At 34.4% G+C, this 576,716-nt stretch overlaps 38 protein-coding genes and 2 long non-coding RNA genes across 106 annotated transcripts in view; 20 read left to right on the top strand and 20 right to left on the bottom strand.

Moving 5' to 3' along the window:
* Positions 1–11,322, top strand: part of tyf (twenty-four) — a 21,880-nt gene extending 10,558 nt beyond the window's left edge. For both annotated transcript variants that reach the window (XM_029307315.2, XM_029307314.2), the window contains exons 6-9: positions 112–567; positions 738–1,110; positions 1,219–2,957; positions 3,780–11,322. In XM_029307315.2, coding sequence (XP_029163148.1) covers positions 112–567; positions 738–1,110; positions 1,219–2,957; positions 3,780–3,847 — 2,636 coding nt within the window. In that variant the 3' untranslated portion in view covers positions 3,848–11,322. The remainder of the gene's footprint in view (positions 1–111; positions 568–737; positions 1,111–1,218; positions 2,958–3,779) is intronic.
* Positions 10,485–14,882, bottom strand: LOC114934675 (CXXC-type zinc finger protein 1). Its single transcript, XM_029307377.2, has 6 exons — positions 14,797–14,882; positions 14,107–14,228; positions 13,906–13,996; positions 13,607–13,827; positions 12,942–13,518; positions 10,485–12,450 (listed from the first exon to the last, which is right to left on the bottom strand). Exons 1-6 carry the CDS (start codon positions 14,824–14,826, stop codon positions 11,935–11,937), a joined length of 1,557 nt encoding a protein of 518 aa, XP_029163210.1. The 5' UTR covers positions 14,827–14,882; the 3' UTR covers positions 10,485–11,934.
* A 231-nt stretch (positions 14,883–15,113) lies between these two features.
* Edem1 (ER degradation-enhancing alpha-mannosidase-like protein 2) lies at positions 15,114–17,871 on the bottom strand. The gene is made up of 2 exons (XM_029307376.2): positions 17,501–17,871; positions 15,114–17,439 (listed from the first exon to the last, which is right to left on the bottom strand). Exon 2 carries the CDS (start codon positions 17,421–17,423, stop codon positions 15,318–15,320), a length of 2,106 nt encoding a protein of 701 aa, XP_029163209.2. The 5' UTR covers positions 17,424–17,439; positions 17,501–17,871; the 3' UTR covers positions 15,114–15,317.
* On the top strand, positions 17,491–20,848 carry LOC146720390 (serine/threonine-protein phosphatase 2A regulatory subunit B'' subunit gamma-like). Of its 5 annotated transcripts, none has more exons than XM_085488477.1 (8): positions 17,491–17,792; positions 18,456–18,535; positions 18,628–18,696; positions 18,798–19,327; positions 19,423–19,748; positions 19,832–20,045; positions 20,153–20,280; positions 20,584–20,848. In XM_085488477.1, the coding sequence occupies exons 3-8, from the start codon at positions 18,651–18,653 to the stop codon at positions 20,693–20,695; spliced, it is 1,356 nt and encodes a 451-aa protein (XP_085344603.1). In that variant the 5' UTR covers positions 17,491–17,792; positions 18,456–18,535; positions 18,628–18,650; the 3' UTR covers positions 20,696–20,848. The 5 variants fall into 5 exon arrangements, with proteins under 5 accessions (XP_085344603.1, XP_085344601.1, XP_085344602.1 ...); XM_085488475.1 differs by having other exon boundaries at positions 18,365–18,535; XM_085488476.1 differs by having other exon boundaries at positions 17,491–17,945.
* Positions 20,849–21,384: 536 nt separating this feature from the next.
* On the top strand, positions 21,385–30,012 carry LOC114934677 (anillin). Of its 2 annotated transcripts, XM_085488472.1 has the most exons (20): positions 21,385–21,577; positions 21,941–22,102; positions 22,553–22,673; positions 22,838–23,047; positions 23,363–23,541; positions 23,757–23,942; positions 24,228–24,348; positions 24,469–25,001; positions 25,094–25,178; positions 25,270–25,523; positions 25,597–25,725; positions 25,813–25,994; positions 26,076–26,175; positions 26,265–26,505; positions 26,640–26,801; positions 26,879–27,105; positions 27,186–27,344; positions 27,439–27,661; positions 27,823–27,967; positions 28,052–30,012. In XM_085488472.1, exons 2-20 carry the CDS (start codon positions 22,085–22,087, stop codon positions 28,143–28,145), a joined length of 3,369 nt encoding a protein of 1,122 aa, XP_085344598.1. In that variant the 5' UTR covers positions 21,385–21,577; positions 21,941–22,084; the 3' UTR covers positions 28,146–30,012. The 2 variants fall into 2 exon arrangements, with proteins under 2 accessions (XP_085344598.1, XP_085344597.1); XM_085488471.1 differs by having other exon boundaries at positions 24,228–25,001.
* On the bottom strand, positions 29,020–31,363 carry CPR28 (cuticular protein 28). The gene is made up of 3 exons (XM_029307335.2): positions 31,256–31,363; positions 30,052–30,299; positions 29,020–29,392 (listed from the first exon to the last, which is right to left on the bottom strand). The coding sequence occupies exons 1-3, from the start codon at positions 31,262–31,264 to the stop codon at positions 29,332–29,334; spliced, it is 318 nt and encodes a 105-aa protein (XP_029163168.1). The 5' UTR covers positions 31,265–31,363; the 3' UTR covers positions 29,020–29,331.
* A 1,040-nt stretch (positions 31,364–32,403) lies between these two features.
* Positions 32,404–45,988, top strand: LOC114934673 (flexible cuticle protein 12-like). Of its 3 annotated transcripts, XM_085488557.1 has the most exons (4): positions 32,404–33,084; positions 33,464–33,662; positions 35,367–35,792; positions 45,280–45,988. In XM_085488557.1, exons 3-4 carry the CDS (start codon positions 35,664–35,666, stop codon positions 45,613–45,615), a joined length of 465 nt encoding a protein of 154 aa, XP_085344683.1. In that variant the 5' UTR covers positions 32,404–33,084; positions 33,464–33,662; positions 35,367–35,663; the 3' UTR covers positions 45,616–45,988. The 3 variants fall into 3 exon arrangements, with proteins under 3 accessions (XP_085344683.1, XP_029163207.1, XP_029163208.1); XM_029307374.2 differs by lacking the exon at positions 32,404–33,084 and having other exon boundaries at positions 33,446–33,662; XM_029307375.2 differs by lacking the exons at positions 32,404–33,084; positions 33,464–33,662; positions 35,367–35,792 and adding an exon at positions 44,296–44,573.
* A 2,304-nt stretch (positions 45,989–48,292) lies between these two features.
* Positions 48,293–50,258, top strand: LOC114934652 (flexible cuticle protein 12-like). Its single transcript, XM_029307346.2, has 2 exons — positions 48,293–48,338; positions 49,696–50,258. Exons 1-2 carry the CDS (start codon positions 48,330–48,332, stop codon positions 50,008–50,010), a joined length of 324 nt encoding a protein of 107 aa, XP_029163179.1. The 5' UTR covers positions 48,293–48,329; the 3' UTR covers positions 50,011–50,258.
* A 1,437-nt stretch (positions 50,259–51,695) lies between these two features.
* On the top strand, positions 51,696–54,393 carry LOC114934667 (uncharacterized). Its single transcript, XM_029307366.2, has 8 exons — positions 51,696–52,287; positions 52,376–52,535; positions 52,617–52,729; positions 52,812–52,943; positions 53,036–53,243; positions 53,314–53,458; positions 53,533–53,647; positions 53,723–54,393. Exons 1-8 carry the CDS (start codon positions 52,096–52,098, stop codon positions 53,876–53,878), a joined length of 1,221 nt encoding a protein of 406 aa, XP_029163199.1. The 5' UTR covers positions 51,696–52,095; the 3' UTR covers positions 53,879–54,393.
* On the bottom strand, positions 53,817–57,213 carry LOC114934668 (uncharacterized). The gene is made up of 4 exons (XM_029307367.2): positions 57,109–57,213; positions 56,267–56,456; positions 55,793–56,002; positions 53,817–55,688 (listed from the first exon to the last, which is right to left on the bottom strand). The coding sequence occupies exon 4, from the start codon at positions 55,546–55,548 to the stop codon at positions 54,577–54,579; it is 972 nt and encodes a 323-aa protein (XP_029163200.1). The 5' UTR covers positions 55,549–55,688; positions 55,793–56,002; positions 56,267–56,456; positions 57,109–57,213; the 3' UTR covers positions 53,817–54,576.
* Positions 57,214–57,619: 406 nt separating this feature from the next.
* LOC114934669 (transmembrane protein 53) lies at positions 57,620–94,128 on the bottom strand. Of its 3 annotated transcripts, XM_029307368.2 has the most exons (6): positions 93,711–94,128; positions 61,868–62,103; positions 61,336–61,543; positions 60,574–60,726; positions 60,183–60,305; positions 57,620–59,901 (listed from the first exon to the last, which is right to left on the bottom strand). In XM_029307368.2, exons 2-6 carry the CDS (start codon positions 62,080–62,082, stop codon positions 59,635–59,637), a joined length of 966 nt encoding a protein of 321 aa, XP_029163201.1. In that variant the 5' UTR covers positions 62,083–62,103; positions 93,711–94,128; the 3' UTR covers positions 57,620–59,634. The 3 variants fall into 3 exon arrangements, with proteins under 3 accessions (XP_029163201.1, XP_029163202.1, XP_085344682.1); XM_029307369.2 differs by lacking the exon at positions 93,711–94,128 and having other exon boundaries at positions 61,868–62,216; XM_085488556.1 differs by lacking the exons at positions 60,183–60,305; positions 93,711–94,128 and having other exon boundaries at positions 61,868–62,155.
* LOC114934665 (uncharacterized) lies at positions 64,150–104,682 on the top strand. Of its 5 annotated transcripts, none has more exons than XR_003820327.2 (13): positions 64,260–64,390; positions 72,869–72,974; positions 74,660–74,856; positions 76,349–77,351; positions 77,807–78,063; positions 79,510–79,776; positions 80,133–80,312; positions 85,050–85,175; positions 86,338–86,565; positions 87,547–87,798; positions 90,772–90,902; positions 92,099–93,135; positions 104,066–104,480. XR_003820327.2 is itself a non-coding variant. In XM_029307364.2 (12 exons), the coding sequence occupies exons 1-12, from the start codon at positions 64,312–64,314 to the stop codon at positions 92,207–92,209; spliced, it is 2,937 nt and encodes a 978-aa protein (XP_029163197.1). In that variant the 5' UTR covers positions 64,150–64,311; the 3' UTR covers positions 92,210–95,934. The 5 variants fall into 5 exon arrangements, 3 of the variants coding, with proteins under 3 accessions (XP_029163197.1, XP_029163196.1, XP_029163195.1); XR_003820326.2 differs by lacking the exon at positions 104,066–104,480 and adding an exon at positions 93,214–95,934; XM_029307364.2 differs by lacking the exon at positions 104,066–104,480 and having other exon boundaries at positions 64,150–64,390; positions 92,099–95,934.
* Positions 95,311–141,773, bottom strand: LOC114934663 (uncharacterized). Of its 4 annotated transcripts, none has more exons than XM_085488541.1 (22): positions 141,556–141,773; positions 140,455–140,692; positions 126,040–126,231; positions 122,323–122,659; positions 121,964–122,115; positions 121,092–121,223; positions 119,909–120,031; positions 119,491–119,748; positions 118,958–119,239; positions 115,588–118,857; positions 114,694–114,807; positions 114,141–114,246; positions 113,852–114,035; positions 113,068–113,254; positions 111,256–111,370; positions 110,354–110,490; positions 108,202–108,341; positions 106,938–107,040; positions 104,733–104,764; positions 104,372–104,446; positions 104,092–104,272; positions 95,311–97,723 (listed from the first exon to the last, which is right to left on the bottom strand). In XM_085488541.1, exons 2-22 carry the CDS (start codon positions 140,501–140,503, stop codon positions 97,524–97,526), a joined length of 6,369 nt encoding a protein of 2,122 aa, XP_085344667.1. In that variant the 5' UTR covers positions 140,504–140,692; positions 141,556–141,773; the 3' UTR covers positions 95,311–97,523. The 4 variants fall into 4 exon arrangements, with proteins under 4 accessions (XP_085344667.1, XP_029163193.2, XP_029163192.2 ...); XM_029307360.2 differs by having other exon boundaries at positions 141,587–141,773; XM_029307359.2 differs by having other exon boundaries at positions 141,656–141,773.
* LOC146720389 (uncharacterized) lies at positions 110,374–140,602 on the top strand. Its single transcript, XR_014926077.1, has 2 exons — positions 110,374–110,569; positions 140,449–140,602. It is a non-coding gene; the product is annotated as an uncharacterized LOC146720389 (long non-coding RNA).
* Positions 141,774–144,296: 2,523 nt separating the features above from the next.
* Ubi-p63E (Polyubiquitin-63E) lies at positions 144,297–147,649 on the bottom strand. Its single transcript, XM_029305934.2, has 2 exons — positions 147,551–147,649; positions 144,297–146,791 (listed from the first exon to the last, which is right to left on the bottom strand). The coding sequence occupies exon 2, from the start codon at positions 146,783–146,785 to the stop codon at positions 144,497–144,499; it is 2,289 nt and encodes a 762-aa protein (XP_029161767.2). The 5' UTR covers positions 146,786–146,791; positions 147,551–147,649; the 3' UTR covers positions 144,297–144,496.
* Positions 147,650–148,704: 1,055 nt separating this feature from the next.
* On the bottom strand, positions 148,705–157,374 carry Zn72D (Zinc-finger protein 72D). Of its 3 annotated transcripts, none has more exons than XM_085488547.1 (11): positions 157,246–157,374; positions 156,803–156,966; positions 155,617–155,958; positions 154,643–155,209; positions 153,823–154,536; positions 153,427–153,718; positions 153,159–153,346; positions 151,873–152,021; positions 150,358–150,453; positions 150,150–150,270; positions 148,705–149,871 (listed from the first exon to the last, which is right to left on the bottom strand). In XM_085488547.1, exons 1-11 carry the CDS (start codon positions 157,293–157,295, stop codon positions 149,573–149,575), a joined length of 2,982 nt encoding a protein of 993 aa, XP_085344673.1. In that variant the 5' UTR covers positions 157,296–157,374; the 3' UTR covers positions 148,705–149,572. The 3 variants fall into 3 exon arrangements, with proteins under 3 accessions (XP_085344673.1, XP_085344674.1, XP_029163070.2); XM_085488548.1 differs by having other exon boundaries at positions 154,643–155,098; XM_029307237.2 differs by having other exon boundaries at positions 148,705–149,856; positions 157,246–157,373.
* A 172-nt stretch (positions 157,375–157,546) lies between these two features.
* On the top strand, positions 157,547–176,596 carry LOC114934581 (N-acetylglucosamine-6-sulfatase). 5 transcript variants are annotated; one of them, XM_029307239.2, is made up of 11 exons: positions 157,547–158,146; positions 158,330–158,544; positions 158,755–158,814; positions 158,900–159,106; positions 159,384–159,545; positions 160,023–160,193; positions 160,295–160,496; positions 160,724–161,022; positions 161,108–161,224; positions 161,298–161,442; positions 165,994–166,385. In XM_029307239.2, the coding sequence occupies exons 2-11, from the start codon at positions 158,389–158,391 to the stop codon at positions 166,041–166,043; spliced, it is 1,569 nt and encodes a 522-aa protein (XP_029163072.1). In that variant the 5' UTR covers positions 157,547–158,146; positions 158,330–158,388; the 3' UTR covers positions 166,044–166,385. The 5 variants fall into 5 exon arrangements, with proteins under 5 accessions (XP_029163072.1, XP_029163073.1, XP_029163071.1 ...); XM_029307240.2 differs by having other exon boundaries at positions 157,547–158,170; XM_029307238.2 differs by lacking the exon at positions 157,547–158,146 and having other exon boundaries at positions 158,203–158,544.
* Positions 176,597–183,070: 6,474 nt separating this feature from the next.
* On the top strand, positions 183,071–186,534 carry LOC114934645 (uncharacterized). Its single transcript, XM_029307337.1, has 4 exons — positions 183,071–183,321; positions 183,417–183,624; positions 184,155–184,651; positions 184,890–186,534. The coding sequence occupies exons 1-4, from the start codon at positions 183,071–183,073 to the stop codon at positions 186,532–186,534; spliced, it is 2,601 nt and encodes an 866-aa protein (XP_029163170.1).
* Positions 186,535–187,696: 1,162 nt separating this feature from the next.
* On the bottom strand, positions 187,697–195,098 carry Gsc (goosecoid homeobox). Its single transcript, XM_029307313.2, has 3 exons — positions 194,077–195,098; positions 192,066–192,355; positions 187,697–188,107 (listed from the first exon to the last, which is right to left on the bottom strand). Exons 1-3 carry the CDS (start codon positions 194,549–194,551, stop codon positions 187,898–187,900), a joined length of 975 nt encoding a protein of 324 aa, XP_029163146.1. The 5' UTR covers positions 194,552–195,098; the 3' UTR covers positions 187,697–187,897.
* A 13,515-nt stretch (positions 195,099–208,613) lies between these two features.
* Tps1 (Trehalose-6-phosphate synthase 1) lies at positions 208,614–227,443 on the bottom strand. Of its 4 annotated transcripts, none has more exons than XM_029307348.2 (11): positions 226,428–227,443; positions 220,555–220,711; positions 215,227–215,391; positions 214,837–215,065; positions 214,423–214,739; positions 213,950–214,323; positions 213,595–213,786; positions 212,703–213,039; positions 212,266–212,559; positions 211,911–212,155; positions 208,614–210,237 (listed from the first exon to the last, which is right to left on the bottom strand). In XM_029307348.2, exons 1-11 carry the CDS (start codon positions 226,568–226,570, stop codon positions 210,219–210,221), a joined length of 2,472 nt encoding a protein of 823 aa, XP_029163181.1. In that variant the 5' UTR covers positions 226,571–227,443; the 3' UTR covers positions 208,614–210,218. The 4 variants fall into 4 exon arrangements, with proteins under 4 accessions (XP_029163181.1, XP_029163182.1, XP_085344677.1 ...); XM_029307349.2 differs by having other exon boundaries at positions 212,703–213,030; positions 226,428–227,442; XM_085488551.1 differs by lacking the exon at positions 208,614–210,237 and having other exon boundaries at positions 210,909–212,155.
* Positions 227,444–233,641: 6,198 nt separating this feature from the next.
* Positions 233,642–236,007, top strand: Nipsnap (protein nipsnap). 3 transcript variants are annotated; one of them, XM_029307351.2, is made up of 6 exons: positions 233,642–233,789; positions 233,924–234,123; positions 234,240–234,422; positions 234,894–235,062; positions 235,154–235,421; positions 235,517–236,007. In XM_029307351.2, the coding sequence occupies exons 2-6, from the start codon at positions 234,038–234,040 to the stop codon at positions 235,663–235,665; spliced, it is 855 nt and encodes a 284-aa protein (XP_029163184.1). In that variant the 5' UTR covers positions 233,642–233,789; positions 233,924–234,037; the 3' UTR covers positions 235,666–236,007. The 3 variants fall into 3 exon arrangements, with proteins under 3 accessions (XP_029163184.1, XP_029163183.1, XP_029163185.1); XM_029307350.2 differs by having other exon boundaries at positions 233,854–234,123; XM_029307352.2 differs by having other exon boundaries at positions 233,642–233,830.
* A 6,323-nt stretch (positions 236,008–242,330) lies between these two features.
* On the bottom strand, positions 242,331–249,676 carry Tao (Serine/threonine-protein kinase Tao). Of its 3 annotated transcripts, none has more exons than XM_029307305.2 (12): positions 249,096–249,676; positions 246,813–247,255; positions 246,379–246,727; positions 245,906–246,081; positions 245,601–245,763; positions 245,113–245,462; positions 244,572–244,817; positions 244,252–244,479; positions 243,611–243,850; positions 243,114–243,371; positions 242,755–243,011; positions 242,331–242,522 (listed from the first exon to the last, which is right to left on the bottom strand). In XM_029307305.2, the coding sequence occupies exons 2-12, from the start codon at positions 247,116–247,118 to the stop codon at positions 242,402–242,404; spliced, it is 2,694 nt and encodes an 897-aa protein (XP_029163138.2). In that variant the 5' UTR covers positions 247,119–247,255; positions 249,096–249,676; the 3' UTR covers positions 242,331–242,401. The 3 variants fall into 3 exon arrangements, with proteins under 3 accessions (XP_029163138.2, XP_085344676.1, XP_085344675.1); XM_085488550.1 differs by having other exon boundaries at positions 246,813–247,251; XM_085488549.1 differs by lacking the exon at positions 249,096–249,676 and adding an exon at positions 248,046–248,315.
* Positions 249,677–249,819: 143 nt separating this feature from the next.
* On the bottom strand, positions 249,820–372,623 carry car (vacuolar protein sorting-associated protein 33A). 2 transcript variants are annotated; one of them, XM_029307270.2, is made up of 9 exons: positions 372,519–372,623; positions 253,330–253,557; positions 253,019–253,215; positions 252,324–252,808; positions 252,075–252,195; positions 251,818–251,978; positions 251,187–251,732; positions 250,972–251,094; positions 249,820–250,886 (listed from the first exon to the last, which is right to left on the bottom strand). In XM_029307270.2, the coding sequence occupies exons 2-9, from the start codon at positions 253,432–253,434 to the stop codon at positions 250,798–250,800; spliced, it is 1,827 nt and encodes a 608-aa protein (XP_029163103.1). In that variant the 5' UTR covers positions 253,435–253,557; positions 372,519–372,623; the 3' UTR covers positions 249,820–250,797. The 2 variants fall into 2 exon arrangements, with proteins under 2 accessions (XP_029163103.1, XP_085344679.1); XM_085488553.1 differs by lacking the exon at positions 372,519–372,623 and having other exon boundaries at positions 253,330–253,665.
* Positions 258,423–406,496, top strand: LOC114934596 (uncharacterized). 7 transcript variants are annotated; one of them, XM_029307263.2, is made up of 11 exons: positions 258,423–258,885; positions 262,844–265,195; positions 345,445–345,647; positions 357,214–357,450; positions 364,320–365,204; positions 368,770–368,850; positions 386,286–386,616; positions 400,716–400,939; positions 401,818–402,928; positions 403,255–403,722; positions 404,308–406,496. In XM_029307263.2, the coding sequence occupies exons 2-11, from the start codon at positions 265,046–265,048 to the stop codon at positions 404,926–404,928; spliced, it is 4,311 nt and encodes a 1,436-aa protein (XP_029163096.1). In that variant the 5' UTR covers positions 258,423–258,885; positions 262,844–265,045; the 3' UTR covers positions 404,929–406,496. The 7 variants fall into 7 exon arrangements, with proteins under 7 accessions (XP_029163096.1, XP_029163098.1, XP_085344669.1 ...); XM_029307265.2 differs by having other exon boundaries at positions 258,423–259,124; XM_029307264.2 differs by lacking the exon at positions 258,423–258,885 and adding an exon at positions 260,875–262,272 and having other exon boundaries at positions 262,360–265,195.
* A 738-nt stretch (positions 406,497–407,234) lies between these two features.
* On the top strand, positions 407,235–415,119 carry Ptip (PAX transcription activation domain interacting protein). Of its 2 annotated transcripts, XM_085488482.1 has the most exons (10): positions 407,235–407,527; positions 407,883–408,067; positions 408,280–410,693; positions 410,854–411,298; positions 411,427–411,611; positions 411,735–411,976; positions 412,933–413,202; positions 413,349–413,553; positions 414,343–414,423; positions 414,749–415,119. In XM_085488482.1, exons 1-9 carry the CDS (start codon positions 407,432–407,434, stop codon positions 414,414–414,416), a joined length of 4,116 nt encoding a protein of 1,371 aa, XP_085344608.1. In that variant the 5' UTR covers positions 407,235–407,431; the 3' UTR covers positions 414,417–414,423; positions 414,749–415,119. The 2 variants fall into 2 exon arrangements, with proteins under 2 accessions (XP_085344608.1, XP_029163171.1); XM_029307338.2 differs by lacking the exon at positions 414,749–415,119 and having other exon boundaries at positions 414,343–414,572.
* Positions 414,842–417,238, bottom strand: LOC114934650 (uncharacterized). Its single transcript, XM_029307344.2, has 2 exons — positions 417,044–417,238; positions 414,842–416,863 (listed from the first exon to the last, which is right to left on the bottom strand). The coding sequence occupies exons 1-2, from the start codon at positions 417,215–417,217 to the stop codon at positions 415,229–415,231; spliced, it is 1,809 nt and encodes a 602-aa protein (XP_029163177.1). The 5' UTR covers positions 417,218–417,238; the 3' UTR covers positions 414,842–415,228.
* Positions 416,022–441,636, top strand: LOC114934647 (spliceosome associated factor 3, U4/U6 recycling protein). Of its 12 annotated transcripts, none has more exons than XM_085488487.1 (18): positions 416,022–416,772; positions 417,125–417,273; positions 418,208–419,859; positions 419,943–420,544; positions 420,627–421,008; positions 421,206–424,090; positions 427,237–427,733; positions 428,003–428,184; positions 428,278–429,161; positions 429,249–429,888; positions 430,582–430,729; positions 430,896–433,666; positions 433,776–434,045; positions 434,886–435,003; positions 435,348–435,660; positions 435,990–436,183; positions 437,253–438,607; positions 439,469–441,636. In XM_085488487.1, exons 7-12 carry the CDS (start codon positions 427,289–427,291, stop codon positions 431,333–431,335), a joined length of 2,739 nt encoding a protein of 912 aa, XP_085344613.1. In that variant the 5' UTR covers positions 416,022–416,772; positions 417,125–417,273; positions 418,208–419,859; positions 419,943–420,544; positions 420,627–421,008; positions 421,206–424,090; positions 427,237–427,288; the 3' UTR covers positions 431,336–433,666; positions 433,776–434,045; positions 434,886–435,003; positions 435,348–435,660; positions 435,990–436,183; positions 437,253–438,607; positions 439,469–441,636. The 12 variants fall into 12 exon arrangements, with proteins under 12 accessions (XP_085344613.1, XP_085344618.1, XP_029163172.2 ...); XM_085488492.1 differs by having other exon boundaries at positions 419,943–421,008; positions 421,206–421,578; positions 423,663–424,090; XM_029307339.2 differs by having other exon boundaries at positions 419,943–421,008; positions 421,206–421,578; positions 422,950–424,090.
* LOC114934648 (serine protease gd) lies at positions 417,179–423,980 on the bottom strand. Of its 4 annotated transcripts, none has more exons than XM_029307340.2 (6): positions 423,781–423,980; positions 421,325–421,549; positions 420,835–421,000; positions 419,918–420,529; positions 419,370–419,734; positions 417,179–418,452 (listed from the first exon to the last, which is right to left on the bottom strand). In XM_029307340.2, exons 2-6 carry the CDS (start codon positions 421,538–421,540, stop codon positions 418,180–418,182), a joined length of 1,632 nt encoding a protein of 543 aa, XP_029163173.2. In that variant the 5' UTR covers positions 421,541–421,549; positions 423,781–423,980; the 3' UTR covers positions 417,179–418,179. The 4 variants fall into 4 exon arrangements, with proteins under 4 accessions (XP_029163173.2, XP_085344620.1, XP_029163174.1 ...); XM_085488494.1 differs by lacking the exon at positions 423,781–423,980 and adding an exon at positions 423,351–423,593; XM_029307341.2 differs by lacking the exon at positions 423,781–423,980 and adding an exon at positions 423,377–423,593.
* On the top strand, positions 429,904–430,326 carry LOC146720388 (uncharacterized). The gene is made up of 2 exons (XR_014926070.1): positions 429,904–429,961; positions 430,033–430,326. It is a non-coding gene; the product is annotated as an uncharacterized LOC146720388 (long non-coding RNA).
* LOC114934658 (uncharacterized) lies at positions 432,201–437,440 on the bottom strand. 3 transcript variants are annotated; one of them, XM_085488498.1, is made up of 4 exons: positions 437,273–437,440; positions 435,358–435,619; positions 433,269–433,614; positions 432,201–432,650 (listed from the first exon to the last, which is right to left on the bottom strand). In XM_085488498.1, the coding sequence occupies exons 2-4, from the start codon at positions 435,592–435,594 to the stop codon at positions 432,280–432,282; spliced, it is 954 nt and encodes a 317-aa protein (XP_085344624.1). In that variant the 5' UTR covers positions 435,595–435,619; positions 437,273–437,440; the 3' UTR covers positions 432,201–432,279. The 3 variants fall into 3 exon arrangements, with proteins under 3 accessions (XP_085344624.1, XP_085344623.1, XP_085344625.1); XM_085488497.1 differs by lacking the exon at positions 437,273–437,440 and adding an exon at positions 435,986–436,595; XM_085488499.1 differs by lacking the exon at positions 437,273–437,440 and adding an exon at positions 436,119–436,595.
* LOC146720387 (uncharacterized) lies at positions 440,570–446,270 on the bottom strand. Of its 4 annotated transcripts, none has more exons than XR_014926069.1 (4): positions 445,518–446,178; positions 445,295–445,378; positions 443,530–444,738; positions 440,570–442,935 (listed from the first exon to the last, which is right to left on the bottom strand). XR_014926069.1 is itself a non-coding variant. In XM_085488503.1 (4 exons), exons 1-4 carry the CDS (start codon positions 445,548–445,550, stop codon positions 443,629–443,631), a joined length of 279 nt encoding a protein of 92 aa, XP_085344629.1. In that variant the 5' UTR covers positions 445,551–446,270; the 3' UTR covers positions 440,570–443,628. The 4 variants fall into 4 exon arrangements, 3 of the variants coding, with proteins under 3 accessions (XP_085344629.1, XP_085344630.1, XP_085344628.1); XM_085488503.1 differs by having other exon boundaries at positions 440,570–443,658; positions 444,607–444,738; positions 445,518–446,270; XM_085488504.1 differs by having other exon boundaries at positions 444,607–444,738; positions 445,518–446,202.
* Positions 445,797–447,550, top strand: Vps37B (vacuolar protein sorting 37B). Its single transcript, XM_029307354.2, has 4 exons — positions 445,797–446,107; positions 446,485–446,656; positions 446,728–446,810; positions 446,896–447,550. The coding sequence occupies exons 1-4, from the start codon at positions 445,976–445,978 to the stop codon at positions 447,160–447,162; spliced, it is 654 nt and encodes a 217-aa protein (XP_029163187.2). The 5' UTR covers positions 445,797–445,975; the 3' UTR covers positions 447,163–447,550.
* On the bottom strand, positions 447,176–448,753 carry LOC114934656 (uncharacterized). 2 transcript variants are annotated; one of them, XM_085488500.1, is made up of 2 exons: positions 448,461–448,753; positions 447,176–448,386 (listed from the first exon to the last, which is right to left on the bottom strand). In XM_085488500.1, the coding sequence occupies exon 2, from the start codon at positions 448,295–448,297 to the stop codon at positions 447,689–447,691; it is 609 nt and encodes a 202-aa protein (XP_085344626.1). In that variant the 5' UTR covers positions 448,298–448,386; positions 448,461–448,753; the 3' UTR covers positions 447,176–447,688. The 2 variants fall into 2 exon arrangements, with proteins under 2 accessions (XP_085344626.1, XP_029163186.2); XM_029307353.2 differs by having other exon boundaries at positions 448,530–448,753.
* A 122-nt stretch (positions 448,754–448,875) lies between these two features.
* LOC146720386 (ornithine decarboxylase 1) lies at positions 448,876–455,542 on the top strand. 2 transcript variants are annotated; one of them, XM_085488495.1, is made up of 9 exons: positions 448,876–449,319; positions 451,915–452,085; positions 452,179–452,417; positions 452,504–452,580; positions 452,718–452,891; positions 453,056–453,395; positions 453,474–453,688; positions 453,777–453,985; positions 454,079–455,542. In XM_085488495.1, exons 3-9 carry the CDS (start codon positions 452,231–452,233, stop codon positions 454,305–454,307), a joined length of 1,431 nt encoding a protein of 476 aa, XP_085344621.1. In that variant the 5' UTR covers positions 448,876–449,319; positions 451,915–452,085; positions 452,179–452,230; the 3' UTR covers positions 454,308–455,542. The 2 variants fall into 2 exon arrangements, with proteins under 2 accessions (XP_085344621.1, XP_085344622.1); XM_085488496.1 differs by lacking the exon at positions 448,876–449,319 and adding an exon at positions 451,152–451,407.
* A 5,441-nt stretch (positions 455,543–460,983) lies between these two features.
* sona (sol narae metalloprotease) lies at positions 460,984–521,926 on the top strand. 5 transcript variants are annotated; one of them, XM_029321146.2, is made up of 19 exons: positions 460,984–461,405; positions 462,063–462,219; positions 464,722–465,230; positions 500,144–500,244; positions 504,941–505,001; positions 506,654–506,865; positions 507,465–507,554; positions 511,814–512,012; positions 512,254–512,383; positions 512,558–512,687; positions 512,932–513,074; positions 515,366–515,421; positions 517,192–517,318; positions 517,847–518,011; positions 518,325–518,451; positions 518,547–518,651; positions 518,948–519,099; positions 519,540–519,943; positions 521,140–521,926. In XM_029321146.2, the coding sequence occupies exons 4-19, from the start codon at positions 500,182–500,184 to the stop codon at positions 521,274–521,276; spliced, it is 2,301 nt and encodes a 766-aa protein (XP_029176979.2). In that variant the 5' UTR covers positions 460,984–461,405; positions 462,063–462,219; positions 464,722–465,230; positions 500,144–500,181; the 3' UTR covers positions 521,277–521,926. The 5 variants fall into 5 exon arrangements, with proteins under 5 accessions (XP_029176979.2, XP_029176981.2, XP_029176980.2 ...); XM_029321148.2 differs by lacking the exons at positions 460,984–461,405; positions 462,063–462,219; positions 515,366–515,421 and adding exons at positions 462,938–463,272; positions 513,385–513,437; XM_029321147.2 differs by lacking the exons at positions 460,984–461,405; positions 462,063–462,219 and adding an exon at positions 462,940–463,272 and having other exon boundaries at positions 464,886–465,230.
* Positions 521,927–524,369: 2,443 nt separating this feature from the next.
* LOC114945074 (A disintegrin and metalloproteinase with thrombospondin motifs like) lies at positions 524,370–528,514 on the top strand. The gene is made up of 14 exons (XM_029321150.2): positions 524,370–524,581; positions 524,697–524,757; positions 524,995–525,212; positions 525,328–525,417; positions 525,692–525,881; positions 525,991–526,084; positions 526,159–526,288; positions 526,520–526,668; positions 526,738–526,790; positions 526,942–527,068; positions 527,560–527,706; positions 527,801–527,927; positions 528,009–528,119; positions 528,320–528,514. Exons 1-14 carry the CDS (start codon positions 524,522–524,524, stop codon positions 528,497–528,499), a joined length of 1,737 nt encoding a protein of 578 aa, XP_029176983.2. The 5' UTR covers positions 524,370–524,521; the 3' UTR covers positions 528,500–528,514.
* On the bottom strand, positions 528,513–531,099 carry LOC114945076 (homologous-pairing protein 2 homolog). 3 transcript variants are annotated; one of them, XM_029321153.2, is made up of 4 exons: positions 530,675–531,099; positions 530,579–530,605; positions 530,233–530,406; positions 528,513–530,149 (listed from the first exon to the last, which is right to left on the bottom strand). In XM_029321153.2, exons 3-4 carry the CDS (start codon positions 530,383–530,385, stop codon positions 529,700–529,702), a joined length of 603 nt encoding a protein of 200 aa, XP_029176986.1. In that variant the 5' UTR covers positions 530,386–530,406; positions 530,579–530,605; positions 530,675–531,099; the 3' UTR covers positions 528,513–529,699. The 3 variants fall into 3 exon arrangements, with proteins under 3 accessions (XP_029176986.1, XP_029176987.1, XP_029176985.1); XM_029321154.2 differs by having other exon boundaries at positions 530,711–531,099; XM_029321152.2 differs by having other exon boundaries at positions 530,579–530,810; positions 531,029–531,099.
* ND-39 (NADH:ubiquinone oxidoreductase subunit 39) lies at positions 531,070–533,054 on the top strand. Its single transcript, XM_029321151.2, has 7 exons — positions 531,070–531,153; positions 531,340–531,548; positions 531,656–531,946; positions 532,014–532,180; positions 532,261–532,392; positions 532,468–532,657; positions 532,758–533,054. Exons 1-7 carry the CDS (start codon positions 531,114–531,116, stop codon positions 532,938–532,940), a joined length of 1,212 nt encoding a protein of 403 aa, XP_029176984.1. The 5' UTR covers positions 531,070–531,113; the 3' UTR covers positions 532,941–533,054.
* A 3,368-nt stretch (positions 533,055–536,422) lies between these two features.
* On the bottom strand, positions 536,423–540,194 carry LOC114945095 (uncharacterized). The gene is made up of 3 exons (XM_029321185.2): positions 539,634–540,194; positions 538,848–538,970; positions 536,423–538,200 (listed from the first exon to the last, which is right to left on the bottom strand). The coding sequence occupies exons 1-3, from the start codon at positions 539,649–539,651 to the stop codon at positions 537,124–537,126; spliced, it is 1,218 nt and encodes a 405-aa protein (XP_029177018.1). The 5' UTR covers positions 539,652–540,194; the 3' UTR covers positions 536,423–537,123.
* A 1,841-nt stretch (positions 540,195–542,035) lies between these two features.
* LOC114945094 (uncharacterized) lies at positions 542,036–557,167 on the bottom strand. Of its 2 annotated transcripts, XM_029321184.2 has the most exons (4): positions 556,630–557,167; positions 554,516–554,592; positions 550,540–551,642; positions 542,036–549,309 (listed from the first exon to the last, which is right to left on the bottom strand). In XM_029321184.2, exons 3-4 carry the CDS (start codon positions 551,594–551,596, stop codon positions 548,657–548,659), a joined length of 1,710 nt encoding a protein of 569 aa, XP_029177017.1. In that variant the 5' UTR covers positions 551,597–551,642; positions 554,516–554,592; positions 556,630–557,167; the 3' UTR covers positions 542,036–548,656. The 2 variants fall into 2 exon arrangements, with proteins under 2 accessions (XP_029177017.1, XP_085344776.1); XM_085488650.1 differs by lacking the exon at positions 554,516–554,592.
* Positions 557,168–576,716: the final 19,549 nt, after the last annotated feature.

Raw genomic sequence — 576,716 nt, 5'->3', positions numbered from 1 at the left:
CTGGTTTGATAAACATACTCATTTAGATTTTACTAAGAAAACGATCTTTAACTTTTTTATTAATTTGATTTATAATTGTATTATAAACTGAATTGAACGACTTGCGTACAGAAGGTCCCAGGTATTCGTCTCAACATCTCTCACTGAAAGATCCATCCGTGTCGGGAGAAAAGAAATCGCTGGACGAGAACGGAAACGCTGTACAATCCTACAATGATCGTTTTGCAAAGAAACTCAGGAGGAAACATACTCAGGAACACAATGTCAAAGTTTACAATGCTGAAAATGTCGAGGGTCATCGTAATGAAGATATTGACAGTTTAATTAACTTTATCGAGAACAAAGAATCAAAAAGCAAAAAAGGAAAGACTAGTAATCCCGTTAGAGTGAAGACTAGTTCTGGTACAAAACCGAGAACTAGAGAAAAAGATACAAAGAGAGAACAGTTGCCATCAAAATTACAAAAGTCTAATTCTTTGGAAGAGATTTCAAAGACAAAATTAGAGGATCTTACGACAGAAAAAAGCATCAGTTCTAGCGGGGCCAGTAGTGTATCCAGTCAACACGGTATGATTATGTATATATAAATGTATACATTTTACAAAAATGTTACTTTTTTGTATTTTACTCATTTAAATTTTATATTTTCAAATTAAATAATTTAATTTTTAGTAAATTTATATACGATTTATTACACATCTTTTTTAATATCGTATCGTCTTTATAACATATAATAGGTGAAAATGTGGCATTGCGACGTCCGAAGCAAAGGAGCACTGGAGATGCTACAGTCGATAGTCGAGGCGATAGGCGATCTTGGGGGACAGAGGAAGGTCAATCGATATATTGCAACGACACGGGAGAGGATTATACTAGTCGCCGCAATTCTAACAAGAAAATTAATCCGGAATCTGAACATGAGACGGAATTTCTGGTAGTGACGAAGAAGAAGAAGAGTAAAAAACAGAGGAGAAGCTCCAGCGGTAGTAGAGCGCAAAATCTGACAACGTCAGGATCGTATCTACAAAGTTCTAGAGGATTCTCCAACGAGTATAGAACACCGCTTTCTCCCGAACTGCGAAGAAAATCGGCAAGCAGCATGCCTCCTAGGTAATTGGACAAATATAAATATGTAATGTGTGATTTGACTAATTTAAAGATATGTCTATACTAAACTAATTAATGCAAATACGATAATAAAAAATATAATTGTTGCAGTGACAAGTCGGATAGCAGCGATTTAGATTCGGTTCACTCGTTGCCGGTTACGTCAAACAGCTCGAAGCATAATTTAACTAAAGTCGCGACCTCATCGGGCGGAACTCCGCAAGCGAGTTATGCGGACATAGCGCGCATGGCCACCATCAACATATCGCACAATCTGAACATGTCCACGATCGTTCCGGGCATGTTGAATACAGCATCGTGGCCCAGTGTACCTTCCAAGACATCTTCGGAGCCGGACAAAGTACCGCAGGATTATTATCCAAGCTTGGACGAGATACAGCATTCGGAGAGAAAAGTGAGACAACAACAAAACTCGGCCCAGTCGAATCATGCAGCGGCAAGTTTGAGTCTCGCTTTCGAAAAGTCTCTTTCGCCGACTCTGACAAAAGTGAAGAATTCGTCGGATAGAAAGAAAGCCGAAGCTCAGGAAGAAGCAATTAATAAGAATATTCAAGTATTCAAATATGTACAAGACATCGAAAAAATGCAGGAGAGTCTGTCGCAAGAACAAAAGCACCACTCGGCTTCCAATAACTACAGCACGAATACAAGCGAGACTATCGCAACAAATACTGTTACGCCAAGATTGAATAATAGTACAACGATGAATTATAATCCACTCGATGCCGATAATAATCCCAATTGCGCTGTTAACAATAAAGATTCAGTTACACATTCTAGGACTAACAATCCTCGCTCTCGCAGGAGTTATGTACATAACAATCAAAGTGTACAAATGATAGGATCTTACGAAGAACAATATGTGAAAAAGTTTGCATCTTCGTATCACGATGAACCAATTAAAAAATCATACAGTACCGACACTCCGCAGTCGGAAAACAAACCTAATCCGACAGTCACATCCCATAACGACGGTGCGCAGGACGTACAGAAGAAAACTGCGAAACTTGCGCAAGAATCGCAGGAGTCCGTCGAGTCCGAGTCGAGCAGTAACAAAAACAAGTTGACCAGCAACGAACCGAGGACAGCAAGAGTCGTGAAAGAATACCCGAATAACAACATTACAATGAAGCATGACGTAGCAAAAGTGGGCATCTGTCAGACAATACAAAATTCGAAGCAAGATCAAGTGCGCGAGGATACGGAGAATAAAAGGACCAAATCGCAACCCGATAAAGATCAATCGCAAAGATCGTCGTCCGTGATAGAGGTGCAACAGACGAAAAATTCAACTCCTAGACCGGCTGTGATTCTGTTGGACGAAACCACCTCGGACATCGCTAAGAACAATAATCTACCGACCGAACTCACGTTCGGTTTTGAGATAAACGAACAATTGTTGCTCTCGGAGGATAATGGCAACGAAGAGACTCAGGCAATCGCGACGAGTAGTCCCGCTTTCTCTTCGGCCGTACCGCCGCTCGTTAATAAATCGTCGCTCAACACTTTCGAGAGGAATCCTCTGCCATTGTTCAACGAGAAACCCGCAAGGTACGACAAGTTTTCGTCGAATTATCATATGCAAACACCGAATGCTCACATGACGCCTGTGCATCCGGTCATGGTGCAACCGCTGCCGTATATGGGCTATCCCAACACGAGATTTCCACCGCCCACGTATCTGCCACCACCACCTCCGCCACCGCCCGGGATCATGGAAAAGTTTCATCCGCCAAAGGAAGACTTTGCTATGCTTTACGTAGCGCCCGAGGAAGAGCTGAATGTGCAGACGTACAATCACGACAAAATCGTGTCGTTTGTTGGTTTAGGTAAGACGTATTTGTAGTATAGTTTAAGGCTTTTGGATCCTTGCTGTGACCATGTTCGATTGTCGATGACATCAGGGAAAACATGCTGAAAATTCTTAGATGCGAAATTTCCGCGGTCTGTTCTCCCGTGTTATTTGTGTCTTGAGCGTCCACATTTTTAACCTCATCAGCGGCGTCACCGTTCAAATGAGAAATACTCGTTTCTTGTTTACCGTTCTCCATATTAATAATAATCTACGATATCTATAAAAAGAAATGTACAATTTCAAGGATGTTCGACACGCTTTATATTTTATAAATCCGGTATCAAAGAAAAAAAAATTAAAAAAAAAACCCAATCAGATTCACAAATTTTACAACAATTGCAAAGCTGTTTTTTCTGCTGAACGTAGCCATTTTGAAATAAAAATATATTTTTTGATGGAACACTTCAGATAACTTAAGTACACTATTAAATTACCTCGAAAACTATTCTTTTCCCTCAACAGTCAACAACCATAAAATGATCATGGTATCAGACTTTGTCATGTAAACCCACCAGATAAACTTGGACCTTATATTACAATTTTATTGCTGTTGATTGATTATAAAGGAAAAAAAGTTTTCAAGGTGTTTTAAAAGTGTAAATCCATCTGAAGTGTTATTTTATTGAAATATCTTTTTTATTTCAGAATAGCATCTAAGAATTGTTAGCATGTGTTTTCCCATCTTTGGCGTCACAATTCGAACATGGTCAATGAGGAGCCTTAATCAAATTATTCGATTATTTTATTCTTGTCATTTCGTGCTTTTATTAATTTTGTCTTTTTCTTTTATTAATAGCATGGGATGCGGTCATGAGAGAAAATGTGACTGCAACGGGTCGCATACAGTTTTACAGTGGACAGTGAAGTGAAAGTTGTTGGAACGAAGGAAATTGGCAATAACAGTAACTTTTGTATTGGTGAACCACTTCCATTACAAATTACAATTACAGTTAATTTGATCTAGTTGGGTCTTTCGTTGGTAAACAAGACCAAGTATGTGTGCTGCGTATGCAGTTTCATATGTGTCTCTCGAGCATGGACATGAAATTCGCTCGAAGAATCGCCTGTCTTATTGCTCGAGTCAAATGCTGAATTGATAAAGCGAGATTAAATATTGGAATCGAGCGATGCGAAGTGTGCCTCAAGAGATAATAATAGCAGTGTATATACAATCAGCCTCTAAAAACGAGGAGAAAAAAACAAGGAAAAAGATAAAGAGAGATGTATATTCCAGCAATGTTTGTTGCATTTGTGTGAATTTCGAACAATAATGGCAGTGTCGTGAAACTTTAGTATTGACAATTACGAACGTTTGATCGGAAAATGTGAAGGCTATCTTTTTCGAGAATTGCATATACATACATACATATATATACATATATACATATATATATTATATATATATATATATATATATATAATATATATAATATATATATGCAGTTATATATAATATATATATGCAGTTTGTTTGATTAAAGGGAACTTCCAGTGTACGAATCATGCGTGTAAATACATCATAGACACATCCCTATAAATTTTCAAAGATTGTCTTCAAACTTGGTTTACGACAGTGTAAATTTTCCAAAAAGTGCTTAAGGAAAAACGACGCTACAAAGAAATGCAAACTTGTAATAACCAGGTCTACCATGAAGCGGGTCTGCATCGAAGAAAAAACCTCGCGCGTCAACAATGGTATTTCCTGGTGCCTTTAGATTGGTGAATCTTTAGGCGAATACAACAGGGAAAAATTGACGAAGCCGATAGTACGCCAATCACATCAAGCTGAGAAGTTTGTCAAGAATACCGCAAAACATCTATAATAAGATTGATTTGAACTCTTGAGCCGGAACAATCTTAATCGACATTGCAGAAGATTACGAATCAGTTGGTGAGTCGAAATATTACAGAGGTCAAAATATAAGAGAGAGAGGGAGAGAGAGAGAGAGAGAAAGAGAGAGAGATATCGGGTATTTTACTTGATAATATATAAATTAAGACGTGCGAACTATATCGGAGATATGTAAATGCGCGATTATGTAATATATTGAGATGATAGCGTGATTGAGTTAGAACTCAGAGTGGCTATTTCTTCCAACTGTGGAGCTCGATAGTATAAAATATTTAAAAAACAAAAATAAAGTCACTAACTGGGTTTTGAAAATGTCAAAGTGCGCTCAAAATCTGGTCAAATGTCTGTGAAGATAGAATGCCGAATGTGTCGCAAAACTAAATTTTTACACAGACTTGCTTATTTAATAAATAACTGATAATTATATTCATAATGATAATATAAGAAGATACTTGCTTGTGATCAGTAAAAATACGGTGGTGTGAATGAATCTGTATGTATGTGTGTATAATTCATGTAGATTTCGTATAGATTTTATCGGGTAATCATAGAAATTTAATATGAGATTGCTGTCCGATCATATAGTCATCATTATATATACGTTGAAATATCTCTGAACTTTTCCAGGGGTTCTAAACAAAAGTTATTCCAAATTAATTGCATTTCATGTGAATAATTATGCTATAATATATTCTTATACTATAATATTCTTCGTTCAATAGACTTTATATTACATTTACGAATCACTGACAATATCTACTGCCTCGCTTACGTATCTACAATGTTATATAATCCTGTATTATTCCAGATTTCGTAGAAAAATGAACAGATTTATTGATATAATTTTTGAATTTTTCATATATATATATATATATATATATATATATATATATATATATATATATAAAACAGATGCGTGTTGCAGCTGCCAGATATAGGGAGAACAGAAAGTTGAATTTTATTCAATCCGACTCTGCTATATAATGTGATCTATACAACTAGAGTGCAGAGTAAACATTGCCCCGGAAGTGCACAAAGATTATCCATGTTGCACGCGTATATCATTTGATCGTTCGGTTTAATTTCGAATTTTATAAAATCTATACGCGAGGTACGTTCCTAGTTCCTAAGTTTTCATTTCTTATCGGATGTATCTTACAAATGACTATGTTCCATCGATATTTTCTAAACGTGCATTTTCTTTTTTCGAGGCGTTATTTACAGGCGTAAAAAATATGATTGTTATCGTTTCAATGAAGCGTATGTAAGTAGAATTATGTGCGCTGATATAGTATGGTATATATGTACATATATGTATTTATTTTATATATATATATATATATATTTATATATATATATTTATATATATATAACGGTAAGAGGGTTCTCTAAACCTTTCGAATTAACTCCAGATAGAAAGGAAAAGAAGAAAGATATATAAGCCATACTTTTTAAATTCCTGTATGCCTGTAAATGCCTAAGAAACTGAGCCTAAGAGAGATATGAAGCATATATAACGCTCTGCTTTTAACTATTGTTAATACACATGTTTTTAAATGTAAGTCTATGAATTCTGTAACCTCAGGATATTACGGTCCGCGCGCGTATTGTGTCCCAAATAACTAAACGAATTAAATATTCATGTTAATCCCTCTTTGCGTTTGAACTAATTTTAATAATATTTTTAAACTCGTTTCATGCTGCTTCTTATTACGACGAAGCAGGAGAGGGTGAGAACGTATACATTTTACATTGAGAGAAAAAAAACTACCGTTTATCATGAAATGTGTCATTCTACACGAGAATAATTATAAATGTTCGTACAGCAATCTCATACGTGAAAAAATGAATGAATGAAGTGTCGTGGAAACTTATCGCCTTTATATAGGTATATGATAAAATAAATTATCAGATAAGTTTCGTATATATGAAAGAGCATGAAAGTGTATTGTATGTAGTATTATATAATGCGAGTTAATTATTATTAATGAATTAGAATTGGGGTAAAAAAAAGTTTGTTATATATCGTTTTTTCTTTGCGAAGATATCAAAATTGTGTAAAAACGAAAAAAAAAAAAGATATCGTGCTCTGTTGATAATTTTCATTTTTGTCCAGTGTATAGGAAATAGTCCAGCTGGAGGTACAGCTTTCTCGAGATAAGCGAGAAAAATATCTAATTGTACGACATATAAGCATTATGGAATGCATATCGGAGTGGTAACTCGAAAAAAGTATAATCATATATAAAAAAAAATCGCAGCTCTAAAAATATCTGGAAATATCTCTAAAAAAAAACTCTGGACACATGACGAGATATCTTCTTCCCCTTTAAAGTGTCTCTCTTTTTTTTCTTTTATTTTTTTAAAGCACAATTCTTTACTGTGCAAATCTTTGAATGTTGATTGTATCTAGACATTTACACGCACTCAGGCTTTTAGTTACTTTTCTTTTTTTTCCCCTTTCCTCTCACAAGAGGTTTCACATTTATAGTCCTGTTATCAATATCAAAATTATCATTCCAAAGAAGTCGCAACAACTATTTTTCTATTTCTCCAATGAATCTTCTTTTAATATTTCTGTACATTTTTTTCATATGTAATATTTCAACAGATGCCCACTGTATCTATTTCTTTTTAATTTTATTTTTATTTTTTTTTTACACGAGACTCGACGATACGCTATGACAATTGTATCTTGCGCCATTACTTTGACTGAATCGCCGAAGAATTTTGCGTTGCTTCTGAGAATGGATGATACTTTTTTTTGAGCTATTTTAATCCGATATGCGAAAAAAAACTACATTCAAAAAGTTAGGTGCTCCACTCCGCCTTAAAGTAACAGGATGCAGTCTCAGCCTGTGCCATTGACCGGTTCAAATGGCTAAGTGATAAGAGTTCGCAAAGACTAGTGCAAATGTACTTTTTGTGGAGAGAAAAAAAAAAAGAAATTAAACAAGGGGAAAACAAAGAAAAAAGATAGGACCATTTAACAGTGTATGTACATAACGAGTGTGAGGAGGCAGCTACACGCTAACCTTGTGTCGCACACATGTAGAGTATATATAATTACTTAACAATTTTTTTTTCATTCGATGGACATACGAAAAACACATGTGAACACATCGTTGCGTATACCGACTTTTGTTTTTTTCAAACGACATGTAAAAATCAGAATCGCGATAACGAACGAGAGTAACACAACTTGAAATAGAAAGACGACAAGGAAACGAAATTACAATATATACATTTAAAAAATCTATGTGCCCCCTCCCTCTCTACTGTTTTCGTTTATAAGCGTTTATGAAAAGAGAAATAAATATATGTTTATTTTCTTTCATATCGATCTGCATATATTTATTTATTACGATTGCGATCTATTTAGGAATGAAACTTGGTTAAAGTTTATACTCTTCGCTAAAAACGCCCGAATTGTGAATGTGTTTGCACACCTCATCTCTTCCTGTCTTTGGATGCTCCTGTGTTGATTTTGCTGGAGTTTTCTTTTTCCTTCATTTCCGATTGTCGACATCGAGCATTGATTGTCAACCATTCGCGTAAAAAATTTAATATTTCCGCGAGATTTGTTGCCTCAGATACCAATACTGATTATCATCTCAAGCACCATGGAAGATGTGAAACGGAACGAGAAACAAAAATACCGAAGAAGACGATTCGATGACGACCTCGATATTACCTCGTACCGCTGTACATTTTGTTATTCGAAATATGAAATGATTCTTCTCATATTGTACATACGGTATTGTATGATATATATATATATATATATATACATACATAATATTGTATTATTACGTCAACGCTACGAAAAAAATTATCCAATTAAAATTATTATTAATGTGTGCCGCTATTATATTAGTGAGAGACAGTAAATGAGAGAGAGAGAGAGAAAGAGACAGCGATTATGTATATTGAAGCTACAATTTGTGTGCGCGTGAAAAAAAGCTGTGCTGTCCAGCTACAGAACTTTATGCGAGTGTGTTTGTTGCCAAAGTTCCCTCTTGCGAATGTAAAGTACGAATAAGCGGTGATATCTGATGTCTGTGTTTAAAGCTCCTGGTTCCTCGCCGATCATGTATTGGAATTGTGACGTCACAGGCGAGGAAACACAGGATAAAAAGTCTTGTGTACCATTTTTAAATAAAAATATATTTCGGTGAAACGTTGCTTCAGATGGCTTTACCACGCTTTTAAAATAGTTCGAAAATTATTGTTTTTTTTTTTTTTTTTTATAATCAATCAACAGCTGTAAAATGACTGTAATATGAGGTCCTCCAGTCCATCTGGTCTTTGTACATGCGCAGTTATTTCGCATGACAAACTGATATCCATGATCATTTTACGGTTGTTGATTTACTGTCGAGAGAAAAAAATTGTTGGACTTAAAAGTATAATAAAACCATCTGAAGTTGTGTTTCATCAAATATCTTTTTATGTAAAAATATCGCGAGAATTTTCAGCGTGTACCTTTTTGCCTTTTAACGTCACAATATAGCCCCGGCGAGGGTCCAAGAGCCTTAATCGCATCATTGACGCGGCGAGATTTGTCGAGATGGTAAATCAAAACCGTGCGAAAAGAGCGTTCGTTGTCTTCGGGGAAGACAAGAAGAGAAAAAACAGAGAGATCGTTTAGATATTTTTTCGTTTTTTTTTGTTTTTTTTGAGACAACTAAACCTTTAGTCGTATCTGAAAGGAAAAAATGGTTTCGTTTGTCTCGTTTTTATTCCATTGATTTTACAGGAATAATCGTATATTTATTTTTTTTCTACCGAATTTCTCAGAATTAAAAATTTTAAGAAACTTCAAGCGATGAATTGTTCAACTTAATCGATCGCGTCAATTAAAGAATAAGTTTCTCTCTATATCTTTAAGCGATCACAGACCTATTTGGAAAGGTTCGATCTTTTCTTTGGAAGCTTGTGTAAAGATTAATATTTTGTTTAAAAAAAAAAAACTAAAAAAAGACATTAACATTAGGTCATCGAGAGGCCGAAACCATCTAGCCTGTGTCAATTCGGATAAGACAGCGAACTAATCGAAATATTGAACATTGCTTGCGCGTATTTTTTTTAATAATATCCATAACAATGACAGATTGTTAAGAACACACTCCGTCGTACGAGAAGAGAAAAGTTATACATCAAAAAGGAAGAGCGGGAAAAAAACCCAAAAAACATTACGAAGCGAAAATATATCACGATTCATTCTCAGGTGATGTATTCACACATACACAATGGCTTATTATTTTGTTACTAACTGATATTGTCAGATATATGCCGAAGTTATCATGGACCATGGATATAAAGGGTCATTCGGAGTCGTTGCCATGGAATGTAAAAAGAATATGTCGAATTGTATAAGTGAGAATGTGATAGAGGTGTGATGTGTGAGAGAGAGGGAGAGAAAGCGAAAAGGGGAGAGGAAGGACGAGGGAAATAGATGAACATTTCGTTACTTTTACGAGAAAAAAAAGAAAAAAATTCTAATCTCCCCGGATGTATTCTGAGAGAAGAGCGTGTAGTGTCGCCGTTTGGCCTTTATGCTAACTTACTTGCGATTTCGTACATGCTTTGCGTGCAATACTGTGATAAATGAGTCGTTCTATTTCGTCATCCTTTTTCCTTAAACAAGCGCATGCATTACGTATTACATGTACGTGTATGTACATGCGAGCACACGTGAATCGCCTGTTTTTGACCGATACCTTAAAGCGAATCGCATCATTTTTATCCGGTATACAATCGAATCTTGCGAAATGTAGAGTCAACGATTTATCGTGGCCTATTCATTCTTTTCTTTTTTGCAACACATAATTGTGAGATCACTTGCACGTAAATTATGCGAGTGATATATTTTACTATAGTTATTTATAATGTCGATATATTATAATTAATTACAGTTTGTGTCATATAATCGTTTAATTCGTATAAACATCTAAATGCATTTGCTTCACATACTGCCATTGCATTTATATATTTGTTCCTAATTTTTGCACGTATATATACATTTTATATATATAAATATATATAAAATAAAAATTATATATAATATGTATGTATCGCGAATAATCATATAATATTTAAAGCATAAAATATTTTGAAATCACAATTTCAATTCTTATATAGGTAGAAGATGATAATCTTTCATTATGGTTACTTAAACATTTATGTCAATTTTTTAAAAATTATTCTGTTTTATTTCTATTACCTCCTCTGTAATTAATGATAATCTTAGATTAAAAAGTGTGTTGTCGAAAAATAACAAAGATTTATTACTAGATATTGTATCATTAGCGCGTTTAAGAAAACGATTCAAAACAGGCGATTTTCCTGAGAGGATCAATGTCCATTTTATGCGCTTCGCGCGATTATTTTCCGAAGCTAAGCGATAGATCGCTAGTTTGGCATGTTATTTTGCATCCGCAGAGGCTACGACCTGTGAATAAATGGTTTTTGTTGAAACGATTAATTGTCGGAGTGTGTGAAAAAAAGATCCTAACATCTACGTCTCTCGATATACCATAATGTAAATAATAACGATATTACCGAAAAGAAAAACTAGTTCTCCATCTATTGCAGACCATCATTCGGAGAAATTCTTCGTTACACAAATAAATCAAGAGATATTTTGAATAGACATTCTTTTTGAAGGTACAAATGTGCCTATTAAAATATATGAAGATTTTGTTACAAGTTTCTAATTTTCATTCCAAAAAGTCGTGAGATTTAAAAGTAACAATATTGGCATAATTATCTTAATCTTATTACTAACAGGTACATATATACTACATATATGTATATTACACTAGTACACATCTACAACCAGTTGAGATTGCACCAACTTGCTTTATAATGTTTCAACTTCATCCTATGTTTACTTCTTCAGTCAAATTTATTGATTGAAAATGGTTAAGTGTATGTATATATAGGAAAACTATCAACCGTGCTATATATAATCAGAAAAGATATAACAGCAGGTAAGTTAAAAAAAATGTTAAGAAAGCATCGTTGAAAGATATATATATAGTATATAATGTTATTACGGTCGAATAATGATGAATATGAAATTCCTTTATCGCTATCACTGCTCCATGCCTTGTTCCTTTTGATGTAAACCATATCTTCTCTGTAGCTCCTCTTCCATCGCCTGCAATTGCTCTCTATTTTGTTCCTGCGTCATTTGTTCCATTAGCTCGTGATTATAAGTAGAGTGCAACATCAAAGCTAATACACCAGCTCGCGTCGCCATATTCGATCGTATCTGCCTTTCCTGTTCTACGAGCTCGTCGATCTTCAGCCATTGCCTTACTCTTTCCATGTCGATCTCCGCGCGTCGCAGTTTTTCCCACATGTAATGCTTCACGCAGCTCTTCTTAGGTGCGCGACAAAACTCACCTGTAACGTTGAATACGTTCGTGACTAATGGACAGCCGCACACCTCACTATCGCCAATCTTGGGATCCTTGCAGTGCTCCGGGCAGAGAACGCGCAATCTTTTGCAATATGTCTTGTTCACAGGATTGTAAAAGTCGCAGAACATCACTTGGCCCTCGATGCGAGTTTTAAAAATCGAACCAAAAGACGCTTGCGATTCGTACTGCAAGATTTATACAAACTGATTAAAAGCATTCATTTCTATTTCGAAAGAAGTTATTAGAATTGTTTCATACGCTAAAGCACATGTAACTTATAAAAAATTATAAATTGTCTTTATATAATTAAAGCTTGTTTTATGTAACTATGTTTAAGGCTCTTGGACCCTCGCCGCAGCTATGTTAGATTGTGACGTCAGAGACGAGAAAAAAAATAATTTTCTAGGTATTTTAGAGTGTATTAAAGCTATATTTGAAGTGCTGTTTCACCGAAATAACTTTTTATTTTGAAATGACATCTAAACATTTTTAATGTGTTTTTTCGCCTCTGACGTCACAATTCCAACAAGGTCAGTGAGGAGTCAAGAGTCTTAATCTATAATTATAAGCTTTGATTGGAAACTCCAAAATTCAAATGATCAATAGCTATGAATACTTGCAATATGAGCCTATATATACACACACGTGTGTGTATAATTTTATATAATATATATACCTTATTGAAACATTTCTCCATATGTTTAACAGCTGTTCTCGAATGGACTTCGTGACCACACGTGATACAGTACATGCTGCTTTCCGTATCGTCGTTATCGTCTACTTCGGCTTGCGGATCGATGGTGACGTGTTTTGCACGTTCGACGATACGATCCAATTCGACGTGTCTCTTTTCTAGTTCCTGCAGTATTCTACGAACGTCGTGTTGCTGCTTTCTCACGGATTCTAGAGCACGTCTATTATTTTGCTCCGCAATGCACGCAGTCAACGACCATTCCTGTATGCGTTGCGGTAGCACCTGATAGATTCTGCTCGTCGCAAGTTTCAAGCCACAGTCATCGGAACAATATTTGCTACCGGGTCTCGATTGCTTCATACACATAGGTCCGTAGCAATGACGAGGCGGTTCCAAGTATTCGTTTCTTTCGTTACTCGAATCTCTCTTCCGCTTCTTGGTTAATTTCGTTCCTTTGTTGAAGCTTTTAGAAGGTTTTAGTGGATCTCCCACTACACGGCAGGTTCGCTGAATACATCTGAGCTTTAATCGCACCGAAGGTCCATGTTTTTTTAAATGTCTAAACATGTAAAATTCAATAAGATATCCCGTAAGTAAAATTGCATCACATGAATAATGTTTCATAATTATTTTTTACGTTAACTGACCTGCAAGCGTCACATTTCCCGCAATTTTCAATACGTAAACATCCTGTGCATTCCCCGCAACGTTTGGAGGGTTTTTTTTCTACTCTAGGATCCCAAGGCGCATCGTACTCATATCGATGTGCTCTTTCCTTTTCCTTGTACTTTTTATGCTTTCTGTCATCTTGATCGGTTCTACGTGGTTTGTATCGTGTTATCAAAGTTGGATCTTCTTCTCTACAACGCTGTATACAATTAATTGTATTAGTTTCTTTTTTATCATATTATTTCGATTAAAAATGTCACACAAAAAACTTGCTTACAACACAGAAAAATTGTTTAATATGTTTTGCATCCTTTTCAGTTATATTTATGCAATCACCATGATACCACTCTTCACATGCGTCACATCCTCTGAAATAATTTAAAATGTAAATTATGTAACTTATAATTTTCTTGTAGAGATATATATAAAAATTTTAAATGATAATTTGAAATATCAACGTTTCAGAGAGTTTACTTACATCATAAAACGAGAACTGTCCGAGCTTCTACAGATACAATACGCTTGACCATCTTGTTTCAATAATGTTGCAATCTTACTCTTTCTTTCGGGCAGCATAAACTGCTTCGCTATTTCTTCTTTCTGTATGTAACAGTAAAATTAATTTAATATATAAATACAAACTTAAAGGACAAAAAATATACAAACTTAACGGATAAGCTTAAAAAGCATGTTTTTAAAGTAAATTTAAGGAAGAATATAAACACATAATTTTTCTGTATGTAACAGTAAAATTAATTTAATATATAAATACAAACTTAAAGGACAAAAAATATACAAACTTAACGGATAAGCTTAAAAAGCATGTTTTTAAAGTAAATTTAAGAAAGAATATAAACACATAATTTTGTAACATTGTCCATATATAGTCTAAATTTAGTAATAATATTTAATTTATCGGAAATGCATTGATATTTATAGGATTTTCTTCTTATTTCAGAAACATATTCTTTAAATTATTTATTTATGCAACATCCTGTATTTATTTATAATAAAGAAAGTACTTTGGGGTTATTTTTAAATGCAACTCATATAAAAATAAATTGGACAATTTCAATTTCTATAAACATTATTTTCAAAGCGCAATTTACAAAGTAATAAAAATTATGTTTAATTACAGCTATACGCTTGTGCAATTTTTAATACTCACCGATAAACTTTGTTGTCTTTTATCAGCCATAGTGGAGCGTTACGAAGTAAAATGCAAACAATTCGCCATGTTGAATAGAACCAGAGATGTTACCTGATGTTGGTAATTATGACAGATTACACGATGTTGACAGTTTTGTTTAAAAAATATATGGACAAGTATACAGGAAAATAAAATCAAATAAGAGATATATTAATTAAAATTTCCAGAATTGAAGTTAAAGAGATGAAGCAAGTAAAAATTAACAAAAAATGTAATAAAAAAATCCATGAGACTTTTGAAATTACTAATGGAAAATAGATTATTTTTCATTTGCATGTATCTTATTTATATTTATTATAAACTATACAACAATTATATCACAGAAATATATTAAAGTACAATATGTTAGCGAAACAAGACTGCGTGTAAAATTTCTTATAACAACAGTCTCTCTTGCGAATCAAAAATAGTTCATGAATCGCCCTAATATATTCACAAATCTCTCTCTCTCTCTCTCTCGCATTTACACAATTTATTATTTAAAAAAATTCTCCTATGATCGACATTCGTTGCAGGAATGGTTGAGCTTGACAGGACAGTAGTTGATAATTCTGTCTCGCTGTGACATTTGTCGGATAGAGATTCCCACGTCTGATGTTCTCCAACATGATTTGAGGCTCGAATCTCATCTTAGGGGGACTTGGGGTCGCATTCGGTCGGGTACCAGAACTCTGCAGGGTGGCACTCGAGGAGTACTGTCCGTTGGATAAGATTGGAGACTCGAAACTGTCGGGACCATCGCTGTCGTCGGCTTTGTAGATCGTCGGTGAAGGTGCGAGGATCTGCGCGGTTGGGAACGGGATCGTCCGATTCGACTTCTTCGTTTCCGTCGCGTTCTCCTCTCCAACGGAATCCCTCGAGACATTCGAAGAAGAAGAAGAAGAAGAAGAAGAAGAAGAAGAAGAAGAAAAAGAGGAGGTTTCGTTGAGCGAGCCTTCCTTCTTATTCACGTAGTGCCTGATTTCCGATAATTTGACTATCGCGATAGGCAAGACGTCTGCATTCCTCATCTTAGAAACGTCACTCTTCTTGGAATGAAGATTGGTCAGCGTGACGTCATCCTCTAGCACGTTCCGCGTCGGGAGGAATCTTTTGAGGACCGCCCTCTTGTCCGGGAAAATCTCCCGCGCCGGCCGACAACAGTATAAGGCTCCAGGATCGATGGGATGAGCTTCCGTGTTAAAGATGTATCCGCCAGCGTCCACGACGCAGCGGCCCCATTGTGTCTCGACGATCTCGCCCTCGGAGCCGGTGTTGTGGATAAAATTGTCAGTATCGAAGAGGAGGTACAGGTACTTGGTAGTCTCCGCGAGGAAAAAGGATTCCATTCTGTCCGCCTTCCGATGATCCCGGACGTCGTTGATGGTCGCGTAGCCGCAGGTGGTTCTCGCGCTGTGCTGCAAGCTTCGCAGAATATCCACCCCAACCTGGATCAGCCAGGGATCTCTGGTCGCTCTGTAAAGATACATAACGGATTCTATGAGCTCCGGTCGCAGCGGATAGCCCTCCCGGTTGGTACCCGCCTCGGCCTGCGGTATATTGTAGAACTCGGGAGTGAATCCGAATTGCTTCCACACACGGTGATAATTGTGCAGGGACTTCATCGCGTCCGCGATCTCGCCGAAGAGACTCAACACCCCGGGCCAGTAAGCGTCCAGGGATTGAAAGACCGGCAACGTCACTTGACCCTTGGTCATGGAGACCCAGAGATGCCAGTCCTCTCGACGAATGTATTTCTCTATCGCCCTCCTGTGTTCCTGAAAGATCGACGCCAGCAATGGATCTTGGAACAGCAGAGTACCCTTGGCCAGATATTCGAAGTAAGAGTCCACTCCGGCGCCTATCCCGGAATCCTGAGCAGTCCAGTGACCGGTGAGAACGTCGATATGATTGCCAACCAGGCCGATGTTGGATTTGTAATAGTGCAACGCTTTTAGAGCGTTCATGGCCACCTCCTCGTACAGGGGATCCCCGGTCAGCCTAGAGAGGGTACCAAATTCCAGTAAAAAAGTGCCGATGCCGGCGGTGCAGGTGATGCTGGTTTCGCCTTCCGGCACTCCGTACTTGAGATTAACCGTACCATATGGCATCCCGGTCGGGGTATCGAAAGCGGCGATCAGTCTCTTAGCCATGTCCTCGGCGAGACGCAACAAGGGTCCGTTACAAGGCCACCCGGGTTCCAGTTTCACGCCGGCTCTTCTCGATAACAGATGCGCGCTCAGCAAGCCCCCGACCACCCGGATGTTGGTCTCGAACACAGACACGTTGATGTTGGCCTCGAAGTTCTCCCTCGAGCTGATGATCTCGGCGACGCGCCGGAACTCGGAGAAGTTCCCCATCACCGCGAGGGTGTCCAGGGCGTCGATCAACGTCAGGGAGAAGCTGCCCCAGGTGTCGAAGCCGTCGCAGCTCAAGGAACGCAACTCGTCGTAGGGATACGCGTGCCTCAGGTAACCGGAATAAGCGTAATCGAACATGGATCGTACCTCCTCGCGCAGGACTATCAGATCCCTTTTCTTGTACTCCCGAAATCCGCTGACGAGGATCAGGAAACCCAGAATCGAGCCCGTTCTAAACAGGATCATGGTGGTACCTGCAGAACTATCACGATTTGTGCGTTATTTCTATTTTTTTTTATTCTTATCTCTTATCACCGTCGTACATCGCTCCTCTCCGACGACTCCGACAAATCTCGCAAGCCGATGAAGCCGCACATATGAGCCCCGAGAATCGGCCACGTAATCAAAACAATCTTATTATCCTCCTCCAACCTAAGTCGCGTCTAACCTATGTCGTGATTCGGCCCGTACGTGGAATTCGAGTGCGCGCGCGCGCGCGCGCGCACTTTGACAGTTTGACAGATCTGACATTTGACTTCCCGGACCATACCCGGCCGCCCCTCGTTTCGATCGCGGGGACAGGACGATCGGCCGATTATCGGACGCGTATTTAAGGTAATTTAATGCCTCCAGTCACGGGGTCACCGGCTAATCTCGCTTCGCAACGTCGTAACCCAACGTAACCTTAAGCGGGGTGCAGACAGTGCAGGTGCAAGTGCAGTAGAGTGAAAACAACATATTGGATGTTTATGTTTACGAGTTTATTGGGTTCGGTTACATTCCTATCGTCTTTCTCTTCAGAAAACTATTCAATTTCAAACTTTTCATACAGAGCATGCTGCAGCAGCAAATCAGTCATGTGATCAAAATTTATTAGAGCGTATTTTTTTGTTCTCTTATTATTTCAAGGTTAAAATTATGATTTTTTATTTTATATTCTCATAATAATTTATTTTATTCTTAACAATCCATTATTTAACTAATTTTATAATAATAATAATAATTATTATTATTAGAATCAACTAGTTGCATGTTCTTCTGCTTTGTTGTTCGTTCAATTCAAACTTCATCAATAGCAACAAACTGCTGTGGCAGCATACTGTACATGAAACGATACTTTTATGACATTTTTAAACTCTTAAAAAACCAAGCCGAAAAATTATCCTTCCTATAACTTCTTTTTTCAGAAAATACAACATTAACATCTAACAAGAAAAGCAACACCTGCTGCAAAATTGGTATCTATTAACAATCCCAATATATATATATATATTACAGGAAGGTAGTCTGGCAGCATGAGCAGTATCTAACAAACCAACTAAACTGCTAAAAAAAGAAGAAGAAGAAGGGTTTATTAGGTAAAAATGCTCTATAATGCTAGATCTCTTAAACTATAAGCTATGTAACATCAAAAAAGAAAGAGATACAGAGTAAACAAATTTTCTTACAGAATATATACATCTTTGTGAGGATATGGAATTAGAAGCTTTATTAAGAAAGTGCACTTTAGCAAAGAAACGTACGTATACATAGTCACTTTGTAAGAAAAGATAGTATCGCATACTTATATTTCTCATATAAAATATAAATTGATCTTTATATCTATATGCAATGTTTCAGCGGATGAAAATGTACCTCCGGAAGAAAATGTGTGTGAAAAGAAAGAGGATGAGTATTTTCAGAAAATGTATCAACAGTGGAAAGGCGTGAAGACGAAAGACAATGATCCTACGTACAAAATTATACCAAAGTTCTATTTCAAATTACCAAAAGAGGATGAAGTTTTGCCCCAAAAGTTACGCGAGGAGACACGTGCCTTATTCTTGCAAAGGCGCTCTCGAAAATTATTAGATAATAATGAGTTGAAGGCGTTGTGGGTTTTGTTAGATAAGTATCATAGTCCACCATTGTCAGGAGACGAACAGTTGATTAATTATGAGGACTTTAAGAAAGTGGGCAAACTGGCAGGAACAAAATGCAGTTCTTATTTCACCGCAGTTGTTTTCGCTAAACTACAACAAGGAGATCCGCATGGTAGAATTAGCATCATGGCACTGTTTAATTATGTCATGAGGAAAGTCTGGTTGCATCAAACAAGAATCGGTCTGTCTTTGTATGATGTGACAGGACAAGGATATCTCAGAGAGTCAGTAAGTTTAAAAAAATATATACATTTTATTCATGTTTTATTATACTGTACTTTTATTTGCAAGATTTTTAAATTTTGATTTTTTTTTAATTTTAGGATCTAGAAAACTATATTTTAGAACTGATACCGACGTTGCCGCAACTCGAAGGCCTTGAAAAGTCCTTTCATTCATTTTACGTATGCACAGCTGTGAGAAAGTTTCTGTTTTTCCTCGATCCTTTACGAACTGGACGTGTTCGTATTCAAGACATTTTGGCATGTAGCTTTCTGGACGACCTTTTAGAATTGAGAGATGAGGATTTACCAAAAGATTTGCAGGAAGCAAATTGGTTTTCTGCGCCATCTGCACTGAAAGTCTACGGTCAATATCTGAATCTGGATAGGGACCATAACGGCATGTTGAACAAAGAAGAACTTGCTGGGTATGAATCGCAAAATTGCATTATAATGTAAAATTAGTATATATATCTAATTAAATTGAAACTATATTTATATTTTTAAATAGGTATGGTACCGGTACTTTGACTGGTGTTTTTCTCGAAAGAATATTTCAAGAGTGTTTAACTTACGAAGGAGAAATGGACTATAAAACCTATCTCGATTTTGTCTTGGCATTAGAAAATAGACACGAGCCTCAGAGTCTTCACTATTTATTTAGAATTCTGGATATTAACAATCGCGGGTACTTGGACACATTTTGTTTAAACTATTTCTTCAGAGTACGTATCTCACATTTTTTATTACAATTTAAATATTTTGACAAGTTTTATTAGTTTCAGTTAATATATATATATATATATATATATATATATATATTATTTTGCAGGCTATACAAGAACAGATGACAATGCATGGTCAAGAACCTGTTAGCTTTGATGATGTTAAAGATGAGATATTTGACATGGTCAAACCAGCAGATCCGTGTAAAATTACACTGCAAGATTTACTATCTTGGTATAAAATATTACGCTTACAATATATTATGATACAAAGTATCTCATAGGAAAATATAGAAACTAATCAGCTGTCATTTTTTAATGCATGCAGTTATTGAGAAAACGAAAATTGTGTTGAAAAGAGAAAAGTCTACAAGTTTTAAGGCTTTCCTCTTTTCAACACAATTTTCTTGATAACTTGTTTTCTCAAAACCTGCATTAAAAAATGACAGCTGATTAGTTTCAGCATCTTCCTATGGGACACTGTATAAAAAAATTATTGAATTGACATCGATTAAATTACAAAATATTCTGATTGCAGTGGGCAAGGTGACACGATGGTCAGCATTTTAATCGAATTCCATGGCTTTTGGGCCTACGAAAATCGCGAAGCCATGGCAGCTGATAACGGAGATGAGTCATCTCATGTATGACGAAAGAAAAGTACTATCCCAAAATACGATATAAATATTCCACAGGGATAATATAGGTAGAATTCTAAGATATTAACATATTATCATACTGTATATAATTAATCTATTTGTGATACTCCATTTTATAGTCAATAAAATTTTTATAATTTATAATTTGAGATCCAGAAAAGAAGAATATTCAAAATAATTTAGGAAAGAAATATTCGAAATAATTTAGCCGTCACGTCTGACATTGCGTGCTCCTTAATTTATTATGAAATCGAACCTTATTTGTTTTTCGGACATCGTCTACGAATTCCGCCGTATAAAAAGATTTAAATTTTTAAATTATAATTTATACGATACGTATGCCGTGGGTTTCCTCACGGACCAATCGGGTGACGCGATTTCAAACTGTCGGGTCAAAGCGTGGGGTCGCGTCGGTATCGCATCAGTAGCGTACTATTAAATTGTGAATAAAGTGTCATCTGTCAAAAGTCAGATTTTAAATTTTATTAAGGAATTAAAACGTATTTATTGTCGATCGAAGATATATTTGTCAACAAATTGTACATATATTTATTTCGAATTTCTTTTCGATTTATTTTGCGAACGAGATAGAGAAACAAGGCGAGCTAAATTTTGGCGCGAAAAGGGCGAAAGAAGCCGCAGCTACGTCACTGCGCTACAGCTTCTCGCTTCTCGGCGACACTCGGCGTCCTGCGAGTCGCAGTCTTCGATACGAAACGAAAGTGCGCGTCTCGTCTCGCATTCGTCTCTCTCTTCTGACAATTTGCCATCGAGTCGAAAATCGAAACGCACGCGGTTTAATATTGTCTTAAATTCTCTGGGAATTATTGAGTTTACATTTCGCCCTTTTATCTCTCTCGTTACTTCAGGAGCGTGAGTATATCGCTGTGTATTCATTTTTCGTCTAAAAATACAAATGCGAATATAACTGTGGATATATTCGAAGCACGAACAGATAGAAAAAAAAAAAGAGTCGTATATGTTATTTCGTGAAGTGAAAGGTCATTTCATCATTTCATGTACATTTTTGACGTGGGCTTTTTAATCTGTTTGATGTATCAAGTCACGGAGGGGGAAATCGCCAGTGAGGATTCATTCTCCATCCACTTTCCCCCTCTCGCTCTTTCTCTGTCTCTCTTTCTCTTTTTCTCTTTCGTTCTTCGTCCCCCGTCGAGCAGTATGGCGCCTGTGTTTAAATTCAACGGTCGGAAATAAAGATAGTCTCTTTGTGCGTAGCAGGATAAAGGCCGCACCCCCAAGAAATCGGTGTCATTTCAAGGAGTGGTGTCCTTCGTACAACACTAGCTCGAAAATAAAAATTTGTGAAGGAATTCGGTGCAAGTTTCATCCGTTTTTAGCCGTGAAAGCATTGTCCAACAAATGGAGCCCTTCATCCAGGTAAGAGAGAAAGTTCTTTTTTTCCCCTCATTAGTCAGAAAAACACTGTGAAATATTGACGTAGGTTACAATACATCTATTGTATTCATGAATGGATACCTATATATATATATTCGGTCGAGCTATAAATCATCTTTTGTGTTACTTTATTTTATTTTTATTACTTTGTTAATTATTACTTTTATTACTTTATTTATATTTTGATGAAAGTTTTTTTTTCTTAATATCTCAATTTTAAGAAAGAAAATATGGAGAGAAAAATTATATTTTATAATATTTATATCTCTAAATATGTCTTATTTCATGTCTGTAACATTATTACAACAAATCATTAAATATCAAAAGAATTTTTATAACATGTACAAGAGAACATTTTTTTATTATTATTTTTTATAAAATATTAATAAAATAAAATTCTCTTTGATTGTATGTGTATATTTTGACAAACAGCGCATGTTGGAGCGTGCTAAAGCACGGAGAGAGAAATTGGACGAACAATTAGTTAACGCAGGACATGATATTAAAAAAAGGAGTCCGTTGAAAGGAAATGTTCAACTTGAACAAAAGACAGGTAAGATATATTTTTATAAATTTTTTTTTATTTTATATATTTTTTGTGTACAATTTAAACAGCATAATTAAAAATATTGTAAGATTATTCACAAAATAAAATTTTAGCTATTAGCTTATTAGTTTCTTATATTGACGTAATTATTATATAACTTTGTTATTCAGTGACAGCAGTAACAGCAGCAGCAAATGAAAATTCAGTCAAAGTAACTTCAGTACCAAAAGTAACTGTAGCCAAAACGCCTACAAAGGCTTCTAATATACTATCCAAAAATGTTACATCTAAGAATGATGAACAAAATAATAAAGAAAATGATGAATTTGGTACTTGTAATGTGCGTTCCAAGTTGCAGAGACTTGGAAAACTATATTCTGGTAAATAGTAATTAAAAATAAAATATAAAATGAATTAAATATTAACTAATAATATCTTAAATAAGTAGAGACTAATCTTTTACTGGATATTTCTATTCACACACTTTTACATAATTCATTTATAACACTTTGAAGCAAATTGCTTGAAACTTGTTTGCTGACAGTAATATATGTCTAAAGTACTGTCTAAAACCTATATATATATTATATTTCCGTTTTTTACAGTTAGTTTTATTTTTAGAGAAAAATTGTGTTATTATTTTTATTATACATACATATATACAATAAAATTAATATGTAATTTGGCTTTTTTAGAAGACGATAATCTTGGATCCCCAATACATAGAACTGAAGAAAAATTCAATGCAGAAGAAAATGATACTGAGCATAAACCAATTAAAAGAGGTGCTAGACTCGATAGATTAGCAGCATTGGCCTCAACAATCAACAATTGGGAGGATGATTTATCTCATCCATCAATAATTTGTTCAAAGGTATTTTATAATATTTATTTCAAAAGGAGAATTTGTATTGAAGTGTCAGTTGTTTAGAAAAAAGGGAAGAATAATGGGGTAACAAAGGAATTTGAAAAGAATTGTAAGAATTGTGAAAATAAAAGGGAGGGAAAAAAGATGATATGCTGAATAGAATGACATGCAGAGAATAAAAATAAATGTGAACACAATTGTAACACAGTTATATTTTACAGCCTAAACCAGTAAATAATAAAGCAGAAAGAATAGCTGCTAAATTTAATGAACAAGTTAAAAGTACAGAACCTCAACCCAGCACAAGCGAAAGTTGCAAATGGATTGCTGTCAGCAATAAGACAAAAAGCAGAGATGCTAGTCCAGTTAAACAGTTAAAATGGGATAAAACTGTAATAGAAAGCTTGGTAAAAAAATAATTTATTTTATTTTCTTCTTAAGAAATTCTTCTAATTCTTAAAGGTGAAAAGGACTAAAGCTTTGTAAACCTTGTAAAATTGTTTATGCCATAATATTTTTTTAGAAGCACTTTTCTATACTGTTATGCATATTCTATACTGCTATTCTATATTTCTGAAAAAATTAGCAGTTAAACAATTGGATAGCTATAAACATATTTACAGGAGGCTCAAGGCTTTAGTCGTACAAAAAGCAATTCTCGCCTTGTGTATGACTATAAGCATTGTTCCCAGGGATCTCCAAACACAATGACAAGTCATTTATCACCTACCAAGGCCAGAAACTTTCAGATGGAAAAGAAGTCTGATAAATTTGATAATTCACCGAGAAGCAAAAAAACGGAGGACAATGCTGGTAATTCGGTTTCTAATACTCCTGAAAATATTGCGAAAGGCGCAAATAACACTAGCAGTCCTCGATTACCATCGAGAACTGGATTTAATGGTTCGCCAAAAACTTTGGTTCAACCATCAGGTTCGGTGTTAAGCAAAGCGTCAATGTTCGAAGCAAAAAACATGGATACAAAGGTGAAGGATCCTACTCAAATGTCGGTCGCCGAAAGAATGGCGTTCTTTGAGCGAAATAAAGGACAGGCACCGTTAATACCAAAAGCACCGCTTACGATGTCGATACCGCCTAAAAAATTACAGGAAAGTAATAAGTGTTACACGCAATCAGGATCCAATACAAGTAATTCGGTTGTTCATGATGCAAATAATCGAAATGCCGACGCTTCGAGCAAAAGTTCCTCAGTTCTTGAACAACGTACAGTGTTTGAACAAGGCGGCAATAGAAAGGTAGAAGAAATGGAAAATAATATCTTACAAGCAACTTATACCGAAAGACAGCGTGAGTTAAATATGCTTCGTTCACGTTTTAATACTAATAAGGAAATTGCTCGCGCCGCTGCTGGATCTTGTGTTCGAACGAGCGAAAGTAGCGAAGGTGGCAAATCAGCCTCGCCGAAAAATTCGCCCATTTGTCCGGTGAAACCGACTCCTGCTCCGGTAAAATTTAATTTTATAACTTGAAAATAGTATAAATATTTTTATATATATCATATTAATTATAAATTGTATATTTTATTTATCTAATGTAGGATCACATTGCTCCACCTCCACCCCCGCCGTTACCACAGCCTGAAATCGTATTATATCATGCTAAATCTCCGACAAAAAGACAAGGTATTTAAACAAATAATATCTTTCTTCAATGTTTGTTGTATTGTACATATGAAATGTAATATTGATTTTTTCTTTTTAACTTATTTTACAGTTGTTGGAAGTCCATCTAAGATTCAACATTCCAATAAAATGTTTCAACGTGAATCTGATGTTAAACGTATCCGTGTTTGTGTTCCGAAACCAGGATCCCTTTATCCTAATTTATCTGAACTTGAAGCTACAGAAAGTGAAGACAATTCAGAATATACTGTTGATAGTACCGAACCTGTGACAGCTACTCTTGATGAGATAACTGAAACTGAAACTGAAAGCGAAACTGCTACCGAAGCCGACTATTACATTGAGGTAAAATAAAAAATTTAAAATAATCGAATGTATGTATAAAGAAATATTTATACATTCTTGGATTTTTTTGCAGAATGATGAAACTGATCAAGAGACTGAAGAAAGTGACCGAGAAAGTACACAGAATTCATCTTTCGGGCGTACGAGTTTAGGACGTACTATTTTGCATGAATTTAACGAACGCTCAATGTTTAATAAAAAGGTACGAGTTACACATTTTCACAAAATATACTATTTTTTAGATTATACTATTCTTAAATATTTAAATTTTTGAATAATACAATTACAGAGATCTATAGAACCAGATCCAGATAGCACTTCATCAGATATTTCAGCACTGGATGAAATGGATCAATATTTGGACGAATGCCTCGACATGGAAGATAATAATGACGTGAAAGAGGAAGGTCCAACACCACCAAAAATAAATAAAGGTGGCAATACTCTGTCGAGGGCGTCTAATAGTTTCAAGTATAGTTGATTGTATATATTTCTAATTTTATTAAAATAAGATTTTTTACCTTATTCAAGAAATGATTTTTAATTTCGCAGATATCGTTCACCTTTAAAAGATTCTGACAAATTAGAAGGTGATGGCAAAGGCGTACCATTAGTACGTACTGTTAGTGCATACAGACGACAGCAGTCTCAGGTAAATTTAATATAATATTTTATATATTTTTAAATATTTTAATATAGATACGAATGAAAAAAATACCTAAGACGTTTTTATCATTTCAGTTGACTAAGCCTTATTCAACTGTAAAGCCAGAAGTAGGATCAGATCCGATTTCTGGTGGAGAGAGATGCGAAGACGAATCGATGCTGGTAGAAAATAAAGTGAAAAAGCTGTTGGACGAAGTTGTTACACAGAACAAAAAAATGGAAGAAGCTAGCAAAGCATTAAACTTATGCACAGCTAGTATAGAATTTAATGGTTCTAGTGAGCATGTTGGAGGCGAATGGGCTCTACTTGTTGCTAGTAAGTTTTTATTTTTATGCAATACACAGAGTTTTGTATATATTAGATATTAAATTGAAAGACTAATATATACAAAACTATTAGATAACAAAATGATATAAACATAAAAGCAATATATTCTTTTTCACACTTAGCTCGTAAACGACAAGCTGCGCTAAATGAAGTGCAGAGGTTGAAGCGTGAAGGCACGCTAAGACCTGCCAAGGCAGGCTCACCAGATGTGGGAAGTGGAGCCTTATCTATCTCAGCGATTACATTATCGCTGAAACAAGAATATATTCGAAATATGGGTCTTGGTAAGTGTAAAGTGATGTACAGTTTTCTTACCTTTGTGTACAAAATTATATTAAAATAATTGTATAAATTGTTGTAGATACATATCTTCACTGTGTCTGCTTGATGTATCACTTGGGCGAAATGGTTGCCACTCAAGCAGCTACTGCTGAACCAGGCGATTCATGCATTCGTTTCACTTCGATGCTGAAATTTGACAACTTGTACAGTGACTTTAAAGTTGATGTTGAAGTATATACTTTGCAGACGCAACCAAAATTTTTGCCACATGAAAAGAAATATCATATCAATCATCATAACATAAAAGTAAGATCTTTATGTATATTTTTTTCAAATTGCAATGTAATAATAATTTAATGTTGAATTAATGCTGAATTTATTTACAGACGGTAAATAAGACGCCAAAGAAAAAAAATCAATTTGTAATGCCGGATATACAGAGTCCAGCTGGACCAAATGTAATCAGATCGCCTGCATTTGAATTGTCTGGGACTGCAACTTTTACCATCAAGGATATAAATTGCGAACAATTTGCTCTGCGCGGGGTATGTGTACTGTGAATTTTTTAATATGACGATTTATAAAAAAAAGTTTACATGTGCATAATATTGAATAATGAATATGCATTTGTTCATCCAGGTCTCGTCGCATTCTCCTCTAGAAGGACTTTTGCGAATGCGTGTATCGCGCAAACTTTCGATATCGACAGAGCATCGTGGATTCTTGACACTCTACGAGGATATATCAAACTTGGGTCACTGGCGTCGAAGATGGTGTTGGCTTAATGACGCTAAGCTCTATTACTGGGTACATCCCGAGGACGAACATAAAAAAAGTCCAAAAGGATATATAGACTTGGAAGGTAATACTCTTTGAACTTTTCATTGTTTTTTCGCGTTTTTCTTATTATTTGTCCAATAATCGAATATATATTTTTCCATTAAACATTACAATTTCTCCATATATACTCGATTATTTTCAATTTAATTTCTGGATTTATATCGATATGTTATATATTTATAGGTGTAGTCACGAAAAATGTACAATTTATAAATAGAGAGAAATGCGCTCGTCCATATACATTTATGCTCCAGACATCGAGACCAGCACAACCCGGGGATGCTGAAAGTCTCATTATGAAAACAAATGGGATAGAAACCACAATAGAGTACGTATCGTTATTAGTACACCATTACTTTTTAGTTTGTCATTTAAGGTAAATTTATTTTAATATTATTAATATTATTTGCAGGCATTTTCTCTTAGCAGACACAAGAGAAGAAGGTTTAAAATGGATGTCTAAATTAAATAAAACCCTAAGTTTAATTAGAGCCTGGGGACTTTAGACATCTATTTTACATCTGTTAATATATCATTTATATATATATATATTTGTTATGAATATATAATATCGAATTATTTTAATATTGCTTGATTAATTAGATGCAATTTCTAATCATATACATTAATAAAACGAATTAATTAAACATTTAATTAAACTACTTATACTCAATTGTTTTTTATTAGTAATTAAAATTTAAAGATAATATATATATATACAAACTTTTACAAAATTTACCCGCAAAATTTTTTTATTGAAATATTTATTACATACAGAATGTAAGTATTAAATGTTCATATATATTATCTTATATTGTGCCGATTATATTTGCCTTAACTTTATGCCTTAGAATTATTGAACAAGATTAAAATTAGCAGCATTTTGTATGCTGTTCAAGAAAGAATTTTGATATTATTGTAATTGCATTTCGCTATTTTTATAGTATTAAATATTTATAGTATTATATATACATTAAAGAGATTGTAAATAGATTAATCGTAAGAAATTAGTCTTTATTAATGTATGTAATAATATTTATACTTGTAAACTCACGATTTTACTCATTGATATTTAATTAATTATATATGCAACCTGATTTATAATTACCATAATTAAGGTTAATACCATAATTAAGGATATTTTTTAAATGAAATTTGTCAAGTGTATACTCAATTCTTATATTTAATTAAATATATCTCATTTCTCTATCTGTACATAAAGGAATTTCTAAATTTATGTATAATTCTATATATAAACATTTTATCCATTTATAATAACAATATTTAAAAAGCAAGGAAAAAGAAATATAAGAATGAAGTATAAATATATTTAATGCTGTTGATTATATGAAAAGCAGGACATTTTTCAGCAATCAGAAATTTCGGTATAAAGATTTATTTGCACAAATTGCGTTTGTAGATTCATATACATAGATAAATGTATGTAAAAAAAAAATTACGCTTGTAAAAAAAACTTGTATTATGCGCATTTTACAATGCAAGATAACGCGATTATTTTCACAGAGGATGAGTTGGCCGAAAAAGATGGACTGAGGTCGATTATTTCCTTAACACTTTGTATCTGTACATCGATGAGTCGCATGTTTCATGTAATAATGTATTCTAATGCGTGTGTGTAATTACACGAATGCGTCGTCGACCATAGAATCCTAAATGAAATGTAACTTCAGCTTACTTTGCGACGAGATTGATAGTAGGATGAAACCCGGTCTCATCCGCCGTGTAATCGACCCTGTAATCAGAAAGGTTTTTATTTATGCGAAAGATTAATTTTATAGAGTAACTGTCATATTTGTTGCCGAACACACAATATAAACATTCGAGGACTATCAGAGAAAATAATCTCTTAGATGTTTATGTATTCTAACAATTTTTACGATTATATACTTCTTTTAAGATTCCTGGGTTCTCGCCGCGACCATGTTGAATTGTGATGTCAGGGGCGAGAAAGTACACGCTGAAAATTCTTGCATGCCATTTTTAGACAAAAATATATTTTGATGAAACACAACTTCAGATGGTTTTAGTACACTTAAAATAGTCCAAAAATTATTTTTTTTTCAAACTGGGCCACGTATTACGGTCATTTTACAGTTGTTGATTGATTATAAAGAGAAAATACAGTTTTCAAAGTATTTTAAAAAGTGCGTTAAAGTTATATTTGAAGTGTTCTTTCACCAAAATATCTTTTTATTTCGAAATGGTTTAAGAATTTTTAACATCGTTTTCTCACCTCTGACAATTCTAACACGAGCAGGTCGACGAGGAGCCAAGAGCCTTATTTAATACTGTAACTTTTAAACTAATGGAAATGATTGTCTCTCCTTATAATAGATAACACTTTGCTACATATATTATTATATTGTTCATTATTGTAATAATTTCCCGTACCTGTAAGTGTGTCCATCCGGCGCGATGTAACTGAAGCTACCAACAACGCTGAGAGCTTCGTCATCGGTGCCTTCGTTCTTCAATTCAGCCGTCTCCTCTCTCTTCTGACCATCGCTCTGCTCATAGCTGAAGTGATATCCACCTACCCCTATATTGTTCACTTCTTCCTGTTTCACAATCGTGACCTCGTTTGGATTACCTTGCGGCGCCGCGAAAACGCAAGCTAGAAGCGTCATAATGACGAAGACCTGTGTGAGGAAGAAGAGCAACATCATTTTATTGAAGAAAAGAAGATAAACGCAAGAAAATAATATCTTCCTGTCGTTTTCATTTATATTAAGATGAGACGTATTTATTTTTATTATAACGATACTATTTATTGTTAGATATTTACATCGCAAGATAGAAATGAAACATTTTTTCTCGAATGTATATCGATATGTCGTAACTATGCAAAGGCGCAACAGTTATGTCGAAAATTCGATCATTTCTTGAAACCTGATCTTTCAAAATACCAGTATTAGATATTACATTACGAAATTAAGTCAAAATATCGTAATCAATTTCATGGGAAACGAAGTGACAAGTCGGAGATATATACAGGATGTCTTAGAGTTTGATCTTGATCATTTTTTGGTCACTTTAGAGTATAGCGACAGTTTATTAATTAAATGATCAAAAGTAGCTCATATTTTGAATTACAATTAAGTGACAATATATATATATATACATATATATATTAAAAAATGTCGCTCTCTCGAGTTCTCTGAAACGAAATTAAGTTAAATGTTATAATTATTTAAATTTAAGTTGACTACCATTTGGAATTTCAAGATTCAATTATTTATAAAAGTTGTAATTTGGAATAATTACTTGTATGAGGTTTTCTCGAGAATTTCTTTCGAGAAAAAAACCTACAAAAAAATTGCATATAATTATCGGGTTCTCTGTAGACATCCTGTAGACGTTCTCTCATGACTGCGTGTGTCACGAGAAGTGTGCGTAATAACACGCGCGCACAAATGTCACAAAAATCCTCTTCACTTTCACTGTTGCGCAAAAATTGAGAGGCTGCGCCTCTCGATCAGGGGGACCCCGAAACCGGCGTAACCCTCATATCGATTCGGTCCACCCGTTCCCGATCACGTCGCCGATAAATCGTGATGATCGATATATATGATGTATCTCGATTTTTTCCACCCACCGTCTTCATCGCGCTCAGGTTCCTTCGATCCTCGGAAAAAAAAACGAACGGCGGCCCTTCGTCCTTTTAAACGACGACCGATACGTAGATTACCAGAGAATCCTAGTGCGCATTCGTCTTTATATAGGCGGAAAATCGCAATGTACCTATCGCACGTACCCCCCACTTGTAGCAGCTTTGACAGAGATTTGCGCACGAGTCTCTCTCCCGCGGTCGCATCCCGGTTAGGATGCATCCGCGATACGACCAAAGATGCAGCCACTATTAGACCACCTTGCATTCTATGTGTATGGTACCGCAAATGATTACTCCGTTGTTCAATCACATGACTCCAACAATCTGAAAAGAAGGGAGAGAAAGAATTTTACTCCAAAAATGCGTCTTATTTACATGCACATTTATTCTATGAAGAAAATATTGCGATATTATATTATATTACGATAGTTTGATGTGTTTTCTTACATGTATAGTTTTTAATATTTATATTTATACTCTATAGTTAAATATTAAATGTTTAATTATATTTATTTAAGGCTCCTCGCCGCGGCCATGTTGGATTGTGATGTCAGAGACGAGAAAATACACGCTGAACATTTTCTTGCGTGTCATTTTAACATAAAAAGCTATTTTGATGAAACAATACTACAAGTCTCTTTGGCACACTTGTAAAATAGTCCGAAAATTATTCTTTCCCCTTGACAGAGTCAATCAACAACCGTAAAATGATCGTGATAATGATTGTGTAAAGAGCAGACGAACTGGACCTCGCATTACAGTCATTTTACAGCTATTGATTGATTATAAAGGGAAAAAGATATAGTTTCTCAGACTATTTTAAAAGTGTGCTAAAGCCATCTGAAGTAATATGTTTAATCGAAATATTTTTTTATCTAAAAATGGTACGCAAGAATTTTTAGTCTGTATTTCCGCTGACGTCACAATTCCAACATAATCGGCGAGGAGCCTCAATATTAATTTTTTTAAATATTATTTCAAGGTTTAGGATATAATATTAAAAAAAATATTAGTCGTAATATTTCTAAAACACTTTGTATATTCGACTTTATCACATTATCGAATAAGATTTTTTGTTATCTAATGAATTCATCTTGCTTATAAATAATGAATATGTGTGTAATTGTGTGCGGAGAAGGTTTTGAAAATAATTAAGTAGTAGAGAGGAAATAACGATAAACAAGTTTCCCTCATGCGATTAATATTATTCGTATATAATCGTTACTAAGAATTCTCCCCGTGTCATGATGACATCTCGTACGTAGATAAATAAAAAAAATCAAATATAAGTGCAATTTAAAATTACACAGATTATATAAGCCGTTAGTTTTCCACGCACGCAAATAAAAATGTCATTCGTTAAATGTGCTTACGCGAGGACGACAAAGACGTAATTCAAGACGCTTCTAATACTTCCATCATGTCTTCCAGCATCACCGCAGATATTCGTCTTCGCGAAGAATTATCACTCTAAAATAAAAATTAGCATCGATTGACGTTATACGTTTGCGCATATTTACGCGACGCGTAATAATGTTTAACTTGTATAATTGTTTTTAAATTAGATATTACAACGTTAAGCAGCATTGTAAATGCATTTTTCGATATTGTATTAGTGCGTTTAGATATATATGTTACGCAACGATCTCTTACGAAACGAACGCGTTCGTTTGTTTGTATGCATTTAATTCACCTGTTGTTCATTCAGGTGCAAATCATTCTCGAGATGATGCTTTGAAACATTTTCTATAGAAGGAATCACTGTCAAGGGCAACTCGTCTCGCCAACAAAGACGATTGTTCTCGTTCTCTCATGTTAGTACAATGCGTTGTATCTAATCTTTATTTGTTTTACGTCAACACGTCAATTTTTTATATCAATTATTTCCTTCTCTCTCATTGTTCTATATGAAATTCATTATTTATAGATTTAAAAAGGTCAAATGTAGCTTTGATACATCGCAGAGATGTATATAAGAGTATCTCTCTATATGAAATTGCATAGATAGAAGATACTCGATACATTTTCATATTTTTTATCTTGAATTTTTTCCAGGAAGGCATAATTAAATTTTTTTAAATTTAATTTTTATTTTCATTTTTTTTTACATTAAATATATAAATAAATTGTTTATTAAAAGATGTATACATACAACCCTCCGCAGATTTTGAATTTTCGTTTTTCTTTTTTCAGATTTGGTACAACTCGAACAAGGTCGCGCCACGGTCGTGCAAGGTGCAGGATGCACCCAGCATCTCCCTCTTCTCGTTGACCTGAACGAAAAATGTGAAAGCCAAAATCTCTCATCGTGATCGACCCGACACGGGATTCTGGCAATGGCGGCGGTTTCCATCGGTTTCATCTCGGCCAGAGGCGACAGTTGTATTATACGGTACGATCGAAACGTCCTTGGTCATTGTGACATTTGGTTTTCTCGAAGTTGTACGCGCGCCGCGGAGGAAAGTTGATGACGTAACTATCCGGTGACCTTGCCATTTCAGAAGATGCGACGGCGAAGCGCTTGAAAAGGAAGAGGAGACCTCCAGCTATCCTCTCGGTCTCCTTTCCGTCGATGCTATTCTCTCTCTCTCTCTCTTCTCTAGTTTCTTCCCTCTTTTTCTCTCTTTCTCTCTTTTTTCTTCCGAAATATATTATTTACATTCAGAAATCTAGCGGATATTCTTGGATATCGCGCAATCCTCACATTTCTGGATCTATTAGCCAATATCGTCATTGATGATAAAAAATATCTTCGACATATTTTATCCAAGAACAAACTTGTATAAATAAATCTTGCGACATCGAGGTAACATTGCTTTTCATTTACAGCGGGAGAATCTCAAAGAATAATTACGAGAAAATATCGCATACATAAAATATATGTAATTTTTTCTTGAAACCTCTTCCTAAATTTTTTTTTTCTTAAATATGAACAATGTTATTTCGATGTAAGGCGAATTATATTTGCAACTTCGCCGTAAAGATATATATTAGTCTCTGTCGTTTTAATGCTGAAGCGCGGCTCCCATCTTTTCGTCTTTATCTTTTTTGCACGTGAGAAAGTCAGTGCTCGTCACGATTCGCGATCGTAAACGTGGACTCCGATTGATTATACATTGATTATGCAAAGATCACGAAGAAGACCGAGTCTCCCTCTCCTTCTCTCTTTTTAGAGACCGTCGAACTGCACGATTCGTTCACATTCCAACAAATGCGACAAGAAATTCGCAATTGTATCAATTAAACCTTTTAGATTTTATTTTATTTATAAGATTTTATTTTATTTATAATAAGATTTATAATATTTCTTTCTTAGACAAACACTTTTACGTCAAACTTGAATACAACTTTTGCGCGCGAAATTAAACATCTTGATTTCTCTGTATGTCGTTAGACACAAATATCCAGAATAAATATTCAGAAATGATTCTCTCTCTTGAGTTAAAAAAATCATAATCGTACAATATTGTCAGTTTATGATGAGCAATTACATCTTTAAAATACGCGGGGTAGCTAATTGCATGCGTAAGCGCAACAAATCACTTTATTTTCCTCCACTTTAGTGAAGAATTTTATTTGATTTCTTACGTCAACTCCGAGATAACTACTACTATAAAACTCTAGACTTTAATATTTATTAATCTTCTGAAATCAAGGCTCTGCTTCATTAGTGTCGTCATTATGAAACGTTTATAATTAATCAAGCAACACGATGATTTAATCTTTAAATTCCTGAGGGAATCCAAATCTTTTTAAGAATCGAGTTTTTATTAGAATATTATACATATTATACGAATATATATTTATAGACTATATATAGAATTTACGTATAAAATGTATAAATAAGAGGAAACCGGCTTGAATAATATTTTGCTTGAAATCTTAAATATATTGAAGATGAAGCCTACATTAGAAGAGATTAATAAGTCGTTATATTCGGCAATTAAAAGGCGATTTGCAAGTTTGCGTCGTTACATCGCTCATGAAAAAAGTTTATTGTTAATTCTAATGAGAAAGAAATACATCGAAATGTCAATTTAAGAAAAGCTACGCAATTTCCACGTACAAAGAATAAATTTTTGCGTTTCTTTTCTAGGAGAGATCGGCAATGCACAAAGAGAATTTTCTTTTAGAATTTATTCTGAAAATCATATGATAATCGTGGAACAATTAGAAAAATTTTATAAGAGTTTTTCTCTGATTAATATATTTATTATAAAAAGTATTAATATCTACCACAATAAGATATAAAATATGTTCGATCAATTTGACTATATGTACATATTAATATTTTTTATTGTGGTAAATATTAATTAGAAAAATTCTTCAATACTATATTGTCCCACGATTACTATATGATTTTGAGATTAAATTCTAAGAGAAAATTCTCTCCATGTGGATGACTTATGACAAGGCGGCGACAAAAGGATGTGAGCATCCGCGGGCGATAGTTGAAGCTTGTGCAATAAAGGACCTTTTCTCAGCAAAGCACTATGCGCCGGGTTACAACCTTAAATTCCAGGTGAGGACACGCGCGATGTTAAATTCTATATGTATAATAAACCTGTCCGTCGAAATGTCTATAATTCGTTGACTTCAAAATTATGCAATTGACAGGTACAAAAACTAAAGTCTGACCAAGAGAGATACAGCTTGAAACATTTCTAGACATTTGACCTCGCAGAATTGTTTTCACAGAGTGTGAAAAAGAGGATTTATTAAAAATTATAGGATCGGAAAAAATTTAATAATTATTAACTAGAACCGATAAAGTTGAAAATGAAAGAGATTTACAGATTCAGGAATCTGATGCATTTTCATGTTTCAATTTTTGTCACATTTTAGAAATTGATTTAACTTTTGCAATGTAAGTGTCATTCATATTAAACGAATGATAATTTCGTGCGCTCAATCAACTATTGGTTCTCCATTCGGAAGCTGTATAAAAAAAAAACAATAATAATACATTTCAGACATTTGTATTCGACTATATAGATTGAATGCCCGTCGCCGATGGCGACTCAATAAAATTTATCTAAATATACGAGCATGACGAGCCTTACTTCTTAATGGATTGATTATCGACATCCTCTTTCGATCTGCCATAATCGGGAATAAATTGAGCGCTTTTGACACGTTAATGCAAGGTCGATAGTATGTTCAATAATATATACGCCCGAAGGCAGAATCATCTGCATTAGAGACGTGTCGTCTCGCGTAATAAAGGTCTCGGAATCGATTTAGCTTAGGCGAGATTTCAAGAAGACGAGAGCTCACCAACCCCGACGCATCCAAGGACGTTGCAACAAGTCCGGCCGACGTTTACATTAGATGCGTTCGCAGCTGTTATAAAAAAAAACTCGCGAAAGCGAGTAAATGTCAACGAGTTGACCAGCTCTATAGCTCTTTCTCTCCTCTTCTTAATCACTTTGCTGTGCATCATTCCCGCACGCCGGCAATATGTTCGCGGCAGATGTGATCCGCGGCACACATTATATATTTCACATCGCACATTGTTCACTTTCGCCATTTCGCCAATTTATAGATTTTGTGTTTGCTATTTTTTTTATATTTTATTTTTCTTATCCTCTCGTGATTTTTCACATTTTTTCCAAAAAAAAACAGAAATAGGAAGCATCTAAATTTATTGACGGAAATTAAGACTCTTGCGGTCATGTTGGATTGTGACGTCAGGGGCGAGAAAATACACGTTGAAAATTCTTGCGGGCCATTTTTAAATAAAAAGATATTTTGATGAAACACAACTTCAGATGGCTTTAGCAGACTAATTCAAAATAATCCGAAAATTATTTTTTCCCTTGACAGCCAATCAACAATCTTAAAATAATTGTAATATCAGACTTTCTCATGTGCAGACCAAATAAACTGGGCCTCATATTCCTATATCTATATGCATATTACAGTGTTTACTATGCACTTTACAGCTGTTTATTATAAAAAGAAAAGGATAATTTTCGAGGTATTTCAAGATCTGTTTAATCTTTTTATTTCGAAATGGCATCTAAGAATTTTTAACCTGTGTCTTCTCACCTCTGACGTCATTGCTAGGAATATTTCCAATTCTCGATCGCGTCTCGTCGATTAGAAGCGACAGAAACCTCTGTATTCCTCTTGTTTTCAGTCGCATTTGTAATCGCTCGACGTTGCAAAGGTCGCAGACTGCGATTTACGTGAGAAACGACGCAAGGAGTCTCGCGCAATTCGGTCAATATCGTCCCGAAGTGAAATGTCGGACGAAATTACATTTCCGCGTGCGACTCCGGGTTCAGACGATCGAGGCAAGTGTCAGCGTCCACCACCGCCTGGAATCGGAAAGAAAATTACAGCAGGTCGTCCTCTTCAATGATGAATCCGTCTTGTACGTGTGTCTTTGTGCGATACATCGTGTTTGTATTTCTTACACAGTTATTGAGAGATAGAGAGAGAGAGCCACACGGTTCATTTACCATTCCGAGTCTCCTCTTTGAAGAAAAGTTCACGGCAGATTATCGACAATAATGAATGCGAGTCGTTTGCGTAGGGATTCTGAGAAATTGAAAAGGCATTAATGGTAATCGATAATTTTCCGATGACTCTTCTTTGCTTATGCATTAAGTATTATGCATGAATGATTGGCACGTCGTTTATCTTATAGTTTATTTTGGTATAATTGCAAATTAAAAATTGTAGAATAATAATTGAGATAAGAAATTGGCAGACAAGTTTAATGAAAATTGACAGGAGCAACGAATAGGAATTTCAATGAAGAATCCTATTCGAAATCGCCGGAATATGTAAAAATCTTTCTGCAATCTGACCAAACCGGCTTGAGAAATGACTTTGTAAGACACAGCTAATCGAGGACGATAAAATATTTCTAGCAACACTTCAATTTGTCCTTGATCTTAATAATTAATTTCCATCGTGCTTAGGCTCGAATCGGAACCTTCGCTTTTTAAGCTATGCGAATGGATTTATCGTTCGAGAGATGAAAGAGCATCTTCTACGTTTAATCATGTTCGTACACATTCGTCATTGATATTTTTTCCAAAGAAAAACCATTGTTTGCTTCGTTAGCCATGTAAATTTCCGCGTTAAGTGGCACAGCGTGAGTTTTCCGGATCGCTTTACTCGAGAAGAATTGTGTGAACGCGATTATCTCGTTTCAACATCTCTTGTTTCCTCGCAACTTTGATGTTGATCACGCGTTACCTCTTCTTCATTCTTCCGTACATCAATGTCTCGTTGATGAATTTTTTCGATATGTGTGGAATGAAAAATGTCATGCATATATTACGCAATCTTTTTTTTCTTATAGACTGATATAAAAACGATGTAATTATACAGAAATCTAAAAACATATATATATATACACATCCGCTTCGTAACGATATAATTTAAGTCGGGCTCTTCTTTTATCGAAAGGCTCACCTTTCGCGAAGTCAGCCACTATACTATTTACTGCCCACCTTTATTAAGCACCCTCTAGGTACTTTTTTTTTACAGGAGGTCGCATATCCTGCTGGTATAATTATCTTATCTGGCCGCACATCATATCCTCGAAGAAAACCTCGCGTGAATTATGAGGATATCGTCGAACGATAATCATTCGTGATGCACATGAGATGCGCATAAGCGATAGTCGACCCGATTCTTCTTGCACCTTCGACATGCGATGGTCATGTGGTCCATTCTCGAGGCGTCAATCGATGTATGCGCAAGGATACGTAATTTATATACTGTATGTACAAGCTACACTCGCGATCAGTAGTTTGCGATAGAACTAGTCAGACGCGATCGAGAGAGCAGCTGCTTCCGATTAAATATAAATACATATCCGATTAAATATAAATCAGATATCGCAAGTAGGTATAATTACAGAATTCCGAATTTTTATTTTCGCAAGAGTTTATATGATTAAAATTTAACATTGTGTTTGTTATATGATTAAAACCTATAATTTATTTATATATTTATTTATATAAAATAATAAACCTTCTTATGTGTAGGTAAATTTAAAAAACTTTCCTTTTATTGGAGGTTTTACATTAATTATTAGTATAGAAAGAATTATAAAAGAAATTAAGGTTCCTAGATCCTTGCCGTGAAAACACGCTGAACATTTTTTGGAAACCATTTTTTAATAAAAAGATATTTCGATGAGATACTACTTCAGATAGCTTTAGCACACTTTTAAAATACCTCAAAAACTATTCTTTTGCCTCGACAGTCAATTAGCAAAGACCAGACCAAAATCAACTGGGCCTCATATTCCTACATCTATACATATTACAGTGTTTACTATGCACTTTACAGCTGTTTATTATTGATTATAAAAGGAAAAGGATAGTTTTCGAGGTATTTTAAAAGTGTGTTAAATCTATATCTAAAGTACTCTATTTCGAAAAAATAGCAACTAAGAATTTGTAATGTGTGTTTTCTCGCTTCTGTCACAATTCCAACACGATCGGCGAGAAGCCAGGAGTCTTAATACGAAAATAAAAGATATTAATTAAGACTGATTAGGGATTTTTTTTTTGTTGATTTCTGTTTGACGATCGATAAATTCAATGACTGGTACCATTAGCTCATAGATCAGTTTCGTTATCTTTCGAAGTGTTGCATGGATCAGAACCGCGCGTGCGAGGAGTCTTCAACGTCGTCGTCTAATGCAAGCGCGTGCACAGACCCGTTCGTTTGCCGACAGCATGGTGGCATTTAGGATCCGTGCCATCGTGCCACAACGGTGATATTACGCAAGGAACGCGCCTTTTAGAACCGGCAATGGCGACGACCTCGCGCACGCGGTCCAGGTAGGATTCTTGCGAAATTCCTAGCTTGAGTTCCTCGTTGAAAAGCGACGAGCGACGTCGTCCTCCCGCACCTTCTCCGTTCATGTTTTTCCCAGCGACAGGATCGACGATCATTCTTCGGGAACCCCGTGTCAAATCGCGATATCCATAATTTCACGGTCGTAAAGCTGTCGCGGCACCTACATGTAACCACTCTCTCACGCGAATCTTTTTTTTCGGTACATCCCAATGTTGCATCTTCAACAGACTCATCTCTTACACACAGAGGTTCATGTTTTTCCACGTTTTTGTGAGAAAATTATTGAGCCACTAGATTTGTCAAGTATCACAATTGCAACGAAACTCCGCCATTTTTGCTTCACGCTATATGACAATTTCAAATTTTTTTACATTATTATATTATTATTTCCCAGACTGTACCATGTCCAAAACTGGTGCATAAGACATCTTTAAGATGTTTTTAAGATGTCATTGCGATATCGTATAAGATTTCTTAAACGTGTCTTAAAGATTTCTTAATGATGTCTTATGCAGCAATCAGTGTTTGCTGTTATCTAAATAAAATTATATGAATGATCATCTAGATAAAATTTTGGCGTCATCTTATTTTTATATAAATAATAAAAATATATTTTGGTTTAGAATCATAGCACATAAAAATACTTAATAGTAGAACTTAAGTAGTATAAAAATTTATAAATAAAAATATAAATACATATATTTTTATATCCCTTTTGTAATTTACATTTTTTTATAACTGCGTTTACATAATTAGTCCTAAAAATTATTATCTAGGAAATTACCTAGATGAACTCCATATAATTTTATCTTTTATCCAGAAATATTTAAAACAAAATCACCTTCATCTTATCGAAGATAAATTTATATATTTTTATCTCATCTTTATCTAACTAATTTTAAAATCATCTAACCGCAACACTGGCAGCAATTTTGAACATATGGTGCTGTCTGGATTTACATAATTATAGCCATTTTGGTTCCAATGGATGGCGGTATTTGATAAATCTAGTGATTTTAGGGAAATCAAAAAGATGCCCCGAGTCTACTGCAAGATTGCAACATATCTCGAATCATATTTAAATTTCGAGAGAACGTATGTATCTCGCGTATATAGGGATAATTTTGTACGGAAATTATTAATACCAACCGCGTCAACCGAATTATTAATTGTGTTAGCATTGGATGATAGGGTCAGGTGTCAACTTCGTAACGTATAAGTAGCGGTTGAAGATCTTTTGCGTAACGCCGACGCAAGATAAACGGCTCGCATCTGTTCGCTCGCAAATGGACGCGTATATACGCTGCATCTTTTCTGCATCTCCCGCTGCGTTCTCCTTCTTTGCGCGCACAATCGATTATACAATAATGCAAGCCTTAAAAAATGCTCCGCGTTTAAAAAGGAAGAATCGCAATTTCTCTCTGACGATGCACCGGCACGACTAGTTATTTAATGCGTGCTATATGCACCTGGGATGTCCCAGAAGCCTCGATTTCAATTTTAACGAGTCTTTCGTAAAATCGAGAGTCATTTTTTGCCGTATGGTATAATTAGAAGTTGGGTAGATGTGTTTTTCTCTTTCTCTCTCTCTCCGGCTTCATTTGCAATTTAAAGTTTTCGTTTATTTATTCATTTCTTTTTCCTCGGGAGACGGTCCTCTAAATTTTTTGAATAAAATGTAAGAAATAAAAATGATAGGGAATTAATTGTAATTATATATGCACGAGATGTCAGAAATATTAATGCGATTCTTCGGCAGTAATATGGACTAGCGTGTTGACAGTAATTTGACGATGAGGTCTTTCAGGTATCAATCGGTCTGTAGTAATCGATAATAACTTAGCTTACGGCGCGAATTCACACCATGTATTATTAATTATAAATGTAATCACGGTACTCTCTCTTCTCTCTCTTTCTCTCTAACATAACGTAGATTGAGCGTTAGACATTCGCGTATGACATAACGTAGTCCCTTGATCAGATAGATGTATTAGAAAGTTCGATAGAATCTCTTTGCGCGATGATAACATAATGACATTATATAATACAATTATGCACGCTTTGCACACACAATTATTCAATTTATAATTATACAAACAAAAATGTATTTATTGAAAATGAATAATTTCGGAAGAGAATTAGAAAGCGAATAATTTTAATAACACGTTTAGCAATAATAATAGTAATTTGATTTTTAATAATACATTTGTATTCTACAAGTACATCAGCCTATTAGCTTTTGTATTATAAGATTATCTACAATATATATGAGAAAGGTAAGATGTATAATATTGTTTTAAGAATATTATAGACACGATGTGACCTTATTGCACATATACATGATGATTATATGGACGTAGAGATGTAGAGAGACGCGTGGCATCGTTAACTTTTATCCTCCCACGAAGAAGATTCTTACTCTCCTCGTAATATATTTCTCTCTCTCTTTCTCTTTCTTTTTCTCTCTTTCTGTCTCTCAGCGTCTCGATCATTAGCATAAGCCATTCACTTATGTAACAGAGTACACTTTCTTTTCAAAACAGGCGCGCATTATTCGATCCTCCCTCATTACTTGATGATATAATTTGTCAGTCAATGATTTTGCTCGTGTGCCACCGTCCAAACGGAAGAAGATGAAGACGTAATACGGGAGGAATCTCGAGTCTTTCGGAATTTTTATTAGACGGAATCTCGGTTAGCAGGTTCGACTACTTAAATTTGCGTATATCAGGTTTTCGGGCTAGATATCTTTGCGATATTACGTGTGTAAACGTGGACGTGATGAATGAGTGGCCAGACAACGCGCTGAAAAAATATTATGAAATAATTATCGCTTCTATACGACGAATTTGCATCTCGATAATAAAGGATAATTTGTATATTTAGTGGCCAACAAATCTCTACAATTTCGAGACCTTTCGAGGTCTCTTCGCCAGACTTTTAAGACTATATTTTATTATATATCAAGAACCCGGTTTTTTAATTTCGGAAAGAATAAAAAAAAAAAAAAACAAATTATCGCTTCTTTTATAAAACCCGGATTCTTAAAATATTTGGATGTGTCACTCTATTATTGGACTGATGTATTTATAGTTGCATAATTAGATATGCTTATATAAATATTTTTTAGTGATTAATGCGACTGTTTTAGAAATTTATTTTAAGTATATGTTAATTTTATGTTTAAATTATTTTGATAAAAATATAATTTTTCTTTTTTTCTGTACAACAAATTATTTACCGAGAAAAATATGTTATGAAGTGATAAATTTACAAGAGACATTAAACAAATTAATTTGCATTTTTAATCGATCAGAGAGAGAGAGAGAGAGAAAAAGAAAGAGAAATATAAATGCATATTAATATATTCATCGCGTATTCAATTTAGAGAAGATTTCTGAAAAGATTCTCTCTATAATAATTTATAAATCTAACTCGTCTGCAATTTTTTTTTTATTTTAATTCTTGTTAAATGAAATGTTCCGCTGTCAGCTGACTTCGATGTATCGTAATGTGATGCAACAAGAATCATGCATGATGGATTATCCACTTCGATCCATAGAATTTAGTTAGTTAGTCTATTACATTGCCATATGTTTGTGTTAATGTCTGCATTAGGATAAGGTGTGCGTATTGCGTAACATAAAAAAACATTATATAGAAGCCCACCGGATTAAGAGGAAAGGGATTTAACGCGCGTAACCTTTAACGAAGCAAAAGTGCATTTTATCCTACAAAGTGCATTTAAAATTGCGTCGGATCTAGCATTAGCTTTCTGGAATTATTCAGTACATATTTAGGCTAATATAATTGCCTTTCAATAAATATACACTGAACAAAAATTATTAAATTAATATTGATTTGATGTAAAAAATATTTATTTATTATAGAAATAAATTATTTATTAGGCAGTATTAAAATAAATATTTATTCGAATTTAATCAATTTTTTTCAGTGCAATTATCTTATAAATATTCTGTGTTATAAGATGCTGCCTGTATATTAAAATCGAAATTCCGTAAAAAATTAAATTAAATTAAATTAAATTAAATTAAATTTTTCGTAACCCTGCGCCGTTTAATCGAAAAAAGCCCACTTATCGGCGATATAAATAATTAAATCGAGTTTAAAGAATTAGTTATTGGCCCGTCGTGACCTGTTGAGATGAAACCGTGCTCGGTATTCCCCAGCATCCGTCCCTCGAACATTCCTGCCTGACATTTTCAGCCGCATAACATGCTTGTTGTGCCATCAGCCGATTCGCCGCGGCTGGTCATTTAAGGATTTCGACACATGGACATGAAAATTTTCGGCAACGAACGATGGTAGGGCGTAATGCACATCGCGCAATTCGGGCTATATATATATTCATCAGCCGTATATTGGATCAGTCACCTGTGAGCCATCTCGGATCATCTCATTTTCTTAAAAGAGAGAGAGAGAGAAAGCGCAAAACTCAACCATGAAGCTGGTGCGTGTTCTCTGATAATTACTAATGATTCTCAAGAAGACGAAAAAAGTGTTCAGTTTCGAAAAAAATCTTGAAATTTTCGGAATCTTTGGAATAATCATGTATCTTCTCTCGCGTGGTGGACCGCCCTCGGAAACTTTCGCTCGTCCGGGCATTAAGGATTACGAAAAAATCGGGGATATCACGTGGCATTGCGATAGCCACATATGATACGCACGTGTTATTAAAATTAATTAGGGCCATTATCGTACTTTCTCTAAATGTACAAAATATCTTGTAAACATTAAAATTGGGGATCATCGCCATTATCATTATAGGACTCTTTTGAATCCGCGCAAATAAGACAATGTTTCTTAATAATTTACATCTTTATATGCTAAAATATCAATATTAAAATTAATAAAAATTTTTAAATCCATTGAAATTAATTAAAAGTATTTATAAATAAAAAAAGAGGTGTATATTTATTTCTATATCAATAACATATAATTGTTCAAATTTTCTTGTTTTTATATGTGCCTTTTTACATATATTATGAAACGTGTAAAGAGAAAACTATTCTACAAGTAGTCAAGAATAAATAAAAACAAAAAAATCATGAATTATAATGAAGCGAATACTGGGATATACCCTAAGCATTAAAATAAATTTGGTTACAGGCAAATCATCAGGAATCATTTGATAAATAATTTTCTTCGATCTCTAGATCATTGCCTTTGCTGCCGTCGTCGCTGCCGCCCTCGCAAGGTCTCCTCCTCTTATCCTACCTGCGCAGCCAGACTACAATCAGGTGGTCCTCGTGAAGGAGACGCCTCTGGACAATATCGGCATCGACGGATATCAATTCGGTTATGAACTCTCCAACGGCCAGGCTCACCAGGAGACGGCCCAGCTGGTGAACGCCGGCCAGGAGAACGAGAGCCTCGCCGTCCGCGGTAGCTTCACCTACGTCGACCCGGCCACCAACGTCAGGTACACCGTCAACTACGTCGCCGACGAGAACGGATTCCGCCCCGAGGGAGCGCATCTGCCTTCCGCCTAAATTTTAGCGCGAACATCATCTGCAAAAATTTCATAAGCAAATTCCTTCACACAATTCAATCTCCCAATCTTCGATCGTATAGCGATCTCGCGACTTATTAGTTTGAAAATAAATTCATTTTTCACATAATTCTTGTCGTTTTTTAACCTCGCGCTTCCTTTTTATATTTCCAACAATGTTATTTCGATTTTGTTAATAGATAAGTAACGTTAAAATAGAAAATGAAGCTATATTGTTAATCAATGTTTGGCTGATGCAAATGATCTTTAATTGATTCGATTAATTTTCTCAACCTATAATAGAATTCAACGAATTGTGCAGTACACTGTAGATATATGTTACAAAATTTTTAATGCATATCTGTATCTTTTGATAAATTAATAAAAATATGTGAATATAAACATAAATATTGTTTATTATCTGTCATCATATGTAATAAATACGCAAACGCAATACAATACAATATGTGATGCAATAATGCATATGAGTATGTTATAGAGTGTACAATAATATATATATAAAATATAATTAATAATAAATAAAATTAATTATTATAAAATAATTTTTAAATATTTGAAACACAAAATAACGTATTTTATCTGTCATTCTAGCTATATTTATTTCATTTTTTAAAATTAAAATTTAATAAATTAAAATTTTTCCCGATTCAGCGACTTTCGGATCTATATTTTTCTCTTGCATTTATTTATTTCCGTAGGGGGGTTAGGGGTTTTTAAAATTAAATCTCAAGTAAGAGATGATTTCAAATTAAAATCTCAAGTAAGAGATTATTTCAATTTTCAAGTCTTGGTTAGTACACCGAGAATAATACGTTGCCATGTGCACGGTTTATTTTCAACATCCGCGTTTGGTTCTTTACGCCTTCTTGTGATTTAGGATTTATATTTATATTACAGAGCCGTTAACAAATCTTAGTTGTTTAAAATTTTTTTAATTAAAACAATTTTTTAAAGAATAATATTAAAGGATACAAAAAAATAGAATTATATCTTTAAAGCATAAACTATTATATGGATTTTTTTGAGTTATTCGTCTGCTACATTTATGTCATATAGATTGAAATATTTAATTGTTCTGATTTTTAATTGTTTTTAATTTAATTTGAGTCATTTTTCAAAGACTGAAATTTAAAATATTATTTATTCATATCTTTAAATATCTTTTTATCTGTTACATCATTTGACATTCATATTTCACATTTATAATTCCCTGTAATATATTATGTAACAATTATGACATATTTTAATGAAAGGAAATAGATAAATATGTATTAATTCCAATTGAAAGAGATCTTGAAAAAGATAATTAAACTTATCATTTTCTAATCTTTTCGAAAAAAATCTGTACTAATTATTTATTTACAATGTTATTATATACAATATATAATTATTTAAAGAAATATTTTTAGTGTAAATTACTGCTTCTACTGTCCAATAATTTTATTTAAATTACACTATACAAATGTTACAATTTAATTTTTTTTTCATTCACATACATTTAATAAATTTGTCTTTGTGATAACATATTTTCCAAGCGTTTTTCAATATAATCCAATCAATAATTCGATCATAAAATTTTGAAAATTATACGCCTGTCAAATTAACGATGAACAGAGATTTCACAATAAGATATACAACCAAAGAATACGAATAGATTAAATAAGTAGTTTCCCTTGATCGGAGATTAAAAATACATCATTTTTACGTTATTATTGCTTTCAAGGTTTCGACGAATAGTGTTTTTCGAGGGCGGCCTAAAATTTCGCTAACAGGGGACGAGATAAATGTCTATATATATATAATTAAATATATAAACCTGCCGCTACTTTGCAGACGAAGGTCGCGATAATTTATGAAAGAGAAAGAGAGAGAATCCCTTGATTCGCGTGAAGCTATATACACGTTATACTTTACCATAAAGATTGCATCAATAATTAATGATGATTTCTTATTGAAATATTCTTGAAAGAAAGGATTAAATTCTTTTCTGCTCTCTTACTAAATAATTGTGGACAACTTTTTAAATAAATATAATAAATATATAAATATAATAAATTTAAGAAATATAATATATAGATTAACTTAATCATTATTACTTAACTTAATAACAGGTGACGTATTAAGAATATTTAGTAAAATTACAGTATTAATTATTATATCTTAATATTATTTATATTATATCAGTCCATTTAATTGTTTATAAATTATATATATATTATTCCATTAATATTCCCAGATAGCATGTTATTTTATTGTGGTAAATTCTTGTCGAGTACCTTGTGCTATCTGGGATTATCTATACAGATGTTTCCCAACTTGATGAATTTATTAATTACGAAATAGTTGATAATGTGTTGACATTTATAAATGTTTGATATACATATATAAAATAATTACAAACTTTATTAATTAAATGCAACTTTGTACTTGTTTCTAAAAAATGTAAATGACAGTTTCGAATGATCCGGTAAGGTATTTGTGAAAAATTTTCACGAAGGTCGATATTTTAATTGACAATCGACACACGTGTTAACTATACCGATACGAATAGGGGAAGAAGAAAGGTGAGAGGTGAATAGGCCCAGTCAAATTTTGGCAGTAGGAGGAGCGCTATAAAATCGCTGCCGATTTCGGGTATCCGCATCAGTCACTTGTTCGGCACGAAAGAAGCTGTACACACCTATCATCTTCAACATGAAAACAGTGCGTATATATATTTCGGGAATTTTTAATTTAATAATATCGAGTCTTCGATTCTCGTTTCTTCCATATATACATAAACGAAATTTATCCGCAAATTAACACGAAGAGAGGTCATTTTCGTAGCTTTAAGAGACTCGAGGGGCGTAATAAGAAAATATATTATACTCGTAATTTTTTTTTGGAAGTATAGTCGCTTTACCATATCAGTCGCAAATAATAAATTAAATGAATTAATTCACAAATCGCGCCGCAGCCATGTTGGATTGTAGCGTCAGAGGGAAGACAAATTTTTGCGTGCAAGAAAAAAAGATATTTTGATGAAACAACATTACAAATCTCTTTGGCATACTTGTAAAATACTTTGAAGACTATTTTTCCCCTTGATAGTCAATTAACAATCATAAAATAATTGTGATATCAGATTTTGTCAGTCATTTCACGCAGCTGTTGATTGATTATAAAGGAAAGAAGATATACTTTTTTCCCACTATTTCACAAGTGTGCTAAAGCCATCTAAAATAATGTTTCATCGAAATAGCTTTTTTTTTTAAATGACACGCAAGAATTTTTTTTCTCGCTTCTGAAGTTACACTGAAAAAAAATCTTGTTGCATTAATAAAAATTCTGTTCGAAAATGGACGAAACTGAATTACTGGTTGAATCTACCAGAATCCCTTTTAATGCAACAATTTTTTTTTCCACTGCACAATTTCAACATACGATCGACAAGGAGCCAAAAGTGTTAATTGCTATTAATTTACTAAGGCCCGATTGCACCAACGTCATTTTGATTTTAAGCGAAACTTAAATATATGTTTGTCTTTATTTATTTAAAAAGAAAGATAAAGATAGTATGCATACAGTACCTTCGATAAGTTTGGAAACACCTTACATTTTATAGTTAAAGAATTGCATGCAGCGGTCTGTTATAAATGTCATTTAAGTATTTTACGTTTATTTTATGATTCATTTATACAAAAAATCTGCACAGATCTGTCAAAAAAATCCTCTTAATTTAAGAGAAAAATTCTCTAAAGAAATATTCTTTAATTAGATATTCGTAATATGCAAGAATATAAACTTAATGCGATGTTTTTATCAGTATATTATTTAAAACATTATTAATCGTGATAACAAAAAACAGTTTTATAAATGGACGATCTGTCATAAATAAAAATGTCATTTAAATATTTTACGATTCATTGATACAAAAAATCTGCACAGATCGCTGCCATACGATTGTTTAACTGTAAAATGTAAGGTGTTTCCAAACTTATGGAGGGTACTGTATGTCTCACTTAAAACTATCAAATAATGTTGGTGCAATCGGGCCTAAATGACATTAAAATCTCTTCAGATTGTCGTCCTCTGCGTCCTGGTGGCCGTCGCCGTCGCGGCTCCTCCTCACGATTACAGCCAGACTGTGGTCGTGAAGGAGACGCCTCTGGACAATATCGGCATCGACGGATATCAATTCGGCTATGAACTCTCCAGCGGCCAGGCTCACCAGGAGTCGGCCCAGCTGGTGAACGTCGGCCAGGAGAACGAGAGCCTCGCCGTCCGCGGTAGCTTCACCTACGTCGACCCGGCCACCAACATCAGGTACACCGTCAACTACGTCGCCGACGAGAACGGATTCCGCCCCGAGGGAACGCATCTGCCTACCGTCTAAACTTCCGGAGTTGAAAACTGATTATATGTAAATAATACGCTTCGCACGTCCAAGAATGTTGTCATCCGAGTGCTCTTGGAAAAATTCCTGATTTCTATTACAATTGCACATCCCTTTTCGTGTACAATAATTCGGCCCATTTCAATTATATAAGAATTTTGTTAGAAATGTGCACAGAATTATGTTATTTTTATATCTTGATGAGATTATATTGTTTAAAAATTACATATATTAAAAAATTTTAGTTATATTTTCTACATTTCCTTTTTTTCCTCTCATTACCTATAATTATGCATGGAAAGTTTCTATTCATTTCAACTTAAATGCAACAAGAAAGAATATAAAAAAGTATACTAAAAGAAACGCATTTCGTTTTACTAAATCATCTGATTACTGCAGTATAAATATTTTTACATATTACGATATGCTCGAATGTGCATGTCGTAATATTTTTGGAATTCTGAATAAATCTTACGATATACGTGAATATTTTTACATTGAAATTGAAATTTTGCTAAAATATTTGAATTGATGAAGACTTATTTGCATATTGCATAAAATATTTATGTATGACAAGAAAAGATATATAAAATGTCAATATTTAATATAGAAGAGACCTTTTGTAGACATTTACATTTTTATATACAACATCTCACCACTAGCGGATCCTGACATCGATGATGGGAGGGAGGGAGGGAGTTTCTGCAAAATTATTTATTTAATATTTTTTATTTTTAATATTTTTCATGTTTAGCTTTTACTTCAGAATCAACGACAAATTTTTTTTTCATTTTTTAACATGGGGGTGCATTTCATATTTTTAAACTTGTATATACGTATAAATTGCCTTCTATCTCTCTCTCTTTCTTATTATAATAAATAATTAATTGTACATTTAAATAATAGATCATTAATCTGACTTGCCACAATCGTTTAATGCACTTTTAGTGCATGCTGTAAATTATCGATCACTTTCTAATCTCCGTTACTTGTAACTATTATGAAAAATATTTTGGCGCGAATAAATATAATATCACATACCTCTAACAACCAGTCATTTACTTGTAGAATATAATCATCGGAGTGAGCAGGAACGAGAAATGGGCGTGAGAAATATGGCGTCGTTTCGACACCTTCGTCATATAGATTGTAAAAAGTTATCGAGAGAATATGTTTCGGCAAGAGGCGAGTCAAGCGGTGAAACTAAAATTCGAATTTCGCGCCCTTCCGGAAAATATAATTCGAAAGAGGTTGTGGCGGGCCGGACACTGAAATAGTTTTCAATAGCTAACTTCTCGATATTAGGAGAGCACGACGGAAAATGACAGAGACGGACATTTTCGCGATTTTTAAGATACAATTTTGTGCTTCGTTAATATTATATTAATTATTGAAAGTTCCAATTATTGACAAGTTTTCATGGAAAAAATGCGCACTTACGGAGAGAGTCGATTATTTGACAGATGAAAATTGTCGTGAGAATCGCGCGCTTTCTGAGAACCGGGGCGCGGATGGATTACTAAGGGAATACGATTCGATGAGAGGTGAAGTAAGCTGCGAATTCAAATATTTGCTACATTTACGGTATCAGGGAAGCACGATTCGGCGGAGGTGAGGCGAATTTAAATTCCCAAAGTGGCGCAAACGCGATGACGTATGACGCGACGCGGACCACGTGACGTTGCGCCGCGCAAGCATGCGTGTTGGTTGACACGTCAAATTGTGTCAATTTACTCGTGTCTCGCTGCATCGCTCGCGCCAATATGGCTTTAAATCGTCATTCCTAACATTAACGCGACGCGTTTATCGGCGTCGTCGCGATTCCGATTTCATCTCGATCATTTCGCAACTGTAGACACATCAAACATACGTAAAGTACGGCCTTTGTTTCGCGACCAAGCGCGAAGGTTAGGATTTGTTCGGGTCAAGGATAGGTCGTCTCTTTTTTCCTTGTATTTTTGCATTTCTCGTAATCGGGTTGGAGTCATCGCGCGACCGATTACGAGAATCGACCCAAGGAATAATCGTGCGATGTGGTGATCTTTTCGAACCCGGATTTCGAGATTCGAGAGGAACCTGAGAGAAATGGCCAAATTCAGGATGTTGCCACGCACCTCGCGCATCGTGGCACTCTGTTCCGCCGCAAATTTCATAAACGCCGCGGACAGGGTCATCATGCCCATCGCCATCGTTCCCATGACCGATGAGTTCAAGTGGAATCTGTACTGGCAGGGATGGATCCTCTCGGCGTTCGCTTTCGGGTACTTTACCAGTCAGGTAGATTGATCTGTACTCTGTATCATCATCGTCTCCTGAAAATATAGCATTTGTATAAAATACATGTGTCATTTTATCCTTCAAACAGATCATCGGTGCAAGTACAGCGAGTCGCTTCGGCTGCAAGACTGTACTCATGTTGGCAGTTTTGTTGTGGTCCATTAGTACGGTTGTCACACCTTTGCTAGCACAATCAGTGCCGTTACTCATAATCTGCAGGGTGATTTTAGGACTCGGAGAAGGATTGGGTGAGTTTGGAAGAAGCTAATTAGAAACAGCGTGAATACTTTCTAGAATAAGATTTAATATTCTATGTTGTTTATATACAGGCCTACCTGTGATATTTCACTTATTTGCACATAATGTTCCTGTGGAAGAGAGATCGCGCGCTTTTGGTTATCTTGTAGCTGCTGGTTCTGTCGGTCAAGTGGTCGCATCTGTTGTAAGCCTAATCATATTTTTTTATATATATTTTGTACAAAGAAGACTTATATTTCAGAAAGTATATTGTTTTTTCTATTTAGATATGTCCACACTTGGCATGGCAAACTGGATTTTATCTGTTTGGAACGATAGGTATTCTGTGGACTTTGTTATGGCTGATGCTATATCAAGAAACTAACTCTCAAGATGAGATACCATTATTTGTTCCTAAGGTTAATATTTCTTTCTGTGATATTTATAATTATTCTGCATTTGTATACATTAACTTATAATAATTAATTAAAAATTAAATTATAATAAGCAGGTAGCTCAAAATAGAAGTTTACGTTGGACCGAGTTTATTGCTCATTGGCCATTGTGGGCTTTATATATAGCACACTTTGCAATGAACTGGAGTAATTATATAATAATGCAATGGCTGCCAACGTACTTGGCAAGAAACTTATCTGCAAACAAGGAGAGCATCAGTTTGACAGCACTTCCTTACATTGTCAATTCTCTCGTTGGTATTGGTGAGTATAAAATTGTATCCTCTTATTTTATACTTAAAATATTTTTTAAAAATAAATATTTTTTTCGTAGTTGCCGGTCACAGTGCTGACACTTTGATACAAAAACGATGGTCCGTTTTATCCGTTAGAAGATTGATGACTAATATAGGCCTAATAGGACCTGGTGCATTCCTATTAGCTTTCTGTGCTGTGGACGATTTGCTTGCAGCAGTGGTGTATGTACAACAATTATTATACTGTTACAAAAATGATCTACAAAAGTTTTTATTATCTACAAATTATTTTACAGCTTTGTCTCGATATCTATGGGCCTTTGCGCGTGCAATTCTGCTGGACACCTAAGTAATCACGCAGATATAGCTCCGAATCATGCGGGAATTACATTTGCAGTTTCAAATACAATTGTAAGTATTATTTTTGCTTATCTATATTGCCGCGTAGACGATTATTATCTGTATTATATATATTTTAATTTGTAGGCAACAGTACCTGGAATTCTATGCGGTCCGTTGACGGCCGAATTAGTAACTGCCTCGCATGGTTGGTGGATGCCTGTTTTCGTGCTGGCAGCAGCAATCAATTTCACCGGGGCTATAATATACCAAAGCCACAGCTCGGCACTTCCAGTGTTGTGATATGCTCTTAGCCAACAATTATACATCATTAAAGCGAGAAGAATAATCAAGTGTTTATTGAAGACAATGCAAAAATACACGTTTACATTAGGATCATTGTAAACTGTTTTCAGTCTTGCAACTGTGAACGATTACAACAAGTGCGACGGATTGATCGTGGCATATTGGACGAAAACATATCAAGGTGCTTTATTTATATTTATATTAAATCTTATAATATTTGGAAGTGTGATTTTAACATAGTGCCATAGTTAGTCTGATGAACAGAGAATGGAGTTGGTTTGAAGAATTAATTGAAAACTATGTGGAAAATACGCTTATACATATTTATGAAACTATAATTATGCATTTTAATTTATACATGTACTGTATCAATTAAGAATTAGCAGAAAGCATTTTGTGATATGTTCTGATGAAGAGCGTAAATTTTAGTTTTGCAGTGTTAGGATATAAAATGTATATTCTATAAAACATAAGACTGTACATATAAAAAAAATTTAACTCTTTCACATTTATATATTTATATTATTTAAAGGACAGAGATACGATTTATTCACCTATGTTGGCATAAAAAACCAAGACATAACAAAATTCATGAAATATTGAAATTACAAAATTTAAAATATAATTTAAAAATATTTTTAAAAGCAGAAAAATATGAAAGAGTTATCTGATTACACGTCATACACATACATGGATTATAAAGAAAAATTCTTTTTCAAGTATTCCGATTGTAATATTTGCGACAATTTGTCTCTCGATAAATTTTTTTCTAAAATATTAAATCCCATTTTAATGAAGGCGTTATCTGAGTGATTTGCTAGGTTTGATCTCGAAATACCGATAGATTTCATATCGACATTTGTCGGTCGAGTATCGTTTTTATATGAGTCTGTATTTTCAAGGAATGTATTATCACGAATTCTCTTATCGTCTTGAATCGTATCAACGCATGTTACTTCTTCTGTGGTATTAGTCGCGATATTTGAGCAAGAAAAATTTTTATCCCCTTCGTTGATGGAATCATCCGAGTCATAGTCATATTTTTCAAAATTTTCAAATAATCCGTGCGATTCAATATTGTGACTCGCAAGAATATCCGCAATATTACTTGCTGATGATTTTATATCTTCATAACGCTCTTCTTTTTTTTCTTCGATATTGCGCGATTTATAAATATTGTCGCTATAATTTTGCAAGTACTTTTCAATAGAAGATTTAATTTTTCTCCTCGTCTTGCTGTCGTTTTCAAACGCCAATTCCATTGTATCTGTAGTTGTATCTTGTTTTTTATCGCAGGTATCCAAAGCAATTCTACCCATTGATACAATATTATGTTCGTGTGCGTTAGTGTGTATAGATCGATTTTTTAGGATACGTTTTGAAGGAAATGAAATATTTTTCGCCAACTGTTTTTCCGTGGTATCGCCGAATCGTAGCTTTGCTATATCCTTACCGATTATTTCGGTATCGAAATTTTCCAGATAAGACAGTTCCGGTTCGATCGTTGCTTGTCCCTTGGGAAAAATGATGTTACGCACAATTTCGGCTTCTTCCTTTAAACTCGGCTTATTGGCTACCTTGAGGACATTTGTCGCGCTTTTACGCAAGTAATAATTCGCCTTAGGATTCATATAGCGTTTCTGAATTTTATCCATTTCGCACGTCATCTTTTCCAATATTTCGTATACTTTTTTCGTATGAACATTCCCGATGCAATCTTTACTCTTCGTCCAATTCCTTTCCGCTTGTAATGCTTGCCAAGCCGACTTTACCTTTTCCACTTCATGATTTATGTCGGTTGGCTCGTCTGAAACATACATGATAGCTTTGAGATTTATGATGATATATAATAAATCAAAATAAAGCAAAGAGAATTATTGGGTAGGAGAAAAATAGTAGAAAGTAATTTACGTGCGTCGTCGCGTTGTTTACCCGATGTCTTCGCCGGATTGTCTTTGCCAAGTATTGGCAAACAAGCATTCTGGGTAGGATTCGAGGCATTCCAATCTGAATGATCCTTTACGAAATCAGTATCGCGCGAATTTAATTTCGGCAAGACGGCAGATTTTCGTTTCACCAATTTCCTATTTTCCACATTATTTGAATTGAATGACGTAATATCTATATAGAGAGAATTAATGAATTAATAAAATCTGAATATCAAAAACTGTGTCAAATGAGATTCAACGATTCAAATAATTCTATACTTTTCTATAATGTTATTAAAAATATCAACAATTTGAATAATTAAGATTAAAATACTTTTGCTCTGAAAAAATGTATTTTAATCAATTATGTAAATTGTAACATGTTGGATTTGAGAGTTTAAATGAGAATATTCGGTATTGATGCAAAGTGAGATTGAATGTATAATTAATTTCGCACCTGTTCTCTCACAAGGTAATTTTTGTTCAAAATTACTCGTAGACCGTAAACAAGTCTGCGACGTTAACAAATTTAATTGTTCGGCATTGGCAAATGGATTAAATTCGTAAACGAAATTGCTCGTTGCTGGAATTCTTTTTATAGGATTTCCACGTAATTTTTTACCCTGCTTCGTTATATTTTCCGCAACCTGTTTCAAAAATATTTTTAGTATTAATTGATTTTTGTGATAAATTAAGAAAACCTTTTATTTAGAGGATTTGTTATAATAACTATTGAAATTATATTTTTAACTAAAAAATAATTAAGAGACATACGTTTTAATCATAATTTTTAAATATAAATCGAAAGGAACGTACAATATCGCGTTTTACATCTAGAATTTCCTTATTAGATTGTGTCGTTTTGATTTTATTTTTAAAAGCTTCGATGTGCGATTTTCGATTAGGATTGCCATTTAATTTATTGCCTTGAGGATCCAGATTGTTTGTGGTTTGATCGCCGTGCGCTTTAAAATCTCGCGAGAATTCCGAACATTTTTGCTGATTAACTTTACCAAGACGCGTTCTGCATAAATTTTAGGGACGTTAACGTAAAAACTAATGTGCGTGTTACTTTTAGCGAAGTGGAAAGATAATAATTTTTACTTTACGTAAACATCTGTACAATTATATTTTTCGAAACATTGTTTATTTTTATCGTTGTCGAACGCAGGATCCTTAGATTCAGCCGTTTTTTCAGTTTTTCTTCGACGTAAATTTTTAAAGCTGCTAAAAATTCATCGTCATGCATTTATGTGAATATATTTATATTTTAAATATGTAGAATTTTCTTGCACTCACTTTGTTGCAATTAATTTGCCCTTTGCTTTGACCACATCTTTCGATAATGACTCTTGTTGTTTTTCTTGTTCTGCTTTCTCTACAAAGATACTTAATGCATTGATTCTGTTATACTCTTCGCAATTTTGTCCCTTGAAACAGATAGAGTTTAGATTCGTCGCGACAAAAAAAATTAATACGTAATCAGATGATTCGAAGTCTTGACTCTCATTCGGTTTCGAAAAATCGATGAGCTTTATAAGCTCTCTCAATTTTAAGATATTATTTCTTGAAACTCAACACGCGTTTTCGCTTCTAAGTAAGTCAGGACCAATGCTTGGATGAAAATCATAAGTTTTGAGATTGTGTTGCGCATTGATGATAACCTTTTTAACTTGACGTTTGATATATGATCAGAAAAAATATTAAAATCGATATTTGATATAATAAAAAAAAAACAAAACACTGAAATATATATAATTCGATATAAAGGAGCTAACATGCAACACATAAAAGGGAAAATGAGACTATATTTGTATTTATCAGTCTTTATTCATATAACTCTAATCGACAGATCAAAATATATTTATATTATTTTTGTGTATGTATAGAGATGTGTATATTTTAACGAGAGATATTCTAATACAACTATACTCTCGAGCATCGAGGTTCCCGAAAGTTTTTATCACTGATACAATTCAGGACACGAAAGAAGAATTCTTTATTTTTTTTTTCCCGAGTCGATATTGAGTGCTATCATGTACTCGGATCGTAAATTGCGAAAGCTAAAAATCAAGTCCAGCTCGATTTTGTGCGGGCTCTCTTATTTGCGTAGGAAAGAGTAAAAGCGATAACATTATTTTGCGTTGCACAGAGTTTCTGCGAGCGCATCCCTCAGAAACCCGTTCAAATCTTCGATGCATTCTCATTTTAGCCGAAGACAAATACGCGTTCCCATCCCCACAAACGTGATTCATTATCCGGACCATTCATTATGCGAGATGCAGTAAATGTAAAACGAATACATTCGTGTCTACGAGCTTCTAAATAAGCAACGATCGCTCGGACACGCGATGGCGGAAGTAACGAAAGATAGAAAGAGGGAAGAATCAAGCTGAGACGGAAACGGAGACAAAGGAGAGAGGACGCAGTATCGGTTTTTTTTTGTGATAAAAAAATTACATTAAGAATTTTGACAAGGCTCACGATGCCGCAAACAGTGCACCATATAATTTATACAGGCATCTCGTTTCTCATCTTTTAAAAATTATATTTTATATATAACCGGCACTGCACCATGCATCTTGAAAGTTTTTATCAATCAAGTAGAAAATCAGATTATACGTAATATTTAAACTATGAAAAAATATTACTTTCATATAAATTTAAATAAGTTTTAGATAAAAATCTTCACATTTTAATTACATTTTTACATTGAAGTACAACAGAACTAATAAAATTAACAGTAAAGAACTTACGCCACCGTGTGTTGCTTATATGTGCATTCTCGCTTGGTTCATGAAAAATTCGCGTTCTTCATTTCAATAGATTTTTAATAAAAAATAATAATCCACTTTCGTATAAAATAGCTCTATGCATCAACAGACGTAGCACCGTTTCCAGCATCTCGGACATCGCCTCGTTACCATATAAAATGAGAATCGCGAGGAATTTATCCGCGTAATTTTGCAATTCCTAATCTTCGAAAATTGCTGAGAAATTACTTTCAAAAATTTTGAAACAATTTTCTCTCTTTTTTTTTTAATTTTGTCCATTTAATCAACCATACATTCATGTTTTTTAATTTTCTCGTCAATTTAGTTTAGTTTTTAACTGTAACGTTCCTGGCTCCTCGCCGATTATGTTGGAATTGTAACGATAGGGGTGAAAAAGCACGCTAAAAATTCTTAAACGCCATTTCGAAATAAAAAGATATTTTGGTGAAACAGCACTTCAAATATAGCTCTAACACACTCTTTAAACTACCTCGAAAACTATCTTTTTCTCTTTATAATCAATCAACAACTGTAATATGTGACCCAGTTCGTTTGGTCTGCACAGTCATTCCGCATGACAGTCTATCACAATGATTTTACGGTTGATTATTAAAAGGAAAAAATAGTTTTCGGAGTATTTGAAAAGTGTACTAAAACCACCGGAAGTTGTGTTTCATCAAAATATCTTTTATGTAAAAATGACACGCAAGAATTTTCAGCGTGTATTTTCTCGCTTCTGACGTCACAATCTGACATGACCGCGGCGAGGATCCAGAAGTCTTAATGAAAAAGTTAATTCCCCTAACTGATTAGAAATCGAAGTTGAAAGATCGGGAAATCGCAATTACGGATTCCACGCGATTTCTTCCATTTCCACACATACTTTGTAGATCATCCCCTTTACAAAATGTATACATAATAATTGTAATGAATAGAGATCCTCTCTGCCTTGCACCCGCGAGATCCGCGCCGTCTCCAGCGCGATACTCCACATAGACCGGGTGACTATATATTCTATCTAATAATATAGCGTCTCTCGATTCTTCTAGTTCTACTGCTTGGTGGCCTCATGGGGCAGCACGACGCGCTTGGTGAGGCCCGGGACCGAGTCGTAGCTTTGGGAATCGCGATCGTCGCTGTCCAACAGGCACCTCGACGGACTCGGCGAGGTCAGGCATTCGTGGATGAAGCTGCACACCGTGTTGACGTAGACGTCCCGGTAAGTCGCATAGTGCTTCACATGCGGCGAATTGGTGAACAGAACCAGCTGCACGTTCACGCCTCGTTCGGCTCGCCGGCTGGCAAACTTCTCGACGTCCTGAATACGACAGAATGCAGGTATGCATGAGACAAAAGGTTTATTATCAGAGTAATAAAAAATTTGTCGAGCTGCTTTGCGAGGGATTTTTTTCTCCTTGCATTCAGGATGTTTGATAAGACCGAAAGCTTTACACGAATATAAAGAATGAATTGTTGGGTCCTCCCTTATGTCCCAACTTTTCTTATATTTTAATAAGAAATATTTTAATGTAAAAATAAGATAAGTATGCAAATTTATTACCGCGGTTCTTGGGGTAAAAATGAAACGCATCAACTCACAGACGCCGGAATCAGGGTGTCGCTGTTGGAGTACAGGAACAGTTGAGGCCAGGAATAGGCTTCCTCGGCGAGGGCGATCGGATTTGTTGGGATGGGCGTTCTGCTGAATGCTTGAGCGATCACCTGACGATCATAAAATGTATAAGTTGTCAAAAACGTCAACACAGTCCTCAAACGCTTCAATCTCTCTTCATATATACGATATATAATTTTTCATTCTTGTATGACAATTTAAACGTGCACGATATATTGCGATGGAGGGTGTCGAATGTATTCGTAATAAAAAGTATCGTTTTTGACATGAGTGCTGATCTCTTGAGATGATTGCGAAACGGTGAGAATTATAGAAGCAATTTCAATTCGCATTTGTCACACGAATATCCACATTTACCTCGAAGAACCAGAGTACGGAGAGGAAAACCGTGATGACGAACGACATCGGCAGATTCGTGAGAGGATGACCACCGATGATCGCGCTGATCGCCTTGAAAAGGGCTGTTAATCTTCTCTCGCCGGGTGCGCTGTCGAAAATCACTCCCCTGATCTGCAAACCCACAATCAGAGACCTTATATCGCCAATTAATCGATATTTTTGCGTTATTTTCATGTCGACATTGCGACATCAAAATAATACAGACTTGTAATTTCTGGTTAATTATAATTAGTTATTTATCATTGAAAATAATACAGTTGTATCAGCCCATGTGGAAATTGTGTAAGACTTTGATAAGGCCCCTGTTAATTTTTCCTAACTTTCTTAGGGTTCTAATGAAGCCCGATAAGAACCTTTTAAGGTCGGTCACGGTTTTCCATCGAGGGCCCTTAAAGATTAAGTAATCAGGGTTTTCATCAAACCTTATCAAGACCCTTATTGATTTCCTTATTCAGACCATACATTAAATTAGCTACTCAAAACGGATATCATCTTACTAGGACCTAATCTGGCAGTAATGTGGAAATTCCTAATAGGGACCCCACGTTTAAGTCCTTAAAGGGCTCGACATTTTTTAAGGTTGTCCTAACAATTTTCCACATGGGAGATAGATTCCTCCAAGGACAATCGACAGCGATCTTGTCAGAAAATATATTTTGCGAAATATGACGAAAATATATTTTGCACCCTTTTGTTATAGCAAGTGATTGTATCTTGTACCTTGAACAACGTGTTAGTCTTTTGCATCGCGAGACTGACGTGCTGATACAGGAACGCGCCGCCGTTGCTGAAGACGTGGAAGAATATCGGGTGCTCGTCCAATCGCTTGTCGGTGATCACCTGGAGCAGCCGCTTGCCGAGGTGCGGCATCTTGTCTCGGCGCCAAAACAGACATTCCACCGGCGCCGTGTAACGCAGCGTAATGCAACTGCGAAGATGCAAAGATCGATCACTGTTTATCCCGGAAACGCAAGCTCGATCCCTGACAACTTGACAATTTTACCACGAAGAGAACGTTAAATCATTTCACTTAACACAACTCCATTCCATTTTTTCGCAAATCGTATTCCGCGAGTTTTAGAGATGTCATATGTACATGTACATGCAAATACTTGGAATACTTGGAATACTTTCAGGATAATGTGCGCGCGAGACGGTATTTCTGATTTTTCTCTCTTGGGGCTCTAATTGTCTATAGATTGTCCTCGTTCGCGAGATCGACTTGGATAAGAATACAGATCGGAAAAAGTACCTCTTCTCCTCGTAGATCGCGCTATACTTGGCCAGGTATCTGTCCTGACAGCCGGCCCATCCTAGCAAGATCACGACCGGTCGCTTGTCTTCCTCGTACACGAACACGAACTCCTCCCGTTGATCCTGGCCGGTCGAGGTCAGAGTCGGATCCTTCGGAGATGGCGGAAACGACGGGAACATGATGTAATAATCCAGATCCTCCTGGTCGCTCATTTTGCCCGATCGTCGTGCCTCCTGCTCATGAGGACGAAAGGGGTGGATAGAGAAAGAGGGAGAGAGAGAGAACGCGAGATCGGGGATGAGGTGGGATATGCGCCGGGCATAAACCACCTTCGCCGGGAGGGTGGTATCCCTCTACTACGGCTTGAACCCCCGAGCTTGCGTCGTCGGAACGCGCGAACGCAAACCGGAGAATCGATATCCGAGGGAGTTACAGGAGCCGCCGAGGACGACGGCGCATGTGGACGTTGTACGAGCGGATTGCAACGTGTATGTAATAAAAGCCGCGAGTGTGTGCACAAGTCGCATCGTTCGAAAGGAGATCAGCACAAGTTTCGAAAATCTTTTTTACGTTAATTTTTCCATTTTCATTGCGAACGAATGTATAGATGAGATCATTTTTTTTTATTTTGCGTACTTTTTCTACATGGAATTTTAAATTCCAATTGGGGAGTTTTGTTCTAATATTTGAATTGGTACGCGTAGATCTCTTGTATTATTAATAATGAGATTTCAAATTTATTAATTATAGGAATTATAATTATGAGAATAATTTTTTGCGTACTGTTTCTACATCGAATTTTAAATTCCAATTGGGGAATTGTCCTAATATTTGAATTGGTACGCGTAGATCCCTTGTATTATTAATAATGAGATTTTAAGTTTGTAATTATAGGAATTATAATTATGAGGATAAGAATTATATATCGCTACGCGTTAAAAAATTACACTGAAATTAGAAGCTTGAGTAATGAAGAGAGATTTTAGTAAAATATGGATAATACTGCGTAGAAGATAAAATACGTTGTTTAAAAAAATAATGAAGATAGAACGACATAAAAAATTCAAACAAGAGGGAAGAGCTTTAAAATTTGTTACATTTAAAATCTTAATTACACAATTTTTGCAACTCATTGATAATTTCATTTTAAATCAATTATAATCAATTTAAGATATTTTCATGAACCACAACTTTTTAGATTAGCTTGAATACACTTTTAAAATATTATGAAAAATTTCCTTTTCCCTTTATAATAAATTAACAGTTGTAAAATAACTGTGATATGAGGTCTGATCCGTGTATATATTCTTGCACATGCGCAATCATTCCGCATGACAAAGTCGGATGTTTCAATTATTTTATGATTATTGAGGCTGTCAAAGAAAAAAAAATAATTGTCGGAATATTTTGAAAGTGTGCTAAACCCATCTAAAGCTGTGTTTTATCAAAATATATCATTTTATATAAAAATGGCACGCAAAAATTTTTAAGGTTTATTATTTTGCCGCTGACGTCACAATCTAACATGCATGGCGAATTGCCAAGGAGCTTTCCCAAGTAGCAAAACTGACATGCTTGCAGTTCGCTGTTTCATTTATTTCGAAATAATAGAAAGGAAGGAACCTGTACACTGAAAAAAATTTGTTGTATTAACAAAAATTCTGTTCGAAAATAGACGAAACAGAATTACTGGTTGAATCTATCAGAATGCTTTTTAATGCAACAAGTATATCTTGTTTGCACAAACAATTGATTTGTTGTTCTGGGAATTCTAATAGATTCAACCAGTAATTCTGTTTCTATTTTCGAACAGAATTTTTGTTACTCCAACAAACTTTTTTTCCAGTGGAACAGTAACATTCTCTTATGTATGGGCGTCCGCAGGAATTTTTTCCAGAGAGGATATTTTATTTTAACATTTCTATCCCTAACAGCACACGTATCCCGAAGACGTTCAGAGAACATCCTGAAGATATCCTTTGAATACCTTTCGGATATGTTGTGCTGTGCTATGCTATTATAGGGATATTAAATCAAATTGCAGATAAATTCCAGTGTTTATTCACAAGGAGAGTAAATGCTTAATTTTTTTACTGATTACTAGGTCCCCTCTGCGGACACCATGCTCTTATGATAAAACGCTGATTTTCGCGCGAGTCCCGACAATCTTCCCCGAGGTCAGATGAGTGGCGCCGACCGCGGGCGACACGCGAGGTCGCAGAACGAATTGCCGTCGTGCAGGCGTCCCGCTGGACCGCTCGCAGCATCCGGGCTGTGCGCCGCCGCCAGCCGGTCCCGCGACGCGCAAAGCGCGAGATCAGGATCGGGGAGAGCGAGAGAGAAGGAGAGAACGTTTGAAACGCAAAATCTCTAACGAGGAACACTCAGAGCCACGCGAGCGGTCGCGCGACACGGTACGAGCACGGTTTCGACGTCGCGTTATGTGCGTCGAGAAACGTACGAGCCACGCGAGGCTCGCTTGTGTCTTTTTATTTCTCGTGGCAATTGTTCCGCCGCTCGGTAAGTGCATCCTTTTTTTATTATTCGGTCTTTGATGACTTGAGAAATAATTGTTTGGGGAAATTTGCAAATGTTTTTTTAATTTTGTAAAAGTGTGATTTACTAAAATATTACTTATATAATCATTTGCATTTGATGTTTTTGTTGATTAAGTAAAGTTTTCGTTGATCATTGATAATAATTAATAATTAAATTTTTTGGTTCGGTCCTCTTGATGAAGAAATAATTTTTTGGAGAAATTTGAAAATTTTTCCAATTTTTTAAAAGTGTGTATAATTTACGCTAAAGTATTACTTATCGTGGAATGTATAATTAAGCTTTTTGCATTTAACGTCTTTGTTGATCATTGATAAGTAATTGATAATTAAATTTTTTGCTTCGGTCTTTGATGGAGAAATAATTTTTTGAAGGAATTCTAATTTTTAAGTGTGTAATTTACTAAGGTATTACTTATATCATCATTGAACGTACAATTAATCTTTTTACATTTGACATCTTTATTCATTAATTAAAGTTTTTTGTGAATATGATCATTAATAATTAAACCTTTTTGGTTCGGTCTTTAATGGAAAAATAATTTTTTGGATAAATTTGAGAATGTGTCACTTTTTTTTACCGTCAATTTTTATTTTTTAAAGGCGTGTAATAAGCTTTATTCTATAATCATTGAACATATAGTTAACCTTTTTGCATTTGATATATTTGTTGATTAGATAAAATTTTCTTATTTGTGTATGTATACATTGTGAATAATTATTAATGAAATTAAATTACGCGATATTATAATAATAAATAATTTGTGTGTGCGATAACAATTTAATATTTATTATTTTACATTAATAGTTTAATTAATTATTATACACACAAAAGTTACATATTAATTAAGTTATTCCATCTGAAAATTTAAAAGCAAAGATTAAAGAATAATTAATATAACTAATAAGAGTAATAATTGATTACGTGACTTGTCTCTAGCTTCTTAAATAATAATCAATTTCTCTTCCTGAAGCGGACAAAATTTGATTCAATCTCGGAGCAGCATGTCAGCCTGCATCTGCGTTTTAATTTATATGGCGCGTCTGAAAAATGAATTAAAAAACTTTGCTCGATCTCTAGGGCTTGAAAGTCGAGACATATATATTTATAAAGAAAATATATGAGATTATACGAGAATAAACAGTGCATTTAGGATACCGTAATATGCAAATTTTTTAGTCTCGCGATTTTCAAACGCACATCGTACTTAATTCGCTCTTGAAATTAGTCGACCGAGATTTTGACTCTAATCCCTCTTTAATCTGTGCCTCGAAAGTCTGAGAATTATTTTTTTAACCGAGCTTATCTATTATACGAGCAGCTGAGCAAAACAGTAGTAGCAGATGATAATGAAATAAGTCATGCGTTATTTTTAAGAACGGAGGAAATGAGCCTATTTGCAAAACGCACATGTTCTTCTTCTCTCTATCTCTCTCTCTCTCTCTCTCTCTCTGGAGGATTCTTTTATCCTTTTTATAATACAAAAGAATGACAAGGGAACAAAGCGCGGTAGTTATTTACATTAAAAAATCTCTCTCTCTTTCTCATACTTTTATTCTCTGAAACGTGAAAAAATATGTCCCATACCATTCCTTCCGCTCGATGGCTCATATCTTAAAAGTGAAAAATAGTCCGCTACATCTTCGGGAGAAAATTCCCCGGTCGCAGAAGAGGGAGAAAGAGAAACCTCGACTGAAACTTCGTTTCAACCTCGGCTTTCTCGCTACGGCGAACGACTTGAAGCGCGGTCTGTTAATTTTCACGGTGCATTGTGGACCGTGCAATCACAATGAAATGCCAGTTCACCCTCGCCATCGTCTACGACGTCTTTCTCTATAGCTTGATGTAATTAGTTTTGCCGCTGGACGCGTATTAGCAGATTTACGAATTAACATTAAACGAACTTTCCCTCGGTGTGTACGTGTATATGTGTGTTTCGTTCAACAACGAAAAAAAAAACAAAAAAAAAAAACAAAAACAATGAATGCCGGGTAATCTAACTTCTTAACTCGTTTACGATTTATGCGCTTGTTGGCGCGGTTGGTATATTCGCATGTAATTACGTCGTTGCATATTCTCCGCGCGAAACAGGATTAACAAAATGGCACAAGATTTACGGGATGAAACATGCATGTTGCTAATGTACTTTTTAGGTATTTTAACGCATCTCATTAATAATTTCAGGGGGAAAGTATGACGAAATCTGAGAATGAAAAAAGTCTTCGATATCTTGACAAAAATTTATTCGATTTTTCAGCTATACATTTTTTAACGCATCTAATTAATAAGCGAAAGGATTTAAAGCAGGATTTAAAAAATGGCACAAAATTTACGGAATAAAACATATGCATGTTGCTAATGTACTTTTTAGGTATTTTAACGCATCTCATTAATAATTTCAGGGGGAAAGTATGACGAAATCTGAGAATGAAAAAAGTCTTCGATATCTTGACAAAAATTTATTCGATTTTTCAGCTATACATTTTTTAACGCATCTAATTAATAAGCGAAAGGATTTAAAGCAGGATTTAAAAAATGGCACAAAATTTACGGAATAAAACATATGCATGTTGCTAATGTACTTTTTAGGTATTTTAACGCATCTCATTAATAATTTCAGGGGGAAAGTATGACGAAATCTGAGAATGAAAAAAGTCCTCGATATCTTGACAAAAATTTATTCGATCTTTCGGCTATACATTTTTTAACGCATCTAATTAATAAGCGAAAGGATTTAAAGCAGGATTTAAAAAATGGCACAAAATTTACGGAATAAAACATATGCATGTTGCTAATGTATTTTTTAAGTATTTTAACGCATCTCATTAATAATTTCAGGGGGAAAGTATGACGAAATCTGAGAATGAAAAAAGTCCCCGATATCTTGACAAAAATTTGTTCGATCTTTCGGCTATACATTTTTTAACGCATCTAATTAATAAGCGAAAGGATTTAAAGCAGGATTTAAAAAATGGCACAAAATTTACGGAATAAAACATATGCATGTTGCTAATGTATTTTTTAAGTATTTTAACGCATCTCATTAATAATTTCAGGGGGAAAGTATGACGAAATCTGAGAATGAAAAAAGTCCCCGATATCTTGACAAAAATTTGTTCGATCTTTCGGCTATACATTTTTTAACGCATGTAATTAATAAGCGAAAGGATTTAAAACAGGATTTAAAAAATGGCACAAAATTTACGGAATAAAACATATGCATGTTGCTAATGTACTTTTTAGGTATTTTAACGCATCTCATTAATAATTTCAGGGGGAAAGTATGACGAAATCTGAGAATGAAAAAAGTCCTCGATATCTTGACAAAAATTTATTCGATCTTTCGGCTATACATTTTTTAACGCATCTAATTAATAAGCGAAAGGATTTAAAACAGGATTTAAAAAATGGCACAAAATTTACGGAATAAAACATATGCATGTTGCTAATGTACTTTTTAGGTATTTTAACGTATCTCATTAATAATTTCAGGGGAAAAGTATGACGAAACCTAAAATTGAAAAAAGTCCCCGATATCTTGACAAAAATTTGTTCGATTTTTCGGCTATACATTTTTTAGCGCATCTAATTATAATAAGCGAAACAGGATTAATAAAATGGCACAAGATTTACGGGATGAAACATGCATGTTGCTAATGTACTTTTTAGGTATTTTAACGCATCTCATTAATAATTTCAAGGAAAAAGTATAACGAAATCTGAGATTAAAATAAGTCCCCGATATCTTGACAAAAATTTGTTCGATCTTTCGACTATACATTTTTTAGCGCATCTAATTATAATAAGCGAAACAGGATTAATAAAATGGCACAAGATTTACGGGATGAAACATGCATGTTGCTAATGTACTTTTTAGGTATTTTAACGCATCTCATTAATAATTTCAAGGAAAAAGTATAACGAAATCTGAGATTAAAATAAGTCCCCGATATCTTGACAAAAATTTGTTCGATCTTTCGACTATACATTTTTTAGCGCATCTAATTATAATAAGCGAAACAGGATTAATAAAATGGCACAAGATTTACGGGATGAAACATGCATGTTGCTAATGTACTTTTTAGGTATTTTAATGCATCTCATTAATAATTTCAAGGAAAAAGTATAACGAAATCTGAGATTAAAATAAGTCCCCGATATCTTGACAAAAATTTGTTCGATTTTTCGGCTATACATTTTTTAGCGCATCTAATTATAATAAGCGAAACAGGATTAATAAAATGGCACAAGATTTACGGGATGAAACATGCATGTTGCTAATGTACTTTTTAGGTATTTTAACGCATCTCATTAATAATTTCAAGGAAAAAGTATAACGAAATCTGAGATTGAAATAAGTCCCCGATATCTTGACAAAAATTTGTTCGATTTTTCGGCTATACATTTTTTAGCGCATATCTAATTAACAAGCGGAAAAACTCCTAATTCTCAGCCATTCTCTTCGACTCGAAATTTGATGAACGCGAACGCGAAATATCTATAATTCACGGGCCTCCGCGATATAAATATAATCTCTCCCCGGTAATCGGTTTTACTCTTTCTCTCGTATAAGGCAGTCGTCAAATATCGTTCGATGAATTATTCCCGTGAAAAGGGAAGGAAAAAGCTTAGCGCGTTAATGTGGAATAATTATAGGAAGCGCCGGCCGTTCTCTCTTCATCGATCGCTTCAACCTCCACCGGTCGGAGGAATATATTCTTCAGAGAGGAATATTTATCCTTTTACCTACACGCGAGAGAGGGTAAAGTCCTTTCTATAGTCGGGTCTGCGCTGCCGGAAATTCATCTCGTTCGATTGGCGATGCAACGTTGTACCGGAGGTAATCTCGTCTCCCAAGCGTCGTGTGTCATGAGCGAAAATTGACAAGGGATCAACCCCGACGAAGGAGGTTCCGTGCATTAGCGCAATACAAGTTGATGGGGAAATTCCCTCGTGACGTTCAGGGGCTTATCGTGCTCGCAGGTGAACGATAAGTGGCGTTCGCCAGGTGTCGCGGCAAATTCCGGAGAAGCGATCCCCTAAAGCGATCATTGATCCCGGAATTATTCCGGGCGCGTCGATTATCCGTCCTGAATCTGAAATTAGACCGCCTTATCGTCTCGTCTAGTCTAGTCTCGTGTCCCTTCTCGTTCAGCGATTATCGAATCACTCGCTGAGAAAAATACGTCGGAGATATATAGGAGATACATTTTTCCGTGTGAAAAAAATATCATTAGCATCCCCGAAAACGCTACACTGACTTCGGCCGCAGAGGAGACGCAGTCGTCCCCCTTGGAATCCGTCAAAATAATTAAGCTTTTATTTTGAATAAACACTGGAATTTATTTGCATAATTATATTTGAAAAGAAAGAACAAAAAAATGTTAATCATGCACCCTCTTGGAGAAAAATCCATAGAGGGGGCAGTCCCTCTTGGAATCGGTAAAAAAATTAAGCGTTTGCTCTAGTTTTGAAGAAACACTGAAATTTATTTGCATAATTAAATTTGAAGAGAATAAAGAACAGAAAATAATAAAAAAACAAAAAATTTTAATCACGCAATCCTCTGGAAAAATCTACAGGGGCCGGAATCGCGATAAAAAAATTAAACATTTGCTATACTTTTGAATAAACACTGAAATTTATTTGCATATTCAATATATAAAAAAATAAAACTGAAATTTAAAAAGAAAGAACAAAAAGTAAGAAACATAAAAAGAATTGTTAATCATGCAATCCCCAGGAAAAATCGACAGGGGCCGGAATCGCGATAAAAAAATTAAGCATTTGCTGTACTTTTGAACAAACACTGAAATTTATTTGCATATTCACGATATATAAAAAAAAAAATAAAACTGAAATTTAAAAAGAAAGAACAAAAAGTAAGAAACAAAAAAAAAATGTTAATCATGCATCCCCCTGAAAAAAATCCTACGGGCGCCCATAACTTGGGCTCTCGGCTGATGTTGATGTTTCGGCTAGATGCAAATTTAAAGGTGATGATCCGTGAATATTACACAGACGCGAAATGTCGCGGGAAGCGGCAAATGAAAAATTACCGGGGCGCGCACGTGCGACTACGACACGTCCTCCGAAATATCCTCATTTATTCAAAAGTGCGCGAGCGTATAAATGACACGTCATGCATCAACGTGCTAGTTTTGTTCCGCGGTGGCGCGAAAATAGAGATGAAATATTCAAGCGTTATCTCTCGATCGCTCGTGCGATTTGGAGACTGCGAAAGATCGAGACGCTCCGCTTTTCTGTCAAAGGCGTTAGATAAGGGTGAAGTGGATCCTCGTGGATGGATCGACTTTTCGCGTCTCTTCGCTCGTGTTAATCGCTCGAGAGGATCAAGTCGAAACGTAGAGCGAATTGACGGTTTATCGTCAATTGAATATTATACGAACATCGTTTACCGTTGATTGAATTTAATTAAACTTTTGCGACAGGATTTTCCCATTCTCTCTCTCTCTCTCTCTTTCTCTCTCTACTTGGCCGGAACTATTACGATAGAGAAACGAACGAATTACTCTCCACTGCCTACGGCGAAGCTTAATTGCTTCTGCCAGTTCTCTTTTCTCTCTCTCTCTCTCTCTTTCTCCCTCCCTTTGTGTCTTGTTGCACACATTCTGTTCTTTTATATATTTCCGGCAAACCGTTGTACGGAAGAAACAATCGATCTACAAATACGGTTTCTCAAAGTAATAGTTGCAAACACACATCGTAAAAAAGAGAATAGATACGCTGAAATACACTATGGCATAAATACTTCGTAATAGAAGAATAACAAACTTTGTCGTTTAATTGTTTTCGCTATTTAAATGTACATTGTGCGTACTTTACATTAAATGGCACTACAATATAATGAGTTATTATTGCATAATTAAATATTGAAATTAAATGAGAGAAGGGGAAAAGGGCATTTAAATTGCAAGAATTAGTGCATAAATTATTATAATAATAGAGGGAAAGCTTTTCAAAAAGTAAATTAGAATATGTATAAATATATTTAAATATATATCGAAAGAAATGTTCACGGAATATCAAATCGTTCTCTGAGATACAATCTTTTTTTTCTTCAAATATCTTTGGTTTCTTGAGCGAGTACTTGTCGCAGTCTCCTATTTCTTGCAGTTTCGCATAAAGTGGCAATGAGGAAAATCGATTATCGCCGGATTATATATCAATTGCCACTTGATATCGCTTAGAGATTAATCGAAGATGCTTCTCACGATGGGCAAAATGTGCCCGGGTCTAGCTTCTTCTTCGAATTGAGATCCTCCGCGAAAGTTTCGAGTATAATCCACAAAACTTTTCCGGGCATTTCTTCGTTAATGAGATTCATTTGCCGCGAGAGAGGATAGTGGAAGAAAAAAATCGCGAGTCTATTGAGAAAAAAAAAAAAAAAAGAATTTGTATTCCAATAAGAAAGCGCATTCCTTCACTCGTTGGAAGTTTCTTCGTATAAACGTACAAAGGGACGCTCGTCGCATTCTAGGACATGGTAAAATCTCGAAAAATTTACAAGGGATCCTAAACGCCGTCTTGGTCGATCGATAAAACATCATTTTATTACAGATTATTTTAGTCAACTACCGATTTTATGGTATGTTAGGAATAAAAAGAACATTTTAATTTTTTAATAAAAATAGTAATTAGCTCTGTTAAACTTAATGATTGTAAACAAAGAAGGGCTATAAGAGCTATTAAACAAAATGCAGTTGTCAGATGGTATTAATAAAATTCATTTAAAACGAGAAAAAATAAATACATAAGAAATAAACATTTATGCGAACGTTTCGGCTGACATTTCAAGCCTTCTTCAGCGCAATACAAATATTTTAATTATAAATTGAATTGTAATATTAAACATTAAAAACGGTAATTAACAAAGTCTTTTAATTTTTGAATTCAAAAAAATATTTTTCCATGGAAAAGCATTTATTATGCCATTCAAAGAGGTGCGCAAAAATGATATTCGATCGATAAAGCAGCGTTTTAGGGTTCTCTTAAGAAGTCGTCGAAAGAACACTTCCCCGAAAAATTAAATCCCTCTCTCCTGTCGTCGAGCGATCGTCCTCTTCCGGTTTCTTTCTTTCGTTCCTCTCTTCGCGCGTTAAAAGAAATTTCCATATCGGCGACTTCGCGTCTCGTCTGGCGAAGCGAAATGACAGTCCGGGACCGATGACTTCCGCGGTTCCGTGCGGCGGAGTTTCATTGTAGTAGGTAACAGTCCAAGTTTCCCGACCCACTCGTGGCCAAGTGCGCGACTCCGGCAAACTTCACAATGGAACTTCCGCATTTTCGCCTCGCTGCCTGCAAACGCCCGCGGAGATGCAGTTACGGGAAGAGTTCTTCTCACCCCTATATTCCTCGCCCGTATCGCTCGGCTCGCCGCGAGAACCCAATCGGCTTAAGGTCGAATCCGCTCGTTTACAGGACTCTGCCAAAATGCCGGGACACGCGGTACATTCGGGGACAGGAGGAGATCGGATCTTTCCGGGGACGAGCCGGAACACGCTCTGGAAACCCATCGGCAGTATAGGTAAAGTATATTTCGATATATCGGCCCCTGAGGTCTCTTCCCGAGCGAGTGAAATATACCTCTATAGCTAGCATGGGCGTCCACGGAATCTTTTTCCAGGAGGGAGCATAATTGATTTGATTTGTTTTTCATTTATTGTTCTCTTTAAATTTCTTGAAGTGGAATCTCGCCTCAAAACAGTAGAATTTTATTCCAAAAGAGTGGAATTTCACCCCAAAAGAGTGAGATCCAAAAAATTTGGAGAGTTCTTTCTTAATTTAAAAAATTGTTTTGTTCTTTATATTTTTTAAAATTATAAATATGCAAGTAAATTCTTAATTTTCGTATTGATTCCAAGAGGGGACAAATGGGGGCGTTCACGGAATCTTTTTCCAGGAGGGAGCATAATTGATTTGATTTGTTTTTTATTTATTGTTCTCTCTAAATTTCTTGGAGTAGAATCTCGTCTCAAAACAGTAGAATCTCATTCCAAAAGAGTGGAATTTCACCCCAAAAGAGTGAGATCCAAGAAATTTGGAGAGTTCTTTCTTAATTTAAAAAATTGTTTTGTTCTTTATATTTTTTAAAATTATAAATATGCAAATAAATTCTTAATTTTCGTATTGATTCCAAGAGAGGACAAATGCTCTCTCCTAAGGACGCACATGCTCACAGGATCTCTCTCCTTCCGAACACGTAACACGATGAAGAAGAGCCAGTTCGCGCGCGAGTAACGCGAGAAACGAGATTCTTTGCGAAAAACCAACCGGATCGAATCTCTCTCTCTTTTCCTCTCAGTTCGATGACACATGCTTTGTCACAGGTAACCTCGCGTCCGATCGAATAGATACGGAGATGTCAGGGAATATCTTTAATAGAATTACACTGTAATTATAGCCCTGTTGTAATTATAGGATCAAAGGTTTCGTGTAATGGTTATGGGATCAAAGTAACGTGCACCTAGGATCTGATCTGATCAATAATAATCACGTAATGTTCGCGAAGAAGAGAACTCAATGAAATTCATTTATATATATACACTTTGCAACCTATTATACTTATATCGCCCTTCGATTGCTAAATTATATTAATATTAGGCTAAAGTCGTTCAGATTTCTCCATGTTAGATTGTGACGTCAGAAGCAAGAAAAGACACGTTGAACATTTTTGCGTTTTTAGACAAAAAGATATTTTGATGAAACACAATTTTAGATGGTTTTAGTACACTTTAAAAATATTCCGAAAATTATTTTTTCCTCTTGACAGTCAATCAACAACCGCGTAAAATGATCGTGATATCAGAATTCGTTATACGAAATGATTTGCGCACTACAGTCATTTTACAACTGATTGATTATAAAGAGAAAATAATGATTTTCGAGGTATTTTAAGAATGTGCTGAAACCTGAATCTGAAATACTGTTTCATCGAAATATCTTTTTATTTCGAAATGGCATTTTTGTAACACGATCGGCTAGAATCCTTAATGTGTACATTAAGACATTTTTATAAAAATATATAAAACAAATAATTGAGCCTAAAAAAATATTTGTTTCAAGAGAGCAATTTGAAATGATCGCGCGAACACAATTCTCTTTGCATGTACTCTCGAATGATTTATTTAGTGGATCTATTTAGCAATATCTTCTTTAGATCTCTTGTTCCCTGCGAGAACAAAGGTGCTCAGAGCTATTGTTATCTATTAGCCGGGACGCCTCTTCCGAGGGAATGGAGATACTCGAGAAACACAGAAGGATGCTCTCGTCGCGAGGTGTTATCAAGGAGCCGGGAGAGATGGAGATGGAAACGAGAGCGAGGACCCGCGGCGATGAAGACAACAAACATCTCCTTTGGCCGGAAAATGGTGCGAAAATTCCGCTTCTTCGGCGAAACGTAAATGTCAGTGAGTAATAATCGCGTCTTCCTAATAATGAAAAACGCATTACGGAAGAGCGGAAGAAGAGTCGGGGACTAAACGAAAATATATTTCGAGCGAGATATGATTTCTCTAAACCGGAGTGTCTTCCGGTGTTATTCCGCAAATTTTTCCTCCTTACGCAAATATGCGCGTTACTCTTATGAATTCTCTTATACGCATATTTCCCACGTTCAGTGTTTGCTGTTATATATATAAAGAAAATTGTAGAGATGATTATCTAGATGAAATTTTTTGGCGTCGTCTTGTCTTGTATTTATACAGGGTGTCCGGTAACTAACGGATCAATGATTAAGGGCGGATTCTCTGGCCAATTTGGAGACGATTTTTCCTTAGCAAAAATGTTGAGAAGAGTCAATAATTTTCGAGTTATAAGCGATTGAAAAAAATGGGTTTTTTTGGAAACTAAACGTTTTGGAGTTAAAAGTCCAACATAATTACATTCTTCAGTTAATTTCAGGTAGAGTTTACTATAATAAAATTTTAATTTGAGGCTTAGTTATAAAGATACATAATGACAAATATTGGAAAGTTGTAAAAAATGATGGCCTTTTTCGACATTTTCGCTGAGGAAAAATCGTTCCCAAATTGACCAAAGAATCCATTTGTGATCGTTGGTCCGTTAGTTACCGGACACCCTGTATATAGTTCATAAAAATATGGGTTATCTATATCTGCGTTTTAGATGAAAAAAAGTATTGTCTAGAAAATACTTAATTAGTAGAATTTAAGCTAGTAATATAAAAACTTCAAATTTATATTTTTTTATAACTGTGTTTACACAACCGGTTTTAAAAATTATAATATTATCTAGAAATTAACTGGATGAATCGCCATATAATTTTATCCAGCTATATTTAAAACAAAATCTGATATGAATTTCCATATTTTTATCTCATGTTTATCTAGCTAATTTTAAAATCAAAAGGATAACACAGAAAAAAAGGAATCCTTGATTCAAGTATATTTTTATTCTTAAACGCTATTTGATTAATTTAAGCATAGAATGTAATCTCTTTGTAATCACAAATTTTCATTTGCCTTAATAATAAATGAGTTTGTGTAAAGTATATTTTATCCTTAAGATATATTCTTGTTTTAAAAATCGCATATGGTAAAAACAAACTTAGTCACATTTGAACTAAGAATTATTATATATATTTGAAAGTACCGCTTATATTCGATGCACACTTGTCACTTGTCCTTGCAATATTTATAAGTAAATTTTAGCTTCAACCAAGAATATTTTGCACTTTGTTTTAAGGATAAATTATCCTTTATACAAAATTATTATAAGGCTAAAATATACTTGAATCAAGGCATATTTGCATTCTCTCAAGGATACTGTTTTTTTTCTGTGAAAAAATTCGCCGGATCGATTACGATCATCCTATCGTCATACGCGCGTACTCGAATCGATCGTTTTAAGTAGACAATACATTCTTGTAATTCCCTTCAGCAAGCTTGAGTAAGCAACAAGAGGGCAACTTTGGAAACCGCACGCGCAAGAAACGTCGCAGAAGTAAAGCTTCCGATGTCGAGGATCGCGTTCCCGAGGACATTACCGAGGACAGCCGCGAGAACGAGATATCGGATCAATCGCGAAGGAGGAACGACCCTTTCGCAAAGTCAAGGCCGAGGAGTCGGGAAGCGCGAAAGTCCCGTGCGGAACGACGAAGACGGAAAAAGAAGGACAGAAAGGGACGTAATAGAGGAGGCAGGAGACTGAACAACGAGAGAAGAACGTACGACTCTTCGAGTTTCGGGAAATCATCGAACGTCACCTGGTCGACGGAGGCTGTCAACGAAGACGCGACGACGTCGTCGAGTCTCCGACGTCACTCGACGCTCGAGACGGCTACCAAGAGGCTAACAAGGACGACGCCTCCTCGTCGAGGCGCTTACATGGTGGCCGACACGGTGGAGAGAGAGTTCTCCAAACAGCTCGAGATGGAGATTTCCAAGTTCGCGTCGAAGGACGACGGGATCTTCGATGGCTCTCCGAAGAAATCGAGCGGACGAGAAAATCGAGAAGAAACGGAGTCGTCGAGCCAGGACGACGAGGAGCCGGTCGCCGCTCCGTCGAGCGGCAAAATTGATTTCGGGAACTCGCGTTACGACGCTGAGAGGATGCTGGGCTACTCGAGGACCAAGGAGGACCTGCCGATCCTGGATTTGGAGAACGAGGTGCTCGAGAGGACCCTGAAGGACTATAACGCGTACATGAAGCTGAGGCCGAGTTACGACCGACGATCTCTTCTTCCGTCGGTCCCTCCTCGCACTTCCGGCTCTCATCCGCCGAGAAAGCCGATAATTAATTCGGACGAGAGCGACGACGAAGAAACAGGCACCGATGTCACGACGCAGGAGGGAGACGACAGCACGAGCGGTGACTTATCTTGCATAAACGGGACGTTTCTGCCGGCGCCTCTATCTCGCCACGCTCTGATCAAATATGTAAAGTAAGTGCTTCTCTCTCTCTCTCTCGTTCTATCCCCTTATCTTCTGTCATCCGTAATTCAATGCGCGGGATAATCTTGGCATCACCGAGTTTTATATATACGGCACGTGTTCTACATTTGGATTTCAATAATTGAATACCACGAGCGCTTTCGAATCGAATACTTTGTACTTTGTTTTTTTTTTTTTTTTTTTTCAATCGGAACATCCGCGAGGTTAAATACATTTTATTTAATTATTGAGATTGTAATAATGATCGGCGGAGGAATTTAATCAAAGCGAGATTCATTTGAAAATTGCGCCGGGGCAATTTCTCTTTCCTTTTTGCAAAACTCGCGAGAATCGCAATAAAAATGCGTTCATCTCGTCGTCGCGTAACGCGAAATTTGCATAAAATAGGATTTATCGCATAAAAATAACTCTCTTAATTCCGCTCGTTTTCGTCGTAATTACAAAGGTCCTCGACCCCGGGGCACGAGTATTTGGAAGCCGATTACGAGTGTGTACCCGGCTACCGTATGGCATCCTCCTCGAGCCGATTAGTCTGCAGGAGCCGTCAGTGGCTCGGACAGGTGCCAAAGTGCGAGATCAAGCAAAACCCGGACCGGGTATGCGCCGAGGCATCCTGCGAGCAGGATTGCAACGAAATTAACGGCCGTCCCGTCTGTTCCTGCTACGAGGGATTCAGATTGGTCGACGGCAACAAATGCGTCGGTGAGCGATGATGCATCGCTATATATATATATATATATATATATATATATATATATATGTATATACGTATAGCGCCGAGTTATTATTATTAATGGATTTTTTTCCCCGGAAATTTCTCCCGCGATTTACGCCAAATTTATATACACATTTTTATATTCCGACCATCAGTTCGTAATTTTCGCACTTTAATTTTCGCGCGGTATATTTTCACATTTCGCTCTTTATACACCTTTTAATTTAATTCATCCTTTCCACTAAATGCGCGTCAAAGTTTTATTATTTAAATATATCTGCGCGATTGGATGTACGAATGAATTTGGTCGTTTCTTTTTTTTTTCGAAATTTAGACTTTGTAGAAATGGTTCGTTGGATAATTCCTGATTCTTTTGCAAGTTTACTTCGACGAGAATTTTCATCGAGCAATGCTTGCAAATTATTGTTTTTCTCTTGCGAGACACAACATTATTTCCAAGAATAGAACAAATTGGTTCACAATTCCTTCATGAAATTCATAGCGAATGCAGTGCCGAATAAATTGCTTATCTCAATCCATTTCCAATCTATTGAATTTGAAATTATGTTGTCTTTTTCGCCAGACGGTGTAGCACTTATGAAACATCATTGTCAAGTATATTTTGTTCAGCCAGCGCAGGAACAGAGAACAAGCCTATGAATTACTTTGATATACGTTTAGAAAGAGAAAACTTATTAGTACATCCAGTGTTTGCTGTTATCTAAATAAAATTATATAGATAATTTCATAGATAATTTATAAAAACAAAAATATGAATATATTTTTATATCCCTATTTACAATTTATAGATTTTCTCATAATTGTGTTTACGTAAGCGGTTTTAAAAATGATTATCTAGAAAATTACCTAGACGAATCGCCGCAAATATAATTTAATATTTTCATCTCATCACAGAAAAAACAGTATCCTTGAGAGAATGCAAATATGCCTTGATTCAAGTATATTTTATCCTTATAATAGCACCAAATATAAATAATTTTGGATAAAGGATAATTTATCCTTAAAACAAAGTGCAAAATATTCTTGGTTGAAGCTGAAATTTACTTATAAATATTGCAAGGACAAGTGACAAGTGTGCATCGGATATAAGCGGTACTTTCAAATAAATATAATAATTCTTAGTTCAAATGTGACTAAGTTTGTTTTTACCATATACGATTTTTAAAACAAGAATATATCTTAAGGATAAAATATACTTTACACAAACTTATTTATTATTAAGGCAAATGAAAATTTGTGATTACAAAGAGCATTCTATGCTTAAATCAATCAAATAGCGTTCAAGAATAAAAATATACTTGAATCAAGGATTCCTTTTTTTCTGTGATCTTTATCCAACTGATTTAAAAATCATCTAAGCACACAACACTGAGTACACCTAATATTTTGCGCGCGTTATTTATTGCCATCAGACATCGACGAATGTTTACTGAACAACGGCCGCGGTCCTTGCCAGGACACCTGCCGAAATCTCATGGGAGGGTACAAATGTTCCTGCGAGGGTCTGCCGAACGCATCCCTGGCCGGCGACAATCACACGTGCGAACGTGACAGGCACCCGGGTCCGTGCAGCGTCAACAATGCCGGGTGCTCCCACACGTGTTTGTCGACGATGGGTCGGGTGTTCTGCCTCTGTCCCGACGGCTTCATCCTCGAGGACGACTGGAAGACCTGTCAGGGTGAGTAACTCGATTCGACGCGATTTCATTACGTATAAGAAAATTTCGCTTATTAATTTAACTCGTTTCTGGCGAAATATCAATCTCTCAAGGATATTGATTTTTTGGTCTATCTAGAATATAATTAAATTTCCACGGTACATATCTCTCTTGCCCGACGCGAGATGACCTACGCGATTTATATGACGCGATCGAAACGAAAATAAATCTCGGTGACGTATCGACGCTTCGCGCGTGCGATGCACTTAGTTGGGACGCGAATATTCGCGGGATGTCACTCGGCGCGACGTTTTCTCTGTAACGAAAAAGCATTTCGGGAGCGTTTTTTGACAAATGACAATCACTCTCCCGCATAGATGTGGACGAGTGCTCGGTGCCGGATCTTCAGACGGAGCTCTGTCGCTACGGCTGCATCAACACCCCGGGTTCCTATCGATGCGCCCGACCCATGGAGCTGAAGAATCGGCCAATTTTGGACAGGCTGTCCATCACTTGCCTGCCGGGTTACGAGCAGACTTCCTACGGGACGTGCATCGGTGAGTCGGTTAATTTGAAAATTTCAATTTTCTCGTCTCCCTTGGAATATAATAAAGTTCCCGCGTCTCGTCTCGTCTCGTCTCGTCGACACATATATATATGCGTTAATCTATTATGTTTCGTGAAAGGATTGAAGGGTAATTCTCAAACCGTTGATAGCAAATCAATAGCTACGCCAACTCCGGGATAATTCCAAACTCGTTGCGCATTCGATTATTCTCGTTAAAAGTTATATTATGTATATTATATTAGAGCAATGAGATTTCTCCGAGTTTTATACGCGAGAATGAACTGCATATCCCTGCATATAGCTGCAATTTATTGTTGCACGATGCAGGTGTACTATATTCGAATTAGGACGCACGAACGAGTCCGCATAAATTTTTAGCACGGTTGCTCAAGCCACAAGTTAAACTATAATATAAATTCCTACATCTTTTACATATAAGCAGTGTTGTGCTTAGATGATTTTTAAATTAGATAAAGATGAGATAAAAATATGCAAGTTCGTCTTAGATATAAGATGAAGATGATTTTGTTTTAAAAAGATATAATTAAATGGCGCGATTCATCTAGATAATCATTTTTTTAAGACTGCTTATGTAAACACAGTTATAAAAAATAGTCAGATTTTTATTTATTTCTCAGTACTTTTTACGCATGCGCTATGACTTTGAATCAAATTATCTGAACATTATTCTAGATAATACTCTTTTTCATCTAAGACGCAGATATACATAATACATATTTTTATTATCTATATAAAGATAAGATGCCAAAGTTTCATCTAGATAACGATCAATATAATTTTATTTAGATAACAGCAAACGCTGCACGTATATAAGCTCATTTTCATCTTCGAGAATAATTTCTAAACCTCCCCGTGCAAGTGTATAATTTTCGAATTTCTTCCCTTTTTATTATTATTATCGCGTATTCCACGCTCTATATATTTTTTTTTACTCTTCGCCTCGTAAAAGCACTCTCTGTGTGAACTCTTTTCGAGCTCTTCTCGCACCGACATTCGCGCGCCATTTAAGTTCCTTCGATCGCAAACATCCCTCTCGGACGATTCTCTCGTACGCGAATTCCGGACGAGAGTGCGCTTTAGTATTTTCTTGAGGAAATCCGAGTCGCCTCACGTCTCTTTCTCCGGCGTGAAGCGAAGTACCGAAGAATCGTAATCTCGGCCCCGCAAGGACGATATCTATATCACTACCGGCTGCTTTCGGCCAAAGGGAGACAAAGAGAGGAGATGTTTCTCTTTCTCTCTCTCTCGCCAATTCGTGCATTTCTCGAGAGAGCGACCTTCTTAGGTGTCCCGTTGCGGGTTTCTCTCCCTCAATACTTTGGAATATCTCGAAGCGGCTCCTCTCAGTTTGCACAAATGCAGTCCCGCTGCAATCCGTTTTGCAAGACGCGATCGGAAAAACGCAGTGCTTTTATCGGCCTTTTATACGGGGAATGCTTTTGTGGCTTTTTCGTTTTTCTCGCTCTCTTTTCACTTTGCGCGCATATAAAATGTACATATATCATAAAACAAATGGTAACACGCTTTTTTTTACGGCTTGTCTCTCTGTGGACGTTTATAATTGTAGACGCGCGCTTGTGCTAATTTAAATTTTGAGTACACATATATCGAAATTTACATATTTTTCCGTGCGTTATTTCACGATATATTACGATATTAAAAAAAATGTAGAGGAAAAAAAGAGATTTCGCGCAGCCCCTTTTTCGATATATATATATATACAGTTCACGCCGATGTACACCGAAGCTCGTAACTGGCAATCCAATTTCGCGGGGCGTAAATCCGTCAATTACAATTGACGCGGTCGTGAATACCGACAGGAACATTACAGCCCCCCAGGTTGATACAACGTTACCCAGGCGTTCATGTTCGCACGTCTGCGAATCTTATTCCACGGAAATTCAATCCATTTCCGTCTCCTTTTTCCCTCGCAACCTCGGTCGTTAAATAGCGGGGAAATGTTACGTGAACGGCATTCCACGATGATCGACATTATCCAGTCGCACTGAAGCGGAGATGTTGCAGACCTTGCATGTACGTGTATATATATATATATATACATATGTGTGTAAAACGCGAAAATCCGCGGTTATATTCGACGAGGAGCAACTCGTAAAATGTCCTTACAGACTTGACAATCGGTAAAGGATATTAAGTTTTCCTTAAAGGACCGGAAGAGATCTGAGATTTTTTTTTTTTAAGGACGACGAAGGGAGATGCTCGCTCGAATGATTCCGCGAAATGTCGCGTTTATGAAAATCTCCGGTATATTCCTCGCATCAAAGCGAAATTCTAATTTTGCCCGCAAAGACCCCAACGCGCGACGCTTCGTTCCGGGAAAAAGTGGACTTTCGCGATGATCTTACAATCTCCGGAAAACTTGAAAAGAACGGCCGAGGTGTGGACTGAGAAGGAGTATAGGGTATGCGGATTTCGGGGGGTGAGAGGAGGGGGAGGAAAACTGGAGCGACGATGAAAGAAAGAAATTCTTTCGCGAGCAAGGTTTTCTCGGTACAAGGAATTTTCGCTATAGTAATATTCCTCTCAAATAAGCAAATAAACCTCATCTGTGTATATATATATATATATATATAAATATGCTTACCCATTTTCACGAGAAACGTCATATTGAATGAAAATTCATATTAAAATTATTCACATTAAAATATTTATGGAACTAATATGCAAAATGTGCGAGGGATCAAAAATGCGAATAAAATTTTTAACGAATATACTATGACCCGAAGTGTTATTGGAAGAAGATTTGTTCGATGATAAATGTATAAATCCGAATGCTGTTGGTTTTAATTAACAAAGAACAAAAATTTAATTCCCATAATGACTTGAATAAGAATCTTTTATATTTCTCTCGAAAAATTTGTAGTTTCATTAGGATGTTCCATATGAAGTGTTTTCTTTGTCAATAAAAATCTTTATATACGTATCATTTGAAAGCTCATAATTTGTCATTTTACATCTGATTTTATTGTTTAATTGATTTCGAATGTGCTTTTTGCGGAATATATTTTTTTTAATATGAATAAATATGATTTTCGCGTACATTTTTTAAATTAAAAATATTTGTTAATAAAAAATTTAAATCAAAGTAAGAATTAATCCATGTTTTTCTAACTCAATTTGACATAAATCCGCTTCAACTTTTAATGTCTCAATCTCTAATGTCATCAACAATAGTCTCAGGTCCACGATCGTTATTTGTGAGGCATTTCTCTCCAGATTAAAATTTTTTACTGGTACGTTCGTTGAGAGTTCTCGCCGAATGCATGAATGTTTCGAGCGACTGCTGCAACATTATGGCCACTTTTCTACTCGTACAAAAAAAGAAGTACGCGAAAATCGCGTTTATTAAAACAAATATTGAAAAAAATATTCGAAATCAATTAAACCGAAGAATAAAATCGGATATAAAAAGGCAAATTTCGAATTTTAAAATAATATATAAAACGTGTACAAATAAAAAAATTTTTATTAATAAAGAAAGCTTTTAAACGTTGACATTGCAAAATCGGACATTTCATCTGTAACAACTCAATACGTATTTTAATAAAAAAAAAAAATAATAATAATAATTTAATAATTTAATTTCAATTTAATCGCGCTGGGGAGATAAAAGTGCCATCTGTGGATGACATTAATGGGAATTGAAGCGTTAATTTCGTAGCTGAAATTAAAAGGCTCGGCATTGTGCGGTCCACCCTGTATACTTCCGCACAGATTTATACGCCGTGAAAGCAGCGAAAGTCAAGTGCTCTCGGCTATCATTGAGAGTGCTCGAAGCAATAACGGACTCGGCCACTTCGGTCAATTTAGCGTAATCTCGCCGACGATTGAAAGACAGATCGGAGACCAAAGAAGAGCGAGATCGCCAGCCAAGGAGTCATTACGGCGCGAATGAAAGAAGTCTTATATATAACACTTGAGCGTGATGTAGCGAAAACGATCGGTCTGATCTGTCAAGGAACCGTCGTTCTCGTATTTAAAAAGGCATCGAGTCGACCTTTAGATTAAACATACAGTCGAGTCTCGATGAGATTACTCGATGCAATTTCCTAATCGATTATATAAAGTATAACGTGAGCGCAATGTTGCGCTTAGATGATTTTAACATTAGTTAGATAAAGATAAGACAAAAATATGTAAATTTTTCATCTTAGATAAGATAAAGATGATTTTGTTTGAAATATATTTAGATAAAAGATGAAATTATATGGCGATCGAAGACTGCTTATGTAAACGCAGTTATAAAAAATGTAAATTATAAAAGGGATATAAAAATATAGTCAAATTTTTATTTACTTTTCAGTACTTTTTATGCGCTATGCGACTTTAAATCAGATTATCTGAACATTATTCTAGATAATTTAGTATTAAAGATAATACTCCTTTTCATCCAAAATGCAGATATAGATAATACATATTTTTATTATCTATATAAAGATAAGATGATGTCAAAGTTTCATCTATACGATCATCTGGATAATTTTATTTAGATAGATCAGCAAACACTGCGTGAGCGACTATAAAGGAATAGAGAGAGAAATGATTAAACTCAAAATCCTACAAAATGTATAATAATAATAAAGATGATGCACTTTTTCGTTGTATATTTTTAATATAATATCCCGTAATAAAGTTTGTCATAACGTAGGAAAATCTAATCAGACTCTCTTTGTATTATCTTCAGATATCAACGAGTGTGGGGTTGACAACGGCGGATGCGCAGAGGTGTGCGAGAATACAGACGGTAGCTTCTTCTGCGCTTGCGATGGGGATGAAAAAGCCCTGTCATCCGATGGAAAATCCTGCGTAGGTACGTGTTCCTTTGATAAATCACTTTCCACGCTCTGTTCGTACCTGCAGCGAAACATGTCGTCGCATGTTGGAATATGCATATACATAATTATGTACATACATACATGTGTGTACAGGGTGTTTCAGAGCGTTTCGTCACGCTTTTCCCTCGTCTACGCGAGCAAACTTCCTCGGCCAATTTCAACTCAACTTCTTCCCTCTTTCCGCTCCTCCAAGTTTTCACTCAACGTCGTCCTTTTGTGCGCGCGGCAACTTCTTAACCGTTCAATTATGTGTAACTTTATAAATTTCGAAGCGCACCGCGCATTTTTTTTTGCGACGGGATGGAATATACCCCGGCGCGTTAGTCGCGGATGCATCCGCGAGGATGGCATATTATGCAAAGCTGTCACGCAGGAGCGAGTTCCGCGGATGCATCAGCGCCTGGGATAGGTTCTCCCACCGTCGTCACATCGGCGGAGTTGTAATTCCTGCCTCGTGTACATATCGCATTTGATGCCGTAGAAGCGGCTGATGCGGCAGCTGACATACAGCACTGCGTCAATGTGGAGGGTTTCTCCGCACGTACATAGATTACGCGCGGAATCTGCGCGGTTTATGAGCCAGACGTGAATGTTGGGCTCGCATTAGCGCACGCTGTCGGTTCGCAAGCCAGCAGGTTGCATTTAGCGCGAGAGGAAGAACGATGAATGAGTGAATTCCTCTCCCCGATGAATAGCCACTAAATATCCCCGTCGCTTTATTTCCGTCATCGTAATTGGGATAATATTATTTTGGAGGGAAAAAAAAACACTCTATGCCGGCGTTTCTCTCGTTCCACGATCGATATTCGTTATGAATAATTTCATTGGAATATATGACATTGCTATTGAATCGTCGATTTAATAAGAGTCTTTGTAATAATTTTCTTCGATATCCGGTGATCAAATTTTTTCGATTTTAATTTAAAAATATGCTCGGGCTTATTATTTTCTTTATTTCCTTAAGTATTATGGAATGACATTTCCGAAGATTACTTCTATCGTGTTTGGACGAATGAAATTTTGCAAGAGGAACCGACGGTGTTTTCCAAAATAATATCATCTCAGTTAGGAAATTTGAAATTTAAATTACGTCACGAGAGGAAGAGATAATTCTGAGTTTTGTTCCCTTTATTCCAGACATAAATAGCATCGCGTGTCTCCCGTTAAATCCGGTCGGTCGTGGTTATTTAATATGCTCCCGATTAGCCACGTCCAAGTTGTGGCGCGACAGGCGAAAAGTGCCCAATCGACCCGGCACGAGATGCTTCCTCAAGTGTCCTCGTGGGTATCAGCTTCGGGGTGAATACGAGTTGACCTGTCGATCCGACGGCGCTTGGGACGGATCGGAGGACGGAAGATGCGTCCGTGAGTATGGAATTTTATATAAAAAGATGCGCGAGATTTCGATCGGGGAAATATATCTCTCTCTCGGTCTTGCTTAAGGATCCTCGCTACCATAGAATTGTGACATTAAAGGCGAGAAAGCAAGCGCACGCTGAAAATTTCTTAGATGCCATTTTCTAATGACAAAATATTTCAGACGGCTTTAGCCAGTGTTTGCTGTTATCTAAAGAAAATTATATAGATGAAATTTTTGGACGTTATCTTATTTTTATATAGATAACAAAAATATATGTTTTATCTATATTTGCATCTGAGATGAATAAAAGTGTTATCTTTAGAAAATTATCTAGAATAATGTTCAGATAATTTGATTTAGAGTCATTGCACATAAAAATATTTAATTAGTAGAACTTGAATTGATTATAAAGGGAAAAGGATAGTTTTCGAGGTATTTTAAGAGTATGTGCTAAAGCCATCCGAAGTGCTGCTTCATCGAAATATCTTTTTATTTCCAAATGGCATGTAAGAATTTTTTTATACATCTGCATCTTAGATGAAAAAAAGTGTTATTAAATTTTCTAGAATAATGTTCAAATAATTTGGTTTACAGTAAATAAAAATATTTAATTAGTATAGAACTTGAATTGATAATAAAGGGACATTTTCGAGACATTTTAAAAGTACGCTAAGGCCATCCGAAGTGCTGCTTCATCGAAATATCATTTTATTTCGAAATAGCATCTAAGAATTTGTCGCGGGTGCTTTCTCGCTTCTGACATCACAATTGTAACGCGGCGATATCTGAATCTGACGTGCACTTTTATACGCGAATACGGATCCCTAAATTTTTAGTGCAGAGTATAAAGAATTTTTTAAATTGGAAAAGCTGTCCTCTTTATATCTCAACGGAGGACGAGCGATGAAAAAGAAAGAGGGAGAGTGATTCGCTTTTTCATGGCTTCGTCGTCGCGTGGGAAAAATTGACGACGTTCTTTGCGACAGGATATAGCAAGCCCCGATTGGAGTGTCCGAGGGACGTCGTGGCTGAGTTACCACCTGGTAGGGACGAGGCGTTCGTGACCTTCGATCAGCCGGCGACCGATCTCGATTGGTTCCGTTACGTGAGATCGAAGCCTTCCTGGGGCACCAGACTCGAGGCCAGCCTGAAGCCCGGGATGCACGAGATCACCTTCTTCGCGCGACACCCGGTATCGAAGAAACAATCCAGCTGCGCGCTACGCATTATCGTCAAAGGTAATTAATCTGCGCGTGTTAACGACGTATTACGTAATATAAACGTAATAACGATGATGATTCCACCCCCGTTCGAGCGCCCGCGATAATGACAGTTTCTCTGATAACGAGCGAGAAATGGCGATTATTAATTTGTAATTGTGCAACGTGTAATTTGTAATTTGTACAATGGCAGGAAACGCGCGCGAGAACCATCATTTCGCGTTATCTCGACGATATATTATTATATATACAGTGCCCTCCATAAGTTTGGAAACACCTTACATTTTACAGTTAAAGAATTGCATGACAGCGATCTGTTATCAATCAAAATGTCATTTAAATAGTTTACGTTTATTTTATGATTTATTTATACAAAAAATCTACACAGATCTGTCGAAAGAAATCTCTCCTCTTAATTTCAGAGAAAAAAAAATTCTCTAAAGAAATATTCTGTAATTAGATATTCGTAACATACAAGAATATAAACTTAATGGGATGTTTTTTATCGGTATATTTGTTGAAATATTATTAATCGTATACAAGTTTGGAAACACTTAACGTTTGACAGTTAAACAATCGCATGGCAGCGATCTGTGTAGATTTTTTCTATCGATAAAATATTTAAATGACATTTTTATTTATAACAGATAAAACGTAAGGTGTTTCCAAACTTATGGAGGGTACTGTACATATACATAATATAATATTTCTCATTCGGTTTAATTCATATCCCATTGTTCGTGTTCTTGCTCGAGCGACACAAAGAGTGTAGAGCGCAATCTTCGTAATGCAAATCGTTAATAATTTTCGATCTCTGCTCGAGAAAAAAGAGCGCGAGCACTGCGAGCGCTCTGTAAATTCCCTGTGCGATGTACCATATAAATGTTTATATTACGCGCGTATAAATGTCAGCTTCCTAAAAACGCGATCATTTAGTCGAGGAGGTCGCTTATACTTCTTCGAGTTAATCCACACACGTTCTTCCTCTCTCTCTCTCTTTCCCTTACATTAATTAATCCGGATTATAGAGATTGCACTCGGCAGAAGGTACCGGATAAACGTCTCTTGAACATTGCAAATCTTGATTAATAACGGATAGAGATGGAGGCTAACACATAGAGGTCGGCTAATCCCATCGCGGAGGAGGAACACATGTTAAATAAACTGCAACAGAATGTAGAGAGAGAGAGAGAGAGAGAGTGCAGCTCTCGCGCTGTACATCACTTATAGAGCCGCCGCTGAATACTCCGCAGTTTCTCCGATGATTAACGGCGCGAGATTGAAATATTTCCTCCCTTTGTTTACGTTTCTCGAGGTTCGGGATTTGCGCGGAAAAGATTGTTGCCGTGCGAGCGAGCAATTACGCTCGGCGAAAAGGGCCGAGTGCATTATTATTATCATTATTATTATTGTTGTTATTATTATTATTATTATTATTATTATATATCTTCTCTCGCGCGCTGGCGAATTGTTCCGCGGCTCGTCTTGTCTGATGTAACAAAAGTTTTCTCTCTCGTTGATGCCGGCGCATCCTTTAAAATGCATCATAAGAATATTACGTCTTCTTCCCTGTCCACCCTCTTGATGCGCATCCCTCAAAACGCGAGCGAAATACGTGCGTTGCACAACGATTCTCGTTGTATCGAATTAAATTCGTGTATACAATTCCGGAGAGACTAATTCGTAAATTCTTGTACTTTAATGCCTGCGTTGAGCTTAAAAAAAAAAAAAAAAAAAAAAAAAAAAACAGAACTTGCCCTATTTTATTCTTTGTTATATAAATATTTCGATTTATATGTCCTTATATCGCGAATTAAAAAAAAATCATTGGCGTTTATTTGATTTGTATTTTCTATGTTCGAGTTCCTTGAAAACGATTTAACGTGCAAATTTGTTTAACCGAACGTCAGCATTTGAGAATCGAGCGTTCGGCGAGAATCTCCGTACAAAAGTAGTACGGGAGTTCTTATTTGTGTGCCCAAAAGTAAGCTGACGAAACTAATTTGATGCAAACTCCAACTTCATCACCGACGCTCCCTCGCACCGGAAGCGTCGAGTTTTCTCCGAGAAACGCGGCCTGGATTTTGCGGACAAGTCTGCGCGCAACTTGAGAATCGCTACTTCTTTCTCGCGAAGACGTAACGAGCGACGGACTTGGCGCATGAATAAGCAGCTTTTCTAGACCAATGAGTGTACGATACAGAAAGATCAAAGTGCATCTTTTCCCCTCCCCCTCCCCCTTCTTCTCTCTTTCTCTTTTGCAAGATTATGAAACATTATAACTGTAATAATTTTAAACAGAATTTTAACGACTAAAATTGTAACAATTGTAGAATAATTAAATTTCATAATAATTATAATAATTATTCCGTTTGTTCGTTTATATAGAAAATGTATTTATATATATAGTACGTGGAAGTGGATGATTTTAAAGTTCACTAGTTCAAAATGAGATATGGAAATATGGGTAAATTGATCTTATATATAGATTTTGTTTTAAATATATCTATAGATAAAATATAAAATTATATGGCGATTTGTGTCTAGGTAACTTCCAGATAATATGGTACTCTTTATCTAAGATAAATTCACAAATTTCTATCTCATCTTCATCCAGCTAATTTAAAAAACATCTAAGCGCAACACTGATAACAGTAAGCACTGTTTACGTGTGAGCAAACATTTTTTTTCTCACCAACGTGACGTTATACGTGATGCGCAAGAAACGAGGTTCGCTCACACAGACGCGAGTCTTCTGCGCTTGTATAATCTCGCCGTTTTGCCGATTCATCATTCGACGACGACGCGGAAATCGAACTTTCTCAGAAACGCCGTCTGCGTTTCGATTCCACCAAGTTTTCTTATACGACTCGCAATTTCCTCGCCGAACCTACGCGGACGATAAAACGAGAGAGCGCTCGATGGGGTTGGAATTCCGTGGGTGGATCAGCTGTTATACTTGAGATTTGCTAATCTCTGAATTCTCTTCAGGCGGCGAGGCACCGAAAGTCAAAGACTGCCCGGGAGACATCGAAGTTGTCGGAGGAAATGGCACTGCGATCACGTGGACGGAGCCGACCTTCACGGATAACGTCAAGGTGACGCGAATCAGTAACAACGAGGTAAGATCAGATATGACATATCTGTCAAATTTTTATCGTTCGAAAGATGCGCAGTTTTTCTTTATCTTGGGACTGTAGATTTTTTTTGTCGATCCCATCAATTTTATTTTCGGGCACGAGTAATTATACAATAAATTAGCATTCCGGTGTACCTACTTGTGTAAATTGGCGTTTACATAATTGTTCGATAATCAACATTGTAATTAACACGCGCGTGATTTTCGTCTCTAATATCACCGCGCGACACGGTGCGGTGTTTGAAACAAAAATTGGTTAATAATTCGATAACCAAGTGCATCAATATTTTGGTATGCATGATGCGTCGTAAAAAGCCTTCATTCGATATATGTTATGCGCGTTTAATAATCGCGCCAATTTTGCGATTGAATGAAAAGCGCGATTTTCTTCCATTTTCAATAATCATTAATAATTTTATAAGCGCGGAAATCACCTATTATCGAGATATGATATTATCTGACGTAACGTGTCGAGGGAGATTGCCATTTTACAAATGCGCGAAAATTCTTCGATAAATACGAGAGAGAGAGCGGGATAAAAATGGAAAAATTCACACACACATATATATATATATATATACATATATGTACGTACATATGTACGTATACATATAGGTACGAGTGCTTTGAATACGACGGCTGGTGCGCGATATAAAATGTACGTGCAATTACAATTTCTTTTACGGCGGCGCATCGAACGACTGATTAATTAGCGCCAATCTGAAAATTGATGTGCGACGTCAATATTATTGGCCGCTTTAATTAGCTTATTTGTTAACGCATGTCAATTATAACTCGAATTTTATAGCTATCGGCTCTCCCTCATCATTTCGCGAAACCCGAAACCGCGGTGGTTTGCCTGATGAATTATGTAAATGTTGGGCCGTTAAAATCCGGAGAAAAGGATAGAGAAAGAGAAGGGGAAGTTTGGCGGGCGAGTTTGGATTTTCGCAAAGTGGATTCGCAAAGCGAGCCCGCGAAATTAGTTAAGCGTAATTTTCCATTTTCACCGCGAAAATTTCGGCGATTAAATCCTCGCGGAAGCGGGATACCGTTCTCCAAATTTTCGCTCCCAAAAAACCGCACCGCGGATTTTCACCCTTGCGCGTCGAATTTCCTCCCTCCTTCCTCTTCGCGATTTGTGTGTCGGCGACGATGTTTTTTTTTTTTTCGCCCCAGAGTCCGGGTCGTCGCTTCGACGTCGGCGGTCACAGGATCGAGTACGAGGCGAGTGACGACGCCGGTTGGTCGAGCAAATGCGTCTTCACCGTGGTCCTTCGTCGGGAATAAGGAGGCTGGAGAGGCAGTATCAGGACGAGAATGTGGTGGGTGAGGGAAAGAAAGAGAGAGGGAGAGAAAGAGAGAGAGAGCTCATGTGCGAATCTCAAAAAGGCTCAGTACTGGCTCAATACTGGTGCCAGAGTCGCCAATACTGGCTGACGTTCTGGGCCGGTATAAGTTGAGATCGGGTTCATTACTGGGACAATGTCGGAATGATAACACGGGTCCCAGTCTCGGCGCCAACTTTGGCCCGACACACAGAGTATTAGTACAGAGGCATCGTTGATTGCCAATGTTGGGCCAACTCTTGATGCCAACTTTGGCCCGACACAAAGTATTAGTACTGGGACAACATTCGTTATCAGTATTGGGCCATATTGATTAGTCTGTATTGGGCCAAATCTAACATTAGAATAACCGATATGTTTAAAATCATTATAAATTAATGTTTCAAAATAAAAATATTTGTTGTCATACACCAACGTATGGCCCAATGTATTCCCAGTGCTGATCCAGCATAATTTTTATCATCTCAGTACTATTTCACGTCTCGCCCAGTACTGATACGATATTTGGCTCGGTATAGAAAATATTTTGTGTCAGTACGGTACACAAACATTGGCCCAATTTTCTTCCAGTATACTTGAACCGGTACTCGTGCTGCGGACAAAGTTTCTTGCTTCCCAGTAATCCGACACGAGTCGACTCAATACATGCCCAGTACTGAGACGATTCTCGGCCATCGATACCAATTACCGAGACTGGTACAGTATTGATCTAGTGGTTTATCCGTACTGGGGCAGTACCACTTATCAAGTCTTGGCAGCCAATATTGTGCCACTTCTGGGCCATGTTGACAACTCTGGCAGAAGCCCGACATTCGCACATGGGAGAGAGAAACCTAGCGAAAAGCAGCGCGGAAGAATAACGATAAGGTAATATAAATGGAAATGGCTACGGGACGCCGTCTCTTCTTACGTAGGCCCCGTAATGGATTCCGTTTTGTCCGGCAGGTTACACGTGGAGGGAAAGAGAGAAAAAAAATGCGACTAGGTATCTCCATTTTTTCGCACGCGCGACTCTCCTCCTTTTACCTCCTTTTCTCGACATCCGCGCGACAGGGGAGACGAAAGTACACCCCCTAACGAGTGTATAATCTCTACACTCGATAGTTTTACGAGATCGAATTATGCGTCGACTGCCACTTTTGATAGAGTAACGTAACGATAGAGTAGCGTTGTAACGACGCTTACAAAGAAGCGATAATAATAATAATATTTTACGTAGAGGAGGAGGATAGAGGGAAAAGAAAATGCGCAATCTTCCTTAAAAAAAAAAAAAAAGAAAAAAAGAAAAAAATTAAAAGCCTCGATGGTTATATTCAATTCAGATGTTTATGTTGCGCATAAAATTTTCCCGGCGCATAAAATTAAACCTCCGATTTTGCGGCTCGAAAAACTCCCTTCTCCTGTTTCCCCTAGCTCTTCTCCTCCACGTAATATAATTTTACCTTGTAATATAATTTTTATCGCAACCGCAGACCGGTTGTGCACTCTCCGGTAATATATACAATGCCGCGAGATGTAGCGTAAACGCGAAATTCGCGTTATCGAGTCCCGGTTTTACGTTAAACGGAAATTAACACAGCGCGGTTACGTCATCACTGCATCCAGCGAGAATTGCGAAACATTTACACTTGTGTATACGATATGTAACACACATATTCTCCAAATATATCCCGATAGTAATTAACGAGGCTCGACCGCGTGTCCTTCGTTTATTATCCGCCAAAGTCGAAGGATTCCTTTCACGTTGATAAGATTCCAGCCGAATTGTGCACCGGCTGACAGGTCAGACAATAGACAGGATCAATGCTGGGTCTCTGTCAAAGTCACGCGAGCGAACAGAAGCGACGTTGGTGTTTAAGCACCGGATAATGCAATATACTGAGCACAGAGAGAGAGAGAGAGAGAGAGATGCAAACACGTTATAATATCGCTTTATCGGTCTCGAGATAACGCGTCTCGCGTGATTTTCAAGTGTCCTATAGCCAGTGTTGTGCTTAGATGATTTGAAAATTAACTAGAAAGAGATGAGATGAAAATATGTAAATTCATCAGATTTTGTTTTAAATATATCTAGATAAAAGATAAAATTATACGGAAAAGATAAAAATATATAAAAGATAATATTATATGGAAAATATATTCCTATTTTTATTTATGTTTAAGTTTTTTATCACTTACTATTTAAGTTCTACTAAAGTATTTTTGCGTGTTATAACTCTAAAGCAAATTATCTGAACATTATTCTAGATAATTTAGCAAAGACACCACTTTTTTCATCTAAAAATATGTTTTATCTATATAAAGATGACGCCAAAGTTTCATCTAGCTTAATCATCTATATAATTTTATTTAGATAACAGCAAACACTACCTATAGCTATTGATAGAAATGCGAGATTAAACACAGGTGTGTAATAACAATGTGTCAAACAATTATTATTATTATTACTCCTACTCTGTCTCTCGATATTGAATAGTCTCGGGTCGCTTCTTCGAGCAACAGGAATAATTGAAGTTGTCCATCATTTTCTCACGACGCAATTATCAATCGCTATATTTTTCTCATTTTTTTCTTCACTACTTGCCAATCTCTTTTCCCATCATTTTTTAACGACTAAATAATCTCTCGTGTATCGTCGTCTCTCTCTCTCTCTCTCTTTCTCTCTCCTTCGACCTTATTTTATATTAAAGAGAAACGAATAAAAAAATTCTCGAGGCAATTCTCTCGTGAGTTTGCGGAAAAAGTAAATCTCACCAAGTATATACGCGAAATAAGTCTATACACAGTAGTTGGCGCGAGAAATAATTAACCACCATTTAATTACAACGTCATTCATCGTCGCGCAGGAGAGCGAGACGATGCATAGTGTATATTTACAACAAACAGAGAAAGAGAGAGAGAGGGAGAGAGAAAATAAACGTCGCTCGTTTTCTTAACATTTAATGCGAGCTAATTACATCTTTTTGTCACCGTGCGTACATATAGAAATGAAATGTGAAACAGAGTCCAAGCTGTGTACAACACGTGTTTTTGCGGCGCGCAACTTATTCATATACACATTCCCATTTCAAAGAAACGCTCAAACTTGCGTCACCGATCAATTAATAACTCTCGTTGCCAGAGAGATAGAGAGAGAGAGAGAGAGAGAGCTGGCTTCAATAACCGCGGTCTCTAACCGCGCGATGGTTTCGCGGCTGGGGTAGCGTAACGTAAAGGGATAAATCGGTGGGAAGAGAGCTGAAACCAAGCTTAGAGCTCGCGTCGAGTGGAATTTTCCGCTTCAAAGATTGTTCAACGTGTACTATTTAATAGACCCGCGGAGAATTAATTCAGTGACCGATTCCAGCTATACATGAATAGCGAGTTGTAAAAAAGAATCCACGTGTGCAATGTCTGATGAGTAAATTTATTAACCCCTGGCCGGTGCAAATGTAATTCTCCTTCTCCCTTTCCCGAAGTCTGCGGTGGCGTATAGGTAAGACACACACGCAGATAGATTTTACTATTTATTATTAATTAAACTCTCCTCCACGTCACTCGCATATCATTGTTATCGATAATGTTATCGATTGTCATACGATATTATTATTATTATCAGCATTATTATTATTATTATTATAGATGTACAAAATTTATGTATCAAATATATATACGTGTATACATATACATGTGTGTGGTTGCGTTTGTGTGTGTGTGTATATATATATATATTATATATATATATATATATATATATATATATAATATATTACAAAAATCGCCAGACTGCATAAATTGCGGTAAACACGATCATAAATAATTACTACGATTTATTTAAAAAAGAAGAAGAGACGAGTTTTATGACGTCGTCAAAGATGCTTCGGTCCTCGCGGAATCTTATTTTACATCTATCTTTCTTATTACAGCATATGGCAGTTTATATTACTAGGTACCGTTAACTCACGAGCAGTAGCTATACGCGTAAATAATTACCGCAGTTTCGTTCGAATAATAAAATTCGAATCTTGATTTCGAAAATTACTCGAAGAATTATTCGAGAAATTTCAGAAAAGTGACAATTATAATAAAAATCGTACGATACTTTTTAATCGAAAGATTGCGCGAGGAAAATATTATATTTAAGGCTCCTGGATCCTCGCCGCGGCCATGTTGGATTGTGACGTCAGAGGCTGAAAATTCTTGCGCGTGCCATTTTTACATAAAAACATATTTTGATAAGAAACAACTCTACAAATCTCTTTGACACATTTGTGAAATAATCCGAAAACTATTATTTTCCATCGATCGTGATATCAGATTTTATCATTTACCAGCTGCCCAGTAAACACAGTTTATTATACTGCATATTATATATTATACTACAGTTATATGCTACAAACAGAGTAACAATTATTATATTTAGAAGAATATTAATGTATCATAATTTATTTTAATGTCATATTACATAGTAATTAAAAGATACGCATATATTATATAACAATTGCAACATTGTTACATATCTACCGCAATGTTATATTACATATTTATTGTACTATAACATTACATGTTACATCCATGAGTGAGATAAAACAACTAACATAAACGTTACCTGTAACGTTCACCAACATTACTTGTTACCTTTGGAAACGTAACATTTACATAATATTACTGTGTTTACTGGATGTTAATTGATTATAAAGGGAAAAAGATGGGACTATTTTAAAAGTATGCTAATCGTGTGTTTTTTCGCCTCTGATGTCACAATTCCATGATCGGCGAAGAGGCAGGAGCCTTAAAAATCGCTCGTAAAACCAAAACATGCTATTATACGCAACGCGAAACAAGATATACTTATTTTTCTATTTTTTTCGGCTGCTCCATCCCATCCATATGCAACGGTAAATACAGGGTGTTCCAGACCTAGACGATTTTTCCTCAGCGAAAATGTCGAGAAAGATCATCATTTCTTTAATATTCCCAATTTTTTGAAATCATGTATCTTCGTAACTAAGCCTTAAATTAAAATTCTATTAAAGTAAACACTACCTGAAATTAACTACAAAATGTAGTCTTGTTAATAATTTATTTTTCCAAGGCTTAGTTTACAAAAGAAAGCTTTCATTTTCAACAGTTTATAACTCGAAAATGATTGGTGCCTGGACATCCTGTATACGCGAGTCAAGATTGTCCGCAGATGCTCCAGCGCGATTTGGAATTTTCCCTCGCGCCGACTTAACTTACGTGTTCGCTTATTACACGTCGTTCACGGGTTGCTCTTACGTGCAACATTCATGCCGCGGCGGCAATATTCTCGTCTCGACGCGGCCCGCGCCACCGTAATGAGTCGGTGGCGAGACTACGTGATCGGTCCTCGTCGCGCGTTGCCGATATTGCCGGTGCAACAGCTGCTGCTGCTGCTGCCGCCGCCGCTGCTCCTGAGCTTGCCAGGGTTCATGCTGTCGCCCGGAGTGTCGATCTGAGAACATATTCTCCCGTTATCGACTTTCGCTGTATATAAATGAGAGAGTAAGAGAGATGAGAGAAAGAGAGAGAGAGACATAGTTGGAAATATTATCTCAAGGAACGCATTTTCGCATTCATTTTCCTCATAAACACATCTATTGAAACATATTATATTTATGTGCGTAACGCAAGAGTATACGAAGTGAATTTTTTGGATCTCAGATATAAAAAAGCTCAAAATAAAATTAGAATGTTTCTAATGTACAGTTTTGGAGTAAAAAGAATATATAAAATTTTAATTTTCGAAAATTATAAAAATATCATATATAATTATCGAAATAAGTATTTAATAATTTTTAACGCGAAAACGTGGATCGCCAGCTGTTGCTGATTGTGCCTCGACTGGTGCAAGTGGCTTCCTACACAAGTAAGAAATAGGTCAGATAGTTGGCGTTAAGAAATTCCGGAAAGCTCTTCTGGATGGAGCTTTTAGATGGAGTCGTTGCGAAAAGAACTGGCTGGGGTGAACAGTCCAAGTGGCAAACAAAAACTGTCCAAATGCCGTCGTTAATCATATAAAGTCAATCCACGTCAGATTACTAAGATTGATTAGGTTACACCGAAAGCCCGATGCTTCAAAGACTGCACAGAAGGGGATGAAAGTACATTATAGCGATGATCCAAGTAGCTTTCGACAACGTCGTTAATAGCGCGGCTCTTTTAATATCAAACTTTTTTTCTGACTAAAGCACACTTTAAGTGCACAAAAAGCGACAAATTTTTCTCCACGGATGAACGTTGTTGAAAATAAATAAAATTCAGAGACAACCAGTTTTCCATTCGTCACCATGATCGCTACGATGTCGTTATTGTATTATTATCATAGTCAAAAGTGCGAAAACGTGTTTTGCGCGAAGATGACGGAGCAACTTGGTTTTATATCTTCGGTAAGTGACTGTCATCCCGGGAAACACTTTCCGTCTGCACGTTGCCGTTGTCCTCTTTCCCCTTTTTATGTCTCATTAATAAGCTGGTGGCGCTAACTTGCTTAAGAGATTGCGTTGCGAATCTGCGTACGTAAATCATGCGGCAACATCTCGCGGGCAAAGAGGAAGAGAGGCAAAGAGAGAACTGTTTGAGGCTGTTCATTAACTATTTTGCGGTTCGCCAACGGCACTTAATCGTGTCGGTTCATTGTTATGTCGCGGATGTTAGCTTTCCTTGCTAGAAATTGTGCTATTGAACGATCACCAAGTTTAAATTAACTTCAAGTGTTATGATTTTTAAATTAGTTAGATAAAGATGAGACAAAAATATGCAAATTCGCATTTTAGATTTTTATTTTAAATATATATCTAGATAAAAGATAAAATTATATGGCGATTCATCTAGATAATTTACTAATTAAATATTTTTATGAGCTATGGCTCTAAATATCTGAACAATATAAATAATACATATTTTTATTATCTATATGTAAAGATAAGATGACGCCAAAATTTCATCTAGATGATCATCTATATAATTTTATTTAGATATAGCAGTAAATACTGTATTACTTGCTTCTGTAATTATACGCGCAAAATAATACGATACATCGTTTAAAAAAAAAAAAAAGAGGGAGAGAAAGAGAGACAACCCTCAATTTTCTTAATTAGTATCGCAATTGTAAATTGAAGCAGCGATAATTTACTCCCCAATATTGAAAAGACGTTTACTTGGTAGAAAAATCAAGTTACATGATAATTTTCCTCGCGCGCAGACGCAAAAATATGAATTTCTTGCGATCAATGTTTAGTGATTTTGAGTTTAAATTTTGCTCCATAATATATGGAAAAATACATATCTACATTATTATTCCAAACGTACACATAATATAATATTTGTTAGAGTAATATACATACGATTTGATAAAGATAATAATGCCGGAGGGGGATATATATATATAAATATATATAAACATCGATCACGATTCTATTTGTTTGCTCGCCAATTATTTCGCTCTTTGTATTTTGTTTTAATTATTCCTACTATCAATTTAAACGAGTTTACATTCGAAATTCGTTACGCTTGGCTTAATGCGCAACAAACTGCAAATCGTTTTATATAACAAAGCTTATAATAATTACGTTCGAAAAACACGATGTTGTAAATGTCGTGCAATGTGTTTCGTGTACACATGATATTTGTTTGTTTTTTTTTTTTTTTTTTTTTTTTTTTACACAACGCTTCGACATCCAAACACTATTTCTCGCCTAATAATTCAGGATTTTGTTCAATCTTATCGAGTACATTTTGTAATTTTTGCGTCTCCTCGGGAGACAGAGGCGTCTTCGGCTCCGACAAGATGGCGTCGGAGAGGCTCAGAGACGCCAACGATACCGCGTCCTCTTGATTATCGTCGTCCTGCAAGCTATGTTTCAGTATCCTGATATACCTCTTTAAACCCTCATTCATCACGAGATCCATGTTGGAGTCGCGTCGCGGAAGCTGCAATTCCTCCGGATCGACCTTCGAAGACTCGTCGCATCTCATCTCGGCCGCGCTGTTTGATCGAGTATTCAATTTCGCGGCGTTTAATCCGCTCCTAGTCCCGGAATTTGCATCCGTTCGTCGTTTCTCGCTCTCGTCAATCTTCCCGGGAAGATTGTTGTTCGCTCGCGGATTCTGCATAATTTTCGGCAGCTTTGTCCGAGGGACGACGTTAATATTAATATTATTAGACTTTATATCCTTCGGGACCGCTCCTTTCGCGTCTCCCCGAGGATCGATCCGGGTTATAACCAGCTCCTCCGGTCTCTCGCCATCGGGGATCGCGGATTTATCGGTATCGTCGGCAGGGCTTAACACCTCGCCGGATAATTCAATCTTCGGGCTTAGCGACGCGCCTTTGGACGGATTCTCCGCGCTTCTTAGTCGTCGTCTTCCGTCGCGATTTAATTTCGTCGACCTCTCTTCCATCTCATTCTCCTCCTTTCTCCACCGATCTCGCCCAGCGACGTCCGGTGACGTCGTTCCGGGCTCCTTTTTCGCGCCGCCGCGGCTCGTTAATCTCGGTTCCCTCGTCACGGAAGGATGGACGGAAGTGACGTCGTTACTTTCCGCTCGCTTGGCGCTTCCGACATCCCCCGATTTGTCCCGCTGTTGACAAGCGATCGAGGACGCGATAAAACTCTTACGACTTACGACATCCGTCCGCCGATCTTCCCGGCACAAAATGGCGGCTCCGCGCCTCGTGGATTTCGCGTCCCGGGAAGCATTTCCGTACTTCCGGTTGAACGAGGTCCCGCGCAGGTTCCCGGACATCCAGGGAGGACGCGAGGACGCGCGACTGATCGATGACTCGCGCGAACGACGCGTCGTCTCGTCCCGATTTCGTCGACGTTTACCGCTGGAATCGCTGCAGACGCTGACGAGCTCGCTGGAACTCGCCGAGATCAAGCGCGACTTTTCCGCGGAACGATCACGTTTTCCCGACGAGGATCTCCGGGTTGGGGAATTTTCCAGGTCATTTTCCTTAAAATCGCGCGATCGGCCGGTCGCGATCGTCTTTGCTCTTTTCTTCTCGACGATTTCGGCACTCGCCAGGCTGTTCGGCATCCACGAGTCGTCCTTTTCCACGTCACATCCGCCTCTCCCGCAGTTTCGCGGTAGAATCTCGATCTCTCTTCTCGGTACCTGCAATTTCGAATTTAAATCGCTCCTGGCGATGGTGGGGACGACGTTATCCTCGAGCGAGATGCTTCGCGCCGGCGAAGGAACGCACGGATTCCCGTTATTATCCATCCCGGGCGATTTGGCAAAGTTGCCATTGTCGTTTTCCGGGAAATCGTTCCCGTCCTCGGGAGATCGACGTTCGACACTCTCGTCGGGAATCGTTTCGGTCTCCTTCTCGGTGGTTCGGGGTCTTCTCGCGGCTTTGCTCCAAAAATGCTCCATCGGACGAGGATACTCGAGGATTTTGTTCCGGTTCTTCGCCCCGGCGACGTCATAATATTCCTCGATGAAATCGAAGAGGCTGTGATCGTATCGATCGTTCAATCGGACGCCGATCGTCGAATCGGCCGGGTTAAGGTGCAGCGAGTTCAAGACGACGTCACCCGGTGGCTGCGAGTCGTCGTATCGCTTCCTCAGGGTAGCCTCGACCAGCTTGTGACGATAGGCCCGGTAATCGAGGCTCGATGTATCGACGATCCGCCGTTTCTCGACTCGGCCGGAAATCCTCGACGTAGCGTCGCTGCTTTGCAAAACCGACGCGGAGTTCATCCCGCGAGTCGAATCCGGACGTAGACTGGAACTCGAAGTGGACTCGGTCGCGACTCGAGCCGGATAATGGGTTACCAATGACCGAGATTGAGCATAATTGTGATGCCGACGACGACGACGAGAGGCCCAGGAAGTGGCTTTCCCCTCGAAGACCTTCAGTGGCTCCTACACGTAATAACAACATATTCCAGGAAGTCTTTTAGGCACGGAAGACACATTTTAATGTCATTTTCGAACCTTCCTATAATTGCGCAAGCTTCTATACAGGGTGTTTCTAAAACTGTCTCAGACATTTTAAGAGTGTATTCTAGAAAATAAAAAAAAAGTTCCTATAAACCTTGGGTTCAAAGATGCTTCTTTCCCTCCGAGGTTTTTGCACAGATCGAGAAAATTATTTTTTCAACGCGGTTTTTTAGGGGGCTGTAACTCGGAAAAAAACTTTCTATACACAGGGTGTTTCTCAAACTGTCAGAAATTTTAAGAATGTATTCTAGAAGTCAAAATAAAAAAAAAGTTCCTATAAACATGGGTTCAAAGATGCTTCTTTCCCTCCGAGGTTTTTGCACAGATCGAGAAAATGATTTTTTCAACAGGGCTTTTTAGGGCGTTGTAACTCGGAAAAAAAGCATTTTTAAATCCATGTTTATTTTGACACCTAGATTACACCCTTAAAATATCTGACGTGGTTTTAGAAACACACCGTATAAGAAAGACGTAGATCCTGTCGAGAAAATGTCCTCGTCGCCAATTTAATGATATAGCGGCCATTCGATCTGTACATCGCCTTGAATGGAGTACCCGGGTGGTGGTGGTGGCGCTATTGTGTTACAAACAGCGTTATATCGCGGTTTCGCTGCGAAAGAAATTGGAAAATTTACAGTCCAGCAGTGCTTCCGCTCAACCACCGCGGGAAGCGTTTGCGAGGGTGCGAGAGTTATCGACACCCGGGCCGTTTTAAAGCGCGTTCCCGAACATTTTGCCGAGATAACGCGGCACGTCGCGTATGAAAAAAAGGAAAATAAAAAATTAAAAAAAACTCGTTTTCTCTCTCTCTTGGCTTTCGCGAATCCCGAATAAAAGTTGTTACACACCATTCGTGTGTCGCGCGCCACTTCTACGGTTACACTCGCGTAAATTCAGCGCTGCCGGGGGCTATCTTATTCGAAGAAGATAATTCATCACGTACGAGCAGGAAGTAAACGCGCACGATCAGCGGCGCCGCTAACAAGATCGTCAGGGCTAAAGCGAGGGCGCTCTCGACGACGAAGGGTGGCGTCGATTGTAGGGTTAAGACGAGCTTCCCGGGCGCGAGCACGTTCAACATTCCGATCCGCTTGCGCTTCGATCACGTCGGTCGTTATTGCAAAGCGTTCCTCTCCTGTCGTTCGCGCGTCTCGTTTTTCACCTTTAGAGACCCTGAGATAGATCGCGGCCTGGAAATTCGAAATTCGAGGGCGATCGATGCCACGGACTGCCACTGCGCTGCCAATAGCCAACAGCAGTGTTTTCTCGATAATCGAGCTGATTGCCGATATACTTCTCGATGTCACTTCGTTCTTCTTCTTTTTCCTCGACTTTCCTTTCCGCGGCTGCATTCGAATCGCTGGTGTTAGTGTGCTGGATAAATTATTTATTTCTCGAACGTATAGTTGTGACATTTTTCTGATGCTTTTCTCATTGTTTGTATATTTTTTATTGTTATAAATATCATTTATATATATATACAGTTTTATATTATTTACATAGATTTAGATATTATTTATATAATATAAATATTATATTATATAAATAATAATTATACTATATTAATATAGTATTTATATATATTTTTGTAGATTACTATTCTCATACAGGTATTTATATAATTCATTTTAACGTTATAAATTTAAAAACCAGATCAAAATCCTGCGACAGCGATAAATCACACATTTTTTTATTTTAGTATATTTTCTATTTAAAAAAAAAAAAAAATTGTGTGTCGTCTCTTAAAAAAAGCCAATATCCTGAGTCCAACTCTCCTCTCCCTTTTCTGTCCCTCTGTAGAACATTTTGTATTCACTTGCATTAATAAGCGTGTTTGTCTCGATAGCGAAAAACGAGCACATTATAACTTACAATCATCATTGTTGTACGGCGCGGCGACGTCTTCGCGAGTTTGGATCTGCTGGATGGGCGGAAGTTCGCGATAAGAAGCGCCAGCATCCTGATAACCGTTCTGCCGACGTTCCGGATGCCGCTGATAAGCTCCCGAGAAGATTCTGGTGTATCTCAGGTAACAACCGCTTGGTATTTGCCACTGCAAATCGGGTTATTAGGATAGTCGTAGAATTTTCATCCCTCTCCCACCCACATTTCGCTCTCTTGCGCAATCACGAAAAACCTCTCGTCTACTTACGTTGTAAGAGGAGCTCGGCACGGACTGGGGCGGTCTGCCGGGACACATCAGCATCTTTCTTCTGTAGAATCTCGGCTAAACGAGGAGATAAGTGCATTGAGCCCCGGTCTCGCACATGAATTTCTCTCCCGCGACTTTAATCTACGACTATATCCTTGAAAGGATCTCTTTCCGCGAACGCGCGACAAAACCATTTCGCTTTAAACGCTCCCGGAGAGGATATCGATATCTAGATATTTTCGTTCGCGGAAAATTTATTTTTTATTTTTTTTTATTAATATGTAAAAGGCAATATTTTTCCCTCTTTTTTTTTTTTTTTTTTAGAAACGGGAGAGAGAAGATAAAAATGTTTTATACTCACTTCGGAACTATGATTATGATCCTCCTCGGATTCTGCAAAAATACAAGCGTATTTTGATCGATCGTTTTCTCCGCAATTACGGAATACAGGGTGTATCTAAATAAGTGCGAAAAATTTGAGATGATTCTTTTTCAAAAATTAAGGAGGGTTTCTTGTATAAACATATATATTCTTAAAACAATGTGATGATCAATATATATTCTTATATCCATGGGCGTTCGCAGGATTTTTTGCTCAGGAAGGGGCATAATAATTTTTTTTTATTTTGTTTTATTTTAATTTTTTTATATTACATATGCAAATAAATTTTGGTGTTCAAAAGAAGAGGAAATGTTTAATTTTTTTGCTGATTTCAAGGAGGGTAAATGTCTCCTCTGCGGACACTCATGCTTATATCCGTCCTTGAAAAGTTACACTTTTCTAAAGAGGGAGGTAAAAATTAAGTTTTTACTTTTTTCTCAAATTTCAGACAAATTAAAAAAATGAAACTTGGATATTTTCCACTAATAAAAAGAATATTTATTAATGTTGTTTGTATCTCCCTGTATCGTTATATAAGAGAATAAAACTAACAACCCCTATTTAATTTTTCATCAGAACTTTGATATAAAAAAGCCCCCTTAATTTTCGACAAAGAATCATGTAAAATTTGTCGCACTTACTTAGATACACCCTGTATATTTACTAGAAGGAGGAGAAGGAAATAAACGAATATTTATTAATGTTATTTGTATCTCCCTGTATCGTTATATAAGAGGATGAAACTAACAACTCCTATTTAATTTTTTATCAGAACTTATATATATAAGAAAGTTCCCTTAATTTTCGACGAAAAATCATGTAAAATTTGTCGCACTTTTTTAGATACCCCTTGTACATTTATTAGAAGGAGGAGAAAGAAATAAACGAATATTTATTAATATTATTTGTATCTCCCTGTATCGTTATATAAGAGGATGAAACTAACAACCCCTAATCAATTTTTCATCAGAACTTTGATATAAGAAAGTTCCCTTAATTTTCGACGAAAAATCATGTAAAATTTGTCGCACTTTTTTTAGATACACTCTGTATATTTACTAGAAGGAGGAGAAGGAAATAAACGAATATTTATTAATATTGTTTGTATCTCCCTGTATCGTTATAAGGGGATAAAACTAACAATCCCTAATCAATTTTTTATTAGAACTTATATATATAAGAAAGTTCCCTTAATTTTCGGCAAAAAATCATGTAAAATTTGTCGCACTTTTTTAGATACCCCCTGTACATTTATTAGAAGGAGGAGAAAGAAATAAACGAATATTTATTAATATTATTTGTATCTCCCAGTATCGTTATATAAGGGGATGAAACTAACAACTCCTATTTAATTTTTTATCAGAATTTATATATATAAGAAAGTTCCCTTAATTTTCGACGAAAAATCATGTAAAATTTGTCGCACTTTTTTAGATACCCCTTGTACATTTATTAGAAGGAGGAGAAAGAAATAAACGAATATTTATTAATATTATTTGTATCTCCCAGTATCGTTATATAAGGGGATGAAACTAACAACTCCTATTTAATTTTTTATCAGAACTTATATATATAAGAAAGTTCCCTTAATTTTCGACGAAAAATCATGTAAAATTTGTCGCACTTTTTTAGATACCCCCTGTACATTTATTAGAAGGAGGAGAAAGAAATAAACGAATATTTATTAATATTATTTGTATCTCCCAGTATCGTTATATAAGGGGATGAAACTAACAACTCCTATTTAATTTTTTATCAGAACTTATATATATAAGAAAGTTCCCTTAATTTTCGACGAAAAATCATGTAAAATTTGTCGCACTTTTTTAGATACCCCCTGTACATTTATTAAAAGGAGGAGAAGGAAATAAATGAATATTTATTAATATTATTTGTATCTCCCAGTATCGTTATATAAGAGGATGAAACTAACAACCCCTATTTAATTTTTCATCAGAACTTTGATATAAGAAAACCCCCTTAATTTTCGACAAAGAATCATGTAAAAGTCGCACTTTTTTAGATACACCCTGTATATTTCCTAGAAGGAGGAGAGGGAAAAACGTGATAATATTTCACGTTTGAAAAGAATCGACGTTGCGTTGCGTTGCGCAACACGTTTCGCCGCGAGAATCCGTTTCCGGTCTCTCGGGGTGGAGAAGGGGTACAATAGCGTAAATTTACCTCTCACGTGTATCGAGAAATGGCATTCGGCTCGATTTCCGGCTGCATCCGAGGCGACGTAGCGCACGCTGTGAACTCCGGGATACATCACGTGTCCGGGACCCTATACATATACATATATGCGAGAGATGTACGATAATTAACTTTTCGCGCGCGACTGCATGCAAATTTCCCTCCAGGAGAATATCTCTCGAGGGTACGTATATATATCGGAGCAATCTCGCCTGAACGCTCATCGGCAAAAATTAATGAGTGATCGTCGCGATGGGATTCGATATTTTTTCTCCCTCCCGATCTCTCTCTTTTTTTTTACACGACCGATTAACGAAGCAGCTACTTACTCGCGCGAGATCCTCGTTTCAATTTGCCTAATCAGATTAACTGTCACAGGTTGCATAATGTCCAGGATCATTTATAATCCGCCCTATCGAGGGGGCGCAAAGCCACCAATTATCCGCGCTCCGGTTATCGCGCGCACAGACAGGGTAATCTCTGTTATTACGTTAATAAAGTACACGTACAACCCCTTTTGCCGGCAAAACGCCAGAAAAGTAAAAGGAAAACGGGAGGGGCGTCGCCCTCCTCTGACAATGATTAATCGTCCGGTCCCGGCCGGTTTTTTCGAACAAAGATATACTATAGCAAAGAAAATCTCGCAGATATCTTTCACTGCGTTCGCGAGTCCTTTCGCAAAGTCTCGAAATATATGAAACGGATAATTAATGAACGATCTTTGTTCTCGATATTAATGTATACGCCCGTTGTCAACGATCGCGCGCAAACTTGGAAACTGAGAATATTAACTCGAGAAGCGTCCGCGCGACGGAAAAGTGACAAATTTTGGCCGCGGATTTTGCAAAAAGAAAAACTGCGCATTTGAGCACATTTGAGGATTGATAGTGCCGCGGAATATACGAGCCGCACGTACCTTCGTCCTATAAACGTATTCCACTGCGACGGTTTTTTCGAACAAAGATATACTATAGCAAAGAAAATCTCGCAGATATCTTTCACTGCGTTCGCGAGTCCTTTCGCAAAGTCTCGAAATATATGAAACGGATAATTAATGAACGATCTTTGTTCTCGATATTAATGTATACGCCCGTTGTCAACGATCGCGCGCAAACTGAGAATATTAACTCGAGAAGCGTCCGCGCGACGGAAAAGTGACGAATTTCGGCCGCGGATTTTGCAAGAAGAAAAACTGCGCATTTGAGCACATTTGAGGATTGATAGTGCCGCGAAATATACGAGCCGCACGTACCTTCGTCTTATAAACGTGTTCCACTGCGACGTTGTCGGTGAACGTTGGCTCTTGCCAGAATATCAGACGGTTTCGCTCCCCCGGACTCAATCTGACTTCGAAGGACGTGGGACACATTGTAACTTTGGGGTTTTCCGTATCTGAAAAAAAAAACCATGTAAATCACACCTCGCGAATATTCTTTATTATCTTTAACGTCGCCTAGAAAGCACAAGTCGAAATTTTCTCGTCTCATTATCACGCATATTTTCATACATTTTCTACAGGATCTTAATAGGTTTCATTTACATGGAAATTGAGTTTCTACTTACCTCAAATCTTGGACAATCAGTTTTAAACTTGAAGTAAGAGCTTCCGACAAAAGTACATAGGTAAATAATTTAGCTTGATTTTTTTATAAAATGGGTATAGAATTGAAAATTGCGCGAGAGACGATGGGAGAAAATTTCGACTCGAAAGACTATATAGATTCGCGAGAGATAAAACTGGCGCAATCGATTAAGAGCGAAAACATTGAGACGCGGGAGGACGCGCAGCAAAAGCGGTTATTTAGCCATTAAGAGTTTCGAAGCTGCGCCGCGTAATTTCCACGAGTTTGTCCGATCGACGCGAGTTTATTCTGCGTAATCGCATATCGAGTACGGCGAGATGCGCCGGAGCTCCTTCTTCCAGCCGCTGCGTTGCGGAAGGAACTTGCTTAAAGCGAGTTTCACCAACTTTCCGAATGAGTAATTAAGCGGGACGGGACGGAGGAGTGCACTTTGCCGTGGAAACTAAAGTTTACCGCGTCGAACCGATTCGACGAGTGCCGGCTGATTCCTGTACTCTGATCAATTGGTGGTCCCTTCCACCTCCGTCCCAACAGTGCGAAAAGTTTCTGCTCTTGAGGAAAAATAGATGAATTTACAAGGGAAAAAAAGGAGAAAGTATCGATAAAAGGGAACACGCCTCTCTCCGGGACTCTGAATTAATAATGTACAAAATCAAAGATCGACTTTCGAACTATTGAATTTTCTATTCTTTTTTATTTTTACGTTCCGCCCATTTCTAACTTTGGCGGTAGAAGAATTAAAGAGAGGAATCGGAAAGAGATTAATCTCGCGCGAATCGAATTGCGTTAAAGTGTACCTTTCTTCTTGCGCTCGCGTACATTTTTCAAAGGATTCGCCTTTAAAATCTCTCTTTCGATAGCGACGTAATTATTATATTTTATATTTTTTAGCCCCGGTAAATTCATTTATTTATAAATAAGCGTAACGCTAAAGTCCTAGATATCAGAGAGGCGACATTCAGATTTTGCTTCTTGTCCGTTTAAATGACAAAGAGAAAGTATTCCTATTTATAAAAAATTTTTTAAACAAATAATTATTATTATAAAATCATAATAACATAAAGAAAATAATAACAATAATAATAATTTATTTTTACATGTATTTTTTATTTATTTATTCTTTTATGTATTTATATATTATAATAGAAGCAAAATGGCAGATAATCGAGATCAATTGATATATGTCGATAGTCGCTTCTGTGATATCCAGTGTTTGCTGTTATCTAAATAAAATTATATAGATAATCATCTAGATGAAATTTTGACGTCGTCTTATCTTTATGTAGATAATAAAAATATATATTATTTATACCTGCATCTTATTGTTAGATGAAAAAGGTGTAATCTTTACTAAATTATCTATAGAATCGAGAATAATATTCAGATAATTTTAGATGGTTTACAGTCATAATAAATAAAAATACTCAAGGAGTATAGAGAACTTGAGCAGTAAGTGATAAAAACTTACAAATAAACTGAATATATTTTTCTATCCCTTTAATAATTTACATTTTTTTTTATAACTATGTTTACATAAGTAATTTTAAGAATATAATTATCTGGAAGTTATCTAGATGAATCGCTATATAATTTTATCTTTTTATCTAGATACATTTAAATTCAAAGAATCATCTTCGCATCTTATCCAAGCTGAATTGACACATTTTCATCTTACCTTTATCTAGATAATTTAAAAATCATCCGAGCACAACACTGGTGATATCTAGGGCTCTAGCTCAACGATAAGAAAAAGGGCATAAGAAAAGGGAGCTCTCTCGCGACGATTTTATTCCTATGTTTTTTCTTATAAGCGAGACTTACCGCGCACTCTTATCACAATTCTACAGGTGCTGGTGTAATTAGAGACCGGCGACCACGCCGTAAAGGTAACGACCGTCGTACCCGCCGGCAGATCCGCTTGCAATTGCTTCGCCCACGGGGGTGAGGCGTGTACGTATCTAAAGAGGACGAAGGAAAAAGAAAATAAGAGGCCACACGCAGAGAACGCGACAGCGCGTAAAGACGTAACTAAGCAAGGTAAGTGTGACGCGATAAATTCAAATAATATATTATCTTCATATTTGCTGTTATCTAAAAACAACTTTTCAGATGATTATCTAGATACAATTTTGGCGTCATCTCATCTTTATATAGATAATAAAAATATGTATTATCTATATATGTGTATATCTTAGATTAAAAAAAGTGCAATCTTTATTAAATCATCTAGAATAATATTCAGATAATTTGGTTTAGTCATAAGACATAAAAATACTTAAATAACGGAACTTCTTGAGCAGTGAACGATAAAAACTTACAAATAAAAATATAAATATATTTTGTATATCCCTTTTAAAAATAATATTATCTGAAAGTTATCTGTATGAATCGCCATATAATTTTATCTTTTATCTAGATATATTTAAAACAAAATTATCTTCATCTTATCTATAAAATAAATTAACAAATTTTTATCTAGCTAATTTTAAAATCATTAAAAAGCATAACACTGATTATCTCGTTTGCATTTAACGGAGAGAAAAGGGTCGTTCGAATAAATCTACGAGGCGCGAGAAATATTATCTCAAAAGGGTGTTATTTTAAGTGAGAGAAATTCAGACTTGACTCGGACCATTTGCTCCGTAGTTATGTCTAATTATACGCGCAATTATATACGCGCACTGTGATATAGTTCTATGATTCTATGTATATGTATTTCTTACCTCCACCAGTTCATGTTGGACTTTGGTTGCGGGAAAGTTACGCGTATAGTGTTTTGCCTGGCCGGCAGTTCGACGTCCATGTCCTGGGGGCAGCTCACGAACGGTCGTGGCGTGTCTGCGGCGATAAAGTCGATTGTTGTTAAGTTTCCGACACCGATAGCACGGGATCATATCGTAATTACGTTCGCGCGCAATTCCCATCTATGCTCTCCCGTTTGCGTTCTTACGCGAGAGAGAGAGAGAGAGACGTTACTTTAACAGGTGCCGGAAAATATCCCATCGTGCGAAACGAACCTTGTTACCTTGCTATACCCCTTTTTCGTTTTTCACATTATCGTGTTTACGATAACGCAACATTATATAATGTTCAATAGTTTTTTTTCTTTTCGCCGATCGAAAAATCGACATTTTTTTTTCTCTCTATCGAGTTCATTCAAAATTGAGCGCTAAATCGAGGATTTTGTCAGAGATACGTCGAGTATATTCCATAAAAAAAATTGACGGAACGAGAGGTAATAAGCGTAATATCGTTTGATACCAGATAAAAGCTGTCCAAAGGACGTCCCTTTTAGAAATTTAAATACTTGTTCGAAAAGTTGATTTTATAATACATTAACGAGGGGTGGGTGGGGATGTGCGTATACGTATATGTCTGTAAAAAAGTGCAATGGTGGAAAGGTAGAATCAAAATCTCCTTTCCATTAAACGAAACAATTAGCGGCACGAAAGAAGAACCGCGAAAATGTGCGCGGGGCATGAAAAAGCGGGCAAAGCGGATGGAACGAAACGATGGGAGGAAAAGAGCGGAACGTAAAAAGCCGCCGAGCCGGAGTAAGCTCGTTAAGGGGCGGCGTTAACGTATGATCTCGTTAGCAGGCAGCCTCTACACAGGGAACTTTGTAATATTAAAAGCCGTTTCCGAGTGGAGCATGACTAATTTAACGCGTCCGAGAATTTTCGCCGTTGGATTACTCTTGGTCCGCGCACCCCGGCGATATTTCACGCATGTTCGAACACGCGCGAGCATCTCGAACTTTGCCTTTTCTTCCGTACTTCCGTGCACTCGTTCGGAAAAAAACCGATAACGAGTTCGAAGAGAGGAAATAGTATATTGTGTATCAAGTGCGAAAAGTTGACAATTGGTCACGAGTGCGGGGGATGGACCACCCCACACGAGTGAACAATTGTCAATCCGCACTTGATACACACGATATTTTGTATTACAAGTGCAGGAAAAGTGGCTTTGTGCGCGTTTTCTGTGCGCGAGGTGGCCGATCGCACGCCGTCATCTTGCAACGGCACGGTGCGGGAATAGCCGCGTTCAAAGTCATTGTCCACGGCTGAAGCCGTGGGAAATGTATTGCCCACGGTTTTAACCGTGGGCAATGACTTTAAACGCGGCTTATTCACTCACCGCGTCGCCGCTGGATGGCGGCGTGGGAAATCGGCCGCTTTCCGCACAGAAAACACGCACACAAAGTGCCACTTTGCCTGCACGTGTAATACAAATTAATTTAAAGTAATGCGCGCGTCTCGCTCCATCAACGTTTTCCCTTCCGCGTTTTCCGGGAAAAAATGTCGCAAAATTATTCCGTAAAATATCTTCAGATAATTTGTCAAAACGATCAAGTGTTGGAGTAACGATATTAAAAAGTAACGCCTCATAACGCAACAGTCAGCTTGTTAAAATTTTATCGAGTGAACATCTCGATGAAATTTCTCGCAAAGTTACAAACGGGTGGCGGCGTTTTTTCCCTCCCCGCTAAAACTGTAGAATTGTAGAGGAAGAGGAGAGAGTTACAAGCAAGTTACTTGGATTGTAAAGGGAGTCTGTCACAACTTCGCGCAGACAGATAGGCTCTTTCCCGCTCCATCGGCCGTCACTAACGCAGTGTCTCGTGTGCGCCCCTTCCAGTCGGAATCCTCTGCGACATCGAACGTGACATTTGGCACCCTGCGGGTAGACGGATGCGCCGGAAGAGTGACCGGGACATCTGATCTGTTCGATTTTAGAGAAGATTGTTTCAAGAGCAAATTTTATTTTTTAAATTATTATTTCTGCCGATATATATATGAGGCATTTCGTGTCAAATGAGCCACTTTTATTGCGAAAAAGCGACCTTTTTTCATTTTTCGCAGCTAAATTTTATGCTTAATATCCTTACATTAAAACCTATAAATTTTATAGAATGTTATCTTTTACCGTTTAAAAACTGCACTTTATTCTACCTCGATATGTCAATTAAAGATATTGAATATTGAAAATGACCCTTGATATGGAATGCCCCATATATGTATTTATCGATCTCATATCAATTTTAAATTCCACTATTCTTTCTATTTCTCGCTCTTTTTATATTTAATATGATTTAAAATGATAAAATCAGGCCAAGTATATTTTAACGAATTATATATAATAACAAATAAAAATTTGTTAAAATTTAGTAAATGCGAGAAAGAAATACGTTGTGTTATTGGGTACGCGATAAAAGCTATCTTCGAAATATTTCAAAGAAATATTTCAGACATATGCTCAAGTTTCGCATCTAATGTAATGTTTACGGTAGCTACACAGTAACAATAACAATGTTCACACCTCTCCGTGTAAAGGTGGCTCCATGGCGTGACATCTCGATGTCGGCGAAACGCAAGTTCTCTCGTCGGGTGCCAACACTAAATCCACACTGCAACTACAGTAGTAACTTCCGGCGGTATTGACGCACTCTCCGGTGCAACCGCCGTTTCGGTTTAGACACTCGTTTACGTCTTGACATTGTCCCCTGCGTCATGCAATTATAGGTGAAGAATTATATCGGAGAAGAAAATGGAAGATCTTAATTTTTCGAAATAATTTGTTGTCTCCAAAATTCGTGCTTAGCTCTTACCTCGTAATTAACGTATATCCGGTACGGCAAGCGCAGACAAAAGATCCCACGGTATTGATGCACTCGTGATCGCATCTGTCGCGATTCCATTCGCACTCATTGATATCTAATATCAAAGTTTGAAAATTAATGTTATAAAAAAATCATGCAATTTTTTACACGCAAAAATTAAAATCAAAAGGATCACTAGATTTGATCAAGTTGATTCATATAAGTATTTTTAAGAAGTTTTTAAAGAGAGATTATATTTATATTAAATTTATATCCCTTTTTTTGAGACAGCAATATATCCAAAATCGAGACATAAGACATCTTTAAGATGTCTTTAAGGGATTTTATGATATTTAAAAAAAAACATCTTAAAACGTCATGTTTCAAATTTTGATGCTGTCTGGGTGATGAATATTCTATTTTTCATCGCGCTCATACACATACATAATTTATTCTTTATACGACAAACAAACTTCTTAATGAATCAGACTTATAGATTGACTTGATGTTTTGTGTCCTAGGTAATGCTCTACTATATTTTATACAATGCTTTACAACTTGCCTACGCATTCGTTTTTTTGCAGTTGAAATCCGAGAGGACACGTACAGTAATAAGAGCCAGGTGTATTGATGCATTTCTCGTTGCAGGGTGCCCTTTCGAGGCATTCGTTGATGTCTGTGCAAAAGTAAACTCAGTTCAGTTACGATTAAGTGACGTCGGTTTTTCTCCTTTTTTTTCGCGGAAAACGTTTCTCCGCACGAACCTACACAGGTATCGTCGTGGAATCGATATCCCGACTCGCACTCGCAACGATAACCACCCGACATGTTGGTGCATTTGTTGCCCTTGCAGATACCAGCCGCGCATTCGTCGACGTCTAAAAAGCACACACATCACTCACACATACACATACACACACACATACACACACACACACACACACACACACACGCACGCACATACACACAGAGATATGTCGCTTCACGAAAACTTCAACTAAGCTGAGCGAGTCTAACTTTGTAGCAAGCTTCGAAAGTGGAACGCGCTGCGAAATCGTGTAGCAAAGAGTCACGCGTCATCCGTTATGTCGGATTTTCCAGAAGTGACGACTATTATACATTCTTCCTCTCGAGAATTTTAATCAGTAGCTAAAACAATTCATTCATGTCTCTATTCTTTTATTTTGTACGCCGCTCGTCTTGTTAAGAATATCTATCTCACTGAAGAAGTAAAAATCTATGAACAATAACAAAGTAATATAATGGCTCGCGTTTTCGCAATGCAAATAATTATGTCAAATACAGAACCAATATACCAGCATAGAATTAGGTGTCACGTATAAAAATTATGTTAATATAAAGTGTTTAACAATGTCTACTTAATAAAATTCATGTACGACAATAGCTAATTCTAAAATAGTTATTGGAGTAGATGAATTTTCGGTGTCTCACTTACCTACGCAAGTGGAGTTTACCATCCGAAATCCTTCTTTGCACCCGCACTCGTACGAGCCAGGTTTATTGACGCAGATGTGCTCGCAGTTGTGCTGTCCCTCGGCGCATTCGTCGATGTCGTGACACTCGGAAGCATCGATTCCGCTCTTCTGAAAACCTTTCTCGCACGAGCACACCGCGGTACCGTTTACCGCGACGCAGATCTGCTCGCAGCCGCCGTTAAGCTGATCCTGACAAGGATCGGACGGTCGACAGGTGCCGTTTCGTCGCACGTGATCCGGCAAACATTCGCAGAGAAAGGATCCCACGGTGTTGACGCACGTGGCACGCTCGTCGCAAATCCCGTTATCATTCGCGCATTCGTCGACGTCCATGCAGCTTCTCTCGTCCTGAGACAGCTCATATCCGGATGGACAGGAGCAGAGATGACCGCCGGCGGTGTTGGTGCAAACGTGGGAACATTCGCCGTTCCTCTCCTGACACTCGTCGATGTCGAAACAGTTTGACCCGTCGGTGTGCAAGTAATATCCCGCGTGACAAGCGCACGTGTAACCACCTGGCAGATTCACACACTCGTGGGTGCAATTGTGATCATCTGTCAAACACTCGTCCACCTCCACGCAGTTTTTTCTGTCCTCCGGCGTCAGGACGTAGCCGGTGGGACACTCGCAACGATAACCGCCTTCGGTGTTTACGCACTTGTGCGAACAACCTGATTCCACGTCATTTTCAAAATCTTCGCACTCATTAATGTCCTCGCAGGTCTTGGGATCCTCGCGTTTTAAGCGGTAACCGAGCGGACAGGAGCAGACGACGCTCGAGACTCCATCGGAAGTTTCGTTTTCCCGATTACAGAAATGAGAACAGTTGCCATTGTTGTGCTTGCAACCATCCACTGGTACGCAGGTTCTGTTATCTCGCTCCAGAATGTATTCCGCTGGACACAGACATCGGAAGGAACCTACGAGATTCACGCACAAATGCGAACATTTCGCGGTCTCGCTTTCGCATTCGTTGATGTCGTCGCAAAGAGTTGGATCCTGAGAATTCTGCGTGAAACCGGCGTTGCAAGCACAGTCGAAATCGCCGGGTATGTTCAGACATCGATGAGTACAGTTGTCGCGCAGTTCCAGACACTCGTCGATGTCCACGCAGGTTGTGTTGTCCTGCGATGACAGATGGTAACCATCAGGACACTCGCAGACGATCGAATCGTTCACCCAGACGCAGATGTCCGAGCATCCGCCATTATCAATCAGGCATCGATTATTTTCGACGCAAAGGGTGTCGTCGTCCTGCGACAGGGACATCCCCGGAGGACACAAACACGTCACATTACTGTCCTCGTCATCGTGGCATAAATGGGAACAACCGCCGTTATCGATCTTACATCCATTTACCACGCAAAGCTGCCCATCCTCCGCCAGGATCATACCGGATGGACAGGCGCAAGTCACGTTTCCGTCTTCCTGATAGCACAGATGGGAACAACCGCCGTTATTTTCATTCAGACACTCGTTCTCGTACGCGCACGTCGCACCGTCCTCTGACAAGGTCATTTCGAACGGACAGGAGCAGAACGCCTGGCCGTTCTCGTCCTGACGACAGAAATGCGAGCATCCTCCGTTGTCGATGGAACACGCGTTTATTTCAACGCATGTCCTGCCGTCGTCCTTCAATAATTTGTAATTGTCGGGACACGCGCACTCGAAGCTACCTTCGGTGTTCGCGCACAGATGCGAACATTCACCGTTATTCCGAATACACTCGTTGATGTCCTCGCAGGTCCTGCCGTCGTCCTGCAGCTCGTATCCTTCGGGGCAGGTGCAATCGAAGGTGCCGTTTGTGTTGGAGCATCCGTGCGAGCAGCCGGTATCCTCGATGGAGCATTCGTCGATGTCCTGACAGTTTCTGTCATCATCGCGCAATTGATATCCTGAAGGACACTCGCAAAAATAATCACCTTCGGTGTTAACGCAGACGTGACTGCACGCGTGAGATCCGTCGGTGCATTCGTCCACATCTCGGCAAGTCTTCTCGTCGTCCTGTAACTCGTATCCTTCCGGGCAGCCGCAACGTATCCTCCCGTCGTTTTGCTCGCATGTATGCGAGCAACCGTGATCCTGGACGCAAGGATCATCTGTCGATAATTGCAGGCAGGTCCTAGAGTCTTCTTGCAGACGCCAGCCCGAAGGACATTGACACGAATAAGAGCCGTCAGTATTGATACAATCATGAGAACATTTATTTTCCCGTTCGTCCTGGCATTCATCGATGTCCACGCAGATCTGCTCCTTATACGAATACGAATATCCCGCGGAACAGGTACAGTTGTTATTCTCTTGGGGGTCTGTACACTCGTTCTGGATGACGCATGTACGATTGTCTTCTCCGAGTTCGAATCCTATCGGACAGGAACACAAGTAGGATCCCTCGAGATTCTTGCAATCATGACTGCAATCGTTCGTCATTTCACTCTGGCATTCGTCCTTATCCTCGCACTTGCCGTAAACGTTCACAAAATAACCCGCAGGACACTCGCATCTATATTTCGAACCTGTCGCGACGCACGAATGTGAACAAGGAGAATCGGAGCAAGGATCGATCTTCGCGCAGGTGAAATTGTCGTTCTCCAGGATCCATCCGGAAGGACACGAACAACGATAGGACCCGTACGTGTTGACGCACAAATGCGAACACTCGTACTCGCCATCTAGACACTCGTCGATATCTCGACACTCACTGTCATCGTCGTCTCGCTTAAGTCCTGGAGGACACGTGGAAACCTCGCATGAAGCGGCATCCTCGGCCAGTCTCATATCTGGCGGACAGGCGCACCTGTAACTACCAGGAGTATTGACACATTCATACGAACACACGGTGAACTCCAGACACTCGTTGACGTCCAAGCAAGTCACTCGATCATCGGACAAGTAGAATCCGAGCGGACAGACGCATCTTGGACCGTCTTTGGTGTACTCGCAGATGTGCGAACAAAGATTTAGGTGCATGCAATACTTCCGTTCCGCGCAGGTCGCGTTGTCGTCCGTCAGGATGAATCCCGGAGGACACTCGCACGTGTACGTCCCGATGGTGTTGCGACAGATGTGGGAACACGGTGATGACCTGTTGGCGCACTCGTCCACGTCCTCGCACGTCGCTCTATCCTCCGCGAGGACGTAGCCGTCGTGACAGGTGCAACGGTAACGGCCAGGTTCGTTGATGCATTCGTGTTGACAGCCGTGCGAATTGTTCTCGCACTCGTTTATATCTGGAAAAAAGGGAAAGGTCATTTTATATGTCATTGCAATTCAGTTAATTGAAGTCCTCTAGCTCTGAGTTTTGACTCAACGGGACACACCAACACTTACCGACGCACTCGAAATTTTCATTTCTCTCGAATCCGTCCTCGCACTTGCGCGGATTCTCCGGAACTTCGGTAATCTCTTCTTCGTAATCATCCTCGTCCTCGTCGTCGTCATCGTCCTTCTCGTTGTCGTCTTCCCTTTCGCTATCGTAATCTTCTTCTCGAAGGAACTTCGTTGCCATGATTGGATGTACTATTCGACTTATGCACTTGTATGATCCCATTGTATTTTCGCACTCGGTGTCTTCCGTACAAATCTTCTCCGTCGTTTTGCATTCATTAATGTCTGAATAGAGAAGAGAATAATTCAGATTTTATGATATTCATTCTTAAAATCTCGGTAAAATATCAATTAAATGAGAAGAATTTTAGAATCATATTAGTGAATTTTTGATTGCGACTAATTGTAAATGCAAAGTAAAGAAATTATCTACTTAAAATAATTCGTAAATCGTAAAAGAGAAGTAGACAAAATAGCTGAAAGGCAAGATAATAAAATAATTGATAGTGACATAGACAAGGTATTTATATGCGCACCTTGACAAGTCTTCCAATCGTCAGTTAGATAGAAGCCATCCGGACAGAGACAGAAGACACTTCCAGGTGTATTCAAGCACAGGTGAGAGCAGTTTGCGTTATTTACAGCGCACTCGTCCACGTCCTCACAAGTGTGATTGTCAGCAGCTAATTTATATCCAGGAATATTCGTGCAACTGCACTCGTAGCCGCCAACGAAATTGCGACAACTGCCTTGACAAGGTCCGTGTCCATTATTCGAGAGACACTCGTCGATATCTATGTAATATAATATGTAATATATATATGATATATACATTAATAATAATAATAATTAGAGTTTCGTTTAAATTAAATTATAAATAAAAAAACGTACAAATTTAAATTGAAAAAATTGGCAAAAATATTGCTCGAGAATGTCTCTTCGCTTACGACTAACCTTGGCAAGAGTGACGGTCGGTTCCCAATTGAAAACCATGATGACACTCGCAGGAATAGGAACCGAGTTCGTTGTGACAGATATGAGCACATTGCGTTTTATTTTCGGCACACTCGTCGATGTCTAAACAAAAATATCGAGAAGAAAGGAAAGATATATACATAGATATATCGGGGTCAGTTTCATTTATTTTAATCGATATATTAAATTTAAAAATTGCCACCTGCAAGGCACAGACTTATTATAAAAAAATAGATCAAGTTAATCAATTTTAAGTTGGCAATTTTTAAATTTAATCAACCGAACTCATTAAAATCTTTAAAGATTCAAGTATGTAACTTTTATTTGTCGAGATTGAAAAAACGAAACTTTGACGTTAATAAAAAATAAAATAAAGCTATGAAATTGAATTACAAACTTGCATCTTTTGCTGAAAGTTATTACGTGATAATGACAAACAGTTTCCTTTGAAATAATCATCCACGCCATAGTTATCATTTATTTTAACTCGTGGTGAGAAATTTAATAGCAATAATTGCGTATTATCGATATGCTGGGAGATTGCGTGATATAACGTTGGAGCCACGTTGATCGAGCAATCATCGAGCTACAAACACGATATGATTCGCAAACATACCGCATATTGCGGGCGACAGAATCAAAGCAGAAAATTATAGGTAAGATCTTAGGTATTAAAGAGAAATAATGCCCGCGAGCCGATAACAAGTTTTTCAACTCGATTCGCGTACAATCGCACTCTTAAATCAATCCGATACCTGCCAAAACCAATAATCCAATAAAATTAAGTCGATATTTACGCGAAAATGTGTTTATCCGCGAGAGCGTGGATTAAAATTATATACTCGCTTTTTTCATTATTTACATCCGACAAAAATCATTTTCATCGGGCGAATATTCCGCGCTTTAGATCGGATAAATTTAAATGCTGCGCAAAAGTGGAATATCGGATCGAAGGAATATCGGAAACGGGACGAATACAAAACGAATCGAAGTGGGATACGGACAGTCGATACGTGAAAAAGTATACGGGAATTTCGACGGAAATATCAGATGTCGAGGAACGTGAGTTTGATTTTTCCTCAAAAAATATGTGAGAATGTCGGATACCGGTAAGTTTACACGCGCGAGCTTTATACGTTACAGTCGCGGCCGTATGGATTACCTATACAGGAAGATCCTTCTGCTCGAAAGCCGTCGAAGCAGGAGCACTTTATACCGGTCGGCGTATCCTCGCAAACGTGTTCGCATTCGCCTGCACCCTGGTCGCAACGTTTCACCTTGTCGATCGGCGGTTCTAAAACAGTAAAAGCATATACATTTCACAATAAATGGCATCTAAAGTTTGATTCGATCATAAATTTTTTCATTCGCTACACAGATTCAAAAACACTTTTCACAATTAAAGTACTAGAAATAACAAATTAATTGTGAACGCTATAATTTTATGTAAAAAGTTTTTTTTATTTATTTGATCGATTATACAGATTGATACTTTAATTGTGGAAAAGAATTTATCAATTTGTATAGTCAATCCACAAATATCGGTACTTGAACTTATTTGATGAGTTCTCTTGAGTTCTCATAAAATGAGTTCAAGTACAAATTGAAAAATTCTTTCCACCCCTTCTCCACTTGTTAATATTAATATTTTAATTGTGGAAAAGAATTTAAATCAATCTGTAAAGTCAATAAAAAATTGGTACTTGAACTCATAAATTTACATATGTACTCTCTCTCTCTATACAATATACTAAATTTACGAGTATAAGTATTTGATTGACTATACAGATTGATAAATCCTTTTTCACAATTACTAATATTAAAAGTAGTAATATTAAAAAAGGAGAGGGCAAAAAGGATTTCTCATTCTGTATAGCCAATAAAAAGATTCATGATCGAATCCAACTTGGCTCTGCTATAAAACAGAGCTTTAGAATCGCCTTAAGAAGTTTAAATACGAGTTGTCTCTATCGTATTATGCAATTCGATTTATTATACCGGGGTGAAAGAAAAGAGATTTTTAATTAGACTTACGATTCTCTTTAATGCATTTCGGACGACGTCCGAGCCAAGTGCCGTTGCTGCAGAAGAGTCTGTCCGTCGTCGATTCCACGAACACGTAACCGTCCGCGCATTCGTAAACCGCAACGAGGTATCGATTGTACGGTGGCAGGACGTTCTTCCTTCTGCAAAACAATGCATCCTATTATCCCGAGTGTCTCTCTAGAATAAAATATCGAAAGAAACCGCGGAAAAGAAATATATCCCAGGTTAAAAAAAATTAAAGAAAAAGAACAAAAAACTCTGACATTCCTTCCTCGCGAATTTTTTATCGAAATTTATTTTTGCATTATTTTGCGGATGACGACAACTGTCTTGATGCGAGTACCAACCTGGCGTACTTGGCGAGGTAAGCGTGTTCGATCAAAGGCGCCTTGATGAGCCTCTTTCGGCGAGTCTTTACGAAACAACTGTTATCGAGCTGGGACACCACAGTTTCATTTAACTTCTTCGCCGTGGATGGTTTCGACAAGGATTTCGACTTCTTCCTTTTTCTCTTTTTCTTCTTGCCGTCCTTTTGCGCGTTTCTGGGCTTTTTCAATTCGTCTGTATTATTCGACATCCTTAGATATTCTTTCACGCCTAGAAATTCAACTCCGGGCAAAGCAATCGGTTCCTCAACCGGTTCATCGCCTAGATAGAGATCGGGACGCCGACGTGGTGATGAACCTTTATATACAATACATACGTAATGCATGTGTCAGCTAAAAGTTGCATCTCATGTCGAATATATAATAATGTAATGTAATAATATTATACCTAACGAATTTTCGAATGATTAATTAATTTAAATATTCGCACGTGGGAAAAGAAAAACCGGCGCGCGTTGTGCGCTTATTGCACTGGTAAATAAAATATTCCTTTAGCGCGATTATAATTAAAGAGAATTTTAATTAAATTCTCGTCATTCGTACACCCGCGCTCATCGCGAATGGACTTGAAATAGAATATTCGCTTCACCGAGCAAAAATGAGATACTCGAGTAGCGTATGAAGACGCGAGGAGGAAGACGCAAGAATTAATTTCGTCGAATATACCATATATGTGTATATTTGTATATATGTGTGTTTGTATAGGATGGTCCTACGCGGAGATACACACTTTTAGCATATACATGCGAGATCGCCATCGAATAAATCCTTTACGCATTCCTATATCAAACGAATAACGTGTATAAAGTAAATGGAATACGCGTGATTCTCACATTCATCAGTAAAGAGACACGAAATATTGCAAGAAAAAAAATGATTTCCCATTCATTTATCGTAATTGGAATTTTAATTCTGAATTTTTCGACCCTTTGATCTTTTTTCAGAGCTTTATCTGGTCGTCGCGTCATCTCTCGTATAATTCACGGATGCATATTTGCCTGATAATCGAATAAACGCAGGCTCCTTTAGCGTTCCGTCATCCTGACCAGATTCAAGTATATACATATATATATGTCCTATATGTAGATGCATATACATAAGTATATACATATATATATATATATATATATATATATATATATATGTATATACATATGTGCGTATAATCCATGCGTGGTGTACGACTTGGCGGTTCATCTCCATCGAAGCGAATGCGAGCTATGCCGTGTCGGCGAATTTCGTGCCGCCGATAGCACGCGCGATGGAACGAGACGCGTTCCTGAAACTCCGAAACGCCACCCTCGCGAATTTTCCCCGGAATCCCAGTCGGGTTTGCTGGTCTACCCATATTACAGAGCAGCGAGCTAGAGATAGTGACTCATTCGCGATCGGCATTGTAATTCGTCGGCTTAAGTGCCCGAATACTTTGGACTAATCTCTCAACTATGAGAGAGAGAGAGAAGGATGCGTTTTGATAGGTATTTAAGCGGAGACATACCACCAGACGCTTAACAAAATAGTTCTTACATTTATGAATTTTTTTTATGAATATTAAAAAATGTGGCAGATATTGTTGCTGGCGTTTATGCTATTTTATATGGTTCATTTGAAACAAAAAATTCGATTGATTCTTAAAATATACTAATAAATCTAGTTTCTGTTGTAGGATTTTTTTAACAGCCATGAAACGATAAATAAAAAATTCGTCCTTATATTCAAATAATTTTAAAATTCGCTATGATAAAGACTAAATTTATCTATATATTTTAAGAATCAATCGAGTTTTTTAATTTCAGAACCATATAGATTGCATATTGTTGGGTACCATAAAATGCAATGGCATCTGACGTCGGCACAATATCTGCCATATTTTTAAATATTTTTTAATAAAAATTTTACTTGATGAAAATCCCATTTTGATCCTAAACTTTCCGAGAAAAAATTCATGAATATATGACTATTTTTGATACCTCTAAATGTCTCCCCTTAAAAAGAGACGAGATTAATTTCTCTTTGATAATAGAGTGGTGAAAGTTACAACCGTGAGATAAGTCTCGATTCTCTCTACTCGTTTCTTTCTTTTTTAATTAAAAAAGTTTTCCATTGGTTCCTCCAAGATTTTGAGGGAAAGCGCGAAGAATGGGAGACATCCTATATATATATATATATATATATATATATATATATATTCGCAGTATCGGAGCAATGCCAACCCCTTCTTCTCTCTTCCCTCCCTTAAGATATGCCGATAACTTGAACATTGGTGAAAATTGAATCCCCTCCGACGTTAAAGTCGTGTTTCCACAAATCATAGCAACGGGCGTCCCGGGTAAATTGTTCTTCGAAACTTTCGAGACTTTTTGACATATCGCGCGGGTTCTCTACGAACTGCGGTTTTAAATATATGTAATTCCAATTCTCCAACTTGGATTATAACGTGAATATACCGAGTCGAGCGATGCCGGAGATAGCATTTATTAATTTTGCAACGCGCGCTGTTTGTTCTCTTTTAAATATCTATACGTGTGCAACAATTATACCGTCGAGAGAAAAAAAATAGAGGGTTTTCCTCTTTTTTGCATATCAATTAAATCGTTTTATTTTCAATATCTTCGTTTAACATCTGCGTTAAGGCTGAATTTATTTCTGCGTTTGCGTAAACGATAAGATCGAATAACGGAGTGGAACGCGAATTTATAATCGTATCTCTCAACCATGGGGGTCCAATCCGCAGGATTTTTTCCAGGTGGGGGCACAAATACATTTTTTCTTTCTTAATTTTTAAAAATTTTACTTCTTGTTATTTTCATTCCTCGATATTAAATAAATCCAAATAAATTTCAGTGTTTATTCAAAAGGAGAGAATTAATTCCAAGGGGGACAAATGCTCCCTTTTATGGACGCCCATCTATCGATTGGAGACTCGATCGTCTCTATCGAATAAGCAAACTGTTACAGCAGTATTAAGAGCCGCACTTGGCGCCACGAGTCCCCTTTATTTCGACAACTCAATGTCTCACACGTTAAACGGATTTGTCCGTCAGTCTATATCGAACACGTGCGTCGAGGCTGACGGGGAGTTAAGTTCCCTTTCGAGCGAATAATTGACTTATGTCGATCAAATTAGTGTAATGCCGCGGACTATGGAAGGTGACGTCATATATACATATACGATACTCGTTCGTTAATTCATTCGAGTCGTAAAACCAGTTTAAAGAAACTTTATCGGTGCGCGCGCTTGGACGTATATACAGAACGAATGAGAGTAACGAGGGAATATAATTATTGTCTTAAATAATAAAAAATGTTCTTCGCGCAGCGGAGAGAAATGTCTTTTGTAAAATAAAAAAAAAAAAAAAAAGGAAAGAGAAACATAATTTTCTTCGATGATCGATTCCGTTCGTACTGTTGCAATTATCGGGGATGCAATATGCGAATACTTGAATCGACGTATATATAATCAACCGGGGGACACGATTAATCATAATGAGTACGTTCCGCGAATGAGAGGACGTCAATTGAGTCAAAGCGATACGACGGCGCGATCCTATATAGAGATTGATAGTAGACTCGCGCGTTCCGCGTTCCTAATTAATTCCGCCGAGAGAGACGGACAGAGAAAGAGAGAGAGAGACGCGTCGCGTCGGCTCGCTTAAAATAGGAGATACGGTATCTTACTTCGAGGCACGCATTCCGGAGCAGGATAGTCCCAATCCTGTAAGTTGATGCAAGTCCGCACCTTGTGACCCTTGATTCTATAGCCCTTCCTGCATTGGTATATAAATTGCATAGTACCATCATTGAGAATGTTCTGCGTCATCCGCGAATTTTCCGGTGGTATTGTTGACAATGAACAATAGCTGAGAATTCCTGAAAGAGAGGGAAAAAATACAGATTTACTCGATATTGCGATATAAAAAACTATGTAAATCGATTTAACGTCATTAAGCTCCTCTTGAAGGTGTTATTCAAGATTTGACAAGGTGTAATATTTAATTGGACAAACCAATTTATTTTATATCCACGTTCTTTCTTATGTGTAGATATGTAGATTGTGCATGTCTGATGGCTAATCACACGTGCTATAATATTCTTGCGAATCGATAAAAGAGTTGACATTTACGTCAGCATCTAAATACTCGTCTATATATTTTATGAAATAAAGTGCAATATAAGTATGCATTATTAGAACACACAATTATATTGCAATCTAAAAAATCATTTTGATATCTACCTAGTGTAATAATATAAAAGAATGAAATTGTATACTAGGCATATAAATTTGCATTCTCAATGGACAAATTTCAACAAATAATACAAAGTATTCTTTCTTTTGCACAATAATTTTGTTGAAAGCGGACGCGTATAAATTCTTGGCCTTTTCTTGCGAATCGATAAAAGAGTTGACATTTACGTCAGCATCTAAATACTCGTCTATATATTTTATGAAATAAAGTGCAATATAAGTATGCATTATTAAAACACACACAATTATATTGCAATCTAAAAAATCATTTTGATATCTACCTAATGTAATAATATAAAAGAATGAAATTGTATACTAGGCATATAAATTTGCATTCTCAATGGACAAATTTCAACAAATAATACAAAGTATTCTTTCTTTTGCACAATAATTTTGTTGAAAGCGGACGCGTATAAATTCGGTGGCCTTTTTCCAACGATTATTTATGTCCGTACGTTCCATCGGTATTGCATGATCGTGTCAAGCGCTCTGACGACTGACTGTGGCGAGTCTTGCCGCAGGAGAAAAAGGAAACGACGCGTGTCAAGCGCATGGGGAGATCTTGCGGTCGTGCGAGCACATAGTGACGCGGGATTAAAATTGAATAATTCCACGGTAAAGATAATATACGGTCATGCCGTGTGACGTCCAGTGTTTTATATGTGCGCGTTTCCGCCGCAAAAATTTCTCCGTAGGGCCACCGGGCGATGACGATGGCGAACGTGCAAAATGCGTCGTCGTCCTCTCTCTTCGTGGCGTCTCTCGGGGCGCGAAACCGAATGGTTGCCCCCTCGGTTTTCTCGCTCGCAAATATAAAAGTGCCTCGCAGCGAGAAGGCAAGTGCTCGGAATTTCGTTCGCGAATTTTTTCGGTCAATTTTTCATATGCAAAAATTTTCATTTCCACACGCATTTCAATTTGCAAAGTTACGTTGCACACCCGAAAGGGACAGTTCAAAGGGGATTTCGGTTGTACGAATATAATTGGATGACAAAAGCTTTGTTCGCCCCCGCTTTGTTTTTCTCTTGATTAAATTTTTTCTTTGTTTAATCAAACGCGCGCGGCGACAAAAATGGAGGAATTTTTTATGACGAGAATTTGCGAAATTCTCGATAAAGAAGATATCCAGAAATCTTTCGAAAAAGAATTGGAACGATTCTAAAAATATTTCTCTCAAGTCCTTCTCGCGAAGTCCATCGACCAACGATGCAAAACGAACGACCACCGGTAAAACTTGAGCATTGCGGTTTACCTGTCTCTCGCTATTATAAAGTGCATCGTAAATTGTCGTAAACATACTGCGAACGTCGTGGCACGGCGCGTACTGCATCACAAGATCTTCTAACTTTCTCTCGTATATATTTAAGTTCTCTTATTAATTTATCACCCCCTTCGAAACCAGCCCGCGCTCTTCTCCTACTCTCTAATATGTGTAACAAAATTGTTAATTGAATGTAATCAGTGTTTGCTGTTGTTTGAATAAAATTATATAGATGATCATCTAGAGATAAAATTTCTTATCCTTATATAGATAATAAAGATATATATTATTTATATCTGATGAAAAATATAGATGACAAAATGGTGTTATCTTTACTACATTATTTAGAATAATATTCAGATAATTTCAGATAATTAATTATCTAGATGAATCGCCATATAACTTTATTTTTTATTTAGATATACATATTTAAAACAAAATCGTTTTATATCTGAGATGAATTTAAATATTTTCATCTCACCTTTATTTAGCTAATTTTAAAATCATCCGAGCGCAGTATTAAATATATTATTAATATAATCTTTCTAAATCGAATTTCTTAATTCGGGGATTCAAATATATGCATCAATTGAATTGAGTAATTTATTTCTCGAGAAATTTAACCCCGAGCATCTAACCCGATGTAAATCAGACTAATTTAATTAAGCATGGATCATTCCGTTTTTGAATACATATACATTAAAATATTCAAAGCGTATAATATTCACCTCACATACACACGGAGAGTTAACTCCGTCCCCTCCGGTAACGCTGTTAAATTACGGTGAAATCTAGGGCTGTCGAAACGCCGACTTTGCCAAGGGTTATAAGACGTGACGCAGTCTTCCATGGGATTAACGAAGAATTAAACGCTTAATTAATGTAACTTGCGGACCTCAATTTATGTAATTGACTAGTGGCGCAGCGAGTGAGTCAGTTTCCCTCTCACGCCCGTATGGGAACTGGAATTATTCGTGTCACTCGGGATTATTGGATTACTTTTGATTTGCATAGATCGGTAAATCAAGACCGCGAGATCCACGGTGAGAGAGTCGATCGTTTCTTTCTTTTTTTTTTAACCGAATCGTTTCATCCAAGCTTCGATCGTTTTTCGCGGGCTTTTCGATACGCGATATAATATGGCCGGGGAAGAAAAGGGAAAATATGAAAAATATCTTTACCTTTTTGTCTAAACGAATAAAACGCCGATGTTCGATATTTCGTATATATCGATATTCACGAGACACGTGAGGAACGAGACGGAGTCACAATGAGTCATGTATCACAATTTACAGTTTCGATTCTTCCCGTCACGTACACACTTTGCTCTTCGTATACGTTACTTTTTTATTTGCGAGTGATCTATCGGCCTCGCGAGATCGTCGATCCTTCTTTTCGATCTTTTTTTTTTATCGAAACAAATTGCGTTGTACATACACATGCTTTCTTCTAGAGAGCCTCAAAGAGAGAGAGAAAGAAGCGACAAAACTGCTCACGTGACCACCTAGTCCTGATTGGCCGGCATGATATGTGCTTTTTGACATTGCGACGCCAATGCAGAACATCTAACCTAACACCGACAGATGTCAAATATGTGATGTACGTGGCTGCGTTCAGCAGCCTCAACAGTCGAGCCACATTACTAGAATTTATATAATAAATGGCGATATAATATAGCTTAATCTAGTAACGTTGCTCAACTGTTGAATGCGGTCTGTGTGATAAATGTATACGTGTTCCGCATTGGCGTCGCAATATCTAAAAAGCACATATTATGCCAGCCAATCAGGAGTAGGTGGTCACCATTCGAGAGTTGTCGCTTCTCTTTCCTTGAGATTCTCTAGTTTCTTCGTTCCGGCTCTTATTATAGTATGTGCGAACGACGAGGCGCGAGAGCGATCAATGATCTCCTCCGGTGTCAACGGACTTTGACAGCCGCGCCAAGTAAAGGACGGTCGGTCACGCGCGTCCATTAGGGCCCCCATGTACGATCGAAATCGCAGAGAGAGATTCGAGACGTGTCTGCCTCTTAACGATATCCACATAGCGATCCCACCCACCCGTCATGCTCCTCGAACACAATCGTTTGCGGATGTCGGCGACGGGAGGAAAGGGAGAAAAAAAGGGTGCGAGACAGAAAAAGAGCCCTATCGAGGGACCGGATACATTTAATGAATAAAGGAGTCGATATATGGCTCTTACGGATTTTAACGCGTCGGAATATATGCTTATCGGATGAATTCCAGATATAACCTGATGAGAGATAGGCGACTAAGACCGAGAGGGTGTTCTTGGCAAAAGATGGAGGCTATTTGTTTGAAAGGGTAACGATACATCGTCGAGGAAAAACGTATATCGCGAGCGTTATTCGTTACAAGTCTTTTGCCTGTTTTGTTTTTCACCGCGAAACATTTACTTTGTATACTTTCTTTCTTCTCTCGGCGTCAGCAGCGTAAACGTAAATAATCATGTACGTGCATAATTCACTATGTAATTCGCGTTTCATATTAACTGGCTTTATCTTTCGCCACGTTTCTCCGTAATCTCTTATAAAAGCAAATGCTTGCTTCGAAATGCACAAGCACACGTTTCATATATTTTTATTCATATACACTACTCTTTTTCGATGCGCATTTGCTTTGCTAAATAAAAGCAAAAAAATATTTATCATTTTATGTACATATATGATTTATCTCGTGTACACGTATACACGGGCGAGAATAACGCGTCGAGAAAAAGATGTATTTAATTTCTGTAATCCATATATATGAAAGTGCATCGAAGCTCAATCTCGATCGAATCGTAGTTATATTTACGAGAAAAATATTGCGCGAATAAGGAGAGCAAAAAATAAAGAGAGAGAGAGAGAGTCTAAATTATTCGTCGCGTTTCCGTAAACAGCAATCTCTTTTTCCAAGGGAGAGAGAGAGATGGGAAAACGTCCCTTGGAAACGACCGAATCCGGAATATCGGTCACGTCGATTTATTTGCCCGGCCAGCAAAGCGTGCAACTTCTCGGCCTCTACCTCGACGACTGACGCGGTCGGTCGAGCAATTTTCCCTCGCAACAGGAACAACGTTTTCCCATTTGGCAATCCGAAAACCCGAAAGACAGCCGCGACCGCGGTGACTGTCGTCGTTCCTTTCACCCTTCTTTCCTTCCTCCCTCTCCAACCCCGCGTGTGAATTTTTCACCCGATAAATCTGTCGTCGCCAGATTCCGCGCTATTCCGGAATAAGTAATGATGCATTTCGCGAAGCGGAACGGAAGCTTCCTCGATCTGTCTCTCCCTCATCTGTCGAATCCCTCAAGCTCGCGGTTTAAATTGCGGAAGGGTAGGGGGTTGTATGCGCCGAAAAAATTATTGTGTTTACCAAGTAAGAGGACTGTACACTATCAAGATCTCTTTTAACAGGTACTTCTCAAGTTTTTATTTCTATAGGGAATTCTTTGAATGAGCAAGATTTTTTCTAGGAGAGAGCAGAATTGTTTTTGCTTTATTTTTGTAAATTTAATTTTTTTGTTATTTTAATTTTTTATGTTAAATATATGGAAATAAATTCCAGTATTTCTTTAAAATGAGAGCAAATGCTTAATTTTCGTTCCGCAATTTAGTAGAACGGTGCAGTCTTTGTCACTGAATGGTTTTAGTTTATTAGAAGAATGGATGAAGTTTAGTGGGTCGAAAAAGAAGATTCTCCAGCGACTTAAGAGAAGTGTTCGCGAGTAACATAATTTAATCGTTCAGAACCCAGGTCTCGTACTTCATATTCGTTCTAAGCTTTCTTTGCCAGTGTGCTGTAAAATAATATGTACTTTATCGTTAATATAAAAACAAATCCTCATTTTTCGTGTCTACATTTTTATAAATTAGAAACATCTAATACTAATTTTTAGAGGGTTTTTCTCTTAAGATATAAGGATTTTTTTAGCACCTATTTTAGAACAGAATAGATTCTGAAAATAAATGGGAAAAATACAATTGTTTTTATTGTATAAATTTTCTAACAGGGTCTTCTCTATGACTATCATCATTTCACAATAATTTGATTTAAATATATTTTTTTAATTTTATATTGAATAGAATTGAATTATTTCAAAAAAATTTTCAAAATTTTTATGCATACTTTACATTAAAATATAAATAATATATAGAATTCATCCGATATACATATATCTAGACTTTTGTGATTATACAGATGAGAGGGAGAAATATCCATGAGCAATTTCGTATTTCTCTCTTCCTTTGCCGCGTAATTATCTCGATTAATCGGAGGTGAAAACCCCAAAGATTGCCTATATATGTTTAATACTACTTGAATAATTTCTATCGGCGCGTCTGATCTTCCACCGAGACTCGTCATCAGCGACGTGAGATGCGAATCTCGCTCGCAAAGAAAAACGATATATGCAGTTCCGCGTATACATATATCCCGAGATGACTTTTCCAGAAAGAACGACGACGTTTCTAATGTCGGAATCGCTTTTAAAGGCGGCACAGAACTTTTACCTTCTCCGGAAAGAGAGAGAGGCTTGTGGGCACTGACACAGTTCTATCGAATTACCCGCCAAAGCCGCAAAATGGATGTTCTATACGGACTCTCTCGTTCATTGTAAAAGAGGTACGAACGGATGGAAGTCGATCGCATGTATCGAATATCGCGTGTCGCCGAGAAACCGCTTATTACTATAAACTATAAACGTATAACGGACATTAGCCGATCGCGCCTCGTGTCAAGTCGCCATGAATCGTTTAAAATCCTGAAGTTACAGAGTTCGCGCTATAATCGCCTCCTCTTGTGTAAAGATACGATTATTCCTCTCAAATTATATATCCCCCTGAGACGCGACAAACGCGACGTTGACGTTAGCAAGAATCGAAGGAGAGACGGGAAACAAACAACAAACCGATCGTCATCGTTGATTGCACGTCTCGAGAGGAGATAGTCGTATATACACCCGATAATTTTCCTTGGTAAAAACTAAGTCGCCGTTATTAGTTACAGGGCACTCTCGAGATACAACGCGTTGAAAATGATGGTCGATCACGGCAGGAAGGAGCCAGTCTGGCACTCGTTATGCATTACGCGAGTAAAATGAAAAATAAGCGCGCTGTTTTACAGACTCGCGCCAACTCCCCCTGAAAGTCGGATCGCCTTCCGAGGACTTTGATTAATAGCCGTCGAGATCTATAAGTCGTCGATCGGTGATTTTCGTTCGTTTGAAAAAAGGTCTATATATCCGCCTGTAATTGTAACTTTGCGTCGACGCATAATTACGTGATACGTTAATGTGTGATGCACGCAAATGTTGATCGCCATATTGTCGGCTACATACTCGGTGGTTAGGTTAGGTTACGTATAATAGCTTTTGAGCTTCTCTTAAAGTCTTCTAAGACAGCGTTTTGTTTGATCGATAACAGCGCAAAGTTGGATTCGATCATGAATCTTTTTATTGGCTATTACAGATATTGAAAAATCCACTTTAATTATGGAAAAGAATTTGTCAATCTGTACAGTCAATCAAAATATCGATACCTGACCTTATAATAAATCAACCTAATTGATAAGAAAATTGTAATTATTTATATTTTCATGATTTTTTTTATACACGTATATAATAGCTCATTGTCAGATTTGTTATTATGAATACTTTATTAATTCTAATAAAGGATTTTTCATTCTAAATAGCCAATAAATAGGGAGGTTCGAATCGAGGGTTGCATCATTTAATAAATTATTTTCCGTATATTAATTTAATAGAATGTCGAAAAATGCGATTAACGAAATATTACTGTTTTACACGCGAGATAAAACGTCCCAGCTTATAACAATAAACAAACTCTATTGTCGACGGACGACAAATACTTTCTGACTGAAAATGTTTTCATTGCGCGCGATGGATCGCGAATCAGGAAAGGATAATCACAGGGCGACGAGTTTATATTACGTGTAACGTGGTAAATTCGGGCCCGAATTATCGTCACTCCGGAAATTAATTAGCATTGTGTTCCGCATGCCTGCGTCATAACCATAAATAACGTAAGGCGTTATAGCGCCATTATATCTTCCGGTGGGCTCGCTCTGATATAAATTGGCAACTTCGCGAACAATGGAACGTAAAGCATTTTCGCTGTTCGGTATTCGCTGTGTGTCGGAATAACACAATGTAAAAGGGCGAAAATGAAATGCATGCACCGGGGATACTCCGAAAGTGTACCCGCATCTATCCGGAACCGCGCATGCATATGGAAATGCATGTATGTACATGCACTTCTCGATATACTTGTGTATGCGTACATATATATATATATATGTATGCATATGTATACGCGTGTATATTACCGCATTAGTTTGTGATTCCGATTGCCGGGCCGATCAGAAATGTAAATTCAATTAGGAAAACGTGCAACAAGCGAGAATTTAAGCGGAACAACGGTCGGTCGAGAATATTGAATTGGTATTGCGAAAAAAAATGTTAACGTCACTGCTATCTCGCTCGATTTCAAATAGAAAACGAGAAAGAAAAGGCAATGATTCCGTCGATGTAAAAAATAGCCGTGTAAGAAATGTAGAAGAATTCCCTCGTTTGCTGGAAAATTTACGATTCTCAAGAATTCTTACTATTATAAGGATGGTTCAATGTAATAGTTAATTAAATATTTTGAGATATAGAAAATTCAATTGAAGATAGAAATGATACTGTGTTATTTTTCTACATAATCACCCTTTTTTTCAATAAACTCTAATTAAATTATACAGGGTGTTTCTAAAACTATGTCAGAGACTTTAAGGGTGTATTCTAGGAGTCAAAGTATTGTAAGAAAAAAAATTCCTATAAACATGGGTTGAAAAATACTTTTCCTCCGAGTTACAGCCCCCTTAAAGATGGATGAAAAAATAAAAAATGTAGCTTCCGAAGACTTTCACAGATCGAAAAAAGACTTTCAACGATCTGTGAAAAAAATTTCCGAGAATTACAATACATTTTTCGATTTTTTTCCCATCTTTAAAGGGTTGTAATTCGGAGGAAAGCATTTTTGGACTCACGTTTATAGGAACTTTTTCTCTTATTTTGCACGCCCTAAAGCCCGCCTTTAAAATCTTTATAGTTTTAGAAACACTCTGTACATCTGAAAATATATGAATTTGCTGTTGAGAAAATGCTTTTAATTATTCCGTTGTCGCGCTCTCTTGTAAAGTGGCGAAACTCCTTTTAAGAATAAGCTGCTTGTTGGAGTACCGGGTCGCTCGTCGCCCCGAGGTTCGAATTTAATCGTAGATCGCGAGATCGAATTTCGAGGAGGAGGTGGATACTTACCAAGAGACCAATTGCGAACACGCGTGCAATTACGCGTCGGTTTCAGCGCGATTTATCGCCCGTACGTTTCGCTTTAAAGCAAACAAGAGGAGCACGCACCGTGCGTACCGAGTTACAAAACTTATTAGCATACGTAATGTATGCGGGATCGCGCGAAGAAGGAAGGAAAGAAGGAAGAAAAAAATAGATCGAGGAATTTGGTGAAAAATCCCAGATTCAGGTTTGGATACGCGCGCCTTTATTCGCCGTTTATTTGCCCAAATTTTTGTCGTTATCCAAATCGCTCTTCTGTTAACTCTACAGAGCATGTTCAAAGTTTCTGTCCGGTCGATCGAACCGCAAACATTTCGCGCAATGTTTGCGTTCCATTGACTGATAACTCGATTCCGATGAAAAATAACGCGTTAAACAACGCAGCTCGTTACAACTCGCCAGAACTCGATGGAGAAAATATGATCACCATAATATCACAGCTCGCCAACTTGTATACTCGGTGCCATGGGCGTCCGCAGGATTTTTTCCAGGGAAGGGCATAATTCACATTTTTTTGTTTCTTATTATTATTTTTTCATTTTTTTATTATTTTGTTATTTTAATATTTTTATATTAAATAAAATTGCACAAATTCCAGTGTTCATTCACAAGGAGAGCAAATGCTTAATTATTTTACGAATTCCAAGGGGGATAAATGCTCCCTCTTGCTTTCGCTTTTTGACAAGAAAAAAAATAAGAGATCAAAATCGCGAAACAATTTTTATTACGAATCATCAACAATTATTGTAACAATCTTAAACAGCTGACAACGTTACTCTTCGTCCTTAAATTCTCGCAACGAATTCTCAGTTGGATTTAGATTTAGATTTTTTTTAGAAATAAAAGACGGTTCGATAAAGAAATATACTTTAAGATTTATTTGATCGTTAAATCGGAATTTTTTCGTTTCGCGTTAATAGTGATTCTTCCATTTTCTACATCGCGTGTCACGAGAGGATAACACTTCTCCGATAAATGCAGCCCTTTTCTCGCATGATCGCAAATAAAGAAACGCATTTAAGAAAAGCTACTCGTCGAATGGAATCGTAAAAAGGAAGGCGCTCAAAAAGTCTTCTCCACGTGCCATATTATTTCGACGATCTTTAAGGACAAAGCGCAACGATGAACGAGCTCGGGAGCGATACGCTGCTTTGAACTTGCGAAGCCGGACACACGAGAGAGAAATTGCTATGACAGTGGAGAGAACAACGAAGCGGAATTTGGGAAATGGAGTCCGCCCGTAGAGCGAATTGAAGGAATCAATGTACCGTGAGAAAGCGAATTCAGTTGAAACCGGACAGAAACGCCGATGCTGATTTCGAGATCTGCGAAATGCGGGAAAACGCTCGGGAAAATGAGAACTCTCACAATCGACGAGGGAAAATTTATCGCGCAACGTATCTTTTCACTCTCGACTGCCTGTCTATTAGTATGTATATAGTTATATAATATATAGTGTTATATGTATATATATATATAAGGATGAATTTATTTCAACCAAATATATATAATTAGAAAAAAGAAACAAAATATGTAATCGCAGTTATTATTGAAACAAGATCGATAGGTTGAACGAAACACTGATTGTGAGATTTGTTATTAGATAAAGTCAAATATAAAATCAAATAAAAACAGATATCATAAATGTTGATTAAAATATTTCTCCTAAAAAGATTAAAATTAAATAAATAAGAGAAAGTTAACAAAAATTCCATATTCAGGGTATGAACCTAAAAGCTTAAAAGTTAGCTTACTTATTCAAAATTGATTTTAAAAATAAATAGTTATGAGGAGCTTATGGGGAGTTTTAAATTGAATTAATAATCAAACAGACTAAAATATTAAACTTTTTCATTTAATTTTTATTTTAATTCAATATCGAGGTCGCAATCATTTTTATCAATAAGATCTTTTTAAAAATATTAGCCTGCTATCTCTAAGGTAATTAATCTAAACAGACTTTATTTTTCTTTCAAATATACTTTAATATTTCACTACACTTTTTAATTTTTATTACTATCATTAAATTATCCCTATATATTATACATACATATATGTATAGGTACACTGGCGGATTTTTAAGGGTGTTTTTCGGGTTAAAATCTCCCCTTCCAAATTAAAAAAAATAATTGTGATCCGATTGCGAAAATATTTTTACTATTAAACCAAATAGTTTTGAATATTACATTTATATTAAATATGTATATTAATCAGCATATATTGTTTTTCCGTCTTGTTTATTACTTTTTACCTATTTTATTATTCTTCTCATTTAAGTTATGACATAACGTGTTCCATTTTCAAGCTTATATATAATTTGCAATACTATCTTTTCCTTTTTGCGAATTTTTCCATTACTTTTTCAACTAATGTAAAGTCTGATAATAGACAGATAGTCGAGAGTGAAAAGATGTATCACGCGATAAATTATCGTTCGATCGTGAAACTCTTCATTTTTCCCCACATTTCGCCCACCATTTTGCAAATCTCGAAATCAGCATCGGCGTGTTTTTGCCCGATTTTAACTGAATTTGCATTCTCACGATACATATCGATTAGCTTTTATAATTCGTTCGAAGAACTGATTATTATCGCGCGAGATATATATGGTAGATCTCGCGCGAAAATAATCAGTTCTTTGAACAAATTAAGAAACCAATCTCCTCGCGCAAACTCGCAATTTCGTCATTATTAGATCTCTATCGGGAAATAAAACACGATAAAAGAAGAACCCCAAGTTGCAAAGTCCTTATTATTATTTTCCCCAGATAGATTTATCTCGCAAAATTCTGATAAACATCTTATATAGGAAGTTTCTAAAACTATGTCAGAGATATTAAGAGCGTATTCTAGGGGTCAAAATAAAAAAAAAATTTCTATAAATACTATATTCTATAAACCTCCCTCTCAAAATCAAATGTTCAAAACCCACATAAAAATGAACTATTAATACGCTGTGCAAAATTATTTGAACCCATGTTTATAGGACTTATTTTATTCCTTATTTTGACTCCTAGTTTTAGAAACACTGCGTATACTTATTTTTGCGAAAAGTCGCAACGCGGAGAGAAAATTGAATAAAATTCCATAGCGACGTCCTAATTCCGTACATCGTTCGCGTTTAAGTTTATCTTCTCGCCGCGTTTTCGACCCTATATCCCGTCCGCTAATAGCGACAAGTTACTTCTGACCCGTCATAGTTGGAGGGACCCTTCTTGCGATGCCTCTCTATATTTAGCCCCCGAGTCGGCGAGAAAACGCGAAAGAAAGACGCGACGAAAAGGAGGAAAGCGAGGAAAGGCCTTCGTTTCGAGACGAGGACGATATCTCTTTCGACATCGGGGAAAGAAATCGGATTATGTCCTCCGAAAGACGTTGGATTCCGCGGCTTCTGGCTCGCAGCTGTGCCACCGCACAGAAATGATCGTAAAAACCTGCGTCGAACTCACGATGTATCCCTCTCACGCGTGTATCGATGTTGACACATTCGGAGACAATACGGAGACGAAATGCATATCCGGAAGATTCTCTTGCTCGATCCTCGACGAAACTCGCGAATTTTTATGGAAAGAGATTTTATGCAAAAATAGAGATTTTCCCAAATTAAAGCATCGCAAGCGTGCGAGTCGATTTAAGGTAATCTCTTATTTGGATATTTGATTTTTTGATAGGCAGAGTTTAATTTGTCAGACTCGAAATCGGTCACTTGATCGAAGAGGAAAATTATTTGAGCACGCGAGATTTTATCTGTCGTAAAATTGACCGAGGAATTTATAAGCGAAAACGCTGGTGTCGCGAGGCATTCTATGCCAATCTGGTATACAGATTCCACATGGCTATATTCGTAGTTCGCGATATTAAAGTCGACAGTAATAATAATAATTCGTGCTCTGTTGCTAGTTAGACGATACATGACGGAAAAAAGATAACAAATTTACGAACATTGAGCTGAATGCGACGCACGAGCATATTTAACAACTCGTCCAATGTTTTTGTTCCTATTTCCGGAGTTTAATTTTTGCGCAAGACCCCTTTGCCGGCAAAAAGTTTCGACGTAAAGCGTATACATTTCGCTCGTGAAGTTACACTAAAGTATTCTTTTTTACTCTCAATTACTTTTAATTTATACATGATTTTCAAAACATTTTGTGCGAGTAATTTCAGGGAGCAAATTTCCATTCGATCGAAAGAGATTAAAACACGAACAGAGAGTATGTTAAAACAATTAAATTAATACATACTTTAATCAAAATTTATTTCTCCTTTTTTTTCTCGATTTTTCAAATCTGTCTCTTTATTTAGTTATTTAATTAACCTGTTTCGTTTATTTCTTCATTCATTGCGAGGGTTCGGCTGATGAGCGTTTAATTGAAAATTGTGCTCTCTATTTCACCATTTAGTTAATCATTTGATTGATAACAATCAGAGCGTCAGCTGTGAAAATTTAATTTCTGATACGAAATCATGTTATTTTTAATATTTCGAGTGTTGCTTGATGTTAGATAAAAGGGAAATTCAAGCATAAAAAGTAAAAACTAAAATCAGATATAAAATTTAAAGATTGCCATTTCATTGATAATTATTTATTTCATATGATTATAATCTTAGTCCAATATTTTTTCGAACTAATGAAATTAAAATTCTGGTATAGGAATAAAATTTAATAGTCACTCACAAATATCACAGACTGTCAGCATTTTCAGTATATCTAGATAAAAAATAAAATTATATGGTGATTCATCTAGATAATTTCCAGATAATATTTTTAAGACTGCTCATACAAACAGTTTTAAAAAAATGTAAATTATAAAAGGGATATAAGAATACATTCATATTTTTATTTTACTGCTTAAGTATTTTTATGTGCTATGACTCTAAACCAAAATATCTGAATATTACTCTAAATAATTATAGATAAAGATAACACATTTTGTCATCTATAAGATGCAGATCTATATAAATAATACATATTTTTATTATCTATATAAAGATTATCTATATAAGATAATACCAACGTTCCATCTAGATGATCATCTATATAATTTTATTTGGATAACATGCAGCAAACCCTGCAGACTGTGGAGATCTACATTAATCTTCAGACCGCGAATATAGCATAATTAGAAGGCACACATATGTTTGAGATTTAAAAGAACAGGACTTTAATTAATAGGATTTTAATTAATAGGAATCTAATCTCTCATTCTCTCTCTCTCTATCTTGCAGACTCACCCGGCATCATCGAGAGGAGGAGCACCAAGCAAACCGTCAAGCCGTTCATCTTCGCTGATGGATCTGTTGTCTCGCTCACCAGCACGCTTCGATCTCGTATCGACGATCCTTCAACCCTCCGTCGTGTCGAGTTCTTTATCAATCCGAGTCCGCTCCGAAAAAGAAACCAAGCCAAATCCTTTCGACCTTTTCATGTGTGTTTCACGTGTTTCCTTTGGATCGCTATTCGTCTCATCGGCTTCATGTTTACAATTTGATGTAACAAAAACAGTGCACAAAAAGCGTTTAGTAGATGTGACAAAGAAGTACATTTACTTTATTTGTATATAATTAAACAGAGTGTTCCAGAACTGGCGAGAAAGTTTTTAATGGCAGATTTCTGGTATCATTTGGAGACGATTTTTCCTCAGTAAAAATGTTGAGGGAGACCATCAATTTTAGCATGTTCCCAATTTTTATTATTATTATGTATCTTTATATAACTAAGCCTTATATTAAAATTCTATTAAAACAAACTCTACTTAAAATTAATTGAAGAATGTAGTTTGGTTAATATTTTATTTCCACAAGGCTCAGTTTCCAAAAAGCCTTTTATTTTCAACTGCTTATAATACGAAAATTATTGGTGTCTCAACATTTTCGCTGAGGAAAAATCGTGTCCGAATGATACCAGGAATCTGCCATTAAAAACTTTCCCGCCAGTTCTGGGACACCCTGTATATTTATATATTTATATATATAATATAATTTATTGTTTTATTATATAATTATTTTATGTATGCATAGTGTATATATAATTATCCTATATTAATCGAAATTATTCGAAATGTCGAAATAAATTCTTTATTCGTTAAAATTTTCACGAAATCTAAAGGTCTGGAATTTTAATGTTTCTAATAAAAATTATAACGATGAAATATATATATATGATGTTCATCGACAGATTTTCCCCAAATCTATTTTGAAAATAAACGATATACGCGATTGAACACATTTCCGTGATTTTCTACAAATTTATATTTTAAGTGCCGTGAAAATTTAGACTTTTCTCCTCGCGGAATTAAAAAAAAAAATATATATCATAAAGTGGAGTTCGGTTGCCTTGTCCGCGGAAAAACGCGACTCGTATTACTAATTATTTAGCGGGGTAGCTTATCTCGCGATACAACTTGCGACGCGAAACGCACGAAATGTCAAGTACCACGCGGATGCTGTGACTGACGCCGCACGCACGCACACGGGACCAGTTCGAGGATCGAGTTGGACTGAATACAAGTCCCGTGTGTTTCCACGGTACTCCCTGCGACTTCTCTCTCACAGCCCTACCTAAGGTACACACGACTTGCTGATACGTATGATACACAGAGCGCGAGTTGCCCCAGCCTCTCATGTAAATACCTTTTTTTACACCATTAACCTTACACACACATACACGCACAGAAACACGCTCAAATGCGCTTGTATAAACACTTTTGTAATGTGTATGTATATATTATACCGGAACCGGGGTCGTCAAAGCGGGATCGAGGTAATCGTCGTGGAAAGAATATAAATATATCGCGGCAAAATTCTTACTTACCTGAAAGCGCGACATTTCGAAAGCAATTAACGCATAGTTGTAAAAAATATATATATTCTATTATATCGTTCTATTATATCGCAGAGAGTGAAATTTTTTTTTCTAAAGCTACATATAACTGAATAAAAAATAATTCCTCCCTCAGTTAATTATGAGTCTGCCATTTTTTTTCGCAAGCGATAATAATTGTACACTCATTTTCCTCGAAAGAGACACGATATACCAAAATGAGAGGAAAATGTGCGTTATCAAAATTACATGTTACTTTTTTGTCTTTTTAGGTGGCTATCGATGTTGCGCGATGTATGGCCCGGAAAAAAATACATCGTGTTTCACTGGCGCGAAAAAAATGAAAATTTTAATCTTCTCGCCCAGCGTGCTCACTGCTGCTATTGAAGTGCGAATAATTGTGAAACACGCAGCAACAGAGCACAGTTATACGACGATCGTTATTTCGTTCGCGAAAATAAGATATGAAATATCTGTATATCGATAACAACCACCGTTTTTCGGTCATTTGATTCTCTTTTTATAAAAAAAAAAAAAAGAAAAAGAAAAAGGAAAAAATTGCTTATTATTTTATAATATTATAAATAATACTTGTTAGACTTATTATTGGAAAATATCCGTGTGATTTTGTTATGTAATATTAATTTGTATTTTATTTTATACAAACGAGGAATAATATAATTTACACGCTCAATTAGTCCCGGAAACTATATACGATTGAATTGATATCACGCCCCAGGATATCGCCAGGAATATCATTTTCAAGTCAAGTTGTTTTTATACGAAACCAAAAGCTAATTGCCAATTTATCTCTATCTCTTGTTTTAATTTTTATAAAAAAATATAATTTTTTCCGTGTTATTTTGCACGTTTTCACTGTATTATTTATAAACACTAAATTGTAGCAAGCTAATTTATTCTTTCTTATTTTATCAGAATTTCTTATTATTTATAATGTAAAAATGACAGAGAAAGTATGTAAAATAAAGTTAAAGTTCTTCGAATTATAATTGTAGTGTTCATGTATCACATATTTCAAAACTAGGCTCCTTTATACTCTAATTTTGACAATATATTTGAGAGTTTAAATTTTCGCAATTCGAAAACATACAAATATAAGAAAAAATTTTAAAAATTTTAGTTATGAATTATTAATTAATTAATTGATAATTAATTATTAATTTATTTTGTAATTATAATTAATTATTAACTATATTCGAATTATATAAACGGTACGCGAATTAATGACACCAAACAGTATAATTATCGATTTTGGTACATTCGAGCTGCTAACCTACATTTAAATTCTGAAATATTAGAAAAATATTTAAAAAAAACCAAGAAATAGCACAAACGAAATTTAAATCTATAAACCAAGAATCATCAATGTTAGTAATTTAGTGACATCGATAAAGTGCGAACTGCTAACATTTAAATTCCGAAATATTAGAAAAGTATTAGAAAAATATAATGAACAAAGAGGTAGTAGTACGAACAAAAATTCGAAACTGCAATTCGCGATATCAACGTCGATAACTTACCAACAATTAACAAGTTACCAATCTATTGCTGATAAACCAACCAATTGTTGATAAATTACCGACGTTAATATCTCATAAATTGTAAAATTAAAATTACAGTAATATTAATTTAAAGTAGCATCAATAACTAAACTAATAAGATAATTATTACTGCAAGTTATTATTATATCGTTAAAAAAAAAGAAAAAAACCCTATTTTTAAATAGTAGAAGTAATGAGAAAACAGTTATGATAATTATTATTCAATACAAATAATGATAATAATTGCAGTATTAATTATAGGTTTTATTATTTCTGGTATTATAGAAATATTCTCTTTCTATTTTTTTCTAAATGTTATGCTACAAATTTTAAAGAATTGTATATAATTTAATATAAAAATAAATAGAAATATATATTAATGTTTAATTATTTTGTGTTACACAATTAGTTTTTATATTTATATTTCCCCTCAATAGAAATATTCAAAAGAATACAAGTAAAGTTTACATAATAAATATATACTCAACGACTATTAAAGATAAAAAATATTAATGAGATTTTATCACACAGATATGCTCCTTTAAATTTTTAATTTATACGAATATGATCACAAAGAAATGTTTTAATTATACCTTTAATCCAATCTTTAATAATTATTTCTGTAAATAAAAATAGTCATAAATTAAGAGGTTATGATAATGTTTGAGACACACAAGAGATGTACAGAATAATTACCAAAAAAACGTATTCTTTATTTGTCAATATTCTCACAAAATTTTCACAATATTAAATAAATAAAATTTGAACTGTATTATAATATAAAGGGAATTTTATTTTATATTAACAGAGTTGTATAAATAGAATTAAAATATTTAGCGCAGAGTACTTAACAAAAAAAAAAATCACAATTGTAGAATTATTATAGAAAATATTAGACATTTCGACCTCTAAGACGGAGTACAAGATGTAATGTAGATTCTTTCTGAATATTATAATCTGACAGAGTACGTCCATCTTCGAGTTGTTTGCCCGCGAAAATCAGTCTTTGCTGATCAGGAGGAATTCCCTCTTTGTCTTGAATCTTGGCTTTAACGTTTTCGATCGTATCCGAAGCTTCTACCTCCAGAGTAATAGTTTTCCCCGTCAAAGTTTTGACAAAAATTTGCATACCACCACGAAGCCTCAAAACTAAATGCAGAGTGGATTCTTTCTGAATATTGTAATCAGAGAGTGTACGGCCATCTTCAAGTTGTTTTCCAGCGAAGATCAATCTCTGCTGATCCGGAGGGATGCCTTCTTTGTCCTGAATTTTAGCTTTGACATTCTCAATTGTGTCTGATGCTTCGACTTCCAATGTGATGGTTTTACCAGTGAGGGTCTTGACGAAGATCTGCATGCCACCACGTAGTCGGAGAACCAAATGTAAAGTTGACTCCTTCTGAATGTTATAGTCAGAGAGTGTGCGACCATCTTCAAGCTGCTTTCCAGCAAAGATCAATCTCTGCTGATCCGGAGGGATGCCTTCTTTGTCCTGAATTTTAGCTTTGACATTCTCAATTGTGTCTGATGCTTCGACTTCCAATGTGATGGTTTTACCAGTGAGGGTCTTGACAAAGATCTGCATGCCACCACGTAGTCGAAGAACCAAATGTAAAGTTGACTCCTTCTGAATGTTATAGTCAGATAGTGTGCGACCATCTTCAAGCTGCTTTCCAGCAAAGATCAATCTCTGCTGATCCGGAGGGATGCCTTCTTTGTCCTGAATTTTAGCTTTGACATTCTCAATTGTGTCTGATGCTTCGACTTCCAATGTGATGGTTTTACCAGTGAGGGTCTTGACAAAGATCTGCATGCCACCACGTAGTCGAAGAACCAAATGTAAAGTTGACTCCTTCTGAATGTTATAGTCAGATAGTGTGCGACCATCTTCAAGCTGCTTTCCAGCAAAGATCAATCTCTGCTGATCCGGAGGGATGCCTTCTTTGTCCTGAATTTTAGCTTTGACATTCTCAATTGTGTCTGATGCCTCGACTTCCAATGTGATGGTTTTACCAGTGAGGGTCTTGACGAAGATCTGCATTCCACCACGTAATCGGAGAACCAAATGTAAAGTTGACTCCTTCTGAATGTTATAGTCAGAGAGTGTGCGACCATCTTCAAGCTGCTTTCCAGCAAAGATCAATCTCTGCTGATCCGGAGGGATGCCTTCTTTGTCCTGAATTTTAGCTTTGACATTCTCAATTGTGTCTGATGCCTCGACTTCCAATGTGATGGTTTTACCGGTGAGTGTCTTGACGAAGATCTGCATGCCACCACGTAGTCGGAGAACCAAATGTAAAGTTGACTCCTTCTGAATGTTATAGTCAGAGAGTGTGCGACCATCTTCAAGCTGCTTTCCAGCAAAGATCAATCTCTGCTGATCCGGAGGGATGCCTTCTTTGTCCTGAATTTTAGCTTTGACGTTCTCAATTGTGTCTGATGCTTCGACTTCCAATGTAATAGTTTTTCCAGTGAGAGTTTTGACGAAAATTTGCATACCTCCGCGAAGACGTAATACCAAATGCAGAGTTGATTCCTTTTGTATATTATAGTCTGACAAGGTGCGTCCATCTTCCAGCTGCTTGCCTGCGAAGATCAATCTCTGTTGATCTGGAGGAATTCCCTCTTTGTCTTGGATCTTGGCTTTGACATTCTCAATCGTATCTGAAGCCTCCACCTCCAAAGTAATGGTTTTTCCCGTCAAGGTTTTGACGAAAATTTGCATCCCACCGCGTAGACGAAGAACCAAATGTAAAGTTGACTCTTTCTGAATGTTGTAGTCAGAAAGCGTGCGGCCATCTTCAAGCTGCTTTCCAGCAAAGATCAATCTTTGCTGATCCGGAGGGATACCCTCCTTATCCTGAATTTTCGCTTTGACATTCTCGATAGTATCTGACGCTTCGACCTCCAACGTGATGGTCTTTCCAGTCAAGGTTTTGACAAAGATCTGCATTCCACCACGTAATCTGAGAACCAAATGGAGAGTGGATTCCTTCTGGATGTTATAATCGGACAAGGTACGTCCGTCTTCAAGTTGTTTTCCGGCGAAAATCAATCTCTGCTGGTCAGGTGGAATGCCCTCTTTGTCCTGAATCTTCGCCTTTACGTTCTCGATAGTATCGGAGGCTTCTACTTCGAGAGTTATTGTTTTTCCAGTCAACGTCTTCACAAAAATCTGCATGGTGCTCTGTAATAAAATTTCAAATTATATTAAAAATTATATTAAAAATTATTTTCAAAATTTATTATAATAAATTAATTTTTTTAAATTTATTAATAATTATATTAAAAATGTATTCATAATAAAAATTATTTTCAAAATGTATATCATTGCAGATATTTCATGCATCAAATTTGAAATTGCATGTAAATGTTAAAATATATTAATAGTAGAAAAAATCGAAGCTACTAGTAGCTGGGGGACATGACGCAGATAAAATCAGCAGCCGCCATTTTGACCGAGTTTATGTCGTTGCGCAGTAAACGTTTCGATGAGTCACGCCATTTCATGATTCGGAGAAATCACGTTCGTCACAAAAGAAGCATTAAATAAATCCTGTTCGTTCGCTCATTTCGTTTCATTGCCTTGTATACGGACACAAACGAGCAAATTTTTTCGACTTATGTTCCGAGATATGTACCGATCTTTCGAGATAAATCCATTGTGTTCCGCTTAGCAACAGAGACTCGACGATCGATATCACGTATATATACTCATTTTCAAGACGATACGCAATTTAGATAAAGATATTCAAAGTCGCGAGACATCGATTATAAAAACAAGCACATTTTTTTGCAAAGATTTTACTGGAATGCAGCATATTTGTAATTTATTTAACGAATTCATCAAATTAATGAGATGTATATAATATTCGTTCTCGCGCAAATATTTCAGCTGGGATGAAAAATTCCGTAATTTTCTGCAAGAGAAGAAAGCACTTTGTACCTTATTAGTGGAAGCTTCTGGCTATCGTAGATTCGCAAGTAATTATGGATCGCTGTCGAAACGAAACGTATCTCTCACTCGAACACAGACTATTGAGCTTGGAACGACGCGACCCTCGCTTTTATAACATCACGATGACTCGGCGTAATGACGCGCTGGCGTCTCATTGGTCGAGAACGTCGATGGGTCTCGCTGATTGGCTCGTCGTTTGCGTCATGTGTGCAAATGGCGCAATTTCGTATCGACTTTGCGACAAAGAACACACGTCATGTTCCAGAGCATTCTCGATGTCCATACATATGTATATAATTATCTACATATTATTTTATATTTAGCGATGATTAAAAAAATTGTATTTTTGAATTATTGGTTTTCGAGGTTACTGACATACTCGAGATAATAATCCTTGTGTTTATATATATATTTGCATTAAAAAGAAAATAAAATTAGATTAATTAAATTTCTTTTTTTTTTTAGTCTCTATTGTTTAGAAATAAATTTTCTTATACACAATGTCATTCACCTAATATTGTGTCAGAATATGTTATAAAAATAACTCTCAATGCAGATATTTTTTTTTAGAATAAATGCGATGAAGAAATTTATGGCTGAACATATATTTCTTTGTTGAGATATTTTCATCCTGAACTCTGACGTATTATTTATATATATGTGCACAAACATGAATCGCACAAATATGAAATTATAGAATAGCAGAGTCACGGAATACAACGTCAAGTTCGTAAAACTGATGCAATCACCTTCGCTGATTCGATCTTTTGGGGACTTTATTCTTTATTTTGAATATATAATAATTATATATATGTAATTATTTTGAATATTTCTTTCTGTAATAATTTGGTCGATATTGTACAAAAGCAAAATTTAATAAAGCTAACATGATTGGCAGAAAATAATAGTATTAGATTACATATATCTAAAAATACTTCACTAAAGAAAATCGATGATTAAACTGGTCGTATATTTTTCTTGGCCTTTATCTCTAAGAATTATAATTCATGTTCCATTAATAATATTCTGCAAAATAAAATATAAAAAATGAAATGCAGTATTACACGGTTCAAGGGAAGAAGAAAATTGGGGAAGCTAGATAATAAATTAGTTCTGTTAAATAAATATCAGTAAACTTATAATTGCGGCGTACATGTATTATTTTATTCAATGATTCGAAATACAGAACTGAAAAAAATTCTACACAAGTAAGAACTCACTTAATGGGCAATGTTCGAAGATTGAAAAGTTTACAAGTTTTCACCGTCGCTTGACTTTCTGCAAATAAAGTTAATCTACAGAAGGCAATTTGTTAAAAAACACGTGCACTTGTCCCACATCGAACATTTTCGAAGCATTCGACTTATAAATATCTCGTCATTTACGTGAATCATGCACGTAATAGCGTACACCCTAAATAGTTGTCACTTTGTGCAGAAGTGAGAGAAAAGAGAGAGAGAAAACGGGTATACTTTCTACAAGTCTGTAATGACTACACACACATACACACAAATTCGATCTACGCGTAATTTCAAACTTGACTTTATAATTGCCTATCTTTATTTTGAGATGCGCATATTACATATTTTTAATTCCTGTCTATCAGCTCGCACGGATCAGACATATTAATTACTGAAACTTGCAAGAAACAAAGCTCACGCGAAATTTCTCGTTTTTGATAATATTATATTAATAATGATCATATTATAACAATCTGACTCAGGAACATATCATTGCAATTAAATAATTTTCAATAGGGACGCGATAAGACGAAGAGCGCCCCTATTGCAACTTAATAAGCGCATCGTTCATTATAATATTATTCGTTCTCGGATTATATGTTCGGGGTTTAACCTAGGACGAATATCACCTAATTTTCGAATTATCCCGAAGGTCCGAGGATATTTATTTTCCTAAATAAGCAGTTGATACGGCAAAAAAAAAAAACTTTTACTTCTCTTACGTTCGATAAGTTAATATAATTCGTAAAAGACGAATCTTTTGGTAGATCTATTTCGAGTCTGTTTCCATTTTGATCTCTTCCGCTTTCTTGTCCTTTTTCGAAGCTTCGCTATCGGTGCCCTCTCCGTTGCTGTTATCACGTCTTCGTTTTCTGGCAAATCGTCCCTTGAATTTCGGAGGAGGCAGTTGCTCCATACCTAAGACTTTGTGAATCTGACGGAACGCCACTAATCGCAACGCGTGTTGCGCGGACGCGGTAATATCTTCTCTCTGTTGAGACGTCATATTTCCTATCGCGTCTACCGGCTCCTTCTCGCACGGATCGGATAAACCTGCAAAGCACAAAGCTACGCATTATTTACCAATCATCGTTATCCGTTGAATTCGATCAGCATCGTTAAAATTTTGTTCAGTTTGCCAATTCATCAATGCATTATTGTGAAATGTAACGATTGTGATACAAGATAACGAAACACTCGTACTTGATCGGCAATCATCCATCACAATATGCTTAGTCTCGTCATCTTTTTCATCATAACAAAAATAAAGAGGAATCGATGATCAAATATAATGTGTATATATATATATATATATATATATATTTATAGAGATTCTCGAATATTACCTGGACTGCTTGGTAGCAATATTCCTCCTGCTACACATTCCAAAAGTCTTCTCAAAGCTTCACCCGGACTTAGAGGGCCACCTGCAGTACTTATTACTTTCTCTGTCAGTAACTCCAATGCCTGTATACACATCAAAATTATTACAAATTTTTTTCAAGATTGCGTGTTACAAGTACACGTGAGAAATAATACACATCCTATACTCACCCAAGGATTTAACGGACCCCACGTTGGCACACGATTGCAAAGGTCGCGCATTATACGGATAACCATAACGCAGCTCTGCAGTGAAGTTGCTCTAGCCTGTTGAACAGGATTAATTATTTTAAAAAACTACGATTTAACATACGGCGATGAAAGCACTTTTGGTTTCTTTTGGAGAAATAAGACGGCCTAAACTAATTCTTTAATTTACTTTGTGTGGGCTTTAGCTATCCTCCCAGCCTCGTGCCTAATGCCCCTAATAGTTTATTAGCCCATATCAATATTACCGGGTGTTTATCACTTTTCCTAAACGTAAATTACCTATCGCAATGATAAAAAAAGCTAGAGCTTATATATGTCTTTTCAAAAACTGTTCATGTCATAGTATCTTTAGTATCTCGACTCTTTACTTTACAGAAACACCCGGTACACTTATGACGCGCTACTGTGTGTTTGTGCTTGTCTGTCTCTTTTAATCTTCAAAAGCTGTGCAGTTAACGCACATATATTATATATAAATACAAGTATTACAAATAGAACAAAATGCATAATCTTAGAAAAGCTGTGTACGCTACATATGACGAATTGACTTTCAAATTAAGACAGACCTAGAACAGACGCAGCCTAGGCTACAACGCATTAAGGACGATCCAGAATAATTAATTATATATGTTTGAATGACGTAAAGCGCAATCGTGCGATCTGCGTTATAAAGAAAATAAAGAAAATTACATACATTCTAAGAGACGCAAATAATGAATCCACATACTCGAATTGACTGATTTCTCGTAAAAGAAAACAAGTTTCCTATTTATTATTCTGGATGTGTTTGCAGAGATTTGTAAAGCCAAGCAAATGTAAATGCAGCATCTAGCAGCGTTGCACAAATGACTGTCGAGATACACATTTACATGTTGCTTACTTGTTCGAGATTTCTTGCCTGATAAATATCTGATCGCGTGTTCGATACGTTCGATTATGTTTTCGGATAGCCAATGTGCGGACGATGCCACTGTTATATATATCTATATATTATTTCGAACAATTTCTCTTTGATCATAATGTATAGTGTGGGCGTAGGTCCACGCGCGCGAAACACAAACGTAAAATCTAAACGTAACTCTAAAGAAGACAGTGGACATGACCGACTGGCACTTAGTGTTCGAAAGTTCAGCGGATATAAAAAACGACGAATATCGAACGTGAGATCAAATAGGCAATTCAGACAGAATCGTATAAGTCGAATAATGATAAAAATAAAACCGTCACAAGGCTGGAAGTTTCTAAGACTGCTTTCCCTTTTTTTCCTTGTCTTTTCGTCTTTCGATTCGGTTCTTTTAAAAAGGAGAGAAAGAGAGAGAACAACTTGTCTCGCGTTTCTCGTCAGGAGAAAATAAAAGAAAATCCATTATATATATATATAAATATATATAAATATATATATCGCGCCAAACAAGTACGTGGGCGCTTCGACAATTCGAGATCTTGAGTTGAACTTGTGAGTTGATGGATTCAAACCTGGAACCATTTGGCATGCCTGAGTGCAGCTAAAGCGTCCAAACATTTAGCCTTGGGAAGTACATCTGGCGGATCTGGTTTCGTCACGGTGGGGGCCGCGGGCGAAGTTTGCAGTTGAGCAGCTTCCTGCTGCTGTTGTCCAGCATTATCTGAGATTCCAACAAAGAAAGCACAACACGCTTAGACAACACTTAGAGTGTTTGATCATGCCCAGAGATTTTTTAGGTATTCCCTCTCTATATTATGTATATGTATTCATTTCAACTTATAAAGCACCTTTAATTTGTGGGCTATTTATATAATTAATATCGTGATATAATAATGCCAACGTGAAAAAAGAAATATATAAGCCTGGATCGAATGTAGTACGTTTGCAATACACCGAGTTCAACCCCCGTTCAACGTTCTTTTATCGGATTTAGCGTTTCTCCGCCATTCAAGAACGTCCGACGATCCTTATCAACATCGGTATTGTTCACCTCTATCCGCTTAAAAGGTAGGTAGCACCGATGCCGAAAGAACGGTCGGTTAAATCCCGAGGTATGGTGGTAGTAATGCACATCGCAGAATGTATGCGTACAGCATTCGATAACAGATCAGAGGGATTTCTTTCTGTCTTTTTTTATGCATGATCAAAAAGTCCATAGTTTTAAGATTGCCTCAGCGTTGTTTTCTCCTATCGCAAGTGTGTGTCCACGTTCGATGAAATCTCCCGTTAATTATTATTATAATATCGTTCGTCGATGATTGTTTGTTCTAGTTTTAATAGATTCATCAGTGAGAGAAAGTATGCAAAAAGCCGCTACTACAAACGAAATAATTGTATGTAATATGCGAGTAGGGCAACCGGTATCTAACCGCATATCAAGTTTACGCTCTCTCTTTTCTATAAAAAAAATTTCATCTCAATATCGCTCGAGTATCGCTTACCCTCTTACAGTCGAAAATGCATTTCACAAGGAGGACTCTGTCGTGGACACACTAAGTAAGACACGCAGCTATATCGAGAAAGAAATTAACTTTATGTTAGAGCGTATATGTACACTGGCAACTGTCGAACCATCCTTGGCTGCCCCGCCATCGTCCTGGTGCTTAAAAAAACTTACAGAAAATCTTCCGGGCCATGAAAAGAACAAACCAAATATATAAAACTGCAGAAATAGATCGATAGAAGAAAACGGCACGAAAATAAAGAGGGTGCATAATTCCGCTAAAAAACTCCACTTTGCTTTCGTTGTAGTTATCCTTTTCTTGGCCACGATAAAAATGCGAAACAATGAAATCACCTGCTGTTGCGGTCGACTTGGGTGTCTCACGCATTAGAGGACTGGTAAGCGTCACGCTGACGGTAACTGTACCACCTGAGACAGTCAAAGCCGCGGATTCCGGATGCTTGCCGACATTATATGTTTCCTCAGGAGCTACATTTTTCAGTTCACCAGGTAAAATTTCAGCGACCTTGTTGAGCAACGTCCTATAACATTTAATTTATATATATATAGAAATTAAAATATAATATATTACATAATACGTGCATAAAATCATCTTGAATACCTTGTTGGTTTTTCAGCGCATAATACAACGAGGCATACATGATTATCCCCAGATAGCAATAAACCTTTGGCCAAGTTGCCGACCCGCATAACGCCACGAAGTATCCTAGAATCTTCCTTCTCCTTTTGAAATGAAAAGAGATTTCCGTCGCTGCCATCTTCTTTCTGCGGTGTGACCGCCTTCTTTTTGTCGGCTTCATCCTTCTTTAACGCGTCCGCATTTGCTTGTGGTGTACCAGCCACAGCCGGTGTTGCTACGGCAGCATTAGCATTTACAGGAGTATTCTTCTTGCCTATAAACAGTAACACATGTAATCCTTGATAATTGAAATTTCTTAGATCGAATCCAAAAGTGGAAGATATTTTTTTTTTTTTTTTTTTTTTTAATCATACTTACCAGCCTCGGCTAAAGCATCTGACACAAACTTCAACGCTTTCTCTGTGTGAGAAACAATTTTCTGGACTGCCAATAATTCTTGTTCCTTGGGATAAATGGTCGTATGATGTGCTAATACGTGCTTATCATCCGACGAATCTGGTCGTCTCTGTGGACCAGGGAACATCATCATGGGCGGTGGTCCTGGGAAAGGTCGTGGCATGGGTGGTGCACCTGGACCGCGTCCATATCGTCGATACCACTCGTAATATTCGCATTCTTCCTCGTAACGACGCCTTTCTTCCCAATACATCATTTCCTCATCCATTATAGGTCCCATAGGTCCCAGCTGGTTAATCTCTTCTCTGCGACGTAGATATTCGTCGCGCATTTGTTGCCTACGTAATTTTTCTTCGAGCATCTTGCGTTGTTTGAGACTAGGTTTCATGTCAACAACCAAATCGGGATTGACCTTCTTTTTGTAGGCGAATCTATGACGACGACCCTTCATGTGCATGTCTTTGGCATTGGGATCGTTGAAGCGGCACTCGCATAGTTTACAATTGAAACTTATAATCTTTCCATCTTCGGATTTGTTCTCTTCAATGTACTCTTGACCGACCGGCTGGATATCCTTCTCATCGCCCGCAGCTTCTTCCACAGCTTCTTCAGTGACTGGCTCTTCCTGCTTTACTTCGACAGTTTGATTCTGATTCACCGTACCCAAATTTCCAGCTGAAATACATATTACAAAAGCGTATGTATATAAATGTTCGCAAAAATATACTGTTGAATCTTGATAACTTTGCAATGCGAAAAGAACGTGGAAGTTTACACTTACAAGCAACGAAATTGATTTTGGGAGTCGCTGTTATCGTTGGCTTCTTGGTCGTGGTGGCCTTGGTGGTTGCGGCCGGTTTAGGATTCAAAACAGTAGGATCCGCACTTGGGATAGGCTTTCCGAGCTTAGTATGCAGTTTCACCACTTTTTGATGCTTAGCACCTCGGATGTGAGCGGCATAGGCGTCATTTCCAGTACAGGTTACATCACAGAGTTCACAACGTAGGCTGTTGCCTGCTCCACGTGCGGGGGGCTGTTGCGGCACCTTTAAGGAGGCCTCCTTCTTCTTATGCTTCTGACCCTCCAGATGCTCACGATAGGTTTGCGGTCCGGCACAGCTGATCTTACAGACATCGCAATAGTGTAGTTGCTGAGGTTTGGGAGGCTGCTTGGGCCGCATTGCTTTCATTCCTCCCCCGCCAGCTCCGAATCCCTTTCGTCCGTAGCCCTGCCAACCTCCAGTCTTCTGGTTAGTGGAATTGCTGTTTGCACTCTGTTGGGCTACATACATAGTCGCAGCGCTATATAGCGCTGCGTCGTAGCCGGAATACGTTGTACTCGCCGTTTCTAAGGGAAATGAAATTGAAACCTCAAACTTTGGAGGAGTCCACCAAACCTTTTGTACTTTCGCGCGGCACAAAATTTTTACTATTATCAATTTCGAGATGCATTAAAATACGAATTGAGTAAGATTTTCGCGATATTGAGATAGTCTGATATATTCGAAAATTTACTCCATAATTTAGGAGTAGATAGAAAAATTTCAGACTTCTGCTAAATCCTCGAGTTGTTATCACGTTCGAGAATGTTAGCAGAGCTTTTGTGAATTTTTGTCCTTTTTTTCATCTTTTCACGTGTCATGAGAGGATCAATTTCATGTTATTAGTTCCTACGTCACAGTTAGTGATCAAAACAGGACCGGAGTTTTTTGGAGATAAAATGCACAAGGGAAAAAGATTTAACAAACAACTTACTATTTGTCGCAGTTGATGGCGTAGCAGCAGGTGTAGCTGGAGCTGTGTATCCTGAAGAATAAGTAGCGCTCTGTGTAGGATTCGATTGTTGGTAAGCTGTACTAGATGCTTGATAAGTTTTAGCTTGTCCAGTGGTGGTGGCTTGTCTGGCAGTGCCAGTATAAGCACTAGTCGTACTGTAAGCAGGCTTTGCAGCTTGGTAATGTGTTTCAGTAGTAGTATAAGTTGCTGCAGCAGCAGCTGGTTGTTGATAGTAGGTTTTGGTTGCGTCGTATGTGGCTGCAGGTGCAGCTCTACCGTAACCGTAATCGTATGTTTGAGCTACAGTACCAGGGTTTGCAGCTGCAAGGCAAAATGTATCGCAACTGTCATTATTACATACGAGATATCTATTCAAATATTCCAAGTTTTAGGTAGCTTGATCATAATTTATTTAAATACATGAAATAGTGAACGAGTCACTATTCCTCAGTCTCTATTTTTTATTCTTCACAAATTATAAAAATATATTATTAAAATTTAATTATACAGTACAGAAATATAACTTTTTATTCTATTTTATGCAACTATTTAAATAAATTTGTGTCATTTATTTTCGCAAAAGTAAATTTGACAAAAAACTGATCTATATTTGTAATTATTTGAATAAGAAATTAAAAAATACACATCTTAGGACTTGTGATTTTCCTAAAAACTCATAAAAATGATTCTTCTCTTCTTGTCAACACAAATCTCCTTGCGCAAGGTTAGCAACCTCTCTCAGCGGAGACACCAATTCAATGTATGCGAATACAAAAATCTTGGAGCAACATGATCCATAAGTAACGTAAATATTTGTACATTCAATATAAATTTCTACCAAATTTTCCATTGTACTCGCAAATTAAAAAATGCATATCTTATGACTTGTAATTTTCTTTAAAAAAATCTCATAAAAATGATTTATCCCTTCTTTTCAACACAAATCACCTTGAGCAAGGTCAGCAACTTCTCTCAGCGGAGCCTCCAATTCAATGTGTATGCGAATGCAAAAATCTTGGAGCAAGAATGTGATACATAAGGGACATAAATATTTGTACATTCAATATAAATCTCGCAAAACGTCCACGAGGCAGATCCACGAGGCTCGTGGAAAGCTCGAATAATATTCGTATCCATGTATATATACAGCATAATCGAACGTTACCTGCATACGTTGTTCCGGTTGCGGCCGCAGCGGCAGCTGCCTGGTAAGTCTCGTAGCCGGTCGCGGCAGCGGCAGCGGGTCGTTGAGTGTAAGTCGCCGCGGTCGCCGCCGGGGTTACCGCATATCCCGGTTGCCCGGTCTGATAAGCGGCAGCGCTAGTAGCCCTATCGGAGAAACAATCGTAGAATAAAAGGAATATCGCGTTCCGCGTCGAGCGTCCGCACGTGGCACGCCACGCGGAGTTCGAGAATGCTCGATGAACGCTCAACGGACGCTATTCTCTTTCCCGATCGAACGAAAGAAATGGCCGCCGAAGCCGGCTGGGCCGCTGGAAGAAACGTGTCGACGTTTTTATCACTCGCGCGGTCGCGCAAACGGCCCGGAATCTTCGCTCAGTCTAATCCTGGCTACTTAATAATATTAGATGTAAACGAATTTCGTACCCATATTGCGTTCCGCCGTGAGTAAATCCAAAATAATTGTTCTGAGCCATCCTTCTCCTCGCAGAGGACCCCGGAAAGGAAGGACAATGGAGGAAGTTGTAGGGCGTGCCAGAAGCGACTCGATAATACGGCGGCGACGCCGTAGCGCGCGTCCGATAGGCAGAGGCCGCGCGAGCGAGACGCTCCGATTGGCCGATTCCGTTGGAGCCGCGACGCGAGACGATTCCACGCGAGGACTAGTAGCGCCGCGTCGTGGCCAAGACGCATGCGCGCAAACCACGACGATGCGCATGCGCGCGACGACTGGCGCCGCATTACCTACCGTCGCCGCCGAGAACGGTGAGCGGAGTTTTCGACTCCGTATATAGGGCGAGAAAAAGCGAGAGAGAATTTAACAGGAGAGAGCGAGAACGCGCGAGGAAAGACGCGCGGGTCGAATGGACGCACGTGGCTTGTCGTGCCTCGCAAAACTTACTGCGTTATATTCTCCGGGTTACGAGATCCGGGACGCCGGGAGGTAGTGGAATGTGTAGGCGGACGCCGCTATGTAATAGCGCGACGCGTGTGTGCGTCCGGCGTGCACGTGGCTGGGCTCTGCGCTCGCGGCACGCCGCCCGAGAGAACGTGTGACACGCAACGGATGTTGCGAGTCCGTACGCGCCTCTCGCGTGCGTGACTCCGGCCGTACGGCGACACGCCGTGCCGTCAGAGGGTTCCGAGACCTCCGCTCTCGACCGCCCTCTGGCGGCTTTGGCGGTCGATTCGTCGATCCTCACTCAAGAATCTTATTTACCCTCGCGAGGGTAAAATTCCTATCGAGAAGGCTGACTTACCAGCTTTTTCTCGGTCAGCGCCATCTAGCGGCGCCGACTGACACTTCAGCGTTTGACACTTCGCACGGGTACTTTGAGATACGTAGATGCGCGTATGTTTAATATATAAGCACGGAGTATATAGTATAATCGGCAGTAATCTTACAGTGCCTCGATTAGACTCGACGTCGCTGTCGCGTACATTTGATTTCTTTCTCGGGGCGCGATTCGCGAAAATAATATATGAGTTAATTTTTAATATATATACGCAGATATTTCTGGCCATTGTGTCTAATCTTGCGACGGAAATAGAATAAAATCATTCTCTGGCATGATGCATATTCAACCGGGAAATCTCCTGACGCCGAGCAAGATACATTATTTGGCGGTTCTCTTTCTGTCGCTGAATTGCTTAGTGGCGCCGATTGCGCCTGGAAACATCGTGCTGATTATTACCGACGATCAAGATTTAACTTTAGATGGCATGGTAAATATGTTTTATTTATATATAATGAAAGTTTATCATCTTAAAATTTTATATTTAATTGCTATACTTATATAATTTCTTATCGCTACATAATTTTTAAATGAGAAGCTACACTAATAAAAAAGGGAATAAATTACGAAATAAATGCGCGCTAAATCAAGAGTATCACTTCGGAGACACCTGCGTTTTTATTTGATTTTAAATTTTCAGACGCCGATGACGAATACCCTGAATCTCATAGCATCTCAGGGTGCCACGTTCACGAATTGCGTAAGTTTCTTTATTTATATTTAATGTTATAGAAGATTATATATTTTCTTTCGAGATATTTAAAGAAAATATACCGTGTGTCCAGTTCGTAGCTTCGCCTATCTGTTGCCCGAATCGTGCGTCCATCCTGACCGGACGATATCAGCATAATCACTTGACGGTGAACAATTCTATCGCCGGTGGTTGCAGTAGCACGCAATGGCAACGATCGCAAGAACCGGCAACATTTGCCGCTCTCCTGCGAAACATCGCCGGATACAAGACGTTTTACGCCGGAAAATACCTGAACGAGGTACAATACAATTTACAATTACAATATGATAATCGCGATCGTTAAAAAAACAACATATATATTACATATATATATATATATATATTTCTACAACGATTTTGTGAATGATTGAATTAAAAACGAGGACTCGACGAACAAATTTTCTGTAAAATTGGAAAAATTTGATATTGAATTTTTCCTACTTTTTATTTTTTTAATTCTCTCTCAATTGCTATTTGTGTGGCTCTTAAAATTGATAAAAAATATAAAATGCGCACGATATATGTAAATTTTGCAGTACGGAAGCGAAAAGGTCGGTGGTGCAGCTCACGTACCAGTGGGATGGGACTGGTGGGCTGGTCTTTTAGGAAATTCCAAATATTATGATTATTCGTTGTCGATAAATGGTACCGAGACCAAGTACGGTGAAAATTCGAGCGATTATCTTACGGATGTAATCGTAAGTATATAATATGTATGCAGGATATTTTCAACACAGAGTATACATAAGCGCTATTAAATTTCTTTAAATTTTTTTATTGTGATGATTTGGATCGACATCTCAAATCTGATCTGTTTGATTAAAAGAAAAATTAAAGTTACTTTTGAATTAATTATGTGTGTGTGTGTGTGTGTGTGTGTTGTATAAAATTAATATAATGTAATATATAATTATAATATAATATAAAAATTATTTTTAAAAAATTACTCTAGAATACATATAGTAGTTTATATGTTTAATTAAAATAAAAATAAAAATTTTTTATATACAAATTTAACATGAGACAACAATTCAAATCGTCACAACGAAAAGTTAAAAAAAAGTATTTAAGTTAAAAATACATATATATAATATTTATTTAAAAAAAAAAAAATATATATATATATATAATTTTTATTTTTATTTTATTAAACGTATAATATATATGTATTCTAGAGTAATCTGGCCATAGATTTTATTAACGCATACTCGAACGATCAACCTTTCCTCATGGTATTAGCACCTCCAGCCCCTCACGCACCTTTTACACCTGCTGATAGACATAATGATAAATACAATGACACGAAAGCAAAGAGAACCCCAAATTTTAATGTTCCCGTGCATCAGGTATATAGCATTGTTATATGTATAAGCTAATTATTTATGTACAGGATATTTTTTCTATGAAGTTATATCTGGTATATAATTTTCTTATTCTTGAAAAACAGGACAAACATTGGTTAGTTAGAAAAGGTCCAACTCCTTTGCCAAACAGTGTATTACCAAAATTAGATAAGATATACAGGAAGAGATGGGAAACTTTGCTAGCGGTCGATGAACTCGTTGAAAATATATACAATTTGCTGAAAGAGCGAGATCTTTTGAACGACACCTACTTTATTTATACCTCCGACAACGGATATCATGTTGGTAGGTAATTCAATGGTACACCCAATGGATGTTAAAAGCTAAATGAAGCGTACTAAAAGTTGTTAAAGCACAAAAGATTCAGACAATGTCATCTTTAAGTTTGACTATTAATTTTCAAAAATAATATTAATTTTTTAAAATTATATTTATATAAGAAAACTGTATTATTAAATTGTTTTGCAAGTTTTCTCCTATTTGTCCGTACAAGACATGCATTATTTCGACAGGACAGTTTAGCATGCCTATGGATAAGCGTCAACCCTATGAAACAGATATACGAGTGCCATTACTGATATCCGGTCCAGGAATTGACTCGTCTACAATTTCCGCAGCCGTTAGTAGCGTCGATATCTTCTCTACGCTCTTAGATATAGCCGGTGTAGAGTATCCATCTGACGGGAGGACATTGTTTAAAACGACGCGCGATTTACCGCAAGATCGTACCGTATTGATTGAGTACAGGGGAGAGAGATCTAAAAAGGCCCCTTCGTCCGGTTGTCCGAGCGACAGCGATCTTAATGTTACAGCAAGTTTCAAATATTTAGAAATCTTTATAAAACCAGATTCCTTTCGAATTACTTGCATATTAATTTCGTTGTATGTTTTTGCAGTTATGCGTGAAAGAAATGGCATGCAAATGTCAGGATGCTGCGAACAATACGTTTAGTTGTATTCGTCGCGTTTCGCCGCGCTTCAACAACATCTTCTGCATCTTCGAGGATGATCAGGTATTGTGTTTTTTTAAACATCTCGAAAAAGCATTTTTTGCAACTAAGAGCATTTTTATCGTCTCTTTTTCAGAGATTCATCGAGGCTTACGATTTGAACTTGGACGAGTATCAAATGATGAATATCGGATATACCATGAAGAAAGGATTGAGATACAGATTCAGGAAACGTTTGAAGAGACTGGCGGTGTGTCGGGATGCGGAATGCGTTTTCACAGGTAAATAAGCAAATAAATTGAGCATATCGTTTTTGAATACACGAGTGCATCTATGTGGGAGATTATTATATAACGTGTATAATATATGTATCTTAAATCAAGATACGATTTATTTTTCTTTCCTTACTATATAAAGATTGCGCGCTGCGATATAATGTCTCCGTCCGTCCTAGGTCGCGGAAATAAAGAGCGCGGAAAGTTGTCTTATCTCGAATTATTGCATTTATGGAAATCGCCGTCGGAGAATACCGCTGCGAATCTGGATATAAGAATAACTCGCCTTGCTCGAAGGAGGAGGGCAGCATCCCTTCCCTACGACGGAACTGTTTTCTTAACAAATATTTTTATTAAAGCCCCGCAGAGAGATAGATAGAGAGAAAGAGAGTCTCGAATATCTGAATAGCAATAACGATATTCGCGAAAGTAAAGGGAGGAAGAAAGGAGGGGGTGGAAAAAGGCCGAGCTCGAAGACAGAATCGAGACTATCAGCACATGTTCAATATTTATATCGCTAAAACGTTTTTGATTCCTCCTCCGCGGATTTGTAATGATGCGCCATTATTCGCTATATTCGCTTCATTATTTTACGTGTAAGGATCATATCAGTATGAATGTCAGAAGTAGTAAATGTATACATATGTAGAGATAATGAAGATATATACACGGTTTTTATATATGTATATCCAACATGTCGAAAGAACTTTAGAATTAGCTGATAGATACGAACATCTCAGTTATTCTGGACAATTTTTTTTCTTTTATTACATATGCAGGGTGTATCTAAATAAGTGCGAAAAATTTTAGGAGATGATTCTTTGTTGAAAATTAAAGAGGGTTTCTTATAAAAACATATAATCTTATATTTCTCCCTGAGGAGTTACACTTTTCTAAAGAGGAAGGTAAAAATTAAGTTTTTATTTTTTTGTTAAATCTTAGACAAATAAAAAAATAAAACTTGGTGAATATTTTCCACTAATAAGAAGGATATTTCTTAATATTTTTTTCATCTTTCTGTATCGTTATAAGAGGATGAAACTAAAACAACTATTTAATTTTTTACTTTTTTTATAAAATCAATAGTTAGAAAAAATAAAAACTTAATTTTAAAAAATGTAACTCTTCAGGGAGGATATAAAAGTATACGTTTATATAAGAAACCCTTCCCTTAATTTTCGACAAAGAATAATTTCCTAAAATTTATGTATTGTAAATGTATATTCTAATTTGACATTTGCGCGAGAAATAGAACCGTGTATGTTTCGATTGCTCGTACAAAGGGTTAAGTATTCGCACACGCACGGATATTCTTGAAAAATGCGCGTATGCGAGGAGGTCAGCGAGCAATGCCGACGCACAAAGCGTCGTGGGTTCGCCCCTTTCGGTGTCAAGGAGCGTGAGAGACGGTCTTTCACGTAACGTGAATGAACGTCAAAATGTTTGTCGACTAGCCGGGCCAGTGGGCTCGTTTGCACAGATGGCATTACGTCGAATCTAGCGGCCGCGTGCGCGCTAGATCGTCTTTATTGGGATTATCGTTGGCGGAGTTGTGGCGTGGACGTACAAAGCCGAAGGAAAAACTGGACTTATTCCGCGAGATTTGCATCTTGCGTCCTCCAGCTGAAAAATAGACGAGTTAAAGCGATGATTCGCCAAAGGAATTTGAATTCGTTGCGTGAAATTTAGCGAATAAATTGAACGAAAATCAAACGATTCCACCGTAAATTCTTATCGATTCTTCGAATGATTGTATAACCCGATTTCTCCCGCAGAAATTACACGGCAATTCCGTTACAGTATTAAGTTCTCATCAATTTTATTTCCTTGTATTTTTTCCAAGGAAGTTTCCAACTTTTATCTCTTAAAAGTTAATTGTTAACAAGTTGATTGCTCGAAGAAGGCAGACGATCGAGAAAGGTATAGATATCGTTTGCGAGTTTGCGAGAATTGTATCTCTTCATCGATTTCTTCGGAATCGATATTTTATTTCCATATTTGATATACACATAATAATAGTTCGATTCTATTCAATTTGCGATCTACGTGTGACAGTGGTATTTTTGACAGTGACGCACGAGCACACGCTATTGCACGAGAGGATTTTCCGGATCCTTGATCCTAGATCCTCGATCGATCGCTCGATTGGGCGTGTTTAGTGATCTTCGTTACATCGTCGCCGAGACGTGTAAGTCGGCTTGCGGACGAATTCTTTTATTCTCTCGTTCTTTATTGATCATTCGGGCGAGCGATCGCCTCCTTGTTGGCCAGGATCAATGGCTTTCGTTGCCTTTCGAGCCGTAGATCCAGGCTTTACTTTCCGGGCCCCTCCTTTTTAGCAGGGGGTTTCTTCTTCTAGCGGATACTTGTGCCAACTTGTACCGCCGAAAAGATGTAAAATATTTACCAAAAGGATCGATCTCTCTCGAGTGAAAAACGTATGAAATCGCAAGATGATGATGCGAGTCTGTTGAAAACTTTATCTATAGAGTGTATCTAAATAAGTGCGAAAAATTTTAGGAGACGATTCTTTGTCGAAAAGTAACTTATATAAACATATCCCTGAGGAGTTAAATTAAGTTTTTGTTATTATTATTTTTAATATTAATAAATATTCTTTATATAGTGGAAAATACCAAGTTTCATTTTTTTTAATTTGTCTGAAATCTGAGAAAAAAATTAAAAAAAAGAATCTTTACCTCCTTCTTTAGAAAAGTGTAACTCTTGAAGAACTTGATAAATATAAGAGTATTAATGTTTATCTTAATTTTCGACAAAGAATCATCTCCTAAAGTTGTTCACTTCTTTAAATACACCTTGTATACAAATTCGTACAGCTCAATTATGATCATTAATTTGCAATTTTGGCTTCACTTCTCTTTCTTCTTAATCTTTTATTTCTCATTTGCTCTTAATTTGCGCTCCAAATCTGAACGCTAAACACAATCACAATTGTGATACATCATTATATAACGAATAATATCGTCGATGTCACGATATTATTTATACATAATAATAAAACGATTGTACTTTATTGTCATTGTAAGATATATCCCGAGATCTCGTCTTCCTAAGATTGAAAATCGTCGGACGCATTAAAAACTAAGCAATTTACAATCTCGAGAGTTTTCCAGTGATCTGTCTTCAAACGGGCATCCCTTGTTATTCGATAATTAACCTTTCTCCCCACCCTTATAACCCGGCGCACGAGGCGAAACGAAGCGTGCCCTTCTGATTTTCCTTTGCCTTCTCCTCTCCGCGACTTCGAGATCGGTAACGCGGAAAATGCGAATTTACTGTAAATTAGTGAATTGGAAAATAACGCAGTAAAAGCGCGCTTCCTTTGACGGACCTTATGACGATATCGCGTTGAACGCGTAACAAGATCCCGGGAAGCTAAAACGGCGAAATTGTCGGAGCTCATCTCCGGTAATAAACAGGCAGCTAACAGGAGCGACGCATCTTCAAAATCAGCTTAATCGACAATTTCCGGTCCAAGGATCAAAGTATTACAAATCTAAAGCACTCTCAGGTATAGCACGGGCATACACGTCACTTTTTGACATCGAATGACGTCAATTAGCCACCGAGAGTCGCAAGATATAGAGGTATACCGCGTCTATGGAGTCTATATATTCCCCGAAAAATTCAGGAAACAATCAACTTAATATTACGTGCGACGATTAGGATGAAAAGTAATAAATACCAGATGCAGCGTTGCTCAATTATCCCAGCGCGAGAAAGCAAAGATGAAAGCGCGCAGGAGAGGGCGCGTCCTTTAATTATCCGATCCATTTCTGCATATAACGCGGAACACGAGAAGCGACGAAATGAAACTCGCATTACCGGTGACGGCTTATACGAACTACAGTAGTCTAATCAAACACGGGGCTATTAACCGGGTCAACATTTTGAGTTTGGGGTACTTAGTGCCAAAGACTGCTATGCGGTACCTATGTCAATGACGCGCGCACGCACATATACATATATACATATACATACAGGGCGTCCGAAAATTAATAGTAAACCTGTTAATGGCCGATTTCTGGGATCATTTGGAGATGATTTTTCCTTGGCGAAAATGTTGATCATTTTTTACATGTTCCCAATTTTTCATCGTGTATCTTCGTGATTAAGACTTCAATTAGATTTTAATTTAATTCTAACTCTAAAAAATCTACACGTGATTAATAAAAGAATGTGATTTTGTTAATATTTTATATTTCCACAAACCTTTTATTTTCAATCGCTTATAACTCAAAAATGATTGATATCTCGACATTTTCGTTGAGGAAGAGTCGCTTCCAAATTATCGCTGGAAGCTAAATCACTAACAGGTTTACTAGTTCTGGGACACCCTGTATACATATACATATACACGTACTCTCGACGTGCACGCATCACGTAGACGATGAGTTCCACGGCGAATGAGTAGGAAAACGGCCGTGTCGAGCGGCCTTAAATAAATATCTAATGTGCACAACCCCGACCAAACCCCCGGTCGATTCTTCCCCCTCGCAGCCTCCCCCTTTCATCCCCCCGCCAATATTGTTTTAGGCACAGCGAGGCCTTCGAGTTTTGTAACTCGAGAAACGAGTGCGATGTAGTAGCAGCAGAGAAGACAACACGATATCTATGGGTGTTCGAAGATCTCTCGTCAAGTACTTAAGTTCGCGGATAACTGCTGCTGCAGCATCGAGGAGCACCAGCTTCCTCGATTCTGAGTAAATTCATCGCGAGGGGGAAAAAAAAAGAAGACACCGAGATAGTTTGGGGAAGTTGCGTAAGCGACTTTACTCCCTGAAATAAACTTCAAAGATGAAAACTTATTCGTAATTCTTTTTTTTTTTTTTTAATTTATTCTCCGTAAATTTACAACTAAATGTTTGAAAAATGTATTTGTGATAAAAACCGAGAGAAATTTCAGTTTTTGTCGGAGAGAGAAAAGAACCCGGTAAAAAAAATTTTTATATATAATTATATATAAATAATTGAATAATTATACATATAATCGTAAAATTATATTTTTGTGAAATATGTCTATTTTTATACATAATTATATAATTTTATATATAAATTATATGAAACATATATATTTATATACTTTATTGTATATATATATATATATATATATATATATATCAAAATTTATATAATTATATATAAAAAGCACTTTTATCTAAATGTATATAATTTTATATATTTATATTGTTATATATCAAACATTTTTTCCCGAGAATCGACACCGAAATAATGATCAGAAAATTTGTAAATAAAGGCAGGGAAGGAAAACTCTCGAGGGTGTGTTCGAATTTTAACTAAGAAACTCCTTTCGCCTCGCAGCCGCTCTGCTGTGGCGCTCATCTATTATGAAAAATACCGCTTTGCTTGGGAAAAGTGTTTCTTCAAAGAAAATCGCGCGAACATAATTCGCGTAATGCTCCCTCCGCGCGCGAAATATTTTCTCTCGAACACGCACATTTTTTTTTCGCCACGCTCAATTTTCTCCGAAAATCAGTCCAATGTCAGCGGAAAAGCTCGTCGATATAAACTGCAGCAATCAATGACAGGGAAGAGGAAAAAAAATATCTCGATTCGATACGCCTTCATGAGCTTTTTTTCTTTTCAGACTCTCTCTCTCTCTACTTTGGCTCTAGCGTTTGTCGCGGAGAAATAATTAATTAAGAGTAGAAGGCTTGCGCACACCCACACTTCTCTCTCTTCATCGTCTTGCTCAGCTTTCGCGCCAACTCACAACTGCGCTCTCTCTCTCTCTCGTCTCCTCTGCTGCACCCCTTTGCACTCGGCACGACCCTTATTACCGTGTCGCAGCTCGGTTAACGCGAGCGGGTTAATGAACAGCTCGGGCAAATATAGAATTTCTCATAAAAACTACAAATTACTGTTGCCGCGGGTGCGCAGAGCGACGGACGGCCGCAATTTTTTTTCGCTCGCGAAAATTATACAACACGCCGGTATAATACCGTGAGAATAATAAAATTGCGCGCGGAGAAAGAGAAAGAGAGCCGGGAGAGAGCGGCGGCACTTTAAAGATCCGCGCCGCGATTTCTCGAAAAGGCAGTTTTTGCGGCGGATAATAGGTGGATGAAAAAATCTACCCGCGCGCTCGGGGAGAGAGAAAACCCGCACCGTCGAGCGAAGCGAAAAAAAGAAAGGAGGAAAAAAAAAAAAGAGGCGGCTTTCGAATGCGAGTAGAACTCGTTAATTGGAAAGGAAAAGTTGCCGACGAAATGCGCGCCGGGGTTCCCCGACAATCGCAATTGTGCGAGAGGCGACAGAGGTCAAACACGCGTATCCAGAAAGAGAGAGAGAGTTTAATTATATATTCGAATATATCTGTTGCCTAACTTCTCTTGCGGAGAGAGAAAGAGAACGATACGTTATATGTATAAGATCTATTTTTTATTGACGCAGATATAAAAAGTACAGATAATGGCGTCCGCCAGAAAGGCCATCTCGAGCCGACATTTTGTAATACTGGGACGCGCCAAAAAGTGAACATATTTGAATTGTCTTACAGCCAAGTATAGGTGTATGGATCAATTTTTGTACTCATTACATCTTACTGTAACGCCTAAATCGTTTCTGATCTTCTAGTTGATTTTCTATAAACGAAATACGTAAAATTATTATACCAAGGAGTGTCTATAATGTTTATATCGCGAGTAATACCTGTATAAGACATAGTTCCTGATTCGTCACAAATTTGCTCACCGCTAATAATTCAACGTACACGCATACACACGCATACATACATGCAAATATATGTATACACACACACACACACATATGAACACGCTCGTCGTTCCGCGAACGGCGCTCGCATTATATTATTACACTCGTGCTGCTGTTTGTCAGCTTAAAACCGGGAGCCATTAGCAGGTATTATTTTAGCCGTGATCCACTGTTAACGGGAACAATGGCGTCGGTACGCCCGACGTCCCACGATATTAAATGAAGCGAAGTGATACATTTCGAAGGGGGATATATACGAACGGGCAAATAGGGGTGAAACGAAGAGGAAACGAGAGGGTATAGAGATAGAGAAAACGCGGAGCGAGAGGGTGGCACCCCCCACCCCCTGCACGGGAGGGAGAGGGGGTGTAAGACGCGCGGGGGTGCTCGTCGCGTATTACGTTACGCCTCTGGCCTGTGTAAATACCGCAGCGCTGTAATCTAGAGTTAATGGTGCTCCAGTGACGCGGGAGTATCTATCGAGAGCACTATCATCCCTGTATGCGATATCCCACCCTCGAAGGTCCTTACGCGAGGACGCGGAGCTTTGGTTTAATGATGTCCGGGAGCTGCGCTTAATTTCATTTCGCTCGCATCCGTTCCTTTATAGAACCCCGGGAGCTTTAGCCAGAGTTGATTCGGCTGAAACTTTCCGAGCCGATCTTTCGCGTACGCGATGAGCGTAGTTTGTATGTGTGTGAAAGAGAGAGCTCGCGCGAAAATTAGTTTCTCCGTGTACGACTTTGTATAGAAAATGTGCGACAAACTTTTCTATCGGCTCTGCCGTTGACACGCGATTATAGTTAATCGAGATATAAAAGATTAAGGGGATTCTGACCAAATGTGTTTTATCGATCGAAAAAGTGAGATTAGACTGTAAATCTATTTTTTATTAGCCCCCTCTTCCCATTTATTAATATTAATACTTTAATCGTGCAAAAGGATTTATCAATCTGTATATAGTCAATCAAGCACTTGAACTCGTAATTTTATGAGATTTTATAAGTTTAAATACCTATATTTTGGTTGACTATACAGATTGATAAATCCTTTGCACAATTAAAGTATTAATTTTAACAAATGGGGAGCATCATAATTTCAATAAACAATCCGTATAGCCAATAAATAGATTTATAGTGAAATCTAACTTCACTTTTTCGATCGACCAACATATTTGGCAACCCCTTAAGGGCTTAATATAGGAATTAATATATATGTACGTATTGCTTTCATTCGTTTATCTTCGATAGCACGATACGCTATAATCTTTCTCTATTCATAAACCCACGTGGATTCTGACCAAATATGTTTTATCGGTCGAAAAAGTGAGATTAGACTGTAAATCTATTTTTTATTAGCCCCCTCTTCCCATTTATCAATATTAATACTTTAATCGTGCAAAAGGATTTATCAATCTGTATATAGTCAATCAAGCACTTGAACTCGTAATTTTATGAGATTTTACAAGTTTAAATACCTATATTTTGGTTGACTATACAGATTGATAAATCCTTTGCACAATTAAAGTATTAATTTTAACAAATGGGGAGCATCATAATTTCAATAAACAATCCGTATAGCCAATAAATAGATTTATAGTGAAATCTAACTTCACTTTTTCGATCGACCAACATATTTGGCAACCCCTTAAGGGCTTAATATAGGAATTAATATATATGTACGTATTGCTTTCATTCGTTTATCTTCGATAGCACGATACGCTATAATCTTTCTCTATTCATAAACCCACGTGGATTCTGACCAAATATGTTTTATCGGTCGAAAAAGTGAGATTAGACTGTAAATCTATTTTTTATTAGCCCCCTCTTCCCATTTATCAATATTAATACTTTAATCGTGCAAAAGGATTTATCAATCTGTATATAGTCAATCAAGCACTTGAACTCGTAATTTTATGAGATTTTATAAGTTTAAATACCTATATTTTGGTTGACTATACAGATTGATAAATCCTTTGCACAATTAAAGTATTAATTTTAACAAATGGGGAGCATCATAATTTCAATAAACAATCCGTATAGCCAATAAATAGATTTATAGTGAAATCTAACTTCACTTTTTCGATCGACCAACATATTTGGCAACCCCTTAAGGGCTTAATATAGGAATTAATATATATGTACGTATTGCTTTCATTCGTTTATCTTCGATAGCACAATACGCTATATAATCTTTCTCTATTCATAAACCCACGTGGATTTGACTCTAGCCGCGTCAATCTCTCTGATGCGGCGCATCGATCCGGCGCAGAGAGAAGAGTCTAACGAATGGATGCAGATGGTAATCTGGCGAGAAGCGCGTTCCAGGCCAGAGTGTGCGATATTATGCATATCGTTTCGCGGACCGGAACGCTGTCGTTGACAGCGCAATTACCGCATCATCTGGTGTCTACGCGTCCGCTCTCTTTTTCTCTTCTCTTTTCTCTTTGCTTTTTCGCAACGTCGTTCTCGATGTCGACGAAACTCCACGCTTCGCATCGCGCGATGACGTTACACGAGATCATCCAACGATCGATCCTCGCACGCTTATCGTTCAATTACTATAGAATTTTTTGTCGGCTGTAGGATAATTACCTAACGCGATGTCCTTTGGGTCGGTTATTGCGAAAATTCATTGTTTCGTTAATTAGAAATAGTATATCTTTGGTTTAGATCTCTATATAAGGGGAACAGGAATTAGAGATCTAAACCAAAGATACTATTCCTAGTTAGCGAAAAAATCGCGTTAGGCTCCTACAGCCCCGATATATATTTATCAAAAAATTATATGCCGATTTCGAGAGCCGAATAATATTGTTAAATAATTATATGCGAATTATTTATTAATTAAAAAAAAAAAATGATTTCCCAAATTCCCTGTGTCAGAAATGTCCCAGGGGTAGCAATTGACGTCATTAAACGTCAAAATAATGTCAGTTTGACATTGATGACGTCAGTTTAACGTTTAATGACGTTAGTTCGTTACTTGGAGCCTAATCCTTTTGAAATGATGATTTGGGAGGACACGAATGATGTAAGTGGAACACTGTTTCACGCTCGGTCGGGTTCGATAAGTCTCGCCGACGGCTACTCGTTCTTTTTTCTCGCGGATTAAGAACTTAATCGTCCTAATTAAGTGGCAGTCGGTCGGCTTGCAATGACCGAGGGGGATGAATTTACGAGTGTGCGCCGGTAGAGATCAAAAGAGGGAGAAGGGACGAAAAAAGAAACGCGCGACGAGTGAGAACGCGCGCGTTACGCGCTTCACGCACCTGTCGCAGATCAGAATGTAATCGCGAAAATCAAAGAAACCGTGGCCGGTGCGGCGGTGCGGAGAGACGCGTGTGTGTGTACGTATGTATACATGTACGTATGTATATGTGCGTGCGTGTTTTGCAGCGAGGTGACAGCGAGAGAGAGACGATTTTGAGGGCGTTACTAGGCAGGAAGCCATTTTGGGGGCCGGTGCTTTTGATTAATGAACCGCCGGAGTGTTTGTGTGTGTGTATGTGTGTTTGTGTGTTTGTTTGTGTGTGTGTGTGTGTATGTCTCTGTATACGTATGTACGTTCTTGCGCTTTGTCAGCGGGAATAATCGGGAATCCTTGTCGGAGTATCAAATAGGAATCAGCTCTCTCGCATCGGATAATCGATTAATAGTGAGTTTGGATAATGCGTGTATATATTCCGGTTGTGATACCGTGTACCACATAAAGAGCCTTTCTGAGCACCCCGTCTATACCCTTTCTGAATGTCTTATGTTTGATTTAACGTTCTCCGGTATCCTTAAAATCATTTCGAGGATTGTTTAATTACCACGTGATTCACGAGTATAAAAGCATTTGCAATAGGAGATAAATTTTTATAGAAAATAAAAGATTAAAAATGCTGTCGAATCACTAAAGAGCCTTTCTAGTCATCTACCTTTTCTGCACGTCTTGTGTTTGATTTCGTTCTCCGGTATCCTTAAAAATCATTTAAAGGGTTGTTTAATTAATTCGAATTGTCCTTTAATTATCACGTGATTCACGATAAAATAACATTTTTATAATAAGAATTTATATCTCGCATGTTTAACTTCTCGATTTAAAAATATATCAAACATGGAATTCTTATATATCTTATCTTACACGAGAACACATGTGAAATAATATAAAATCGATACAATAATTATAACAGTCTTTCCTGAGAAACTGGACAATTTCGCCTTTGACTTTTAATACGATTGTCAATTATGTAACGTATATATCAAATCGTCGGCGACAAAAAGGGGCTGCTTTTCGCCTGAAAATATCAATAGATTCTCGCAGCGATGGCGTAATAAAATCAAGGGGCTGACAAGGAAGAGAGAGAATGTGCTCTTTCATACATATATATATATATATATATATATACGCGTTTTAAAACCTTAAATTCCCAATTTATATCTCGCAACGGCGACAAAGCCAAGCAGTCTGATACACACGGTGACAACTTCCGGCAGCCCTTGGCGTCGTCGCGGATGCGATTGGCCATCTCCGGAGATGGTGGGTGTGGCCCCCACAGCCAGCCGGTAACCATCATCCCTCTTGTCGTCGACACTTCGCGGGGTGAGTCCCCTCTACTTTCCTATCACCCGGGCGAAACGTACGTACGGCTTACCCGCTAAACGAATCCTCTCTCGACCCCCGGGTGCGCGATTCCGGAAGGGGAAGACTCCGAAGATGTCCTCGGAGGGGAAGGCAAGGACGGACGGAGGATGCAGGTTTTCTTGTATAGGAAAAAGGCGGCGCGAGGAAGGTATCCGTGTCGAGGGATGGATAATCGGTCGGCATTACTGTCCTGTTCCTATGTAGAGACGCGGATACATTCCGGAAACTTAAGTTGTTGCTCTATCTATATTCCACTTTACCGGGGACGCGAATGAAACTGAAAATGCTGCGAGTAATTGACAAAGAACAATAATAAAGGAAAAGATTAGCGGTATAATGATAAACCCCATTGGGAGCAACGAAATAAACAGCGATATCTCCCTAGTTTTTCATCAAAATTCTTCATAGGATCCCTTTTCAATTATGCAGAGTCGCAGAAAAATATTGTACAGTTGTTGATCTTCTTATAAATGTTCTTGTCTCAACAAATATTGATATTTAATATTGAAGTTGCGATAGACTATGCTTATTTCCGCTTAAAAGACGAAGCAATTTTCTCATGAAACATTTTTTATTCTTTCTTCTCTCTCTCTCTCTTTTTTTCTTTTAGCGTAAGCTCCACAATATTGTATGGTCTGTTTTCCCTAATAGCACACCATATTCGAAAGACATTCTGAGGATATCCAGAGGACATTCGAACTTCCTCGGGATCTATGTGTGATCAAAAATTAAGTTTATTTTTTGTAATCTTCGCGTCAAAAAAACATGAATTTAAAATGGTGAAAACGAGAGATAAGAATTTCATATATATAGCAATTTTTTTCAGCATCCATCGCCATACATTCTTAATCAGCTTTTCTCATAGACGAGAATAAAAGTAATCTTATTTTCCACCCTGTTTGTCCGGAAAACAAAAGGTAAACCTAGCGTAACTAAAGCCGTTGATAAAGAGTACGTTTGCATTTAGATTAACGTATCGCTGTTTAATCCAAGAAAACGTGCGCGATCAAGAGATTTCCTGCGCTCTTTCCGCGAGTCGAAGATAAAAAGACAACGTACCAGATCCTCACAGAACCTTAACACGACCGTTTATTGCTTCTTTTGAAAGCGCGAGAAGACATTTCCATGTAATTCCAACGAGAGGGCGAAGTCTAACGACGGTTAATAGATTCTGAAATATCAACGAGCACGATATCCCGTAATGCATCTCTTTCACGCGAACATTTCCAGGGTACATCTGTCGGGAGTTTACTAGCGCAGTTTCTTTTTCCCGCCGGTTTGGACCTCCTCGTTGCGGGCAAAAATCCGTCGGGATTTCACGCGTCGCGTCGCGTCGCATCATCGAATCCTATGTCGAGTTAGACGGATTAGAACGTAGAACGCGTTAAGGTAGGTCCCGAGCAGGACTCTTCGAAGTACCTTATCCTTTCGTCTTGTTTTTGTACGCAGCGCACATGTTTCTCTTTCAATATATACGCGGTGAAATATTTGCGCAACGTCATTACTCTCTCGTCTTTGTGCTAAAGCTACTTTTCTATGAAACATGATTTTAAAAAAGGATTTTAAAAGGGTGTTTTAGTATCATTATTTGTTTACTTTTTTGGTTTTTAACATAAAATCGATAGGTTCCAACTTTGTTTTTATATATACTTTAATCGTGGAAAAACATTTATTATTCTATTCAACTAATAAAAATGAAAGAGTGCAGAAAGATGATAATTTTGTCAGTGAAACAAGACGGCGTTAGGATCCCCAGAATATCGATGAAAAATATTTATAGAGACTCGTCTTTGTGTTAAGGCTACTTTCCCATGAAACATAATTCAAAAAGGAAGGATTTTAAAAGAGTGTCTGAGGGTATCTTTATTTTTTCACGACAGCCGCGTGAAAAAATTTTTTTTCATTTTTAACATAAAATCGATCGGCCTTTAATCGTATTCTATTCAACTGATAAAAGAAAAGGGTGCAGAAAAATGATGGTTTTGTCGGTGAAACGAGACGGCGGTAGGATCGAACCTTAATGATCGAACACTCTTTAGAATATCGATGAGAAATATTTGTAGAGACGTATAAGATTGTTAAGCCGCGAGAATTCTCATCATCATCGCGCGTGAGAGAAAGAAAAAGAGAGAGGAGAGAAAACTAGGCGGGTCCGATACACAAAAGGCGGCGAGAAAGTAATCGCGGCCGAGATTCTCTCTCCTCCGACGTTCCCGAGAGATAGGTGGATATATGGCGGTGTCGTTTCGCGGTAATTCGATCCACGCGCCGTCACGTGACCTAAGTGTACTTCCGTCCCGAAGCGAGGCGAGGGTGACTTGCGGCGGTGGTGCGGCGCTATCATGGCGCGGTTCGTGCAGCTGACGGCTCAATTATCTCAGCGAGGGTCTCACACAGTCACGCCTGCGATCTACGTGCCTGCTTGCCTGCCTATCCCCTCGGATAGCCGGTCCCAGGAACCCACGGAAGAGAGAGAGAGAGAGAGAGAGAGAGAGCAGCCTGCAACCCCACAAGCCCATTGTCCTCCAGCTATTAACCGCCTTCCTCCCGAATGAAGGACTCATTGCCTTCGAATGCTTTGACTCCTGTCACGCGATCGGTGCTAGTGACTGCTCCGTTGCGTCCGCCTTATTGCCGGTTAATCTCCTTCCACGAGAGATGTTTGTCCTCGCGATAAACGAATCGCCATTTTTTTTCAATTCGATATATACAATCGTATGACTGATCGAGCGCGCTAATGTTTTCTACATAATTTTGAAAGAAATTCTTTTGAAGAAATTAGGAAAAAATAAAAGGTTTCTACAATCTACGTCGTACAAATCTTTGCGAAGATATAAGTAAATACTCGATGTCTCGTAATGCGTCGCATTGAATTATTGTACCGACGCGGAGAGATTGCAGAGTTCCATCTTGCGTTGTTGACTCGAATACGTGATAGAATATATGTACGTGCTTGCGGCCACGGTGTGTTTTCTTATTAACGTCCGTTGTCTTAAATACAAGCCGCGTTGTCTGTTTAGCAAACCATTAAGTTAATTGAAAGACCTTAGCATACGCTTCTCCTCATGACGCACCGGTAATATCGCCATTAGCAGACGCTCCTTATCCTGTAAAGGGATGGCGATCCCGGGTAAAAAGCAATTTCTTTTTTAAAAAAATTTCATCCTTCTCGTAACCAGAAAATTCCCGATGAAGACGTTTGCGCGCTTTTTAAATTTAAAGAATCATCAAATGTGATAAACAAGAGTATACACGCGCGCGTAGAAACAGAGAATATTAAATAAAATTGAAGAAGACAAAAAAAGAGGGAGAAGGATACTTTTAAGGGGAGAAAAAAGAAAGAGAGAGAAAGACTTATACGTGTGCATGGGCGTTGCAGAAAGAAATTCTCGGCCGAAATGTTTTCTTCGTTTGAGTTTCTTCAATACGCTAATGGAAATGAAATCCCTTAGGATGAAGACTGCGACCCCGACAAAGGCGGAGTTCATCCAAGCCTAAGGGCGAATCTCACCCCCGGCGTTACCTGCCCACGCCCTTGCTTCGTCGCGTCATTTGATTATATGAAAACTACGAGAGTATAATGAGCCCTTAGACTGCTCGTTATCGCGAGGAGGATAAGGTTAATCAACTTAATGATTAACTTGATTCTCCCTCTCTTGGTTGAAGCTGAATGTTTGATTTTCGACTAAGGTAACCTCGATCTCTTTCAACAAAAACTGAGACGAGATCTATTTGATGTTGGGTGTAAAATTGAAGAATAAAAATTTGCACAGCGCGTATTTTATCAATCTTTTCTCGATCTCGATTCAATGTAGTTTATTAAAGATCCAAGTAGCCAAACTGACGTCATTATGTCGTTGAATGACGTCAGTTTGCTACTTGGGAACAGCCGAAAAAATGTCGTCGTGGTTAGCTGTATTGCATTCTTTGTCACTTTGTCTCTTTGTAGAAAAACGACCTGCGCGCCTTGTTAGCCCATAAACAATGGGTGAAAAGCTGAGCGAAGTCACAATGAGCGAGAAAGGAAAGAAGAGCGCCACTTTTGCTCGTCTCGAGTTGCTATACCCTTGTTACGTTGCACCTTGTTTCGTTATGCGCGAAAGAGCGTAAAGTTATGCGCAGCGAAGCTATGCGCGTACCCGACGCGACGTTCTTTGACAAAACCCGATTTTTTCAAGCTAAGACAGAGAATAAAGGGGTGTACAGCGCGAGTACAGGGTCGTGTCGCGCGAAAGGACCAACAACCTTATTCGCGGGACGCGATACTAAACACAGAGTGTTTCGAAAAGGAGGGAAAGCATTTTTGGATTCATGTTTATAGGAACTTGTTTTCTTATTTTGACTCCTAGAATACATTCTTAAAATTTTTGGCAGTTTTAGGAACACAATATGCATTTATATCTTGAAAATTAACATAACAACATCACGTCTAAAATTGGGACATAAGACATCTTAAAGATATCTTAAAGACATATTTTATTATGATGTCTAAAATACATCTTGTGTCCCGATTTTAGACGTTTTGTTGTATTGGGTCACTATAGATTGTTCAGACCAATCGAATGTAATTTTGCCGAGATCGTTCTGCCTAATCCTCTTTGCGAGTAACGCGAGAGGCGAGAGAGACTAAGGTTTCGAGGGAAACGAGAGAGGGTACAAGAGTGATATCGCGAAGCAAGTCGATGCAGCAGCAACAACCGGGGTATCGATAAGAGCATCCATCGTTGATATCAGCATCGGTGGTGGAGAAACTCGCAGAGTCGGAATCGCTCGTCCGTGCCGCGTCGTATTGAATCAGAGGGTACAATCGGGGAGCAATAAAACACAGTCGGAATGTCGCGTTTCAATAGATGCGTCTCGCATTGTGAGGCCAAAGGTGTCTTTCGCGTCTGATGTATCGTGCACATCTCTCTGATACATGTGTATGTATTATATGTATGTATCTCCGCCCGAGAGCGGAGATTCCCTTTGCTGAACGCTCGATCTCTCTTTTTCCTCGCCCTGCCGTTTCTTTTCCCTTCGTGACGCCGAAGGAAATAACAAGTCCGGAATATTCCTCGCCGGGATGGTAATTTGCAATTTTATTGAATTCCATCGCGTCGAGTTCCTGCGGCATATGCGGGCGAAAATATATATCGCCTTGCGCGATATATCGCTATTATTATTGACTGTTACATCTATAATGTCGAGATACGAAACGCCAAGTTTAATTCGAAAAGATGGGTGTGTTATTTCTCCGAGGAAAAATCAATTTTGAAGAAGCTTGATGGTACGCGATACCAGTTTATCCAAAAATCAAAAAAAAAAAAAAAAAAAGAGGCTACTTTAAATCTATATTTTATTTCTACATACAAGATCCAAACCTATATACCGAGAAAGAGAGAGAGAGAGGGTGTCCGCTGAATTTTCCGGGGCAACAAACGATACTTGGTTAGATTCGATGAGTTGACGGACACTAGTTTATTGTCACACGTACATGTATCGCGTACACATGGACGTACGTACGTTCTAACCGGAAACCATTCGTCCTGGCAGTGCCATGGAGTGTGTAAACACTCGCGGACCCGATTTCTCTCTCTCTCTCTCTCTATCTCGATACGAGGTTACGAGGGTGCACGGAAGGGTGGCGGCGGCGACGGCGACGGCGGAGACGGGAAGGGGTTTGATTTTCGTTCGGGGATGTGGTAACGTACAGAACCGTGTGGGTACAGAAATCGTGTGGGTTTCTATCCCCGCGGGCTATATCCCCGGAATCAGCTGCCAGATTATTCTATTACCGCGTATCAACATGGGGTTTGTTTGATCTGAAAACACGGGCCCGCCACATTGTTTCACCCAGATAAAGAATTTAACGTCGGGTAATTAAAAGGACTTCCCTTCCCTTCCTCCTTATTCTCTTCACCGTTCCACCCTGGACCCCCATTCCGGAGACGCGACGAACGGAAACGGAGACGAAGACGCGAATGAAAAGCGCGTTTAACGATTCTTATTCCGACTTCCGGGACTCGTCTCCGGTGGTTTGTCGCGCGCAAATCTCTCCTGGGAACGTTTCCACACCGCGAACTTTGACTGTGCATATCACGCGAATATTTGCGTAATTAACTCCACCAGTACTAACGAGTCTCTGCTTATGTGCAAACATCCACATTGATGGAATCTCTCGATTGTCTTTTAGGCAAAATCGCGTCTATAAAGACAAGATATTAAAAATGCTCGAGATTTCGACATTTTAAAAAATTTGTATTTATAACGCAAAGGTGAGAGAAGGGAGGATAATAAATTGATAATAAATTATGATTGGTATTCAACTGGATGTAAAAATATATTTGATCCAATTAGTATCCAATCCGTCCGTATATCTTAAGAATTTACTTATTAAGAAGAGTGAGTAATGTCTCGTTCTTTCTCTCTTTCTCGCGTATTAAATATATTTTGTATTACACGTGCAGGCAAAGTGGCACTTTGTGTTTTCTGTGCGGAAAGCGGCTGATTTCTCATGCCGCCATCTAGCGGCGACGCGGTGAGTGAATAAGCCGTGTTCAAAGCCATTGCCCACGGCTTCAGTCTTTGGCTCGTGCGTCCATCCCCCGCACTCGTGACCAATTGTCAACTTTCCGCACTTGATACACAATAAACTATTTTTCAACAATAATTTTTCTAGGAGAGACTGCAAATTAGGTCTTTTCGCGATCTGAAATGATAATACTGTATTTTTATGACGTTTGAGATACGGCGGTCGCACAGTGTGCGGATTCGCGAGCAGATTTGTTGAACCCGGACGGGTTAAGAAAGCGAGCATTGGATTAATGCCGCGACGAAGCGTCAACGTCTCGCTTTCACGCGGATGATTAAATTCTATATCGAAAATGAATCGTTGAATTATTGACTAGTTTAGTGTGCGTTTTGTGTAACCGGCATTCGCCCTTGTTTAAGCAACGCTTTATTATATATTTAACCGCAACAAATTCATACTCGCCTCCCTTTTCCGCCGGCGATATTACGATAATTTAATTATTGTAATATTATCGAACTCTATCGCGACTGCGCATTAGTAATGACGTACAAATAATTCCGCCACTCTCTACGTTACAATATATGCGCGCCCAGCGCGCCTGGCGTAGGGCAAAATAGCTTAATTCGTCCGCACCAATGCGGCCTTTGTTATTTCCTCGAATAATATTACGGCTCGTTTGTAAATTCAATACGTCGACTTTTTAACTCCTCGCCGACTGTATATCGAGTGCCATCGATCGCGCGGCTCGTTTCCCGGCGTAACAATCGTCGCCGCTATATATGGCCGCCAGACTCTGCCTCCCAACATTTTTCTCAAGCTTCCCAATTATACGCGAATCTCTTTCCTCGCACAAATAAATTTGAACGCAAACAATCGTCATCCAATTCTAATATACATAATGTTTAATTAAAGAAGGATCGGCCAAATTTTGATAACGTTTAATTCAAAAAGGAAGAATCGGTCGTAAGAAATAATTTTGTCATCTCTCGCGCGCGTTTGTTCATTTGTACAGGTGTCTGCGTCGAGGGACATTGAGAGGTGGAAATTGTCAGCGGCAAAATTACGGGCGACGGTCGATTCATCGACGTCGAAACAATAACAATCGGCGTATGCCCGACGATGCGGTAATTAAAATAAAATTAATTGGATTGCCCGCGCGCGCACACTCGCGGCCGAATCTTTCGAAGGAGATGACTGCACAGCCGTAGGGGTGTTTTGTGCGTTATTGCATATAATGCACTGTTTATTTTGCACTCTCTCGCTCTCGCTCCCCTCCTCCCTCTGTCCCGCGCGTTCCACCCTTTCCGCTCATTTTCCCCGTTCCTCCTTTCGAAACGAGTATATATTATACACAAACATATGTAGGCGCGTATATACGTGTATGCATGTCGTATGGATACGAGCGATCCGCTTCCTACCTCGGGACGATTCTCGTCTCCCGAAATTTGCTTCACTTGCAATCATTTCCATTAGAAACATTCGCGAACAAAATGTCGATACGAATGTCAAACCTTAAAGATATAAATCATCTTCAATTCATTTCTTAATATAGTAGATAATAAGATAATAAGTAAAAAAAAATATCTATATATAATAAGATAATAATAATAATAATAATGATATAGGGTACGTAAATAAATAAATAAAAAATTATATACTGAGATTACTTCTGCTTTAAGTATCGCGACAATAAGTTTGAGGAACTTCTCGCGCGTAATAATCGATCGCGATAATTTATTGATGCTTTCGATAGGTTTAGCCGCAAGCAATCAATTCGTCTTCTCGAGAGTTTACTGTCTCTCTGTGAACTTTTCATTAAATTTTCACCGGGAATTGCCCCGATCTTCGATTCTCCTCGAGAAAACTCCTGTCCGGATTCGAGGAACAGATTCTCCGATTCTACTTCGACTTTGCTCAACGTTGCGGGATTCCCACGAGATGATATTCTACTCTTTCTCAGAATCTCTTTTGAGTAAAAAGAAAAAAATTAACAAGACCCGCTGCGAATGAGACACATACGGGCTTTAATACACTTTGTCCTTTACATTTACATTGTCATTTCGTTAAAAACTTTACATCGCGCTTTCGCGACAAAACTGCCTCGTTTGAACCACCTCGGCAAAAAGCACAAACTTGCAAATAACGCGAACAAAAGCCGCGGATATTAATTTTCGGACGGAAAAGCTGTTCGCGTTCGCGGTGTGAAAACAATGCTTTTCTTCAGGTTTTACAAGTTGTTAGCCCCTTTTTCGACCAACGTGTAACAACATGTCGGTTAAATAAATCAGCTATTGTCGGATAAAACGTCTCGAGCTCCGTCTCTCGAACGTAATTTTTTTTTTAAAAAATGCAGAAAATGCATTACGCCGAAAAGTAAAATTAACGGTACACGGCTTAACTCAGGCTTGTCATGTGATAATATATATTTATTATAATATATTTCACTATTTTTAGATAATTTAATAAAAACTATTCTTAATATTTAATATTTACTCCGACGCTTTTTTAACCGTATATATTTATTATAATATATTTCACTAATTTTAGATAATTTAATAAAAACTATTCTTAAAATTTAATATTTACTCCGACGGTTTTTTAACCGTATTTATTTTTCATATTTTTTCAAATGTGCACAAAATCTAACACACAAAACTGTGAAAATAAAAAAAATCTGCGCTGACGCACATTGAATAAATCGGCTTGAGTTGGCAGCCATATTAATTACATTTTACGCTTGACAGCATATATACATATATAGTCGATATAGAAGTGTCCTGACTTGTATATATAATAATCGTGGTTACAACGTTACGTAAATGACGATTATTGTAACGCGATGAATTTGTTCGAGCTCGGCCCGATTCGAGCTCTGGCGATCTCGCGGAATCGACGCGCCGACTTTGCGGCATTCGAAATACGATTTATTTGTTCGTCATCCGCGCGTGCACGCGCGGGGCTCCCAAATCCAATAATGATTTGAATACCCGCGTACCCGATACGGTTTCGCGTTATTTCGGGTCGCATGCCGCGCGCGCCCGTAATTTTATAAACACTTTGAAAATCTTGCGTCACCGGCGGGCTTCGCCGCGCTCGAGATTGCCTCTGATCGCTCCTAGGGCTTCGTCTGCGCCGGCAGCAAAATAATTACAAAATCGTACGAACGAAACGGGATAAATCGAGGCTGCACCCGCTCCCCCGTCAGCTTCGAGCCTGTATTTTTTCAGCTTCAGGAAGCCGTCCGCGTTCTCGAGGAGAGGCCACAGCCTCTCTCTCTCTCCCTCTTTGGCAATCCTATACAAATTCGAGCCGATCATTTCCGAGTGTTCGCCTCCCTTTCCCTCACTCTGTGAATTCGCATCCGAAGCGTGGATCTGTACCGAACAAGGTATCATATCCCCGAACAGGGGATAGCTGTCCGGATTCTCAATCATGACGCTTAATAATATTATCATGAATTATATATATTATTCTCTTGCTTTTTTTTTATATATTGCAATATAAAATGCGCGTAGGTATTCTGCGAATTTTTTTATTTGAATGTACCTAGATGTTCAATTGGGCAATGACGTGTGTGTAAAAGTATTGACACATTCGCACGTCAGCTGCATCAAAATTGCGAAAACGTGATATGTTATATTGACACACAAAACTTTTCAGTTACACGCAATGTTAATATTAACTGCCGTACAAATTATGCCGTAAAGATCGCCGTTTTAATTCAGTTCGCGAAATATGGCGGAACCGGAGGTTCAAATTAAGGAAGAGATACATGAAAGCGAATTTCCGAGGGAGGTTACGACAGATACCGATGCAACGGAGGATGCAACAACGATCAAGACTGAAGTTACGAAACACGATTATGAGAGACCCGAACCAAGCTTGAATAAGGTCGGAGAAGAGAAGGAGAAGTCTTGGTTAGAGAGACGCGTGGAAAAGGGATGGCCCTACAAAGACGAAGAACCCTTTTGGCAATTTATAAAATCGTAAGGGACATCAGGATATTCGTGAATTTTTTTTCGATTGCAAATTTCTTACCTTTCACGCCAACATCAATGAATTTGCATAAAGCGTCGCGTAGATACACGGAGTTGAGGAGGGAAGACAAGCCGAGGACACTTTTATCCGATGTTGCGAGGCTGCCGGAAGACGCTGTTGAAGAGACACTTCCGCCTTACGAGTGCTTCCCGCTCGGCGGCTTTCAGCTTCAATCTCGAGCCGATCGAGCGCCGATCAGATTAGATCGATGCGGAACGCGAATCTGGAGAAGCATGAGAACGAGACAATCTGTTAGTAAAATAAATGTCGATTGCATTCACAGTTTGCGCGAAAATAATCCTCCACTTCGTTACATCTTTGCGCGACTAAAGTTTCAGTTGTGACGTCAGACGCGAGAAATAGACACGTGGAAAATTCTTAGATGCCATTTTTTCATGAAAAGATATTTCGATGAGACACTATTTTAGGTGGCTTTTCCTTTGACAGTCGATGAACAACCGTCAAATAATCGTGGTATCAGATTTTGTCACATCCGGAAGGACTGGGCCTAATATTTTACTATCATTTTACAGCTGTTGATTGATTATAAAGGGAAAAGGATAGTTTTCAAGGTATTTATTTTAAGAGCGCGCTAAAGCCATCTAAAGTGCAGTTTCATCGAAATATCTTTTTTAATTTCGAAATAACATCAAAGTATTTTTAATATGTATTTTCTCGCCTCTGACATTACAATTGTAACATGGTCGGCTAGAACAGAGCTAGAAGGCTTAAATAACAATATCACTTATCTTATAACGCGAATGCGTGATATTTTCATCAGACAAGGGCATTTCGAAGGAGAGGAAAAGTACCGAGGAGAACCGAAAGTGGGAAATGGCCGGGTGTGTGGCCTTGCGTTGCGCGAGATGAACTAAAGGGACGAGAGAAAGAAGGGCGAAGGAAGAGGCGAAGGGACTTTTTCCCTTGCGACCCGCGACCCGACGACGACGAAGTGGAGTCTCTTCTGCGCCAGGAACAGAGAAGAGATTTCGCGAATCGCAAAGAACTGGGCCACGTTCGCGCGCGAGTGCGATGCGCGGATCCCAAACGGGAATTGTTGGTGGATCGCGCGGTCGGCGAACGTCCTGGCTTGGTGGACGGCGATTACGTCATCGTAGAGTTCGAGGGACGCGACAGGCGGGTCTACGCCAACGTGGTTCTTCGCGGGTTAAAGGGCATGCATCTACCGGAACTGGGTCCGCTGCGAGAGCGCAGGAACACTTGGAAGTTTTGCCTCTATCAAGCGGTGGTGGCGTTATGTGCCAGAACTCAGCTAAGGTAATTTTAGCCTTCATTTTGTTTATTTGATTTTGGAAATATCTTTCGTCGAGGATACGAGAGTTGGAATCTTACGTTATTGGCGTTAGGGCTTCTACCGATACCGTGTTATCGATGTTGTATCTTATTCTATTGTTCGAAAGGGTTATATTCCCGTTTATTCATTAATAAATAAAAAAAAAATGAATAAATTTAGTCAGATTTGTCATCGCTTCGTCTGGTTCTTTGTGTACCTAAGATACAAGTACGCGTGGAGCGCCAATATCGATTACATGTACGACCTCGCCTGGACACTTTACACTCACATCGGCACGATTAACGTGAAGAGGAAGCAGCGTCTGGACGACGTCGTGGTGTACAACTACAAGTACGATATCGAGATAGAGCTGATTCAGGAGATGAGGGATATACCGGTGATACGGAACGTCGATTTCGACTACGAGGAGCGCGATCTAAGAAGACAGATCGCGTTACGCAGAAAGGATCCCCTGGAGGTCAGGGTGGAGCTCGGCTGTCGGAAGATGACGAATCTGGAATACGCACCTGTGCACGAGGAGACACGCGGGATCGAGGAGTGGTTCGACAAGTTGGCCGCGCGATATCGCGACTGCATCTTCCGCACCAGCAGATTCTCGCTGGCCTTCTGGCAAGACGGCCTCTTCTGGTACCTCTACAACCCTTATCGATGCGACGAGTTCGGCTGCTGGGACGACGACGGTCGCGCCTGCATCGTCAAATTTTGCTCCAAGGACTCGCTACGGAGGCACCTGATGATCCTCCTGTTGCGAGCCTACGCCTACCCCAAGATTCCGAAATCGAATCCAGATCGATCGGACACGAGCGACGAGGTCTCTTTCGACGTTCAGATCTTCCACGTCACCTTCCACCGCTGTCAGCTGCAGAATCTCGAGCTGCTGCAACGCGGCGCTCCTGTAAAAGAGCGTCCGACGGATCCTCCTCTCGAGATTGAAGAGGCGACCGATCTAGAGGAAGACGAAGAGGACGATCCTAAAGTCCCGAGGGAGAGAGTCGCGTGGTTGAAGCGTCGACGGGTCATTTGGGGCAGATGCGCGCCCCAATCGAGACGAAAGAACCGGGCCAAGGTCACCTTGAGCGGTGGCAAGGCGGCGAGATGGCATCAGTTCTACGTGGAGGAACCCAACAAGCTCTTCTCCCTGTGGGGCGAGATTCATATAACCGACCGTACGTTCGACGAGGCGAATCGGGGCATGCAGACATACGCTTGTTACGTGGTTTGTGCCGGAATGACCAGGATTATGGCGCCGGAATATTGGACCCCGAAGATCCTTGACGCGATCGTCGTCTGCGGGGACCGCTTTTATTCTCGCAGCAAGCGAGAGGCCGAACTTAGGTCCACCATGAGCGAGTACGCTCACGTGGGCTGCTGGAGCAGATACCTGTGCGATCGCTTCGAGATCGGCGGGATCCTGTTCGAGGCCAGGATGCTGCCGGCCATTTGCGGTCAATTGTACGCGAGATCGCGCGAGTGTCTACGAGAAACCGTGGAGCGACTGTTCGCCGAGCATCACTTTGGTATCCTGACGTGCGAGAGCGCCTGTCTCGGGCTCTTCAAGTTCTGCGGCGCGTATTACATGTGTGACGTCAACTCGTTCGGGCCGCCGCTTTTTCCGTACGGAAGCGGTGCCGCCTATCTTATGAGGGCCACGTGTCTCGGAGAATTCGTGATGGTGCTCGTGTTGACCATCGCCTCGCCCGAACGCAGCCGATTCACCCTAAATCCCGTGGAGATCCTCAGAATCGTCGAGATCGGTCCAGCTTACGAGTCTCGCGCGAGGATGGGTGAGAGAAGAAATCGCTTTGGGAGATTCGACGAACGGAGGAAGGGAAGAAATAAAAAGTAGAGTGCAGACAAGAGCTGAAATGATCATACATATGTAGAGTAATAATTAAAAATCTGATCGAAAACTGGGACCGCAAAATGAAAACGTGAAATCAAAAATTGAGGGAAAACTCTTTCTTTTTTTTTTTTTTTTTTAATATATATTTTGGCATATTTTAAAAATAATTTCTTGGTTACTTTGATCGATTCTAAATTCTTATTCGTTATATACGGAGAACCGTCGAGCGGAATTTTCGACGCAACCATTTTGAAATTCCTAAATTCCGGGATCGACGGGTTTTAATATTTATGCGTGAAGGAATCGAAGCTACGTGTAAACGTTTATATAAACGAGAATGTATTTTCCACAACAGCGACGCGATTTCAATAAGAAAACATTGTTGTAAAATCGTGAGTCACACGATAGCGCACGATAGTATCGCGGAATTTAAATTTTTCGCGATCTAAATGAACACCTCGCTGAGAATCTCTAATAAAAGTGACGCTGTGAGAGAAAACTAAAAAAAAAAAAAAAAAATATACTTTTCAGATAAGAGACCTCTTTCGGAGAGGATCAATGAAAATCAATTATTAAATTCAAAATTAATAAAGTAAAATAAATCCTCAACTTAATTTAATTTGATTTAATTAAGTTAAATTTATTTTACTTTCATTAATTGATATATGATTTGAGTTAAACCAAGAAATAAAGGTACATTTAAATCGCAAGGCAGCAATTAAATATTCGCGCGGGAGATGAAAAAGGAGGCATTGCGCGAAATTGACTTTGCAAATTAATTCTTTTAAATGATTTCATCATTTATAAAGTAAAATCGTTAAAATCCGTTTGGCTCTTATACTACAGCCCGTGATGAAATTTAAATTTATATTAAAAATTGTTAAAATATTCAGAATCGAGGTAGAAGGAAACATATACGGCGGATATGATTAATTTGCAAAACTTTCGAATAGTCGACTAGGATATACATACATATATGTATATATGTAAGGGTAGTATATACAAAATATATTCCTGCGTATCCCGGAATTGCCATTAATGTAACGTCATTATATATGGCAAAACTTACTTTTTTAAATAAAAGAGAGAGAGAGAGAGAAAGAGAGAGAATGTACCTTTTGCAGAGAGATGCGTCCGCGTGATGCAATGAGATGAAACGTCACTCTTCTTGCTCCGACGCAATAATTTATTTCGGTATCGTACACATCCATCGTTACTCATATTTACAGTGATATTTACAGCGCAATTACGTATATACATGCCGCCCCGGTCGTTGCTGAGAAATAAGGGCGCGGAAGTCGCCCCGGGACCTCCTGGTGTCGCGACACGCGAAATCGGCGCCTCGCCTAGTCTCGTAGTCGTCGCACTACGCGACCTCGAGATCGGAGCTGTCCGTGTCTTGCTCGAGCTTCTGCTGCTGCTGCCTGCTCAGGCTCAAACGATCGCCCACCATCACCGTCGCCGCGGCACCGCCGTCGTCGGCGCGCTGACGCTGCTCCAGCTGCAGCTTCCGCAGACGGTCCTGCTCCTCCCGTTTCTGCTTCCGCCACTTGGCCCGACGGTTCTTGAACCACACCTGAAACGAGCACGAGTTTCGACCGGGCGTGTTTAAATTGGGCAAAATTAACCCTTTATTCGCGCTAACGCAAAGTTAAACAATTCTGTTCAACGGGAGGGAAAAAAGATTATATGAAAGCGTGTAAAAAATATATCATTTTGTATGTTTTTCCATTTTATATATGCTACTTTTTACATTAATGTGAAACTGAACACTGACAGCTTGCATTAATAATGGATAAGAAAATCGTGTTGCTTGTGGAAGCGATGTGCAATAAAGGATTAATTTTTTTTATTCGCATAAGTGAATAATTCATGCAGAAATAAATAAATTATAGTACTCAAAAAGAAAGGTATACATACATGATATAAATAAATGACAAAGTATATATAATTACATGTTTTTCCAAAGTAAAGACGTTTTGAAACATCATTCACAATTACGGAATTAAAACGATTACATTTTTCAGGAAAAGTCGACAGAGACGACGGAGGTCAAATCTCCGGTGGGTGTAGAATTTTTTTAAAAGTCGTGATTATATATATGTATATATATGCAAGATACATGACACGCGCATACATGCATCAACGCGTACGCGAGAAAGAGATATTTATCTAATGAAGTAAGGAAAGACGCGCACATCAAATGAATTCCCGTCGCACTCGCATTCGTTCCTCACGCCTGTCTGAATCAATTCGAATGAAAACCGACAATCAATATTCCACCCCTACTCGCTCGCTCGTTTTGCTGCATTAGCTATTGTAATAGTCCGACCCTCGTTCACTTTAAAGAGTTCCTCGCGAACCGAGGATCTCGTAAACTCGTCACGGGAAATCGAATCCTCGAGAAATGTCCCAGCACTTGCCGACAGCAATTTTAATAATGATATCAATATTCCGAGATGTCGCATACTAATTAAATTCCAATCACCCGTCCATCTGTGTTTATACGTCGATCCGTTTCCGAATAAAATGCAATAGGGGCTGTAGTGTCTTCGCAAGACGTTGTTTTTTTCCAAGTCTCTATCCTCGGATCCAACATCGGAGTCGGAACACGATCTTGGAAGTACACAAAACAGTGTGCCTTAGGTTTTTCCTGACCCGTTCCTAGTTTTTTCTTTGTCCTCTTCCTCCGAGTTTCTACCACCGCGAACGCGCAGCACAAGAGTCGCTATTCTACTAATTCTGTGCAAACACCGTGAGTCTCTCGCTCCGAGAATCCCCGGTACCAGAACGCAGGTATATATGTTGTTCCAGTCTTTAAACACTCTCGAGACTCGGGGGACCTTCTCTTCTTTGGTAAAGCCGACGTGACGCGGGTGGTCCCACGCGCGAGTGTGTCGATGATTCTCTCACGTAGAGTCCGTGATTACTCGACAGAATCGTCAGGTGTCGACGAGCTATTTTACGACAGCTCGCAATCCCGTATTTCAAAGGATTGAGGAAGGTATACCAAATTGGGAAACTTTTGTGCCACAAAACCAATCATTATGCAACTTGACACAAACATAGTACGAGGTAAAATACAGACATAGTATGAAGAAAAATAACAAATCGAATGGTTAAATGGATATCGACAATGACGAGGAAGACAGAAATGGATGAAACCCTTCCATTCATGTAGCCAGCAAAGTTAGTTGCAGTGTTATTTGTAATGATCGAATCATTCACGAATAACGTTATCCTATTGCTAAAATAAGATTGGATGATGGTAAACCGCATTTTCTGCGTTTGATCAGGATCCAGTCATTTCGATTTTAATTAGATTATTTCTTCATATTTGACCTTAAACCATGTCTGTGTGAAGTTTAGTCACGATTGGTTTTGTACCACAAAATTTTCCTCATTTGATACACTCCTTTTTAAATCGACGGATTGATTCTGACTTATTTCGAAATAATTATGCGCCGAGATCGATCAGATATTTCGGATATTGATTTTAATTTATTTTAACATCGATTCGCAAACGAGTTAAATTGAAAGAGAAGTGAATCCCAAAGCGTTATCTGAGCGTCCCGAGCGGAACGAATGTTGAAACGTATTAAAAAAAAAAAAGGACCCTGCTTTTTTTAACCACTCTGCGCGTAATATAAAAATCACAGAGATTACAATATGACGCCCCTTATCACGGCAGATTGAGAAGCGAGGTCGTTAATTACTGAAAAAATAACACTCAATCGGCGACACAATGAACCGCGCGATTTTTATTGAAAGGCAAATTTATACGAAATTAAACGCGCGTTTAAAACACGCTCTCTCTCTCTCTCTCTCTCTCTCTCTCTCTCTCTACCCCCTGGTGGAAAGTACACCACACTTTATAGAGATTATAAATTGCACGCGCTATCCGACACACACGCATACACGCGTGCACTCACTCGTTGGCAGCAAAAGTGAGCGATCGCATGCATGTATATATAATTGAAGTAAACACATTATCGCTAAAGCTTTTAATCTAGCATGCAACTTGTTAGCTCAAGTCGACCGAGTGCCCCGATAAATACCCGCCGCGGTAAATTTTAATGGCCGCGTTAAAATATTATGGGCTTTTATGCATTAGGACGACAAACACCGACCGTTCCATCCCACTCACCGGAGGAACGAACGACGGCCGGCGCGCGAGAGCGCGTAGAGTTTGCCGACATTACATTACAAATTGTGCGTGCGGGACCCATCCGGGAACGGTCAATGTTTGTCAATCCGAAATCCAATATTCCGTTCACGGCTCGAGAAAGTAATTTGTCATCCGGTGGCGGCTTAAGCAGACACCGGCTGCTGCACGACGGTGTCTCGGCGACGCGATGCTGAGAGAAAAACGGTAGTCGGTTTTCTTGTTTTCGGAAGGTCGAGAAATATTGTCTCGATACACTTCTCCCTCGTTCTTCTTTTCGCTATACTAATATTTTCGTTTTTTAGAATTCATTTAATTTAACGATTCATTTTACTTCGGAGCGTGTGACAAAAATGCTAAAAGAGTATATCTCAATTAGATTTTATAGTGATTGAATAATGGGATTTTTTATTTGAATCTACATTTATTTTTAGTTAAAATTAACAAAAATAAAATTTAATTCGTTTAACTACCCGTCAGCAATCTGGATTTTAAAGCACAAGCAAATTTCCATTTTTTTCACAAATTGCTGTTCAAATTTCGCTTTATGTAGATAATTGAATTTAATATTTATTCTTCAAATTTATTGGATATTGTAATAGAAATATTAATAAATATAATCTAGAATTTTTTAAAGGATTTTTCAATATCTAGAACATAAAAATAATAAGGGGTGAACTTAAAGATCCAGTTTGCTGACGAAGAATTAATAGCAAATTCTGAAAGTAAAAAAAGAACAGAGGAGAAGAGGAAGATTGTTAGAAGACGTAAGACGTGAGAAAAATGGTTGAGCTATTGTTGACCGATTTTCATTTTTTTTTTCCAAACTACAGTCCAAATTTCGCTTTATATAGACAATTGAATTCAATATTTGTCTTTCAAATGTACTGGATATTGTAATAGAGATATTAATAAATAATCTAGAATATTTTGGAGAATTTTCTGATTGTCTATAGAACATAAAAATAATAGGGGGTGAACTTAAAGATCCAGTTTGCTGACAAAGAATTAATAGCAAATTCTAAAAGTGAAGAACAGAGGAGAAGAGGAAGATTGTTAGAAGACGCCGTAAGACGTGAGAAAAATTGTTGACTCATTGTTGAGCAATTTCTATTTGTTCCAAATTGCTGCTCAAATTTCACTTTATATAGATAATTGGGTTTAATATTCGCCCTCAAAATCTCTATTGGACATTACAAGAGATATTAATAAATAATCTACACTTTTTTCAAGAATCATTCAATATCTGGAACATAAAAATAATAAGGGGGTGAACTTAAAGATCCAGTTTGCTGACGAAGAATTAACAGCAAATTCTGAAAGTGAAGAAAGAACAGAGAAGAAGACGGAAGAAAAATTGTCGACCCACCTCGATTCTCTCCTCCTTGAGGTCGACCTGGAGGGCCAGTTGCTCGCGCAGGAGCACATCGGGATAATGCGTCTTGTCGAAGGTGGCCTCCAATTGTTCCAGCTGTTCCTCCGTGAATATCGTTCGGTGGCGGCGTTTTCGCTTCGCCATCGGGCCCATTCCCGGATTATTCGGATTTATCTGATAAGGATGGCCGGCGTGATAGAAGGCCGGCTGTCCGTGAAGAGAAACGCCGGCGGCGGCCATCGCCGCGACGTATCCTCCGGGATACAAACCGGGATATGCCGCGGCTGGAATCCAAAAAGAGAAAGAGGGAAATTAAAAAAAGAAAAAATACGATAATGAAATTTAACCCGCGCGTTTCTCTGTCTTTGAAAACTTCTCATTACAAATCCTCATTATCAAATCGTAATCCACTGCTGCGCATGCGACGCCATGAATGATAAAGATTATCCGCGAGCCGCGCAACGCAACATTTGAACTTTGCGTCGCATTAAAAATTCAAACGTCCATTCTCGTTCGCGATTATAACATTAGGGGAGACTGGGATCGATTGTAAACGGTGGGGATAACAATCGCGATAATTCGGGCTACAAATTGATGCAGCGAGACAAAAGGATTACATCCTTCGCTCTATTCGCGTACGAACGAATTTTTTTTTTTTTTTTTTCGAACTAAAAATGCAAAGAAATTACGCGACAGACAGATTCGAACACTCGTGCCCCTTGTCGCGATATTCCAATTCGTCGTCATCCCCCAACCCCATTCACCCGTGTTTAGGATAAAAAGGTCGCCAGGAGCGGCCGCCCCACGTCCCGGAGGACGTTTTACTTTAAAATCTCGAAGAAAGCTGCTTAAACGCGACGTTGCGTATGAAAATGTGGGGACGGTAAAAATTTCTGCTTTTACTTGCAGCGCGTTTTCGCTCGCTCTCTCTTTCTCTTTCGCATCTGCATGCTTTCTTTTCACGCTCTTCCGCAGCGGGATTGCACAAGGAGCTAGATCGTTCATGCATGATCGAAACGGATTGCGGATTTCATCTCGCGTATCCCCAATGCGAGAAAGAGAGAGAGAAAGAGAGAGCTGGGAATTTTCCTTGAGGGAAAAATACTTAAAACCCCCGCGGGCATATAAAGAAAGGTTTCGCACCGAGTCTCTTAGGATTTCACGTAGGGTCTTCCATCTTTGCAATGTAAATTGTTACAAACGTCTCCCTTACGTCGGACAAGCACGTACATTTGACAACACCTACAACAAATTCATAGAACCCGAACAAGGAGATTCGATGTCGTAAAAACGATGTAAATGATTCACAACTCGTGAAGAGCAAACATTTCAAGATTATTTGTTGCCTGATTTTGAATGTCATTTAAAGATGAAGATGAATATATATGATAAGCGAGATTAATTATGGCAAAATTAATTCAAGTGTAAAATAACAATCTCGCATTATTAATTGAAATTGTCAAAATAAAATTGTGCCTTTTTTGACAACTCTAATCATTTTTCAGATTCAAAGTTAAATTATATCGATTTACGTTAGAAGAGCGGTTCGCCAATTTATTTACGAAATACATAAAAATAAAAATGTTCCATAAACACTTACACGTGGCCGACATTCGAAAAGAAGTCTTTTGTGAGTGAAGAAGAATATATTATTACTTTCCCAAGTTTGAACACGAGACTCGATTGAACGAACGGGAATCTACAATCGCCGCAACTTTGATCGAATAAAGTAGAAACGCGTTAAGAAGCTTACGCGTGGGGTTTACTCCGACAAATGACGTTAATCATAATTTCACGCTCAAGTGGAAGAAGAAAGGAAAAAACTCGGGCGCGACACGCGAAAAGTCTCGAGGGACACGTCTTGTGAAAGCCGCCTAAAAGAAGTCTAAAGGATTAGCAGTGGGTCTCTTAAGCGGTCTTCGCGGCCTCTTTGGACTCTCGGGACACCTTCTCGAAAGGAGTCACAAGAGGGGCGGTAGAAAGGAAGCTAAATTACTACCCATACCGAGAAAATCCGCCGAGGTGAACGCCAAGTGATGCAGCTGCTGCTGCAGGGGATGGATCGTCCGGCTGGCGGCGGACTCGATCGTCTCCGGGGTCTGGATCGCGGACGCGGCGACGGAAGTGGTGGTCGTGGGCGCGATGACGTTGCCGATCGGTCTGGGCGCCAGGATGCTGTCGATGGTGAAGAGCGACGTGGGGGACGAGAGGGTGGAGGCGGAGGAACCACCCGGTCGCGAGGGCACCGAGGACTCGCGAGGGTTCCGCGGACTCCTGGCGTCGCTCGTCTCGCTCCCGTTGTTGCGCCTCGTCGTCGCGACGATGTGATTCTGACCGCCCGCCTCGGGCGAGTAGCTGTATAGGTAGCTATTGTGGTGGCCGTAGCCGGATATACCGGGACCATCGTGGAGCGGACTCGACGGCTCTGTCATGGGCGAGCGGGATCTCGGCGAGTCGCTCGCATAAGTGCTCTCTACCATGTTACGGGGTTCGCACAGGTCGGATCGCTGTTTATGATTATTGTGTTTATTATTGTGTACGACGCGAGGTTTGGCTTTCCTAGTTTAGATCTGGACCCGGCAACGGGTTACGTCTTCCCTCGCATCGTGAAAGTTCCCAAAGTTCCCGAATTCCCGGTCTATCTCCTTTTCCTAGATAAGGATGAGACGATGCGTTTGCGCGATCCTGACGTCGCGTAAGGACAGAACGAGGCTCCTCCCTCGTGGATGATCGGTCATCGACGTCCCGTCGGCGCTCAACATCAGAGGCGAAGAGTCCCTTAAGGAATAAGGAAGGGTTTCTCGACCGCACTTTTATTCCACTGCCTCCTCGCGGTTAAGCCGTCGCGGCGTGATCCGATCGCGCCTAGCGTCGCGGACACAAAGTGACATCTCCCCGATAAAGGATATCCGTGGACTAGCCATAGCGGTGCCGCGTGGTCCGCGCTTCCTTCCTGCCCTTCCCGGTCCTCGCTCGCGCCACAACCACCGACAAAAGCCACCCCCGTGGCCCGGAGCCGCGCCAGCCGCGTCGGTGGCGGATAGAGAGACACCCTCGGCTGCCGCGTCGGGTTGGCGTGCGTGGTCCGCGATCGGGGCGTGGCTCTATCTGGCTCCATCCACTTTTCCACCACCCCATTTCTCCCTTCGAGCGAGAACGAAGTGCCCGTGAGAGTGCGTGAGAGGGCGTGAGAGAAAGAGAACCGAGGACGACGACGACGACGACGACGAGGATCGCGTCGCGACGTTCAGGGGTGGGATGCTGCAACAGACATGCGAGGGAGAGAGAGGCGAGCGACATATTTGCCGATGCATATTACCGGCCGAATCTCTCGCCCTCCCTCGACCCTTCTCTCCAGCCTTAAACACACAATCGAACAGAGGAGCTTATATTTTCAAACCGTCTTAAATTTATACTTTTACTCGAGGAAGCGTTCTTCGGGGGCTTCGTAATTTCTTTACCTTGGAAAAAAAAGGATGCATTTAAGATGGAACGAGAAGCTCTTCAATTTTATTACTTCGGTTATTAACGGTTCCTGTTCACTTGTTGGTATAGATAGTTGCACAATTTGAGAATGATTGTACGGAATTTTGCAGTGTTTTCAGGATGTTGACTTTATGATGACTGTCTCTGCGTCGAAAAAGAAAAAAAAAGAAAACACAATTTTTCCCGCTTATTCCGCAAAACTAATGTGGAAAATGTGAAGCTGCGGATTCGAAATTCAGCGACACCAGTATAGAGCGTCCATACCATATAATTTCACTGATCGTTAATACTCTTCCGATTATTATAATATACAATATATATCTCCCTCTTTACGCGGCTTTTGCTATCACATATTAATAAATGTCGCATTGATTCGTAATCTTAAATAATCGAATCGATTTGTCGATGTTACGGGATCAAACAGCCAACGCAAACACCAATCCGGACGCGATGAACCCCACGCGGAAGCTCAGGCGTCGGTAGATCTGGATTATGGCGGTTGCGCGCGGCCAAAGAGAGACGGAGAGATAGAAGGAGAGAGGGAGAATCCTCCTGACCCCTCCCATCCCCCTCGTGAGAGAACCATATCTACCTACCTAGCGAATCCGCGCGGATCTGTTCAATTATTCAAATCCCGGCCAATGCGTCCGTATTAATAACATAAAACCGTTGTAATGTGCATTGACTGTCGTCCTCTCGCGTTTTTGCCCCCTCGAGAAGAGGCACGATAGGGGAGGGAGACGCAGCATCGGAGATCGAGCGTGAAAAAGCTTTTCTCTCTCTCCCCGGGTTGGGGTTGCTACTTGGTACTTGGACATTATTGTAAGTGCTCTCCCCTACGAGGCCCCACCCCACCCAGTGCGGTCCATTCGGGCGCAGCGAGATCCACGCCGGGCTTAATCCTAATCCGTACGTTAATCGTACGCCCGATCCGGCGAACCGGATCCCACATTCTGCGCGATATCTCTGTGTGTGTGTGTGTGTGTGTGTGCGTATTATATCCCTGGCTATACCTACTACTTATCTATACCTACCGGTTTTAGGCCGTTGTCGGAACCAGAAGACGTTAGTGGCGCGCACGCGAGAGTCTGACAAGAGGGAATCTTGAAGAGGAAGGGAGGAATCCGCCCTCCCTTTCTTCTTCTGCAACTCCGAAATGCTCCATTGTGCTCGCGTACGTCGTGAATTTTATTAGCGACCGAGATCATCGGCGAGAACCGGCCATCGCGCTAATATATCTCTTGATCTGCTGATGGTCTTTTTGCGATTTTCAAAGAGAGAGAGAGGGAGAGAGAGAGAGAGAGCAAATTGTTGAGAGACGAGAAATGGTAAACGGAATTAAACGGGTTTATTTTGAAATCGGCGCTCGCGTATATTCTTTATTCCGACGAAGCCTCGAAATGTCATGAATTATGAATGAGATATGCTTCCCGGAAAAAGAAAGAGAGAAAAGCGAGAGGTAACCAAGTTAAATAAGTTTACTCTTGTACAGAGAGCGGCGGAAGTCACGCTGTTTTGAATACATAAAATGAGTTTCGATCGAGAGTATACGCGAGCGCGGATATGCATAAACTGTAAAATCAAAATATTGTATCTCGCGATATCGCACGAATTTTTCGATGCAAAGTTTCTCTTTCCCTCTCTCTTTCTCATTTCGTTCGGATCTCACTTCATTCGGATTTCTCACTTACAATCAGAACAGTAGCTTCGGTATAAGAGAAACTAGAACTCCCCAGAAGACTTTGGGTTTGTTTTCTGTTCCTGCACTAATAAACTAGTGCACACTGGTGCAATAAGTTAGAGTGAGACAAAATATACTTGTCTCATTCTAACTTATTGCACCAGAATGCACTAGTTATTCATTAGTGCAGGAACAGAAAACAAATCTTTTATTTCAGCCGCAATGTAGAACAGAAGTATACAAGCAATTCCTTCAAAATCTCGTCCATTAAGCTGTGGAATGGTTTGCCTCGGTCAATCTGTAACGCAGGAACGTTGACCACTTTCAAGGAAAGACTCTATGCGCATTTATTATGCATTCAATGTTAAATAGATCCTAATTATATCTTATGCCTCATTTCTCTGGCATATCCTGAAGCTGAATGTCCTCCAATTACTTAAATTCAGTCCGAGCAGACACTATGAATTGCTACATATAGGAATAATCAAAACTCTATGTGAACTGAACTTTATTTGTAGAAACGAACTCAATAAAACACACAAACACTCATATACATCAACAAGTTATTTGCATCTAATATAGTTAATGTATATTTTTAATTTGTAAGGAAATATCTATATATCTAATTGCGCTTGAAGGGACATGTCCCAGAGCGCTAAATAAATGTAGCTTTCTCTCTCTCACTCTCTCTCTCTCTTTCTCTCTCGGCGGTTTCTTCGTAAAAGATTACAATTTCCCCGACGATCACGGGGGGATGAATCCTCGGCGCTAATACAGCGACAATACAGATGTTTTCGCGTCTAAGCGGCGTGCTAAGTGGATCTCGCCCCTTCGCTCTCTCTCTCTTTCTCTCTCTCCCTATCTCGCTCCCTTCCTAAATAAAGACGAGAGAATGCACTGAGAAAAAGCACCCGCCCGCATCGATATTCTTAAAGGCATACCGCGGGGTGTCGACCTTTAGATCCGATACCTGGTTCTCCCGAGGTTTCTCCAAGCATCTCACAGAACTCACAGAACTCGCAGAACTCGTTAGTGTCGGTTACACTTGACTGCGTGCCTTCCTGCCTTCCTGCGAAGACCGGCCGAATTGATAATTGAAAGAAAGTAGATATTCGTGCATTCGTTATTGAAGTATTCAGGAGCTGGCTTCGCTGTGAATGAGAACCGGGGAACTTTGCAGGACGTCCCTTGTTGATAGGTATCGTGCGGCGGGACGAATAGCGGGACATTGTTGAATTCGCATTGATCGGTGCCCGTTGAGCGATTCTTCCGAAATTTCACGCTCGTTTAACACTTGGACTTTAAAAAAGGCGAGACGAGACAGAAGGAGAAAAAGAGAGAAGGAGACAGCATTTAAATAAGAAGCTTATTATCAGCTGTTAAACGTCAAATTCAAAATTCTCTAATCGCGGAAACATTCGTAACTTAATTTGCGAGTAGCAAAATTCTATACTTTTATAAATTAGATCTTATATAATTGTGAATATTATGCAATTTATTTCTTGTAAAATAGTGTACAAGTTTAAAAATATGAAAATATGTTTAGACGAGAGATAAATGTAACTCGGTATGTTTTTGCCTTGTTAATTCTTTGTTATCAGCTGTTCAGTTTATTACCAGCTGTTAAATTCAAAATTCTCTAGTCGCAGAAACATTTGTAACTTTATTTGTGAGTAGCAAAATTTTATACACTTTTATAAATTAGATCTTATCTAATTATGAATATTATACAATTTATTTTTGTAAAATAGTGTGTAAGTTTAAAAATATTAAAATATGTTTAGACAAGAGGTGAATGTAACACGGAATGTTTTAGCCTTGTTAATTCTTTGTTAGTTTACAGATTAAAGTAAAAATACAGAAGGGATATGGTCTTATGTGGTATAAAAAGATTATACTAATAAATGAGATTATGATATATATATATATATATATATATATATATATATATATATATATATACAAAAGAAAGTGTTAATTCTTTGTTATTTTACAGATTAAAGTAAAAATACAGAGAGAATATGATCTTATGTGATATAAAAAGATTATACTAATAAATGAGATTATGTTTATATATATATTTATGTATATATAAAAGAGAGAAGTCCCACGAGTCTATACTTTCCGCAAATTATAGTTGCGTGTGAATGTGTTTCGCAAAATTAATATTATCACGCTTCATTGCATCCCTGCGGCTCTTAATGCAAAGCGCAAATATTGTTCCTTCGCCGCGGTATTCCCTCATACTCATATACACTCATGCGCATATTTCAAAGGATGCCGAATTTCAAAGGATGAAAAGGAAGACGAAGGGAGAGAGAAAGAGATAAAAGAGCGTGTCTTAATCTATCCGACCCAAGTCCGTTGCGTTGTTCCATAAGGATTAGCGTAGTCGATTATAGTTCTCCGTAAATATTTGCCTTTTTCTCGGGATCCACACGGGCAGACCGATGTTTTTTCTCCTTTTCCTCCCGGTAAAGGACTCTCGACCATTCATAAAATCGTAACAGCCGAGTATCGAAAATGCGCGGGATATCCCGAGAATAATCATTTAGCAGCTGCGATCTAAGATAATCTAATGTCAAGGTGGTGAAACCTTCGGAATTTAAAAAAGATCCGTGCACACGTATTTTCATAAACGTCCGCAGGATTTTTTCCAGGAGAGGGTACGTATAATAGTAAATTTTTTCCTCAATTTTTTAAATTCAAATGTTTCATATTACATCCAGATTTATTGCTCTTTATTGGTCTGCGTGAACTTAAATATTTTAAATGTTTTGTTATTTTCATTCTTTTATGTATTAAATATACAAATAAATTCCAGTGTTTATTCAAAAGGAGAGTAAAAACTTCATTTTTTACTGATTCCAAGGAGGAGGCGAAAACCCATGCATTTCTTTTAACAAAATTGACTCGCGCAAAAAATCCCAAGATATATAACGCGACTTTTGAATCGCAAAGAAAATTAATTTCATTCTCGAGAAAAAATATACATATACTATTACACAAATCGATGCTTGATTGCCGCGAGGCTGCATCGGAGGAACCGCCATCGGAAACGAAAATTCGGGCAGGTCGTTGAGCGAAATACGCACAGCTAAACAAGGGTGTGCGCGCACATATCTTATATATACATACGTATGTGTACATGTACATTATAGATATGCGCGAGACGAATAATTGTACGCGTTCGCGCGCGACGATGCGCAACGATCTCAAATTTATTGGCATGCACGTTAATTACTTTAATTATTACACCGCTGTCAAAGGCTGATCGGAATACAAAGGAAGTTTATTCGACGCTGAACTATGTTTGCATCGCCCCGAGTCACCAATCGCCAATTAATTTTCCATAATTGGACGGACACGTTGCCGCAGCGCAGCTCTACACTCCTTGACGCTCGTTCCACGCGTGCACACACACGCACATATATTTTATATATATAATATACGTACACATATATATTTATATATATATGTATACATATATTTTATATATATATATTACCGCTGGAGTACCTGGTGCCCCACGCACACGACTCTGCTTAAAACGCGTCGCAACCAGCCGCCGGCCACACCGCCGTATTTTCACCAGGGAACCAATTAACAGTTTTCACCTATTCCTTTTCAGGTGACCGAGCGTACGAAAAAAAAAAAAAAAAAAAAAATCGAAATAAACGCTGGGAACGCGAGGGATGGAGAGCGAGCGAGCGAAAAAAATAGCCCGGCCGAAACCTCGGCGCCGCCGGAAAAATCAACTCTCCGGTCTTGTGTCGAATACAAATTTTTTCGATGTCGACGACGCCATTAAAATTGGGCTCGATACTCGCCTGGCAAATAGAGCGTTTTCTGACAAGCGACAAGCGTAATTAGTCGTTGCCGTAAGGTACAGATGAATTCGGGAAAAAAAAAAAAAAAAAAAAAATGAAAAAATACGCGAAACATCGTCAATTTCGTTCGGGTGTAATTTGTGATTTATTTAATAATGGCATGTGCAGATTGCAGCCGATGTAAAATCTTACTTTTCAATTTTTGTACCCATTAACAGAATCCTAATGAGAAACGCTATACTGAAATTGGAAAAATTGGAAAAAAAATGTATTCCTGCGATGAAATATATCGCTTCGTTCGACGAAATTGCTTCCGCCGTACGTTTAACGAAGCGAACAAATATATAAATGAATGAACGGATAAATAAATAAGTAAACAAATAAATAAGTACTTAACGCAGCCGTGTAAGGGCTCCCATTCGCAGCCTAAGGGGTGGAAGCCTTTTAAAGCCGTTTCGCGACGGATTCCGCTAAGTGATACCAATAACTCGGTGGGCTAACAACGGGACCGTATACTCTCTTCAGGATTCGACGGAGGATAAACGGAGGACCGCAATCCCGCGGGATGTTATCTAATCCCGCTGGATTTGTTGATTCTGCGTCTTGCGCCCGGCGAAAGCCCGATGAGGTTTTCGTGTAGCAACGGGATTACCCCTATTTTACCGCGACCTAAACTCACCCCGAATGCCGTCTGTCAGGCATTGCGGAAACGCGACACGTCGCGCCGAGGGATCTCCACACATCCTTATTTGTCGCTAAACACCCCTATCTCCACCCTTATTTCCTCCCTCCTTTTCTCGCCCCGTATACGTAAGAGCGATTTTCCGTTCGACGCATTAACTTATCATCGTAAGTGCATAATAGTATAATAACATTGTACCGAGTATTATTGCGGCGCATAATACAATGCTATTGTACGACGGCATAATAATTAAATCCGAAGGTGTGAGTTAATAGTCACAATAGCAAATAGCCTAATTGGAGATGATAGCGGCATTATGCGCCCGATAAAGGACAGATACTTTAATGTTTCAAAATCTAGGGTAGATTCTCTAGACGCAAAAGATTTTTTCCATATGCGGTAGAAAATTCAGAAATACATTTATATTTCCAAATGTAGAAAAATGATACTGCTATTTTATTTCTCGATTAACTAAAGCCTCACTATACACGTCATTTATCGTTAAATAATCTTTGCAGCTTTCATTAAAAAAAGACAGATAAAACATTTTTTTCGAAATTGTTTGTAGAATTGATCACACCCCCTGGAGATATTTTTATATAATCTGGAGATTATATAAATCAAGAACGAGAAAATCGATTATTCGTTTAAAATATATTTCAAAATCTAGAGTAGATTCTCTGTACGCAAAATATATTTTCATGCGCTATAGAAATACATAAATAATATATTTCCAAACGCAGAAAAATGATACTCTATAATATTTTATTTCTCGATTAAATAGTCTCACTGTATACGTCATTTATCGTTTAATCTTTGCTGTTTTTCATCGGACAGATAAAAACATTTTTTTTTTCGAAATTGTTTACAGAATTGATCACACCCCCTGGAGACATTTTTCTATAATCTGTAGATTATATAAATGAAGAGCGAGAAAATCAATTATTCGTTTAAAATATATTTCAAAATCTAGAGTAGATTCTCTGTACGCAAAATATATTTCCATGCTATAGAAATACATTGATAATATATTTCCAAACGCAGAAAAATGATACTCTATAATATTTTATTTCTCGATTAAATAGTCTCACTATATATACGTCATTTATCGTTTAATCTTTGCTGTTTTTCATCGGACAGATAAAAACATTTTTTTTCCGAAATTGTTTACAGAATTGATCACACCCCCTGGAGACATTTTTCTATAATCTGGAGATTATATAAATCAAGAGCGAGAAAATCGATTATTCGTTTAAAATATATTTCAAAATCTAGAGTAGATTCTCTGTACGCAAAATATATTTCCATGCTATAGAAATACATTGATAATATATTTCCAAACGCAGAAAAATGATACTCTATAATATTTTATTTCTGGATTAAATAGTCTCACTATATATACGTCATTTATCGTTTAATCTTTGCTGTTTTTCATCGGACAGATAAAAACATTTTTTTTTTCGAAATTGTTTACAGAATTGATCACACCCCCTGGAGACATTTTTCTATAATCTGGAGATTATATAAATCAAGAGCGAGAAAATCGATTATTCGTTTAAAATATATTTCAAAATCTAGAGTAGATTCTCTGTACGCAAAATATATTTCCATGCTATAGAAATACATTGATAATATATTTCCAAACGCAGAAAAATGATACTCTATAATATTTTATTTCTCGATTAAATAGTCTCACTGTATACGTCATTTATCGTTTAATCTTTGCTGTTTTTCATCGGACAGATAAAAACATTTTTTTTCCGAAATTGTTTACAGAATTGATCACACCCCCTGGAGACATTTTTCTATAATCTGTAGATTATATAAATGAAGAGCGAGAAAATCGATGATTCGTTTAAAATATCGCTCGCTTTTACGTACTTAATCCCTGGACGTTTACGTACGGCGTTCGCGGTTACATCGAAGGGGATGGTCGATTGAGGGGTGAGTCGACCAGGGGGTGGTTGCGAAGGAAAAAAAGATGCGGATTCTTTCGCAGATTCGCGCGTAAACGGGAGATAAATATTCTCTCGTCACAGACCGATGGCGCGATAAACAAAGATGTGCTCCGGCCGTTCCCACCCTCCTCGTGGAACCGCGCAGATTATTCTATTACACGTTACGTAAACACCGAGAGCACAAACGGACGACGCGGTACCCCCAGAGCGGAGTTCTCTCTCTCCCGTTCTCTCTCTCCACAACCTCCGGTGCACGTTGCTGTTTGCTCTGAAAATGCGTTATTGTTTCACCGCGATAAAAAATTCAACGTTTGGATAATTACATCAGACCTGATCGATCGACAGTCGGGGGAAGGGACCACCGAGAGAAAGAGAGAGAGAGAGAGAGAGAGATGGTAGCCCCGAGCGACTTTTCACTGGGTTACTGACTTACTTAGTCCGCCTGTTTCTCTGTCGAGCGCGGCGTAAAAAAATATGAGAAAAGGAAGGGTGGATTTCGCGGTTTAACGATCGATCGATCGGTTTCAAGATGGAGGTGTCTCGCGATTCTTTCCTTTTTTCTTTGACCTTATTTATATTTTCAAGATGTGTATATAGCGGGAGAAAAGTCGAGAGTATCGCGTACTTTTTCTATGCAATAATCTACTTTAGGAAATGTTCCCTCGTTCTCTTCCTCGCAAAGTTTTAATAATGGAAGATTGCAATTAAGCGTTTTCATTTTCTCAATATTCAAATGATTTTGTTTCGTTTATACAGTCCCTAAGAACCTATTTCTGATAAGTCATATTATGTATAGGGTGATATCTAAATAAGTGGGAAAAATTGTGGATGATGCTTTTTGCCGAAAATTAAGAGAAACATATATTTTTCTCAAGAGAGAGGTAAAAATGAAATTAATTTTTTTCAATTAAAAAAATGAAACTTGCTGAGAATATTTTCCACTAATAAAAAGGATATTTATATTTTTAATATTTTCTTGATTTTCCTGCATCGTTATAAGGGGATGAAACCAACAACCCCTATTTAATTTTTTGTTTCGTTTATACAAACTCTAAGAGTCTATTTCTGACAAGTCATATTATGTATAGAGTAATATCTAAATAAGTGGGAAAAATTGTGGATGATGCTTTTTACCGAAAATTAAGAGAAACATATTTTTCTCAAGAGAGAGGTAAAAATGAAATTAATTTTTTTCAATTAAAAAAATGAAACTTGGTGAGAATATTTTCCACTAATAAAAAGGATATTTATATTTTTAATATTTTCTTGATTTTCCTGCATCGTTATAAGGGGATGAAACCAACAACCCCTATTTAATTTTTTGTTATCTTTAGAGTACAACTTTATAAAACTCTCCTTTCTCGTAAAGCATACATTTATCATTTCATTTTGAACTTGTGTTTTTGAACACACAAATATATAAAAAAGTAAAACTCTTCTTTCGAACGTACTGGCAAATATTATTTATTAAATCACAACGTTTCGACCCTTCCTTGAGTCCTTATCAAGTGATCTAGATATACATAGAGAAGAAATACAGTACAGAGATTAATACAATAAAAAAATTACTTCACTTAACAATATTACAAAATAATAAAAAAAAAGCGAAACATACTTGTGAAAATAAAATTATAATTTTAAGATGTCAAGAACGAACATAGTATCGGTTTGCCAACACGTCAAGACTCTTAGACAAGTTATGAGAGACTAAACGACCTTTATTATTTTGTCGTAGATATTACTTAAATTGTCGGTATCCTTTTGTAAGTTAATAGCGTTAATATTTTTCTTAATAAAAAACATTTCAGCGATTTCTTTTTTTCTTACGTGTTTTTCACTGTGCAAAATAACCGGCGAAGTTCAGTCAAAATCGTGATCGAATTCAATTTTCTGTTTGCTGATAACTGATAAATTACAATTAATTTCGTAAACTACTTCAGTCTTTTTATCTGTATTTCTTCTTTATGTATATCTAGATCACTTGATAAGGACTCAAAGAAAAGTCGAAACGTTGTGATTTAATAAATAATATTTGCCAGTACGGTCGAGAGAAGAGTTTTACTTTTTCAAAAATAATAAAATATAAATAAAATAATAAGATATAAATAAAATAATTGTCCGATGCATGACACGTTGCAATCATTACAATTAATTTCGTAAACTACTTCTATCTTTTTATCTGTAGACAGTCTATCCTTGCCGAGTGTAATTAAATGATTCGGTTTTTTAAAAATATGTTTTACAAATATACAGGGTGTCTTAGAATTACCGTATCACACGTTAATGGGAGATTCCCGAGGCGATTTTTCCTCGACAAAAATGTCCAATAATTTTCGAGTTATAAATGATTGAAAATAAAATCTCTTTTGTAAACTAAGCCTTGTAAAAATAAATTATTAACAAAACTGCATTTTTTAATTAATTTCAGGTAAAATTTACTTTAATAGAATTTTAATTCAAGGCTTAGTTACAAAGATACACGATTTCAAAAATTGGAAACATAAAAAAAACGATGACCTTTCTCTCGACATTTTCGCTGAGGAAAAATCGTCTCGAAATCGCCTCAGGAATCTCCCATTAACGGTGTGATACGGTAATTCTGGGACACCCAGTATAAGTCGCAATTTTTAAGACGCTTTGGGGATGCACAAGAACTGTTGAACTCCCCCGAATCTCCGAGTTTCTCGAAGCTCATCCCGCTTGTCCATCCGCCCTCGCAGTTGGCTTCTTCTACATCCCGAAAAACACATTCTACTGGCAGCGCGGTCTACATATCCCGCGGATCAAGCGAAAACGGAAAAATCCGAAGGGAAAGCGAGGAATCACTCTACTTTTTCGTGGGGTCATCGGTGCGTGGCAGCTGCGGATCCTTTCTCGAATCTCTTTCCTTTCGCGTATTCTCTCCTTTCTTCTTCGGCGGACAAACCGACAGGCCCGGTATTTCCCGGTAATCCCTTCGAGGAAGAGAAGGGCGATCATCGGAGGGAGAGGGATGAGATTGAGGGGTTGAAAAAGGAGAGGGAGGGAACGATTCTCGCGCGCGCAGAAGCGGAAGAAACGAGGACGACCCTCGCGCTGTTTGCCTTTTATTAAACTCTTGTTAAACGCCGCCTTTCTCCGCACACACAATTGAATCGGCAAAACAGCGAAGATAATGCCCCTACCGTGTACGCCCGCAGCAGCCCAGAAGAGAGAGAGAGAGAAAGACTCACCGCAAACACCAATTCCTTGTACATCTTGAAATGGACACCGTGTAATCCGCCTCTTTATACAGCGACTGCGGGATCGCGGCCGATCCTGAATCGGTGAATCGGCCCGGTCGATCGATTCCTTTCGAAATCACGTGGCCCACCCTCTGCTCTCTCTGCGAGCCGGGCGTTCTCCAATGAAAATATTTGGATGTTTCCAACAAAATCTCGAGCGCGACTCTATCGGGAAAGATCTCCTGTCATCCTCTGGACCTCGCAGGCCCGCGATTTCGAGATCTCTTCCTCGATCGTGCACGTTGTACGTGCGTGTACATAATCCTCCGATGAGGTCGCGCGTTCTTTCGAACTTGGGAAAGGAAAGGGTTGCGGTTTAATTCGTACCTTGTATGACACACTGAAAGAAGTCTCGTGATAATCTTTTTTTTTTTTAAATAATGATGTTTTATTTTCAAAGACATTCACGTTTTGCTATTTTTTTTTCATATTGCGTGTATTATTTGATATTGCGAGAGCGGGATCTCTCGAAAAAGTGTGTGTCTAAATGTATACAGGGTGTCCGGTAACTAACGGACTAATGATTAAGGGCGGATTCTCTGGCCGATTTGGAGACGATTTTTCCTTAGCAAAAATGTGGAGAAGTCAATAATTTTCGAGTTATAAGCGATTGAAACAAATGGGTTTTTTGAAAACTAAACGTTTTGGAGTTTAAAGTCTATAACATAATTACATTCTTCAGTTAATTTCAGGTAGAGTTTACTGTAATATAAAATTTTAATTTGAGGCTTAGTTATAAAGATGCGTAATGACAAATATTGAAAAGTTGTAAAAAATGATGACCTTTTTCGACATTTTCGCTGAGGAAAAATCGTTGCCAAATTGATCAAAGAATCCATTTGTAATCGTTGGTCCGTTAGTTACCGGACACCCTGCGTATATGTAACTGGATATTAACACTTCTCGTTTGCGAATCCGTCGCGATATCGATTAGAGGAAGCAATAAATAAAAAAAATAATAAAAATCCGCATGTGTTTTCCCGCATCCTCCCTCTATATCCGCGTCAATTATTATTATCCGTAGCGCTTGTGACGGCTCGTTGCGTCACCGCTTCGCTCTGCTCTCGGGCACGCATCAGTAACACGTTTGTGTTGTAAAAAATAAAAATAAAAAAAAAAATACTTTTAATCGTTGGCTCGACATATGTCTCAACGCGTCAGAGGTTACGCCGTAAAAAACAACGACGATATACAAACGCGATATCGTCTGGCCCGGCATTCCTATCATTATTTATTGCCGGAGCGCGATGAAATTCCTAAAAGGAAAGAGAGAGAAAACAAAAAAGGAGAAAATAGTGATTTTTCGATTCACGCAAATATTCTCAATATAATCGAGACTAATGCTTTCCAGGCGGAATTGAAAATTGAATTCCAAGTATAGCTTCTCTCACATTTTACAAAATTGAGCAAGTCTCTCTCGATTCTTCAGGAAAGTTCAATCGATCTCCGATTGATCAATGTTGCATTTTATAATTTAATAATTTTGAAACTGTGGTTAATTATTATCGCCATATGTATATATGTATATAAATTAAATCTACGCATAAAGCATCTAGTATCCGCTTTTAGATCGTTGGAATTTCGCTCAAAAGTAGCGGTAGCATAAAAGAAGGAAAAAAAGAAAGAAAAACACGCGCGCAAGTAATTTATAAACGATGTTTATTCCTGCACTGCGTTTTGTGAGCTCGCTTTTACAGCAACGGGAGTAAACCAGTTTTGAGTCGTTTACTCGCACTATCTCGCGCGTTTGTTTTTATTTCACACACGCCTGTGTAATAACGAGGTAAAAACTAAGTACTCTTACAAAACGTAAAATAGAGCTTGCGTTTTTTTTTCTTTTCCTTTTTTTGTGTATGACGGAGGAAAAAGAGGGCGGGTTTGGAGAGATTTTGCTTTAAGGGCACATGTGATGTATATGTAGGATTCCTATACGCTTACATTTACACATCTATCTCATTATATACACAATATTTGTTTTCTTGGTGTACTTTCAATAGAAATAACGTTATGCGATACACTCGACAGGTATAATCTATACATTTGGTTTTTTTTTTTTTTTGGTTCTTGGCGAATGTCACTGGGTGACAAACTTTGTTTCGTTCTTTTCTCTCTTCGTCACATCTCGCTTCGCTTATTATTACTTATGTTGTATAGTTTGGCGATTATTATAATTGACTAATAAATACAAAGGCGAAAGTGTACGAGATTACTGGATTTGACCTGCGCTCGTAACATTCGTGGCGTTTTCGAGATATCGATAGTTGATATTTAGATGTTATACGAGAAATGAATCCTTCGATTGCTACGCATTATTTTGCTCTATAATTAATGAATTAGTTAATTTCATAAATGTGTTTGAATCTGATGACACAGAAAGAACGACGTTTTAGACTGATTTAAAAAATCAATATGCGGAAGTTATACGCGAGAGAAAAATCTTAATAACACGCGACATAATTATATTCTAAAATGAATTTCAAAGAAATGAGTTTTTTTTTTCAGAAAATAGTTAAATGATGTGATTAAAACAATATTAATCAAAAATATTTTCTCTTAAATATCAAAATTCTAATTAACTTTTTATAGAAATAAATAATATAAATATATATTCATATTTTCTTATTCTCATAATTTCAGGCAGTTTTAAAACTTTAGAACAAATCTTCTCATTTATTTACATAATCGATTAAAATCATTAAATTTGGTGACCTTTTTGAAGACATTCTGTTTTCGTTTGAATCATCGAATTTTATTTTGTACATTTAATGACGCCATTCATTTGCGCATTACTTTCAGAAAGTTTTTTCCCTTCAAAATAAGCTCGCGACAAGAGACGGATATGCGTGTTGCCAGTTTATACCAGTTTATAATCAGTATTATCCGGCGGCATGAAAAAACGCACAACGACACTATCTTTTCACGTCATACAGAAGACATAGATTCTAAAATATACATGCATATGTATATTATATATACACATATATATAGATTATATATATATATATACATATATGTGTATACTGTTTCTTATATTTATTATCGCAAATAATCGTAGACACAACCGCAAAAAATCGATTATATGCAGTAAATACCAGTACTTTCTTTCGCTTTCCTTTTTTTCTTTACATATCGCGTCTTATTCTACTTAAAAAAGTGTAAAAACTAATTTGAGTCTACCTTTCTAAAATCTTTGCTTTTTGCGGCATCTCACACTAGACGATTATTCGTCCACAGTTTTGCGTGCTCGTTAGACTTTCAGCCGATTCCTGTAAAATGTGCATCCATATATTTTTACGTTTCTCATCATCATATCGACAATTGTTCACCGTATTACGCGACACGATAGAAATAGAAATTGGCACCGTTTTTTGGTAACTTGGCATATCACTGACAATGAGTGAAAAGTAGTACAGCCCCTAATATTAAAAGCTAAACTTCTATTCCTATACACGAAAAAAATATAATTGCTTTATTAGCAAGATTGATTACTTGTTAGTTTGTTATTTTATTTTAATATCAGAGGTGTGACTCGCGCGCGCACTCAAACGCATTTTTAGGAAGAACGATAGAACAGAATCAAAGGAATTTTTAATGTCGAATCCAAAGAAATTATTATTTATATTCGTGATTATTAAAAAAAAGAAGAGAAAAAGAAAAAAACAAAAATTATTATTAATTATTTCTAAAAAGCATATAAGAGTTGGGACAATTGATGTCTTTATACTTACATGTTGTCATGTCAATGATCTAGAAATTGTTAACAAGATAAAACACAAAATTAATAAATATACCTTGCACTTTCAATTTACTGCGTTGTTTATCGGTAACGCGCGCGAACTTAGGAACTAAAAGTCTAGTTGCTACATCTTTGCAGAGAAATCCCCTGTGGGATCGTGTTCTACGCGATCCGATTAATGTGATTCAGTAAAAGAATATATCGAGAAAAATAGATATGTATATTATATATAAAATCTTGTAGAGCCGAGCTTGAATTGCGCGGAAAACATCGATCGCGATATCGCAGGTACTTTGTTCGAGCTAGATATTTTTCGAGCTCGTCAAGATCGTCTAACTGATATTGGAAAAAAAAACATTGCTCGACGATAAAAGCTATACGATAAATTGAATGGTTCTTCGTACTCTTTAGTCAATGTTTGTGTTGATAATACGATGATATCACTATCATACTTTCGATCGAGAAGAAAATCATCCGTTTCAACTTTTCGATCGCGAATATCTCTTTATATTCGACTATATAGATTTCGTTAATTTGTCCCATCTCTCCTTTTACCTGTTCTTAGATTGCTCGTGGCAATCTTTTAATTTCCTTTTACTCCTCCATCTTTGCCAGTAGACTTTACACACTATGAGTACATGCAGTGTCATTCGAGATGACCATGACATATGAATTTATCACATATCAGAGCCACATTTGGATAATGCATATACAGGGTGTCTGATATAAAGTGTCACACCGAAAATATACAAGTAGATCTTGTTATTTGGAAACAATTTTTCCTCAGCAAAAATGTCGAGGGAGATCATGTATCTTTATAACTAAACCTTATTAAATTAAAATTTTATTAAAGTAAACTCTACTTGACATTTAATTGGAGAATGTGGTTTTGTCAATATTTTATTTCCACAAGACTTAGTTTGCGAAAAACCCTTTATTTTCAATCGCTTATAACTCGAAAATTATTGATACCTCAATATTTTTACTTAGGAAAAATTGTCTCCAAATAATAAAATCTACTTGTATATTTTAAGTGTGACACCTTATGTCAGACACCCCGTATACGTGTAAATACTAAATACGAATAAATCGAAGACTCTGCGTGTACATTATTATAACCCTAAGACAGATATATGTATAATATATATCGCGCCGGGCATACATTTGATATGTTATAACGAAGGATATTTGAGCGTAACCTACGATTCAAGGGGTGATCTTGGTGGCGTGTAAGACATCTCCATCGTTATCCCACCGCTGCTGCGTCGAAATCGTGACGGGATGCCCGGGATGTCGATGCTGTTGCGGGGCTTGCGTTTACTGAGATGTCTCTCGACCCATTTTAGCATCGTGAGCACCGAATCCGTGCTGGGAAGACGTCTCTCCGCGGACGTACGGATAATATGCGACGATGCCACGCGGAAAGTGGCGGCCATACCTTTCAAAGTCTATGCAGAAACAAATTAAAGTTCTCATGATGATCGTAGAACGTTAATGAATATCGTTTTTAATCGATTGAAAGATATCATTGCTCTGGTAGAAATAAAAAAATTCGCACCTTCATCGCGTCCTCGTCTGTAACATCGTCACCGGCGTATATGATCCTGATACGTTCGCTCCAATCTAAACCAAAGGCTGTACGTAGAATGTAGATGGAAGCGCTACCCTTGTTCCATTCGACTGGCGGTTTCGCCTCTAAGGCACAATGCGCGGTACAGGCCATGAATCCAGCGGCCTCGATAAGTTTCTTAGCTTGAGCTATCATCCTGGGACGACTCTCCACCGGTGTCTCGCGATAGTGGAACGTCAGAAGCGCGCCTTTATTCTCGACCCATGCACCGTCCCTGCAGAGCTTTAAGCAGACAGATAATATGAGATGTCAATACATTTACCATACTTCCTTAATAATTTCGCAGAGGATACACGTAATATAAAATTTATTAAAAAATGTACAACGGTGGTATATAGAGATTTCAATCAGAAATTTCAAAGTACCTGTTCTTGAAGCATTTGCATCAGACTGCCCACTTTGTCCTCCAATTCGGCAGGCATAGGATGAACGAATTTACTGCCGTCCGGATGTAGAATCTCCAATCCGTGATTTCCGGCGTACGTGATACCTTCTATCCCGACCATCGATTTTACATTGTTCACGTTTCTGCCTGATATAATCGCGATATAAACGTCTGACATGTTGGACAACCTTTGAAGAACGTTTTTCGTCTCAAGCGGCAAGATTGCTAGGTCAGGATGAGTGGCTATAGGCGCCAGTGTACCGTCGTAATCCAAAAGAAGTGCCAATTTATGATTATCACCGATGTACCTAGGGGACATGTGGTTGTCACTGGATCGTTATCCGGCTTTCGTCATGAGTCAGGTAACATTCGCTCGCGCGGGCCCGCCGTCTCTCGAAGAAGCGTTTTTTTCGATATCTTTCTCGTTTGCCCCAAAATCGTATGGATATAGGATATTATAGGATTAATATCCCACATAGCGCAAGAAAATGCATTATAATTCTTCGTCACAGCCATATCATAGCGACGTATGTATATATATGTATATATATATATATATATATATGTAAGCATAGCCGTATATAATTATGTCGCCACGCCGCGACGTACCAAAACTCATGCTTAGCTTAAAAGTATCACTTGAAAAAGCGTATAGCTGGTTCGCTTACAATTAGTATTATCTTATGCAAATTTTAAGTAATCTCAACCGTATATATGTATACAATGCAGTAATTCTTAATTTCAGATAATAATTACTTGGATCTTTTTTACTTTTGTACTTATATATCATACCTTACGTGGATGTATCCCGTTCATGCGCATGCGCTGGTCGGGCCCAGTCATGCACATCTCTTAACACATCTAATACCTACTTGCTCAAGTAGTCGTCGAAATCATCCATTGTCACAGGCTGCATCGTGGTAGCACCTACGGAATCGTGTTCTTCGAGCGATCCCATCACCTGAAGGAAGGACTTCATCCAGTAGTTGACATCGTATATCCTCTCACGTCGACGCAAATGATTCATTCTTAATGTACGTTCATCTTCAGGCATAGTAAGAGCCCTATTTAAACATAACATTTTAAATTATTCTAGTTTAATGTCGTTAATGTTTAAATGCATCTTAAAATGATCGAAGATTGCCAGATTACAGACAAAATGTCTAATTATGTCGGCAGTTTTGTCAGATTAATTTTATTAGAATGAAAAAGAACAGTCATATATACCTGTGAATGACTTCAGCAGCCTCGTCAATCTCATAAGGATTACAAATCAAAGCCTCGTGCATCATTTCGCCGGCACCGGCGAAAGGCGAGACTATCAACACTCCTGGCGGTTTATTGATTTGGCAAGCGACGAATTCTTTAGCAACTAAATTCATGCCATCCCTGAGCGGCGTGACGAGAGCGACGGCAGCATCTCTGTAGAAAGCCGCTAGCTCGTCCTGGCTCACGCAACCGTAAATATAACGTATGGGCGACCAGTTGGGTGTGGTGAAGCGACCATTTATACATCCTATCAGTTGATCCATCTCGAGTTTCAGATCCTGATACTCGCGAACGTCGGTGCGCGAGGGCACTGCGATTTGCAACATCGTTACCTGCGATAAAATTGAATATACATATATTTAATTCTCTAATGTCTCGGATTAATTATATAATTTGCGAAACAATTTGCAAAGAGATGCGTTTGAACAGACCTGTTCACGGTGTTCGGGATGCTTCAACAGTAGCATCTCGAAAGCTTTCAATCTATGAACGAGGCCTTTCGTATAATCGAGCCGGTCGACACCAAGAACGATCTTTTGATTCGACTGCATGACCTTATTGGCAGTCTCGGCTAGCGAGACGAATCTGTCAAACGGAATGCCAATTGGCAGCGGTCTTACTCGTACCGTTCTGCCGCCATGCTCGACTAGTAAATTCTTCCGATCTACCCTGCAGCCAAGACTCCTCTGGCAGCAATCGACAAAGTTCAGACAATAATCTTGGATGTGAAAACCCACCATGTCGCACCCTAAATAAACAAGTGAGCTACATTAGAAGTTAGTCCAAGGTATAGGTTTAGGTTCTAATTTAAGAAAATACTACTAATAGGATTCGAACACACTCACCAAGCATACCCTGCAGGATCTCGTCCGCCCACGGAAAGAGTCTGAAGATGTCCCATGGCGGGAAGGGTATGTGAAGGAAGAAACCTAATTTGAGCCTGAGATTCTTATCATCCGCCGCTTGTCTAATCCAATTGGCGGCTAACATCAGGTGATAATCATGAACCCAGACCAACGGGGTGCCATTGGACTGGTTCTCCTGTTCCTTGTGAATTTGTTCCAAGGCGCCGACCTGCAACAACAGATCCGTTAAAAAAATCGAAAAAAATAATTTATATTAATTCGTTTGTATGATTTTGCTTCGTGTCGCTAAGGAAATAAATATCTATTAATTCGACTGAGACAGAAATATTTTTCTCAAACAAAAAAACGATACTAATTATACAATGGTACCGTTTTAGCGGCGAATTGTTCGTTGACCACGGAATACGCGCGCCAATGTTCCGCGATGAAGGTCGCCCGATCCGGCATAGAGTGAAAGAGCGGCCAGAAGGTTCCGTTGCAGCATCCGTTGTAATACGAATCGAAGATGCCGGGGTCAACGTGTACCGCCACAACCTGAAAACAAGGAGAGAGATAGCAATTGGAGCGATAAAACTACAATTTTTCGTAATGTTTCCTCATTACTCCGATCGGTAACAGAAGCAACAATGTGTCTCAAAATAGGAGATGACAATTTCTAAAATTAATACATTATCAATCACATTGTTCTAATCACGGGCGTCCGCAGGATTTTTTCTTCAGGGGGAAAGATTAAATGATTAAATTTTTTTATTATTTTTGGTTCTTTCTTTTTTAGATTTAATTTTTTTTGTAATTTTTATTTTTTCTATTAAATATCCAAATAAACTCCAGTGTTTATTTAAAAGGAAAGCAAATGCATCCTCTTGCCACTTCCTGCAGACGCCCATGATTCTAATTAATATCCATAAAGCAAACGATTCAATATAACTCGTTATTCCGGCAAAATTCAATATAAAAACTAAAAGGAGAAAGATTTATATATAAAAAATAAAGATACATATTTTACGAAGCTTATCACATCGGTGTGTAAAATATGCACTATAGACGACGAGATGTGCATATATATACTTAAATCTATAAAGTCGCTCGAACATTCTGGGGGTGGATATCATGACGGAAAGGCGAGAGAAACCCGAGACGAGGGTAATAAAAGAAACGAGATAAAAGGGAGGGTGAAATAGCTGAGAATGAACGGGTCGGAAGTGCATAAAGTCTGGTTTCGCGTCTGATAACGACGTATCGGCCTCCCCTTCATCGGTCATTATATCGTCTCTCTTCGTTATTTTGCTCGCGACACTGCCTCCTTTATTTCCGACCGAGTGTGAAAACAGGCCGCGTTACAAGAAAGAGAAAGATCGTTCTCCGTCTGACGCAAGCGGACAATCGAGCGATAAGGCGGCTTAATGCTTTTTCGAAAGATAGACACAACCAATCCGCGATTGGTCGTTTGTTATTCCTTATTCACGGATATCGCTGGTCCACATTAATTAAGAGAGGTCAGGGAAAGCTTCTCTCTCTCTCTTCGCGCTTATATACATATACAGGGTGTCCCATCAAAAGTGGCCACCCCCTTTTATCTTTGAAACTAAAAGAGATAGACCATACAAATTATATATGAAATTAAATGGCTCAAACTGAACTTGTTTTTGTAAGCAACCACTGTGCTCATAAAAAAAGTTCAGTTTGAGTTCACCATTTAATTTCATATATAATTTTTATGATCTATCTCTTTTAGTTTCAAAGATAAAAGGGAGTGGCTACTTTTGATGGGACACCCTGTATATATATATATATATATATATATATATATATTCACGGGTGGATCAAGAATCGGTCACGCATTGTTATCGTTTCCTCTCGTTCGAGAATCCTCGTCGTGTCGCAAAGATTGTTTAATCGCGCTGTACGATAAAAACCTATCAACATTTACTTACACTGACAGCTTTGCTTCAATCGAGCAGAATCGGGAGGAAACAAGCGATGACCTCGATGAATTTTAACTTAAAACTCGATATCGCAACAAAGTCTCGGAATTGTTAATTAAGAGTATATTCTATACTTTCGTATAATGAAAAAAATTCATAAAATATGTTATAATCTTAATTAGGAGATAACGGGATATTCCGCGTTATTGATAGCTCTACGCAACACTTGCGACACGTCATTCGATGCTTTCGATTAAACGATTCATGTCGAACACGAGAAAGATTTTTTACACATTTTTTTCGCATCTAATTATTTTGGCGCAATCATTTTAGATATCTTTCTCGTCTTCCGATTATTTGTTTATATGTATTTAGGAGGAAGTGAAGGGGTTAAATCGGAGCCATAATCGGATCAATTTTATGTGACATTAAAAAAAACGTCTTGGTCCATTATTTCGTATAACGGCCTATTTAGAAACATATAACGTAAACAATTTTAATTGCTCGTTATCGCGTGCACATTCCACGTGACATGATAGTCTGCTTTCCCTCTCTTCTTGTAACGTTGTTTTCCCCTTTCGCCTTCTTTGTTTCTTATATGTGTGTGTTATGTAAACATGTAACATATTATTGAACGTCCCGGTCGCGATAGACAGAAAAATAGGGCTGTTAAAGTGGGGATGCAGACGCTGATGAAGAAAGACTCGATATAAGAAAAATGGAGAAAGCAAGGAAAAAAAATCCAGAACTTTTATTGTTCAATTAAATACGTCCGCGATATTCTGAGGTACATCGATAAAAATGCATTTCTATAAAAAAGATAGATATAATGCATTTTCTCTATTTTACATAAAAAAAAAAAAATTAACATTTTGCCGAATTATTTGCCTATACAAAAAATAATTTTTTGACGTTTCAGGCACGTGTTCGTTGAATAATCATCGAGCAGGACGTACAATTCACAGTTCAGAGTTGCGTAAAAACTGCATTACTTATTTTATTATTATAATTTGTAACAGCTCTTTAAAAATTAATATACATATAAAAGACAATAAGAGCTAGTTAAGTTCTTTCATTAATATTTATTTGTGGAAAAAGATTTATAACATATATACATATAATTAATATAATAAATAACATATAATAAATCTTTTTCCACAAATAAATATTAATAAAAGAACTTAACTATAGCTCTTATTGCCTTTTATATGTATATTATTTTATTATCTAACTATAATTGCATCGTTATTCAGAAGATATTATAGACTGTCGTCCAGACGATATCCGGATGTTCTCGGCGATTTTGAGGAAAATCTCTCGCCTGAGCGAGATTTACGCGCTCCCCATCACGCTCGCATGGACGTAATAAGTTAATCCTTAATAATGAATCGTCGTATAAAGCTGCCATAGACTCACAATTAGCAAAAGTCATCGTCTATCTGGCCGATGGAGACGTAACGGGGCTCGCAAACGCGTCACGCAACGATAACCCTTCGTGATTTGCGACCCCGCGACACGAATATCCGTGACACCCGGATCACAGCCGAGTCATTTCATTCATTTCGTTTTATCCGACCGACGTTCGAGGAGATTTCATCTGTCGCAAAATATTATTTATTATCTACAATTTATTCTTTTTCCTCAAAAGTGCGGGAAACAATGAGCCGTAGAGATTCGCTGACAAACATTTATTGAATTCGAATAAATATTGATTTATTTCAACACTGCCTTATAAATCATTTTTTGAAACTAATGATATATTGATTTGATGTGAAAAAAATATTTATTTGATATAAGAAAATCCTTTTCGAAACAAATAAATATTTAATATTGAAATAAGTATTTATTAATTTGATAATTTTTTTCAGTGTAATAAATATGTTTTACGACAAATCAAAATTCCTGAACTTCGTCGTTCTATTTTATTCTACAACTAGGATTAAATTAGAGAAGATCTTTGTACGTTTCTCTTTTAATTTTAAATGACTGAATTATTTTTGCAAACTGTGAGAATTAACAATATCTTTTTCAATTTTTTTAAAGCTTATATTTCTTAGTGTTATTATATATTTCAATGAACGTTAATAAAATAATTTTTGATTATCAATAATCATCTGTCGCAAAATATTATTTATTATCTACAATTTATTCTTTTTCCTCAAAAGTGCGGGAAACAATGAGCCGTAGAGATTCGCTGACAAACATTTATTGAATTCGAATAAATATTGATTTATTTCAACACTGCCTTATAAATCATTTTTTGAAACTAATGATATATTGATTTGATGTGAAAAAAATATTTATTTGATATAAGAAAATCCTTTTCGAAACAAATAAATATTTAATATTGAAATAAGTATTTATTAATTTGATAATTTTTTCAATGTAATAAATATGTTTTACGACAAATCAAAATTCCTGAACTTCGTCGTTCTATTTTATTCTACAACTAGGATTAAATTAGAGAAGATCTTTGTACGTTTCTCTTTTAATTTTAAATGACTGAATTATTTTTGCAAACTGTGAGAATTAACAATATCTTTTTCAACTTTTTGCAATTTTTTTAAAGCTTATATTTCTTGGTGTTATTATATATTTCAATTAATGTTAATAAAATAATTTTTGATTATCAATAAAATTAAACGTATATTGTTCAATGGTTACAAGCTATATATATTCTGCGTATTGAAAGAGAGTAAAATGATCGTTTATCAGTAAGCATAGTCACATTGCTCTTGTCGGAAAATACACGATATCGCCACGGAAAAACAACTATAAATAAGCTGTTTTTAGCTGTCACCGAACTTTTTAACGTCGAGAGAAAAGGCAAAGGGCATCTCCGAATCGATCTGTTGCATTCATTATTTATTCTCCGTACGAGCGATTCTCGTGCTTATCTTGTTCCGCAACAATTTATTGTTTTTATAAACAATATTGTTCATAAACATGTGCGATTAATTTTTAACGATCAATCAAAAATAGATATTGTAATAATAAAATATATTCTTTGACTATCGATCGAGAATAACATTGACGCACCTCCTCTTTTAATTGCGTTGTAAATAAAAGGTAGGAAAAAAGAGTAAAAAATCGTTATCGATTTACACGCAATTTATTTGACGAAAAAGGCAATTACGTTGGAATTTTCGAGACATACGACGGCGTGGCGTGGAATATTACAGGTGATTGAGGTGGGGAACCGTGACTCTATTCTCTCCGCCACGCGGTATATTGTCAATGCCAAGGTTAGCAAATTCGCGTAATTGCAGCGGCAATTATGATAAGATCGCTACCTGGCCTAGATACGGCTAATTTGCCCTCTCAAATAATCTTTTCGATTTTTTTTCTGACCTGCTGAGTTTGAATAAAACTCACTCATTGTCAGTGAAACACCAAAATGCATTCCACAAATATTTGGATGCATTAAAAAAATATGACTACGACGACATGGACAATTTTCTTTCTAGAGTTATTCTAAATGCTTTTGAAAAAAAAGAAGTAACAGATTTTAATATTTTAATATTCTTGACATAGGTCCACATAGGCTTTTCTCTGGTATGTGATATAACTTTAAGAATCAATTTTTCTCTTAAAACGTACATCCACTTTGAGAGACGTAAATTAGAGAAAAAAAAATATGTATATACCTATATATATGTATATAAATTAAAAAAGAACGTCAATTTTTTCCACGTTTGAACGATCTTTTAAATGTAAGACGCCGATACGAATCGAAAGATCGATCGTTATTAAATACCAGTAATTAACTCACCTTTCGAGACAGCAGACCTGCGGTAGGTGTACGATCGTTGGGGTCGGATTCGGGGATTGGTTCGTTCGGATTTTCCATATGCATACCAGGCCATCCGACCCAGATTCCATTTCCACTTATGACAACCGGTGCTACTGCGGTTACTAAACCACCGGCGCTGTAAAAAAAAAAAAGAAAATTTATAAGTGTAAACGTAGACACAGATGTGAAAAAATCATTCACAAAAGTGGAAAAAAATCTAAAAAAAATAATTTTTTTTTTGCCAAAATAATTTGTGGGAAATCTTTACGTTGTATTTAAAATTAGATCTTGCAGTTTATTGCTTTGCATAAAAATGTCGTTATCTTGTGTAAGAAAATGCGGCATATTAAATTATTTGCTATTTATAGACGGATCTCTCTTTTCGATAAATCAGCCGTATAAAATAACTGCGTGGCAGAAAGCGCGTATTATTGTATTATTATTGTAATATAATTCCGATGACCGCTAGCTCGTTGACAGTAAACATCTATCTTCTTTAAGGTGACGTAAGAGTTTCAATTTTACCTGATGTTTTATCGATCGTTCTTGGATTCTTCATATGAATTAAAGCGGATGGTCATATTAAATACTAAATACGTTCTCGAATGCACATCTTGTCAGCTATTTTCTATTTTAATTGATCAAACGACAAAAATATATACATACGTCAGTAAGTAAAAACACGATAAATATAAAAATTCAAAAATATTTCTTATCAATTAACGTCATTTCAAATCAATTTCAAAGCAATTACATATATTACGCGAGGCAAATAATTATCTAAGAGCTAATATTAAGGAAAATTTATCTAAACTCGGCACTATTACATCATTTGATTTTCATATCTCAATCTCGAATTAAAAGCTGCATCCTTTGCATCTAAAAAAACCTAAGGACGAAGAACGGATGCGATTATATATAATGTATCATTGAATTCAATGGGAGATTCGCACGGATTTTTGCAGAGACGTTATACCGTTGTAATTAATTAATTATACATTTAACAAACAAACATACGCGCGTTCTTGGAGGCGACATTGAGTATAATGGCCAACTTGTTTACGTAATGCACAATCATTGGTTGTGCATGTTTGGTTCGCGATCGAGAGATTTCTTAAAAGCACGTGCATCTAGCGCGCGCAAATGCGTGACCTTCCGGAAACATTCCAATATAGTGTTGTTTTTTTATTTTCACGCCTGATAATAATTACACGTTTTGCGTTAGTTTATTTTCCAGCAAATTCTGTTTACCAAAATCACGAAATATTATCGCGATTATTTTTTTCGTCGAATTCAAGGATGAAAGAAAACGTGTCTCTGATAATGTTTTGCACTTATTTATCGATTATCGATTTTTATACATTGCTGGAAATTATATATATATCCCGTAAAAGTTTTTCTACACAAAGATACCGATCTGATATTTGTTCTCCAAGTCATATCGAGTCTGCGTGCAATGAAAACGAATGAATGTTTACATGCCATGCGACTGTTCCTTATCGCGATCGATACTTTTTCATTTCGTCGTTATGAGAGTGGACTGTAGTTATAATTACTGTTTCTACACCTCGTCGTGATTCTAATAACGATTAAAAAATTATCGATCTAATACGATCTATTTCACAATTATTATCGAAAAAAATTTCAACAATCGTTCAATTGTGTGACATGTAATTCTTCAATTATTTTTATAATCTCGTTACATTGTATCATTTCACATTGAGAACAGAGAATGTACAGAAAAAGAGGAAGAAACGATTATTATGTATATTTATATAATAGATAAGAGAGATTCAATGTATGTGCACGCGATAATTATATACATATAATCCAAAAGCACGTAATCAAAAATGCTTATATTGATTCGTCTCTTATCGAATTTTAACCGGTTCTTCTCGCGGATTATCGGCTCGGCAATGATTGATCATTTCGCATTATTAAATATTTTTCCACGATCTCACTTGAATTTCTCGCGCGTAGTCTTTACGTATACAGAGTGTCCCGTACCCAGAAAATCACTGATAGTTAGATTCCTGACATCATTTGGAGACAATCTTTCCTCAGCAAAAATGTCGAAGGAAGTCATAATTTCTTGCAGGTTCCCAATTTTTGCCATCATATATCTTTTTGTAACTAATTATCAGGGTTGGGTAAGGGTTAATGATTTTTTTAAACTAAGTTAAGTTAAAGTTAGTTGCTTATAAAATTAATTTAGTTAAGTTAAAAGTTGCATGAGCCAAAAATTAACTCAAGTTAAGATTAAATTAACTGAAGTTAAATCAAAAGTTAATTTTTAAAAACATTATATTAAATTAGAAACTCGTTTGTTAATTCTTTTAAAATTTATAATAACAAATAACAAAGAAATTTTAATTTTTACATAGAAATATACTTTTTGATAATTACAATTGATAATAAATGAACATAAAAATGAATGACATTTTAATTTAAAAATAATACGTTTATAATTTATAAAACAATAATGTCTTAAGGCTCCTGGCTCCTCGCCGACCAATTACAATTGTGACGTCAGAAGCGGGAAATACCCGCTAAAAATTCTTAGATACCATTTCGAAATAAAAAGATATTTCGATGAAACAGCATTTTAGATTAGGCTTTAACACACTTTTAAAATATCTCGAAAACTATTCTTTTCCTTTAATCAATCAACAACTGTAAAATGACTGTAATATGAGGCCTAGTAATTTGTTTGCTCTTTGCGTAATCATTCTGCATAACGAAGTTTAATATCACGATCATTTTACGGTTGTTGATTGACTGTCAAAAGAAAAGTATATAATTTTCGAGGTATTTTAAAAGTGTGCTAAAGCAACCTGAAATAGTGTTTCGTCGAAGTATTTTTTTTTATTTAAAAATAACATCTAAGAATTTTCAGCATGTGCTTCCTCTAAGGTCACAATTCAACATGATAAGGATCTAAAAGCTTTAAATTAAAATTCTATTAAACCAAGCTCTACCTGAAATTAATTGAAGAATGTGATTTTGTTTATATTTAATTTTCACACAAGAGACTTAGTTTACGAAAAATTCTTTATTCTCGCTTACAATCATTTATAATTTGAAAATTATTGGCGTCTCGACATTTTTGCAGAGAAAAAATCGTCTTCAGATGACATGAGAAACCTACTGTAAATCAGTGATCAGGGTACGGGACACCCTGTATGTAGTGATTGGAGACGATACAACGTGGGCGTTCAGGAGTGCAACACGCGAGTACAATCGGCAGACACGAGGTAGACACGTGACACGTGCGGCGATTATGACGCGGCCGCGGTATACATAGGCGCGTCAAAAATTCCCGATAATTATCAGGGTTGGATAAGTTATTGATTTTTTAAAACTAAGTTAAGTTAAAATTAATTGCTTATAAAACTAATTTAGTTAAGTTGAAAGTTTTATGAACAAAAAATTAACTAAATTAAAATTAAGATTAAATTAATTGGCATTAAATCAAAAGTTCATTTTTAAAAACATTATTTATATTAAATTAGAATTTTGTTTGTTAATTCTTTTAAAATATATAATAACAAAAAAATCTTGATTTTTATATAGAAATATATTTTTTGGTAATTACAACAAATAAACATAAAAATTAATAATACTTTAATTAAAAATACATTTATAACTTATAAAAAAATAAGAAGTGATATTCAGAGCTAAAAAAATTAATTTAGGAAAAAAGTTAATAAGTTTAAAGTAAAAAATACTAATTGAAGTTAAAAATTAATATATTTTGAATTAACTAAGCAATAAAGTTAAAAGTTATTAACTTTTTAACTTTTTTTAAACTTTTAACTAATTAATTAGTTATTACCCAACCCTGATAATAATACATACTTATCAAACAACTTGTGTACGCGTTAATTAGTTATCTTGCTGAGAAGATTTCGTTTCGTCGTTTTACAGTTCGAGGCTGATTACGTATTTGACAAATGTACCGGAAATAATAATTCGCGAAGCAATGGGACGAAGTGCCAAAATATCTCTTTTCTAAAAATTGACTCATATATAAGGAAGATAGACTGCTGTAAATAATACGCGGATATCGAAAAGCGCAATTAATCAAATAAATCATTAATTAATCTCTGGATCTGTGAAATTATATTTTTTAATGTTTCAAAAAATTGAAAATTTGTCTTCGCATATATGTAAAAATAATTCAATTAAATTGTATTAAATATAAAAAAGGTAATTATAAAATAAAAATAGAATTATGCCAAACAGGTCTCAATTAATCATTTTTATCAAAGTTTCGTACTCGTTATATTTCCTTTATTCTGATGTCATTATGGAGCAAAGGACAAATGAGAAATTGCATTACTCTCCCAATCTACTCCTATATTAGGAATACGCAAATTTCACGTGACATTTTGTAAGAGTATTAACATTTGTATTCCGCAAACACGATTAGATTACACTCGTAAAAAAAAATTATTTTGAATATGATTAAAAGAAAGAAAGAGATAAATAGTTTGTTCATTCGCCACAAACGCTCGTTAATCATTTTTTTCCTCTGTCTCTTATCAATTCAATTAACTGTCAATCATCTTGGATCAGTTTTTTCCGGCATACATCGTATTTTCTCGATTCTTGGCTTTGCTTTCGACGAACGCAAACTTATGCAATTTGAAATTGACAGTGACTTATACGTCGACAGAAGCAAATAGTGTTACAGTCATAACACTCGAGATCGTATTGTCCAATATTTACCGAGTAAAGAGAGCCGTGTAACAGATTATTTTGTTCACGTACGAGTTTTAACGAACTTTGTTACTTACTCGCACTATCACGCTTCCGTTACATCATCTTTTCTGTTATTGTTGCATTGTATCCGCGCACATGTGTCACATGTTTATTTCCGATATATCGCATTTTTCCTTTTTCTTTTCTTTTTTTTACTGAATAACTACCTTTTTTTTCATTTCCCGTCTTTTTATCACATGAAATGTATGTATTAATTCGGATATGCACGATTTCTTACGATCTTTCACTCTGTGACTCAAATTCTCAATCGAAAACATTTAAACATGATCGAGATGAGAGAACAAAATTTCTCGATCACTGATGAATTTTACCACAAGACTAATACGTGCAAAATTGTTTCCTTCCTATGGCAAATATCCTGTTAATAGCATATATAATTCCTCGAAAAAAATTGCTGCAGAGATAATGACAGTGATGTAACTCTCTATATACTCGTACATAATCGCGTCAATTTATCATGTTTGTTATCTCGGGCCTCATGTTCCTCGTAAAAATATAAAATAAAAAGCGAGCAAAACAATGTTGGTGTCAAAATGGTGCAGTTTTAACTATTGCAAACGACACATTACGATTGTATTATTCGATTAATGTAAATATACATAGAATAACAGAGAAAACTCAAATGAGGAAAAAAACAATACACACAATTTGTATATCCAGAGAAAATGTAAGATATGACGAAACGCGCTCTTTAATATTTTCAGAGTGTAAAATCAAAACAGAGAGAGTAATTGTGTAAATGTGAAATTCCGTTGAAAATTAAAATAGTAAACACACATAATTAGCGTACGTGTACGTGAAAATCGATTGTATTATTGTATTTATATACTTAATAACAAAATGCAAATGAGAGAGATAAAAATAATCTGCTGTATATAATAAGAATATTCTAGACAGTTAAAGTGCACTCGATAAAGACATCAATAAATGTCACCGATTACAACATAAGAGTGACAAGAAACGAGGCTCTTTTTGCAATACATCATTCATGTTTGTATGTCGTACGATAACAGCATATAATATATGTATACATGTTTGTTTTATTAAAAGAAGCGAATTACACTAACCTGGCTTTGCGTTCCAGTTGACCAGATATATCGTTCCTCTTTAGCACAAACGGCAACCTGTTGCTCACGACGATCATGCTCCCGTTGGAGGTGAAGCCCGGTTCTGTGGACATGATGGTACATGGTGGACATGGTGTGGACATGGTGAATTTACGGAGAACGTGACAAAAAATGGAAAGAAGAGAAGAAAGGTGGAATCGCCGCGGTCGTTCTTGTTCGCGCGAAACGTCAACGTCGTGTGTCACGTGTCACGTGGGCAACCACGCGTATATAGGACTCGTGGCGAAAGATGCGGCTCTTTTATCCTCAGTTTCTCTCTTTTTTTTCTCTCCCTCTATCTCTCTTTTTCTGAAAGAAATAATCGGTTCGTGATCGCAAATGCTTCTCTCGTTATTCTCTTATCGGCGTTTTACTGCCGTTCTTGACTGGGGTCCATGGTACCCCGCGAGGATCGAGGGTTCTCTCAAAGAGAAAAAAAAGAATCCGGCGAGAGAGCGAGCAGGTGACAGGGTGACCTTGCGATGCGTCGCGTTTCGTAGCCGAGACGACACTGAAGCAACGCGTTAACGTCGCGTTTTATTCCTCTTAGCCGGCACGATCATTTGGTCCAAAGTGCGTTCCCTAGAACGGTATCAAACGACGGGGGCCGCGACCTTTCAGCCACCACCCGCACGACTATGCCCTCTCGACCGTCGTCGTGTCGTCGTCTTCCTCCGTCATCGGTCAAAGCTGTCACCCGACGAGCTGTCACCCGAGATGCCACCCGTGACGTCGTCACCATCCCCATTCGAGTCCGCATCGTGATGTAAACACACGCTCTCTCAGGGGGGACTCCCTCCGTTCAACTTCGAGATATCGCGCGGGAACAATTCGAACCTCACCCATAGCGGATGATCATCCGCGATAGATGCTCTATACCGCGAGACTTCAACGACCGCGTTCGACGAATCGTCGTCCGGAAACTGGACCGGATCGAATCGGACAGGTGACGTCGCTCGAGATGCATGATCGATCACTGACCGCGGATACTGATCGACTACCATCGAGGCGCCTTCTTCCACCTCGAGTGGCCGGCCTTCTTTCGCGCGCGACATCTGCGCTATGCCGCGATTTTGGCAGATCGCGATGCCGGTTGTTCCAACTCTTTTTGTTAAGTTTTATACCCAACAAGTAGCATATCTTCGTCTCCTTTTTTAGAATTTATAATCTAAAAAGAGATGAAAATATGCTACTTGTGTCGGGTAAAAAACTTACCAAGAAATTGGAAAAATCAGCTCTTAGGATCGGTTCTTCCAACTTCTTGGTAAATTTTATCCGATAGGCTCTAAAAAAAGAGACGAAGATGTGCTACCTGTCGTGTAAAACTTATTAAGAAATTGGAAAAATCAGCTCTTAATTTGTAATAAATTGACGGAGGCGTGCTACTTTTGGAACACTAAAATAATAAAATCGAGACTAGGTCGTCACGAATTATGAAGGATCGATTATTCTTTCATTTACCGATTAAATATTTTCGTTTCGCAAATTAAACATCGATTTATGAGTTTTGCTTTGGACCTTCTTTGTACACGCGATAAGATAATCTCGTGTATTATTTCTCCTTTTATTGAACAAACGATTAGCATATGAATGAATCTTATCAATGAATTGATTTTGAGAGAAGCGTATATTAAGAATATCGTGATTCGTATCAGTTTACTCGAAATCAGAAGTAGAATCGTTTTAGCATTTACAAATTAAATTAAGAATTAAATTAAGATTTAAATTGCCAACACGCTTCTATGTATATGGAAAAAATTAGCTATCATAACTACAATAAATTTTAGCTGTCCCTGTATTATATAACTTGAAATTTAATTATCATGCCTAAATTTAGCTATAATAGCTAATATTTTTTAGCTAAAAAATATTAGTTACCATAGCTAAAATTTAGGCATGATAATTAAATTTCAAGTTGCAATATAGGGACAGCTAAAATTTATTGTAATTATATGATAGCTAATTTTTTTTAGGCATGATAATTAAATATTTGTCTGTGTATGTATAAGTCTGTATCTCTCGCAAACGCGTATAATAATTCTTTCATATTTATCTAAAACTTGGAAAAGAGAGCAGAAAAAGAGGAAGATCTTGAGTGCCAAGATATATAATATAAAATTAACTATGAAAAATAACATTGCTTTCTTTCCACGATGTAAGTAACAGCTTTACACGAGGAAAAAACCGGAGTATTAGCGCTAATAAGATCCATCATTAGTTTCGCGATAAGCCTAAGAAGAAAAGTCTTTCGATTAGTCATTCGCAAACGCGTTAAGCGCGTCTGGTTAAGGAATGATAGTATTTACGATTACGAGTATATTATGAAAAAAGGCGTTATCATCACGTTGCGAACGCGTGTCATCGGCTCAAAACACACTCACGGCGAGGAAAATTGGCACGCGTCGCGCACGCGGTGCATGCGTTTTAATCTATGTACGCGGAAGTAGAAGATGTTTACAGCGCGTTCAAGCGGATTACATGACGTGTGGGTGAAGAGCGAGAGAGAAAACTGTTGTAAGAAAACTGTATCTTTTTCGTCCTGAAAATGTCGCGACCAAATGACGCTGTGCGTCATCGCGCGAATTTTTACTCCGATATATGCATCGATCAGCGAACGAACGAAATGGCTTATTAAATATGCATCGGCGTACATAAAAAACGTAAACAATGAACTTTCGAAATGTACATTTCAATTCAACGCTTGATATGCCAGTTATTCTAATAAAGCGGTGTGTGAACTTAATAAATATGAAATTTCTCTCTGGGGGAAACGAAGAAGGAAAATAGGATATCCAAACAACTTGTATTTTAATCAAAATCACACGTTTATAAACTGGATTGCCGATAGGCGAAACTGAAAATATCCTAGAGAGAGAGAGAGAGAGAAAGAGAGTCATATATATTTTTTTAAACTGCCCGATGCATTTTAAAACTGAAATCATAGCTCGAATAGCTGTTGTTTACTCTTTCAATTTAGTATAAGATTTTTAATAGTTGTGAACGTGTGAAAAGTTTTCACAACTTTGAAACTTTTCGAAAATTATAAAAATGTGGGGAAAAATTATTAGAAATAGAAAAGAAGATTTTTTTCTATGCATTTTCATTGAAAAAAATATATTTTTCGTGAATTTTGCAGCCTTTTTCGTGTTCTTATCAATGGAAAAATGAGTGTTGTAAATATAGAGACAGATTAGATCTGTATATCGTGCTCGGAAAGAATTTAATTTACGCTTATTTTCGTATCTCTTCGTAGAGATAGAGGACATAAAATGTGATCTAAGATCATAAATTGATAACATGGCGTACCTAATTGAAATTAATCAAAAGATTTTAAGGTATTTTAAGGGATCAGTCTCGAATTAGCATCAGTTTCCTTTCAGATCCCCAGCTTTCAACGATTATATCTAATCTGTACTGTATATCTTTACGGGATATAACTAAATAAGTGCGAAAAAGTTTAAGAGATAATTCTTTGTCGAAAATTAAGGGAAGTTTTTTTATATACAACATATACCCTTATATCCTTCCCTGAAGAAAAAATGAAACTTGGTAAATATTTTCCATTTTATTTATTTAATTTGTCTGAAATTTGAGGAAAAAAACTGAAAACTTAATTTTTACCTCCCTCTTTAAAAAAATGTAACTCCTCAGGGAAGAATATAAGAGTATATGTTTATATAAGAAACCTCCCTTAATTATCGACAAAGAATCAGCTCCTAAAATTTTTTCGCTACTTATTTAGCTACACCTTGTATAAAATTTAATTTTTGTTTTATTTTTATCTATTTCAAACTTTTACGTTTTGTCTAAGCAGAATTCACTTTACATTAAATTGTCAATTTGTCGATTTAATTAATCTGATATCATTTCGGATGTAATAATATCACATATGGTCTATAAAGAAATCTATTTTACGCAGATAAGCTTTGGACATTGGAATGCACAATAGAATCAAAGTGACCCTTCAACCGCGCAATGCTACGGAAACTACAAATGCTAAGAAATACGATAAGCATTCGTATTTAATATTTTTAAGCATTAAAAGATCACGCATATAACTATCAGAATATTGACGATTTCTGGTTTGTATGGAAAATAGAGATAAAAAACGCGTATCATGAGAGGATATCGTTTTCAAGCTCGAATCAGATTGAACCAGAAATGTTTCTTTAGAAACTTGTTTGTTTTACATAGTTTATTCGTTATATTTGTTATTCATTGTCGCTTAATTATATACCGATATAGCAATTCCGAGTCATTATGAATGAACATTCTTGAGTAGAGATAACTTTAAATTATCATTGACCAAAAAAACATATCAATCAAAAATATATTAAAGCTGAAAACATGCTAAGGTAACGAAGCAAGAACTCACTATGTTAAGTGCAAACAAACGCAACGGAGTGCTCCGTTTTTGTAAATCTGAAGCATTTTATTTGAGATATTTTCTACTATCATATACATTGAAAACAATTTTTAACTTGACTAAACCTTTCAATTAAATTACTATTTTGTTAATTGAATATATATATATATATATATATATATATATATATATATTTATTTATTAGTATTCAAATCAAATATATATATACGTTTTGTTAGATTTAATATGTTATATTTAATTTAAATATTTTTATATTTTAATTAATAAAATAATATTTAATTGGAAGGTTTAGTCAAGTTAACCAATTTTTTTCCAGTGTATTAATCCTTTCAGTTTTGCACTGGAGTACTTACTAATCAGTTTGTAATTTTTATTGTCCTTACCTAATGGAGTGCTCGCCATAATTACTTTCGAGCAGAGAAAAAAAATTGCATCGGGAAAGAGAACGGATTAATAATAATATATTTCGAAGAACTCAGGATTTCTCGAGAGAGATCTAACGATTTCAATATACAATTTATATATACATTTTAATTAATCAAACATAGTAATATGACTTTATAATTTTTTTAAATATATTAAATACCTTTGATAAAGTGATATAATAAAATTAGATAACAGAACATCTCTTTGCGCGATAATAAGACTTTTAAAGTTATTAAACACGTGCTTCGTTTCACGTGCACTTTGCATGTGCACTACAAAAAGAGATGCCTTCCATTAGGAAAATATAGCGCTTTATCGAAGCGGCCTCGTGTTTGATGCGTCGTTAGAATTATGATAGGTGGGCTCATTCCGTTTCTTATTTAACCGGTTAAATTCAGATCTTTCGTAATCAAGATCTGGAAATAGCCGGGACGAGAATCATCGCGTATCTTCGGTGAACTTCGAGGCTCGCCGACAGTCAAATGCATTCAAGCGCGAAAAATTGACATTTTGACACTTGACGTTCGCGCTTTAATCGATTTTCCATTCGATCGCAAAATTATTTTATAAATAATAATAAATAAATATAAATACATAAATAAATATATAAATAAAATAAAATATATAAATAAAATAAAATATATATAATACATAAATATATAAATAAAATAAAATATATATACATAAATATATAAATAAATATATAAATTCTCTACACTGATATGCAAGTAATTGAATAATTTAGTAAAAAAATTTTGTCATTTCGAGTTCTCAGATCTGTTCTTTTTTTAAGTTTTCTATATCTTGCTGCAATATACATATATTTAATCTGTCTTTTTATTCAATTCAAACTCGCATAAGCTTTACTTTTAATTTTGTTAAAAAAAATTAAATCTATGAACGAAAAAGGCCAAGGTTGCATCACACATAGACAAAATTAAATGACAGCACATATATATAAAATATATATATATATATATATATATATATATATATATATTGATCACAAAATTACTTTATAAATAATAATAAAAAATATAAATATATAAATAATCTTTAGAGGACGGGCGTATTTTTTCGTAAACTTTTGTAATTTAAAGTAAGAATTTTTATATCTTTATTATAGTGTTATTGTACTATGAAAATAAGCGACCCTTATAGGTGAGCCAAAATATTGGCTTCCCGTCCTCTAAAGATTAAAATAAAATATATACATATAACATATCAACACTCCTTAATATATATATATATATATATATATATATATATATATATATCGGATAGTCTAAATAAAAAATTGGAATTAAAAATTGCGCGACGAGGTCATCAATTTTCTTGTGCAATAGACACAATAAATCTCTTATCGCGTATTCCATTTTGTTTACTAACAATAAATAAACATAAGAAAAGATGCAAGTTTGCGGCGTGTCTATTGCATGTAACGCCGATAACATATTTCAAAATTCCCATTTATACAGGTGATCTAAAAATAGAAAAAGGCTCTTCTCGCCGGCTCTTCCCGGCTTACTATCATTCAAACACTTTGTCAGCGCGTATTAATTGTTCGCTCCTCCTTTTACGACAATTTTGCTCCTTTTCGCGGCGAGCGAAAAAAGGCGCGAAAATGTCGATTTTAGCGAAAAATGTGTAGATTTCGCGAAAAGAATACGCGATCGGCGTCATTTTTATTAACCTATTGAATTCACTGATCGAGCGAACAATTGTCATCGTACGGAGAATAAGTGACCTGGTGGACCTGGGGACACCCACCTCGACTTGTCGTCCTTTATTCGTTTCGTATCGATGGCGCGTAAAACGTACGCCGAGTCGTTCTCGGAATTCGTTGTCGAATGAAGAGATACCTCGTAATTTCAATCTTTTTCTACGGAAACACTGTGCGTGTACCGGCACACGACGACGACGGCGACGATATCGGCGTCAGTTCGTATTCACACGAGAGATGCGAGAAATTACGTACTTTCAAGAGGATAACGCGATATAACTAGTGCCCTCCTTCGAGAAATTTCCAAGCGAAGCCGGCCGAGTCGACCGAGCTGCTGGCCTGTCAACTGCGAGTAAGGAAAATCCCTATAAGAAGCGACAAATCCCTAAAAACGCCGCCTCGCTCTACGATTGGTCGAAATTAAGCTAGGGACTTTGAAAAACAAAAGACCGGCTGTCGAGAGAGAGAGAGATTTTTAAAGTCACGTAACTGAAAAGAAAGGTAGCAATTCGTTATCTTTCTGTCAAAATGCACTTTTACAAATTATTAGAATTATATTTGATCGAACGAATTGACAGCCATTGTGATATAAAATCCAGATTTTCTTTACAGATAAGTGCTAAAAAAAGAGACAGAGATATGCTATCTATCGGGTAAAACTTATCAAGAAGTTTGAAAAATCAGCCCTTCTATCACCTGTCACCTGTCATCTATCAGCTGTCAGCTGTCACCTGTCAGTTGTGACGCGCCTGCGTGGAGATGCGCCGGATGTTTATCCGGCATTCGGGTAAATACATATATAATATATACTGCTCTCTCTCAATGGCCGTAAGTCTCGTCTTTCCGTGCAGAAAGAAAAAATCACGCATGGGGATCAGGAATATAAATAAACCGACCGCGCAAATTTGCGGCTTTCCGCAGAGCCTCGTCGGACACGTCGCCGCGTGTAATCCCGGAGCAATCGCAGATCAGGAGGTCGGAGTACGGACGACGACACTTCGCAGGAGAGATTCGCGCGCGTTGATACAGTAAGAAATGGCCGCCGTTTTGAGAAGAAAATTTGGAGTTGTTCCGAGCGCTTTCGCCGGCAACGGGAATCTGCCGCTGCTCGTGGCCGTAAGGTAGGCGCAAGCATCGTCATCCGGCTCGACGTAAACGATTAACGGATTAACGAGAGCCCGCGACGACGCGGGCCAAAGTATCGCCTCTAATCGGATTACATGTATATTCGTCGCAGATCTCTAACAAGGTCATCGGAACGGAGAGACATCAGCGATGGATGGATAAGCAAGCTCCTGGTCAGGAAGATCGAGCCTACGAAGGAGTCGCACTCGCGGATGCTCTCTGACAAGGAAGTTATTTATGCTCTGCACACTCACAACATTCGACCGGACTCGATTGACAAATATTTGAAAAATTAGTGAGTCGACATTTTTGTGACCTTGTCCGAATTGCGTGTAACAAGTTCACTGACCCTATGTATATTCGGATAAAACAGAATTAAGTTCAGCCATCGTGATATCTTTAATTTATTTATTGTTAATTTTTGCAATTTTTATTAGAAATTATAATTTCACATAACTGTAATCTTTGAAATCTACTTGGAAAATGTATTACAAGACTGTTTCTTATACGTGTCGTAAAGCTCTTTTGTATATTAATGCTTCATTTTTATTGCACAGTGCTAACATATGTATGTATATAATTGATATCAGAATGGCTAAGATACTTTTTGTTTTGTGACTTTTAATCTTGGGATTTAATAGAAGTACTAAATGGAAAGTATCTCTCTTTGTATTAATATTGCTTTTGATTATTATTATTATTAATCTTTAAGCAAACCTGATTCAAATTGAATTATTTTAACACACTTTTTTCCTATATTATACAGTGAGGAAAATGTCAATCTCATACATTCAAAGAAATCTGAACTGAACTTGGAATTAGTTGGTTCGTGGACAGTGGAAGTAGGAGATTTGGATCAGGCCTTACACTTGTGGCAATACACGGGTGGATACGAATGTATAGATCATGCACAGGCTGCGCTTTCTCAAGATGAGGTACATAATATTATACATTAGCTTAAGTAGTGAAAAAAAAAAAAAGGAAAATGCCAGATGTGTACAATGATTATTTATAAATTTTCCATAGTCTTATCATCGACTGCTCAGGGAACGAGGAAATTACTTGAGATCTCGCCATTTGCAATATCTGTTGGCATTCAGTTTTTGGCCACCGCTGGAAAAACGAAAGGGCCCGAACAAATACGAAATACGTAGTTACAGTTTAACACCGGGTACAATGATAGAATGGGGAAACAATTGGGCCAAAGCTATTAATTATAGACGCAACAATGATGAACCATTTGCTGGTTACTTTGCGCAAATTGGTAGACTGTACAATGTTCACCATATCTGGTGTAAGTAAAGTTCTGTTTATATCGTGCTATCTTTACATATGTTGCTTTTTCATCTTCATATATATATATCGAATAATATCTGTCTTTCTTCTTAGGTTACAAAAATCTCCAATCACGTAAGGAAACGCGCGAAAGCGCGTGGAGATCACCCGGCTGGGACGAATGTGTTGCTTACACTGTTCCCTTAATAAGGGAAATGCATTCGCGCATATTAAATCCAACTTCGTTTTCGCCAACGCAATAGATTTTACGTGTACGAACGCAAATGCATTTGTATATTACCGGTTATTTCTTATACATAAATATATATGCATTGTAATATTGTAAAGACATTTGTTACATGTATACATGCTGTAGATTTAAATAGTAATATAAATTGTATGCGCAATGTGTGAGAAGAGCTAATTTTTGTTGTATTATTACAACTGGCAGGATGTAGTTTGTTAATGTTTGAAATACATTACAGCAAGAACAATTTGTATGTATATATATATATATACTTATATACGTCATATTTTTATCAATGTCAGTTGAAGCACAATGTGTATATGTATAGACGGATATATAAAGAAATGAGAGATCTTTATATTTTTGCATTTTTCCTTTATCCATCTGTAACTTGTAAATAGGTATCGCACACTAAAAGATAATGCAATCTTAACATGTTTTGATTTCACTTGTGACTCTCGTCATACATATTTTTCTATACCTGTGTACTACATATTTAATGTACATTACAAACAAAAACTTAAATCATATACAGTACAGTTATGCAGAAAGATAATATAATGTACAAAAAATAACGTTAATTAAGTAACAAACTAGTAAGATCCAATCTACTCATTATCGCGTGAAAAGGATCGGTAAATTGGATCGAAATTGGTTCACAGTTTAACATTTTTTTTCATCTTTATTATTTTATCAATATATTGGATTAAACGGCCTCAAAACTGTTTTTTAAGCCTTAATTGGAGATGCAAATAGCACCTTACATACTGTTTTCCAATCATCAATTTAATTACAAAATGTCTTTATATATTACTTAAATTTACAAATAAAATAATCTTCATGTAATAATTATCAAGAACGGTTACGCGATTCTCGGTTACGTGTAATGCATTTTACGATTGATTATTTATTATATTAGAAAGATATTAGTATCTATCCCAACAAAATTTTATATTTTATTGGAATAGATACTCTAATGTAATTATATATATATTGTATTTATTTAATAATATTTTACATTTTATATATTGTATTTATATAATATTGACACGCGTGATGAGACAATAATAATAAAGTTTAACAATAAAACAGTATTAATAAAATAATAAAAGGAATATTTTCATCTATTGTATATTATTTTCTCATACTACATATAAATGAATTCTATAAATGTATATCGATTACAAATATTAACTCACCGATTCAGGCAGTTATATTCAATTTGTTGTAAAACACTTCAGCATTGTACCGAAAAATTTTTAATCAAATTACTCTCTTTAATTGCAATTAACATAATATTTTAGTTGCACGAACTTACGCTGTTGATATTTCAATATAGAGCATATATATGTATACGTTACAAATTAAATAAAAAATAAATGTTACAAGATCCCCTGATTTAATTAAAAATTATTGCTCTAATATGCGCACTATTTAGCATATATATATATACACCAGACGTACATAAAAATCTCCTATTATCAAAATTTGGTACAAGATGTTTGGTATGAATTTTATTCTCATTTGAGAACGAAATGTAATAAAGAATTAAAATTCAATATTACTAAAAGATATATCAGCTATAAGGAATCGCATATAAAATTTTGCTAAAAAATTAAATACAAGTTTTCCTGAAAACAAATAAATTTCACGCATTCGTTGGAGAACAAATGTAAAACTTGTACATACATATGTATATACCTATATATGTATCTTAAGTTCACAATGCTGATGCGTTTCTAAAATAATGCGTTTTTGCTTTGCGTTCGCACGCTGAAAAAAAAAACATTTCATATCCACGATTCATTCATGATTAATTCAGGATCAATCAATATCAATTTATATATGATTATTATGAATTCACGACAATTTTCACATTTCAATCGAAAATCATTTTTGCGTAAACGTCGACGTTGAAAAATGATAATATAATTTCTTTGGAGAAAAATTATTTTACGATAGTTAATAATGCAGAATAAGATACTGCGATATATTATTGTAACTACATAATCAGGTTTTATGAAAATGTTACATTTTGTTAATTTAACAACAACGAATGCCAAATGCAGTAATTCTTCGATGTTTTATAAAAGAGAAACAATTACAATTTGTAAAAATTAGAGTTTAGAAATAACAAATATAAACACTGCAGTGCCAAAGATTACATGAACAGTTGTACAGTGTTTACGCACAATTCTTTTGAATAATATATCAGCAACATGTCATTTTCACTGCTTCGTCATTGTCTTACATAGGAAAAAAAACATATTTCCTTATAAAATTAGCTTTATCAAGATCAATAATGGCACAAATAATTATTGAATTTTTATTGGGCTGTTTTCAAAAAAGATATCAATTTTTGAATTATAAAACATATGTGGTTATTTCACTTAGCAAAATTACAGCTTTCATAGTATCCTGTATATATACTTGTTTGACAGTCTGAAATATTTTCTACATACTTTCCACGATACCTAATGATATCTATTCTGCAAACATTATTATTATGCCTACTTTTGTTACTCTGCGCCTTGAAGGAACAAGGCTGTTAAAAATAAAAATTACGATTTATCTAATTAAAGCCAGAAATTGTATTAAAGTTACATTCACTTCAATATATTTTTATGTGTACAAAAACAAATATTCTTGTAATTGACCGAGATAATGTGTCTATGTATGTGTATGTAAAGAAGACATAATAGTACTGGATTAATACATAATAGTACTGGAATCGTAATTGTTACAGCAATCTCAAAAATATTGCAATATTTTTATCTGACGAGACAGCGAGTTGTCGCAATACTGAACAACCAACGTTACAAAATCACGTCATTTATAATGGAAGTAAGTGAAGAGCAAGCTCGTCAAATAATCACAAGCATAATTTGATAACATTTCTGATATGCTATGCCTATGATTAATTGTCTAGCATATTGGTTATCACATCCGAAATTTAACTGATAAAGCTAGCCGTGTTTTGGAAAATTTTATAAATTTCTTTCTTCTCTCTCTCTCTCTGTCTACTAAATACTATAGATATAATCAAAATTCCATATATCGCAGTTCTATGTAAAGCGAATAAATATTTACAAAACTCTAGCAACATCGACTTGATTAATTTCCTAAATTGGGTATTCAGCATGTTATAGTGATTACACAGACTATGGTCGAGAATTATCCTTTTGTTACATACATATACAACTTAACTTTCTCAGAGACAACTCGTGCTATAATTAAAAGTGCATATAAAACTTAACAATTTCTTTATATAGTATATCTTCCCAACAAAGATGAGGTTTGAAGTCTAAAACTTTAATATAATCGCAAGTATATTTAATTAGTTACTTATCATAAGAGAAAGATTTACTATATAACATTAAATTAAGCTAACAGTTTTCCTGAATCACACACGCATTTTACCATAATTTTGAATCTAGTTTGTTAGCACGAACAATCTCTGTTAATCTGTTATACTTTAAATTGATTATAGTAATTGATTTCGCGGACTTTTCTCTAATTATAGAATAAACCTAAGGAAGAATATAAATATATCTTCATACACATGGATGTCATTTTACTGCTTTTCCATACACACATACATATATATATGTGTATAAATATATATGTGTATATATGTATACATACATATATTTTATATATATATATATATATATATATATATATATATATGAGAGTTGTTGCATGTCGATTACTATATATAATGTGTGTCTATATTTACATATCGTTTAATTATAATGGGGAACATTTCAGTTGATTGTGACAGCTTTCCATTGTACAGTTTGGAACATATAACCATGATAACAATTGTTCGTGTTTCTACTACAATCATTCGTATCACTATAATTGAACACACTTTTAGATATTCGTTCGATGCATGCTATATTGATAATTTTCTTTTCACCGCATTAGATAGATTTCACTTGTATGAAGGAGATTTTAACATATACAATGTAACATATAATGAAAAATGGAATGTGTACATGCCATATATTGCCATTGATAATGCTAATGACAAAATGTATGTTACGCGTATGTCGTACACACATACATACAAAGTTCTTGTATCTTTTTATTCATCATAAATATTATACGAGGATGAGAAGGAAAAGAGTTTATAAACTTATGAAATAAAATGCAATATTTTTGGTCGTGCCCCTTCAACAATTACTTTGATCTCTCCTAAACACTTCTAAATCTTAAAACACTTTTTGTTTTAATTTATATAAAGAATCTCCAAGCCATAAACATAAAATAAAATTATACAGAATATTAGTCTTTTTATAATATATGTATTATTCAATACAAATATTAAATTGGCGTTGATTGACACTTTTTCAACTCTACTACTTACAAGTATTTCATGGTTGACATGTCTTGACTGATTTTAATGAAGAAATTAGATTAGTTTTGAAAAATTTACATTTTTTTACGATAACAATGAAATGTACTTTATACATAAAACTTATTGACATTATAATTCAAAGCTAAATGAATAATGGTTTTCATTACTAAGTATTAACTACTAGTAATAGCACCTCCTTAAGAGATTATGATTATTAGACTTTCTTATCATAAAACTTTAAGAATTCAATATGAAATAATAATTTGTTTTCGTTGAACTCTTTATAAAAAAGTGTCGAGTTATCATTACGAAATATTATTGGGAGGAACAACAGTCACAATCATTCGGATTTACATTTTATAATAGATTTCGTGTGACACATATAAAACAAAAATACATGAAAAAGTAATAAATGAGAAAAACAAAACATATATATTTTGATGTAAAAGTACAGCATTGGGATGTGTACTGGATGAAATTTTTTCTTTCTAAATAGCATATGTGATACATAATGTAAATATATTAGAGTGATGAAACATGAAATCTCAAGTATACTTTAAATTTTTACGAATAGAAATGAAGGAATAAAAACGTTCTTTGAACGTTCACTCAGTTAAAAAAAACAGAAAATAATTTAAAAAAGAAACAAAAAAGTAATCGATATAACTGACGTATTACATAAAATGCTATCTATATAATTGACTTATTACAAATGAATATTTTTATTTAATACAACAAGAATAAAGATAAATTATTATAATTATCAGTATAAAAATATGTAGAGCGTTTAGTTACATAAATAATATCAATTTATTTTACATTTAAATGGTTGTATCATAGTTAATACATTTCCCGCGATTATTCTCTCCTTATTACTTGTAATATTCAACATAGAAATACTTTTAAATCCACTGGTTTAATGCTGTATAAGTAAAGACAAAGTGGAAAACAAATAATAAAAGATATTAAATAATAACTAATCATATAAGTGAAATCAACTACACTCGGTAAGAAAATATTTGAATTAATAACATTCTCATAAATTAAGAAAATATTTTATTACAGCAAGAATATTTAAATTTTTTAAGAGTTATCAATATATATTAATATATCTCAATAAATAATTTTTACACACATTTTTACTCTGTTAATTTCATGTATAAAAATTATATATTTAAAATAGTTAAAAAAAAAAAATACAATCAATGCTAAAGAAATCTTTGTTAGCGGAAAACTTGAAAACATTTGAAAGATAAATAATATTAATTATTTATAATTTTAATTATTATAAAATAAAAAGAGATATAATAATAAAAGTCATTTTTATTATATCCTAAATTTCAACTTTTTTCGAAAAGTGCGTTTTTCATTACTAGTATTTGTATATATTTATAAAAAAAGATAATTTTGTTAAATTTAAAAGAATATTACTTTACAAATTCAACTATTTTAAATAAAATATAATTAAAATCTGGAAATATATAATATGCGTACAACGTTCATCAGTTATCACGAAGAAATTTTTAAAGTCTTCGTTATGAAAGTACAGCAAAAATCAAAATACCATTAAAAAATATATTAAACTTATTTCAAATCTTAGAAAAAAGAATAAAATGTGTGTGAATGTACACACACACATATATATATATATATATATATATATATATATATATATATATACACACACACACACACACACACACACACACACACACGCACACATACATATATATATTTTTTTCGAGCATTAGAATTATACTATTGTTATTTTTGTCATATATATACATACACACATATATTCATAGCATATTAATAAATAAATGTCTCTAAATTCCTTCTTGCGTAGTAATATGTATAAAATTCTTTATTCACTACACTGACATACGTTTCTTCTGTTCTTTATTTTAAGATTCTACTGGATATTAGAAATAAGATTAATGTTTTAAAGACTTTTCTTTATCTTTGTGTATGCATATTGCAAGATATTTAGTTATAATTAATAAATATTATATTATTATAAAAAGCATCTAAATTCTTCAATATGAAGCTCTCTCTTTCTCTCTCTCTCTCTCTCTCTCTCTTTTTTTTTCTCTGCTATGAATTATGTTGATATAAATTATATTGTTCTCTGCTAAATTATATCTTGACGATTAAAAAATATGCAGTTATAATAATTTCAGTCCAATACACATTCCCAACTTTAACAAACCTCTTAGGTTCGGATTAATGCACGCAACGAGTCGACCTTGTTATATATGTAAGTCATCGAATTATTATACGTCGGCAGACTCGTCATGTACTTACTATAGGCAAACATATTTATATATATTTATATATATATATATATATATATATATATATATATATATATATATATATATGATTACATTTAAAGACTATTAGGGGGGAAGGATGTAGAGCTATTACTGTGAGCCAGACTTAACATGGAGCCGCTGAGGCTTTCATCGTCCGGATAAGATTCTTTTGATGCCTCAGCTATCGCCAGAGCACTGCAAGTTTGAAAAATAAAAACTATAACATATTATACAAATATGCTGTGCATGGTTCATAATAAAGGAATAGGGATAAATAAAACAAGAATTTTTGCTAAAAACCGAAATAAACGTGTCGCGCTACGCACAAGTTTATGAAATTTAATTTAATTCAATGCCTCATCTTTTTAAGTTTTACACTTTACAGCAAGTAAAAACAAGTGCGCTTTTTTTATTAGGATTCACATACCTAAATCCTATTCTTGCACTTTCCTCATCAAATTGCTGCAGTTCCCGTTCTTGCCTTTCGTGCAACAGACGTATACGTTCGCTACGTTCACGGAGAAATTCCTGAGTTTCTAATTCCATTTTTTGCTCAAGCAAGGCTCGTCGAACAGAGACGCGATCTTCCAATTCGCGACGTTCTCTGTTTCTCTGTGCCTCGGCTTGCATTTTATTTTTTGATTGGTATGCCATCAAAATCTCTAATTCATAATTTAATCTTTCCTATAAGATTAATTGTAAGTTATTATTAAAATTATATAATCATATATTAGAAAACACAATATAACAGTAACATATAATAAAATATAATTTATCTGATCAAACCTTAAGATTATGGCATTCTACTTCTTGTGACTCATCTAGCCGTATACTTTGTTTTTGAAGCATTTCAGCGATACTTTGCTCGTATTGATCACCTAAAAGTGCCAATTTACGTCTTTGTTCCTCCTTCAACTTCTTAATAACTGCTTTCTGTTCGTCCTTAACAGTTGTTTGAAGGATTTGAGCTTTTAATGCTTTATATTGTCGCGTTTGTATTTTACAAGTTTCTCTAAACTGTTTACGAATTTGCATTTCTTTTTGCTAAAATTATAAAAATTATTTGTCAGTACAATTAGTATATCAATGGACAAATATATAAACCACGCGGCATCCATCCGGAAACCTTTTGCATTGAGGACAAATATATCATTGGAAAAATATAACATCAAAATTTACATGTATTTCATACTTGTATTTTTCTAAATAAATATTAGCTATAAAGTCAATATGTGTATGCGCTAACTTATGCCCATGCTAATATTTGTTATTGTATTACCTACCTTGAGACTCTTCGGTTGTTGCTTAAGTTCTAACGCATGTTTTTTACGTAAATCACGTTCGGCTCTTTGCATATAATCCTGTTGATTACAAAGCTCTGTTGTATGCTGTCGATGCACTTGATCCTCACGAAGTGCATGTACCGCTCTCTGTTGTCTATACTCCAATTCTTGCGTCTTTTCATGATGTCGCAAGAGCATAGCATGTGCCTGCTCCAATTGCTGTTGTCGTTTATTCAGCTCCTAAATATAAATTTCTCTATATAATATGCTTCAACTGTTATTAATAAAACATTAATTATTAAGTTTTACTTTTAAATTAATATATAAAAGTTATTTAAAATATAAAGAAGATACACAATATAAATCATTAAAACCATTGACAATCATGCTGGATTAAATAGAGCGTAAAAAATTATTTTTTAAAAAATGTGCTATGGCTTTGTTATAAATATTTTGTATGGTTCTACATTATAATTATTGTTGTGTATCTTTTTATATTATTGTTTATAAGAATTATTAACTGACACATAATATATAGTTTAAAATAAGACAAATATAATATAGAAAAAAATTTTAATAAAAATGATTGCTTAGATTAAAAAAATTGTTCAAACATGTATAGCAATAATAATAATACAAACCTCACGAAGAAGCTCCTGTTCCAGACTGTGGAAGATGAGTAACTTTTTTCTACGGAATTTACGAATTTCAAGATCCAGGTATTCTCGTTGTCCTCTCGCAAGCCGTTGTTCCTCTTGCGCCTCCATTTGTCTCAAATTGTCTTTCTGACTTTGAAGTGTAGCATCTCGTTGCCTCTTTGGAGTTACTTCGTCCTGAGAAAGTTCCTTTTTCCATCTTTCTTTATACGCCTATACAGATACGATTGTATAATGTTTAAAAAGTATAAATTAAATATATTATAAATTTTATAAATATTAATTTTTCCATGCTAGTAACTTACTTTGTACTCTCTTTTCTGTTGAGCTTCTAGAGCTTTACGATCAGCTTCCTGTCTACTTGTTATCTCTTTATGAAGTTTCTTCTCAGCATTTTGATTTTGTTTTAATTTACGTTCCAGCTCTTGCAGATGTCTAAGTTGCAATTTCTCAAGATCCTTACTAAACTGTTGCAAAAGAGTTTCATACTCTTTATCTAATAATTGTTTATGTGATTCCATTTCCATTTTGCAGCGTTCTTCTAATTTTACCTATAATAAAAATAATAAATTACATATAAAAATTTTAAATACATATAAAAATTTTTAAATTACAGTTTTTGAGAATTGTACAAAAAATCGTTTTCTTTTTCGATCAGATTTTTAAAACTTTCTGAATTATAAAAAACAATTTAAATTCTCCAATTTAAAAAGGATAAAATAAGTTAAAAAAATAATGTATATATCATTCAATTATAATCACTAAAAATATAATCAGATTTCTTATTTAGGCTTTCCTCTGTTTTATATAATTTATAATAATGTTAGATAAAGTTTGAATTCTTACCAAAGCTCCTTGATGTTCTCTTCTCATTCGTTTGTATCCACTCATTTGTTCATGCATTTCCTCTTGCATATGTTCCTTTTGTTGTTTGGTAACAATTGAAGTTGTCCTAATTGTTGCAAAATTATTGGCACCATGTTCAAGAAGATTGGCAGTGACACCACCTGCTGAAACTTTATGCCGATTTCTGACAGATCCTGAGGAATAGTCATTACCATCAGCATTCGGTAGCGGCAGGCTATTGGTAGAGGAACTTTGAGAGCTTGCTGAAACGCCCATCGAGTGAATTGAATGTTCTGAGGTAATCGAATTACTTTTGCTACTATCACCACCTGTTTGTTCATCAGGTGTATCTGTAATCACATAGTTGTAAAGATTTAGAAATGTCAATAAAATGCACATATAGCAAATTTATACATACTCCATCAGTTGTGAAAAAAATATATATAAGTTTACTAAGTTTAACATAATAGATTAAATTGTTTATGTACCATCAGCATCACCCACTGTGCTCTCTGTTTCGCATGCGTCAATCATCAAGATTTTCTTCATTTTACGATAATTCAAGTTATCTAATTCTCGGACAGCAGCTTTCGTTCTCTGTATCAAATCTATTAAAACTTGAGGAGAACGTGATCTGGTGACAAATGGATGCTGTAAAAAGTTAAAAGATATAGAAGAGAACAACTAGACTATTAACTATTATATATACTATTAATATACCATGCATAATAATGTTAAAAAAAAGATATGATATATATATGAAGCATATCAATGCATATATGTATAGACTCACTGATAACAGTTTCCCGGATGTCGATCTTTCAATTGGACTTTTTGTGAGACACACCTCAACAAAATGACGAAAAACATCAGTCCAATCTGGCGAATTTAACGTTGGAGTATCATTCTGTGCAATATGATACAAAGCGCTCATGGCGTTCATATTAAAATAAGGCGGCTTTCTTTCCGCTGTAATTAATAAATAAGCATTAAGTTAAATTTCGTATATTTAAATTACGAATTATAGATATAATAATTAGGATCGTCTAATAAAAAACAAAATAATTAAAATATAAATTATAAATTAGAAAGCTAGAGGAATTCATATTGATACTCCTTGTAATTCAATATAATTTTCAATAAATAATCAATATAATTTTGATACTCAAATAATCAATATAATTTTTATACAAAAATTAATTTATTAATTCTACCTAGAAGGTTATTTTATAATAATAAATGGTATATTAAATCATAAATATATACCTAATTCGATGCATGTTATTCCTAATGACCATACATCCACCTTGCCATCGTACTGCCCTTCGTCCATAGCCAATATAACTTCAGGTGCCATCCAGTATGGAGTCCCTACAAAGCTATTGGCTGGACATTTTATACTCGCGGATCCAAAATCAGCTAATTTCACTGTACCATTTTCAGTAAGTAAAATATTTCCTGCTTTCACATCACGATGAATTCTACCGAGAGAATGCAGATAATGCAAGCCACGCAGCACACCATCACATATTGCAGCTATCTCTTCTTCTTTCAACGGTCTTTTATGTACTTCGATAATATCTGATGCAGAGCCAAGACAATATTTCATCACCAACTGTAAAAAAAATAGCAAAGCTCGTACAATGTTTACAAAATGTCATTTTCAAAGATCTAAAAGTAGGATCAAAAAAAGTGCATACCCAGGCAGTGTGGTCCCTGAGATAGCAACCCTTATACTCTATAGTGTTAGGATGATTAAGTTGCCTAAGAAATCGAATTTCTTTTAAAATATCCTGCCATTTTTCCACCGTTTGCTTCCCCAAGTAGGACATCTTTTTGATGGCAACAATTTCTTTGGTAACCAGGCATCGTGCATAGTAAACAGCCCCGAAACTACCATGCCCGATCTCGCGCAGATCCTCAAATATTTTCTCCGGATCATTTTTCTCAAATAATTCGGCAATCTCTGGGTCCTTCAAACTACCAGGCCTTGCAACAGCTGGCATAGTCGAGTTGTTGATAATTAGATGCCCGAGGCCTACTCCAGACACCTTGCCTTGTTGAATCGTATTTAGATTCCTTGCCTGAATCTGCTGACTTTAACAGATCCTCTGTCAGTCCATTCCCGAATTTAACATTCTATCTAGAAAAAAAAAAAAGAATATGTTAGAGTTAAACACATTAAGAACTGATTAAAATTTAGAGTTACACTAATGCATACATCGTTAGAAATAGAAAAATATCGTTTCTTTTCACATTAGATAAGTTTTAACCAATTGCTATATACATTTTTGTAAAGATATTAAAGGAAAGATTAAGACTTAATAATGTTTCACTTTTCAGCAATTAAATACTTTGATAAATAAGAAATTAAAATTCCATGTGATGAGTGATCACTTTAAGTGAAATAAATGATAAAGTTTCGTTATCTGTTTATATTTTTAAAACTTTAACAAAAACCATCTATATCTTTAACTTCAAAATTATCAATGTTTCACCACAAAAGTTCTTTTTTATTTCAAATTTCAATTGTTGAAAATCTACATTCTTCCTAAAATTATGCTTAAATATTACTTTGAAATTGTACTGGACCTAGAACAATAATTCCTATGTACTAATTAGAATTAACATCTTTGCAGTGAAAACAAATTTTGTAACCGATTTTTTCATTATTAATTTATGACACTATTAGTACTAAGTTTCATTTAATTATAATGTGTCACTGCAAATGTGCGAACTGGTAAAATCATCATTCGATGAAGAATCTTTGACCAACTTGCAGCAACTGCATCTCGTTACAAACTTTATATGTCAATATCTTCTGTAATTTGTAAATTTCCAATAAACAACTTGGCACACACACAAATCAAAGTTTTAATTGGAAATTATCTGTACAAAATCACCCTTTATTTATATTTCTAAATTTCATTTACTCAAGTGATCCTTCGGTCAAATCTTTCAAAATTATCGCGAATAAGTGTTCAATCCTCGAGGATGGGACTGGATTATGCATTTACGTTCCCCGAAGTCCGCGAGAAAAATAATCCCGAGTCTTTCACGCGAACGTCAGAGGTCGCCAGCCAGATCTTTCGACCGGATGCACTTTACGAGTCTCGCCGCGAGTTTAACGTGGCACACAGCTCGCGAACCGCAAACAACACAACAACAAACATTTACATTCGGCCTATTGTCCGGCTTTGTCATCGTTTTTCTTTTCTTTTTTTTTTTTTTTTTTTTTTTTTGTTTGCAGAGCGAGATCTAAAGGCGATCCTCGACGAGAGAGAAGAAGAATACGACACCGCAGAAATAACGCAGGAGCGAGAGAACTCTCGTCATTGTTATCGCGTTAGTCACATTATTCTCCGACAAGGGAGAAGGAGAGAGAGAGAGAAAGAGAAGAACTGACACCTAGTATATCAAAACGGAGGAGGATCCTGGCGTAGAAGAGGACACCGGTCGTCGTCGTCGTTTGATATCATCGACTGCCTTGAAACCGCACCGGAACCGGAATCAGGGGAGGGAAGAGGAGGGGAAGAGTCAAAATATTCGGCAGGGCGCGTTTGAACGACGGGGGTGTGAGAAAATTATCGAGCGGCGCCGAGGGGAATCCTTAGAAAAAAAAAAAAAAAGAAAGCGAAATAGAAAGAAGCCTAATACGGAAATTTCTCTCTCTCTTGAAGAGAAGATCATCTATCTTTTTTTTCTCTCTCTCTCGAGATTCGAGAGCGCGACTGACATTCGCGGAAAGCTCGAACGACGATGACTCGCTCTCGGGAGTAGAGACGGAAAAAAATAAAAAATGAATGCGGGCACACAAGGATCGGGCCCCCTCCCACGTCAGAGCGATGCAGCGCTGCACTCCGTCAATACGAAAACACACTTCGGCGTTTAGATCGGTCCGGATGACATCGCGAATCCGCGGGAGCGAAATTCGAGGGGGGTAGAATGTCGGCTGAAAAAAGGGCCGAGAAAATCGTATTCACCTCCAAAATGGCGAGGGAGCGGGCGGGGAAGCATGCGCCTCGCAGCACTCGGTGCACTCTCTTCAGGCGGAGGAGAATACGGTGACGAAAGAGAAGGAAGAGAGGCAGGAGCGACAGCAGCTCTTTTTCCTGGCCGCGGGCATAATTAAACGCCCCGGAACAATACGATCCTCGTCGTCGGCCCCGTCCTCTCGTATACGCACGTCACGCACGCACGCACACACAGGCACACAAAACACTGGCGCGCGCGCGCGCGCGCACTCTCCGCGAGAGAGAGTGCGAGGAGGCACGACACGGCACGACACGGCACGGCGAGCGAACTCGTCTCGTTCGTCGGGCGCCCACACGGTTCCGCGAACGAGGCTCGCGCGAGAACGCGCGTTTTTTTCCTTTCTGCGTTTCACGTCCCTCGATTTGCGTGCTCTCGCGCCCCGTCTTCTTCCACTGCACTTGTATATTCTAGCCGTACACTCTCTGTACACACTACACCGCAGGCACAGGCACACACGAGCGAGAGAGCCGTCCGTTCGCGATGGCGGTGGCGCTCTACGCCGGTCACGTTGCAAACTAACCGCCTCGATACGCTCGTCTTTTCCGTTCTCTTTGTCCCCTCTTTCGCTCGAGTTCTTTCTCCTTCTCACTCTCTCTCTCTTTCTCTATATATCTGGAATTTTTACTTATCGACCGACGAAATATGATGGTTTAAAGGTTTCTGCATTATCGATAATCGTTCAATACTCGATTTATTTCGTTCGATCTATCGATTTTTATCGTCGACATAAATATATATTATTGCAATTTCAGATACATAATAATATAATTAAATATAAATTTAACATATATAAGATAGGCAATAAGAGCCAAATCGCGGATGACAGTGCGTTATTCTAAACGAAACTAAATTTTTTCGTTAGAATTAAATACCTGTGCACAAGGCACCAAATTTTTACTTGGACACGGCCAAGATATAAAATTGGAATAATCTCTACAAGAGATTTTTAATTCCATGTATCCCCTATTCCCCCTAAAGAAATAAAGTGCGAGAGAAAAATATAGATCCGAAAGTCGCAGAATCGGGAAACGAACCCGAGACCTTTCGCTTGCCGATTCTGCGACTTTCGGATCTATATTTTTCTCTCGCACTTTATTTCTTTAGGGGGAATAGGGGATACATGGAATTAAAAATCTCTTGTAGAGATTATTCCAATTTTATATCTTGGCCGTGTCCAAGTAAAAATTTGGTGCCTTGTGCACAGGTATTTAATTCTAACGAAAAAATTTAGTTTCGTTTAGAATAACGCACTGTCATCCGCGATTTGGCTCTTATTGCCTATCTTATATATGTTAAATTTATATTTATATATTACAGAGCCTAGTTAAACTCTTAATATAATTAAAGTAATATATATTGCATCTATAATTCACAATGAAAATATGTATATAAATAGAAAAGTATTTATCACCTACATCTTACAACTGTGTATATATTGTTTCGTATATATATATATGTATATATATAAAATGCATACATCAATATGTATATTTTAGAAAATTATCTTACCTTTTAAAAATTAAGTGTATAATTGGATAAATATAAAATAAAGAGACAGGGAAGAAAAATATATTTACACGAATTTCGCTTTACCACGTGAAAATTATTAAATGCTCCTATTTTGGTATTTCAGTTTATGCGTTCTCCTGTTCACGTGTGTTCTAAATCTTCCATCAACGAAGTGAGAAACGTGTCGCCATTAATTAATCTAGTAGTGCCCACGACGAATTCAACATTCACTGAAATTAAATTTATATTACACTTAATTATATGCCTCTCAATTTATTGATATAAACAAATAAATGCATCTTGTAAAATACTTACAATCTTCTTGCTGTGAGAGAAAGCGAAGAGCAGATATCTCGGCAAAAGTACATCCACCGATAAAAAATACCATGATTAATTTTGGTGGTTCAGAACTAGAATCTTCACTAGTAATAGAATTTCCTGGAAGGAAGATTTATTATATCTGGGAAATATAAATGTATATTTTGAAACAAACGCTACATAGTCAAATAGAATATAAATATATAACTTACGTCTCACCAATAAGGATGTATTATATGGAACATTGCTTACAGTAGGACCTGGTAGTAATCCCATCACATCGTTTAATCCTTGCCATCCACTTGGCTGTACTAGTTGTTCCGCCAGTCTCACGCTCAGTGGGGCGTATATTGAATGTACGTAACTGATATCTTTCGGTGTTATTTCACTTTCATCTTCGACTGTGAGCCTTAATGCTTTTCTCAAAACCGCATATTGTCGCACTGACTGTTGCTGTTTTAACAATCCAGCCTTTTCCAAATTTAATATAGTTGGCAAATGTTGAAAACCATAAGTATGAATTATTTCTCTTTTATAATAATCTAACAATTTTGGTTTTAAACCAGAGTTTGTTAATGACTGGATACAAAGAAGACGTAAAACTTTAAGTAATGGCTGTTGTTGTGCAATCATATCTTCAATGTATGCATTTGGTTTGTCAGTGTCGATGCAATTTAACAATTCTTGTTCAATTTGCAATGATTCCAAGAAGTTGCTCGAGTCGGTGACTTCTTTTATCATCTCCGCGATTGTGGTATCTAATTAAATATATAATTAAAACAAAATTACAAAAATAATATATTAAAAAAATTATACAAAGATAAAAATATCTGTATAACTTACGCCTTGCTAAAGATTGTTTTGTTGCTAGCATGTGTGGTAACCTTGCAACAAATTGTTTAATTTCTTGCACACTTTTGTCTCCATGTCTCTCGTCAAATTGAGATGAAATTACTTTAGCTTTTTTACTAAGAACTGGACCAACACCATTAAAATTCTTATCTCTGCAAAAATAAAGATTATAAGATTATAAAATTATTATTATTTTATATTAAGATTATAAGATTTAACTATTAAAGAAAAACAGATAAAATACATACCTAATCTCAGCAAAAAGTTCTTCTCCTGAATTCAATATAATTTGTTCCTTTTCATTTAATGATATTGATGTAGGAGAATCTTCAGAATCATGAAACTTTCGTGCTGGTAATTGTACAGTATCTAAAATGAAATAAAAAGATGTTAATATTTCATCTATACTTATGTATATACATTGAGAAATGACGTTAAAATTAAGTAAATACTTTATTATAATTGCAAATACAATAAAATCAAGATTAATACTTTACTATATTTTATCCCAAATATTTCATCGATTAGACCTTCGTACGTCAACTGTGTGACTAGGGGTGAAAGTAAATCTACAGATCGATCCAATAACAACAAATGTTCAATAGTAGCAGATGAGGTGGAAATTGCTTTACTATCTTCTTCTTCTCTGTTCAATCTCTCTAATAATTCCCAAACTTTACTAGCAGCTGGCCCTCTTCCTGTCACTTTTGAAATTTTTCCATATAATTTCTGTAAACCTTGTATGGCTTGTGCAACTTGATAGAGACAAGTGGGATCATTTTCCAGATGGAATTCTTTAAAGGATCCACTCAATTCCATTGATAGTAAATCATTATCAAATGGGAAAAGATCGCATTTAAATTCTTCTATTAATGTAAAGCTACCAAAGACACCACGATTTTGAAGCTTCTTCTGACAAAGCAGACTCTTGCGTGGCACAAAGAATAAGTGAAATTCTTTACGTGGCCTTTTACCCTCTTCCCTGTAATACAATTATTACATTGTAATATTACAGCAATTATTATGATGAAATATTATACAATATAATTTGTACTGAAACTATTGAGATCAATAAAAAATAAAAATTGATATTATTAACTTTTATCTTAATAATATACATAATCTTTCAAAGTTTATTAAAGCACACACAATTACATATATTCCAACAATAATGCAATATATGTATATTCACCCATGAACATTTTCAGCAATCAAGTCCATGAGCTCTAATTGTGGTCGCGAGATAAATATGATGTTAGCAATGTTGGGTGGTATTGTCAAAGTTCCTCCGTACAATGGATACATCTTGACGACACCATACTCTTCCAGCAAATTATATTTCGCGACAAGACCGATCGGTCCAGCCAACGATTGATCCCATATAATAGCCTGTACAAAAAGCAATTAAAGACTAAAAAATACATTAAATAAATATTTATAATCTACATTACTCTTTTCCCCAATGAGATATTAGATCAGGGTTAGGTAAATTAGTCGCAGTACCTTCGGGCCATCGCACTTTTCCAATAAGCAAAGTAATCGCTTTCTCGCTTGTTCCTGAATGAGCCCAACATTTAATCTGCCTCCCGTCAAATATGCAGATGACATAATTATATTGTTTACAAGGTATCAGCTACGTGTGACATGTCAGAAATCGCCCCGCTGTAGCAGACGACAGCTGATGTTGACAGCAACTGCGGGAGCTCCTGATTGGCTAGCAACTTGAAATTCCTAGGAAATTTTCAGAAACAACCAATTAACGTTGCCCAACAAACATTCCTAATAGAAAATCATAGGCACATAAAACACAAACACATGTGTTGTCTATATAGAAATTATAATCGCGCGTGCGTAAACGTCACGTGTCACGTGACCGAAAATTCACCGTGCACTAACGCCCTCTACTGCAACCTTTCTTTCGCGCGTTCGTTATTATTTAAACGTAAACTCGGAGTCCGAAGTGGAAGGATTAACGTGAGTGTCGGTCCGAACGGTTTGTGCACGATTTAATAATTCGGAGATAAGAATTAACATAAGATATGCGAACGGGATTCCGAGTACATGGAGAAGTGAATTACGAATCGTGGATATCAATTTCGCAGTAAATTTACCGCGAAATTGATATCAAAGATTCGCTTCTTCGTGCGCCCGGAATTCGTTTTTCGCATATCTCATCAGGTTATTTTTTTCTCCGAAATATGTCGTAAGTGGAACGGCTACATATATAATTATTGTCAGGTATGTGTGTACAATGTTCTCGTTCTGCAATTAGTTGTATCAATTATATTTTAATTAAATAAATATAAATAATATAAATATAAGTATTAAATACAAATAAGGAAGGCCGAACAAAAATATAATATAATTATATTTTTCAATATAACATTTTCAAAATATTTTAACTTCATCTTTTAATTGCTTCCGTAATTATGGAAAAGAACGAAGGTCTAGTTAGGGACGTAAAATTGTCAATAACGTGAAGTTGTAGGCGACTTGTTCGCGTCACTTCGACCAGTTCGATCGTTTCGATATTTCGAGAATCGCAATTTCGTTGCCTCGATAGGTATCGCGTGCATTGTGCATCATGGCGTCGCGAGTCGAGAGTATTTCGTTCCGTATCTTTCGCGATCGTTATTAAAAGTGAATACTCGCGCGCGAAAAGTCATCGCGAATGTGTGTCATAAAGTGTCGGACAATACATTAAATATGCGCATCGTGTACAATCGCTGATATACGCCGATAATTCGATTTCAGTGATCCAAAGTGCCCGACAGAAGTCGACAGGGGTTCTCCGCTTCACGCTGTTTTCCCGCCAAGATGCATCAAGAGTTAAATAATCGACGTGTGATCATCACCAGGTTTGTGTGTAGTGTTAGCTATATATGTATATATGGTATTGATATATGCATACTATTTTTTTTAAATTAGCTGTACCAAGTACAGCTGTAATATTTGAGTAATATAAATTTAATAGATAGCAAATAAAGATTGCTGCATTTAGATTTTATAATGTTTGCACATTAATGAGATGCTCCAACTTACAAAAATCACTATAATATTTTTAATTCAATCACAATATTGTTTATAATCTAAAGTTTTCAAATCGATACATATGCTAAAATTACATTTAAATATTATATATATTACAATTATATTTTATATTTATATTTCAATAAATATATCTATTATATATTAAATAGAAATATATATTACATAATATTTTAAGATACATTAAATGTTATTAGATAATTGACATGCGATCATCAACAGGTTTGTGTATATAATAGTGTTTAGCTATATGCGTATATGGTATTGATATATGCAAACTGTTTTCTTTAATTAGTTGTACCAAGTATACAGCTGCAATATTTGTGTAACAAATTAATAGATAGCAAAGATTGCTAACATTTAGATTTTATAATGTTTGCACATTGATGAGATGCTCTAAAAAAATAATAATCATCATCACAATATAAATATTTTTAATTCAATATTCAATCACAATACTGTTTATTAATCTAAAACTTTCAAATCAATATATATCCTAGAATTCCATTTAAATATCTATTATATATAATTATTTTATATTTTATATTTATATTTATATTTAAATGAATACCTATTATATTAAATAGAAATATATATAATAATTTAAGATGCATATTATAAGGATTAAGTAATCGACGTGGGATATCATTACCAGGTTTGTGTGTAGTAGTGTTAGCTATATATGTGTATATACATATATATAGTATATTGATGTATGTATACTGTTTTTCTTTAATTAGCTGTACCAAGTATACAGCTGCAATATTTGTGTAATAAATTAATAGATAGCAAAGATTTCTACATTTAGATTTTATAATGTGTGCACATTGATGAGATGCTTTAAAAAAATAATAATTATCATCACAATATAAATATTTTTAATTCAATATTCAATCACAATATTGTTTATTAATCTAAAGCTTTTAAATCAATATATATTCTAGAATTCCATTTAAATATCTATTTTATATAATTATTTTATATTTATATTTAAATGAATACCTATTATATTAAATAGAAATATATATAATAATTTAAGATGCATATTAAGGATTAAGTAATCAACGTGGGATATTATTACCAGGTTTGTGTGTAGTAGTGTTAGCTACATATATGTATGTATATAGTATATTGATATATGCATACTCTTTTTCTTTAATTAGCTGTACCAAGTATACAGCTATAATATTTGTGTAACAAATTAATAGATAGCAAAGATTTCTACATTTAGATTTTATAATGTTTGCACATTGATAAGATGCTCTAAAAAATAATAATTATCATCACAATATAAATGTTTTTAATTCAATATTCAATCACAATATTGTTTATTAATCTAAAGCTTTCAAATCAATATATATCCTAAAATTCCATTTAAATATCTATTATATATAATTATTTTATATTTTATATTTATATTTATATTTAAATGAATACCTATTATATTAAATAGAAATATATATATATAATAATTTAAGATGCATATTAAGGATTAAGTAATCGACGTGGGATATTATTACCAGGTTTGTGTGTAGTAGTGTTAGCTACATTTGTGTATATATATATAGTATATTGATATATGCATATTCTTTTTCTTTAATTAGCTGTACCAAGTATACAGCTGCAATATTTGTGTAATAAATTAATAGATAGCAAAGATTTCTACATTTAGATTTTATAATGTTTGCACATTGATGAGATGTTCTAAAAAAATAATAATTATCATCACAATATAAATATTTTTAATTCAATATTCAATCACAATATTGCTTATTAATCTAAAGCTTTCAAATCAATATATATTCTAGAATTCCATTTAAATATCTATTTTATATAATTATTTTATATTTATATTTAAATGAATACCTATATTATATTAAATAGAAGTATATATAATAATTTAAGATGCATATTAAGGATTAAGTAATCAAGGTGGGATATTATTACCAGGTTTGTGTGTAGTAGTGTTAGCTACATATATTTATGTATATAGTATATTGATATATGCATACTCTTTTTCTTTAATTAGCTGTACCAAGTATACAGCTATAATATTTGTGTAACAAATTAATAGATAGCAAAGATCGCTACATTTAGATTTTATAATGGTTGCACATTGATGAGATGCTCTAAAAAAATAATAATCATCACAATATAAATATTTTTAATTCAATATTTTTTAATCACAATATTGTTTAATAATCTAAACCTTTCAAATCAATATATATGCTAGAATTACATTTAAATATCTATTATAATTATTTTGTATTTTATGTTTATATTTTAATAAATATCTAATATATTATATAAATAGAAATAATAATTTAATATTTTTTTATTAATTTAATTTGAAAAGATATTGAGATAAAAATTTAAAGACATGAAATATTGACTTTGAAAAGGAAGAGAATGTTCATTACTGAAATTAATTTATGATAAATTTATGCCAAATTTCTAAAACAAATAAAAATTTATCCTAGAAATACATTAATTACTGATAAATTAATATAACTGATAAATTAATAACTTGTAATTTCTGAAGAACTGCATTATTATTTCTTTAGATGCATTGATAAAGAATTGTATTTACGCAAGAATTTAAAAGATAATTCTAATTTTGCGTTAAATCTTGAACAATATTACAAATTAACGGATTATTGAATGTTCTTAATGCGATACGATATAATAATCTGATAAAAATAAAATGATTAGAAATAAATTATTTTTTTACAATAAAAAAGTTAATATATTAATATATGATACACTCATATTATGTGTATACATATATAATTATTATTATATACGTACGTATTATATATTAACTTTTTTAATTTTTTTACTATAAGAAATAATCTATTTCTAAAAATTTATTTTATATAATAATTTATACAATATATTGTAAATATTATATATTACATAGATATAATATATACAATATATATATGTAATAAATTATTATAAAGAATAAATCCATTCACAGATATTATATCATTTTATCGCACATATGAATAATTGTCTTTACAACAAACTTGTGCCTATTTCTCGTTATACATATAATGCCAATATGAATCGATAAAATTGTGCATATAATTTATTGTCATGTCTATATTTACACACAAATATCTTTGACTATATATTATTATTATTATATCTTTTTTTTATATTAACCCACTTATTGTCAATTTTTTTATCTTTTCTCTCTCTTTCACGGATCACATTGTACGATATATACCGCGAGAAGCATTATCAGTTTATTATATCGGACCGAGTTCGCGTTCTGTGTCTGTAGCACAGTGTGTCAGTGTTCCGGAGACTGCGCAGCATCCCTCGGGGGATAAGCGCGCGAAGAGGGGATGAGATAGGGGTGGTAACTTCGGTTTTTAATCCGCGGATGTAAAAGGATCGTAGTGGGGATCGGATCCCTCGCAACCCTCTCTTCTCGTCGCACTCTTCTCACCAATTCGATTCCAACCCCCGTACGCGTTCTCCCGCCCCTCTCTTTGTCGGCTTTCTCTCTCCCCAAACATAGAGCCCCACCATCGTCGTCAAACCTCCCGCCACGTCGTCTGTCGTCCCGACGTCCTCTCTCTAACACTTTCCGTGCTTCTCGTCAGGCGGGGATTGCTACCGGTCTTCTAGTGACTTTCGTCGTCGGGGGTCGCGTGACACGTGCGTGAGTAAATACCGGTTCTTCGCGGTTTCTCGATCCCGAACGATACGACGATCAGGTGATCGGACGAGATCGGTGAGAGAGATCGTCGATTTTTGGTGAAACGCAATCGGCGAAATCGCGAAGAGGAGGCGAGAAACCGAAGATCGTGATATATACTCTTTTGTGATCTGTCATCGGACTTCCTCGAGGAAGAACTTGAAGATCGGTGCGCGAATCTTCGCTCGGTTGATGATCTTCGTCGGAGGAATTTTCGGCGACATCTCTTCGATGTCTTGTGATATCCGCTGAGGATCGGATATCTTCAAGTAGTTGTCGAGAGTAGTTCGGAGAGCCTTTATGTATAGTATCGTCTTCCGATATTTATTCTAAGTGAAACGCGAAGCGATCGAAGGTGGTGGTTCACGAGCAGAGCGCGACAGTCAATATTTGATGGAATTATATCGCTCTCGGAGTTTACGATTCTATTATTATAATCCATTCTTTCATAAGTATAACCAACTCTGCCCTACTGACATTAAATCAGTTTCTCGCGAATACGATGTATTCGCGTTTCTTTTCATTCTTTACGAGTCGCGAGGTAACAACATTTCTTAAAAGAAAATTACAACAATTCCGTAATCGGAAGTCATTTTCTCGCATTGTGTCGTTATAGCTTTTACAGCTCTCGTAATGTTTTGTGTCGACGAATATTCTTTGACTTTCCAACTTCTCTCTCTCTTTTTGTCTCTTATTTCATAATATTTGATTTTACAATGTCTTCTGTCCGTAATATAATGATTGATATTTAATTAGTGAATAAGAAATGACGTAAAACAATTATAATTATGCCAGTTTTCTGTTTGGTGCATACAAAAATGAGGCATGACATACAGAGAAATGTCAAATTTAATTTCGCGATGCTCCATAATTAATTCAAAGCGATTCCTCTAAAATAAATCGTCCGCATCGTCCGAGGGATTATAAAAAGCCTTAGATCTAGGAAGCAGAGCGACTTTATAATTGGATTTGGCTTCCAACAGTTTCCCCAGTTTAAATTGATACAACACTCTAAAAGAGAAATATCATAATCGTGTAATACAACAGTCAAAGAAATTGGCGTGCGGAATTGAATCTTTTTTGCGTAAACGTGATCGCGAGAAGAGAAAGATAGGGAAGAGAAAGGGCTGACGAGAGATTAACTGTAAGCTTTCTTAATAAAAATGCTGTATCTTTCATTTTTTCATAGCTCGTGAAAAATGATCTTTAAAATTGGTCTCGCGTTATTTTTGCAAGACATACACGTGTCTTATATATCGGTTTTATTTTATCCTTTATTTTTGTTCAGTTCATGAAATATAATAATAACTTATTTCAACCATACTTTATAATTATTTTTAATTAATTTTCCATAAATTTTGCATCTATCATAATTTTTGTCTTCTTTAAATAATTTAATTATTTTAAATAATTACATTTAGATATACAAAAATATAATATTATGTGTCAAGGAATTAAAATTATAGTTTTTTAAATTAGCACATGTGTCACGATGTAAAACATCATGTACATATCAGAGTTAATTTTTAGATTATTATTTGTATGTATTATTAATAATTTCTCATTTCACTATTCTGAATATTTTAATTTCTTTTTCCTATTTTTTAGATACAGTCTTATGCATAAATTCAAAGTTTAAAAAAAGGGTTTAAAGCGAAAATCTCTTCTTTTCTTCGGACAGGTTTCTCTTCTTGGTAAAGCTCTTGCAGAGAGCTTTCTCGAACAGTTCTCTCTCTGCCACACTATACTTGATTCCGATTCCTCACAGATCTTTCGTAATCGTCGATTCGAGTGATCGATAGCATTCTTCGAAATCGCTTTTTCTGTTCGTGTTCCTTTCATAGATACTAGAGAAAGATAAAAAAAGGTAGTGATTGTGATTAATTTCTTTTTATTTGCTCTAGAACCAACTATATGTTCGTAGAAGAAGTAAAAAATGGAAAGATATAACAATATTTAATAAAATAGAAGTTTCGATAGATTTATAAGTGGAATATAAATATAGTATGCAAAATAATTTGATGAATTGTTTGATTGAATTAAATGGAAAAGGTTTCAGTTCACAGAGAGAATTGTACCTTTTTTTCCTGTATCTTGATTAAATGAAAATATGTATATAATCAGTTCGAATATACTTTATACACGTTCCATAATACACAATAGCAAATAGATTTCTCAGTAATTTTCTGTGCAAAGAACTCGGAGTATATTTTACATTATAATATAATATGATATAATATTATCAATATTAAATTATATATTTTAAAATAATTATTGTGTTTCTATGTAGTATTTATATAATATATTTTTGCGCGCGGAAATAAAAATCGATGAAGCAATATTAACATCGAGAAGTAACTTATCCGTTCAATTATAAATGAAAAATTTTGCCTCTTTTTCTCTTGTCAGTCTCCTGATAAGATTCTTATTTAGAGGCAAAAGCAAAATTACGGCAATGAAACGCGGGTGCACATTCGTCGATGATTCATGTATGCGGAGTTTATGATAATATTTAATCCAGTTATAGCGCGCGTCGAGGCGAATATATGTACATACATAACGAATATGTATAGGAGCATACTTGGGCAGACCTCGAGTGGTCAGTCGATGATTCCGTTCTTGCCCGTGTCGTTGTCGTTGGCGATAATCCAGTTACAAACCAGAGTGGTTATACGAATGTATACATATGTATTATTTCGCGACGCCACGTCGTTAGCTGCGCGTTTCGCCCGAGTTCTTCTTGATTTTATTTTTCGATCTCGCGCTTCTCGTGCCGCGCGTGCTGGTGAAGTGGACCGACTGAGAGTTTGCGATTACACACGTTAATCATCATCCCTCGATTTCATGTCGCGTCGTCCGGATTAAACATCGTCGCATTCGCTTCACGTTCCGTTTTAATGCGATTGCCTCGTCGGTCAGCCACATTCGTCGTCATCGTCGTCGTCGGTCGACATGTCGTCCATTCATCTATATCGTATACCAATGTCATTCACCATCGGCGACTTCCTCCGTTAACGCCATCCCCTGTGGGGAAGGGCATCGTCGTCTCTCGCGATCGCAACATCACGTATCCTGAAAGCCAGAAGACGCGTGCGAATCTCGTTTATTCGCGTCATCGACCACTGGACGCACTTGTCAAAGTGTCGCGTTCGTGTCATTTATCACGCTGGTCTAAAGGGATCGTTAAAATATCCAAGTTTTCGGATCAAGTTTAATTATTGCCTATTTATATATTCAATCGATTCATTTTTTGTGATTATAAAATTAAATTGTACATCGAATATCGCGAAAAAATATCGTCCTAATTTAACAATAAGTGGTCGCACTTGTCAGCATATTCAAAGATTATAGATTGTGTGTATATATTATAAAGCAGAAGCTCACATATACACATGTAGATTAAAATATTGAAAGAAAGTCTCTAGATTTTTTGTCATCATAAATTAAATTGTGCATCGAATATCTCGAATAAATATCGTTTTAGTTTTATATGTCGCACTTGTAACATAAAGATTATAGATTGTGTGTATATATTATAAAGCTGAAGCTCACATACACATGTAGATTGAAATATTGAAAATCTCTAGATTTTTTGTGACCATAAAATTAAATTGTGCATCGAATATCGCGAATAAATATCGCTCTAATTTAAGTGTCGCACTTGTAAACATATTCAAAGATTATAAATGGTGTGTATATATTATAAAGCTGAAAGCTCACATATGCACATATAGATTGAAATATTGAAAGTCTCTAGATCAATTTTTCTTTTCAAGATGGTCGTTTCTTTTCGACATCATTACGTATGCTCCAAATATGCTGAGAACATAAAAATGTTACACATATATAATACAATATCATATTCACTTGGAAGATCACATAAATCGTGCATTATACTATATATTATAGATTTCTCTCATAGATTGTACGTAGAATTGTGCAGATTCAAAGCTGCTATATTACAAGTTGCCTCCTTATATAAAGTTGCTTTATCGTCGCTATTGTTGTAAGATTACATTATACGATGATGAGAGATACGCTGTTCTACGAAACATTAAGTACCACAAGCATCCAGAATCCTCCGTGATCCCTACTTATAGTGATCTAACGTTACGAATATATTAAAATCTTATTAATCGCGAACACAAAAAAAGAGAGAGAGAGAGAGCCGTTCCAATTCTCGAACCATCACGATGATATCGCAAAATTCGGGAAATGCTGCCTCATGACGAAGCTCTTAATCTTCCTTCTACCCTTAAGCTTGCATCGAAGTGACGCGCGACAGTGACAATAAGCTCGCATTTTATTCGACTCGAAGAATTAAAGAGACGGATCTTCGAACGATATCCAACGACAGTTGAAAAACGTAAGACAGAAAATCCACTTTTTTTCCCCCTCGTCGACGTCGTCGTCTTGATAGTGATCGAACGCGTGGGAGTGAGAAAGGAGGAAAGCTGCGAAACTACGAGGGATATATCGAGCCGTGAAGGGGAAAGAGGACACGTACAAGAAATTCAAATATCGTTACGATCGATCGGGGCCATCTTGCAGCTTCCCTTCGTGCTCTCCCGAGCGATCGACATCGTATTACACACAAGCATTACGGATTGTGTATAAGCTCCGCGTTTACCAAGACTTACAGAATCGCGAGAATGTACAAGTGGCGAGAAACGCGAGCGTCCCAACTCGACGAGGAAGAACTGAACTCGTCTTGAGTACCCGCAGCTAGTCGAGAGTGTGCTTCGTTAAACCCAAAGTGCTCCGGAGTTATTAGCCGGCTTGTGATCAACGCAACAGTGATAAGCGACGCGATTATTCGAGGATGGAGAGGAATCGGAGGAACGAGAGGTCGTCCCATAAGCGTGAAAGGACAAGATTCGCGTCCCCGTGCAGCGTTTCCTCTTGAGACTCGTGTCTCGCGTATCTCCGATTAATCGTAATTCCGCAGTTCCTTCGGACCACGAGATCGATCGCGAATTAGCGAGCGAAAAGCTCGCCGCTCGGCGATGTTTGTCGCGGACGTGGATAATACAAATTTACAGATCGACGCGAATCTCTGGTATCTCCACCCTCTTGGAAAATTCCCACGGAGACGATCCTAATCGGACGGATCGCATTTACGTAAACGGATTTACGTAAACAAAAAAAATACGACAACCTGCGAGCATCGAATATTTGGAAAGCGCGGACTAAGGGAGAAAAGACGAGAAGAGGTGAATTTAGATCGGAAAACGATAGAGTCGCGTTTTCTCGACAGTCGTATTCTGCAACCGCTAATCGATTCGACCTGGAACCATCGGAAGACCGACTGAAACATCAAAAAGCGCGTATCTAAAATCGAAAGATATATTTATCTATCGTATAAAGAGGCAAGAAAAGTTTTTCTCGTCTCGGAGATTTTATCCGATCGAGTATATCTTATACTTTTAATCGAGTATCCCGGTCAAGTAATCTAGAATGTTACGCGGAGATATCGTAAGGGAGAGATTCTCTGCTATGAAGTAGAAGCCGACTAATATATCAGAGCCCCGAGAGTTGGAGATTAGAAGATTGAGAATCTTCGCCAAGGTAGATTGACGAAAGGGAGGATCGTGATAGATCGACGATCAAACGGCGAAAGAAGGATTTCCGAGATTACGGCTGGTCACAATTGGGATCGGGATCGATCGAGATTTAAAACGGTCGCGAAACGAGGGATCGAAGGATACGTCGAGGATACGTCGAGGGACATCGAGGAAACCGGAAGGACCATCAGCCGGGAAAGGTGCGAAAGGACGAGAAGTCACGTACGCTTACATTTTTGCCCTCGCGGGAAATCAGCGACCGTGGAAAGGCGAGACTGTCAAGGAGATCAACGTATAGCGAGACAGCGTTGTCGTTCGTTTATCACGAGCTAGCCAGGGTGGATTGATAACGAGTCGATCGTCACGTCTCCGCGAAAAAACGAAGGGTGATCACTCGGTTCGGCGTCTTTGTCCTTAACGCTCTCGACCGCATGTCGGAAAATTGTCTCGACATTTTTTCTTTCATGGCGCGCTGCTTCGCACCGTTCGCGCCTCATCGAAAATTGCGGCTCGTTATGCAAACCAGGGGGCGAGAAAAAAAGAGCAAAGTTTCTCGCTTCCGAAAATAGGATTATACGAGATAAGCGTCGTCAAATAAATTCGATAGAAAGTCGCGGCTTTCCCGGGATAAGACGCGAGGTCATTTTCCAAAAAAATTAAGAAACAAGAGCGAGAGAGCGGATCCGAAGGGCAAATATTGACAACGCGAACTGCGCGAAATTCGACAAAAGGGTCCTTCCTCATCGCTTTCCTCCTTCGACAACTTTCGACCCGGCAATTTATCCGCGCGCCGCTATTTACGGTGGCTTAAGGATATCACGAGGAAATCCAGAATGCGTCTCGGCCTTTCCCGCCAAGTTGTCGGGAGTATCAGACCTTTTATCGGGAACAGAGAGAAATGAAGTTATCAGTGTCGGCTTACACAGCTCAGGCCAGTGCTCACAAAAATCTCTGCAGTTATCAGCATCAGCGAAGCTACGGGGCAACAAATCAAGCATCCACGGCCCGGACCCCCTCAGACCTCGCGACGGTCCTTCCTGCCCTCAAGGTACATTAGGTTATTCGTCTATTAGGGTTTATTTCCATTTTTAGTTTAGAACGCTTCTAGCTGATTCATTCACGAGACGTTATTATGATGGTTGTCTTCTTTATTTCAGATTTAATATAGTGCATATACAGGGTCCCAGACATACCGTATCACACGTTAATGGGAGATTCCTGAGGCGATTTGGGGACGACTTTTCCTCAGCCAAAATGTCCAGAGAGACCATCATTTTTCTAATGTTTCTAATTTTTGAAATTATATGTATCTTTGTAACTAAGCCATGAATTAAAATTCTATTAAAGTAAACTTTATCTGAAATTAACAAAAGTGTAGTTTTGTTAATAATTTATTTTTACAAGGCTTAGTTTACAAAAAAGCTTTTATTTTCAATCGGTGGTTATAACTCGAAAATTATTGGTGCCTGGACATTTTCGCTGAGGAAAAATCGTCTCCAAATCGCCTCAGGAATCTCTCATTAACGTTTGATACGGTAGGTCTGGGACACCCCGTATAATATAAAGCTTTCTCTAGTAAGCTATTTTTTATCTACGGATTTTTTGATCAATTCCAAGTTCATTTTTTCTTTTCTAATGTAATCTATAATAATTGAAGTGACGGGTGACCTAGGTGGTGACGAAGCCTTACTACGTACGATTGTACGTTACACTTCGCTATACTCTTCCGTTAATATGGGCCGTGATGCACGTACGTCGGGCCAGAACAGCGCCTGAAGCTTGAGGTTAGATATAGGGTGTTCAAGAACTATCGGATATTTTGCTAATCGCTATTTTTTTTTGTTTTAAGATGATTTTTTTCTCAACAAAAATATTGATTTATCGACATTAATATCATCATTTGTATGTCCGATTTTTAAGATACTCTTGATCTTTTATGATTTAAGTCTTGAATTAAATTTTTATTGAAATCTATTTGAGATTGATTGAAGAATAAGATTGCGATGTGATTTTCTCCTTTTAATTCACTAAAATCCTTTTATTTTTTATTATTAGTTGACCGAAAATGGCACGTGATATTCTCGTTCAAGAAGAATCGATACCAAACTTGTCGAGGAAGATGCAACGTAGTTGAGAGGGCATCCAATAATTTTTTTGAAGTATTTTTTACAATAGCGTAATTATATTGATAAGCATAATTTTTGATAATTCTACGACATCCTATATAATGTTCGTACCTACTTTTACTTATATAATTTACAGAGTTTGTTGTACTCGTCGAAAACTAGTAGAACATTAGATATATAACGTTATGGTAGATTTAATCTCTAGTTACGTACTAAAATTTAGTGGGCTAATTTAACAGGAAGTTTAATTGTCAATTAGTGCTAATTGTTGTTGGAGCAACGAGATATTTCGCGTTTCGACGGATGATTAGATTTGCTAACTAAATGATTGATCGATGACAAAATCGATTCTAATTAAAGAATATATATTTAATTTGGACGGTGTTATGCAAAAATGAGTTAATGAAATAATTGTGAATAATTTAATTAATAAATTGTAAAAATCTAATATGTTGTTAAAAATAAAGACATATGTAACGATTATTTTTTAAACATACAATAGTTTCTCTTAAAATACACAGTTCTGTGAATTATCTCTATATGATTTTTATTTTTATTTTTTGAAATACTAACATTTTTTATAAAATAAAATCTTTTGAATAAGAAAAATGACTACTTTTTGCATGACATCATGTTATAGATTTCTTGTTTAAGAAAATATATTAATTTATATTTATTTCTGCTTTCTCTCCAAATTCTTGAAATTTATACTGTACTACATGTATATTTTACTGAAAAATTTTATTTAAAAAATTAGGCAAATCTAAACATTTATGCTGTGACAAATTATAAATATGAGCTGTGAAATATAATTAATTAATAAAAATGTTTAAAACACGCTTTTTGAGACAAACAAAATGATAAAAAATTGAAATGTCGTTGCTAGAAAAAAAGACAGACATGTGACTTTTTGCACAAAACAATTTGTGCATTAAATAATTTATTGTGCAAGTGACATTTTTGTTCTTAGATGACGTACAACGTTGAATGTAAAATTCTTTTCAGAATTGTATATATGTTATCAGCTCAATTCTACTTATACATCATTGATTCCCTGTCAAAAATTTCTCAATTTTAATTCATTTCTCCGCATAACACCGTCCATTTAAGAGCAATAGGATTGTCAGATTGTGTGATATAAATTATATTGTTTCTTCTGTGTGAATGCAGCTCTGAATGTCGCAACATAGGAACGAGAGTGCGCAGTCGAAAAAACAGCGCAGTAGAAAATGTCGAAAAGACAGCCGGTGGTTCGTATATCGCTTCCCGTAAGTCATCATTAAGTATTATTTCTTCTTTGAGTCCCGAAGAATTGTACAATGCTTGAAAAGTACTTATATATATGTATATATATCCATTCGATTTTCCGCTCTTGTTCAATTTGATATTATCGCACGAACGTCCAGTACTGCCAGCAGTCTATTTTCTATCTTCCAGCGATTGTCGTTTTGTCCTCTCTTTCTATCTCTGTTTGAAGCTCATTTTAAACGATCTATAATTTCGCGAGGAGAATATTATCCTAAATGTATTCTGTTCTATGAATTTTGCATCGTCTAATATGGGCCTGAAACTTGCGTAGAAAACTTGCATCTTGAGTATTTACTTAAGTCTGCCATCGTTTTAACATTCTGTACGATATAGGTTCCAAGAGTTTGCTGCTCACTTTTCGTCGGCCTCTGTTTGCTTGGTTTTCCTTCTCTATATATATAGTACACTGTTTACTTAGAAATTCCTCCTCTATTTTTCGTCCCGATTCTCTTGTCTCTCGTTTCTTGTGATATCTGCTGTAAATAGCACCATATCTCTACTATCTTTCGATAAAAATACGAAGAATCGCCCATTTTCTCGTCAAAGTTTTACATCTTAATATTCAGAGGTTTAAAATGCGTTTTTTTTTTTTAATCTTTGACAATGATTCGTTAATGACTCGTTAAGTATTTCCGAACGTGTGTTTATTATATTATTATCTATACATTTTTTTCCGCTAATTATAAGATTTAAATTTATTCAATTGATTTCTCAGACTAATGCTCTTTTATTTCACTATATTCTGCTCATATACCAGAGATTGCTGCAATTAATTGCGCCGGTGTATGTACATCTAGTTTGTATTATGGAATATTCGCTGTCGCCTGCGGTTTGATGCGCAATAGAGGAACATATGACTTAGGATGCTGTGGTGCAATATTATCCCGAAACTGGAAGCCGTTACGTTAAGCATATTTATCTAAGCTAGCTAACATATCTCTCGATGAATGCGCGCAAACTGATATAAATCTTTAATTTCGGATTGTATCCTTTAATAGATATACTTACCCGTACACACAGCTTATTCATATATATTGTATATGTATATATATATATATATATATATATATATATATATATATATATATATGTATATGAAAAAGTGTGTATTTCAATGGTTTCGTTATCGGCAAGGTTTTGCACAAACACAGAGTGCAAAACCTTGACAGAGAACTTACGTTTTATCTGTCATAGCGTATTATTTATCGTCTTCTTATTTTTACTTTGCCGTTCCAAGACAATCGAAACTCGAAAACAACAATAATAAGTCCTATAACTTTCAAGATACGATTATACGATTCACGATACGAGGTTATTGGGAAACTTTGATGTTTCTCTTCCGCTGTAAAAGATATATCGAAAATGCACTTTTTAATTTACTTCGGTAATAACGGCAACTCATTATGCCACAACTCGGTACAACGGATTCTCATCGGTTTTACGTTGCTTCAAGTACAAACTCGCGAGTTGAAACGAATCTTACATATTTTCGCGTAATAAAGTAGAAACATAATAACTGTGAAATTTGCAGAATGTCAATCATTGTGTGCAATTTCTTATGCATTCTCTCTCTCCCTCTTTTCTTTTATTTATTTACAATTTTTTACTAAAAAATTATTATCAACAGCAAACATGAAACAGTGTTTTCAATATTGATATTTTCTAAGGAAATTACTTACATATATCAAATCATATTACGAGATGGAATTTAATTACGCTTTAGAATCAATACATATACAGATTCTGTAATTAAAGGTCAATTATGATGAAGAAAAGTTTTAACGAGCTCGAATCTCGACGGTAATAAAGATAAAAACCTTTCCCTCTTCTGCTCTTAAGAAGAAAGTGACATTTTGACGTATCGTGCTAACGCCTCGACACTGAACAATAGTTGCGCTACTCGCTATAGTCTCGTCCAAACATGTCAAATGCAGCTGCACAAACATGATCAGGTATAGAAAAATGTACGGGACGTAGAAAAACGGGTTGGTCTCTTAGAAATTAGATCAGATCGATTGACGAATATCCATCACGGCGCTTCGCGATATGAAATTTATCTGCGACCTAAAAGGACAAAAATATATTCGTATTTGCATAAACACTTTTAAACTGGAATGAAAATGCATTTTGTATTATCAATCTATGTTTGTACGATGAATTATTTTGCATTTTTCTGCCATTTGTCTCTATTTGTGTATTCTCATTATACATATATTTCAGGATATTTAAGAGCGTGCGCGCAATATACAAGGTGCATTTAAATAAGTGTGAAAAACTTTAGGAGATGATTCTTTGTCGAAAATTAAGGGAGGTTTATTATATACTCTTATATCCCTCCCTGAAGAGTTACACTTTTTTAAAGGGAGATTTTTCTCAAATTTCAGACAAATTTGAAAAATGAAATTTGATGGATATTTATTAATATTTTTTTGATCTTCCTGTATCGTTATGAGGGGACGAAACTAACAAGCCGTATTTAAAAGTGTAACTCCTCAGAGAGGGATATAAGAATATACATATATGTTTATATAAGAGACCCGCCTTAATTTTCGATAAAGAATCGTTTCCTAAAATTTTGCGCACTTATTTTTTAGATACACTCTATATATACCTATATTGCATATACTTATATATAATTATAACTGAAAATTGGAAATACACAAGTAGCCAATAATCCAATAAAGAAATGCGGACATTGCGCCTGAAATGGCGCTGATAAATCGATGACGCGTGTTACATATGAGCGCGCGGTTGATTGATCGGAGAAACGTGGATATATCGAGTGTATAAATATCGGAATATGTATTCCGCTGGACTGTGGAAGCGCAAATTAGTACGTAACCCAGCTGTCCCGCGCGTGTTCTCTATTCTCGTGCCGCGCACTCTTTAACTTCTCCCTCTTTTATAAAATACACGCTTTCCAGAAATAAAGACGTGACGCGGACTCGCGGTTCGCGGGCGTAGTGCTCCCCAATTATCGCTGATTGCCCTCCGAACGTTCACGCACAAAGTGCTCCTGGGGGACGAAACGCTGCGAGAGACCGGAACGAGAGCAGTTACCTTGCGTGACACGGATACTCCACTTTAATTACGCGTATACATGTATATACCGCTTCGAACACGCGCGCCCGCAACTCGGAACATTGCGTTTGATGCAATGGTGCTCGCTCGAGCTTTGCATCTTCGCGTATAATGAGAATTTTATTGTCTAGGATCAGTGTTGTGCTTAAATGATTTTTCAATTAGCCAGGATAAAGATGAGATGAAAATATGTAAATTCATATATATATATTACATTTTGTTTTAAATATATCTAAATAAAAGATAAAATTATATCCAGACTCATCCAGATTTTCTAGATAATAATTTTTAAGACTGCGCTTATATAAACATAGTTATAAAAAAATGTAAATTATAAAAAGGATATAAAAATATATGTATTCATATTTTTATTTATAATTTTTTATCGCATACTGTTTAAGTTTGTACCGTGATTACTGCTATTTAAATATTTTTGTACTGATTCTAAACCAAAATTATCTGAAAATTATTCTAGATAGAATTTTAGATAAGATGACGAATGCCAAAGTTTTATCTAGATGATCATCTATATAATTTTATTTAGATAACAGCAAGCATTGTCTAGGATAAAGCAAATGTATGTATACATGTAATTTTTTAAATTGTTTTAAGCATTAACGCCCTTTCTGGATTAGATTTTACATTTAGTACTTAAAAATAATAAAAAAGTGTATATACATATATCTAATTTAATGTTTCCGAGTCACGAGTTTTTATTTTAGCAGTCTGTGTGCAATCTTTTTATCTTCAGGAGAAATACTAAAAATGACTACCTTGCAACGTCTGTAAACGTTTTAACATCGATTTTCTAATTCTCTCGAATCTTCCAAGTGTTCAGTGGACTTCCTGGAAACCTTGTTCAATTCCCTGGCGGGGTACTTCAATATTGTCAATGGATGTTCTATAGACAATGTAGTTTGTACGATTTGAAGTAAAAATCTAAATAAAAAGCATTTACACAGATGTGCATTTCAACATTACCTGTATATGGATATAAAATTGAATAGAATTAAGTGTATATATTATAATTTTTTTTATATATAATTCTCTTGTAACATGCGCGCTTTTCATTTTTATAAAACATTTACTAAAAGAAAAATTGTAGAAAAGTTTTTCCATTATTTCTCTTATTTCGATTTTTTTTTCAATATGTTGTAAAAATTTGAAGCCATATATTTTTAACACTCTATAACACAAAATAGGATTATCGTCTTAAAGGGGATAGTGTATCGTTCAAGACAAGCAACTTTCAAAATCATCCAAGACTGTCGGTATGGTTTATTCTCTTTGCTTTAGACAAAGATATACCACAATAGAAGGGTCACTAAATTTTCTATGTCTATTACGTGGGTAACTATAATTCGGATGACGATGATTCCAATTCAGAATTAAGTGTACTTTAGAATTAGATTATCTAACTTAATTCAGAATATTAATCGCAATCGCGCTATTGTAATTTTTAATTAATTTCAAAATATTTGGAATCGATTCTATGTTGATATATATATTCAAAATTTTTGCAATAATAGGTTAATTACTGCAATCTGATGCAAACTGTAAGTTTACGAATAATTAAAAAAAATGTAACCAAATATAAACTCTTGCATATATGAAAAGCGAAGGAATGATTTATTAGTTGGATTTCAACATGAATCGTACATCGCACAAATGCATGTTTCATGTATGCTCTCTCTATAAACGTTACAATAATATCAAAGGATTATATTTTGCGTAATGTACTCATATTAAGGCAGACGGAATATTTTCTACATTCTTCAAGAAACAATGCAATCGTAGCTATTGTGCAGCAAATAAATTCGCATTCTTTTCACAATAATGCTGATAGATGAAATCCGGTTACAAAATAATGTTGATGGTTTTATAAAATCGAGCTGCACACGGAGTGACGAAAAGCATATATATTTTTCCCCAAAAACGATATTAATCCTTCTCTCGTTTAATATACAGGGTGTCCCAGATCTTCCGTATTACACATTAATAGGAGATTTCTGAGACAATTTGGAGACGATTTTTCCTTAGCGAAAATGTCCAGGCACCAATAATTTTTGAGTTAAACGATTGAAAATAAGCTCTTTTGTAAACTAAGCCTTGTAAAAATAAATTATTAACAAAACTACATTTTGTAGTTAATTTCAGGTAAAGTTTATTTTAATAAAATTTTAATTTAAGGCTTAGTTACAAAGATACATGATTTCAAAAATTGGGAACATTAAAAAAATGGTCTTTTTCGACATTTTCGCTGAGGAAAAATCGTCTCCAAATCGGTAGGTCTGGATCACCCTGTATATATGAAAAATTTGTCATTCAAACTCTTGCAGCAATATCGTCCTTTTATTTTCGCTCAACTTCACTTACAACGTATCATTTAGCGTGGGGGGTTTAATTAAAGAGATTCTCGTGTTTAGTACGCGATTCGGTAGACATCCGTCACTTGAATCGCGAAAGCAATTTCGCCAGATATTGAAAGAGCGAGCGATCGATTAGTCGGGGATAGCCAATTATACGTTATTTTTCTTCCAATTCTTCTTTTGCATCGTCAAGGCGCCGATAGCGCGACACCTAGAATTACCAGGTCGCAAGGTCATCATCTCGTGTCGCTTTTTATGCGGGGATCGTTGTTATACAACTCGTTGCTCGCGACCAAGCAAGTCGAGAAAATCACGTCGGTTTTCTTTTCCATTTTAGCGTGCGAGAACGAAATAACGCAAAGTCAGGAAAATTGAATACCAAACGTTCACGAAAAACTCGGAATTCCGACATTGGGCAACATTACCGTAAAATTGCTGCAAACTTTCTACGTAAAACTACTATTTCGACTATCCAAATATACAAAGATTCTCTTCGTGCAAGAGATCTTGAAATTGCACTCAAGATTTTGCTCTTTCGCAAATATTTGATGACAATATAACATCGTGTACTAACAATAAGTAAGACGACTTTTACGTCGAATTATTGTATCGGTCGTTTCCCAATTTTCCAATTTATTTCAGCATCAGAGATCTCGGAAATGAGTCTTTCAAAGTTTCAGATTGCGTCGCAATTTTTTACACAGTTTTATCATCCACATTTTTCGACGTACATACGCGTGATATGAATGCATAATATATTAACTGTTTTTGTAAACAGTGCATTAATTCCTTCCAGAGAAATGAGCAAAATTTTGCTTCGTTGCTTAATGCATTATTATCGATCACAGTCAGCAAACACAGAGCGATTCTGATAAATCGACGAAAGTTATCCGACGTTCTATGGGTATAATATTAACGTTTATTCGAGCTCCATCATTCGCGAAGGTAAATAATCGCGAAATAAGTGTAGCGCGTAATGCATATATACAGAGAGCGAAATGTCGCGAAAATTTCTTAATACCTGGCCACGCGCATTTTATTGGGTCGTGTGCCTTTGGGACTTGTATCCAAGTGTCGTTTCCGAGCGCGATAACGCGTCTCTGGAGAGATATCGTCGGAATTCACCCTTTTCTACCCCCTGTGACACGTTACTTTTCCTATTTCAACTTCTCTCCTGAGCTATGTATCGTTAAGCATGACGACGTGCGTTCCCTTCGCAATGCACCATGGTCTCGAGGTTCGCGGTTATACAGGGTATCTCAAAATTAATGGCAGATTCCTAGGATGATTTGGAGACTATTTTTCCTCAACGAAAATGTCGAGACATCAATCATTTTCGAGTTATAAGCGATTGAAAATAAGAGCAAACTAAGCCTTGTGGAAATCAAATTTAATAAAATCACATTCTTTTATTAATTTCAGAGCTTGTAGAGTTTAATTTAATAGAATTTTAATTTATTAAGGTTTAGTTATAAAGATACATGACGGCAAAAATTGGGAATGTGCAAACAATTATGACTTTTCTCGATATTTTCGTTGAGGAAAATAATCGTCTCCAAATGATCTTAAGAATCTGCTATTAAAAGGTTTGTTATTAATTTTGGGACACCCTGTATAAATCGTGTCGCGCGCAATTTCATGCAATTTGTCTATTGTGTATTGACGATTCCGATAAATTGTCACACAAATGCAAACACGTGGAACGTGGAGAAATCACAGTCGGCAAATTGCAGACGCGACCTCCGAAAATATGAAATTATTTCGGTTTTTTAATGTAAAAAAATGTTACGTAACATCTCTTTTATATTATATTTAAATGTGTATATGTAGCGACGAGCGCGGAATTTTGGTTCACGAAAATTCTACTAATTTTCCTTTCACCATTTATATTATTAAAACTATGGCTATTATGGAGTTGAAATAAAAATCTTATCCGTACATTTTGTCGCATGTATATTTCATAAATAAAAACATTTTTTACGATGTTGCAATAAATACATATAAAATGCATCACTATGCGATATCAAAAGCATCGAGATGTATATTTTATGGAACAGTGACACAATATATCATTTGGAAGGTTCATTTATCGAGGTAGAAACAATGTGTGTGTGAGATATCTACTAATGTCCTACGGAAATTAACAAACAAGCTGCGTAACAGTTACATTGATGTGTAACGAGACAGGAAGCATGTTTATTTACGCGGACGCGCGTGTTTGCTCGCATTGCAATGCGCGTACTTCTGCACCTGCTCCAATCCAAGTTTATACGTAATATGTAATTCTTGCACAATAAAATGCGGTAGACGTTTTACTTTCACGCATTACAAAAATAATACTTTTTCGTTACGTGTTACAAATAAAAATATATCAGATTACGAGGAGTATCGTGAAAGCGTACTCTTTTTGGTTGGGAAAAGCGATATATATCCAGTGTTTACTGTTATCTAAATAAAATTAAATAGATGATCATCTAGATAGAATTTTGACGTCATCTTATCTAAAGATCTATCTATATAAAGAGATAGATAATAAAAATCTGTATTATCTATATCTGCACCTTAAATAAAAAAAATGTCATCTTTATACTAAATTAACTAGAATTATGTTCAGATAATTTGGTTTAGAGTCATAGCACATAAAAAATACTTAAATACTTACATAAAAACTTATTAAAATATAAATATATATTTTTATATCCCTTTCATAATTTACATTTTTTTATAAACTGTGTTTACATAAGCGGTTTTGAAAATAATATCTGAAAATTATCTAGATGAATCGCTATATATGATTTTATCTTTTATCCAGACATATTAAAAAAAATCATCTTCATTTTATCTAAGATAAATTTACATATTTTTATCTCATCTTTATCTAGCTAATTTAAAAATCATAAGATAATAATATAAGCACAACGCTGCACATACCGTAGCACTTGTTTACCGTGATAAAGGACATCAACCCCGTCAACGAAAAAAAAAAGAAAGAAAAACGCTTCGGATGTAGATTTGTAGCCTTTCCAGAATTAATAAAGTAGTTTATGAACCATGAAACTGCGGACTTTCGTACAAAGAGGAAATATCTCGTTCGGTCGACAACTGGAAGTGACATGATTCGCGCGATGCTGGGGTGGATGGATTTGCTTGCTATGCCAAACACTCTGTCAGAGTTCGCGCGGAGTAGGGTTTCCATTTCGGATGAAGCTCGATGCTTCATACGGGATCTTCATCCCGTAATGTCTGATCCACGATTGAGTAGTACTACTACTTCGTGAATGTTGAACAGATCGGGCTACGGAACGCGAACAGTTGCGTGAACCGCAATTACGGAAAGACGTTCAATTGTGTGGCACAAACGTGATTTAATCTTAGCACGCACAACTTGCTCTCTTTGTGATGTTTTGACGTGCAAGCGATAATAATAAAAAAGAGATCCCGCATAAAGATTAAATAAAGCATAAATTCATATCTCTGATGGAAGGGAAAATACGTTCCCTTAAATTTTTTTTTTTTTGTAAAGTCTGACATTATATGTGCGACCCTTATGGAAATTTATTACTAGTAAGTCCAATTAATCACTTATTTCGAGTACTTATGGTAAATTACTGTATATCAGTAATTTAAGTACTCGAAATAAGTGATTAATTGAACTTACTAGTGATAAACTTTTATAAGGAGAAGGCAAAATAATAAAATTTATATCATGTATAAAGATAAAATATGTGTTTCTACGCGTGAAATAAAAATGTTTCCATCCGAATCGCAGCCCGTTGTTAATTCGTACTACATATTTTAGAATTTTCAAAAATTGAACAGTTTGAGTATTATGTATGTACACGCATACAAACAACAAATCAAACAAGCTTTGCATTAATGCTTGATAATTTGAACAAGGTTTCCGCTTAGTAATCGTTTAATTAATAATTACTCATTCGGAGCTTAATCCCTCTACTTCATAATTGCACAAGCGAAAGGGGTAAACTGGAGGAGTTACTACATAGATTACATAGATTCTGCCTCGTTGATGCAGGGTTTCAGTGAAATATATTTACTCTGTGTATATCAAGCATGACAAGACAAGACTATCTGTGTCAGCGATTAAACTGTACTTGGAATACAGCATGTCGTTTGCAAAACTTGATCTTACCAATCTATTTGTCTAATTTCATTCTTCAGCAATTCTTGCATCGTATCGATACTTATTGCTGGACATATTTTTATTGTGTAAAAAAAGCATAAAAATTAAAAAATAATTTTTAATCTATAATAATACATTAATCGATTTATATAAAATTATTTTTTTAGTTGTATTATTTATTTATTTATTTTATTTTCTTATATATTATTTATTATATATATTTATTATATATTGTTTAATTATTTATTTAGTTGCATCATTAATTACGATCCGCTGAATCTGAATTCTTGATCATGGAATTTTGTTACGCGAGAGAAACATCGGACAAATAGGTTATCGGTTTCCGGAAGAAGGAAGAAGAGACGAGAATCGTGTTTTTTCTCCTCCGAATGCGTGTCAAACGTTATATGCGGTATTTGCGGAGCAGCCCTCGGTATCGCAAGGAGTGACCGAGCGCGTCGGGAAACTTGGTAACGGAAGCGCGTAAAGAAAGGCGGTACCCTCGAAGTCCGGATGGGAAACGAGGGGGAATAAAAGGGTGACGGTGGTTGAAGCGGAAGGGAGGAAATAGCGAGCGAGAGACGGCGGCGTCGCGACGCGTTGCTGTCTCGAAAGAAGAATCGCGAAGTCGCTCGAGCAAAGGACCGCCACCGACGTTGCACATGGCAACTCCCAAGGAAGATCAATATCCCCACCAATCGTATTTCTCTCTTGACTACGGCACACACTGTCTCTCTACCCCGTGTGGACGCGTGATATAACCGACCTTCCTTTTCAACCAAGAAACTTCAATAATTACAGTTTTCTTATTGTTTCGGTTAGATTGAGCTAATGCAAAAATCGATAAATAACTATTATTTAGATATAATTTATATATATATGCTGTAGAGCGATGTCTTTTGCGTTAAAGGGGAACACAGGAATTAGAGAACCAAAGATACTATTCCTAATTAGCGAAACTGACGCAAAAGACATCGCGTTAGGCTCTACAGCCGATGTATATATAAATTATATGTTGATTTCGAGAGACGAATAATATTCTAAATATTATAATTATTTAGCTTTCTCTTGTGTTCTTTTTATATTCATATATAGTAACAGATTTGTTATTGTGAACACTTAAATTCTAGTAAAGGATTTTTTATTCCGTATAGCCAATAAATAGTTAAATGAAAATAATATTTAGAAATAGTTAAATGAATAATATTTATTAATATATATATAATGTATAGTAATATTTATAAATAGTTAAATGAAAATAATATTTATCGGTAAAACAGACACAGTCAGCATCCCTTTTACTATAAAAAAGACGCAGTTTATCGCGCCTTAAGAGCTTGGCTTTTTAACATAAGAAAAAAGCTAATAAGTAAAGTGTTGAGAAAAAAGATGAGAAGCTTTTCAACTAAATTCATAATTTAGAAAACACAATTTGTGCGGTACAAAGTGACGATGATGCATTGAAGAAGCAAGGTACATTCGTCGTTTTTCCTTAAATCGTTTCTTTGCATCCGCCCTGATCCTCGAACTACCCTTTTTTGCAAAAGAGTTTCTGTCTTTCTCAATTACATTCAAATGATTTCCCTCCACATGCAGCGAGCCGAAAGGAAGATATCAGGTCGCGATTGCCAATATTCGACGCGATAATCGAGTTAAAAAAATGATATATCGCGGCTATGATCCTCCAACTTTATATTATTCTGTCGATTCCATTGGCATATACGAAACCCGGTTTGTTTTATTTCAAAGAGTTTTTATTCGTATCGCATCGATTGCGTTTCTGTTAATGCAAATAAGTGGCGCTCCAGAATCAAAACGGTAGTAGTCGATGTAAATATCGTCCGCGCATTGGTGAAAAGTGTCAAAGGGAAATGCCGTTTGCAGTTACAAAATTGGGTATTCAGACGATATATCGAATTAAATCGTTTAGGTGGTACACGCGGTTAAACGTGGATCTCTGTAATCTCCATCGCGCATGTCAACTACAAAAGTATCGGCTTCGCGACCAACGGATAGTATTTTAGTTTTTGGTCAGTCGACGACACAGACCTGTCATATAAGTATCTCGGCTTAATTTTTTCCGATGGTTTAGACGTCATTTTTTAAAAGAATTTCAATTTGTATAATTAATATATCCGACTTATATGGAAGTTTGTAAATTTTCACTTTTATTTAAAAATATTTCAGATTTAGCGAGTAATTTTTTTTGTATGTGTGAATTCTTCAATTTTCTCTTAACATATAATATGTAAAAAGATGTCCATATTTGTGACAAATTTTTTATAATATTATTAATTATAATTTTTTTTATAATTAATTTTCCAATTAATAATCTGATAAATTATTGTTTGCTGTGAATAAAAAATAACGAATAAGATTTTATTATATATAATCTATACATATGCATCTCCAACTCTAAACTTTAATTTCCAAAGCACTTTTCATTTTTTTCCAAACACATATATGTACAGCTTAAAATATTTTTATACATGCATACAGATATATATGTATATGTGAATTTCCCTACGAACATAGAAAAATGAATTGAAATTAATAAAAAAATTGATAAACAATAGCTCAGTTTTGCATATCTTGTGTATAAAAATAAAAAAGTGAAACGAAAATAAATACATATTTTTTATTTACACATCTTATAATTTAGATTACAAATATGCAAAATTGAATATAAAACTGCTGTGCGTTATAAAATCGAGTTGATTCAATATAAGTTTTGTTGTTTTTGCAACTGAAAATGTAAATAAAGAAAATTTATTCTTGTTTTTTTTTATACAATTATTTTCTCAATTGTGTTTTCTCGAGGGTAGATTGTAGTAGAATCGATAATATAGTATAATATTATGAAAAAAGGAAAAATATTAGAAATATTAATTTTTAAAATTACAGAAATATTAAATACATAAGTAATAATATGAGTAATTCCTTACTAATTTTACAATATTATAGCTCTCTTTCCTGATTTTTATCAATAGCAATATTCAATATTATCGTGTATAAAGCTTTGAACTTTCATGTAGACCGAATGAAAGATAAAATAGATGTATAAAATCTCTTCCTGTTTCTTTCCTGTCATTTAATCATATCGCTTTCCTATACAGGGTGATTCAAAACAACCTGATGTTCTGGAAATATCATATTCCTGAACGAATTCTGAGACGATTTTTCCTCAACGAAAATGTCGAGAGAGGCCATCATTTTTTGCATGTTCCCAATTTTTGCCATCATGTATATAACTTCGTAATTAAGCCTTAAATTAAAATTCTATTTAAAATAAACTACATGAAATTAATAAAAGAATGTGATTTTGTTAATATATTATTTTTCCACAAGGCTTAGTTTGCGAAAAACCTCTTATTTTTAAACGCTTTTAACTCGAAAATTATTGATGTCTTGACTTTTTTGTTCAGGAAAAATCGTCTCAGAATTCGTTCAGGAATATGATATTTCCAGGATCGGGTTGTTTTGAATCACCCATATACAGGCACAAGCAGACCTGTGTGTGCATATGCGTGTCACGGACGTGATAAATACTTTGGGTTATAAGTTGTAGGAACACTATAACAATACTCTTTGGGTTATAGGATATAAGTTTGACGCAAGAAAACGATCAATCCTTCGATCGACGTCCTTTCTTAATCTCGCGTGTGTATCCAGACTTCGTAATAAGAAGGGATCTTTAGTGGGTTCTTCGCACAAGAATTATAGTGTATGCTTGTATTCGGATTTTCTTCGTCTTTCGTGGACAATGGTAGGAACTCGATCTTCCTGAATTGAGATGGTTATTACTTGTTTCCTCTCGAAGGGACAACTACGCCGACACTCCCGGCTAAAATATGCATTTACATTCGTTTCTAAAACGGTGCACTGGGGCTCTTTTCTCTTTTTAAGATTGCTTCTTGCTGAAAATAATCTTGAAAGCTTGACATTACTATTATTTACTTTTTTTTTCTCTAATAATCCGTTTAAATTTTAAAAGATTGACAATGTTCCTTGTAATTTCAGAAAGACGCTTTAAATATCAATTAGTATTTGCTCTGTTTAGAATAAATGAGACAAATAATATTTAAAAGTTTACTTTTTTTCAAAAACAAATTTTTTTTTATATTTTCGCATATCTTTACTCAATTTATAAATGCAAAAATTTGTAAACATAATCAGGCCTTCTATGATTTTTCAAGTTCTTTATACTTTTATCAGACAGACAGATTTTATCTAATGGTACGTAATGAAAATTTACTTTTAACCAGACTAACGATACAAATAAGTATTTATTTTGTAGCTTTCGGATTTCTTTAATTTATAGGTATATCGACTAGCAAATTTGCATGTCGAATGGCCCTATTACGACGCTCGAATGGTACGAATCGAAACGAAACTTCATGCAAATTACTATTGTTAGCTTCGCAACGAGAGAGCGTTCGGTTTACTGTTTGATCTCTGTCCATGTCTAAAATTTCTCGCAAACGCGTCTCGTGTCTCCGTTCCATTGACTTCGCACTTTTATATTCCGTTGAGAATTGTTCGTCGGTCGTCCTTATTTCAATTCACTAACGCTGAAAAGTCGAACTCTTCCGAGAACAGGAGCACTTTTCGTTTGTGAGTCTCTCATATATACAATACGAGGAAAATTGTAAAAAAGTTTCCTCGACAAAAGATCTTTCGCGATGAGCACGCTACCTTGCTTTTTCAGTGCATCATCGTCACTTTGTACCGTACGATTGCGTTTTCTGAATTCTGAATTGCGTTTAGTTGAAAAGCTCATTTTTTCCTCAACACTTTACTTATTAGCTTTTTTCCTATGTTAAAAAGCCAAGCTCTCAAGCTGCGTCTGTTTTATAGTTAAAGGGATGCTGACTGTGTCTGTTTTATTGCTAAATATTATTTTCATTTAACTTTTATTTGGCTATACAGAATGAAAAATCCTTTACTAGAATTTAAGTGTTTATAATAACAAATCTGCTACTATATATGTATATAAAAAGAACGAGAAAGCTAAATAATTATAGTTTTTTATCGATTTTTTGCATCAGGTCAATTTAACTTAAACAATAAAAAACTATAATTATTTAACTTTTTTTCTGGTTTCTTTTTTTTTTTTAAATACACATATAGTAGCCCAGATTTGTTATTATGAATAATTTAATTTTAGTATAAGATTTTTCTTTTGTAAAGCCAATAAAGAATAAAATAAAAATAATATTTGTCGATAAAAAAGACGTAGTCAGCATCCCCTTGAAACTCTCTCGTAATGCTAGGCGACTTGATAAAATCCGATGATAAAATCGAGTAGCGAAGTCGAGTCTCCGGTTATTTGGCGAATCGAGGTGTCGCGTGTTCCGCGCGTTTGAAATTTAAACCATAAATCTTGTATCTTTTATTCAGGCTTGAAGCTATAAACAAAGCGAGGATCGGGAGTTTGTTTATTTCATATAATAATGAATGCGCGACACGCAAACATGTCCGTTGCATGTGCACGATTAATGACACGAGAAAAAAAAAGAACCGCATGATCTTACGACAAGTCTTTGTTGTCAAAAAAAGGAGTGCGTTAATGTCGCATTACACGACCAGGATTTGATTTATGACATGAGCGAAATTAATGAATGTTCTTGAATCAGTTTCTTGCGCTAATCTCTCTGAGATATGCAATCTTGCAGTTTCTGTTCTCTCGTCAAGTATACCCTTTTTTACACTAATTATTAAAGTTTACTTTTTTTATAAATCCTTTTATCTCTTTTATGTAATTTGTCTGAGATAGACGAATTATCTTACACCACGGTTCTTTTATCTCGAATAAATCGCATTAATAAAGTTGATCTAATTCTGACATGGTTTATTTGATGTACTGTAAAAAGTAATATTACAAAAATAAGTATAAAAATGATAAAGTTTATCTCTTCCTTGTTGATATAATAGACAAATATATATAAAGTTGTTTTTGAAGTGAGTATGAAAAAACTTAGAACCGATAATCAAAAATATTTTACAAAGATTTCATCGGCAGGATAATATCGTAAATTTTTGTTACGAGAATGCATATTCGGATTTTTCCTTTTCCCAGTAAATCTCGTAAACTTCGGACAGCTAAATGTGCACGGAGGGGGTTGCAAACTTTATTAATTAAACGAACTTTATGTCGATGCTGTGTGAGTAATCGTAGAATTGGGATTATTTTTTGCACAAATAATAATACTTTTCCCGACGACATATGACTGTTAGATTTAAACGGAATTAACGAGCGAGAAGCTAACTATCGCGCCAGTAAAGTTAACATTTAATTATTATTATTTTTTCGTTTCCCCGATATTAGAAATTATACAATGCATTACGAATTTTATTACTCTATGTAAAAAATAAATTGACATAAATGAGATTCAAAAATGTATAACAGATTCAAGACAATCGATTAGTTGCATTTCCATAAACTATACTATACGGTTAAAAAATACTTGAATTATCAGTAAATAAATTTCATCTACAGTGCCCATCTCTTTTAAATTAATGATATTATTTTTCGACATAATCTATAGTTCGTTCTGAATTAGAACGAGAACGCATGTGAAATTGACAGCGAAATGAAGTTTCTTCCGAGTCTGAAAAATCTTGACATATTTAGCAACGTTGCGGGAAGATGTGTGTTACCGGAGAATAATAAATTGCTTGCGAGGCTTCCTGACCCCTTTGCTCTCTCTTTACGTTCGTTAACAGCATAGGCTCCTATAACAGGCCCGGTATATAGATACGAGGGAGAGAGAAGCGCCGCTATTATTTGCATCTTCTCGTAGCGCGCAGACCGGCATTTGCATACTTTGTATGTGCAGAAGCGACGGTTCTCCCGTTCTTAGTTGGAGCGTAGATGCAAATTACCCGATACATCGTATATACCCTGGCAACGGAGACACGATGGCTTTTGCCATTGTTTTTCGCTCTACGTCGTAACTTTAGGCATATTTGCTGTAAAAGTGTTTTAAATACTTTTGCCACACCAGCCTTGGAAACAGAAACCAAATTTAGAAAAAAGAACAGATCAGCTCAAACGATTCGTTACAACTATCTCAAATACAATCCTAAATAAAAAATTTACGTTTTGTACACTGACAAAAATTATTGAATTAATAAATATTTATTGCAATATTGCCCGATAAATCATTTATTTGAAATAAATAAATGTGTATCTATTTTGAAAAGGATTTTCTTATTTCTCTACGTTGTAACTTCAGGCACACTTGCTGTAAAAGTGTTTTAAATACTTTTGCCACACCAGCCTTGGAAACAGAAACCAAATTTAGAAAAAAGAACAGATCAGCTCAAACGATTCGTTACAACTATCTCAAATACAATCCTAAATCAAAAATTTACGTTTTGTACACTGACAAAAATTATTGAATTAATAAATATTTATTTCAATATTGCCCGATAAATCATTTATTCGAAATAAATAAATGTGTATTTATTTTGAAAAGGATTTTCTTATTTCTCTACGTTGTAACTTTAGGCATACTTGCTGTAAAAGTGTTTTAAATACTTTTGCCACACCAGCTTTGGAAATAGAAAACAAATTTAGAAAAAATAACAGATCAGCTCAAACGATTCGTTACAACTATCTCAAATACAATCCTAAATCAAAAATTTACGTTTTGTACACTGACAAAAATTATTGAATTAATAAATATTTATTTCAATATTGCCCGATAAATCATTTATTCGAAATAAATAAATGTGTATTTATTTTGAAAAGGATTTTCTTATTTCTCTACGTTGTAACTTTAGGCATACTTGCTGTAAAAGTGTTTTAAATACTTTTGCCACATCAGCCTTGGAAATAGAAAACAAATTTAGAAAAAAGAACAGATCAGCTTAAACGATTCGTTACAACTATCTCAAATACAATCCTAAATAAAAAATTTACGTTTTGTACACTGACAAAAATTATTGAATTAATAAATATTTATTGCAATATTGCCCGATAAATCATTTATTCGAAATAAATAAATGTGTATTTATTTTGAAAAGGATTTTCTTATTTCTCTACGTTGTAACTTTAGGCACACTTGCTGTAAAAGTGTTTTAAATACTTTTGTCACACCAGCCTTGGAAATAGAAAACAAATTGAGAAAAATAGATCAGTTCAAACGATTCGTTAGATCTATCTTAAATACAATCTTAAATAATAAACTACATTTTGTACACTGAAAAAAATTATTAAATTAATAAATGTTATTTATTTCAATATTACCTAATAAATCATTTATTTGAAACAAATAAATATTTATCTGTTTTGAAAAGGATTTTCTTATATCAAATAAATATTTTTTCATCGAATCAATATTATTAGTTTCAAATAAATGATGATTTATTATGTAATATTGAAATTAATATTTATTCGAATTCAATAAATTTTTTTTAGTGTATTTATTATAATAATCGAATATCCTTGCCGTAACAATTATAAAGAAAGCAAGATTTGTTTTAGATAACTTTGTTTACTAGTATATTTCTCCAATTTCTATAATGCGCATTTTTACAATCAGCTACAATGTTAATTTGAAACAATGCATATACAGAGTGTCTCAGACCTACCGTATCACACGTTAATATAGGAGATTCCTGAGGCGATTTAGAGGCGATTTTTTCTCAGCGAAAATGTCGAGAAAGGCCATCATTTTTTAATGTTCCTAATTTTTGAAATCATGTATCTTTGTAACTAAGCCTTAAATGAAAATTCTATTAAAATAAACTTTACCTGAAATTAACTACAAAATGTAGTTTTGTTAATAATTTATTTTTCCAAGGCTTAGTTTACAAAAAAGCTTTTATTTTCAATCGGTTATAACTCGAAAATTATTGGTGCCTGGACATTTTCGCTGAGGAACAATCGTCTCTAAATCGCCTCAGGAATCTCCCATTAATGTGTGATACGGTAGGTCTGGGACACTCTATGTATTAAACAAAAGAAGAATTAATATCGTTTTTGAGGAAAAAATATATGCTTTTCGTCGCTCCGTGTGCAGTTCGATTTTATAAAATCATCAACATTATTTTGTAACCGGATTTCATCTATCAGCTTTATTGTGCAAAAGAATGCGAATTTATTTGCTGCACAATAGCTACGATTGCATTGTTTCTCGAAGAATGTAGAAAATATTCCGTCTGCCTTAATATGCGTACATTACGCAAAATATAATCCTTTGATATTATTGTAACGTTTATAGAGAGAGCATGAAAAATGCATTTTGCGCGATGAAACGTTACGATTCATGTTGAAATCCAACTAATAAATCATCCCTTCGCTTGTCATATACGCAAATCGAGTTTAAATCGCCTCAGGAATCTCCCATTAACGTGATACAGTAGGTCTGGGACACCCTGTATACTGACTCATCGAGTGGCTTATATTTTGAAAAATAAAATGTAACACATTTCTCTCTCGGGAGAGCACGTTAAGCCATAACTTTGTTGCATGCCATTCCCGGTTGTTTAATGTGTTTGTTATAGTCGAGCGTTGCGAGGAGGTACTCTCGATTTGCATCATCCTCGAAGATTGCTGTGACGGAGCGACGACGTTGTGTTCGTGCCGATAACGCAATTACCGGTAACATATTTTCGCTTCCATTAACCACCGATTACGTCATTGCGCGTAAATTTACGCCCGACATCTCGACCTCGAATTAGTCGGAAAACATGGAATTGCTACAAAAAATTCGCGTGCGTAGCTAAAATATATCCTGTCCGCGTGTGTTAATGATCCTTCGGCAAAAAATACCAAAGCGCACGTAGAAAGTGCATTTGTTCAACTGTACGGACCATTTTACCTCTCGTATATATATGTATATTCTAGTTCCAGATTGCTGAGCATACAATTTACTAAATTAAGAGATTGCACTATAAAATTTATATATGTGCGATGTTCCTTGTTTGAATACTTTGATTTCAAGACAGAATTCTAGCAAAAATACGATAGAAACTAGAGAATATTTGAAACAAGATCTTTCAGAATATTCATTTTTAAATGTCAAAATTCTATTAAAATATAGATCTTGCGTGACGATCAATATATGATCTATTATTGTTGCATTCTATATTATCAATTGCAACGTATTAACACTTTTAAGTATTCATCATAATTGATAATGGGATTTAAGGTGAAATCGAAAAATGCGCAACTATATTTCTCCGTCTACATTTTAAAAGAGATATTTTAGATCTTTTCATCTTTTCATTTTTACACAATTTTCCACGTAAATATGTATATATTTTTCCTTGAAGTCTTAAATTTTCCACGTAAATATGTATACTTCCTTGGAAAGTTTTAAATTTGAATTTGAGATTATCCCATTTAAAGGAAATAATTTTAAACTGAAAGAAAAAGACAAGATTTTTGTATAGTTGACTGGAATATGTTTTCTTTAATTGTTTCCTATATTATATTAGATCGAGCAATTTTGACTTTGCGCGTCGTTAACATTTAGCGACACCGACTCGCGCGAGCAAAAATAGTACGGTCTCTCTCGTCGATGTACATTCGCATCTTCTTCAGCTTATCCACGGTATCGATCGCGTCGTTCAGGACGCCGCGGAAGCCAACATGAGTATGATTTGTTTCAAAATTACTCTCCCGTCGTTTCATAACGACGCTCGCTCTCGTTCGCGACGCGTTTACATCTCGAGCGATAGTTTCAAACGGGGTTGAAACATAAATGGAAATATATATATCTGTGAATATTTTCCGCCCTTATGCGAATTGTATGAATAAAATGTGTATTTCAATGAAAAAACAAATTGCAGCGCAAATACGTGCTCATATATGAGAAATACGCGACCCTTGTATTTTCTGCATTTAAATAAACACGTTTCATCCCTTTTGTGTTGCGAATCAATAACTATTTTTTTTAATAATTAACAAAAATTTTTTTCAAAAATATACAATATAATATCTAAATTAAAGTTTAACTTATTTAAATTTAATTAAATCATATAGTGCTCTATTCTTTTTCTATACCGGAGCTTAGTTTATGGAAATATTTGTTTTTAATTTCTATTCGCGTGCGTTTATTACTAAAAATTCACGATATCTTTACATCTTCGTGTTAGAAACGAGAAGCGGAAAAATGGCCAAGAAATTTGTCCCGTTTAACTTGTTTATTCGCAGATGTTTTGTAGAGATAAGTGCGCATGTCGCATCGAGGATGCTTGAATTCTGGAATGAGGCTCTATTCTCGAGCGAGAAACGACGATACCGGAGAATTAATTATTGCATTACATAGCGCGCGTACTGCATTACGTATTTTTCGTTACATAATAGAACAGAAAGCATCTTTCACCTTATTTAGTCGGATGCAAAAATAATATAGATTATTTGTGTGGTAAAAAAGCTCACTAGTTATTATTGCTTAATGTTGCCTCGCGAATAATATCAAGAAATTACACATATGTATATTGCAGAATAAATTCAATGATATAATAATACTCATAACAATAAATTCAAATAATAATGATACAACATTCTCTATTACAGTTTATAGTTCTGAATATACATTATAAATTAAATCAATATTAATTTTACCGTAATAATATAAAGTTAATAATAAAGTAACGAGGGAGAGAAATAAAAAAACCCAATAATTATTTTCTAGATATAGTAAAATGTAAAATATACAAATTTTTACGCTGTTCCGGGATTTAATGGAGAAAATCTTCATGGTGAATTTTAAGTTTTAGCAGTATTCTCTAAATGCGCAAACATTTAACGAGATACAATCGTAAACGCAAACAGAGAGAATGTAGACACGGATATACATGTATTTACATATCTCGTTTATTTAGCTTGACACCGTCCGAGAGACAAAATGGGCACTGTCATAAGTACACGTGTCAGCTTTATGCAAGCTAAATAGAAAACGAATGTTAATCCGCATCGGTTCAAATGCACTTTCTTCACGGAATTTCCGTATACGTGGCGCGGAAGTAATGAACCGTTTCTTCAACCGGAGCTGTGCAGCAGCTAATTACTCGGTACGTTGGCGAGATAAGAATAAACGGTTCTCCACTCTCTTGCTTTTAGTGCGCGAACAGTAAGGTAGTTACGGGTTTACTGCGACGAGCTTTTATTCATAAAGTTGAAGTTCGCTGTAAAACGCAGCGAAATTGCATCGCTATAACTTTGCGACGCATTAAATGCATTGTAATAGAAAAACTTTTCGAATCTTAAATCGAAACATGTCGATTTCTAAGATTCTATCGGCAACTTATATAGGTATATACTTACATATGTGTATATGTGTGCGTATATATAAAATTAGTGTTGTGCTCTTAGATGACTTTAAATAAATTTATCTTAGATAAGATGAAGATGATTTTGTTTTCAATATATCTAGATTAAAGATAAAATTATATGGCGATTTATCTAGATAATTTTCTAGATAATAATTTTTAAGACTGCTTATGTAAACACAGTTATAAAAAAAAATAAATTATAAAAATATATGCATTCATATTTTTATTTATAAATTTTTATCGCTTACTACTTAAGTTCTACTATTTAAGTATTTTATGTGCTATAATTCTAAACCAAAATTATCTGAAAATTATTCTATATAATTTAATAAAAATAATATTTTTTTCATCTAAGATGCAGATATAGATAATACATATTTTTATTATTTATATAAAGATAAGATGACGCCAAAATTTCACCTGGATTATCATCTATATAATTTTATTTAGATAACAGCAAGCACTGTATAAAATAAATAAATATATGTGTTATATAGATTTTAAAATTATTAATATGCAACGTAATTTTTCTCTTCGATCTATAATAATTAATTGGAGAATTTTTAAACTTAATTTTTTCTTTTTTTGTTTAAAACAATATCTATATTTAGTTTGAACAAATAATCGATTAATGAAAAAAACCCGTCGAAGTGCTTGACAATTGTAACATTGTTCTAATTACGTATCCCGTAGGAACAGTATCGGTGACAATTTCTGTTTTATGGCTGCTGCCATCAAACATTTGACGAATCTCATATCAGCTCGCATGACGTGATTCGTTCCTATCAAATTTATCAACCACTGTAGTCCTATGTGTAAAACGACAGATTTTCGAAACCAAATCCTTTTTTTGATTATTCTGTGACTGTACTGTCGCGCCGTCAAAAGCTGTCGCGTTTTTTAATCTCGTAGTTTTTATTTATTTAATCATTGAATCTTTAAAAGAGAATTTAATTGAATTAAAAAAATGTTTCTTTTATATTAATTTTTCTCGTTTTACTATTTTCAGAAATATTTGATATAAAAATAATAGCATTGATTGATATAACAGTAATGTAAATGTAAATAAATTATAAATTATCGTTGAAAATGCATAAATGTATATAAAAAATCGATATTTTAAACGATTTCCATATATTATTTTTCGTTTGATAGACCGACGCACGCATCGCAACAAATCGTTATTTCTCTCGCCGACCCGACAATTTGATTAATAATTGAATTCGACTGTTGAATTTTTCATGCAATATTCTTCACTTGTTCTCGTCGTATCAATTCGGATAAACGCTCATTATCAAGTTTTCAGGAAACAACAATTCGTATACATTCGTTTACTTATGACTGACTGAATATATATTCTGATTTATCGTCAGATCTGTTGGAATGATTTCGGTAACAGCCTTATCAATCAATACCTTTTTTTTTTTGCTTCGGGCAGGCATTCTATCTCAGATATGGGTCACGATATTCCCCCATTACTGAAGAATTGTATCGCGAATATAATTCCTAAAGAGGTCAAGATTGATGCATCGATAGAACAGATTTTGCTCGTTTTATCCTCCCTTCAGGAACCACCATGTAAGAGGGTCACGACGGATTCCTAATAATTGATGACTATGTCGAACCACGTTTCGCTTACTTGCAAACTTTCGCATAGTATATCGATTTTGGATTTAATATTCCCTATGGATATCGCTATGTGTGTGAATGCGCTGGCAAAGAGCAACGTCTTTCCATTAATCTCCTTACTTACATATAAGATAGGAAGAGAATTAAGTACACTGTGAATTGAGAACTAAGTACTCTTCCTTTCTCCATAATTCTCGATTGATATATAAATTAGCAGTCACCGTTTAATTGAAAATAATTGAAAATAATTTCTGTATCTTTCGACAAACGACTGAAAAAATCGCGAGATCAAGAAAGGGGAAGGAAAAGAGGCAAAAAGAAAATGCAAGAGAGAGAGAGAGAAAGAGATAGAAAGAAAATTTCTACATAATTATCGATAAATTAACAGTCAACGTTTAATTGAAAATCATTTCTTCTCGGTATATATCACTCGCCATAATTAGATATATTTTTTAAAGAAGTATTTCATTAAGTTATACCAGAGCTGTATCTTTCGACAAACGACTGAAAAAATAGCGAGATGAAGAAAGCGGAAGGAAAGGAGAGAGAAAAAAAGAAAAAGCAAGAGAAAGAGAAAGAAAGACAAAAGAAAAAGCACAAGGCAGAGCGCACGTATAAGCGTCTCATTAATCACTAGGGACGTTTTAATTACAACGTCGCATCCGATATAGGCTTCTGTCGTATGTACAACGAGTGTAATTTCAATTTACATGGTTAGCCACGGCAAGAGACAATAATCGGATAATCGAATATCATGATATCATTGCAAATTACTTAAATTGCTTTTTTACGGTTCGACAATTACCGTGTAACGAGTAAGCATCAGCGGTGTATCTCGTTGCCATTTAAATTGCTACTTAAGCAAACAGCTCGATGACACGCAAAGATTAGATGCAACGGGTTACTTCGTAGCATTTCGCGTTTATTGCATGCACATTATATTAATGGATTCTAGGAGCGAGACACAATATTGCACTAGCTGCTATTAATATGATTAAAATGACCTCAATTGGGACACACGAGCATTATTAAGGCTAATGAATTGATGTCGCGCCTTCGATAATTATTCTAAACATAATATCAATTAATTGACAATTCAAGCTTAACGCTTGAATATATTTCGATGAATTGATTATTAAACCGTGTATTTAACTTTGATTAAACCGGGATTGGAAAATTATAAGCTTGATGATTTTTCGACATAACATATTGCGCGATTCCACTGTATAATCTGCGTGAAAAAAACAAAAAACAATTTATAATTTTAATAATTGTAAAGATTTATTTTTACAAGATTAAACTGCTGCGAGATCATTAATATTGCATTTTATGGAAATTTCTAATCTTTTTTTTTTATAATAATAATAATTTTTAAAACAAAGATATTTCTATTACTTCTTGTCATGATTAATTATTTTTACAATTCTTTTATTTCTTAATGATACATATTATTAATAAACATAAGCAATAGAATACATTTTTATAAAGGTATATTTATAGGTATGATAATAGCTATCTTTAATACTGTTTAGTTAATTGAGTCTTGTAAAAATAATTTGCAATTGCACTTATAAATATTTATCGTTGGCTAATTCGAGACAAAAGTTTGCCTCTCGAAAATTTTCAAAGCGTGTCAGATCCACTGAAAATTGCAACAGATCGTTGCAATTGAAGTAAAATTTGAACATAACTGACACAGCCATATCACTTGTCCAATTTTATCGGCCATTTGTATTGACTTTGGCGTTTGAGATTGTACGATATATATATATATATATATATATATATATATATATATATATATATAATAAGACAAAATATTTTCAGTTACCTTAATGACGCGATAAATATTTTGTCTTATTTTTGAATATAATTAAACTCTATATTTACAAACTTTTGATAAAAAAGACGTTTCAGTGAATTGATCAAAATTGACCTTGTTATTAAATCGTGATGCGGTGAAAATGATTCAGCCTACGTACGTGCGATTCAATTTTCATATTTAATATCGCAAACATTTCTTTCACGGTAAAAAAAGAATTTAAAAAAGGATAAAAGTTTTCGCTGCGAGTGTTTGCCGAAAATCTCGACTTCCTAAATCGACAAGATTTTTTGGCACATGGAAACGTTGAAAGGTCTAAAAAAAAGAGGCAGAAAAGTTGGCGTGATCGCGATTCCTTGACGAATGCGATTAGTTGGAAACGATACGCATCACAACCTCTCATCTGTGCATCGCCGGGGCTGCGCGAAATGTCCACTCCGAGTGTAAGCTAACTACGTTAACCGTTTAAATCCATTATGGTAAAAGTTCCTCTGACCTGCGACGATACTCTCATAGTTCGGACACACGCGAACACGTTTTGAGAGAGAGACATAAGCTCGAAGAACTTTAATCATTCGCTAAAATAGAAGTTTGTTTCTGTACCTTACGCTAATACACGTGAATAACAAGATATTTTTCTCCTTTATGTTCTAAAACGGAACATTTCAAGGGCGATTTTCTAGTCAGCTTCATACCCTTTTGTATTTTTGTATTATAACAAATTGTATGGTACATGCAGTGTGTGTTTACTGTTATCTAAATCAAATTATATAGATGATCATCTAGATGAAATTTTGCCGTCATCTTATCTTTATTTAGATTATAAAAATATGTATTATTTATATCTGTATCTTAGATAAAAAAAAGTATTATCTTTACTAAATTATGTAGAATAATTTTCAGATAATTTTGGTTTAGAATCATAGCACATAAAAATACTTAAATAGTAGAACTTAAGTAGTAAGCGATAAAAATTTATAAATAAAAATATAAATACATATATTTTTATATCCCTTTTATAATTTACATTTTTTTTATAACTGTGTTTACATAAGCAGTCTTAAAAATTATTATCTAGAAAATTATCTAGACGAATCACCATATAATTTTATCTTTTATCTAGATATATTTAAAACAAAATCATCTTCGTCTTATCTAAGATGAATTTATATGTATAATTTTATCTCATCTTTATCTAGCTAATTTGAAAATCATCTAAGCACAACACTGATAACATGCAAGGTATACTATATGTGTGTGCATCTCATATCTTTGACCTACGTTTACTTTAAAATTGTTCTCTCATTATAGATTGTTTAAAGGCGAAGAGCGCGATGCGCATTATTAATTAAGCGGATATATAATCACTCATCTCAGTGGTCGTACATCTTCAATTTTTAGCTTTAATTAACTATATCCCGAGATTAACGAATCTTATCTCTGCGTCTGCAATACAGCTTACAATTAATATCAAGATCTAGGAAACGATAAATTAACGTAATTAAATATCTTCCGGTTAATTTTCATTCAACGCTTAATTAAAGCTGAAGGACTTGCAAAAATTTCAAAGCTTGTTGCAGTTTTTGCTATTTAACTCTGTTTTTATTTTTTTCTTAAATGATTGACGCACGAGAGAGTGCATATTATTCTTTATATGTTAAAATGCTAATTCAAAATATAAAACTAGCCAGATTAATATACCATATATATATATATATATGTGTGTGTGTGTGTGTGTGTGTGTGTGTTGTGTGTGTGTATTTTATGGCAGCGATATTATCGAAATTTCATGACTCCACGGGGCAAACTCACGCCTCATTGCTCTCAAGAGTTAAGAATATCTTCGGTTAGGTGTTGTCAGCAACGCGCTGGATGCTGCCAATGTTGGGGACTTACGGGACGTGACCTGACCGTAATTTATCGGGTCGTGAATGTAAGCATGATTGGAATTTTCGAACGCTCGGAACCACGCGGCAATTGCGGTTTCCCTTGCGAGAAGAGAGAGAGAGAGAGAGACTTGAAAATTAAACTGATTCTGCTGACTCATGGCAAAGCTATCTTTGCAGGATTTTGACCTGTTCCGTATCAAACATCGTCGGCTCCAAAGATTGCATTATTCAAAAGTTACATCTCCATAATAAGATAAGATAATCTTGGCGATGTCACCTTACTTGGAATTTTTGACATAATTCACATGGTGATATACACATACTCTATCTTATTTAATGTATAAGTATGCTAATTTTCTTTTTTCGGCAAATATTATTTTTATTTAACCATTTATTAGCTATATAAAATAAAAAATACAAAATAAAAATATATATGTATATAAAAAAACCAAGAAAATTAAATAATTACAGTTTTCTTATCGGTTAAATTAGACAAGAAAACTGTAATTATTTAACTTTTTTGTATTTTTTACATACATATATAATAGCCCAGATTTATTGTTATGAATACTTTAATTCTAGTAAAGGATTTTTCATTCTGTATAGCCAATAAATAGCGAAATAAAAATAATATCGATAAAATAGACACAGTTAACATCCCCTTAAAAAAAGATTCATTGAGAACGTCAAAGGTATCTGTAACGAGAATATTTTATCAATGAAATGATATAATTAATTTTATTCTCTCGCACATTTGTGATTCGAGATATTTTCCAACTAAACATTTTTAAAGCGGCAAACATGAGGGCTTTAGAAATTCAGCAACTAAATTGTACTATATGAGTAGATCGTGACAGACGCCGGGAGGAAACCCTTAGGCACGCGTGCATACGGGTTAAGTGGTTTCTATCTCATTACCGTGTAGACTATACGGTCACCCAGTGTCATAATAAATAGAGATGTTGAATGCACAGGCGCGAGGACCTTCGTATTTCAAAGCCAGTAGGGTTCTATTCAGCCTCGATTCAGAGTGGCGTAATACGCTACAATAAAGTCAACCTAGTCGCCGGTCTCTCGAGACGTCTCTCGCTTTGTAAAGGCTTCTTCCTCTGCTTTTCTCGTATTGCTTAGTGTCACTGGAACTGCTATTATATAAAGTATTTGACTTTAAGTCTTAAATGCGCCCTAAATTATCGAGAAAATACGACGTAAAATATTATAGTCATTATAATGCAAGAAAATTAGGTATAAATCCAAAATTCTTGATTTATTTTTGTTTAAGAGCTTTTAATATAATTGTTTTATACTTTATTTTCTTCTAATTTATATTATATTATATTCTTATTTATATATAATATATTTATCATTTGTTAATATTATTATGTAATTCAGATAGATATCAAAAAGAGATGATCCTGAAAATTTTACATAAATCCTTGATTTATTTTTGTTTAAGAATTTTTTAAATAATATTATTCTATAATTTATATTCTAACTTATATAGATAATTTATATTATATTTTTATATTATATTTTATATTATTATTATTTATTTTATATTATATCTTTATATTATTTTATATTAAATTCAAATAGATAGCAAGAAGAGATGATCAGCTTTTCCTCAACATTCCAAATATTATTTTATGCAATTTATTTTAAATATATTTTAGAACGCGATTACGAGTAAACCTTGCAGCAGCGCGATATGAAACATATTTTCTCGAACTACGTTTATGGCGTATAGTTATATCTCGTCAAGTTAACGTTTATTCGTGTTTGCGCGGCGATTATAGTCGCTATATGTTGAATTTTCACGGTTACCGCAGCCAGGTGTTGGAATGGTCCTTAACGTCATCGTCAAACGCGCGAGTTACACGATGATCTATATGGTTTGATGTAAACATCCCGTCGTAAATTAGGGCATCGCTCGTCGGCTCCTTGGAAAATATCTCGATCCTCGGGATATTACGTCGGGGTATCTACCGTTCGGGAGAAACGTCTCTTTTCGACGTCTCGGAAAATATTTGCGCGACATCATTCTGACGTTCTACGGGAAAGAGTCTTCCTAAGGCAAATTATTGGATTTTACTTATTTTAAAAATAGGGAAACTTTAGGAAGAGCAGCTCAACCGATTAAAAGTCGCAAATATGATATGTAATGTCATTTTTAAATTGTTTGCCAAAGTTTCAGATTTAATAATACAATCAGTAAATGGACAATAAATTTACTGATGTATTTAAGAATCTTAAATCGTTCATTTATTTAGGCACACTTAATCCTGCCATAATTAAGCGCGATAAATAATTTCCGAGTCATTTATTCGAAATCCCATCCGTAATATATAATTATTTATATGGCGCGATATTTTCCGCACATATTTTAATTTATATTTCTTTTCAATCTTGTTTGCAATTCTGGGAAGTAGTTTATTGAATGTTTCTAGAATTTCCAGCACTTTCATCATATTAAGCATATATACGAAATAGAAATCGTTCAGCACATTTCTTCGAAATTAGACATTGGTAAAATATTTTAAGCCGTCATTCGATCAATATAAAATTTTATTCGGATTGTAAGTTAATATATACAGATATTGTATAATAAAAAATGATTATCGAGTTATGGACTTTCAATAATTCTTCTCTTCAGTAAATATATTAAACTAACGAATAAAACTTGTCAGTTTGCAAATCGATGTAAATACGAATGAACGAAGCCTTCTGTAATAGCTGTAAACATCTTTTACAGTCCATTAAGTAGTCTTCGATATAAGCATATCTACTTGGAAGTTTAACTATAACTGTTTAAGCGGACACAGTTTCTTGCTTTCGATCGGAGAATCCGCACGTCTTTATTCGTTAATATCATTCACGCCGTATACGTATATCCGTTTCTTTAAAAAGTTTTATGTTACGATAAAGTGTGGTAAACTATATCATACTTGTGCATTAAAAATAAAGGAGAAAAAAAGTTAAGAAGCGCACGTGTAGAATTATTAATCTTTTCATTTTCTAAGTGTTCGCAAGAAACAAGTTCTTGTAAAAAAGTTACTGTTCAGTTATCGATTGTTTTTTTTTTTGCAAGAAATTATTCTTTTCTGAATCGTTACGTAACGATTATTTATTACATTTTTACATCTTCTTAAAAACATAAATGTATACAACAAAGATAAGAGTCTACGCGATTTAATGATTGATCGATTATTGGCTGTATCCATTTCCCTATTATTAACGAGAGAGGTCGTAGATTATACGACTGTGTTATCATTAAAAGCATTATATTAATCATTGTCAAATAAGATCGGAAAACATTTATTTTCTCTATCGGAGAGATCTGCGACCCATTAATGTCGCTACTTAAGAGAGATCGATTTCGGTATGATTTATAGGTATTTCCGGTGCATTTTGTGTGTGTGTGTGTGTGTGTTTGTGTTTGTGTGTGTATACGCACGTACACATTATGTGTATATATATATATATAGCGTACGTTTGTGTGTGCGTGCGTGCGTTATTTGTCGAATACTCATAGTTGTGTATTCACAAATTTCAGGGGCGCGAGCTATCATGCGGTTCTTCAAATGCTTTACTTCTGTAAGTAAATGTCATGTGTGAATGGAGTATCCGAGAGAAGCACAGCACGCAATTCTATTACATCTTTCCTGCACAAAATTTTATGAAAAATAGATCTTTTCGAAGAAAAACACATTTTTCAAATGCACAATCGCACCAGTTTTGGCGAAATACGATTTAACGCACAAACATACATATACCATATATGTATATGGTATAAGGATTGTCCTACTTTTATCGCAATAACGTCTTCGCATTAATCAAATAATAACTGACAACTTTTCTCTTTAACAAACAAAAATGTAGGATATATCATTCCTTGTATTCTTTAGTAGCCGTTACCCTCAGAAAAGTTCAAGAGATTTCAACTATTTGTTGCCGTTTCGTAAAAATTTAATATCCGCTCTCTCGACGAATTCACTAATTATAAGACAATTTGAAACGATGTGGATCTCTAATTAATTTCGTAGAAATGATAGAAACTTAGCTTATCACGGCTTTGCCGAGACTGAGCCTAGCTACGATGCCATTTAATTAGAGATTCGCCATGTGAAATGTCCTTATCGTTTCTGTGTCAGTTGCGGAAATGCTTACTCGTATTCACGAATATTGAGAACGTACAAACATTGTGACTTGTTCTGTTTACAAATTCCTTCTCATCGCGAATGAATTCTGCGATCATGCGGAATAGCTATCTCGCGGAATATTTTTCATAAAGAATGTCTGAAAATATTGAGATGCTAATATTTTTAGTAAACGACTGGAAAAAGTAAAGAGAACAACTTTCGTGAAAATATCTTTTAAGTTTTAACAGAGGATAAACCATATTTTTGAGATAAAGTTGATTTTATTTTGATAGTTCTTTTTTAATTCGACTTTTAATTTTTTGATATTGTTCTATAAAAAGAGAAAGAAAATAATGGCATTTGGAAGATTATACATTAAACTTTCTCTCGTGACATTTAACGAGTATTTTCTTAAAACTGTTAAATTTATATTGTTAAAATATAAATATATATTACCAAGTATGAAAGAGCTTAAAATAAACTTTCCTTTATCACGGAAAAGAGATTCTAAATTCGTCAAAGTATCTGGCAATAAAATGTCATCCGCTTATTTTGAGATATAAAATTATCGTATAATGTGTCATATATTTATACAATTTATATTTTTATCTCGAGAAAAAAGTTTTAATGAAAGATTATTATTATTTTATTAACAATACTTTGAAAGTCTCACTTCTCAACTAAAATTTCTATTTAGCACAAGTATCTCAGACAGCTCCTTTTCGTCAAAGTATCTAGCAATAAAACATCATCCGCTTATTTCGAGACATAAAATTATCATATAATATGTCATATATTTATACAATTTATATTTTTATCTCGGGAGAAAAGTTTTAATAAATGATTATTATTTTGTTATACAATGCTTTGAAAATATCTCTCATCTCAATTAAAATTTCTATCTAAATGCAGGACAGTTTTTCTGTATTTTACAATTTTTGCATAAGTATATCAGACAGTTTTTCTCTATTGTTTTTTTTTGTGTCTCGATGAGAGGAAAAGAGAGAGAGAAAGGATTTTGTACGGAAGATTATGCGGGAGGAAAATGTTTTTAGGTTACATCGGGGAAATTAATCAAGGGACGAAATTACTTTCGCTGGCGAGGTCTTCCGACATTCCATTTCGCGCGCGAGCATGAGGCATTAGCGTCTGACACACGGTAGTGCTATACTACTTGGCTCGCTACTACTAACAGCTGACTCACGACTCACGCTGGCTCGCGGAATAAATGAGCTCCGAATTCGGGCCTGGATGTAGCATCTGCGCGCGTGTTTGCTTTTCAATATCAATTTTTTGCCCCCATCAAAATAAATTATCATTAATATCTACTTCATGGGAAAGTAAAATTGATTACTGGCACGTGTAGTAGAGCGGGAGTATTTTTCGGTAATTGACCAAATTGATTAAATGTTGAAAAAAAAAAAATATATTTTAGTACTCTGAATTGTCTGGGGAATATTTTTCACATTCTTCAACGGTATAAAAATACAATATTCTATTATTATACAAATATATGTCATATTGAGTTATTAAAGTTGAAACTCAAGTGACGAATAGGTATATTAATTGGACATTAATATGGAAATGAAAGTTTTCTCTTCATATTTAATGACGATAAATATCCACTGTATTGAAACTTGTTACAAAGTATATTACGAAGTATACGAGATATTTTATATTCACAATCTATCTTATCCGTGTCCGATTTTCGCACGTCGCGCGAGAGAAATAACTTCTCGTTGATTATTGATGCTCCGTAATAAAATTCCTGATACTATGAAACTAGCGTTTAATGTAGCTCCCGCATGAGTACTGACAGGGAAGTGAATTCGTATCGTGATCCGTCGGTCTTATCTTCCATTTCCAAGAGCATCGAGATACGTGCGCGACCGGATAAGAGTCTGTGTCACGCGAGACAGGTTTCCAAGGAAGAGACAGAAACTTGAGCAGAATTGAAAATCCCCTGCGGCTCCGAAGAGTGGATAACATAAATCTTTATTCCGTGCGAGTACACATTTTACAATTATTTAATATATCGCGACTCGATACTATATCGCAGTTTGAAAAATTGGAGCTAAATGCGAAAAATGGTATTTTTTTGTCAATTTTTAACGAAGCGAAACGCTTTTTCACTTCTCGCAAAAAGCGAACCGAGAAATCTTTTTCGTTTACAGAGAGAGGAAACGCGCGAAAGTGACACTACGTGTATAGTTCGTAGAATGTGAAAAGAACGGAAGGTGAAAGCAAACGGTCCCTTTTGTCGAAATCTGAGCGCACGTAGCATAGCTTTGCGGTTCTTTCGGTAACGAAGACATGCAAAAGACGCCGACGGAATAATATATAAGCTTGATTATCCTGCGCAAATTCGCGACGATTCACTGAAAAAAATTATATTCTCATCTTAAGTATATGCCACTTATCTTTATTTATATCTTCCACTAAATTAGCCACTAAAAAGATCCTCTTAATTTAAGAGGAAAATTCTCTTATTATTTATTACATATTTAAATGTTAAACATATAATTGAATATTTTTTACGTACTGACATAGTTAAATCCACATTTTTTAATATTATATTATTACTTTTAATATTAATTGATAAAGTTATAAATTTGTTATAAATAATTTAAACAATTTTATTTTATTAATTTATTTTCAGTTTTATTTAAAATTGTATTATTTTATTATATTTATTTATTGCGGAATAAAAGTTGCAAAAAAAGATTAAGAATATACAGTTTAATTTAAGAGGATATTCCAAAAAGCATTACATAAAGAAGAAAATATCCTCATTCATTAAGAATGTCTATTAAGAAGACTTGTAAAGTATGCATTTTAAGAAAATAATTTCGATGTTGCAATTGCATTTTCACGGCTTGTATACTTATACATACGTACATACATACATACATACATACATCTATACCGAGAGGTAATCATCGTGAATACACGATCGAGATAGAGGTTACACGTGTCGGAATAATGCCAAGTGCTCTTATAGAGTCGCGTGCCGATAAGTATGGAAGATTTCATTCCAGCTGATATATTTCTATCTGCATTTTAATCGATGCGTGCAATTTTTTTGATAATGTTTTTTTCAACCTTTTACAAAAAGAAACAATATTATCTGTGTGAGAGTTTAACTGAACTTCTATCAAAATTAAAGGTTAAATACACGATCAATATCACACATTGAGTAAAATATTTGAAATATGTATATTATATATATATATTGGACGATTATATTGACTATGGGGAAAATATACACATATATTGCGTGAATAAAATATAAAATATATCCAATTTCGCGACATTTATTCTGCAACTTCAATCAATATATTGATAATTGTGTTGATAATTATATTGTATATAATTAACGTTATTGCCCAATATTATTCAGTTTACAATTAGTTTACATGAGACCGAATTTATTTAACTACCTCATTGTTTAATTTTTTAAATTTTATTGTTGGTCAAAAAACATTATTCGATAACTGCAGTAAAAAAAATTTAGATTGTCAAAAAAATAGATAATAATCCTATATATATTGATATCGTATTAAATCCATTCGAAATTATTTCGATTAATGTCACGACGTAGTTGTGTAATGATAATGTTTACAAATTGCTTTAATAAGCTGGATAGAAAATATAAAATATAAAGAGGTGTAGATATTCTAGAGAAATGAAGAGGCAAAAGTTTAATTAACTCTCTTTTATATTTACGATGTAATTACATGAGAAACCTTGTGCATTTTCTTTCTTTGATTATCCGTAACTTATAAAATCGTAAGATTGCAAATTTATTTGCCCTCATCCTATATATATCGCATCTCTGTGAAAGGATTCCCAGAACTTTAATCGATTTCGAATATTACATTTATATAAATGCTTTTCATTTCTATGTTTAGGGAAGAGAAAATAGCAACTAAAATCGTTAAAATTTCACAATTAGTCTCTTTAATGGAGCAATTCAGAGAGAGAGAGAGAGAGAGAGAGAGAGAGAAAGAAAGAGAATCTTTACTTCTGCCTTCGATTATACAAACTTGATTTACAAAAACAGCAAAATGTGATACATGAAAATCGTACGTCATTATATATTTTTTACAATTAAATTAAATATTACAAACTAGAGAGGATTAGAAAACAAAATTTGTTCGTTAAATATTTACGACCTGTATTTTACGCCTTTAAGAGAGAATCATTAAAATCTTCTGTAAATATTCTTTTGAACTACGACAATCTTTTGTCCAAGAATGTGTATATATTCACGACTCTGAGTAATTACGTGCATCACAGCTCAGAAATAAGGAGCACTGGGCGAAAAGGAGAGTCTCCACGATCCAAAATAGCGTTTCTACGAGCATAAATGCAGGCATTAGAGTAGTAGAGACAGACTCGATCGTAAATTGTCGGTGTAATTTATGGGCGTGTATTCTTGACCGTAAAAGAATTTCAAATAATAGCGCTGCCAGATCTCTAACTGTGTGCGTATGTGCATGTGTACGTGTGAGTGTGTGTGTATATTCGTCAGTAATCAATGAGTCGTCTAATGCGGACAAGCAAATACGAGTGAACACATCCCTTATCGTTGAGCGAGTCAAGTACTCGAAAACGTCCAAACGTCCTCTGTAAATAAAAAAAAGACTAATGTACGCGAGACGAGTGCCAAGAGTACGGATGTTCGTAAATTAAACTGATCGGACTTGAACTTTAGTTTTGTTAAAAGCACGATGCTTTTCTTTTTTTTTTTGTGTGTTTGTGTGATATACCTATTAATGCCAATTCCATGTACACTTTTATCAGAGTACTCGCATTAATTTAACTCTGCGATATATTTTTCTTTTCTCTTAAATAATGGTATTTAAAGATATGATATATATATGGATAAAAATTTGCGTCAATTAAATAAATAACTACATCTCGTAAACAAACTGCATCAATATTTGCAAATCGTGAAAATTTTTCCACGAAAATTGACGCAGAGGGAAGCGATTGTTTTATTATTAAAATATTGGTTTATTCAAATATTTTTGTCTTTTAATTGGGTTAGGGGAGCTAATGACAGTTCTGCAGAATTTCTGGTAGCTTGTCTTTGTCATGTCATACTATGGAATATAGAACGAACGTCTTATTTCCTTATTTATCTTCCCTCTATTTTGACCTGTAATAGAATAATCGCATTTGTACATAACTATCATGTATATCGATCCAGTGCACAAAAGAGTCTCGAGTTTAATATCCGCTGTGACAAAAGCTAAGGTACGTCTCTTCTTTTCCGCCTACGCTTTGATTTTCCTCTCTCATAACAAATGAGTTTGTTATATAGATCAGAAGTCTTGAGCTTCAATCCAAGTCAGAACTTATTTGAAACAGAATATTTGCTATGTTCGACTGTTCCATTGTGAAAATTTAGAATTATACTTGAGATAGTGTTCTTTTTGCCAGATTTTATTTCTTTATGCAACTATATCATATATCTTACATCTTAAAAACAATATATGTCTGCTTTAAAATATATTAAAAAAAGACAACTAAAATTATGATTGAAATATGTGATTTTTTCAACGATTTCGTGAAATCGTTGAGATAATATCACGAAAATGACAAGATTTCAAAGAGTGATAACTTTCGAAATTCTGATAGGTTTTCTCGTTAAAATTAGAAAAGACAATATTGTCAGATGGAGAATCTGCAACTGAAAAGAAATGCGCATCCAATGCACTTCACATATCCGCTTTGATGTATACATTGTGTCGAAAAATATACTTTTGTGTGTAATCGACATCTTCCAAATTTATGGTCTTTGTCAATTGTCAAGTGCAAGCAGCACATAACTTTTTTATACTGAATTTTATCGATTTTCGAGCAAAACAATTTTATCTCCATTCTCTCATTATTTTAATGAATTGAAGCGATCAAACAAATCTACATTTTAATGTATAATTATTACATTTAATGTATATATTATATATATATATATTATATATATATATATATAATATATAATATAATATTTGCGAAATCTTTCCTCTTCATTATCTTCAGATAAAAATAAAAGATAATTAGGACTTACGATGCACAACAGGGAAATTGCACTTCAAAACAATGATTTATAAATTGATTGAATACAAGTGTTTCCAAATTATTAATGCAGCATCCAAAATAATTAACATTTAAAAACATTATTTTGGGCAATGTTTTTCATTTATTCTTTAAATATATACTTAATAAATAAATTTATATAACTTTTTAAAAGAACATTTTTTAAATATACATTTTTACGAAATATGATAAATAAAAATCTAATTTTTATGTAAATAATCTAAATAATAGATCTTAAATGTCGAAATATCTTACTAATATATATATTGTACTATATTAATTACGAAATTATCATATGTATTTAAAAAAAAATCAAAAATATTTTATTATGCGTTACATTACATTGCACGATGATGTGAAGAAATGAATTACGAATAAACGAACAATTAATGTTACAAATAACAAATAAGAGATTAAATAACTTATAAATTGCTCATGATTACTCACCGATGTCTCTTCAAGCCTTCTTTTTCATCTTGTTGGCATTCACTTGCGAAAACGTGATTAATTACGATTATACTAATCAGTAGAATATAGATAAACGCTCGGTATACACTTTTACATATTTTATTGATATTAAACGCTAAATTCTAAAATAACAATATTTTAACATTTCACATTGTTAAAATCACATAATACATGGAATGCACCTACCCGTGCGAGTTTTATGTGAAATGATGAACAAGGCTATTATATTATACCTAACTTTTATAATAAATATATTTAATATTTGTGATGTTGCAAACTTTACACATCGCATAGTTTTGGCGTATAATTAATTTTATTATGACGAGAAAACAACATAAGAACTATGGTCGTACAAAGGAATTTGTAATACTGTTTCTATTTTTATATAATATACATTCGCATTATAGTATAAGTGGATAAAATACATATATTCATATTAAAACAAAAGATAAATATTCATAGAATGTAATACGTTAAAAATATTTCGTTGCTTTATCAAATTTTAATCAAATAAATCGCTCATTTTTTTAACATATCAAGTACAAATGTTCAAGTTTTGCTAAAAGTGTTTGATAAGTAATAATAATTGTAGCTAAATATTTATATTCAAATGCAATTTGTTAAAAAACAAAAAATTCTAAAGTGATGAAATTCTTTAACATTAATACACGGAGCGATTCTACTCATTTGAGTTTCGACAAGCAAATGATTACAAAGTTGCTATTACATACTCTTTTTAATACATTTATTTAATATTTCGAGATGTCAACAAACATCACCACATAGTTTTGACGCGTTATTTATTTTATTGTAACGAGAGAACAACGTGAAAATAGTTGTATAAAGAAATTCCGCGCAACAATGTTATCTTCGTTGTTGAATAATATACGTTTATAAATGAATTGTAAATATGTACATTCACTAAAATAAAAGATAAATATCCGTAGAATGTAATATTTTAAGAATATTCCGCTTTGTCGCACGTCGGATTTTGATCAAATAAATCGCTAATTTTAATAAAATCGTCAATGTTAAAAGTTTGTTATTAAGTGCACGCGTGTTTGATAAATAATAATTATAGCTAAATATGTATTTAAACACGTTTTATTAAAGAAAAATTCTAAAGTTCTTGATAAAATTCTTTAGTATCGGTAATACGACGAAACGAGTGATTTTGTTCGAGTTTTGACAGGTAAATGACAAGGCCGCACTATTGTAAATAATAGTGTACTAAATAATACGATGCGAGAAGCAAAAACTATGTGGTAACATTTGTGTATGATGGGATTTCTTTGAATAATAAATATATATATTATAAAAACTAACAATATAATAGTAGCGTCATTATCATTGATACGATCGAAATTCAATCACATGATATTAAAGAAGCATTTCAGAATTTTTTATTAATAAAGCGCGTTTAATTAGTACATATTTAATTATGATTTTATTAATTGCGAAATAATCTGTTCTTTAAATTCAATTATTTCACGATTGCTACATTTCTCGTTACTTAAATCGCTCGATCTTGAGTTTTACTTTTGTTTCTGCGGTTTTCAATCTGAAAATGATTAGCAAACTACATTTAAAATCGACGAAATATATTTAAATATTTAAATTTCATAATGTAAGATATATTCACAAATCCAAGTGCCAAGATCAATTATCGATCATAAATATTGCGATGAAATGATAATCTACAATTGCAATTGTCTATTGCTTCGATTTCCGTTTGAATCGAAATGTATAAATAGCACGAAATATCTGCTTTGCTAAATAGCTATCGCCTTGGTGCAAATTGTTAATCGCGCGAATTAATTATTCGCGCAATCCGATAATCTCTAATTGTGATAATCGCTTTGTATATATCGTCGCATTATTTCGACGAATTATGATCGCGACAAGAAGATATCAAACGTAGTCGTTTCCTATAATTGTTACAATTAACGAGTATTGGAAATAATCAACTCGCGCGATTGACAATCTGTACTGCGAGACGGCTATTTGTCAGAGTAGATTTTATTTCAAGCAGAAATTTATTATATAATAGATTCATCTAATTTAATTTTATTTTTTATTTTTTTTTAATTTTTTGTGTTAAGCAGAAATGATCGCACGTTTCACATTGCGATATACATATGTATGTACATATGTACACTATATTATCTTTCAAGTAGAAATTTATTATATAATTTTAATCTAATTTAATTTAAATTTTTATTTTTAAAAATTTTTGTTTTAAGCAGAAATGATTGCACGTTTCATATTGCGATATACATACATATATACATACACTAATATTATCTTTCAAGTAGAAATTTATTATATAATATTAATCTAATTTAATTTAATTTTTTATTTTAAAAAATTTTTGTTTTAAACAGAAATGATTAAACAGAACACGTTTCATATTGCGATATACATACATATATACATACACTAATATTATCTTTCAAATAGAAATTTATTATATAATATTAATCTAATTTAATTTAATTTTTCATTTAAAAAAAATTTTTTTTACGCAGGAATGATCGAAATATGTATATCAACTGTTTGTTAATTAATTTAATATAATCAAGATATACAGATTAATTTCGTAGCAAGAATATTTCCGCGATGACAAGGGATTAATTATCACGCACTGTATCTGACCTTTCTCCGCGGCGCGTGTAGCGCGCGATTATTTACATAGCCCAACCTTGATGTCATTCGCGTGGCGAGGCTCGAACGGGCAACAGCGGCGCGAGCTCGCTCCGCATGTCGCTCGTTACTTTTCGACTCGCGATCGCGAGAATGTCAACACATTTCGAACAACTCTACATATTCGGACATCGCATATACATCCTGAGCCATTAACTCGAGAGTTGCGCGATATTATGTAGTATGTCGAAGTAAAGTTCTAGAATTTGTTAATCATCGATAGATCGACAGATCGGATACAAAATGATTTTCTAAATTTAGCGACATTGTAATACGTTTAATTAATATACACTTAATCGCGTAATTCGCACTTAATCGCGTAATTCGATATTTATTAACCACGTAATAATACTTCGGGGCTTATGTACAATATCGATCATTATTATTAGAATGCGCATGTTTCGCATGATCGAAATCATTCGTTGTGCGAGCAGTCGACAAAGCAGCAGATGTTGCATTCAGAGGAAATTTATCTTTGATTTTAACGTAAATATTTATTTATTTACATTAATATTACAATGCGAGCATATATATGTTCCATTAATAATAAAAAAATACTGTCACAGAGAATAAATAGTTGGAGAATTTGATCGTGTAATTCGAGAACAGATTTTGCTTTGTTTTTCCATTGCAAAATAATAAATAAAATACATGTCGCGTAAAATCAATCGGGGAAAGTTCCACGCGATCGTTTGTATTCTGCTAATTAGTGCACGCGCGACAATAATTAATCATGTTTTCGCGAGTGAGTATAAATGTGAGTGTCATTAAGAAGCAGCAAAGGGATAGATAAAAGAGGAAAAGGTGACCCGGGGAGGCATCAGGCGATGGTGGAGCAATCGTAGAGTGAGCAATTTATTATTTATTGAATCTCTTATTTATTAGATGTGCAATTGATTGCTAATTTATTTCGGTGATATCAATTTTACATCATCGTGTAATGTAATGTATATCAAATATTTTAAATTTATTTATATTATAAATTTATTTTAATTGTTTTAAATACTTATCATAATCAATATTGTTATATAAATATAAAATATTTTGATATTTGTTTAAGGATTTTTATTATTTAATTTATTATTTAAATTATTATTTATTTATTATTTAAATTATTTATAATAAAAGTTAATTAAAAACATTATTATATTGTCGTATATATTTAATAGAAATTTGTATATGTATAAAAATAATTTAGTTTAATGTTATGTAGAACGTTTACATTAACTCTATCTAATCTATTTAAAAAATAAATGAAAAATTTAATTGTACGAAATAATTAGTTTTTCAAATATTAATTATTTTGAACATAGCTGTTTTATGTATAATATAATTTGTATTTTACACACACACATCATTGTGCTCTGCAACTCCGCTGTTGCATATCAATAAACGACGAATTATTTTTTATTTCGACAGACTGTAATTTTGCAAAATATATATGAATGTGAGATAGAAAGGATTATTAAAACTTTTTTTTATTTATTATGACACATAGTTTTCTTTTTTTTTTCTCTAAAAACAGAAACTTATCAAGGGATCTTTCTTTGGAAACCTTTTGTCCGGAAATATTTACTACACTCTTTCTATACACTTCTTTGACTTTACTATACTACTCTTTTGACGAGTTGCCATTCATATGGTATTTCCGCTAGGATTATCTGAAATTTTTCCTACATATTTTTCTTGCGTACAACTATCGTTCGGAGATGTCTCGCCTCGGCCTCGTTCCTTCATCTATCTCTCTAGCTATCTTTTCTCCCTCTTCTGCTCCTCTCTCTCTCTCATCTTTCGCTCCCTACTCGCTTCGCCACCGTTTCCGCGCCGTCCATAGGGACGATTGACGTATCGATTCCAGTAGGGTGGTGCAGTCTGGCCTTCGCCACCGTGTCTGCGTGGTCCAAAAGTGCTGGCGTCGTCTGTCCCGCCGTTCTTCGTCTCCTACACCCGTTTCCACCCTATTCCTCGACCTCGTCCTCTCTCTCTTCTCGAACTGCCAGCTCCTTCTCGTCTCAAAATCAATGGGTCGAGTGCCATCTCTGTCTCGTTCTCGGTCGAGCATGCGAGAATATACGATGACCAAGGTTCACACGCGGGTGAGAAATCGAAAGATCACCACTAGAGACCACCGGGGCCACCCGGTTTTTGACCACTTGTCACCGCACGCTAATCGATCTCACCCCTTTAATTTATCCGATAATGTTACGACCGTTCAAATTTGGTCGAACTTGCCAAAAGACGACCCGACGATACGTCAAATTATTATCGATTACTGATGATGCGATACGTTCGTATTGGCAGATCGACATGTGACGAACATTCACGAAGTTGTTTCGCATAGATTTTCGATATTTTGTCTGCATAGTAAAATCTCTCAAACGTGACAGAGGAATGTACAGGCAGAACTCGTACTTTACTTTCGAAACTTGTAGAGTGAAAAAAGATAGATATTTGCAGATCTAGATGAAAATTGTCTGGATTTTATTCATGTCTTAAAGTTAATCTGGAAAAAATAAACTTGATAATTTTTTGACCTAATTTTCTTAATTATTCTGAAATGATTTATTTCTACAATATTGCTTATTAATATCTCTCTTTTAATCGATTTTTTACTTTCAACTGCAATATTCTTTTAATTTTATAAGATGCTTTTTACATCACGAAATAATATAATACAAAGTATAGAATAAAGTATATAATAAAAGTACACACTTTTTATAACAAGCAATATCGAAGAAAATATGGAAAGAACATATTTGCTTCTACGTCTTTTAATTATTATGGTTCAAGAGAATATATTTCTTTTCCATCTTGATATATCTTTCGTCTCGCAGTTATGTATTGTATATCTCTCATCGTCACAGAAATGTCACAAAAATAATACAAGCAAACTGCGAGAGCAGTCAAATGTGAATACGCCAATACAATTGTTATGTATATAAAAGAATATTGGGATGCATATTCAACATTAGACATGTTCGAAATACATTTTTATTTCAATACAAATATGTTTTGCAAAAGAACATGCAAGTGTAAATAAAACATCAATGCTCACGTGAAATGATACGTGTGTTTTATAAAAAATTGTGACATTGATTTAAATCATCCAATATTATATTATATACATACTTCATGAATCAATCTTTACCCTTTCATTTAACTGCTGCGATAGAAAACTGAGATATTATTTTACTATTTATAATGAATTAAAATTGCAAAGAAATACTCTTTCGCACAGATAGATTCAATTTTGACGTTCGCACAAATTTTATCGGTATCTCGGGATTTATCGTAACCTCGCACAGCTACAACTTGCCGTTCGATCGTGTCCATTAGGCTGCTTCAACAGGTAGGCTGGTAACTACAGCACTCACGAGAATGTTTAATGTCCTCGTGAATCGCAATGTCAGTTCTTAACACGATCATAAATTTCATTTGGCCGCTCGAAAATATATTGTTCTAATCCGTTATTTAATACTTAAGAAAAGACGCTTGTAGAGGGTAAACTTTTTGAAGAAAAATAAAGGAAGAGACTATCGTACAGTTTCATATTAAATATAATATAATATTTTATAATAATTATAATAAATATTATATAATAATATTTTTCATAAAAGTTATATTAAAGTTACTTTAAAAAATGTTACAAATTATATTCAGAGGCTGATTGTGGTCCGTGAGTTAATAGACATTCGAAGAGGGAAGAAACTTAATTTTTCATTGCGTTTACGGACATTTTGTGAAAGTATTTATTGCCAAACCGGTATCTCATTGCGTCACACGCCGAAGAATCCCTTGTGTTATAGTTTGTACAGCGAATTATAATAGCACAATGCGCGAGTACGAAGCGACAAATCCTCTTAGAGCTTGAGAACTAATTCATTGCGTTAGAAGGGTACGTTGATACGGTAGATGGGTGTGGATGGATACGGACAATGCGGATGTAGAAAGACACTCAGTTTGTTCAGTCGTAGGCAGAGAGGAAAACAATTTGCAACGCTTCTATAAATGGACGAGCAGCACCGTTTTATGATATAAGCGTACGAGTATTTCACATTCTGTTCCTTCTCACAATTATTCACAATCTTTTTGTTATAAAGTACACTGAAAAAATGACTAAATTAATGCATATTTAGTTTAATGCTGCCAAATGAATCATTTATTTGAAACAAATAAATATTTATTTGTTTTGAAAAGGATTTTCTTATATCAAATAAATATTTTTCATATCAAATCAATATTATTAGTTTCAAACAAATGATTTATTTGGCAGTATTGAAATAAATACTTATTCAAATTCAATAAATTTTTTTTTAGTGTAATATGTTATAAAATATATTATGTTATCAATCAAATTTAAAAGTTTCGCTTTAAAAAAATAATTGGCCGCAAATTGGGCGTTATATATAGTTCTAACTTTTCAAGTTTTTTATGTCACGCTGCAAAATTACTTTTTGATTCTGAATATCTGTCTATTCTCTATCTGTCTAACCGAGCATTTCTGCGACGATTTTAACAATCCCAGTTCATTACAAAATTAAAGACTCGACAGTAAGACGCGAATTGAATTCGAAGTTGACCGCGAGTAAGAGTAAGGTGAAATGGCTAGTCAACTCTCAAGATCAATGTCCAGACGAGCAGATCTGTCACAAAGCCACTGATTGCTCGATCAATTTGCGATCACGCCGTATTTTGATCATCTATAAGAGTTAATAATAATATATATTATTATAAGCATAAACTCTAGAAAATTTTGAAAATATAATATTTGTAGCACATTTTAACGAAAACAAATATTTATTTTCTGAACTTTTTATGCAAGAGCGCAATAATATAATTATTTCTGTCTTTCTCGCAACCGCGATGTTTGATTGATGATTCCGTGCTTTCGGCGTTTGGTAAATAGATGACGTTATAAAATTTCTCTGGTAGTCGCTCATGCGAACTTATTTTTGGACGTGATCCAGAGACGCAAATTTGCAACGCCAGTTTGAATCGGAACATCGGTTTTCTTAACTCGTTTAGCATGTACTTTATGGTATTTCGCCCCAGTAACGTCCGTATTAATCATCCCATTTAATTCATACTTAATTTGCGGACTCGAATTCTTTCTTCGCTGTGCAGAAGAAGTAAATTCTGCGGGTGATTTTAAAAGAGATCTTGCCAAATTTTGCGCGTGCGGAATTAAATTGCGCATAATAATCAACAGAGATATTTGTTGAAATTTTGATGCACTTTTTTGCGAACTTATGATATTTCAACATCTCTATTAATAATTAAATAATAATGTAAAATCAAGTAGTCTCTGCTGAATATTTATCTTAATTATCATGTGTTTTCTATACAATCATCACAAAATAATTACAATCAATTTTTAAAATCAAGCTATACAATTATTTATATAAATGATTTGAATATGTGATAAAATATTATTTTAAAATATTACCTTATAACAAAAATTAATTAATATAATTTTGCTTCGAGAAATGTGACTGATACTTTTATTATTTATTCGCCTGTTAACTGATGCATATCGATCATACATTGACGTACTTTTAATCTAATTTATTAATTAGATTAGGTTAATTAGGAGAGCGCGAGGAGTAATTACGAGATTCTGATCGGGGCGTGGCTAATGCCAAGCTGACCATTGTTTGACACGTCACCGCCATTATTGGCGGTTGATTAATGAAATTCTGCTAGTCCCCTCAAAGTGCTCTTCCGAATTGAGAGACAACGTTGAGAACTTTACGATAGATCATTTACTAACATTAATGAAATATTGGCGGTTTCGACGTGTACGATGCTGCTCTGTTCATTATTTGTTGGAACCTCCGTAATTTTTCTTTCCTTTCTGCTCCAGCTATCAAAAACATGAATAGCATAGCACGTGACATTTTTTGACAAATTGTGATTAGGATCATTATTTCGTTTTATATATATCGAGAAACATTTTGTTGGCTAGTCTCAAGAGGCACGAAAATCGCCGTGACATATATTTAAAAGATTTTTTAATTTTTTGAGAAGTAACATTTACACAGTTGAAAAATTTCTGTTAAGTTTAACAAATGTGACATGTCCCAAACGGTCTACAGAAATTTTTGTGTTAATTTAACATTATAATATAAATATGTTAAATGGAGACACAAATACTGAATTAATATTTTAACATAAAATAGATGCAAAACTTTAAATAATTTAAAATAAATTTTGTGTAAAATTAACTGAAAATATGTTAATTTTAGATTTTATCGTCCTTATTTATAAAATAAAAAATTAACATTTTATTCCCGTAAATTTTAACAGATAAATCTTATCACTAATCAAACAGAATATATTTATTGTGTAAAATGAAAAATAAATGCACATATTGTTATTTTTACATCTTTTTTCAACTATTTTAATAATTCAACAATAAAGTTTATTTAACGCACCAGCAATATGTTAAATAAACCCACGAATGTGTTAAATATTTAATACAAAATTTTAATGGGGACCGTTTGTAACAAGAAAACACAAATTTTCCTACTGTGTAAAAATTCTCTCACAATTGGTTGATTATTCACTTAATTAATTCTTGACGCTTTATGTAGTTATCGTAGTATTAGATGAAAACACGTTGAATTTACAGCTCAACTTTCTTAGAAGACGCTTTGCGGATTGCGAGTGATAGCAAGAAAGCGGAAATGCTGCGATAAAGTGGCCACAATATCTTAGTTTGCGTTGCCAAGTGAGAGCAATTCAACGCTAATTGCGAAGTCAATAGAAATAAGTACCGACAGGTATTGGATTAATTAAACCACCCCGGGAGAATTAGGGCGTAATTGCGGTCGCGAGTTGCCGCCGGTTTTCTCTCTCTCTCGTCTCGGTATATTTGCTAATACACAATATCCGGATGATTGCAGGAATGTCTGACTGACCGTGGTCAGTCCTTGGTCAGTTCTCTCATCCGAGATGTTAGAAAATCCAATATTCCGAGATGAGATACAGCTGTGCATAGTTCGAAGATCGTTTTACATGCAAAATATGAAAGACAATTTTCGTAATTCTCCGCTTTCTCGTCTCGAATTTTCTCGAATGAGAATCAATTTCTGTTGTATACTATAAGAGAATTTATAAATATTCGATAAAAAAACTTTTACGATATTTGTGGACTTTTACGATACAGTCGACTTCTCCTAATTAAAATAAAAGTAACGCGAAAGATCTCCTGATTTGACAAATTTCGATACCGTAGTTTGAATATTTTTCTTTTGCCAAGTAATATAAAATCAAATTAATTTTCGAACTTTATCATCTAATTAAAATACCTCAAATTATTGTTTCGTTATTTCAGTTTCCGCAAATTATTGTGCATTTCATGCATTTGACAGTTTTGTTAAATGTGTAATAATAATAACATTTTAGTGGCACGAAACGTTCAGCTGCCTGCATGATAGCAGAGAGAGGAATATCGGTTTCTCTGATTGATACGTGGAAATCGCGATTGGCACCCTCGAGATAGTATTTAACAAACGCAAGAAAAGAGGATTTTTCGAGACCTGTAGAAAGTGTCGGTTTGTATGGAGCTAAACCAGGATTTGGCTTGATGGATTAGGATTGTTATGATAGTTATTATTTCAAACGAGTCCCCGTAAATACGTAAAATACTCTACAATTCATATATCTAAAGCTGTGAATATCAGACGTATGTCATTTAGTTTTGACGAAAGAGAGAGTATTCGAGATAGAAATTTATATGAAATTTTTTCCGATGAAACATATTTATTTAAGCTATACAGTTTTTCGATGTGTTTCTTTTTCGCATCTATATCTTTTGTTTTTTTTACAACTATATCTTTTGTTTTTTTTACAACTATATCTTTTGTTTTTTTTACAACCTGCTATGATTCGTATTCAAATATTGAGTGTTAAGTAGCAAATGTTTTAAGGGAAATTAAATTGAATTACGAAGTTTGAAAATTACACATGTATATTTATATATACAATATTATATACATATTAACTAAGTTGAAATTTTAGTTTTGTTATTTTAAGCTTAGTATACATATATAGCATTTTTCATTTACATCTTCAATTCCTTTAAATATATTAAGGAGATTATTGATTAAATTTTTTTATAAGAATTAAAAAATTTAAATTAATATGACAATTATACAATACAAAAAAAGAATATTAATCAAATATTAATAAAAGTATATTTTTATACACATATTATACAATTTTTTTTATTGAATATAATTTTATTATTTAGAGGAAATCATGAAGAAATTTTGAAATTAAGTCGAAGATAAAGTATTTTTTTTAATTGAAAAATACTTTTCTTTCTATCTAAGAGATGAAACAAAAACGGATGAAAGAGATGATTAAAAGAAATACTGTTCTCTCATATAGATCATCGGGGAAAAGATTCCCACTGAAGACCACTGATTTTATACTCGTTTTGGGCAATGCGAAAATGAAACGTTTGATACTCGAAGCGAGAAACAGCGAGCATTGTCTCGCATCTAAGGTTTTAGTATTTGAAAAGAGAAATACCGAGATATCTTTTCTTGTAAAAGCGCATCCAGTTAAAGACTTCAGTATTTGAAACAGATAACATCGAGTATTCTTTTGTATAAAATAGAGAAAGAATAGTTTTAGATATACATTTGAAAATAAAAGGAAAACATTTGGCATTTTCTTCTACAAGATATCCCTGAAAGCAGAGAGTACATGTGCAATTTGTGCTCATAAAAGTAGAAAGGAATTTTAGCGAATGTGCATTGGATCTTAAAAAAAAATCAATCGTATCACTTAAAGTTCACTCAAACACAATAAAACGACAAATGCATAACTATATATATATATGTTTTAGCGATTCAAACAGTTCTAAAGTTTCCGGTGACGTAAGAACGTAATTTGTATGTTAAGTGAAAATTACGAGAGCTTATTTTTGAATTTCGCGATAATCGCGTTTGCCCTAGATTAACTTTAACAACGATGTTTATTCTTTGTCGGAAAAGTGTAACCACCTCTCCTGCATAGCTCGCAGCACAGTTTATAGTTCGTGGATCACGTTGCTGTCAGAAACTCCCGCAACATCGTTAACTCGCACTCCCGAAGAGGGATTCTCTCTCTTTCTCTTCCCTCTTTCTCTCTCGCTCTCTCCCTCGTGAATTTGTTGTACATATAGCTCGACAATGTCGTTAATAATTCTGTAAAGTTGTTGCAGCGTTCGATATTGCCTAACGCTGCGATAAATATGTGTTGAGATTTTATCACACGTAATTATGAAATAAGATCGCGAGAAGAGGAGAAGCAATGCGAGCTTTGCTTACGTTTCTCGCAACTATGGAAGATACTTCGCTATACACGCGCGATCTCCATTTTATAAAAAAAACATTCCAGGGAAATAATCTGTAAAAAAAATAATTTCTCTCTACAATCATATATCCTCTTAAAATTACACCTCATTACCGTCTTAGCTCATTAAAAGTTTGATAGCATTAATGTTTTAAGCGGACTTAACAAACAGCGATATAATCACCTTAATGTTGTCGAGGATCGCATCAACGCTTTGATTGCGCGTTTGTCGCAAACGTTTTCACGAGACAAAAAGGGAAATCGAATGCGAATTTCATCGCATACACACTCCTTTTACTTCGCTGTAATTTTATAGTTCCATTTCGCGCTTCGATAAGTATTGCTCTTAATCGACGTCGCCGTCGTAAAATGTGAAAATACTCCCGTGGTCGTTCAGAGGAGAAATTTTTATTCATCTCCCGCGTATATCTGTGTGTATGAAATTTTTTAATATTTTACACACACACTTGGATGTTAATTTAAAGCGCGTCGTAACTACCCTTGGCGATTCTATGCGCTCGCTTAGCGGAGTTGCAATTTTAATATCCCCTTTGAGCGCGATGCTCTCGGACGGCATGTGTTTTCTCTTCGTTTAAAGGGGAGCCACGTCTCGAATTAGACAGCCGACCTCGTGTATCGGATCGCATTTGCATAACGCGTGACCAGAAATCATGCGCAGCGCGATAAGGTTAAAGAGATCCTAAATACCGCCCTGTTTTATTGATAACACTTCAGTTTTCTGCACCTTTTTCTCTTTATTGCTTTATTAGAATAATTAATACTTTCTTACGATTATATAAAGTACATATAAAAACAAAGTTGGTATACCTATCGATTTTATGTTAAAAACAAGAAGAAATTTAAAATTTAAACATTTTTTGGTGTGCTTTAATGGAAAAGCATTTATTATTTTGTTCAACCAAGAACAAGAAAAGAGGGTGCAAAAATGTTTTATCGATAAAACTTTATTTTTGCGCACTCTTTTTTTTATTGGTTAATTTGAATAATAAATAAATAGAAACAAAGCGCGAACCTATCGATTTTATGTTAAGAACAAAAAATTTTTTTTGCTTTTATACAATATTAATAATAAGAGAAATAAGATGTAATAAAGTTCCTCTAGTTTTCCGAGAAAGGTCATTCATTTCGGGACATAATACATCCGATATGGAAATTATTCAGCGATCCGTGCACCACCACGTGTGTCGACCCTTCGGGGTCGACCGACTGATTTAGGCACCGATTTAATCCCGTCGAGAGACATGAAAGTAGAATTTAATCTACGATACACTCGAGATTTATGGTTCTATATATATTCATATCGCACCGGATGAACATGCACTAAAATTTTGTGAAAGGATTACGTTTTTCCTCTATACAAAATCTTTCTAAGGTAGTAAATATAAGTTTGATGGAATATTCTCTACTAATTCTATCCACATGAAATATTCTGTAAATGGACGAATTTTTCCTTTTAATCTCGTATAATTGGATCTGCTGTGTTAATTGCTCAAGGCTATTCTGCCGGTTCCACATTTTCATTAACGAATTGGCTTTACAATTGGAAACAAAGAGCCTGCAATTATATATATAACGTGTAACGTGAAGTAGAGAGAAGTAGGGCTCGCTCTTTATTGTTGTGTAAACCACCTTTCCTTCGCGAGAGGATCCAGTCGCGAAACGTCGTTTACGTTTGCCGCAACTGGAAAACGGAGTTATCACTCGCGTGGGTGAACAAACGTGGACAAGATACGACGTATTTTCGGTTTTGGCTCCGAGCCGAACCACTTCATGACAAAAGGAATTCCGACAGTTAGCCAACCGTAATGGCGGACTTAGGGAGCGTCCGGGGAAAACGTATAACGAAGTTGAATTTCATAACGAAGGCGCCCGCTCACAAGCCACATCAACTGAACGCAAATGTATGTTGTGACGTATGTATACAGTGTGTCCCAATCTTACCGTACCATCCGTTTATGGGAGATTCCTAAGGTTATTTGGAGACGATTTTTCCTCAGCGAAAATGTCGAGGAAGGTCATCATCTTTTTTAATGTTCCCAATTCCTAAAATTATCTCAATTATCTTTGTAACTAAGCTTTAAATAAAAATTCTATTAAAGTAAACTTTATCTAAAATTAACTAAAAAATGTAGTTTTGTTAATAATTTATTTGTACAAAGCTTAGTTTACAAAAAAGCTTTTATTTTCAATCGTTTATAACTCGAAAATTATTGGTGCCTGGGCATTTTCACTGAGGAAAAATCGTCTTCAAATTACTTCAAGAATCTCCCATTAACAAGTGGTACAGTAAGTCGGGGACACCCTGTATATATTATATATACATATATATATATATGTGTGTGTGTGTGTGTGTGTGTATGTAATGTATGTTACGAAGCTGCTAGCTCTCTCTCGTATTCTCGACGTTGCACGAGACGTTGTGTGCTCGCCTGTCAGAGATTGAATTCCCGAGTGACCTATGACGTGCGAAAGCTCTCCACGTGAGATTCGATCGTAATGCAAAAATTCGCGGGAAAGCTGAAACCCTAGCTTTGCCGAGTATTATACTGGACTTTCCTCTCCATCGTAATCTCGACATTGTGACTCGGATATATTTTTCGAATTTCATCTCTTTACCGAGTCTCACCATATTCAATTTAGAATGTTCACCTTAGACTCTTCTCGTCTTTCATGTCGCTTTCTCGTCCTTCTCTTCCACGCGCGCGTTTTTTTAATTTATAATAAAAAGGACATAATATATAGAAAAAGAATCAAATATTATATTTATCTGATATATTACATTATGCAAAACATAAACGCGCGCTGTTGCAGTCTATGTTTTTTTTTATTGATTTTTATCTCAAAATTTGGTTTCCTGTGTCAAGGTTTACTTCTATTTTCGTTGTACACGAATATTGAACAGCGCGCGATCAATGATGAGAAATTTCCTTCGCGTTCGGTAAGGTAGAAATGTTGCATTAAAAATGCATTATATACACAAGATGTCTCCGAAAAATCACTGGATTTTTTTGTAGTAAATTTTCTGGTCAATTTGAAAACGATTTTTTCTTAGCGAAAATGTCGAAACGTCAATCATTTCTGAGTTATAACCGATTGAAAAGGAAAAAAATTTTTTCAAACTAAAATACTTTGTGAAGTTGACAGGTTAACACAACTATATATTCTCCAATTAATTTCAGGTGAAATTTATTTATTTAATAGAGTTTTAATTTGAGTTGCCAAAGTATTATATGTGATGAGAAAATTGGAAATTTCTAAAAAATAATAATTCAGACATTCTCGCTAAAGAGAAATTTACTTTAAATTGGCTAGAGAATTTGTCATTAATAAAAATATATCCGATGATATTTTGAAGAATTCTATAGAGATAAAATATTTTAATTCGTAATATTTTTAATTGTACATTCCTCTTAATTTGGACGTAAAAATTCGCGCATGTTGTAGTAATACTATGAAGTGAATGCGAATAAAAAATACAAGATGCCTTTGTATGTCACGTAATATGCAGACATGTGTATCGCATGCACAGTTATTTGGACGCACCGAAAATTTAATCCATATAACTACGCGATGTAACATTAGCTCTGTAATCTTTTTTATCTCCTACTGTTTGTCGACCACAGACCACATATGCATATATTGAAAATAAATCACACGTGTTTTAACGAAGCCAGCACGGAATTTAAATGTCTGATTTTTATCAACATTGCCACTTGTTACAAAAATTTTCGACTAATTATTTGTATAAATTTGCAAGCTGTTGGAGAGGAAATTAATTAATGCGATTTATTCAATGTAAAATTTGCATCTCTCTAGATTATGTATGTTTTTTCTCTCGTTTTAAATATATACATATATGAATAAGAGAATTTTTTTATATTAAAAAAAAGTAATTAAAGATGGAAAAATTTTATTAAAATTTTCAAAATTAGGTGTGATATTTTTCAAACAAATTAATTCTAATATATATAATTAATTGATTTTATTTAAACAATAAATAATTCTCTAAAATCGAATAATATCCGTTTAATTAATTTTTTATACAGTATCGAGAGATTTTTTACGTTTACGCGAAGGAAATCTAAATTTTTATTGTCGATCCCATAACTTTCACGACTAATATAAATGATATAATTATTTCCGACTGCGATAAATATAAGAGGAAAATCAGGGAGTCAATTGCTGAGGTTAAGAGAAAAAGATGTAATATATTACTGATATATATATATATATATATATATATGTGTGTGTGTGTGTGTGTGTGTGTATTGTCGCCTAAATTTGCCGCTTTTTTTCACGTCGAAGAAATCTCATTCTGTCTGAAAGGTCTTCATCGACCGTTCTGACGTCGCAAAAAAAGCGAGAGGGAAAAACCGCGAGAGAGAAAAACTGCGAGAGGCTTTTCATAGCGCGGACGCAGCTTTGTTTCGCTCCTACCGTTCGGAAGCAAAAAATCACAAAGGAAAAGGAGATGGATGCTTTTGTCTCTCTTCTCGGTTTTCCACAAAGAATTTATGGGGCATCTTTTCTGAGAATGCAGATTCAATTATGCCAATTTTGTGATTCCACGAACAGGTCGCTGTCGTCAAATCATATCGTGATGAAACTTTGATTCTGTAAAAATTATGTATTATTTTAATTATTTTTACCATTGTTTCATTAATTATTTTTATTTCTTATTTAACGATCTATTTCTCTTATAAGGAAAGAAAATTATCAGAAAACGAAATAAAATAATATTGCCTATAGCCATTTGCAATTATTATATCGTTATTAAATGGCGATATTTTACGAATATTCTTTTTTTGTACGATATGAACATGAGAATCTTCATTTTGTCAGAAAACGCGTGCGTTTTATCGTCTCTAAAACCGTATAGTAGATCTTAAAAAAGATGACACGGAAGGAACTGATAGTGAAATTCAAAATGGTTTTTCTCAAGACTGAATCTCGCGATACATTGGATCTTAAGAACTTTCGAACGTTTTTACATTCGCTTAAAGCAGAAAAGGGACATCAGCAATAAATTTCGAACTATTTGACTTAACTGTTTAAAGTTATTTGCCTGTAAGAGATAGAAATAGAAAAAGAGAAAAGAATAACATAAGTTACAGATAGATTACCTCATCGATTTAACATATCGTTGACGAAGTTTAAAGAAATTGAGAATCTTTTATATCTCTTATATTCTTTCGTGTAGTTTAAAATTTTTCCATCAGTATATACATATAATTTCTATTATATAGATACAATATTTTAAAAAATCGTTTTCTTCCGCTTATCTTTAAAACTATCGACATTCAAAAAATATTTGCGAACGGATAGTTTGTGTACCTTTTTAAAAAATATCTTTAAAATCTTATCTCTGTGTCTGCTTTTTTATTTTATATATGCAGATGGATAGGCGCGTGTAATGGACAATTTTGTAAATTCGCATTTTCAACCTTCATCAATCACCGATTTTGAACCGCGGTTGACACGTTGTCAGGTGGAGCTTTTTCTCTAGGATCAGGGTCCAGCATCTTTTCTTGGTCCATCAATCACGATTTCGGGATTAATATCGAATATAGTGAGATTTCACCGGTTCAGATATTGCAACAACTATACTTCTTCCGTTCGAGCGTTACGATCATCGTTCTCGGAATCTCGAAATGCTCTCGCATTGTTATCGAATTGATTCTATCGACGAATTCAGAGAATTGTTAGAATTCTTGAAAAGAAGAAACTCGTCGCGTATTGTGTCTATTCATTTCCTTTTCATATCAAGAGAGTTAGATTGGAATATAATGAATCGCTATTTTGGATCAAATGTAATCAAACGTATATATCTCTTAGAACTTGTAACTTTGTAATACATTGTAATACATTTTTTGCAGTGTCTGTGAACTTAAAATTAAATTATATATTAATTACTAATAATAATAATAATTACGATAATTAATAATTATTATATTATATACTAATTTTATTTTAATTAAATAAAAATTAAATTAAATTTGCAAGATGTTTCGCGTGTCAATTGATTTATACGGGTAAATAAATGGTTAAATACTGACAGACAGGGTTGAGCAGATACTTCGAAACAAAATATTTAAATACAAGATACAAGATACTGTTTCACATATATTTAAATACTATTGAAATACTTTGGTTTTGAAATATATTTAAATATTAATTGCATTTAAATATATTTATAAATACTTTTCAATACAATTATTTTTTTAATTTCCTGGTTATATACTATATACTTAATATTAAAGTAATTACAAAAAGATTATCTACTATTATTTAAAAAATGAAATTTTTTAAATAATAGTAATAATAGATGCTTTTATTGTAATTACTTTAATATTAAATATAATATATATATAGTCTGACGGTAGAATTATATAAAAATAATATCAAAAGTAAGTTAATTTCAACACTTTGAAGGATAAGTTTATTTATTTGAACTTTAAACTTTATAAAATAATAATAATTAAAATAAACATATAATAGCATATATTATATTATATATGTATAATAGCAATGTAATTACCTAAATGCATTTAAATACAAGATACATTTAAATTAAATAATTAATTACAAAATTCGAAATATTTAATTATTCGGTATTTAATTACTGTATTTAAATAATATACATATTTTTAAATACGTATCTGATAGATACTTCAAGATACATATCTGCCCAACCCTGTTAGCATACATTTTCGTAAAAATTATCGTGATTGATGCATGAAGATCGAGACCCCTGTGTTTATATTTCCTCTAAATTCGTAAACAACATACTCGAACTCCCAGGCGAAATGTTACTCGTCCGTATGCATTATGCACAGAAACTGAGTTCTTCGCGGCTTATATAAATTATTCAAGATTCTCTTCTTGACACCTCGCGGCGAACTAAAATCGCGTTAGTCCGTCGTTGGACAAAGTTTAGTCGGCCAGATAAAAAGTTACTCGCATTTGAGACTGACAGCTTCTTGAGAAAGTCTGCGCGAGAATTCGATGTAGCACAAGACACCTACTTTTAAAGTGTGACAAAAAATTCAGAGCAAAAAATTTTTTTTTTTATTATTGCGAGCAACTTCGAACGATCTTCGATTTTTTTTTTTCGCGATTTTAGCGATTTAACCATCTATATTTTGCTTGTGACATAAAATGTACATATGTTCCCTTTTACGACTTGTGTGCGAAATAAAGCGAAAAGTTTCGTATTTTTCGTCCTCGCTCGTCGGCATTTTTGAAAGGGGGTTGCGGGAATAAACGGCTCTCATTTATAATTTTGGGAGCACCTTTCCGTCACCTCGAAAACCTAGCCGTCAGTGACAAATTTTTCTCCCATGCAGGCCGCGTCTCCGATAAATTGCTTATACAGGATGAAATTCCGCGTCGAGGAGGGAAGATTTACGGTCGCGCGTAGTTATCGCGGGATGTGAAGTCTACCGGAAGTGCATCATGTGCGCCGGGACAAATCATCCCTCTTATCCCTCACTTCGAGCCCATGTGTCATTGAAAGGAACGTACGCTATGAATTATTTATCTTACCTTTCCTTTTACGCGCGATGCACCAAATAGTTTGCATCAATTTTGCAATGAGAAATAAACATGTCGCGTTCTAAAATTTTCGCCTCGCGTATATCAGTCGTTTTATTATTTCTGCGCAAGTTTTACTTCGGTTTTTATTATTGCGTCACAAATTTGCCAAGCTAGCATTCGTTTATTTATTCTCCAAATCGATTTTTCTTTAAGAATATATCGCTCTAAAATATCGTTATTGACTCATTCACAGTGTGTGTAGCATATGTGCACAGAAAAAAGTATATATATATATATATATATATATATGTACATAAAAAAACTGATTTATCCTTTTGCGATTTATATGAAACTTGATATATAGAATTTAAAATTAGGGATCAAAATTTGAAAAAATGGTCAGATTGTTACACAAAAATGAATATATCAAAAATTATTGAGATCAATAAATCAAAATCTATTTGAACTATGTTATTCTAAATGGCAGATCAAACTTTATATAATAATTTATTTATCAAAAATATATCAATATTTTGGATTCAGCGACCTTAAATACCTTGATACGAAATCGATTACAGAAATCTGAGAAACTTGATTTTCACACACTGGTGGCACGAGAATCTCATTTTTACCACACATCGAAGGGGTAAAATGAACTATACTTTAAAGCGATAATACACTTTTTTAATTTGCAAGAGATCGGCAATTATCGTCGAATTGATAATAAAGTAATAATTATCATTGGCTGGTTATTACGTGTGCAGGTAAATACTGTTCATCAGCGTTCTCGCGAAAACACAGGCGCACCCCTTTCAAACTCACCACCAATTTCAGTTCTATTGTTCCGAGTCAGGTGCAACGATATGTGTACATACACGCCACACACAAGAGATAAATGAGAGAGAGAGAGAGTTTCACGTGAATGAGAGAGAAAGAAAGAGAAGAAGGGTATATAAAAGGTTAAAGTGTATTGTACACGAGGATGGCACCGTGTGGGTGGGTGTGTGTGTGTGCGTGGTCATTTTACGTCACGGAAAACGGCGGCTCGGACACACGTGTCGACGCTCTACTCCGCCCAGCGTATGCAAACTACTTGCCCCAGCTAATGCATACGTAACTCGGCTACCTAGGGGTTACTCCAACAATGGTGTCTTATTATGAGACGAATTACGTCTCAGAATCGCCGTAATTTTCTATACCTTCCCACCCTCTTGCTTCACCCACTCATCTAATTCTTTACGGATTGTCGTCGCGAAACCCTAAGGCCTGGTCTACGATAAGTCATATGTTGTAGTCGGATGTCGGAACGTTTAAGCGATAATGAGGAAATTTTGTTTTCCAAAAAGAAATTTTCTCATTGGACCATCGCTTACGTTCCGACATCCGACTGCGACATACGACTTATTGTAGACCAGGTCTAAGGCAATTGTCCAATGCGGAAATGTTGTTTTCGAAAAAGAAATTTCCTCATTGGACAATCGCTTACGTTCCGACATACGACGTATTGTAGAACGGGCCTAAGGCCCGTAAGCGATTGTCTAATGCGGAAATGTTGTTTTTGAAAAAGAAATTTTCTCATTGGACCATCGCTTTTACATTCCGACATACGACGTATTGTAGAACGGGCCTAATCCCGGGCGTGTACCGCTTTGAAATTTCATCTATCGCCGTCCACTTGAACACACAAGGAGAAGAATTATCTATTAGAAGATGTAATCGTTTCCGTCTTGTTTAATCAGTCCGGTTGTTAAGTGTTGCGATTTTTCTCCTTCCGTTAAATTAATTGGAATAGTATGTTGCAGCTAATGAAAATTAATAGGAGCGCGAAACTATAGTTTGTTGTAACAAGCGTATATTAGATTCTTATGCGGAAGAGGGTGTCATCGATCCAACGCGTTTGCAATTTTCCCTCGAAGCCGATGTTTGCGATGTTGGACTCTCTATTCATAGAGAAAATAAAATTTCCGCATTGATATACATACAAAAATATCATGCGCAGATTGTTTCAAATGTCACCGAAAGTCTCTCAATACAGAGAGAAATTTACATTTCTTCACTAAAAAATTATTAAATTAATAAATATTTATTTCAATACTGCCTAATAAATTATTTATTTGAAACAAATAAATACTTATCTGTTTTGAAAAAAAAGGATTTCTTATATCAAATATTCTTCACATCAAATCAATATTAATAGTTTTAAACAAATGATTTATTAGGTAGTATTGAAATAAATATTTATTCTATAAATTTTTTTCTATTAATTTTATAATTAATACTTTAATATTTATTAATTTCTGGTTCAAATAAAAATTCATAATTTTAATAATGCAATGAAAAAGAATGATTAAATTAATAAATATTTATCTATTTTGAAAAGGATTTTCTTATATATATCAAATAAATATTTGTCATATAAAATCAATATTATTAGTTTGAAATAAATGATTTATCAGGTAGTATTAAAATAAATATTTATTCGAATTCCATAAATTTTCTTCAATGTTCAAAACCTTGTTCACGCAAGTCTGCGCGTAAGAAGCTGTCATTCGTTATGAGGCATCTATTTTTTTCCCGGGGACGAGAGAACCCTCAGAATGTTACGGTGTCATCTATCACGCGACAAATTTCAACATGGATTTATAGAATGTCGACCGATAAAGCGGGCCGAAAATGCTCAAATGACTTATTCGTGTTACACGTTTGCCTCTCGACGTTGTTATATTGTCGTCGGATAAAAATTCCGTTAATCATCGACGAAACAATAGCCACATTATACGTATATCGAGTCGATTCTTGGCAATGATATATACGAAAAGCCGTAAACTCATAGATCTGTTTACCACGTTCCGAAGAGATAATTACGTGCCCGATAATTAGGTCTGGTCTCCATTATCCTGACATTCCTCGGCTGATTTATCGAACTCGATATGTCCCGTTATGAACTTTTTTTTTCGCGTATATATATTCTCTCTCTCTCTGTCGGGGCAAATTTTTTCTTGCATTACGAATAAACAGATGTCGCAAATTCAATTTACGAGAGGACTATCGATAGCCTGACAGATAAAAACTGTCGGAAAAGGATGGTAACGATGTTTGTCGATGCAAAAGTTTTCTCGAACTGCGTGAAGATATTTGCGACTTGATTCCGCAGTAAAACTGCGGTCCGTCTTTCACAACCCTAACAGCAGAAATGTTGGAAAGATATTCATAGAATATCCATAGAATGTTGCAATATTCTATGGATATTCTCTGAATATCTTTCGAACATTTCTGCTGTTAGGGAACGATCGCGTTTTTCGCCCATTTTATTACAAGATGTAAGGTATTTCTAGAAGATATATAGACTATATAATTCTCCGCTCTCTCTCCATATCTGACGGACATTATAATAATTTTGAAAACGTTCAAATATGTTTCAATACTTATAGCCAGTGTTTGCTGTTATCTAAATAAAATTATATAGATGATTATCAAAAATATATATTATTTATATCTGTATCTTAGGTGACAAAAAGTATTATCTTTACTAAATTATGTAGAATAATTTTCAGATAATTTTAGTTTAGAATCATAGCACATAAAAATACTTAAATAGTAGAAATTAAGTAATAAACGATAAAAATTTATAAATAAAAATATGAATACATATATTTTTATAATTTATATTTTTTTATAACTGCGTTTACATAAGCAGTCTTAAAAATGATTATCTAGAAAATTATCTAGATGAATCGTCATATAATTGTATCTTTTATCTAGATATACTTAAAACAAAATCTAAAATAAATTTACATATTTTTATCTCATCTTTATCTAGCTAATTTTTAAATCATCTAAGCACAACACTGCTTATAACTCAGAGTTGATCTCTTTCCTTCCAAAATGGAGTAAAAAAGATAAACTCCGAACAGTCTTAACTAGTACAGTCAGTTCAGCTGTAAAAAACAGACCTAATCACGTTTGCGAGTTCCGCGAGAAATTCCAAATTTCCTTCTCGTTTAATTTTTGCTAGGTTCCTCAAGTGTTTATACGTCTCGTGGAATAACATCGCATCCCGACGTGTACATACATATACATTCTCGAAATTTCCTCTTACGAAGAAGCTCTCGCAACTGCTTTAGACAATCTGTATTTCGCAATCAGCGTCTCATAGAGACGACAATAAGACGGTATACGAGTGCCGCAAACACCTCTTGAGCGACCGCCACAATGGTATATAGAGCTAAACAGATGCGTAAGTCGTATTGTATTCGTGACACAATAACCGGGAACACACTTCTGGTTTCCTTCAATAACCCTCGTGCTCTCCGTCCCGAATAAACAAGCGCCGCGGTATGCACTCTCCGCGAGTGCATCGGTGCTCCTCGCGGATGCACTCGCTCGGATGTGCCGAGGAATGAGTCCCGTTTTCCGCTCGTGCAGAAAATACGATCGACGCGATGGAGAATTTCTCGGTTATCTAGCGACGAGAGAAATACCGACTCATAAATTCCGCGTCCGAGAGAGGAAGCGAGTCCCCGAAATTCTCGCTTTTAAGATATGTATGTATGTGTGTGTATATATATATAATATATATATGTTCCGTTTAATCGGAAGAATAAACTCTACTCGACTCGGCGTGCAACGAAGTAAATCGGATTGAAGCTTTCGAATATATGTACACTATAGCAGTGGCTGCGCAACGAATTCACGTTTGAGAATGAAATTTTATTGTTCCGCCTAGAGTTTATATATATATATATATATATATATATATATTTAAGGGCGTATTCCAGGAGTCAAAATAAGAGAAAAAGTTCCTACCTAAATATATATATATATATGTAGGAACTTTTTCTCTTATTTTGACTCCTGGAATACGCCCTTAAAATATTTGACGTAGTTTTAAAAACATCCTGTATATATATATATATATATATATATATATATATATATGTATATGTATATACAGGATGTTTTTAAAACTATGTCAGATATTTTAAGAGCGTATTCCAGGAGTCAAAATAAGAGAAAAAATTCCTACATAAACATAGGTCTAAAAATGCTTTTTTTCCGAATATGTATAGTCCCCTCAAATTAGAGAAAAAAATTGAAAAATGCATTGTAATTCTCGGAAACTTTTTCACAGAAAAAGTTAAAAGTCTTTTTCTCGATCTGTGAAAAAAGTTACGATACATTTTTCAATTTTTTTCATCTGTCTTTAAAGCTATAATTCGGAGGAAAAGCATTTTTGGATCCATGTTTGTAGGAACTTTTTTTCTTATTTTGACTCCTAGAAAACATTCTTAAAATCTCTGACGTAATTTTAGAAACACCCTGCATAGACAGGATGCATCTAAATAAATGCGAAAAATTTTAGCAGATAATTCTTTATCGAAAATTAAGTGGGGTTTCTTATATAAATATACTTTTATATCCCTCTCTAAAGAGTTACAAATTAAGTTTTTATTTTTTTTCTTAAAAATTATTGATGTTACGAAAATAAAAGATATAAACAAGTTTTTAAAAGTCAAACTTTCTAACGCATATTTTAAGATGATTATATCAATTCATTAAATAGTTCCGATAAAAAATTAAATAAGGGTTGTTAGTTTCATCTCCTTATAACGATTCAGGAAGATAAAAAAATATTAATAAATATCTTTTTTATTAGTAAAAAAATATCCCCCGAGTTTTATTTTATTAATTTCTCCGAAATTTGAGAAAAAAATAAAAACTTAATTTTTATCTTCCTGCTTATAGAAAAGTATAACTCCTCAGGGAAGGATATAAGAGTACATGTTTATACAAGAAACTTCTATTAATTTTCAAGGAATAATTTCCTAAAATTTTTATTTATATACACCCTGTATATACATATATCTTTGAAACAGAAACTGTGTCTGGTATTTACGCTAACAGAGTGGAGGATCTTTCTACGTTATTTTATATATACGCAAGAGTCTCTCGCGACTCTGAACTTATTTAATTTTTCCCGAAAGCCGAGTTCCACCTCGCTTCTTCTTCTTCTTCTTCTTCTCTAGAGAGAAGAGTTTCCGGACTTGCATTCCACGCGTCACAGTCACAAAGCATCTGCGCGATGCGACGCAAAGCCGCTTATGTTTATGGATATCGGGTGCGCTGGCGCGACTGGTGTTGCCTGTCGACTGGATATCGTTAGGTTGACGTTGATTTCGCCTTTCCGCTCGGTTTGCCACTGAACGATCTATCGGGCTTTACGAGAATCGCCGGAGCGCGCAACCCCTGCTCTATCGTCTCTCTCTTTTTTTCTCTCTCGCGAAGCCTGTTCATCGTTATCATTTGACGTTTACCTTTTAGAATATCGCCTTTAATACGCATCAAATGAGATGACTTGCTCCGGGTTTTGATATGCTGCAGATACCGCAAGGATAGAATAAAACACTCTGGGTAGATGGAATATACATATATATGTGTAAAATAGAATGGCGGATAGATAGCAACGTTATGGCTGATAAAATAAAATTGAACGGCGTTTTGCGCATAAAAATGAGTTTTAATTCGTAAAAATTTCATTTAGAGAAAAAATCGCGAGCTTTATAACGATTCTTCTCTTTGGAATAAAAACGATGAAACGGTTACATATTATATTGTATAGTTACAATTTGTTTCGGAAAAAAATATGCATTCACGCGTTCATTTACATTTCTGAAAAATGTAATTTAATTTGTGCAAGATGATAATTTTATTGACATGCGCGTGTTTATTGTTGCACCGTTGCTGCTGAAAATTTACGGTAACGTGAAATATTAATATTTCAGAATGTATCTTCCCCTGCTATAAAAAAATTAACGCATAAATATTATTATAGCATTGAAATTAAATAACTGAGCGAGATCTTTTCTTCGTAACTCTCTCTGAATTAAAAATTTATCTTTTATGAATTATAAAATGTACATGTAATTTTTTTGTTTCAAAAAAAATGGGTGAAAACTTGTATGTGTTTAGATACACAATTCTGATTTGACCCCGATCGATCCGAAAGTTTCGAAATTTTGCATAAATCCGAGGATTGTATATCGCAATCTGATGCATATATGAGCGGGAGAAATATCGAATCTGCGCCAGCGAGTTGTGATTTTAAGCGGATATTTAGATTCCAAGGATTATTATGACAGGATCCTAGTGAATTTTACATAACAGTATGCTGCCTGAAGCGAGATGAGCGTAACGGAAGCGTCTATTTACAAAATCCGCGAAAGGACTCATTTGCCAAAATTCCTTTCCACTTTCAATTCGTTTCCCTCTGTATTCGATATTCTATATAGAAATGATTATCGGAAATCCAACCAAAGGGAGAGAGAGAGAGAGAGTGTGTGTCAAGTATCATGAGAATATTCTTTTATACGACGTATCTTTTTACACGGCAAAGTGTGTGCGATACCGCACTGAAAAGTATAGAGATAGAGATACGGCCACCTTGTGTATCTGTATTTTTACGATATACGATGGTCGGCAACGAGATCGCGAAAAACGACTTCCATTCGAGTCGATGTGTTAATTTCGCGCCTGTCAAACTTTGTTCCACCGCTGAAATGTATTTATGGATCCGACCTATCGAGATCGATAAAGGTTATTGAGTATTTTCACCAAACTTTCACGGACCTAATCGCTCTTCATCTCGCTATTTCATTTTAGGTTTTTTCGTATCGCGATCATTGGCCTCATTTTTACGATTTTTTTAATGAAAAGACGTGTCTTCGTTTTATTTAATATTATTCTATAATGTTTAAATTAAATAAAATATACAAAATACATCAACATAATATATTATCAGATCATATTAGAACTGCCTACATTAAATATATCGATCAAATGAAATCGTTTAAGATGTGAAAAATTTGAATAAAAATTACTCTGAAGAAGATTCTTCTACTATAATAGAAATTTTTTCACTAGTGATGAAAAAAATGTTTATTTTTTTTGTTAGATAACTTTTTTATATCATCCATCGTTGTTATCTACTCACGTGCATAAGATGTTATAAATTAAAATTAAATTTTAATTAAACGAAAAGTTTTGATATATAAATACAAAATTCAGATAGAAAATGGGTCAAAATAAACGTCAGGTGCAACAAACTTGTTTCAAAATATTCTTTAATTTAATTTAAACGTTAAACGTGAAATTAAATTGCTATCTGGTCTAGTTAAATGTAATGGCAACTCATAAAATTAAAATGTTTCACGAGATATAAAATATAGAATAAAAAAGAGATTTTTTATTCGATAATTATCCTATTTTCATATCAACTTTTTCTCCGGATCATATTTTTTGTCAAATCAATTTATGATATCGATAATACTTACATTATCAAACATTCTGTACATTTAACTATTGAAATCTATACATTCAAATATCCAATGTAATATCTACTTTGTCTGTACAGTTTCAAAATGATATTACGTAAATCTGATCCCGTCAGTAATACATGATCGAACTGACATGAAATATATATATATATATTGTAAAAAGTTCAATATTAATACGCACAAAAACAATAAAAACAAAATTTTTCGAAACTACACACACTCAAGTATTTGCTCTAAAAATACAACAAATGAATTAATTTTTATCTTTGGTTATCTTATTTGAATCAGAAAATGGAAATTAAATTAATGAAATGTATTTGGATAGTAATTAAAAGAAGTCGCTTCTTCCCGTGGGAAATAAAATAATATTATCGCAACGAATAAAGGCCCATCTACATCTATCGTAACACTTTATCGTAAGCGATCGTAATCGTAAAGAAAAAAGTTGTCGTAAGCATTTAGTATATAAAAAGGCCAACTAATCGAGCATTATTAGATGATATAAACTAAGTATTTATTCTATATATAAGATAATACAGTACAAACGTTTCGATCGCACGTATTAATTCCTATACTGAAGAAGATCGCGTGCGGTCGAAACGTTTGTATTGTATTATCTTATATAGAATAAATCCTTAGTTTATATCATCTAATAATGCTCGATTAGTTGACCTTTTTATATACTAAATTTTGTTTTAATCAATAGACGAGCGAATATACGTTTTGAATATTTTGTCGTAAGCATTGTCTGTCCGCATAAAGCATTCTAGCAATCTAAGCTATGTAGTAACAAATAGAGTTGTCGAGGGCCAATTAGGAAATACAGATAATTAGGATTATATTCCAAAATGGACAGCCAGCAATTGAAAATCTATAATATATCGTATGTTACGACGTCGTAAGAAGCTTACGATAGATGTAAATCGGCCACTTACACAATTACAATTTGTAAAATATTGATTAATGGATGATACGATAATACCGATAACGTCGAAAAGTGGTGTACTTTAGACTACATTTATTTACAAAAGCCATTTTATTCTTCCACGATAATGATTACGTGCTTGTATAGCGAGCCTCGACAATGAGAGCAAATAACTTATACGTTATTATATATCTCCGAGTCTGCGTGTCGCACAAACTCGATGGCAACCACGTTCAAAAGGAGGCATTCAAACGCTTATCGTAAGAGACGAACCGTGTACCTTCCTCGAATGCTCCTCCTTGTGCGAAATGCCGACCGAAATATTGAAGCAACATGCTGGGAGGATTAGACGCAGATTCGGTCGCGTCTATCCGAGGAATCGAAAAATCTTTTACCTGCCTTCTCTGCATGAGGTATGTAACAAATAATTTATACAGCACAAAATATTTTTTAAATCTTTTCAAAATATTTCTTCAAAAATAAACTCATTCTCGAAAATGTTTCTATGTCCACTTTTTCGTGTTTAAAAAATATTTTCAGAAATATTTTTGAATATAATTTAAACTAATATTTCAAAAATATGTATCAAATATTTAAGAAAATATTATCTGAGCGATAAAGAAGAACATTTTTAAAAATATTTTTACAAGTTTTATGAAATATTTTAAAAAATGTTATCGTAAAAAATTTTTTTAATTATTTTAAAATATTCCTAACATTATTTTTAAATGTTTTTATGCAATATTTAGAAATACTTTTTGAAAACATTCATAATATTTTGTGCTGTATGGGAAAGCAATACATATCGTACGTCATCTCGCAGCTCTACAGGAAGATAGAGATTGATTTTGAGCTTTTGCTAGTCCGTACACTTTTCGACTTGCTCTGGAAAGAATTGTTACTCAAGTTCTTTTATATATTTCTTCGTTCCGTTCTACTACAGTTGGGAAATTTGTGTTAACAGATTGTGATCACATGTCCCAAATGATCCGCAGAAATTTTTGTTATAATTTAACACAATATGAATATGTGGAGACACCAATACTGTGTTAATATTTTAACACAAAATAAATGCATAACTTCAAATAATTTAAAATAAATGTTGTGTAAAACTAACATAGTTTAATGTAAAAATTAATTGAAAGTATATTAATTGTAGAATTTTATTATCCCCACTTATAAAATAAAAAGCTAACATTTTTCCGTAAATTTAAACAGATAAATCTTGTGTCACTAATAAAACAGAACATATGTATTATGTAAAATTAAAACTAGATGCACATTGTATTATTTTTACATCTTTTTTTTAGTTGTTTTAATATTTTAACATTGAAGTTCAATTATAATACAACAGCAATATGTTAAATTAACATATGAATGTGTTAAAATATTTAACACACTATTTTTAATGGAGATCGTTTTTAACAAGAAAACACAAATTTTCCTATTGTGACTATTCAACAAAAAATGACTTTTGAATGAAAAAAAATGACTTTTTCGGATGCTGAATACAAATCCAAATTACTCCATCACGAAATTTTTAATTAAAGTTGCTAAAAGAAGCTATTTTCACGAATTTCGTTATATTATAACTACAATTATGTGACGTGCTGGAGAAGTTTTATTGCAATCAAAATAAAGTATGTTAGGACTTTTACATCCCATTTAACCATGAATATTTTATATTTTTAAAAATTAATTTTGAGGGTTGAAAGTTTTTACAATATACTTAATTTTTATCGCAATAAAACGTCTCTAGCATATCATATATTGTAGCTATAATATAACAAAGTTCGTGAAAAAAAGCAACTTTAAAAAATTGTTGTGACGTGATGGAATAATTTGGAAACTAGATTCGTATTCAACATTCGAAAAATTATAAGAAACAATTAGTCTTGTTTTTTTTTGTTGTTGAACAGTGTTATATGTATTCATATAAAATTCGTAAAATACATTGTGGCATAGTTTGAATTACGAGTTGTTATTTCAAAATGTATGACAACTGAAATGTTTTGTTTGTTTCCACATCTGACGAGAGAGAAGAGTGTGTTTAAAAATCAGTGAGGATTGAAAAATAGGTAGCAGGGATTTTAGATATATGGAGACGGGAGTGAGATGTAAACGAACAGAGCGATATGTCAAATCGGTAGACAGAGAGTTTTAAATTTACCATAACGAGAAAGAAATTGACAGGCTATATTTTTTCGTTTGAAATACTGAATCCGTTCTCTTCTTATTACAGTAAGACATTTTTCTTTCGCTGAAATACGGATTTATGTTGAAAAATTATTTACTCCAGTCAAAAGGCGTACAATTTACAAACTAAATTGAAATATCAATTATTATACAATATGCAGAAATATCGTAGAACGAAATAGTAGAACAATACGTTAATTGAATTTTTTCTACCCAGAAACTTTCTACATAGAAAATATACAATATATATTTGTATTATTCGAAATTGTTATTATTAAAGTTTTTTATGGCAAAGCATTCTCAACGAAAGGATTCGCGTATGATTGCGGTAGAATATTAATACGAGATTTTTCCAGATTTTTCATATCAAATATAAATATTATTGCGCTCTGCGAAACGTAAATTCTAGAAAACGGAGAGACTTAATTACGCTTTTCTCTCTATAGTTATCGCTATCTTATTTTTTATCTTGTTTCTCCTTAATTTGTTTTTGCTCCTGTTATATCGCAAAAAGATTTTAAAAAATCTCTTTTCTTTCAAAAAATAAAAATAGTAAAATAGAATTTATATAGTGATAAAAAAGATCCTGGTACAACGCGCGATAAACCGTAATATAAATTTTAATATCATATAATACGTGCGAGAGAAAATTTGTATTATAAAAATTTGTATTCTTTTGTATTGCAAATGTTTCGCCATCCAGAGCAGAAATTTCGAACAGTATACTATAATATTATACGTATCATGTATATCCGAAAAGAGAGTTAAAATTTCGAGAGAAAGTATCGAACATATTGTCCGGATTAAAGAATAAAATTCAACTTTGCTAGCGTATAATAGCCACTTGATATTTGCAATTTTCCTCGTATCTATTTAGAGATGTACAACAGTTGTGGTGAATAATTCCCCGAAGGTGGTGAGAATCGCATCTAACATTCACGCGTCATACTTTATCCCCCTGAGATACGACGCGGTGGCAAAGTTGGCGGTATCTAGTTAACCTGTTTCCGGATCTTGAGGTGGAGGAAAATAGGATGTTACGTCAAACTCGATTAATGTTCTTAGGTTTCAAGGGGAAGGAACGATGTGCGCGAGGACTATACCGATCTCACTCATATATTTGGTTGGCAGGATTCGTGTTTTACATTCGGTTTAGAGAATAAATAAACTGTGGCAATTACAGGATTTAATCCTCCTCTCGCGTCAAATCAAAATAATCTGTAACAAATCCTCTGATCAACAATGATTTCAATTTATTTCACAATCGGGGTTTATTTCAACAGTCATTTTCAGCTTGTAATTTTGCCGTGCGCTATTTTTTTATACGTTGTAAATTTGAAATTTTTCAATTTTAGTCTATCGTAAAACGATTATTAAGAAATAGCATTTGAGTTTGTATTTTTTTTATATATAACAATATAAAATTTTATAGAAATATATAAAATTATATATATAATCGCAAAATTATATACATGAAGTATATCCATGCATAATTAGATAAAAGTGCTTTTTATATATAATTATACAAATTTTTATATATATATATATATATATATATATAAAATAATTTGACATGATTATATATGAACCCTTATAATTTATACATTAACTTATATAATTATGTATAAAAATAGACATATTTCACAAATATAATTTTACGATTATATGTATATAATTATACAATTATTTCTATTATACATAATTATATATAAAAAACTTTTTCCCGGGATCTTCTTGTGATATCGTCCATGATTGTTCACAAACAACTTTGCTTCAGAATCAGGTCTCTCCACACGAGATACACAGAAACTGAGGTGGTTTGTTGTTTTATGTTATATTTTTCTGTTATTAATCGTCTCGTGCTAGAAATCTGAATCCGTAAACTCTCAATGCGAATCACCCGTCGGCGCAAAGCCTGCGTAAAAAGGCACATATGACTCAACTGTTTCCATCTATTTTTCCGCACCGTCTCTTTTGAAGATCAATGATTGCTGTCACGCAGACAAACAATTTCACAAAATTACATAGACCAAAGCACAACGGTAAAGCTGTTGTTGCACCATTGTGTACAGATCAGCGATTTCTTTTTTTTTTCTCCAGTTTCCGCGTGTATGATATACGAAAATTTGACGCAGTATTTTAAAGAGGAGAGAGCACGAGCTCTCTCCCTCGTGTAATCGATAAAAAAAAGTCTCGCGGAAACTGGTCAACCGATATATCGCGAGATCAATCGACGATACACGTGATACGATCAGAGCGAGTCAATTTATTATTAATAAAGTTTGATTTTTTTTACATAAATCTGCATGTTAATTTAAATGTTATATTACATTTTTTTTAACGTACTTCAATTTTACAGATTTTACAAACTATGAAAACTCGAATCATTTTTGCTCTGAATTTTATACAAAAGTTTATTTAATGAAGGATGTATTTTTTTTATCGTTATTACGTTATTTGTTACGTTTTTTTACTGTGCCTGTGAATCATTTTCCTCGTTCTGTTCAGTAATTTTCTCGATATAGTTATCCAGGAGGAACTTTCTTGCACGAAAACGACGAATTTGAATTGAACGTTGCGGAATTTTTAAATTATCTGCAATTTTTATATAATGATTATGGAAATTGAGTTCGGGTCTTTGAAAGAAAAAAATATTCATCATTCTGTCCAATAATTTTCTTGGTAATTCACATTCGAGAGAGGATCTTTTTTGCGGGAAAACATCGAATTTGAATTGCGGAGTTCTTAAATTATCTGCGATTGATTTTTGTATAATGGTCGTAGAAATTGAGATCGGTTCTTCGAGAAAAAAGAAAGAATTGTCGAAAAGAGAACGTTTGTTTTTCTTCAAATTTCTTTTTCTATGGGAACAAAAAAGAACTTCCTGATAGAGAACCGGTTTGAACAAGTGGTTCGCAGTCGAATGAACCGATTGACCCTTCGACATTACCGACATTCCCGGGCTCGTTCAATTTACGACCGCGACTGCTGCAAATTGCTCCTTCGCCACAGAATTTTCGCTGTATGTGGCGCCGGAAAAAGGAGTGCGTCGAAAAATTCCGGACAATGGCAAGCAATGGTCGAGCATTTTTTCGAGCGTGTTTCATTTATTTATTTTTAATTCTTTTTTTTTTTGCCAGCGAAAAGAGACGATTTCCTTCGTCGCAACCGATAGTCGATGTTTCTCTAGAAATTCAGTTATATAAATGCGCATATGTGATTTAAACCGGCGCAACACAACGTATTATACCGTTTCGATGAACGAGCGAATGAGACACCGTGTGTCAATCGCGAACGCAAAATTGCGAAATACATTTCGCGTTCCATTTGGGGATAATTGCGAGTACGGCGCCAGATTTTCGATAAAAGTGTGCTTAACGCGATTACTGCAGAATGGTGCACGTATATATAATTGAATCAAATATCACAGCACATCTTATATATACGATAGGGACTGTAATATATATCGCAAAGATCGAAGGTAATCTGAAAAGAATGAGATCTGATACATTTATATATATATATATATATACAGAAGTTCGAAAAGTTCTAAATCGATCTTCCCCTTTAGCTAGAAAATCTCAGGTCACAGAATGTCATTATAAAATTAAAGTCGCGGAATTGTGTACGTACATTTCACAGTATGTAGGATCTAAATAAGTGCGAAAAATTTTAGTTGATTATTCTTTGTCGCAAATTAAGGGGGTTATACTCTAAAAATAAAAAAAATTAAATAGGGTCGTTGATTTCATCCCCTTATACAGGAAGATCAAAAAATATTAATAAATATTCTTTATCGATGGAAAATATCTACCAAGTTTCATTTTTTTAACTAGTCTGAAATTTGAGAAATTAAAATTAATTTTTTACCCTTCTTAATTTTCGACAAAGAATCATCTTCTAAAATTTTTCGCACTTATTTAGATACACCTTGTATACAGGATGTCCCAAAACTGGCGGAAAAGTTTTTAATGGCAGATTCCTAGTATAATTTGGAGACGATTTTTCCTTAGTGAAAATGTTGAGGGAGGCCATCATTTTTAGCATGTTCTCAATTTTTGTTATTATGTATCTTTATAACAAAGCCTTATATTAAAATTCTATTCAAGCAAACTGTACCTAAAATTAACTGAAGAATGTAGTTCTGTTATTTTATTTCTACAAGACTTGATTTCCAAAAAAGCCTTTTATCTTCAACTGCTTATAATTCGAAAATTATTGGTGTCTCGACATTTTCGCTGAGGAAAAATCGTCTGCGAATGATACCAGGAATCTGTCATTAAAAACTTTCCCGCCAGTTCTGAGACACCCTGTATATTATACATAAATATCGGAAACGTGCTAAACATGACAAACTGTGGACTTGAGAAAAATATAATGATGTAGTTTATGGCATTACAGGATTTAACGATATAGCGGCTTTTAGCGAATACCTATAATAATGTACGTGACACAAGAAAGAGAGAGAGAGAGAGAAGAGTGCAAGTTATATTCTAGAGGGTGTGTTTTAGCACAAAGGTATTATTATTACCCGGACACTATTAAGTTCCCGTTCTTTGGAACAAAAGCGGAGAACAATGGCAACGTGTCTAATTCGAAGCTATACTATCCATATTGGTCGACTAACTATTGTATAACTTCTGTATATATACAATATATTTGCATATATACATACCACACAGAAATATTCTTCTCTCTCTCTCTCTCTCTCTCTCTCTTCCTCGATATTGTTGAACGTTTTCAAGACTAGTTCAGTACCGCAAGTTCCAATTGTAAGACTACATGGTCCACACATCCAAGTTGTATATAATTATATTAAGCAGTACTGTACATACTGTATCGTATGTACATACAGATTTTCCATGACGATTGTCGTAAAATCGCTGAAAGCAATCTTCGTTATCGCGCAGCGAGATCATTTCGCTATCGTAACTCTTTAGCTAGCTTCGAGAACACATTATTCGTAATACGATAATATGTAAATACTATGTCAACAGCGATACGTTCGATATTTCGTTTATCGACAAAACGATATATCTCTTCCATTTACATTTAACGTTCGCTTTGTTATTCGAACGAATATTATTCGACGTCGGTCGGTTTTGCACGTTCGGATGAGTGTCGAAAGAAATGAACGGAAGACGGACAAGCCGTTTAGCAATTTAATTTAATGCGCTATCGGGCGTTCTCTCTCTCCCGCTTTCTCCCTAATATTATTTGAATTTAAAACAAAATGAAATATACTGACATGCATTCTCCATCCCTTTCTCTGCATATGCGCTCCGGCAAAATTCTGACGAATATGTAGATCGAAATGGCTGCAGCATCACTGACAACTGCAGTGCCGCGTTGTATATACATATATATGCATATATATATATATATATATATATATATATATATATACAGGGTGTCCTAGAACTGGTGGAAAAGTTTTTAATGGCAGATTCCTGGTTCGGAGACGATTTTTCCTCAGCGAAAATGTCGAAACACCAATAATTTTCGAATTACAAGCGGTTGAAAATAAAGGCTTTTTGGAAACTGAGCCTTGTGGAAATAAAATATTAACAGAACTGCATTCTTCAGTTAATTTTAGATAGAGTTTGTTTTAATAAAGTTTTAATATGAGGCTTAGTTATAAAGATACATAAAAAATAACAAAAAATTGGGAACATGCTAAAAATGACAGCCTCAACATTTTCACTAAGGAAAAATCGTCTTCAAATGATAGCAGGAATCTGTCATAAAAAACTTTTCCGCCGATTCTGGGACACTCTGTATATACATATATACGTGTACTTACACTTTTATCTCACATCTCTATACGTGTCTCATACACATATACATACATATTTTCTATGCATATTCTATATGACTACTTGTTTGTCTGATTCATATGCACGGATGTCGTATGAATGTACCGGGGGAATTCATCCGCGTATCGCTTTTCTTTCGACACATTAAACATTTCTACGTACAAGCGTGTAACACTTTTTTTACGTACAAACGATTTGTATAGGTTTTTAACGCACTCGACCTATTTATTAGAAATAAAATCACACGCGCTAAAAACGGGCGGAGGAAAAGTTGCCACTTAACTGGATGTTTTTCACAAGTTTTGCGCCAACTTGTTCTTTCAAGACAGAACCGCATAAAGTGTAGATTGATTAAAAATGAGCAAGTAGAGTTTGATATTAAAATAAATAATCACGTTCGTTATATTTGCAAATTGATTTTCTACCAAATTATAGCGAATAAGGCACATTTTCTCGAAAAAAATATCCCGCATTTCCCCAACCAAATAGAATTAAACTGCTAAAAGAATTGTATGCGTTTTTAACGCATTCGACCTATTTATTAGAAATAAAGTCACTTTTACACGCGCTAAAAACAGGCGAGGAAAAATTGCTACTTAACCCGGGTGTTTTTCACAAGTTGCGCCAACTTGTTCTTTCAAGACAAAATCGCATAAAAGAGTTCTATATATTACAATAAATAATCGCGTTTGTTATAATCGCGCAAATCGATTTTCTACCGAATTGTAGCGAAAAAGGCACATTTTCTCGAAAAAATAGCCCGCATTTTCCCGGCCAAATAGAATTAAGCTGCTAAGGCCTCGAATTGGAACAAAATAGAAGGCTCCAAAGCCGGATCCTAAAACGAAACGCAGGTTTTAACCGACCGCAGTGGTATCGAGAGACAAATCTATTTCTCGAGCTTTATACGTAGGTTCGATTACATGTGTCGGTATTGGATTCTGTAATGCGACTTATTTACGGAAACAATTCTTTCATTGGGATTCATTAAAAAATAAATTAATGAAAGGTATAAAAGAGGGAGAAACATCTATATAAAATGCATACAAAAAATATATATATATATTTTAAATAAAAATAATATTGTATAAACAAATTGAATTTTGTAAAATGCGTTGTTGTAGGATGTCTACGAGAATCACAATTTAGAGTAGTTAAGTGACGAACAATCTATACTGATTAATGAAAAGAAAATATTATTTATTAAAGGAAGGACAGAGTGTAACTTCTTGTTAATTAAACTATATCTGCAGCTGTGAATTCACGATCGCGTCATCTTCAGCTTTGACTGTAAACAACTTTTGTCTTTGTCATGTTATTACGCATTTTCTCTCTCACATCTCCTGCGTCTGGAGAATTATGAAATATGCAGAACATCCAACTCACGGCGTTAATTGTCACAACAGATTATCCGGCAAAATTAAAAATCTTTTCTTAATGGAAATGTCTGTAGAATTTGGAATTAAAACTATAGAAATTAAAACGAGAACTTCTTACACAGAAATTCAAGTATATCCAAATAAACTGCAATGCTCTTATGTTCTTTTCATTTAATTTTAAATGGATATTATATGTACTTTGATAGAATTTTAATTAAAAATTTTTATCCTGAAAATATTTAATATTAAAAATTAATTTTGAAAATGTAAGAATAATGATAATTCTTAAATGCGAACTTTTAAATAGGAAACAAGCTTGACTTTAAATTAGTCGAAAGATATATGTCTGCAAAAATTGAATGTGCGTTTAATGTCACCAATTTTGTTTCTCCCAATGACTTCATAGTATGTTCTGGGTGTCAAAGCTGATTAAAACTGCAGTTGTAGTAAAGTGTGTTAAAGTAGATTACATATTCGTTATCCTGTTTACCGCTTTTTCCCGATGAGGCAACCCATCATCTAACTTTGTAACTTCCTACAATCGCAAATTCTCCATTTCTCGATTAGCCAGTTATCAATAATTTCTGTTTGGAATCGATCTACGAAGACGAAAACAGCAGGAAGCGTTAACATCCGATAGGTCTCGTCCTGATTAGATATGATCTGATGTTACCGGTTCACTTGGAACGTGTCGATCGAAGCTTTCCGCAACATACGCATGATTGCTCACGGAAAAATGAGAGCATTCCGATCGAATGCTCCCTCGAACAAAGATCTTATCTATAGCTCTCGGCAATATGATAAATTTTCCACAGCGAAATAAGATACCGAAAATAATCGAAAAATATATGAATCCAAATATTTGTAATAAATATTTTGTTTATTATTTTAAACGAAAAATACGCAATGGAAAATTTCTTTTTAAATTATTTGATCAAACACCGCGTGTTATTGAACGCTGACATTTACGATGTTTAGAACCTTTTCGTATTACAGAACGAATAAATTCGACATTGTGTAAATGACATGATGAAAAAGCCATCACGTTTTCCGTGTTTTTTTTTGGACACACAAAAAACTCATCATCAGTTATATCTGTGCTTTTATGTGCGTCAGTTCTAAAGCTTTCGACTTCTTAATGAAACTAATTAAACTAAAATCAATTTAATTCCACCTTATCTTAAAGTGTCATTGAGATGCTTGAATTTAAATTACAAATTTATAAATAATTTATATATATATATATATATATATATATATATATATATGTGTGTGTGTGTGTGCGAACAATTTAAAGTAAAAATAAAGTTTTTATTTTTTTCTTTCAAATTTCAGACAAATTAAAGAAATAAAAATTAGTGGATATTTTGTACTAATAAAAAGGATATTTATTAATATTTTTTTTGATTTTCCTGTATCTTTATAAAGGGGTGAAACCAATAAATCCTATTTAAATTTTAAAAAATGTTTGTTATTTTTAGAGTATATGTATGTTTATATAAGAAATTTCCCTTAATTTTCCTAAAATTTTTCGCATTTATTTACATACACCCTGCATATTTGAGCTAAAAGGGAGGAATTAAAAAGGGTCCGTCTATTGCGAAATAGACGTGAAAAAATATATTTATATAAAGTATATTTTCATAAAAAAAAATCTCGGTTTGTAAAATTATAGGTGGACCGGGAGAAGGAGGAAGGACAGGGAGAGGGTGGTCTGGCGCCGTCTTGCAGCGGTGCTTCCGGTTCGAGGATGGGCCCCGGGCCCGATTCCGGCAGCAGCGCTCCCTCTTCGGTTCCCCAGTCGCTGGCTACTTCGAGGGACGACGAGGACGACGAGGACGACGAGAGCAGCGGGAGACACGGCCACGGAGGATCGAGGTTAGTGATTCCTGACGCGTTCTCGCATGCGATCAGCACTTCGCGTCTGATTATACTGCGAGCTGTTTCACTTGGAATACTTCGTCGCGCGATCAAACATCCTAGATCGCGCGCGAGAGACGATTTCGCGCCAAAGTTGGTCATCTTTTCTCGCTCTTTTTTATGAGAAAAATTTCCATATATCATATTTCTGCCAATCAGGGTTCGGCAGATACTTCGAAACAAAATATTTAAATACAAGATACAAGATACTTTTTGACATATATTTAAATACTAATAAAATATTTTTTAGTTTTGAAATATATTTAAATACATTTATAACAATTATTTTTTTAATTTTCTGATTATATATTATATAATAAAATAATTACAAAAACATTATCTACTATTATTTAAAAAAATGAAATTTTTCTCGCTCTTCTATGAGAAAAATTTCCATATATCATATTTCTGCCAATCAGGGTTCGCCAGATACTTCGAAACAAAATATTTAAATACAAGATACAAGATGCTTTTTGACATATATTTAAATACTATTGAAATACTTTTTAATTTTGAAATATATTTAAATACTAACTATATTTAAATACATTTATAACAATTATTTTTTCAATTTTCTGATTATATATTATATAATAAAGTAATTACAAAAACATTATCTACTATTATTTAAAAAAATGAAATTTTTTTAGTAGATGATTTTATTGTATAATAGCAATGTAATTACATAAATACATTTAAATACAAGATACATTTGAATTAAATAATTAATTACAAAATTCGAAATACTTGATTATTCGGTATTTAAATACTGTATTTAAATAAGACATATATTTAAATACGCGTATCTCAAATGCTTTAAGATATATATCTGCCCAACCCTGTCAATTATGACAATTAATCTTCTCTTCCTTTGAATGTTTTTGATTTCCGCGTTTGATATATCAGTCGACAAATCAATTTTAATTTTATTAAATGTGACTTTATTGTTAAATTTTATTTAATATACTTGAAATTAAATTTTCCATACCTTGTAATCTCGTATGAGACGAGAATTTGTGCAGTAAATACAATTTTATTCTATTCTTTTTCGGAATTGTTTTAATTCCTCAAATGAAAAATACATAACGCACATGTATGTAAAATTTTAATTAATTAGTAATTGTATTCAGTATGTAATTAAGACCATGGAAATTTTTTTCATGCATTTGCTCAGGATGATTACTTTATATTTCTCATTCTCGTTATTCCTTGTGCAATTAATTAATTGCACCACTGATTTCAGCACATCAGTTAACCGCATTGATTTAAACATTTATATGATATATTTCCACACTTCGAATATGTATTAGCGTAGAAAGATTACGGAGAATTGAAATGTGACGTCAGTCTTTTCCATGTGAATTTCGAGAAAAATGAAGAAAAATATGTGCTGCAGAATATATCCCTGCAAAAGAAATGGGATTACAAGAGAAATTGAATAACGCCAAAATCATATAAGATGGTCTTTTACCATTTTCCTCTATCTTTACTTGTGGAAAAGAGTGCCGGACAGTTTCAGTTGACGAAAGTGTACTGTATAAGAGAGATATTTCATATATCTAAAAAATCTTTCTCTACTCAATACAAGTCATATTTCTTTCGAATTTGCACGAGATAATTCGCACGAAGCTAGAAGAATTCGTTGAATCTCATATAATTGATTATTCTTCGAAGATCCTCGAAATCGGTTCAAGACGCCAATTAAAATAGATTGTGTGCAACGACACACAAAAATTATATTTTAATATAATATTATTGTGACTTATTCGACTGATTCCATATACATACCTTGAGCAAGGTGAAGTTCTTTGAAAATATTCTTCTTAGCTTTGCTCGTGAAATGAGAGTGCTCTGAATGCTGCTGATGACATCGTTTCCACTTACACGATTAATATTTAATGTGATATATGCAACTCACGTAGCAAAGTACGATCTCTAAGATATTCGACGTATATATGCTCTTTTTAGAGACTGAAAACGTCAAGAAAGCTTACAGTAGTTTATAAAAGATGAAACCTTGCATGTAAAATAATATAGAAGATTAAAGAGAAAGGTTAGATTATTAACATTAATTTTTTTAATTTCTTAATTTCACTTTTAATTATTCAAAAAATAATATATAAATATTTGACAAAAGTGGATATACATACATCTGTTGCTTAAAATTTGCAAATATATTTTGTTCAAAGTTACAAATATTTTTCATGTTTTAGCGAAAATCTACTTTACGTTTTTATATACACTCAAATCAAAACATTTTAGGCATTTAAAAAGTTATTTGTAATACTCTACAACACAATAATATTTTTCACATTTATTATTATGCATCGAAATTGCATAAAGTACCTCGTTACACTATAGATATAAATCGCAATAAGCGATTCCATTACAATTATATCGACATAATGGTATTAACAAAATGTGAAATTTCGCGTTTTCGATTAATTACAAAATTTGTGATGTTAAATTGCATTCAATTATCAAACAAAGTGTGAGATTAATAATTTCCCTTTTAATTAAGCTAAATTGCACATATTCATAGTACATAATGTAACATCATGGAATTATTGACACGACTGTGTATATATATATATATATATATATATATATATATATATATATATATATCCCTTGGCGACAAATTACAGTAACTTAAATCGGTTTAAGTTAATATGAGCAGCGTAATTTCACACCGACAAAATTGTATTTTTATCTTAATATGTACCACTTACATTTATAATATCTGTCACTAAAAGGAGTCAAAAGGATCTTTTTAATTTAAGAGGCAAATTCTCTAAAACGATATTCTTATTAAATATTCTTATTAGATATTCTTAACATGCAAGAATATGTAATTAATGTGACGTGTTTTTATAAGTGTATTATATTGCTTATTATATTATTATTTTTAATGTTAATTGTAACTTATAAATTATATTTTATTAATTATTTTATATAAAATTATAAAATTCTCCCACGATTATAATGATTATTTTATTTTATTAATTAACATAAAATTATTTTAAATTTCTTATTTATTTATTATATGTATTTATCGCGGAACTAAAGTTGCAAAAAGAAAATGAAGAATATATTTTTAATATAATATAAGAGGATATTTCTAAAAGCATCACGTAAAGAGGGAAATATCCTTACTTAAGAATATCTAGTAGAGGACTTATAAAGTATATATGCATTTCAAGAAAACAATTTTTTTCGGTGCAATTATTCAATTTTCAAGTGCAACACGCATACGTCATATGCATCGGAAATGCGTTTTTAATTCCGGGCAGGGTGAATTTCTGACAAAACGATATCGTAATGGATGGGACTTTAATCGGGCGATGATGAATTCGTGAGTGAGAGCTTCTCTCTCATTTTATTTCAATATTTAAACATAGTGTTGCTCTCGTAACCAGATATACACATCGCGTACACGTATACGCACATGTATGTACATATGCACACGACGAATACATTAATTCTCGGTACAAAATGTTTACTATGTACATATGGCGTACACTTTACTTTACGCTAACCGAGTGCTTGTCACGAATAATGGCTTTTTACCCCTTCACATGTGCAAGCAGCAATGTAATGCAATTATCCACGTGCCTGATATCTGGCGAAAGATATATAGAGAAAATATTTGCAAGAATATCATGGCGCGAATATTCCTAGGAATGTCAAGTTTTCATTATTTCTCCAAATTTGGCTTTCAAAATTTGTGATGTTAAATTGCATTCAATTTTCAATTGAAATGATATTAAATTATTAGCATATCATTTTATACATTTTATAAATAAATATGTAATTTTATCAAATATATTTATTTTATAAATAGGCCGTAGGAGCCTAACGCGATGTCTTTTTGCGTCGGTTATTGTGAAAATTAATTTTTTCGCTTATTAGGAATAATATCTTTGGTTTAGATCTCTACCTTTCCTTTTAATCCCCCTGTAAAGCAAGGCGAGAAAAATATCGGTCCGAAAGTTGGTTAATAATTTTTCTCGCCTATATAAGTTTTATCGCGTTCCTACAGCCGACATATTTATAAAATTATATACTGATTTCGAGCGCTGAATAATATTCTTAATATTGTTTAAATTATTAGATTTATTATTAAATTTTATTATTCAATTTCAATATGTATCGCTATTCAAATCTTTACTTTGAAATAGTTTCGAGATTTTTAAAACACTCGATTCTATTTGCATAAAAGAAAGCAATATTACAAGAAATAGTAGATGCAAAAACATAGATGGAAACGTCAAAAATCCTTATCTAATCTAATTTGTTACTTTGCATTATATTGCTAGAAGTAAATGTCATAAATATTTGGCGGCATAATATATAACATAAATGATTTTGTTCATCTAAATGAAAATTTCATTCCTTTGCGGTTTTATCCGTGCATATTGGATCTCATGTTTCAATTTAACTGAATTATGCATTTATTTAAATTACTCATATACTCATATGCTCGTGTAATACCTGTAATGAAGTAGATACATATATAGATACATATAAATACATATGCGTTTTATTTAATAATAGCAATATATGAATTATAATAGGATATGCATGATATGTTGCTGAATTAATGACAGACCGAATCGGTACAAAATCAGCATAATGTTCTGACCGTAGAGAACTGAAATTTTGCAAGAAAACTTCGTAGATTAATTACATTCATATCTTTTTTTATTTTTATTTGTTTGATTAAAAAGCTTTATGTCTATAATTCTATAAAAAAAATTATTTTAATTTATTATTTAATTTTATATCTGCTTTATGTAACATTCTTCGCAAACAAATTTTTTTACCTTTAAAAATTTTACAATTAAAACACTGATTATGCGGAAAATATTGAGTAATATACAATAAATCAAACCAGAATGAAGAGTTTATAAAGGAGGAACACGAACCTAAAATCTCTCGATTCATTTTCTCAGATTCTCACGAAGTTATTAAGCTCTTTCTTATTCCTTCCGATCCGAATTAAAGTTTGCACGGCAAAGTTTACAAGAAAGCCGGAGCCGAGTGCTGTTTCTCCCTCGCTTATGATCGAGGCTTTTTCAAGTCCGCATAATTCGAGGACTATGCTTCTTCTACCTTGAAGAACGTTCGTTTCATAGCGAAAACGATAACGAGAATGATAACTCGGTGAAGGATTTTCGTGATAGGTGAACGCGGAAAAATGCGATCCATTCTGGTAGCCAGCTGCGAATAACGGGAAATGTTCGGTAAATCTTCTTAATTTTGCTTCATTGATCATGACAGGACGAGGGTGAGATATCGCGGTTAATAAATCGGAGAAAAATCATCCAAAAATCGCGATATTGCTCTTACTTTTAAATTGGAAATTTATGTTTAATATTTATTATATGAAAAATATAAAAAATAATTAATCTTATTTTCAACGTCTCGGAAAATAGCGGTTTTAGCATTTGACGATACCTACTTTTTTACTTAAAAAGTTTGAATGAAGATTGATTTGCGCGAGGGAATTTAAATACGGAAGTTTTTAAAAGAATGAATAAATTAAATATGTAAAGTCTAACTTTGACTTTTTACGCGTATTATTACACTTCAACTGACAATTTTAATAATGAAATAGACGAAATATATGGTGAATAAAATGAAGATGTATATCGCGCGGGATTATCAGGAAAATTTATATAATACGATAACATTTTCTTCTTCTTTTTTTTAAATCGTTTTTAGTAAATCGTTGACCAAGTTTATTTCACGTCGTTAATGCGGCTCTAATGAGACGTCTCTGGCAACTGAATGAAATATTACTCTCAGGCCAATTACACGTCTCGCGTTCGACGGAGACGACCCTTTTTCCGCTTCAACGCAAAAGTTCCCGAGGAAATTCCTTCCGGTTTGAAATTATGTCTCGAGGCAATATCTTCTTTTCGTAGCGCACCGTGATATCGCTTTTTGCAGAGAGACATCGAACACGAAGACACAATCGTCTTTATCGCAAAAGATCAATTTTTTGCTCGCCAGAGTAAGACATTTTCCAGCGAATAAATTTGCTCTCGATAAGGACGAACCTATATAAGGAATCGAGAAAAAGCAATACATGTATAATACAATATTAATTGTCTATTTTTTTTTACTTTTTTTATAATGTGATGTATCTATAAGTATCTAATTTTATTATTAATTTGATATTTGATATTGCATAAAATGTAATAGAATATATGTTATATATATATATATATATATTTGTAGATGATGTTGACATACTTCTGGAATTACATATATGTACATACAGTGTTGTGCTTAAATGATTTTAAAATTAGCTAGATAAAGATGAGATAAAAATATGTAAATTTATCTTAGATAAGATAAAGATGATTTTGTTTTAAATATATCTAGATAAAAGATAAAATTATATGGCATCTAAATAATTTTCTAGATAATAATTTTTAAGACTGCTTATATAACCTCAGTTATAAAAAAAAATGTAAATTATAAAAAGAATATAAAAATATATGTATGTATATTCATATTTTTATTTATAAATTTTTTATCGCTTACTGCTTAAGTTCTACTATTTAAGTATTTTTATGTGCTATGATTCTAAACCAAAATTATCTGAAAATTATACTAGATGATTTAATATAAATAATATTTTTTTTTTATCTAAGATGCAGATATAGATAATACACATTTTTATTATCTATATAAAAATAAGATGACGCCAAAATTTCATCTAGATGATCATCTATATAACTTTATTTAGATAACAGCAAACACCTCGTGTACATATATATGTAACTCTGTAATGATTTCATCGAAGGGAATTTTCCGGAAAAAAGATGTACTGTAAAATTTGCATTACATCCCTTGAAACTCTGTTTCGCTGCCTCGTATATACCGCAATCCAAACTTATTTACTTTTTAATTGAAGTGTTGGGTATTGTAACTCGGGAACATTCGTGCATCTAAAGCAAACTACAACACAGTAGCTATCTTGCGAATGCTTTCGTGCAGCTCCCGTTCGAGGAAACGTGGGGAGCATGCCAACGGTGATTTTTAATCAAAACTCGTTAGATTATATACGTGATCACCTGTGTGTGGGTGTATGTATGTACGCGCTGTTTTTTTTTATACCTTTTATTATAATCGTGGAGCTTTATTGGAAGAAACGTGTATGCGGGGTAGTTTCTGAGAAAGGAATATTCTTTCTCATTAAGTATTTTTCACCGTCAACTGATAGCGCGTAAATGTTTCAACGCACGAGTTTCATATAAATCATTTCCTCGCTATATAAACAACGTTACCGTTTTTAATTATTTGAAAATATCGCGTTTTCAAAAAAAAAAAAAAAAAAAAAAAATAAAAGAAATATCGTAAAAATATCGTACTCTCTTTTTATTTTAAAATTTATATTAAACCATTATATTTTTAATTTGAAACATATAATATTAAATATAAAATACATCCTAGGCAGATAAAAATATCGAAAATGAAAGGAAAATTGACTTTTTTATTATTTATTATTTTGCTTTCAATTCTGCTTACACATTATAGTTTCACATTTCTCATTAAAATTTTTTTCCTCTTTGTTTTAATCTTGTGATTTTTTAACGAAGAAAATTTCTAGGTCGAAAATTTTGAATTATAAAATTTATTTTATATGTTTTACGTGCTTGCCTGTAAACAAGAAAGCAAACTCATATTTATTTTGAAATAAAAATAAGCTAACTATTCTGAAGTCGTAAATGTACAATCATTCTTGACTAGCAACCTTTTACGAGCATCCGGCAAACGTGCTGTATTTGCATAGGAAATGTCTCATTTCTCGACATATTAAGGGCGAATGTAATAATGTTCATTACTAGCATGACGTTTTCTCTGAAAATGGTGCAAGAATTATATCTTATATATATTACGGACTGTTGTCATTAATTTTGAAAAATATTTTATCTCGCTTCCATCTATTAAATTGTGGTTTGATCTTTAGCAATTATAAATAAATCAAGATTTAAATACGAATCGTATAAATAATCAAAGCGATTCTCTCAGAGTTGTTAATTTTTTTTGTTTTCAACAAAGAAATAATAAATTTTTAACGAGTTTTGCAATTACGCGTCTCACAAAGACATCTAAAAAATTGAAAATATTGAAGTGTAAATAAATGCTACTTATTTGAACGTCGTTGTTGAGGTAAAATACAGGTTCTGCAGTTCAGCTTTTGCTTTTCCATGACTGAAAACAATGTTAAAAGATCTCTTTATTTTATTTCTTCTTCAGAAATAAAAAAATAAACTCTTGACAATCGAAAAATGAGAATCTCGTGTAAGATAATAACTGTTTTGATATTTTCTTAATGCATTAGACATGGATAAGCAGGAATGATATTGTTCGTTTTAAACCCGAGACGCAATCTTTCTTTCTTGCTTTAGAGAAAATCAAATAAAAATCTTGAAAATAAACTAAAGCCAAATAGCATTTATCAAACTTATTATGAATTTTTCGAAAAGGATACATAATTTTATATTACGAAAAATTAATAATTAATGTTACATACGATATCTTTTGCTATAAACAACTCTACAAAATAATTTTCATATTTTTTTGATCGATTTATTTGCTTCAATTTTTTCTTTTTTTATTTTAATATCTCTCGCTATAAAAAAACCTAGAAAATAATTTTCATATTTTCTTGACCGACTTATTTGCTTTAATTTTTTTCTCTTTTTTATTTCGATAATTACGTATAGCTGACATGAAGGATAATTTAAAAAGACATAAATTAATGATTGGACGATTAAAAAAAAATACGAGGCTGTAGCAGTCTTATTAAGTTGATTTTCCAGTTCCGCTCTAGGAATAACGGAGGAATATTGCGATCGAACGCAACTCGTGCATGTGAAACTCGCGTTAGCTTTAGATTTGATAGGTACGATAGCGGGAAGCAGATACAGCCTCATTCGTTTCTCAGATTAATTCGAGCGGACAAAGAACGCCTCGCGTGCTCGGTCACAATACGGTAAGCACTTTCCCACAAAGGAGCAATTGGCTGAGAACGCAGGCTAAAAATCAGCCCTTATATCTGCAAGCGACTGTTTGTATAATATATAGCGTGTTTTTCAAGCATTGCATGCGGTGCATGGAAAATCGGGCAGAGCAACCCTTTGATTAGATGAATTATTTTGCGATCGGATTATTGACCGAAAGACTTTTCTTATGCGCGAGGGTTTTCGAAACAATGTTTCGACGGCTGGATTATAAAATAAAATGACGCGGGTGATTTTAGCAGAGAGTAGAATAATATCGTTTCGAATTCTACGAGAAGGACGAGAGGAGGATTAAAGTAGGTCAGTTATTGTAAAGTAGGTAAACAGTTGTAAAGTAAATAACAGTTTCTCTTCATTCAAAGGACTATAGTGCCTCGAATTTTTCGCCGAATGTATATTTTTCCTCCTTCCTTTATTGCGGTATTTAATTGAAAATTGTTTTCTCTGAATTTCCACTTGCATTGCCGAAACTTTAATAAAACATTTCGAAAATTATATACGCAAACTAATACTATAGATGCAAACAGGACAAATTATTCTTGAAGAAAAATCAGGTATGACTTTTCGATGATAATTCTTCCTTTGCTTCGTGCGAATTATTTGAATACTCTTTTTTAAATACATTATCTGATGATGATCATGATATCTCTACTCTCATTATTCTTTTTTATCATTGCACAGTTAGAAGAAGAAATTGAAAGAATGTCGGAAGATGTCAGCGAGCACGAAATGAAAAATCGAGAAGTTAGATTAAATTTTCTAATTTTGGATTCAAGATTAGAAAAAAATTATATCTCATTATGGCCAATTTTAAAATGAATTATCAGTGTTATAGGATATAATCGAATAATGAGTCCCTACGTTTAACGCGAAGAAAGAACAAGGACGCGCTCAGATGCAGTGTCATAATTATCGCGCAAGTTTCTTCCCTCTCAACTACGATATTAAATTGGAATTTAAATTTTCGTCGCGCGCGACGTAATCGAGGAACAAGGTGCAACTAATTTCCAAGTCGAAGTTTTGCATCCGACAGGACATCCTCGCTCCGTTGCTCGCTGACAGTTCCGCGAAGAGAGAGAGTTTCTGCCGTCTCCCATTTTTCTTTCCTTTCGCCTCTATTGTGCAATGACTTTTCGGCGTGTAATCGCCAAGTTTCGACCTTATTTATTCAGTAGGGATCCGGACTAAGAGGTCGGACTTTGCCGGGTTTCTGGCAGCCGGTTTTCCGTTTCCCAGAATATATACGCTGCTGCTGTCGCTGCCGCGTTCATTTTCATTTTCCCACGAAAAACGGCGGCGGAACAGGCGCGGCGTCTCGTAATTCCGGTAAAACGCAAAGTGCACTCGGCAAACTGTGTCGCGTTTATCGACTTTACGCGTCCCGGCAATTAACGTCGCGATGTATCGCGGCGCCGAACCCTTTGTCGCGGAAACCTTTTTTTCTCGCGTCGCATCGCACGGAGTATTCAGCGAATGACTCATTTTTCACCATGTGATATGGAGATGGACAGACGGACACGAGGAGAGGAAAGGATGAGGGATTGTCTGATTTAACCTGTATGAGGGGACACGAGATTGACTCGGAGAGAGAAAGGAGACATGAGTGATGAAACCCATTCACGTACTCAATGAAATACGTAACAGACTATATAACTATTTATGTCGCTTTCGAGTGAGATCGTTCCCCGAGTGAATGAGTAAAGCTTCTTTTTGCAAGACCACTATAGCCATCTCGACTGTCGTGGAAGGTTATCAATCATAATTCGACATCGTGTTAAATTCGAGAATCGCAAGTTACGTTGTATGTCGAAGCGTTAGTTGTTGAGGAAAATATGCACTCATATAAAATTCAAATGGATATCTGAGGAAAGATCTTTATTTTAAAATTATATGATTTTCTATTCAAATGTATTAAATAAACCCCTGAATGTAGAAGAATATCCGAAGAGGGATCTTAATTTAAAAAAAAATCTTGAGGGAACTTGAATTTAGAATTTAGAGTTCCAGCTTTTTGTTGTGGGCACTAAAAGTCGTATATAAAATAACTCTGTTGGCATTTTTAGTACCTTTAAAAAATAGAAGTTATCGATAATCTATTGTATACACGCCTGGGGAAAAAAACGCACTTTACGCAGAGCAACTTTACGTAAAAAAAAAAAATCGCATAAAATATTAAATAAAGTCATGTCATCTCGCCCGAAGCGAAAGTCACCCACTCACTCGTATATAATCCTGCATCCTAGAATGAGTGTGCTCGTGAAATCTAGCAGGGTGAAAGAGTGCAAGAGAGTGAAACATTAGAATGCCAGAGAAAGAAAATGCAGAAATTGCGAGTGTATTTGAGAACAAAAGGTAGAAAGAAAGGGAGAGAGTGAGAGAGAAAAAAGAGGGAAAGTAAGGAGAGCGAAAGAGAGTGCGAGAGAGAGTGCGCGCGAGAGAGAGAGAGAGAGGCAACCCGTGTGGGTTCTCTGTCTTCTTCGCAGATCATCGGAGATTTGTCGTCGGCGACACGCTATTTCGAGCCACCGGCGGTCCTTTGCGACTAAGGCAACTGGTGCGGGATTAGCAGCCTCGACGACCTCGGAATCGCAGGAGAGCTACGCCCTCGACGCCGAGGTGCCCGCAGCAGCCAAAAGATCCCGTAACACGAGGGGTTCGCAAAAGTGGAGTAACGTACGCGCGGTCATGGCGTTATATTCCTCTCTACGCAAAATCAAGAGGTATTCCGGCACATTAGTCGATGACGGTGAACTCCGGCATCGTCACGTCTCTCTCGCACACAGAAACATATCCTTGGGCTGCTGTCCCATGGCAGGCGGAATTTCGGAAAACGGAATCGCGGAGAAGTATCAGAATTATTTGGAGAAATTTTAAGTTAACGTTTTAAATCATGATAATTAACCGGGATGGAATTTTTGTCTCTATATAAGAAGAACTTTGTTGTTAATCGAAATAATTGTTCGGTAAGTATTTGTTAATATACATATATAAATATTCGATCCAAATATTTTATCACATAAAATATAGTTATTTTATTGTCAAGAATAAAATTGCGTGTTTGTCGGTTCGCTTTTTTTGTGGCTGAGCTCCTCATGGACTAATATTTCGGAGCATTTCGAAAATTAGTGAAAATAGAAAAATTTCTTTTCATAGTTTTCCGACAAAAAATAATTAATACAATAGAAAAATATATAAAAAAGTGAAATTTGTAAGTATTGTTTTTTATAACAGAAAATAACAAAGAAATTTTCTAAATGGAAAATTGTTTGAGATTAGAATAGCATTCCGTAAAAATCGTTTCATGGGGAGCGAGCCTTATTCTAGTACTTTTCCGCGATTCCGTTTTTCGAAATTCCGATTGCCATGTGACAGCACCCTTACACTCTCACAGTCTCTGTCCTTCGAATTGTTTTGGGAACCTGGCACGATGGCTTGAATTCTCATCTTGTAGTGGTCTTCTCTCCCTCGTATATATACTTTTTGGGAACTTTAGTTTCGAAGACGTTTCGTTTCTTTTTTTATTTGTATAGTATTCAATACATTAATTGTTATTTTTTCTAAATAAAATAATCTAAGTAATCGAGTTAAGGGAATCCTAAGCATCGTCTTGTTTTATCGATAAAATAATTTTTGCGCATCCTTTTCTTTTTATTGGTTGAATAAAATAATAAATGCTTTTCTCCATACATATATATATTAAAATAAAAAAAAAAAAATTTATATTTGAAAGAAATATATCTTCTTTAAAAAAATTTTTTTTTAATTAATTTTTTCCTGTGAATTTTGACATGAACGAATAATGCATTGAAGATTATATATTTATCAGTTTGCATTCTAAATTTTTTATTTCGCGCGGTTAACAAGAATCATATACGTAGAATATGCGAAAAAATTGTTCGAAGAAAGAACCTCTCAAAAGTGTCTCTCGATGGTGTCGGAAAATATTGGAGATTTTGCAAGCACGTGTGTTTGCATCTTGTCAATTATTCATCTTGTGTAGCGCCAGACTTCCTAATATAATCGAGTATTCCGAGGGATTTTCGATTTTTAGGATCGCGTGACGGAGCTTTCGAAACTATACGAATTTTCAAACTCTGTTTCGCAGATTTCGAACAATGAAGTGAATTATTCAAAAATTATTTCTGGGCGCGCATGCGCGCACACGAAGCAATTCTAATCTGATATTGTTTTCATCGCTACCCACTCACAATCGCTCGCGATGTAAAACGAGAGGAACGTAAAATTTACGAGGACACGAGACTTCCACTAAGTAAATGTACGTAACTGCGATAAATTTTATACGGAAAAGTGTCGCTATATTAAATTCGAAGCCAATATTGTCGGTTTACATACAAAGTTATCGAGCTTTCTGCCTTTCCATTGTTCCGTCGCGCCAGTTCTATCTTTGCAGGCTTAAAAAAATATTCACATTCACAGCTGGATGAATCAATAAAATAACAAATTTAATAAAACGTAGAAATGGAGAAAACATATTTTTTTAGAAACGTTTATTACGCAAATATTCATTAGCTTTTAATCAAATCAAGACAAAATATCATGCTCTGTACAAATATATACAATATATATTATTTGAAAAAAAGAAATAAAATATTGAAGCTATATAAATAGTAATCCACCTATCTGCAGTTTTGAACGATTGTCTCTATTGATGATCAATTTGAACCGAAAATTCCTAATTTAAAATTACACTTTGTAAAGTTTAACGACGTATATTATCGATTGATGTGCTACAATGACAAAGTATAGGAACGAGCTATAAGTCTCGAACGTCGATCGTTTTACGTCGCGAACGTCACATCGCATTCAACATAAAACCGCACGAAAGTACTGGCTACTCTCTCGTCACTGCAACTCTATCCTATCGCCACTCACTACTTTATCTCAGATTACTGACTCGTGGTCTCTACTTTGTACTAGATGATAGAACTGTAGATGACTGCAGTCTCTCTATCCTTCGCTTTCAAATGATATATCGAACCATTTAACTTTATGATAAGGGACCCCTCACAATCCTTGTAGAAACTGGAATCGGCTAATTTTTTCACACATTGTAGCTTGCGATCTGCCGAACAATAGATTCATAATATAATATAAGTAATAGCTTTATAGCTAAATATTGGATAGTTACTGATTGTGAGTTACAGTCAGTCAAATAACTCGTAGATCTCAAGTTTTTCGTATTTGACAGGCTGTAAATCAGTGACCATCTATTATCTAGCTCTGAGCTAAATTGATTTATTTAGCTTTATTTATTTAGCATTATTTATTTAGCTTTTGATCTATTACATTTTTTGTTTAGTAAGTCATAAGTTACAACATGGGAGAAAATCAGCTGATTTTACCGAAATTCACAATTTCATCTAGGATTTTATATAGGTTCAAAAACTCCGTACTAATTAAAATTAAATCTTGATAAGGTCAGCTAGTTTTTCTCATAAGCTGCAACATGTGAAAAAACTAGCCAATTCCAGCGAAATCCATAAGAATTATGCGGGATTCTTTACAAACGAATTGATTTCTTTTTTTGCGCATACTTTTATTTGCGATTTGCTAATGAAGTATTGATGCTGCGCAAAATTTCTGAACAATATATCATTGATATCGCGGTGAAATGAGTAGAAATTATTGGCGATGCGTCCGACGATGAAATGGAATACCGTTTCTACCGTTTATGTATAAAGAGCAGAGTTCATAAATTTCTGCCCTTTCATTTCGCACTTGAAAGTGATACGCTTGTATTGATATTCGTTTTCTCCCTTGCTTTGCATCAGCGCGATCCGATTCTCTCCGCGAAATGCGATACATTTCAGCTAATAGCGAGCGATTGATCTCAAATTAATCTCACGTCGAATAAAATATTTCGTTTCATTATTAGCATCGATTAGAAATTACGCGAATCCCTTCGTGTGACGTGTTTTGCATCACCAGCATCGATCAAATTTTTCTGTTTGTCATTCACGTTCCAAATATTTTTCGAGTGTTTCAAATTTTATTACTTCTCTTGCAGAAAAATTGTCGGTTAAATATTATCGAAGTTACTACTAAAGCATGAGATCTTAATACGATTTGTAAAAGTGGTTACTTGAAATTTTCCTTCATAATGCTGAAGAGAGTTGAATCTTAAATGGAAAGATTGTTTTGAGCGAGCAATAATTTGGCCAGCACTTTTCTTGACGAGTGATTAATATTTCGAGAATATTATTTTTTAATAAGAATAAAAGAAATAATAATGACACACTCGGGAAAAAATATAACACAGAAAGCAATCTCTCTATTTGGCATTCCGTTAATTAATATATGCACACTGAAAAAAGTTGTCAACTTAACTGAACCTTTCAACTAAATATTATTTCGTTAAATGAGCATATAAAAATATTTAAATTAAATATAACATGTTAAATCTAACAAAACGTATATTTGACTAATATACGTTTCATTAACAAAATAGTAATTTAGTTGAAAGATTCAGTCGAGTTAACAAATTTGTTTTTCAGTGCACGCGACAACATACATTTTTACGACAGAACACTGTACATGGGTGTTACATTAACGAATTCAAGAATGTGTAGTAGCATAATGACGATTTTTAGTTATTGTCACTGTTTAACGGTATGCGATTTTTCAATGTCACTGTCTCTGTCTGTCTGTCTATCTATCTGTCTGTCTGTCTGTCTGTCTGTTTGTATGTCTGTTTGTCTGTCTGTCAGTCTGTCTGTCTGTCTGTCTGTCTGTCTGTCTGTCTGTCTGTCTGTCTGTCTGTCTGCCTCCTATCCATCATCTGATGCTCTAACTGATCTGATCTCGATTCTCGCTCGATTTCTCACTTTTCTCAAGCAAAAACTACCTGTCTTACGAATCTTAGAATTTAGAGAAAACATGATACGCGCGATGTATACACATTCTTTCGATCGAAAGAAAGGAGAATGATGTGTGTTTCGCACACGTTAGGTTGGACCGAATAGTACATAGGTATTTATATAGACCCCGTATGTGTTTGTGCAAGATGCATAAATCATAGCGAGGACTGCGGAACGAGGTGCCTTGTGATATACCCTATATAGTGTGTATATATATATATATATATATATATATATATATATATATATATAGCGATTTTTGCGATTTTTGTGACACGCAACAAAAACTTATGCATGCGTGATTCGCAAGAAACTCGCGGCGTTATTCAGTCACGCGGAATCCCGATTATAAAATATATTTGTGTGTGTGCGCGCGTGTGTGTGTGCGTCTGTGTGCGCAAATATGTCAATCGTATTTCTTTCAGGGGTCGCCATGTGCGAAACGAATATTGAAACGCGTCGGCTCTTCGTGCGAATAAGCTTCGATTAATTGTGTCTATTGCGCAAACAGCTTGTGTAACGTAAAACGCATAATATATATGTATATAGATTGAGTTGACCGCGTTTTACATCAGACCGATTGGACGTATTTGTCACGTGTCTTTTTTAAGAGTGACACGATTGATCCGTTTTCGCGCGCGCGCGATGTAAATATATATCTTCAGACTTGAAAGTTTAATAAATTATATAATTAGAGCACATATATATGTATATATGTATATATATTTTTTTCCTTTCGTTATATCCAAATTTATACACGGTTAAATTAAATGGAGACATGAAATATTTCGATTATTAATTATATTTTAGAGGATTAAATATTTTAGATTTTTTTGTTATTGGAGAAAGTAATAAGACGCTTTTTCTACTTTCTCGTGAAAATTTAAAAATTCTCTGGGATAATAATAGTAACATTAATAGAAAGAATATGGTTCTTGTCGCGGAGAGGAAAAGGCGCGATGTCAAGAATAAAATAACGACTCCTCGCATCGATCTATTACTTTCCCTTTGCTCACGATATGATAAACGATTTTACCCCGTTAGTACCTTCATAAATCCGACACGCGTTATTGGAGCAGATTGTTTCCGACCGGATAAATCAGTCTTTAAAGTACGTACCCGGTTTCTATATATGAGGACACCAGTATATCACGCGGTTCACTTAATACTCGTAGAGATACACGAGACGGCGATTATTTATGGAGCGCGACAATCCGTACTTATATCGGTTTCCTCTCTTTCGCTTCGCGACGAAGGGACAGCAGAAAAATAGGATTTGCCACGGAATTGAGATCTCTATGTCGATAGGAAAAATATCTATACGAGAGCACATTTCGTATATATGTTACACGTTCGAACATCCCCTTATCGCACCTCATCATTTCGCACATTTCTAGGTCAGTGCGTACGATTATACATAAAATAAAGTAACGTGTGACGTGGATTTGCCGCTGCGTATGAAAAATCCATCGATATTTAAACAATACGAAAATTTATTTTAAATTGAATTTTTTTAAATCGACTTGCTCTGCGAAATATTCTTCTATATATGATATATCGCAATTTTTTTCATAAATCTTACGAGAAAATGTATGTACATGTGCTCGACGTGTCACTCTAGAGAATATACAGGGTGTTAAAGAAAAAGGGTAAATATATTTTGAGAGCAGATAGTATTGATCAGAATAATAAAAAAAATATTTAATAAATGGGTTCTATAATTAATATCTTTCTATTTGAATTTATTATGTTTTTCTTATTAATCGTATCACTTTTAGTACTTACTAGTTTTGCTATAGTGACATTTTATAATAATATTAGATTTATAAGTATAAGATTTTTAATGCATGTCAATAAATTCAAGAACATCCAAGTGTGTTTGAAAGAATCCGAGACATAAGATTGAAAAATGAAATCATAAAAACTCTTTTAATGCTGACTGCAAACCTAATAAATATTCTTTGGTTTACTGCAATAAATAGCCTGTAACTTCAAAGATATATTAGACATTTTTTTCTCTTATTTTAATCGATATTACTTGCGCTCCAAATGTATAACTCTTTTTTTAACATCCTGTATATAATATATATATATCAATTTTTTTCATAAATCTTACGAGAAGATATACATGTGCTCCACGTGTCACTCCAGAGAATATATATTAAATCAGATGACATAACGTCAACGCAAGTATTTCAATATTGTGAAAGCTCAAATATATATGTATGTAATATCCTAGAAGAGCTATTTTATTTTCGCAAAGGATTTTCCGAGCGCCGATGTTTACCTAGATCGCAGTTTGCGGATTCGAGCAATTTTCTTTAATCCGACATATGCGACGGAAATTAATGTTTTTATTGCTCTGACGACCTAGCTGGAACTAGGATGACTTTAACTGGCAGTCGTAACATTCTCCTTCGTATCACTTAACGGCCGCCTTTATACGCGGTTTATGAGGTGTGCATTTTGTTTTCTGTACATGTCAAGCTGATACAAGAACGCGATAACAAAATTTCATCTCTCGTTTTTATATTCGATCTATACGATTGTAGGAATATGTGAGAGAACGAAATCGCACGCAAGAGGTTCATATTTCTCAAATTCTAGTCGAATCTCGAAAATACGTAGGGAGGCTGACTCGAGGCCTCCGGAAGACTCTCCTTTACCCCTTTCGTCCTTGACTGGCGATCTGTTTCTCTTTCTGCTCGCAGAACGAAGAGCAATCAACGGTGGATGAAACTCCGTACTACGGTGCAGCTGTCCTCAGCGATCTCGACGATCCAGAAGAAACCGCCGCTGAAGCGGGAAGACTCGTTCCTCAAGCGGTTCTCCACCAGGCAGATCCCGGAGAGCCAGGAGACCCTGGACACCGGCGAGGGTGACGCGACCGACAAGGAGGCAGGTAGCCGGCGTCGCAGGCGACCTCGTAGGCCGCAGAAACCCCCGAAGACTGTGGTGAATCCGGACGAGAACTTTTACTATTACTGGCTGATGCTGCTGTCGGCATGCGTTCTGTACAACCTCTGGACCCTAATAGTTCGCCAGAGTCTGCCGGAGCTGCAGGCTTTGGCGCCTGCCGTCTGGCTCTCCTGCGACGGCTTCACCGACATGGTCTTCTTCCTGGACGTTGCGGTGCAGTTTCGCACCGGTTACCTCGAACAGGGTCTGATGGTTTACAACAGCAACAAACTGGCCGGTCACTATATCAAGTCCAAGTCCTTCATTCTCGATCTGCTGGCGTTGCTACCCCTCGATCTGCTGCAGGTGAACCTAGGCAGCAACCCGATGCTGAGGTTCCCCAGGTTCCTCAAGATCTATCGGGTGTACAATTACTACTACATGGTGGAGTCGCGGACGGTCTATCCGAATCTCTGGCGCGTCCTCAATCTTATTCACATTCTGCTCATCCTGGCGCACTGGTTCGGCTGCTTTTACTACCTGCTCAGCGAGGCCGAGAGCTTCCAGGGCGACTGGGTGTATCCCTACCGGCCCGGCGAATACTCCACCCTCACCAGGAAGTATCTGGGCTCCCTCTACTGGTCCACCCTGACGCTGACCACCATCGGCGACCTGCCCACGCCGGAGACCAACGCCGAGTGAGTGACATAAAATCTCTAAGACGAAACCGTGATGCACCACTTATGCGCTCCTTGCTCCTTTCGTTTTTCTTTTATCGCACCGGGTATCTCGCGTCGCCCGATCTCGTCGAGACGAGGCTTCAGAGAGATGGAACGTCGGCGTCACATTTGCTTTTTTTCTCTTTGCGCATCTTCACGCGGAGCGAGAAGATTGCCGAGGAAAGAGACTATTCCATTGCAACAAATTTTATCAGAGATCATTTCAAATAATATGGAATATAAGAATTCATTATCTCGAGAAAGTTAGTAATCGTATAAAGATGTGCTTTGTAGAATATTTAATTGTTACGCAATAACGATAACGCAATTCTCATACGATGCGATCGAACCTATTATCCAGCTTGAGAGCTGCGATTCATTATTTTTGAAAAAGCTCCATTGCGAGAAATTTGATTTTTTTTATATTTAAAATCGACTTCCTAAAATTCATCAGAAAATAAATTATTAAATAATGTTTCTGCGCGTATCGGTACGTATTTCCTCTTTCTTACATTTATGTGAAAATTTTAGCGGAATGGTCCTGAAGAAAGACTTGAGAGAGTAAATCAAATTATTTTGTGTTTATTATAATCAAATTTTCAAGATTTTTTCAAATAGATAGATAACGAATTACATTCTTTTCTTGATACCGGGCTTTCGGAATTTCCGAGATGTTCCGATCGATCGAAAAGTCATGTATCTCGAGACGTTAGCATTAGACTCAAGGTTAACTTGCATTCGCATGGAACATTTACGGCGCCTTAAAAGTCAATAGCTCCTTCGGGCTATGACATGGATCAACAGGTAGCTAGATGCATAATCTTATTTACTTTGCAACATTCGTATGTGCTTGATCCGTGATCTATTTCGCGAGCCATCCGCGCGTTTAAAAGCCTTCGTGTATAAAGAGAATTGATGAAAACATTTCAGCGAGTCTTTTTCGTTAAGAGGAGGAAAAAATCCGATAAAAATACCAGGAGAAAAATACCCGCAAAATAAACGATCATTTATATATGTATACAGAGTGTATCTAAATAGATGCGAGAAATTTTAGATGATTCTTTGTTGAAAATTTAGGGAGGTTTCTTATATAAACATATATTTTTAATTTATTCTTTATCAAATTTTTTTATTTATTTTTTATTTATTATTTATCAAATTTAAGAAATAAAATTTGCTGGATATTTCCCACTAATAAAAAAGATATTTGTTAATATTTTTTTAAACATTAAAAACTTAATTTTTACCTTCTTCTTTAGAAAAGTAACTTCTCAGGGAGGGATATAAGAGTATATGTTTATATATAAGAACCCGCTCTTAATTTTCGACAAAGAATCATCTTCTAGAATTTTTCGCAATTATTCAGATACATCCTATATAATTAAGAGATGAGATTTGATTAAATAAAAATGTAAAAGATGACACCTTTTTTCAATGTTGCGGATGTTACATTTTACATTTTATTTTACAACATTTGCATGCATTTTCTATATTAGCATATTATAATTACCTCGATCTGATTGAACGTCATATTGTTAGTTCATTAATTATTTATGTTCGCTTCTCGTTTCCGGTTACGAATCGTAGATTCGCTCGTATTTTCCGAAGCGCGTGTTTATATCGCGGAAAGTATATTATTATCGCAACGTGTCTCGTAATAGTGACGTAAAATTCTCGTGTTTGTTCCATTTTAATGCAAATAGAATAGGATATTACGTTCAAACATTCAACTGTCATTATACAGTCATTCATTACATAATATAGTTTGCGACATCAATAATTCCTTATTGGGATATAAATTCGTAAAATGAACTATAATACTATTTCAAATGAGAATTAATTATGTTATCCAGAATTAATATAGATATCTCAAACCGAGAGGATCGGTTTTGCATGCATTTCCGTTATGTAAACGTAATAGTGGTCGAGGAATACGTCTTACTGCGAACTATTATTATTACAGCAGACGGATGATCGACGAAACATGCAAATTTCTCGCAAAGTCTTTAACTTTCTGGAATTTTACGAAAATGGCCCTCTCTTGCGAATATTGCGCAATCGACAATCGATATTCTCCGGCATCTCGTGGAATTTCAAATGACGTAACTCTCGCATTTCAATGCGAATTTTGCTAACAGGCGAGACACGTTTCGGTAATAATATCGCGTAATTTAACGTCGGGATATTTCGCGTATTAATTGATATGGGAATTATAATTATCGACTCTAATCGCGGCGCTCTAAAATCGATATCTATCGATTAACGCTCGCCACGTTAAACGTCACGTGATATATGTTCGGGCTTACGTTGCAAACACGTTACATGCTAATCGTATACGTATATATATGTATATTTAAGCGTATTACTTCGCTGCGTTAAGTGCGGAGACGAGATAAACGGAAACGAGATCGCGCGCGGCGCGAAACCGATTGATCGACCAGATCGTCTCGCCAATCAGATTTCTCTCAATCAAAGCATTCCGAGCATCGCCGATTTCACGGATATCGTCAGTCGACGATGACAGACGCCTCTTGGGTACAGGTGGCTCACAGTCGCATCGTTAAACCATCCTTCAAAATCTCTATATATCTGTATATATGTATATCTTTTTTTATGAATCACATACAGGGTGTTGAAAAAAAGGGTTTACATATTTGGAGAACAGGTTTTATAGTATTGATCAAAATAAAAGAAAAACGGTCCAATCAACATTGTTCCTACAATTAATATCTTAGAAGATACACGCAGGATATCTTTCTATTTGAGCTGATTGTCCTTTTCTTATAGATTTGTAGATATCAGTATGAGGTTTTTAATGCACGTCAATAAATTTAAGTGAGACATATGATTGAAAAACGCGGCAATGAATGGGAATCACATGGAGCTTTTTCTATACAGAGTGTTTCTAAAACTATGTCAGGGATTTTAAGGGCCTATTCTAGGAGACGAAATAAGAAAAAGAGGTCCTATAAACATGGCGAGTTATAGCCCCCTAAAGTTGAGAGAAAAATTTATTATAGCTCTCGGACACTTTGACAGATTGTTAAAATTTTGCACAGTGCAGAATTTTTCAGTTTTGAGAATTTGATCCGATTGTGAGAGGGAGATATGCTAATTTTCATTTTTGAACCCATGTTTATAGGAACTTTCTTTCTTATTTCGACCCCTAGATTGCGCCCTTTAAATCTCTGACATCATTTTAGAAAGAACAATAATAATAAGCTCAAACAGAAAAATAGCTGAAATCTTCGAAGATGTTAAATGCAAGAGCCATTAGACATCTTTTTCTTATTTTCATCAGTACTATCTGCTCTCAAAGTACGTAATTTTTTTTTCAAACACCCTGTATACAGGGTTCATAAAATGATCGTCTACAGTCGTTTACCTCGAAGAGAATGTGGCGTTTTGCCGAATAAAGATGGAGAAACACGCGCGATTTCGCGCGCAGCGCCGGCGGTTCCATTGTCTCTTAAGTTTGGTCTCTAGAACTTAGATGCCTAGGAATTAGACTCGTGAAGCGGCCTTGTTGTTGTTGTGTTGGCAGAGTCGTAGCGGGCGGCAATCCCCGGAGCCTCGCTCGTCGCGGCCGACTGTCCCGGCTTCTGCAGTTCAAGCATAACGGAGGGTATCTGTATCGTTTCCAGAATAAAAAAACGAACGAACGAACGATAAGAGAACGGAAAGAGAGAAAGCGGCGTGAGAGAGCGTGAGAGAGCGTGAGAGAATGGGAGAGCGCGCGTGAGGGAGAAAATGGGAATCCGAATGACAGGAGGGTGTTATGGCGAGGAATAAATGAGAATGCAATGAGGTAGAGAATGCTCGTGTAGAATGAGAAAAGGAGAAAGGGATGAGTGAGAGAAGTAGATGATAGATACGGGAAAAAGTGCAAAAACGATATAGGACAAATTCTCTCTCTCTCCATTATTCGTGTAAATGGATCCAAAAAAGGAGATACGGGCTATAGGATTTTCGTTATTACAAAGATCGCACTATTTGATTTTACAAAACGATTCCTATAAAGATGTATTTGCGAGTCCAATAGAGACTTTAAAGGTGTTCAGGGGATCCTAAGCTAACTTAAGCTTCCTTCCTGTTTTATTGATAAAACGTAAGGTTGGAACTATAAATCTATTTATTGGCTCTATACGGATTGTTTTTACCTGAAATTAAAACGCTTCGCCCTTTATTAATATTAATACTTTAATTTGTACAGGAAAAAGATTTATCAATCTGTATAGTTTTATATATCTTGGTTACAGAGTGATGAATGCTTAGAATTCATATTTCTGTAACCAAGATGTATGAGATTGTACAGATTGATAAATCTCTTTCCTGTCCAAATTAAAGTATTAATATTAACAAAGAGCAAAGCGTTCTAATTTCAGGTAAAAAGCAATCCGTATAGCCAATAAATTTATAGTTAATCCAGCCTCACATTTTGTCGATAAAACAGGACGAAAATCACAGGGACTTCTCAAGGACGTTTAGAATCACCTTAAAGGGAAAGTGATCTTGGCGCGAAGGGAAAGAAGAAAAATCCGACAGAGAGGGTGAAAGTTGAAGCGCGAACGCTTCATTTACGACATTATGTCGCGACGGAGGAGATATTCTTTTGAAAAATGATGGGAAAAATGAGATAAGTCTCGCTGGCAAACCCGGGCTGTCGACTCGCAAAAGGCAATCGGTGTGAAATCGCGGTTAAATTAATTAATATATAAAATGGGCACTCGCGCCGAGACGTCATCTCGTCGGTAAAATGATGAAATTCTACACGAACAGGGTTACTATTACACGGAAAATTTATATCGCGCAATATCTACGTCATGCAATTAGAAGGACGAGCAAGACGTGCTTCGTTCTTAATTGCATTTGCAAACGCGGATTTTTCATCCTCAAGATAGCAGTGATAGGAGAGATTTTCGTCACGAGGCGAACGCTGTCTCGAGCACGCGGATTCGAGGAACTCAAATATTGCGATAATGGCTAGATTGTACCGGCATTTATCTCGCAAACAGTATTACGTTTATAAACGCTTCGCTTACGTCTTTCTGCAGATATATATATACGGACAAATAACAATTATTCTCACAGCTAAAAGGGAAAATAATGGTAAATCCACATTGATTAGTTTATGCAATCATATGGAACGCGTATTATACGAATGCGTTATATAAATGTGTTATATAAAGAAAAAGGTTACATAAATACACTGAAAAAAAAAAATGACTGAATTAATAAATATTTATTTCAATGCTGCTTAATAAATCATTTATTTGAAACAAATAAATATTTTTCACATCAAATCAATATTATTAGTTTCAAAATTAGTTTCAATGAATGCTTTATTTGGTATAGTATTAAAACAAATACTTATTCGAATTCAATAAACTTTTTTTCAGTATAATATTATACGAAAAAGATAATTGCACGAATCGAAAGCGCATGGGTTTACCATTACTTTTAATATCATGATTTTTGTAACCCATTTGTTTGAACCTGATTATCTCGATGCCACAGCATTGCTTCCAGAGAATGAAACAATTCGCCCGAATAATTCATTATCGAGTATCTCGTGAACGCATTCTTTGCACATCATTATTCTATTTATCTCATATCCAGAGTATCTCTAGATATTATTATAAATTATGCAGATCATTTATATCTCCGCAGTTCGATCATGCAAATAATAAACCGAGGAGGGAACGCGCGCAATATGAGAATAATCTTTTCTTCTTTCTTTCTCTTATTTTTTATCGCGCGCAACGATTCTCGAGGAATATCTCTCGAGGAATGAGGGAGAAGAGAGTTTATATGAAAAAGGGGAAGAAAACGCGAGGGAACGTTTGTTTCGTAACGATATTGCGCCGGGTTATCGACCGGGTTGTCGCGCGAGGGTGTAATTTATGCGTCGCGTGTGTATCACGGGACACGAGCGTGTGTATGCCGGCAAATCGATGAGGAGTTAGGTATATATTCGTGATCCGGCGAACCCCTTTGGAGAACGATAACGCGCGGAGTCTCGGTAATTATCCCCGAAGGCAATTATCTCTTTATTCGGGTGAAGTCGTCCCTCTAGACGGATGTCACCTTTGAAAGATACGCGAAATGAAAAACGACGTTTTTTTTTTTTTTTTTTTTTTTTTTTTCATATAATAAAGGCAACTCGGTCTTTTTTCCACGATGGATCTAGAATCCTCCCTTAGGGAAAGCACACAGTTGACACAGTGGGGTGTACGCGAACGTAGGTACCCGAGCTACCTCCGGACTCCTGGGGGGGCTTTTAACTGGGTCACTCTCCTGGGGATTTCAGCGAAGAGACACCGGACTATGTTCATATTTAAAGTATTAGCATTGGAGCCGTTGAAGGGGCTGATTACATATTCTCGCGGCGTAGCTTTTCGCGAACTTCTTTTCGTGATCTGTCAAAGTTATAAAGAGCTCTGAAAAAATTTATTAATCAAATATCTATCTTTAAACATATTTAAAATAAAATATAATTAATTATTTCAATTATTTTGTAATTATAAGAGAATGAGTACACTCGCTGCAAGATAAAATGCATTCGAACCATTGAATGGGCTGATTACATATTCTCGCGGCGTAGCTTCTCGCGAATTTCTTTTCGTGATCTGTCAAAATTACAAAGAGCTCTAACAAAATTTATTAATCAAATATCTATTTTTAAACATATTTAGAATAAAATATAATAAATTATCTTGTAATTATGAGTACACTCGCTGCAAGATAAAATGCATTTGAACCATTGAATGGGCTGATTACATATTCTCGTGACGTAGCTTTTCGCGAGCTATTTTTCGTGATCTGTCAAAATTACAAAGAGCTCTAAAAAAATTTATTAATCAAATACCTATCTTTAAACATATTTAGAATAAAATATAATAAATTATCTTGTAATTATGAGTACACTCGCTGCAAGATAAAATGCATTTGAACCATTGAATGGGCTGATTACATATTCTCGTGACGTAGCTTTTCGCGAGCTATTTTTCGTGATCTGTCAAAATTACAAAGAGCTCTAAAAAAATTTATTAATCAAATACCTATCTTTAAACATATTTAGAATAAAATATAATGACTTATGTTTTAATTATGAATACACTCGCTGCAAGATAAAATAGCATCGTTGATGAATGTAAGCGAAAGCAAGTAGTCCTCATAAGTACGCTCGCTAATCGGGAAATTATAAATGACTTAAAATGTAGAGGCACTTTAAAAATGCATCGTGGATTTATTCAAAAATGTGCTCCGGCAAGAAAGTTATATGATACTTACATAAAAGTACTTTATATCACTGTCAGCGAGTAAGTGTCGCCACGATGAGGCGACACGTGGTCGGAAACGTCTCTGCAACTCACGGACTCAAAGTGATCGATGAGTCGGCGCGGCGTCGAGATATTTTATCGAGGAGAGGCCGAAAGCGGAAGAGCGCGGGATGAGAGACGAACCTAATAATGCGATGAGCCACGTCGCGAAATCGTCCGTGGAAAATCGCGCGAATCGACGCGAGTGTAATGAGCAACCATAAGCCGCGAGAATGACAAATGGTGGATCCGTGCCGGAGTTCAAATTGGCAAATCGAGAGACTTTTGCGCGATTTCACGACTCCACATGAAAAATCGTATAATACACTTACGTATAAACGCACATTTCATATCCTCATTATTTATATCTTTATTATTATATCACTTTATTATTCGTTATTACACAGAGAGAATTTTCTCTTAGAATTTATCGTGAAAATCGTGATAATCCCCTGGGCCAATATGGTATTGGAAGAATTTTACAAGTTATTTCTCTGATTAATTTTTATCGCATTAAAAAATGTTAATATGTACATAGGGAATTTTATTATATTCATAATAAAATTAATCGAACATATTTTATATCTTATCGTGGGAGATATTTAATATTCCTATTGTGGTAAATATTTAATCAGAGAAACTCTTATAAAATTGGCATATCGAGAGACTTTTTTGCGATTCCGCGACGTAGCATGAAAGATCGTATAATGTACTTATGTATATAGGCACATTTTATATCCTCATTATTTCTTATCACTTTATTATTCATTATACACAGAGAGAATTTTTTCTTAGAATTTATCCTAATATAAAATCATAGTAATCCCCTGGGACAATATGGTGTTGGAAGAATTTTATAAGTTATTTCTCTGATTAATATTTATCACAATAAAAAATATCAATATGTACATGTAAATTTTACTATATATACATAATAAACTTAATCGAACATATTTTATATCTTATTGTGCTAGATATTTAATATTTTTATCGTGGTAAATATTTAATCAGAAATGCTCTTATAAAATTCTTCGAATATCATATTGTCTCACGATTACCTTGATTTTCAGAGTAAATTCTAAGAGAAAATTCTCTCTGTGTAAATAAGACAATAATAAAATGAATAACAACTTTTATTGAGCCAATGCGATCATATATAAAATTACAAGAAAAATAAATTACAATTTAATCGTAACAACAACACAGTGTTATAAAATTGAAATAAGCAATTACATTAATGTTTAAGATAAAATATGCACAAAAAATATTTAAATATATATGAAATATAAAGAAAATAATATATAGATATATACATATATATTTGATATATCTTTATTCGAACAATTCGAGAACACATTTCCGACATTCGCGAGGAAGTAATCGACCGAGATGAGCGGTGCAGCAAGAAGATCTCTAAGTCGGGGAGTTGTCAGTTGGGGTAAATTCCTTGGTCGCGAATCAAGACACACCGACTATTATTCATCTCCGTGAATACGAGACGGCTACTACTAGTTCAGTCTAAATAGGCAGCCATATCGCGCGGCTAATTACTCTTTGTTTGCCAATCCACTAGTGGTTATCGCGTAATAATAATTCACTAAAGACGATGGAATATTGCGGAATGACAATTGGCGTATTACTTCCTTCATAGATACGAAACGTATCCTGGCTCAAGTCCTGACTTCCGCGGACGCACGTCATGTTTCGAAATTATTTCGATCTTGTATACTCGCATATTCAAGGTGTATAGTTCCTGGAAAAACCTGGAAAACCTGGAATTCTCAGGAAATTTTGTTCTACCTTGAAAAATCTCGAATTATTATGGAAATTGATTTAAACTCGAGGATTTTTTTTTAAATTGTCCCTTTGATTTTAAAATATAGCTTTAAAGATGATAAAATTTATTAGTTTTATATAAAGTATGTATATTAAAATATATTTTATTATAATATAATACTACTTAAATTATATTATTATATAAAAAATACTTCATTTATGTTAAAAAATTATATATAACAAATAATTATTTTAAAATTGTATTTTAAATATTATTTACAATACTTCAATTTTACCTGGAATTTTGAACAAAAGTACCTAGAAAATCATGAAATCCTCAGGGAATTTATTTCTAAGATTTGAGTATACACCCTGATATTATTTTGAATAAAGACATTCATGAGCTGCATCTCATTATATACTTAATCTCTTATAGAAAATTTAAGTTTTCATACACATAGATAAAACAAATTAGATTCATTTCTCAATACCAAAGTTTGACCATTTTTCCGACAAACGTGATCAATGATAGGAATAACGAGATCTGTGCGGAAGGATGTCGCGTCAACGCGCATTTCCGGCGAGTTGATCGAAACGGATACGTGATCCCGTCAGGGTGGAGATACCATGACGAGTTATTTTCTTTATTTTTTTAATGCCAAATGTCATGCGTAGGCGAATTGCATCAAACGAGTTTGGAATATTACTGCAAATACCCACGCATATTCGCGAAGATTGTTAAGTCGCACGCGAAAGCTATTTATTTTCATTTCCTGAAATGAAAAAATAACAATATTTTGTTCAAGATGAACTATTTATTCAATTTTATTTTAATTGAATAAATTTTATTCAATTTTCAAAATTTATTCAATTTTATTCTAATTGAATAAAATTGAATCGATTACATTCACAGTATTAAGTGATCAGCTGTTAAGTCAGATAATCTGACAGTATTTTTATATCATACATTTCAGAGAGCCTAAAGCTATCATAAAATCACACACACACATATAATGCATATAATATAAAAAATTCTCGAAAAGTTAACTCTATTGTTTATCAAAACTTTTTGACTTCAAAAATAAATATTTTATATCAAAAATAAATGCTTGATTACTTTCTCTCTTTAGCAGTTAAATGTGTCATTCTGGAATCTCCTATATTTTTTCAGCTTTTTAAATTAAAATAAATTTTAAGTGTAAATAAATTTTTGTGCTACAAATCCAACGCTTTAGAAAAAATAACAAATTTTATATCGCATAATAATTATATCCAATTGTACATTTATCTTATCAATTTGATTAATTAATTTATTTTAACTTGTTTACAATATCTCAGTATATAAGAATTTTTTCTTTCTTACAAGAATTTCTTAAAAAAATCAATCTTGTCATGATATATTCTTTTTATCTCGTGTTTCTTCTCGATATTAAAAAAATAGAGAGAAAAATATGCCTTAAAAAAATATCCAAAAATATATCACATTTCTTTTTTTTTATGAAGATCCTTAATACGGTTTCTCGATATCACAGCTATTTCGATAGACAAGAAAGGAAATATGGCGATATGAAATACCCAGTTTTTCTTCCACGAGGAGATCAAATTCTCTAATGTTGCCTCGTATAGTGTTTCTCGATATCTCCCGTTATTTCGGTAAAAAGGACACCCGCTGTGTTCACATTTCGCCCGAGCATACAAGTTCGTGAACCACAAACCACAAAGTGGTTGTCACTAATCCGTATAATATATGTAGATTTAAGCCACGTTCTATCGATGATTTGTGGCATACAAGGGAATTTATACGATCGACTTAAACGCGAAAATATCATTCGCAAAACACAATAAAGTGCCGATCATCCTATAAAAATTCGTAAAAATGTTCGCGATGTAGTTTCGATAGACTGTTTTAAATCGATCGATTTTTCAGTTGTTTGTATGGAAAAAAATTTAATAAATTGCGTTATTTGAAAAATTGAGTTACAGAACTGTCATACTGCTCTCTCTTGAGATCAATTTAAATAATTCGATCGAAACATTATTACATGATGATATGCAGCTCGCGAAGGTCGGTGTGACTTCCAAAGTGCATCGGCACAAGACGTTTAAGTCGTTTCAAGCTAGTACTTTGCAAGAACATCTTAATTTGCAGCCCCAAACTTAATATTCTTAAAAGCCCTTAAGAGATTGCCGAAAAGGGAGAGAAAGAGAGAGAGAGAAATCGCGAGGTTCAACAGTTTTGCGAGTCTATCGGCAACGAAACACTCGGTTTCATGCCCGGCAACGACCCGATTTTTTTCTTTTTTTTTTTTTTAATATCCCACCCACCGCAATAAGAAATTCAACTGTCCCGCATTACAAATCGTCTCTGTCGCGGCCGGCGACAGAATTCAGCCACGCCCGAGGCTAATTTGAATAATATCTATGCGAATGTTCTATATCTCGTTTCTCGCCAGGCTTCGAGTTTCATTTTATTTTTTTACATGATTTGCATTAATAATAATGATAATTGCGCGCGGTATAAGAAAATTACAATTGATGATCGTAATATCAAGTTACCACACATTAATAAATTTATGTTAATGTATAACTCGTGGGATATCTGATTAATATAAATCGACAATACAAAAATTATATATTATATATAGACTAATTTTTTTTCATATTTAACGTAACTCTGAATTTATCGATATTACTTGATCTAGATTACATGTTTCGCGGATTTTATTTAATTTTTTTTTTCTACATATTTGTAACATTTTATTTCTCGCACTTGATTTGAATATTTTTCACTACTCAGAGTTATAAGTTATAATGCTCGAATTTATTGCGAAAAAAATAAGTTAATGTAATACAATCTGCACATTACATGTGGGGAAAACGCACGGCGATCTGTCTCACTTTGAGTTAATGATAGTTTATGATCATTTTCTAAGTCTTCTCACAGCCAACATTTGTCTGAGCCTTAACTGACTCAAACTGCGGAAACGGATTTTGAAAAATTAGAGAAGGGCAATAAGTTTAATTTATACGACTTTACAAACATTGTTTTCACTATTTTTGAAACTTCCATTATGATACTTGGCACTCGCTTCCAAAGCACAAATATACTCTAGTTTCATTGACTTAAATATCATTCATTAGAATGTGCAGCCAACTAGTTTGCGCCTGAAACACAAGAATTGAATTCTTTTCACATCCATTTTATATAAAAAAATATTTGAGTAGAATGGAAATAATTAAAATTAAACAGGAATAATTATAATAATTATTTTATTATTATTATGCAAGATTAAAACTTAGAAAAGAAAAAAACAATTTTTTATTATTTTGTTGAATATAGTAATTGTACGAATTTGCATAATACAAAGTCGTATATTGTAAACATAAAATAAATATAATATAACAAACATTATATAACAATCAGTGTTATGATTTTAAAATTAGCTACATAAAGATGAGATAAAAATATGTAAATTCATCTTAGATAAGATGAAGATTATTTTGTTTTAAATATATCTAGACAAAATATAAAATCATATAGCGATTCATCAAAATAATTTTCTAGATAATAATTTTTAAAACTGCTTATGTAAACACAGTTATAAAAAAATGTAAATTATAAATAGGAATATAAAAATATATATATAATACTTTTTTGCATCTAAGACGCAGGTATAGATAATATATATTTTTGTTATCTATATAAGGATAAGATGACGCCAAAGTTTCATCTAGATGATCATCTATATAATTTTATGTCGATAACAGCAAACACTGATAACAATAAATTGTAGAGTCAAATGTATCGTGAATACGTAATTATTTTCATAATATTTGGGAAGCGTAAGACCCTCCGGATTTATCTGTTAACAACTTGGAAGATAATACATGCGAAACACTATGAAATTACGTCGCGATAATGATAAAGGGTGGATCAGCCTATTATGAACGCTTAAATGGTGAAATGTGCAATATTAGATCGCGTAAAATGACAGCGACTGTCAATGGAACTTTGATGCCGATTAACTTGAAACGCCATTTATATCCACTTGTCCTTGGATTATCTGCGGTTTCATCGTTCAAATGCAGAACGCGGTTAGAGGTTTTAGCTGACTTCACACACACATTAATAAATCGCGCACGTGCACGAGAGACCTCTCCGCTTCATCGATTAATCGCCTGTCTCTGGGGAGGGAAGAAATGAAGATCACTGCGAAATCTGAGCCGAACGATTAAATGCGCCATTGATACGATTAATTGCAATTAATTTCGTCTGAAGTCGGCCAAATAGATGGTTATGGTTTTTTAATATCCGCAGCGATTTCCGTAATCTTCATCGATCTCGCGTCATGAATCTCCTCGAATGTCGTTAATGTTATCCCTCGACTCCGATTCGTCGGGGATGAACCTAGGACAGGGGACGATATATCGCTGGTTCCCCCCGTGATAGCAATTTGCTTTTCGAACGAATAAACCCCGGGAAAAGGATATTACCGGTGCCGATGCGGAAAACAACGTTGGCGTGAAATAAAATGAAATTTATTGCGCGAGAATAATAATGTCAATTCTCCTCAGCTGTGCGACAAACCCACTCGTCGACACTGACAAACCGATCCACCCTTTTACATCGGAATAAATACAAGTAATGTCGTAAAGTACTTGTATGGAAATGCAATTTTAATTTCACTGTATCAGCGAGATGCGACCTGATCGATAGTACAATTAAACCCCTCACAGTGTATGTATGTAGCATATACTATATATATGTACAGAAAAAAGACCACACCGTATATGTATATATATGCACATCTAAAAAAATCGATCCTTTTGCGATTTGCGCACTGAAAAATTTATTGAATTCGAATAAGTATTTATTTTAATACTGTCAAATCAATTATTTATTTGAAACTAATGATATTGATTTGAGATATGTGAAAAATATTTTATTTGATGTAAGAAAAGTCATTCAACATAAATAAATAATTTATTAGGCAGTATTGAAATAAATAATTATTAATTCGACAAGTTTTTTTCGGACGGATAATAATTTTCGGACGGTAAACCTCGACTTGGCGAAATTATGGTGTATCCGTCATTCCTCGGTGTAATTTCGACGATAAACGCTGTGTTGGCGTTAACGTTACGCATCGTGACACGACGTGATCAACTTATCGATCGGCGTATATCGCGTCCGCGAATTTTCCACTCCATAAATTAATACGTCGAAAGCTCCGAAATAGCACTTTGAATGCATGCGTATTGTATCTCCGATATACTGGGATGTTCGCGACACCACATTGATAATAATACATTCCCGTCTTTTTTTTTTTCATTTATTTTATATACCAAACAAAATTACGTAGATTCCAAGAATATATAAAATAATTATTATAATATACTTATATGAGAAATATTCTTTTTCATATTTTCTTTGGCAATCAATATTTATATAAAAGAATTTATAAATAATATTTAGAATCGTGGAAAATAAAGTTATTCTAGCACTGGGAGAATAAAAAAAGCAATTCAACTTTCAACTAAATTTAATTAAACTTTTTTAATTAGATATCCTTTAATGTATATAAAAACAAGTAATAAGTAAGTACTTAATATAACGCAGAATAAAGGTACACATTTAATCTCGTCTTCGAGTAATCCTTATACATTTCTAATTCTAATTTTTTTTTTTAATATATATTCTTTTCCTCGTATTTAAACATGTCGCGTATCTCGAAAAGTATTATTCAGGTCACAGAGCTGAACTTGTCAATGAGTTCGCAGGGACGCACAATGAAAAACGAGCTTATATAGCGTCGCGGGATAATGTCGTGGGAAGACTGCCCTTCCCTTACTTAAGCAGCGGGTTAATTACCAGGCGTAGGCACCCGAGTGCGCATTGTGCATCGCGAGAAACTCGATTTAAAAGTCTCAATAGCGTGTTTGAAAGTTCAGTCGATGCGGCGCTATTTAATAATACCAGCCGACGCGGTTCGCAATCTATACATATATATCCGATAGCAAAAAGCTCCTTTACAGAGTATCCTCTTTATCATTCCGCGATATTAAGCGACACATTTACATATGTACTCGATAATTATTCAGTCAACTTGCGCGCACTTTAATTTTTCTTTCTCTTTCGCGAAGGGATATAATTTTGCCAATATCGAGGTACATAGAAAAATTGGTGTTTTCTTGTTAAAATCGTTCAGATTTTTGTGTTAAATATTTAACACATTCACGTGTTAATTTAAAATATTGCTGTTGTGTTAATTGAACTTGAATGTTAAATTATTCAGACAACTAAAAAAATGTAAAAATAACAATGTGCATCTGTTTTTAAATGTTCTATTTTAATAATGACAAGATTTATCTGTTAAAATTTACATAAAAAATGTTGATTTTCTATTTTATAATATAAGTGGAGATGATAAAATCCAAAATTAACATATTTTTAGTTAATTTTTACATCAAAACTATGTTAATTTTGCACAAAGTTTATTTTAAATTATTTCAAGTTTTGTATTTATTTTGTGTTAACATATTAACACAATATTTGTATCTCCATTTAACATATCCATATTATAAATTAACACAAAAATTTCTGTGGACCATTTGTGACATTTGAGAGATATCTGTTAAATTTAACACAAACTTTTTAACTATGTAAGGGAAAAAAAATATTATTTCGAAAGAGGACGGACAATTCATCATCGACCAGAAGGGAAAGGAGAATACTAATTTCCCGAGAATTAAAATCCGCCTTTTCCCTCGGACGCGAGGGAAAATACCGCGAGGAGCCGTCTTCAAGACGTTCCCTTCGAAAATACCCTCTTCTACAAGAACGATTTAGCGGAATGATTTAGTCGGGCGAGATTGCTTTGCCCACTTGATTAAAATATCGGGGAGGGATTACGAGTCCGGTGGTGAAAAGTACTTTTGCGGAGGCCGCTGCTGCCGACTGGGAGGATAGATCTCTTTTGCTCTTCAAGTTTGCATCGGATCGCGCCAATTAGAAATACGATGAGAACGATAAAGTTCATAAGTCGTACATTCGAGCGAGCTAACGCAAATAGCTGGAAAATTGCCGTATCGTGAGCCAAGTTTTATGAGGGATACGTATTCGTATATGTGTTCCATTTCTTCTCGACGATAATTTAATATAATAAACCCGACCGTATATACTACAGAGAGTTAAATATTCTCTCAACTTGTATAAAAATATTCCCTATATAGCGATAAAAATAAAATTCTTGTCGAACGTACACAAAGATAAAATAGAAATTTACAATAAATATCGATACGCATCTCTTCTTGCGAGAAAATGCGAAATAATTTATATTTTTTTCAAAAAAAAAATTTGTTGATGAAATTTTATTTCACGTAGAACATATATAAAATGATTAATTGAAATCTATATCATCACGTATACAATCGTAATGTAAAGATCTCTGTAGAATTTATTCTCGAGGCAAGAAATACCCTCGACGAGGCAAAAAGTTCACTTCCGCGAAATTTGCGCGGTTCTTAATGCCGGTCGATGTTCCGCGCACGTTTCTTTCCCTATCCGACATTTCCTCGGCTCTAACGACAAGATTGCTTAATGACCAGGCGAACAGGGAACCCGAAGGAAACACGAATCGCGCGAGGAGCGCCGCGGAAGATCGATTTGTTGAAGGGGCTCTCTTATATAGACGTCGAGAGAGAGTGAGAGTGCGCGAGTGCGCGAGTGCGAGAGAGAGAAAGCGATCAGCGAGAGAGAATCTCATTTTAGCCTGGGTCAAATTTGATCTCGCGTTGCCTCGAATAAGTCGAGCGAATCGCAAACTGAATTTTCCATGGTTCGACGATGACCCGCGTAGCCCGCAGGGTTCCGGATCGCGACTTTCGTTTGACCCTTTGAGAGTTCGCCGCATTTCGCTGCATTATTACGGGAAGATTGTGACATCGGGAATTAACTTACCTTTGTCTGTATTTCTGTGCTTACAACAGCCCCATTCCGAATCATTAAACAACTGACATAACTATAGGTATTTGTCTTGGAATATACGCGCAGAGATTAATTACTCTAATTTTATTTTAATTAATTAGTTAATACTTTCTACGAAACGTTGGTTCTGTCGCTTTTAACTTAATTTCCGTTTCACGAAAATGTCGAGTTTTTTGTTGATAAATAATATAATATTGATTGTGTACATAAAAAGAGACGAATCTTTAGGAACTCTTAAGAGATGAGCAATTCGTTTTAATACAGATGGATAAGAGAAGCTGCGATTTCGGTTTTATTTCAAGGAATATAATAGATATTTGTTTTTACGAATATTTTTCGGATTTTAAAACATTTAATTGTTTGCTAACATTTTTGTTGGATTTGAATTTAATTTCCGTTTTACGAAAATGTCGAGTTCTTCGTTAATAAATAAGATAATTGATTACATATAAAAAGAGACGAATCTTTAGGAACTCTTAAGAAATGAGCAATTCGTTTTAACAGATGGATAAAAGAAGCTGCGATTTCTGTTTCATTTTCAGGAATATAATAGATATTTGTTTTTACGAATATTTTTCGGATTTCAAGTAAATTTAATTGTTTGCTAACATTTTTGTTGAATTTTTTTCATTAAATTGAATTAAATTCTTTTTTAGCTGTGTATATTATTAATTATTACGTTCGTATAAAATTAATTAGCTTTGGAACGCGCGTTAATAAATCTTTTTTATAATATATGTATCTAAAAATAATAAATTGACTTATTTGCGAGCATATTTTAAACTTTGCAAATGGGGCTTTGTATTATTCATCTACAAATTTTATTTAAATTCATGTTTCGCTTTTGTATATAAACTTTTATAATTTCTATAACTTTTGACTAAAAAAAATTTACAAAAAGAAATAACCGCAACGAAAAAAAAAATAATTATATTAATTGTCATATCAATCTCGATGCGTCTAAATTCTAAAACGTATGACACGTGTAAAACATGCGAATTAGACAAAATCCGAAAAAATTGCAGTTGTAAAAGTAAAAAAGAACCGTACCATCAATGTGACAATAATAATTGATACATGCTAAAGCTGGAAACGAATTGTTCAGGTTCAGTGATACATTTTAACGAAACTATTCAACATTTTTCTATTACATCCAATTATATATTTCCAACTAAATATTTTCCATAATTTTTTTCTGTGAGATATTATATTTTCCGCAAATGTATTATAAAAAATACACGACTATTTGATCAGCGAGAGATGACACGATGATATTCGCACACGTGCATTTGAACGTGTATCGATCATCGAACTTGATAAGGGTTAAACCGCGGTGCTCGAAAATAAAACTACTTCAAGACAGAAGGGAGAGAGAGAAAAAACGAAGGGATGAGCGATGAGGATAAAAAAATAAAAAGGCGGTTTAAAAATGTAAGAAAAGAAAAGCAAATTTTTCGATTGTCAGGGTGTCTAGCGGTCAGGGAATTTTATAAATTTAGAATTGTCAGAGAAAAGCAGGTTTTAATATTTATCTGGATTTTTTCATATTATTCTACATTTGTCTCAATAATGTGAAATTTTTTATTAAATAATTATAAATTTTTCTTTGACTCCTAGTACGCTAATTTTCTGTGTTGTTCATTGTCGTATTATATCATGTAAATTATATATTTGGAAAAAATAATACTAGTCAAAAAGTCAGAGAAAAAATGAATTTCTGTTCTTGGAAAATTTGCAAAAGTCAGTGAATTTTTTTCATCGAATCTGCTTGACACCATGGATTGTATTTGCTACAAATGATTTTAATGTAAAATATGCATTTGAAATTATAATCGAAGCGGGGAAAAAATAAAGCGTCGAATATATCGATTAATCGATAGCACCATCGCCCATCCCTGCAGCAGACACGAGCTGATGGACTCGAGAGGTAGGGTGAGGCCGTCACGGGGATGAACGTATGAGAGAAATACTGAAAGGGGAAAGTTCGAGGTCGTCGGAAAGTACGAGAATTCCGCGCCGGAAGGGACAGAAAGAAAAAGGGCGAAAAAGTGTTTTTCTTAGAAAATGTACCGAGTCGGTTTGAGGCTGTCAATGGAAAACGAAGAAAATATGTTTGCATGTATATATGAATGTTCTATCGTGTATGTGTGTGTCTGTGTATATCAGTTGTCGATTCGCGAAAAGCGGAAAGAGTATCTTCAGACGAATGATGAATCATGAAATATAAACGAGCAGGGAATAAAAGCGGAGCCTATCGGTTCTGCATACATGACCGAGCATGAATCGGTCAGAAAGGTGCCATTAGGGTAGAAAATCTAGGGTGTTTCAAAATCATCGAATGTTGTATAATCACGTAATTATTAAAATAATCTTCTATATCAAATGGCTTTCATACATTGTTTCGAATTTAAACGCTTAGTTTGCATACTTTGCTTAAAGGCACCGATTCGAGAATCGAGAAATTTTCTATGCAAAATTTTATTAGTTCTAAAAATTCTATTTATTTGAAATTGCGTAAAGAAATATAATTTTCGCGCAAAGCGTAATTTACTAAAAGTATTATATTATATTTTCAATCGTCAATTACTCGAAAAAAGTTACAAAATACCCAACCCTTTAGTATAAAGAATATAAATTTACTTCAAAAAATACATAGAAAATAAAAAATCTATAAATTTTACAAGAATCAACAATCGTAAAAATTTCAAACCACAATATTGATGGATTTATCCACCGGTTGCAAAATTTCTAAAATATGTATATATGAAAAGCTCTCCAAGCATACATTGTTTAAACCCTTAGTTTGCATATGTCTCTTACAAACTACGTGAATCCCAAGTTCCGAGTTCGTTAAGGCACCAACTCGAGAATCGAGAAATTTTAACGATTCACAATGACGCTCGATTATTCATCGATTCAGCAATCAGAATTTCGGTCAGAATGTCAATCGCAGACTGACTCTGTGGGCAAATGCAAAGTGCGCGCGTTTCATTCTTTCCGTTTTCGCATCAGTGAAGATCAAACCGAGAGAAAGAGAGAGAGAGAGAGAGAGAGAGAGAAAAAGTCAACGAATTTGTGCATGTATGTGCGTATGTTTGTTGTGCGTGTATGTACATGTGTCAATATGCAGAGAAAAAGAGACAGGGTGTCTAGCGATCAGGGAAATTTGGAAAACCAGGCATTGTCAGGGATTTTTATAAATCTGGAATTGTCAGGGAAAAAGTCGGGAAATTTTATTATTTATCTAGATTTTTTCGCATTATTCTACATTTGTCTCAATAATGTGAAATTTTTTATTAAATAAATATAAACTTTTTCTTGATAACACGCTAATTTTCTCTGTTGTTAAAAATCGATTCATCCATACAGCGTGTTCGTTAATTTATATTTTCATCGTCGTGTTATTTTATTTCAATGCGTTTGATAGAGACAAAACTAAAAAATTTGCTATAATATAAATAAAAAAAGTAATTATTTAAATAGTTTATAGTGACATGTTTGTTTCGATTATCGTACATAATGCAGATTGTATAATTTTTTCACCGTTGACAAAAATATCTCAAGGATTTCATGATTTAACATTTAATTGATTTATCATATAGATATGCAAATTATATAATTGGAAAAAATAATACAATAAAAAGTCAGAGAAAAAATAAATTTCTGATCTTGGAAAATCTGAAAAAGTGAGGAAATTATTTTCATCGAGTCTGCTGGACACCCTGAGAGAGTGCACGAGAGGAGAAAGAAAGGGGATGCCCGAGAAAAATATGTGTGTGTCGAAAGAGAGGAACGCGAGAGGAAGAGACAAGTAAGAGAGAAGGGAGCAAATAAAAAAAAAAAAAAAAAGAGAGAGAGAGAGAGAGAGAGAAAAAGGAGGAAGGCTCCGGCGGGGGCCGCTCGTCCATGAACGGAGGACACTGATCACATCCCTCTCGGACTGATCGGCTCTCTTTCTTCCTTCCTGATTCGCAGGTACGTCTTCACGATTGTCAGCTACTTGATCGGCGTCTTCATATTCGCGACCATCGTCGGCCAGGTTGGCAACGTCATCACGAACAGGAACGCGAACCGCCTCGAGTTCGAGAGGCTCCTGGACGGCGCCAAGACTTATATGAGGCACCACAAAGTGCCAGGCGGTATGAAACGCCGAGTGCTCAGGTGGTACGACTACAGCTGGTCACGTGGCAGGATACAGGGCGGCGGTGACATCAACACCGCTCTCGGTTTACTCCCGGACAAGCTCAAGACCGAGCTGGCGCTGCACGTGAACCTCTCGGTGCTGAAGAAGGTCACCATCTTTCAGGTGAGCCTCGTTTTTCCCACCTGCACTGAAAAGAAATTTCTTGACCAGACCTCTCGGCTAAATATTATTTTGTTAATTGGACATATACAAATATTTTAATTCAATATAACATATTGGTTCTTACGAAACAATTAAGAGGATCCTAAACGCCATCCTGGTTCATCGATAAAACATCATTTTTGCGAACTCTTTTCTTTTTATTAATTAAATAGAATAATAAAATCCTAAAATCGAAAAGCATTTCTAGTTGACCAATAAAAAGAAAAGGGTGCTCAAAAATGATGTTTTATCGATGAAACCGGATGGCGTTTAGGATCCCTTTATATATGTATTCAATTAACAAAATAATAATTTAATTGAAAGGTCAAATTAACAAATTTTTTTCAGTCTAGGAACGAACGCTTCTGAGACAATTATTTGTCGAGGCAAACATATTGAGAGATATCGATAACGATATCGAAACTTACTTGAAGCGTTTACAGGTAGAATATATTATATAGGATAACGAGAAGATACAGGAGATAAAGAGCATTGCAAGTCTCTTTCATTGCTTATAGTTCGGTTATTCATATTTGCAAGGAAATATCGTATTTGAAAATAGCGAAGCGATACTTTGTACTTAAAGCGAGAGGATTCGTTTATTCATGCGAAGCATATTATTTTCAAGATATGCTTTTGTTCCATTACTTTTAATTTAAAATGAGAAATGCTTTTACTTCTACCTTGTTATCTAGTTACGAATCTTGTTTTACCTAATGGTTGGATTTCTATCAACGCCCTTCTTTCTTCTGTGAAAAATTTACATCGACCGGATAACTTCCTCTTCTTGTGCGAGAGAACAAAGGAAAGATAGGGGAGAAAGAAATGATGGTACCGCGAAATCGCGAAAAAGCGAAGGTATGGAATTGGCTCAATAAGAGCCAAGTAGAGATACGATCGCTGTGGACGAAATATTTTCTCGATCATGTTCAAAGTTTTATCGTCGATGGTAAACGGAGAATCGAGGAGGGAAAAAAGTACAGAGAGATATTTTATTCACAGGAGAGATTCGCTTCTTGCGTGCCCGGATCTCCGTTAAAGAACAGATTTTGCGCGAATCTTTGCAACCTTTATTGTTCCAAAATATGATTTGCACGCACCGTCTGCTCCTATTTTTTCAATAAACTGTGTGCGAATTTGCTATTTTTTTTTACTAGAAAAACAGAAAGATATATAAGCTAAAAATTAATAATTTCCATCAACGTGGAACGAAAGATTACCTTATGAGTTATGAAACAAGACGAATTTATATGAGAGATGAAGCAGAACGGAATACTGAACAGTTTCAAACTAATGGAACGAGGGAACACGCTGAAATAAAAGATTAAAATAAAAATAGTTTTCGTAAAATAAATATTTTAGCTTCAAGCACGAATAAATACTCTAATGCACTTGCGCTTTTTCGTTTATTATTATCCAGAAATAAAAGCAAAATAGTTCGTTCCGGGTTAGTTTCACGTGACTCAATATATTTTTTATACAAAATATTTCTAAAACTATGTCAGAGATTTTAAGGGCGTATTCTAGCGGTCAAAATAAGATAAAAATGCTTTTCCTTTCGAGTTATAGTCCCCTAAAATTGGGAGAAAAAATTGAAAAATGTATTATAGTATTACAAATCGTTCAAATTTTGCATTGCATAGTAATTAGTAGCGAATACTTAATTTTTATGTGGTTTTGACAATTTGATCCGATTTTGAGAGGAAGATATGTTAATTTTTGTTTTTGGACCCATGTTTATAAGAACTTTTTCCCTTATTATTTTGACCTCTAGAATAGGCTCTTGGAATCTCTGACATGGTTTTAGAAACACTCTATATAATAAGTGAGTGCGATTTGCTGCGAAAATACGTCACAGGTTTTTCATGGGAAATACGATCTCGAGAAAGATTACAGACGCGGGACGTATATGAATCCCTGTTAAGGGAGCGACTCTGTTAAAGCCGGACAAATATTTGAGCGAAAACGTCGGTTTGTGTACCCTACCGTCCGAAGGGAAACTTTTGAAGAGAGTGCACGAGCGAGACTTTTTAAAGACTCGATAGCCATGTTTACGACACAGTTCAATTATCACGAATCTTCCCTTGTCTTTGTGTGTGCACGTTGTTCTTTCTGATTATGTGTTTCGAGTCTTTGTTACTTTAAGGGAATGTTGATTGTGTCTCTTTTATTGATAAATTTTATTTTTATTTAACTATTTTTTGGCTTTACAGAATGAAACATCTTTATTGGCTTTACAGAATGAAAACTAGAATTAAAGTATTCAAGTAACAAATCTGGGCTACTATATATGTATATGTATATAAACTGAAAAAACAAGAGAGCTATAAATAATTACAGTTTTCTTATCGGTCTTTTGCATTAGGTCGATCTAAGATTTAACTTTCTTGGTGTTTTATATAAATATATAGTAGTCCGGATGAATGCCTTAATTTTAATTCTAGTAAAGGATTTTTCATTTTTAATGTAACCAATAAAGATTAATAGTTAAATGAAAATAAAATTTTTTGATAAAACAGACAGCATCCCCTTAACTCTTTCGAACAAATCGAGAAGGGTTGGAGATAGAGAGCCTCAAGGAGAGAGAGGCGACAACTGGTCATGTGACCACTTACTCCTGATTAGCTGACTAATATGTGTTTTTTAGACATTGCGACGCCAATGCAGAACACACGTCACACATTTGAGGTTAGATGTTCTGCATTGGCGTCGCAATGTCTAAAAAACACATATTAGTCAGCTAATCAGGAGTAGGTGGTCACATGACCAGTTGTCGCCTCTCTCTCTCTCGTGTTCTGCGACGCCAATGCAGAACATACGTCACACATTTGAGGTTAGATGTTCTGCATTGGCGTCGCAATGTCTAAAAAGCACATATTATGCCAATCTTCGCTTCTCTCTTCTTGAGGCTCATCTCTAGTTGGAGATGAAGATTTTCTTAAGTTGTTCTTTATAAAAAAAAGCCTGCGCAGAATAAATATTCGAGAATAATCATAAGACGATCAATTCGATCACTCCGTAAGACACTTTACGGATTAAGAACGAGGACGTCTTCCTCGACGATCAGTTTGTACGCAGATCTTGTAGGAAGGGAAGAAGGGAGCAGGGTGATTCGAGAACTTTAATGTGAAGGAGATTTATCTCCGCGTAACGACTTAAGTTCCGCTATCGAACCAGTGGCAGCTTCTGTCGGTAATCGGTAAGCGCTCGAACGAACCCCTTGTAAATGTAAACACTTTTCCTTCCATTTTGAGGCCGGAAGCTTATAGTCGGATGAAAACGGGAAGAAAGAGAATGTAGGTGCAGAGAACTGCGCGCAAGAATAAGTATTTGGAAAGTTTGCCTGAGAGGATCTCGAAGGAGAGAGAGGCGGATATGACACTCGCAAGCTCTGCTAAGAGGGATTTCCCTTGATCAAGTTTTCGCATAGCATATAGAATTCTCGTTAAATTTCGGTTTTCTTGTTAAAATTTTTGTGCTCTTGTTGAAATTAAATATTTAACATATTCATGTGTTAATTCCACATATTGCTGTGTTAATTCTGTGTTAATTGAACTTAAAACTGAAAGAAGATAATGTAGAAATAAATGTGCATTTATTTTTAATTAGTGACAAGATTTATCTGTTAAAATTTACAGAAAAAAATGTTGATTTTTAATTTTATAAGTGGGCATGATAAACTCTGAAATTAACATATTTTTAGTTAAATTTTTACATTAAAATTATGTTAAATTTTTTTAATTATTTGAAATTTTGCATTTATTTTGTGTTAAAATATTAACACAATATTTGTGTCTCTATTTAACATATCTATATTATGTTAAATTAACACAAACATTTCTGCAGACTATTCGGAACATGTGATATCTGTTAAGCCTAACACAAATTTTTTAATTGTGCTTTTTTGCCTGAAATAAATTTACACTCGCGTAAAAAAATCGAGTAATTATATTACAATGTACCTTTAACATACAGTCGATATTTTTAAATAAAATTTGTGTAAAACTGCAACAGCGAAAGAGGGAAATGTAAAAAGAGTACAAGAGATAGATCTTAAAAAGTTAAGTCGCCGGAAGCTAAATGGAGCGCGCGTGATAAACCGATATAAAGAAAAGTGCTGTTGCGAAGGCATCTCGAGAACTCTTGGTGAGGAAGAAATCGAGAAAAATTACGACGAATCATATATCTCTCATCTGAGAAATTTCAACTACATTCGATGGTGTGGAAACTTGTCGAGAGATGGAATCTATTGTTAATTAGGGCTATGCAACTCTTGGGTTGACTCTCCTCTTCTTCTCGTATAATCAAAGAGTAAAAGTAATTAAAGTTGTCGAACATGGTTCAGCATCTCTTCGTGATAGATTATTGCGAAGAACAAAGTAAAAGAACTTTGCAACTTTTACTTCAATTCTCTTGCTTATTTGTAACTTGCGCACTTTAATAACGCAATATTATTTATCCTTAATCCTTCTCTGGATATTTTCGATAGATTTTTCGCGTCTTTGAAAAAAAGCATATTTTATTTTATACATTACATTTATTCTTTCATTGCCATATTTTTTAGATAATTTACAAATTGTAATACAATTAAATTTACACAATTGTGGATAATTTAATGTTGTAGAAACAATTAAAGATAAATCTATAAATTTTGAAAGGGAAATTGATAAAAGTAGATGAAATTGATTTACACACTTCGCCTTTCTTAAAAATTATAAAATATCCCACGATATTCTTTCTTAAATTCCACGAGCAGGAAATATCTTGGAAGATTTATTGTGTGTAGGCAATGATTAATATCGCGATAGTAAATGATTTATCGCGTAAGTGCATTACACCATCTCGCGTAATTTATATTACGCGCTTAGACTTGGACAAATTTTTGCCAACATTCTCTAACGCAATAATAGATAAATATGATTTTCTCAATACATTATAACTTATTACTTACGAACGCGCAACATCTGCACGCTGTTGCGTAAATGTAATTAAATTTAATTCCATCTTTCGACGAGAGACAATCATGGCTGAAACTCAACTCGCAGATTAAATACATTTAACTAGAAACACAATTAAACGTATATTCTAATTGATAATACGTTCGGGACGTATTTATATTAAACTATATGTCACATGGTATTTATAATGATTTCGCTTTGATCAGTTTGTGAAGTTGATTTTTCTCATCGAAATAAATATCGCGTTTACATTCTGTCGTTTCGCTTTCATTCGATTAGGAGAACTGTCAAATTTTCTTGCCATATTTGAAAATTGCGATTTGATTACGAAGCAGGATATGGCTTCGCACAGTTCCTTAAAGAAAGTCGAGAAAATAAAGTCATTCAACTGTGAAACGAAAGCTGCTTTTTTAGAGTTCTTGAGATAACAAGATTATCTTAGCGCGTCTTTTTTTGACACCTGTCAAAACAATCTGTCGATATTATAATCGAGCGTGAAATTTGATTAATACACGAATACATAAAATGTTCATTAACTGTTCAAAATAAAATGGAAACAAAATTGTATCAATTGCCGGGATTGTATACATATATGTCAAAGAAATATACATAAAAGCGCGGGATGAGAATCTTATATCTTTTCATTATTGCTTTATACGTGTACTTGCCGATATAAGTTTAAAAACATGTCAAAATATGATATATCACCCTTCATCGACTTGTGTGCCCTATGAAATATGGAGTTATCTCGCGGCGTGGAAAGTTGGAACGATAACAAGGAAACGTGAAATGTATAAATCATGCTGAGGCGAATCCGACCTCAACTCTTTCTCACATGTATCAGCGAATCTCGGGGATCTCCAGACGGATATAATATATCCTTTATATGCGCGACGCACGAAAATCCCACCCCCGTAGGAATTCCGCTTTCGGCGTAATGTTTAAATCAGTTGAAACGGAAAGATTTGTCTACGTGGATCACGCGAGATGTGTCTTAATCGCGCGAACAACATACACACATTTTTTTAAATTGATATTTTATGCTATTTACCTGTCAAAATTTTGACAGGTCGTCCTTTTTTCCTCGAGTTCTTAAGAGGGTTCTAAACGCCAGTTTTATCCATAAAACATTTTTGAACACCTTTTTTATTAAGTAGTTGAATAAAATAATTAATGCTTTTTCACGATTAAAAATATTTTTAATTTTTTAATTAGAAAACATTTTTTTGTTTCTATATGTATATATACTTTAATCGTGGAAAAGCATTTATTATTCTATTTGACCAATAAAAAGAAAAGAATGATGTTTTATCGCTAAAGCAAGACGTTTAGGATAAGATTGATTATCTTAAGAAAAAAATAAATTGGAAAATGATCGACTCGTTTTTATTCTGTCTCCCTCTTCCTATCTCGATCAATCTCCCCGAGGAAGTCGCATTACGCGCGTTAATTGTGATAATTTGGAACTCGGAACATGTCGCGTAACGTCCATTGGACCCTGAACTTGTTTCCGCATTGCTGCGGATGTCATATAATGTTCAGAGTGTTAACACGCTAACCACCATGTCGGCGACCGATGGCTAACACAACGTTGTCGTCCACGTTGTGTCAGCCATCGGGCAGGTAACGTATTAAAGCGATACGTCGACAAATTGAATTTCGCAGACCATAGTCAAAGTGCAGTGACGTAACTATAATAGGTAATTTTGCGCCTGGAGTAAAATATGTGAAACGTCTATACTTGTTGAAAATAATAACGGTCATTAAACATTATTGCAACTTATAAACTGAACGGTCAATACATACGCAGCAATTAATATAATTAAAACAGGAAAACTTTATTTATTACATACATATATACAGGGTGTCTGACATAAAGTGTCACATCGAAAATAGTTCTCGTTATTTGGAGACAATTTTTCCTCAGCAAAAATATCGAGGGAAGCCATCATGTTTCCAATTTTTGCCATCATGTAGCTTTGTAACTAAACCTTAAATTAAAATGTTATTAAAGTAAACTCTACTTGAAATTAATTGGAGAATGTGGTTTTGTTAATATTTTTTATCTCCACGAGGCTTAGTTTGCGAAAAATCCTTTATTTTTAATCGCTTATAACTCGAAAATTATTGATGCCTCAATATTTTTGCTGAGGAAAAATTGTCTCCGAATAAAAGGATCTACTTGTAATTTTCGGGATGACACCTTATGTCAGATACTCTGTATATTATCAGCTTCTAGAATTGAAAGTGCAGGAGTTTGACTAATTTGGGGCTAATTTTGCAAAATTATGTGCATAGAGATGAGATGATTCTCCTGCAAATGTGTTGTTCCGGAGTAAGTTTGTTTGCGTATGTGCAAACGGTGCTGTCAAAGTTCACACTCCGCTTTAACACAGGACTTTCGCGTCCGATAACCGCAAACGACGAGAAAGAAACGCAAAAAGAGATGGAAATCGGAGTCGATGAAAAAAGGGTGCTCCCTTTCTGCCTTCTCGGTCGTCATCTCTCCGTACATTCGAAGAATTTCCATTACCTCGGAATATCCTTCCTCCCTCGCTCTTCTTCTTTACCCTGCCTTCTTTCTTTGTACGGTAGAAGAGAGGATGTTGGAAGGAAAAAGAACGGGGAAAAGTAGGAATAAATGACACTGAGATAGAGTTACGCGTGACTGTATCGAGTTCCAAGTAAATTCCTTTCAAATATTCTGATGCAACCGGCATAAAAATCTTATTAGAAACAACATTTCCCGGATGAACGCGTCGAATGTATTATTTCATAAATTTTTCATATCCAAAAGTTACGTGCGCAAATATTTAAGAGTGCCCAAAGATATGAAATTTCGGTCGCGACATTTATATATGAAATTTATCGCGATATATAGTACGTTGTCAATATAAGATACGGCTTTCAATTCTGTTAATAGATATTTGAGCGATTTAGAGGCGAATCGCAATGAAAGGAAGCAAAGTGCTTCATATCCGGCTTTGAAGACATCCTGTCGTTTCTAGCGTATGATAAAATTCATTTTATTTTTCAACGTTTTTAGATCGCACTCTCTTTAAAATAGACAGGAGCTGCTTATCGGGCACCTTTTACGGACGGAAGATCTAAATTACGATTTTTGGGTCGATTGATATTTTTCCGAAGATGTCTCTCTGAGAGAAGGACTGAAACAGGACGAAATAAACGACGCGAGGCGTCGAGAAACGTTTTAATCGAAAATTTAGCTGTCCTCTGTTGGGACATCGAGACAAAAATTCTTTCATTTCCAGCTGCATCCGATCTATTTTCTCGCCGATCCTTTTATTCGTCTGAAACAGTCAACTTGCTCTTACAATAGTAAGCTTTATAGCATTTTATCGCACTAGATCTCTTTCACAATTTTTGAGAGAATTAGACAATGTGAACGAAAAAGAGAGAGTTAGGGTAAAAAAATATATATATTTAAAAAAAAAGACGAAATTGAAAAGTTTAATAAAATTTATAAAGCTATAGACAAACCTTTCTATTTCGGTATCAAAGAGTAAAAGTTTATCCATCAGAAAACACGGACATACAATCAGTGTTTATTGTTATCTAAATAAAATTGTACAGATGATCATCTAGATTCTAGATGAAATTTTAGCGTCATCTTATCTTTATACAGATAATAAAAATATGTATTATCTATATCTGCATCTTAAAAGTGTACTCTAAATGATCTAGAATCTAGAATAATGTTCAAATAATTTGGTTTATAATTACATGAAAATATTTAAATAATAGAACTAACAAGAAATAGTAAGCGATAAAAACTTACAAATAAAAGTGTGAATATATTTTTATATCCCTATTATAATTTATATTTTTTTATAACAGTGTTTACATAAGCGGTCTTAAAAATAATATTATTTAGAAGTTATCTCTAGATGAATCACTATATAATTTTATCTTTTATCTAGATATATTTAAAACAAAATCTAAAATAAATTTACACATTTTTATCTTATCTTTCTGGCTAATTTTAAAATTATCTGAACACAACACTGCATACAATAGATTGTATTTGCAAAAAAAATTGAAAATATTCTTTTTGCAAGACATTTTCTTAAACAATAATATGAAACGATGCGATACCGCGGCATATAAAATATCGATTTTTGTCCGACGACAAAAACCGTTCGTCATTTTCTTCGAGCACTCCTTACGAGCAGTTTTCTAATTTACGATTACAGTCCGAGTTGGACGAGTTTGATGAAGTACGCGTCGTGGACCATTTAAGATGGAATCTATAGTCAAGATGGAAGAGTGAAAATATGCGCGGTGCTTAGCAAAATTTGAACAGAAGAGAGAGCATTTTCATTCATTGCTCGAATTTCATTATACGGGATTTAAACGGCGATAATTAAATTAGAAAACGGAGATTCAAAGAAAGGAGACAGAAAGAGAGAGAGATAGCGATGCAGAGTTGCAGGTCACGAAAAAGTTTGGCTTCTCGTTATAGGAAATGACTTGAAGAAATTGTTTTCTGACGTTTAATTAATTTCCCAAGCTAGAGTCACGCGATCGCACAACGTATAAAATGGGGAAGGAGTTAAAAAATATATAAAAGATCGACGCAGAGAAATATTAATCAACGCGAATCAAAGATTTCGGTATCGAGAGATCGGAACGGCAAAATGGAAATTATCCTCGCGAGATCGCTCTCGTTAGAATTATCCTGGACAATCGAATATGCGTTCGTTTTCGAAAAAGCCCGCATGGTCGAGATAATGAAGTTCACTCGCTACCGCGAATCTAGATTGAAAAAGCTGAAATTCCCCGAGCTCGAACGTAATCTACTTAGCTTCCACTTGCCCGCTGGATTACGCGCCTGTGATATTTTTTCAGAAACAAACGGTGTAATTGAGAACGCGCGGTGTAACAATCTCGCTCTCGGCGAACCGGTCGAAAAATAAAATACTGATGTTTGCACTCCAGATTAGTTGCCGTTCTATTCAAGCGTCAAAAATATCGTTTTTTATTACGTATAATAAAAAAATAAAAATATATGTAATATAAATAAAAAATATATATAATACAAATTAAAAAGATATATGTAATATAAAGGAAAATAATATTAATTATAGTTGCATTTTGTTCAAGCGTCAAAAATATCGGTTTTTTATATTAATATAATAAAAGTATATAATATAAAAATATATTGTATATAATATAAATAAAAATATTTATATAATATAAATAAGATATAAATAAAAATATATATATATATATTAAAAGGAACAAAATTAATTAAATATAATTAAATAAACATAATAACATAAAAAATTAATTATGCTTGGAATAAATAAAAGTTTTCATATTTATACTTTCTGTAAAGTATTTACCGCTTTAAAAAGGCTCTTTGATAAAATCGCAGGTGTAGCTCATATTTATTTCGATTGCGATATGCGTGTGTACGAGATATTCCGAGATTGCGGAGATAATGAAGTTCACGGTGCGGCGAATTTAAATTGAACAGATCTCAAATCGCGTAAGCTTAAAGCCAAATAATCCCCATTCCGCGTAATCCATCGAATCCCTTTATTTTACCTACCTATCCCTCGCGTATTTTTTCCGAAAGGGAGCATCGACGGGGGTTGCATTGACGGTGCAATCGACATTATCAGTATCAGGGGGAAAATTTTTTCGCAAAGTGCCGTATTATGAATCTACTTGTAATTGGCGAGTCCACGCCGCTTTTAATTGCTGTCACATTGCGGCCTGTTTCAACAAGAACGCGATTTCTGCCCCCAGATTCCTCGCAGTATCTCGTAATCACCTGTCATTGATTACTCCCCTGAATCTACAGAGCATGTAAAAAATCGCAATTACATCGGATGTAAAAAAATATCTCTTTTATGACATATATACTATATCTTGAAGATAATGATACACTTTAACTGATATTTTGCAGCATCCTGCTGGACCGCAACAGTAATTTCAAAATTAACGAAAGCGTAATCTACGAAAAAGTATATTGAGAGCTCAATATTTAATTATATTTTTATATATTATGTATAATATAATATATATATATATATATTAATATATATATACGTGTATATGTGAAAATATATATTTTTTTTTTCAAGCGAGAAAAAAATATATAAAATAATGGATGCATTTTTAAAACAAACCGTGACTCCGAATATAAAACATAGTGAAAATGCTTTTCATGCAAAAGTGACTCGGCTCACTTACAGTGCATTTAACGGTCGAGTTATTAAAGTTGCAACAACCGACTTTTATGATAAATTTTAGTTTTATGAGATTATCATTGAAAATTTTATTAAAATGTACAGAATATTTTTAAATTAATGTTACGCAAGCATATTCCTTAATTTCGAGCGAAAAGTTGATTCTTACTAATTTTTTTTAATTTTTAGCATAAAAAATCTCATCCTAAAAATCAATCTATCGCGATCAGAATCGGGAGAGACAAAATAATATAAAATTTTATATTTTATTTAACAAGAACTTACTGAATATTACTTTTATGAAGAATTTTAAATCTCTGTTAGCAAGGTATTTAATTAAGGATGATATTGATAGATTGATAGATATCAATCTATCAATCTATCAATATCATCATTAATTAAATACCTTGCTAACAGAGATTTAAAATTCTTCATAAAAGTAATATTCAGTAAGTTCTTGTTAAATAAAATATAAAATTTTATATTATTTTGTCTCTCCCAATTCTGATCGCGCAAATTCCTCTATTTATTTTGACTTCACTTATAACTAAAAAATAAGCATTATTTTCGCTACAAAAGACATGACTTCGAGCTCATCGAAGAATTGACGCCAATTTGCGCCGTCAATTCAGACATCCTGTATTTTTTTCCACTTGGTTGTTGTACTTGCGCCAATGCGCACGTCCGAGACTGCATTTTAACGAGGTCCATTGTAGATCGAGTTGTGAATAAAAAAGTCAGAAGGCCTCGATGATCGAGGATAACAGCCCGGATCGCTTGTATTCTCGTCTCAAATCAAAGCGCTGGTGCGAGAATGTGTAAAACACGTCACACTGTTCGATGGTGTACCCTGTCGATCGAATGAAATATCGCGGTGAAAGATTGAGTAGGGCCGATTCTATTAGCAAAGGGCTCCGACAAGGTAGCGCGGAAGAGGAATCGTATCTCACGAAGAATTTACGACTATCGGCTGCCGACCATCAAGCACTGCCGAGAACAAAATGCGACTAAAGATTTCTATTGCGAACAATCTCGCAAACGTCGATCAATCTTTCTCTTTCTTTGTTATCTTAATTATATTATTTTCAGATATATACATTATTTACAGCATACATATTTTAATTTTCATATAACATATACATATTATTTTAAAATTTAATTAGAAAATTAACGCTTTATTTTGCTAATTAAATTCTAAAATAATATGTTATATACAAATGAAAATAATATGTTTTAAATAATACGTTATAGTGCCCTAAACTCGATTAATATTTTTGATAGTTATCAGCTGATTTCTGTCAAAAAATATTAATCGAGGATAAAGAATTATAACACATTATTTACTACATATTACTATTTTAATTTTTTAATCATATTATTATTTTTTTATTTAATTTGCAAATTGACGCTTTAATCGGCTGATTTCAGTCAAATATATTAATTGAGTTTAAACAAATTTTATATTTATTTATTTTTTTAATAGAATCGAAGAATGGCACGCGCGTAGCACGCGCTTGTGTTCTAGTATATTTATATATTATTTAAAATTATTAAAATATATATTAATATATTATTAAAAAATATAAAATTAGTATATTATTAAAAAATTGTATCATCTTTATAAAAGTTCAAGTTCTGATTGATTAATCCTTTCAGTGGCAGTGGCATTTCAATTTTATTTTTACTTTATTTTTTAAATGTTTTTATTACATATTTAATATATAAATATGCGTATATATTGTTATGATTTATATTTTTCAGAATTTAAATTATTATTTTTAACATATATAATATATATACAAATGTTAATAAAAATATTTATTTAGCAGAAAAAATGCGTCTTTGAAAAGATTAAAAATATATATTGCAATGGAGGATAAATAATAATTATTTATAAGTTTATATGGATTAAATCAAACCGTGACTTGGCATATAATAGATTTAAATAGATAATGAGATGAACGATGGAGACGACAATGGTTTCGCATAACATGGAATAGGCGGGGTAGATAGTCTAATTCATGTGCTAAAACTGCTGCATTTAAAGATGTTGATGCAATTTATAATATTATATATAAATTAATGTTTTGTAAATATATTTATTAAGTATAAAACAAAGTCAGATATTTTTTATTTCATTATTGAATAATAAATTATAAATATAAAATATCTGATTATTAAAGTCTCATTTTTTCTTCTTGTACCATACATAATTGTATATATTACTTAAAATATTTTCTTCTTTTATTTAATTTTTTTTTAAATTAAATAAAGTATACAAGATAACACTAAACGTGTCTGATGACGAACGTGTGATAGGAAAACAGATATATTTTTTACAAAAGCCACTTATCATTAATTTTAGCGAAAAGATAGTAAGAAGCTTTTTGCGTGATTAACGAAAGATTTACGAAGGCAAAGATAAAAATTTTTATCTCTCACGCGAGGATAGGAGATACGACAAGGACTTAGAGCAAAAATTCCTATGCTTGATGCGCGTTAAATCTTCATAAATTATCTCTGTTTGTATGTAGAACATGTGAGAAGCTTTAAATTTTAAGATGATTATAAAGTCAATATTGTCAAGTGAAATTTTCGCTCTTAAAATTCGAAGCTGATGTAACAAGATCTAAATGGTTGTTCTTATTAGAATTAAAATTTGCATTTTGTTATTTGAAGAAACGATTTCTGCCATACTCTGTCATTGGAAATAGATTTGGGAAATGACTTTTAAAACTCGATTTTCCCAAGAGATTAGAGTTTATAAATTTATTCATGCAACATTTACATATACATATAACATGACAGAAAATAATGAATAATTTATGTTTAATATATATAACTTATATTTGATATATTAACTTATATTTAAATCCTGCAACAGGAGTGTCAGCCGGAATTTCTGCACGATCTCGTCCTGAAGATGAAGGCCTACATATTCACCCCAGGTGATTCGATATGTCGGAAGGGCGAGGTCGCCCGCGAGATGTTCATAATAGCCGACGGTATTCTGGAGGTGATCAGCGAAACCGGCAGAGTCCTCACGACAATGAAGGCAGGGGACTTTTTCGGCGAGATTGGTATACTCAATCTGGACGGATTGAATAAGTGAGTCAAATTCTTCGGGTTTTCTTTCTACGTCGAAGATCGTTTTTATATACTTTCCATTCACAATTTATTTTAAAGAGTTACAACTCTATTTACATCAAAATTAATATTTAAACTCTTGTTGATGATTATACCCCAAGTAGCAAGCGCAAATCATTTTTGTATAGTTTACTTAATTTTCGCGAAAAACGCTGCAACTTTAAATGTAAAAATTAAAATTTCAAAAGGATATATAGTTTGCTTAATTTTCGCGAAAAACACTATAACATTAAATGCAAAAATTAAGATTTTTACAAGTCCTAGGACATTCGTCCTGGGTTGATTTTATAGGGCTTGAAAAGCCCTTTAAAACACGTCGAGGCAGGATGCACTACGACGTATAGTTTGCTTAATTTTTACGAAAAATGCTACAACATTAAATGCAAAAATTAAGACCTTTATAAATCCTAGAACATTTGCTTTGATCTCGTTTTGTAAATTTTGAGAAGAACTTTCGTTGGCCTGATCTCTGTCATAATATATTATTCAAGTTTAATACTTGTAATATATTATTTAAATCATTATTATAATTTTTATTTTTTAATTCTATTATTTTTAATTAAATTTTAAAATTTAATTAGTAAATGAACTCTTTAATCAGCTACTTTCTGTCTCAAAAGAGAGATTAGTGAAGTTTAAATAAAGTTTACATTATTTTATTTTAAATATCAATTTTTTAAATATAAAATGGAGAAATAGGCTTGTGCTGTTCTAGTCGCTATATAAAGATAAGATGACGCCAAAATTTCACTTAGATAATCATCTATATAATTTTATTGAAATAACAGCAAACACTAGCTTGGGACGAAAAGCTAAATTGTTGGCCCTTAAATTTCCAGACGCACAGCTGACGTTCGTTCGGTGGGTTACTCCGAGTTATTCAGTCTCTCGCGAGAAGACGTGCTGGCAGCGATGAAGGATTACCCGGAGGCACAGGAAATTCTCCAGAATCTCGGTCGAAAGCGGCTGATGGAGGCGCAGAGGGTCGCGCGAGCCGCGCACCGATCCGCGTCTCCTGGTCACGATTCGTCCGACAACAGCACCGGAAAAAGGATCGTCGACAAGCTGAAGAGCGACGTGAAGGGCCTGAAGAACGTCCTGAGGAAGAGCAGACGTAACACCCGACCGGAGGAGAGCCTGGAGCTGCAGCCGCTGGCACCCAAGGCGGCTTTGAGGAGGCAGCAAAAGATCGATGAGAGCCAGGACCTGACTCTACCCAACAGCCAAGAAACACCGATATCTCCGTTGGGCGCCGGCCTACCTCTGCTATCGAGGCTCAGGTTGTTGAAAGAGAAGGAGGAGAGAGAAGAACGACGTAATCTGATGGACACGCCGGGTCACGCGACCGAGCCTCACCCAGCACCACCACCCACGGAGGCCTTGAACCCCACAAATCCGAATTTACCATTCCTGCAGAGGATACTCCTGCTGAAGACGAAGAACGAGCAGGAGGCCGCTCAAACGGAGAAGGAGATGCCCATCAAGGAACACCTGCTGCCGCAAAAGACCATCCCCGAAGAGACGAGCACGCTGTCCGACGATCAGCCGTCCTCGGAAGCCCAAAGCGTCAGCACCGTGGCCGTCGCGACCTCGCAGGTCGAGACGCGGACAGCCTACGCGTTAAAGAGGCCCTGGGTCGCGCTGAAGAAGGCGTCGTTGACTGCCAAGGACAATTCATCGCAGAAAAGCCCACCGACCAAGAAGCTGCAGCAGACAAAAATGTACGCTTCTGTCGACGACCTCTCGCCGGAGTATTGCGGCCTGCCGTTCGTCAAGAAGCTCAAAATTCTGAACGAGAGACAGAAGTTGGCCGAGTTGGAGAAGGCGGTCAGGAGTTCCTCCCTTGATTGTGGCGAGAATGCCGAGCCGGAATTTGACAGCAACCTTACGAGAAGTCACTCGGAAGCCTGTGCCATTGAGTATGCCAGAAAGTTGGCCAAGTACAATCAAGTAAGTGGTAATTGTAACAAGTATTGTAAGTGATAACGTAATGACTTTTTCTAATTCAAGACTATATATTTTCTATTTTCTATCAATGATTTAGAAAGTATTTTTTGATGTTTTACTTATTGCGAAGATTCCTAGAAAACAAGTGTCTAAAATCGGGACATAAGACATCTTAAAGGCATCGTTAAGATGTCTTTAAAACGTCTTGTGTCCCGTTTTAGACGTGATACTGTTTGGGTTAAATAATCATGAATGATGAACAAGATTTAAATTTAAACGCAATACAATTGTTATCAGTATTCAATTTCTAAATCGAGTTTTCTTAATAGGCTCGACAAGCGGCAGGGTCGACGGACCAGCAGTTGTCGCCGGAGAACGAGACGCTCGAGAGGCGGAACTTGAAGAGTATTCTGAAGAAACTATCGGCAAGCAGTAGTAGGGCAGGTAGCAGCGAGACTTCGGCTACGAGCACCCCGGATCGACAAGCCGCGACCGCCGAACTGAAGAGGCTGATGAGAGCGCCGACGATCGAGGGTTACGCCGCGAGGCACTCGAAGCTGTCGAAGAGCGTAACTTTTAACAAATACACGCTGCAGAGCCCGCCGTCCGAGCAGCCTCTGCAACCGCCGCCGTCGAATTCCGGATCCCAGGATCAGCCGTCACTGTCGCCGCCCAATAAACTCAGTTTCCGTCCTGTGGGCAGTGCCGGTGTCCTGCAAACGGTATCCCGGTCGCGGGAAGGGGAGTGCCTGGGCGACTTGCTCTCCGGGGTCGGCGAGGTCATCAAGGCAGGCCTGGTGAGTACCACACGCGACTAGCAGCTTTTCCTTTGTCTCCTTTGTTTTCGATGGACGTGCTTTGTGGCCGCTCTCCTTTGCATTTGCTGTCATCACGTACCTCGCCGAAGTGCTCTTATTATAGAGTCGCGCTTTCATCAGCATGAGGAGATATCTCGTCTCGATGTTTGCAAAATCAATATTTATCGACGCTACGATAAATAAATTCACTTCCTCAATTTTAACCCCAACAGCAGACATATCCCGAAGACGGCCAGAGAACATCCTGAAGCTGTCCTGAATATGTCCTCTGGGTATATCCTCTGAATATCTTTTGGATATATTGCGTGCTCTTAGGGAAACGTCTTAAATTTTATATTACTCTTTCTTGTGAAGAAATTTAAAATCCCTCATCATCGTTAAGTTCAAGAGAGATCACGTAAATTTGAATCCAACATCTGTTGATATATATTTTCCAAACTATTAAACTCCATTCATCGTCGCCAGACTGTTCATCAATTATATCCAACTATACGCTTGTAGGAGTTCTCATTACACAGTATGACACGTGGTAGCTGTCCCAATTAATCATACCCCGCTTTGCAGGAGGACATGCAGAGCAAATTCGTGCTACAGTTCACATCGCTCGAGTCGGAGGTCCGGAAGCGCGACGAGATAATATTGCAGTTGCAGACGCGGATCCAGCAGCTCGAGCGAAGGAGAAGAAAGTCGCGCGACGACGACTCCGGCGGGGATAGCACCGAGCACGACGCTTCCATGGAGGAGGATCTCGATGACGATGGCGAGGATCATCCCTTCATGCGCGACAGTTCCGTGGACACCGTCTTGACCGCACGATTGCGCGATCGACGCTCATCGGTGGGCTCGAGCTCGCGCAGCCGGCGATCGTGGGAGGAACACTCGGAAAGAGAGACCCTGGAACTGCAGGAGCTACCGAATTCGATAGTGCCGCAGAGATTAGCGCGTGGAGAGGACGTGGCGATCGATCTGGAATCGAACAGCGACAGATCGGACGAGGAGTTCGACGTTTGTGGGCGTCGCAAGGGCGACAGCGACGAGGGCGACGAGGAGGATGAGGAGGACGACGAAGACGACGACGATAAGATCTTACGGCGGGACGGTTACAACAATTGGGAGGTCGCCCTACTGGCTAAGCAGCTCGAGGCGAGAAGAAGAAGCGGCGATAACGCCAGCCCGGGTTCCTAGCGCATTAATGAGATTCTAGAAATACTGTGTTACCTCACGAACACAATACGCTCCGACGGATGGTGCAACCCGCTGGCTGGGTCCGGCGGTAGTGCAGCTTTTTGCGAACACACTCATCGCTCGTACTCACAATTAGATTTCGATAATATGACTACTAGCTGCAGCGAGACTATGATGTAGCCCGATTAGCAAAGCGTCGTCGTTAATTATTTCTTGCTTGTTTTTTTCTTTTTAATTTAGTTCTTTCTAACAGTACCTGTCCGAAAGATGTACAGAGGATATCCAGAGAATGTAAAATATTCTCTGAATATCCTCTAAATGTCTTTCAGATATGTGTGCTGTTAGGGGTATCTGTACAAGAAGCAATCAGTTTGATAAATCGGCAAACTTTTGTATCTTCCTGTCTATACGACGCTGATGTTCTCCCGCGTATGAAAGTATAATAATTTTTTTATTTTTGGTTTTCTCTTTATTTGTTTTTGTACAATATATAATTTTATTATTTAATTATTCGCTGATAGAATTAATTTTCAAATTGATTGATTTCTCTGAAATTTCAATTTATTATATTGTAAATATTCACAGGTGTGCCTGAGGAAATATTATACTTGGCATATTCACAAGTTATATATAAACATTGTAATTAAAATCCGCGCGTACAAGAGTATCTCAGAGTAGCTATGTACCAACACAGCAAGATTGCAATACAGGGGGTTTCTTAAATATATGAATTTGAAAATTATTTAGGGCAAAAAATCGAAACTTTATCTATATAACGCCAACAATCAGAGTATACACCGTTATATTATATCGCGCCTTTTATTGAAGACACTTCCCAGTGAACACAAAGTAACAATTACATAACATTAATGTTATAATTTCCCACTCAATAATATAACCGCAATATAACATGGCTTGTACGTAACAGTTATAATATCGAGTAGGAAATTATAACATTGATGTTATATAACTGTTACTTTGTTCTTACTTGTGTTCACTGGGTTGTATCATTCTGCCACTTTGTTGGCGATGCTCTCTTTTCCCTGATATACCTATTCAATCATATTCCTGAAAAGCTGCACCACAAACGAACGGAGATATATTATTATAGTCAGTTGTACGAAGCGAAAAGGAATAAATAATTTTAGAAAAGAAAGAGAGGAGAGAAAAAGAAAGAGGGAGAAAGAGATAAATATAATTTAAAGCGAGAAAAAAACATAATGAGAATATATTACGTATACTGACCAGACCAAGCTCAATATTTCTAGAGTCTTTACAAGATACGTCTATTAAGCAACAAATGATTATTAAAGTAAGGAAAGAGAGAGAATTATTAAAAAATCTTGTACATATTTAGTCGATAATTTATTTATCTATGAATGAAAGAAAAAGAGAACGAATGCAAGAGGGTAGGATTAAAAGAAATAGGAGATATACGAATATATAAAAAAAAGTTATTAGCATGAGAGAAATGAATTTTGCTGGATTATGAGGAGAAGCATTTTAGATGCTGATATGTACCTATGTTGCGAAAGAAAGGAACATACAATAAAGCAAATGTTTTCAAATGTTGTAATTCTTACATCCGTTGTCGCTTCCTGAAATAGTATAATCTTTTAATAGGTTTTTATATTTAATTTCATTATATATGTGCATAAGGAATTTATATATTTAATTATATATTAAATGCGCAATTTATAAATAACATCGATAAATAATCTACAGAAAAATACAATTTATTTATTCCTATCTAAATTTAATCAAATTACACATACCTATTTGTTATCTATGAATCTCTTATATTAATTGTTTTTCTTAATTTTAACTCGATTTTAATTCTAATTTAAATACGCTTTTTCATTTGTTTTAACTTTTAAGTTTATTTTTATAATTTTATATTAATTTAAACTTTATTGTTTCTATCAGTATATATCGATTAAATGTAATAAATTAGTTTTTATAACCGTAATATTACTTCTGCTCTCTCTTATTATTAGCCTTTTATATGTGTAATACTTTAAATACAAAATATTTTAATTAAATTTAAATTTTACTTGTCGGTTTCAAATTATATATTGATAAAAAAGCATCAAACTTTAATAATCACAAATATTGCTCATCGATGCTACCGTGCCGAACAATTTAAATTTCGCGCCATTATCGAACGGCGCACGGATCTAGAGTGCGTTCGAAAATCCTACTTCCAATTTTTAATTGAAAAATTTGTTTGTCCTTATTGGTCGATTAAACGTCAATTTAGTCTACAGGTAGGATTTCCGAACGCACCCGAAACGATGATGTAGCGCCACACAAAGCTCGCGCACCTAACCTACGATCATAATAATAACAAAAGCGTCGCGCAAGGGAGTCTTGTTATCAAATATCGCGAAGTCATATATATCTCTCCGGTTCTGCACGGCAGGGCAGGCGCGATTTCGCGCGTGATTCGCGCTCCGTTGTAATGCCGAGGACGTGAGCCTCCGTCCGGACGGGCTTCGACAAGATGGGCGACATACGGGCTGGTCTCGAGGACCTGAAGCTCGACGGTGTTCTGTTTGCCAACGTCAAATACTACGTCAGCGGTGAGGGCGATCCCAAGGTACGACGAGTCGTTTCCCGCGTTTTTGTCGGATGGTGCGGAGCAAATGCGAAATTCGCAGCGATCTCACGATGTTCCCGACAATTATAATGATTCTCTCGTCACTTCACTTTGAAATCGATATTATATTCGCCGTTAATGGAGGTTATAATGTGATGCGCATATACAAGTTGACATCGATATAACGTATCGTCTTCCTTTTTATCGAATTATAGTTTCCCTCTTGTTTTTTTTTGTAATACTTAAATTTAAAAATATTAAATACTTTTCTATGCTGGATATATATGCCTTGTATTAAAAATCAATTTGTTTATTGTTTATAAGTCGTAAACAATGATTTTGCAACTACTTTCAGATTTTGAATCTGCTGCAAGAAGGTGGGGCTGAGAGATCCAATTATTTTAGCACTTTTGTTACACATCTGATAGCAGGCTACGAAGCGTTAGAAAATGATATTTCTCAAGCAAAGGATCTATATGAAATTCCAGCAGTCACACAAAATTGGATCTTATATTCTGTTAAATGCAGCAAACTACTGCCGTATCCTTCTAAAATAGAATATTATTTTAATGTTAATAATTATTTGCACAGTTGATAAAAGTATACATTATTTTTTGAATTTTAATATTTATTACTATTAAATATTTTCAAATTTTATTTATAAATGATATTAAATAAACAGTTTTAGGCTTAGACAAATTTTTGAAATAAAAAAATATATTTTCTTAATAAATCAATTTGTATATAAACAGAGTGCAATATTTCTCACCAGAAGAGAATCAATTATTCTCGAATGTACGTATCTGCTTATCCCAGATAAGTCGAGCGGATAGCAAGTCACTCTGGGCAATGATAACATTGCAAGGTGGCAAATGTCAGTTACGTTTGGATAGATATTGCACTCATTTGATCACGGGTAAAGCGAGTGGTATCAAATATGAAACTGCCGCGAGACATCATATACCTACTGTAACCCCTGATTGGATAACAGAATGTTGTAAGAAAGGCACTCTTGTTAGCGAAGTGGAATATCATCCCAAATTGCTATTGTCTGCAAATAGCTCGACAGCTATGATTACTGGATTTATGGACGAAGATACTGATAACAACATCGCGCAAGGGGAGCAGGATCGAACTAAGGCCATGTTGGAACAACTCAAGCAACGCATGCCGTGGAATCAACCAAATCCACCTGTGTCATTGAGTACTACGCATAGCCTTGGTGCAACAAGCACAGCAACTGTTTCTTATTCGACGAATGGACAGAATACCGTGAATATGCAACAGCAACAACTTCCGCGATCAGTTCCCTCGTCTAGTTTAGGGACACCTGCAAACGTTCCATCAGTTTCTGATCAAAATGTTAATATTAATCAAGCAAATTGGCTCCCACAGCCTTCTCAGCAAAGCAATGTTTCTCAACAGATAAAAGCTATACCATCACAAATACAGCAACAAGAATTATCTCAACAACAACAAATAAATATGCAACATCAATTGATACAGCAGCAACCATTAACATCACCACAACAGCAGCAGCAGCAGCCGCCGCCGCCGCCGCCGCCGTTAACGCAACAACTTGCACAGCATCAACAGCAGTTGCAACAGCCACCATATAATCAACAACAAATTCTTAATCAACAACTATCACCTCAGGTACAACAGCAGCAACAGTTAATAGGACAACAACAGACATTGATGCCGCAACAGCAGCAGCAGCAACAAATAAATTCACAATTATCTCAGCATCAATTAACTGCACAGCAACTATTAACAACGCAACAAAAGCAATTGACTCAACAACATCAAATAATCCAACAACAGATAAATCAACAGCAACAGTTGCCAACACAACAGCCACATTTGGCGCCACAACAGCAACAAGTGCAATTAGCAACACAGCAGCAGCAGCAAATAGTAATGCAGCAGCAGCAACTACCTTCTCAGCAACAACAGATAGCTACTCAGCATCAGTTGACCCAACAACAAGCTCCATCACAGCAACTCTCCGCCGAGCAAAGACAACTTATTTTATTACAGCAGCAGCAACAACAAAAAATTCAACAGATTTCACAGCAATTACAACAATCCGCTCCGCAAAGTTCACAATTTGTCATAAGAGACGGCCAATTACAGCAACAACCACAGAATCAACAACAATTAATCGGACCAAATCAGCAAGGATTTATTGTAAAACGAGACCCGCAGTGGCAACAACAACAGTACCACTTACAATTGCAGAGACAACAGCAAATTGGACCTCTGAGATCCGAAACGCAATGGAACCAACTTCCCAGACATTTAATTCAATTAGATAAGCAGACACATTTACAATTGCAACAGATGGACACTCAACAAAGAGCCCAATTCATCCAGAAATTGCAGAAGCAGCGAAATCTGCTATTGCAGAGACAGGTGCATAATCGTCAACAAGGCCCGCACATTGCTGTTATCAGGAATCCCGGTAAACCGGTGCAATCGACTAGTTTACAGTGGATTCCACAAGTTCAACAACCTCAGATGATGGGACCGCAACTCACGCCAACTCCTGGACAGAAACCCGTGCATTCCGGGGTGCAGCCACCGGCGTTAACCCCGATAAACTCTTCCAATCAGGTCATTGTGCCGACTGGACAGGCTGTTCAAGGATCGCAAGTGTCGCAGACAGGACAGACATTCCAACAGGGACAATTAACACCTCAACAGTTGGTGCAGTTACAAATGCAGAAGCAGCAGCAAATGGTTAGATTGCAGCAGCTACATCTCCAACAACAACAACAACAGCAGCAGCAGCAGCAGCAGCAACAACAAGGCGCGCAACAGGAGACACCTTTAACGCCTTTGCCAAATAACACGCATATTCCACCGGATCAACAACTTGTCGTGAACGCCAAAACGAAAACTGCGCTGGCTAATATGCTAACCAACAGATTGCAAGGCGGTGCTACCGAGGGTAGTGCAGCTGGTCAATTGAGATTGATGACCGCGCAGCACAGACCTCCACCACCTCCTTCTCAGGATCCACAGCTCTTGGCTGCTTATCAAAGGAGAACTTTGGGAAATATAACGAACGGTGCGCCGACAGGAGCACCAATAAAAATGCAATATCCTCCAGTTATGCCACAGCCCAAACCTCAATTTTATGGTCACAATCCAAATTTAAAACGTATGTATCTATTTTTATAATATATTATTATTTTATTCATATTATTATTTTATTTCATATTATTGTTATCAAACTAGCTAACACAAAGATATAAAAATTTATTTTTGTTTACATTTTTATATTATATTGTTAATAATGACTAAAATATTTGTATTTTTAGTGCCACCAGATCTATTTTTGTTGGGATGTATTTTCGTTATTGTCGAATATGAAAACCAACGTCCGAATGAAGTCTCAGTTTGGAAGCAAGTTATTGAAAGACATGGTGGCGAGGTAGAGCCGCAATATTGCGGTCGTGCGACACATGTACTGGCCATTACGCAGAAACATCCGATCGTGGTACAAGCGTTACGCGATGGAAAACGTTGCGTCAGCGCGCATTGGCTTTCTGACGTTGTCAGTAAGCAACAGGTGTTACCACCGTGGCATGCCTTGCACTTTCCGACGCCGTTCAGTTTGACTGAGCTTCCATGTGTCAAGCAAGTTGTATCGTTTTCCGGATTCGAGGGAGAAGAACGAGCAAAAGTCAAACATATGTTAGAAGCTTTGGGCGCCAAATTCACAAACTACTTTTCCAAACATAATACTCTTCTTGTTTGCAGAAGGTACTGATCATTTTGATATGCCATTCTTTAAAACTGTTTAGCTATACTTTAAATGTATTTGTGCTGTGATTGTTCACAACATGTTACATAAATATTACAAAATAAATACTACTCAAAATGGATTTTAGACCAGATGGACAGAAGTATAAAAAGGCTCGCGAGTGGTTAACTAGCGTTGTAAACGCACAATGGTTGACCGAGTTGCTTTGTGGACAGACGAATGCTTTGCATCAACTTGAGAGTCAAAAGTTTCAACAGTTTAGTCTGAGTAATCCTTTCAGACTAGATTATTCACTTGTGCCTCATCTCATGGGTATATAACATAATAATTACTAAATAGAGACTAACATTAATAATATAAATTGTATTTCAACTGATTCTATCATATACAAAACTCTGTCAAATTATGTTCTATATGATTCTTTGTCTTTTCTAGCTGCTTGGAAAATACCAATAAACATTAGTCAAGAGTCGTATGACAAAGTAAAACAGGTTGGTCAGGGACCAAATTCGATCAGAAAATACAAAAAGCCGCGATTGGATGGTCCATTGTTGAATAAGGATCCACATCTTTTGGGTTTGGAAGAACCAATTGTCGTCAGCAATCCCGATCCTCCGCCGCCTGATAAACAACCCAGAATATTATTTTCTGGTATTAATCCCAGGAAACATGCTAAGGTATCCTGAAGACTGTTTATTTAGCAACAAATGTATTCAAAAAAGGCCAACTTATTGAGCAATATTTAAGATGTTGTATCCAATTAAAATTTATTTTATAAACAATATATTAAATTACAAAAAACCTTCCATAAACGTTTCAACCGCACGCGGTCTTCCTCAGTATAACAGTGTTACGTAATTTATAATTCTTACAAAAAAATAAATCATCCTATTTTTAAACTTATTAATAGTCCGTTAATTCGAGTCGAGACTTTATTAGAAATTTATGCGTGTTACAATTTGTCATATTTAATTTATAAAAGTATTCGCCGTAATGTGATCTTATAATGTTGGATCTCGTAAATTATTTCTTCGTTTTTAAGTGAGAAATTCTTAATATCCATAGGCGCTGTGATTAACAAATAAATAACGATTAACGCATGTCTACTAATAGATAAAAGGCCTTACATAAATTTATTATGCTTACTTTGTGTCGCCTCTTCTCACAGTTTAACACAATTTTTTTTTTAAATTGAAATTATTATAAATAGATAAAACCAACAGTCTAACAAGACATCTCATTTTGAACTATATTTAATCGCAAATTATGTATGTTTATATAATATCGGATAGATGTGCCTAAACTGTTGATGTCCTATTTGTCTTATTATTATTTTATTTTGGCTAATTTGTCTAAAATATCATAATAGGACTCGCTAAGAAGCTCAGTGTCTTTATTTAAATTTAATCCATTTTTTTGTTCTTTAATGTGTAACATCTCTGAGATGACTGTTTATTTAGGCTATTAAAGTATCACGAAGACTTTATTTAGTCATATTTTATTCCTGTCGGTCCCACTTTCTCACCCTTTGCATTTCTTAATTACTTGCAATCATATATTACACATCTCATTTTTATGCTTCCATCTATTACTACGTGGAGTCTATATGATTTGATTTTTCTCTGATTTTCAGAGAATTCGAGAACTGGGAGGCGCTTTGGCTGCTAGTTGGCGAGATGCCACTCATCTGATAATGTCGGCACCATTACGAACAGTGAAATTATTATGTTGTCTATCGCGATGTAAATTTATCGTCAGTTTACAATGGTTGCTCGATTGTTCCACAAAAAACACCTTCGTAGATGAAAGCGCATATATGCTTGGTGATGCGGAATTTGAGAAGAATTTTAATTGCAATATCGAGAAAGCTTTAGCGAGTCCGAATCGAGGAACAGTACTTAAGGTAATAATTAAATTGGATTTCTTGAGTGCAGCTACATATATTTCATATGTAAATACAAGACAAAAATGAAAGATTATTTTCAATTTATCTAATTAATTCATTATTACATTTTTCATTCACTTCTACTATGCTTTGCATTTAAATAGGGTAAAATATTTTTCGTCACACCGAGTGTGATACCATCTCCTTCCGCGATGGCAGAAATAATAGAAAGTGCGGGAGGTACAATGGAAAAGACGCGTAGAACACTTGCGCAGATACAAGAAATGAATAACGGGAAAATAAATTATGTCATCATAACTCATGAAAATGATCTTCTTCTGCTTTCTGATGTCTTAGAAGCAAATATTAGTAAGTAAATTACACAAATTAGCTTTTTAAAATTAATATTTTATTAAAATTAATTAATGAAAGGCTCGTATAATTTAACAAAATTAAACAAATCATATATAGTAGGCCAACTGAACGAGCAAATAAATAAGGTGTAAAAATTTTTATTAATAGTTAAATAATTAAATTAACATTCCGTTACAGAATCGATATAAATTGTAAACGTTTCGACTGCACTACAGTCTTTATCAATACATAAAAGTTAAATATTAAAATACAAAGTTAAATGTTAAAAATACAAAGTTAGTTAAATATTAAAATATAAAATTGAAACGATTCTTCGCTGTTGACCAATAGATATGCAAGGCGATTGGTCTGAGATGCCAAGTTCAAATGTCGCATAACTTGGCATCTCAGACCAATCGTCTTGCATATCTATTGGTCAACAGCGAAGAATCGTTTCAATTTTATATTTTAATATTTAACTAACTTTGTATTTTTAACATTTAACTTTGTATTTTAATATTTAACTTTTATGTATTGATAAAGACTGTAGTGCAGTCGAAACGTTTACAATTTATATCGATTCTGTAACGGAATGTTAATTTAATTATTTAACTATTAATAAAAATTTTTACACCTTATTTATTTGCTCGTTCAGTTGGCCTACTATATATGATTTGTTTAATTTTGTTAATATTTTATATTCTTATTATTCTCTTTGTATAAGAAAGAGTTAAAAATTAAGTAAAGCAAATATTAAGTATAATAAAACTCTTTAATAAATGTTTTTATTTGAAAAATTTACAGATGTGTATAGTGCGGAAATTGTATTTGGCGCAATTGCACGACAATACTTCCAACCTGATGCGAGTCAAAACTAAAAAATATGCAAGTTACATTACCGTATTTTTATCCCTATTATGGGCCTATTATTTCTTAGTGAGTTATTTTCAAGACAAAAATCTTTGCTTACCTTCAACAATGGGACAATAAAGAATGTAATTTTATGATAAAAAGAAATCATTTTTATACGTTTACACCCATACTATCATTTTAGTTGTGATTGTCGATATATGTATATGATGAATTTAACATCTTTCTAATATATATATCTCTCATTATTCAATAATTTATTTATATTGTTATTGAAATTGTGCTTGAAATTTGTGTGATATACATATGTGTATATTAATATTGTTTCTTTTTTTTACAGATCACATTTTTTACACATATATATCAATATATATCAATAATCGTAATTAATTGTATAATGAAGTTTGCCAGCAGAATTTTTCTTATAACCGTAAAGACGGCAAACATTTCTAGCGTTGCAAAAGAAAGAAATATAGTATTTTTATTGTTACGCTGAGTACAAAAATGAGGATGTGTTTCTAAGATCAATTTTGAGTAATTAAGAATCCGTATAATTCTGTAGAATAATCTCAGAAATCGCGAAGAAGAATGAATTTATAAATAATAAGATACAAGTTTCTACGTTAATAGCAATCTCAGCGACAGTGATGTGTCTTAAAATGTATCTAAAAAAACTTTCAATTTTGACATTAATTAGATTATTTAATGCAATTGATCTCTGTATATTTTTTCTGTTCTTATGTGAAATACCAATGAATCATCAGATCTAAGATTTATGTAATTTAATCAAAAACCGTGGAAAACCATACTTATTCTCAAGCTAATTGGAACGATACAGCAAAGCGCCAGCACCGTAGCCCTCGTAAGCCACATTGTCGATGAATTGTTTGGCCAAATGACGTAGACTATCATCGATATTATCGGCATACCCTGCCATATGCAGTATCTGTTGCAACAATCTACCTCTGGTAGGATGTGCTTTTATGTCAACTTGTCCTATCTTTGCCTCTAAGTCCTTTTGTGACAAAAAACTTCTCAAACTTTTATACTCATCCGTATAAACGTCCAAATCAGGCAGAGCCTGAAGAAGATCTTCGATATCGACGTTCCGGATCGTCATCTTTCTGTTAATCGCGGTTTCTGCTTCAGTAAGATTAGCCATATACATCTCCAATCGATTGACACATTCGGCTTGCCCTTGATTAATTTTGTTATCGTACGCAGTGACCAATTCAGCGATGTTTATCAACAAGGTAGTTTGGCCAAGAAGCCCCGAAGCTAGGAAAGCTTTCAGCGTCTTCAAGACAGCGTCCATCGGTCCACCGATGTCCTCCGAAGAAGCAAAAGCGAGAGCCTTCTGCCAGACTTCCGGCTCAATGCTTCTGTCCAAAGCTACTTCCATAAGGAGTCTTCGGATCCTGGAGGAACGCTCCTTTCTGGCTATGGCGGTAAGAACTGGTGTAGCGATAATAGAATTCCTCAAGAGTTGCCAATACTTTCGAGTATTTTTCAGAATCAGCTCACCGTAGACGCTGTCTACGATGTCCGACACTCTATCCTGATGAGCCTGCCGACGTCTGAGTTGACTGACGAAAGCCAGTAGCAAGTCTCTCCAGGACATGTACTCGAAGGGCGAGAGTTGTTTGACGGTGTCTTGTACGTCCGTATTATTTTGCATTATGGATAACAGCTCGATACCAGCTTTCGATCTGGAGATCATTCTGTCCCTCAGTATCAAAAGTGTATAGTTCAGCGTGTTATTCTGAAAAAAACTGGCAAATTCAGAAGATTTTCGACATTCCGCGGGTTTCTTCAGAAACGGCAACAGCGTATATACGCCGATTAGAATCTCGTCCTGTGGAGACAGACTCGAAATAGCATTGGCGACCAACGCGTACGGATCAGGTGACGTGCTGAAGCCAGTCAATTCGCGCTCGCCATGAGATTGCAAGTGTTCGACGAGAAGCGCGACCGATTCTCTCACCTCTGGCGTCGCATCAGGTATCCTCAGATTCGCCAACATATAGGCGATCAATTCCGGACGCGATGGAATGATTTTGTTATTAATCAGCGATGCTGTCTCGCCGATTATTTTCGGCCAGGACCCCACGAGAGCCTTGACCGGTTTGCGGTAGGTCAAAGGCGACGCTGCTCTCTTCAGCTCCGCCAGAGGAATCTTTTCCAACGGATCGGCCTTCGGTGGTCCGAGGGTTGGTCTGTAGATTTCATCGGCGTCTAAAACGCCTTTCGACAAGGATCGCCTGATCAAAGATATCGCTGGGAGGACGTACTTAGGCAAGTGATTCTCCATGGATTCGAGGATGACGTCTATCTGCTCCGCGATAGGCGCGTACATTATGGAAGGTAAGACATCGAGACATTCGATTAGCGAACCCCCGTTCTTCAAGTAATCCTCGACTGTCTTTACAGAGTGGTACAGCTCATAAGTTTGGATCTGTGATAAATGAACAGGATAATATATCTCGTTTAAGTTTCTAACAAGTTATACAATTATGTACAAATTTCAATTTGACCAAATTTAGTTCTATAATCGTCGAATTAATTGATCTCGAAAGTATACGTGAGTCGGAATTACTTGAACTTAGCCTCTTGTTTCTCAAGCAAGATTGCTTACCGGCAACTCGTGAAGAACCTTCCCGAGATTGTGCTTCAACCGCGTCGCTGTTTTTAATTTCAGCGTTAATTTTCTATCCAGGGACGAGGAATACCCCACGGCATCGTCGAACTTGGGCGATTTTGCGAGGAGGAATCCAAATATGTGGATCAATATACCGCACTGAAGCCACATTTTCCGTATCAAGATCTACTGATTCAATCGTACTATCGAGCGATGTCCAGTTCAAGGTATATAAAAAGTTTTAGTTGAACATATACGCGTGTACGGTTGTAAATAACTCATATTAAAGCGTGCAAATGCGCGATAGTGTGAATTTAATTCTCGCGATCGAGAAACCATATAAAGATTCGTGATTACATGCTGAATTAGACTCAAGATTCTTTTCTTGTATTAATCTCTTTTGTTTGATCATGACTTACATATCCTCTAAATATCCTAAAGAAATAACAAGACATAACATTTTCAAAAATATAACTTTTATAAATGTGTTTATACATTTGTGAATTCTTAAATATCTCTTTTTAAAAATATATAGTACATCATCTTTTTGTAGAAAAATAACGTACATAAAAATTCACATTTATAAAGAGAGTTTGTAAATCTCAATTTTATAGATTTAATTGATATTATATGCAAATTCTCTTAAAGAATATTTTTATACATATTTAAACATTTTAAAGACATCACATATTATATCAAAGAGTATTGCGCTATATAAATTATATTTAATTACATGTCCCTGTTAGAAAATTTTGAGCATTATTTCTATTTAATATTTTTGTACTTGATAATAGAAGTAAAAGATAAATGTATAGCGAAAAATGAAACAAACATTGATAAGAGAGTATACTATAGTTATGTCAGACGTATGTGAATACGATCTTAATATCTTTTCTATTAATAGATTCGTTATTTGATAACTACATTTATTTTTACGTACATACACATTTCGGTCTAGTATCACGATAAAAATGCATTCGAAAGAGGGATCAATGTAAAAGTCTAAGACATATATTTTTAGACTCATATAAAACACTAATTCTTACGTCATATTTTTTCTAGAATTCTATACAAATTGTAGAAAAAACTTTGTCGACTAGCACATTTTACACATCTATGACTACGAGAGTATATTATGTAGAGATCTGTTGTTGAATCCAGGGCAAGTATTTGGCCACGTCGACGAAGACGACGTACTGACTGAGATCGCAGGTCATCCGATCGCGATCGTACAGCGATCGTGAAACGATGCCGCGCAGCTGATAACGGCCTGTCGTAGAATCGTAAATCACCAGCCCGCTTCCGCTGTCACCGTTGCAAGGACCGGTGCCGTCTAGCGTGCCAGCGCAAAAGGTGCGATTCGAGGTGAAGCTGACGAAACGCGAGTCACTCCAAAGACACACCTCCTATAATTTATGCAACAATTGGACCGAGTTTTTAATCTATAATATAATTGTCTGCAAAATATTTGTTCAATCGGTATATGTGTGTATAAATAGCCATAATCTGAAGGATTGACGAAAAGGACCCCGGATCAAATACATAGGATTTTGATTTTCGGAATTAGTTGGTTTTTTCATATATTGTAGCTTATGACTTGCTGAACAAAAGATGTAATAGTTAGCTAAATGTTCGATAGTTACTGAGTTACAACCAGTCAAACATCTTGCAAAGTCCGAGTTTCTCGTGTTTGACTGGCTGTAAATCAGTAACCATCTATTATTTAGCTTTAAGTCTATTACATTTTTTATTCAGCAAGTCATAAGCTACAACATACATAGAAAATCAGCTAATTTTACCGCGATTCAATTTCATTTAGGATTTTATATAGGTTTAAAAACCTTGTACTAGTTACATAAAATTGAATCTTAATAAGATCAACTGGCTTTCTCATATGTTATAGCTTATGATTTGCTGAATAAAAAATGTAATCGGCGCAAACGTAAATGAAAAAAAAAAAAAAGAAAGAAACAGTTCCACCGAAAGCGAAAATTCTATGTATTTAGTCCTTTGTGCCACGTCCATCTTGATCGCAGTTATTGCATAAAAAAGCGATTCGTCACTCCAATTCTAAGCATATAATGATTCCGACAAATCCATCCGTTATGGATATATGGATAACGAATCGCGATGCGAAAGCATCATTGCACGTGAGCCGTGAGAATCTCCAAAATTGTTTTATTTAATGACGTATTATTTCCAAATGCGTCATTAAATCTCATCTAGGTCATCTTGAAAATATTTTTTCCTCCGTTTAAGACAAATTTCTTGGAATTGTGACATAATTATGATAAAAAAATCATCGAATGGGAGACGGTCTTACCTGACTCACTATCGGCACCAACGCCATTCGCGGTTCCGCGAGATGAGGATGGCCAAACTCATCCCGACCCCATCCTACGACATATCCTATCTTATTAACGGCACTCTGGAGATCGATCGGGCCATTCCATATGCAGGCAGGCCTAATCCTAGGGCTAAACTCAACAGGGTTCCTCAGAACTAGAATCGCCAGATCGGAGTCGCCGGTTTCTTGGTGGAGGTAGTTGGGATGTATAGTATATCTTTCAATCTCTTTATTCACGGATCCCGCTTCGTGAAAATCGCGCAGCCGATATCGTCCCAAGGATACGACCATCGCACTAGGAGGTATATTGGTCTGGGCGTCCAGCTTGAAACAGTGCGCCGCTGAACAAAAAAAAAACGCGAATGAAGCATTTTTCAACAACAACATATTAGAAAAGGAAGATTGAATTTCTGAGAAATCTTGTGAAGAATTTCTAATGAGCGACAATTAATCATCCTCCTCGCAGGTACTTCCTTATGTACATATGTATTTTTATATTTTCTCTTTAATTTCTTAAAACGCACCTGTTATAATGTGTTTGTTGGTCAGAATGGATCCGGCGCATTGAAACTCGTACGAGATTTTGACGACGAAGAGTGCCACCAGCCATGGCCACTGCCCCGGCGTCGTTTTCATTCCCTTAGCGATTAATAAATTAACGTTGCTGGTGTTAGTGCTGATACCGCATTCATTGTTATTATTGTTATTGCTTTGTTGAGGAGGTTGATTGTTATTGTTATTATTATTTTGATTGTTATTGTTATTATTCTGATTATTATTGCTTTGTTGTTTATGTGGATTTAGAAATATATTGTTGGCGATCCCGTCAGAGAGGCTGACAATTGTCGGACTTGCAGTGGTGGGTTTCTTTATCGGAGGTTGAGTGATAACGGGTCGATTCGGCGGACGTAGAATGATAACGGGCTGATTCGAAGGACGTTGAGCGGCAACGGGTCGTTGCAGAGGAGGTGACATGGTGTACATGGGCGGTCGCGTGTTTTGTGAAGACGGCAAAAAGATATTTTCAAACGTGTTCAAATTCTGCGGCGAACTAACGGAACTGTGCGAAAGCGGCAACACATTTGGCGGATACAAAGTGTGCTCCAGCTCAATGGAAGTCACGATTTGGCCAGTCGCTAAAACGAAATACGGTCTGTTAAAATAATTTTTTTTTCTTTCAAGAAAAAAGTAATCTTCCAAAAAATAGAGGATAATCCTAAGATTTTTTTTCAGGTAAAGATAATAATGATTTTTTTAATGAACTTTATATATTATAATTCTCCGTTTGTTGACGCAAAGCTAAATTATTTCCTTGAATTATGAACAAGATTGCGCTTCAAACTTGACGTGGAGAAAATTGGAGAACGTGTAAATCTTGCGACTGTATTCTTGAAATTTTGTATACAAAACATTAATATTGTTTCTTAAAACATATACTCACCGCGAGAACCTGAACAATATTGTTGATGGTTAAACCATAATCCGGTCAATAATGGCAACGGTTGACGTAAGGGAAAATGAAGATGATACAACAAAGGTCTACCCTGTTGAACTGTTCGAACGGATTCCTCTTTCGATTGCGCCAATTCCAATTGACCGACATAGTTCTGAAAACGTAACGACATTTGAGTTAATTATTCACAAAACGATATGCGAAACAAGAAATTAGATTTTCTATATATTATATAATTATATCTATATAGGTATTTTATATATTATATAATTTTATATATTTTATATATTTCTATATTTTATTATGCATTATATTATACAAAAAAATACATGCACTCGATTAATCAAATTTTGTTTCAGAGATTTAATTTCTAGTCATATAAGTGTGATATACTAGAAATTACTAAAGATGATTCATCATACATTGATGAAAGCACTATTGTTTCTTTCACATTACTGATAATGAAGAATGCGTTTACCGTCGACAAACCAACGGCGATGCTTAACGCCACTTTCAGATGAAGTTCGACGTTTTTTGGCGGGGATGGGATTTGGATCTGAGCCATCACTTCGTTCGTCGCAGGATCGCTTATATACATGAAGTATTCAGGACATGGAGATTGTTGCCCGAGTACTTGTAGCAGCATGCAAAGTAGCTGCGACAGCAACGCAATCAAAATAGGAACCTTGGCCATCGTGAAACTCTGTCGCAAACACAACGAAATGGATACACGTAATTTTTCATGAATAATTATTGATTTCAAAATAATTGTTACTAAACTTTTCACTACCAATTTTTATCGTCTCATCTAGGATGTATGTTTCCCTATTGATGGTAGTGAAAAGATTAATCAAAATAATAATATCCATTAATTTAGTTCTGACAATATTAGTTTTTCATTGAGAAACTCATCGTTTCTCGATCTTACAAGTAGTCTAAAAAAGCTCAAATCTTATTTGATTTTATTCAAAGTAGAACTTAATAAAAAAAGAGACAAAAATCAATTCGTATCTTTGAATGATATTTGCATAATAAATATCTAGATATCTATTTGTCAATTATTAAAGAACACAATCTCGATGACGTTTATTGCCATGCATTACAAGTGAACCGGAAAAAGTAATGAAACGTGACAAACACAGATAAGCTCGAATTGTTGAAAATACGTTTTAATTATTCTATAGAATATCATACAAATTCCAAACATTATTTCACAATATGATGAACTTAACATCCGAATTTATGATAGCCCGTAACGATATTTACTTTTTTGAAAACTGAAATAGTTTTTTATCTAAATGAAATTTTAATAATTTAGTAAATTATTTTATTTTTAAACTTAATCAGCACAAACTCAATTCTATTTATATTTGTTATTTAATTATTTATGTTTTTTAAATTTATGTAGCTCTTAAAAACTATTCATATCACATTTGATAATATAAGATTTCCATTTTTAACAAAGGCAATTTGTATAATTATGACATTAAATATTATGACATCAAGTGTGCCTATTATATAGTCGAGTATATAACTCTGTACCTTTTTACTTGATAACCCTTCTCAAAGATCAAATACTTCAATACGCCTATTAAGTATAAGTGAGATAATGATTTCGCTCTTATCGCATTCATTTATGTTCATTGATTTCATTTACATTTTATTTTCAATATTATGATCGGTATGAATATGTTTGCTTTTTAATCCAATATTTTGAATCAATTTCTGCTCGAAAGGACGATTAGCTTAATTGCATTCAATAATGAGTTTTTTTTGATAATATTATTTGTTCTTTTTGTTATATTTATGATATTACGACTGCTATTAATTTTTACCAATGTTTCAATATGCATATAAATAGTATTCAATAACATATAATATAAAGCACACATATTTTTATTAATTTATTATTAATAAATGAGAAAAACATTTTTTTTAATTTAGATAATTATTTGATTTTAATCGTTTTATTGGATAAACAATCCGTTAAATAATAATAATAATAATAATAATTAATAAATAGAATTCTTTCTTTTAAAAAAATTGCTACGCAAAAGATTGAAAAATTCAAATAAAATAAACTTTAAATCGTTTATATTACAGATGAGAGAGAAGAGAGATTTTGGAGTATTACATATATAACGAATAAGACAGTTAATAATAAGAGACTCCCGATGACATTTAATATAGGAAGCTAAAATGCGAAGTTAAAATTAAGAAGAGATGAAAAAAATGAGAATTTTAATGACATTATTTACTTTGTCAAAATTCGACCATCAATTTCTATCCAAAAATGTCAAGTTATGTCAAGAGATATCCGCTTTGGATAAATAGATGGTTTACGCAAATGTATGCAAATCCTGACCAAATCCTCGCTCAACAATAATGATACGCATTCCGGAATATTTTTAATGATTACCAGTTACGTTTTCAATTGATGACATTTAAAAGGAGAACAATTTCTATATATGATGGTGGATTAAAGTATCTTATTTCTATCGTACATTCTGCAAGCTATACATATATTCACCATGCACCTTGGTCGTTTAGCAGTCGTCGAACTGGTGATAACCGGTCAAGTTTACGCACCGCTTCATTAATCAACGGATTTAAAATTCAGATGAAAATCTATGCGATTTCGAACTGTCTGCCTTCACTTTATTATTGCATTATTGTTTTATTGATTTTTTATATTATTATTTTTTATTTTAAAATGCTGTATACTACATCTTTTATGTCTATTTATCACTAATATATGCTGCGCGCACTGTTTGTTATCTGCTTTGTATTTGATATTAATGGGTTTCTCCCAATAGGTTGCAACGAGCAATTACAAAAGTCTAACGGATTAATCCTCGCAGCTTCGACCCGGCGATCTTCGCTCTTCGTCGAGACATCAACTGACCAGTTTTGCTGAAACGTCTTAATGCTTACATTTTCCGCGCCGAAGACACGTTCTGCAGTGATTGAGGTAGTGGGGCACCTCGAGTCGAGGCGACTGTGAATCGGATCGTCATTCGGCGGTTCTTCTTTGCGATGCAGAGAATCCTGGGCCGATGAACGCAACAAGGAAAATAGAGAATAAGCATAGCATTCTCTTCTCCTGGACAATACGCGACGCAAGCAGGAAGACTGGAGAAACCGCATACGTATGTCCAATGAGTCATGGATTTCGATAGCTTCGGCTATCATCAAAGCGAAGCTGAAGAGTTATTACTTGAATGACATGTGTATAGTTACATAAGTACGTATTCGAAAAATTATTATCGTGTAATTACGTCTCTCTTCACTTTTTGTTTCTTTTTCCTCTCATTTGTATTCCTGCACATCTTTTCAAGGATATTTATTTTTTGAATACGTTTAAATACGTTTTTTTCGAATGCATGCAAAAAAATGAATGAAAAGATACTATGTTTGAACGTTTCTCGTGCTAAACGAGAAATACTGATATATATTTACCGAATATCATTTAGATTCTTTTTTTAGTATATGTTGTTATAGTAAAAAATAGAAACCGAGACTGCGAGTAGCTCGATGGGTGGATTGGAAATCGGGGATTCCAAAGGATGGTCAATAAATGTTCAATGAGTCATGATGAGAAAATAAATTTACATGCTACAATAAAAATATAGTACGAAAAATTAGCAAACAAGAAATGATCAACATTAATAAAAATATATCGCGAAAAATATAATCAAATATAAAAATATCGTGTATATATATATAACATATTCAAGATAATAATTTGAAAAAAGAAATATATATACATGTATATTATAAATTTCAGATATCGATTGTCTTGAATATGTCATTATTGCCTGATATTCTATTCATGTTTCTTGACGTCATTAATTGTACGTTTCACACCACAATGTTGTAGTACACGTTACTTAATGACGTTAGTAAATTAAATTCCCAGAGGTTTTTACGAAATTTACACTTTATGCACTTTGATGATTTCACTCATGTTTCCAGGAATGTTACAAATTGTTAGTTTTCCCGAACTAAGTAGAGAACTTGTTCAATTAATGCAATCAGAAATAATCTAATCACACTTTACATCAAATTTTCACGAAAAAGTAAAATATTAAAAGAAAACAAGAGAAAAGAATTTTGTTATATTCTTTTAATATAATATATATTAAATAATTATAGTTACATCGGTAAAAATTTCGGCTTTTCTTTGAAATTTTATATTTATTTTATATCACATATTATACTTACCAAATTATATATCTCTAAATGCCTCTTCAGTTTAATGATTTTTAAATGATAATTGCCATTGCATCGTAATGTTATTTTAATCAACTTTCTTAAGTTTTAGGTAGCAATCTGTGAAATATAAAGAAAACATTGTAACAAGAAGAAATTTCTTCAATTTTCAAAATATTTGCTGTAAAATTATAGATTTGATATCTTTTTAATTATACATTCTCATACGTATATTACGTTTAAAATAAAATAAACATATGTAATATTTATATAAATTTGTACATATTGATATACTGAAGTATACATATATACTAACACTTTGATCCTTTTAATAGATTTATAAGCCATTTTCACACATGTTTTACAGCAGTTGGAATACATCCTGGATAACTTATTTTTTTTAAGTTTGCTTTTGCTTGCCTTTACTGGTTCTAAAAAATTACATGAAAAATTAAATCGTAAATAATCACCAGGGATTTCTCATCTTTTTTATCACATATACTTTCAATTATTTTAACTTGACACTAAGATGCATATATTTTCGCAATATTATAGAGATATGAAAATAGATATGACTTAATGATGCAATATTGTTTTCAGACGTTTATCAATGCGACATAAAATGTATATATATACATCGGACATTGATAATATGTTGGAATTATCAATCATATATGCTATATTTAATTGTAAGCGCAATTTACTTTCAAATTCAGTTTTTTCTTTACATATAAATATCAAGTATCAACTTTTAAGTTATAAGCAATATAAAGCTTTTGTAAAATATATCTCGGAATAGAGCTAATATAAATAACAAATCTTAATAATTGTTTAAACAGTTTGAAAATGATTTTATTTTATAGAACTTTAATATAAATTTAATTTTTTTCGATGTGATTGAAACATGTATTCAATTTCGGCATATTTATACATTTAAAAAGAAGGATTTTAAAAAATAAAGAAGCTTAATGATTCGGAATAACATATATATAATCCTATAATTCTGTGTGCAAAAACGAATATGTATTGTAATTTGCTATCTTCCATGAATTCATTACATTTTCGTTATTGATTGCGCTGTCAGTTTTTATGCGTACCGAATCATTAAACTTCTATCTTTTTTCATCATTTTTTAAATTTAAGTATAGTTGTGTGAAAATTAAATAATCATATATATATACCTATATGTACGTCAATCATATTAAATTTTATATTAAATTCTGTGAAAGAGATAAAATTATTTAAAGAATTAAAACTTTTGTTATTTATTATAATATACATAGTTATATAATGTGAGATTGAATTATATTTCGAAAGCTTCAACTTTAATTTCGCAAAGAAAGCATCTGTTTTTAATTCATGGAGTCACAAAATAATTCTCTGAAAGTTTTTTATTAGATGAATTAAAAATTAACTAATTTATAATAAATAAAAAAATTAATAATAAAAATAACTAAATATATGCAAATATAATAGTAGAAAACGCGCACGGCTAAAAAGACACTATATATAATCTTTTATTATTTTTTTATTATTAACAAAAATATTAATAAAAATGTATTTAATAATAATAAAAGATTATTTTAAATAGAATTCTATTTTGGCATATATTTTACTTTTTACTTTTTTACCACTTATTTGTAATTAAAAATCTGATAATCTGCCTATATATATGATATATGCGATAATATATATTCGCGCTAAAATGGAAATCCACATAAATTTAGCTCTTCATTAAAATTCACCTGTACATCGTATTCAACTGTAATTTATCTCTTCATTGAAATTAGCCTGTATTTCGTATTTAATTGTAATTTTTTTATTTTATTGTATCCGCAACTATTTCCATCGAGAAATGAAGATTAAATTGATACGTCGATTCATCGTCGAATCGATATATCGAATTGACGTCGATTCGATCAATCGTTTCTCGCTAGGTTTGAATTTATCTCTATTCGAAATATATATTTGAAATAACTGATGATTTTTAGAGAGTATATGCATAAACTACATTGTTAACAATATTTACGGATATATATGTATATAACGTTTTTCAAAAAGTATCAATTTTTTCAACATAGTGAAAACTGCGCACTTGATAAATGCGCAGTTTTCACCTCATTTAGTATCTCGCCGATGCTGCGAAGAAACACATAAACATAACCTTTCGGTTACAAGTTACAGCTTACAACAGAATTCTCGGAGTGAACCTCGTCGAATCCGCGGAAAAATGGAAGAGGAGATGGATGTCGCGAACGAGAAAGATGTTGCGAAGGCTTATCGGGAGAAGGCCGCGGATGACATCGAGGAAGAGATGACGGGGAGCGAAATGGAAGATGAAGTCGAGAAAATCGACGAGGTCGGATCTGACGACGACGATGAAGATGACGACGACGAGGAGGAGGCGGCCGATGAAGCAGAGGTAAAATCTCTGCAAGCTATCCTGACAGAGAATCCGTACGATTATGCAACCCACGTAGCTCTGATCAACAAGTTGCACAAAATGGGCGAGCTGGACCGTCTAAGAACCGCCCGGGATAACATGAGCAACATGTATCCCTTGAGTCCTGACCTCTGGTTGTCCTGTATACGGGACGAGATCAAGCTGGCGGTCACTCCGGAGCAGAAAGCTGAGGTGGTGAAACTATGCGAGCGAGCTGTCAAGGATTACAGTTGTAAGTTTACTTTGCTTTAGCGCGTTGAGTTTGATTTTAAAATTGTCCTATTATTTTTCTGCACATAAATATTGCACTTGTAAGTCTTTAATATAGTGCATTGAATTTGATAAATTTAAAATTGTTCTATTATTTTGCTACGCATAAATATTGCACTTGTCTTTACTTTAGCGTATTGAATTTGATAAATTAAAAATTTAAAATTGTTCTTATTTTTTTGCACATAACTATTGCAGAGAAATTATAATATATATAATGGATACTTTTAGCTGTAGACGTGTGGCTGGAATATCTGCATTTTAGTATTGGAAATATGGGAACAGAAAAAGATGCGGCTAAGAATGTTCGCGATCTCTTTGAACGTGCACTGACTGGTGTTGGATTGCACACTATTAAAGGGGCGATAATATGGGAAGCGTTTCGAGAATTTGAAAGTGTTTTATTCACATTGGTAAGTAAATATATTAGCTTGTGCATACAGAAGTCCTTTACTCAAGCATCATCTTTCTTTTTTAAATAATTATTCTTAAATTTTTGTGTTCAGATCAATACTGCAAATATGACAGAGAAGAAGGAACAGTTGGGACGTATTGCCAATTTATTCCGACGTCAATTAGCATGTCCTCTTTTAGACATGAAGAAGACTTATGAGGAATATCAGTCCTGGCGCACAGGAGATGGTGCAGAAGCTGTTATCGATGATAAGATTGTATCGAGAGGATACGAACAGGCTTCTGCAAAATTAAAGTTGCTTATTCCATATGAAGAAAAGCTTAATTCTGCGCAAGGGGAAGCTGCAAGTGAGCTTGATGCTTACAAAGGATACTTGCTACATGAAAAACAGCAGGGAGATCCAGGCCGTATTACAGTTCTGTATGAAAGGGCAGTAACTGATCTAAGTTTAGAAGAGTCGATCTGGATGGATTATCTTACCTATCTGGAAGATACAATAAAGATCGAATTTGTATTAGATCCAGTTTATCAAAGAGCATCGAGGAACATTCCGTGGTGCTCGAAAGTTTGGCAAAAATGGATAAGATCGTACGAAAGATGGGAAAGACCTGTATTGGAAGTACAAAAGTTATTGGAGAATGCCTTGTCGAATGGCTTCTCTGTGGCAGAGGATTATCGAAATCTGTGGATTATATATCTCGAATATTTGCGGCGCAGAATCGAACAATGTTCCGATGAAGAGAAAGAAAGACACCTAGATATCATTCGTAATACATTCAACAAAGCATGCGAGCATCTGGCAAAATATTTTGGCCTGGATGGCGATCCCAACTGTGTCATCTTGCAATATTGGGCAAGGACTGAAGCGATACACGCAAGTAACATGGAAAAAGCTAGGACATTATGGGCCGATATTCTTTCGCAAGGACATTCTGCAACGATTTCCTACTGGTTGGAATATATATCGTTAGAAAAGTAATTATGCTTATTTATTTTTAAAAAATGCTATTTAGTAATTACTTTTGTATTTATAATTTATACGATATTTTTATTCATTCACAGATGCTATGGAGATACAAAACACTTAAGGAAATTATACCAGAAAGCTTTGGCTTCTGTAAAAGACTGGCCAGAAAGTGTAGTAAATGCATGGATAGATTTTGAACGTGATGAAGGGACTTTAGAACAAATGGAACTCTGCGAGGCAAAAACGAAGGAGAAGCTTGATAAAGTTAATGAAGAAAGACAGAAAGCGCAACAAGCTTTTTCTCAAGATGAATCGTCTATGCAAAACAAGAAAGCTAGTAAGAGAAAGGGAGATGATATCGGCAAATGGCACAATTTAGGAGCTTCTCCATCGAAAATCGTAAAAACTGATGTGCAAACGAAACCCAAATTACGTGAAAGCCGTTTGAATTTTGATGCTAAAGCAACAAACGACAGTACTCGAGAGGAGTCGAAACCAAAAGTCGCACCACCGCCTGGTTATAAAGCGACGAAGGATGATGATACGGATGATAAAAATGATCAGCATGAAGTAAATAATAACGTTACAGTTTTTGTCAGCAATTTGGATTATACAGCTACTGAAGACGACGTAAGAAACATTCTGCAATCAGTTGGACCAATAATATCAATCAGAATGATTAAGGATTACAGAGGACGCAGCAAAGGATACTGTTATGTACAATTAAGCAGCGCAGTATGTATTACTTTATTGATTGATGAAAGAAAACTATGAATGAAAATGGAACTACATGCACAGATGTAAAAAAGTAAGAATTACAACTTTGAAAAAGTATATTTTATGTATAATATAAATTATATATTATATATATATATACAGGGTGTTCGGTAACTAACGGACCAACGATCACAAATGGATTCTTTGGTCAATTTGGGAACGATTTTTCCTCAGCGAAAATGTCAAAAAAGGTCATCATTTTTTACAACTTTCCAATATTTGTCATTATGTATCTTTATAACTAAGCCTCAAATTAAAATTGTATTATAGTAAACTCTACCTGAAATTAACTGAAGAATGTAATTATGTTAGACTTTGAACTCCAAAACGTTTAGTTTTCAAAAAACCCATTTTTTTCAATCGCTTATAACTCGAAAATTATTGACTTCTCAACATTTTTGCTGAGGAAAAATCATCATCTTTTCACCTACCCTACAACCCCTCAACGGTTGGCACCGGAGTTCCCGAACACCCTGTATATATATATATATATATATATATATATATTATATATATTATATATTATATAAATTATATATTATATAAATTAATGTTATAATAGCTTTAATTCCGTTTTCATCTCATTTGCAAATTTTAAAGCATTTAATAAAGAAATTGTTTTACATCGTTTTAATAAACTCGCTATTGCAGGAAGCTGTAGAAGAAGCTTTGAAATTAGATAGGACACCTTTAAAAGGACGTCCTATGTTTGTCTCAAGATGCGATCCTGATAAGAGTACTAGAAGTTCTGGATTCAAATTTAGCTCTATGATTGAAAAGAATAAACTCTTTGTTAAAGGTATATAACAATTTTTATACTCAAATTACACAATATATAATAAATTACAGTTGCGAAATTGCTTTCTTTATGTAACTATAATTTGTTATCTTATTTGTGCAAAACTATTTAATTGAATCTTCTGAATAATATATTTTCTTTGTACATTCATTATTACATTTTACAGGACTGCCACTTACGACGACAAAAGAAGAACTCGAGGAAATGTTCAAAGTTCACGGAGAATTGAAAGAGGTTCGCTTAGTTACTTACCGCAACGGACACTCAAAGGGCTTAGCTTATGTCGAGTATCACGATGAAGCGACTGCTAAGAAAGCCCTTTTGGCTACCGATGGTACAAACATTCAAGACAAAGTGATCAGCGTCGCGATAAGTCAACCACCCGATCGTAAAAACACTCAAACGGAAGAAAGTGAGAGACAAATCAAGTCACTGGGCGGAACGACGACGAGCCGTACGACATTCGGTTTGCCTAAAACTTTACTATCTATGGTACCGCGTAATGTTAAAACGAGTAATAGTAACGCCAGCGCAACTTCAAAAAATGGAGTCGCACAGTCGATGAGTAATCAGGATTTCAAGAATATGTTTCTCAATAAAAAATAAGTTACTATTATATACAGTCATGTCGAATTACTGACACCGCGACCTCGTATTAAGGGTCCTGGGTCCATGCCGTGGTCATATTAGATTGTGACGTCATAGGCGAGAAAGCACACGTTGAAAATTCTTAAATTTTTAAATGCAAATTTCGATGAAACATCACTTCAGATGGCTTTAGCACACTTAAAATACCTCGAAAACTATCCTTTTTTTTTTATAGAGAAGTGCTAAAGCCATTTGAAGTATTGTTTCATCAAAATCTTTTTATTTCGAAATGGCATCTAAGAATTTTTAGCATGTGTTTTCTCGCCTCTGTCGTCACAACATGGTCAGCGAGAAGCCAAGAGCGTTAATATAATTTTACGTGTGTCAGTATGTTGCAGTATGAATTTGTCTTACAATGAGTTAAAGATTAATCTGATAAAAGTGCAAATATATACGGTGTGGATATATATTGAAAACTAATAATATACGTACTGAAAAATTAAATATGTGGTAGCTACGAGAAATTCTGTACATTAAACAGTTTATAAATCTTATGAGTACGAACTATACTTAATCACAATTTAAGTACCACTTGAAAAATTGTTTCTGTGCAAATGCTAGGCTACATATTAATTTTTCCATTCCGAGTGATGTTGCAGGAGGGAAAATATAAATCACAAGAAAGAGATACTACAAGAGATATACGATTATGTATAAAATAAATACTTTTAATATAAAATAAAATTGATATATACAAGAAAATACGTGAGCCTAATATAAAAATGTTAATAATACGTCGCTTGAGATACACGATTCGATGATGATTCATGAGTTTGAATCTGCGATGACTACAGAATTTAGGAAGGAAAATTACAAGCGTCGCGAGAATATCATACATTGATCCATTTGGAATGTAACTATCCTCTCCAAGATGTGTCACATCGACAATCGAGTATAGAGTTCTACAATTGCAGCTGCGTGTTCGATATGTGATGATGTCTTTTGTGCCTCGGCGGGGCAACCGGCGGATTCTCCTGCACCAGGGATCTTCTCGCCATGAGCCACTTTTTGGCTCTGCCGGCGTGATAGTAGTATGTATAAAGCAACGCCATAGCAGCCAGCACCACCAACAGGCACGTACCGGCGATGACAACGCTGAAGAGCCAGTACGGCCCGGTGGTTTTCGGCGACGGTTCCATCGTCGACGATTCGTCGTAGGTAGACGTGGACGTCGGCTGCTTCGGTAGCCTAGGCGGTATCGCGGCTTCGTTGTCGCCGATCAGAATGTCGGCACAGGCCCGAAACTCCTCCTGGGGCCCGCATCCGACCGCCCCTATAAACATCATCGTACAATCCTTATAAGGAGAGAAATTCTGTCTGACGTAAGAGATGAGAAGAATGTTTTCTATCTGGTCATTTGTAAATATTATAAATAATGTTTATTTATACTTTTTCTTTCCAAATATACGATCGGTTTAAATCTTGGTAAAAATATCATGAATTGTATTAGCATACAACTTATACAAATAAACTAGGCTTTGCTTAGTAAGATGTTATGCAAGGAAAGTTAGCAAGGTAAACTCTTGAATCATTCTTATTATACAGAATAAAGTAACAGCACTTTCTACTGCATCGAAAGAATCTTAATGATATATTAAAGCAATGGCATCAATAACGATTTAATACTTGCAACACGATTGATACTTTAAGCACTTTCTATGTTACATTTGACATATGAAGAGGCAGACAGTAAATACATACAGTAAACGTCATTTTTTCATACACCAATTTGTCGGCCTACTTTGAACTAAAAGCGTTCGTTTTAAGTTCATCGAACAAGTTTATTTTTTCATCTATCGCATGTTCAATCGAGATATCAACTTTCCAAGTTTCGTTTATATTTCAGCTACGTCATACATTCTACAAGAAACATCAAGAAATAATATGTTACCTGTTCCGTTGCCGCAGTCGCCCCAATTATTGCCAGCGATGTATCGCCACTGGAAGACACATTGGGCGCAAGTTAGACCTTCTGGTAGTTTGAAGTAGCCCTCGAAGACCCGGTTACCAGGACCAGGATAGTAACGGGTGGTTCCATTCTCGGCGGCCAGCAGATGCTGGTCCAAGCACTCCTGGGTGACCTCCCGATCGCGGTAGGCCATGGCGCAAGTTCGGAACTCGAAGTAGCCGTGATGGTTCGCCGTCAACTCCACGCGGACCGGGATGACGGATCCGGTCCGGTAACGTCGGACAATCACGCCGTTTCCATATTTGCCGCCCGTCTCGTGAGCACGTGGCTGGAAACAAAGCATTGAGATAGAATAGACATGAAATCCTTTCTCTCTTCATGTATGTATTTGTTATCATTTATATTATATATCTATTATTTTTATATATTTAATTAAATTTTTATGTATTTGTGAAATAATTGTCTTGAAACACATATATTGTCCAACAGGGAAGAAAATGGCGTATCGAGAAAAGAGAGAAAGAGGAAGAAGACGGATTTCACTTCTGTTTCGGGCTACTTTCGTCCGTACGATATCAGATGTATACATCAAGGTCAAGCGTCCCGCATAAAAAACCGCGCAATGAAAACGCGATGGTGGAACACGAGACTGGATCACGAAAGTCCCAAGAGAAGCGCGATTAATTAATGGTTTTTTTCTTAATCTCCATTCGTGCGTGGATTTTGTAACCCAGTTTATTTCCATAATTCGTAATTAAGGTGAGAGCCAAATTCTGCCCCTATAATCTTGTATGTCTGTAATTTTATCATCTTATATGATCTTATATGCCACACACATGTGCAGAAGATTTGCAGGATTATTTACATTTATTTATTTATATTTGTATAGTAATGCGTTATATATCAAACAATAATTAATTCAAGAATCAGGATTTTAAATACTCTTATGTTTAATGAAGTCTATCTTATATTTAAATTCGAGTTTATATTGGATCTATTAAGGCATATCAATGACTAGGTTGCGAAATCGCTTTATTATTATTATGTAGGGAAGAAAGTAATTACATCTTCCTCTCTCGTCACGAATCATTACGCGCAACTTTATTCAGAATAATAAAGCATATGCGCTTCGTGACATTCAGAGTGCATTGTACTCACTTTCATAGAAAGGAAGAAAGATAAATGAGTATCTAATGACAGCGTCGAAAATGTTATTACTTTTAGTTTACATTGTAAACTTTTTACGAACGGTGAAAGTTTTGCTTGTTGGTGATTCGCAATTAAATACTAATAATAGTCAAATCAAGGCTACTATAAATAATATTCGTATTAATTGTACAATATGATCGATATTTATCTAGTTGCTTGTTCTAAGCTTTTTATGTACCATAAATAATTTTTGACTAATTACTAATTTAATTATTAACTAAATTAATATACTACTAATTTAATTAATAATTAATTAATAATTTAATCCATAATTATAAATTGGTAGTTATATAATTATATAAATTAGTAGTTATATTATTATAATATTTAATTTAGTAATTTAATTTAACTGCGTTAATATATATTTAAAACAAGAGAAGGAATTTTTAGGTCGAGATGAGAGGATCTTCTATTGCATTTGTACCGTATAATTTTCCGAAACGCGTGTCGACATTAGCGGTATTGTGTGATATTCCACGGTCAACGGAGCGAAGAATCGTACGTAATGGTGTGTAGTCGTAATGTTGCAAGAAACAAGAAATAATTATATAGTGCAACCGAATTATCATGTTTCTCGAGAGAAAAACGCTATCTTTGCAAAGACTTTCCATGTCAACCGGTATAAATTCAAATTTTTATTATATCACTCGTAAAGCTGATGAAGGACAAGCAAGCTGATTTTTAATTTTTCACTTTTAATAGAACATTAGAAATTGATATATGTATATCTTAAACATATATATGTAAATTATACGAATTATTTGAAAACCTTTTCAAAACGAAAGAAATAGAGTTTATTCGAAACTTTGAATGTTGTTTTGCGATTTCGACTGACATTTAGGATTTTTTCAGATGGACTCACCGCTGGAGAGTCCCAGGCATCTCCGCAAATCCCGCAATTCCCTTTGTTTCGCTGCCATTGCCTAGTGAAGCCGCCGCAGTAACATTCGTGATCGTTGTAATCGTGAGGCGTGTCGAAGCCATATCTCCACATGGATGCCCTCGAGGGTGGCTCTATCAGTCTTCCGTGGGCGGAAACTTCTCCAACGACCAGCAAGTTCACGATTAATAATATCAGATTAAGGGCGAGGAAACGCATGTCTGGTCGCGAGACAAGCCGGCCTCTGTAAAAAGATTCGACTTCAGATGAGAAATCTCTTCAGAGGTAAATGCCAATTGAACGATGCAGTAGTCAGGGGAAAGTGCAATCTGTACACGCCTTAGAATATGCATTTTAAATGTGAAATTTTTTTATGTGCATATGCAATGCAAATCGAATCGATTCTCTAGATCGTTAATTATCTATACGTTAACTACATAATTCATGCTAGGCCAACACCTAGAAAAATAGACTACTTCATTGAAAAAGTTGTTTTTCTACGTTAATGATTTTTTTATGTACTTTTCTTGCATATTAATCTCTATTTTTGCCATGTATATTTTGTTATGTGATTTCTGATTTAAAAATGTAATTTAATGAACAATTTTACACAGGAATGGCAACGACGTATTCGCGGGTCAGCAACCATAGAGATATCGAGAGTCGGCGCGCAAGTTTGATGACCTTTCCCACTGTACGGAACCACAAACACTTTGCTTGAAAAGTAACGGAGAAACACGCACGCAAATTACAAATTGACGACAATGAGGACGATTAACACAAAGTCGACACAGCGGCATTAGAAATCGTAAGAACACACGCGCATATTAATCAAGGTTGAATAGAGTCTCGTCCGAGGCATACTGTATAGTTTGGCGTCTATTGTATGCTAGACTGTCGTAAGAACTGTTAATTTCATCGATCGCGGTCTCACAGCCGCACGAAGGCCCGTAAAATCGTCGTTTATGCCAGCAGCATTCGAAAGCCACAGGACACAATGACGAAGGAGCTCACTGAACCGGTTATTACACACCGACACACGTACATAAGATATCCCAGATATCGCAGATAAAACCTTTTCTTTGAGCGATAAGAGCTTTATTTTTATATTTTTATCCAGATAGCAAAAGTAGTCATTTTGACGACAAAATGATGTATTTTGACATCAAATTACGTTATTTTGCCATCAAAATGATGTCATAATAATTACTGTTGCTATCTGAATAAAAATATAAAAATAAATATTGAAAAAAATAAGCGATGACTCGTGAGAAATCATCATCTCGTGAGAATTTTTGTTTCGGATTTAAACAACTTGCATTTTATGATTCATATATGTATGTTAACTTGGCTCCACACATACGAGCTATTCTGACTTTCCTGTGAAATATTGTGATTGCAACAAGATAAGATTGAGTGACACCGTACTTTCTCATAAAGTTTCATACGTGTTCTGGGAACCTTCAGAGCCACATAATATTGTAAAAATTTTTCTTACTTCAAAGTTTCATATAAGATATTTAATGTATCGCGTATTAATAATTCATATATAAATTAATTAGAACGATTTAACGTTACTTTCCTTCACTAATATACATAATTAAAATTAGAATTATGATTTCTTTGACATTGATTTCTTTTCTGATTTTCTTTCTAAACAAAAAAAAATATTTAAAGCAATTATAATAAAATATAAAAGATTAACTTTTAAAATTTTCAGTTCAATAATATATCATAATTTACTCTTTGAAAATTTGACACGAGTTTAATTTTTTCTGATTATAATTAATAAATAAAATGACATGCGGATCGATAATTCGAATTAATATTACAATTTTGCAAGTGAAAAATTAAAATTAAAAATTCTCTCTTTGCAGGCTCTTTACTGGGTGCTTACCTTGGTTGGTGTGAAAGAAGCGAAGGCCCCGCTCTCCCGCATCGGCCGCGACGATGATTCAGAGTTGTAGCGAACAGGGCCCGGAACCGGTCGCTCGACGACTGAACCCGACACCTCGCCGGAAGACCGACCGACCGGCCAAGCGAGCGAGTAGTCTGGCCGATCGGTGTGGGTAGTAGGTTATTAGAACGAGGCACTCGTTCGCATTCACGACGAGGATGCTACAGATGGTTGTTGTAAGGCAATTTAATTTTTCGTGCCGGAGCGTGCGCGTGAGATCGAAATTCGATTTTCGTCGAAACTCCAATTATTGGTATATTCATTCAGATCTTTTCATTAGAGACGTTTATATCAAGAATTTATATTTCTTAAGTAGATAGAATTTATATATTTTAATAGATTTTTTAGATATATTTTATATATAAATTTGATTAGAGTAAATATTAGAGAATTATTTCATGAAATTATAAGTTGATTAATTTATATCCAGTATTTTAATTTTATTTAGTTTATTTTTATTTAAATTATCTTTATATAGTATTAAAATCTATGTGGAATTTTGTTGGCAGGTTCTTAAAAGCACGTCAATCAAATGCAAATGAAAAACTGCCTGGGTTTTGTAGGACGTTCAGATGAAAATCGGATTCGAGGATCAATAGCTTCCTTCCTCTGCGAAAAGATCCGCGAAACTATTGGATAATGTATGAGGCGTTCTAGAAAAAAAGAATCGGCAGCAGTGATATTCTTCAACAAATATATAAAGAATACAAGTATAGAGGGAAAAAATCTAATTCTTGAATTATTTATAAATATTAGAAATTAGTGACACTTTTAATGAAACTTTGAAAGAGTATGAGAAATAATGCTCTTATTAATACATTATCATAGCCAGGATTTTATGAGAAGACAAAGAGACTTTTTTTCTCAAAGACGAGCTTTCACGAACTTTTCTCTCTGTTCTCGACGATATGATGAAAGTGTTCATGCAAATATGCGTGTCATATCTCGAGCAAATGCACTTTCGTACTTGAAGATTGAACTGAAAGTACCTTCGGAGCATTTGCGGTAAACGCGAGTTTGTTTTAACAGAAATACATTCGGCAAATGCGTCACGACCACTCTCACTCCATCCGCAGGATTCTCTCTTTTGGGTTTCCGGCCGACAACTATAGTTCGCTCGACACGCTCCTTGTTCGCTTCCGGCTTTTGTAGTCAGCACGGCCGACAATTGAGATGTTCGGAGTTTCGTCACGATGAATATACAAGAGGGTCCATTCTCTATGTTATTGATTAGAATCATTTTTGATCCGAAGAATAATATACAATACATTAGAGGTAACAATTTCCAATCTTTTCTCTTCATATATATATGTTAGAAATTGTATACATTGCAAGTAATAGTTTATATAATTTATATATACATATATACATTATATATTATATATTATATATTATTATATATATATTATATATAATATATAATTATATATATCTATATGTAATTTACATATGTAAAATATATAATATAAATGATATAGTTATATAAAATATTATTTGTGAAATGTATATAATTTTCTAACAATTTTTATAATATATTTATACAATATAGTTATATGAAATATAAGAGAGTGATATTTATATAAATTCAGTATTATTCTTTTGAGAAATTGTAAATTTCATTTCTATACCGGCAATAGAATGCCTTTGATCGGTGGAATGAAAATTACAATTCGCGATTGTGTCTCTTCTCTGCAAAATGCATCGCTGCATCGCATGAATCGTCCCGCACGGATATCCGTATTGTGAGCGGAACGGGAATACTTTCCCACGACAACGGTGGAAATTGAGCGGAAAGCTACGCTCGCGGTCAGCCGAAATGCAAACATCCTATAGAAAGGAAGAGAATCATACGGGTATTCATTTTTTTTGGCCTGTCGTCGCGCACGATTTCTATAAATTTCTAATCGACAGAGAGATCCGCACGGTTCTCGAATGACACGGCTCCTCGATTTTACATCCAAAACGCGGAAACGAAAACTTATCTCTTCTCGTCGGTCAATTAACTCTGAACTGATCAGAGATCATCTTCAAAGGCTCTCTTAAGCGCAGGATATTCCAAGTGTCCTAATAAGATATCGATCCACAATTTTAATTTTATTCTCTGATTATATTTGACGTCATTTTTTTCTTTTTCAGGAACAACGTCGTTGAGAAAAGTCATCAAGAAATAATTTAATTTTAAACTTCGCTATTAAGATTAATAAAACTTTGAAGATTATGGAAAGTTGATAATGATAATCTTCTTCGACACTTTCGCTAAAGGAAACCAGACTACGAATTAGTCTCAGAGGCTAATTAAAAAACCATCAAATGGCATATTTTGTGTATATTTTCTAATTAATGGCTATTATTATTAGAATAGGTCGTGTACCCACGACAAATGTAAGAGAATTGCATTTGGTCAAGTTCGCGCTGCAAGGTCATTAATATTTATCGACGAGCTTACAATTGCATAGAGAATACATATTATCGAATGTACATTGTAAACGCGTGCCTACATATTCTAACACGACGAGGATTCCATCGTAGACGAAGGAAGGTCTACAACCTCGCTCCTATTTGAGAGAGACGCTTTTCCTTGATCCGTGCGCAGAATAACCGGTTCTCGGAACCACCTACGAGGTCAAATCACTCGCCGTTCTCTTGTGGGGTTTCGGCACGGCATATTTTCCGACCTCACCGTTAATTATAAATATATGCAGTGGTAGTTAATGAATCATATGCGAGGAAAGTGAAGCAGATGCTTCCTCTTTCATCGATGTTTCGTAGTAAAACTTGGTATCTAGTACTTTCCTAATGCATCTTTCAGTTTCTCCCTCGAGATGTTTGGCGTTCAAAATAAGCACAGCTCTTTCAAAAGCGTCTCTTCACAGTTTCCGAGGGGAAATGAGTAATTTATTAGGCTCTTACTTAACTTGCCTGACCTCGTACCTGACATTTAAAGTAACATCTCTTCGTCGAAGCAAGACGGAAAGTTTCGTTTTTGAGAAAATGTGGTTTCGTCAAAATATGAGCCTCTCAAAAACAGAACTGATCCATTCCACTTTGTGTAAATTGTTTAATTTTTCATATTTATTTTTTACTTGTTAATTTCTTTTTAACAATTTCTTAATTTTATTTTCAATTTATAAAAAATGAAGTTGATTAGTTCCATTTTTGAGAAACTTATTCTAGTCGATCGTTCATAATTACTACTAATTAGTACTATAGTAATGAAAAATATCGGACTCTCGAGGATTTGCTACAGAGATAATAATTTATTATGTAATAATGCGATAAATATCTAAAAAGATACAGTTTTTGTCAGGTCGTATTTGTTAATATACATCGAAATGTTGAGCAAATCGTATATAATAGATTGACAAATAATAGATAACGTTTAACATTTTGATTTATCGCAATTATATATGTACAATCTATTCCAGTACATCATAAATTTCAGTCAATGAAAAACTCATTCCTCGAGATATCAATTTATAATAATATATATAATTTATATATGCATATATATTGTGATGAAATAATATACATCACCCTTTACCCGATTTATAACTTCTTTTTTAAATTCTTTTCAGATTTACGCGCGCGAAATATTATATATATATATATATATATATATATATATATATAGAATTATATAAAATAATATAATTAAAATTCATTTCAATATCTCACATCTTTAACTGTACTGGAATTGTAACTGTATGATTATATACATCATGTAAATATATTTGCGATTCTAATAAGAATAAATTGAATAATGTACTATCGAATATGCGAGATTGATACGTTGTATCTATGCATGCAACATGCAACGAATTGTGATGGTATATGTGCTATTTATTAGTAAATATATGTACACGATGTTTATTTAAGGACGAAGCACATTTGTAACCGTGACAAGCGAGCCGGACAAATATTTAAATGTTTAGAATGCTATACATTGACTTTTTAAATGGTGCGTCACGAATTCTTACGTGTTGTGTCACGCGAAATAAAAAATGTTATTATTTTTCTTTGTTTCTAGAAAATAATTTTTAATTAAAAGAGAAAAAACTAAATGGATAGAACAATTCTAAAATAGAGAAATACAATCGTTTAAAATGCCAGGATATCACACATTTAAAGACTCGAAAAAATTTCACTTGCTTAACAAGTTATAAGGAATTGTATGTTATTCTATGCAGCGCCCTTTAATAAACCAATATGCTCTTATATATCTATAATTATATATTAAGTCATCTTGTAAGTCAATCTTGTAAGATTATTGACATTTTTTATAATAAAACTTTAATTTACGAATATCTTAAGTATATTTTTTGAAGAAAAATTGTAATAAATATTTAAAAGATTATTTTTCAATATGATATGTAAAATTCCAGAAAAGGAAACAAATCATAAGCAATTTGTTTCCGGTAAAATAAACAATGTATCGCTAATTGATCGAATTTTTGGCACGTGTTCTAGGTCATTTTTCTCTTAATTTATATCTTAGAACTATTTTATTTATATCACGTGTTAACAAACAATAAACTATCTATCAATAGATTCTTTATATCAACAAAGTCATATGTATCGAAGAATAAAATTATTAAATATTATATTGCAATATGCATTAATCGTGTATATAAAATATGTATCATTGCAATATTGAAGATTACAACATACATATGAACAAATTGTGTATATAAAATATGTATCATTGCAATATTGAAGATTACAACATACATATGAACAAATTGTTGAATCGAAAAATAATGGATGCATATGACTCTGGTCTGACAGCATTATACATATTCTTTTTCTATCAAAATAAAAAAAAATATTTATCTATTAATTTTTCAGATAAAAATTACAAAACGAGAACAATGATTGATTTATATCACGATTAATACAAGTGCGAAAATTAACTTTTTTCCATTTTTTCGACCGAACTACATCTTGATTAATCGCAATACAGATCAATACAGACCTAATTGTAATAATGCGAGTTACTGACAATGAGTATCAAAAACACTTTTTCCATAATATTGACTTGGAGGAGTTTCCCGCAGGGCACCATTAATCAACTAGATGTAAAATGTAAGAATACGAGTCGACAGCTTTTTTATTTTTTAATAACGCGTAATTTCATTACATGTGTAACAGCAAACAATATATTTACGATCATGAAATTTAGTTACTCTATGAAAGTTCAAGTTTGCGCTATACATTATTTATTCCGTTTATCAATTGATTGGATAATAAACATTAATCGAATAAATTCGCATAGTAAACCCATACAGATAATAAATAATGTTAAAATAATTGATTACATGTATTACAACATGTTCAATATACATGTTTATGTGTAAAAAAATTTTTTAATTATAAATGATATTCTATTAGCTCAACAGTCGAACAGGGTTCTTGAATATACATTAAGTTGTGTGTTATAGTTTATATATAGTACGTGTAAGTGTTAAATCTAGTTGAAGAATAGTATATACGTAAATGCGCATCTATGTATGTCTTAAGGCAATAGTGTTTTCCATTTCCCGAGCTTTTAACACGCTATTTTTATATCGCCTTCTCCTCATCTTCCTTCATATTACATTCATATTCTGTAAATTAGAAAATATTGAAAATACTCTGTGTATTTCGAGAAAAACATTGCTAAACATATAAGCATTTGTATACATGATATATTGAAAACCTATGGGAATATTTTTGAGACTTTTTTGAATTACAATGCTTCTCAATTACACGTATATATCATTGAATAAATTGTATTATAATTGCAAAAGTTATTAATTCTATGCATGAGAAATAAATAATTATTTATGTGCCTATTAAAGTTATATATATAGCAAGACTAACATATTATTAATATCTTTGAAAATCATTCATAAATTTGTTAGTTGCTCTACATAAATATGAATTAAAAAAAAATATTTCCCCGGTTCAATACATGAAATTATTTGTCATTAATTTAAAAATTTATATACAATTCTCTCAAGAGCAAAAAGTAAAAATATTACTGTGTCACAAAATGTAATACATGAGGGAACAAATTAAAAGATATTTTTATAAAATAGAAGATACATCGTTATATAATGCTATGATACTTGCAAATAAAATTCTACATGATATTAACGTATCTTTCTATGGTCAATTATTTTGAACACATCAATATAGTAAGTATTATGTATACGCACAATCTATTCATGTTGCACTATGTGTAACTTGCATACTATGTATGCAACACAGATGTTATTAGTAACTAAATAAGACAAAAGTATCATCATTTACATTGTTTAACATTTCCAAAATACTGAAATTGCTATCTGAAATTGAAAATTCGTATTACGAAAGCATAAATATCTAACTCATCTAAAGCTAGATATGAAATGCACAAAGATAACATGCTAAGCTTGTAATTTTGAAGTATTTCAAAATTTCACAATTGATACACGAGGAACTTAAGTTCTCAAAAACCATTGTCATCAAAATGGTGTAAAAGATATGTACAAAAATAAATTGTAATAATAATAAAAAAATATATACAAACGTCACTCTTTAGCCATTCAATTAATGCACTACTGATTGTGAGAGATTTTAATTTCTGTATGCAAAGTGAACATAATATAGCATTGTCTGTTATTAATATGCTTTTAAAATATTGATTGAACAAATAATAGGGGCTGTAATGTAGAGTTTAATAAGATATAATCTAACATGTGTTTTAATACTGTGCTCTCAACATACCATCATATAGATTGGCCCCCATTACTACATTTAAGGCATAAGTCAAATAAGTTATGTATCAATAATACTTATTGATCCCCCACTCCATTTATAAAGAGAGTTCAATCTTAAAATTTCAAAGATTTTTTTAAAACAAAATGAATATGAGAAAATAATATAACAAATATTAACTATAATAATATTAGATGTTATTAATTATAACATTATTAGAGTTTTTAAGAAAATGTGCAACATATTTTTGTTTCTCTAAGTTGTGGATTCCATACTATGTTTTTACAGTTTGCTATCTTCATGTATTAGAAATATCTTTATAATAGAAAGTGTGAATACACATAATTCTTCAATGAGATGTGCTTTTGAATCTTGATTCGCATCTCATGAAAACTATGTGCAAATTTTTTCAAATAATATCCTAAAAAATAAATCAGAGATTTTTTCCAAACACGTAATAAAGTTGACTTTTATTTCAACTGCGGTGATTTATGTCCTACAATCTTATTGCGCAATAAATTAAAATGTCCGTGCACCTGTGTAAGCTGAGCTCTAAGTGAATCAGAAAGCTGTTTCTGTAACTGCTGAACTTCCATAATTTCTTGACGGAGATTTTGATAATCTTTCGTAACCTGATGAACAGAGTGTAATAGGCGAAGCACAGATATCTGTTGGAAGCACAAAATGAAAAGCGGTTTGATGATTGAAGATCCAAAAACATGGCAAACAATAAAGTGCACACGTAAAACTTTTGAACGTGACGTCGCACAGGACATAATTAACGCCAAGTGAAACAGAGTATCCTGGCTTCAAGCAGGAATTGTCCAATAAATGTAATGTGACATCACTTATTCAATATACTGTCACAGTAAACTCTCTGTGCAGATACAACACAATATATTTGTTCTTCTTAACTGTACTCTTTTTATTTTTTCTTTTCTTTTCTTTTCTTCTAAATCCAAGAAATATATAGGCATATCTAATTTTTATCAAACAAATAATATATAATTTTAGACCAATTTATCAAATTGTTTGAGGTTTATTTATATATACATTATATTGGCAAAAAATTTTCCAATTTATTAAAGACACTCAGAGTTAATAATTAATTTAATAAAAATTGGTATTAAATACAGCAAAGCATTTAAGTGCAAAGCACAGATAAAAAGAACAAACTTGAGAGAAGTAAAACTGACTCTATTTGTGTATCAAAAAGATTCCTACCTCGTCTTCCGGATCCTCGAAAGCTTTCTCAAAAGCGTCTATCTGCCACGCGATCATGTCCAACTTTCCATCAGCTTTCTGCACCTAGAAAACGCGAAAAAATTCATCACTTAAAATATACGAGACAAGCTTTGACAGTTGTGAAACGAATAAGGACACAATTTTCGTTGCAATCGAAAAATAGGATTTTGTATCAAAATATGCGCCGAAATTATATACGTACGCTTTGCTCGAGATGTCCGATCGCAGATTCCATATCTCTTTGTTTATTTATCCTCGATTTTTCTCTTCCTCAGTGATCAGACTATCAGACAGCAATCGTCCGCCGGGCGTCGAGAATTCTTCTGTCAGAAATCTTATTCTATCGCATCGCGGGATCGATTTGCTCTGCGCTTTGCATTTGAAAAGCTCACCGGTTACTGCAGCTTAGTTTCCCGCCCAGCCACGTGATGACAGCACTGACAGATCACTGACGTCAAATCGTTTTACCGGCAGAGCAGAAGACAGACTGACAGATGTGAAATGTAGGGGACCTGATGCTCTTTGTAGTGTATCTGTCAGTACATTACTGCGTTTTTCGTGTTGTTGGGCAATTTAATAAATAATCGAATAAACAGCGAATACATTCGGATAAAAAGATCTTCGCTTTCTAGCTTGTGCAAGTTAAGCCCTTGGAGAGGAATGTACAAGTCGAACCAGGAACCGGATATACCCGCTGCGTTGGGTTTATTGTCTCATCTGGATAACGATGAGTTGAAGGAATTATTGAATAATGATAGCAAATTTGAAGATATTGTGAAAGATATAAAACAGGTATGATTGGGATGTTAAGTCTACGTTAATTTGATGTCAAATTTCATTTAATTAGTCTAATATTATTTAGCCATTGGAGCAATCTATAGGTTACTAAAGCATTTATATACATTTTTATTTCCTTTGTAAAATTCTTTGCAATTCTTTGCATGTATTTGCTATTATTTGAACGAAATGTATCTGTATAAACATTTAAACATATAAATATGTATTTTTTTTATATGTATGTATTTATACAATGTGGAGAAAAAAAAAGAAGATTGTGTAACATAGATTAAATTCAAAATATATATATGAAATCATTTGTATATATTATTATAAAAATAAGCTATTTAACACCAAAAATTAAAAGTTTAAAAATTGACTCTGTTTATTAGTTTAAGAATCTTGAGACTGAGAAAGAAATGTTAATGGCAAGCAATAGATCTTTGGCTGAATTTAACTTATCAAAACAACCTGAATTGGAAGAGGGCAAACAAATGTTAAAAGAGCTGAGCGAGCAGGCCAATCAATTGTGCACTAGTGTCAAAAGCAAATTAGATGAAATGCGTAAGTTATTATTTATATGATGTTTATATGACAATATTTATTAATATAAAACTAACTCTGTATATTTACAGGTGATAAATCTGGTACAATGACTGTCGACACTGCACTTGATCTATTGCAAGCAGCTGCTGCTGAAATTGAGGAAGAATCAGAGGTATATACGAGAAAAACATTTATGCACCTATTTAATTTGTTTAACAAAAATTTTATCTAAATTAAATTATCTTTGTAATGTATAGGCAATAGCAGAGAAATTTCTAGCTGGTGATATCGAAGTAGACGAGTTTCTAGATCAGTTTTTATCGCGTAGGAAATTCATGCATTTACGTAAAGTGAAAGTGGACAAACTGAGAGAAATTATACGAAAAGGACATTCTTCAAACACTCCTGGCTATCCAATTGCTTCAAATTTTCCTGGAATAACGCCTTCTATACCGTATCCAACCGGACCTGTAGCTATGCCAATGCCATTGCCATCAGGAATGCCAGTTTATAGGCCATATTAAATAATTAAAAAAGTTACATGTTGGATATTTATTTGTTTTTAAAATATATCTGTATATTTAGTCATAGCGCACATAAGCTCTAATTTTACAATTTTTTGTACACAAAACTTGTTTTGCAAATTAATTTTTCACTTTTACATATTGCGTAATATTATGTACAGTCTATAATTACACATAATTGTTTTACATTTATCTCAAGTCTTATAGTTGTGATGGTAACACTTTTGAAATCTTTTCTAGAGTTACTGTACAAGGGAGATATTTGATCTTTTTTGTGTCATAATGCACTAACACACAACATATAAGTTAATCTAATAACTGTGCTGTACAACTTTTAACATGTATGTATATTATCTTTTTGAGGGCTATATAAAATAATATACATGTATATTTAATCTTTTTTTACTATAATCTAATTTTCTTTATTTTACTAGTGAATGTAACAATAAGAGGTTAACATAAAAATAAATTTGTACATTTAATCTTAAAACAGATTAATTTATACTATTTAAAATAAATACATTGGCTAATTTTTGTTACTATCAACTTTTATATCTTTTTCAATTTTATCTATTGGTTTATCTATCTTTCGCCGCATATATATAGCAGCTATCATTACAGTAAATAATAACATAAGAAATTCTATGCTGTGAGAAGTACCTGTACGATTTAATTCTTCCATCTGTTTGTATTGCTCATACCTATCCCTCCTTATACGAGCCAAATTCAGTGTCCTTCCATAATGTGCCTGTGTCCATTCATCAAAATTATAAATTCTGGAACTTCCTGTATAGACTTTTTGTTTATATTGAGACATAGGCTCTTGAGTAGTATCGGACACTGGTTGTTGACGAATAATTGTATCTCTGTCATAATTCTTGCGCGATTCATAATTGCCGAGTACTTCATAGGCATCTGATATGTCTTGGAACTTTTGTCTTGCATATCCACTCTTATTTTTATCAGGATGATACTGAAGAGATAACCTGTAGTACGCTGATTTCACTTCATTCTGAGTAGCATGTGGTGTAATCTTTAATGTATCATAATGATTTTTTGACGATTTAGTATGATTACTGGAATAAAGACGTCTTAATGGCGACTTTGAAGACTTCAACGTATTAAATTTATGCATATTAAAACTCAAATCTAAAATTCATTCTAACAGCGCTTTCTTTCCTAAGTGGATTAGCTTGTTCTTTTATGTATGAATCGTAAGATTTCCTGAAACGATCAATGAGAAATTAGAAATTTATCAGAAAAAAAGCATCGTCGTCAGATTGACGTATTTCACATACATTACATAAAATATTTTTTCTGCGTAAATCACAGATTTTTGTACTACACATGGTTAATTAATAACTTACTATTAATAACTTATTACTCAACATAACTTTACTAAAGTTATATTACAGCGATAAAAAGGTTAAAAATACAGATGTTAGGTTAAATTCATATAGTTCATGCAGTAGGTATAGTTTTCCGGCAAGGCCGAAAAAAGGGACGAAATAATCCGGCGATTCTAATTGGCTCTCGATGTATTGACAATTTTGATGAGTCGAGAATACAGCGCACAGATTGGTCGGCACGTGCCGGATGTCCCGCGAGATCGTTCGCCGCGCATGACAGCTGTCAGCTGACTGCGGCGCGCACGCGCAGCCCATTAACAGCTGTCAGTCGAGAGCGGCGCGCACGCGCACGCACAGCGCGCGACTAGTCTCGTCTCGGAAACGTTGATCCGCGTTTCGCTACTGCCCTTTTCGAACACGAACGGTTCGGTTGCGGTGCGGTTGCGGTGCGGTGGTGAGCGGCGTGTTGGCGGTGTACGAAAATCGGCTCCGTACGCGTGTGAGTTTCGTCCTCTCTCTCTTCCTCGAAACGAAATCTACGCGAAATCTTGAAATACACGATCCACGACGAAGACGACGTTACGGTGCTTGCAACGTAACGTGTGAACCCCGGACGAAACGAATGTCCTTTCCTCGACACGAGGTCGTACGGAGTACCGAGAACTCGACGACGGGGACTGGTCGCCACGAACGACAATCCGTACCTCGTCGACCGATCTGACTGATTTTTGAGATCTGGTCAACGAAAGCTTCCATCATTCCGTCAATAACCGTGTGCCAACCCGCAGGGTGGCGATTGCTCGATAAGGTATGTATCCTCGTGGCGAGAGAAAATCTCAACATAATACGGCTCTTTGTGTATGTGTGGACGAAACGAGTATATATATATATATATATATATATATATGTGTGTGTGTGTTGCTCCCTCGTTTAATTTAGCGGGGGTGAGGGAGGGGGGTGCTATGCTCTATCACGTAAAAACTACATTTATAAATGATGATTCATAAATTCCTTTCTTTGCTTTCTTTGCATTTTTTTTTATCAAGAAAAAAGGAGGAAGAGATAAAAAAAGAAAGAAAGAAAGACTATTTTTTAATTGCATAATGATATTAGAGTCGAGTTCTATTGAAATCACATTAGTTTCTGTTTATCCCATCTTTCAGAGTTCAAAGTTCACCGCTTAACATAATTTTCCTGGTATAATTCACTAATTACTTTAATATCGTTTTAGTGCAAATATGGTTCTCACATTGTATCGGTCTTACTATTTAATTATGCAGTAGGTTTGCACATTATTCTGTTTATATTATTGTGCAATGCATTATAAGCATAATATGTACTCATGTACTTATATTAAAGAGAATGTACTTTGCAAAATAGATCAAACCTATGTTAAGCATAAACTAATATATTATATATTAAATATAAAACTTATATATAAAATAATTTTGTGTACTTTTCAATATACATATAGAAAGCATTTTTTTCACATTTTTTTTCAATAACATATTTATCTCCTCATTTTAATTAAATTTGAAACATATACACATACTAATGTGAACATAATGTGTAACATAATATGAAAGATAGATTAATTTGATTTTAATGCTTATTTATATTTTGTATTTTATATTTCTCTCTCTTTTTTTTTTTTTTTTTTTTTTTAGCAAATTACTTACACAAATAAATTATTATTGAAGTAATATATTTAAAATAAAATTTTTAAGAGTAATACATTTTATATATGTTAAAAGTACATATACATATACATAACTTGTGATAAGACATGTTTTTTAAAACCTTCTCGCTTGTGTCACATCACATGTTTTAATATCAATGTCTGTAGAATGGCCAGTATGTTTACTCATATCTTGAAGCTTGTACTGCCTTATTCATGTCAGATATTTCTTCTTCAAACCAGTAAAGCTGTTGTTACGTCAAATAAGAATTCTACTTTCTAGCTTTGTCTGAGCTTTCATGTGTTTAAAAAAATAAGGAATTTTGTTCCTAAAAATTTTAGATCTAAAACACTTATATATATAAAAGAATATTTTGTTTTATGTTTTTATATCATTGAATTATACTCGACTCTTATGTTATGATTATACGTATAGAGAAAAAAGAATTTTTAACAAATAAAAGAAAACATCTTGTATTTTGTAATTATACACAATTTATTTATTTATAATATTTATTTCAAACTTATTTTTAAATTGTTAAGAGATATTTCTTTTTTTATTTTAAATTGTTATTTCTCAAGATATTTATTTTATATACAAGTGTTACAGATTTTTCTTACATTTAATTGAGTGTTTATTTTGTGAAGATATTATTATCAGTTAATATCAGTTAATATTTATATCAATTTTCAAGCATTCTGGATTGATAATCAATTAATCATAATTTAAATGTAATACATTAAACGTGGTATTTCCCAGCTCCCCCAGTGGAGTCAGACTCTTAATCTTGAGTAGATTTTATATTATCCTTTCACTCTAAATCGGTTTATGTACTTCTTAGCTGTCAGATAATTTTATATAAGTAGATTTGAACCACGCAAAGCTTGCCTGATACTACTTATCTTCTTGATATAAGTAACGGCTGAAATAATTGCCTCCAGTTCAGTATTACATGGAATTTCCATTCGTTTGAGCTTCATTAGTGAACAAAGCTTTTATATATGCATATAACACACTTATGCATATAACACTTGTTAATTAAGTTTTAAATAATTTGTGAAAAATCTCTTTCTTTTATATTTTATTTTTGTTTTGTATATACGAAACACGTGAAAGTGGCTAAATTTTAAAATCATTGTAATAACTTTTAAATAGCTGTTAGCATAATTTAATGTATGTGCTGTGTTTATAAAAAAACGAGAATTACTTTCCTTCAGGTAAGATCAAATTTATATGTTTTATCAAGTTAAATTTTCATATAAAATTATTTAAAATATACATAAAATATAACAAAGCAAATTTTAATATATTTATTACACATACACACATAAATGCAAGAAAATTAACAAACTAAATAAATGTGAAACATAGGTATTTTTTTTTATATATGTATACTTAACCAACTTAATATATTAATTTCACAGAAGAAATACCAAGATTAATAGTCAATGTCTTGATAAAAGTAAGATAAGCAGATAAGATAAACGATTTTGTGTACTAGACAACCAAATAATTTTTATGCTAATGAAAGAAATGATTTATAGAGAGAATATTAATATTTAGACAGCTATTCTTTTATCTTATTAATAATAATATTGTGGACTTTAAATTTATTATATTTAGATATGTTTTATGTATAAATTAATGTTAGATGTATATAGTAAGTAAATTTTATAATAATATTTAGCAAAGATTTATAAAAATTGTATTTATTTTTGTTTAAGGGTTCTATCTGCGATAGACTGGTTGGCCAGTCTGGTGGGTGCTTGAATAACTGCGGCAACTGGAAGTTAACCCTGAATGCAGAGCCCCCGTGGCTTTGCTAGCACCCCCACAGTGATCTTGTCTTAATCCGCCTCCTCACGACTCATTCGACTACGATTGACAGCTGCCTCGTACGTTTTTTATATTAGATTTATTAAAATGTGCAATATACAGAGCATAGAATATTTATAGTCGGATAAAATATATATTTATTTTATTTCCAGTTTGCTGCCTAGCACCTACAGAGTACTAATTAATTTACAAAATTCAATCAACATGAAGGTAACAAATTTAGACAAACGCATCCATGTATTGGATAGTGAGTCCAACGTTACGACTGTTATAAAAAATATTGCATTGAGTGGTTTACAAGAAGAAGCTTTCTACGTATTAGATATAGGAGATATTGTACAAAAACATCATATTTGGAAAGAAAAAATGCCACGCGTCGAGCCCTATTATGGTAAGTTATTTATATAATAATATTTAGGATTTATATTATTATATGTATATAAAATGATTATTTATATACAAATTTTTCAATTTTAGCTGTGAAATGTAACGATAATTTGATCGTAATCGAGGTATTAGCGGCTCTTGGTGTCAATTTTGATTGCGCATCTAAGGTAAATATGACTAAACTTGAAAAATTGATATTTTATATAAAAAGAAACATCTTTCTCTCTAACATGTATATTTTATTTAAAGTGTGTCTATATATATCTATTTTGATATACAAAGCTTTTTATTTTATTTTATATAGAATGAGATAAACAAAGTGTTAAGTATTGGAGTGGATTCTTCAAGAATTATTTTTGCTAATCCGGCTAAACCAGCTTCACATATTCGTCACGCTGCTGCAATGGGAGTGGATACCATGACAGTAGATAACGAAAACGAGTTATATAAAATTAAAAAATTGTTTCCGACGGCTAAGGTAATTATGTCGTAATAATTTCATCAATATTGCATTTTTTTACATATTTATGTATTTCTTTATTTCAAAAAATAATGATTTTATTTTTTTGAAGTCTATTGTGTGTATTATATTATATAAAGCTATGTACATAAATATATTTATTTTCTTATATATTTTTGCAGATTGTTTTACGAATTCGTTGCGATGCGGAAACAGCCCAGTGTCCACTTGGCATGAAATTTGGCTGTGATCCGATACACGAGGCTCCTAATCTTTTACACATTGCATATACATTGAATCTTAACGTAGTCGGCTTTAGCTTTCACGTTGGTTCTGGATGTCAAGATCCACCGGTATATCATAGCGCTATTCATCATTGCAAGATATTATTTGATATGGCTACCAATCTCGGGTTTAAACCATATCTTTTGGATCTTGGTGGTGGTTATCCCGGCGACAAAGGCACAAGCATTGACAAATTTGCTAAAATTATCAACGAAGCTCTTGACGAATATTTCAATAGTAAGTTTCTTTCTTTTACTTATATAAGTATATCCTATTTTATTTGAAATTGTACAATTTATAATTAAATATTTTTAGCTGATGCTGTTCACGTGATTGCTGAACCCGGCCGTTTTTATGCCGCATCTGCGTTTACTTTGGCAACAAATATTCATAGCAAACGTTCTATTCGCGGAGACGAAAATTGTCCCAACACTGTTACACATAATATGTATTATATTAATGACGGTGTTTACGGATCATTTAATTGTCTACTGTATGATCATCAACATGTAACTCCTATTCCTCTCGAGGTAATCTTATTCAAACAAACGTCAGTTAGCCTCAATACAATATTTTTTTTCTTATCTTTTTCTTACTTATATCGTTTTTTATCATTAGAATGGTTGTGGAAAAATGATTCCTTCAAGCATATGGGGACCGACATGTGACGGATTGGATAAAGTTGTCGAAAATATTATGTTGCACGATATGAAACTTGGTGATTGGATAATTTTCGAAAACATGGGTGCTTATACATTACCTGTTGCTTCTCCGTTCAATGGATTTCCTATTCCTAAGGTTCATGTTGTTGCTGATGAAGATATTTGGTAAGAAAACTTGCATGTGTTATTTGAAATACATTACCGAATCTTTTTCTTTTCCTTGATGAAGAATTTAATTTTTTTTATCTCCATATTCAGGCTTTTGCTGAAAGATGTTCTACCTTTAACTGAAGATCACTTTGTTATTGGCAATACACCGGCTAATTTGCGGCTTGGACTGGACATTGGAGGAAACGATATTGATCCATGGAGGGATGCTGATCCACCAATGGAATTGACATCGTCTGAAATATTAACGGATAGTCCTAATAATCCATCACATTACCTCTACGATTTTATCGAACCGATTTTACCGCCACTAAATTAACTTTATTATTTCAAAAATATTTTGCAGTACATATATGCATTTCAGAGCAGATAAATTTTCCAATTTTTGCTGTGTCAAATAATTTTACTTTTTTTTTTTTTGTAACTTTATCGGTGTGTACACACAAAAATTGTCTTTGAGTACATAATTTTATATTATTCTGTTTTTTTTTTAATTTTTTTTCTAAAATATTTATAGCTGATTTCATAAAAATTTTAGATCAGCTTTGACATAGCTTATACATCTTTTTCGGACAATGATTTATAAATCGCTTTCTTTATTTACTTTTATTAAAAATACATTTATTTTAGTAGTAATAAGAAACTACAACTTAAGTAGAATATAAAAGTGGCCCCTCTGATATTATTAATGAAGAATAATCATGTTTCTCTTGTTACGTAACATGTCAAAATATCAAAATTGATAATTTATATATGCCTCCTTAAATGTGTAATAGAGCATATTATAACTTCTACATACATTTCTAAATATAAGAATTAATATTTCAATGAGAAAAACTGCTGGTCAAACATAAACTCTTCAAGTTTTTTTTTGCAAGCAATTAGTGCATTTAACAGAACAAATCACAGTTCAGCATGAATCATATATGTATTATATATAGAGCTCTGACAATGAAAAGATATATCACTCTTTCTATAGTACGAAAAATGAGGTGGCCAATACATAATAATGATATAAAAATATTAGAATTTAGTTTTGAACTTTGAATATTTAAGATAAGAGAAAAAAAATAATCTTATAAAAGTTTGGGCATCATTCACGGGGCAAGTCAACAAATATTTTTCAAATTATATATTTTTTAATTCATATTTTAAGGCATTATAAAAAAAAGAAAAAAAATTAGAAAATTTATGAGAATAGACACGTACAACATATATATGTGCGTATTATACAAGATGCACAAATGCATTCTCTAAAATTTACTTGCTACTGTAAGCAAGCAAACTCTGTAGGATTGCTAGGAACTTAACGGCATTGAGGCAGCTGTCACAAGAACCGAAAGCAATTAATTTTTTATTACTCTAATTACATTTTATTATTCTAATTATATATTTTATTATTCTAATTATATTTTATTACTCTAATTATATTTTATTACTCTAATTATATGTATTATTTTAGTTTTATTATTGTAATTATATTATAATTATTATGGTAAATAATAATTATAATCAAGTAATAAATGAAATGTGAAATACAGTATCAATACAGAAGTCCATGTATATTATATTTATTATTTTCATTATAAATCTTTTTTTTTTTTTTTTTTTTTTTTTTTTTTTTTTTTTTTTTTTGATAAGTGTAGATATAAGTAAAATAACAATACACTGAAAAAAATATTTATGTAAAATTACATGATTAAGTTAGGTTTTTTTCCGACCCAGCATAATCATGCAATATTGATATTACTTACATGGAAGATTACAGATTGTATGTAATTTTTTATGAAATATATTCTTAAATATTTTCAAGATTAAAAATATTTCACTGAATATGTAATTACACATAGGAAATGTTAAGAATGTATAAATGCTATAAAATAATGTTATAAATAAAATAGATAAATACTTATAAAATAACATTTTAATAAAGTAAAAATAGTAAATTTAAAATTACATATGATTTTTGCATAAAAATAGTAATTTTATCTATATTTTACATGTATTTTTAATATGTATTTTCACTTTAAAACAAATGGAAAAAAAATTACAGTGATAAGCAAGTAACTTTTCCAGTTCTGAACTAGTAATTTCCATGTAAAAGTACATGGATTTTTTTCAGTGTATAAACAATATATAGAAGCAATTCTTTATTTTTGTTGATACATCTTTTAATATAATATTTTTCTATATTTGATGTAATATTTTTTGACATTTACTTTTGCTTGCATTTTCTCGTTCAATTGTACGAGAACAAATTTTTTGGAATTTATACGTTAAATAATGTTTTTCTTTTAACTTTATAAATCTCTGAAAACTGAGTTTTGCTTCTGTATGTTATACAATACATATATATTGTATAAAACACTGCTCCTTTATACCCATATATTTATATAATATATTCATGTATAATATTTTTTAATAAGCGTAGAAGTTATGCTGCGAAATAATTTGGATAAACAATTTACACAGTCAATTTATTTGAACAACTTGCAAATTCACGAATAATTTTGATGACGCAGTCATAAGTACGTATGACCGCAATATAAGTACTAATAGATGAACTTTTGATAATTCTTATCAAAACAAGTTGTCATGTATATTAATATATATATATATATATATATATATATATATATATATATATATATATATATATATATATATAATATATATCGCCCGAATAAATGTACTGTCTGCGCTTTTGTTCGATATTCGATAAAAACATTGCGTACTGCACTTTTGCCACGAATAAAAGGTCATCAATTGATAATGAATTATCGAGTATTAATTATAAGGATTAAGGATTAAGTTGTCTAAGGATTGGAAGTTTAATGATCGAATAATAATATATAAATTTTCAATCGAATAACACGTTGATATTTATTTATCTTAATTTTATTTTGTAATTTATTTTTATATGCAGAACACATTTTTGAATATTTAATTAGAAAAATTTATTCTTATGATTATGATGCAAAGATGATGATTTGACAATATCATCACGATGAAAAGGCATGTTGTGAAGACACGTTTATCTCGAGTGTGTAACAAATTAAACATAAAGATATAATATATCTGATTTGATTACAATGCAGAGGTGGCCCATTAGTCATCAATTAATTCATCATCGATATTTCGCTGTATGTTATATTTGGAAAATACGCAAGAAAAAATCGAAATAAAAGATATATCAACTAATGTCGAATATGGTTGATCAAAAAATTGTAATCGTTTCTGTATATAGTGATTAATCAAAATCGACTGATTCGGTTTATCACATACAAATCGAAGCATGAAGTCAATTGGGAATTTTTCTAGATAACACATCTCTTTTTTATCTGTTACAAAATTATATATATTTTTTAAATGCATCTGCGTGAAAAGAGATTAAATATATATATTTATCGCAGATATAAAAATATTAAATATCAAATAAAAATATCACGTTAATTTTATATCTTAATTACTATTTATTTTTTATATTTATTTTATTATTTTATATATCTTAATAATAAATAATACAAAAAGATTAATCTTAATTTACGTTTTTATTGAATCAATTCTATGTTTATTTTGAGACACTATATATGAAAATTCTTTCTTTAAAATGTAATAATATTATAATATTTATATATATATATATATATATATATATATATTTATAGTTATTTTTTATCTCTGTTAAATTTATTTAATATCTAATTTTAATATAATTTTTTTATAATACAAATTTTATTTTTAAATAATTAAATTAATAATTTTTATTTGTTTTTTTTTTTTTTACTTCAGGACTATATTTTATTATTTTGAGCATTTGAATTTTGAATATCTGCATGCGATATTTCAACGATCGATTTATCAAATTATCATCGGTTCGGTGGATAATTAGACAACTTTATCACTAGAGAGAGTATAAATATAATTTTCAATAATGGCGTAAGCGCAACATAAAGTGCAGTCACGATTTCCGCTATATGCATTGTGAAAGGCAGAGAGAGAGAAAGACTGCAACGTTATTATAACATAAGAAGAGAACGATTACACAACGTCACCAATTTTTTCTATATTGTACAAAATTATTGTTTACACGCGACTGTCACAATGTGTTGGATGCATATCGAAAAGCTTTTCGTAGGTAACCTAGCTGCTTCAATTTCGAAAATTATATTGATTATCTTTGCAAATTCGATTATCTTGTGTCATTGTTTCGTTCAATTTACTTAATTATTTTAGCAAATAATGACGCATGCAAGAGCGATACCCCGGAGGCGACAGTGAAATCTTTACGAAATTCTCTCGACTCAGTCGATTGATCTTGCGAGATCGAATTAGAAATTTGATTACGAGGCAAATGGAGACAGAGAGAGGCCGTATAAAAACTCGGTTTCCGGGTTTTTGGTTACCGAAATTCACTGACAGGACTAGTGTGAAATGACATACGAGGAGATGATGGTATGGGAAAAAAATATTGTACAAAATTTAGGTATAATTGCGAATTTTTAATAGAATTAAAACATTTTCAAAAAATACATTTAAATTTTACTCCTCTGTAGTTCTTAAAAAAAAGGAAATGGATGAAATACTTAATTTAAAATTACTTTGGTGAAATATTGAATATTTAATTATTGTAAGTATATGTATAAATATTATATAATATCCCAAGTAGCAATCTGACGTCATTAAACGTCAAAATGACGTGCTGGAATGCGCATAACTGTGTTAGAATTCGGTAGAATTATATTATTGGGTTTTTTTTTAATTTTATATAGGTACTAATTCGCAAATTTTTTATAGAGACGTGCCTCTTCATCATCCATTGACCGCGCGCAATTCACGGATGTGCGCACGTGCGCATGCGCAGACGTGGACGCGGTCAGTCCGAATGAAAAAGTGTAACAAGATCAGAAGAGCGCGGATTACGTAAACCGCGGTGGAAAGAAGACGAAGACGAAGAAGAAGAAGAGAAGCTCGAATACTTCTTTTTATTTCATATCCAACATCGAGAACGAGCCGTATACTTTCACTTTCGTAATTAACGCGGATGGCTGTAACGGAGCGCACGATGGCTTATATACACTCCTAAGTCCGACGAGGGAAGGAACCGAGAAAAGGGATCGATGGAACACGCAGGAAGATTCGAAGATACAGATCCTTCTTACTCGAAATATACTCGGGCGAGAGAATAGAAACCGCTGCTTCTATCAATGTCACGAGACAATGAACCACCTCGGGGCGACCGAGTTACGTTTCCAACTCTCGTAACAGCAGCCTCAGGTATCCGTTTGGATAGCCCGTTCCGCACGGCTTGAATAACATATAATAATACCGGCTATGACGGTATATAGTCGATTTCACTTTTAGCCAGACTCGTATCAAAGGAACCGTTGCTGCTGTTGCTGCATCTCTTTCTCTCCCGTCTTATTCGAACGATCGATTCCGTTGAGAAGCCTTTGTTACTAGTAGGCTTCTTCATCAACGCGGATAGGAATAATTTCATCGCGTGCGCGACGACGATTCCACTAACCGGGGAATCAATCTTAATATCTCAACCGCATCGCTGCGCGAATTTACGTGACGAAGAATTTTCTTTGTTTTCATTCTGCATAAAGAAATTGCGAAACATATTCGAGATCTCGTCTGGACCCTGTATTCCGGACGTGTGCAGATGTTTTTGCTTCATAATTATTAATTTTAAAAAATTCCAAATTATATTTTCATTGAAGTTAATTGAACATTACAAATTACACTTTATTTCTACCAAGTATTACATATTGAAAAATGTCATGATATTATTTTATCCGAAAAATCATGTATGCACAAGATCAACTTATAAATCTAGATCAACTTATAAAGCTTTATAGTCAAATATGATCGGAGAGAAAGAGGAGAAGAGAGAGAACAGGGCTTGTAAAGGGCTTCTTGTTTTTATTTTAACATCATTTATATAGTAAAAAAAAGCGATTATAAAATATAATTTAAGAAATACGTAAGATAATGTCGACATTAAGTATCTTACATCTCTTCGGTTTTGCGTTAGAGACTTCTTGCGATAATATGCATAATATCTCGAGCTTGCTTAAGCGTTCGATCGCGTAAAGTTCACGTAAACTCGCGGCGAGAGCGTGCAACAATTCGAGCACGGCGTCGAGTTACACGATATATAGGTTCACGAAGTTAAAGCACAGAAATTAGGAGCGAACCGTGTCCCCTTTCTCTTGCCAAGCCAAGCGTGATATAAAATACTTTCCCTCTCGCGCGAGACAGGACAAGAGCGGAGGGTCTCGAACGCTCGAGAGAGGTTGATACAGACAGAAAAAAGACAGACAGTTGAGGGAGAGGTAGAGAAGGACGCAGAGAGGAGGTGGAATTGTGCCTTGCGAGAACGGAAAACCGGAAAACGATCACCGGGACTCAGAGCCCACGCCGTTATACCACTCCTTCGTATCTCTCTCTTTTTTTTTTTCTCCATTTATATATCTTTTATCTGTCTCTTCCTCCTCTCCTCTAGGTCCTCTCTGCCCCCTTCACTCGACACCCCCGCCATTATACGCGTTCGACTCTCTACGAGAGTCATGTCCAAATCCATCCGCGTTCGAGACTCTAAACCTCGACTTGGGACTTGGCGGCGCAACCCAACCGGTCACGCGAAGTTTAGACACACTTCCGGCTACGCGAAAGCCTGCAATTCTCTCTGCGATCCCGCAATCCGTTTCCTCTCGTAGAACGAAGATCGCGCGTTATCACGCGATTGGTATTAGTTTTATAAATGTTCAACACTGCGAGCGTTTCTCAACATAGTCTGTGCGTGCGAGATAAGCTTTTAAAATGATTTAATCGAAAAAGAAAAACGATATAAAGAGAGATAGGGATAATTAAAATTAATTCATCTTTAACATGGGTGTCCGCAGAATTTTTTCCAGAAGGGGATGATTACATTTTTTTATTTCTTTTTTCTTTATTTTTTAATTTTTTTATATTAAATATACATATAAATAAATCCCAGTGTTTATTCAAAAGGAGAATGAACGCTTAATTTTTTTACTGATTCCAAGAGAGGGCAAATGGTCCTTCTTGTCTCATTCTTCTGCGGACGCCCATGCCTTTTAATTAAATTGCAAAACAAATGTAAAATCGACGAGTCGGTCTTTGATGCGAAAGGTTCATGTATTAGGTATCTCTATCTGTCAGGTAAAATTGGAAACTAAGCTCTGTTACAAGGACCGTCTCGCGTAAGGTATATGACGGAAACGCTTTCTCAATAAAGCTCGCCGTCATCCGTATCTCTGTGCGACACGAAATTGAAAGGAAATCTTTCAATTCGAGGTTATTACCCATTTACTTGTTGCGCAACTTGTTGTAAGCGGCCGTCCAACCGTGGATGTAATTCGTGGATAAATAATTCGTCTTGTGCGCGGTAAGTTGCCCATAATTTATAAATTTCCGCGATTCGTTTTTGTTATCCTTGTATATTTCCCAATTTCATTGAAGATTGGGTTATAATTCAACACCTTGAAATGGATGTAACCGTGTTACATGAATATATAAATGAATGAATGTCCTATACACGTGTAACATTTTTTTTCTAAATTCATTGTCAATGGGTAACATTTTTATTTCAAGGTATTAGAATTGAAGGATTAATTTTTTAAATAATTATATATATATATATATATATATATATATATATATATTTGATTTTTTGTACACAGATATTTATATATATAATATATATTTATATATATATATATATATATTTATATATATTTATATTATAATATATATATATTATAAATATTATTTATAAATTTAAATATGTATATTTATATATATTTATATATATTTATATTATAATATATATATATTATAAATATTATTTATAAATTTAAATATGTATATTTATATATATTTATATATAATTGTGTTCTTTTAAATTATATACATATAAAATTGAAACGAGCATCTGATAATCTTATAGATATCCGTAGCAGATATCTTTGAGATTATATTTTGCTATGTTATAACAATTGTATAATTCGTATAGTCATAAAAAAGAACGTTTATATGTTTTTAGAATCAAGCCGACACATGTTTTAAATTTACCGGTAGAGCCGTATCAATTAATTGCGCAGTAGTTCACATATCGCTTCCGACTGCGCATCTCTCTCGAGTCGACTTATCGATGAATTCAAAGAAGGCGCCATTTTACATCGAAACGTCGACGAACGCAGGTATCTATTCAATTTATTAAGGTTATGCACTTTTCTCTCTTAAATCGCGCGCTATTACCATCCTTTATCTTATTTACAAAAATTATTTTTGCAATTACAAAATTATTTTTTATTCTTAATTAAAGTTTAGATAGGCATCTTGTAATTTTTTGAAGTAATAATTCTCGGTTGAAGTAATAATTCTCATAACGCGTTATGTATTTATTCGAAACATTTCCGATCGGAATAATTTCATTTTTCCCTACATTTTTTATTATGTATCATTATATTCTTATTACATTCATATTATCTTATTATATTATATTATCTATTATGAAACTACTTCGGAAAGATTTCCGATCTGAATTTAATTTCCTTTTTCCTAGATAATATAATAAAAAATCTAGGGAAAATTAAAATGATTTCCCCAATAGATATACATAATTAATAGCTGCTCTGATCTAAAGTCTATGAGTTCGAGATGTGGTAGACGCTTTACGCTCTAGTTTAAAAAAAAAAAAAAAAAAAAAAAAAAAGATTTCTGTATGTCGGACGTTCCTTTCATGTCAGACGGTGACGGCGCGTCTCGTCGCGCAGGTCTCTCTCCATCTCTCTCTCTCGGAGACGGCCTTCTCCTGTGCGCGTGCACGGCCGTGTAACGATCGCGATCGCGGTCCTTCTTTCCCCACGGTTCGGGGTCCCCACCTCCTCCCGCGAGGACTCTTGCCACCCGCCGACGTCGACGGCCACCGTCGTCCGCAGTTACACCGAGTCCGCTCGCGCACTCGCATTAAATTTCGAATCTCCGCGCGGCGCGCGCGTGTGCACCTCCACCTGTCATCGTCCAGGCGCCAGCGAGGGAAATTTTCAAATCGGCGCCGCGCGCGCGCGTTTCCGTCCGTCTCGTTGTCCGGGTAGTTCGTCGTCGTCGTCGGCGTCGTCGGCGGCGTCTAGGGTGTCGCGGGAGTAGATGTGTCCGTCGTGTCCAAGATAGACGTGTAATTCGTGCGCGCGTGTAAATTAGTTGCACAGGTTATGGATCAAGAGGAATTATAATTGCGACGAGATATTACGGTGAGTTATGATGCAAGAGTGTATCTATATACACAGATAGAATATAAAAACCTCGTAATGACATAAACACATTTTTATGTTACAATTATTTATTTATTTTATTGCTTACACGCATATTCAAATAACAAATTTGTTGAAAATCGCATAAAACAATTATATTAGGGAGCTTTAAATGTATAATTCCTTTTGTCATCTTTAAATCATTCTTGAATCATTTTTGTTCAGATAGTTTTGAAGTGATGAATAAAATCATGATGACGCCATTATGAGTTTGATGTTTTACCTGGGTATATATATATATAGCAAGAAGTCGCGCGACTATAATAATAATAATAATAATAATTTTTCCCGCGTTTTTCTGCACTCCCGAGTTGTCCCGCGCAGCTGCGAGTGCAATTTCTGCCGCGAGTGCAGCGAGTGCGCGCGAGCCGAACGGATCTCTCCGCGCGTTTTCTTTATGTCCGTGACATCGATAATCGGATTCACGCCTAAAAGGATTACCTCGGTTTCGATTTAGAGAGAGTTCATCTCGTTTGTCATTTCTCGGAAAACCGTGTATATTTTACAAGTGCTAGGAAATAACGAGAGAAATAATCTAGCAGAGACGCTTCCATGTGTAACGATATAACGTTATCGCGAGGAAGATATAACAGGTATTCGCTGAATTTTCTACGTGCTTTGAAACTCGAGAGCGAAATATGTCTATATACTTTACATAAATAATTTATGCATGCGAGGAAAAAAAACGTTTCCTTTTCGCAACGCGATCGGCGCGCATTTAACACTGCACATAACCTGTAAGATTATTAATTATTTTTCTTATATTTATTGTGCTCAATCAACGTTTCCGTATAAAAATTTCATTTTAAAAATTGTTGAAAGTATTTTGAGAGTGGTATAAAAAAAATATGTAGTAATATATATAACAATTAAAAAAGAACGATCGATATATAAATGTAAAAAAATGTGTTATCTAACTACGAGAAAAGGAGAGAGAAAGAGAGAGATATGAGATATCTTTGCATTCCATCGCGATTAAACTTTCAGTCATATCTTCTTCCGGTAATTAATGCAAATCGACGCATTCCTCTTCTTCGCGTTTCGGCGTAAAAGTCGCGCAATTTTTATTTCTGGTGACCGAAGCCGAGCGTCCGCGATTTTGCGTAACTGGGAAGACGAGTTTTTTTTAAACGATCGTTCTTCCTTTTTTTCTTTTTCCTCGCTTAATCGAGTTTTGTGTCTCTCCATTCCCGCGTCGTCGGAGTCTGACCGAATAAAAAGCTCGAATTTTCCCCGACTCTTTGCATTCTGACGTCGAGGTGCATTCGATGAACATAAACTCTCTCGATCTCGAATCAATTTCCGCTTTGCTTTAAGCTTCTCGCATATATATTTTTATCCTTTTTTATTTTAATCACTTATTTACACGACTCTTGTATTTTTTATTAGGAGATACTTCAAGCGAGAGAGACATCCGATTTTCGATCCATCAGCCTTCATCCTCTCTTCGTCGAGAATGCAAAGAGCCTCGGAGTTTCGCGAAATTCGGCGATCGTGAATCTTAATCGTAGACCATCGACGAGGATAAAAACCATCTCTCTCTCCTGCGACAGTGTGTTGGTGTACAGTGATCATACGGAAATTGATGCGTACGGAATCACGCGGAAGCGAGAAAACAGCTGCCGGAAACCCTCACGCCGGAAGAAGAAGAAGAAGAAGAAGAAGCAGCAGCAGTAGCAACACGCGAAACGCCGATCTATCGCCACGGGATCGTCCATGCACGTCGTATATACGTGTGTGAAGAGAAAAGCGGCTTTACATTAGGACGACTCCTCCGTTAGGTTCGTCTCATCGTGACGATGCTGAAGATCTCGTCGGCCGCAGCGATGGAAACATGAGGACCGTGACAGATCGCGCATCCGATCGACGAAGCTCCACTCCTACCGACTATAAATGACGTAAGTACTCCTTCTCATCTTCATCGCGACGTACACAAGTCGCACAATTCGACTTTCGTATCAGAAACTCATCTGCGAGTCCAGGAGACACGCGATCGCAGAGCTCGCTTTTAAATCCAGTCTCTGGAAATTATTTCAATATTTTACTCATGAATCATTTATTTGAAACTAATAATATTGATTTAATGTGAAAAATATTTATTTGATATAAGAAAATCCTTTTCAAAACAGATCAATATTTATTTGTTTTGAATAAATGATTTAATGGATTTTGAGAAGAAAATCAAGGTTATGCAATAATAAACTCATGAACGTTCAACAATTATTTTTATTTCAAATATATATTTAATTAATGATTTAATGATAATTTAATTAATTAATGATTTCGAAATGTTCTTCGATTGTCGATGGACAATTGATTGAAATGAAATGCAGCATTGTATGAATTATTTATGTGAAGAATCTCCTTTTTTAAATTGTGCTAAATAATTGTGATAAAACTGGGCAAAGTATTGCAACTCACTGTAAAAAATATATAATATATTAAAAATATGTAAAATTATATAAATAATAAAATTACACGATAAATAATGAAAATGTGTACAATTTCATTATTTATATTATAATTTTACACTTATTATTTATGTAATCTTACATATTTTTTTACAGTGTATAAGTATCAATTTTACAAAAAAGCTCGACATTAATAGGATCAGATTTATGCAAAAAAGATCTCGAGATCATAAACTTTAAGTAACTGATTTTTGTGTTTTTTGCCATGACTTCCATTTTTAATTAAATTACATTTATTTAATCATAAATTATCAAGCTGCTAAAATAAATTAACATCGTAATTATTATGAATCAATATAAATTATATCTATATTAGAGAAAATTGTTTTTAATAGTATATCAGACATTTTAACGTTGAGAATCTACTAAATACGTCGCGATTTCCACACATAATACCCGAATAAGTCAATTACTATATCCTGCAGACCACACAGAGTGCGTCTATCTGGCACAACGCTTACATAATATCGCGAATAGTTGGAATAAATACCTAATTAAAAAATATCACGTGAAATTACAAGCCTAAAGGAGTTAAGCAGATAGCATTCTTGGCGACGTTGCAAAACTATCGATTAGGAATGCAACGAAGAATGTCACTTATCGCCTCCGCTTATTCTAGTCTTGCATTTTGCACGTAAAAATAAGCAGATTCAAAGACACTGGCGAGTTTACGATTACTTTCAGTAATGTATTATAATTGCTGAGAAAACTTTGCGCAAAAATTCTAATCGAGTTTTCTCGATTACTGGATTACTCGTACTTTATTTCGGAGTAATCGCGAGATTCGCGAGTAAATATTCTTTAAATATTATTAATCGATCTGATTTTGATTTCTTTATGATATCGAAGAATGTCACTTATTGCTTATTCTAGTGCATGTTCTTGCATTTTATATAAAAATAAGAAGATGAAAAGACACTAGCGATTTTACGATTACTCTCAGTAAATAATGCATTAAAAAAAAAATTATTGAATTTAAATAATTATTTATTTCAATACTGCATAATAAATCATTTATTTAACTAATAATATTGATTTGATGTGAAAAATATTTATTTAATATAAGAAAATCCTTTTCAAAACAGATAAATATTATTTTACGTAAAATATTAATTTGTTTCAAATAAATGATTTAATATAGCAGCAGTATTTAAATAAATATTTATTAATTTAATAATTTTTTCCAGTGTGTATTATAATTGCTGCGAAAATTTTGCGCAAAAATTCTGATCGAGTACTCTCGATTACTCGTGCTTCATTTCGGAGTAATCACGAGATTCGCGAGTAAATATTCTTAAAATATTATTGATCGACCTAACTTCTTGATGGTATCGCGTTAAAGAATATTCACTTATCACTTCCGCTTATTTTAGTCTTGCATTTTACGTAAAAATAAGATGGAAAGACTTTGCAAAAATTCTGACCGAGTTCTCTCGATTACTCGTGCTTCATCTCGGAGTAATCGCGAGATTCGCGGGTAAAAACATTCTTTAAATATTCTTAAAATATTATTAATCGACCTGATTTTGATTTCTCGATGATATCCCGTCAAAGAATATTTATTTATCACCTTCGCTTATTCTAATCTTGCATTTTACCTACAAATAAAGAGATGGCAAGGCACTGCAAAAATTCTGCTCGAGTTCTCTCGATTACTCGTGCTTCATCTCGGAGTAATCGCGAGATTCGCGGGTAAACATTCTTTAAATATTCTTAAAATATTATTAATCGACCTGATTTTGATTTCTCGTTGGTATCCCGTCAAAGAATATTTATTTATTGCCTTTGCTTATTCTAATCTTGCATTTTATCTAAAAATAAAAAGATGGCAAGACCTAAAAATAAAAAGATGGCAAGCTAAAATTCTGCTCGAGTTCTCTCCATTACTCGTGCTTCATCTCGGAGTAATCGCGAGTTTCGCGGGTAAACATTCTTTAAATATTCTTGAAATATTATTAATCGACCTGATTTTGATTTCTCGATGGTATCCCGTCAAAGAATATTTATTTATCGTTTTCGCTTATTCTAATCTTGCATTTTACCTAAAAATAAAAAGATGGCAAGACCTAAAAATAAAAAGATGGCAAGCAAAAATTCTGCTCGAGTTCTCTCGATTACTCGTGCTTCATCTCGGAGTAATCGCGAGATTCGCGGGTAAACATTCTTTAAATATTCTGAAAATATTATTAATCGACCTGATTTTGATTTCTCGATGGTATCCCGTCAAAGAATATTTATTTATCGCCTTCGCTTATTCTAATCTTGCATTTTACCTAAAAATAAAGAGATGGCGAGACACTGCAAAAATTCTCCTCGAGTTCTCTCGATTACTCGTGCTTCATCTCGGAGTAATCGTGAGATTCGCGAGTAAACATTCTCTAAATATTCTGAAAATATTATTAATCGACCTGACTTTGATTTCTCAATGTACGCTATCACGAAGAATCGAAAGTACACCTGTACGTGTCTCATCGTCGCGAAGCACGTGGCGGTCGCACGGAGCGCGGTTGTTTGCCAAACAATCGTGTGCTCCGAGCGATTCCAGGCCTCGCGTTACATGAAAAGAGAGCACACCCTACCTACCTCTTCCGTTGTTAGACTCGTTTGTGCAGCGCGTAGCGTTGAAAGCGAAAGAGATTTAATCACTCTCGTTTCTTCTCACCAGAAGAGACTCAACTCTCTTCGCTAGTCTCGAGAAACGAAACGTTTGCGTGTTGTATATATACATATATATTTTTTTCTAGAAGAAGGAAGCGGAATCTTCCGTTCTTCTTCCCGTTGTCCTCGCAACCCAGATTAAAATCCGCGTTCATTCTTATACAATAATTTCGCATAATTTCCGCTTTCACATTTTTTTTTATTTTTTACCAGTCCGCCAAAAAAAGATCCGATTACATTTCCGGCTAATTGCTATTGATGAATTTGCGAGAATAATGCGTTCCTTGGACACAGAACTAGTAGTCGCTATGGTTATACGTAAGAACAAATATACGTAAGAGAGCAGCGCGGATGTAGGAAGAGAAATGCGAGTGTACGTTTTAAACGGGCGGAGAGAGAAATAAAACTTTCGTTTTCAATATTTACAATCTCCTCGTATGCACGAACCGAAACCGGTGCGGATCGACGTTGTATAACGTATGTACATACGTGTTTATGTGTTGCTCATACGTTGCTCCCATTAACTAGAGAATTGCTAATCGTCTCGATCAAGCATCGTGCTTATTTCAAAGTAGAAATACCGAAAGGATATATATATATATATATATATATATTCGCGATTGTTCGAAACGATACACAGTATATATCTGCGGTGGGGAATTCAAATGAGAGAAAATTAGGAAAATTGCGGCAAATTTGCGCAGCAATTTGACTTGTCTATAATAATTATTATACTTTTCAAAGTAGCGCTGATTTTTTGTCATCTGGTGTGCCTTATTTATGACCGTCTGACCATATAACATTAACCTAAACTTGCGTTACGGGTTTCGCTGTTGCAGCCTAGTCGTGAGTCCATTAAAGTTTAAAAACTCGAGATAATCAAGAATATAAAACAAGATAACTTCCATCATTAATACACTTCTTATATAACTTTGCATTTTGCGTCTGTGACATATGTACGTCGATGAGATTTTTAATGGACGCGACGTTGCGTACAAAAACTAATTGAATTATTAATCCCTTTTTGAAATCGAAGAACAAGCTACAGACTCGAAGAAAAAAAAGATGGAAGAGGAAGAGACAATATATATAAATAAATTCCGCGTTTTAATTAGCATATGCATAATGTTTTCCACCAGTTACATTTTACGTGCGACGCATATTAAAATCCATTTCCTCCATGCATTACTTCTTTAAGCATTCAGGCATAATTTAAAAAAAAAAAATGTACATATGTATATTACGCGCTCTTGTTCGCAAGTCGTTTTAATTAATTTACTCAAAATGATCGTACCGAGTTAATTCACTTTTGCATAACGCTGCGCAATTATAGGTTGATATATACACGAGTCTACTATATATCGCCGAGAGGTTGCTTTCTGTTTCTTTGCTCTAACGGCTGATTTAATTTACTGCCGCTTTCACGTACAAGCAAAGCTGCTACTAATTGCGCGGAAATATTCAACTCGTGCCGCGAGTTTCCTTCCGCTCTCGGCGTTCCATTTCCTCATATCGTCTCGCGGATATTTGATTTGCAGCTTCTGAAATCGGAGTAGTTTTGATATACACGTCTCGTTATTCATTAAAAAAAATTTCATCGAAAGGGGAAAGGGAAGAAGGGTAGAGAGGGGGAGGAGGAGGGCACTTTCACACCGGGGAGAAAAGCAGCGTTTCGATAAGTATTCGCGGTGAATAGTTCACATACACGAAGTAGGACACGCAAGTATTGCGTCGAGCCTCTTTATTAATTCTTTGAGAAATTTTATACACCGCGTGTTCTCTCTCTTGACATAAATTGATTTTTATTTTGCGCGCAAATGTGATAAAAAAAGAGAAATTTATTACTTTTGATTTTGTTGTACTTAATTTTGAGAAATATATAAATTGAAATCTCGATAAAATGTATCTCGATACATTAGAATATATCTTAGAATTTATCGTGAAAATCATGAGACAATATATTTAATATATTTATACACCACAATCAGATATAAAATATGTTCTATTATTTTACTATGTACATAGTAAAATTTTACTTATAAAAATTCTTCCAGTGCCACATTGTCTCCCGATTACCATGATTTTTAAAATAAATTTTAAGTGAAAATTCTCTCTGTGCATAATGAATGATTAAAGATGTACATTTATACAGTGAATTTTCTCTCAGAATTTATTCTGAAATTCATGGTAATCGTGGGACAATATAATATCGAAAGAATTTTATGAAAGTTTCTCTGATTAATATTTACCACAATAAAAAATATTAAATATCTAACACAATAGGATGATATAAAATATGTTTGATTAATTTTATTGAAATATATAGTAAACTATTTCAATAATTTTCGAATATATTAAAAACTTATAACTCTTTAAGTGTTTTAATTATAATATTTTATATAAATTTTACAATGCAGCATATTTTCAATCTAGCTTAATACATCAATCATGATAATTTTAACAATAATTTTCGGCTTATTACCAAACATGATCGTAGTGAATTTTGCGGTAAAAAATATAACGAAAAATTCCGTGTAGGTATGAAAAATAATACGGAATAGAATTAAGCTGAATAAACTTTCCCGAAGAGAATGTATCGAGTCGCAAGGCGGAAAATCGTCTTAATCCCTTATCGAACGATTCATCGTCTATCGCTCGATATCCTTCGTGACAGGCGTGTCAATAATGGGGAAACCGCGATCAAAACAAGCGATCCTGCCGATAATATGATAATAAAGATATACGTATATGATGTATGAACGTTACGTCCGGGTTGGCGGTTATCTCTTGCAAATTCCACGAGACAAGTAGAGTCGCCGTCAGGCACGTAAAGGACATCGCCGACAGTCATTGTGTTGGGTAATAAGTCCACTCGCGGGAAAAGGTTACGTTCGTGCGGTCGTCTAGATTTTTTTATGCTTCTTATTGAGGCGCGTATAATCCAAGTATTTCTTTTTTCGTCCTCCTTTGTTACCATATATCGCCGCAACATGCAAAGCATATTTCACGTGCATAAAAAAAATGAAAGTTTTTAATGTTCTAAACAGGTTCATTGCATCAGATGCAGTAATTAAATTTACACAGACAGCTTATGATTTTTTTTATGTTCTCTACTAAAAAAATGTGCTTCTTCTTTTCTAGAAACATATAAACTGTACATTTTTGATCATCTTTTATTTGTTGTAATATAGTTACGTAAAAAAAATTATATATGTATATCGAAACACTAACACGTTGAATATTGTTTCAAGAGATTAAAGATATCGTTTAATGATCGAAGGAAATTAATTTATAAACTGATGAGTATATACGAAAGATCGTGCTTATCCGAGTGACAACCGTATCATTAACCGCGGTTTATTAATGCAATTTATAATTAGATGCACGAAGTGTGAATAAAAGAATACATCTCGAATCCGCGATGCGATTGTAAACAAATTATATCATAAATCGCAATTATAAAATTATTCTAATTTAATGCATGAAACCTTGAAAACGTCAATTATCATGTAATACAAGCAATATTGGTTATTATATTATACGAGGACTCTGCATTTATGATGCAAAAGACTATGGAGATTACGCGTTCTCCATTTGATATATCGCAAATTGAAATCGCCAGTTTAACTACCACGATTGCCTCACTGTGTTCTCGATTACACAATCCTGCTATCCGTCTCACCCGCATCTTTGAAAGGGGTTGAACATGTTGCGGAAAGCATGCAATCTCGTAACTGCATCTTCGCTCGCGGGTTATAATAGCGCACATATTTCTGATATATCTTCCGTGCGAATCCGAGTATACGAATCTTCGAGAAAGCGCAACATTCGTTTTCTGATTTTTATTTAAACCTCCTTGGGCCTCACCGCGGCCATGTTAAATCGTGACGTCAGAAGCGAGAAAATACGCGTTGAACATTTTTTGCGCGCCATTTTTAGATAAAAAGATATTCTGATGAAACACAACTTCAGATGGTTTCAATACAATTTGAAGATATTCCAAAAATTATTTTTTTTCCTTGACAGTCAATCAACAATCAAGTAAAATGACTGACATGAGACCTGATCCGTATATAACCTTGTACATGCGCAGTCATTCCGCATGACAAAGTCTGAATTTTCAATTATTTTACAGTTGTTGATTGACTGTCAAGGAAAACAAATACTTTATAGAATATTTTCAAACTGTGTTAAGATCATCTGAAGTTGTGTTTCATCAAAATGTCTTTTTTTATCTAAAAAAAACTTTTTACAAAAATTTCAGCGTGTACTTTCTCGTCTCTGACGTCACAATTTAACATGGCCGCGGCGAGGACCAAAGATCCTTAAGAAAAAGAAATATTTCAAATATTCTTCGAGACATCGACGTTGACACTCGCGATTCGAAGAGACTCTAAAAATATCCCACGACACGAGAGAGAACGTGAGAATAATGTATAGTGTAATGATTATAAATAAGAGAATCGAAACGACACGGCTCGCTATGACTCAGATTGGATTTTGTCAAGGTTAGGTTCTTGTCGCGAATAGTCCGGAATAGTCGTTTAGAATTTTCGTGCGAGAGAATCTGCAATTCAGAAAGAGTCAAGGTACATAATAACGTCAATCATCGTGTAACGGGGCGATGTAGGTGACGGCTAAAAACGTCTTTGCCGGCATAGTGGAGAAAATTACGATCCTTATATACATATAATATATATATATGTATGTATATATACAAGCTTGGCGCGGCGAGCCAGCTGGATCAGCTGTGCGCTGATTGTACGCTCGATGATTGCAAAAGTGAATCGGCGATTTCTTGAACGTCGAAAGTCCTTTCCCGCGAGACGTCGAATCGCGCCGGCTCTCGCTATGCTTGATCGACGTCGTTCCGTGACAGAGAGAAAGAGAGACGGAGAACGGTGCCAGCATACACGCGATGGACGAGGTATTTCAAGAGTCACGGGCATTGACCCGTATCCGGCAACTAATGCCACAGCGCATTAGCATGTCACAAATATAATGACTAAGATCGAGTTAATTACTTTACGCATTCAATTCATTAAATAAACAGGGAAACAAAAAAAAAAGATGAAATTATTCACATTATTCTTGCTCAATTTTACGTAATTATTTACATATGAATATAAATTTTAATTATGTAAGGAAATTTAATATATACATGTCATGTTTAACGATGATGATATTTTTACTTTCGTCAATTTTAAGTGGAGTTCTGTCTTATTATTTTCAATTTTCACGGAGAGAATTTTTTCTCTTAGAATTTACCCTGAAAACTATGATAATCGTGGAACTATATGGTATTGGAAAAAATTTATAAGAGTTTCTCTGATTAATATTTACCACAATAAAAAATATTAATATGTACCACAATAGGATTAATTCTCCTATTAATTAGTCCCACGATTATCATGATTTTTAGTGTAAATTCTAAGACAAAATTCTCTCCGTGTGCTAATTAAAAAATTCAGAAATAAAATATTAAAAAAAGTATCTGCAAATAATTATTCCAGTCATTATCGTATTTGCTTTAATTTTTAAGGGACAATAAATGCGGAGAAAAAATGCGGGATCATAAATTTTAACGAATATAAAATAACAGTTCTTCGTGTGATTAGCAAAATATTGATAAACATCAGTATTTACGAGTATCTTTCTCTCTCTCTTTTTCTCTCGTCGGTAGGAAGAAAAAAGAGAATTTACTTTCAATCGCCGTAGCATTGAGCCACGTCGCTCACGTGGAACACCACGTGAACGTAGGTGGCGAGAACGGCCGTTCTAAAGAGCAGTGCTTCACCTGCAATTAGGGATTTACGGCCGCGAATGTCTACGGCCCGTAACGGGATCCTTGGGATGTGATGAGTACCGTGACTCTCCTCCTTCGATTTTCGATCAAACACACATATACACATGTGTGTTTCTCTCTTACGCAATCATCCCGATTCGTCCGAATGCGCCGAGACGTTTACATTCGCGGTGCGAATTTATTCTTTGCAAGAAACGAATTTTTTTTTAATCGTACGTCTGCATCGATGGATCGCATTTTTTTTACGTAAATACTTTCTCATAGTGAAAAATTTTATAATTTGTTTAAAATTAATTAATCATGACTAGGCGTCGCGTCACGACGCGATATCTACTTTCTGGATCCCGTTGTCTGTTTTCTTTTTTTGCGAAATATCCATCAATTTTCTCTTTGAAGCCGCTCTCTCATTTTTGTTCTACACTATCGATTGCTCTCAAATCTTTTTTAAAATATTATTTAGTCTTTTGCACATACACTTTATAATCGGAGAGAATTTTTCGTGATATTTTATCGCAAAATTTATTACAAATATTGTTTTGTAATAAGCCGAAAATTATATGCTGCATATATTAAAATTATCAAAAACTATTAAGCCAGATTGACAATATTATGCTGCATTGTAAAATTTATATATTTTTATTTATCACTTCTTTGGCATCTATTCTACTTAAAGCGTTTAAAGAATCATGAATTTTTAATAGATTTTAAAATTATTGGAATTTTACTATATAATTTAAAAATTGATATTTTACATTTTATTGCGGTAGAAATAAATATTTTTTATTGTGATAGATATTAATCAGAGAACTTCTCATGAAATTCTTTGAAACACCATGTCCCACGATATTATAATTTTCAGGATAAATTCCAAGAGAAAATTTCCTCTGTGTATAAATAATAAACAGAATATACTGCGAGAAAGAATCATAAATTTTTAATATTTTTTAAATTATTGAAATTTTACTATATATTTTCGTAAAACTAATCAAACATATTTTACATTTTAATATGATAGAAATTAATATTTTTTATTGTGGTAGATATTAATCAGAGAAACTCTCATGAAATTCTTGGAAATACTATGTCCCACGATTATTATGAATTCAGGATAAATTCCAAGAGAAAATTCTTTCTATGTATAAATAATAAACAAGATATACTACAAGAAAGAATCATAAATACATCATGAATATATTTTTAAATTATTGAAATTTTACTATTTTATATTTTCGTAAAACTAATCAAACATATTTTACATTTTAATATGATAGAAACAAATATTTTTTATTGTGGTAGATATTAATCAGAGAAACTCATGAAATTCTTGGAAATACTATGTCCCACGATTATTATAAATTCAGGACAAATTCCAAAAGAAAATTCTTTCTGTGTTTAAATAATAAACAGGATATTACCATAATTTACATGAAAAAAAATGACAATTATATATATTGACGGACCAATTATCGGGCTGTGTAATCCTTGTGTTCGCGGGTCAAGGATGACAACGACGACGTCGTCGACGTCGTCGTCGTGTACGTTGCTCTCGTTACCTCTCGGCATAGTGCCGATATGGTGAAAGCTGATATTTTGTAACACGCTCATGCTATTCCGTTCCGTTCCGTTCCATTCCATTCCATTCCGTGGTAGTATCACCGGTTGCAACCGTTCGTTCATTCGTCGGTTCTCTCTCTCTCTCTATTTCTCTTTCTCTTGTAATCAAAGAGAACCCCGGTGTCGACAGAGCACAATGGTAGGCGCACCTAGAATAGCTTTTTTCCCTCTTGTCTACGTTCCGCAAGATTCTTGTTTCGTGAACGACGAGACAGTTTATGAGATCACACGTCGCTGCAACGAGAACGATAGAAGATATAAAATGAAAGCGAGAATAAAAGCGAAGGAATTTGTACGCAAGCGAAGGTAAAAGCGCGAAAAGAGAAAGATCACAATTTATCGTAATTTTACGCTCGCTGTTATTCCTTTGTGCAATGAAAGCGAAGAGAGAAACGCGTTTCAGGTGACTTGAAAAATCAGTTCAGAATCAATGATCGTTGACTTTGTTGTGTGACTCGAATATTCAAGAGTCCCCGTGACTATTCGATCGACTGTCACTCGCTTTAAGTATTCAGTGTCGGGAAAATGTGCGTGACCTTGACACGCACCTTCCAGACTGCAATCTCTTTGGCAAAAGAGACACACCTCGAAGATGCAGATTATACTGACAGAAGCCCTGTTGAAAATTGAGCCACGATTGTTTGTAAATTAACATTTGAGAAATATTATGGGCATACTGAAACAAAATTTATTGAATTTGAATATATATTTATTTCAATACTGCCTATATATAATAAATCATTTATTTGAAACTAATAATCTTTATTTGATATGAGAAAATCCTTTTTGAAACAGATATTTATTTGTTCTAAATAATTGATTTATTAGGCAGTAATAATAATTTAATAATTTTTATTTAGAACAGAGATTAATATTAATTATAAAGTCAACAGTCAAAATAATCTTAACATATGCAAAATTATCAATCATCTCGAGAAATATTCCCGAATCGAACATATTAGTTATGTAAAATTAAGTATCTGTCGTCAAAAGAGGTGTCATGCAATAATTTCTCCATTTTGAAAAAAAATTACTTTTCTTGGAAAAATTTTCTATCCGCTATTATTGCTGTAGAAATCGTGGATTAGTGAATAGCACGGTTGCATAATATTAAATAACAATGTTACATAAAATTATTCTGTTTTTTTTTGTATTAACGAAAGGTACCGAGCTCGATTCGGTTTCTGCACAACTTGCATAAACATCAATCGCATTTTTAAACTGATAATGTAAGAAGCAAGAAGTATGCTCTGAATTTAAAAATACCTCTACAATTTAGGCAAATATATGCAAATGTAAAGCTGATTAAAAACAATTTGTAAGATAAAATCGAAGAAACAAACAATATATATTTTTCCTTTCTGTAATAAATTTTTTAATAATTTATTTTTTTAAAGATAATGCATATAATATTCTTTTTTTTTAATAATAAATTTTATTTGGTAATCGAAAAATATTTTTATAATTTGCTGACAGTTCTACATCATTTGAATATATCTTAAATACCTACACATGTATCGCATAAAGCAATCTATTTATCGATCAGTATGCAAACTTTACAAAAGTAGTTCAAGCATCACGACCCTCACATTAGAATGAGGGTGTTAATTTGTTGTTTTAATACCGAGAGGCGCAAATTATAATTTACGCGTGATATATTGATACGATTGATTTATATCTCGATATATACAAACGTGTTCTCGTTTGCAAGAAATTGCCAAGTACATTACTCAGCGAAGGGAACAATCGCGCAAAGCAATTTTCTGCATTTAAGATATGTAGTCTTATTAACGTAGAGAGAGTTCAAGCAGATCACAGATATCATGAGTAATCTATTCATGTTTAACCAAGCGCAAAGACCTATGGGGGTCGAGTTTTTGCACGAGTAATTTTGTTCCACAAAGTTCTTATGAATATCTAACGATGTTATTGTGCTACATATCATAAAGATAAAGAGATAATAAAAATATATATAAAAATTAATACAGCATATAGTAGAACATGACATAGTCTAATGTAACTTTTAAAAAGTTAAAATAAATAAGTTAGATTAGAGGCAACGTGATGAGGAACAAATCCAAATTGGTGACAACAAATTTTAATTACACAAAATTTAAATGTAAAATTGAGATAAAGCTTCCAGAGAGTTTTATTTAAAAAAAAATTAATTTTATTTTTCAGTACTATATCATTTTATAAAACCACTTTTATTCATCTTGCGATTTAAATTCACTCAGCAAAAGCGCTTGGAGGATTTATTACAGGAGATTGCAACTCGAGTGTGTAGCAACTGAAATTATAATATAACAGATCGCAATTTTCATTTTCTTGGTAATAGAGATCATTTCTCTTTCTCTCTCATCATCTATCATCTCTCTCGGTGCATCACTTACAGTCAATAATCCTCAATTGCTCAAAATTGCACATGATATTTATTTATTATTGCATGAGGCACGTGTTATAATTTTGTCTTGGATTTATGAAAGGATTTAAAATGTTTATCGCGCGCACATTCCTGAAATGATTGTTATTTTTACATATAGATTTGTCTATCATTATTACTGGAAGACCTGCTGTTGCAAATATAGCTTTACTTACGCATTTATATGTAAACGATAGTCGCATTTGAAACTGCAATTTTAACGATCTATTTCAAAGAGATACTGCATTTCTTTGTGAATCTGACATCTAAGCATCTATCATTACGCATTATTCTTCGACAAATTTCTACGAGTCTACTATAATACTTGTATACTATAATAAAACGTCAGATGGATATGTATATACGCAAGAGTAAATTAGATGAAAATTTTGCCTTTCGAGAAAGGTATCAGAATGAATAACATTCATAATATACATATATATTATATTTAGAGAAAGCTAGAATAATAAGACTCATCAAGAAGCCTTTTCCCCGCATTTCTCCAAAATTTTGACTTGTTCTTTTTTTTTACGAAATTTGATGAAATCTTGAGGCAACGAGCCCTTAAATCACAGAAATGCGTCACGTGAATCTCGAAGATTTATTTTCGCGCCGCCGAATTTCGTGTGTGACACGTATGCGACGACTTACATACCAAGTCCACCTCGAAGAAGCCCCGAAAAAGATAATCATCTTAGATCCTCGACACAATTCGACGACGACGAACCACGTTCTTCATTCCTGTGCATCGCACGTTTCAAGCGTGCTTCGTGAACGTGTATATGGTGTTTATAAAAAATATGCGGTTAAATTCGCACTAAATTTTGAAGGAAACAAATAAAGAACAAGTTCTTATGCAATATAACTCCTATTGTAAAATTACGTAAATAATTAAGTATAAAATTGCACGATAAATAATAAAAATATTATTTTTTTTTACAGTGTACATCTAAAAAATATTATATATCATTTAATTAAAATTAAAACATTTTATTTTTATCTTCTTAAAAACGTGAAGAACATTTTATACTTTATACCAACATTATTATCTTTCGAAAGTATGTTCCTCCTAAATCCGTATTAATTTAGATACATATCTGAAAGCTTTTTTCAAATTACTTTATTTTTTCGACATATTATTTAGAAATCGGATTACTTATTTTACTTATTTAGAATAATTTTTATACATATCAGTTGATGTGTGGGCGTCATGCAAATTAATTTCATCATGTCGATTAAACTTGGAGGATTCGGAGACGAATTTTGGAGCATAGGTCAAGATTGAGAACCGCTGTACCGATTGAAAAGAGACTTTAGTGCTAGTTAAAAAAAACCGTTGTCGCCGTTAATCTTTGCAGGAAATTAACGGAAAAATATATTGTACGATGGCTGGTATTTTTTTTCTCTATACAACGTGCCGCTCGTCGATCGATGAATGACGACGACGTGGCTCGCCCAAGTATACGAGTTTGGCCGTAAAAGAATTAAAATGTATTTATGCAAATGCGACTTGGTTTCCAATCTCAGAGTTATAGACGTGTAGCATAATGCGTGTAGGGAAATACGAAAATTGAAACGAATGTGAATGTCAAGGGGAATATTAAGGTCGGATGTGTTCTCTTTCGTTTATACGCGTGGTCACATTGGCCAGTTTATATTTTTTATATATCTAAAACGATAGAATCAAAATTTATCCGCACGAAAAGAATTTTCTCTTAGAATTTACTCTAAAAATCCTGGTAATCGTGAGACAATATGCGGTATTGGAAGAATTTTATAAGAATTTTTCTGATAATTACTATATATGTACATATAAAAATATAAATACATAGTAAATTTTATTATGTACATAGTAAAATTAATCAAACATATTTTACGTCTTATGATGCTAGATATTAATATTTTTTATTGCGGTAAATATTTAATCAGAGAAACCCTTATAAAATTCTTTCAGTACCATATTGTCCCACGACTATCATAATTTTCAGAGTAAATTTTAAGAGAAAATTCTCTCTGTGCACTCTGTTGTAGCTTATACAAAAAATTCAGAAAGAAAGAGAAGAAAAGAGAGAGAGAAAGATATTCAAGTGTATAAATAGTATATTTGTTCATTTAATCCCTGATTACATTATAATTTTTTCTTCACCAAAGTATCGGAAATACGTCGATTGCGGTTTTTCAATCTTCCAATTAGCTAATAACAGCCATTAGCTAATTCGCGTACGCATCGAATTTCATGTTCGAATGTTGAAAGAGTCGAGTTTGCTGTTAACAATCGCAATCGTGTATATCGCGATGTGTCACCGGTAATACTCAATGTCGTCATTGTCATTACGTTACGCACATATCGAGTATGTGTGTTTCACACCGCCATCCTAATTATAATCTGCTAACCGAGGAGATTAAACAGTCGTATATTGCCGTCCCATGTAGACGTATACTTCTGTTTCATCATCGCGCAAGTAAACTGTGCATTATAGGTACGTTGATTAACGGGCATTCGATATTGCGCAAAAAAAAAAACTGAAGAAGACGCGACTTTGTGACGAAATTTTAATTTCTTCCTGCAGCGAATCTCGGAAAAAAATTCCGAGATGTCGGATATTCGTTGTCTAAAAAAGTATTAGTTGCAAATATATAATTTCGTAAAGATATATATTTAAGACTTCTGGCTCTTCACCGATCATGTTGGAACTGTGATGTCAGAGGCGAGAAAACACACGCTAAAAATTCTTGCCCGCCATTTTTAGATTAAAAATGAAACATTACTTCAGATGGCTTTAGCACACTTTTAAAATAATCCGAAAACTATCTTTTTCCCTTTATAATCAATCAACAGCTGTAAAATGACTGTAATATGAGGTCCAGTCTAGTCTTTGCAAAATTTAACATCACGATCATTTTATGATTGATTGTCAAGGGAAAAAATAGTTTATGGACTATTTTACAAGTGTGCCAAAGAGATTATTTGTAGTATTGTTTTATCAAAATATTTTTTAGGTAAAAATAGTACGCAAAAATTTTCAGTGTGTTTTTTCTCCAGGAACCAAGATCCAAGAACCTTAAGGGAATGCTATCGTAGTTCTGTTTTATCAACTTTAAGTTAAGTTAGGTTCACTTTTTATTGAATATACAGATTGAAAAATCCTCCACATTGAAAGCACTGATAATAATAAATGGGGAACGCTATTTTTAATCTCATTTTTATTACTTCTGTATTATTCTTTCATGCCATCTCTATTGGGAGCGCCATATTTTGTGCACAAATAAACTACAGAACTTTTGTATTAAATAAGCATTGTTACAAGCTGATGCAAGAGGCCGATAAAAAATTGTAATTTTGTAATTTTTATTATTTTTTATACGAAATTACAGCGCTCTCTGTTTATTATTGTCAGTACTTTAATTGTGAAGAAGAATTTTTTAATCTGTATAGCCAATAAAAAGAAAAGCCCTTGAACTCAAAGTCAATAAAACAGTCATGGTCAGCATCCCCTTAAGTAAAAAAACCGACTTAATAAATATCGAGTGATTAATAAATGGCTTAAATCGCGCTGTTCGGAGAAGGTATGTATTCTATTGGTATGAAAAGAACGAGAACACACTATACGCGCGTGAGGCCACATCACTTTCCGACTCGAGTCACGGTCGAAGTGAAATTGGTGTTGGAAACGGCGTTGCGAAATATGCATACGTAGTTAACTTGCCTACTTTGAGGATCGATCTAGTTCGATACGGGTCAAGGTTGTCGCGTCGCAACGGAGACCCTTGTCGAATTAACATTGCGAATCGAATCGACCTGCCAAATTGATCCAATTAACATGATGACGAGGCACACGCATCGAGATCAAATTGCCGTTGTAAGCACTCGCGAATCTTGTATCGGTAATTATGTCGACAATTATGTCAATTACATTTAACGTGAATCATCGAATTCTCGTTTGTCTTTCAATTTTGCAATCAGTCAATATATACATATCATTGTTTATTAGAGCATTAATTTTTTTTATTTTCTTAAAATTTTGTATATTTTATTTATCTCGTTTTGAATTATTCAATACAAGTTTTCGAAAAAAATTAATTTAAAATTTCGCAATCCATCAATTATCATTGTTTATTAGATGCAATAAATTTTCTTAAAAGAAACTTTGTACAATACATCTTATTTATCTCGACTTGAATTATTCAATACAAGAGTTTTCGAAAGAAATTAATTTAAAATTTTGCATTGATATAAAATCTGAAAATTGCTTTTAATGCGAGTATCATTGACGTCCACAGGGAGGAAGCAAGAGAGGGCATTTGTCTCCTCTCCCTCTTGGAATCAGTAAACAAAAATCAAGCATTTGCTCTCTTTTTGAAACACTGGAATTTATTTGCATATTTAATATAAAAAAATAAAAATAAAAAATTAAATTTAAAAAAGATTAAGAAAGAACACAAAAATTTCATTACGCCCTCTCCTGGAAAAAATCTTGCGGACGCCCATGTATGGGAATTAGTAAAAAAAATTAAGCATTTGCTTTCCCTTTAAATAAACACTGAAATTTATTTGCGTATTTAATCTAAAAAATTAAAGTAAAAAAATGAAGAAAGAAAAAAATTTAAATATGTCTTCCCCTGAAAAAATCCTGTCATGGCAAATACACGTGCAAAATAGATTGTGCAAAATGTTAATTTTATTTTTCCATCTGTCCCGTTAAGAGAAGCTGCAACTCTTCTTCCTGCAACTGTTTAAAGCGATAAAACCGAGCTGTATGATGTAAACCAATCCCGCGTATGTAGAAACATGTGTGCGAACCGATTGGGTATAGTATCTGTCCTCATTGTCGAGGTCTTTAACGTTGCACAAAACACGACGACGATTGCGTCGCTCGCAAGCTGAAAACTCCGCGGCTTTCCGAGAGTGTCCTTGCGCAGATAGATCCCGCATGAGTGACTTTTGCATCGTTGCATCTTACATAACGGCAAGGCGCGATTGCGGGTGTGCAGCCCCTGTATAGAGGTGACATCCTTTACGTAATCGCAAATTTCTCTGAAGCCACCCGATTATCGGGTACACGAAAGGTCACTTACCTCTTGCACAAAGTAGTTAGACTCGTTCGACTCGTACACACACACATGTACACACAAATATATACATACGTATATACATATATCGAGTCGTCCGAGAAGCGATTAGACGTTATTACGTTGACAGGTGAGGAATTCGCGGAAACTAATCGCACAAAGTTGTCGAGATAATTATTATTATGGTGAGGTGACGGATACGTTATTGCGAATACCGTAAATTAATTCATCGGTATATCTCTCGTTATCTTTCGCTTTTTTCGGTGTTGTGCTTAAGTGATTTAAAAATTAGCTAAATAAAGATGAGATAAAAATATGTAAATTCGTTTCTTATTGTTAGATGCACAAAGTTGTCGAGATAATTATTATTATGATGAGGTGACGCGGATACATTATTGCGAATACCGTAAATTAATTCATCGGTATATCTCTCGTTATCTTTCGCTATTTTCGGTGTTGTGCTTAAGTGATTTAAAAATTAATTAAATAAAGATGAGATAAAAATATGTAAATTCGTTTCTTATTGTTAGATAAGATGAAGATGATTTTGTTTTAAATATATCTAGATAAAAGATAAAATTATATGGCAATTTGTCTAGATAATTCTCTAGATAATCATTTTTAAGACTGCTTATAAAATATATGTATTCATATTTTTATTTATAAATGTTTATTGCTTACTGCTTAAGTTCTACTGTTTAAGTATTTTTATGTGCTGTGATTCTAAATCAAAATTATCTGAAAATTATTCTAGATAATTTAATATAGATAATACTTTCTTTCATCTAAGATGTATAGATATAGATAATACATATTTTTATTATCTATATAAAGATAAGACGACGTCAAAGTTTCATTTACATGATCATCTAGATAATTTTATTTAGATAACTCGTTATCTATCGCTATTTTACACATTAATTAATGTATTACAATCTGGCACAATAATTTGCAAATAACTGTCGCGTATAATCTTTAACTCGAATGAGTTCTGAAGATGCAAAACGTACCGCGAGTATCACGATAATTAATGTACGTTAATTATGCGTATTAATGGACTCCCCGATAAAATATATATGCATAAAATATAGCCGCGAGACTCGACGATTTTATTTTCTGCAGTTCACAAAAAGATACATTTTTATCGCTCCGTAGCAACTCGGTATCGAACGGAGATCGCGATTACAAAAGTCAATCTCGGAGACAGACATCTCAATATTAATGGCATGATTCGACGAATTGGCGACTAATTAAGGCGAATGTATAAAAAAGAAGTCAAAGTATACTTAAATAATTTCTTCTCTCATTGGGCGCGGGACAAGTTTTTTTTCTTTCTCTCTCTCTTTCTCTCTTTTTTATCTCCTTCCTAATAATTCAATTCGAAAACACGTTTGCGGCCGAAGATGTGAGGCAAGCGCCCCTAAGCGTGTCTGATTAGAATAATATTGACCGATTCGTGGAACACTGTCAGGGGAAATTGCCGGCGATCGACAACTTATATCCCCATTTTGCGGTTAAGAGCAATCCGCAGGAAGAAAGATTAAAAGGGAAAAAAAGAAAAAGAAAAAGAAGAGTCTCGATTGCTTTATTGTGCTCGTGAGTGCACAAACGGGTAGAACCAGTTCACGTGAGCAAAAAAATACACTTTCGACAAATACTATATCATTCCACCACCGGGTCCGTCTCATCCGTCTCTCGGAAATTATTGCCATGCGCAGTGGGTGATGTCCCTCAAGATCACGTGTTTCCCGAAAAAAATATAACCATAGAAGCACGTATATATAAGTAATAGATCCTGACAGATCTTGATAGTGTCTTCATGTCTGTCAATCCAACTCGGATAGGTCTCTCTCCCTGAAGTGCGACACTGTTTCATATGAGTGCCGTCGATCATGTGAGTCTCTCTCCATCTCATCTTGTGTCATATTTCTCGATTATTCTATCATATCTAACGTTCATTAAAGTCTCAATTTACGAATATAAAGTGACTTAAACTTAGCAAGCAATTTTCTGTTGACGCAGATTTTCTTTGACGAATCTCTGAAATCGATTATTTTTCAGCAACAAAAATATCGAGGGAAATTATTATTACAAACTTTTATAAATATCTTTGTGTTTTTAAATTGATTTCCAAAATATGGATCTACGTCGAAGTTTCTTTGAAATTTTTGCATCTACACAATTGAATTAATCTTAAGTAGGCAATTTTTTCCTTGCAACTAATGAAGATTATTCTCTTTATGCATCTTTACGTCGGGGAAAAAATCGTGACTGGTCAAATAATAGTCGTGAACATAAAAGCTCATAGTCGGGTAGGTCTGGGACACTTTGCATATCAATAACAGTCAATAATTTAAAAATATATTGATCTCTGGTTCTGATAGCCTGAAAGAACATATGTCGGGGCTCGATAAACCTAAAAATTGTATTTATAGCAAACAAATATAAAGAATCGTGATTTACACATACAACTTCTCTCGCACAAGAAAACGACCCAAGTTTCGATCCGCGTTCAAGGCGATCAACTTGGTTGACGTTTTCTTGGGATGTAGAATTGTAATAAATTAAGAGAAGACAAAAAAAACGTCCAGAAAAAAAAGAAAGAATGAATGAAAGAGTGTCACTTGTATTAGATCGATATTGTCGATTACTAAACTTAATTGAATCATGAATAATGATTGTGAAAAATGGTTGTAGTGAATAAGCGGATAAGATAAGATCGTGTTGAACTGCAATGCATGGGAAATATTAAAAGACACGTGTAAACATTTTGTAATATCGAGGATTGACCGGATGAATAAAAGATTGAATTTTTCCGCAATCGCAATCATCGCGGTGAGCATGAAGATTTTTATCTCTTGCAAAATTTGGCCTTGCCACTTACGACGTACGTTACGTAAGCAATTCAATCAGATTCTGATAATGGTAATTTTATATAGTATTGCAAATGTCGAGTTATCTGAAAGGAGCGGTACTTATATTCACCGCAGACGGACGCAAAAGTCAAATCGCAATGAGAGATCAAATGTTGCATATTGCTGATGCGAATAGACTTGCGCTATAAATTTATTTTAACTACACGCGAATTTATGTACGAATCTAGACAATGATATATTACAACTATTCAGTTAGCTGTAAGAAATAACTATACAATTGTTACATAATTACTAATTAGTTGTATAATTTTTCTAGAAGAATACTAAGATGCATCAGCATTAATAACTAAGAAGACTTTACAAAAAATTTATATAGCTACACTGAACAAAAATTTATTGAATTCGAACAAGTATTTATTTCAATACTGCCAATTAAATCATTTATTTGAAACTGATCATATTGATTTGATGTGAAAAATAGATTTATTTGATATAAGAAAATTCTTTTTAAAACAAAATGAATGTTTATTTGATTTAAATAAATGATTTATCAGGCAATATTGAAATAAATACTTAATTTAGTCACTTTTTTCAGTGTATACAATTCTTAAAATTAAATTATAGTAGGTACATGAATTTTATTTTTTTCAAACGGGACAAATTGACTAATCAATTCATTAAAATAAAATATCTGTCTTAAATTTATTTAGCCTACATATATTTACATTTTTAGTATCTTTAATATTTACAGAAATGAATGGACGTCAAATGTATCTTCTGAAATATTATATTATATAATTAATTTGAATTTGATAAAGAACCGATATTTATAATAATCAATCAGACTAACCAGCATACAACAAAATTGTAAGAGCGCAAATCACGGTCAGCTTTAAACAACGTGGACAAATATTTTGAAACTTGATTAGAAAGGTTCTCTTACACGACATATTATGCTTTGTTTGCTAAATGTCATAAACACAGTATTCCTTATGTAAACGCATAGTCGTTTATATCATTAGAGAGAAAGCTTTGTCGCGACCTACGAAATCTGCATTAACTTATGCGGCTTATATAACGATAACGATGAGTGTATGTGTACGTATATCAGTTTTTTTTTATTTTTTTCTAATTCATAAATTTCACTTCTATAAATTTTATTATTACAAGAGAAAATAAAATTCGACGTTTGTTTAATTTCTAACATCTCGTATGTAAAAATAAAAGTTAGCTGCGCCTATGAAATATATATATATATATATGTATAGCTATCGAAATAGCCGATATATACTAACAAGAGCGAAATTCTTGCGAAATGGTATTTTTCCGCGAAACGCAAACAACCGGTCTGTGAAATATATACGATGAAGAGAGAAAGAGAGAGGAAAAAAACAGAAGGACACGAAATTATAATGAAATGTTTTCGCGAATCCTCTCAGACAGTTCGGTGCCCGTTTGCCAGACCCCTGCGTGCGATCCCCTTTTTTTCTCCTAACTATTCCCATTAACCTGGAATAGTGTCCCTGTCTTTCTGCATTGACTAACTAATGAGGGGTAAACGGGAGAAGCTTTTGCTGTCGCGATCCATAACGCGGAGGCGACACTTAATAGGTAGAAGCTACAAAAGTGAATGCATTAACGCGCTTTTCGTCTCCGGTGTCGCACTTTTTTACATATATATATGTTTTTTTAATTTCGTAGAATCCCGAGTCCGGTCGATCGAGTGCCAGCATATGACGTCACAATCCGCAGTAAAACTGACAAAATTGGTGTTTAGTCACTGCATTTCCATTTCGGAATATGCCTTTCTTTTTCCCCCGAGGGTATATATATTAAGGATATCTGACGATATCCTATACCTAGATGTATTGTACATCTATGTGAGAAAACCGGTTTTTATGAGTTTTGCAAATTTGGGTGGTCACGGCATTCATTGATTCGCAAATCTTTCAATGGAACTTGAAATAACGAATTATCCTGTCAAAGTGATAAGTGTGTCGGTGATCCTCATCCGAACAGAGTTTAACTTGTCATTCATACGATACACATTGAATCATCTATATCATAAAAATACATGGCAACGCTCTCTTCTCGTCTAAGACTTGAATAATTTTTCCTTAAATAAAAAAAATTTGCAAAAAAAAAATTAGAAAAAATATATTAAAAATTTTTCAAAATATTTTACGAACAAATATTGTACTGTAAATTTTTTTAAAATCTCTTGCAGGGAATTTAGAGAAAATAAAAATATTTCAAACTTTTGTCGGCTACCGCTGTATGATTAAATTAATGTGCGAGCGTTAAAATATTTTTCTATCAAACGGCGTTAATCGTAAAAATATCACGATGGCGTAATATATTCTTTCCAGATGTATACGTAATACGGAAATATGCTCGCACACGTGTACGATATTTACATGATTATTTATATTAGCATTTATAACGCACATAGATTGATTTAGATATGCGTAGAAAGAGAATTTACAGATTTTAGAAAATGATGTTTCGATGATATCTCGATCGTGATTTCGCGAATTGTCGTCGTAGACCGGTTTTGCGGTGACACAGATAGAGGAGAGCCGGCTTTAATCATAGTATAAAATAATGTACGTCATTACGCGACACGCACGACTTCCGATTTTAGATAAGAAGTTCATTAATCGCCTATCCGCTGTTTCTTTAACGCTACCGAAACGTGATAATCTTTCAACACGTACTATGGGATTAGTTCGTGACTCGAAAAATATTAAATGCCGATAGTTAAAGTCATTGCTAAATCGTATAAAATCATTTTTACTTCATTTTCATAATTTTTAAATAATATTTTTATAATTTATAGGCATATAAGTACAAACTAAAGAAAAATTAATGTTCCATTTTTGTTTGAGAAAAATTAAATATTTGCTTGACAAATATTGAATTTCTTTGAATTATTTTTACTGAAAAGCTCAACTTTATTAATGTATACCAGCAGAATCATTGTTATTGCGCTTGTTAAAATCTTCGTTGCTAATCTTTCAACACGTACTACGAGATTAGTTCGTGACTCGAAAAATATTAAATGCCGATAGTTAAAGTCATTGTTAAATTGTACAAAATCATTTTTACTTTATTTTCATAATTTTCAAATAATATTTTTATAATTTATAGGCAATTAAGTACAAACTAAAGAAAAATTAATGCTTCATTTTTGTTTGAGAAAAATTAAATATTTGCTTGACAAATATTGAATTTCTTTGAATTATTTTTACTGAAAAGCTCAACTTTATTAATGTATACCAGCAGATTCATTGCTATTGCGCTCGTTAAAATCTTCATTGCTTTGCGAATACGTACTATATTGCTTATCACTCATTAAAGTTTCCGGAGATTTCAACGCGTGTAGGAGAGATGTTACACATATTAATATGCAAGGTAGAAGATTTCATTGAACATATTTATATTTTTGTCATTTATAGGCATATATACAAACTAAAAAAAATTAATATTCTATTTTTATTTGAGAAAGCGTGAGAGGAAAGAGCAAAATGATTAGATTAATTATTTGCTTGACAAATATCGACTCCAATTTCCTTTAATAGTATTTAATAGTATTATTATAGATGTTAGACTGCACATTCACAAGTTTATTTATCTCATTACGACATATTAAAATGTTCATAAAATACAACCGACGAAGAGTAATATTTTATTGCAGAAATGAAAATAATTTCAACGTCCATATTTCTTACTAATCAGTAATGGTGGCAATTGCATATTGCATTTATTGCAGCGGAATGCAAGTGCAATTCGACATGTGAGAGAAAACGCAAGGTGACTAAAAATCAGAGACTCCGCGAAGGTGAAAGGAAACTTCTTTCGCCGGAAGTTCGCCCGTACTATCCATTAGTCCTCGTTCAAAACGCATTTCCTATATACACACACTTATATATATATATTTTTTTTTCGAGGGAGGTTGTTGATCAAACGACAGGACCTCGATTATCTTTGTCCGAGGGAACGGCACACATTCGTGATTCTCATAAAATCGATTTCCGGGCTCCTTGAGAGCCAATCGCAGCTGAGTGAAAAATGCATCAAGGCGGAGTGGTTCCCATATATCGGCGACAAGTTGCGGAATGCGTGCGGAATGCGAAACGCGGGAAGGAGCGATTTCAAACCGCAAACATGTCCCTGAGAGACAGAGGACAGAAGTCTCGGCCTGATGAAACGACAGAGATAATTAGAGAGAAATAACTTTAGATCATTATCTGCTTGCTCTTTCAATTAAAAAAGAAAAATATATATATATAAGTACAGTGAAAAGAAAATTTATTCGAATGAGTATTTATTTCAATACTGTCTGATAAATCATTTATTTGAAACTGATAATATTGATTTGACGTAAAAAATATTTTTTCAAAACAGATAAAATTATTAGTTTCAAATAAATGATTTAGGTATTGAAATAAATATTGATTAATTTAATCGTTTCTTTTTCAGTGTACGAATCACATTTTTTATCAAATCTTTTTAATGTGTGCGATTTAAAAATAAATCCAGATATATCCACAAGTATATCACTTTGTGCTATTATTTAATTTAATATATGGAAAAATTCAATAATAATTTAATAATTTGAGATTTAATTAGTAGTTTAAGTAAAAAAATAGATATGTATCTGTTTATAATTTAATATCTTAAGACTTAAGATATATAACGAGCTTGAAAGAACTAATAATGAAAAATTAATCAAAATTATTAGAAGAAAGGAAAAGGAAGAAAGAGATGTAACAAAATGAAGAGCAAGATTCAATTTGTTTCTGTCGGGTCGTTTCACGGACGCGCCTGTAGTCACGAATCACAACAGATTATTTCTGACGACATAATCTTGTCACGATATACACGCCTCGTTTAAGCGTTTACTTTTTATAAACCGGAAACTTCGAAACCAGACGAGTAACTCGACTCGAAGAAAGATGTACGCATAGTTAAACATCGAATAGGCGTCGACGCAACACAAGGACTTGTCATAATTTTCATATGTTCCCATGTTCACAGACTTGCAAACACGATTTTCAGAATTAAGATATTTATATACATCTCTGAACAAAATTGAAATATTCCATGCAACAAAAATTGGTAATTTATTTGTAATTATGTTATATGACAGAACATTATCATTTCTGTGAATCACAAGGTATATTTCTTCTTGTATATTAATGTATATATATATATATATATATATATATATATATATATATATGATTATGAATCATTATAAGTATATATATATATATATTTTATATTTAATAATATATCTTATAAATAAATATATATATATGTATTATTAATTATAAAATATTTAATAATTATATGTATATATATATATATTATTCATATAATTATATCCATATAATGTTGCATTACAATGTTGCATTACAATGTTGCATATTATATAATGCTGCAAGAAAGGTCAATATTTCTCCTTCTCCCTTTCTCAATATTATTTTGCAAGTCTTTTAAGGCTCATATTCTGTAAGACTGTTTTCTATTATTACATGTAAAGATAAATAATTGCCGTTGGCAGTTGAAGTTTCTATCCGTCAGTTGTACGACACGTAATGTGCAAGGCAATATATGACAGTCACACACACCGCGTATAGTAATTGCGTTTCTGTTCGATCATCCGCATTCATGCTCTCACAAAGGAATGATTTTTTCACGATAAACCGGAAACGACGCGACGCGATCGGGTATAAATTGATGTCCGCGAAGACGAAGATGAGAATCGGTGCCTCGCGGCTGTGAGCGTCCTCGAGAGAACGGCTGTGTATTCCAAAAGCCACTTATATGGCATACTGTCCTCTCGTTTAGACCATAAGAGAAAGTCCGACTTTTGCGTTGATACCGCGAGTGAACCATATTGCGCGAGACACATGTCGGGTTGGCCATTCGCCGATCGAGATACAACATATTGGCTATTTTATCTTTAAATGGAGTTGCACAAAAAAAAATTTAACAGATAATAATCCTTAAGGTTCGCCAGTAATAATCAATAAAAATCTTTTCTTAATGGTAAAAGTCGACCAAACTGACAATCATTTATTACAAATAATTAGTTAAAATACAACGTTTCAGCTGTCATTGCAGCCCTTTTCAAGTAAATCAAACGTGAATGCATAATAAATTAATACAATAAATCAAATTCACTGCATACCACCGACAATATTCACATTGTTTTAATGAACAATGTAAAATTGACAGAAGTAAGAAAGAAATAAATATATGTTAACAGTTAGCAAGAATCTTAGTCACTACTTCTTGCTAACCTGTTAACATCTATTTATTTCTTTCTTACTTCTGTCAATTCTACATTGTTCATTAAAACAATGTGAATATTATCGGTGGTATGCAGTGAATTTGATTTACTGTATTAATTTATTATGCATTTACGTTTGATTTACTTGAAAAGGGCTGCAATGATAGCCGAAACGTTGTATTTTAACTAATTATTTATAATAAATGATTGCCAGTTTGGTCGACTTTTAGCATTAAGGAAAGATTAAAAAAAAAAATTTATTTTATTTGAATAAGTATTTATTTCCATGCTGCCAAATAAATCATTTATTTGAAACTAATAATATTTTTTGATAAGAAAATCCTTTTCAAAACAAATATAGATTTATTTGTTTTTTTTTTAATTAACAATAAGTATGTATTAATAATTTAGTAATTTTTTTTCAGTATAGATGATTGCGAGTATATGTTGACAATTGAAATATGTATAGGGTGTTAAGAAAAAGGATAAAATATTTTTAGGGAATTTTGTACGGCCAGAAACAAATCGAAAAGACTTAATAAATATGAATCCGCAAATAAACTATTTTTAAGACAATATAAACTATTTTTATCTTTTATTTTCATTAATTCTTATTTTTTCTTCTAAATTTATTCTTATTTTTATTTATGCAAAATAAATAACAGCTAGTATTTTATTTTATCTTAAACGAGATGCTCAAAATAATCTTCTTTTTATGTCTATATAATATTGCAAATATCTCAAAAACAACTCCTTTACGGACCCATGTTTATTAAGACTTTTTAACTTATTTTTGGGCATATTAAATCTTCTTAAAATATTTTACCCTTTTTTTAACACCCTATGGTATTGGAAGAATTTTATGAGTTTCTCTGATTAATATTTACCACAATAAAAATATTTAATATCTACCACAATATATAAGATATATAAAATACGTTTTATAAAATAAAATTGTGTAAAAAATAATGTAAAATTTACTGTATACATATACTGAAAAAAATTTTATTGAATTCGAATAAATATTTATTCAATACTGCCTAATAAATTATTTATTTGAAACTAAATATTGATAATTGATTTGATATAAAAAATATTTATTTGATATTGATAAGAAAATCTTTATCAAAACAGATAAATATTTATTTGTTTCAAATAAATTATTTATTAGGCAGTATTAAAAAATAAACATTTATTAATTTAATTATTTTTTTAGTATATCAATATTTATTATATTGTGGTAAACATTAATTAAAAAAACTCTTATAAAATTCTTCTAATACGATATTGTCCCATAATTTTCAAGGTAAATTTTCCGGGTAAAAAAGGTATATAAGTTAGAGAGAAAGGAGCTATTAGAAGATGTCAATATTTTATCAGTGATCACGATTCGATCGATATTGCTCGATATTGTTTCGTAGACACTCGGCAGTTCTTATTCGGTTCTCAATCTCGATTTTTCACGTATCGTTGATTAAACCCGACCTCGACAACCCTTTCTTACGGAGTCATTCCATCAGCCGCGCCGCGCAGATAAAATCGCTACGAAATAACGCTATGAAAGCAGAATTAATCGTTTCGACGTAAAAAATAGAGAAATAGCTGTTATGAAGCAGCCTTGAAACGCGATACATGTGTCCCGCGAGTTGGAATTGTTATTCGACGTTCGTTTAAGAGCCTCACTTTAATTCCACCGACGTGGCATTGGCGCGTTCTCGAAATATCTTCCTACTTTGCATAATACAATCCTGCCTCGCTTTTTTCAGTGTCTTTTTCCTTCATCCTCGATGCATCGATTCACAAATAATATCTGTGTCGTGTTTGACAGTGCCGATTTTTTTTTAGTAGTATCGCTTTCTTGATGACGCGTGCATATTCAACAGAATTTCGTCTCCTCGCGAGTAGAAAGCAAAGAGAAAGAGAGAGGGAGAATCTGATTGACCTAATCGCGATTCAATAGCGTTTTCACGAAGAAATGCATTTGGTAATGCATCGCAAAGATCTCGTGTCGAACGATTGAATGCGCGATTACAGCGAAATCGAGAGAGATTGTTAAGGTATCATAGCATTAATAAAAGGAAGGATGAGTATTCGTATATCATCTACAACTATATTACTGAATGGAAAATTATTTCTAATATTAGTTTCATCAAATTCATATTGAATTGAATTTTCCAATTATGAGCGATCAAAGATCGAAGATACTTCAAATAACTCTAATCGCGCTATTTCAAGAGCTATTTTATTTTAACGATACAACACTAAAAAAAAGTCATTAAATTAATGCATATTTATATTTCAATACTGCCTAATAAATCATTTCGTTGTGTTGAAAAGGATTTTTTATATCAAATAAATATTTTCCACATTAAATCAATATTATTAGTTTCAAACAAATGACATATTTGGCAGAACTCAAATACTGCCTAATAAATCATTTATTTGTTTTGAAAAAGATTTTTTATATCAAATAAATATTTTCACATTAAATCAATATTATTAGTTTCAAATAAATGATTTTAATTGATATTTCAAATAAATGATTTATTTGGCAGTATTGAAATAAATATTTACTCGAATTCAATAATTTTGTTCAGTGAACGATCTTGTAATGAAATTTCAACTGAAGAATTATACAACTAAAATTGTAAAATTTGAGCGATATTATATTATAGTAATTATAAAAGCGCTGTCGCGATTTCTCACGACACTCGATTTATCCCAACCGGGATATTTTCACATTACGGAAGTAAGTAGTTTTCGTTGCTTCCTGTTATCTGCGTAAGCACACGCACTGAAGGAAAGTCATTGAACGCAGGATGGAACTACTGTCGATTAGCTCACCACATTGTTTGTATCCGTTCGTTTTGCGAAACGAGCACATTCGCACCGTAATAAAATTAGCAATTCTTTCTCTTCCCTCGCCGTAAAAGAGAGACCCCCGACTAAATAAACATCATAAATTTCCGCCGAGTCACATATATTGTTCGAAATGTATCGAATTATTTTAATATGAGCAATATAAAATGAAACATGTTTAGGACTTGACATAAAACTGGAAGCTTCTGGGAAACATAAAATGTGATAGATTGCCTTGCATACGAAGAAAAAATGTTGATATGGAATATATTATATTATTACGAATGAGTAAACTGCTCTATGGGACAATAACCATAAAAGAAAATTTAAATTAATATTAATTAAGATATAAAATGTTTTTATTAATCAAAATTTGATAAATATGCATACCTACATATATTTATATTAATATAAGTCTTTTAACACTATAAATTTTTTTTACAATGTGTACAATACCTATCAATATTCATAAGAATTTAATTTCTGGAATTTGATCTATATATCTATGTGTGTATATCCGGTTTAAATTTCGAAATATCTGTAATTTTGCGGACACGAAATAATTTAATCCCTGAGATGCGATGCCAACAACTCATAATTTATCTATCGCAATCTGCGGTTTTTGCTCTGCATAAGTACACGGGTCCCCCTATTGCACATACAGGATATGATATTGTGTATATGATATATTGTAATGCACAAGTTATATACATTTGGAGGTTGAGTTACGAGCTATAAGAGTTTCTTTTTAACGTTACGTGGCACTGAAAGCGGATAGATAAGAATTTAATACGGATTTCGATCTCGGGGAACCACTTTCCATTGCTTAATCCGAAACACTGTTCGCAATCTCTGTCTATTCCAATTCGAAAAGAAAGCGAGTATATGTATATACACGGTATATACGATTGTAAAAAAATCGACTTGACTCCATCCGCCTCTCGATGCCCTCGAGATGCTGGATGCGAAATCGCGCTGCATCTTCGAGGAAGGCGAGGAATGATTTTTCGCAATCGGGATGATCCTCCTCTCGCTTTTCTTTCTCTCATCTCTCGGCTGCATGTAATAATACGATGAAACCAGTTGCCCTTTACTTGACTCTTCGTCTTCGGTTCTCCGAGTGTAACGTTGACATTTATAACCCGCAATTATTCTTCGTGTTAATTAACGCCGTCGTAGAATGAGGACCGCGATGATTAATTTATTCGCCTTTGCTCGTCCACTGAAACCGACAATATGGCGAATTCAGGCGTCATCGGGAATAATGACCCAAATTAATTTTTTTTTCTGCGGTCACGAGCGAAAGTGACATTCCTTTTGTGATTTTTATTATTTTTTTTTTTTTTTCGAGTATTTTGACGCATTTGGGATAATTTAATATCTGTCACTTTCTCGTAGCGAGATTGCCGGATCCCCTTTTTTGCGAAAAATGTATTCTAATCTCGTATTGCGCCTTATCTACAAACCGCAGAATCTAATTTCATCAAACCGACTAACGATCGAGTTAATTAAATTTCATGTCTATTTGTTCGGATATGAGGTGATTTCTATTAACATAATTTAAGATAATTTGATCTCTCTCTCTGCCTCTTTCTCTCTCTCTCTTAGAGAGTCGACGAATCGACTTCTTCGTGAAATAGCTATATTTTTTCAGCTCGATTAACAAACAAGTAGCAATAGGATAAATAAAATGTCACCCTGATAATGCAGCAATGACGCAAACTCGTTTCTGCAAGGCCAGGAAAAAATCAATGTATTACATGCGATTTCTACCTTTGCAATTTCGTAGAAATTAGTCATCCTTTCCAAATAATTAATCATTCTCTTTTATTCTTTCTTTTTATGAAATTTCAACACCCTGCGATATATCTCATTTATTTGTATAAAATTTTAAAGTCTAATACAATTAAATCAAACGACAATGAATCAAATTAGATGTCAGCACACCAACACACTGAGAACGAAAACAATGGGCCGAATTTACATTCTATTGTTTGGCAGGTTTCCAGGTGAAAGCATTTCTTTTTCCGGACCAATTATGTTCTAGACTTTTAGATCTTTGCGATATGACACATATACACAATGTTCTTTTATAAATCCATAAATTCTAGAGAAACAGCTGTTAAAGTTTTATGTGAATCAGATAATTTTGCACGATATTTGCAATGACAATTTTAATTAATTCTGTAGCGCGACAATTTTCGTCTATAATTGAACGCTGTTTATTCATATTTTAAATGNATAATAATTATATAATAATTATATACATATCACCAAATTAAATGTTACGTAATTTAAAGATTTTATGGTTGCTTCTACACTGAAAAAATTATTAAATTCACAAATATTTATTTCAATACTGCCTAATAAATTATTTATTTGAAACAAATAAATATTTATCTGTTTTGAAAAGAATTTTCTTATATTAAACAGATATTTTTCACATTAAATCAATATTATTAGTTTCAAATAAATGATTTATTATGTAGTATTGGAATAAATACTTATTCAAATTCAATAATTTTTTTTCAGTGTACAATTATTTGAACTTTAATTATCAAACAAAATAATTTTTTTATGCAAAATCAATATTGACGGCTGAAAAAATATGTATATTATTCTATATAAAATCAATGATGTTTATCTTCTTCTATTGTAGACGTCGCGAATTGATCGTTAATTAGAATAATATGAAGATCCGCGTATGCTTGAATGTAATCTTATGATTACTTAACGACAGCATAAATAACAACTTTCAATTAAAAATATACATATACGAAGCGGCACAATGGATCTCTTTCTACGACGTGTGATTCTCGGTTCTCTCGCGGTGTATCTAGAGTAACCTATATGAAATTGCTTATTATCGTTGCACACGAAGGTCGTTTTTTTTATGCTCGGTTGGAAAGTTTTATTTCTTATTAAAACAATAAGACACACTTTTTTGCTTCAGTGTATAACCCCGTTGCTTTTACTCTCATAGATTTCTCCGCGTCCGCGAGTTATTCTCGTTGGTTTGCGGCCTTAATTCTTCCTTAGAATTGAGAATTTTAGAAAGGATTTACTATATGAATTACTATAGAAAGTAAACTGTTCAGGAAGAAAGAATTTTAATTGCTTAGATATCTTTTTTTAAGAAAAATTATACTATTAAATTATTACGAACGAAACATTTCTCCGGAAGAAAATAAATTAATTCCTCTAACATGAGAATTTTTCTCTCAAATAATTCTTTTTTATAAATACAAATTAAGATATTTTCTATAAACAATATGTTTGAATTTTGATATATTTTACGCCTTGATGTGCACATAGCTCAATATATAATTCAATAAACCACTAAATTAAATAGTGAACATTTTAAAGCATTAAATGTTCATATACCATATTTAAATTACGAAAGATCAAAATATACATAACACATTTTATGATTTAAAATTAATTTGCATAATTAGCCACCATGCAGGTTATTATCTTTTGAATGATCTCGTGTAACGATTTATTTTTAACGATTTTATTTTTCCTAACTTTGCCTTTTAGCTTATGGTCATCATAATCTTAACAAGTTATTTATAGTTTTCATAAATATTAATTAAAGTTAACTCAGCTAGTTTCGCGCGATTCTGCTTTAGCTCTATATACAAAAAAGATGACAGAATCTTATTTATATATCTTAATTAACTCGAACTGATATTTCAACATTTTCATTGTCATCAAAAAACACAGTTATGCTGTTCATGCAGCATTGCATATTTCACTTTTTTACGTTATAAAAATCGTTTTCGATTTGAGTCTGGAAATTTTCCACGAGACTAAATTTGTTTTCGAAAATTTGACATTTTGTTAAAAAAGTTTTGAATCTATATTTACGGTTCGAGTCGTTGCTTCCTTTCAATTTTGTTCTCCGCAACAAGAAATCGATTTTTATACAAGTTCATTCACAGATAGACGTTTGAAGCTTTTGGCGCGAATCCGTCGACATTAATAATCCGTCAGCGTTAATAATGAATGCAACTTTCCTTCCGGGATCGACGTCGTTGCACTTGCTGCACGCCACTTCAACACATTCGCAACACTCATATTTCTTCGCGCGGTTTTCAGTTTCATGCACGCGTGAATTCATCGCGAAGGTTAGTTTCGGATTCCTCATTTTCGCATTTCGCCCTGGGTGTGGTGAAAATTATATAATCGCGAAATTTCCTCATAGCGCTATCTATTACATGCCAGTGAGCAAGATACCTCTCTTTCTCATTTGCTCGCATAATTAACACGACTCTCAAATTTTCGCAAATGTGTTATGTATATCGGATGGAAGAAAATAGAGATGGGGTGTCTCAATATCACGCGTTGAATATTAATCAAAAAGGGAAAACATTTCTTAATTTAAATATCAACTCTAACAAAATAAGAATTTGAAGGAAACGATAGAAAAAAATATTAGTTATACTATAGCTCAATTTTAACTGTAGTTAATTTTTTAGCCTTATAGAATTCTCCGTTAAACTATAATTAAAAAATATTAGTTACCGTAAAGTTTAGGCATGATAATTAAATTTCAGGTTGCAATATAGGAACAGCTAATATTTAGTTAAATTTTTTTTGTGTTTTATAAATGAATGAAAAAGCGAGATTTGAAAATATTCGCGTCTTTGTCGTCGAGCTATATTTACCGTAAAGCGCTAATTATTTTCAATTACGTTTTCATTTACGAGGAAACGCTATTTTCTGTTTCAGCGATGTGACGCAACCAGTCAGGAATATTTTTATGCAAAATGATTCGCGCCCTTGTCCTTCTCTGCATGGCCATCATTCTACCTCTCTTACGATGCCACAAGGTAAGATCGCAGTCAAGACGTCCAAGGACGCGTTGTTATCCTACGTGCAATTACTTCTTTTAAGACAAAGAGCGCATATATATGCAAGTACAGAGATGATTTTTACCGAATTATAAAATAAAACGACGACACAAACAAAATGTGATGACGACTCGAAAATTCACAGTATGCGAACAGTGTGTCTTACAACTTACAGCCATATCTTTATTTATTCAAGTAATGCCTTCTTATCCCCGCTTTACATCGTGTAAATTCTACGGAACATAATTTCAAATGTCTCGTTCTCAAGGGACTCGTTATGCTGTACGTTCCATCGCGCAAACTTTAATTTACACGTATATATACACGATTTTAACGCTCGAATATTATTTACGGCGCGTTATGACACGCGAAGAATTAATTAGCTTGAAGCTCCATAATGCGGGGTGAGAAAAATTAATGACGCGTCATAACTTCGCGGATTGCGCGCGATAAATGCTGGGTGCGCCGAGTATATTTACGAGAAAATTACATGGACGATCGTCTGCTCGCGCTTGTACACCATTTGTCATAATTCTCACAATCCGCTTTTTTTATCTTCCGAAATTTTTATTTTCAGTCGTCGAATCGGAAAAAAAAATCATATTTACATATTAATGTCTTTTTTTTCTTTCCTCTCGATAATCGATTCGGGTGATGTCAGAAATAAATAATGCGTATAAAAGCACCATATAAATAGGAGATACGATATATAAGCAGGTACATTGAATTACATAAATTTAAAATCCGCTACATGTTTGTCTCGACATCGATTTATTTTGATTTCCGATATATGCGCGTTTTTATATTTCAGTGAATTTCCTTCCTCGAAAGATACCAGACACGCATTTTTACGCTTGTGTAAAAAAATGACACTTGTTAAATACGAGAGCACAAACAGGATTACGTGTCAATGATCGGCGCGTAATTAAGAAAGCGCGTGAAAAACGAAAGGATTGCGATTAATGGCACGTTACGATTCAGCACGCGTCGCTCGAGCGCGTCATCTTGTCGTAGATAATCATCGCGAGCGTGGTCAACGGCCGGCTCTCCTCTATAACTTACGTAAGAGCTTCGCGCACGAAATTGCAATCAAATCATCGAACCGTTCGACGCTGTTTAGCTGTATCACCCTGCTTTCGTTTTCTTTTTCATTTATTTTTAACGCGAATAATAATCGCGCCATTTATTTCATTATGATATCGGACGATAACGAACGTGATAACGATTAGCAAAGTCGAGCAAAAGGAGCGAAAGCTAAATTCAGATAAGTCGGTAAAAATATTAGTAATTTTGCGAGTTTTAATTGATTTATTAATTTTATTAATTATTTATCATTTTTAATCTAAATAATAAGAATAATATACATATATCTATATATATATATATAATTTTTGTATATATTTTTTGTTATTAATTTTTTTAATAAATATTTTTGTGAGAGTTTAATAAACTTTTGGAATTTGAACAAATTTACAACTCGAATACTTATATGGAATTTGAATGTTTGTTGAAAAGACACGTTATTGACAAAAATAATAATTATAGTAATATTTTTAATTAAATATTCGATACTATGTCTCATATCATTATTTCACACATTAGCATTTATTAAGATACACATGTTTTTTATTAAATTGCAATAAAAAAAATATTGAAATGCGGCATAAAAGAAATATAAATAGAATTAAAACATACTTGACCAGGTATAATAAAATATATTTAATTATCTAGATCCTATATTTTACGAGCACACCTATTAATAAAAACATCAATAGCTTTATGATGCGAGCGTTTGTTTAGTCGTCGGCAAAGTGCGATAGGTGGGAAAAAATCTTGATATAACAAACTTGTTAAACATTATAATTACGCAAAAAAATGTTCGCATACTTTCCGCAATGACAGCCTGCCGATATACTTATGTAACTCTCTTCTCGTTGGGAAATGATACAAATAATGACTTTCCTAGACAGTTTCCAGAGTGAAACCGTTATTTCCGGCAGCCGTTCCACATGATCAACATGATTTACATGATTTCGAGATGTATTCATTGGCCGGGAAAGACCGAAAGAGCGAAACCGGAACGCGATCCTATCTCTCTCAGGGAATAAATCCACTTTTCTCTACTCGCTATCGATTATATGCGCGCGAAATACATTATGCGATTGAAATGTGCGACTTGCCGTTACGGTTACGGATTATTGCAAAATTAATTGCTACTTGGACCATCGTCAGAAATTCTCGCTTACCTGTCCGATTTGACACAAACGCATGATAAAGTACCCTAATCTTACGTCAAATAAATTTCAGTTAAATCAGCTGATTTTTTTCACATGTTGTAGCCAATGTTTGCTGTTATCTAAATAAAATTATATAGATGATTATCTAGATGAAACTTTTTGGCGTTATCTCATCTTTATATAGATAATAAAAATGTGTCTGAATCTTAAATGAAAAAAAATGTTACCTGTACTAAATTATTAAATTATAACTGTGTTTACATAAGCGGTCTTAAAAATAATATTATCTGAAAGCTATCTCGATGAATCATCATATAATTTTATCTTTTATCTAGATATATTTAAAATAAAATCATCTTTATCTTTTATCTCAAATAAATTTAAATATTTTACTCTCATTTTTATCTAGCTAATTTTGAAATTATCTAAGCACAACACTGATAGCTTATGATCTGTTGAAAAAAGATGTAATAGCTTCAAAGCTAAATAAGTAAAGGATAATTATTAATTCGAGCTTGCAAAGCTCGAATTTTTCATGTTTGACCGATTGTAAATTAGTATAACTGTCTATTATTTAACTTTGAGCCTACTACATTTTTTATTCAGTAGATCATAAGCTACAATACATGAGAAAACCAGCTGATTTTATCGGAATACAATTTCATCTTTATATAAATTCAAAAATTTTGCGCTAATCCTATATAAAATTGAATCTTAATAAAATCTACTTTTCTTATATGTTGTAGAAATATATAAGCCGTAACATATGAAAAAAAGCTGATTTAACCGGATCCATTTAACGTAAGATTAGTGCGGGGTACTTCGCAGAAAACCATTATGTCAAATAAAAAGTGAATTCGAAAAGTATCGATATACCGTGTGAAAGTTGAAGATTTCACGTAAGAAAATAATAGATATTATTCGATAAAAATTCGAAGGAATTTTTCCCCGACGAGGAAACAAACGCGCACACACTCGACGCTTTGTTGGGAATGAAACGATCGCTTTGCGCTCGCGCAAATCGATCGACTCTCGATCGGACACTCTAGTAATGAGCGAAAGTGATCGACCTTAAAAGCCCTGGAGTTCCCCTTTGATCGTTTCGCTGCAGCCCGATTTCTGCGACACCGCGCAGTGGAGTAAGTAAACTGCCTGCTAAATGGTAGAAGCAGACCTTGAAATGCGATTGGAAAACAGAATATGCGCGCATACCCGTCGATTACAGGACTGTCGCTGTAAACCGGACGAGTCGTGACTCCGAGAACACTTGAAAAATCGCTGTCTTTTGATCCGAACAAAGTCTAGCGATCAATCACATTTGTCAGGAGTCGCGCAATGACTGACATGACTGTAAATAGAATTTGCATTAATATTCGATAATTATTATTAATTATTTTATTATTTATTATTTATCAATTAATAATCATTATTCATTATTAACTAATTTTATTAATAATTAAATAATTTTTAATGATCTATATTAATATATGAATTTAACCAAGGTAGAGCTTTACTTTATATTATTCTATTAGCAGAAGCTATATATATATATACATATATATATATATATATTAATATAGCTTCTGGTAATATATTAATATATATTATTGTAATATGATATATATTTAATTAAATTAAATATAAAAATATATTAAATTAAATTAAATTAAATATAACAATTATAAAAATGTTTACAGTTGCTAATATACAGTTAAATTCGTCGTTACTTAACAAATTACTCGGCTTAATAGCACGTGTTGTGAAATGTAAAATTTCAGTCGTGGATTAATTTACAAGTAATTCCACGCTAGTACTACCGTCTGTGACGTAACTTTTTGCGACACGAAACGTGATGTCTTTTCGCCGCCGGCGTTACCATTCCCGATTACATTATTTTACATTACATTACTGCATCGCTCTAGCTTTGTTCGCTTATATAGACAACGCGATCGAAAAAGTATATATATTTCGTGCAAAAAATCGCAAAAAAGTGAAAATTAAAGTCGGAGAACCGTCAAGAGAGAGGAAAGTGGCGAGCGAGCGAGAAAAAAAGCGACGAAATGACACATAATGGCACATAATGATGAAATTGCGAATCCAGGAAGTTGGATGTCTCGCGCAGAGATCTCTTTCTCTTCATTCACATTCTAGTCGAGTTTCCTCATTCAAATATAATTACGGTGTTTGAGCGAAATTTCTTGCGATTTATTCACTTCATCTCACATGCGCGCGCAATACGTATTCACATTTTTCTTTTTACGTTTGATCTGTCATAGATTATACGTATATTTATACTTGAAAAATTGAGTCCGCGCCAATCGATCCCTATCAGCGATATTAGATAGAACGTGCGATATAGATATTACGACGATCACGATCTCGATTACGTAAGAATATTGCGACACCCGTGTGTTCACCTAAACTCATTTGTGTTTCAGATCCACGAACATATGACAAGGGAAGAGATGCTATCGGTGTTTTACACGGGACACGAGTCCGGTAATAACAGCAAATAAATATTAAAAAAACGGTGTAACTCGTGCGGTTATCCTTTGACGTCTCGTTCCTTCCGGAGACGCGATGTAATAAAAAAAATGATTAAAACATCAGGTCATCGGCTAATGAGATTCTAACGCAAATAGTGAAGACGTCAAGGATAAATTGTTCGAATAGATCTATTCTACGCGTGCGATATCTCTGGTAATTAAAAATAAGGGATAATGCATGCATGATCGTTTGCTCCTTGTGAAACTTCGAGTTCAGGTTTTTTTCCTCGGTCGGAAAATGTCGAGAAAAGATCATCGCTCTTCGTGCAATTAAATGCATATTAAATGAGTGAATTAAAATTCTGTTGAAATGAGATTTTACGCGGAGTTTATTGTCGGGCGCGAATAAATTTTCTCCGAGACTTTTACTATATATGAGGAAACATTTCTTTATTCTTGATGACAGTCTTTCTTACTTGACACGTTCTGGGAAAAAATCGAATATGAGAAGCGTGAATAATTTTTCGACGAGGTCGTTAAACTCAAATTCTCCGTCGTGAATCATTCTTGATAAATATTCATTTACATATTCTCATACGAGAATATGTAATTGAAGACTCGTCAATGACCTTAGAAAGGGTCTCCTCTCATCAGTCTTTCGTATTAAATGACGGCGAGATTTTTTTAGAGACATGAGAAATTAATTGCGAGAAGATAATTAATCTTAAAATCTCTCAATCATTACTTGCTAATATTATACAACGCATAAATATATTGTTCGAAATCTAGTGTTTAAATGAAAGGAATTTTTTAACATCTTTCTCATTGGGAGCGGTTCAACTAAAAATGTTTTAACATTTTTCTTATTGGGAATTATTCAAATTTTTAGCATCTTTATTTCTTATTGCGAAATATTCAATTGGGAATTTTTTAACATCTTTCTCATTGAGAATTGTTCAATTAGAAATTTTTTAACATCTTTTTTATTGGGAATTATTCAATTGGGAATTTTTTAACATTTTTCTCATTGGGAATTGTTCAATTGGGAATTTTTTAATATCTTTCTTATTGGAAATTATTTAATTGGAAATTTTTAGCATCTTGATTTCTTATTGCGAAATATTCAATTAGAAATTTTTTAACATCTTTCTCATTGAGAATTGTTTAATTAGAAATTTTTTTAACATCTTTCTTATTGGGAATTATTCAATTGGGAATTTTTTAACATCTTTCTCTTTGGGAATTGTTCAATTAGGAATTTTTTAATATCTTTCTTATTGGAAATTTTTAGCATCTTTATTTCTTATTGCAAAATATTTAATTGGGAATTTTTTAACATCTTTCTCATTGAGATTGTTCTAATTGTTCAATTAGAGATTTTTTAACATCTCTTTCTTATCGAGAATTTTTTAACATCTTTCTCATTGGGAATTGTTCAATTGGGAATTTTTTAATATCTTTCTTATTGAGAATTATTCAATTGTAAATTTCTTAACATCTTTCTCATTGGGAATTGTTCAGTTGGGAATTTTTTAACATCTTTCTCATTAGGAATTATTAAAATGGGAATTTTTAACATCTTATTGGAAATTATTAAATTGGAAATTTTTTAACATATTTCTCATTGAGAATTGTTCAATTGGGAATTTTTTAATATTAACTTAGTGCCGCCGTACGAAGTCGTGCCTGTGTTGCATACGGTGCACAAGAGGAACGTGGACGCGAAACCGCAGATTCATCTGAAGGCCTTCGGCAAAGACATCAGCCTTTCGTTAAAGCCTACGAAAGGATTGTTGACGGCCAACAGCCTGCCAATGTGGACCGTCACCAGAAACACGTCGCAACCCGATGGCCTTCATTACGAGAGGGTAAAGGATGTAAGTGATCTCTTTCATCGGGATCGTACAATCTTTCTTCAATTTATCTTCCCTCTATACAGAGAGAATTTTATCTTAGAATTTACCTCAAAAAATTCATAATAATTGTGGGGCAATATGGTATTGGAAGAATCTTATGAGTTTTTTTTCTCTCAGGTTCATATATTTTTTGTCACAATAAAAAATATTAATATTTACCACAATAAAATAAAAAATATGTTCGATTAATTTTACTATGTACATATTAATATTTTTTATTGTGGTAAATATTTAATATAAGAGAAACTCTAAAATTCTTTCAATACCATATTATTCCACGATCACCATGATTTTCAGGATAAATTTTAAGAGAAAATTCTCACCGTGTAATATCAATGATTTATCAGTCTAGAATATCCCAAGAAATCGATTACATGTAATTATATATGATATAAAATTGGTTGCATTTTTTGGAATCCTTTTTGTTGCAAAATGTTTTCAATAATAAAAAAATGTAATATGTTGAAGAGTTATTTAATTGTTTAATAATTTCTTATTGTATTATATATTCAATTGTTATCTCCAAACCGAGTTTCTCTAATTGTTCCCTTATATCCCAGGTTGATGTGGATATCGGTGACATCTATCAAGATACGGAGAACATGGCTTCCATTCTACTGCACCGGGACGCGAATGGGAAAGTGCGCGTTGTAAGTGGCCATTCTTTCTTAATGTCCCTTTCGTCACCACCCCATTATTACGGGTCGTCTTTCGTCAATCCGACACGACTCGCTTAGGGCCTGTGCGTTATAATTATAGCAATATCGCAATTCGTTGGGTACCGCATTCATAGCTGTACTAACATTTTTACAACGAGATACGTATAAAGAGTAATTATTAAAAGCAATCGATACAATTTCACGGTGAAAAATTTATCAGATGTAGCGATTTATCGGAACGTTTTCTTACAAGTCAAGTTAAATCACGTCAAACTTAATTTGTAAATTTTTTCGATGGGAGAATTCAGATTACCTCTTAATGCTCAATTTTTACATTTTTATTAAATGAAATTAAACGCCTTTTATCTCGCACGGTAAGATCGATTTACGATCGAGCGGAAATCGTCGACTTTGAATACTATCGCGTATGCTGAATATCGCGGAGATTTATTATAAGTAATTAAAATGTTGGGGCGAGTTTATATCTCGCCGCCGCCGAATATTAATACACAGAATTTCTAGAATGCCGTCCGGTCGTATATAGTTGTCATGAGTTATGATAATTATATTTTATGGATAATAATACATAATCTAGCAATTTTGCTCTCCTCGTGAGACAGTCGTAAACTGCTCTATCATAATGATCACAGCGCGATTTAGTATAAGAAATCTCAATAAGCAGTCACATTACATCTTACTTAAATTGAAATATGGGAGAAGGACGTCGATATACAATAGATTTTTTTATTATAAATGATTAAATATAAACATTTTTTATAGCTTACTTTTTATCAAATTTTTTATTCTCTTGTTTTTTAATCTTTTTATTATTCTGTTTTCTTAAGAAACTTTAACTGACGTCTCTTAATCACAGTTATCAATCTTTTATGTACAATAGATTTTTTAAAATTATAAATGATTAAATATAAAAATATTTTTATAACTTTTACTTTTTGTCCGATTGTTTATTCTCTTTATTTTCTTTCTCTCTATTCTTTTTTCTGAAGAAACTTTAACTGACGTCTCTTAATCACAGTTATCGATCTTTTATGTACAATAGATTTTTTTTAAATTATGAATAATTAAATATAAAAATATTGTTATAACTTACTTTTTGTCCGATTGTTTATTCTCTTTTTTTTATTTTCTTTATTTTCTTTCTCTCTTTTTTCTGAAGAAACTTTAACTGACGTCTCTTAATCACAGTTATCGATCTTTTATGTACAATAGATTTTTTTAAAATTATGAATAATTAAATATAAAAATATTTTGTTATAACTTACTTTTTGTCCGATTGTTTATTCTCTTTTTTTTTATTCTCTTTATTTTCTTTCTCTCTTTTTTCTGAAGAAACTTTAACTGACGTCTCTTAATCACAGTTATCGATCTTTGATATTGAAAATTAAAAGATTACGTCGCTTCTGCATAATCACGGGTATTATCGTCACACTTATAATCTCAAAGAGTTATACACGAAGTGTGCTCAGCGAGGTGTACAAGGCGAGGTTACTTAAATACCGCGATTTTGACATTTCCCCTTTGCGCTCGCAACCGACGTTTTCTTCTTCGGGGTATAAAGTCCCGCATGAAGAAGATGCATGAAGAAGGTGTGCGCGTCCGCCAGGGATAGAAGCCGATCGAAGCCAATAAACTTCTCCCAGTGTCGAGCCTACCTTTCGCCACGGTCTGCAATTTTTCAGAGAGAGAGAAAGAAGAGAAGAGGAACACGTTTGTGTTCCTGATAATTCCACGTTCAAACGAGCGTGACTTGATTTCTCCTACGAAGTTCTTATTAATTGCCGCTCTTACGAGGAAGCAATACGTGCTCTTTGCATATATACGATATATTTTCCTCATCCTTGTATTCATCACATGCGCATCGCAGAGAGAATTTTCTCTTAGAATTTATCTCGAAAATTATGGTTTACTGCATTGAAAAATTGGTTGAATTCGAATAAATATTTATTTCAATACTATGCCTAATAAATCATTTATTTGAAACAAATAAATATTTATCTGAAAAAGATTTTCTTATATGAAAAATAAATATTTTTTACACATTAAATTAATATTATTAGTTTCGAATAAATGATTTATTATAGGTAGTATTGAAATTAATATTTAATTTAATTTTTTTCAGTGTATGTACATATATAGTAAAATTAATCGAATATATTTTATATCTTATTGTGCGGTAGATATTAATATTTTTTATTGTAGTAAATATATTAATCAAAGAAACTCTTATAAATTATAAAATTCTTCCATTATTATATATATTATATCGATTATCATGATTTTCAAGGTAAATTCTAAGAGAAAATTCTCTTTGAGCAAAGATATAGGGATCATCTCTGTTTTAATAATGATTCCTATAATCTGACTTAATCGAGCTCTTGCAAAATTCTGAAATTTTGAACGTTTCGAAAGTTACATGTATAAATTCTCGCTACACTGTATATTTCAAATATACATTGTCGTGCTAATTTAATTAGTTATTCTTAATTATCACATTAAAATCTCGACATTTTGTGCAGAAATAGGCTGGAAAATTTCGTAAGAAATCATACTACGTGAATTCTGAAACATCCGCATATCTCTTATCGAGAAAAGATCGTTATATCTCTAAATTACGCTATTACGCGCGCAAGATCATTATGTCGCGATATAAATGTGAGTAATATATCTGATATGTACGAATATGTATTACAATTACACGTTATACATTATACCTTATATAGGCATGAGTATCCGCAAAGAGGGGCGACAGGAATGTATATGTTTCTTTTTTTTTTTTTAATTTTTAAAATTTATTTTTTTAATTTAATATTTTTTGTTATTTTGTTATTTTCATTTTTTATATTAAATAAATTCCAGTGTTCATTTAAAAGGAGAGCAAATGCTTAATTTTTTACTGATTTTAAAGTGGGGCAATATAGGGGTGCATCTCTCTGAAATCAGTAAAAAAATCAAGCATTTACTCTCCTTTCGAATAAACACTGGATGTTATTTAATATTAAAAAATTATTATTAGTGAAAATAACAAAATAACAAAAATATTAAATTAAATATTAAAAAAATATAATAAAATATAATTAAATTAAATATTAAAAAAATATATTATAAAAATATTAAATTAAATATTAAAAAAATATAATAAAATATAATTAAATTAAATTAAAAAAATATATTATAAAAATATTAAATTAAATATTAAAAAATTATTATCAGGGAAAATAACAAAATAACAAAAATCTTAAATTAAAAATAATTAAGAAAAAAAAAACACAAAAAGAATTGTAATCGTGTCCCCTCTGGAAAAAATTTTGCGGACGCTTATAGGAGTTGTGAAAGTTTGCACTACTCTTTCATTCATCACTCACCTGCATAAGGATTTGCGAGGCGACGAGGATAGGGTCGAGATCTGCGCGATTTCGTGCGTGGGAGTTTCGATGAAAATTTTAATGAAGGCGAAGCCCCGTAATGTTGTTCAAACGCGGACTCGTAATACGTAATATCGGCTCGGTTACATAATATGCGCGCCATATAAAAGCGTTGTTCTAAGTGACCTCCTCGCGGTGTGTCCTGACCTTTCGCTTTCACTCCCCCTCTTTTCTCGAGATCTGACCAATGCACCTCATTCTCTCGCGGATCGAATCGCAGGTTAGGCTCGATCGTGATATCCCGGATCGGGAATATCGTGAATAATTCGCCTGGTTGGAAAACCTCGTTTGTTCAAAACCTACTTTGGATGGATGGACACGCTCGATTTAACGCGCACCTCAACTATAACACGCGCAGCGTGATTCATGCGCTGCAATATTTCCACGTCTACTTACGTAATTCAAAGAATGCAAAGAGACACACAAATCCGAGATCGTTTTCAATATTATATAAATAATGTTACATTACTCGTTTTTGTACGCATCGACAAATATTTCGACGAGTTTAAACGCAGTTGCTTAAATTATTTCGAAATTCAACACAAGTGTCAATTATATTTAATTAATTTTATTGGAATATACAGAGGATATTTTACGTAAATTGTTTCTTTTTTCTTTTTTTTTTTTTAATTTGCCTCTTTTTTATTCGTGCAGAATTTGTTTACAGAAAAATCTCTTATGCAATATACACATTATTAATAAGATTTCTTTAATTTTTTATCCAAATTAAAATAAATTTTGCAATACCAAAAATACCAAGATTGATAGGTATTCCATATTGAAGAATTAACTTTTCTTTTTGTTCAGGACGGAACCATAGGTTCAGAATTAGTCATTCGACCACTGCCAGAACGAATTCTACAGGAAGTAGTGAGCGAGGCGTCAGCCCTTCACGAACCCGAATTACTGCCTAATGTAACTAAAAGCGAAAGCTTACAACACACAAGTCATCATATTGTTTTCAAAAAGATCGATCGACCTGTCGCCGACGAGTATAATGATTTTTGTGAGTATATATGCATTATTCATTAGCAGGAATTTCCTACATCGATTCTATTTTAGTTTCATAAAAAATATATAAATTAATTTTTATATTAGATTAATTCATTAATTTTTAAAATTGGATTTAAATTAATTTTTATATTAGATTAAATTAATTTTTAAAATTTAATTTAAATTAATTTTTAATATTTTATAAATAAATTTTTATATTATTGAATTAAAATGCAAATGCAAATACTTTGTAGCATTTATGGAGCCGGATCGCTTAGCCAAGAAATACAGAAGCAAACGTTCGACCAGTAGCAGATCGAGACGCGAAGCACCGTACGTCATTTACCCGGAAATCCTCTGCATCGTGGATTACGACGGGTACAGGTAAGTCGATTAATATATCATTAAAGCTGTTAAAAGCAACGAATATATCCACAGTTAATTATGTATTAATAAATGTTTCCCTTCGTATAGATATTCTGCGAAAATTGCATTGACATTTATCTCGAATGCATCTGCGCGCATCTTAAACAGACGCAACCTTCTCTCTCGTTTCAGATTGCACGGCGGCGACAACGTACAGATAAAGAGATACTTCGTATCCTTTTGGAACGGAGTAGATCTGAGGTATAAGTTATTGAAGGGGCCAAAAATACGTATCAGTATAGCGGGAATAATTATTTCACGGGTAAGAGACGCTAGCGGGATTCATTTATTCATCTTTCCTTTTTACGTTTTCAACTTTTAAAAATGCATACACATTTTTTATTTTATTTTGAATTTCGCAATTAAATCGAGTCTCCTAAAAACAGTCTTTAAGTTGTCAAAAAATTTGCGACTTGTAAAATAAAATGCGACTTTTTTATATACTATGTATAAAATTGTAAAATAATTATAATTAATATTTATTTTATTTTATATTTTTTTCAAAGGGACGAGACGCCACACCGTACTTGGAAAGGAATCGCGTGGGAAGAGACGCGATCGACTCGGCAGCTGCTCTGACTGACATGGGCAAATACCTTTTCCGGGAGAGGAGACTCCCAGTATACGATATCGCTGTCGCCGTAACAAAGTAAGAGTGTCCAATTTATAAAACACGAATTTATAGATCCATTTATGTTAACTCAAGTCACAAAAAAATGCCCGCAGCTGAAAAACGATGCTCTCTGACAGTTCAGATTTTTTTATTCATTATTTTGTGACAATTTGATTAACTCTCTGTCGACGTAACGAGAGAAGCATAATACGGTAATTCTTAGTCTAAAGCAATTAATTTAAATATTCTCTCTCCCGTTTCTATATATAAATGATAATATTAATTTATAATTGTCACGTTTTATTCATGATGATTTCATACTCTCGATTTTTATCCCGCAAAACAGGTATGATATGTGCCGTCGTAGGAAAGGCGGCCGCTGCACTAAGGGAACTGCCGGTATGGTTTATTACATAGTGATCACACACGCTTCATTTTTTTTTTTTTTTATCTAAACTTTCATAATAAATATTTATGGTACAGCATCCTTATTAGCTTGTATATAGTTTGTCGGTATTGTTTGACGGACGCAGTAATGGTATCTAACGGGTATTAGTATATGTATAGCGTCTTATGCACTGAAAAAAACTTGTTGACTTGACCAAACCTTACAACTAAATATTATTTTGTTAATTGAATATATATTAATATTTAAATCAAATATACTTTTTGTTAGATTTAATATGTTATATTTAATTTAAATATTTTTATATGTTCAATCAAAAGGTCAAGTTAACAATTCTTTTTTTTCAGTGTGAAGAATCTCTCGAGGAAGATATTTCTTGTCATGTGCAAATTAACATCGTATTAAAATATTTTTTAATTCAGACAAGCGGTGCATCGGGTGGCGAGAAAAATTGGTCACTTTTGATAATTTTATTAACAAGAATATCTCCCTCGTGAAACTCGAACTTTGACTTTGTAATATACAGACAACGAATTTAGGGACTTGCAATCAATTTTTGATAATGATAATGCACCAGAGCTTCTTACGCACACGCTCGAACGAAGAGCGAATGAGGAACGGGTATGGTACCACTAATATTAATTTAATTAACAACACGTGATTATTTCACGAACGTCTTGTTGTTGCCGGATTATCGTATCGCGCGCGAAAATGTTTCTGTAAAATTGGAGAAAAAACCGTTGACTATATATTAAAAGATCACGCTTCTCCTGACAGATCCTTTTAACATTTGCATTGACAAGTCGTAAAAATCAACTCCGACTTTTTAAAAATGTGCATAATTTAAATTATTGATACAAATTACATAAATATAAATTGCACAATTTTACGTGTAAAATTGAGAGCTGACATTGAGAAACAAAATCAAATCTAATCAAATATAAAAGTAGGTGCAAAAAAATAAGAGGTACTAAAATATATTAATCTAATTAAAAATTATAAATAAAAATTTATTCTATTAAATATTGAATTTCGTTCAATTAAAATTTGCAACGTGTTTCTTTTACATCATTAATCATACTTGTCTAAAACCAATTAATTAATTTGCGGGTTACAAAAATCAACGAAGCAACAAAAGTAATCTGAATTCACAATTAAATCCTAATTTATATAGATTTAATACATAAAACACTTTTGGATCCCTCTTTGAATAATAAAGATGTACAGCTCATATGGAAAAATCTTATGCGATAAATCGAGAACACATTTTTTTATTCGGGATTTCTGTTCCTTTGACAGGCTCGATTGAAATGTTAAATTTCGCGATCGCACAAAATTAATTAATTGAACTCGATGCGCGATGCAAGCGATCACCGCTTAATTGTCGACGATTTTTTATTTATGCACCAAGATTGTTTGATATGTTTTTGCTTTAATTTTTTGTTTATATATATATATATATATTTCAAAACGCATATGCTTCCGCAACACATCTTGGAGACACACGTCTTCTGCCTCCGGTGAGAAGAATGTTTTTTTACACGCAAATCGGCATTTATTGATTGTTGATTATTTTTCCTCAAAATGCAGGGTAATGTTACACTTTTTGTTACGGTAATGGTTTTTCTCGAGAGAATGGTTATCATTATAATATATTTCGATTTCTTTGGATCATCCAGCGAAATATACAAACTGAATTCGTTTCGTATATCTCATCTTCCAGCTCCTGTCTTAGCGATGGACACACAATTTCGTGTATTTATGCTTATTTATTTCTTCTTTTTTTTTTTGTTATTTTGTACAGTCGAAAAAACAAAAACTGATCCAAGCAGCCGAGTTTCGTCTGTCCCGTGACCAGGTCAGATACATTTGCCGAGGATGAATTTATATGATAAAGAGTATTTTTGTTATTGCATTGCAGATTAGATATGTGCAGGAGGCAATACGCGAATGATGTGTGCAATAGAGGAACCGCAGGTACGTTTTTTTCTCGGATCAAAAAAAAAAATTTTTTTTTAGTTTTCCCAACTTTTTAAATTTTGCACATGCACTGTCTTACAATTAGTCTGAATTTCTAGATATCCGATCGAGAAAAAAAGAAAAAGAGCGAAAGATTTACGAGATCAGTAAATTAAAAAAACATGTTTTAAAACAAAATCTAGATCAAAGTTTGCAACTAAATTCGTTTTATTTTGTCGAGTCAAGATTTTTATTTCGAATTTTTTGAGATTCAGAAAACAATTCTTTTTCTTCGAATAGCTTGCTTTATATATATTTTACTTATTTTTATATTTATTTATCTAAATGTACTATCTTCTGTAATGGGTGTGCCTTATGTATTCTTCTCTTCTTCATACGCGAATCATATCAGGTTGCAATTCAATGACAATTGCATCAAGCAATTGCCTCTTTCGAACTCTGCTGTTCCCTTGCACAGTCGCTTAAACTTTACTTCCATATGTGTTTATATCTATTGCATATAAGCTAGGTTTCAATGTTACATACAATGGCGGATCCGAGATCATCTGGCACGATTTTTCGAAACATAAAATTAAAAATTAAAAAAATCAATACAAAAAGGATAAATACGTAAAATTGAATCAAGTATCTTTTAATATTCAATTATAATCCGCCACTGTATCTTTTACACGAACTATTACTATATGTTTCCGCATTTATATATGTACATACATATTATTATTTCACAGTCTTGTACACTGAAAAAAATATGTTAGCTTGCAAAAACCTTTTAATTAAATTATTATTTTGTTTAATTAAACATATATTAGTATTTAAGTCAAACCTTTTGTTAGATTTAATATATTACATTTAATTTAAATATTTTTATATGCTCAATTAACAATATAATATTTAGTTGAAAGATTTAATCGAAGTTAATAATGTTTTTTAGTGTATACTCTGAAAATCGTTTTCGAATTGATAAAACACACATTGTTTCGGTCGTGGCGAAAAAAGCACGCAACACACGACGTCGCCAAAGAGAAACGATCGAATTTAAAATTCAATTCTCTGTCGTTCTTTTCTCTATTTTTTTTATATCGCCTGTATACTCTGTTTGTTCTGAATAATTCACGACTCTTGTACTCTTTGGCTGCATTACTGTCACGGATCGTGGTCTTTGGTAAGTCTTTTGAAATCACAGCAACTCTATCAAATACGTCGAGAGATGTATCTTTCATACCTCTATATACCTCGATATCGAAATCTGGGAAAAATCGGTAGGATCGAGAGGGATTTCTAATCCGTTCATTCGATTCGTTACACAAACACCCCTTTAAACTACATGATGTCTCTGATAATTCCGGCTAACTCTCTCGTTAACTATTAATTGGGCGAATTAATGCCGGATGCATGCCGCATATGTATATCTTGATGACTACTCAATTTTAACACACTTACTCTCGAGTAAATTAATATGTTATCATTAATTCTCATAACTCGAACGCTCTTAATAATATATCTCTCAATAATATTTATATGGCAATAATTAATTATAATAACAGGCGCGCTTCTTCATTCTAAACATCAGCGATGATTGAGATGATCAATCAATTATACTCCCGAGTAATTACTCGATCGAGTATTTATGGTGGAGATAGATACTAATTTAACAAGACAGCTTGTTTAACGCCAACAATACTCTTATTGTTAGTAGTAACTTAGAATTAGTTCTTCGAGATTGTATTGACGGAGAAGCACACGTTAAAAGATTTCCTCTGCGTACAGGATTCGCCTACGTCGGCGGGGCGTGTGTCGTGAATAAGCGTCTGGAGAAGGTGAATTCGGTCGCCATCATCGAGGACACCGGGGGATTCAGCGGTATCATCGTCGCTGCGCACGAGGTGGGCCATCTGTAAGTACTCGAGATTATTTCCATATTTTTTCCCACCCCATCTGTTCAAGTGTGTCTATCAGAGTTCTTGTCATGGGAGTCCACAGAATTCTTTTCATAATTAAAAATTTTTTATTTCTTATTTTTTGTCCTTCTTTTTCTAAATTTTATTTTATTTTATTTTTTAATTTTCTTTTTTATATCAAATATGAAAATAAATTCCAGTGTTTATTAAAAGGAGAGCAAATGCTTAATTTTTTGGTCCCCTTTTGGCGTCCGCCAAGACTTTTTCTAGAATAATTAAATTTGTTTCTTTTTTAATCTTTTATAATTTAGGAAATTTTAAATATTAATTCTTTTTAAATTTAATTTTTTATTTTTTTTTATTTTGTTTTTTTAATATCAAATAAATTCCAGTGTTTATTCAAAAGAAGAGCAAATTCTTAATTTTTTTACTGATTCCAAGAGGGATAAATCCTCTCTCCCTATAGTTAGAAAAAATCTCTCTTATCGCAGAAAAAATTAATGACTTCGCGCGATTTTTTGTAGATTGGGCGCCGTCCACGACGGTTCACCTCCGCCGAGTTATCTAGGTGGCCCGGGTGCCGAGAAATGCCGATGGGAAGACGGATACATCATGAGCGATCTCAGGCATACCGAGAAAGGCTTCAAGTGGTCGCACTGCAGCGTGTCCTCCTTCCATCACTTTTTAAAGTAGGTAATCTCCGTGTAACATTGATTCCAAAACTCTATCTATTATTTATCAGAACAAAAATGTTATTTACCACATAAATAAATTTTTTATTGCTTTTTTGTAGTAATTTTTATTTGTTTTTTTTTCAATAAATTTTAACAAATATATTAATATATATAAAAATCTCATTATTATAAAATAATTAACATATATTATATACATATAAATATATTTAATCAATGTTTGAAAATAATATCTATGCTGCACTGTTAGGCATTCCTAGATTTAATTTAAAAAAATTTTTATTCTCTTAATAGTTTTCTCGATTTTCAGTGGTGATACAGCGACCTGCTTATACAATGCGCCTCACGAAGACGAGGCGTTGCCCAGAGTACTTCCGGGAAAACTTTTATCCTTAGATGCGCAATGTCGGAAAGATCGTGGAACAAGCGCTTGTTTCGTACGTTTATTATCTTTATACACGAATTTTAATTTTACACAGTGATTTTCTTAATTAATTTAAAATGTCACATATATTTACATTTGATATTTTAGAAAGACGATCGAGTTTGCGCTCAGCTGTTCTGTTTCGATGCTGGATCCGGATACTGCGTGGCGTATCGTCCAGCAGCGGAAGGTTCGCCCTGCGGGGATGGTCAGGTGAAGCAAAAGAAAATTTACAATAATAATATTTTCTTGCTTCAGAGAAGTGTTTGCGCTTTTACGATATTTCTACAAAAATTCCAATAATATTGCTTGTGTAATTATATCATAATATACAACTTCCGCATGCAATGTTGTAAGACGCAATTATAACAACAGAAGTAATCTCATAAATATTGATAGCTATACGTTAAGCAATGGCACATTGCGTTATGTAATTTTGTAAGTCGAGATAATATAATTCCGTACAGCCTTTGCACAGATGTTTAATTACATTGGTATTGATTTTTCAGTACTGCCTGAATGGAAAGTGCGTGGCGGAGCACGAGAACATAATACCGGATTATACTCAGAACATTCCGACCTACGTACGCCGAGAGAACATATTCAATCCTACGCTGCACAATCGGCCGATATTCGCTCAGTATAACAACACAGATTACAGGTAATACATGATGATTCTCCTCCTTCCTCATAACAGGAATCGCGCGCATCATCGCGCACTGAAAAAAAGATTTGTCAGCTTGACTAAATAACCGTTCTACTAAATATTATTTTGTTAATTGAACATCTAAAAATATTTAAATTAAATGTAATATATTAAATAATACAAATATATGTTCAATTAACAAAATAGTAATTTAACCAAGTTGACAAGTTTTTTTTCAGTGCATAGGTAGATTTTATTAATCCCTTTAGTGCAGTGTGTGATCGACACTGAAAATTTACACATTTAAACGCGTCATATCCTCGATTCAAGGACGTATATTTATGATAAAAAGCGGCTGTTGACGTGTTATTTCAACAGAATACAATGCAACGTAGATACGCAGCTTCAGCGCTGCAGCGCATTATGTAGTAATGTCATAATGATATGCCACACAGGTATCCATGGGAATCAACGATGACATTCAGCACATCATTATCGGGCATAACCACACCGACGACAATAACGACACCGTCGGCTAATCCTTACAAACACGTCACAATACCGGTCGTAACTACGCTGTCGAAATATACACAGACAACTGTTAATGATTTATACACCGATCAATATAAGACCAAATACAACAATAATAATAAACATAATAATAATAGCGATATTGATGGCGGCGTCAGCACCACCACTCAGAGAAGCGTTATGAATTTATTCAACTCGCACTACACCGTCAGTACCACTCCGAAGGTCACTAACGGTCCGAAAATTAATCCATTCAAGTATAAAAGCGTGATGTTGCTTTCCACGACGACCAAAGGATATCAGAACGGCCTTCGAAATGACGGCCGCGGTAAGAGAATTCTGAACTAAATCTGTATCATCACGCTACTTATTTTTTCTCTCTGTCTGCTGTCGACAGTCGAAGGCTTTGACTTTTGCATGTGATCATCAATTTGGTCGTATAACGTCTGCGCGGAATCCGGTATAATTTCTCTCTTCCTATATGTATTCCTTCTATTCCATTTTATACAGTTCTTCGATGACGAATTCTGAAATTACGAGGAACTTTTTGAGAGACATTGGTTCCGACACGTCTTTGGTCTAACAATAAGTTGTTTTGTTCGAAGATATTTTGTATAATATATATATATGTTTTATTTTTGTCCCTTCTATGTACTAATGAAATATAGAGAAGAGTTGCAGATTCCTATCTCATACAATCGATCTCATATAAATCGATAAAAATCTGATAGTTGTTGTTAATTCGCTCTATTTCGTTAACACAGGGGTTCTCAAGTATATTTTCAAAACCAAAAGATAATAATGTTAATAAAATTAACACACGTACAGGGTGTATATGTATAAAAATTGATCACACTTCTGGTTTATAACAGTTTATCTCTCTTTTGCATATACATATATCTTGTATATCTTTTTATCTTTAATATATATATACAAAGTGTTTTTATTTTTATCGGATTATCTTTAAATTTTTTAAATACATTAAAACAAAGTTTTAATTAATCCGATAAAAGAACAAAACATTTGTATAAGAAGTTTCGTTTCTTCGACAAAAATGCACATAAGCATTACAAGAATCATCTCAATCGCTTCTTCTCTCATGTCTCCTCAATCGAATTCACTAGTAGAACAGTGAAAAACATGTGTACTATCTGTATATATGATATCCTGGACACATTTACATATACATATACAGCAACCAAACAACAGTGGTTTTTCTACTACGAGAGACTAATATAATTTTGCAATTTATTACACAATACTTATAATCCTCTGTTTCAGGCTAATACACAATTACACTAATCGAACGCATTTAATTATATAAAATGACGTTGAAATCATGAATTCTATATATAATATAATCCAAATAACAAGCATAGGCCATTAGACGTCAAAATAAGTCATTTTAACGTTTAATGACACCAATTTGTTACTTGGAAATAATCATACAGTTAATATATCGTACAATATCTAAATTGTCATATAATAATTAATCGTATAATAAATCTGTCTGTTTGCTTTCAGGAATAGAGGCCGGTGAGTGCACGGACGTGGGATCAGATTGCGCGGAGATGATTGACAGGCTGAGAACATGGCTGTGCCATCTACAATCTGTGAAGAGTCGCTGCTGCGCGTCCCTGAAAGCTATCTGTGCTGACTAATATGTAATGACATGAAAAGAAAAAAGGAAAAAGAAAAATCAACGTTGGATAGTTTGCTCGATGATACAGCGCACGCTTAAAACGTTCGCCACGAGGATACTGTCAAACACATGTTATCGCTTCGCCGTTGTGACATATCCGAAAACAGGAGCACTGGCGGAAAAGAAGAAGCCCCCGAACAGATGAATTTTTCTTCTCTTTGTTATCTTCCTCCCATTTTCTTTCTCTTTCTCTTTCTATTCTTTTCCCCTTTTTTCTCTCGAAGAAACGTCAATATCTTTATATCGTACTTTGATTGCTACTCTCCAAAAGTAGCTTCAAGTATCCCATACCTCTAGATATAATTTGTTACGTTGTAATATATAGTACAGCGAAAGAGCGCTTCGCAACTCGGGTGTATCGAAATGTAGCGAATCTAAAAAAAAATAATAAAAGCAGAGCGGATACTGTCAATTGGTAACGATGATATATTTCGGCTACGTTTATATTTATTCGATGTAAGGAACGATCTCGCAAAAGACTCGTTACAGGCACAGGTGCGTCATGCATATGTTCGCAAGCGTAAGCGTGCGTGCGCGCGCGCAAGGATGGAGCTTAGAAATAACAGAAATTGTATAGCGCAAGACAATAAATGGGAATAATTAAAAGTTTCTTGGTGTTTTTCATATTTTATATATTTAATCTATATTGCTCTTTGGAACATTTCAGAGATAAAGAGAAAGAAAAAAATTTGATCATTTAAAATATATTCGAATATATAGGTATATCTTTATTAAGTGCAACAGATCTAAAAAAAGTGTATTAAATAATTTAATGAAATATCATATTATTTATGTCAAATCATTTATTTCAGACATAAATAAAAGAACATATAATTAGCATGAATATTATTTCCCCTTTTCTTATTATATCATAATGCAATTATTTTAATTAATTACATTATAATGATTATTGAATATAAATAAATACTAGTTTTAAAGAGAATATTTATTTAACTCCGAAAATATATAGTGATAAACAAAGGTTAATTGCTCTTTATTGCGAGAAACGCGTTGCATGTAAAATTATAATATCATTTATATGTATATTACATAATTTTTTAAAATAAATGATTATATGTATATATGTGTACTCACAGAATATAAGAACAGAAAAAAAACTTACAAGTGAAAAGATAAAAACATTCTGAAAGAAAACAAAAATTGACTGATTACATAAATAATCCTTATGCATACGCATATAATAAATATAAAATGAAAATATAACTATTTAATATAATACTGTAACATCATTTATATCTGGATTATTTTTTAATGAAAATTATTGAATTGTATTTCTCAAATTTTTATTAATATTCTACTTTACTTCAGTTTACTATACTAACAATAATTTGCTATCGTAATTAAATTTGATAACAAAACTTTGATTTACGACCGACCGATACAATTACTTTCATATGTAACTCCCTACCGAATTAACAAATTTGCTTATAAATATGTAGCATATATATATATATATATATATATATATCACTTTGTTTAATCAAATCGAATATATAATTAGTACATCCCACACGTCCATCACGTTGCGCGTCTCGCGCAAGACTGATTCTCGATTCTCGTTCGAGACATTACGATTGCGAGACTGATGGTCACGTGATCAGTTTCGCGCGAGTCGTGCAGCGTAGCGAACGCGTACAGATGCGCGAATCTAATGGAAGTGCAGATATATTTTGATCGAAAGATTCTTGTAGAAAATTCTATTGTTTTGTTTTCTATTAAAAATTTATATATTAAATTTTCATGATTCATATAATTAATAAATATATTTTTATGCAATAATAATTTTATACATGCGTTGCAATTTTTAAGGTTTTATTGTCAAAGAATAATATAACTTCGCTTCGTGTACTTAATTATATTCGATTAAACTATTATGTACATAATAGAAATTCGACAAATTAAAATCATGTACATAATATTGCATAGAAATTTGGCGAATTAAAATTATGGTAAAATAAATAATAGAAATAATAGAAATAATTTAATCAATGGTGCGCGCAAAGCGCGCATTTGTGTTGTCTAGTCTGTAAGTAAAAATTAAGTAGCTGCAAATCAATATGATTAATGATTAATGAGAAGGACAAATATCATAATATCATTTTTTTGATTTGACATTTATTTATCAATGTAACAATCATATATGCAATATGCGAGATCTTCAATTATGAGATGCAATACATATTTATTTCACGCACATACAAGCGCACAAATATAAAAGTTAATATACAGTAGCTGTTATATAGTTAGCGCATGATGAACGATTTATTTGGCAACCGACAGACGCGTAAAAATATATTACGTAAACGTCATTAACTATAACGAGATCGGAAAAATTCGTGGCATATTGTATGTATATACGCGGGCGAGATGTCCTTCGAGAGAAATAATTATTTATGTGACCCCGAATTCTTGAACAAACGCATACATCAATCACACGTTGATCAATGCTACAAACATCACGCGCAGAATCTTTTGACGCAGTTATCGTAATTAGCTTCTTTTTTAAATTATGGGCAAATTATCAAGGTCGATGACATTCTTATAATTAATAGCTTATTAATAGAATTAATTATTTTATCGCGAATCCATTACTTAAACACTTATTGAAAATTCGATTTTATTTTACTTATTAATTCTTATTGGTCCAAATTTTTATTTTTTATTGTTCTTTTTGTAAACTTTATTATAGGAAATAATTTCTGTCAACGTACAAGATTTTTATTACAAAATATATATTGTTTTAAGTGATGGAAAAATATGAGAACGATTTGCCAACGCGATCCTTGACAGAATCTGATTTAATTCACATAATTGCGAATGTCAATGCGCCTGTACGTACGTCACCTGTCATGCAAGAGAATTTATGAATTTGCATAAAATTCTTTCTCGATTATCTTCGCGGCTCTCGCAAGTGCGTATATGTACAAGTGTTTCGCCACATAATGCGTGAGCAAATCAAACATTGGCCGGTTAATTTATATTGGGCCGCGAAATAGGTCCCTTTCGAGTATTCGAGCTACGAACTCTCTCGCAAAAGGATATTCGCCCATATCCAAGGCACCGCGCGAGAGAGATCGCAGTTTTAAATCAATTTTATTTAATTTAAAGTGTACCTATCGATATTAATTGTTACTGGAAAATTTTCTAAATCGCGTTACTCGCGATCCGTATATCGGTGAAAAAATGCTTTTTGTAATATTTCTATTGTGTCTGAGCGGGATACCGTTCATACAATGCAAGCAGGTATAATTTTAATAATATCTGATTCAACTATTTATAATATAGAGCCGCGTAAAGAGAGATAAAAAATCATATACGAAATACTAAATATATAGCGATTAAAAAGATATATTTTCAGCTTCATGAATATATGACGCCGGACGAAGTAATGTCCGTTTTTCACACCCCACCTCAGCTTGGTAAGTAAAATAAGTTTTGTTTGATAAAAATTTATTTTTTCACTTCTACAATATTTCATCCTATTCTTTCGATACACTTCTTTTAATTAACTCTTTAGTCTTTAGTCATATTAAAATTTATTTTATAATATTTTATATATGTAATATATATTGTATTTATATATTAATTATTGTGCTAAACAACAGAGTATATTATTTTTTTATTCGTACTAATTTACAATATTTATTAATTTTTAGTGCCCCAGTACGAAGTAGTATCCGTGTTACATCGTTTGAAAAAGAGATTAGGAATCGGAGATGATGAACCCGAGGTGCAGCTGAAAGCATTCAATGAAAGTGTTAGATTGTACTTGAATCCTACGGAAGGTATCCTCGCCAGTGAAAGTACACCCGTATGGACCGTCACTTCCGATCCGGATGAACCCGAGGGGTTGCTGTATAAGCAAGTACCTTCGGTACGATACTCAATTTATGTCATAAAAATATATGATACATCTTTCAATTACATATATAATCTCTATCTCCTAAGAGAAATACTAAAAAAAATTTACTGTTGATTATCTCTCACAGGCTATGAAAGCTATGGGGATACCCCTTCAAGATATATACAGCAAGAGCGCAGTTGTACTAACACCTACTGAAAATGGTCAGATACATTTGGTAAGAAATTTTGCATTTTTTAAAATATTTAATATAATTTATTACATATTAATTAATTTATTATATATTATTTATATATTATTTTTATCTATTATATATATTTATTATATATTAATTATATATATTTATATTATTTTTATCTATTAATTATATTTATTATATATTAATTATTATATGTTAATTTTTTTAGTTTATTATTATATAATTTTATTTAAAATATTAAATATTATTCAAGTCAAAACTATATTTTTTTATGTTTGATTCCTCATTGTAGGATGGAGTGCTGAACGATTCGTATGTCATAAAATCTCTGCCGCATCGGGTTCTAAATGAAGTCGTTTACGGAGGACATAATCTTTATGAACCGCATCATTTAAAGGATGTAACGAGCGATGACGAATTCGCTCATACGCATCATCATGTGGTGTACAAACTGCCTCCATCGAGTCAATACAATGATTTCAGTAAGTTACCTGGAGATATCTATATGAAAATTTAAATATATATTTTTATAATTTACATCTTTCTAAGTGTGTTATTCTGATGAACTATAAACGTATCCTAATATTTCAGAGATTGAAGATTCTGTGAATCACAGAGCAAAACGTGACTCTCCGCAAACTATTTATCCGGAATGCCTAATAGTAATCGATAACAAATTATACAAGTAAAGTTTAAAAAAATAGATATAATAGCATCGTAAATTAAAAAAAAAGTATAATTACATTCTTTATTTTGTAGATCACTTGGTGAAAATATCGAGAAGACTTTAAGATACCTGCTCTCATTTTGGAACGGAGTCGATTTGAGATATCGTTTGTTAAACACGCCTAAAATTCGATTCAATATCGCAGGAATAATTATAGGCTTAGTACGTTTTAATTTGTACTTTTATCACATTCTTATATCTATATAAATAATATTACATAAATTGTTTTTTCTGGATTCTTATTATGTATTAAAATGAAAAAAATTATATATATGTGTATATATATATATATATATTTTAACCAAAGTATGAGATATATTATTTAACGAATATATATATTTTTTTTCTAACAAAATGATATATATTTTAATATAATAATATTTTTTTTCTTAGGATGACCACGCAACTCCGTATCTGGAAAAGAGTCGTTTCGAAGATAAGGCCGTAGATGCAGATCTCGCTTTACGTGCTATGGCAGATTATTTTTATCGCGAAAGCAGATTCCCAACAGATTTCTACGACATGGCGATTGCTTTAACACCGTAAGTATTTACTATTTTTTCTTTAAATTTTATATTCAAAAATAAATAATATATAATCCATAATTTCAGACTGGATATGTGCAATATGATCACCGACGACTATTGCGATACGTCAACTTTAGGTAGGTCTACTAACGATGAAGAGTGCACACATTATTATTCAAAACTCAAAAATATTAAATTCCTAAAATTATCTGTACATAACACATTAATTTTAACTATTTAGAAAAATAAAAAGATATAAATAATAATATATTTTGTGTATCCTCGCAGGATACGCGTATGTAGCTGGTGCATGCGACAGAAACGTAACGAAAAAATCGTCCGAGGCTGTAGGAATCGTCGAAGATAAGGGTGGATTTGGCGGAATCATCCCCACGGCTCACGAAATCGGCCATTTGTAAGTCGATCTTTTATAACTTAAATAATTTTGTTCGTAATAAAATGGATCATTTTTTGTGAAAGTTAATTAACACTGAAATAGAGAATTATTGACGAATCTTGAATTCAGTAGGAAAAAATTAATTTCATCCTGCATATCCCTATTGTGCTTTCATTTTAATTAATATTTCTTCTTAGTTAGCCTTTATTAATATTTCTTCGACTATACACGCACCATTGTCCGATTTTTTATTACTCGGTTTTGGGATTTAATTGTTGTTTTAATATGTATAAATTCAATATTTAAATTGCCTAATAATTTCTTGTCTTTGTTTGAAGAGACTAATTGTCATACTTGTTCAATTGTTATAAATGTGCATTGCAAAGAAAATAATATAAGCATAAATTTGTATAAATATATATATACATATTTATTGAATATGTGCGACAATTTAATTAATTTAAAAAATCGTTCGATGAATGACAAATAGGATCTTTTTCGGATTTCAGGATAGGAGCGCGTCACGATGGCAATCCTAAGGGAGCTGGAGATTGTCCACCTTTCGATGGTTTCATCATGACCAGCGGACTTATGTTACACGAGAACGGCTTCGAATGGTCTCAATGTAGCATAAATGCATTCTACGATTTTATCAAGTATGCGTACATCAATTTTTTATATTACATGCATGAAAGGATACGGATATTAATTTAAAAATTTATTAAATTATTTTATAAAAATTTATTTTAGCGAAGAGAGAGCAAGATGTCTTTACAACGAGCCTGCTTTAGGTAAAGAGGTGCCGCGTGATTTACCCGGAAAAGTTTTATCTTTAGACGAACAGTGCAAAAGGGTCTTCGGAACACTGGCGTGCAATGTAAATTGAAAGCGCAAGAATGTCCTAATATGTGAATTTGAAATAAATTTATAATATTCGCATTTTTCCTTTTTTTTACAGAAAAATGCTACTGAAGTTTGCACTCGCTTGGAGTGTCAATATCCTGGACATGAAGGCTTTTGCACAGCAACGGCTCCAGCAGCGGAAGGCTCTCCATGCGGAGAAGATTTGGTAAGACTACTTTGCCTCTCGTTTTTTAAAAATATGTATAGAAAAAAATATAATTGCGAGAATTATTTACATATAATATATATTCTAGAATTCTTACTTTTAATCAATTATAATTATAAAAAATTGCTATTAATTTTAAATATTTATTAAATTGTCAATTATAATATCCTTATTTATAATTGTATTCAACATTTCTTTAGTTCTGTTTGAATGGCAAATGTGTACTGGAAGGAACAATGGTCAAGGATCCGAAGAAGAAATTACTCAAGAAATTTATGCCGAAATTCAATATTCAAGTGATCAAGAAAATTCCGTGGATTTCCGATTTGATGAAAAAACTGAAGGAGAGACTAAAGGCGAGACTGAATAGGAGTTCATAAAAATAAATATACATATTAAGGTAAATGTTTAATTCAATGGTATCAGAAAAAATGTAAATATAATAGTACTTAAAAATTTATTTAAAATAATTATACTTTTAAAATTATCTTCAATAAAAAAAAGATTCTCATTTACTTTCACTTTTACATGTAATTGCAATGGTATTCAGTCTTTGATAGATGCAATTTTACACAAAGTTTTTGAACAATTTATAAAATAGTATTCTAATTTGTGTTACAGGACATTATATATGCTGATATATCATCGTACTCTACTTTGCTGCTGCTTTCACGGGGAATATATAAAAAATATAAACAAAATTTTAAAATAATTCTTCAATTCTTAAGAATGTTATTATATTCGACTCCGATTGAAACTCTTCAATCCTTTGTACATAGTAGCCTATGCTTGTAAATACGTTGAAAGAGTTATGTATGCACGCATAATTCGTATAAAAATATCAGAATATATACCAAAGGCCCAGAAACTATTACATATTCTCTTTCAATAGTACATTTTGGAACAAATTTTTATTTTTTTTTTTTTAGTTCTCGCTACCATAAATTTAATTATACTTTGCAAATTTTTTATATTCTCTGCATTAAATATCTCGATACTCAAATTGTAAATTAAAGTTTGACCAAGCTAAAATCTCAAAGTTAAAAAGTTTTAAAAATGTGAAGATTTTAATACTTTTTAAAATCTTAAAAATTAAAGAATAATTTTTGTATTGGAATAACTCATGATTTTGTTTTTACAAATACAGAGAATATGATAGTTTTGGAATGTCCTATATATGATGCGCACACTTATAAAAAATAAAAAAAAGAATGTAAACTAAATGTAACGCACACAAAATAAAATTTGACTTATCTGCTGTACAAATTGAACATTTAAATTTTAATTGTATACATTGTTTAAATTACTTAAAGTAATTTAAATAATAGCAAACACTATAATCTCTAACATAAATAAATAATATTCACTTTTTCAAATGTTTAAACACATGAAAAAGAATAAGTACTTAACATTTGACTTGGCACTTCAAAAAATTTTTAACTTTTTAACATAAAAATACTCTTGTAATAGTTTCCATGCATTATCTATTATGTCTTATATAAGAAAATGTAATAAAATATAGAAAAATGATTAATACAAAATATTAACTGTAGAAATTAATAACTCTTGTCTTTGACTTATTAAGTTGTTGAATCTATGCCTATTTCATCATACAGTTTATCTTTGCTACCAGGATAATTATCCAAAATGCAATCTAGTATCTCAGTGACTATCTTTTTTCTTTTCAAATATGTACGTGTGTTTTCGTCCAGAGTGTCTTGTGCCTTTCGTTTAGATACTGAGTGATCGTGTAAGTCTACAGTATTGCTGCTTTCCATCAATTCATCTAGTTTACGTGTTAACTGTTTTATATCTTGCTGTAAAGTAACCTTTTCTTTTTGTGCATCTTCTAATGTCAAACTTGACTTCAGAGAAGACAAAATACCTTCCAGTTCTTTTGTCTCTTTTAAAATCTCTTTATATCTGTTCTCTTTCTCACGACATTGTGCTTCTTTCTCAATCCTTAATGACTCATCGGTGTTACATGTTGAATCTTGAACAACGCAGTAGATTTTCTGTTTGCTATAAATCTATAAAAATAAAATAAGAATTGATTAGTTTTAAAAATATTATATATCCTTTTATATGTCCATCATAGATATATTAAACTTACTTTTTCAAACAGCTTATTATCTGCCACCAGTTTATCAACAGCTTTTTGAATTACAGTTTTGCCATACTTGTTATCTACATTTGCAAGTATATCATTCAAGTTGTGAGGTTTATTTTCTGCCTTCATGTAATTATATACAGCATCCGTAGCCATTATTACATCCTTAATTATTTACTGGAATATAATATACAATTGAAATATACATTATCCAAAACATAATCATTTGAAATATTATACAATATATGATACTTAAAAATAATAAAAAGTAATGAAAAATAATAAAAGTATTTTATAACAATAAATTGTATATGCACACACTAGAAAAACTTTTGTAAAGTTAACATACCTATCATATATACAGATCTATAGCAACCTATACACAAAGAGTACTGTTTATTAGAAATGTAGGAAAAGAACTATTTAATAACTTATTAATTATTACAGTTCTATTCATCGATTAATTTCATCGACTCGTTACATTTATCTGTCTACTGCTATTCACTGACGGGATCCACGAGTCTTTTGCTCTTGAAAAAATTGTCCAAGTATCAGGATAATATATTCCGACAAGAAGTCACCTGAAACAATTCGCGGGAAACAAACTGAAGGAAGTTACCTCGTGAAGTTAGCCACGAAACTCTGAATTTCACGACGTGCAATCAACATTTCGATATCAGAAGATCATGACATTTGATCTCCTTCAATTCGTGTATTTAAATACTTGCCAATTGTTTGGATTTACGAAATATATTCTAATAATTTAAATTTATTATTTATCGCATGTGAACTATGTTACCGGCAAAATTCGAGAACGAAAGTCGAAGGAGGTTACGCGAACAGTCCATATGATCCATATGGGTAGCCGATGATGGCCGACAAAGATGGCCGCCTTGATCCCGAGATACTCTCTGCAGGCAGCGAGTAAGTGTCATTTATTTGACATTTCTTGCGACAATGTGATTTTGCATCTTTTTTGAGATTGAATCATATAAATAAATTTATGAAAAAATCGTCTATATAATTTGTCCTCATTTACATCTATGTACGTGACATGTATTGTTTTGCAATTACATAACTAACAGTTTACATTTGTTGTGTATATTTTAGGAAAGCAGACAACATGCACCACAATCGTTGCATTGCAGGCGAATCATTATTCGACAGAGCCACGAGTCATAAAACATCCCACTACCGCATCCTTAAAGAGAGGTACAGGTGGTCGTAGTTCTTTCAATGGGCTAGTGTGCACAGTGTTTGGTTCAACTGGATTCGTTGGACGCTATGTGTGCAATCGTCTTGGCAAGATTGGCACACAGGTACACATATAATAATATGTTAAGATACAGAAACAAGATCGCACTTGTATCATTGTACTAACATGCATATGAAATATAGCTCAGTTAGCTTGTCGATTCATTTGCAGCTGATACTGCCATACAGATGTGACATGTATAAATGTTTGCCTTTAAAACTTTGCGGAGATCTGGGGCAAGTCCTGTTTCATCCATTTCATCTGCGCGATGAGGATTCGATAAGAAAGTGCATCAAATATTCCAATGTTGTTATAAATCTAATTGGGCGAGATTGGGAGACTAGAAACTTCACTTACCACGAGGTGCATGTCGATGGAGCCAGAAGACTCGCTAGACTGTGCAAAGAAGCTGGTGTGGAACACTTTATTCATTTATCAGCTTTAAACGTGGACAATAATGAGGTAAATTATTTTTATACTATATGATAATATGTTAAATCTTAATATTTTAATATTTTCTCTCTGTTAGTCACTTGTGTTGAAAAATGGTTCTGAATTCCTCCATACAAAATTGGAAGGTGAGCATGCAGTGCGAGAAGAGTTTCCCGAGGCTACAATTATTCGACCATCGGATATTTGGGGTCAAGAAGACCGATTTTTACGTGTCTACTCTGGCATATGGAGACATCATATGGGGTATATAATTTGCAAATGAATTGTCCAGCATAATATTAGCTACAGTTGTTAAGATCTGATCATTTTTTCTTCTTTTACAGGAGTGTACCACTATGGGAAAAGGGTGAGCATACAGAAAAACAACCTGTAGCTGTATACGATGTCGCTGGAGGTATTACAGCTATTGCAAAAGATCCTAAAAACACTGCTGGCAAGACTTATCAGTTTGTTGGGTGAATATAATGCATTTATTACCTTATATCACATTGAATGTAATTATTTTTGCATAACATAATATATTTGTACAGGCCAAAACGTTATAAATTCTCAGAGTTACTTGACTGGTTCCATCGAATAAGAATGCGTAATCCAGCAGATTATAATTATAGGAGAATGAATTTGAAATATGCTCCGTTTTTCCAACTTAAGGTTACTTTGAACGAATTAATAACTCCTGCACATCCTATAGGATATTTACAATGGGAACGTTTAGAAAGAGTATGTTTCAATCTTATTATAATTTATTATAAATGTAAATGCTTACATAATATATACACGATTTAAATGGTACTTAATAATTTGATATCTCTTTATATAGGAAGCAATATCTGATAAAATATCAAAAGAATTGCCAACTCTAGAAGACCTTGATATTGCATTAACAACAATGGAATCACGAATGCACTGGGAGTTGAAACCATACCGTAAAGATCCTCAATATATGGAGAGTGTTGGCGAGTTCGACCCTGTTCCGAATCCACCAACCGTTTCAGTTCTTTAAACATCCCAGAAATGTGCTAGATTAAAATACAAATAGAAATATATACTCTTATTGTAAAGTAATATGTAAAGAGTGTATGTTGTAAAGGATAATTAAATAACGCGGTTAATTAAATATATATTCAATTATTTAAATATTTATGCTCCAACTGAAATTTTATCAATTATAAGTATAATATATTAGTTATCAATTTATCGAATTTTCTACGATATTCGCGCAAGTAAAAGTCAAATTAATAAAGAAATGTTTCTGGAATTTATCGGAAATTTTACACAAGGCTGTATATTAATATTTCATTCCATTTATTATATGACAGGACATGCTAACTACAATGAAAGATTACAATATAATCGTTATCTATTAAATGCTATTTTAAACATTGGTAAAAAATATAAGCTAAGTTGGTCCTCGGTTATTATGCTGACCGAAGGCCAAGCAAATCTTCCATTATGAATGGCAGCGAAACACGCTTTATATAATTTTTTTTAATTATAAGCATAGCATTATTTCATAACTCTGATTCAGTCCATGATATATATTTATAGCCTTTGGACGCCAATGTATTTTTATCTATGAAGCAGAGTACTTTTCTCACAAACTTGATTAAGAACAAAACATTCTGTGGGATATATCGTTTAAGAGAGATTTTCTATTTTTATGTTAGTACTTTATATATAATATATATATATTTTTTCCTCTTCTGCATTTCCAAGTATTTACTCGAAGTAAATACGCAACATTGGCACAGTAAACTTTTTTTTTTAATACAAATCGTGTATACAACTGTTCACAGTTAGTATCAAATGTAACTTGGAAATATTCGTATATCGTGATTGTTTAGAAGTTAATGTTTTGTCTAATTAATGATTTTAATGGAAGCAATTTTTTTCGCAAGCAATATTTTTAAGATAACGCCGATAAGATTGACAATGCGGTGATATTTTAACATCATATTCCATATTAATAAAGATCTTTCGCTTCGATATGATTTCGATATCATCGATTTTTTTATAGACTTATACATTTATTACAAAAGAAAACTCAGCTATTCTAAAGTAGATTAAAGTATTGAGCATTAAATACATTTGTCCATTTTCGATTCTAAAATATGTTGCTATCCTACAATTAATACACGAATTAAAAAAGTTTAACAAATATATCGATTGTAAGTTTGAAATTGTTACGGATATTTCATTTTTACACAATACTCTTTTTTAAAGTTTATTTTGCGCAAAAATATTTCAAAATAAATGTAAAATTAATATCTAATTATAATAAATTGATTATAATAAAATATAATACAATTATTACGTGTATATTAGAGGAACACATATTTTTCGTAAATCTCTGTCGACAAATCACGTATTTTCTTTTGTAGGAATCCTAATATATTGAGCTTTCTCTAAAGATCTTAAACGTCAACGCAATTAAATATATATACTTAATTGCTAGATACTTTCATTATTTTCGAATTATTTAATTAATTCCTTAGTCTATTAGTGGAATCGGGATAGCAGTTGTAAAGAGGGGCATAGCTCGGATTTCCGGAAGTAAGATTTGTAATAGATCTACTTGAGATTATAATCTACTTTAAAAATATTATACCTAACTCGTTATTAATATTATACATTTTTACGTAAAAATATTTTACAAGGCAAAACTTTACATCACAGTAACTAATTTGTACACTGAAAAAAATTTTATTGATTTCGAATAAAAGTATTTATTTTAATACTGCCAAATAAATTATTTATTTGAAACTAATAATATATTGATTTGATGTGAAAAATATTTATCTGATATAAGAAAATCCTTTTTCAAAACAAATAAATATTTATTTGTTTCAAATAAATAATTTATAAGGCAGTATTAAAATAAATATATATTAATTTAATAATGTTTTTTCAGTGTATATGAAAAAAATAACGCGAAATAATTGTTATTAAAAAATTGAAAGGACTTTTTTCTCTAAAAACGTCATTTTCGTTCGCCTTTATTCCGTTTCTATGCCCCGAGCAACGTGTCTGTATTAATTTATTACGGTGTAATAATTCATCCAAAAGTCGAAGTAAGCTTCAATCAAATGGATGCGATAATGCTGGTCCAGTATGTCGGCCAGTTAAAGCTCGCGCATATTTTATATCTCATTTTATAATTTAAGTTTTATCGCGAATTATCAATCGTTCGATTGATCGAAAACGGACCGCTAAACGTATACGTAGGCCTGTGTTATCGTTATACATTGAACGCCTATAATCGAATGCTCTTTTTTATTTTTAATATATTTTTAATATATTTAATAAAAAAGATGGCATTCGCGAGATACAGCCGTAAGATGAGAGAGATCGCGTTCTCAGCGATCAAAGTTGCACTATTCAATAGTGACTTGTAACAGTCAAAGTAATTCATCATCGTATTATGTATGTATGTACAGCTAAATGCAATATGTTTAACAGTGTATAGTATATAGTATAAAATTCTATTGACCCAGGTAGCAAGTTTGCTATACTTGGGGATAAATAATAATAAATTAAAGCTACAATAACACGCATACCTCGGATGGAATATATAGATAAATATAACAAAATCTTACACTTTTTAATCTTCTTAAACATTAGGCCGAAATAACGAGAGTAAAGAAATATTATTTTTTTCAACAGCGATTATAAACGATATGTACGATCACGCTTTATTCAACTTTCATATGTGCGAAAGGATATGTATCTCCGTGGCAGTTGTTTTTTTTTTTTTTCGTGTAGATGAACTGTTGTTAGATATATATTGCATATTTAAATCGATATTACCGATAAAACGAGATCAGTAATATAAATAAATGATGCGAGGACAGCTTTTCTTACAATCAGTGCGTTTCTTTTTTCGTAGCTCTAAATTGATTTATGTCCCCGCAATTGCGAGACATTTTTCGATGAATAAATAATCATCATATTATGACGATCTGTGAAACTCTTATTTTCTGATTTTATTTTTTATCGAGACAAAATAATGATTCGAACTTTCTCAAAATAAAAGTTAATACATTTTTTGTTCCCTAGATTTTCTAGAATAATTTACAACTTACAACGGAATCCAATGATTAATTAAAAAAAGTAATTAAAACTGACTAAAGTAAGTAAAAAGAAAAAGAGAGCTTTTGTCTTAAAAATAAATTTTTTGAAAGATACTCGAATTAATTGTAATAAATATATTTATAAAAATAATCTATATAAATTATAAAACTTATAAAAAGTTTTTAAAATTAACTCTACATAGATTTTCACACTTGATTTTAATAAATTAATAAATTGACAATTTGACACACTCCCTGATAGGAAAATGTTTATAAAATTATATAATAAAATCCGACAATAAATAAAATTTAAAATGCTGCAATTATACGTTTGAAACATATGTAAAAGTTTAGATCTTTGAAGCAAATATATATAAATATTTGCAAAATTTATTTTTACATAGTATTTCAGCGTTATGGCAAATTATTTTGATAAAATATTTGCAAAATTAAATTTGAAAAAAAATTAACTAATAAGTGATAAGTATTTTATTGAATTTTATTATTTTAAAAATATTTTATGAAATATAAATATAATCTATATGCTTAAAAAATGCATAATTATTTTGAAATTATAATTTTTAAATATTGTAACATAAAATATTACACAATCATTGTAAATATAACACAATAATTGTACATAATTCATACTTTTCAGTAATGCAATTATTATTTGGACTATTTTCCTATCGTGGCTGTAGAATGAAATTTCAGCTATCGGCTGTAATTTCATAGATCTAATTAAAATATGCGTAATTTTATCTTTCACAGATTAACCTCACCGAGTTGCAAGGCAATTTCTTTTGCAATCTATACATCCTTTGAAAGTTGTATTAAATTGATAGAAGATCGGTATAATATCTACAAACATTCAACATAATTTGTACCTTTTATTTGGCTTCGTCAACTTTACCAGAATGAACCCAAAAACGAAAGCACGGAGTCTCGATAAAGCTAATAATAAGCGCATAAAAATCTGTGGCCATTCCCTCATCATCATCATCATTATCATCATCATCATCATTATCATCATCTTCGAGCATCATCTAAGAATGAAGAAGGACGATCATTGAAGAAGAAGAAGAAGAAGAAGAAGAACGAAGAGGACGTCGAAGCTCATCGCAGGAGGTTGATCGAGAACCAGAAGGCGATCAGCAAGGAAAACAAGGCCGATACATTCAAGGACAGCAGGTCGACGTCGCCGGAGCCCAGGTTGTCCTGGATGACGTTATCGTGGCATCGGGCGACGAGCTCGAAGTCGACGACGTTCATGGGCTTGCCGTTGTACTCGAACGGCGAGATGCAGAAATTCCGACATTGAAACTCGACGCTGTTGCGACGGGCGAAGTCGCTCTCGAGGACATTGTGCGCCTGACAGTCGCACGGGAAGTGATTGTCGACCGCGCTGATCGTCCTCACCTCGAGGACGACGTCCCTGGCTTGGCGGGGCGCCTCCAGCACGTGATTCCCGTGGAAGCGCAGCATGTCGATGTGATTCTCGTAGCGTAGATGCAGACGCTGAATCAGATCCACCTTGTTGTTGAGGATGTTGAGGTAACCCACGTGGGCGAGGCCGGCGAACGCGTCCCTCTGAACAACCCCTAGGTCGCTCTCCTGAATAAAGATCGAGTGCACGTGCGAGAGACCGTAGAAGGTGTTGGCCTGCAACCCGGACAGATCCATGTAGCTGAGCTTGAGCTGGCCGACGTACTGCAAACCGTCGAAGGCATTCTCCTCGATGATGCGGATCCCGGCCGGAAAGATGAGGTTGTTGACATTGGTGAGGCCGGCGAAAGCGTGGCTGCGGATGGTCAGAAGCGGATTGTTGCTCAACAGGATCAGATTGACGTTGGACGCGCCGGCGAATGAGTTCTCCTCGATGAACCGGATCTTGTTGTTCGCCAGCAGCAGCACCGAGACGTTCTGCAGGGCGGCGAACGAGAACCTGTCGATGTAGGGCAACGGAGTGTGCTGGATCGACAGCTCGCGCAACCGATTCAGACCGCGAAACGCGAACGCCCGGATGGACGAGATGTTGTTACCGTCCAGGGTGAGCTTACGCAGCAGCTTCAGACCCTCGAACGCGTCGGTCTTTATCACCTGGAAGTTGTTCTTCGTCAGCGACAGCTCCTCCACGGTCTGTGGCAGCTGATGCGTCGGAATGTCCTCGAGGCCGCCTGTATTGCAGAGTACCTGTTGGTATGACATATGTAAAGACATAAAGTAGATATACTCAAAATATTAATATCGACATTGTTATTTTCCAAGTAGCAAACTTGACGTCATTAAATGTCAATTTAACGTTAATGACATCAGTTTGCTACTTGGATGTATTCCCTAATAGCACAATATATCCGAAAGATATTTAAAGGATATTCAGAGAATATCCAGAAGACATTCGAACATTCTCAGGATGTTCTCTGAACGTCTTTGGGATATGTGTGCTGTTAGGGTTGCAGACCTGATATATGACATAAAAATATCAAGTATATAGATACTACAAATATTAATATTGTTAACGTTATTTTCCAAGTAGCAAACTTGATGTCATTAAATGTCAAAATGACGTCGTAAGTTTGCTCCTTGGGTGTATCGCAGATTACATGGTACATATATGACATAAAAACATAAAGTAGATACTAAAAATATTAATATTCTTATCGTTATTTCCCAAGTAGCAAACTGACGTTATTTTTATGTTTAATGACGTTATTCGGCGTCAAAATGACGTACGCTTGCTACCTGGATTGACGTTGGTAATATTATAAAGAATCATTTTCTTTATTAATGAAACGTGTGCATAAAAATATATTTATACAAATTTTTCTGGATTTTATTACCTGTTTCGGAGAGAGGCAAATGCATTCTGGTGGACAACCCCGACTTCTCGTCGTGGTAATCTCCAAATTGGAGGAAAACGTCAAATCCACTGCTGCTATGCATAGCAGGTAGTAAATGCAAATCTAAAAGATATACAGTTTAAATAATAAGCGCTCCATATATTCATTTGTACACTACAAGTACTTTTTTAACATATACATACATATACACATATATAGACAGGTTTCAGAATAAATGGCCAAACTTTAAGGGCTATCCTATAATTGGGAAAGAAAGAAAAAAGACGTTTCCGGAGTCACATCCATACTTTTTCATCTTTACAATGAGTAGAATCCCAGGTAGCAAACACGTCATTTTGACGTCTAATGATGTCATTAGACGTCAAAATGACGTTCTTTTCACGTTTAATGACGTTTGCTCTAAAAGTTTGACCTCCTTATTTTAAAAACACTTTTATATATATATATATATATTTCAACATTCGCTGGATTCGCGAAGCAATTTTTAATAGGCTGAATTTATATATATTTAAAATGATTGCGTATCATATACATAATATATATTAAAAAAAATGCTTAAAAGATCTTTAAAATTAATATACTTCAAATTTAAAATAACTCGTGTGAGACGCCATTCTTAAACCTCGAGATTCATTCAAGAAAGCGAAATGCGGCGAATATAAGCCTACCGGCTGGCAGCAACCCCTATCTATTAAATCGCGCGCGCGAAACGCATGCAAATGCACGCGCGCGAGATGTGCATAACCGCTGCATGATGCTGCGTACCTGCGCCCTGCGATACATCAATCCCGGGATTTTTACGGCGCATGCCTCGGCATATCCGGGGTGAGAATGTCACGCGAGGCGATGTGGGCGATGTGTATATATATATATATTATATATTATATATATTATATATATATATATATATATATATATATGTATCTCTCTAGGAGCGAAACGAGGCCATCAACCGCCACGTATAGCACACCACCGAAAACGCTGCCGTTTTTTCCTCCCCCGTGCGTGTGTATATATATGTATGTGTGTGTGTGTGTGTGTGCTCCTCTTCCGCGCGCACGCACGCGTGACGCACACGTTGCGTGCGGATCTGGCCTCTGCCTCGCGCGGACGATGCACTTTGCGAGAGGACACGGCACTCGCCCCCGGAGTTTCACCCTTGTTGTCGCGAGTCGCGAGGAAAAGCGCGAGAGACTCCCCGGAGAGGAACTCGGAGTTCTCGTATCCGCGCGCGGCCGTATTCGCCGGCTGGGCTCGGGGCTTTATCACCTCTCGGAGTCAGCCTCTCGCGTTGCACCCCTTCTTTCCCTCCCCTGGTTGCATCGGCTCTTTCTCTCCCGATTTCCCTCCCCCTCCCACCGCCCGAAGACGCGAACTGCGCAAGCCCATAATTATTCTCTACGCGCGTATCGAGGAATGAGGCTTATTAACGGAACTATGTGCACGTCTTTCCCTTATACTCCGTTTCGTATTATCGTGGTATGTACAATCGTTGATGAAAAGCGGGATGATGAATTCTGCGGCGGAGTGCGCGAATTTCACCGTCGCATTTCAATCCGCGCCGGATGCGTGTTTAAAAGACAGGGTTGATGGGTATCTAATAACTAGTTATTTAGTTAAAAATTAAAAAAATATATTAATTTTTAACTTTAACTATAGTTATTTTTTATCTTAAACTTATTAACTTTTTTTCTAACAACAAGTTAATTTTTTATTTCTAAATACCATTTTATTGTTTTTTTCTAAGTTATAAATATATTATTTTTAAATTGATACTTTAGAGAGTATTATTATTTAGTATTAGTATTTAGTATTAATACTGTAGTGTTATTAATTTTTATATTCATTTGTCATCAATTGTAATTATCAAAAAATATATTTCTGTATAACAATCAAAATTATTTCTTATTTATTATTATAAATTTTTAAAAAATGAACAAACAAAATTCTAATTTAATATAAATAATGTTTTTAAAAATTAACTTTTGTGATTTAACTTCAGTTAATTTAATTTTAACTTAACTTTAACGGAGTTAATTTTTTGTTCATGTAACTTTTAACTTAAAACTAAATTAATTTTATAAGCAACTAATTTTAATTTAACATAGTTTAAAAATATCATTAGCTTACCCAATTCTGTTAAAAAAGGAGCGACTGGAACTTTTACTTAATTTCGTAAAATTTTGTGTTGCTCGTCCTTATATATTTTATTTTTGATTATTTTACTTAATTTTAGACAGTATTATTGTTATTATTAGCGCATATTGATTTTCTGTCGCTTGATGGTTTGAGTATTAAAAAAGCTTATTATAATTATAATAAGAATACGTTTAGCGACTCGAATAAAAAATAAATAAACAGCTCGATGTCTTTTCGAATTGATCGATTGTAGACGTTAAGTTATGTAAATTAAATGTATAATTTATTAATCATTTTATATTATTTATATAATAGTTAAATTTGTAATATTAAAATAATAATAATCAACATTATATATTATATATTTTATATATTATATATTATTTATGTAAATAAAATTGCAGCAGATCAACTTATCTGTAGATTGTAATTAATATGCGTTCTTGATTAAACTTAATCGACAAAAAAGTTGGTACTGTTCAATATCGATTAAATGGAAAAATTTATATATATATATATATACATGCGTCTAGCTTAAAAATAATTTAATTGCGACATTAAAACCTTTTGCTCGATAAAAATTTTATTTTCTTCTCTTACTTAATTATAATATTAGTATGAGAAAAAATACAAATGTAAGCAAAACATATAACTATTATACATTTGCGTACATCTCTGCAATAAATGCTGATGTCACACAAAGCGAATCGTTATTAAACTTGACTCTTTAACTCTTTTTTTATTATTAAAATGATAAGAAAAATATCAAGTAATCAAATTATCCTTGAGGGATATAAGGATTAGAAGGATCGTATTATAATTATATATTATTGCAGTTAGGGACTCAAACTTCCTTAATCCATCCGTTGCACGCATACATATCCATGCACATTCACACACGCAAAAGGATATCGGATATTATAAGGATACACCACCAAACTCGACATGCACACATCATGCATACCCTAATTAAGGTAAACTTAATCAGCGCAACTGATCGAGCTGATAATAGAGATAACAACGGTATATAAGATTATATATTTTATTTCATAACAAACTTGTGTGTACAATTATTGATAACATACATTTTGTGAAGATATGTAATACACACGCATATACAGGTGCGCGTATTGTTTGTCGTGCATGTGTGCGTTTTTAACGTAGTAAAAATCAGTCTTACAAAAAATACATCACTAGTTGTTAGATTTTAGATCCACGTCACTTATTTATGACTATTTACATTTGTAAGTAGAGAAATCTGGGTATAGAAAATTAGGTGATCTGTCCACGTGTTTAAAAAATAATCGATAATACAATATTACCCGAATTGTTACATATAATAATATTAACGTGATAATAAGTAAAAATTATTATTGATGACAAACAGTAGAAAAATATTAACGTCATAATTTTATATTTACGTAATTAAGGATGTATGGGAGACAAAAACACTAATTTCATTTTATAGAAAATCGCTATAGTTTTTAATTTCCCAAGTTTCAAATGTTTTCAGTTGCTCAATAATCAGAGAAAAAACCAGAATTTCAATAAATTAACATTATTTTCCTCTAAACGGTTTAGTGAATCTTAATGTAATTTTGCATACAACATTCATTAAAGTTTCAATTATACATGCAAAAAATGTGAAATACATGGTACTATTTTTTCAATATTTTTAATATAATTGATCGTAGTAATGAATTTTCATAAAATTATATGTAAAAGTAGCGGAAATTTAAATTGCAATAATTAATTAAATGAGTTTGTAAATGAAATCAAAATGTGAACAATATAAATAGTTTTATTATCAAAGTGGAAACGATCTGTATAATTTTTATTTTGTGTATCATTTTTAGATATTTCCCACACATCCATAAAAGTAAACGCGCTATATTATAAATGGGTTGACAGATGAACAGATAAAGGCACATTTGAGGGTGGGAATTTATCAATGTGCATACAAGTGCACGTACAGACTCATTCGTAAAACATCAGTTAAAAATATGCTTTTACGGAACAGATTTAACGCGAATAAAAAATGGCATATTGATTACATGCATTTATAAAAGTGTATTTCTCTCTCTCTCTCTCTCTCTTTCTCTCTCTCTCTCTCTCTCTCTCTCAATACTTTAGAATATGTAATTCGATAATATCGATAATATCTATATATCTAATTAGATATATTTCTAAAAACAATGTGCATTACAGTCGATATACGAAACAATTTTTTTTTTTTTTTAGACATAGTTTTTAGATATACTTTCTCTTAAATATATATGATTATTCGAATAAACTGTCCCATTGTAACCTGTACAAAAATGGATATTTTTTTGGAAAGTAGACGCCAAAAAATCGAATATATCGAGAGAAATCGAAAACAAAGGAAAACATTTTGCGACCGACATAAATTTGTTGTAAAGTATAAAAAAACGTTAAAATGGGACATTTCATATATATTTTTTATTTTTTTATTTCGCATTTATTCGACGCACAAATATAATATCTATGTAATTAGTGCATATATTTATATACCACACCAATAAAAAGAGATAGATTAGATTAAAACTATATATATCAATGTGTAACTTATTTTTCCTATTGTTATATCTTTATTGTATAGCACTTTGCACTTTGTAATTAATGAGAAAAAGACACATCTCATATATGTCGATATAAATGTCGACAATGACTTACAACGTAATAGCCGTATTTAAATGAACATCTTAAACATCTTAAAGGATAGCTCTAAAGTTGACTTATAAAATAACATAGTTATCTTGACAGATTGGCAGCTTTCTTCTGAGATACATTATGTATTTGCTTTTTATGATAAACTCGATCACATAGCGGACAGGTACACATTATGATACTTTTTCGCGTTTCCACAAATATCTTTTACGCTCTATAAACATTCTTATTGCAATATATGTATAATAAATATGGAATGACTTGTGTGTATTGAGGTAGAAACAATGGAGGCAGCTTTGGTTTGCTTTTTCAGAAAGACAAGATATCGACGGTAACTCGTATCTGCTTCTTTTATTTTTCATGTCATAAATAAATGCATATTTCGGAATAAAAATATAATTAAAATTGCGCGATCTGAAAATTGAGAGAGTTACAAAATTATCGTATTTTATTTCAAACATTTTTAAATAACAGTACGGAGAAAAAAATTTATGAGTACCTATAGCTTACATTTTTTCAAGACTGATATATGTAAAAAAAGAACACAATTTGATGCATTTCTTATATGATACTATTAAAAACAAAAAAAATCGCTTTTTTCAGCTTTGTTTCAGAAGTTTGCGTCAATATTTTGTCTTGATACTGAGTATTTTAATATAAACCGGGGTGATTCTCATTTGTCCAGAGAATCGAAATATAAAAATATTTCTAGCGTTGAGTAGAATCTATTTTTGTACGTCACAAAGTGTGAAACCTCATAGATGCAAATATATAACTCATTTTACTGACAATAATCATTATAGTTAAATGCAAAAAATTAACGTGTTTAACAACTGTAGCGATGAACACACAGAGACGCGAATAAAGTGATAAGTTTAATAGTACCATATTAAACTTGTCAATTTATTTATTCGCCGAGTTATTATTATTTTCGATGGGCAAATAATAGATACAGCCAAAAAGACAGAGAACATTCATAAATGCATTACGGTGAATCAATTAATGTTACATCAAGATACAAGATTTTTCCTCGCACATTAATAATGCGGAGGAATAAGGCAACTATAATATAATGCACATATATGTAAATCTCGTTTGGGAATTATAAAATAGCTAATTAAATATTTGTTTATATAATATAATATAGCCTCTCTGTTACTTATATAATATATATAATATATTTTCATATGTGTATATATATATATATATATATATATATATATATATATATATTCTTTTTTTTATATGTATACCCAGACAGCACCAAGCCCAAAATTGGCGCATAAGATATCATTAAGAAATCTTTAAGACAGTTTTAAGAAATCTTATGATATGATATCCGAAAGACATCTTAAATATATTTTAAAGATATCTTATGCGCCGATTTTGGATTTGGTGCTGTCTGGGTATATATATATATTCTTTTTTTCATATGTATATATATATATATATCATATGTATATATATATATATATATATATATATACTTGTATATTTTCGGTGTGACACTTTACGTCAGACACCCTCTATATATATATAAAAAAAAATATCGATTTCCAAATAACAAAATTTACTTGTACATTTTCGGGGTGACACCTTATGTCAGACATCCTGTATAATAGATATCTATATGTTTATATACCTCTTACTTTAACATTTCTCTGGATTTTCAATTTATATTTCAATCTTTCTCATTTTCAGTCTTACGTTAATGAACTTGCAGTTCGTTGTACAATATAATGAGGTAGTTTATTCACATCATTGTTGTTGATATGCATTGATCAATATTGCAATTGCATCCCAAACCATGGTTCAGTTAACAAAATGAAACACAACGTTTACACGATCAATTACATATACTAACGTACTAACAAATTTAACAGTGATTGTTAACAAAAAATTATACGATGTTTTACGAACGAAATTACGAACTACACACACTTTATAAGTGTTATGTACAAAGCATTAATGCTATTTCCTCATTTTTTTTGTTACGTGAACGCGAGAACGCTGAAAATGATGAAAAATATATTTTATAATAAACAATTTATCGTAAAAAATGTTAGCATGAAAAGACTATCGGAACAATGAACTCTTACAGTATGTTAACTTTCGCTTGCACACTTGTTCCAAAACAAGTGTGCAAGGGAAGATAGCTAATATATGTATATGCTTAAAAATCGCAAATCAATAAAATGAATCACAATAGTAGATAATAAATGCAAGACGTATTCACAAACGTAAATCTAAAAAATGTTGAAAAAGCTTAATGCAAATTACGGGAAATAAAACGACTACCTACGTATAAGATAACGTTATCATATTTATCGCGATTATAATAAAAAGAAAATAAATACAAACACGTTCTAAAACTTTATAAAATTTCGAGAATCAAAAAATATTGTGTATTAAGTGCGGAAAGTTGACAATTGGTCACGAGTGAACAATTGTCAATCCGCACTTGATACACATACTATTTTGTATTGCAAGTACAGGCAAAGTGGCTGTTTCGAACATGCACCGAAAGTGCCACATTGCCTGCACGTGTAATACAAAATAATTTAAAAAACGCGTAGTATATATTATTTGGAAATTCTTCTCGCCTCGCGATAAATTAATTTGCGGCTCGTCTACCGTAATAGCATTAGGCTTTTAACAAATTTACGACGCGAATACGTAGTAATACATACCTCAGTCTCTTAAATCTATTCAACGCATATTCAGTCTTGTACAAGGCAGAAAGTTAGGCAGTACGTTATTGACACGCGCCGGAGGCAAATCCGACTAATTTACTCCTGCGTCTATGTATTTGTTGCGAAAGAAAAACTAAAAATATATTCTATCTTAAACAAAAGAGTCTATTTTTAATTTTCTTCGGACGGCGTTGTAGATATCGCAATTTTTTTAAACCTTCCTTTGAATTTTAATAAAAAATCTGTATAAAAATATGCAATACGAATAAGGTCGAACATTGATGCCTTATATCTACACCTATAAGGATGATCCTACTTGTGGCTCATTTAGATTGCACAATTATAATGTCGTTATATATTGGTATCATTGACTTTAGATAAAATGGTTAATAACCAATCGATTTCTTTATTTTTATTTGTGCCATAGCACAAAGGTAGAGTTGTATTTCTCGATCGGAGCGTCTCTCCCGCAATGGAAGAGCCAGGGCGGAAGCTCTTTAAAGAAACCGTCGGACGGATACAGGTAGTCGAAATATCATCGATCTCTCCTGTGTTTTATACAATATGTCCTCTAGCTCGGCACTCGCGATCGCACACCTTGTTCTCGGCATGCTGACCGCTGCCCCGCGACAACGGGGAGGGCGCGCGTCGCCGAACGTCGTGAATACTGCACACACGCGTGTGCGGACATAAGTTACCACCGGTTTGCGCTCAACGCCGACTCGACGCTCTGTGGCCGGAGAATGGCACACGAACGTGATCGCGAAGCGTCTCGCTCCGAATCGTCGTCGGACACCGCCGGGCACGCTGTTGCTGGCTTTCTTACTCGCCGGCTTTGCGCGGCGGGTTTCGGTCAGATCATCTATATATATATATAAAGAAATCGATTGATTATTAACTATTTTATCTAAAGTCAAATCATTGAGAGGATTGGTATCAACCAATAGCTCATTAGTATATATATTAATGAGCTATGCACATTTGTTTAGATCCTTTACCTATATCCTCCAGCTTTATCTCATCCAGTCAACGATTTCATAGACATAATCTTCAATTTGTAAATTGTGCTTTAGCAGTGTGTGTGAGTAGAGCTCGTGTGCCATTCTCCGGCCATAGAGCGTCGCTTCGGCGTTGAGCATCCGCTTTCGGCACAGAAAACATGCACTGAAAGTGCCACATTGCCTGCACGTGTAATACAAAATAATTTAAAAAACGCGTAGTATATATTATTTGGAAATTCTTCTCGCCTCGCGATAAATTAATTTGCGGCTCGTCTACCGTAACAGAAAACATGAATTTATTCAGATATATCAAAAAATGTTTTCATCGATACGAGTAAAAATCAACTGCACGGCATGGTTTTCGATCGTCTATACCACCCACTCATGCCAACCGAGTTTTTTAATGAGCTTTGGTGTGGTGCAAAATAGGCGAGCACGTTATCTACCTTAAATTTAAAAGTTCAATCGTAGCTATTTCGTTAGCCGCGCAACGAACATACGTATACTGGACTCACAGTCCACAAAAATCATGCGTTCGAGCCTCGGCACGGGCCTTTTTTTTTTTTAATTACTTTTTATTCTAAACGTCAATTATTTTACTTATTAATAATAATATATTATACCTAAAAAACGGTTGAGCTTTAGGTTTAAACGGTCGTCGCTATCATTTGTTTCAAGATAGAATCTGACCTTATATTTTATTTATTGTCACTTTTTAAAAACAAAAAGTTAATAGTCGAGATCACAATATAAAATGTTTGAAATTTTATTTGTTAAAATGTTGAAAATATTTTATTTATTAAAACATGAATTATTTCTCCAAATAGTTTCCTAAATTTTTAATATATTTTTAAACGAATTTAATTATTTATTTTATTTTAGGTAATAAACAATGTTAATAATTAATTTTTAATAAGTAAAATAATTGACGTTTTAGAATAAAAAGTAATTAAAAAAAAAAAAAAAAAGGACAGTGCCGAGGCTCGCATGATCTTTGGACTGTGAGTCCAGTGCGTTCGTTGCGCGGCTAACAAAATGCTACGATTGAACCTTTAAATTTAAGGTAGATAACGTGCTCGCCATGCTCACATTCTCGAAAACGGCTGCGTATCTACGGCTAATATTGGAGGCGTAATCTTATATTTTCCTAATCTACCACCACACCAAAGCTCATTAAAAAACTCGGTTGGCAGTTGGGGTATTCTCCTCGTCAGACAAGCCACAAGTAGGATTATCTTGGATGCAGGTTCAGCATAAGAAAAAAAAATCAATTATAACTGCAGTCTTTATTGTCTGTGGTTTCTTTCGGTTCGTCCTTTATGTCCGATGACGTCAAATGCTGGACTATGACCGGAATATCGGATTTCCGACTCACCGATAAATCTTCCACCTCATCGTCAGAATGCTGCTGCTTCAGTTTGGAACAATGCATGACCGGACTCAGACTGCAACTCGCCATCGTTTCGATCATCGAATCGCGATCCTGCGACACCTCCTTCGCCAATTTAGCGTGAAGAGTGTCGAACACGCTGGCGTTCGACGTGCTGCTGCTCGTGGTCTCGATCACATTGTTGCTGGTATCGATCTCGTTCTCGGAAGAGATCAAGTTGCTGTTGCTGTTGTAAATACTACCGTTCACGTTGCCGCCGATTCCGTACGGGAAGCAGGCCGCGCTTCCGTTGCTGATCGACGAACGCTTAGAGGGCCGCGACGTCGGGATGCCGAGTTTCTTCACCTTGTCGTAGAGGGTGCGAGATGGGACGCTGAACCTCCGGGCCGCTTGCACAGCGCTCATCCCTTTCCTCACCGCATCGATCGCTGACGCGATGTCGTCTCGGGTGTATTGTTTGTATCGTTTCCACTCGGGCTTCGCCTGTACGCAACCCGCGTTTCCAGTTGGGCTTCGCCTGCACCCGATACCTAGAATCAAGAAAAGATCAGTGTTTGTTGTTATCTAAATACAATTTGTAGATGATCATTTACATGAAATTTTGACGTCTTCTTATCTTTATATAGATAATTAAAATATATATTATCTACAGTATTTGCTGTTATTTAAATAAAATTATATAGATATGATCATCTAGATGAAATTTTGACGTCATCTTTATATAGATAAGAAAAATATATGTTATGTATATCTGCATCTTCAGATCAAGAAAAGTGTTATCTTTATTAAATTATCTAGAATAATGTTCAGATAATTTGCTTTAGAGTCATAGCGTATAAAAATACTAGTAGTAGAAGTTGAGCAGTAAGCGATACAAATTTACAAATAAAAATATGAATATATGTATTTTTATATCCCTCTTATAATTTACATTTTTTTAATAACTGTGTTTACATAAGCGATTTAAAAAATATTATTATCTAGATATATTTAAAACAAAATCTAAGCTAAATTTACATATTTTCATCTCATCTTTATCTAGATGATTTTAAAATCATCTAAGCACAACACTGGAAAAGATTAATGTGCTAATGTCTACATTTGGTGATATCAAGGTGAACAGAAATTAATATACAGTAAGAGTCACATGCGAGATTTCTTTCATTTTCTTTTTTAATTTTTCTGCATTTCTATATTTTCTGTTTTAATATTTTAACAGGTATAATAATTTTCGTTTATTGACTTTTTTTATTTTATTACTGAAAAAGAATCAAAACTATGGTCGAAACGTTGTGAGATTTATTAAATAAATAATTGCCAGTATTGATCAAAAAATATTGATTCCTTTAATTTTTTGACTGGCGATAATAAAAAATTCTAATCAATAATTTCTATTTTTGTTTAAACAGTTACTGAAAACCCCATACAGCATGCATATCCAAAAGATTTTTAGGCGATAAGATATCTTCGGGATATCTTCTGAACATTTTTCCGATGTGCTGTATAGGATGGCTCCCGAAATTAAATAATAAAAGATAACGTAAAATTATTTAAAAGACTTTTTATTTGTGTCTTTATCTCCTTGTTATTATCTATATTGATATAATATCAGAATGTATATGTTATACTCGAAAATCTTTTCTAAAAAAGTTTGAGAAGAAGAAATCGTCATTTCATCAAAAGTCATCGAAATTTCTCGGATGCATGCGTCAGTTTGACGATATAAAATTACAAAATTAAAAAAATGATCCATTTATTACCTGACTTGCTATCCCCGGCGTGCGACTGCGGCGACAACGGCTTGATGTCCTCGTCCACGGAAGGAGTGTCCACGTAGGAGCTGTGGGCTGACTCTTCGTGAATGTGCTCGAGGTTCCCGTGACGATGATCGTTGTCATGGGTGGAGCCATTACTGCTGCTCGCGCGAAAATGCGTGGATTCGTGGCTGTCGGGATGCAGCAACGGCTGCAGGTCTTGAACCGAGCTGTCGACGTGACCCTGGCCAAGGACGGTGCGCAGTATCGGGGTGTCGCGGTTCGTGAGGTTCGACTGCAGCGAGTTCTTGATGCGCCTGGGGCACGGGTTGTCGAGTTTCGACATCGAATGGTCAATCAACGGGTTGTCGTAGGAGATGCCGTTGCCACGCAGGTCCGAGCATGAGGAATGCTGTAATCGTGCCGGGAAGAAATCGCGCTTGAAGTGCTGCGGGCTGCTCAAGGTCCAGGTGGAGAGTTGCTCAACCAACCGAGTCCGGAGTTGGGTGGCCGACAAGGACTTGCTGTGGTAGTCGTAAACACCCCCAGTGGAGTGTGGCGGCGATGTGTGCTCGCTGCTGTGCGCCGTCGCGTTGGAAATAATGGTGCTGGTGCTGATAGACGGGGGTGGCGACACGGACGTTTCCATTACGTCGTCCTGTCCGCGACATCGGAAATCGAGCGCCGAGGATTGTTCCTCGGTGTGCTCTATCAGACCCTTCACCTGCAGCGACTCTGCGACCTTCAGCAGACTGGTCAGCTCGGCCTGGCTCACCTTCACCTCGCCGCGATATATGTACTCCAGGATCGCCTTCATGTCCGCGTACTTGACGTCCTTCAGCACGATCACCGGGTGCAGATTGGGCAGATTGAGAAGTATATTCTGGAAGTAGGTCGAGCACGCGGCTAGGACGATCCTGTGGCACTTGATGATTTGACCGTCCTCGAGGGCGAGGGTGACGTCGGTGAATGACTCGTTTTGCAGCAGGTTATCGAAGACGGTCAGTAAATTCGAGCGATGATTGTTCCAGCGGAGGCAGTAAGCCTGATTCGAATCATCCATGGTAGTAGACACAACTGCTCTCTGCTCTTTCTCTCTCACGCAGTACCTGAGAGACGCAAAAAAATCGCAGTGATGAGATGTTTGCGGCGCAAACTCTGTTCTACGACTGCCGTTTCTTATCTAACCGACTGACTGATTTTAGGGCTGTCATGAGTCATAAGAAAATATTCGAAAGTCGTTCGGAAAAGTCTAGAGAGGGGGATCTTTGCTGATTAGCAAGTTTTGTTTGATAAGGGCCTGGTAGGGCCAAGGTTCAAAGATCTGACTAATGTTTCCTCAAGCGTTGTCTTGCCATTTTCCATGCTCTCTCCCGAATAAACTTTCTCTCGACAGTTAGAAACTACATTAACGCGAATGCCATTCATAATCGATGATTATCACATTTTTCGAATAATAGCCAATTAAAAAATGGTATAATTTTGACTTTTAGAAATGCGTTTTAGGAATGCGAGATTTAATGTGTTATAGAAATTGTTAAAAAATTAGTTATGCTAAAAAAATTTTCACCAAGCCTAATATTTATGACAAAAAATTTGTGACTTGTCTATTTCCTTTTCCCACTTAAATAATTTCTAATTTTTATTAGTAAGTTTATTTGTAAGTTGAAAACAAATTTCTTTTTCTCTGAAATATAATTTGATTAAAAAACTTTACAAAATAAGAATTATATACAATACAGTTATATTTTTTAGACGTCTAATATTTGTATCGTATCTTTGAAATTTCAAATAAAAATATTTATAATAAAATATTATAAATTATTATAGATTCTAAAAATTAATTAATAATATATTGTGTGCATAAATATATGATATAATAATGTTTCGGTTTATATAATCCAAAAATGTAATACAATTACATATATAAACTTTTATGTTTTATATAAAAATAAAAATGATCCGTATCTTTTCAAATAAATGTAAAACAAATTAATAATTATATTCAAAGCGATAATATATAAATCACAGCTAACTATATATTCTTAGGTACTCGATAAATACTTCGTTTTTTCCTCGCTTGCCACTCCTTGCTAATTTGCTTTGATTAATTATTCGAATACTTTAGCGGCTCGAGGCCACTTTCCAAACTCGCATATTAACGTGGAGAAAATTACGTGTCGCGTTTTAAGGTAATTAACAGGGGCAAATGCTCGCGTATATAATACGAGAAAAACTGAAATAAAAACACAATAAAGGTACTACGTAAGATCGCAAAATATTTACATTAAATTACCTAACGTCAAATGTAAGTCAACCACGGTAATATAATGTTTCTATAAATTTATTTTACTGTCAATTTATAATATTTTATTTCGTAAATTTTTTTGTCTAAATTGCAACGGGCGTATTGTAAGCTAGAATGTGCGATCGTCTAACGGTATCTCATCGAGATGCAAGAGAGACTTCTTGAACCTTTTCTAGGCTAATGGTACAGGATGTTCCCTAATGTATGATCGTAAATTCGTAGCACGTATATACACAAGAAAGAAGATTCACGTGAACCTTTGTCTTACTTGAAAATGAAATTGTAATATTTCTTCTAAGTTGTTTTTGTCACGGAAGAGAATTACGAACTGGACTATAATACCATAACTGAAAGAGATTTACGTATTTTATTCTCATTTACAAACAATATATACTTATTTTTACGAGTATTTCATTTTAATATCAACTGTTTGTTAAGATTTTCGTAACGTTTTATACGAAATACTTATATGAAATACGAAAAGAAATTATACAAATGACAGATTAATATTATAATGTATTTGATGGATCATATTGCAACATTTCGGTTGTAAACATTTATTATTAAGTATTATTTTATTTATTTTATCTAATAAATTAGATCAGTGTATTGGAAAACATCCGGTCTATGTGTTTTGAGAATATATGACATTTAGAAAAAAACTCTTATCACTCATATCTCTATATATTATAGATATATTTTTATCTTTAATTAGTATAAACAAAGAGAATTTTCTCTTAGAATTTACCCTGAAAATCATGGTAAAAAATATTAATATCTACCACTTTTACTGTGTACATTTATATTAATAATTTATCGTGATAAATATTAATCACAAAAATTTATAAAATTCTTCCAATTGTCTCACACTATTCACAGTAAATTCTAAGAGAAAATTCTTTCTGTGTATTAGATTTATGTGCCTTATATTTATCAATATTTTTACTTCGTGCGTGCATATGTAATATTTTCTCCAGATTCAATTTCTTATCGCAAATTCTTCGCTTTTCCATTTTCATTTTCATTTTCTTTTATTGCCCGTCATTAAAAGATTAAGTTGACAAGATAATAAAAATGAAACGATTGATTTGTCACGGTTGGAATACGAGGGGACCCCAGTTTGATATTTGCATTTCTCGAGGGATGAATCATCGCGCGCTGTCACCGAAACTTTTCATCCCGATTGAATTCCGATTGGAAAATTAAAATTATATAAATACATATGAGAAATTGTATGAATTGTATTCAATTATTTATATATGATTACATATTTAAAATTTTTTACCGGGAAGCTTGCGAGGAACGTCGCGAAGTCATCGATTAATTATTGTCTTTCTCTTTTGAATCTCGTAAAAATAAGTGAATACGTGAAAAAGTGACTTTAATGAATTTTATTGCTTCGATTAGAGATCACCCTTACAGAGTGTACAATCTCGATCTCTTCGCCAAACAACGATAGAGATATAGATAAATGTAGGCGAAAGTAGATGACGAAAATGATAAGATCGTAGTTCGAAAGTTGGGTAAAATTCGAGATATTTGCATTTTAAAGAAAAAATAAATATTTCGTCTAGACCCTATTTAGACCTACAACAGATAAATATGCTTTTCACGAAACAGATAAATATGTCAGTCAAATGGATGAATGTCAATATATCTCAGTATCTATCTTACCTTATATTAGTCTAGTTGCAATTATCGGATGACTTCTTCGAAATTCGACCTTCCCCGATATCTTTCTCTTCCGCTTTCTGAACATTTATAAAAAAAATTTTATATATTTCATACAATTTTATAAAGCAGTTATATATATTTTAGAGAAAAGAAGCTCATTTAAATATTTATATTCATATATAAATTTTAGAGAAAAGAAACTCATTTAAAAGGGTTTTAAAAAGGTTTTTATTCTTTGACGAAACAGGAATGAAATTAAATTCACTTATTTTTGCGAGATTCAAAAGAGAAAGACAATAATTAATCAATGACTTCGCGACGTTCCTCGCAAGCTTCCCGGTAAAAAATTTTAAATATGTAATCATATATAAATAATTATATATAATCACACATAACTATATATGAAATATGTCCATACATAATTAGTTATAATTATATATAATTAGATATAATTATATCCCATATGCATATTACTGTAACATTTTAATTATGCATTTTTTAATTTATTTGAATATTTATTAAGAGGAGGATTCTGGTCAAAATCGATCAAAAAAGAATTTTTTTTTGTTGCTTTATTTTCATTCTTTGGGTCTTGAAAATGTGTAGGCAAAAGGATATTTTCACATCTAATTTATTTATTTATTTATTTTTCTTCGTCAAACTTTAAACGCGTTTTTCTCGAAACATCTTTTTTTTGCGCGCGCAGTACGATTCCGTTTCACCGATTTTGATGTTTGACGGCTCAAATTAAAGCTTATTCAATTTAGGGGGCCTTCAAAAAGCGTTTTTTTCAAAAAAAAATTTTTTAATATTTTTTTTAACGTTAAAGCCAAAAAAAAATAGGAAAAACAGGTTTTTTTTTCAAATGGCCGCCATTTTTTTTAAAAGGGTTTTTTAAAAATCGGAAATTTATAAGGCCCCCCGAATTTCATCTAGTTTAAGAATATTTTTCATTTTTTTGTTTCAAATCACTTGGCAGGGCTGTAGAGTGCTTGGCGCACATACACTATCGCCGCGGCTTTCTTCAGTGAGGGCTGGAGCCACCATTTTTAATTATTTTTGCTCGACAAAATTTTGTATGATTCGTCAAATATGTACTAATAAATGCCACAAACAGTTTTTTCAAAAAAGATTTACGTTCGCTCAAAAAAAATTCCTGAAATTATATATATAATTTTCGGGCCTTTGGACCAGAACCTCCCCTTAATGTTTGAACTTGTATCAGTTTGAATTCTCATATTAAATTAGGTATAATTAAATCTTTAATATATTTTATTAGTCACTTTTTGCAAACTATATATAGTATTCAAGACAAAATTTTGCGTCACATAGATATTGATATGATAGATGATTCAAATGCATATTACTGTAACATTTTAATTATGCATTTTTTAATTTATTTGAATATTTATTAATCTTTGAACTTGTATAAGTTTGAATTCTCATATTAAATTACACATAATTAAATCTTTAATATATTTTATTAGTCACTTTTTTGAAATTGTATACAAAATAATAAAATTATATATAATTATATAATAGCTTATGCATAATTTTATATAAGAATATCAAGTCGGCTCCTTAATTTTTAAGGACACAATATACACTTCATTCATCTCAGCCAATAGAGCCACACACGATGTCATTGCGACAATTTATAAAGAAAATTTGGGAGCTAAGGAATTTGTATCCCATGGTTGGAATCTTAGAAATTTCCCTTGTTCATCTCCCCTTTAAAGAAATAGATGAAAAAATGCTTGGGTTCCTTGCCCAATTCAGGTAACTTTCAGACCAGAATATTTTTCTCGTCTATTTCTTTACAGAAAAATTTATCTAAAATCTCAACCATAGGATTCAAATTCCTTAGTTTTCAAATTTTCTTTATTAATTGTCGCAATAACATCGCGTGTGGCTCTATTGACTGAGATGAATAAAGTGTATATTGTGTTTTTAATAATTTTATATATTTTTATATAATTTTTTATATTATTACATATAATTATATATATATATAATATTTTACCGGGTTGTCAACTCGCGTTTCGAACTTTCTTAATAAAATATTGATCATGTATTTTCTGACAACTTATATGATTCATGAATAAAATGCATACACGTATATTTAGGATCTTTTCTCGCTCTCTCTCTCTCTTTCCGGATATCATCTGGGGGCTGTATATAGACGCAAGAAGCATATCTCTTGGTACGATGTAAAACACATTACACACATATGCACGCACATCTAGAACAGAACAAAAGCGCGAAACGTCATATGTGCATATATATATGTGCATATATATATGTATGTACTATCGTGTGCGCGCACTCTTGTATTCACTTTCCTTCCTTCCCTCCTCCTGGCCTCCTAGGGGTGCAGGGGGTGGCAGGAACGACGAGAACGCGCATCGAGTAAACTCTACCTCGTTCGGAGGGTGAGAAACCCGACGCGTCGAGCGTCTGCTTCTCCTTCGTGCCTCGATCTCTTCCGGCCTCTACAGTCGCTGAGCGACCACTGACGCTTCGCCAACCCGAGCTCGACTCACCCAACTGCACGACCCGGTTGCGCGTTGTATACTCATCCTTCTCGTATCTGCCTCGGCTGGGTACCCGCCATCCACACTGAGTCGATCCGCAACAGGGGTGGTGGAAGAGTGAGTTTTTTCGGTGAGTAGAAAGCAATGGCGCCGCAGACCAGGGCCAACAGCCCTTCGAAGTTCAATGTGGAATATATATGGAGAAGAGAGAAATAACACGCCTAAATCGGAGGAAGATCAAGGAATGGAGACGAGAAAATCGAGATAGAGAAGAATATGCGGTTTTTTTTTTTTGAAAATTTAAATTGTTGCGCAAAAATTTTGGCAAAATGGCGGAGATATATCTCGGAGTCATTGCGAAAGTGCAAATGGTGTTTGACGGTTTTCGAGAAAGATCGACAAGATTATTTGGACTTTTCTCGTATTATTATTATATTTAATGATAAATTATATGAAAAAATATTGCATTCGTGACATATACATTTGAAGAATCGAAACTCTGCCGAAAATTAAATATGAATTCTTTTATATAGTAAAATGCAATGCAAACCTTTTTGGTTCAAAGAAATGATATTTTTTTTATTTGTTTTTTTATTTTTTTTTATTATTTTTGTATCTGTTTTTTAAAAATGTTTCAATAATTTGCGATAAAGTCCCGTTTCAATCCGAAACTTCGAAAATATACTTTCGATACATGAAAGCTCTCTTTTATAGAAAGAAATAAAAACTATAGCTATGCAATTTTGCTTACAACACGAGATGTTAAACAAAGTGCTATTTGTTCTATTATTACGAATAAATAATAAAGCGAAATAGTTTACATGTAACATCGTAACTGATACTTTTATTATAATCAAACTAATTAAAATAGCGCAACGAAATATATTGTATATATAATAAGAATATTTTTAAGTCGGCTCCTTAATTTTTAAAAACACAATCTACACTTCATTCCTCTCGACTAATAGAGCCAAACGCGATGTTATTGCGACAATTAAGAAAGAAAGAAAATTTGGAAACTAAGGAATTTGAATCCTATGGTTGGAATCTCAGAATTTCCCTCTGTTCCTTCTCTTAACATCCCCTTTAAAGATATAGGCGAGAAAAATATTGGTCCTTTCTTAATTGTCGCAATAACATCACGTTTGGCTCTATTGGTCGAGAGGAATGAAGTGTAGATATTGTATATATGTTATGCAATTTTACATCTAACAGTTCTATATTTTATATTTTTTTATATTTAAAAAAGGCTTATTAAATAATATATATTATTATATATAACTGTATATATATGTATACATATAATATTCACTGCGGTATTTTAATTATATATATTATATATGTATACGTATCGCAAATAAGATATAAGGGAATATAAAGAAATAAAATAAGAAAATATAAGGAAGAATCTCGATTTTCGAGAAAGATCGAGAAGATCACAGAAAAAACAGTATCCTTGAAAGAATGCAAATATGCCTTGATTCAAGTATATTTTATCCTTATAATAGCGCCAAATATAAATAATTTTTGATAAAGGATAATTTATCCTTAAAACAAAATGCAAAATATTCTTGGTTGAAGCTGAAATTTACTTATAAATATTGCAAGGACAAGTGACAAGTGTGCATCGGATATAAGCGGTACTTTCAAATATATATAATAATTCTTAGTTCAAATGTGACTAAGTTTGTTTTTACCATATGCGATTTTTAAAACAAGACTATATCTTAAGAATAAAATATACTTTACACAAACTTATTTATTATTAAGGCAAATGAAAATGTGTGATTACAAAGAGCATTCTATGCTTAAATCAATCAAATAGCGTTCAAGAATAAAAATATACTTGAATCAAGGATTCCTTTTTTTCTGTGATTATTTGAACTTTTCTCGTATTCACAAGGCACCTTGAAACGGTGATTATTATTATATTTAATGATAAATTATATGAAAAAATATTGCATTCGTGACATATCGGGTTAGAAGAATCTTCTAATTTGAAATGATAATTACGACTAAAAAATTGGAAAAAAAATGCATTTTGATCTCTAACTTTCCAAAATTTCCTCCATCCCTTATCTCGCGGGGGCGGCGATTCCACGCGCGCAATTCGGCTAAATTTATCGGACTTACGCCATTGTATACGTAAACTTGTCTGCATGTGTGATAGTGAAGCATATTTCGGCGCATCACACGCGTGCACGCGGATCACGCATCACGCACGACACTATTCGCCTATGTGCTCGGCGCTATCAGCCAATCACGTGGCTCCTAGGCCAATATCCTGCGGGATATATCACGTGCACGTATATATACACACATATGCGTGAATATGTGTGTATATATATACATATATATATATATATATATATATATATATATATACATATATATATATATACATATATATATATATACATATATATATATATATATACATATATATATATATATACATATATACGTGCACGCGTGTTTACAGACGACGACGGTGCATGGAAACCATATTCTGCACCCGCACGGTCGATCTAGCGCATATATAGGACGCACACACACACATTTGCGTAAGGGCAATGTACGCGCGAAGAAACGAGGGGGAAGATCGAGCTGGTGGAAAAAAAAAAAAGAGAGAGAGACCGGGAGAAATGCGCTTAAGTGTATACGTTCACGAAAATTGCCACGCCCAAACTTCTATACAATGCATCCGCCGTTGGCTTCCGTATGTGTGCATGTGTGTGTGTGTGCGTGCGTGTAATTTCGGCACGTCGCCCTCTTGGCAACACGCACGTTGACCCCTACGCACGCACACATATATAATGATTAGTGCCCTAAACACGAATTTGGGACAACTTTATGCGGGGGATGAAGGAGGCTTCCACTCGAGTATCGAGTATCGTGAGAAAATCGCAAGTTCCAGACAGGGTGAGTAGGAAGGACGGTTATATGCGTGTGGAAACGGAAAAGTCAGTCTGCTTAATTAAGCTCGTAGATCCGTTAAGCGTGAAACCATCGGGGACAAAATGCACGCAGGCCTGCACATTTTTAATTATATCCGCGCTATATTCGAAGAATGCTATGGTAAAAGAATTTCGAAGTGATCATTTGGGAAATATTATAATGACATTTTTGGAAATATTCTTGGTTAAGAACAATTTTAACGAATTATAGAAATTAAAAATTATATAGAAAAATTATAAATAATATATAATATATATAATATAAAATATAATATAAAATATAATATATAAATGTAATATAATATAAAACATAATATAATAAAAATTTTTAATGATTAGAAAGAAACACAATATTAGGGAAACAATCTACAAACATCAAATATGTTTGTTCTCTGTCATTTCGAAACAGTTTTATTCTCTCGTTGTTTACCTGACAAATATTAAGTAAAAGTAAGAGATTAACAGATCGAGAATTGGACAAACATCGATAACAATGTCTAGAACTGAAACGTTTGTCACGATTTTCCGCTATGTTAATTTAATGTATACTTTAATCATACTTATTTTACATTTCAATAAATTCATGTATGTTTTTTATTAACTTTTTACATTGTTAATATCGTGATTTTGTCCTTTAGCCTTGTTTATATATTGTTGCAGTGTCTATTTGAATTCGCTCGAGCAAGAAATGGTTCAGGAAAATATGCTTCTTGATTCCTCTTATCTCGCAACCGAGTCTCTAAAAAGTCAGCGCAGAGCAGCTACATATATAACGAAAACTAGAATCTAGTCGAAGAAAAATCGCTTCCACACCACGTGTCTGCGAGCGCACATTTATCTATATATGTGTGCATTTGTGTGGGTGAGCGTTTCCCTCTACGCAACCCGACTCGTCTGATGATGGTTTTCGTAGAAGGGAAAAGACGAAGACGACGATATCGAAGGGAGAAAAAGAGAAAAATAGAATATCACGCGCGCGCGCGCGCGCGTCAGGTAAAAATCCTGTTGCCCATCGAAAAAAAAAAAAAAAGTCTACCTATATATTTCGGAGGTGGTTGGACAGGCACACAGGCAGATGCACATACGGGCTATGACAACAATCGATGCATATATATAAGGGTCGGTCTGATGCGCCGCAGGGTGCATCTTTCATATTTTTCATACCGTGACGCGTCCCACCGATCGCGGATTAGATATTATGATATATTCATATAGTCATTGTATTGATTATAGTCTACGATTTTTGTGCGCGGTCTATCCCGAGTCTAGTCGTTAAAAATATATAAATGCTCTTGAAGTGATCTTGATGACTCACGCGCTCTAATCGAGTCGATTTTCTTTTATATCGCTAGCAAATATTTGGAAAAGTCGTATACGAGTATGATTCATCGCGAAAATTTCCGATAACATTAGTGCTCGTAAAATAAAACTTGAAAAAGAATCTATTACCTATATGAATTTATAATATTTATATTTTAAAGTGAAAATTAAGGGAGAAAGAGAAGATTTATAAAAATAATATTAATTATATATTTTAATACCTTTAGAATGAAAATCTTTTTATTTCACTCCGACTTTCTTGAAGTGTATATTTTGTGAAAAATTTATTTTTTTTTCTTTGTTCATAACCCCGAAAATAATATAGTTTTCGAACATTAATAAAGAAAAAAATTACTTCAAAAAAAATTATTATAAAAATAAAAGTATATCTATAGTATTAAGGAAAGTTTCATAAATTTTTATAGTTATGTATTTTTTAGATCACGACCCTGCAGTTATTACAAATATTTATTTGTGAAGTAAATAAAGATACAAAAAATCTATATTATTTATTTAAACTATTTGCCAAAAAAAATATTTTCTCCATCGAAAAATTAACACCCATTACAAGAGCTTTCTATATTTATTTTAATCCCTTTCTTGCACTTTTCATCAACATTCCTTGTACACAGAGAGAATTTTCTCCTAGAATTTACCATGAAAATCATGGGACAACTGAAAAAAGATAAGAGTTTCTCTAATTAATATTTATCACAATAAAAATATTAATAGATATACACGCTGTAAAATTAATCGAATATATTTTATATCTTATTGTGATAAATATTAATATATTTACCATGATTTTCAGGATAAATTCGAAGAGAAAATTCTCTCCGTAAAATAGAAATAATAATTATATGCACACAGAATAATTATATACTACAATGCAGAAGAGAAATAAAAATTTTGTCTGAAAAGCGAAAGATTTTTAAGGAAAAAACTTTTCTGCAGCAAACTAGCATTCAGCGATTTTTAAAGGCGCATCATCGCAACGATAAGACAACGATAACGTTATACATTATATTCATCAAAATAAAAATATTAATAAATGTACACGCAGTGAAATTAATCGAATACATTTTATATCTTATTGTGGCATATATTAATATTTTTTACCATAATTTTCAGGATAAATTTTAAGAGAAAATTCTCTCCATAAAATATATATAGTAATTATATGTGCACAAAATAATTATATACTACAATGCAGAAGAGAAATAAAAATTTTGTCTGAAAAACAAAAGATTTTTAAGGAAAAGACTTTTCCGCAGCAAACTAGCATTCAGCGATTTTTAGAGGCGCATCATCGCAACGATAAGATAACGATAACGTTATACATTATATTCATCAAAATAAAAATATTAATAAATGTACGCGCAGTAAAATTAATCGAATACATTTTATATCTTATTGTGGCATATATTAATATTTTTTACCATAATTTTCAGGATAAATTTTAAGAGAAAATTCTCTCCATAAAATATATATAGTAATTATATGTGCACAAAATAATTATATACTACAATGCAGAAGAGAAATAAAAATTTTGTCTGAAAAGCGAAAGATTTTTAAGGAAAAGACTTTTCTGCAGCAAACTAGCATTCAGCGATTTTCAAAGGCGCATCATCGCAACGATAAGACAACGATAACGTTATACATTATATTCATCAAAATAAAAATATTAATAAATGTACACGCAGTGAAATTAATCGAATACATTTTATATCTTATTGTGGCATATATTAATATTTTTTACCATAATTTTCAGGATAAATTTTAAGAGAAAATTCTCTCCATAAAATATATATAGTAATTATATGTGCACAAAATAATTATATACTACAATGCAGAAGAGAAATAAAAATTTTGTCTGAAAAGCGAAAGATTTTTAAGGAAAAGACTTTTCTGCAGCAAACTAGCATTCAGCGATTTTCAAAGGCGCATCATCGCAACGATAAGACAACGATAACGTTATACATTATATTCATCAAAATAAAAATATTAATAAATGTACACGCAGTGAAATTAATCGAATACATTTTATATCTTATTGTGGCATATATTAATATTTTTTACCATAATTTTCAGGATAAATTTTAAGAGAAAATTCTCTCCATAAAATATATATAGTAATTATATGTGCACAAAATAATTATATACTACAATGCAGAAGAGAAATAAAAATTTTGTCTGAAAAGCGAAAGATTTTTAAGGAAAAGACTTTTCTGCAGCAAACTAGCATTCAGCGATTTTCAAAGGCGCATCATCGCAACGATAAGACAACGATAACGTTATACATTATATTCATCAAAATAAAAATATTAATAAATGTACACGCAGTGAAATTAATCGAATACATTTTATATCTTATTGTGGCATATATTAATATTTTTTACCATAATTTTCAGGATAAATTTTAAGAGAAAATTCTCTCCATAAAATAGATATAGTAATTATATGTGCACAAAATAATTATATACTACAATGCAGAAGAGAAATAAAAATTTTGTCTGAAAAGCGAAAGATTTTTAAGGAAAAGACTTTTCCGCAGCAAACTAGCTTTCAGCGATTTTTAAAGGCGCATCATCGCAACGATAAGACAACGATAACGTTAAGCATTATATTCATCAAAATAAAACTATTAATAAATGTACACACAGTAAAATTAATTGAATATATTTTATATCTTAATGTGACAGATATTAATATTTTTTACCATGATTTTTTACCATAATTTTCAGGATAAATTCTAAGAGAAAATTCTCTCCGTAAAATCGAAATAATAATTATATGCACACAGAATATTCGTATACTACAATGCAGAAGAGAAATGAAAATTGTATGTCTGAAAAGCGAAAGATTTTCAAGGGAAAGGCTTTCCCGTGTAGTAAACGCATTCAGCGATATTTAGAGGCGCAACACGATAAAAAAGATAATATAATATCTTCGTCTAACCGATATATCGGTGGTTCGCGTTATCGCGAGAGACTGCCCGAATAGAGAGATAAATTTTCCGAATAGAGAGATTACGCGTATCTTCTTTAATATAATGGCGATGGCAAACACTATAAATAAATAAATTCCATTTGTTAGTGCAATTGTGCACACATTTTTTTCTATGTTACACATTGCACAAAAATGCATCGTATATCTGCATTCCTTAGTCACGTATCTACTCCCATAGATTAGACTTTTGAAAAAAAATTTTCACGAGACGAATGACTTTTCTAATTTAGACAATGATTTATAAATGTCTTATAATATTGTAAAGTATAATATTTTATAAAATGTGATTAAAAATTAAAACTGTAATAAGACATTAGAAAATATATATATTTTCCGTAATTTTTATGTCGCTCTCACAATAAAACATTATATAAATATATATTAAATATATATATTTTAATAACGAATTGAAAGAAGGGCTGTGAGCCGAAGCCGTTATCGTGGCCAATGCTTTTTTATTTTATATAATACAAAGTATTAAAAAGTTATTATCACGAACGTTTCGGTCTCATATAGACCATCTTCAGTGTAAAATAAAATAATCATTCTTTAATATTTTACTTAGAAGATTTACTTAGAAGATTTTACTTAGACGATTAAGTGTGCAAATTCCGATATAAGATGCGTTCTTTTCCGTTCTTTAATTGTATTAATTTTTTGTACACACTGAAGATGGTTTATATAAGACCGAAACGTTTATGATAATAATTTTTTAATACTTTGTATTATATAAAATAAAAAAACATTGGCCACGATAACGACTTCGGTTCACAGCCCTTCTTTCGATTAGTTATTTTAATCTTACAAGCCTTTGATTAAAGTTTGATTTATATATATTTTAATTATATTATAATATTTTATAAAACGTAATTCAAAAATTAAAATTACAATTAGATATAATATTATAAAATACCATAATATTATATTTAAAAGCGAAAATCGAACGCATTATTTCTTGTAAAATCTACGAGATATCTCATCTTTGTCGGAAAAATTATTTATAAAATTATTAATTGTTGCATTAATAAAATCATAAATTTTAACGCGAATATATATGATAGAGTTCTCTGATATACAAGTCTCATACTGTCATTAATATTTCCAGAATCCTAAGAAATATATGCAAAACACTTATATAAAAATATAAGTATAACGGAGATGCGAACGTTATAACATATATTAATATATTTTCCGAATAAAAAAAAAAAAAAAAGAAAAGAACAATACCTTCAATCAAACTTCCTAGGAGAATCACGATCAAAGAGACTTGAAACAAATGATATCGTCGAATTACAAACGATGCACCTAATGGGAAGAAATACAATAGAGTGACTATGCACCTAAAATATCCTCGGTTTATATACGACAATTTTATCACCAAATGCATCATTGCACAAACATCTTTTTTCGACAGGTCAAAAACGTGACTTCTGCGCATCTGGAAGTTTGCGTCCAATACAGAAACTTTCAAGTATAGGTCTGATAGCGGATCCCCACTTTCTAGCTAAGTTCAATGCAGAAGGGGACATGGTGTATGGTCGTACAAGTTTTACGAACACTCTTATCATAGGAACCGGAACAATAATATTTCTCCAATCTTAAAAATACTTGGATTATTTATAAATTAAACAGCCTGATATATGCATTCGAATTTAAGTGCACATTTTTTTTACTACTGATTTTCAATCTCATCCGCACTTTATATACCAAACTTGATTTGATTCTTACACAATCGCCGAACTATGGAAAAATTTCTACAATCACTTGCGATAATCAACGTCGATCGAGGGTGGTGAAATATATAGAAAAGTCTAGCGCGAAGACTTTATTTTCAGACACGGTAAAAAACATTTCGTATTTCTGTTGAAATTATCTTGTGTAGAAATTTTTGTGTTAAATTTTTAACATACTCTTATGTTAATATAACATATTGTCGTTATGTTATTTTGACATTTGTCTGTTGAGTTAATATATATTCACTATTTTTAAGTGTTAAAACAACACAATTAAATGAAAATGTACGAATTTTTGCTTATATTATATTTTTATTTTTATATTTTTGTGTTATTTTTTCACATATTACGTGTGTTATTTATTTACATATTTGTCCTCTGTTAAAATGACATTAAAATTAGAGTAGATAAATTGAGACATGTGAAATGTGTTAAATTTAACATAAATTTTTTTACTGTGAGGGATCGCTGAATAAAAAATGTTCTCGGCGAGTCGGGGAGAATCGGATTTTTGATCGACACAAAAGTCGACGGTCTCGATCAAAATGGAAAGGGGACAAGACATTTTTTCTCCTCTCTCACCCTCCCTCTCTTGAAAGAGGAAGACCTTCTCCCTTCGTTATGGTGTTACGTCGCGTCGGCAAACGAGAAAGGACGAGGTGGAAAGTATAAAGGAAAACAGGTTCCTCATAAGCCTCGAAGCTGCTTGGTATCATATGCAGTTGGCTTTTCAGATATTCCCTCTCTCTCTCTTTTTTATAGGCGAGATATGCGATGTTCCCGGCCTCTCCACGCTCAATGAGTGTGCGCGATAAAATATTTGATAATTTTTTTAAGTTTAATTTTTCCATTCTATATTATTTTCATTTTTTATATTAAATATGGAAATAAGTTCTATTGTTTATTCAAAAAGAGAGCAACTTAATTTTTTTACTGATTTCAAGAAGGGGCAATGAAATAAGTAAGAAATTAGAGACTTACTCTCTTTTTGAATAAACACTGGAATTTATTTGCACATTTAACATAAAAAATAAAAATAATAAAAACAAAATTTAATATATAAAAAGGCCAACTAATCGAGCATTATCAGATGATATAAAACTAAGTATTTATTCTATATAAAAAAATACAAACGTTTCGACCACACGCGGTCTTCTTCAATGTAGGAATTAAAAGTGGATGATCATAAGTGATTGTAAGTTACAATTTTATCGCCGAATTAATGCATGTCGTGATGAGTCAAATTACAAAACGTCAGTATATTTCAGGAATGAAGCTGCTTCATTCCTTTCGTGATCAATCCGTAAGGAATATACTGACGTTTTGTAATTTGACGAAACGTTTGTACTGTATTTTCTTACATAGAATAAATTTGTTAGTTTTATATCATCTAATAATGCTCGATTAGTTGGTCTTTTTATATATTAAATTTTATTTTAATCAATAGACGAGCGAATACATGTTTTAATATTGAAAAATAATAAAATAAGAAAAAATGTTAATGCTTCCTCCTAAAAAAATCTTACCCATTTATATATAAAGTGTGCACATACATACATGAACATAAAGCAATTGCTGTAGAATATCAGGTTCATTAATAGTAGGATAAGCTTGTGCTTAATTGATTCTAAATAATGAATTTCTGACGTTTCTCGCGATCGCGCGATCGAGTGAGAAATCGGTCCTTTTAATTACTCTCAAAAGAAGAAAGATCGATCTGTGATGGATCGTAAACTTACCGCAGCCCTATTAACGCATACACTCCCCACTATTCACGTAACAAGCCGGCCTCGCCCTTTGGAAAGCGCATTGCACAAGGCCATTGACCGACCGCGTGCTCCGATCGATGATCCGATCTGCCTACCTGCTGATACATTGTGTCGCCGAACAATGGGTTTCGTCCCGTCTAGTGGAAATTCTCGGTTCTGATATTTCGCAGTCTACTTCACCCTTGCGAAAGCGTCAAGTGGATTTATATCTTATGACGAAGCAAAGGGTCGTCGCTCTTTCTTTCTCTCTTCCTTCTTCCCGGTACAAATATCCTCAGACCTACCTATAACAGACCTACGTATAACACGTTAATGGGAGATTCCTGAGGCGATTTGGAGACGATTTTTCCTCAAAATATACATATATATGTATATGTATATCATATTTACATATGTATATCATATATTATACATATATAAATATATATGTATATCCGCTTACTTGTCCTGCCTTTCGATAAACTGGCCACTGACCGGAATGCCCCATTTAGCTGAAATATTGTACATTTTGGTGTCTTCGTAACAGGTGTGTTATGTAGGTCGACCTCATATTGTGCAAAAGTGCACAAACACGAGCACATTAAAATGGTGTTTTCGGATGAGAGAAACGCGGGTCGCGCAAAAATATTGTCATATGCAAATCGATCTTAAGGAAGATCTTGAAGTTTGCCTCTCCCTGCAATTATATCAAGCATGGAGAATTTTAATTATTTTAGTACATATATACTTTATTATGAAATATATATATATATATATATATATATATATATATATATATATATAATTGAACACAAATATTACAATAAATGTATATAAGCTTAGAAATGGATTAATTATCTTAAGAACTTATTTCATTTCTATTATAAAAAAATATTATGAAAGAAAAGAAATGATATTGTATAGTCTTCAATAACGAGATTATTGCAGAGAGCTTGTTTTCTATAATTTGCAATTTTTTTTATAAATTATATAAAATGTTTTGTAAAATTTCATTAGTTAATTTTCATTTCTGGAGGAAAAATAATCCCTTCATCTTCAATCGCTTAAAAATGTTTCCACATTCTTCCGTAAGAATTCTTTTCTCACGTGTATGCAAAGAAACTAAGGCACGATAGAAAAAATATGAGGAATAAATATTAAATATTAGGAATTATTTTTAAATAAAATCGAAAAGAAAACTCTGATATATAAATGCAAATTTAGGTGCTTTTCCTATAGTTTATTAGTCTTTACTAGTCTTTTATACTCGACTTGTATTTTTATATCAGACTTTACGATTTTATTATTTTTAAAATAATCCTTATTTTTTAATCCTTATATTTTCTCTATGGTGCGCAGGGTTTAAAGTGAAAAAGAAATTACAGAAATATTTGCTAATTTTAGCAAAATATAAACAGTGTCAAAGCCGAAAAATGTAAAGCATTCAATCGGTTCATCGATACAAATCCGTTAAAAATCCATGGAATTTCTAAATAAACACATTTTTCGTACTCTATTTAGTGATACAATAACGCAGAGTAAATACGGATTAACTTTCTCAAAAGTGCACGCATTCCTGAAAAATGTAAATGGAAAACTAATGACTATATAATATCGATTCATTATCACATTTCAGAAAACCATTAGCAAGATAGCATAAAAATAACTATATATGCATAAATTAACATTTTCGCCTATCTTTTCGAAATATAATCCTAGAACACAAAAAATATGAGAAAATATAATAATACATATATTTATATGTATATCGATTCGATGAAATGATATCTTGAATTTTTGAAGGCGAATTTAAAAATAAAATGCAACAACAGAGATGTCTAGGGAAAACGTTGAAGTTAGCAAGACAAAGTGGGATAAAAAAACATTCACCGTTTTCCACGGATATTCTCAAGCTGCTGGCAGATCCCCTATAGATACACTTATAATTTGGATTAGATATAGAAACAGCAGGTACGTGAGCAGCTGTATCAAACATGTGTGCCTCGACAAACAAGTTTACAAGGGATATGTAATATTTTCTAAGAATATAAAATTATCATTACACTACCATATCTTTAGATAAAGAGAGAAATAAGAGGAGACACCTTGACCCTGAGAACAAATTTTCATCTTTCGAAAGTCAATCGTTCATCAGCAATAGTTCATTTGCATTTATCGGTGCAATAAATCATGCAATCAAAATATCAAGATTGTTCATATTAAAATATTACAATAATTACGAATCAATTTGTCGGTTTGAAATTTTTAAAATCGATTTCTACATTTTTTTATAATCCATTTTATTATATCGAACGCGTCACGATTGTTTGAATAATATTTTAGTTTCGATATATTGTTTGTTCACTGCGACTCCAAGTCTACATAATTGCACACTATCGGGAAAAAGACAATAAAAGGGCTTCGAAAATAGCCTGCTATCTTTTCAAGTTCGATAACAGCGAAAGATTACAATAGTGCGCGATAGTGCGATATCGTATCGCCAAATATGTCAATAAAAAAAAAAAAAAAAAAGGAAAATCGAAATATGACGTTTCGAAAAAAAACTACTGTAAATTACAATTATCGCTTTACGAACCTTCACGCAAATTATAAATACATTAGCGTTATCGTCCAAGTCTCGATGGGCCGAGCGATAGTGTCTTGCATTAATAATCGAAACCTGGCGTCGCACATCGAGGACCAGTCAGCCGTATCTCTCTCTTTCTCGCTCGTTCTCACAAGCCGCATAATTTTAGGCCAGCAAGTTTTTTTTTTTTTTTTTTCGGCAACGCAGCTCTCGGGGCCAGGGCTCCGAGTCGCAATAAAAAATAAGCGACGTGTGTACCCCACATATAGGGCGTGGGTTTATCTGCATTAGACGAGTGTTAGTGGTCGGCAACCCGCAAACCGGTCCTAGATCACGTGGAATGCTATGCGTTGTTGCCGGTTTTATATGCACGTGATTGCCTAAAACTGCATCTACGGCAGGCGCGGCTTTCGACTCGGCTGCGACGCATGCACGCGTGTACACATATGCATACGTGCACGCACGTATGTGCTCATATGTGCTGTATATGCACACGTGCGTGTGATTTTTCCCGACCTATTCGCTTGCGCGACCGGCTGGCTCTGCCTCCCTCTTCTTCTTCTGCTTTTTTTTTTCTTCTTCCTCTTCTTCGGCTTCGCTAACGCGACTTTAGGCACCGAAAAAATGCTCGTACAAAATCCGCCCCGATAGAAAAATCGCCCAGATATTGTATAATTATGGCATCATGGAAAGAAAGAGATAAGAAATTTTACAATGATTGCGCCGCGATTTTTTAGAATAAAATTCCTAAATAATATTTTTGCCTAAAATTGTTTATTTATTTAATTTAGGGTAGAAATTGTGCACAATTATTGTGTTATGATTATTATAATGATGGTGTAATACTTCATGGTATATAACATTTAAACATTATAATTGTAGAATAATTGTGCATTTTTAAACATAAATATATTTATTCATTTAAAAATAATAAAACTTAATAATATTTATCAATTATTAGGTAATTTTTTCCATTTAATTTTGCAAATATATCGCCAAGATAATTCGTCATAACGCTACTGTTTTGCTAAAAATATTATTTAGAAATAAATTGTGCAAGTTTATCTATATTTGCTCAAAGAGGTCGAAATTTTTATATGTATTATTTCGAATATAAATACATAAATTGCAGCATTTTAAATTTTATTCCGATTTTGTCATATAATTTTATAAATATTTTTCTATCGGGGTAGTGTATATTCTTTTATACAATAATTAAAAAATAATTAAGTCTTGACACAAAAACCACATGCGATTATAAGATGAGAATCTGAAAACTGATTTATATTTTTTTCTCTGAAAGGCAGTGAAGGGAGAAAGGGAATACATGTATATTGTATATTCGGTTGTAAAGGGCGCATACATTCTCGCACAATCGACATTCGTCGATATTGTGCAACATACATACATATATATGTTTCTCCTTACAATTGCATAAATTGGTCGATCTTCCCTTTAACGTTTCACCTGGCCTCCTCCTTTCATGTACATGTCAATAAAGAAAGTTGTTATCGTGTCTCACAAAAATGGTAGCAAATCAGATAAACATTGTTTACATTTTCCAAATAGTTTCGAACAGCTCTATCTCGCTTTACGTTCTTTTTCGTAAACTAAATGGACGTTAGAGTATTGCGATAATAATAAGTCGAATACATAAAAATATCAAATATAGGTTCTTAGCCAATGTAAGATATGTTGTACAAACATGTCGACTAGTATCTGGAAAACAATATAAGGAAGCCATTTTTATCAAATTTTATCGCATCCAGTCTAAAGAACCTGAAGCCCTAATATAATAACAGTAATTATATATACAATAGTGTACATCTAAATCAATATCATTAAGAAATTTTATCTTATCATTAAATTTTATCAAGAAAATCTCCTTTGACATCGCATAGTCAAAGGATGCGATCCTAATCACAATGATTTTTAACTATCTCCTGTCATTCTGAAAAAGAATTAAAATACAGTACTGGAAAAAATTAATCGTATACCTTTTAAAAAATTTAATATGTTAGTGTAATTATTTTTTTAACGAACAAATAGATAATATAATTAATCTATTTGCTTGTTGAAATTGAAAAATTGCTTTTTTCTTCCTTTATTTGCTTATTTCGCAAAATATTTATTATTACAAATTGTCGAGACGGGAATGTATTTTTTCTTTGCCCTTTAGAATATTCATGTATAATTATTTCATATACTTTCTTTTTCGAGATGTTTTTTTTACTCACGTAATTTTTTTCGACCATTATCTTTCGACCAAATCTTAAATTAAATGTCTTTTAAAGTTTTTTAGGAAAAATTATTGTGAAACCTAATAAATTTTGAAAATCTGCTGCAATGACAGCCGAAACGTTGTAATTTAACTAACTATTTAAAATAAATTATTGCCAGTCTGGTCGACTTTAAAATTGGAGGAGAGATTTTCATTATTTATTACTGGCGACTCTTAAGGATTATCATTTGTCTAATAAATTTTACCTTGAATTGAGTTAGGGCAAATCTGTATATAATAATATACAGGAAAATTAAAGCATTTTAAAGTATTTAAATAAAAAAATATAAAATGAGAAAAATTGTACTCAATTTTTTATAAAATATTATTCAATATTGTTACATTTTAACCTGGACAAAATCAAAAGACACCGTGTATCTTTACGCGAATCAAACAGTTGAGATAATCATTAAATTATGCACTAACAAATTCAATTTTTTGAAATATATATATATATATATATATATGTACTTTTGGCCCAGCACTGTAAATTAAAAAAAATGTTTATGAGAATTCTACTGTAGAATAAAAAAATTATCTCTAAATGCAAACTTCAGGTCAGCATAGACCTGAAAAGAAAAATATTTTTTAAAAATGTCATTAAAAAAAGAAAATTAACTGTAAAGAATTCTACTGTCGGATTATTTCAAAATATAATTTTTCCATATATACATATATATATGTATATATATATATATATATATATATATATATATATATATATATATAAATATATAATATATAAAAGATATATATATATATATATATACGTCCGGACCAACGATCACAAATGGATTCTTTCTCTAATGGCAGAATTTGGGAAAAAATTGTTCCCAAATTGACCAAAAAATCCATTTGTGATCGTTGATCCGTTAGTTACCGGACACCCTGTATATATATATATACAGGGTGTCCGGTAATATATATATATATATATATATATACAGGACATCGAGGAGGTCGAGAGAGAGAGCAAAAAGATGAAATGCACATATATGTATATCTTTATATATTATATATATAAAGATATATATATATATATATCTTTTATATATTATATATAAAGATATATATATATATATCTTTATATATATATTATATAAAGATATATATATATATATATCTTTATATATATAATATATAAAAGCTTTATATATATAATATATAAAATATATATATATATATATATATATATATATATATATGTGTGCATTTCATCTTTTTGCTCTCTCTCTCGACCCTCCTCGATGGAATGCAAATAATTCGCGGAAGGAAGATCCCCTGTTACGTGTGCAATTTCAGCACGACCTTGTAACACTTTTGCAGCGAAGAAATCTAAGGAAAAGAAAAAAAGAAGAGCTAAAATCAGGGAGAAACTGGTTTCTATTTGCGAGCTTCTGCCAGTCGAAACGCGCCCGGTCAATGACTTTTTTCGGTCTCTTATAAGAGAGCAACGAACTGCAGTCTTATATGACAGGAGTCTTGTAGAATTGTCTTTCAGAGGGTCGACGGCCGGTATGATTGAAAATTGAGAATTTTTAAGCAAAGTTCAAAACTTTCAAAGGCTATTACGTTTCAGCTTTTTTTAATATATTGCTGCAATAGCAAATAACAAATACATATAATTTTATAAGATCAATCAAAATTAATATTGGTCGCTAGTGGTGAAAATAAATAATAAATTTACATATAATTTTTATTATACGTAATATACGTAAAATGTGCTTATCTTTATTTGGAAATAAAAGTTCAAAATCAAATTAAAATTCTACTTTTGCTGATGAATTTTTACATATTTTTAGAAATTTTTTAAAAAAATTTGTGTATCGCGAAAGTAAAAGTGACATGTGCATTTAATGAATCAATATATCAGGCATTTTTGCATAAAATTATTCTGAATAATAAAAGTTTTCTGTCCACTTATGTGCGACTGTCAAATAAAAAGCTATCCAAAAATATGATAAAAATTTCATAATAAAAGCCCAACTTTTATTGTTAAAATATAAAGTTCTCGATTCTGAGAAGATTATAACTTAACTTAAGGGGATCCTAAGGGAAACTCATAAATTTTCGAAAATTTAGGAGTTGAAGTAGCAATCTTTCGATTGACTATACAGATTGATAAATCCTTTCGTATTAAAGTATTAACAATGGGAAGCTAAAAGGATTTTTTAATCTGTATAGCCAATATTCGTGGTCATTCACCTTTGGAGCCTCTTAAGATAGAAAAAAAACAAAAAACAAGAGAAAAAGGGGAGAAAAAATATCACGGGGACAAAATCCACAGAAAAAGAAAAAGAATGCAGAAAATCGATGATCGTCGGTCGGATCGACAAAGAGCAACGATTGTAACAGGTGCCGCGTTGTTAGATTGTGCAGGAAAATGCTATAGTTCGTCGTCAGAATTCCAAGGGCACATCGCTATTTAAAAACCCTTCTATCGTATCCAAGGGAAAATATAAGCCGAAAAAAAAGCCGAGGGAAACTGGAGAGAGAAAGAAAGTGAAGAGAGAAATGACAAAATGAGAGATGAGAAAAAAGGTTGACCTTGGTTTGTATATATAGGGTCGTCGAAAAAGGAGTCCTAGAAAGAGAATTTAGATGCGTGGTGAGTTTGTGAACTCTTAAAGTGTGTAAGTTCCCCGTGTATGTACGTGTAGCGTGTAAGTGAACAGTTGTGAATGCTCACGTCTGTTATGGTCTGTTATATATAAGACGTCCCATGTTCCATGGGACTAGAAAAAAATGTGCATAAGCAAAAAACCGCGTTTTTATTGCTTTTTTTATTCCTCTATTTGCATTTCGCAAAATATTTATTATTGACGAATTGTCGATACGGGAATGTATTTTTTCTCCGTTCTTCAGAATATTCACACATAAATAGTTCATATGTTTTCTTTTTCGAGATGTTTTTTTACTCACATAATTTTTTTCGACCATTAATTATTTCAAAGACCCCGCAATTGCGAAACATGTACAAAAAAGGTCGGAATAAACCTTGAGCTAAATGCCTTTTGAAGATTTTTTGAAAAAAATATTGTAAAACCTAATAAATTTCACCCTGAATTAAATTGATACCTACATTATATCGGTAAACACAGGATCTTAAAATAAGTCGTCCATAACAAGGTTTAAGAGAGTCACCGAGTCAAATATGTTACTCGACATATTTCGTGCAAATGCCGCGAATCCTATTATATATTTATTGTTATGCCTGTTCTGCAAAAAGAGAATGAAACTTTCAGTCGACAGTTTATGACCACTTGAACGCATTCAATTAGAAAGAAATAATAGAGGAACAGTTAGAGATTCCCGTTAGGGTAGAGACTATTCTTCTTATTTATGTCCGACCTGCAGAGAATCGACGCATAATTTTGCACATAACATTTTCTTCGTCTTTATTATATTAATGACACTGTTCAACAAAAAAAATTACCAGAAAGTGGCTAGTCGTTTCTTATAATTTTTTGGATGCTGAATCTAGTTTCCAAATTATTCCATCACGTCACAATTTTGAGAAATATTTAATTAAAGTTGCAAAAAGGGCTTTTTTCAGGAACTTTATAATATTATAGCGTTCAACCCTCAAAAGGAATTTTTAATGTCTAAAAAGTCCTAACAATATTCTTTATTTTGATTGTAAAAAAACTTCTCCAGTACGTCACATAATAATTGTAGTTATAATATAACAAAGTTCGTGAAAATAGCTTTAATTAAAAATGCAGCTTTTTGGCTTTTTACAGCTTTAATTAAAAATTTCTCAAAATTGTGACGTGTTGGAGCAATTTAGACATTTTTTTCGGATTCGTGTTCAGCATCCAAATAAGAGTTATAAGAAACGACTAGTCTCGTGTTCGAGAAAAATATCATTTTTTATCGAAAAATGTAATTAAGGTGACCCTAAAAATCTTTGAGAAATCTGTTTTTTCCCTTTTTTATCGACAAAATATGAGATTAGATAAACTCTAAATCTTATTGACTATACGGATTGTTTTTTACCTGAAATTGGAACGAAATTGAAAGGGATCGGAA

This window comes from Nylanderia fulva, unplaced genomic scaffold (genome assembly GCF_048542155.1).
Source record: "Nylanderia fulva isolate GAGA-0341 unplaced genomic scaffold, ASM4854215v1 Scaffold7, whole genome shotgun sequence".
NCBI lineage: Eukaryota > Metazoa > Arthropoda > Insecta > Hymenoptera > Formicidae > Nylanderia > Nylanderia fulva.
This window is presented reverse-complemented; position numbering and strand designations above follow the sequence as displayed.

Excerpts from the sequence above, each read along its gene's own strand:
- LOC114934677 (XM_085488471.1), top strand. Across the intron at positions 25,179-25,269 it reads ATCTCCGACAAAAAGACAAG|TTGTTGGAAGTCCATCTAAG; the intron begins GTATTTAAACAA and ends CTTATTTTACAG. Across the intron at positions 27,662-27,822 it reads AGGATATATAGACTTGGAAG|GTGTAGTCACGAAAAATGTA; the intron begins GTAATACTCTTT and ends ATATATTTATAG.
- car (XM_029307270.2), bottom strand. The coding sequence starts at position 253,434 with ATGTCATCTGCATATTTGACGGGAGGCAGATTAAATGTTGGGCTCATT. Across the intron at positions 251,979-252,074 it reads GAACTTTTTGCTGAGATTAG|AGATAAGAATTTTAATGGTG; the intron begins GTATGTATTTTA and ends TTATTTTTGCAG. Across the intron at positions 251,095-251,186 it reads TACATCCTTATTGGTGAGAC|GAAATTCTATTACTAGTGAA; the intron begins GTAAGTTATATA and ends TCTTCCTTCCAG.
- Vps37B (XM_029307354.2), top strand. The coding sequence starts at position 445,976 with ATGTACAAGTCGAACCAGGAACCGGATATACCCGCTGCGTTGGGTTTA. Across the intron at positions 446,108-446,484 it reads TTGTGAAAGATATAAAACAG|TTTAAGAATCTTGAGACTGA; the intron begins GTATGATTGGGA and ends TCTGTTTATTAG. Across the intron at positions 446,657-446,727 it reads AAGCAAATTAGATGAAATGC|GTGATAAATCTGGTACAATG; the intron begins GTAAGTTATTAT and ends GTATATTTACAG.
- LOC114934663 (XM_085488541.1), bottom strand. The coding sequence starts at position 140,503 with ATGAACGGCTTGACGGTTTGCTTGGTGCTCCTCCTCTCGATGATGCCG. Across the intron at positions 119,749-119,908 it reads CGACCGTCACTCTTGCCAAG|ATATCGACGAGTGTCTCTCG; the intron begins GTTAGTCGTAAG and ends TATATTACATAG. Across the intron at positions 104,273-104,371 it reads TGCCGAGCTCCTCTTACAAC|TGGCAAATACCAAGCGGTTG; the intron begins GTAAGTAGACGA and ends CCCGATTTGCAG.
- Nipsnap (XM_029307351.2), top strand. The coding sequence starts at position 234,038 with ATGGCCGCCGTTTTGAGAAGAAAATTTGGAGTTGTTCCGAGCGCTTTC. Across the intron at positions 234,124-234,239 it reads CCGCTGCTCGTGGCCGTAAG|ATCTCTAACAAGGTCATCGG; the intron begins GTAGGCGCAAGC and ends TATTCGTCGCAG. Across the intron at positions 235,063-235,153 it reads CTGCGCTTTCTCAAGATGAG|TCTTATCATCGACTGCTCAG; the intron begins GTACATAATATT and ends AATTTTCCATAG.
- LOC114945095 (XM_029321185.2), bottom strand. Across the intron at positions 538,201-538,847 it reads TTTGCCTCTCTCCGAAACAG|GTACTCTGCAATACAGGCGG; the intron begins GTAATAAAATCC and ends TCATACCAACAG.
- sona (XM_029321146.2), top strand. The coding sequence starts at position 500,182 with ATGATTCGCGCCCTTGTCCTTCTCTGCATGGCCATCATTCTACCTCTC. Across the intron at positions 506,866-507,464 it reads ATTACGAGAGGGTAAAGGAT|GTTGATGTGGATATCGGTGA; the intron begins GTAAGTGATCTC and ends CTTATATCCCAG. Across the intron at positions 519,100-519,539 it reads TATAACAACACAGATTACAG|GTATCCATGGGAATCAACGA; the intron begins GTAATACATGAT and ends TATGCCACACAG.
- LOC146720386 (XM_085488495.1), top strand. The coding sequence starts at position 452,231 with ATGAAGGTAACAAATTTAGACAAACGCATCCATGTATTGGATAGTGAG. Across the intron at positions 452,892-453,055 it reads AATTGTTTCCGACGGCTAAG|ATTGTTTTACGAATTCGTTG; the intron begins GTAATTATGTCG and ends ATATTTTTGCAG. Across the intron at positions 453,396-453,473 it reads TCTTGACGAATATTTCAATA|CTGATGCTGTTCACGTGATT; the intron begins GTAAGTTTCTTT and ends AAATATTTTTAG.
- CPR28 (XM_029307335.2), bottom strand. Across the intron at positions 29,393-30,051 it reads CCGGATGGACACACTTACAG|GGTCGATTACACGGCGGATG; the intron begins GTACGGGAAATT and ends TTCTGATTACAG.
- LOC114934647 (XM_085488487.1), top strand. The coding sequence starts at position 427,289 with ATGGAAGAGGAGATGGATGTCGCGAACGAGAAAGATGTTGCGAAGGCT. Across the intron at positions 429,162-429,248 it reads GAATATATATCGTTAGAAAA|ATGCTATGGAGATACAAAAC; the intron begins GTAATTATGCTT and ends ATTCATTCACAG. Across the intron at positions 429,889-430,581 it reads ATGTACAATTAAGCAGCGCA|GAAGCTGTAGAAGAAGCTTT; the intron begins GTATGTATTACT and ends TCGCTATTGCAG.
- LOC114934668 (XM_029307367.2), bottom strand. The coding sequence starts at position 55,548 with ATGACGTGCGAAATGGATAAAATTCAGAAACGCTATATGAATCCTAAG.
- LOC114934658 (XM_085488498.1), bottom strand. The coding sequence starts at position 435,594 with ATGCGTTTCCTCGCCCTTAATCTGATATTATTAATCGTGAACTTGCTG. Across the intron at positions 433,615-435,357 it reads ATGCCTGGGACTCTCCAGCG|CCACGTGCTCACGAGACGGG; the intron begins GTGAGTCCATCT and ends CTTTGTTTCCAG. Across the intron at positions 432,651-433,268 it reads CGACTGCGGCAACGGAACAG|GGGCGGTCGGATGCGGGCCC; the intron begins GTAACATATTAT and ends TGATGTTTATAG.
- Gsc (XM_029307313.2), bottom strand. The coding sequence starts at position 194,551 with ATGGTAGAGAGCACTTATGCGAGCGACTCGCCGAGATCCCGCTCGCCC. Across the intron at positions 192,356-194,076 it reads CACCTCGGCGGATTTTCTCG|CCGCGGCATATCCCGGTTTG; the intron begins GTATGGGTAGTA and ends TTTGGATTCCAG. Across the intron at positions 188,108-192,065 it reads TCAAGGAGGAGAGAATCGAG|GTGTGGTTCAAGAACCGTCG; the intron begins GTGGGTCGACAA and ends TGCTCGTTTCAG.
- Tao (XM_029307305.2), bottom strand. The coding sequence starts at position 247,118 with ATGCCAGCTGTTGCAAGGCCTGGTAGTTTGAAGGACCCAGAGATTGCC. Across the intron at positions 243,012-243,113 it reads TAGAATGCCATAATCTTAAG|GAAAGATTAAATTATGAATT; the intron begins GTTTGATCAGAT and ends TTAATCTTATAG. Across the intron at positions 242,523-242,754 it reads AGTGCAAGAATAGGATTTAG|TGCTCTGGCGATAGCTGAGG; the intron begins GTATGTGAATCC and ends TCAAACTTGCAG.
- LOC114934669 (XM_029307368.2), bottom strand. The coding sequence starts at position 62,082 with ATGAGCGACCAGGAGGATCTGGATTATTACATCATGTTCCCGTCGTTT. Across the intron at positions 61,544-61,867 it reads GCGATCTACGAGGAGAAGAG|TTGCATTACGCTGCGTTACA; the intron begins GTACTTTTTCCG and ends GCATCTTCGCAG. Across the intron at positions 59,902-60,182 it reads ACACCCTGATTCCGGCGTCT|GACGTCGAGAAGTTTGCCAG; the intron begins GTGAGTTGATGC and ends TGTCGTATTCAG.
- LOC114934645 (XM_029307337.1), top strand. The coding sequence starts at position 183,071 with ATGGCGGAACCGGAGGTTCAAATTAAGGAAGAGATACATGAAAGCGAA. Across the intron at positions 183,322-183,416 it reads TTTTGGCAATTTATAAAATC|ATACACGGAGTTGAGGAGGG; the intron begins GTAAGGGACATC and ends AGCGTCGCGTAG. Across the intron at positions 184,652-184,889 it reads TGTGCCAGAACTCAGCTAAG|ATACAAGTACGCGTGGAGCG; the intron begins GTAATTTTAGCC and ends TGTGTACCTAAG.
- Edem1 (XM_029307376.2), bottom strand. The coding sequence starts at position 17,423 with ATGATCCTGTTTAGAACGGGCTCGATTCTGGGTTTCCTGATCCTCGTC.
- LOC114934667 (XM_029307366.2), top strand. The coding sequence starts at position 52,096 with ATGGCCAAATTCAGGATGTTGCCACGCACCTCGCGCATCGTGGCACTC. Across the intron at positions 52,288-52,375 it reads TCGGGTACTTTACCAGTCAG|ATCATCGGTGCAAGTACAGC; the intron begins GTAGATTGATCT and ends TCCTTCAAACAG. Across the intron at positions 52,536-52,616 it reads AGGACTCGGAGAAGGATTGG|GCCTACCTGTGATATTTCAC; the intron begins GTGAGTTTGGAA and ends GTTTATATACAG.
- LOC114934673 (XM_085488557.1), top strand. The coding sequence starts at position 35,664 with ATGTGGATGACTTATGACAAGGCGGCGACAAAAGGATGTGAGCATCCG. Across the intron at positions 35,793-45,279 it reads GTTACAACCTTAAATTCCAG|ATCATTGCCTTTGCTGCCGT; the intron begins GTGAGGACACGC and ends TTCGATCTCTAG.
- LOC114934596 (XM_029307263.2), top strand. The coding sequence starts at position 265,046 with ATGAAGTTATCAGTGTCGGCTTACACAGCTCAGGCCAGTGCTCACAAA. Across the intron at positions 265,196-345,444 it reads CGGTCCTTCCTGCCCTCAAG|GTGGACCGGGAGAAGGAGGA; the intron begins GTACATTAGGTT and ends GTAAAATTATAG. Across the intron at positions 400,940-401,817 it reads AATCTGGACGGATTGAATAA|ACGCACAGCTGACGTTCGTT; the intron begins GTGAGTCAAATT and ends TTAAATTTCCAG.
- LOC114945076 (XM_029321153.2), bottom strand. The coding sequence starts at position 530,385 with ATGGCTACGGATGCTGTATATAATTACATGAAGGCAGAAAATAAACCT. Across the intron at positions 530,150-530,232 it reads ATAATAAGCTGTTTGAAAAA|ATTTATAGCAAACAGAAAAT; the intron begins GTAAGTTTAATA and ends TTATTTTTATAG.
- Ptip (XM_085488482.1), top strand. The coding sequence starts at position 407,432 with ATGGGCGACATACGGGCTGGTCTCGAGGACCTGAAGCTCGACGGTGTT. Across the intron at positions 410,694-410,853 it reads TCACAATCCAAATTTAAAAC|TGCCACCAGATCTATTTTTG; the intron begins GTATGTATCTAT and ends TTGTATTTTTAG. Across the intron at positions 413,554-414,342 it reads TGTCTTAGAAGCAAATATTA|ATGTGTATAGTGCGGAAATT; the intron begins GTAAGTAAATTA and ends AAAAATTTACAG.
- LOC114945074 (XM_029321150.2), top strand. The coding sequence starts at position 524,522 with ATGCTTTTTGTAATATTTCTATTGTGTCTGAGCGGGATACCGTTCATA. Across the intron at positions 524,582-524,696 it reads CGTTCATACAATGCAAGCAG|CTTCATGAATATATGACGCC; the intron begins GTATAATTTTAA and ends ATATATTTTCAG. Across the intron at positions 528,120-528,319 it reads CTCCATGCGGAGAAGATTTG|TTCTGTTTGAATGGCAAATG; the intron begins GTAAGACTACTT and ends ACATTTCTTTAG.
- LOC114934581 (XM_029307239.2), top strand. The coding sequence starts at position 158,389 with ATGATGCATATTCAACCGGGAAATCTCCTGACGCCGAGCAAGATACAT. Across the intron at positions 160,194-160,294 it reads TTAATGTTCCCGTGCATCAG|GACAAACATTGGTTAGTTAG; the intron begins GTATATAGCATT and ends CTTGAAAAACAG. Across the intron at positions 161,443-165,993 it reads TGCGGAATGCGTTTTCACAG|GCACAGCGAGGCCTTCGAGT; the intron begins GTAAATAAGCAA and ends ATATTGTTTTAG.
- LOC114934656 (XM_085488500.1), bottom strand. The coding sequence starts at position 448,297 with ATGCATAAATTTAATACGTTGAAGTCTTCAAAGTCGCCATTAAGACGT.
- Zn72D (XM_085488547.1), bottom strand. The coding sequence starts at position 157,295 with ATGGCTCAGAACAATTATTTTGGATTTACTCACGGCGGAACGCAATAT. Across the intron at positions 156,967-157,245 it reads CACGGCGGAACGCAATATGG|GGCTACTAGCGCTGCCGCTT; the intron begins GTACGAAATTCG and ends TTTCTCCGATAG. Across the intron at positions 153,719-153,822 it reads AGATGCTTTAGCCGAGGCTG|GCAAGAAGAATACTCCTGTA; the intron begins GTAAGTATGATT and ends TACTGTTTATAG.
- ND-39 (XM_029321151.2), top strand. The coding sequence starts at position 531,114 with ATGGCCGCCTTGATCCCGAGATACTCTCTGCAGGCAGCGA. Across the intron at positions 531,549-531,655 it reads TTGGCAAGATTGGCACACAG|CTGATACTGCCATACAGATG; the intron begins GTACACATATAA and ends ATTCATTTGCAG. Across the intron at positions 532,181-532,260 it reads ATATGGAGACATCATATGGG|GAGTGTACCACTATGGGAAA; the intron begins GTATATAATTTG and ends CTTCTTTTACAG.
- Tps1 (XM_029307348.2), bottom strand. The coding sequence starts at position 226,570 with ATGTCCACACCATGTCCACCATGTACCATCATGTCCACAGAACCGGGC. Across the intron at positions 215,066-215,226 it reads AACAATTCGCCGCTAAAACG|GTCGGCGCCTTGGAACAAAT; the intron begins GTACCATTGTAT and ends CTGTTGTTGCAG. Across the intron at positions 214,740-214,836 it reads GATCCTGCAGGGTATGCTTG|GGTGCGACATGGTGGGTTTT; the intron begins GTGAGTGTGTTC and ends TTGTTTATTTAG.
- LOC146720390 (XM_085488477.1), top strand. The coding sequence starts at position 18,651 with ATGGAATTAGAAGCTTTATTAAGAAAGTGCACTTTAGCAAAGAAAC. Across the intron at positions 19,749-19,831 it reads AACAAAGAAGAACTTGCTGG|GTATGGTACCGGTACTTTGA; the intron begins GTATGAATCGCA and ends ATTTTTAAATAG. Across the intron at positions 20,281-20,583 it reads CTGCAAGATTTACTATCTTG|TGGGCAAGGTGACACGATGG; the intron begins GTATAAAATATT and ends TTCTGATTGCAG.
- LOC114945094 (XM_029321184.2), bottom strand. The coding sequence starts at position 551,596 with ATGGATGATTCGAATCAGGCTTACTGCCTCCGCTGGAACAATCATCGC. Across the intron at positions 549,310-550,539 it reads CGCCGGGGATAGCAAGTCAG|GTATCGGGTGCAGGCGAAGC; the intron begins GTAATAAATGGA and ends TCTTGATTCTAG.
- LOC114934648 (XM_085488494.1), bottom strand. Across the intron at positions 421,001-421,324 it reads TCGCCGTTGGTTTGTCGACG|AACTATGTCGGTCAATTGGA; the intron begins GTAAACGCATTC and ends TTACGTTTTCAG. Across the intron at positions 419,735-419,917 it reads CAACAAACACATTATAACAG|CGGCGCACTGTTTCAAGCTG; the intron begins GTGCGTTTTAAG and ends TTTTTTGTTCAG.
- LOC114934675 (XM_029307377.2), bottom strand. The coding sequence starts at position 14,826 with ATGGCTGATAAAAGACAACAAAGTTTATCG. Across the intron at positions 14,229-14,796 it reads AAAGACAACAAAGTTTATCG|AAAGAAGAAATAGCGAAGCA; the intron begins GTGAGTATTAAA and ends TGTTACATACAG. Across the intron at positions 13,519-13,606 it reads GGGAAATGTGACGCTTGCAG|ACATTTAAAAAAACATGGAC; the intron begins GTCAGTTAACGT and ends TTACATGTTTAG.
- LOC114934650 (XM_029307344.2), bottom strand. The coding sequence starts at position 417,217 with ATGTGGCTTCAGTGCGGTATATTGATCCACATATTTGGATTCCTCCTC. Across the intron at positions 416,864-417,043 it reads AGGTTCTTCACGAGTTGCCG|ATCCAAACTTATGAGCTGTA; the intron begins GTAAGCAATCTT and ends CATTTATCACAG.
- LOC146720387 (XM_085488502.1), bottom strand. The coding sequence starts at position 445,550 with ATGGAATCTGCGATCGGACATCTCGAGCAAAGC. Across the intron at positions 445,379-445,517 it reads TCGGACATCTCGAGCAAAGC|GTGCAGAAAGCTGATGGAAA; the intron begins GTACGTATATAA and ends CGCGTTTTCTAG. Across the intron at positions 444,739-445,294 it reads TCGAGGATCCGGAAGACGAG|ATATCTGTGCTTCGCCTATT; the intron begins GTAGGAATCTTT and ends TGCTTCCAACAG.
- Ubi-p63E (XM_029305934.2), bottom strand. The coding sequence starts at position 146,785 with ATGCAGATTTTTGTGAAGACGTTGACTGGAAAAACAATAACTCTCGAA.
- LOC114934665 (XM_029307364.2), top strand. The coding sequence starts at position 64,312 with ATGTGCGTCGAGAAACGTACGAGCCACGCGAGGCTCGCTTGTGTCTTT. Across the intron at positions 72,975-74,659 it reads GAAACCCATCGGCAGTATAG|CCGGGACGCCTCTTCCGAGG; the intron begins GTAAAGTATATT and ends GTTATCTATTAG. Across the intron at positions 86,566-87,546 it reads GGAGGACGGAAGATGCGTCC|GATATAGCAAGCCCCGATTG; the intron begins GTGAGTATGGAA and ends TCTTTGCGACAG.